The 575,405-nt window shown below is 43.0% G+C and overlaps 18 protein-coding genes and 1 non-coding gene across 49 annotated transcripts; 9 read left to right on the top strand and 10 right to left on the bottom strand.

Annotated features, from left to right (window-relative positions):
* Window positions 1–4,986: 4,986 nt before the first annotated feature.
* Window positions 4,987–14,353, bottom strand: VSX1 (visual system homeobox 1). The gene is made up of 5 exons (XM_035111353.2): window positions 13,900–14,353; window positions 10,461–10,539; window positions 8,568–8,691; window positions 6,753–6,933; window positions 4,987–5,411 (listed from the first exon to the last, which is right to left on the bottom strand). The coding sequence occupies exons 1-5, from the start codon at window positions 14,342–14,344 to the stop codon at window positions 5,140–5,142; spliced, it is 1,101 nt and encodes a 366-aa protein (XP_034967244.1). The 5' UTR covers window positions 14,345–14,353; the 3' UTR covers window positions 4,987–5,139.
* Window positions 14,354–53,167: 38,814 nt separating this feature from the next.
* On the top strand, window positions 53,168–72,866 carry ENTPD6 (ectonucleoside triphosphate diphosphohydrolase 6). Of its 5 annotated transcripts, none has more exons than XR_004692335.2 (14): window positions 53,168–53,284; window positions 56,425–56,713; window positions 57,367–57,443; window positions 58,193–58,336; window positions 59,098–59,173; window positions 60,061–60,096; window positions 61,421–61,509; window positions 62,596–62,675; window positions 64,193–64,257; window positions 64,651–64,752; window positions 65,139–65,279; window positions 66,781–66,847; window positions 67,620–67,676; window positions 67,973–68,039. XR_004692335.2 is itself a non-coding variant. In XM_035111056.2 (14 exons), the coding sequence occupies exons 2-14, from the start codon at window positions 56,470–56,472 to the stop codon at window positions 69,497–69,499; spliced, it is 1,314 nt and encodes a 437-aa protein (XP_034966947.2). In that variant the 5' UTR covers window positions 53,168–53,284; window positions 56,425–56,469; the 3' UTR covers window positions 69,500–70,150. The 5 variants fall into 5 exon arrangements, 4 of the variants coding, with proteins under 4 accessions (XP_034966947.2, XP_060129068.1, XP_060129067.1 ...); XM_035111056.2 differs by lacking the exon at window positions 66,781–66,847 and adding an exon at window positions 69,410–70,150 and having other exon boundaries at window positions 67,973–68,085; XM_060273085.1 differs by lacking the exons at window positions 66,781–66,847; window positions 67,973–68,039 and adding an exon at window positions 69,410–70,150.
* Window positions 72,867–76,096: 3,230 nt separating this feature from the next.
* On the top strand, window positions 76,097–116,542 carry PYGB (glycogen phosphorylase B). Its single transcript, XM_035111055.2, has 20 exons — window positions 76,097–76,602; window positions 95,908–96,009; window positions 98,752–98,830; window positions 99,375–99,478; window positions 99,872–100,003; window positions 102,263–102,374; window positions 103,612–103,694; window positions 104,283–104,426; window positions 104,635–104,727; window positions 106,665–106,811; window positions 107,596–107,759; window positions 108,226–108,340; window positions 108,808–108,909; window positions 109,216–109,363; window positions 110,880–110,938; window positions 111,227–111,368; window positions 111,577–111,784; window positions 112,968–113,102; window positions 113,448–113,514; window positions 114,585–116,542. Exons 1-20 carry the CDS (start codon window positions 76,153–76,155, stop codon window positions 114,735–114,737), a joined length of 2,739 nt encoding a protein of 912 aa, XP_034966946.1. The 5' UTR covers window positions 76,097–76,152; the 3' UTR covers window positions 114,738–116,542.
* Window positions 116,543–124,565: 8,023 nt separating this feature from the next.
* ABHD12 (abhydrolase domain containing 12, lysophospholipase) lies at window positions 124,566–151,919 on the bottom strand. Its single transcript, XM_035111054.2, has 13 exons — window positions 151,592–151,919; window positions 139,322–139,446; window positions 138,270–138,375; window positions 136,511–136,630; window positions 135,951–135,981; window positions 135,524–135,569; window positions 133,315–133,444; window positions 132,561–132,598; window positions 131,613–131,692; window positions 129,779–129,861; window positions 128,968–129,046; window positions 126,855–126,982; window positions 124,566–125,648 (listed from the first exon to the last, which is right to left on the bottom strand). The coding sequence occupies exons 1-13, from the start codon at window positions 151,783–151,785 to the stop codon at window positions 125,609–125,611; spliced, it is 1,200 nt and encodes a 399-aa protein (XP_034966945.1). The 5' UTR covers window positions 151,786–151,919; the 3' UTR covers window positions 124,566–125,608.
* Window positions 151,920–153,826: 1,907 nt separating this feature from the next.
* On the top strand, window positions 153,827–162,131 carry GINS1 (GINS complex subunit 1). Of its 2 annotated transcripts, none has more exons than XM_035110538.2 (7): window positions 153,827–153,985; window positions 155,354–155,418; window positions 157,398–157,493; window positions 158,253–158,343; window positions 159,039–159,155; window positions 159,595–159,669; window positions 160,771–162,131. In XM_035110538.2, the coding sequence occupies exons 1-7, from the start codon at window positions 153,911–153,913 to the stop codon at window positions 160,837–160,839; spliced, it is 588 nt and encodes a 195-aa protein (XP_034966429.1). In that variant the 5' UTR covers window positions 153,827–153,910; the 3' UTR covers window positions 160,840–162,131. The 2 variants fall into 2 exon arrangements, with proteins under 2 accessions (XP_034966429.1, XP_060129066.1); XM_060273083.1 differs by lacking the exon at window positions 153,827–153,985 and adding an exon at window positions 154,089–155,081 and having other exon boundaries at window positions 160,771–162,129.
* A 388-nt stretch (window positions 162,132–162,519) lies between these two features.
* On the bottom strand, window positions 162,520–212,486 carry NINL (ninein like). Of its 6 annotated transcripts, XM_035111050.2 has the most exons (25): window positions 212,154–212,486; window positions 197,463–197,613; window positions 194,604–194,803; window positions 191,970–192,066; window positions 190,327–190,502; window positions 188,890–188,956; window positions 188,122–188,312; window positions 186,820–186,975; window positions 185,068–185,226; window positions 184,036–184,172; window positions 182,465–182,605; window positions 182,039–182,213; window positions 181,452–181,562; window positions 180,946–181,035; window positions 178,735–178,888; window positions 176,550–176,615; window positions 175,011–175,120; window positions 174,054–174,400; window positions 172,312–172,416; window positions 171,645–171,714; window positions 170,523–170,807; window positions 169,356–169,469; window positions 167,620–167,832; window positions 164,922–165,035; window positions 162,520–163,288 (listed from the first exon to the last, which is right to left on the bottom strand). In XM_035111050.2, exons 3-25 carry the CDS (start codon window positions 194,781–194,783, stop codon window positions 163,103–163,105), a joined length of 3,444 nt encoding a protein of 1,147 aa, XP_034966941.1. In that variant the 5' UTR covers window positions 194,784–194,803; window positions 197,463–197,613; window positions 212,154–212,486; the 3' UTR covers window positions 162,520–163,102. The 6 variants fall into 6 exon arrangements, with proteins under 6 accessions (XP_034966941.1, XP_034966939.1, XP_034966942.1 ...); XM_035111048.2 differs by lacking the exon at window positions 197,463–197,613; XM_035111051.2 differs by lacking the exon at window positions 197,463–197,613 and having other exon boundaries at window positions 175,011–175,087.
* Window positions 212,487–215,458: 2,972 nt separating this feature from the next.
* Window positions 215,459–215,651, top strand: LOC118083270 (U2 spliceosomal RNA). Its single transcript, XR_004692352.2, has one exon. It is a non-coding gene; the product is annotated as a U2 spliceosomal RNA (small nuclear RNA).
* Window positions 215,652–218,739: 3,088 nt separating this feature from the next.
* On the top strand, window positions 218,740–230,411 carry EIF4A3 (eukaryotic translation initiation factor 4A3). The gene is made up of 12 exons (XM_035111047.2): window positions 218,740–219,078; window positions 220,390–220,462; window positions 223,159–223,225; window positions 223,496–223,558; window positions 224,285–224,417; window positions 224,864–224,944; window positions 225,873–226,014; window positions 226,643–226,781; window positions 226,931–227,046; window positions 227,628–227,735; window positions 228,399–228,526; window positions 229,295–230,411. The coding sequence occupies exons 1-12, from the start codon at window positions 218,913–218,915 to the stop codon at window positions 229,309–229,311; spliced, it is 1,233 nt and encodes a 410-aa protein (XP_034966938.1). The 5' UTR covers window positions 218,740–218,912; the 3' UTR covers window positions 229,312–230,411.
* A 670-nt stretch (window positions 230,412–231,081) lies between these two features.
* On the bottom strand, window positions 231,082–259,091 carry ATL2 (atlastin GTPase 2). 2 transcript variants are annotated; one of them, XM_035111046.2, is made up of 13 exons: window positions 258,937–259,091; window positions 246,129–246,388; window positions 244,940–245,074; window positions 243,930–244,034; window positions 242,833–242,883; window positions 241,102–241,158; window positions 240,425–240,517; window positions 240,067–240,205; window positions 238,913–239,040; window positions 237,967–238,023; window positions 236,993–237,064; window positions 235,267–235,698; window positions 231,082–232,397 (listed from the first exon to the last, which is right to left on the bottom strand). In XM_035111046.2, the coding sequence occupies exons 1-13, from the start codon at window positions 259,004–259,006 to the stop codon at window positions 232,278–232,280; spliced, it is 1,719 nt and encodes a 572-aa protein (XP_034966937.1). In that variant the 5' UTR covers window positions 259,007–259,091; the 3' UTR covers window positions 231,082–232,277. The 2 variants fall into 2 exon arrangements, with proteins under 2 accessions (XP_034966937.1, XP_060129061.1); XM_060273078.1 differs by lacking the exon at window positions 258,937–259,091 and adding an exon at window positions 246,804–258,914.
* A 43,627-nt stretch (window positions 259,092–302,718) lies between these two features.
* LOC118083035 (heterogeneous nuclear ribonucleoprotein L-like) lies at window positions 302,719–321,346 on the bottom strand. Its single transcript, XM_060273076.1, has 13 exons — window positions 321,000–321,346; window positions 314,793–314,911; window positions 314,116–314,353; window positions 312,350–312,434; window positions 311,568–311,665; window positions 311,409–311,481; window positions 307,592–307,663; window positions 306,176–306,393; window positions 305,796–305,917; window positions 305,266–305,467; window positions 304,356–304,413; window positions 304,164–304,262; window positions 302,719–303,448 (listed from the first exon to the last, which is right to left on the bottom strand). The coding sequence occupies exons 1-13, from the start codon at window positions 321,177–321,179 to the stop codon at window positions 303,393–303,395; spliced, it is 1,620 nt and encodes a 539-aa protein (XP_060129059.1). The 5' UTR covers window positions 321,180–321,346; the 3' UTR covers window positions 302,719–303,392.
* A 5,315-nt stretch (window positions 321,347–326,661) lies between these two features.
* Window positions 326,662–342,747, bottom strand: LOC118083036 (heterogeneous nuclear ribonucleoprotein L-like). Of its 3 annotated transcripts, none has more exons than XM_060273074.1 (13): window positions 342,437–342,747; window positions 341,460–341,578; window positions 340,354–340,591; window positions 339,707–339,791; window positions 338,451–338,548; window positions 338,293–338,365; window positions 333,489–333,560; window positions 331,953–332,170; window positions 331,703–331,824; window positions 330,941–331,142; window positions 329,898–329,955; window positions 329,715–329,813; window positions 326,662–327,242 (listed from the first exon to the last, which is right to left on the bottom strand). In XM_060273074.1, the coding sequence occupies exons 1-13, from the start codon at window positions 342,575–342,577 to the stop codon at window positions 327,187–327,189; spliced, it is 1,581 nt and encodes a 526-aa protein (XP_060129057.1). In that variant the 5' UTR covers window positions 342,578–342,747; the 3' UTR covers window positions 326,662–327,186. The 3 variants fall into 3 exon arrangements, with proteins under 3 accessions (XP_060129057.1, XP_060129058.1, XP_034966936.1); XM_060273075.1 differs by lacking the exon at window positions 342,437–342,747 and adding an exon at window positions 342,340–342,420; XM_035111045.2 differs by lacking the exons at window positions 338,451–338,548; window positions 339,707–339,791.
* Window positions 342,748–354,637: 11,890 nt separating this feature from the next.
* Window positions 354,638–375,670, top strand: GALM (galactose mutarotase). The gene is made up of 7 exons (XM_035111038.2): window positions 354,638–354,964; window positions 359,710–359,864; window positions 364,604–364,810; window positions 366,526–366,607; window positions 367,264–367,405; window positions 368,614–368,788; window positions 369,554–375,670. Exons 1-7 carry the CDS (start codon window positions 354,775–354,777, stop codon window positions 369,629–369,631), a joined length of 1,029 nt encoding a protein of 342 aa, XP_034966929.1. The 5' UTR covers window positions 354,638–354,774; the 3' UTR covers window positions 369,632–375,670.
* SRSF7 (serine and arginine rich splicing factor 7) lies at window positions 371,540–377,524 on the bottom strand. 3 transcript variants are annotated; one of them, XM_035111039.2, is made up of 9 exons: window positions 377,412–377,524; window positions 376,143–376,323; window positions 375,874–376,050; window positions 374,942–375,016; window positions 374,762–374,863; window positions 374,357–374,410; window positions 373,818–373,853; window positions 373,088–373,129; window positions 371,540–372,799 (listed from the first exon to the last, which is right to left on the bottom strand). In XM_035111039.2, the coding sequence occupies exons 1-9, from the start codon at window positions 377,482–377,484 to the stop codon at window positions 372,745–372,747; spliced, it is 795 nt and encodes a 264-aa protein (XP_034966930.1). In that variant the 5' UTR covers window positions 377,485–377,524; the 3' UTR covers window positions 371,540–372,744. The 3 variants fall into 3 exon arrangements, with proteins under 3 accessions (XP_034966930.1, XP_034966931.2, XP_034966932.2); XM_035111040.2 differs by lacking the exon at window positions 373,088–373,129 and having other exon boundaries at window positions 377,412–377,454; XM_035111041.2 differs by lacking the exons at window positions 373,088–373,129; window positions 373,818–373,853 and having other exon boundaries at window positions 377,412–377,454.
* A 2,443-nt stretch (window positions 377,525–379,967) lies between these two features.
* Window positions 379,968–383,429, top strand: GEMIN6 (gem nuclear organelle associated protein 6). Of its 2 annotated transcripts, none has more exons than XM_035111035.2 (3): window positions 379,968–380,466; window positions 381,286–381,425; window positions 382,782–383,429. In XM_035111035.2, exons 1-3 carry the CDS (start codon window positions 380,410–380,412, stop codon window positions 383,155–383,157), a joined length of 573 nt encoding a protein of 190 aa, XP_034966926.1. In that variant the 5' UTR covers window positions 379,968–380,409; the 3' UTR covers window positions 383,158–383,429. The 2 variants fall into 2 exon arrangements, with proteins under 2 accessions (XP_034966926.1, XP_034966927.1); XM_035111036.2 differs by having other exon boundaries at window positions 379,970–380,466; window positions 381,281–381,425.
* Window positions 383,430–383,446: 17 nt separating this feature from the next.
* Window positions 383,447–416,190, bottom strand: DHX57 (DExH-box helicase 57). Of its 2 annotated transcripts, none has more exons than XM_035111026.2 (24): window positions 416,142–416,190; window positions 414,676–414,918; window positions 412,942–413,094; window positions 411,228–411,401; window positions 408,483–409,297; window positions 405,873–406,045; window positions 405,002–405,123; window positions 401,960–402,155; window positions 400,536–400,660; window positions 398,801–398,934; window positions 397,243–397,297; window positions 396,039–396,244; window positions 394,452–394,568; window positions 393,994–394,090; window positions 393,128–393,301; window positions 391,689–391,889; window positions 390,440–390,716; window positions 389,789–389,884; window positions 389,590–389,673; window positions 387,812–387,949; window positions 387,284–387,358; window positions 386,875–387,009; window positions 385,791–385,991; window positions 383,447–384,750 (listed from the first exon to the last, which is right to left on the bottom strand). In XM_035111026.2, the coding sequence occupies exons 2-24, from the start codon at window positions 414,906–414,908 to the stop codon at window positions 384,607–384,609; spliced, it is 4,125 nt and encodes a 1,374-aa protein (XP_034966917.1). In that variant the 5' UTR covers window positions 414,909–414,918; window positions 416,142–416,190; the 3' UTR covers window positions 383,447–384,606. The 2 variants fall into 2 exon arrangements, with proteins under 2 accessions (XP_034966917.1, XP_034966918.1); XM_035111027.2 differs by lacking the exon at window positions 416,142–416,190 and adding an exon at window positions 415,866–416,126.
* A 50-nt stretch (window positions 416,191–416,240) lies between these two features.
* On the top strand, window positions 416,241–420,458 carry MORN2 (MORN repeat containing 2). Of its 2 annotated transcripts, XM_035111032.2 has the most exons (5): window positions 416,250–416,347; window positions 416,786–416,836; window positions 418,067–418,173; window positions 418,804–418,940; window positions 420,221–420,458. In XM_035111032.2, exons 1-5 carry the CDS (start codon window positions 416,299–416,301, stop codon window positions 420,321–420,323), a joined length of 447 nt encoding a protein of 148 aa, XP_034966923.1. In that variant the 5' UTR covers window positions 416,250–416,298; the 3' UTR covers window positions 420,324–420,458. The 2 variants fall into 2 exon arrangements, with proteins under 2 accessions (XP_034966922.2, XP_034966923.1); XM_035111031.2 differs by having other exon boundaries at window positions 416,241–416,836.
* ARHGEF33 (Rho guanine nucleotide exchange factor 33) lies at window positions 418,829–457,002 on the top strand. 4 transcript variants are annotated; one of them, XM_060273070.1, is made up of 16 exons: window positions 418,829–418,940; window positions 428,136–428,308; window positions 433,294–433,343; window positions 435,253–435,417; window positions 437,161–437,282; window positions 437,933–438,075; window positions 438,994–439,038; window positions 440,157–440,381; window positions 441,042–441,171; window positions 441,972–442,104; window positions 442,545–442,628; window positions 442,993–443,076; window positions 449,495–449,643; window positions 451,167–451,331; window positions 453,003–453,777; window positions 455,051–457,002. In XM_060273070.1, the coding sequence occupies exons 2-16, from the start codon at window positions 428,272–428,274 to the stop codon at window positions 455,186–455,188; spliced, it is 2,445 nt and encodes an 814-aa protein (XP_060129053.1). In that variant the 5' UTR covers window positions 418,829–418,940; window positions 428,136–428,271; the 3' UTR covers window positions 455,189–457,002. The 4 variants fall into 4 exon arrangements, with proteins under 4 accessions (XP_060129053.1, XP_060129054.1, XP_034966920.1 ...); XM_060273071.1 differs by lacking the exon at window positions 418,829–418,940 and adding an exon at window positions 423,411–423,824 and having other exon boundaries at window positions 437,936–438,075; XM_035111029.2 differs by lacking the exon at window positions 418,829–418,940 and adding an exon at window positions 423,411–423,824.
* A 2,881-nt stretch (window positions 457,003–459,883) lies between these two features.
* On the bottom strand, window positions 459,884–502,765 carry SOS1 (SOS Ras/Rac guanine nucleotide exchange factor 1). The gene is made up of 22 exons (XM_035111024.2): window positions 502,052–502,765; window positions 491,856–491,981; window positions 491,300–491,431; window positions 489,999–490,163; window positions 488,769–488,978; window positions 487,151–487,294; window positions 485,854–485,964; window positions 485,219–485,317; window positions 483,813–483,940; window positions 482,490–483,145; window positions 476,956–477,037; window positions 475,963–476,085; window positions 475,023–475,126; window positions 473,272–473,494; window positions 472,399–472,518; window positions 471,017–471,179; window positions 468,519–468,636; window positions 467,507–467,679; window positions 467,101–467,217; window positions 466,354–466,618; window positions 465,651–465,769; window positions 459,884–464,448 (listed from the first exon to the last, which is right to left on the bottom strand). The coding sequence occupies exons 1-22, from the start codon at window positions 502,136–502,138 to the stop codon at window positions 463,954–463,956; spliced, it is 3,960 nt and encodes a 1,319-aa protein (XP_034966915.1). The 5' UTR covers window positions 502,139–502,765; the 3' UTR covers window positions 459,884–463,953.
* Window positions 502,766–506,274: 3,509 nt separating this feature from the next.
* On the bottom strand, window positions 506,275–575,001 carry MAP4K3 (mitogen-activated protein kinase kinase kinase kinase 3). 10 transcript variants are annotated; one of them, XM_035111013.2, is made up of 36 exons: window positions 574,627–575,001; window positions 565,396–565,453; window positions 563,139–563,229; window positions 558,395–558,459; window positions 555,366–555,421; window positions 553,952–553,999; window positions 552,714–552,756; window positions 551,857–551,929; window positions 551,103–551,234; window positions 549,617–549,679; window positions 549,450–549,531; window positions 548,897–549,007; window positions 546,664–546,739; window positions 546,170–546,228; window positions 541,171–541,233; window positions 532,563–532,621; window positions 531,159–531,197; window positions 530,855–530,911; window positions 528,778–528,876; window positions 527,341–527,383; window positions 525,788–525,950; window positions 524,737–524,849; window positions 523,587–523,628; window positions 521,420–521,504; window positions 519,336–519,415; window positions 518,616–518,676; window positions 518,405–518,522; window positions 515,455–515,559; window positions 515,291–515,349; window positions 514,339–514,442; window positions 513,193–513,364; window positions 512,585–512,653; window positions 512,404–512,496; window positions 510,581–510,651; window positions 509,485–509,540; window positions 506,275–508,329 (listed from the first exon to the last, which is right to left on the bottom strand). In XM_035111013.2, exons 1-36 carry the CDS (start codon window positions 574,732–574,734, stop codon window positions 508,242–508,244), a joined length of 2,904 nt encoding a protein of 967 aa, XP_034966904.1. In that variant the 5' UTR covers window positions 574,735–575,001; the 3' UTR covers window positions 506,275–508,241. The 10 variants fall into 10 exon arrangements, with proteins under 10 accessions (XP_034966904.1, XP_034966910.1, XP_034966908.1 ...); XM_035111019.2 differs by lacking the exon at window positions 515,455–515,559; XM_035111017.2 differs by lacking the exon at window positions 528,778–528,876.
* Between the last annotated feature and the right edge of the window lie 404 nt (window positions 575,002–575,405).

The following is a 575,405-nucleotide window of genomic DNA, read 5'->3' as shown; positions in this document are numbered from 1 at the left end:
TTTGGGGCCAATTCTGTCTTACACAGAAGATGAAAATCTACTACGAGTTTATTAAATGGTATGAAGTATAGTCATTTTTAAAATGCTATTTTACTTTCTAGATTACAACCCACAGCCACTGCCCCCAAAGCCACCTGTAATTTACATCTTTAAAAATTATGTATTTACTAACAAATGTTTTTTAGGAAGACTACAAAGCTACATCCAAAAATTTATCTAGTTAAGAAAATCAATGTATGAAATTTAGCCCTGTCTCTTTATACCACCACCACCACCACCACCACCCTCATGGATAACTTCTTGGTCAATGATTGAAGCTTGTGAAAAGCATGTTTCTAATCTGTAGTACCAGTGGTCCACTGTGTCTCTGGGAAGTCCTCAGCTCATAGGTTACCTAGTAACTGAGGCTCCTGTAACTACTTCTCCTTACTGTCCTCAGACATAGTGAAAACTGCTTTCGGCCGTGCCATGGCATCTTGGTCTCCCTTGTTGTCAAGCACTGAAATCCAGGACTCTCAGGTGCCCAAAAGCAGGAAAGCAAAACCTTGATCTGACACTGAGATGTGTTTATGTACGTATCAATGCCTTTATATGAAGCTAGAACCAGTGCTGCTGGGTGGGGGAATTGTTCTTACCAGCAGGATATTGCTGTCAGGTAAACATCAGAGGGCAAGGCAGTGCTAAGCCAAATGTGCCCAGTGTGTCATCACATTTTGCCTGGTACCTCTAGATGACGGTGGGACCCCACACTGCCTGTTCAATGCAACATATTCAGCTCTTCATGTTGTCTAAGAAGCTGTTTCTAAAGAACAGATTCAGACAGTTTCTGGGGCAATGCATGTCACCTAAAGATCCATCATGTGCATGAATTTTATTTATTTAAATTGCTGTGAAAACAAAATTATTTGTCCCTTTCTCAATATCTGCTTGGTTTCTTTAGAGGAAAAAGTAGGGGAAATTATCTAATAATCGCGGCAGAATCAGAATTCAAAATGGCCTTAACAGATTGGAGAACTGGGCGCAAGCTAACAAAATGAATTTCAATAGGGACAAATGTAAGGTTCTGCACCTAGGCAGGAGGAACCAGATGCACCAATATAGGATGGGGCACACCTGGCTTACTAGCAGTACATGTGAAAAGGATCTAGAGGTCTTGGTGGACTACAAGCTTAACCTGAGTCAACAGTGTGATGCAGGAACAAAAACAGCTAATGTTGTTCTGGGCTGCATCAACAGAAGTATAGTGTCCAGATAAGGCAAGTCATAGAACCACTCTGTTCTGCCTTGGTCAAACCACCCCTGGAATACTGTGCCCAATTCTGGGCATCACAGTTTAAGAAGGATGTTGACATGCTGGAACATGTGCAGAGAAGGTCAACCAAGATGATCAAAGGTCTGGAGACCAAGTCTTATGAGGAACAGTTGAAGGAGCAGGGTATGTTTAGCCTGGAAAATCGACAGAGAGGAGATACAGCCATCTTCAGATATCTCAGGGGCTGTCACATGGAAGAGGGAACAAGTTTTCTCCTGCTCTGGAGGGTAGGACTCGAACCAAGTTACAGGAAAATAGATTCCAAATAAAAATCAGGGAAAACTTTGTTAGTAAGAGTTGTTTGACAGTGGAACAGACTCCCTGGGCTCTAACTTGTGGGGTGCCTCAGGGTTCTGTCCTCTCCCCCATGTTTTTCAACATCTACATGCAGCCGCTGGCAGAGATCATCAGGGGGTTCGGGCTGGGTGTTCATCAGTATGCAGATGATACCCAGCTCTACCTCTCTTTCAAATCAGAACCAGTGAAGGCGGTGAAGGTCCTGTTTGAGTGCCTGGAGGCGGTTGGAGGATGGATGGTGGCTAACAGATTGAGGTTGAATCCTGACAAGACAGAAGTACTGTTTGTGGGGGACAGGAGGCGGGCAGTAGGTGTCCCTGGTCCTGAATGGGGTAACTCTGCCCCTGAAGGAGCAGGTGTGCAACCTGGGCGTCATTTTGGACTCACATCTGTCCATGGAGGCGCAAATTAATTCTGTGTCCAGGGCAGCTGTTTATCAGCTCCATCTGGTACACAGGCTGAGACCCTACTTGCCCGCAGACGGTCTCGCCAGAATGGTGCAAGCTCTAGTTATCTCTCGCTTGGACTACTGCAATGCGCTCTATGTGGGGCTACCTTTGAAGGTGACTCAGAAACTACAACTAATCCAGAATACAGCAGCTAGACTGGTGACTGGGAGCGGCTGCTGAGACCATATAACACCGGTCTTGAAAGACCTACATTGGCTCCCAGTTCGTTTCTCAGCACAATTCAAAGTGTTGGTGTTGACCTTTAAAGCCCTAAATGGCCTCGATCCAGTATACCTGAAGGAGCGTCTCTACCCCCATCAAAATAAAAAAATTCCTTCAGTAGCACCTTAAAGACCAACTAAGTTTTTATTTTGGTATGAGCTTTCATGTGCATGCCTTCTGGCAGTTCCCTCGCTGTGAGAAGCCAAGTTACAGGGAACCAGGCAGAGGGTCTTCTCTGTAGTGGCACCCACCCTATGGAACACCCTCTCACCAGATGTCAAAGAGAAAAACAGCTACCAGACTTTAGAAGACATCTGAAGGCAGCCCTGTTTAGAAGAGTTTGGATTTGATATCCCGCTTTATCACTACCCCAAAGAGTCTCAAAGCGGCTAACATTCTCCTTTCCCTTCCTTCCCCACAACAGACACCCTGTGAGGTGAGTGGGGCTGAGAGACTTCAAAGAAGTGTGACTAGCCCAAGGTCACCCAGCAGCTGCATGTGGAGGAGCGGAGACACAAACCCGGTTCCCCAGCTTACGAGTCTACCGCTCTTAACCACTACACCACACTGGCTCTCTCTTAGGGAAGCTTTTAATGTTTAATATACTATTGTATTTTAATATTCTGTTGGAAGCCGCCCAGAGTGGCTGGGGAAACCCAGCCAGATGGGCAGGGTATAAATAATAAATTTATTATTATTTTAAGCAGAGGTTGGATGGCAATCTGTCATGGATGCTTTAGCTGAGATTCCTGCATTGCGAGGGGTTGGACTAGATCACCCTTGGGTCCCTTCAAGCTCTTATAATTCTATGACAGATAGCTTATAGGAAATAATGAAGCATTGTATTGTCTGATAGCAGTCTTAGTGCCTTGTGAAGATTTATTCTGCACATTGCACACACAGAGTGACTGCAGATTTTGAAACAGACTACCCCACAACAGCTCACTCATTTGCTCTATGTTAATACATAGGCTGATGTCAAATCAGCAATGTAGTCTTTGCAGCAGGGGGGCCATTTGCTGCAAAATCTAGGCCACCTTAGTCTCACTCTTTCATCAACAAAGGTTTTTGTAACCAAAATAGGACTTGCTTAGAAGCTGTATTCTCAAAATCAAGCAGCTAATATATATATATATATATATATGTTCAAAAGCCACAAACAAACACAGAACTTTATTTGTGAATGCATAATAATAAATAAGTGGCAAAGAAAACAAGTAGGGGAACATTCAGAAAATGGAGGTATCTAAAGTGCTTTCAGACAAATATAAAAAGACAAAGGAAAAAATATCAAACATTAACACTTTTACAGACATAATTGCAAAATATTTTTCCTATCGCATTTTACAAAATAGGAATTTTTATTTCTGGGTTCTATGGCTTGATATTTTAATACATGTGTGAGTTCTATGCATAGCATGTCAAATAACATTCAAAAATGTAGAGTTATTGCATATGTTTTCCCAAATATAAATTTGTACAAATGCACAGTGTAATTCCATTTATTATGCTCAAATCCTGGTAAAGGGACAGATTTCTTATCAAGTAAAATGTGCTGCAGCTCAAGGTGAAATCAGTGAGTCAAGAACAAGGAGATAGTCCACGGTGTTCCCGGGTACCATCTGCTTCCCTGCATCAGTTGGACCTACTGCATATTGTAAACACAGGTACCCTGATGTAGCGTCTTCTAAACAAAGAGGTTTGATACACACACAGAGCTTTGTGCAGGCAAGATATAATCTGTTTTCTTCAGGGTCAGAAAATGGTCTTTTGTGTGCAAAGAGAATTTGTTCAGCACAGTGTTCTGTTATAGACTGAGATTCTCATTTTCTAGAGCTGTACACAGCATTCTCTGACACAGAAGAAAAGAGTGCATGTGTTCCACAGAACTCTGTATCTGGGCAAGAAGGATTCAATCCAGCATGTGGTGGTGGTGTGAATCCTGGTGAAATTAAAGGGGATGTTGTCAGAACAGATTCTAGTGGCCTTCAGAGTTTGGTATAAGTATACCTTGTTTACTATAGAATGAAAGGTCAGCGTCTACCCCCTGTAGGACTCAAGATGTGCACAAACATTTTTTGCTAACAGTTTCACTTGTAAGGAAAAGAAGCCATGATTCTCCATACACATACACATTCCAACATCATGTCTTCCATACATGTTAAGCCCTTAAATCACTAGGCAATGCTTGTCAAGGCTGGTTTGTTGTGCCCCCTCCCCTCCCTAGTCTTTGTAATGTCACCAGAAATATAGAAATTAACCATTCCTGTCCTATAGTAGCATGTAATCTAAGGAACAAATTTTCCCTAAGGTTTATCACTTCTGAAAACAACACCCAAAGCATTTTTATCATTACCATACCTTGGATTAGCTTAGATGAAGTGCCTTCCGTTTCTTTTTCTACTATAGCAGGTGTGGCTAACCAGTTGCTTTTGGTCTGCAACTCCCATTGGCCTCAGCCAGCTTGGCCAATCATCAGGAATGATGGGAGTTGTAGTCCAACATCCGAAGGGCTACAGGTTAATCTCTCCCATGTTATAGAATGAGGATGCCCTGATCGTTTTTCTGGAGCTGCTAATAAAAGGTGACTTAGTGAGACATTTTTAAGGAAAAAAATCAGTAACCCCAATTTATCTTGTTTACGTATAAACAACTTTAATGTTGAAAAAATAAATTTTATATTTTGGATGGGCACCATCTAAAAAAGGTCCCACTTTTATGTAAAATGTATTAGTTAGTTGAAAAATACTAATAAATATTAATTAAACATTAATAAATATATTTCCCCATAGTATTGAAGAGGTTTCTTCAGTCATTTATTTATTTTCTATTGTATCACATCTCTCCTATTTCTGATTCTTAGTGCTCACTGTCCTTCATTTTGGGCTGGGGGCCTCCACTGAGACACTGTCTCAAAGTGTCATGCTTTTTCTCATGCTTTGCTGTGCTGGAGAGATCCATTGCAATGTCATCAGAATTGTCCATTGAGGTAAATTTGTCAGTGGAGCTTCTTTCCTGCTCTACCTGCTTAATTCTTAATTCCTCTTCAGAGCGTTGAGATTTCCAGTCACTGTTCCCCTTTTCCTCGCTTTCGGGCTTAGTTGTAACATCCATTGATTTTTTATGCATTCCTTTAAAGAAAAGCAAAGACCAGAGAGAGTACTGAGAGAGAATACTGATAAAACCTATCAGTGCCTGAGAAAGCTAGTACTCTAGCTTGACTGAAGCTCATTGGGGTAAACTCATAGTAGCCCACCGAAATCAATAGACCTGCAAGATAACCTTATCCCATATATGCCCACTCAATTGCTTCAATCTGCAGAACTAGTACTGATATAGGTGCCACACAATACTCATTCTGCATTTGTAAGAAATTTACCTTTTAGTGCAGCAGCACCCATATTTTGGAACTCCTTGTCTACTGACATCAGGAGTACATCACTACTTTTTTGGGTGTCAGATTAAAAACATTTTTGCTTAGGCAAGCCTATCCAGACATGTTAAATACTGACATGTGTTTTAATACAGTTTTTAATTTATCATTGGTTTTAATTATTTTTTGAATGTTTTAAATCGTTAACTTTTAAAAAAATTGATGTTTTTTATCGTTTTATTCTTGTTGTACACCACCTTGAGGTTTCATTACAATATGAATCTTGTGAAATAAAAATAAATAATAGTCATCAACGGCTGCATCCATTGCAGTACCACAACAGCCATAGCTTGCTCATGTAAAACACATGAGCAGATCTGCCCTCCCCATCCACATGGTTCCATCATTAGCCATGCATACTAAGATATCATACAACTGGATTCATGGAAGACAGGTCAGTAGCTCTGCTTCTGATATTCATGCATGGCGGGATCTCCATAGGGGATTTCACAAGCAAGGCAGCTGTTTTCTCCATGCAATGTCCCTGTCGTACAAGGAGGAAGTTTGAAGGACTAGGAAGAAAGCTGTTCTATCAGCTCTGATAAAATTCTTAACCAAAAGGTTAATCTGTGCTTAACACAAGAACAAAATGTCGCTTTATGTAATTAAATCTAAATTTCACTCTAGTATTTTATAAAAGTGATGACAAGTCAGCTAACAATCACTTATTTCTCAGTTAATGAAGTGAGAAGGGCTTTCAAAATCACAAGCATTACTGGGGTAGAGAGCAGGTGTATAGGGTGTAAATAGAGAATAGATTTGTATATTATAAGAGGTTGTATGTGTGCAAGCATGAGCAAGCATATGAGTGTGCACCCACCCACCCCAACACAGTGGGATCCTTGTCAGTGAGGGTTGGAAGGTAGATTTCGCCATCATTCCAGCACACAAATCACCCAGCAACACTATTGGGATGAAGGCTGTGAAGCCTAAGTCTGCTCTCTACCCTAGTAGTGTCTTTCGTTTGGAAACCTCTTCCCACTTAATTAACTGAGTTTCAGCCCAACTAGCGAATGCAGAGCGCTATATGTTTGCTTACCAAGCAGCCAGGGGGCACAGGAGCCCACAAGCCCACTTTTGGCAGAGTTGATGATTGATTCAGGTAGTGGGATGGAGTGTCTCACCATAGCACCATAGAGACCATATTCTGCCATCACGCTGCTGCGGCCCCAGCACTTCTCACGCTTTCGCCACTTGGCTCTTCGGTTTTGAAACCAAACCTTTTGGATGTACATCAAGAAGTATATATTTAGCAAAAGTATCCATGTTTGTGTGGAGGACTGAGTGGGAGGGGTGGAGGAAAGAACATAAAATAAATCATGTCAGATCAAGAAAGCATATGTTCTAAGTAATTTTTTAGTTCTCTGTTGCCATAAATAAGATAGAAGACACACACAACCAAATTAAAAGTTTCTCAATCTTATTCCTGCACTAAATAAGCAGCAGAAATTATTTTTCCTTTCATTGTGTTCAGTGCTATTTTTCTAGAAACAGAGTGTCGGAACCCACCATGAACACCTCCTTTGTTCTCTTATAATGGCAATGGTGCCCACCTGAGAGGTGCCAGAACTGAGTTCCAGCTGAAAAAAACTCTTTGTTCCAGGTGAAGATGATACTACATAAATTAACTGATAAGGTTAACCTTCACTCCTTTTGCTATTACAGTGGAACCTCGGTTTATGAACACCTCGGTTTATGAATTTTCGGTTTATGAACACCGCGGACCCATCTGGAACGGATTAATTCACTTTCCATTACTTTCAATGGGAAAGTTCGCTTCAGTTTATGAACGCTTCAGTTTATGAACAGACTTCCGGAACCAATTACACCCATGCTTTGGGTTAAGTAGGCTTCAGGTTGAGTACTCCACGGACCCGTCTGGAACAGATTAATCCACTTTCCATTACTTTCAATGGGAAAGTTCGCTTCAGTTTATGAATGCTTCAGTTTAAGTACTCCACGGACCGTCTGGAACAGATTAATCCACTTTCCATTACTTTCAATGGGAAAGTTCGCTTCAGTTTATGAACACTTCAATTTATGAACAGACTTCCGGAACCAATTGTGTTCATAAACTGAGGTACCACTGTATTATTCTTTCTAAATACTACTGCCTTACTTGTGAAATACTACCTGGTCTGGGATCATGTCACTTCTACATTCTACCAGCACCCTGTTGGTGCAAATTTACAATGGCAGAAGAGTCATAATATTGGAAAGTGCAGGCTAGATATTGCAACTAACATCAATTATTTTTACTTATTTCAATGGGCCATTCCTGTACATCTATATACATTTTTATAGAGCTGAATTAGAATCAGATGGCTGGAAGGTTATACAGCCTAGTCTCCTGCACTGTTGCACAATTTGCTAGGAAAAAATAATTCTTAATCCAAAGGTGTCAAATTCAGATGAGCTGGAGTGCCAAATTCCTCATCAGGCAGATATTCAACATTTTTTTAACTGAAAATAAAAGATGCCATTGGTCTTCAACTTCCTCCAGCCTCAGCCAACATTGTCAATGGTCAGGCATGATAGGAATTGTAGTCCAGGAACATATCCATTCCTACCTGCCTGGAGGGTCTAGTAAGCTCCTATGACTTGTGTTTGATCAGTGCTTTAAATGAATGTGTTGATACTCAATTTAGGCAGCCTTTAATGAGAATTGTAAATAATTACATTAATTATTATTTATAGCCCACCCATCTGGCTGGGTTTTCCCAGCCATTCTGGGAGGCTCCCAACAGAATATTAAACAGAATAAAACTTCAAACATTAAAAACTTCCCTAAATGAACTTCCCATTTCCACATGATAATCTCCTTATGGTGGTTTAACAATAACAAACAACATACCTGTATCCTATCCTCAGGGAGCTCTGTTTTCATGGCTAACATTTCTCTGGCATATACATCCGGGTAGTGGGCTTCATTGAAAGCCTTTTCCAATTCCTCCAGCTGATGGGCAGTAAACACAGTCCTACAGGGACAATAAACTCTGTCATTCAAAAATGGCTATGTCACATCCTTCAGAAACAACTTTTTGCGCTAGTAGCAGATGTGTAGGTTGGAATTGTATAGTCCAGAGAGAAATACCAAGTGAACTTGTTAAACTCCTGTATTCCTGGAACTGCAAGTGTGCGTGTTTGCATGTGTGAGAGTGTGTGTGTGATGGAGTACATGGCTGATGGACTTGCATTCATCCTCCAGGCCTCAGACAATATTTGGTGGTCCCCGGTATTATTGGACTCCACCTTCCATAAGCCTCAGTTAACGTCTAATGGTCAGGGATGATGGGAATTACATAGTCCAGGAACATCTGAAATTAACGTATGAGCTGTATTTTTTGGCATTGCTTTCTATGGGAAAAGTGCCCACAATGTTTTCACTAATATAAAAGCAGCACAGTTTGTGACTTTTAATCTTTGATGCTTTAGGCAGGGTTGGGAAACTAGTAGCCACCAGCTGTTGCTGGACTCCAGCTCCCATCATCCTTGACCATTGGGTTTACAAAATAAGAACTGGCATAGAAGGGTGTCCATTTGTGTTTCCATCTGCCTAGGAATTTGTTTTTTTCTGTAAAATCCAGAAATATTACCAGGTCTTCAAGTTTAAAACGTGAGAGAAATCCTTTCATTGCCAACATGTGATTTAAATTAACTCAGAATCTCCTAGCTCAATTAGATTTCATGCTGCCTAGAAGTTTACTGTTGTGCTTTCAAGACTTACAGTGCAACCTTAGATATGCATAGGATTACAACCCTACTTACCTGGGAGTAAGTCCCCTTGAATTACCCGTATATTCCGGTGTATAAGATGACTGGGCGTATAAGACAACCCCCAACTTTTCCAATTAAAATATAGAGTTTGGGATATACTCGCCGTATAAGAAATACGACCCGGCATATAAGACGTCCCCTGACATTTGAGAAGATTTTCCTGGGTTAAAAAGTAGTCTTATACGAAGGAATATAAAGTAAATAGGCCTTGCTTCTGAGCAGACATGGTTAGGATGGCCCAGTTAATCTGGGAACACAGGAAGCCACCTTTATACAAAGTCAGACTACTTGTCCATCCAGCTCAGTACTGCCTACACTGGCTGGCATTAGCTCTTCAAGGTCTCAGGCTTTTCCCATCACTTGTTGATCCTTTTTTTCAACTGGAGGTGCTGGGGATTGAAACTGGGACCTTCTGTGTGGAAAACATGGGTTTTGCTACTGAGCCACGTCTCTGTTGTGCCTTCAGGACTCACTTTGAGCTAGGTTTTCCCCAATATATTGTTTTCACTGCTGAGGCTTAGCACTGAGCATATGAAACCATGTGCAAAGTGTCTTTCCTTTGCCACTGAGTAACCACAACTAACCATTAGGACTTCCAGGTTAAATGGTGAGACTTCTGTCTTGTCCCAAGCCCCAGAATTCTCTAGTAAAAATTCACATGTCTGATCAAGTGGCAATTTCTTTCTCCAACATCTACAAACCAGATAATTCATTTAAAAAAGTTATATAGTACTGTCCAATACAATACAGAAATGCTAACAATGAAATCCTATTATATATGTCTACTCAGAGGTAAGCCCTATTGAGTTCAATGATCCTCACTCCCAGGTGGGTGGATATAAGATTGCAGCATAAGTGAGATTTTAAAGAGAGAATGTAGCGTACTTACAAAGTTTAACTCTGGGATCTAATGCTACAAGCTGTGACTGGGAAGACTCCAATTATATCCAGTATTAGCTATCTGTCATACCTGTGCCGCCGTTTCTTTCTCTTGATCTGAGAATCGGATGCCTTGAGGTTGTTCTTGTCCCCCGACAAACTCTCTTCATCTAATATTTTGGTTGGGGAGGAAAACAAATACAGTATAGATCAAAAGTTTCCCCCGTATAACCATTGTTCTATTCAACTTATTTCTATGCACTGTTTGAAACAGGTTTTATTTTTCAAAGCAGTTTCCAAATTGTAAAAGAGCAATAAAAATTACTGTGAAGAAAATCAACATTAGTGTAAAAAATCCAACCAGACAGCTTTCAGAAGTAGAATTTGTTAATAACAACTCTGCTTTTGAGGCCCATCTAAAAATGGGAGGAGAGGGAGCTCTGCAGACTTCCCCATTTCACAGCTGCAGTGCCAACTAATATTCTACTTAGTTAGTACAGTATCTTCAGTGTCAAGAAATAGCCACTGACGAGCATATATTGGCTATCTACCACATATGCCACCTTTTGACCAGCCTGTGTCCAATAGTCCCTGTTGTGGCAAGCACCAAGGAGGGGGGCAGGTAGCTGCCAACCAGGACTACAAACAGGGCTAGCAAGTGGCCAGAGCTGATTGAAACTGCTCTCCTCAGTCATTAGGAATATAGGTCAACTCCAACCATCTCCACTGCCTGGAAAAATAAATGGGAGGGAAGCTGCCACAAACACCAGCTTTTCAGCACCAGCAGAGCAACTAGAGCAGGTGTGCAGAAGGCTAAGGCAGGAATAGAATCGGAGGCAGTCCAATTCTCCTACCAAAGGACCAACAGAACGGGGGGCTCCAAAGTAACCTAGCTGGTCCTAGATGGAGCCTTCTCTGAATCACAATAAAAGTTAGCAAACAGCCTTTATTTTTCCATTTCAATATTTTATTAATGTATAAGATACAGTGGTACCTTGGTTTATGAACACAATTGGTTCCAGAAGTCTGTTCATAAACTGAAGCAAACTTTCCTATTGAAAGTAATGGAAAGTGGATTAATCCGTTCCAGACGGGTCCGCGGAGTACCCAACCTGAAGCGTACTTAACCTGAAACATGGGTGTAATTGGTTCCGGAAGTCTGTTCATAAACTGAAGCGTTCATAAACTGAAGCGAACTTTCCCATTGAAAGTAATGGAAAGTGAATTAATCCCGTTCTAGATGGGTCCGCAGCATTTGTAAACCGAAAATTCGTAAACTGAGGTGTTCATAAACCGAGGTTCCACTGTATACAGAATCAAATATATGAGATTGCTTGTTTAAGAAATTACTTTAAAACACCTCCGTTCTCCCATAGGTCATAGGACAGTTTTTTTATCCCCATGTATACTGTTTTACATAACCCTTAAAAAACAATAGAATTCCAGCTGAGTAAAATTCTGTAAGAACCAATACCTTCAATCAGCCCCTGAAATTTCCAGCTCAATAGTATTTTAGTGCCCTTTTCCTCCTTCAGTTTTATGCTGACCTCTCAGCTGGCAGCCGTGCTACCTCTGAGATTACTAACTCAAGCAGGCATTCCTTTAATCTCTTCCCTGGAAAGACATAGGCTGCCATCACATGCTTACACAGCAGTGAGTGAATCCCATAGCAAACCTGAGGAAGCCCAGTGCCATGGTGTTTGCCACCTGGTTAGATCCCTGCCATGGTGGAGGGTTTCAATCAAGTGAGAAAGGCCTACCTTTGATTGCCATTGGCCATGTTGATGTTCAACACTGCAGCTAAATGAACTATATAACCACTGAAGAGAAACTCAAGCATGGTTTGGTGTGTGATGTGTGAAGAGGATCTGAGTGAGAACATGCATGAGCGAAAATGTGCATATAATTTCCAAGTCCTGGTGTTCACCCACAGAGCTAATTGCCAAAATCACACACTGGAAAACACCGTGCCACAATATTTGACCCATGCTCCTCACCCAAGAATAGTGCTGTAAGCAGCAATGCTGTTAGATTCTTCCCATGGATTCACCTGTCCCAACAAGCTGTTTGCCTAATATTTCCACACCTATATACATCTGCACATTCAAAAGTTATCCCTTATAAACAGAATGTCACATCAGAAATGGTCCTTGGTGAATCTGTGGGAACATTTGCACATGTGAAAATATTTGTACATGTGTGTTCCCACATGAAGCTTGTCATCCAAATGGCCCATCCATATAATGATTGTTTCAGATCTTTTTGGAGTTCTCTCATCAGCACTTTTATTTGCAGAAATTATTTAATGTCTGCCAACAGTTAATGGTTCTGAAATAGCCGCCTGGTGCTCCAAATCATCTCCTTCCAAATCTTTTCCCCAGCAGATCAGGTCACCAGCATTTCATTTAAAGCATTAGCTCTGCCTTTGGCTAGAACAGGTGCTAGAGTATTGGTGACAGATATGATAAACTCCATGATCAGATTCCTGCTCAGTCTAAAGCTCTCTGGCTGCGTATGGGCTTGCTTTGGGAAGGGCCGTAGCTCAGTGGTAAAACATGTACTTTGTGCATAGAAGGTTTCAGGTTCAATCATCAGCATCTCCAGGAAGGGCTAGCAGCGACTCCTGTCTTAAATTCTGGAGAGCTGCTGTCAGTCAATGTTGACAAAAATGGACTAGATTGACTAATGGTCTGACTCTTTCTATGTTTCTATGTTACTGTTTCTCAAGCAACAGCGTGAAGCTGTAATGTGGCTTATTGGAAGACAGCATGCAAACACCTTTTTCATGGACACAGACAGGTCCTATTTAACAGCTACATGATCTCCAGGATCCAACAGGTGGCACTTTTGCCTGTACAGAGATGTAGTGAGAGTTGAGTTGTGGTGGTTCATATTATACTGCTTTTAAAAGGCACAGGGTATCCGTTAACAAATATATTCAACTTTATATTGTCATCAGCTTTAGATCTGGGAACCAAATTTGCATGTTGCGCTGGAGAATAAAAATTGATGATAGCCCATTAGTGCAAGACCCATGCAGTACGGAGGCTGTTTTGTTCGTTTGTCTTATCTATGGCGTGCAGCGCACGCACCTACCAACTGAGGATATTTCGCGCATCTGAAAAGTAGACTCCAGCCCGCTTACCCTACCAAAAGATCTCAGACTCTCGGTCCGTAAGGTGGCACACAACAACTCTGAAAGAGTGCTCTTGGAACTTCGGAGGTGTCCAAAAGGAACTGATCGGCGCCTGCCAGCCAGCCAGCCTCTCAGCAGCTCTGTGCCGTCGGAGCGCCCGGCAGAAAGCAGCGCTGTTCCGAAGTAGTCACGCTGCGCAGAGGTCGGCCTCCTGCCCTGTTTGGTGCGCTGGGGAGCGTCTCCCTCCGGCCGCTGGCTGCTCGATCTAACCCGGCAGCAGCTCTCCTGCTCCCGATCTGCGCTCCTCCACCCATCCCGGCCTCTCGCCCCGCGGCAGTAGTTCTCGGTATCCCTCCCTCCGGAGAGGACCTGCCCCAAGCGGGGTCTCGCTTACCGGAGATGTTCTCCTTGTGCTTTTCGGCTCCGGGGCCGTATTGGTGCGGGTGGTGGCTCGGGTGGTGGTGCGAGTGGTGATGGTGCTCCGGGCGCGCTTGCAGGAAGGGCAGGTGCGCCGGCAGGAGGCAATGCGCGCCGGCCGGCTGCTGCGTGGCGAAGCCGCACAGGAAGCCCAAGCCCATGGGCAAGGGACCTCCGGCGCCGCCTCCTGCCAGTCCCGCTGCCCCGCCGCCGCCTTCGCAGCCCGAGCCGGTCACTGAGGTGGTGGCGGGCGGCTGCAGCTCCGCCTCCAAACCCAGCAGGTCGGTGATGGCGAAGCCCTTGGAGCGCAGGCTGCCGCCCGACGGGCTCCCCAAGCGCGCCTTCTCGGGGCCGCCGCCTCCGTTGGGCGTCAGCGCTTTCCCCTTGGCTTTGCCCTCCGCGGTCTCCTCGCGGCCCGTCATGCTGCTGCCTCTGCTCACTTCTCCTCGGCAGGCGGGCGCCTACACACAAGCGCGGAGAGACTCTCTGAGGCTTTTTATCCTGCGCGCCCCAAGCCGCCCGGCGCCAATCAGCTCCAGGGAAAGTGTGCGCGAAACCGGGGGGGGGGGTGTCACTCCATGAGAATTAATTGCCACCAATTTCCCCGCGCGCGATCCGATCACTCTTTTCCCTGCTCTCCCTCGTTTCCCTCTCCGCTTTCTGACTTAAGTATTATTTGCTCTGGGTAACAGATTTCACCACGAGGTGCGGAAGCCTCATCGGCTTCGGCGTTTGTCCCCTATCTCCCTGCCCTCAACGCCCCCCGTCGCTGGCACACAAGAAGAGCCTGCAGGATCTGGCCAGTGGCCCATCTAATCCAGGATCCTGTTCTCATACAATGGCCACCCAGATCCCTGCGGGAACCTGCAAGCAGGACCTCAGCGCAACGGCACCCTCCTTTCCTGCAGTTTCCAGCAACTTGCATTCAGAAACATACTGCCACGAATCTGTCTAATCCTCTTTTGAAGCCATCCAAGTTGGTGGCCATCACTGCCTGTTGTGGAAGAGAGTTCCGTAGTTTAACCATGCGCTGCGTTAAAAATTATTTTATCTGTCCTAAATCCTCCACCATTCAGCTTCATTGGGTGTCTACGAATTCCAGTGTTATACGAACTTCATGTCACCTCTTACTCTCCTTTTTTCTACACCTAGAAGTCCCGAAAGCTGCAACCTTTCCTCATAGAAGGGTAGCTCCACCCCCTGGATCATTTTGGTTGCCCTTTTGTGGATTCTCGAGGCATAGCCCATAGGAAGCTATATCAAGTCAGACAGGTGGTCCATTTAGCTCTGTGTTGCCTACACTGATTGGCAGCAGCTCTCCTGGGTTTCCGATGGGGTTCTCTCCCAACCCCACCTACAGATGCCAGGGATTGGACATGGGACCTTCTACATGCAAAGCAGATGTTTTGCCACAGAGCTACTGGAAATTCTCACCCCTTAACCACCTCTTCATTCTGTCATAGTGATATGGCGACAGATAGTAATAAAGAATGCTAAAGACAACCACCAGCAAGATAGCAGGGTGTCTGTTCAGAGATACTAACGCAGCATAACTGTAAGTGGGGGTCTACACTGTAGCATATTTAGCATAACCATTAATTAGACAGTGAAGGCATCACAATAATCATCTGCAACCATTCGGACCTGGAAAATCAAGAACCATCAGATTTCTTGGCAATGAACCCTTGGATACTTTTAATTGCCTGTTCTGTCTTAATTCTCCATGTAGTGAGGGAATACTGATCCCACCAGATGTCAAAGAGAAAAATAACTACCAGACTTTTAGGAGACATCTGAAGTCAGCCCTGTTTAGGGAAGCTTTTAATGTTTAATAGATTATTGTATTTTAATGTTCTGTTGGAAGCCGCCCAGAGTGGCTGGGGAAACCCAGCCAGATGGGCGGGGTATAAATTTATTATTATTATTATTATTATTATTATTATTATTATTAAAAATGCAGCATGCTTTACAAAACATCCCATTAGAAGTAATATAGCAGCCGGACTGTATCTGCAAAGCTGTCCATCATTCTAGCCCCATATTCTGTACTCTGACTGGCAGCAGCTCTCAGGCTTTCTCATTATCCACAACTTGAGCCTTTTAGCTAGAAATGCCAGAGATTGAGCCTGAGGCCTTCTGCATGAGAAGCATGTGCTCTGCCACTAAACTATGGCATCTTCCAATAGAGGCACCATATTCTTCTCCCCTAGACAAGGGAAACCCCTTTTCCAATTAAGGCAAGGATGAGCCCATTGGAGTCTGAAGGAAGAATGTTAGGCAGGAGTTTATGGTAGACTCACAGAGCAGGGGACTAACAGGCAGGAAAGTTACAACTCTAAGGACACTTAAGGACTGGGGACAAAATTAGGAAGCACAAGCAATCAGAAACAAATCCTTCAGTACCCTGGACAGGTCCCATGAGCAAGGTTATTTGTTGCATGAATGCCAAAATCCATATTAAGACAATATCTTTAATAGGACAACTAAACTATCACAAAGCAATGTGTAAGCTTTTGTGTTCTTCATCAGACAAGGTGTTAAACAAACAAGGTGTAAACAATGGGATGGAGGTAAACAAAGCAACAGAGATGGAGAAAACCATGGAGTCTGCCTCTCTTCATATCAATCCCCCTGCCCCCCAAAATGCAGCCCTCCAAGCCTCTCAGTCTGGGGACTCTCCCTAATTACACTCTTTTTCTCCAGGCTGTACTTGCTTCACAGTACTTGCTTTACTGGCTTGCTTCACACCGTCCATGAGCATGAAACGTGTCCTTGAACTCTGGTTGTGCCTCTTGCTAGCCTACTGTGAACAACATGTGTAGAAACTAGCCTACTGAACATAGGTAAAATATACATTTGTTGCTCCAACTATTTGTGCCTCCAATCCCCACCCACCATTGGCATATGGCCCCTGGAAGGTTGCCTAGAAGGAAATGTGGCCCTCAACTTTTTTTAAAAAAGCTCTTCACTGGCAAATGTGCTCACAGACACATTGTCTTTTTCACTTAGGATCTTAGAGAATATATTGCTGTCTGTTCGCTGGTGTTTTGGGTCAGGTTTGGTGTTCCATTAGTTAGCTGCACAAAAAGAAATGGGAAATGGAATTTTGTTTTCCGGGAGGGGGGCAGGAATCAGTGTCAGGTGTACAGTGACTCTCAGCTGCTGCACTCTGCAAGCTGCTTTTGCAATTATACCAAAGGGAAGAGGGAGTTGCTTCTCAGTCCATCTACAAGTGATAGCATGGGCAGCATTGGGGGCAGGTGGAAGCTGTGGGGTGGTACAGAAGAGGCAAGTGTATTTCTGGGCAGGGGGCAAGGCTTGGCCCACATTTTAGATTTCTGAAAGAGAAATAATGGGCCGTATGACATGAATTCTCCCACACCAAATCTCCAGTAAATCCCACTGATCTTTTTAAAGTTAACTTTCAAATAAACATGTCTAAGATTGTAGCCTTATATTAATTTCCAGTTTATGATTTAAACTTCCCCAAAACATCCAGCACTTCTTGGGGGCAAGCCTCCCCTTACCCTTCTTTCAATGCTCCCTATTCTGCAAATGATAGTCCTAGGATTGCAGCAATTTACTCTGTAAGAATTAATCTGGAATAATTGCTACCCTTTAGCCCCTCACTCAAAATTATTGATACGGAATAGAAACTTCCACTTTACCTGTGAGCAGGAAAGAACAGAAAAACTGACCCTTTCTCTCTCCCTCTCTCCCCTTGTTTTTCATTTATTTTGGCAATTACTGGGAGGGGTGAGGAAACCTGAGAGCAACTTGCTCTAAATCTGTGTTGTATAAGGGGAGATTCTAGGGTATCTCTCAGGAACACACTCCAAGTTTGAAATTCCACCATAAAACCTGTATATTGGTTAGCATGTACAATTGATTTAAAACTGGCTTTCTCCTCTCCCAGTTTCTATCCTGCATTAGCAGTGATCACAAGAGAAATATATCCTAACTAAAATGCATTCTTAAGGAAAGGAAGAAAAACCTGCAAATTCCACACTGTTTCTGGGTGGTTTGTTATTTGGCTGACCAACAAAGCCAGCTTGCCAGCTCCTCAGTGTGTCTTTTGGACACTGGCATCAGCCTTGGCCAAATTCAAGCTGTGATTCCAGGTCAACTTTATTTTTAGCATCCGTCAAATCCATCAGTAAAGCTAAAATCTGCTAGATTTCAGGCTCTCTATTTTAAATTGAGAGAGTTGCTGTGTTTTACCGCAAGCCACGTGTTACCAAACAAAAACAGAAAAGGGGGAGAGGGGAGACTGCAGTTATTTGTACCTCTGATTCCATTTCTTGCACCTGGATTGCATTTCCCCGCTTCATCTGTTTATGCAAACGATTTACAAACAGCTTACATCAAGTGCTCTAAAGCAGATCACTTTTTGATTTGGTCCTTTTCTGCTAAACATGCAGATTAAACAGGGGTCTTCTGATAAAGATAATTACAAGAGGACTGCGTATTAACTTTACATTATTAAAGAAAGACCCAAATCTCCCCTTGCAAGCTGTTCCTGGGATTAGCAAAACAATAACTTTCATTTAGGGTAATTGTGATGTGAATGGCTTGGGTTTTATGGTTTTGCTTTTGACGATTACTTTTTGATCATTATTATTCTTGGTTTATAAAAAAAGCTGGAATCTCGTTTTGAATTAGTCAGGTGTGAAGGAAAAGAAAAGAAAAGAAAGAAAAGAAGGAGTTAGTAGTTTCAGACTGACACATTAATGACAATGCTATTAGGGCTGCTGGTAATTTTGCTAGCAGCTCTGCTTACCGCAAACCAGGAAAGGGGAAATAGCTGTACATTTTTAAGAAGCAACATTGGCTGCTCTGTATCCACTTATCAAAGAGTAAGCGCCATTGAACTTATTGGGAGATATATATAGGATTGCACTGTTTGGAACAGCAATATATTGATGACTACAGAATATAAACGTGATTCATGCCTGAGATTTGTAGCCTATATCATTCCATGGTCTCAAGACAGGTAACACTGTTAAAAGCACACACACACACTGATGTGTAAAGACATTTTATTACAGCTGTCATCTAACTACAGAATTTTGTTTGATTCATCTGCCTTTGATTTAAGTTACTGATTATATTTAAATACTGTATATCTGCAGATTACCAGCATCTCATTTTTTTCCTATCTTAAATAGATAAATTAAACTATGAAGCTACCTGACCATTTCAAACAATAAATAACTACCCTTATTTGTTCAAAGGAAAGTACATCTTTATTACCATATTTAACCTTTTCAATCCCTAGTATCACAAATCAAAGTCCCTAGTATATTACACACAAAACAAATCCCAAACTTAACCTGTGTGCTGCACAACATGGTCTGTGGATCAAAATTGGTCCCATTGAACCAATTAAATCTTTAGGTGACTGATCTACTAGTTGGAAAGCAGGGAACAAAAACTAAAGTTAAGAATTACATTAAAAGTTGAATGCATTTTGGAACAGTAATTGTATCCAGAACATCCTAATGAAAATATTAGCATGTTAAAAGTTGTTCTTAATTTAAGTAAATAAAGTGGGGGGTCTCTTTTTTAAAGATGTAGAAGGTTGAAAGGATATGCTCATGAATTTAAGTTCATATTAACAGTACTGAGTTTAGTGTACCTATAAGAAATTAATTTGTATATTATAATTGAAAGTTGAAATCCTATGCACACTGATTAGGGGGAAAGCCCCATTGGCTACAGTGGGTAACAATGGAGAACCTTGAGACAGATAGTGCCTTACTAAATACAAAACATTTTTGGAAACATGAATTGTATTCCTTACAATGGCTGGAAAACCAGTTATTTAATATTTGGGTGGCAATTCTAGCACCAGAAATGTCTCTGCTTATTATCACCGTAACATTACCCACACTTCAAAAATAAAAGCAGGATATATAACAATGACTCTTGGCAAACTTGTAAATTGTTCCTCTTGCTGGATTTTTTATAAATAAGGCACTCCATTAACGATTGTGGCAATCAAAACTTGTTTGGGGGATAAACCCCTTCATGGGCTTTTAGGTTGTCAATTAAGAGCATTTCTTCCCTGCCGATCAGTTTAAAAAGATGTCACTAGACAGTTAACCCCAGTTGAGAGAATTATTGTTGACTCTTCAGAGCGTATAAAGGAGCTGGTTTCAGTGCTGTACAACATTTTGTTAAAGACCACTTTTAATTTAAACCAGAATCATAAGCATCCTAGAGAACTCTCATTGAAAATAGAGCATGGCTGATATTAAATGTCACAATCTTTCTCTTTTATACACCAGAGCACCATCCCATTATACTGGAGTGCCAGGAAAATGAGACTTTTTTTAAACATGGTGGAATTGTCCCAAAACTAATTATTATTTATTTATTTATTCATTCATTCATTCATTCATTCATTCATTCCCCACCCATCTGGCTGGGTTTCACAGGGGTTTGGGGAGAAAGTATTGGAGGAAATCTCATTGAGAACATAAATGCCCACTCAACTGCTTAGATCTGTGGCACTGTTACAGGTATCACATAACACCCATTCCATATTTGTAAGAAATTGATCTTATGGTGTGGCAGTACCTACAGTTTGGAACTCGCTACTGGCATCAGGCTGGCACCTTCACTGTGTTATTTTAGGCACCTAAAACAAAACAAAAAATTGTTTAGACAAGCCTATCCAGATATGTAGAAAGTTGATTAGTGTTTTTAGTTTTTCGTCACTGCCTTTAATCTTTTATAAAACGTTTTAAATAGCTGTTTTAAACTGTTTTTAACCAATAATTTTTTTCACTCCTTTTGTAAACCACATTGAGGGTGTGTGTGTTTTTTCAATCAAGTGGTGTATAAATTTTATGAAATAAAATAAATAAATAAATGAGTAAATAACTGAGTAAACAGTCCACTCTTCCCCTTATCTGGCACTTTCAAATTTATTTGTGAACACTGATCAGGATTTGAAGAACAGAGAATCTGTTTCACATCTCCTTACAGCAGAACAGGCTACAATTGCAAAGTTTTGGAAGATTTTCAATCTTGATAATTATAATTTGGATTGTTGGTACAGTATACCAAGACGTGGCAATTTGCCTTCCTTGAAATTATTTTGCATAAGTCAAAAGTATCCAGAGGCCAAAGTGTCCAATACTGCTTTATTGTCATTAGGTTTGATTTTATTTTCTGTATGAATTGGGGCCGGCCCACACACGAGACAAGGTGAGGTGAGTGCCTCTGGTGGCAGGATTCACTTGGGCAGCAGATCCCAATGTCAACCTTCCTTCCCCCAACTTGTCCCTGATGTAGATCTTCCTTCACCACTACTTCCCCAGTGGGGAGGACCCCCTCCCCCCTCAGGTGCCAAAATGTATTGGGACAGCCCTGATGTGAATGTACCAGCTGAAGGACACCAAGTTCCTCTGGTTTAGGCAAATGTCTGGATTTAGTAAAATTCTAGGTTGTCATCTGTACTTTATTTTTGGAATTACTGCCTGTTACTACCGGTATGTAGTCACAAGCTGCAAAATCTGATGACATGTCTTGGTACTGACTTTGCAAGTTTTACATTTATTTTATTTATGATCTCCAAGTTACGACAAGTGCATAATTTATTTGTACTCTTTTATTTATTTGTTATTAAAACCTGTTTAAAACTGTAAACACAGTAAAACTACTGAGGTGGGGTGGGGAGGAAGACTTTCACTGGTAGTGCCAGGGAGCAAATCTGATGTAGTAATTAGAGAAGCAGTAATCCGACCACCACCCACAACAAATTTCCTGTCCGACTAGATATTAATGGATAAACCCCTAATTTCCCCCTCCCCTCCCCCCTTTTTTTTGACGTGGCACTAAAATCAGCTTAATTTCAGCAGTTTTACGTTAAAGGCTGAGCTCCTGGCGGGGATGAGGAAGCCTTAAATATGCATATGGCCAAGTCATTTGGAAAGTTTAGGGATAAAGCATATATAATTGCTCCTAATCAGTTTATGAAACATAAAAGCTCAAAAGCGAGAGAAAGCCGATAGACAAGAGGAGAGGAAATAAGAGTTTTAAATCTCCTGCACTTTAGAGAGAGAGATGTGATTACTTACACACGATGCAGCAGTGAGAGATTCAGAAGCAGACAAATACTACCAGCTAGACATAAAGACGGGCTTTCTGCAGTCTACCTGGGGATTTTGCAGGAATATGTGCCTGTTGCATGCTCTAGCTTGCGTATTTTCTACACATCTTCTACTCTGAACCCTTTGTCAGTGTACTTTTTTGCACCTGGGCTTAGCTTTGCACGAACATGGCTTTTGCACTTCTGCACTGTGTTCTCCCATTATTTGCACACTTTCTTTCTTGCAAGAGGGAGGGGGTGGGGGCAAAGAAAAACACAAGTAGAGCAAGCTCTGGACTGAGCCTTTTGACAGTAAATCAGTTAAAGGATCTCTTGATATATGCTCATCAGATAGGATTATCTGGAATTAAACTAATCAGTAAATGTTTCTCTGCTCATTATTTTGCAAGGGAAGATTTTTGGCCTATTCCCCGACGCCAAAAGATTATTAATCCCTTAAAGAGCAGGACATCAAACATCGCTCCTCGCTCTAATTTTCTAGCATCCCCTCCCTCCAGGGCACATGGAGACTCTACAGTCACGTGTAAGGCAATCCTGGGGATTGCATTTGCGTTGGGAGTGCAGAAAGTAGATCGAGATGTACTCATAGATCTCTGGGTGACTTGCAGAAGATCAGTGAGGATTTTTGACTCCCAACTGTTTAACCATAGCAACAGCAAAATATAAGACTCGTCAAAACATTGCCAGAGGGCATTCCAAAAAGAGCAATATCACCTTTCTAGTGTGCTCAGCAATTAGGAAGTAAATGATTATGGATTTGCTCATCTCCATGCAGGTCTCCCCTTCTGGGTCAAGTGCCATGCACCAAAGCTAGACATACCTGGTGACACAAGGTAATGGTTGCTTCCATTGGAGTCTGCTGCCTAAAGCAGCTGCATCATAAAGTTTTCTGGGAAAGCGTGTCATTTTAACACAAACCTACCTTATAGTGTTGCTGTAATACTCCAGACCAATTTAGCATCTACAAACACATAAGACAGAAAGATGAATGTATCCTTGACAAATCAGTTCTGTGCACTGACCCCACTGTATGGACCACAAGGAAGAACAAACTATTAAACAAACCTCCTTAACATTCCTAGTTGTCTGGCACAGGTTTATGTCCCTATTAATAGTTGCACCTGATATCTCCTTAGTCCTCTGGTGACTGATCAAATCAATGCCTGCCTCTAGCTTTTAATTGATAGGATGTTGTTTAGTCATCTAGTCGTATCCGACTCTTCATGACCCCATGGACCATAGCACGCCAGGCACTCCTGTCTTGCACTGCCTCCCGCACTTTTATATGACTGTTGTCTTTGTCCATGGAGTTTTCTTGGCAGGGATACTTCTCCAGGTGGAGATATTCTTGCCAGTTCCTTCTCCAGGTGGATAACGTTTAGTCAAAACTCTCCACTATGACCTGTCCATCTTGGGTGGCCCTGCATGGCATAGCTCATAGCTTCTCTGAGTTATTCAAGCCCCTTCGCCACGACAAGGCATTGATCCATGAAGGGGAATTGATAGGATACTAGGTAATTTTTGCATGTTTATCAAGTAACCACACCCACCTTTGTGGACAGCAGAATCTAGGCAACACTCCCAATTCTCAGACCTGGGAACCATTCACCTACAGTACCTTTGTCTTAGCAGGATTCAGCTCCTGTCTACTGATCCGCACCTAGCCTATCTTCTGCTTCTGCACAGCCTCTTCTGCCTCAGATTTAATGGAGAAATAGAACAGAATGTTAGTATACCGAAGACACTGTGCCTCAGACTTCCTGATGACTGTTCCCAATGGCTTCATATAGATGTTTAATAACATTGGGGGATAAACAATGTCTTGCGGTAACACACAACTGAGTTGCCAGGGTGTAAACACCCCAGTTCTATTCTCTAAGATCATCTATGCCAGCAGTGAAACCATTGTAAAAACTGCCTTCAGCTCCCAGCCCACAAAAATAGTCCAGCAGTACACCACAGTCAATGGTGTCAAAATCCACTGACAGCTCCAATGGGAGCAGCAGGGTCACACTCCCCCATTTCTATCCCTCAAGTAGCATGACAAGAGCCGATTCTGTACCAAAGCCACACCTGAACCCAGATTGGAATGGGTCCAGATGATTGGTTTCCTCCAAAAGTACCTGGAGCTGAACTGCTACCACTCTCTCAAGTACCTTTCCTCAAAAGGGGTTATTGTGTAGGTGTCCCATGTGAATTTCAGATACAGGAATGATGTATCAGTATCATCTGGAAGAAAGGGAGAGGCTAAAAGTGCACCTTCATATCTTTCCTTTATACAGTAATTAATATATATATATCTGAAGGATCTATTCACACCCATTCAATTGGTGGCACGCTCCAATTCTGGTTCTCCAATATATTCCTGTTAGCCGCATCTGCAGGGTGCCTAGTCAACATCCTTGCTAATTCCTGGTAATAGATTTCTTTCTTAAGGCGTTTCTCTTTGATTAAAAACAGAAGAGCAGTCATGATTTAAATGGACTTTAAGATAAGAGCAAAGCATGTGTTGACACACTCGACTTTTGCATCTGGAGTGTCACAGATTAATCAAACTGCTGGAAAGTGGGAGAGCAAGACAGCTGTCAGAGCAGTCCTGGCTAGATCTTTTAATTAATTCGTGGAGAAATACACAGTGGGTGCGGGGAGAGAAGTAAATGAACATCCAGTTCTTAATGTGACAAGATACAAAATATATCCATTTAAAAACACAGTTATTTGGGTAACTTGAAATGGTACCTGCCTCATACACTTAACAGTTGCAATCCTATACATGTCTACTCAGAAATAAGCCCCACAGAGTTCAATGAGACTTATTCCCAGACAATACTGGATGGCAGCCTAATACACACTTACCTGGGAGCATGGTCTATTAGACTTAGCAGGACTTACCTCTGAGCTGACATATATAGGATTGCACCCCATGTGCCTCAATTCATGGCAACAACAAATTCATTTTAAGGGCATTTCTCCACTCAATGCTGTGCAAATTTACATTAGTTAAAGATGCATATTATGCCCTTTTGTGTCCAGATTCCTCACTGGCCTTCTAGAATCATGGACAGAATTGCATTTTCTGCTCCATTAATGGCATAGGCTCCAACTCTCCCTACCTACCAAGGAGGGTCCCTATTTTCTGCACCCAATAGATTACTTTCTGTGTTTTGTTTTGCTCCTACTTTGTCCTTTGGCTTTTAACAACCCAGAAGGCTTCAACTCCATTCTGCCTACAAGTATTTAGAGCAAGAGTGAAGAACAACAAAAGGAATTTTTTTTTGGTTCACAATGGTAACAGACCAATAAAATTAAAATTAAAGATAAGTGAATGTGCCTAGTTTCCATGTAATACCGGACGTGGGTGGTGCTGTGGTTTAAACCACTGACCCTCTTTGGCTTGCCAATCGGAAGGTCGGCAGTTCGAATCCATGCGCCAGAGTGAGCTCCCATTGCTCGGTCCCAGCTCCTGCCAACCTAGAAGTTTGAAAGGACTTTGCACTTTGAAGTAGATAAATAGGTACCGCTCCGGCGGGAAGGTAAATGGCGTTTCTGTGTGCCCTGGCTTCCATCACAATGTCCCGTTGCTGCAGAAGCAGCATTCCACATGATCTGGAAATCTCTCTGTGGACAAAAACCGGCTCCCTTGAGCTGAAGCGAAATGAGTGCCAAACCCCATAGTCACCTTTGACTGTGTTTAACCGTCCAGGGGTCCTTTACCTTTTACCTTACCATGTAGCACCCTTTTCAGCTACTTCACAGAAGACAGGCCCAGTGGGGCATCTAGGTAGCTTTGGAAACAGTTGGGTGGTAAAGTTTTTTAGAGGTTTCTGTATATTTAAAGGTTTTTTTGTTTTTATAAGGGCCTGCCATTATTTTTCTGGCACTTATTTGAAGATTACATTGGAGGCTGAGGTGGAGAAGGCACAGCTAAATCCAAGAAGACCACATTGAAGAGTCAGATTGTTTAGCTAGAGCTGAGAATTTGGTGGTGCTCATATGTTACTATGTGATAATGATTTAATTTTAGTGATGTATAAAAATCCTTTTATTTAGACAAAACACTGTTAATGGTTTATATGTATATATCACTTGTCTCTGCCACTACCTTTGCCGTGAGTCCCTTCGGAGACACTTAGTAATGACCGTTGGCATATAAAAGAACATTAAGCACTACATAAATCATATATCCAACTCCTTAAATCATTTGATAATCCAAATGATTTAAGCGTTTTGCCAGCCATTGTAAATTCTGCTTGCTTAAAATAAACAGCTGGTGAACCAAATTATTGAACCACCTGAAACCCTTCAAAATAAAGAGACTCTTACCTTCCTGAATTCAGTCTCTATTTACCAAGGGACCCTCCACAAAATACTCTGAAGTCGATGGAGGGATCTCCATTAGTCTTTCAGTCAAAGTCCAGCACCACTTGTAAATTAAATATAGCACAAGTACAAAATTAGCTGCAGAAACAGCACTTGCTTATACCTAATTAGAGTTAATTGAAAGGACAACAGGAGCTGCAACTTGGTGGGCTGGTGGGAAGACCTGGCCACATGGCAGAACTGAGTAGTGGAACTCCAGCTGTGATAAGCTGCAAACTAGCTAAAAGGATGTCCACTTCAGTTATCTCTGCAAAAGAGCTATTATTTTAGTGCACTATACTTGTCCAATTGCCTCAACTTATTATTTTGATCACTCTTTCCAAATGTGCTAATTTAAACAGAAACCATCAAGCTCATTAGTGAGCCTCTCATTAAAAGGGAAAAAGAAAATATAAGCACCAAAGAAGGAACTCCGAGCCACATACAATAGCTGCCATATTCATTAAATCAACATCCTCCAAAGGGAGCAAAACTGCTTCAGAAAGAGCACAGAAACTCTGCACAAGTAGGGTGTTCTGTGTCAGTCCCCAGGTGACTCTGAGGCAACATATCTCTTGCACGAAAGCTTTCCAAGGTCCTGAAAATCAGGACCTTGTCTTGCTATTTGGCACTAGCCAACCTACCCTCCAAGTTTTTAGTCTTCATCCCTTCCTTGTTTGCCCATTTTAGACTGTGAACAAAGCTGTTGCTATTGTGACATTCCTGTTTCTTACAGTAAATTTAGGAACATAAGCTAATAGTCAGTTTAGCTGTTAAGTGCAGGAAATTCCTCCATTCTGAAGGAAATCAGCCCTGAGTGCTCACTGGAAGGACAGATCGTGAAGCTGAGGCTCCAATACTTTGGCCACCTCACGAGAAGAGAAGACTCCCTGGAAAAGACCCTGATGTTGGGAAAGATTGAGGGCACAAGGAGAAGGGGACGGCAGAGGATGAGATGGTTGGACAGTGTTCTCGAAGCTACGAACATGAGTTTGACCAAACTGCGGGAGGCAGTGCAAGACAGGAGTGCCTGGCGTGCTATGGTCCATGGGGTCACGAAGAGTCGGACACGACTAAACGACTAAACAACAACAACAATTAGATACAGAGAGAGATGATTATTAAAGAAGGAATTAAAAGAACACGTTCAAGACTTTGACAAAGCAGAGAATCCTTAAAGCTCTCTTTCCAGGGATAGTGCAAGAATTTGTACAGTTCTCTTGGGCAAGCACATAAATTATACTTTAAAATGTTTAAACTCGCAAAAGAAAGGAAAACACATGTATTTTTCCTATTGCTATGTCCCCCTTTTGGTTAACATCTGTCACAAATACATTTCAGAATAATATCATAACAGTGGCTTATAATTAATCAATTAAAAAATGGAACAGATAATTGTACAGTATGCAGTGATGAGATGCTAATGGTTGCTAATCCAGTGTAAGCTCTGGCCAACATTTTTAATGAAATTAATCAAAAGAGTGAAATATCAGCCTATAAAGCAACCTCCACCAATCTGGTGCCCTCCAGATGTTTTGGACTTCAACTCCCATCAACCCCAGCCACTAACGGTGGCAAAACACAGCCTATGAGGCCACCCATGAGATATATGCTAAAAGAAGATCTCAGATGGCTAAAATTGGGAAAGATTGTAGTAAGACATCTGTGGCATAGCAGAAGACAACACTTTTGTGTTACCTTATATCCTTATGTGACTACAGCTCTTTTGATGACTGAACTTTAAACCAGCCTCAGAATTGCTGCAGAAAATTTCCCTCTTCCGGACTTCAGTGGGAGAGGAGGAAATAGCTTCTCATTCTCCTTCTCATTCATGACTACCTACCCACATCACCACAAGAGAGCATAGGGAATGGTGTAACTCAACACCCAGTCACAGAACACCACCACCAGTATATAACAATTTACCCAGGGAAACAATAATACAGGTGATCAGGAATGTGGCATCAAACTATATATCTCTGGCCTCTGTCTAATTCTCTTTTACAGCCATCCAAGTTGGTGGCCATCAGAAACAGTGTTAAGGAATCTCAGACGGCTGGTTCTGGGGGACTTCAACAACATCCATGCCAAGGCAACTGGCTCTGGGGTGGCTCAGGAATTCATAACCATGGGGCTGTCCCAACATGTCATCAGTCCAACGCATCTGGACTATGTTTTCTCAACTGGGCAGGAAGAGGGTGATCTGGAGGCTCTTCTTTGTGTGCCTCCTCCATGAGAGGTCCAGAGGGTGGCTCCCCACTTGTGGAATGCTCTCTCCAGGGAAGCACACCTGACAACTTCATTGCATATATTTAGACGTCAGGCAAAAGTATTCCTCTTCTCTGTCCTTTGGCTAACTAAACAAGTTATGGCCTTTTAAACAGGGGGCGGTAACTGTTTTTGTTCATTACTATGGTGTGCATTTTTTTTCTGTTGTAAGCTGCCCTCTGATCCCTTGATGAAGAGCAGTATAGAAATGCAATAAATAATTTAATAAATAATAAAGGGCCCTTCTTAGCAGCCTGGCCCAGGGCCTCCTTATGATGCTGCTGATATTGATGATGCCGGCACCAAAGGACAAAGTTTAGTAAGTTGTGTATTGAGATACCCAGCAATTTAAGTGGTCTGGAGTACGGGTTGAAAACCATTTGCCATAGTCAATTGAGTTTACCCTGAGTAATGGGCAGGAGGATTAAGAGGCACAGATCTCCGCTTTCTAAGAGCTGCCTGGCACAGAATTCAGCACAGTTAAAAATCTGGGTTAAAGCATGTCTGATCCTTTACTATTTCCAGGCCAGTTCACCCATCTCTAATTGGCACACACTGGGTTACAAAGCATCCACAGAAGTATTTCTATATTAATTACTATCTAAGTTTGATAGCTTGAATAGCTTACCATATGGTATTAATTTTCAGAGGGAAGCCCCCTGTTGCAAAGTATGGCTTGGATGGGGGGGGGGAGTTAACCCATCTAAAAATTAAAATAGACATTTGACCATAAGATAAAGAAGCACCCTGTCGCATCTTCTTCCAAATGCAGGTTGTCATCTTCTTCCAAATGCAGACTGACACCCAAACTTGAGTTAACAGTTGTGCGTCATTACTTTCAAGGACTAAACTCCTTCTGGTACTAACAGCTATATAGGTGCCATCTTTAATTATTTTCAGTGGGAAAAATATCCTTCCTAATTATGGGAGACAAGAAGTTTAGGAGGTTTACTTGATTTCATCCCGTGCTTTCTTATTTTCAGTGGGAAAAATATCGTTCCTAATTATGGGAGACAAGAAGTTAAGGAGGTTTACTTGATTTCACCTGTGCTTTCTTTCAACTTCATTGATAATTTTCATAGAAAAGTTTAAATCTCTTTGCCTCAGCAGATCACTCTCTAAAATGAATATAACACAAGATTTACAACCCCCCCACTCACCAACCATGTATGTCAGCCCACCAAGGGCTCAATAGATGTTTCATTGCCTGCTTGGGACTGCAAAAATGATTGAGGGGTTTGAGCACATGTTGTTGTTTAGTCGTTTAGTCGTGTCCGACTCTTCGTGACCCCATGGACCATAGCACGGCAGGCACTCCTGTCTTCTACTGCCTCCCGCAGTTTGGTCAAACTCATGTTCGTAGCTTCGAGAACACTGTCCAACCATCTCGTCCTCTGTCGTCCCCTTCTCCTAGTGCCCTCAATCTTTCCCAACATCAAGGTCTTTTCCAAGGATTCTTCTCTTCTCATGAGGTGGCCAAAGTATTGGAGCCTCAGCTTCACGATCTGTCCTTCCAGTGAGCACTCAGGGCTGATTTCCTTAAGAATGGATAGGTTTGATCTTCTTGCGGTCCATGGGACTCTCAAGAGTCTCCTCCAGCACCATAATTCAAAAGCATCAATTCTTTGGCGATCAGCCTTCTTTATGGTCCAGCTCTCACTTCCATACATCACTACTGGGAAAACCATAGCTTTAACTATATGGACCTTTGTCGGCAAGGTGATGTCTCTGCTTTTTAAGATGCTGTCTAGGTTTGTCATTGCTTTTCTCCCAAGAAGCAGGCGTCTTTTAATTTCGTGACTGCTGTCACCATCTGCAGTGATCAAGGAGCCCAAGAAAGTAAAATCTCTCACTGCCTCCATTTCTTCCCCTTCTATTTGCCAGGAGGTGATGGGACCAGTGGCCATGATCTTGGTTTTTTTGATGTTGAGCTTCAGACCATATTTTGCGCTCTCCTCTTTCACCCTCATTAAAAGGTTCTTTAATTCCTCCTCACTTTCTGCCATCAAGGTTGTGTCATCTGCATATCTGAGGTTGTTGATATTTCTTCCGGCAATCTTAATTCCGGCTTGGGATTCATCTAGTCCAGCCTTTCGCATGATGAATTATGCATATAAGTTAAATAAGCAGGGAGACAATATACAACCTTGTCGTACTCCTTTCCCAATTTTGAACCAATCAGTTGTTCCATATCCAGTTCTAACTGTAGCTTCTTGTCCCACATAGAGATTTCTCAGGAGACAGATGAGGTGATCAGGCACTCCCATTTCTTTAAGAACTTGCCATAGTTTGCTGTGGTCGGCACAGTCAAAGGCTTTTGCATAGTCAATGAAGCAGAAGTAGACATTTTTCTGGAACTCTCTAGCTTTCTCCATAATCCAGCGCATGTTTGCTATTTGGTCTCTGGTTCCTCTGCCCCTTCAAAATCCAGCTTGCACTTCTGGGAGTTCTCGGTCCACATACTGCCTAAGCCTGCCTTGTAGAATTTTAAGCATAACCTTGCTAGCGTGTGAAATGAGTGCAATTGTGCGGTAGTTGGAGCATTCTTTGGCACTGCCCTTCTTTGGAATTGGGATGTAGACTGATCTTCTCCAATCCTCTGGCCATTGCTGAGTTTTCCAAACTTGCTGGCATATTGGGTGTAGCACCTTAACAGCATCATCTTTTAAAATTTTAAATAGTTCAGCTGGAATATCATCACTTCCACTGGCCTGGTTATTAGCAATGCTTTCTAAGGCCCATTTGACTTCACTCTCCAAGATGTCTGGCTCAAGGTCAGCAACCACACTACCTGAGGTGTACGAGACCTCCATATCTTTCTGGTATAATTCCTCTGTGTATTCTTGCCACCTCTTCTTGATGTCTTCTGCTTCTGTTAGGTCCTTACCACTTTTGTCCTTTATTATGGTAATCTTTGTACGAAATGTTCCTTTCATATCTCCAATTTTCTGGAACAGATCTCTGGTTTTCCCCATTCTATTGTTTTCCTCTATTTCTTTGCATTGCTCATTTAAGAAGACCCTCTTGTCTCTCCTTGCTATTTTTTTGGAAATCTGCATTCAGTTTCCTGTATCTTTCCCTATCTCCCTTGCATTTTGCTTGCCTCCTCTCCTCCGCTATTTGTAAGGCCTCATTGGACAGCCATTTTGCTTTCTTGGTTTGAGCACATGTTAGGGCCCAATCCAAGGCAGAGAAGTTGCCACATTCAGAGTTGGATTTAGTAATGGGTTCAAATTCCCATTCAATCATTAATCTTTCTGGCTGGTGTTCAAGCCAGCTGTTAAATCTCAGCCTAAGCAATCTCACAGGGTTGTTGTGATGGTAAAATGGGAGGGAGCACTCTAAGCCATTCTGAACTCCTTGGGAGAAGGGTGGGATAAAAAAGTAGCCAAATAAACTTGTGAAATGAACAGCAGCTGTACAGGATTGTACCCTACTCAAGAAAGAATGAGTCCACAGGAAATTTTACAAGATCTGGAGGGTACAGACCCAGGCCATGGGTCATCCAGCATCAAAAAACCAAGTAAGGAGAACAGGTTTCAAGTAGCCAAAGATGGCTCAGATTGTGCAGAGCCTTGGACAGCTCCCAAGAAATAATATAAATGTAAATTCAGTTGCAGACTACTGAAAGCTAGCAACATTTTCAAAAGCCAAAACCCTTTAACAGAATCTCACACTAACATTTGTGGGTGACCACCCTCCATGTTCATCCTATATCCGTTTACAGTGGAGAATGGAGCCTTAAATTGGTTGGTGAGGTGTGGGATCCTGGATCACCATTTGAGAAGTCAAAACGATGCCAGAGAAGCAGAAGCAGACCTTAGCTACATTCACACTGCAGTTTATTCTGTTTCCCCAACATTTCTGTAACTGTTAATTTCTGCATTAAACGTGAGCTTTCACACAACGTAAAAGCCACTTCCATAAATCTAGCAGAATATAGTGGAACTTTAGTGCTCATTTCCATGTTAATTCCTTCCAGGAAGAAAACCATTTGCAACCTCCGTTAACACAGAATATCGTGGGTGTACAGAGATGGAAATTGAGATGGTATACCTGCATACAGTTCATTCCTGCTGTTTTCATGGGTAACTCACAGGGCAACAGAAGCAGGTGTGTGCAGAAAGCATAGGGGAGTAGCAATATTGTCCAATAATATTTGTTGTTGTGCCACACCGCGCACACTGGTATGAATGAAACTTAGCATGGCATGCTCATATATCAGTCAAAAAGCCACAGTTCTATAACCTAGCAGGCACTGCAGTCTGAAAGAAACATGAGAAAGCAGGGCAGAAGCACTAGTAATATAATCAGGGAAACTAGTGCACCATTTTCCATATCTGAGGCTACATTCACATGGCAGTTTACTGTATTCTGTTATTGCAATTTTTCTCTGACTGTTAGCTTCCACATTATATTCGAGCTTTCACACAACGTAGAAGCCATTTCAGGAACAATAGTGAAAGTTTGGTGCTAACTTCCATATTATTTGCTTTCGGGGGTGGGGGGAATCCATTTGCAAATAATATGGAATGGAGTGGTAAACTTGCACTGTATTCCGCTATAGTTCCAGAAGTGGCTTTTACTCTTATGTGGGGCTGCCCCTGAAGTTGACTCAGAAGCTGCAGCTAATGCAAAATGCAGCAGCTGAATTGCTCGCTGGAGTCACCATTATGTTATGCTGCTAGTGAAAGAATTGCAGATAGCGACTGGGCTAAGTTCAAAGTGCTGGTGCTAGCATGCAATTCTCTATAACCGCTTGGGAAGGCGCTGTGGTCCCATTGAGCCTCTTGGGCACAATATCAGCAGTTCAAATCCCTGTGGTTTGGTCCATACAATGTAGTAACTGGGCCTTTAATGTAACAGCACCTACCCTCTATCTAGAACTCCCTCCCACTGCATTTTTGATAGGGGCCATCTCAAAGCCTACCTGTTGAAGACCTGGCTTTCCCAACAGGTTTTTTAAAGTGGAGATTTTTATCCAAGTTTGCACCTGTATTGGATTTGAAAATGTTTTTATATACATTTCCATTGTTAAACTGCTTTCGGAAATGAAACAAACAAATAATACATACCTGTAGCACTGTTAGTGCAAGGAACACGGTCATGAGAATACAGTATTTCGATGACACATGCATCAGTGTGCTTTTTTATGGAGAATTCATAGGATGAAGTCACAAGAGTCGCAATATGGTACAGTAGCTGTACCTACAGTATGCTACTAAATAACTGGCATGTTCTTATAAATTTATGTACCAGCCTAAACTATCTGGGGAGCAAAGTTAATTCAGAAACCTCTCAAAATCTAATGCTGTAGTTCTTAACTGGGCTTGTATCCATCTCATCTTACTTCTGTGCTTGAATCCATAAAATATCGAAATCTCTCAATCTTCTATTCTTAAGGCATCATTTATTTTGAACCTTTTCGATTATATGTTTTATGGTCTTGTTTTCTGCCATTTGCCTAAGTTTTCTGATTAGGACTGTATTTAGGTGTTGTCATTTTTAAAGAGTATTTTGATCATTATACACACATATTCTGTACCCTGCCTTGAGTACACATCATCATAGAAAGGTGGTATATGAATAGTGAAACAAACAAGCAAACACACGTAACAATTTAAATTACAGAAAGAGACATTTGGGGGAGGAATTAAGAAACAAGGATTTGGGGGAAAACTGAAACATGTATTGAAAACAATAATAAAAATATGTAGGCATTTATTTTGGTTCTTGTTCATACCACTTGAGATCAGCATGATTATTCGGGGATTCGTCTGTTATTGCTTTTTTTTTGTTATTTAACAGCTGCACATTAATAACAACTCCATTTATTGAAGGATTTGAGTTGGGATTGCTATAATAAAATATACAGATTTATACTGTTCGCTTAAGAGAACTCTTTGCAAAAGTAGAATTTCCCCTCAAGTGATTATGAGGTCCAGAACATATTGTTTTTTGCTCCAAGCTGCAGCAAAGCCCCATCACTGCTGAGCATGGTGACAGATGTCTTGTGTTAATGTTGAATGATTAAATATCTCTGTAGCCACTCCCTATCTATGTAGCACCACAGCACATCATCTGTGCAATCTGTCTTCAATCTGTTCTTTTTGCTGAAAGCTTCGAGTGTCACCGATTGTCAAGGAACTGACACTGCAGCACAATCTGCATGCTGTTTCTTAGGGCCAAACCTCCGCTCACAAAATCCTTGCAAGGAAGGAAAGAAGGGCTTCCCATTTATGGTACATTTCAGGCAGCTGCCGAGACCTCTGGTCAGTGATGATCATTGCAGACTTTTTAAGAAGCTGGAAGAAGCGCGAGGAAGTCTGTGTACCTTATATTCTTGCTGCCTGCCATCCTTGTTCTAAAATTGGTACCAACTTTACCGCTCCAGTACGCTAATGGTATTGCACACATCCTGCAGAATATGATCACAAAGGTCTCTGCTGACGTGTGTCATGACTCAGAAGTGACCCAAGCACAAATCAGTAGAACCAAGGTTCCTAAGGATTTAGTATCTTCACTTTTTTGTACAAGTCAGACATTATCTGGAGCACTTTAAGGAGGATATTTTAAAAAAAGGTTAAAGGACCCCTGGATGGTTAAGTCCAGTAAAAGGTGACTATGGAGTGTGACGCTCATCTCGCTTCAGGCCGAGGGAGCCAACGTTTGTCCACAAACAGATTTCCAGGTCATGTGGCCAACGTGACTAAACCACCGTGACAGAAACCAGAGCACACAGAAATGCCGTTCACCTTCCTGCCACAGCAGTACCTATTTATCTACTTGCACTGGCATGCTTTCGAACTGCTAGGTTGGCAGGAGCTGGGACAGAGCAATGGGAGCTCACCCCATTGTGTGGATTTGAACTGCTGACCTTCCGATCGGCAAGCCCAAGAGGCTCAGTGGTTTGGACCACAGCGCCACCCGTGTCCCTTCAAGGAGGATATAGACAAATTGCAATGAGCTCAGAGGAGAGCAATAGAGATGGCCTGCACTATGCAAACAAAGGCTGAAGATGCTGGGAATGGTTAGCTTGGATGAGAAGAATGTGGAGGGACGCAATAGTACTTTTTAAATACACAAAGGACTATCATATAAAATAGGGCAAAGACAGAGGACGTGACTAGATCTAAAGGGCTTAAGTAACAGGATGGTAGATGTCAGTTGAATATTAGGAGAAACTCCTTGATGGTCAGGGGAATAATGGAAACAGTTACCTAGAAGGATGGTGGTTCTTGAAGCAAAAGCTGGCTAGCCATCTTTTGGGTATGCTCTGCATTAAGCACGGGATTGATCTAGAGCAGGCATCCCCAAACTTCGGCCCTCCAGATGTTTTGGACTACAATTCCCATCTTCCCCGACCACTGGTCCTGTTAGCTAGGGATCATGGGAGTTGTAGGCCAAAACATCTGGAGGGCCGCAGTTTGGGGATGCCTGATCTAGAGGTAACTCCAGGCTGTTAGTATGTTGCAGGAGGGATTCAAGCTCACACCAGAACTTTAGGTTTGTGCACTTATAGTGGATTAAACTGTTCTGTGGCCTTAATGGAACAAACCTACTTTTTAAAAGACAGAATCCTTGCGTCTTGAAAAGTGACAGAGAAATGCACTGAAAAGCATAATCACGAATGGGTGATTAGTGGGAAGATGTGTAAACACCCCATAAGCAGTAGGAGAACACCTCAATCTCCCAGGACATTCTATACAAGATCTCAAAGCAGCTGTTTTATTACAGAAAAATTTCAGAAACAGACTGGAAAGAGAAGTTGCTGAATTGGAACTCATTACCAAGCTTAAAACCATGGAGCCACCTGGGATGAACAAAGACATAGGATTCTTATCTCATTATGCATGATCAAGCTTTCTTTAGCGCCTCAGCCCTTGCTTTTCCCCTGCAGAACCAATTGCAGTCATCAGCAGTCGTTAACAGCCATCTACAGGTTTACCACTCCCATCAGCCCATCACCCATTCCCACCCACCCCCACCATCCTCTGTATATACATAAGGGGCTGACTCTTCTGTTTCAAGTGTATCTGAAGAAGTGTGCATGCACACGAAAGCTCATACCAAAATAAAAACTTAGTTGGTCTTTAAGGTGCTTCTGAAGGAATTTTTTTATTTCACCCCATAAGCAAATCAAGATGAAAGCCTGCTGTCATATAACCACCCCACAAGCAAATCAGAATGGCTGCTCAACAAAGATCAGACATAGTCTAACCACCACATAAAGAGATCAGGATAGCTGCTGAATAAACCAGTCACCCTAAGTAGCCTGCAAGACCCCTTCCATCTATGTGAACGTGGGGCAGCTGCATCAGCGGGCAGTTTTTGAATGCCATTAAAGGTAGCAGAAAATAAGACTGAGAATGGTCCTGGGCAAGCCCAGTTGAAATGACCCAAATGTAGGCAAGAACGTTATTCTGTTCTTGTGCAATCCCTTCCCATTCATTTCAGTGCAGCTTGATGGTGTATATCACATGTTGATTGCAGGGGTGGGGAGTAGTACTATTTGCATGTTCCACAGGATTCTTCTTATGTTCTTGAGGCCAATAGCCCATCTGGTCCACCATTCTCTCCTCACAGTGATCCATCAGTTGCCTGTTGGAAACCTATAAGCAGGATCCAAACATAAGAGCACTCTCCTCTCCTGTGGTTTCTAGCAACTGGTATTTAGCTGCATTACTAACTCAAACTATATACATTTTATGAAATAAAATATAAAATGCAGTGGCAGAACACTTTTCAGAAGACTTGGTCCCTCCCCGGGATTCAGCTCCTTACTCTAGCTCACTACCTGCCTCCTCGGGTTCTGACATTTTTGGGGGGTGACGGCTGATTTTGCCTCCTGTAAGCCGCTAGCACCTTCCCGGGAATCATCAAGCCCCATCTCTCTGAGATCCTCCCACCCTTTCCCCATGATCAGACCATTCCCTCTATGGCATCTCCATGGGACTTACGACATCGGACGATTTCGTCCCTTACATTGTGCTTCCCACTCTTCTGTCCCCATTTGACACAAACAGCTTGGTGTTTATGCATTCCAGAGGAAAGGCAGCTTCAAATAATCAGATTGATTCTATTCCCTAGCCCCAGATAATGGCTTCTTCGTCCAGCTTTCTAATCAAGTAAACCAATCAGTTAGCGAAGAGATTTGCAAAATGGAATGGTGTCTCCTGATCAACTGAAATGCTAGTTTTTCACTCCATGGGCGCCGCCGTGATTTTCACACACTGTGTGACAGCAGTAATGCCTACAGCTGAAAGAGCCAGTGATAATGGCTCCTAGTTTCAGAACATTGATACATAAAGAATCTTAGGACCTCCAACGACTATTGATAATCAAATTTACAAAGGCTCATGAGAATGTTTCAGTTTCCAACCCCTTATGCCAAAGCTGATACCACAAGCCACCATGGCTGGACACCTGACGATGTCCATCCCCAGCAGAAGTCCATCCGCAACAGCCTCATGGCGCTGCTGCTCCGCTTCCTCGCTGGTACAGCCTGTTTGCTTGCCCTCTCCAAACGTTCAAGCAGGGAAAAGACCAACTGCCAGTGTCAGAGGCAGAATGCCTTGGAATAACAGTTACTGGAAATTGCAACTGGGGAGAATGTTGCTGAGCTCAGGTTCTGTTTGCGGGCTTCCCAAGGGCATCTAGCTGGTCACTATGGAAACAGAGAGCTGGACTGGATTGACCTTCGGCCTGATCCAGCAGGGCTCTTCCTATGTGCTTAAGGAGCAGCAAATGCCCTTTGCCTTGCACTCTCCCTCTGAGCAATTGTGCAGATGGCGGTCGCACCGCTGCCACAGTAGCGGCAGCCGTCGGTGGAGGTGGCGAGGGGGCGCCACGCTGCCCCCTGCAGAGTGGAGCCTGGTGCGCCCTGCCCCCCTATTGCGACGCCCCTGCCTTCTGCCGAACCAGAGCAGCACATGGAAACGCTGTTTACCTTCCCGCTGTAGCGGTACCTATTTATCTACTTGCACTTTGACGTGCTTTCGAACTGCTAGGTGGGCAGGAGCTGGGACCAAGCAACAGGAGCTCACCCTGTCATGGGGATTCAAACCGCCGACCTTCTGATCGGCAAGCCCTAGGCTCTGTGGTTTAACCCACAGTGCCACCTGCGTCCCTGTTCAAGATACAAGCAAGTTAATTCCTGACCACAGGTTTACAACCTAAAAGACACAACATGAAAGGAAAAAGGAATGGGCAGGGAAGGAGAAGACAAGCAAATTCTGGCATCCGTTCATCAACTTTCCAAACTGTAACACTGCAAATAGGGGGAGGGTTTCTTGATCCTTTTTGCCCTGAATGAAACTGGTGCATACGTATTCACTGATGGTGGTTCTTGCTTGTCTTACAAATAACTGAGTGAGGTTCCACATGTATAAAAAACCTTCGGAATCCTGAAACATATCAGCTCCATGAACCACTTCCAGGCACCTTGAGCTATCTGTTAGCCTCAGTTTTCTGGAGGTAGGAACAAGGAGGCTGCTCCAAGGTGTTTTCCAGCCTTGCTGTTTCTGATATACGGTAGGTTGTTGTTCCTGCTCAACATAAGCATGAACAGCTTAAAGAATCAAAGAAGAAAACAGTCAGAAATTCCTTCCTTGCTCCTCCTTCCAAAATTAAACTAAACTAAACAAAACAAAACAAAATGCTTCCAGAGGGTGAGTAGGCATTTAGCAGCATCTCTCTCCTTGCCTGAAGTATTGGACAAGGAGAGGACTAGACAAGGCTCTCAAGTCACAGGTGCCAGTCGTTGTGGGTAAGGATCAAATATGGGAGATTTTGTATGTGAAGAATGCATTCCACCTTATAGGACGGCAGCTCAGCTCTTGAAAAGTTCTCTTGGAGCAAGCTTTAGTGAAACACATAGGCGTGTGTAGTCAGAGAGCAATTTTTTATTTTTTGCAGATGCAAGCTCATCTCCCTTGTACAGAACATCTGTATAATCTGGAAGTATATTGTCTTCCCAAAACTATTATCTGTTTGGCATCTGGTTGCAATGACCTACTCCAATGACAAGTCACACGCGTTGTTCTTACACACACACACACAAGCCATATGCAAAGGACAGATGAGGCTGTTTTTATCAAAAGGGGCCAACATGGGGAGGGGAAGCTGGTGAAGATGGGATCAGTTCACATGCTTTTACACATGCCACTTTAACTCCCACAACGAAAAAGAAAGAAACCTGTTACGAGGGCACTTAACCATGTCAGAAGACAGGACAGATTGTAATAAGGGCTCATCTACCCCCCCTCCCCGAACATTAAGACTTCCTTGCTTTACAGCATCTAGCATTACATGTGGTGTTTAGCATTACTAGGCTAGCCCAGAGCACAATCGCTTCTGTCATGCTCCTGGAGAATTTTTCATAGCTATTTTTACAGAAAAGTCTCAATACTTATGGGTCTATTTCATTTTTATTTCACCTTTCCTTCAGGAAGCTCCTCTTGTTTTATTTTCACTGTCGGCTGAGTGGCCATTTGAGCCTTGGGGTGGAATCCTACTTGGCACTAATTATTTCATCAGAGCAAGAATTTCTGGAGCAAAAGACGTCCCACCCTCACACTTCCTGGACGTCTTAGTATAACGCCACCCTAAATCTCTTCAGTTCTATTCCAACTTTATTGGCACTACAGTAAAGTGAAATAATATTTTTATATAGTACATTATGAGTGTTCAAAGTGATCTGTGTGCATCTTAGTAATCTTTACAATAGGTGGGCCAATATTACTCCCCCTCTATTGCCATATTCATTCTAAGAGACAAACAAGGCTGCTTGTGGCTCATGTTTTCTTCCCACATTTCCCAGCAAAGTTTAGTGAAAGTAGGTGCATGACATGACGCTGTCACACTCAGCATTATTATTATTTATTTATGTATACACAGCTTGATGCCAAAATAGGCCTCTAAGCAGTTTACAAAATATTTAAAAAGTCATACAAAGAGTAAAATGTAAATTTCTATAATTGAATTATGCAATGAAGCAATCCCATTAAAACAATGCAGCAATTTCAAAAAAGGAGAGATTGAGAAATCAAGGGATTGCCTGGGCAAAGAGGTGTGTCTTCAAAAGCTGGAGGAACGTCAACACAGATGTGATGGCTTGTATTTCAGCAGGGAGTGCAAGTGCATTCCATAACACCTGTGCTGCCAACGAAAAAGTCTGCCTCTTGTGTTACCGCAAGCCTATAATCACTGGGTCCTGGCCAGATTTATTTCCCTTCCTGCCTCAAGTGGCAGCCAGACTAGCAGAGCTGGGACAAGGAAACACTCAGCATGATGACATGATATTGTGATCCTGTTCCAATTTAAAACACTTCCAGGAGCCATGAGGAGATGATGCGTGGTGGCAACAGGCAATGCATTTATGGTAATATATAATCTGGCCTTTAGAGAATGTCTGAAATTAGCCGGGGGCCAAGATGAGAAGTGAGCCAGCGACCTTCCGGCTTGCAGCACTTTTCCCTGCATGTTTTCCAATAAGGCTCCCCTAACTGCACACATTCATTCAGATACCAGCACCAAGCACCCTTGGGCAGCTGCCAGGGCCCCAGCATCCTGGTAGGGCCTTCTGGTCCTGGTGCCTGTCCTAGGCCCTGACCGTTGGCTTACAGACATTAGGTGTGAGGATTTCCCACAATACTCCCCAACATAGCATTGCTTTGGAGCAATCTTGGGTATTTAAACAGCTACCTGCCACTGTCAGGGGAGCCTGCAGATGGAGACCCACCAGTCTAAGAGGGGACCCACCAGAGGAGGCTTAGCCAAAGGCCCATCAAATCAGGAGCTGAGCCTACATTCAGAAAAGCAAAAGCGTCTATTATCATTGGATGCTTGACCATTCTCTCATGGTCAAGCATTCAATGATAATGTGCTGCATTAAAAGTACTGGGAATTGAGACACTCCAAAAATTGAACCAAGTTGAAAACAGGCGTTTAAAATATTCAAAAATTGAACCAAGTTGAAAACAGGCATTTAAAATATTCAAAAATTGAACCAAGTTGAAAACAGGCGTTTAAAATATTCAAAAATTGAACCAAGTTGAAAACAGGCGTTTAAAATATTCAAAAGTAAAACTTCGCAGTTAAGTTAAAAACAGATTAAAACATGTATCATCTTCTACACGTCTGGATAGCCTTTCTGGACAAAAATATGCCATTAAGTATACAGAGGAGGTGCTTGTCTGATGTCAACAGCAGGGAGTTCCAAAGGGTGGATTAAAATATGGGTTTCTTAGAAGAGCAGAATGAATATTGTGTGGCCCCTGTAACCACGCCAGTTCCACATTTTTAACTGTGTGTTTGCAAAAGAAGCCAGGCATAACTTGCAAGTTCTTCCATCCCTCATTAGCAAATATGAAGAACTGAGAAGTTTCAAGAGCAGCTGTAAGAGGGTGGCCAGAAATAAATTTTAGCTTATTGACAGCAACCCATGTCCCACCCCAAAAAGCCTACCTGAAGTTAAATCCATTTTCAGACAATTTGTGGGACTTTTAAAATTACACACATACATACCGTAGGTTGGGGTTTTTTTTTAGTGTTTGTCAGCCAGCCAGCTTTTTCACTTAATAAATTGGCTTGAATACAGAGCCTATATATCTTTCCATACATCCCCATGAGTAAAAGGCCTAGAGACTTATCTTTCTCTTAAAAAATGAAAGCTGAATATTCAGGGAAAGGGTCTACAACAGCCTGAAGGGTTCCAGCATCTCGCTGCCCCTCCTCCTCGGCTACAATGCTGTTTGGAGTTTATCCATCTAATAGGTGACGTTAAAACAGGGCAGTCCATTTTTTTCTTCACTTTCCCTACACCTAAATTTACAAGTTAATAACAGGTTTCCATTAATTATTGATTTTCCTGATAATTCTTGTTAGAGTGGAATTAACACTATTGTTCCTGAACAAACACTCTGCCCAAATACTGTGTTTAGTGGGCTTGTAATCAGCTTTACCCACTTTTCTTCTAATCTGATTGAAACAGATTTCCTACCCAAATCTTTTTTATTATTTTGTTGATATTAAAAGGTCACATATTCGCGATCCTGCCTTCAACTTTAATTTAAGTCGCAGAGGCTGAGTTATCATGATGGGCAGATGAAGAGAAAATTCCAAATAGCTCACTTTAAATTAAAATTGGGGGGGGGGGAGGAGAGAAGGAAGCAAAGGAAGAGTTTAAAGATAAAAATAAAATATAAAATGGAAGAATGCCCTATCTGATGGAATCCAAAGGTGGGTATTTAGTATTATTACTAGATATGTTTTAGCCAGTTTTCCAAGCGGTATGTTATGTAGCTGTTCATCATAATGCTTTTTGACCCTCTGCATTTACTCCATCATAATTATCCTTTAATACTCTTATAAATGAACTTTTAGCTTATCTTTCATTAATTCTCAGAACAAGCAAAGCACTATAACGTAACCAACAAACCCATCTAAATAAAGTGCTTAACCCTTTGGAGAAGAGAGGGAGGTATGTTTTGAAAAGGGCAGCAGCACACTTTTAAAAGTTAGAGGGCGTTAGGGTGCTTGCAGCTTGCAGCAAAAGATCATACTGTCTAATCTACAAGTGCTCTTCCAAACAGAAAGCAATCTAAGGGTGAAGACAAAAATTTCATTTTGGGGGGATTGCTCTGGAAATGCCCACACTGTAAATCAATCCAAGCAAACTTTAACTTGTGGGTGGTGGGGTTAGGGAAGGATTCTGGATGTCTGAAACCAGAAAACTGTTGTACATAACACTGGCTGGCTGTCCTGCTCTCAAAAAAGCCCAAAAAGTAGTTTTGCACCTTTAAAAATAAATAAATCAAATTTTCAGTGAAAAGGGGGATGAGTGAAGGGGGAAATGTTCAGGTAGTACTTTTATAAATTAAAAAAAATGAAGGCAGACCACTTGTGGCACAGAAAGAAGGGCCAAAACTGATGGCTGAGCCACTGTTTGAGGCAGCCCAGAGGAAGCTGAGCATGAGCTGTATCTCAGGCACCTACACTATGTCTTCCCCTAAGGGTGATGCCCAACTCTGCCATCCTGGTAACATGAGTGAAGGCACACACAGGAGGAGAATATACTTAAAAGAGAAGAAGTGGGTATTCCTAAGGAGTGAGAATTTAAAGAGATGTGAATTAACTGGAGATATGTCCATCATGATATGACACATGGCAGCAGGTACTATGAATGAATGAATGAATGAATGAATGAATGAAATTTGTATGCCGCCCATCATTTGGAGAATAAAAAAACACAAAATGAGAACAGAGGGACAGATGCGTAGACCAGGTGGGGAGCTGTCCAGCAGGAACCAAGTCTGCAGGACTCAGAAAGGGAGTGTCTTCATGAGTCCTTTATTCATTTATTTTACGTACTTGTATACTGCAATTTATTTTTTTTAAGAAATCAAAGCGGTTTGCAACAATTATATATATTTAACTTTCATAAGTCAGTAATTTGTTTTAAAAATAGAAGCAGTTTCTAAGGCTGCACCCAGGGTTGTCTCCAACTACGGTAAATTCTGCTTTGAGTAGGACTAGTATTGAACACTGCTCAGTATTTTCTTGAATAGCAAATCCATTCAGCCCCTTTTCATAAAGCAAAGAGATGGCGGTGGTGCTGTTGGCATACATACCTAAAATATATGTCGATTTAATTACTTAGGTAAACTGCTGTTCTGTAGAACTAAAGGTGGGCCAGACGGACACAAGCTCCTAAGTAATAATCACATGGAGTCTGAAATGTAGTGGGAAATACTTCTCCTGTCCTCCTTAAATAATGCCTCTGCATCCCAGGCTCTAGCTTAATTGACAGGAGTCAGAATACCAACCCACTCCCAAATATTGCAGTCAAAGAAGTTGCTGGGGACCACTGTTTTCTGGTTTGATAATCAATATGACTATCACCCGTTATTCTGGCCAGTTTTTTATTTTGGGGGGGGGGGGTGTTTACTCTTTCCATGCACTTTTCCCTTTCTCAAGAAAAACAGCATCATTCTGCTAGAAACCAATCCAGTTTTCATGGAAACTTTTTTTGTGACATTCTCTGAAAAGGTATTGCATTCATAATAAGGAAAATACCTAATTCTCTTGGAGAAGAGTTTATGCCCATAAGGGCACTGACATTAACCTGGGAGAGTTAGATTATATCTGGTAATGCCCTACAGAGCTTTAAAGAAGATTAGGCCAAGAGTATTGCTAGGCCAGGTGTACTCCTCCTGATTTTCTGTAGTAAATAGAAATAATATTAGTAATAAAAAATGTAGATAATCATAAAAAGATTAGCAGCTCTGTCCTGAGTTTCAAACTGACTTGACAAATTGGTAGCTTTTCAGATATTAAAACGTTCATAAGATGACAAATTAAATAGTCTCTCTCTCCCTCTCACATGTCCCTAACCTACCTTATTTGCTCTTTAATATGATTGGCTTTCATAAAATCCTGTTATACGATTTCCCATGATTCTGATAGCAAGGTGACGGTTTGCAAAGAATCACATGGCTTGATCTTCAGCATAAAACTATCATATGAAACAGAGTTGCTCTGATTTACACCAGGAGAAACTTTTACACCAGCCAAATGCCTGATCCCCAACAGTGCTTGACTTGGAAGACCCAGATAAATAAAAAATGTTATTATTTAGCTTTGACCTTATTAACTTTTTACTGTAAAGAAATCACATTGAAAACATTTTTTTCCTAATCAATTTCAAATAACCCAATCCTCTCTTTTGTCTTAGAGGCATAACAGTTTCAATCCCATTTACCTCCAGCAGCCTAGCATAGTGCAAACGGCAAAACATCTATTTCCTGACATCAATAATCCCCTCATCCTATAGCCATAATAAATATACCACTTTTTCTATTGCCAAAGTGTTAATGGCACAGAATAAAGACACAAAGCTGGTTTGGAACTGACAAGTTTGGGAAGGGAAAGGGTGCAATATGGCATAAGGCTACTACATGAACAGACAGCAATAAGTTAATTGCTTCTTTGGTCAGCTGATGTTGTTTTCTACATTTCACTAACAAGGCAGTAGCAAGTGCTCTCAAAAATTGTGCCACAACCCAATCTGAAGAAATTAAATCCTACCAACAACCATCCATTCTACAAATTAGGGGCATTCACAGCTGCAGCCAAGAACATATGAGCATGTGTTTGCAAACCTGTCTTTTTTTGTACTCACGTGTTCCATTTCTGGGTGTACACTTATTCATTTAGAGCAGGCATCCCCAAACTGCGGCCCTCCAGATGTTTTGGCCTACAACTCCCATGATCCCTACCTAAGAGGACCAGTGGTTAGGGATGATGGGAATTGTAGTCCAAAACATCTGGAGGGCTGAAGTTTGGGGATGCCTGATTTAGAGAGAGGTTTCCTGTGTTGCTCAACAGGAAATAATAATGATAACTACTCGCAGACTCGTTGTTTTCTACAACACAAATAGATTTGCATCAATGCATATCTGTAATATATGTGTGTGTATCATATACGTATATGCATATATATATATTAGGGAAATGTAACATCTTCCCTTGTCAAGGAAGGGGATCAGAAGCTCCCACTTCCAATTTTAAACAAACCACAGCTCCCATGGTATCTGTTCTAAAGGGAATGTGTGTTTTTCACCACTAGTTAGTGAACAAACTAGGAACTGAAACCACAGTTTGATTTGGTTTATCCTCCCTAACTAGGGCTTAAAGAAACCACAGTTTCCCAAGCTTAGATGTCACAGTGAACTGATATTTGTTTAAACTCAGAAGCTTCTAATCTGCTCCTCTGATAGAGGGTGAAGAGAGTGTTTGCTGCAGTTCATTCACAAAGGCAGAAACCATTACATACAGGCAAAACAGACCATTGTCCTTCAATATATTCAAGCTGGAAACAATTTTTTTCAGCATTAAATGTTGTATGATGAAGCATCATTCCACCTGGCTTGAACACTCCACTATTATATTGCTTGTTTGCAAATTCTTTGCAGCACTTCAAAAACGTGCAAAACTTACTTGACTAAAAACAATAGCCAGTCAAAGGAAAATATTGTAATACAAGAGGAATTGTGGGTTAATCATACCATCTTCAAATCACTTCAAAAATTATTCTCTGACTCCAACCTAAGATACAAGCAGAAAGTGTTATGTATATACGTAGTCCCCCCCCCAGTTCCCCCCCTTAAAGCCAGTGCTTTTTTTCTTTAAAAAATGTTTATGGGTACTCTCATTTTGACTCAAGAAAATCACCATTTTATAGTTCAAATCAGGGAAAATAAATACAGTAAATGAACAAAAGTACAGAGATTCACAAAATGTTTAGGGGTACGCGTCCCCTGCGTCCCCCCCAGGAAAAAAAGCTCTGCTTAAAGCTGTTTCTTCTTCCACTTGTCAAGGCAGAAACAATTACTCTTTTTGTTTGGTGCTCCTCATCAGATTACCCTACTTATTCATGGGACTTCCTTTTATGAAGGGAGGGGGGAAAACAACAACAATCGTAATTGAAAATGAAAGCACGCTTTGGGGAGAGGAAGGTAACTGATTCAGGCCTGGATTTACAAACAGGCAATTTGCAAATTAATTGCCCCCTAACAATATGTTCAGCAGACAGGTTGTCCACACAGAGGCTGCATCCTTTTTGTTGTCTGGCGGCTGCCTGGTAATGGGCAGTTGAAATGCCCTTTTAAAAGGAGACAATGGGCCTGCTCATGTGTGTAACAATTTAGTGGAGAAGCTGTAACGCCCACCCCGGGTGGCAAAGGCTTGTTCTGTTTGTGTCCAGCTGCTGCAGCCTGGTCCCAGGAATACAGAAGCCATGTGTATGCAAAAAAGCACGCTTGCCTTATTGCCCCTTCTGGCCTGGAAATGCCGATCCGCAGATGGGCCTTAAGGGAATCTGCTCATTTAACAAACCTTACATTCTCTCTAACCAAATGAAAATGTTATTGGGCCTTCGATCAACCAAGTAGCTCCAATTAAATTCCCCAGAGAGCCACAAACGGGATGCTAATTGGCTTGGCTCATAGATTTTCCACACACCTCCCCATGAAACAGATTGGGGCATTTTTCAGGCGACTGATTGTTAATTGAAGTAATGAATAGAGAGCTGGAGGGGCATATCACTTTGGTTTGGTAAATTTCAAACCCAAGCTATTCATGGGAGCATTCTAGCAATGGGAATGCTTTTCATGGGAGATGGGTCAGCAATAGGTTAGCTGGAGCCAGTCTCCAGCCTAGCTTGGTCTTTTTCAGACAATCCAGCTCCACCTAGTGTGGCTTCATCCTTGGAGAATATGAGGCGGAGAGTTTACATTTGATCAAGCTTTTCTTGACAACTGTTGCTCTTTGGGAGGATCAAAGGAGCTCTTCCCAAACCAAGAGCTATCCACTGTAACGCTCCTGCTTCTGAGATAATTACTGTCCAATATCTATACAGCAATTAAATTGAACTATCACTGGTTTATTGCAGTAAAAAAAAAAGTTTTTTGTGGATACCAATGTCCTGGTCAGTAAACACATATGCCTCGCCTTGGTGGATAAGGGTTTTGGCATTTTAAAATTCATTAATATCTAATTAATAATTATTATTATTTAACATAAGTTGAAAATATAAAGTCTTGTTAGCCCTTGCATTTGTTAGCTAAGAGCCTAGTAACAAGTAGGATGATTTCTTGGTGAATGAAAGGCCAGAATGCTGTATTCCTATTATTTCTTTTATCTTTGAAAGTAAAATATACTATCTTTTAAAGAAGAACTGAAAGAGAGGGAGCCTAAATTATTAGGATTGGCACCTCCAGTATAATGACTATAGCCTTGTTCAGAGGAAAACGTCTGGCCTTGGAAGAGCCCACACAAATCACATCAAGATCTTCCCGCTGTCAAAGCTGGAAAAGACGAGGTTCCAGTTCATCACAACAACAAGCGACCAAATCCTCAGACCCAATTCACTCTAAATTAAAGCCAATGTTTCTCCCCTCATCAACAGGTCTGCTTGGTGGATAAATCAAATTGCAGCAGCTGTGCCTGACTCTTCAGTTCTGTCATCTTAATGATTAATTGAGGGCCAGAGCTTAATTGGAGAAGCGTGTTAAAAGTTAAAGAGCCAAAGGCTAGCTAAGAAGCTGAAGGTTTTTCTGGACAAACACCATAACACTCTATTCTGCTGCTTAGGGGCTTTGATCCAGCTTGCTTTTTAAGGGAGGGGAGGCCTGCTCAGCCTTAATCCTGATGTCAGTCTATTTATGTGTTGCCAGCCTGCTTTACACATTTTGCACTCTGATCACATGCTTATTCAAATGTAAGCCCTTCTGAGTTCAAAAGAACTCATTCCTAAAGTGTTCATAGGACTGCAGCAGAGGGCCACCAATCTCTACATGCTTCACTGAACCGATTTCTGTGTAAATGTGCATGGGATTTGGTTGCCTGTTACAAAAAGCCACACTGACTTCAATTTACTCCTTTAAATGTTTACTCAGTAGTATCACTGATTCCCCGTGGATGTATTGCTGTTACCTAATCTACATGTTTCTGTCTCCGTTTGAAACTCATAGGACTTGAAAGTGCTGAATCATGCCCACTGTTCATCTTGTAATAATCAAAAGGCAAAAAAATACAACAGCCGCTTCCACACATTTCATGTGAAATAGCCACACTGTGTTCACTTGCTTTTTACAGGCCACTTGCATGATGTTATGAAGAAACATACACGCTCCTCATGTTTCCCCTGTTTAGCGAGCTCAGAAAACCTGACTTTTAATTCAGTGGAATAGGTGCCCAGTTCCCCAGGTATCACACTCCTATTCTGAGGGACTATGGCCTCCATAGATTGCTCTAGACATTTCTCTCTCTATAGTCTCTATCCTCTTTAGGAATCAATTCTATCACAAGCCTTTTTCATCCAAATAGCATTCTCTTTATATCAGTCCCCCTATCCCTAAAGCAGCAGCAGCAAGACAGGTCATCAGAAGCACCAGGACAGGTCATCTTTTTCATGGGTATGTAAACTGAGTGTCATCATAAAGATCCAGTTAGAAGTAAGGTAAAGGTAAAGGTAAAGGGACCCCTGACCATTAGGTCCAGTCGTGACCGACTCTGGGGTTGCGCACTCATCTCGCATTATTGGCCGAGGGAGCCGGCGTATAGCTTTCCAGGTCATGTGGCCAGCATGACAAAGCCGCTTCTGGCAAACCAGAGCAGCACATGGAAACGCCGTTTACCTTCCCGCTGTAGCGGTTCCTATTTATCTACTTGCATTTTGACGTGCTTTCGAACTGCTAGGTTGGCAGGAGCTGGGACCGAGCAACGGGAGCTCACCCCATCACAGGGATTCGAACCACCGATCTTCTGATCAGCAAGCCCTAGGGTCAGTGGTTTAACCACAGCGCCACCTGCTCTGCTCTTCAAAATATGGCAACCCTGCAGTGTAAATGGGGCTGAAGGGGCAGCGAGTATTGAGCTCTTTCTCTAAACACAATTGTCCCGATTATCCCCACCCCACCCCCAATTTGTCCCTGATGCTATTTAACATCTCTACATGAAGCGGATGGGAATGGTTGTTATGAGTTTTGGAGCAGAGTGTTATCAATATGATGACATGCTGCTTGGTTTCTTCATAATATATGAATGTGGCTGTGCAAATTCTGGAACAATGCCTGAATGCAGCGCTGGACTGGATGAGGGTCAATAAACTGAGGCTAGATCCTGTGAAGATGAAGGCTCTGTTGGGAGGTGGTTCCTGTGTCTGGAATATAGGCCAGTTGCCTGTTCCGGTTGGGGTTGCACTCCTCTGAAGGAATACACCACCTTGATATTTAATGTGTGGACAATATATAAATGTATATTTTTGTAGATGAATTTTAAAATAGGGTGTCCAGATGCAAAAGAAAACAGGACTCCTGCATTTTTAATAGTTGTGTAGAAGAGATAATCTCAGCAGGTGTAACTTTCATTTGAAGTCTAATTAGGAATGTCAAAAACTTAACCTGACACCTGTGTTCCACTGAGCTAAAGACCTTCCCAACCTGTACTATGAAAGGCAGTCTGAAAGCGTTAGCAGCTTGGTTCACACAGGCAAATGTGAAGATAATTCTGTTCCAAATAAAAGGACTCACCCTATGTACTTAATAACAAGCAGGAGTCGAAATGCAAGTTTGCGTAGCAAAATGTTGCCCCCTGTTGGTTAAAAACTGTTTTATTTGTTAAAGAACCTCAAAGAATAGAAAAAATTAGCACTTTGACTTCACGTTTCATGATTTCAAGTTAAGAATGACCCATGCACACTGACTTGGTAGGAAGTTCCACTGAAGCTCAGATGGTCCAATTCACAAACCAACAAAATTGGTATGTATCTGTGTATCTGAAGAAGTGTGCATGCACATGAAAGCTCATACCAAAATAAAAACTTAGTTGGTCTTTAAGGTGCTACTGAAGGAATTGTTTTATTTTGCAACAAAATTGGTGTTTAGCTAGGAATTCCAAAACCAACATAGTTCTGTATCTTGAATGTCTCTACCCATATGCACCCCTACATAATTCCACTATACAGGAAGGGGGCTTGTTTTCCTGTGACTGAACAATACTTTTCTGCATTTAGAATGTGTAAGGATGAGACATGTAGCCAAAGAAGCATAAATGAGACCTTGGGGTTGTAGTGGATAGCTCAATGAAGATGTCAGCCCAATGTATGGCAGGGCAAAATCCATCTTAGGCATCGTAAGGTAACAGATTGAAAATAAAACTGCCGTTATCATGAAGCTGTTATACAAATCTATGGTGTAGCCACACTTGGAATACCAGAATAAGTTCAACCAAAAGGACCAAGAGAGTGGAGTAACTCCCCTGTGAGGAAAGGTTACAACATCTTGAACTTTTTACTTTAGAAAAAAGGCAAGTAAGTGGGGAACTGACAGAAATGTTTAAAGTTACCATTGTGTTGAGAAAGTGGATAAGAGAAAATTCCCTGCATCTCTCATATTAGATTACAGGACCATTCCATGATTCAGGAGACAAAATAAACTATTTATTTACACAATGCATAGTTAAAACTCTTGAATTAAGTCCCACAACATGTAGTGAAGGCAACCAACTTGGATAGCTTTGAAAAAGGATTACACACATTTGCTCTGCTTGCCTTTGGGCCACATCAGTGAGGTCTTGGCATCTGGGCAGCCCAGGACTTCCATACACACTGCCCAGGCCTGTACCCCGGGGAGGTCACTTTGGTGCTGCTAATGCCTAACTTCACCCCCCCCCAGGCACACTCCATTGTCTCTTGACACAGAGGCCAATGAAATTATCAATGAAATTACTAGGCATGATAGCTCCAAATTAGAGATGGTGTCCTCTGTACACCAGCAGCTGGGGATCACAATTGGGAAGAGGTTGCTGGACTAGATCTCTTTTGGTGCTTATTTCCAATTATAGCCACTAGATGTCATATTGCTACAGGCAATATCAGATAGAGCCAGGAATGAGGCCAACCTGACATAGATGCTTTCACAGATGCCTACCTCTAGGATTCTTTTGACAATAGTCTATTAGAACTAGGAAAATGAAGATGCTGAGGACACAGTCATTTGCCAACTTACGTGGAAGCTTCTCCATGATTGACACACCACATCTGTAGCAACTGCCCATGTGGTAGAAGAGAAACTTGTCACCTTCAGATTCCTGATTTAGGTGCGTTGCAAAATCCCCTTCCCCACTTGAGACTTTCAGCTCACACAAACAACTGTTTCTATATCAAATATGCAGAACATTAAAACACTTTCAATCAGAGCCTAACCAAGCTTATTTGAGAAAGCTAAAATCAAGTGTAATTCCAGTACGTTTCAAGGATTAATTGCACCTCCAATTCTTATTTTAAGCAGGAAGCATACTTGCTGGCTATTTAGTTTTATCCTGCCCTTCCTCCCAATGAAGCCCACGGCAGGAAACGTTATCTGTAATATGAAAAACACTTTTTAATAAGCACTCTTTAAACGTTTGGAAAACCGGTGATTTCTTTCAACCTTGCCAGGAACTTCAGGTTTATGTTTATGTTTCTTTCAATAGACAGCCATAGCCAATCCAAACAGCTTTATGTGAGCAATAAATATTTAACTGCATGGTAAAGGAAGCAGGCGCCAGAGCTTTCGGTGGGGGGAAAGACTAGCTGATTCCGAAATATCTCATCGAGCCGATTTACAGCGATGTGTTTTTCGCTCCCCACTTAATAATCAATATCCTCGTGTCATCCTCCAGCGCCTGGGGAGCGGAGGAATTCTGTGAGACCCCAAAGCTCGCCTCCTACGGGGTGACTTCAAGATCGTACTACATGCACCCGCCTGTTGGCAGGCGGATGCCTGCCTTGCCCGTCCCTGAACGCAGCCCCAATCACCTAGCGATAGCACCGGGAGGCGCGAGACGACAGGACTGCGCCTTCTCGCGCCCCAAGGCCGACTGAGGAGACAGAGGACACGGGGCGGGTTTAAGTGCGCGCATGCGTGGCTCCCTCCGGCGGCCGGCCTGCCCCGCCCACTAAGCTCTCCTCAAGTCAACCGTCGAATGGGAGGGCGGTATGGGAAATGGAGGCCTAAGCGAGGGCGGCCGGGGAACCGAATTGGCTTCTGGATGGCAGAGCCGCCAGCTTGAGGTGAGTCGGGCACATCTCCCACCCTTCCTCCGAGGCGAGCCCGGGGAAGGGGCTTCCAGGAAGCAGGCGGCTTGTTCCAGGAAGCAGCCGGCTGGCAGCGGTCCCTCCCATAATGCGTCTTGCGAGAGGCTGAGAGGAAGCCGCCGTCGGATTCCGGCACCTACTTTGCAATAGGCTAGTCCTCATGGAGCCCCGTCGCTTTCTCGGAGGGCGCTAAATTCGGGGGGGGGGAGTAAGGGTTCAGGAGGAGAGAGGACTCCTCCCGAGCCCCCTTTTTTAAAAAGTAACTGGCTGTGAAGGAGGGCGGGGTCGGTCGGTTGGTCGGTGGGATGAGGAGGATCATGTTGTGACAGGTGTAGCTTGTCGCTAGGAAGCTGCTCCACTGTTAGAACTCCCTGCTGCCATAAGATGTGGCGCTGACCCCTTGCTTTAGGTGGCTTTCAGTGGGTAGGTAAACTCTTGCAGGGATAAGCAGCAAAAGGGAAGGTCTTGTTAATTCAGAGAGAAGGCGAGTAAGAGGCAGCGCGATAGGAGATCATGAAGAAAGTTGGTTTCTCTGCCTCTCCTAACACCAGGACTCGCTTGAAGAGACAAAAGAAAGTACTTCACGCCGTGTGTTGCTAAATTACAGCATTCGCTCCCGCAAGATGTAGTGTTTGCCACCAACTTGGATGGCTTTAAAAGAGAATTAGACAAATTCATGGAGGAGGAGGCAGTGGCTATCAATGGCTACTAGCTACAGTGACTGTGTTCTGCCTTAATGGTTAGAGGTAGTACCGTAATGCTTCTGAATATCAGTGGCTTGTAGATTTCCCACAGGCACCTAGTTGGCTGCTGTAACAGGATACTGGACTAGATAACCCTTGACCATATGCTAATTTAGCATATTGACCTCAAAAAACATGTTTTTTCCATGGTTATTCATTTGCAGGTGAAAGACTGTTTTACTTGGTACTTAATAGTTTTACTTGGTACTTAATAGTTGGACAGTGTTCTCGAAGCTACGAACATGAGTTTGACCAATCTGCGGGAGGCAGTGGAAGACAGGAGTGCCTGGCGTGCTATTAGGGCGTGTCATTTAAGTATTTGCATGCCCATGATGATTATCTTAATTCCTCTGTAAGGCAAGAGCACAGATTCCATTTCAGACGAGGATTTAATTCTTGGGGCCCTACAATCTTCACCTTAAAAGACTGTTAAACATTACTTTTAATCATATTTTCCAGTTTCTTTCCCAGACCTTGTTAAATTGACTTTGCCATAGCCTTGAGTAAATAATTTACACACCTAACAGTTTTACAACTAGTTCTCAAAGAGAATTGAATTGTTCTGTTTGGGTGGGGAGGAGGGTTGCCCTCCCTTTATTACTGAATTGGGCTCCTCAAATGGTGCAGGCTAAAAATCTAAATCTAATAGCCATGTTTTGCTCTTTCATGAAAAGGCCTGTGTTCTTGGAGATGAACTGTATCAGAATACACAACGTCCTTAGGCAAAGCACACAGGTTCCTTTCTAGGTGGAGAACAAGTATAAGGATAAACAAGACAGTCCTTATGTAAACAGAGGAAGGAACTTGTAAACCTGAAGGAAATGACCCTCATAATATACCCACCATATTCTAAGTGAAACCTTATCCAAGTTAAGAGGCAGATTGTGAAACCTTTATTCTGAATGTGGTTGGTTAATTGTTGATGCAGGAGAAGTGTTTAAAGTTGTAGTGACCCCTCAAAAGGGCATAAATTCAAAGGATGGTGTAAGAGAGAGGGCTGGCAGAGAGCAGCCCACTCTGCTTACTTCTACCAGCTGGGAGAGCGGCAGCAAGAGCAGCAAGGCAGGGAGGAGGTTCCAGGGCTCTAGCAGAATACTGGAGCCTCAGCTGCAGTTGGGAAGCAGAGAAGAAGGGGTGGAGCCAGCTGCATCAAAGGGTGGAAGGGAGGGGGAAGAATCAACGGCAGCTGAGGAGAAAGGTTGGACACTACGGGGACCCGTAGTGCCAGGAGGGGCATTTTGGGGACCAGTCCTAAAGACTGAGGCAGAGCCCGCCAGACGCCATTGCGGGCTTCTCATCCATGCAGAGAAGACATGATTTGAGACATCTCACCACTGTATATAGCATGCACAATAAAACTCTGAAAATCCAGAGGATGTGTGGAGTGCTTACTTGGGAGTAGCCAACACCCATCTGTGACAGATGGATTTCAAGATTGTACTACGTAATACCATTGTTCTGTCGGCAAAAGTGTTTCTGCTTGCTGGATGGAGCAAATAAGGTTTCAGGCATTTCCATTTTCAGTTAGCTCATAGGTTCCTAGCCCTAGAGTTCTTACAGTTAAATATAGGTGACAATTCTGTGTATTATCTTAATTGTCCTTTTCCCTTCTAATAAATTAATTATTGGTCTAATAATGTCTGTCTAATTGCAATAGATAAATAGGAACCGCTACAGCGGGAAGGTAAACGGCATTTCCATGTGCTGCTCTGGTTTTCCAGAAGCGGCTTTGTCATGCTGGCCACATGACCTGGAAGCTATACGCCGGCTCCCTCGGCTAATAATGCGAGATGAGCGCGCAACCCCAGAGTCGGTCACGACTGGACCTAATGGTCAGGGGTCCCTTTACCTTTAATTGCAAAATATGACCTTGTTTTTTCATCAGCATTTTGTGTAATTCTATAGCATAAACAAGTTTTTGAAAACCAGTCTTTGTAGTTTTTAAAAAATTAAATGGTCTATCTTTAGGGATATCTTCATAATTTTAAATATGAAGGCACTTTTTAATCAGTGAGTATCGTTATGTCACACCTGTAACTTTTTGTATGGCAAATGATTCTTCAAGACTAAAGACACAAGGAAAATATCAAAATTTTGTGCTGTATCGAGACTGTCTATAGGATGGGTGATTCCCACATGTTTTCAGGTTAAGCAGTCTTTCAGGATACTTTGCATTTAACAAATAGGTTCTGGTAACTTTTTCTTAGTGAGCAGGAACTTCCAGCAATTTCAGTTTGATAGCTATTGTTGAGTAAATATTGAAAAAGAGCAGTGAATGGAAGTAGCCACATCATACGTCAGCTTTCTCAGTCTTTGTGTGTTAAGTTTACATTGGTGCTACTTTAGTGTATAATTATTTGTTTTTAAATGCAGAGGTGTCATGCATAACTCCAGTTTTAAGTGAATCAAGAAAGATTAATGGACGCTATGAAGATACCAAAACTGTTCTACGCTTTTGCAGTTTTTACATGTGCTGCTATTTATGCGGTATATGTAAAATGGCATTTGGACTTTAAAACAAAAGCTGCCGTCAATGATTTGGAAAACTTACTCAAAAGTGAAACGTCAAGAACAGATCAGGAAGTTCTTTATGGAATCATGTTTGATGCTGGAAGCACTGGGACTCGAATACACATATTCAAATTCACACAAAAACCAAAAGGTAGGCTAACATATTTCAATTAAACTGCAAAATTTGTATTGGGACAGTACCTTTATCAGAGCAACTGAAATGTCGCAGGACAGCATGCAAGTTTTTGAGTTCTCAACCGTTCTTCATCAGGCTAGATAAAGTGGAGGCAAGGAGAGAAATGGTTGCTGATAAAGCCAGGAGTCTGCATTTTGTAAGAGTCTTAAGATAAATGTGTGAGCAGGCACAAGAGGCTCTGTAAGTGCTATGCAGGTTTTAGGTGTGAAGACATAGGTCCTCAGACCAGTTCTGTTGTGTTATGTGTATTATGGCAACATAGTTTGCAAGGCTTCATTACTTTATTGAGGATGAAAGGGATGTGTTGCTAGTGAAACATAGCCAATAGCTAGTTCTTTATCTTAGTTTTTATTCTATACACCTAACCTGGAGCCACTGATATCTGTGGAGATGGAGGAGCTTAGTTGAGATCTAATTCAAAGGCTGAATTTGAACATTGCCTTCAGACGATGCAGCCTAATTACAGTGTTCATATGAGCCGTTAATGTTAACCATATTGTGTAGCAGGGTTTCATGTTAATCCTTGGACAGTGGTGTTATTTTGGCCTTCAGTGTATATATATATATTTATTGTAGATTAACTCAATTCTATTGAACTTCTTTAACAGAAATTCCTAAATTAATCCATACCACATTCAGAGCACTAAAGCCAGGACTTTCTGCATATGCTGACAGTGTTGATAAGGTAATTTGAATTTTACTCGTCAAGAGGATATGTCTGTGATTCTCACTTTCTGTAATGTGAAAATTCAGCAATTTATGCTACAATCCTATCAGTACTTTCCTGGGAGTAAGCACCACTGAACACACAGAAACTTACTGTGTAAACAAATAGGCAGTGGCACTATCCAGTTGACACTTTCCCAGTCACTACTTACAGAAATACTGTGCGTACATTCTGTTAAATAGCACTACACATGGTACTTCAACAAGATGCCCAAGTATTGTGGATTTGCAGCTTTGAAAGGCTTGTCCTACCACTTTGTAGGACATTATGAAGTTCCACTGTGAAGGTGGTTGTGATATTGTGCTAAAGGACCAAGTTATAAATTAGAGGTTCTTTTAGCTTCAAAATGTCACTGCTGAGTGGTAGAAACGGAGCCTAGCCTTGGCACTCACGACTAATGTCAAACAGCTGGAACCAAAGTACTTAAAACAGAGTCTGGCGTGCCCTGGAGAGGCCTCTATAGCTTCCCTGCACCTTTAGCCCTCAGGCCAGAGGCTCTGCACCCTTGCTTTATTTTGGCTAAAGACTGATGCAGGATCTCAGAATGGTGGTGGCAAAAAAGATCTTCATGTATCTGGAACTGGGAAATGGGAAGTGATGAGCAAAACATGAATACTAATATGTGTGTGTCTTCATTTTTTACGTGCTAAAATAGAAGCACATTTATTTATTTATTTATTTATCTATCTATCTATCAATCTCTCCAGAGTGTTCAAGGAATAAATGAGCTACTGACAGTTGCTAAAGAAGATGTTCCTCTGGAATTGTGGAAGTCCACTCCTTTGGTCCTTAAAGCAACAGCTGGCTTAAGACTGCTGCCAAAAGAAAAGGCACAGAAATTGTTGGATAAGGTACTTTGCTTCTGCTGTCTTTGGTAACTAAGATAGCTGCACATATTATATACACTATGCTATTGGTGTCGTTGAAATAATCCAACATCCGTACTTCCGTCCGCTAGCTAGTAAACTTTGAGGCATAAAAGTGAACAGCACAATCTCAAAGGGCGGCTGCATCATAAATGAGTTGTTATCTGACAGGGTGCAGTTAACAGTCTGGAGACTGAAATATAAAATACATAGGTGAACTGTGCTTCCTCATTATGCACTTTGGAAAGGGTACATCTATAAATGCCAAACATGCAGGATGGATTACAACAGCAGACTTGCAAAGTTGGCAACAACCTTCTTTAAATCTTGGAGGGGGAGTCTGTGACATGATAGCTTAATGAAGAAAATCCAGAGTGTCAAGATAAAATCCAGGATAAAATTCAGGACATAGCTCACCAAAAACAAAAGTGAACAGAAGCTAGTCCAGGTTCTTCTGGTGAAGAATTCATGAAAGAAATGAAGGGAGTCATCATTAAAAAAAAAATCTTCAGTAACGCCGCCTCTGACTACTCTGCAAATCCTGTGTTACTTTGTCTATACATGCAAGCTTCCAAACCCTATTGTAGCAGTTTTGTGTGGTTAATCATCACTTCTTCATAAGAATGTGATCTTCATCTGGGCTGCTATCAGGAAATGGGTTATAAATGCTGTATGTGCTTTTTTGTGGGTGTGGAAGGATGCTTTTTAAAAACTAAATAAAAAATAAAGTTTTATTTTAAATTTAGGTCAAGGACATCTTTCAAGAATCTCCGTTCCTTGTAAGGAGTGACTGTGTCTCTGTCATGGATGGAACAGATGAAGGTAGGGATCTTGCTTTTGTCTGCAATTAAGCAAATTTTCCTTTCAGTGGTTTCATAAAATTACTTTTAATTCGGCAATAAAATACAAATCTCTGTGAAACCAAGGGAAGTTGTTGCTGCTAAATAGCTACATAGCACTGTATCTCTATGTGATGAGTACAGAGCAAAACAAACAAAGAAGCAAATCAATACCTCAGTGAACTTGCAACCGAAGACCAGCAAAGGCAAGGCAATTTCCATTCCTCCTCCAGCTTTGTTGTCCATTTTCCCCCCATTCAGTCAGACAGCACTCCCTGCCACTGAGTTCTTACAGGTCTGTTTTGAGAGGTTCCCCCTAGGTTTTTTTCTTAAGATTTGTACTTTTATAAACCTCAGGATCCACCCGAATCTGCCGATTCCTCCCATGTGTGGGCAAGTGCTGCAATTTTGGCTGCATACGGTTATAGGATGCATTCTCCCCTGAAGATAAGCTATTTGTCGCAGCATGCATCACTTCCATTTGCTTACACTAATGAATCTTCTCTGCCATTCTCTTGCTCATTCTGAATAATAATCTTGGTCATTTGTTTGCCCTTTTTACCTATTGCTGTTTTTTATCTGTATATATTGTTGCTATGGCCATTGGCTAATGCGAATAAAGTTTATCTATCTCTTGCTCATTTGTTCAGTTTGGAGAGACCCTAAATCATAGCTGCCAAGTTATCCCTTTTTTTAAGGGATTTTCCCTTATGCTGAATAGGCTTCCTCGCGAGAAAAGGGAAAACTTGGCAGCTATGCCCTAAATGAGCAAACATGTCCTGTTTATGCATTCATGTATTGTTTATATTGATTACTAAAGGTGGAAAACCACTTGGTATCTATTCACATAATTTCAATTTTTTAAACCAGGTATTTCAGCATGGATCACTGTCAACTTCTTAACAGGTATCTATAGAAGTAAATTGTGATCTGTTAATGATGAGCTTTATGTTTTATAATCATTTATGTATTAAATATATATTCTGCCCTTCCTTACAAAGGAGCCCAGGGCAGCAATTTTGTGGCAATATATGCCATGCTGTGATCCTTAGTAAGTGTATAAATTGGCATTTGTTCTGTAAAACTACAAGATTCTCAGCGTAATTTCATGCATTTTTACTTGGAAGAACTGCTGTATTCAGTGGGGCTTACTCTCAGAAAAGTTCAAATATGATTGCAACTTCCTGAAGACGGTCTGCTTTCAAACCGTATCTGCATTTATAAAGTAACTAGCTGGCCCTGCCACATGTTGCGGTGGCTTAGTCTGTTAAATGGGTCCTCAGAGTCCCCCTTTTGACTCCTCCCCCCACCCCACCCCAGGCTCATCCCTGTGATCGGCCCCACCCTGTCCCAACCCATGACCTTTCCCGCTCCCTCCTCCCCCATCCCCCACCCAGGGGAGCCCCAACCTCTATTCGGCCTAGTCAGTTCTCCTGGCTGGGTAATGCTGTGGCCTATTCAGTCGGCTGGGCAACGCTCAGCCTTGTTGCTGCAAAAGGCCTGTTTTCAGTTGGTTGCCGTTGAATTTTGTGATGTCACTGATTGTCTGCAGCCAATGGAGACGCTGCTTCTCCGTTCTATTTCCCAGCATGCACTTTCGTCTGAGTGGGGAGGTTTTGAACACGGGGTTTGGGGGGTTTACGTGGCCCAGATGTGACATCTGTCTTTAAAAATGGTATGGGCTTGCTCTCATATTTGCATGCGGCATTGTGTCAAAATTTGAACGCAATCGGTCAAGCGGTTTTGGTGAAACGTGGATACTAACGGACATGGCCAGTTTACATATATATATATATGTGTGTGTGTGTGTGTGTGTGTGTGTGTGTGTGTGTGTGTGTGTTGGCAATAGAGGTAAATAAAACAGCTGTATGTTATGACCTTGTAATACAAAAAAATATACTTCTTGCATTTGCACCATGAGTACAAATATTTAGCAGTGTTTCAGAGCAGGGTGGCACACAACACATTGCTCACTCAGCAGCTAGTTATTTTGAGTTGTTGAAAAAAGTAATATTTGCAAATGTATTTTTAAAAGATGCCCATTTAAAATGCTTAGATAGTAACCCTTATTTACTTCTGAGTAGGTATGGTTAGGATTGCTCTTTTAAAAGAAATTATTTAATAGGATCTCACATTTTGTTCATAGAGCATAATTCCATGCAGATGCTGTGCCTGAGGTATAATGATTAAACACACTATTAACTTGGTTTTTTCAAATAATACATTTCAGATAGCTTGAATGCTCCAAGAAAGAGATGTGTAGGAATGCTGGATTTAGGAGGAGGCTCAACTCAGATCACATTTCTCCCAAGCAATAAGGTAACAAGCACACAGGTCCCCTTAGTCATGTCAGTTGTAATGAACGACCAATTGATCTGTTGCTTTTTTCCCTTTGCTCTGCTTTCAGTTTGATTTTTGAGTGTCAAACATATCGCTTGGAGTGTATCTTCAGAACTTTGTGCTTGAGAAGAAGCAGGTTGCCCTTTCATTCCGGCATTTCCCCCCTCAAGGCAACACTTTTCCCTTGACTTGAAGGCTGTAGAGCTGAACACACGAGCTGTTACCCTAGTATGATTCACTGTCTTTGTGATATGGACTGCTCGGTGCTATTTATCGGTGCTATTTATAGGCTTTTCACAGAGTTCACGCAATGCCCTCATCAAAATGCCACCCCTTATCCCTGCCACCCACCACTTCATCTGGATATACTGTTTCTGTGTTGTTGTTTTTTTGGGGGGGACGGGGACATGGAACATCATTTTGTTGAGGATGGTGTCATGTGGCTGCTGTGTAAAACATATGTGCGTGAGCACCACCAGCTCCACAAGAAACAGTCATACTTTATCATAAGTGATATTCCTAAACTAACCTACCTCATAGGGTGGTTGTAAAGGTAAAATGGAGGAAGGGATGGAACATTCCCTGAGTCCCTGTCATGGGAAAACAGCAATAAATGAATGAATGAATGAATGAATGAATGAATGAATGAATGAATGAATGAATAACAATAATATCTGAACTGCTTGAAGGAAAGGTGAGAGAGAAATGTAACAAACTTTTGGATATTTGAGACCAGCTACCAGTTCTAAACATGTATGAGCCACACTTTGTCATTTATTTGAAATGGAAAGTGCTATTAAAAGGGGTTGTTATTTAATCAGGTTTCCTAACACACACAATAACCTGCACATTCTTTTTTCACATTCAACCTGATAGGATGCTCAAAGCCAAGTTCTCCCGCTTATTTTTTTTATGGTGCATACGAATGCCTGGCTACATAAAGACCATAAAGTTCTAAAGCATTCAGAACACTTTTGTTCAACACTCCTGAAATCATTGGGTTTATTATTCCGGTTTGCTTTAAATGGAGCATTCATGGAGTATTCAATTTCTTTCTCTTTATAGACGGCTCTGGAGAGCTCCCCTGCTGGTCACATCACTTCATTTCAGATGTTTAACACCACATACCAACTGTATTCACACAGGTTAGTTGTGAGTAGGAATGGGCAAGTCTATCCATTTTAGTTTCTCATTTTTCCAATCTAAAATTCCGTTCAACACATTTCCCCATTTTTAAAGTGTGAAAATTCACCTGCATTTCAGTTGTGAATTTCTATCTTCTTTGGCAATCACTTGTAGCCGAGTAAGATTGTCTACTATGAACACAGTCTTAACAATGAGTCCGTAAGTGACTGTGGAGGCCAATTCTGGATCCATACATCCTTCCACAGTGGAGACATAGGTTTCCAGGTGGGAGTTGATCAAGGCAAGGGTTTGCCAAATGTGTCTTCCTCTTAGCACATTTCTCCCTTTCGTCCTGAGTTCGAGTATCTTCAAAGTCCATGACACCTTTGGTAAAGGCTGTTCTCCAGTTGGAGCGCTCACAGGCCAGTGTTTCCAAATTGTCGGTGTTTATACCGGTACTACTTTTTTATTTATTTGCCTAATACACACATTTATACAAAGTGATAGTCCCTAATATTTCTAGTTTTGTATAATACTTTCACTAATACATGCATTTTTATGCACACTTTACCCTGGTATATCCTAAGACAGTGATGGGCAACCTTTTGAGCTTGGTGTGTCAAAATTCGCCAAAAAACTGAGCCTAAATCGGGTGGTGTGTCACTTTAAGAAGAAAAAAACCCCATAATTTCACGATATTTATAGTTTAAATAACAAAAATGTATAATTGTAATATATAACTGTTTTTAATAAACCAAAAACTAATTATTTAAGCAAACCAAACCACAAACCCCTTATTTATCACAAAGTGCCCAGAGTTGTTGAGCTTTTTTGGGGGAGCTGCTAACCAAAGTTTTGGAGGTTTTTGGGGGGTGCAAAAGTTGCTTTGCTTTTGGGGGGGTGCCCCAAAGCTGCTGCATTTTTTGGGGAAAGAGAACAGAAATAAATGATGAATGATACCTTCGCTGGAACTAACACGCAGCACCGACATAGTCTGCCAAAGTGCCAAAAAACCCAGCACAGAACGGGTTAAAAAATGAATGCTGTTACACCCAATCATAGTCTGCCAAAGCGCCAGAAAGGGTTAAAAAACCGATCTCTGGCTACCAGCAACAGCAGAGACAAGCTGTAGTGGAGACAAGCTGTAGGAGGAGCGGGAGAACAAATGGGGGTGGGAAACAACAACAACATCAGCGTGAATGGGCCGATGGGGCATGTGCCAGCAGTGAGGGCTCTGCGTGTCACGTCTGACACGCGTGTCATAGGTTCGCCATCACTGTCCTAAGAGATCAGGTTTTTTTCATATAAAACATAGTTTCTGTTTCTGGAGCAAAAATCAGTTGTTCATATTTTCTGACAGTTTAAAAACTTAATAGCTGCCAACTTAATTGCCAACTTAATAGCTGCCAATGGCATATTATGTTTCTGTGTGTGTATTGTTTATTTAGAGACAACCCTTAACGGATACCATGTAACAATAAAAATGAACTCTGCCTCAGTGCCAAGAGTGTTTGATCATGTTTTACCTCCTCCCCAGTTACTTGGGACTTGGGTTAATGTCGGCAAGGCTGGCGATTTTAGGAGGAGTTGAAGGTCAAGCCTGTAAGTATTGCACATTAAGCTTGAGTGATGAGGATTTTGGGTTTTTAGACGCTTCTGTTTAACCTGAGCTTTGTGCTATGTAGATAACTTAACCAAATAGCAACCCATCTTTGTAGATAAGGGATGTTGCCAGTTTTTCTTTATACTGTGTCTGCTTGTTAGCTAGAAAATTGATGCTAAAATTATATCTATTTAGATAATTTAGTCTGAAAAAGATAAGATTCCTGCTGCCTCTCAAGTAAAGGATGATGGTTGTGCAGTTGTAGGAACAGGATTTAAATGTTCTGAGATTTGTGTGGCTGAATACAGGGACGGGGAAATGCTTTGTGGGTGGGGAAGATCAAGATCTCCATATGAACTCTTTCCCCTTGTGCATTTCTTTCCCTTTTACAGTAAAGGAAGGTGAAGATCTTACAAGTTCCTGCTTATCGCCTGGTTTCCAGGGTGAATGGGAGCATGCCAAGATAATGTACAAAATTAAAGGGCAGAAGGCAGGTATAGTAACTGGTCATCTCTACATTTGGTAATGCACATTTCCTTTCAGTATCTCCATTAACTTGAATTGGGAATCTCCAGAGTGGCATGGGAAAGGAGAGAATTTTGAAAGTGGAAGGGGAGAATTTACTGAATTCTGTGCCACTGCCAGTGATTACACTTTAGAGATATTGGCTCCTTATTTAATCAGAATGCTCTATACAGTACTGGGATTTTGTACTTCTGTTAAGTAATATTAGATATGTACTGTTGCCTGCTTGGTGTTCTTATAACTTCACTTGTTTACAATTGAACAATGTTCTAAAACTGTTTACTCGGCAAATCTCACATACTTTAATGTCGTCACTCAAGTTGAATTATTAAGGCTGTTTCCCCCCTGCTTTTAGGAAAACCTCTCTTCGAATCATGTTCCAATGAAATAGCAAAACTGATCAGCACAAAGGTTCATAGGACAGATGAAGTAAAGAATTTGGATTTTTATGCTTTTTCCTACTATTACGATTTGGCAGTGGATGCTGGCTTAATAGGTAAAATTGCTTTTGATTTCTCTAGTAATATAAAGGTGATTGACAGTAGGGTTATTGTTTGAGATTTAGGGACATGCAAAACTGCCTTATACAGAGACCATTTGGTCCATCTAGCTCAGTACTCTCTACACTGGCTGGCAGTGGCCCTCCAGGATTTCAGACAGGAGTCTTTTCCAGCCTTACCTGGAGATGCCAGTGAGAATCAAACCTGGAACTTTCTGCTTGCAAGGCAGACACTGAGCCACTGAGCTATGGCCCTTCCCAAAGTGAGACAAACTCCCATATGAAATTGCTGAGCTAAAATTCATGTGTAGATATGACACAGTGGTCTGAAGAGAGATTGGGAGTGACTAGCTCACTACAGAAAGTAGTTAGGTGTTAATGTACCCTCTATCAATTTAAATGCAGTTGGAACTGAGTAACTCCCAGATTTAACTGGATCTTTTACTCTTCCCACTGGGTTTTTGCTTTCATTCAAGACTGCATAGTAATGGTGCACACATTTAGACTTCATATTGCTGACTCCACTTTGTAATAATACTCCTCTCCTATACTCTCCTATACTGCGCTATTATACTGTATGAGAGCCAGTCTGGTATAGTGGTTAGTGTGTTTGACAAGGACCCCGGAGACCAGGGTTCAAATCCTCACTTGGCCATGAAGCTCATGGGTGACCTTGGGCCAGCTATTGCCTCTCAGCCTAACCTTCCTCACAGGGTTGTTGTGGAGATTAAACGAGGAGGATTAACTGTGTTACACAACCTTGAGCTCCTGTCCGTCAACCATAGCTGCCAAGTTCTCCCTTTTTTTAAGGGAAATTCCCTTATGCTGAATAGGCTTCCTCGTGAGAAAAGGGAAAATTTGGCAGCTATGCCGTCAACTGAGGATAACACACTTTTGCATCTCTGAGATAGGTTTTGGCCCATAATGAAAGTTTAAGCCCCAACCAATTTGTTAGTGTGGGCTGCAACAGAGTTGAGACCAGTCCTGAAATTTGTCACCATTAACCCTACTAGCCAATTTTCTAAAAGCAAGTATAGTTGAAGAGGATTGAATTCAATAGACTTCTGATTCTTTCTGTTCCTACAAGTCAACTGACTTCCTCCTGCTTCCAAGAAGCATTAAACTTCCTGAATTTCCCATGGACTTCCTTCAATCTCTCTCTGGAGTCCCATTGTCAGAGACAAAAAGCATTTTTTTTATGCCACTCTTCATCCAAAGATCCCAGGTCTGTTCACAACAGAAAAATACAAAATGAGAATGCAAAAATGGTCCCAGGAAGGCTTGGTTTATGCTTCATATTTGTGCTCTTCACAGTCCTTATTGTATCGCATTACAATGAAAGAGCATAATGTGATTCTCTAGCACAACTGGGAAGGCTGTAAACATAGCCTCTTTGTTGCCAGCATACTGTTACAACTGAACACAAAACTGTTAAGAGGTGTATTTTGCGGCATCACTTCCAGTGGCCAAAGTCTGCTGTTTTTCCCATCATTCTTAGGAGCATTAGCAGTGATGCATCCAGACAGCTCTGCTCTGTCTCAGTACTTCCCATCCCCACAGTCAAGGTATGTAGGGTGCTTTGACTCATGTTGTTCCACACCCCAAAACTGGTTCACATGCCTAGCAGAGATTGAGACAGGATTGGTGTGTCCAGTATGGTTGACGTAGCTGGCTTCTTGCAGTGGGATGTAAAGAGAAGTACCTGTCTTCTTCAGGACTGCATCTTTCCTGGATGTGCACTCTAGCAACTTAATTAGGAGAACAGAAAACTTCTTAACTTGTGCATGCATGCATTTTTCACTTATTTTTTTAAGTGAGGCCAGTTGTGCCGTGGTGGGAGAAGAAAATGCTATCCCTGCACCAGACACAACCTGCAGACCATAACTTATTCAGTCTCAATACAAGACAAACTATGTAGATTCTGCCTCTAGCAAGGGCCTGGATCTCACTGATGATAAACTTTAGTCTTGTCTGTTCCACAATGGACTACAACTGAGGACTCATTAAGGAATGTTCATCCATGTAGCAGGCTAGATCTTGGGAAGGAAGACCTCACTATATACCAGTGTACATCTTTGCCATCCCCCCCACCCCGGGCCAGCATGCTAGTTTTCTATGTGCATTTTTCTGAATGGAGGAGCATTTTATTATGTTCAGTCTGAAAGCCAGACAGGTTTGCCTCCCTCACTGAGCCCTAAGCTAAAAAGTTCAGTTTGAAATACACAAAGCAGTTACTGCTTGAATTATCCATTTAGAATACCTGTAGGCTGGGTGTTATCCCAGCACAACTTTTCCTTCTGTTCCTTTAAAACTGAAGAGCCCCTTTTCTCTCTTTAGATAATGAAAAAGGAGGGACCCTAGCAGTTGGTGAATTTGAAGCTGTTGCAAAGAATGGTAAGCCACTTCGTCTTTCTATTTGCTTGTCTATGTGTGAACAAGGAAAGCATCATTAAGAGGTTGACAGTTAAAACGGTAGCCCATCGGAGGACCAGCACTGAAAATGTCATTGCTGCTATTAGAAGATTCCAGGGTGGGTTGCAACATTAAAACACAACATTGAAAACAGTACAAAATAACTTACCATCAGAAAAATAAGGTGGGTCCTAAAACTATACATCTCAAGTGGCAAAAGTATTGTGGAAATATAATCTGGTATTTGCTGCTCATTTTATCTATTTCCATCCCCAAAGTGTGTAAAACCATGGAAGATCAAGAAGGAGAGCATCCTTTTCTCTGCATGGATCTCACATATGTCAGTTTGCTTTTGGAAGAACTAGGCTTTCCAAAGAGCCATGTTCTTAAGGTAATCATCCTTAACCACTGTATTTAGGGCTAAATGTGAGAAGAGGCTATCTAAGAAAACATACATTAATTCTGCAGGTTTTGAAAAGGGAGGCACATACGGCAGTATTCAACTAACATAACATGTCTTGTGAGTGCAAGAATTTCTGCTTGCATAATAGAATCTCCCCTCCTCTTTTCCTCCTGCTCATGCCTAATGAACCTCCCCAAATCTGTTGCAGAGGGTTGGGAAACCCCTAGAACAGATTAAGATGACAGGAGAATTCCATTGTGCAAACAGAAATCCTTGTGTTAATGGAACATTCACGTAGTGCTACTTTGAATACAGCCCTACTTGCAAATTTCCTCATTTAGAGTTGCCTGTGCAGTATCTTAAAATCTCGGTTTTGTTTCTTAAAAATATTTTTCATCTTGTGACCACAAGGGCTTCAATTAGTAGACCGCAAAGAGCTGGGGGTGGGAGTGGTGGAAGAGAGAGACTGAGGACTCTGCAGGAAGGAGGGAGTTTTGCCCAGAATATTACAGCTCCAGCACCAATTGCACACCAAGTTCTTAAACTACAAATCACACTGCTATTTGCAAACTAATTTGTAACACATGCAGAACTTATTTTGAACACTCCATTGACTTTCCCCCTTTCCCATTATGTAAGCTAGGTGTCTATTGGATCACATGACCTTGTTTATTTAGAGCAGCGTTTCTCAACCGCTGTTCCGCGGCACACTAGTGTGCCGCGAGACGCTGGCTGGTGTGCCGCGACGTGCCGCGGCGAGAAGGGCGATTTGCATTGTCATGTGCCTGGCGGCCGCCAATACACGACACTAACCCGCCGGAAAGCAATATTTCTCCTCCTCTTTCCCAAAGCTCAGTGCAAACGAGCCTGGCGGCCGCCAATACACAACACTAGCCCACCAGAAAGCAATATTTGGCAAGTGTTTCTTACAGTCATAATTATAATATAGGGCGGCACAGAGTTAAATTTTTTAACTTTTTTAATGGTGGTGTGCCTCGTGATTTTTTTCACGGAACAAGTGTGCCGTGGCCCAAAAAAGGTTGAGAAACACTGATTTAGAGAGCTAGTACACACATGCATATTCATCATTTAACTGAAATATCAAGTGTTAGCTTGTACTTCTGAATGGGCCATCATGGCTCCTACAAACTCGGAGAACTTACATATCACCAGAGGCAAAACACATTTTAATAGAATTGGTTTGCATATACAGCTGCAAATCATGAATTACAGAGGGGCCAAGTGATGAATGTGTAACGCAGGCAAGAGAAACATAATCATTTCCAATATCTTTGTCCACTTTTCATTTTAGCTTGCTCGAAAAATCAACAACACTGAAACCAGCTGGGCTCTGGGAGCTATACTTCACTATATGGATTCACTTCACAAACTGCAATATTAGGGCTTTGGGAGCCTTGGTGATGCAGCGAGTCTGGGAGGATGTGATGTGGCAGCATTGTGGAAGCTAAGCAGGTGTGGACCTGGTCATTTCCTTGGACCAGAGACTACTGGAAGCTGCACTACTGGAAGACTACTACCACAGTAAAAGCTATACATGTGTTTGTATATATTTCATAAATACATTTCAAAAGGCCTTGACCTCTTTCAGCAAGGAACTCAGGTGCTCATTTTGGGTAGCTTAACATACCAATACTCTGTGAAATTATGTACCTTTCTAAAAGTGTCGCTTAAAGTCGGGAACGGTGGTTCTGAAAAGGACTAGGCCATAGCAACTGAGATCCAGGTCTTGGGCAACATACCTGAGCTGAAATGGAATGAATGCAAAAATCACCCTGTGATTCATGATGAGAATATATTCATGATCTTGGGACTGCCAGGGGTACCTACTTTCTCCTCCTCTGTCCACATTTGCCTAGTTTTCTGTATTTTGGGGACACTTCATTCCCTCCATTGCAGAATTTCTACCGTGTTTGCCATCAGGGATTTGGTCAGCCTTGCTGTCACAGCTTTTCAATGATAGGCAGCTTGAGGAAGGTTTCCTCCCCTTCCAGCTGTCCAGCATCACCTGATCCTTCAATCAAGTGCTGACTCTACCTCCAGGAGGAGCTAACTCTTTCTTGCATGCTTCACTCCTCCGCTGACCAGGAGGAAACTTCACAGCAAGCCAAACCTACAGTCTCTATGAGAAAAGCACATCATCCTCAGGCAGGCTTTTTGCCTTTCCAGCAAGCATTCTGAACCTAGTCTCAGAAACAAATGTGACTTTTATATTGCAGTGTATGCGTGCACATTTGGGGGAATTGCTTTTCTTAACTGTACAGTATAGAAACTAACAAATGGTGTCTTAAAAAAATATTTTGCTTTGTCCAACTTTACCAGTAGGCATTGAGATTTATCTTCTGAAACTCAGCATTTCTGTTCTTCATAGTCTGTACCATACTGGGTTATTTGGGCGGTGTTCTGGGGGTTTTAAGGCCTTTCCCACAATCTGAAGCCAGTTGGTGTCTCACTTGCTAGCAGCACACTGAATTCTTAGTGCTGAAACTGAGTTGATTTTTAAATGAAAGGTTAAGAGCAAAAGGAAGGCGGTTACAATGGCAAGTTGGTGTCTCTCTGCTGGAAGGTGAGTTTTGTCATGATGGAAACCCCAGTTGTGACCCAACCGTCGGTTGTCCTACCAATGATAGCAAGGAGCCCCCAAACCCGTCTTTCTTAAAAATCTCATTTACTTGAAAATATTGAAACCAGCCTGTGACCATTCTTGCTATTTCTTCCTTTTTTCCAATCTTATAGAACCTTCTTTGAATTCAAGAAGATCTCTCTATATTCCCCAGTTCTTTTCCATAGTTTTTTTTTACAGCAGCTGCCTCCATTGGGGATATCCAGCATGGAGTCTTACTTCTAGGAGATCCTTATACCTGGCTTACTCAGACACTATACAGACTCTTTCTGATCACATTAGAGAATCCCTTGTGCACTTCAGCTTTATCATAATACAGATAACATTGGCACCCATACACTAGATCAAATCCTTTTAAGTCCAAGATACCCGCATCTTTCAAATCCATCCACTCCTTCATCCAGCCCAGACAGGCTGCCTCATAATACATTTTTAGGTCCAGCAGGGCAAACCCCCCTCTGTGCCAATTAAAATTTTGTATTTAACCCCAGGTTTTTTCTCTTGCCAGACAAAATGTTATATCTTTTTTCCATTGTTTAAAGCAGTTGATCTTTCTGATCACAAGCAGGGATTGAAATCGGAATATCATTTTTGATAACACATTCATTTTTATTGCAAAGATTCTTCCTAACTATGCGAGGTTAATCCAGTTCCATTTCTCCATGTCTTTCTTAACTTCAATACAAGTTTTATTATACTTGTCTTGGATGACAAGCTATACCCCCAGATATTTGACTTTCTTTTGAACATGGATAACAGAAAACGGGGCTACAGCTTAAGGGTGAAACTGCACATTATGAACCATGTTTGATTTGAATAATAATAAGACGACGCATGAGGAGAGGGGGACTTATTTTTATTCGGATTGTGGTGTACAGGAAAAAGGAGTTTAGCCTTTTCCTTCCCCACCACAATTCCAGTTAAAAACTGCCTTTCCTCCCTGCCACAATCTGCAGGGGAACTTTCCCCTCTGGGCTAAAAGGGGTGGGTGGAGGTGCAGTTTTAGTCTGCAGAGGAAGAAAAAGTTAAACTTCTGCTCCCCTGCATACTGCAGTCCTTTAAAAAATTGCACAAAAATTGTACAGTTACTTAAAAAAAACCTGACTTGGTTCCTAATGATGTATCTAGTGTACATCTGATATCCTGTTCATGTATACTTAATGCAGCACTTCATTTTAAGGCTGTGAAGGGTCTGGTCTAGGAGCCACTGTAGCTAACGGAATGTTAATATTTTAAGCACCAACTCTTAGGTTGGAAAACAAATCGAATGCAAAAAACTCTTCCAGTTGTTTGATTGTCCTTGGCTTGTCTGTTGAAGTAGCATGTGTGCAAATGAATTTTGGATATTCAAATTTTTTTACTGTCAATTAAAAAAATGCAAGTGAACATCTGTACTGTTCTAATTCATGGAGGTGAATAATGAGTTACACAGCATGTTATACTGCCATTTTCGATTATCTTCTAGCTGGTGACAGTACTGGTGAGGGACCTCTGTTGGCTCAACAGAGACCATCTTACCACCTTCTCAGAACAGTCTCATGCAATGGTCCTGGAACCTGGGTTTACTTATTTTTTTCCTTTTTCCTTACCGTTCTTCCCCTACCCCTTTGTATTGTGTCTATTGAATTGCACACCTTTATTTTAAAGTGCGAACCACCTTGAGTACATTTGCAATAAGGTATCTTGCCTTTCCACAGGGGAACATTTGTGCAGTTATCCCAAGTACAGGCCTATGATATAGGCAAAGCTGAGAGAGAATAAGGAGAGACTTGTCGATGGTTACCCATTCCTCACCAAGACTAACACTTAGTAATCTGCCCTCTACTGGCTCTTGGGTTTGACTTCCACAGAACAGAACTTATACTTCATGGGCTGTGTGCACACCATACATTTAAAGTGTGTAACTTCCCCCAAAGAATTCTGTCAACCATGGTTTGTTGTGGGTGCTGGGAATTGTAGCCCTGTGAATGATAAACTACAATTCCCAGGATTCTTGGGGGGAGCCATGCACTTGTAAGTGCATGGTGCACATGCAGCCAGTTTGCATGCATGCATAGTATGCAAATACAGTACAGCTTTGTGTATGTACAAAATATCAGTATATACTATAGGTAAAAGCATTCCAGTAATTGCTCAACCAATTGGGGATTGTGCTGCTTCAACGCCTGATATACACATGCAGAGGAATGAGTTTGCACTCTAAATCACTGTGCAAAGAGAACACCAGGCAACCAGAAAGATTCTGTTCCACGTCTTTTTGGTTGTAGTGGTTTTATTTGCAGAACACATTTTATTCAAAAACTAGCTGGCCCTGCCACGCATTGCTGTGGGTTATTTGTGTGATTTCCCCTACCCTGTGCTGATCCATGATGTATTCTTGTGATTCCCCCACTCCTCCCCTTACCCCACCCCGGCTTATCCCTGTGATTCCCCCCTCATCCCCCTCCCTCATCCCTGTGAATCCCCCAACTCTGTCCTGATCCATGACCTATTATGCCCCCTCTTCCCCCACCCCCAGCTTATCCCTGTGATTCCCCCCTCTCCTCCCCCTAACCCCCCTTACCCCTGTGATTTCCCTCCTCTCCTCCGTCCAACCCCCCCCCCGGGCTATCCCTGGGACCCATTCATTTTGCACACAATCATTCCCCCAATGCACATGTTCTGTAAAATTTTGCCTTGTCCCAACCCTGACTCCCCTACCCACATGTGTTATGTGAAATAACATTTATTCCACCCAAAGGCAAGTCCCATATTCAGTTGATTCTATGCTGCAGCCTATTCTGGCCCCCCATCCCCCACCCAGGCAGGCCCCTAAATCCACTCAGCCTAGTCTGCAAAGCCAAGGCGAGATACTGTGGAGAGGGCAGGTTTCATCCCTGTGTCTCCCCCCCCACCCTGTTCTGACCCATTACCTATTCCTGCCCCCTATTCGCCCCCTCCCCTCCCGGCAGGCCCCTACCTCCACTTGGCAATGTTGGGCCTTGTTGCTGCAAAAGGCCTGTTTTCAGTTGGTTGGACCTTGTTGCTGCAAAAGGCCTGTTTTCAGTTGGTTGCTGTGGAATTTTGTGATGTCATCTGGTGGTGCGGCTTTTGAGGCAGCAGTGGGTGATCTGCCTTTCTATTGGATGCTGCTGGAGTCTTCAGAGCTTCTGCTGGTGATGTCTAATTTGTGCGCCACTTTTTTGTGTTTAATAATTATTTTAGGTATGAAAGGTTTGCTTTTGGGGGGGGTTATGCCATATCCCTCACTGATGGGCATGGAACGTTGTGGCCAAATTTGTTACCTTACAGTTCAGCGGTTACAGAGAAAGGCTGTGACCTCTGCACACGCAATGCCTACACTTATATATATATATAGATTGTCTTCTCCCACCTGCAAGCTAAAATGGGGCAGTTCTATTGTCATGCTCTACTTCCAAGGTAGAAGAAGCCTTGGCTTCTGCAGAATTCTGCCTCTATCAAAAGAGGCAGAACCCACAGTCAGAGATCACTTTCTGGAAGCTCCAGCACCAGTCACAAATCAAGCACATGAGCACTTTTCTCCACATCAGCAAGTTCTCATTATACCACTGAAGAAGCATGCAGCAATGCAACCGCCAGTCCTAGCTAAACTTAAACTGGTAAATAATTCCCACAGTCCACTAGGACTCATTTCAAGTAAACATGGTTAGGATTAGCTTGCAAAGTGAACAGATAAAAACCAGTCATAAAGCTGCCTGGATATAGTTTTTAAGAACCTTAAGAGGACAGGGGAAGTCCCCCAGGGCAATAAATGCTCTGCTTATTATTTAAAAAGGGAAAATGGGACAACCCAATCGGCATAGGATGACTGGAAGAAAGGACAAGGGTTAAGCTAAATCAAATAGCCAAGAATGAGTGAAGATAGGGATTGCCTTGAAAAGTAGCTTATTGGACTGGTTACAGAAGGTCATCTAGTCCAACCCCCTGCAGTGCAAGGATAACAGCTAATTAGACCAGCCTTTGCCAACCTGGTGCCCTCCAGATATTTTTGCCTATAACTCCCATTAGCTGCAGACAGCACAGCACAGGGCACCAGGTTGGATTAGATTTGAAGGTGCCACAGAACTCTCTTGTTTTTCTGCCTATCCATATGGTTGTTAAAAGGGCTGTGCCAAGTCGGATCAGTCTTAGCTTACCTCTCTACACACACTTCTCAGACAATGGCCAAGTCAGTCACAGAAGCTACAAGAGACAGAGTGGTGGAATTTTCCATTCTCTACCATCGACTCCCAGCTTCTGGCCATTTCAAAGGTACAATGATTGTATCTTACATATGTCTTTTTCCATTAATGAAAATGGCCGGGATGGCACTTTGCCACTTGGCACATTCAAGGCCCTTGGCATCCAGCTTCCTTTGCTGATCCAGAGGCTCAGTGCCATGAGTCTCACTGTCTGGTATGAGGTGGCTTGCGTTTAGTCTTTGCCTCCTTGCTTTTGATAATTGGCAGGGATGGGGAGACCTTATTGTCTGCATTTCATAAATACCAGTTGCTGTTATACCACAGGAGGGGAGAGGGCTCTTGTGTTCCTGCTCTGCTCCCTGGTTTCCCTTTGGGCATCTGGATGGCCACTGTGATAACAGGATGCTGGATTAGATGGGCCAATGGCCTGATCCTGCAGGCTATTACATTCTTTTCTTTTTTTTGCTAATGCAGTTTTTATTCATTTTCATCTTTGATCATGGTTGCACTGAGCTACATCCTTGTTTCCATTAGAGCATATGACATGCATCAATTACAAAAAAAAAAACACTCAGTTAAATATTTCTGAATATATTAACACAGTTGTATCGAAGTGTATATACCAAAATTATCAGTTATTACAGATGTGAAATGATGCAAAGTAACATATGGCTTAGGTTGGGGACTGCGAGCAAGTCATTTTGTATCAATAGCATTTAGAATTAATAGGAATATATAGGAAAGGGAGTGAAAAAAACATAAAAATTGCACTTCGTGCATGCCAGACTGTGCTACAAACTACGGGTACTGTTCTACCGTGTGCCTCACTATTTGTGTAATCAATAAAGTCACACTAGACTGCATAAAAATTGCCCTACTTTCGGCGTCTTTTGGGGTCAGCTTTTCCCCAGGAACGCTGTTTGCCAAATTGCATTACACCATTGGTCCATCGTTAATCACCGTAACGATCTCCATCATGTCCCGGCAATAGTGGTTCTTCTTGCAGCGGTGTTAACAGATGCGCTATGAGTTCTTAGACTATCCTCATTCTCCCGCGTCTCCCGCTCAAAGGAAGCTGGATGCCTCCGTCTTGTTTTTGAAAACCGCTCAGCCTCCCTTCGCACCGCGCAGGCGCTGCCGCAGCGAGTCCCGGTCACAGTGGGCGGAGGATAGGCGCTTGCTAGCTGCTTCCCTTGCATCCCACCCACTCTGATGCTCTCAGCAAGGGAGTCTCCCCACGCAGCAGCCGCGGCAAGAGGAAAGCCGAGGAGTGAGGGGAAAAAGAAGGAAAACACTTCTGCCTCCAGGCCCGCCTTTCCCCGGGAAACTGAAGCCGGCGCTGCGCCATCGGCCAACAAGCAAAGCTTCCCCAAGCGAGAGAGACTCCCTTTGCAGCAGCGGGCGCCTAGGCAAGCCAGGATGGCCGTTCCCTTGACCGACAGCGAGAAAAGAAAGCAGATTAGCGTGCGGGGCATCGCCGGCCTGGGCGACGTGGCCGAGATCAGGAAGAGCTTCAACCGGCACCTGCATTTCACCCTGGTCAAGGACAGGAACGTGGCCACCCCGCGGGACTACTACTTCGCCTTGGCGCACACGGTCCGCGATCACTTGGTGGGGCGCTGGATCCGGACGCAGCAGTATTACTACGAGAAGGATCCCAAGGTAAGGAGCCGCGGGGTTGCCCCCTCCCCTTCCAGCGCCGCCGCAGCTTCCACTGCAGACAGGCATGCATTGGATTCCTCACCCTCTGCAAAAACCAGGCGCAGCCTCTCTTTCGCTTCCACCCGCGCGCTACCGCGCAAATCTTTCCCCGTTTCGCAGAGCCGAAGGCAGGCCTTGCTGGCTCTGGAAATGCCCCCCTCTGCTGGCCAACGGTTGCCTGCGCGCGTGTTTTGTGTTTTTGCCCACGCTGCGCTCTCCTTGCAGGGAAGATGGTGCGCCAAGAAGCCATTGGAGCGTGGCGCGGAGAAGGAATCCCATTTCCCATAGGCTGCAAAGCGGGAGAGTCTGGCAAATAAGTGCAAGGCCCGTCGCAAAGTACGCGTCCGCATTGCAATCAATGGGAAATCTCTCTCTTCCACCCCGTGTGTGTGTGTGTGTGTGTGTGTGTGTGGTTAGCAGCCGTGGGTTTGCAGCAGTGGATCTGCAACCATAGTGATGTCGACTTTAGCCAGTGTGATGGATGTCTCTGTGTTAGCCCTTTGGAAAAGGAGGGGTATTTCTGGGCAGAAAAACGCACCGAAATTAAGGGCGCAGCGAAAGAAGATGCTGCCTATTCATTAAGGGAGGGGCCCTCCGAGATTCGTTTTGTTTGCTGGCCCGGAGGCTTCAAAGCTTTTCTTCCTCCTGGTCTTCAATCCTACATTGAGCAGCATTACATGGGGAGATCTTCTGCTGAGTCAGACCTTTGGTCCGTCTGGCTCAGCATCTCCTCTGAGTGGCAGCGGCTTTCTAGGATTCAGCTAGATAGAGGCTTTTCCTGCCCTACATAGAGATGCTGGGGGTTGAGCTGTAGGCAAAGGAGATGCTCTGTTGCTTTTGTTACCTAGGCTTACTCTGATAAAAGCAGAAAATTCAGATCCCGTTCTGATAAGAGATGATGGTGAGCTTGTTTGGGGGCTGTACTACTTCATAATGTAGACAGATATTATTGAACGCTTTCCCCCCAGCCTGGTAGCAAGGACAACAGCAACACTATGCATGGGAAACTAGTGGCTGAACTGCAATTTATACAGGTCTTCTCAGAAGTAAACTCCGCTGAGTGCAATGGGATTTATTTCTAGGCAAGTGTGTATAGGACTGCAGCCTAAGCTCCTTGCTGCTGTGCTGCCTTTCTGTGTGGAGGTGGGGACCCAATAATAATAATAATAATAATAGCCAGCCACTCTGGGTGGCTTCCAACCGAATATTAAAAACAGTACAGCATCAAACATTAAAAACTTCCCTAAACAGGGCTCTTGTTTGGGCGAGTACTGTATTGCTTTCTGGAGTGGTACCAACCAGACACAGGTTCATCGTGTCCTTGAGAAATAGGCCTACATGATCAAGAGTTAGCATCATAGGAAGCTGCCTTGTATCATGTCAGAACATTGCTCCATCTAGCTCAGTAATATTGTTGAAACGGACTGGAAGAAGCCTCTGGGGTTTCAGCCCTAGCTGGATATGTCAGCCCTTGAACCCGGGGTTCATTGAACCTGCATGCAAAGCAGATTGACTGCCACTGAGCTGCGGCCCCTCCCCAGAACACTATCATTTTCATGTGTAATGCTTGTTGCATCGACATTACCTTCCTTTTTGCAAGTTTTTCTATGTCCTGGGTAGCAGCCAACAGCAATCTGAAAGCTCTTGGTTGTGTAGGTGATATCACCCAGCTCACAAGATCTGCTAAACTGCCGCCGTCTGGGCTCACAAGTAATGCTAAACAATAGTTTAGCTATCAAACCATAGCCAATAACTGATGATTAAGGCTCTCGGCTGGGTTTGCATGTCACACTACTACCTAGTTGGCATCTGTCTTAGGATATGCCAGCCCATGGTTTATTAACTATGGTTTATTTAAGCTAAAGCAGAGCCATAGTTACTGGTGGGGGGGGTCTAGCTGGGGGTTTTTTGCCCCAGGTGAAGCCTCCAGAGGGGTGCTATTGAGGCTCCCAGCCTTTGTGTGCCAAACTGGGTCTTTGACCCTGGTGAAATGAAGCCTGGTTTCACCCCTGGCTGAAAGCTAAACCATAGTTTAACTAAGGCTTAATTCAACCAGGGGTGGGGGAAGCTTGTACCTGCAGACCATCCAGCAACTGGTACTGTATTCAAAAGCATTGTCACCTCTGACTGGAGACAGAGCGTAGCGTTTTCAGAACTTCTGTGTTTTTTGCTCTACTGTGCCAACATACGTTCTGTTGTTCCTGGCTTTGTGAATATATGCACGTATGTGTTTTTGAGCTGTGAGTGGTTTCATTCTGCTCATTTTTATAGCTCTTGTTGATTCTTCTCTAACAGCTTTTGTCTTTTATTGCTAACCACCCAAAGGCTTTTGTTTTAACTGGGTGGCATCCAAATGATGTTAAGAAACAAAGAAGGAGTTCCCTCATAGTCCAGTATCTTTGGATCGTTCAAAATTGTCAGGGCAAAGCTGTGGCAGGTAGGAAACATCCAAGCAGGTTATAACCGAGGGACCCGTTATTTTGTGTTGGTCCACAGAGTCTAGAAATCAAAGGCATGCCACTTTTAGCAGGAAACAGAACTTTATTGTCCGCCACAGGTTGACGTGCCTTTGTGAATTTTGTCACATCTACATCATTCATTTTAAGGCCTTCTTGTGCCACTTTATCAGGCATGGCTTCCCGCAAATATTCTTGGGAACTCATTTGTTAAAAGTGTTGGGAATTGTAGCTCTGGGGAAGATCTCCTACCGACTGTCAGTATCCTTAACCAATGATCCTTTCAGAGGTGCCATGGCTCTTGAAAGAGATAGGAGATATGGGAATATGCCATTACATGTAACTGTATGGATGTGACCAGAATCTCTTCTCTCTCTCCCCCCCCCCCCGAAACGATCTCTGATGAAAATGTCTACATTGGTCCTGAGCATACCAGGGCAGCCATTTTGTTTCTTGAGGTGACCCTGCGTTCCAGTGTTCTGAGAGAGAATAATTTTGCTCATGTCACCCTTTCCACACAGCTAGTTTTTATTGCCCTTTTCTCTGCCTTCTCCGGCTCTGCATTAATGGGAACATACTTCGTTGTTTGACAAGCCGCCACCGCAGTCTCTGCCATCCTTCAGCAACAGGCAATTCCAGAACGACAGGAATAAAATTAGGTTCCAGTCACGGACATCTCTAGCAAAATGAGCCTCGTGGCACATATACCCACCCCTAAGTCAAGGTGCATAACACCCAAAGCCAACCAAGGTTATTTTGGAACCTGAGGCAGAAAATCCCACAAATATATGCCTCCTCTGTCACATGGCAGAAAGGTAAGTACTTACCTTTCAGGTTTTGAACCAGACGGTATTCATTCTAGAAGCACTACAAGACCACTTTTGAACAGCCATGGCTTCCCCACAAATAATCCTGGGAACTGTAGTTTGTGAAGGGTGCCTAGAGTTGCTAGGAGACCCCTGTTCCCCTCACAGAGCTACAATTCTCAGAGTGGTTTCTGGCCAAGGATTTCAGACAGAGGAAGCCATTTCATCTATGGCTTCATTCTCCAAAGATGTCTCTTAAGTGGTTATTAAAATATCGCCAAAAATACCAGGGGGGGGGATTTTCATTTTTACAGCAGCACAGAGAGATTAGATAAGAGCCTCTTAAACATTGGTATAAATCCAAAGTAACTAATGCATGAGGACTATATTAACTACTGGCAGACCGAAACACAGCAGAGGCAACCTGCCCCACCCCACCCCCCAGATATCCAAGCATTTATTTATAGGTAGCCTCAACACTCTCATCTCTGCTGCTATTTCGGTGACTTAAGCTCACTATGTGATAAAGAAAAAAATTACTTCCAGTAGCACCTTAGAGACCAACTAAGTTTGTCATTGGTATGAGTTTTCATGTGCAGGCACACTTCTTCAGATACACGAAAGCTCATACCAATGACAAACTTAGTTGGTCTCTAAGGTGCTCCTGGAAGGAATTTTTAAATTTTGTTTCGACTACATCAGACCAACACGGCTACCTACCTGTAGCTAGAACTATGTGGTAAAGAGCGAGGTCCTCCCCTTGCTCACCTTAAATGAAGGCTAATTTGACATCTGTGGGGTTTTGTGGCCTCTCGCCTTCCTGTCTTCCTGCCATGTACCTTGCTCAGAGCTCTGAGTTTCAGAGTGGCATCTGCTGTCTACAGACCATAGCAGAACAGAGTAGTCATGGAAACTGTTGCAGCTTTCCTAGCACGCTCCATTTAAGCATGGTCCATGTACAGCCTGATCCTAGGGATGTTTGCACAAGAAAATATCTGGGGTTACCAGCTGATCAGAAGGAAAAAAGACAGAACAGAACATCCTGACCTGCATTTGACCCTTCAATGGAAATCAACAAGGGAAGCTTTTTGAGCTGTAGATCAGGTGTGAGAAACGTCAGATCTAGGGACCCTCCAAGTTTCTCTCTCTGGCCTTTGGGTCTCTCGCCACACCACAAACCCTTTCTCAGAGCTGCACCCTCTCACTCCAGGCCTCAGTCCAGCCCTCCATCACACCCTCTTTTTTGCCTGGCTGGGATTTATCATTGAACTCTGATAATGCCTCTTGCGTGCCAGGATAGAGGATAATGGATTGGGTGAGAGAGGGGGGGGGGATAGAACAGGGGCCACCAACCTGGCACATGTGAGTCTTTCATGGGCACCCTCAGCCAGGGCCCCCAGGCTGAATGCTTTCATAGCTGCCAAGTTATCCCCCTTTTTAAGGGAAATTCCCTTATGCTGAATAGGCCTCACGAGAAAGGGGAAAACTTGGCAGCTATGAATGCTTTCTTTCTCTTTTTTAAAAGTAAGTCTCTAGCGCTCCGGGGGGGGGGGGGGAGTTACGAAGCAAAAGGTGCCAGTACCCTTCTAAGTGATTTATATGAAATGACCGCAGGAAAGTGAGTATAGGATTGCAGCTGCTGCCTAGGCTTTGCTTTAGGGGTAAAATAGAGTTATTGTGTCTTTAACGGCTGTGTGGCGGGCAGAAATTCAACAGGCTAGGCCTTTTCTAGTATGGAAATGCCATGGTGGGAGGAAAAGCTGCACCTGTTCACATTCTTTGCAGGCGTTTTACACACATTGACACTGGTTTATTTTTGCACCCTCCACTTGTGAAAGAGCATACAACTTTGCATGTCTGGAAGCATATGCAGATTTTGCAAGTGGGGCAGAGAGCTCAATCCACATGCAGTGTGCTGGGCCCAGAAAACCCTGTTGGCATCCCTGAGTATTTGTGTGCATGAGAGAGACAGAGAGAGATCTGAGGGAGAGGGAGAGGGGTGGGGTGTATCACCTTGTATATTTTTCCTAGTCCTCAGGAATGCTCTCTGTTGTTAGATAGCACCAGCATCTGTGTGTGAAAGAGAGATTTCCACATTTGGGACTAGCAGGACATGGCAGCCATTTCGCATTATGTCATTTCCCCATGGCAGCCATTTTGTGGGAGGTGCCCACAGCACTCTCTCAAAATATGCCCACTGGTCCAAAAAGGTAGGTTAGTAACTCTTTGTGTAGAAAACAACCAGCTGTACAAAGAGGGGGGGGGAATATTTGTTGTCCTGCCCATTTTCCCCCCTCTGGTTCTGCCCACCACTGAAATGTGGCCCCCGGGAGATTACCCAGAAGGGAATCTGGCCCTCCAGGTGAAAAAAGGTTCCCCAACTGCTGTATTTGATCATCTGCAAATGGGTGCAGACCGAACTGCTTTCCACAGGCTGGTTCAAAGGTTGACAAAACTCCTGAATAACAGTGTAGTCCTAACCATCCCTCTAGGAGAGAGGAGAATTCAATGGGGCTTACTCCCAGGTAAGTGGGGCTAGGGTAAGGTTACCAGATTTTTTTCAATGATAGGATTTATCGGTCTCCGTGGCTCAGTAGCAGAGCATCTCTTTGCATGCAGAACGTCTCATTTGCCTCCATCTCCGGGAAGGGCTGGGAGAGAGTCCCTGCCACTCAGCATAGACAAAACTGAGTTAGATGGACTCTGTATAAGGGAGCTTTCTGTGCTGTGCTTGAAATCTGCCTGACATATATGGATCACAAAGTCTACAGTGAAAAAATTGCCTTAGATCTGCTACCCTGCAGAGAGTTCTTTTGAGTTGACCTGTCACTAGAGCAATTCAGGCCATCGTTGTTGTTTTTCACACAACAGAGAATAAAACAACAAACGGATGGATGAATCCTTTCATCTGAGGTATACGAAGGATCTAGGACAGGCTGGTCCCTGGGCGTCCTGGATCAATTTCCTATTTGTGCCATTGGGTACCATCTGGCAGACATAAACAGCACTGCAAAAACTGAAGTCGTCATGGTAGCTCTACCCTTGCAGAAAGAGGCCAGATTAGTCAGTTGAAATAATCTGGAATTCACAGCTAGGAGGTTTTCGAACCACGTTCTAGAAAAACACTGGATTTCACCAGCAGAGCCGTAGCTCTATGGTAGAGCATTTACATTTGCATGCAGAAGTTCCCACTTTCAATCCCCAAGTAGGGATTAAGGATAAATTCCTGCCTGAAATTCTGGCATTGCTGCTGCCAGTCGGTGTAAGTGTAACATAAGCAATACTGAGCTTGACTGACCCAAGCTTTGCTTCAGTGTAAGGCAGCTTCCTATGTTCCTAGCTTTTCAGGGGTTCCTTGAAAAGGAATGGCAAATGAGTTTCGCACTCACTGCCTGTTAATCTTCCTCTACCATGTGCACCCAGGAGGGAATGTCTGGCTGTACTCCAAAGTGCAAACTTGGTTCATACACAAAACGGTTTGCTACCTGAGGCAAAGGACAAGACGACGACTCCTCTCCATTCCACGTACCAAACCTGGACAGGACTGGTGGCTGAATGACTGGGACCTGGAAGATCAAGGTTCGAGTCCCCACTCAGTCATGAAGCTCGCTGGGTGTCCTTGTGTTGATCACTGTTTCTCAGCCTAGCCCTACCTCTCAGGGTTGTTGTGAGGATAAAATGGAGAGTGGTAGACCCATGCATGAGCTCCATAGGGGAAATGTGGAATATAAATATAATAATACAGTGGTACCTCTACTTACGAATGTTTCTACTTACGAATGTTTCTACTTACGAACAGAGCTCCGTCCGCCATCTTGGATGCGGTTTAGATAGGATTTTTTTCTACTTACGAATTTTTAGATACTTAAGAATTTTTTCTCCCAATGCATTCCTATGGGATTCGACTTACAATTTTTTTCGACTTACGAATGTGCGTTCGGAACGCATTAAATTCGTAAGTAGAGGTACCACTGTAATAACATGGGGGGGTAGCTTGCAGCACCTTATCTGAGGCAGCAGGGCAGCTAAGGGCCCCCATGACAGGCTATGCAACAACAGAGCAGATTTATTGGGATGTTCAAGAGAAATAGTTGGGGTCAGCTGCTGCTCGAGGTGGGCAGAGACAGTGTCAGCAGACAGCGTTCTTGGGCAACTCCTGAGGAATCTGCCGGTGCCATGCAGCCCCTTTTCTGGTGCTCCTCAGATGACTGCCTGGCAGCTACCATTGTAGTTACCCACAATGCCCTGCTGTAAAACCATACTGCCAAACCTTTCCTCAGGTAGGCCCCAACTGTCCCTTGCACCCCGAAAAATAAATAGGAGGAGGAGAGGGGTTGCCTGCCCTCATGAGGGAATCGCCACTAGCGGGCCTTGTGCTGAGGCGCCAATTGGAGAATGTCCACCAGCCCTGGCCGTGATAATCCCCAGCAGGACAAATTAGTCCCCATCTGCATTACACATTTAAAGCAGCATCATGCCACTTGAAAGAGTCATGGTTTCCTCCAAAGAATCCTGGGAAGGGTGCTTTGTTAAGGGTGCTAAGAGTTGCTAGGAACTGCAGTTCCCAGAGTTCATTGGGAAGAAAGATTGACTGTCAAACTACTCTGGGAATTGTAGTTCTCTGGGGCCTAAGCTTCCTTTGTTAACTGAGTGTTTACCTTAGAATGCACCTTCAAATCCTGTATCATTGTTCCCTCTTTACTCACCCACCCCCACCCCCGGCCTATAAATATTTACAGTCGTACCTCGGGTTACGACCACCTCGGTTTGTGAACAGTTCGGGTTACGAACTGCGCAAACCCGGAAGTGTTTTCGCCCCGCGCGCGATCGCGCGATTTGCGCATGCGCAAAGCGCGAAAATCTCAAAAATCGCGCTTTGCGCATGCGCAAAATGGCGCCGCCCATCGCGCTCGGTTTGCGAACTATTCGGGTTGCGAACTGCGATCCGGAACGGATCGCGTTCGTAACCCGAGGTATTACTGTACACCAGTTTAGGTCCCATTATGCAGCTGTCTTTTTATAAAAACATAAGGCGAGCTCTGTTGGAACAGGTACAAATTCTGTCTAATCCTGCATCCTGCTCCTCACGGTGACCAAACAGATGCATTTCCTGTAGCAGGAAACACACTTGTTTAAAAAGTTAAAAATCCTTGTGTTCTGCAGTTGTTTTTAGATTGCTAATATAGATGGTGTTTACTATTGCCTGGTACTTTTTGAAACTATCATACTGAGGCTTAATATCACTTGGTATCAACGGGCTACTCTCGGGCCACTCTCGGGTTGTTGTGAGGCAGAGAGCCACTGCAGTTTTGAGGAAGTTTTTCCTTTGTGTGGTTGGTTAAATGTCTCATTGCTGTGTACAAGGTCTGAAGAAAGACAAAAAACCTCTTTGTTTACTTCTCAAATTACACGCTGTGTTTGTTCAGTTTTGCTCAGTGAAGTGTTGCCAAGATCTTTTTGTCTTCTGGACTCCGTCTGTGTCATGTAAATGACTTTGCTAATGCGGAAGATTGCAGGACTAGCCCAAGGTCATCTAATGAGCTTCATGGCTGAGTGGAGATTTGAACCAAGGTCTCTGCAGCCCTGGTCCGATACTCACAACACTATACACAAGTCACCTCTTGACATTATAATCATCTTGGGGCTGAATAATTTGAATTTATTTAAATAATAAAGTGATGAAACATGCATGCACAACCTCCCCTTTAGCCAGGAACATATAGTTTTTAAATGTGTCATTGGGAGTCCATTCTTTGGGGGAAGCCATCCATCATGGATGCTTTAGTTGAGATTCCTGCATTGCAGGGGGTTGGACTAGATGACCCTCAGGGTATCTTCCAACTCTCCAATTCTATGATTCTATGAATCTGGAATCTGTGGCCTTCCAGGTGCTGTTGGACACTATTCCATCAGCCATAGATAGCAGAATCATTGTTTGGGGATGATGGGTGTTGTAGTGCAATAACCTCTGGAGGGCCACAGATTACTCATTCCTGACTCAAGTTGTTCATTTAACTATCAAATGGAAAAGAGTTATGTTGCGGGCGCGGGTGTTAAGAAATGTGGAAGGCTGTGATGCCTATTTTCAGGAGCAATTCCTCCTGCAATTTTCCAAGTAGATGAGTCTGCTGAAAGTAAACCCCTTTCTCTCCTTTATGCAAATCTTAGAGAGGCACTTAACATTATCTGCATGGATTCAGCAGAACAGTGCTATTAATATTTTTGGAGCTGGCAACTGGTTATTTCAAGGGAACAAATATGCTTCACCATTCCTCACACGGGAGTATTGCCAGGGAAAGAAGTTAAGAAAGGGTGTCCAACTGCATTCTTTTTCCAAAAAGTTCTGTAGAAGTGTAAGAGTGCAAGGAAACATACAGCAAATTTGTGAAGAAGAAAGCCCCATAGATTTCAGATGAATAAAAACCAATCCATTAAAATAAAAATTATCTGGAAAGTTTCTAAGAGAGATCCTGTCTAGCTCTCTGTGGTAGGGTGAAGGTCTGGACCATGGAAGGACTACTTAAAATTAGGGACGGGCAACCTGTGGCCCTCCATATGTTGTTGGACTCCAATTCCCATGAGCTCCAGACAGCATGGCCAGTGGTCAGGGATGATGGGAGCTGTAGTCCAGCAGCAACAACCTCTGGCAGGCCACAGTTTCTCCACCCTTGGCTTAAGTGGTCTATCCTGCCAAACCAGTCTGGCTTTGTTAGATAAAGTAGCAACCAAATACCCTTCTTTTTGTTAAATCTCCTGCAGCTGAACTTTTCTGGAAGGAAAGAGACACTCGGGAACTTTGCTCTCTTCCTCCCTGTGGGTGATGATGCCATGAGCTTCCTTTTATGAGGAAGCAAGTTTAGTTTTAGGAAACAGCCTAATAGAAGGGTTGAAAGCTGTACAATAAACGGCCTCGGTTTAGAAGGCACCTTTAGAATGCATCTTAAGGCAGCCCTGTTTAGGGAAGCTTTTAATGTTTGATTGATTTCTGTATTTTAATATTCTGTTGGAAGCCGCCCAGAGTGGCTGGGGGAACCCGGCCAGATGGGCGGGGTATAAATAATAAATTATTATTATTATTATTTATTACAATGCGCTAGGACAGGGGTAGGCAAACTAAGGCTGGATGCGGCCCAATCGCCTTCTAAATCCAGCCCGCGGATGGTCCGGGAATCAGCGTGTTTTTACATGAGTAGAATGTGTCCTTTTATTTAAAATATCTATTTATGTGTGGGGCCTGCCTGGTACTGTAGAATGTGTGCTTTTATTTAAAATGCATCTCTGGGTTATTTGTGGGGCATAGGAATTTGTTCATTTCCCCCCCTTCAAAATATAGTCGTCGTCCCCCCCCCAACAAGGTCTGAGGGACAGTGGACTGGCCCCCTGCTGAAAAAGTTTGCTGACCTCTGAAGGACCTGGGTGGCTCCCCCAGCCAGTAGAAACCTAATGGGGAAGCTGGATCTATTGGAGTGTTAATACTGTGAGGATTCAATTATGCTTAGTCTGTGTCATGTTTACTGGCCTGAATCTCCTCCCAGCTCAGAGCTAGCCTCAGAAAGGGAGGAGACATTGTCTTGGAGAGTGGTGGCCCCGTGCTCCAGGACTGTCAAGGCCAGAGGGTGTGGCTTTGCCCAATTTCTCAGACCCAGAGGGCATGCCCTAGTGCAGCCCTCCCTGCACCCATGCTATAGGAACCCAAAGCTGCACAACCAGGCAGGTGTCCCTTTAACAGAGAGCTTCTCAGAGGGAATGGGATTAACAGTAGAGCAGATCAGCCAACACCCTTCAGAAGCCCTCAACATGCCGCTAAGACAACAGCTCTCCTTAGGTGAGTTCCAACTAGAACTTGCCACAGTGAGCTGTCCTGGGTCCTGATGGATTGTGCTCTACCTTGCCTGTTGTGATCGGCTGGAACCTCCCTTCACTCTTCTCTATAGGTCTTGGCTTTGCTCTCTTGGATGTGACTCTGCTCTTCCAGATGTTACCCTGTCCTTAGAGTGATTCGCTGCGTTGCCCAGCCTTCCCTGGGGCCCTTGAGCCAAACTAGGGCACAGCAGCCTGTATATATCAGCAGAGGACTCTTTCCCCCACCATTTTTTGGCCCAGTCACCAACCCACCAACTTTCCTGGTCTGTATGTTGCACTTACGGCAAGATGGAACAACAGGAAGAAGGCCTATTGGAAAGAAGGAGACTCATGGCAACCAGTGCTAGGAAACAGTCGCTAGGGGAGAGGGAAGGTGGTTGGAAAAGGACAGGAAGGGGGGGGTGGCACAATCCAAGGAGATTATTTTTGGGAGAAATGAAAGGGCAGGGATGAGGAACCCATGGTTTCATAAGTCACACAGTCTGCTGGAAATTCTTGGTTTGCTGCCTAGCAACCACAGGGCATATGCCTTGATCTCTTAAAAGATCCTGATCCTCAGGATCAGCCATCTCAGACACTACAGTCAGCAGGAGAGGCCCTCTGAATACATGACCCATGGCGGCCTTCTTGGTGGTGGTTGCCTACTTGTGGAATGCCCTCCTTGGTGAGGTGTGTGGAAGATCCATTCCCCATGTCTGCTGTCATGGGATTGTTGCTGTCTCCCCTGTTACTAACACCCACGAGGAATTTAAAACCATACCTGTTCACCCAGGCATTTGATGGCTCAAAGATACAGCTCCTGTAGCTGAGGATAATCACACAGCCTGTGATAATCTGCTGGTGTTCAGTGGCCTTGAGATGGTTAACAGAATAAAGTGGGGTAACAATATTCTGGCTGTTTTGCTTTGTTTTTAAATGGAACTGACTGCCACTTAGCTCAACTACAGAGCTGGATTCAAGATCACTGAAGCAAGATTACCGTAGTAGAACAAGCCTTTTGTTTCCCAAACCTGTCTGTTCAAGTGAATGATGACTCATCTTCACCCTTCTATTCACTCAGCTCTTTCACCTTTGACAATGAGGTTTGCCTCTCTTGGCTTCCATCAGCTTGCAATCAAATACTCTTCCAGCTTCCTGGACCTTTATTTTAAGTACAAGGTGGCGTCACTATTGTTGCAGTGCCTTTCTCAAAAATATCAAAAACGCTTTGGGGGAAAGTAAATGTACACATTCAGGCACACACTAGCGTGAGCAAAGTCTTGTTCTGTTGCAACATGCTTGTTGTGTTAGTTCATAGAATTGTAGAGTTGAGAGGGACCCCAGATGTCATCTAGTCCAACCCCTTGGACTGCAACTGTCAGCTGCCAGTTTGTGCCAGTCGTGAGGGACAGGATCATGGTGGGACAGGGGGGCAGAAGCATGAAGTGCAGGCCCCACTTTAACTTTAAAAGACATCAAAAAACCCACACTACTGTGTTGCGCATTAGGAATTCAAGAGGTTTTTGGCCACCCTGCCAGATCCACATTCCTCTGTCTATGCTTCAGCAACAGTGAAGATTTTGGGGGACATGGGGCCCAATTCCAACCTCGGAGCAAGAGAATGAGTTGCCCCCTTGCAGTGTTGTTCATATGTTCTGTCTGTACCCTTCACTCCACTTGGGGGCTTTCTGGAGGCAGAGGAACAGGATGTTCCTACCAGCTGATGCTTTGGGCTTCTCTTACGTTCTGATAGGGCAGAACCCACAATCCATTTCCTTCGGAAATGGTCCTATTAAAATCATAAACATTGCGGAAGAACTAATGGAGTGTGGGTTCTGTGGTCATTTTTTTAAAAGCAACTTATGCTGCAGTTTCTTAAAGAGACCTACGTTGTGCAAAACTTAATGCATCCACTTTAGCGCTGGGCAGTGTACTCCACTTCCTGACCTGAGACAAACCATACCTCTCGGTAATAATCCTAAATCCTCTTTTGTGTCTGGAGTCTCCCATTACTTCAGACTTGGTCTCCTGCTGCTCAGTGTACATAGGGGCCAACAAACATGGCCATCACAATAGAATTTTAGAGGATCATCCATTTCAACTTTCCCTGCAATGCAATGAATCTTTTTGCCCAATGTGGGACTTGAACCCATGACCCTGAGATTAAAAGTCTCAGGGCTCTACCAACATCACGATTGACTGATTGATTTTTTTTTTTAAGATTTTATTTGAGAATTTGTTAAAACATTGCACAACATCTTCGAGCCAATCCAAGAACATTCAGCTGTATTGTACACATATCAAAATTATGAGGTATCGAAAGGGGAAAAAAAGGGTAAGAGAGAAAGAGAAGGGAGTGAAATATGAGTGAGCAGAAGGGCATAGGGCCATAGAGGGAGGGGGAGATAAACAAACAAACAAAGGATGGAAAAAAGAAAAAGAAACCAAGAAGGCAGGAAAGGAAAAAGGTAAGGGTAGAAGAGGGAAAGGTAGAGGGCAAAGGAAGTAAAAGCAAAAGGAAGGGGAAAAAACGAAAAAGAAAAAAGAAAAGATTTATATAAAGGTCCACTTGAAAGAAATCATCTCAAGGGCATAATACTTCCACCGCTTTCAGCACAGTATTTCTTGTTACATTTTCGTTCTCCTGTCGAACATATTTTAATAAACATCTTACCTTTATACCTATCTAACAGTTGTAATTTTATATACAATATTTATCCTTACAAGGTTATTCCAAACATAGCCATGTTTTTGTCCCCTTGTCTGTTTTTTTTAAATAATCATTTAGACATTCCCATTGTTTTTTTATCCTGTTTTTTGGTTTTTGTCGTATTATATCTGTGAGTTTCGCCAACTCCAAATACTCACATAATTTGTTTACCCATTCTCCTTTTGTTGGTACAAGGGTACCTTTCCAATACTTAGCAATCAACACTCTGGCGGCTGATTGACTGATTGATTTTACGGTGGCGGTGCCCAGGCTGCAAGGGAGAAATGTGCCATTTGCTACTATATCTGCTGCCCGGTAGTTTATCAGCAACGGTATCCAAATAAGCCTTACAGTAGGACAGGCATCCCCAAACTTTGGCCCTCCAGATGTTTTGGACTACAATTCCCATCTTCCCCAACCACTGGTCCTGTTAGCTAGGGCTCATGGGAGTTGTAGGCCAAAACATCTGGAGGGCTGCAGTTTGGGGATGCCTGCAGTGGGATTTTCATCAGAGTATATTTGTGTGATTTGCCCAGTTTCCTCCATGAACAAGCCGCCTTATACGGAGACAGGCACTGACCCCCAGTGGCGCTCCAAGACAGCCTTTCCGATGTGGTGCCCTCCAGTTGCTTTGAACTATAACTCCCACCAGCCCCTGCCAGCACTGCTGGGGCGGTTGTTACTTACTTCGTACAAATTACAAGGGTGATCAGCATGCCTCACAGCAAAGACCTGTGCAAACATCAGTCTTGCAAGCTGGGCATGTAAAAGAAACTCTTAAGAACTAAGAAGAGCCCTGCTGGATCAAACCAATATTCTGTCCAGCATCTTCTTTCTAGCTGTGCTTGATCCAATGCCCATGAGATGCTCACAAGCAGGGTATGATGCTCCCATTTAGTGGTCATGACTAATAGCTGCTGAGTTCTGTCAAGAGAACAAGCTGGTCATCACAAACACTCTCTTCCAACAACACAAGAGACGACTCTACACATGGATATCACCAAATGGGCAGCATCGAAATCAGATTGATTATATTCTCTGCAGCCAAAGATGGAGAAGCTCTATACAATCAGCAAAAACAAGACCTGGAGCTGACTGTAACTCAGATCATCAGCTTCTTATAGCAAAATTCCAGCTTAAACTGAAGAAAGTAGGAAAAACCACTGGGCCAGTAAGATACAATCTGAATCAAATCCCTTATGAATACACAGTGGAAGTGAGGAACAGGTTTAAGGATTTAGATTTGGTGGACAGAGTGCCTGAAGAACTATGGATGGAGGCTCGTAACATTATACAGGAGGCAGCAACGAAAACCATCCCAAGGAAAAGGAAATGCAAGAAAGCAAAATGGCTGTCCAACGAGGCCTTACAAATAGCGGAGGAGAGGAGGCAAGCAAAATGCAAGGGAGATAGGGAAAGATACAGGAAACTGAATGCAGATTTCCAAAAAACAGCAAGGAGAGACAAGAGGGTCTTCTTAAATGAGCAATGCAAAGAAATAGAGGAAAACAATAGAATGGGGAAAACCAGAGATCTGTTCAAGAAAATTGGAGATATGAAAGGAACATTTCGTACAAAGATTACCATAATAAAGGACAAAAGTGGTAAGGACCTAACAGAAGCAGAAGACATCAAGAAGAGGTGGCAAGAATACACAGAGGAATTATACCAGAAAGATATGGAGGTCTCGTACACCCCAGGTAGTGTGGTTGCTGACCTTGAGCCAGACATCTTGGAGAGTGAAGTCAAATGGGCCTTAGAAAGCACTGCTAATAACAAGGCCAGTGGAAGTGATGATATTCCAGCTGAACTATTTAAAATTTTAAAAGATGATGCTGTTAAGGTGCTACACCCAATATGCCAGCAAGTTTGGAAAACTCAGCAATGGCCAGAGGATTGGAGAAGATCAGTCTACATCCCAATTCCAAAGAAGGGCAGTGCCAAAGAATGCTGCAACTACCGCACAATTGCGCTCATTTCACACGCTAGCAAGGTTATGCTTAAAATTCTACAAGGCAGGCTTAGGCAGTATGTGGACCGAGAACTCCCAGAAGTGCAAGCTGGATTTCGAAAGGGCAGAGGAACCAGAGACCAAATAGCAAACATGCGCTGGATTATGGAGAAAGCTAGAGAGTTCCAGAAAAACGTCTACTTCTGCTTCATTGACTATGCAAAAGCCTTTGACTGTGTCGACCACAGCAAACTATGGCAAGTTCTTAAAGAAATGGGAGTGCCTGATCACCTCATCTGTCTCCTGAGAAATCTCTATGTGGGACAAGAAGCTACAGTTAGAACTGGATATGGAACAACTGAGTGGTTCAAAATTGGGAAAGGAGTACGACAAGGTTGTATATTGTCTCCCTGCTTATTTAACTTATATGCAGAATTCATCATGCGAAAGGCTGGACTAGATGAATCCCAAGCCGGAATTAAGATTGCCAGAAGAAATATCAACAACCTCAGATATGCAGATGACACAACCTTGATGGCAGAAAGCGAGGAGGAATTAAAGAACCTTTTAATGAGGGTGAAAGAGGAGAGCGCAAAATATGGTCTGAAGCTCAACATCAAAAAAACCAAGATCATGGCCACTGGTCCCATCACCTCCTGGCAAATAGAAGGGGAAGAAATGGAGGCAGTGAGAGATTTTACCTTCTTGGGCTCCTTGATCACTGCAGATGGTGACAGCAGTCACGAAATTAAAAGACGCCTGCTTCTTGGGAGAAAAGCAATGACAAACCTAGACAGCATCTTAAAAAGCAGAGACATCACCTTGCTGACAAAGGTCTGTATAGTTAAAGCTATGGTTTTCCCAGTAGTGATGTATGGAAGTGAGAGCTGGACCATAAAGAAGGCTGATCGCCGAAGAATTGATGCTTTTGAATTATGGTGCTGGAGGAGACTCTTGAGAGTCCCATGGACTGCAAGAAGATCAAACCTATCCATTCTGAAGGAAATCAGCCCTGAGTGCTCCCTGGAAAGACAGATCGTGAAGCTGAGGCTCCAATACTTTGGCCACCTCATGAGAAGAGAAGAATCCTTGGAAAAGACCCTGATGTTGGGAAAGATTGAGGGCACTAGGAGAAGGGGACGTCAGAGGACAAGATGGTTGGACAGTGTACTTGAAGCTACGAACATGAGTTTGACCAAACTGCGGGAGGCAGTGCAAGACAGGAGTGCCTGGCGTGCTATGGTCCATGGGGTCACGAAGAGTCGGACACGACTAAACGACTAAACAACAACAAGGCCTTTGCTCTTCATGGCATGGTAAAATTATTGCCTAACAGTAGGGGCCCTGAACCGCAGTTCTATGCATGTTTACTCAGAGGTCCGGCTGTGTTCGGTGAATCTTACTTAACAGGTAAGTGTGTGTATAGGATTGCAGTCTTCGCTCTTGGAAATGGGAGCATGCATGGAGCAAGGGACCAGACCCAAGGGCAGGATAGACAATGTGAGCCAACACTGCCATTGCTTTCGGTGCAAGGCAATTGCTAGTGTAACTTGCACCAAACGCTGACATGCCATAGAAAGTACCGTAATCAAAAAGAGTGACAGTGAGCGAGCAACAGAAAGGGATTTTCAGTCTCCTTCCTACGGGTAGTTCCTTCTGTGTGTGTCTCCCCCTCCCTCCCCCATTCGTCTTGGTTGAAAGCAAGACTGAGAAGTAATAAATATTTCAGAATTGCTTAAGTGTTGTTCTACTTCCATTGATTTACCTCCCCCAAAGAGGGATTTGTGCTTAGTCACTTATATCCTCATTCTCCAAGGACTCTCCTAAAATAAGATCCATTAAAATGAGTGGGCAAGGCTGTCAGAACTCTTAAGTACTAGAAACACCACTTCTCGAAGTTTTTTCCACAACTGAATCCTTCGAGCCAAATCTCCCTCCCGTGAAACGGTACCTTCTGGTGGTAGCAACATAAGAATAGCTTCCTTTTACTGAATCAGCCCCATTGGGCTATCTAGCTCATTGCTGTCCACACTGACTGGCAGGGTCTCTCTAGGATCCCAGCCATACCTGGAAGTGCTGGGGATCAAAGCAGATGCATGCAAAGCAGATGTTCTACCACTATAACCCCCTTTCCCTTTGTAAAGAGGAGGCTGCCAAAAATATTGCCAAGGGAAAGAATTGTCGCAGGTTGCAACGTGATAAGTACTGTTTTTATGTTTTCCTGCTCTTGTCCACCACCCCCCCCCCATGTGTGTGTGTGTTAAACTTGTGTACTCAGACTTTGGTGTTAAGATGAGCCTGACAGGGAAAACCTGGAATTCAGGAAACTTCTTTGCCAGTGATTCCCACCTGGGAAGATCCATGTTAGAGCTCACCTCCTATATACTGACCCCTGTCAGTTATACTTTGGCATCTGGGGCACATTGCCAGTCAGTGTGGAAAAAACAACCAGCCAACCCTGATCCAGGGCAGTGTGTTTACAAAAAAAAATAAAGTTGTGCAGGTTTTGTTCCTACATTTTTAACCTGTCTTTTCTCAAATAAGGTTAAGGCAGTGTGCATAATTCACACTAATACACACACTGTTTGATTTCACACAACAATTTTATGAAGTAGATTGTGCAAAGAGAGTGACGGCCTCAAGGTCACCCACAGAGTCTCAAGGCCGTTGTATGGATTTAAACTTGTCTCTCGTCATTCCTAGTCCAACACTCTTCGACTACTAAGCCACCCTGCAGAGTTCCCTTTGTGTTTTGTCATTTGCTCTGTTCCTTCTAAACACAGGGAGTGCTGATCAAGGCAGCCGTGCTGGGCATTCAAAGCTAGGAGCATAGGAAGATGTTTTATACCAAGTCACACTCTTGGTCCATCTAGCTGAGGAGTGTTGACATCCTGATGACAGGACATCTCCTAGATTTCAGGCAGGGGACATTCCCAGGCCTACCTGGGACCTTCTGCATGCAAATCACTTCCTCTGGAAGTGAGCTCTGGCCTTTCCCCCAGAAAACTCTGTCTCCTGACAACTGGAAACGTTATTTTATCCTCTCGAATTTTGCTTTACATTCTTCCTGTTGTCGAGCCTAACTTTGCATTTGTAAGGCCTAGAAACTTGCTTTTAAAAAAAGGAAAGATAAGATGGCCCAGGATGCTGAAATCTGCGCCCCAATTCCATGTGTTTTTGTGGAAATGCCTGCCAGAATTCATTGGGTCAAGTAGCATTTTCACTATCGCCATTAATGTGTGGTGTGGTTAAAGTGTTGGACTAGGATTGGGAAGACCCATTTTAAGAGCGATGAAGCTCCCTGGGTGACCTTAGGCTGTTCACTCTAAGCTACATCACCTAACCAACCTCACGGGGTTGTTGAGATGACAAATTGAGGAGGAGAACTATGTTTGCTTGTATGAGCTTGGTAAAAGTGGGATGTAAACTTGCTGCGTTGGCAGGGGGTGACTCTCTTTGCTGCATATAAAATCCAGCTTTTCTTTCCCTCTGCTTTCCTAGCGCATTTACTACCTGTCTTTGGAATTCTACATGGGACGGACCCTTCAGAACACAATGGTGAACTTGGGTCTACAGAATGGCTGCGATGAAGCCATTTACCAGGTACCGTGTTTCCCCTTTTTTAAGACGTAGTCATTATATAAGCCATAGCAGGATTTCTAAGCAATTGCGCGATACAAGCCATACCCCGAAAATAAGACATACTGATAGACCCTTCACCCACTAGCAATAACCCCCCTCCTGCCAGCCAACTCCCCCCTTAAAAATCTCTCCCCATTTTGCTGTCGCTCCACAGACACGTATTTCCTTTAAAAGCTTGTAAAAATGCACCGAACAGCCGTAGCTGCTGGCTGCCGAAGCCTTGTGATTTCCCTTCCCCGTTTCTGAGAGCATTTTTTTAAATAAAAAGATCCAAAAATAATTTTTTTAGCCAAGCTGTGTAAGCTCTACTTGGTGAAGGGGAGAAAAGTGGGGTGGGGAGGAGATGAAGGCACGAGGAAGAAAAGAGGGGCGATTGAAGAATGCAAAGGCTGTTTTCCCTTTTAGGGAGAGACCTCCGTGCGCGCGTCTGTCTCTCTCCCCCCCCCTGCGTGTCTCTCTCTCTCTCTCTCTCTCTCTCTCTCTCTCTCTCTCACACACACACACACACACACACACACACACACACACACACAGCCCACCTCTCGCTTCCCCCCACCTTTCCCTAAATTCCCTTCCATTCAATGCACGTTGATTTCCTCTTAACGGGAATCTCCCGTGTCTGATTGTTGTCTCATTGCTTTTACCGGGCATAAAGCAGCCTTTTAAAAATCCTGCTGCAGTTTTCTTTCTACCTTATGCTGCTTGGTTGTCTGTGGAGCTGCCCCTTTAAGGATTTGTAAGTAGTCTGGATCGCAGTCCTTGCCTTGGGGACTTTTATTTATTTATTAAGGACTTTTTCCTTCGCTGTTTGCGAGCTGCTAAAAGGAGCTGCTAAACGCTGCTTTACACAAAAGTTAAACTGCCGGTCCTAACAACACGTGCTTCCTCACCTCGCTGGCTCAATTGCTTCTCAATTGCTACCATTTACCAAGTCAGCAATCTTAATTGCTGCTTAGCTGGCTTCTTTGTTCTCAGCAGGTAGCTTCTTTGCTATCAGTGATAGCACTGCAAAGTGCTATGTTGTTGGAACTTCAGACAGTCTTGCAGTCTTGGGCAGCTGGCTGGTAGAGATCCTTACTTGCTTTAGGTATAGGCTACTGCTAGGACTGTATCACACAGATAGATTCCATTATACTGGTTTAGATTTAAGAAGCTCCAGTGTAGCAGATTGCTATTAAGTGAGTCCCCACATCAGAGGAGAGAGAGAGCAGCCCTTTGCGAACATCCCAGGGCTGGGGAGAGAGGGCTGCACCAGGGACGCACACCTCCCTTCCCTCAGACTCATAATAAAAATACGAGTAAGACATCCCACCAAAAATAAGCCACCCTGTGGTTTTTTGAGAAAAAAAAGTAATAAGACGGTGTCTTAAAAAGGGGGAAACACGGTATGTTCATTCCTCCTTTGGGGCTGATGCTTTTTGTGGATTCATCATCAGTCCTGTCCTTTTTCTGATGCAAAAATTGTGGCACTCTGCCTGGGGGAATCTCACGTTGCAGAAGGGTAAATTTAGTCTGAAATCTTTCAGATTCTGAGAAAAACTAGGCAATGGAACAAGTTGCTAATAGGAGCCATGGAATCGTCACTGGCAATCACATCCGTTAGATCAGTGTTTCTCAAACGTGGGTCTCCATCTTTTTTTAGGACTACAATTCCCATCATCCTTTACCACTGGTCTTGCTAGCTAGGGATGATGATAGTTGTAGTCCAACTGTCTTGTAAACTAGCCTAAGATTGTGGTTTCAGAGTCTGTTTTTATAGTCGTTTGCAAACCATGGTTTGCCAGATGGTATTGATTCAGACATCACAATGAACTGTGTTTCTGCTGTGCGAACCATGGTTGGCTTTACATCCAAACCATCTCTCTGTGGAGACTCACCATTTCTCTCCTCCTGCCCCTCCCTCTCTTTGTTTTTAATAAGCCTTTTCTTCCAAAATGCGCTTAATCTATTCTTTTTTGGCACCTGGGCCCAAACTACAATAATAGAGAGCCCATTAATTTTTACGGCCTACTTAGGTTTCGCTCTTAGCCCCATGGCATTGCTCTGAATGTTTATTGCTAAAAGGAGCATGACTCAAGGATTCCATTCCTTTTGGCAGAGCTACCAGTGTGTTTTTTTGTCCCCTGGGCAGTTACCTTATTATCAGAGTCTGGAATATGATGAAAGCTTTGGAGGGAATGTGGAGGAGCGGGAGAGAGAGAGAGAGACTTGCTTTGCTTGGACAGTTACCAAGTCAGTTGGCTTTGAAGCTCAGATTTATCTCCGATCGGAACTCCTGACATTTCTGTTTTCAGTTAAAACCAACTGGCAGTGGGTTCCGATTCTGATCAGAGAAGCTAGGGAAGCTGGGTTAGCGCGCGCGCACACACACACACACACACACACATTCATTTCCCAAATCTAAATTGCTCCTGAAGTCACAGTTCTCCTTGTTGGGGAATGGGGTGGGTGAGATGCACGTATAAAAACAAGCATCAAGTCCAGATGCGCATGTTGGCAAGAGTGATGGAGATAAACCATTGATTCTCCAGCCATGGGTGGCTACCACTGGCAAAGGTGTAGAGGTAACAACGGAACTGAATGGAGACCCCACCCACCCCCAGCTGTTGAGCTGGATACTTTATTCCCACCAACCTTACTCAGGAGTAAGTCCTATTGAATTCAACGGGGTGTTTTCATTGCTGTTTCTGCTTTTCACAATAGCTTGGGTTGGACATGGAAGAACTGGAGGAGATTGAGGAAGATGCTGGCCTGGGCAATGGAGGACTGGGGCGTCTGGCAGGTGAGCCCTTTCCGGGCAGGCCTGGGAATGCCTCGCTGGCCTACAGTGTGGTGTAGTGGTTAGAGTGTTGGACTGAGTTCAAATCCCCGCTTAGCCAAGAAGCTCACTGGGTGGCCTTAGGCCAGTCGCAGTCTCTCAACCTAACCTACCTCACAGGGTTGTTGTGGCGATAAAATAGGGTGGAAGGGGACCAAGCACGCCACCTTCCAGACTCACTGGAAGAAAGGTGGGATATAAATGTGCTTAAATAAAGAGAAAAATCATACCTGCACCAACTGCTGCCACTGCTTTGGCCTCTTACTGTGCTAGGTCTTGGTTTGTTTCTGTTTTTATTTTTTATTATGTACAATATTCTGTGTTTTCTATATTGCATTTTTATGTTGCGAACCACCCTCATATCTACGGGTATAGGGTAGTGTACAAATTTTTAATAATAATAATAATGTCTTAAACATTAGTCCCAGTGGGTGGCGTTGGTAGAGTGGCTTTCCTGGACATTTGCTTCCGTCTACTAATGAAATATTTTGGCCCCTTCCTCTTTTAGCTTGCTTTCTGGACTCTATGGCGACGCTGGGGCTCGCAGCCTACGGTTACGGAATCCGCTACGAATTTGGCATTTTCAACCAGAAAATTGTCAATGGCTGGCAGGTGCGTTGGTGAGAGAATTCTCGTTCCTTTTGGGCCACTGCCCTTGTCTCCGTCATTCCTAGAGATCACCACGCTTGGGAGGGCGGAAGATGCTTTATCGCTTTGGGTGAGGCCTACCCAAGCGTTTCGGAGTGGAAGAGGCTGTACCCATACAGAGATCAAAGGCAGTCGACTGGGTAGATCACAGATAAATATAGACAGCGGCTTTATACCTTTGGTTCTTTTAACTGAGATCCTTTGTCACTGAAGATACCGGGACTCGAACCTGGGACGTTTCGCATGCGAAGCCTGTGCTCTACCACTGAGCCATGATTCTACCGGGTGTAAAGTGCATTGTTGGTCAAATGACCTGTAGTGAAAGCAAGTTTCACATCCCATTTCTCCTCCCTTTAGGTGGAAGAAGCTGACGATTGGCTGCGTTATGGCAACCCTTGGGAAAAAGCCCGCCCAGAGTACATGCTTCCTGTACACTTCTATGGCCGGGTGGACCACACTCCGGATGGTGTGAAATGGGTCGATACTCAGGTACAGCAGTAGAAACCTACCTGTGGGGATGCCACGAATATTATTATAATAATTTATTACTTGTGCTCTGCCCATCTGACTGGGTTGTCCCAGCCACTCTAGGCAGCTTGTAACATCAGACATTAAAAGTGTCACGATACAGGGCTGCAGAAGGTCATATAATTGTTTGACATCTGATGGGAGAGTGTTCCACCTGGGGGAGCCACTACCGAGAAAGCCCTGTTTCCCTGTAAATTCACTTCTTGCAATGAGGGAACCACCAGAAGGCCCTTGGAAGTGGACCTCAGTGTCTGGACGATAGGGGAGATGGAGGGAGATGGGTGTTCGTCCGTGATGAAGTGGAAGTGTCAGGTTTAGAGACGTTGACTGTAGTAGCAAATATTTATACAGCTTTCCTCACTGCAGTGTGTTGCAGGCATAAGAATAAGGCTTTCCTCCCTATGAGAGGAAGCTTGATGGGGTGATGAAATAAGTAAATAAATTTGTAAATAAAAGTCATGCAGATTAGAAACAAAAGGGTTCAAATTGCAAGTTCTCGGGTACGATGTGCTCTTCTACAGGAAGCAGGGAAACAAATAGGATACATGAATAGTATACGCCTGCCTCGCTCAACCAGGGGCTGATGGGAATTGTAGTCCCAAGGCTTCTGGAGGGCACCAGGCCGGAGAAGGCAGCCCTGAAGCACATTTGCACTCGTCTGCAATTGAAGTCTCACATTTTTGTTTTGAAAGAGCCATAATTAGGCCTGGTGCCTGACTCACTGAACAACGGCATGTGGTGGAGGAGAAAAGAAATACATTGCGTGGGGAGAAAGAAACAGTGTGCTTGATCCACCAAGAATTTCTTCTGTCGGCAATAAACGGGAATTGGTTCAAGAACAACAGAACCTTCCAAGCCCAGAAATTTAGATAGCTTTCTTTCTTTGTCCCTCCCTCAGTATTCCCCCCCCCACACACACACACACTTCTGATGCCCATACTCAGGTTGGTTTATTACAGTTTAAAAATCACAGCGTCATAAAAATGCACACAAACTAAATTTATCTTTAATGTTCTGAACCTAAGAAACCGATTGCGAGTTGCAATATAGACAGTTTTGGGAATGGAAATAAATAAATATGATACAACACCAAACTAAAATGCATTAAAAAGAGAGGCAAAGCACCCCACTCCTTCTCCCTGTCCTGACCCCCAACTCTGAGCTGCAGGCTAGGTATCCTGTGGCACCTTAAAGACATGAGCTTTTTAAAGCTTTGATCCGATGTATGAATTTCTGTTGCTGCCTTTACAGGCCATATTTGGGCCTGCCCTGCCAGCTTGCCCTTTCCATGTTTTGATCATTTCCACATACGCAGAGTCTATGGTGTTCCACATTTGTTGCTTGGAAGCACGTAATTGGTTTAAACAGTGGCATTCCTCTGGGAAGTTGTCTAGGCCAGCTATTATTCTTTGTTAGAGAGAGGCTCAATAATAATGAAAGTTTTGGATTTGATATCCCGCTTTATCACTACCCGAAGGAGTCTCAAAGCGATTAACAATCTCCTTTCCCTTCCTCCCCCACAACAAACACTCTTGTGAGGTGAGTGAGGCTGAGAGACTTCAGTGAATTGTGACTAGCCCAAGGTCACGCAGCAGCTGCATGTGGAGCAGGCCAACTTCTGGCTGTTTTGGAGGATATATAACCTCTGTGAATTTTCTGTAGCTATTGCAGTAGTACATAGGCAGTTGACCCACCTGCCAATCACTGATGTCATTGTGATGTCTGATGATTGACAGTTGTGTTGCCCCACCCACCTTCCAATGCCTAGTGCACAGCACTTTCCCAACAGCCCACAGGGCGCCGAGTGCGAGGGGCTTTGCTGCTCCTCCAACCCCAAGTGGATTGCCTTGAAACCTCTTCTGAAACAGAGGGGCACTCTCATTGGAAATGGCTTGGTGCCATTGCAGGAAGGGGCTTTTGCCCCACACACCAGGTGACTGACAAGGGTGAAAACACTTTGCTCCAGCAAAGGAACAATTGGCAGCTCATTTCAAGCTCCCAGCTGTTGCTTGGTAACCATGCCAGTACCTGCCCCATCCCGGGTGTCACATATCACATCAGGTGGGTGCAGTTTAGGGACAACATCCTCCTGAGCCAAATGGGCTCTGCTTTTGCCCACAGACTACCCCCAGCAAAGGTTGTGCCAAACATGCTTTTTGCAAAAGACTTGATGTCTGCTGCTTTATCTCACCTTCACCAGAACCCTTTTCCTTAAATTAGGTAGTACTTGCCATGCCTTATGATACGCCTGTTCCAGGATACAGGAACAATACGGTGAACACCATGAGGCTGTGGTCAGCCAAGGCACCCAACGATTTCAATCTTGAAGAGTGTAAGTCCCATCTCGTTCTCTTTTTCTTTTTGGAAAGCACACAGGTCACATGTTGCGATGAGGAGTCCCCCCCCCTTTTCATCGCATTGTGGGGTTTCGGAAGCTGGGTGACCTTGCTTCTCTCTCTTGCTTACCTACAGCCAGGCATTCTCAGGAAAACAAGGAGTGCAAGACAAACAAACAAAGTGATCAGCCTGGATAGCTCAGTGGGTTAAAGCAAGGTGCTGATAATGCCAAGGTTGCAAGTTCGATCCTCCTAAGGGACAGCTGCATATTCCTACATTGCAGGGGGTTGGACTAGTTCCTCAGGGTCCCTTCCAATTCTACAATTCTATGATCCTTTAAATGCCTCAATTATTATTTAATTTATAGCACAACCCTATAACATGTCTACCAATCAGGAACTCCCACTGAGTTTAAATGGATCTTATGCCTAGATAAGTGGGTCCTGTGCAGCCTTAGTGGGCGTTCTTTGGGCCAAACGGCACTTTACATAAAACATGTCATCCCATTTAACTCGGGCGGTTTGGTTATTTTCTGGAAACACAGGAAGCTGCCTTGGACCATGGCAGTTCGTTGGTCTATCTAGCTCAGTACTGTCTACACTAGCAGGCAGCAGGATTTTATAAAGGAACCTTTCCCAGCCCTACCTGGAGACACTAGGGGTTGAGTCTGGCATCTTCTGCATGCAAAGTAGATGCTAAACCACTGAGCTATGGCCCTTTCTCCGTTAAATTAGGGTTGGCATATATCCGGATTTCCCCAGACATATCCGGAATACAGTGTCCAGGTGGAAATCGGGGGAAATGTCCGGGGAAATCCGGACGTATGGCTGCAGTGGTTTTTGTTTTTTTGTTTTTTGCTGTTTCCCCATAAAAATAGCCAAAAAATGGCATTTTGTTTAAGCGATTTTGCCCAAAAAGCTTAACAGCTTTGCCAAAATAAACTCAACAGCTTTCCTGTCCAGATTTTTACTGTTTAAAATATGTCAATCCTAGTTAAATAGCAACTGTGGTGGTGGGAAGCACCTGGATTGGGTTCACAGACAGCAGGATCTAGCTAACCATTCCTTCCTGTACCATAGCAAAGACAAAAAACCCCACCCCCACCCCAGTTGCTATTTGCTGGGCAAATAGGGCTGCTGCTGATGCCACGGGACTTTTATCAAGAGAATATGCCATTTTGCATTTTATGTGGTGGGCTGCTCCGCTGAGATGTGTTCCTTCTCTCCCCCTAGTTAACGTCGGTGATTATATCGAGGCTGTGCTGGATAGAAACCTGGCAGAAAACATCTCCAGAGTGTTGTACCCAAATGATAACGTAAGTGGCTCTTCCGTGTTGCATTAAATTCTCTCCTGGTTAACAAAATTGGTTAGAATTGTTAGGATTTGTTTTTATGTCAACCTGCGTTGAACATGGTTTGCCTTAGTATGGCATGTGAAACAAAGCACAAAACAACAATGGCAACTGCCATTGGTCAAGGAGGTAATGAGCAGGTGGGCTTTGTTGTTGTTTAGTAGTTTAGTCGTGTCCGACTCTTCGTGACCCCATGGACCATAGCACGCCAGGCACTCCTGTCTTCCACTGCCTCCCGCAGTTTGGTCAAACTCAACTTTTTATGTTATGTTTTCTTTGTGTAAGGGGATAGGAGTTTAATTCTGATAATTAAATTGTTAATGGGGATAGGTTTGTTTGTATGTATGAGTTGTTGTGGACTATGTTGTAAATAAAGTAAAGAAAATTGGGGGAAGAAAGGAAACAATGGCAACCGCCACATCACCAACTATTCTTACCATTTTTGCGCTGGATCTCATGCCTTCTTTGCATGGGATGGTGCTGAGGTCCCTATAGCAGGTTTATCAGCAGAGGCTACAGGCGTGACGATTCTTCTCTCTCTGCCTTCCAAAGTTCTTTGAAGGGAAAGAGCTGCGTTTGAAGCAGGAGTACTTTGTGGTCGCCGCCACTCTCCAGGATATCATACGGCGATTCAAGTCCTCCAAATTCGGGTGCCGCGACCCCGTGAGAAACAGCTTCGAGACCTTCCCTGACAAGGTGAACATTTAAAAACGAGGCCCGAGACCTAATTGCAGCTTTCTTTTCAAAGGACCACCTCGGGTTTTTGCCTTTGGGGTGGGTGGAGGAGCCCTCGACATTTCACAAAAATGTTTGAGAAGCCAGGGAGTCCCCAAGCAAACTCTGGTTGACTCTGCCCCACACACCCCGGTGGAAACAGCTTCATCTTTAGATGTCCATTTTACAGGTTGCCATCCAGCTGAATGACACCCACCCTGCCCTCTCTATTCCTGAGCTCATGAGGATCTTTGTTGATGTGGAAAAAATGGACTGGGATAAGGTAAGAGGAAAATGGGACACAGCTGTACTGCATGTGACAGCAAGGTTCTCTCCATGCAGACTGTCCCAAGAGAACTGTGGTGGTATTATCAACCATGTGGTGGTTGATAATACAGTGGTACCTCGGTTTATGAACACAATTGGTTCCGGAAGTCTGTTCATAAACTGAAGCGTTCATAAACTGAAGCGAACTTCCCCATTGAAAGTAATGGAAAATGAATTAATCCGTTCCAGATGGGTCCGCAGTGTTCATAAACCGAAAATTCATAAAACGAGGTTCCACTGTACCGTCATTTATCTGTTTTAGGCCCCTAAGTAGTAGCAGTTGCCAGGACATTGCCCCGATATATCACAATGTTTTGCTGGTGATATATCGCGATGTTGAGAACCAGATATCACCCAACCCTCACACATGTCGTGATCTGCGATATATTGCCAGGTCAAATGTTATGAAACAGTTATCACGATGTGAACTCCCCAAACCGGTTTTGGATGATATATCGATATATCGCCCAGCCCTTGTTGTTGTTGTTTAGTCGTTTAGTCGTGTCCGACTCTTCATGACCCCATGGACCATAGCACACCAGGCACTCCTGTCTTCCACTGCCTTCCGCAGTTTGGTCAAACTCATGTTCGTAGCTTCGAGAACACTGTCCAACCATCTCGTCCCCTACTGCTGACCAATGACATCCTCCTTCCGCAGCAACAGAAAAAGGCACCAATTTTTAAAAGCATACTCTCTTTGGATTCAGAAGAAAAAATAAGCTGTGTATGCACTGCTGTTTACTCTGGCTCCCATAGTAATAATAAATATAAATATAAATATAAATTTTTATTTATACCCCACCCTCCCCAGTCAAAACCAGGCTCAGGGCGGCTCACACCAATAAAATTACAATAAAACATAAAAAGAAATTAATTAAAATACAGATTAAAATACAGTATTAAAATTTAAAATGCAGCCTCATTTTAAGTAGTCCATAAATCCAAGCCATGAGGGAGGAAAACACAGGGGTCAGACTAAGTCCAACCCAAAGGCCAGGCGGAACAGCTCTGTCTTACAGGCCCTGCGGAAAGATGACAAATCCCGCAGGGCCCTGGTCTCCTGGGAAAGAGTGTTCCACCAAGTTGGGGCCAATACTGAAAAGGCCCTGGCCCTAGTAGAGGCCGATCTAGCCACCTTATGGCTCGGGATCTCCAGAATATTGTTGTTTGTGGGCCTTAAGGTATTCCGCGGGGCATACCATATGCACTCCCACTACTGGTGTTTGAAGCCGAGTACATATCTGTGTTCCCTGTCGTTTATTGAGAAATGCAGTGGTACCTCGGGTTACAGACGCTTCAGGTTACAGACTCTGCTAACCCAGATTTAGTACCTCGGGTTAAGAACTTTGCTTCAGGATGAGAACAGAATTCGCGCGGCGACAGCGGGAGGCCCCATTAGCTAAAGTGGTACCTCAGGTTAAGAACAGTTTCAGGTTAAGAACAGACCTTCAGAACGAATTAAGTTCTTAACCCGCGGTACCACTGTACTGTTGTTTGATTACTTTTCCTTCCATCCAATTCAAAGACGGGAGCTGCGGTTAAGCTGAGGTGTGTCTATTTGAGACAGCCATTGCACGTGCTCAGATGGCAGCTTCGTTGAATTCAGCATGGGTGACCCCGCCCACCTGCCCAATTGGCCTGTGGGGCTACTTAGGATCTTGCTAAACAGCCAATCCCCCTGTCCCCTCTCCCCCTAGTGCCACAAGTCAGTCACTATCCAGGTACATTTAGTGCTTCCATAATGCGATTACAACTGACAAGCTGCAGATCGGGTTTAGCCAAACCTGCTTAATGAGCCTAGGAGAGTCCAGCAGCTTGGTTGCTAGCAGGATCAGATTCAGTCTGCAGTGCCCTCGTGTTATCTCATCCATTGTTTTTAATTTTTTGCACCAGGCCTGGGAAATCACGAAGCGAACTTGTGCGTACACCAACCACACCGTGCTGCCTGAAGCCCTAGAACGCTGGCCTGTCTCTATGTTCGAGAAACTCCTGCCAAGACACTTGGAAATCATTTATGCTATCAATCAGAAACATCTTGACGTAAGGAGACGGGATAAATGAGGTGGTGGGAAAAGGGGTTTGGGTTAACTGAGAGGCCTGGAAGCTCAGTCTGCACCTAAGCGACAAGTCGCCCATTGCCAAAGTCAGAAGCTTTGTAGAACTTTATGGAATCCTATTGGCACTTGGCGTCACCTGAGCCCTACTGAATTAGTAGCTGCAATACTGGCCACCTTCAGCGGTGGCGCTGTGGCACAGAAGGGAGGTGATGGCTAATTCTTCTACAGTGCTGCCAGCTGGCCAGGAGGTGGTATTGCACCAGCAGTTCAGCGGGGATCAGGTGACAGAAAGGCAAACTGCTATGGTAATGCAGAGCAAGGAAGTTGGAGATTAAAGGGCTCTGTTGCCCTGGCACAACAGAATCGGGCATTTTGCTGTTTGGAAAGTAACGTGGAAATGCCTCCAAAAGTGTAGAGTGAGCAAATAGCTAAACAGATGTAGTATAAACACCCCACAATTAAAGCAGGATAAGTGCTCATTGTTGTAGAACCAACCTGTGGACAAATAAGAACAGATGCTCAATAAAGATTGGACATAGTCTAACCTCCATGTAAGTGTTGTGTAAGCAAATCAAAATTAGTACTCAATAAGTAGGTCATCTGGAGGGGCCCAAAGACCTCCAACATACAAGCTGTGGCAGTTTCTAGGGGAGAGGACTTCAATTGTCCAGGGAATTCCTTCACATTTTTTCTGGTGTAAAGGGTTCCATTGTGGGATCTGATTTAGATCTTGTTGTTAATATCCCCCTCTCCTTGTGTCCTTGCAGCATGTGGCGGCCCACTTCCCAGGAGACATTGACCGCCTCCGAAGGATGTCTGTGATAGAGGAAGGAGACTGCAAGAGGGTCAATATGGCCAACCTGTGTATCATTGGCTCCCATGCAGTCAACGGAGTGGCCAGGATTCACTCGGAGATTGTGAAGAGCTCTATGTGAGTCCTGCTTCCTTCACTTTTTTGCAACAGGCTGTCAGCTCAGGGGAAGACAGGGCAGGCTGTCAGAGTCTCCCCAGGAATCTATGAGCAAAGATAGTTTATTTCCTGCACGTGCATCTCTGCAAATCCTTTGCCAAACTGTTTGATTTTCCATTTTTCTTTTCTTTTTTATGCACCTCTTTCTCTCCATTTGGCCCAGACCCCAGAAATAGCTTATTGTTCTTATTCTTATTTCTTACTGAATTTATATACCGCCCTATACCCCCAGGTCTCAGGGTGGTTCATAGAATAAAATAAAAATATAAAACTAGAAAATACATATTGCATTGCACTGCTGAATGTTTCTGCTCACTGTTATCAACTGGCCCTAAATGGCAAATGACACCACTCCTCCTCCTCCTCCTCCTCCTCCTCCTCCTCCTCCTCCTCCTCGTCCTTCTGTTTCTGTCTTGTGCTTTTTTAGATTCAAAGATTTCTATGAAATGGACCCAGAGAAGTTTCAGAACAAGACGAACGGCATCACTCCAAGGCGGTGGCTCCTGCTTTGTAACCCGGGACTTTCTGATGTCATTGTGGAGGTGAACTACTGGAGACTTCAGCCAATAGGAATTCCATCTAGCAATTACCCCTGTTGTTGGGTCCTCCTCCTCCTCAATGGATCTTTCTTCATTCCATTTTTTTTAAAATAGATCAGGGCCATTGAACCTCAGACCTAGGGCCTGAATGTGGCCTCCCAGGCTTTGGTTTCTGATGCTTTGGACTCTCTGCAGACCACACCCCACATTTTTGCTTCTGGCCCCACCCACCTTGACATGTGGCCTCTGCAAGGTTACCCAGAAGGAAACGTGGCCCTTTCATCAAAAAGCATCGCCCACCCTTGGAGTTTCTTGAGTCGGGGGGCACAAGAATAAAAGTCGCCATGTCCCTAACTTCATGGTCTTTTGTCCCTGGCAGTTCATGGTTTTTGTAGCGCAGGGAATGCAGAAGCAAACATCAGATAAGCAGGTCTGTCAATTGATGGTTTTCTTTATTCTTTTCATTACAGAGAATTGGGGAAGATTTTCTAACGGATCTAAGCCAGCTCAAGAAGCTGCTAAGCTTTGTCAATGATGAGGCCTTCATCAGGGATGTCGCCAAAGTTAAACAGGTGAGGATGCCAACATGTTAGTGAGACATGCTGGGCTGCGGTCGGGGCAAACCGTATATGTTAATTGCTGGTTCTAACCATGTTCCAATGTATTTTAATTACTGTTTTTTTTAACTAATTTGTTCTTGCGACTTTGTGTTTTCTAATTTTGCTTTAAAATATTGTAAGCTGCCTTACGGCATGTGTGGAAGGTGGGATATAGATAAGTTATATAATCTAGAATCCCAGCCTAGACCAAACTGTGCAGCTAGAGTCAGGCTTAAATGTCCCGGCCAGTAACTTCAGCCCCAAATTTCCTTTTGCCAGGAGAACAAGCAGAAGTTCTCAGCCTACTTGGAAAAACAGTACAAGGTGAAAATCAACCCTGCTTCTATTTTTGATGTGCACGTCAAAAGAATTCATGAATACAAGAGGCAGCTCCTCAATTGCCTACATATCATCACACTCTACAACCGTGAGTAACTTAACCCAGCAAAGCAGCAACTTCGGGGCTACGGAATGCTTTTGGACAAAAATAATCATAACAATGCAGCACCAAATGTACACAGGAGATTGGAAAACTAGAGATAGTCTTCTCTCTGTGTCTGATGTGCTAAGTTTTCTTACATGCAAGGATGCTGTTGCAAGCATTCAGAAATGCAGTCACCCCACCTGCAAAATTGAAGATTTATAGTCCTGAGGATGCTTAACACATGAAAAAAAGTTGAGTGGGGGGGCACATGATCATAGAATCGTAAAGTTGAGACTTAAGGGTAATCTAGTCCAACCAACAACAACAATAACAATAATTTATTATTTATACCCTACCCATCTGCCTGAGTTTCCCCAGCCACTCTGGGTGGCTCCCAACAAAATATTAAAAACAGAATAAAACTTCAAACATTAAAAACTTCCCTAAACAGGGTTTCCTTCAGATGTCTTCTAAAAGTCAGATTGTTGTTTATTTCCTTGACATCTGGTGGGAGGACATTCCACAGGGCGGGTGTCAATGCTGAGAAGGCCCTCTGCCTGGTTCCCTGTAACGTCATTTCTTGCAGCGAGGGCCCTTGGAGCTGGACCTCAGTGTCCGGACTGAACGATGGGGGTGGAGACGCTACTGGGCTGAGGCCATTTAGGGATTTAAAGGTCAGCACCAACACTTTGAATTGTGCTTGGAAACGTACTGGGAGCCAATGTGTGGTCTCAGTGGCCACTTCCAGTCACTAGTCTAGTTGCCACATTCTGGAAAATGCCTTTGAATACTACTTGCTAGGAGTTGTGAGCAGGGAGATGGCTGCTGCACTCATTCTCCAGCAGGCCTCTTATGTTCTTAATTTTGCCCTGTGTGTAGATTAGGTTTATGAGCTGTGCCATTTAATAAACAGAAGGGCTGTCAAACATGTCATCAGCTGGCAGGCCAAGAGCGAGAATGTGGATATCTTGCAGGAAGTCATCTGTGTGGTTTGCAGATCATGTGCCGGAATGTGATAGGAGCCAGACCACGGCTGATGAGAGGCATTTATTTTGCGATGTTCTTATTGAGGCAGTGTACATCTTGCATTTAAAAGTACATCTCAAAATAATATTCTGCATAGCAACAGCCTTCGGTGGCTGAGTTCCATCATTGCTTTTTTTCTTTTTTCTGCTTTGCTTTTTATGAATGTATTTGCTAATCTGAGTGAGAGAAAAGAAAGATGAAAGAGAAAGGAGGGGAAAGGCCACAAATCTCTTAATTAATATAATAGTTTTAACAAAAAAAATTAAGATGAAATAATTACATAAGTTGAAATAGATTGGGCGGAGGGGAATCGCAACCTGTAATTGATAAAGAGAGACCATCTATGAGGTTATTGTTTTGTTGTTTTGGTTTACTTGTGTTTTATCTTGTATTTTATTCTGTGAACTGCCCTGAGATCCTTTGATGAAGGGCGGTATATAGATTTAATAAATAAATAAATGACAGAAATTAATCATCATGTTGCTTTTTCCAGGCATCAGAAAAGACCCAAAAAAGTCCTGCGTGCCAAGAACAGTTATGATTGGAGGAAAGGTAAGGGACTTGATGCTCAAGCAAGCTTCCTCCTCAGTGTTTCCTAAACTGCAGACAAGCACATGCACACATTCCCTCCCTAGGGAGCATGTTTCCTCTTGCTCCTGCAAGCTTTATTTTTCGAGGGTGTATACACGAGAACCACCCAGTTTTCCTGACATCCAGACTGAGGCTCTGTTATCAATGAATCTGGACATCACCCCTCCTGAAGCTCTTTGACTAACATACCCTGGCTCTTTCCCACCCAGTCCCTTTTGATCCACGTGTACCTTCCTTTTCTGCCTCCAGGCTGCCCCCGGCTACCACATGGCAAAAATGATTATCAGGTTGATCACGGCCATTGGAGACGTCATCAATAATGACCCTTACATAGGCGACAGGCTGAAAGTCATCTTCTTGGAGAACTACAGAGTGTCCCTTGCTGAGAAAGGTAAGAGGACGGTGTTCATAGGCGTTGGCACAAGACTTCTGGAGACTTTTGGCTTGGGCTTTGGAAATAATGGTGCTTGAACCAGGCAAGGCAGGTGTTGTAGTGCTGAGCTACAATCTAGGCAAAGGGTGTATGTGTGTTGGTTTGTTTTAAGTAGGGGAGAAGCATTTTTTTTTTACCGGAATATCTTTTTTTCACTCCACCCCAGTGATCCCTGCTTCAGATCTGTCTGAACAGATCTCCACCGCTGGGACTGAGGCTTCAGGGACAGGGAACATGAAATTCATGCTGAACGGAGCCCTCACCATCGGGACCATGGATGGCGCCAATGTAGAAATGGCTGAGGAGGCTGGAGAGGAGAATCTCTTCATTTTTGGCATGCGAGTGGAAGAGGTGGAGGCGATGGATAAGAAAGGGTTTGTATGAACAGCCGTGTTAGCCTTGCGTCCTAGAAACAGGCTGTGTAGCAGGGATGGCTTTCCCTTGACGTCCCTTGGTCTCAGCCTTGCTTCAGCTGCATGAAAACTGCTCAAATTAAATGGAGCAAAGGAGACCTGTTTTGTAAGGTTGATGGGGGGAAACCTCAGCCCTCCACACTTCTCTGTCTCACGCTCAGGACTCTCCACTGGCCACACCTCCTCCCTAGCCACACCCTCTTACTGCAAGCCACACCCCCTTGGTGGTCATCCTTTACGCACTCCCAGTGTGTGGTTTTACCTGGCTGGAATTCTGGTTGTTGTGCTCCTTGATTGACAAAAAAGAGGAGCCTGCGAGTGTGTAGGAACCAGCCTGCTAGGCAAATACAACATTTACATATGCCTCCAGCCCTGTCTGCTTGTGGCAAGTGGTTCCTACCAGGTTATACAGCCCTTGTTGGGGAAGGGCTGGGGGGGGAATCTTGGTTACCCCTTTTCCAAATCATTGCCACAAGATGTTTGCTCTGGTGATAGAGAGAAAGAGCACACACTATTCCAAAAAGAAATAGATCTTTAAAGGTGGAGTGTGGGAGAAGTTCTTCAAATACTGCAGCAACTTATAAAAACACATAAGTGTAATGAGCACAGTACATAAGTCTATCGATCTGCTTGTGGGTTGCTTTGGACTAATTAACTCTACATAACTTGTACTAGATCTAATAATGGCAGACCGCTTGCTAATAATTAGCCGAGCCTATGCGCTTTAATTTGACTTGGTGTCACCGTGGACAATCGCTTTGAAATCAAGTCCAGTTCGTCAGGCATTTGGATTTGGGCCAGCCCTGTCATTAGGCCGAGTGAGGCAGCCACCTCAGTCAGTAAATGCTTAGTGATGGCAGGATGTTGGAGGAGAGCTGCGTGTGCCATGTGGCTTGCCTTATGCCCCTCAAACTACCCTTATGCTGCCCTCAGGTGTGGTGGAAGAGCCCGTTCCATCAACAATGTTGACGCAATGTCCAGCTGCCAGAATGTCATTTGCCTCAGATGGTAAAATGTCTTGGGCCGGCCCTCTTTGGATTACTTTAGTACAGGGCTGTTGACTCCTTTGAGTGGAGCATATAAAGCAACGTGTTCTGCAAGTGATGACGAGAAGGTCGAAGATGTCATTTGTTTCCTTGCTTAGGTACAACGCTAAGGAATACTATGAGAGGATACCTGAGCTCAAACAAGCTATTGACCAAATTGGCAGCGGCTTCTTCTCACCAGATGATCCCGGGTGCTTCCGAGATGTCGTCGACATGTTGATGTATCATGACAGGTGAGAGGCAGCATTCGAGCGCCTTCCCTGCATGCTCTAAACCAGGGTTACGCAGTGGTATGCGTTTCATGGATGATATAACCACCCCTGGCTTCACTTTTCTGACAGTCCATTGTGTGGCTTTTCTACGGTATGCCTTTGCAGCCACCCAGATGGCTCTGTATATTACGCTACCATCATTGAGAGGGAAATGGGCAGCTATTTATAATGGCTGACAGTCATTTTATGTCAAAGGCGTATACACTGTTGTATATGCCCTGGTCTTTGCAGTGGTGAGTATAAGAAAAAGGTGGAGAAAAGAGGCCTCTGATGTCGCAGTTACTCTCACACACTTCTTTGTTTCAGGTTTAAGGTGTTTGCCGATTATGAAGCCTACATCAAAGCTCAAGGGCAAGTGGACAAGCTGTACATGGTAAGACCAATGTTCAACAAGTTTTGAAGATTTAAAAAATGGGCTTATTTGATATCCTAAGGTGAACCAAGTGGTGGGAAAGGCCCCCCTCCGCTCAATGGATTTGTAGACTGAAAAGTGCATTTCAGCAGTTTGGGTAGCCAAAATGTGAATTTCAGCCAGCAAAATGCTGTCTTCCTTATTCATTCATTTTGTATCCTACCTTTCTTTACAAAGATACCTGAGGCAGCTAACCATATAAAATGAAAAAAATATATTAGAAAACCATCTAAATGCAGGCAGAAGAGCAGATGATATACAAGTCAAGTAAGCAAGATATATCTTCAAACAATGGTGAAACATCAATGGGAAAAGTGTCAGATTGTGGGCAGGGAGTTCCACAGCCAGGGTGCTAACACTGAGAAGGCCCTGATGGAATAAAGTAGGTTGGAGAGAGGGTGGACAACAGGCCGCAGGAGGAAATAAGTCTTGGCTGCCATATATTCTGCTGCTGTAAGAGAGTTATGGACATATGACTATTGTAGGGGTTGTAGATTCCCTATTAAAGGTTAGCTATTATATACAGGCAAGGGGACACGGGTGGCGCTGTGGTCTAAACCATTGAGCCTTGGACTTGTTGATCAAAAGGTCGGCGGTTCGAATCCCCGCGACGGGGTGAGCTCCCGTTGCTCGGTCCCAGCTCCTTCCAACCTAGCAGTTTGAAAGCACACCAAGAAGTGCAAGTAGATTAATAGGTACCACTCCAAAAGGAAGGTAAATGGCATTTCTGTGCACTGCTCTTAGTCATGCTGGCCACATGACCCGGAAAAACTGTCTGTGGACAAACGCTGGCTCCCTTGCCGTAAAGCGAGATGAGCGCCACAACCCCAGAGTCGTCCACAACTGGACTTAACTGTCAGGGGTCCTTTACCTTTTTATTATATACAGGGAGTGACCATTTTATGCACAAGATGACCCAGAAGGTCATCCCCGCGTAAATGGGGGGGGGCTGCCTGTAATAATAACCTGCATTGTGTCTTTTGGGGTTCCTCTGCTGAAGCTACCAAACTTCCCACTCGTTTCCTTTCTAGAATCCCAGAGAGTGGACTAAAAAGGTAATCAAGAACATAGCGTGCTCTGGCAAGTTTTCCAGTGACAGGACAATTACCGAGTACGCCAGAGAAATCTGGGGGGTGGAGCCCTCTGCCGTGAAGATTCCTCCACCCAACATCCCGAGGGAGTAAGTCCGCTGCAAGAGGTGCATGCAAACGCCCTGCTACTCTGGCACTTCCTGCTTCCCAATGAATATTCCACAGATGAATTCAAAACGTGCATTTTACCACCCGCTGGGCGTCTCATATATTTATAAAAGGCATGGTGGTTACTTGAAAAGGGAGGCAAACTGGTGCTCTGCGGGATTACAGCCAATAAGCGTTGACCTTCTTGGCAGTGATAAGATTCTGAGCCTAAAGCAGGGAGCTTGAGTGAGGAAGGTGAAATGAGGCCATTCTCTCTTTTAAAACCCCTATTTAACCAATGCAACCCGCATGCATGTTCTGTATTGTTGAGGTGGTACCCGGCTTCCCAGGCCCTTTTGCTCCCATGCCAGGCCGCCCTGTTTAGTTAGGAGATGCTTATGTCTGTTTGAATAAGAAAAAATGCAAAGACAAAGAGCTGGGTGCTGTCAAATGACTTGCTTTGAACAAACATGCTGCCCGCTGTAGGCAGGTTAGGCTGGAACTCTTCAATGACCCCCCAAATAGATGCACTTTTCAAATATCATGTTCTGAAGAAATCCCCATCCTTCCTGCTATTAGACGCCGAAACGGTTGTTATTCACCTGCTCCAGTTTTAAACTGTCAGTTTGCATGTGCTCAACTCAAGTGTTTTTTTAATTGAGAAGATCTTTCTCTATATATAACTATATGGAAACGTCAGGCAACAGGACACCCAAAGAACACCTGGGGGTTTAACAAGGTTGCTGAAGAATATTTAAGCAGTGCTGAAAGGCCTATTGCTGTCATCTAGAGTGCAGACCAGCCCAACACGTGAAGATGATGCTACTAGAGAGAACCTGTAGTCTGCTAGATACTTGCCAGTCTTCAGCAAAAAAAATCCCCACCCAAAAAAGCCAAGATGCTTTTTTTGAGTCTTCAGGTACACCCACCATCTGTGGTTTGTACATAGCTGCCAAGTTATCCCTTTTTTTAAGGGATTTTCCCTTATGCTGAATAGGCTTCCTCGCGAGAAAAGGGAAAACTTGGCAGCTATGGGTTTGTAGGCTCCTTTTGGCTTAGTGGGTCATAAGTTGCGCAGCTTTGATGCAGAAGTTACATTTCCTGCAGGAGGGGTGGGGAACCTGTGGCCCTCCAGATGTTGGACTGTCAACTCCCATCATCCCCGACCATTGGCCAGGCTGACTGGGGGCTGATGGGAGATGGAGTCCAGCAACACGTAGAGGCCACCATATATAGTCCATCCCCGTATTACACTCCAGTGTAGAGGACCACACCTGGCAATACATGCAGCTAGCTTGTTAGAGTCACAGCTCCACTTCCAGTGGCCTTCATGCATCAGTTACTGTTTCTGGATGTCAGATTCCTACCTTATTAAAAGAAAACGGCATCTATCGTTTGATTCCTTTGAGATTTAATTTCATACCGTACCATTAGTTCATACCGTACTATGAGCCAGCTCTTGCAGCCTGGGCTGCTAAATAAGTGGCTGCTCATTTCTAAGGGCTGGGGAAATGGGGTGGAAAAGTGGCTTGATCCCAGCTGGAAATGGACTGCCAAACTCAACATGCACTTTAATGCAGAATACCAGGACCAGAAATGAATGTATGTTGTTATATAAAATTCCAGAACCAGAGGGTTCCTTAAAAGTGCTAGTTCCTTTTTTTCCAGAAATCATCACCAGTCAATAATTGTATCTAGTTACAGGTAGGTAGCCGTGTTGGTCTGGATCGAAGTAAAATAAAAAAATTCCTTCAGTAGCACCTTAAAGACCAACTAAGTTTTTATTTTGGTATGAGCTTTCGTGTGCATGCAGGTATCTGAAGAAGTGTGCATGCACACGAAAGCTCATACCAAAATAAAAACTTAGTTGGTCTTTAAGGTGCTACTGAAGGAATTTTTTTATTTTAATTGTATCTAGTTAGTATTAATTTGACGAAATGCTGAAACACATGCCATATGAAACGATCACCCACATATATTTTCTACTTCTTATATGGGTCTTAGTGGCCCCACCAAAAAAAACATGATCGATGTTATTAAAGTTCACCATCTCTTTTGACGTGGTGGTGCTTAGCCAATGCAACTAGATTGCCCCTGGGTATTGAATACCCCATGAAAATAAATTGATCCAGGTGACACTAAATACGTTTTCAAGGCAAATTAAGTCATGTTACAAAAATTAATTGCTGAAAAAAATCCATAAAACTTAACAACTTTGTGAAACGAATACCTGAAAAGTAATGCCTTTCATTGTCGTTTTCATTTCATGACAATCCACTGTATTTTCTTTTAAAAGTTTGTGTAGTTTTGCCGCAGCTTGTGCAAAGGATCAATATTTCTGTATTTCTGCTGTAAAATACAACACTTTCTGTTGTGTGGACCACCCATTTGATTGAGTAAGCACCTGTGATAGACATTTAAAACTTGCATGTTTATGCAACATCCAAGTGAATTGTCGGATAAATCCTTCACTACTGCATCTTTGCAGTTAGATCCTCCCAAAACACAGTTGTTGTTTTAGAAAATGCATAAATGTATCTTTCTGAATCTTGCGGTAGGCATCAATTAATAACCTAAAAGGAAAAGGGAATATGATGTTTTGACCATTGAATAATTCCCCCTTTCAGCACTGCTTGGCAGGTGCTGGTAGTTCAGCCCAGGAAGCTTGCGTTTGCTTGCCAAGATGGTGTCATTTAGATGTTGTGGACTACAACTCCCATCATCCCTAGCCTTGCTGGCTGGGGATGATGGGAGTTGAGGGAAGGGTGCTTTTTGTTTTGTTTCTACTTCTATCCTTTGAACCTTTGACCTACCTATGACCTTGGTAACTATGGGCTATAGGTGTGGTACCAGAAATAGTCTCTATATTTAACAAAGATGTTAATGTTTATTGAGTACACAAACCTATGTGGTTACTTTAACATGCTATTGCCTGTTTTAATTGGCATACACTGTCTGACTTGTAGCTGTCACTTAAATACCAACTGCTTATTTTACGCTGCTATTAGTAAACCAAGAAAACGTTGAGGAAGCAGTTAGATATCCTGTTAAAACCCTTTTGCCAGATTGTCCATATTTTACTCCACCCCAGTTGAGCCTCAACAATGCTCTTAACTGAGGACTTTTGTTGAAGCCTCAGTCTCAACCCCTACTGACCTCCCAGAGATCTGTTTCTGTAATATTGTCCTAGAATCTTCCTTTGGTTCTCTTACCAGACACTCCAAACTTCCTCTCACTTCGTCTCCCTCACTTGCCCAAGCCAAGTGATTCAGCTACCTAAGCAAAACTTTGGCCACCAAGCCACTCTGCCTTCCTTTCGGGTCTTCTTTCTTCTTCCTTGATCATCTGCTGCTGTTGTCTTCTTCTGGCTGTCCACCACAGACACCAAGCCCCAACCAACACGGACTGGCCCAAACTGACTAGCCCCCAGCCTTATATGCCCCACCCTGCCTAGCCCCCAACCAATCACATGGTCTAACTAAATGTTCTAAACCTGCAACCACAAATCAGACTAGACATTCTGTTCTTCTTTTGCATACTCAGAGTTCCATCTCCAACTGCTCCTCAGCTGTCAGTTAAAGTCCTCCAGTGATAGTTAAACCAGCTCGACTTACGAATTTAATCCGTTCCGAAGACACCTTTGTAAGTCGAAAAATTCGTTAGTCGAAAAACGCCATTGGAAACACGATTTCCCATAGGAATGCATTGAAAACGGAAAAATTCATAAGTCGAAGCAACCCTATCTAAAAATTCGTAAGTCGAAAAACCCCTATCTAAAACTGCCACATTTTTTTTGTTTCGTTTTTTGATGTCGAGACATTCGTAAGTGCGCAGCCATTACCCCCATTCGTAAGTCGAAAAATTAGGTTGTCGAGTCGTTCGTAAGTCGAGGTACCACTGTACATTAACAAAACAAATAGCCATTAAAACAGAAGTTCAAATAAGCAGGATATATTCAAGGGGTCCTGTGAAGGCACCATGTGGGCTAGTCCTGTTAAAGAAACACTTCTTTAATCTGAGATGGTCAATTGCAAAGTGCAAGAGTTATTGAAATTATCCCCATTCTATTAAAGCAGAAAAGTTAATAGTTAAGGTGCTGTCATGCTTGAGTGGACTACAGACTTTAAATGCAGTGTATATTACATAGAATGTACCCAAGGGTATGAATATAAAGTCAAAGAACCAACTAGGTGACGCTATGGACTAAAATCAGCATTTTAGTGGGCATGTGTAAGGCAGAGAACAGTAAATTAGCAAAAGATTGAAGAGAGGGAAGAAAAGGTGGGGTGGAGAATGGCAAAGGTGAGAATCCTGATTAACCATGCTCTTTCTATAGCCGCCTGACAGAACCATCACACATCACAGGCCCCTTTTATAGTTTTCTGCCACCTCTACCCCCCTCCAGATGTTGTTGAACTGCAACTTCCATCAGCCCCAGACACCATGGCAAATAAACAGGAACTATAGTATATGATATCTGGAGGACACCATAATGGTTGCCACATATCCGGAATAGTGCAACACATCCTCATCTTATCCCTCCAGGTGTACAATAGACTAATTAATGTGTGAGGTGATGAAGACCTTGCCTAAGGCCACCAGATACAGCTGCCTCTAACTCAAACCCAGCTCTTTCATCTCCAAATGCAGTATTTGGACAAAAAATAGGTTTTAAATAACTGAAGGTTACCTGCTTTGGCTAGAGCCTGCAAAAAGGCCATCCATTGAAAGAGTCCCTACCTTCCTTGCCTTGCAAACTTGTTCTGTAGGTTCCCATAAAAAGTGTGAATGTTTGACCCTTCTTAATCATTCTAAGAAATAAAGATGGTTCAACTAAAACAGCAGGAAGCCAGCAAGTTTATAAGCAAACAATAGGAAATGCTTGACTGTAAAGGGGACATTTCAAAGAGGAGTGGAATAGTTTGTGGCAACCCAGTGTACTCCATCACTGAAGGTTCATACATATAAACATGCTTTTAAGGGCATTTGAGGTAAGGGCTAGCCTCTACCATCTCCATTTATGCTGAGTAGGCTTGTGGACGCAGGTGGCGCTGTGGGTTAAACCATAGAGCCTAGGGCTTGCCAATCAGAAGGTCAGCGGTTCAAATCCCCGCGACGGGGTGCGCTCCTGTTGCTTGGTCCCTGCTCCTGCCAACCTAGCGGTTCCAAAGCACGAAGTGCAAGTAGATAAATAGGTACTGCTCCGGCGGGAAGGTAAACAACATTTCTGTGCGCTGCTCTGGTTCGCCAGAAGCAGCTTAGTCATGCTGGTCACATGACCCGGAAGCTGTACGCCAGCTCCCTCGGCCAGTAAAGTGAGATGAGCGCCGCAACCCTGCGACTGGACCTACGGTAATGGTCACGGGTCCCTTTACCTAGGCTTGTAGAATTCAACTCTCTATTCCAATGTCATCGTTAGGAAGCAACCATTCTGTTTGCCTTCCTTTGCATATGCAAATCTGTCCCTCCATTAAAGTGAGTGGGAGAGCCCCTAGCAGTACATGAACACACTAGGTGTGAGGTTGGTGGGCTAGAGTTGACACATCATGTGCTTTTCGTTCATTTTATCAAAAGCAGAACAAACAATTGAAGGATTTCCTGGAAGGACCGTTTTGGAATTTGAACATTAATGCTGTTAATCTCACCCTTGATGGAACGGTTTATAGTTTGATTACAGGTCAGTAGTTGTGTGCCTTGTTCTGCTGCGTCCATCTAAAACTCCAAATACAGGGTTGTGTCTAACGTTGGCGTAGACAGTTGAAATTAATGGAGATTACCAACTCCAGTCTATTATTTTCAATGTGTTTAATTTAGCTGGATACAACCCAAGGGAATAACATTGTGCTCTCTTGTTTCTCGTTATGTCTATTTAAATATACTTTTAAGCAATCAGGAACATCTAACTCTAATGATAAAGCACTGTCATGCTTTGAGTCTCAAGCATAAAATGTCACATGCAGACATTCCCACTTTGCAATGCAATTTTGTTTATATGGCCTAAAAATCCAACCTAGTAATTAACTTTTACTGCAAATATGACATTTCTTCAGACAAGAGTGGGCTGGAGTAGCAGAACTGGATCATTACTGAATATCTCTGACTTAACCAAAATGGTCCATTGCTTGCAAAATAAATGTTGTTTGTCACTCTCATAGCACTTTCAAAACTTTGAGATTTTGAGTTTGTGTATGTGTGTTTGATATACTACTGTCAACCTCTTGTGCTCTCAAAATTATTAAAAGTCACACAGCCATCCATTGTAGTCGCTCTTTATTTCATTACGTGGACACAGTGCTGACTGTGAATGGACTTTGGGTGGATTCAGCAGTGCTTTATTATTTTTTAAGGAGTGTCAGCATAATCTCTAGTTCTGCTGCTTAGATTTCCATAAAACGGGCACCTGTACATCAAAATATTTTTAGTAGGGTGGCTTATCCTAATGAGAAGAATGGGGAAAAGGCTTTGGGGGGGGGGGGAGGCCATCCAGTGAAGTCTATTGGAAGATTAGGACGTATATAAGGTTGCCATTATGTCCTCTTTTTCCAGGACAGGTCCCCTTTTTCATGGGTATGTAAAATGAGAGACGTCAGTGACCCATTGTTAAAAGTAGAAGTCGGCAAATGTGTCCTCTTTTTTGTTCTTCAAAATATGGCAACTCTACATAGAAGAAAGTCCTTCACACACTGCATAGTTAAATTGTGGACTTAGCCACCAACTTGGCTGCCTTGAAAAGAAACTCAGACAATTTAGTGGGGGTCTTTCAATGGCAACCACTCATGATTGCTATACACTACATCTCATATCAGGCTTCTGAATTCCAGCTGATGGGGAACAGCAGCAGGAAAGGATTGTTTCATTCAGGTCCTGCTTGAAGGAAATGAGCAATGGAGATGGCTTGACCCTGTTGCATAATCTCCCCCCACCTCACAAACTCCTCTGTATGTTTAAGTATAATCTGCCAAGTAACATTTAACATATCTGACCAAGTAGGCTCGGGTCCAGAAAATCTTGGGCCACAATAAATGTTAGCCCTTAAGAGTGTCATCAGACTCCTTGCTGAATATTTATCAGAAACAGAGTCCAAGATATGGGTGTCACCACTAACTTTTCCTGGAGTGTCCACTTTGGTACCGGTAGGAATTCAGCTGAGTATTAAATCCTCAATTACATACCGTAGCTCTTCCACCAGGGGACGGATCATTACTGAACACAGAAGTATTCCATTTTGCTTGCAGCTCTTTGTAAACAGAGATATCAGTCAATGGGAGGTCACAAGACTTGCAGCAGAACAAAGAAATACTGAAGAACTCAGGAGCTTCAAACAACTTTTACCTAAATTACACCTTTCTTTCATCCAGAAGCCTCTTCACCCACTTCAAGAAAACTAGGTTTCTGGTAAATGTTAGCTGTGTCAGTATATCCAAACGACTAAGTATTTCCCTTGTCTCAAGAAACTGTTGTGAAAGGGAGAGAGCTAGGGACTTCTCTAAACTGCAGTTCCCAAGATTCCTTGGAGGCAGCCATGAAAAATATAGGAACATAGGAAGCTGCCTTATATTGAATCAGACTTTTGATCTGTTTAGCTCAGATTTCAAGCAGAGGACAATTCCAGCCCCACCTTGCCCAAAGCTATGCTGAGGTGTAAGATGCTCATTGGGCAGTATGTTTAAAGCTGCAACGTTAAGTGGACAAATATGGGTGCCAATAAAGATGATGATTGTAGGACACTTCACAGTGTAAAGTGCTACAGAAATTATAATGAACAACTAAACACATGGACCGCAATCCACAATTTCAAAGGACAAGAGAGGAACTCACTCAGCAAATGGAGAATAGAAGAACTTGCAACCCTACATTCATGTTGAAAATTGGTTGCCAAACATCACAGTATATGTACCAACTCTAGGAAACAGAAATCCAAAGTCCATTGTAAGTATGGAACACATGAGTTGTCAGACTTGGGGCAGTGATGAATCACATGCTACTGGCTACTTAGTACATTTCTGCTACTCGGGGGAGCTTTGAAAGAAATCAGTTGTATCTCCGTTCTGCCATTAGCCCCAGACAAATCACAATGGGCAGGATGCAATATTTCCTTGAGTAGTCGGAAGGTATTTCTGCTTGCCTCCCTAATTCTATGTGTCTTTTTTATAGCATTTTCCTGGGCAGATCCAGAAGCCCATAATTTTTATTTTTCAAAAAAAGGCCAATACAACAAAAATTCTTAAGTAATTTGTTTTATTAAAACTACACACTTTTTAGATAAACATTTCCATTTCAATGTGTATCACTGGCCTAATAATTGGAACATATGTCTCGGAATAAACAGCACTGATACATGCGCTGGAATCTAATTTTTGTTGCATGGGAGGAGATGACATTTCCACATTGGTTTGTACTTTTACCAACACTAAGGTGGGCGATAGCAGCAGCAGCAGCGTTGCATGGAACATTCTGTTTGCTTTGACAAGAAAGGCAAAGTTAAGTGTTTCTGTCCTTGTTAGTGTAGTAAACCAAAGCACATGGAATGTAGGAGGGAAGAGATGGGATTGTATATGTGGCACAATTTGCTCCTAGGTTATGGTAAATCAAAATCTTGGTAGATCTCACTACAGCAGAAAGTCTCACTGCAAAGAACAAGCTACTGTCTGCTTTGGAAGTATGATAATCTCTAAAATACAACTCTTTGATGCATGCAAAACCAGAGTATTCCATATACAGACAATATTAGCAAACACTGCTCTCTAATACACTTCAGGCTGAATAATTCACTTCTGAACACTAATATCTAAGACTACAATGCCAAATGCTTGTATGTTTGTGGAATGATATAGTTCAGGGCCAATGACACAAAACCTGGAGCTACTGTAAATCAGTCGGGCCCAACAGCTAAACTGCCCATGGCCCTCTGATTCCTACTCACAATGTCTCAAACTGTCTGCCATGCCATGCCTGCATGAATGGTGGACTGAGAATCCTGAAGAAGAGCATGCTGAACTCACGTCTGGTTTAAACAGAAGCCCTGACACGAGTGAGATGGGGAAGGAATGGCAGTTTTCAGTTAAGAGCCATGGTGAACTGCAAGTCATCAGGACTCTTTAAGGTCTAGTATTGCACTATGTAGCATTTCCTTCAAACACCTCCAAAAGGTTACTAAAGTGGTCTTTACTGTGTAATAAGCAAAAACAGATTTTTGCTCATTACAACTGTCTTCTTCTCAATATGGATGGATTGATGCATTTAAAAAAATATATGTAAATTCAACAACATAATGGCTAAATGTGTCAAATTTTTACGCATCAAAAATGGACTCCAGCAGCCATAATGAGACCGAATCATCATGAGGTATATAAGGCCAAGGCCAATAAGGGAAAGCAATATGAATTTTAGATTCAGCATTTGTTACTATTAATTTATTATCGTGCTGCCTGCTAAAATTTCGATTCAGGCCAGGATTGTTTTGCTACAGCTAAAAAAATGAAAAATAAGTATTTGTTCCTAGCATGTGCCAACTGAAGGAAACATTCAAGGCTGGTCAGGAAGTTTTCATATACCTCTAGCTTTTAATTAATATATATATACCAAACTAAATATTTAATGCAAAAAAATATTTTGTATTCACTTTCAATGCCTTTGCTTGGTCTGAAAAAATTAGGGCTTTCAAATATAATTGCTAATATTTTGCTGTTAAGGAAAGTCAGAGCAAATGTTTTATTGCCAATGAAAACCAACATAATTTACCAGATGAGAACTTCAGGTTAAAGTATTTTGATGTAATTTCTCTTACAGAAAACTTTTGACCAGCTTTAATGTACCTGAGTATTATTTTTTAAAAAAAGAAAATGGAAGGGCTGTAGCGGTATGAAGGACCATGATTATGAAAAATGATACCAATTTTTCTCACCCCCAAAGTGCTTATATGTCTCTAGAGGAGACTGGAAGACATCTTCATCACAGCAGGAAAAAAAATATCCACCCATTCTAGACAAAGTATATAGACACCTTCTATTTACTGAAGGAGTCTTTCGAACAACTTTTGAGGGTGCAATTTGTATTCAATACATCTCACTTCACCCATTGGACCTGTACATCTAAATAAAATGGTTTGGAGACAAGAAAGAACCTCAAAGTCAGAGGAAGAAAGAATCTTAAAGAGGATGTGTCTGTATATGAGGTATAATAAAGATGTTTATATATTATCTATATTTGAGAGACAACTAAGAAACTTCAAAGCAAGGCAACAGAGAAAGAGAAGCTTAGTCACTATTAAATAGTTGCCTTATTTTAAAGGAGAAACATCCTTCATTGCATTCTGAAATGTTTTCTTGAAAGCATCCTGATCTCTTGAAAGTTCTCAAATGAATTTCAGAACCAAAGAACCATATTCAGCAACTCCGCAGTTGCCAAGGGTAGGGAAACTCCTCACTGAACTAAAATCTATTAAAAGAGCAACCTGCAACTCAGGTAAACTAGATACAGCACTGAAATATTATTGTAGCTGTTGCATTTCTAAAGACAATTGCAGTTCATTTGCGTTTCCGAGTGCAAGAGGTTTTTGTGTTCTAAAAAGCTTTTGCGGCCGGACACTTGTAGGAATGTTCCTCATTTCTGAAAGTTTTTTGCCAAGTCCTTCTTGTGCTTGAACTTAGTTGTTTTGATTTGTTTGGTTCTCTTGTTCTTTAGAAGGGGCCTGGGGGGAGAGGGAGAGAGACAAGCCAGCGACTTTTCTTCGTATCTCTACTGCCCCAGAGGCTGGGTTTCCAAGTGTATGCATTAAGACTGAAGCAGGAATCTGTGACATATTCAGTGTCCGGGTTTTAAAGAATGGCAGACCTTTTCTTGCAGATGACAACTTAAGTCAACCATGCAGTTAGTCCTCAGTGACGATGCTCATGTCCCAATTTTCCCAGGAATTCCCTAAGAGGGAAAAATACACACACATTTATCAGCATTTAGTTGCTTTGGGACTTCAGCTTCATCCATTCTCTTCCCACCTGCCCTTCTGGGGCCAGTAGATTTCAGAACTCCAAAGTCAACTTAAGTTTTCCCACTTAGAGGCTCTTAAATGCCCTACACTGCAGAACAATCACTCTCTTTCAAAGATGGGATCATGATACTTAAAAACAAACAAGCAAAACAGATGAAGGGACACAAACATACACATAGTCTTACCAAGCTGTGGAACTTGAAATTATGTTTGTAGCTGTTTTTGTTTTTATTTAGACTAGTTTTCTATATCTTAAGATTTTTATTTAAAGTTTTTTGTAAAACAATTAACACAAAAAAGCCCTTGAGGTTCTGGGGTGCAGCCTTTTTTTGCTTATTCACATGTCAACCCCACTTATACATTTAAAACAAGGATGTGCAGCATTTGCCAGTGGTGGTGAGAGAAAATGTATGAATATAATGTCAAAGGGATGCACAGGGAGTGAAACTTTCCCTGCCTTAGGAACGCAGCACGCTGCGTTTCAGACTCTGCTCTTTCCTAGCCCTACTAGGAGATACTAAGGATTGTTTTTATGATATGTTTGTAAATCACTTTGATGTACATGCAGCAGGCTATTCATCGATTAACTGCAACAATGAACCTTTTTCATACAAAGCATGTGCTCTCCTACCAAGCTTCCTTCCTTTCCCCTCTCCTAGACCTGCTCAGATACTGGATGTGAACCAGGGTGAGAAAGAAGCACCCTAAGTGAAGTGACAGGTCAAAAGGAAGCAAGACAAGAGGGCAGGAGGGGGGGAAAAGGAGGATTGGCTATTCTCACCCACACACCCATTTTTATGCAAAACCCAAACCCGCCATCCTCCCTTACTTTAAATGCATTGTAAAAAGAGGAGACATGCAAACATGCATGACTGCACCAATCATATCTAGTTTGGCCCTCAAGTCTCACTCTCACACAAGTCGCTTGGCAAATGTTGCCAATTTAATCAGCAGTTACTAGCAATGATGTGCTTTTGTGCTTGGGTCCTACAATAAACCTCTGGGGTAAAGTGGAAACCAAGGGAAATTATTCCAGAATAAGCACATGCGCGCACACACACTTTTTGTTGCACAGCTCAATTGCATCTGTCTGTGCAAACGGCAGAACACACATGATGAGCGACCCTTTTAATTACCGCAATATTCGAGGTAGTTCTGGGCTCTTGTAGATGTATTTATGCCTGTAGCCTAGCTCTGTGTGAAATGGAACGAACTGTACTTTGTAATCACGGAAGCTCCGAGATGGGGCAGCAATGTTGTATAGCTGTAAAAGACATTTCAAAATGCAAGTTAATGAAATGCATAGCCCCCCAATACAGAGTGGTGACGTTTATTTCTGTAACTATATTTGATGTAACTAATTAAGCACCAGTTATTGCACAGCAATTTCTGTGCACGAGAAACAATCATACTTACTTCATGTCAGCTGGTTATACCACTCTTTGACCATTCTGTTCTACCTGAAACTGGGTAGTTACAAGAACATTGAAGGGACAAAGTCTCAAAGTACTTTTCAAATGTGACTTTATGGATTGAAGGAGAGATCAGAACTCAAAGGTTTGTGATATGTGGATCTGTGATATGTGAAGCTGCACATCTCTTGCTCAGAATTTTTTAAAAAAGAACTTTGAGTTTTAAGCAGTGATGGAAACTTTTCCAATGTTGTATAACAATGAACATGCACAAAGTTCAGTTGTTCACGACGTGTACACAAATATACCCAACATGGGCCTCTTGGACAGGTGTTGTTTTCCAAGGGAGGAAACCCATATTATCATAAAACTGAACACTGCTGGAACAAGGAACTTTTATTGATGTGTTCAGCAAGGAGGGGGCCTGTCTAATCCCACCTCGGAAGGAGTTCTACAGGCTTGGTCCCATTACATTAAATAAATACATGGCTTCTAGTAGTTGCAAGTCATGCATTTGAGCCATGGGGGGGCTACCAACAGGGACTCTCACAAAGCCTCTGTGATTGGGACAGGGTATATGGGATCTGGCAGTCCTTAAGTTGTCCTGGACCAAAGCTGCTAAGGACTTTTGTAAAATTAATAGAAGAACCTTGGAACCTTGTCTGGGCAGCTTTTAAGTACCAGAGTTAGTCCTGCTAATAGGAATATCAATAGTCCCCATCAATAGTCCAGATGCAGCAATTTGCACCCGCAAAACATTGTTCCAAACTCGTCCCATTTATGTTTTGCATCACACTGTTCCTGAAGGGATACTGTCCTTGTCTGTCAGATAAAGAGGCAATTTCCATGAAGTCTGAGCCCTCAGAGAGCTGACTTAAAGAGCTTCTCACCCTAGACGTGGGATAGCTGCCACCCCCTCAAGACTGAAGCACAAACTGGGCAGCAGAAATTACTCAAGATTAATTAGTGCAGAGTACAAAAGTTACAGTCATGCATATGCAGCATTATTTTTGGCACGTCCCTTTCACCACCGCCTCTTAGGAGCCAACTATTCCCAGCAACTTTAGGAGCCATCTGTGCAGAGCACTGTACAGAGAAACAAAATTTGCTTCAGGGCAGCTAAATGATGGACAGTTCTGGATTGTGGCAAAGGAAAGCAGAGGAAAGGAAATAAAAAGGAAGTTCATATAAAGCCAGATTCTGCCCACAGTTCTGTTCTGGTTAGCCCAGGCCCCGGGCCCAGGCCTGAATTACACATTCCATGCAAATGTGTGTATAACAGAACCTCAAAGGCTACTACTACTTGAAGGGAAAAGCAGTTTTGCCAGTAGCTTACCGAAAGGGAGCTGCACTGTAAAAGCAGCAGGCAAGGAAAACGTTAGGCACTCTGAAAATAGCTTCTACCCAAAGCTGCTTTTATCTAAACCAGTCACAGGGAAATGCATGTTACATGTTAGTTTGGTCCATGGAACCTGGAATTTAACATGGCCCTCTCTACTGTACACCAAAGCTCTTCCCCAGTTTTTTTGTGGGTTTTTTTGTAATAGTTTTTATTGTTTTATAGAAACAAAACAGAGACTCTGTTACAAATCATATGGACAGTAGAAAGTATATTTTTTTGTCATATAAACATGTATTGATAGAAACACACGTTTTATTATCAGGCCAACAAACTACACCAAAGTTGTGAGATACAGGAGATTTGAGTCCTTCTGTTTTGGAGTTAATAAAATAGATAAACTGAAACCAAGCCAAGCCATCTCAAACATGTCATTTGTAGTTTCTCCTCTAGCCACTCTGCACTTGGGGGGGGGGGACTTAAGCTAAGGAAACACACCTTTTTTCCAAGATGAAATGGTACTACAGGATCATCTTCAGCATGAAGAATTAGCAGAGAGCAAGAAATATGCTTCACACTGTAAAAAAACAACACAACATTAATATGCAATTTTAAAAGTCCACCAACTCAGAATATCTACAGCTTAAGTCTACAGTGTAACTCAGAACAAGAAGTTTTATTTAAAATAAAACAGAATATTTCTGGTTAAAAATGAAGTAGGCCTTATAGATCCCCAACTTTTAAGTGAACAAGTTCAATAAACAAACATTTCTGTTATGAAGGCAGCAAAAAAGGAGGCATGTAGAAGCTATCCAGTGAGCTCGAGTTTGTCACATGCTTACTAGGGGCAGACGTTATGGGTGTACTTGGTGCAATTAGCTCCTGGCACTACAGTGTTTCTCATATTATAAGACACGTCTTATATTTATTTTTTCCTCAAAAAAAACACACTATGGCTTATTTTCAAGGGATGTCTTATTTTTTTCCTCCTCCTCCTGCCGCGGCCGGCATTGCTGCTGCGCCTATCACTATGTCTTATTTTCGGGGTATGGCTTATATTCCTTGAATGCTTAAAAATCCTGCTATGGCTTATTTTATGGGTATGTCTTAAAATATGAGAAACAGGGTAAGTTGCACAATTTGATCCCTTGAAGCCAAGGTAGCTGACCTAGAGAAGCTGGTAGAAGTGCAGAGATTTGTGGACTAAGCCTTCAGGGATGAGACAGCAGCTTCTGATTCTCAGGATTTAGAAACCTATCAGGAAAAGCCTCAGTCAGAAAGACAAAGAACATTCAAGAGATTTACTTACTTCTCATCATTTGCAAACTTAATTCCACTCGATGTGATGGGATCAAGGAAGAACCAATCAAATCCTGGGAAATATCTATAAATCTGAATAAATAAAATTCACAAGAGTGTGAGTGATATGAGTATTGAAGTTTCTTTTTTGCTATTTCTGAACAATTAAAAAAAATACCAAACCCTAAATTGACTATAGTCACACATGAATCTAAAGAACTGGCAGAACAATGCAGACTGTGGAAGCATTTTTTTAAATGAAATGTTCAGCTGGTGATGGTTTTAAAATCTTCAATTGTTACTTTTTTAAAAGGTGCAATCTGTTCTATTACTTAAGATTTCTGCGAATGGTTTAGATTGAAAAGTTGGTCATACCGTAATACCAACAGCTTGCACACAGTAGCTCAGTTCTTATCGGGGAGGAGAAGGTGGGGCCAAATTTATTAAGAAGAAAATACATATTCACACCCTGCTCTTTGAGCGTGCACAGCTCATTCGTATAATAGAAAAAAGGAAATATCAGTTCTCCATTGGATGCTAATTCAGGAGTTGCTTCAACAAACCAGTGCGAAGTAAATAGGAAAGCGGGCTTCAATTAAACAAAAAATTAAAAAGAGAAGGACTGAAGCCACCTCATTCCCTGGTGATCATTTCCTATTGAGGAGTATTTTGACGAGGACAGAAGAGCTGCATCAAGCTAAACAGCCATTTAAAAAAAATGGGCCAGAGTAATTGGGGAGGATGGAGGATGTCTTCTTCCCCAATCCTAGCTTTTCAAATTAGTTCTAATATTTGACACACTATGCTAGAAGGACTCTCCTTTTCACTCCTCCCTCATTAGTGGAAAACACTCACATATTAGAAAGGAAGACTTCAACAAGCAGCTTACACTTTCCCCAACCAACCAACAAGTTGAGCACCAACAATTACTCCTCCCAGGGATATTAGTGCAAATGGCACCAGGTGTTCCCAGGATGCATGGCTCTTCATTGACTCAGCAAGGCCCTCTTTAGAAGATGTACTGTATATACCTGGAGGGTGTAGCTTACACCTGTTTACATTTCAGAGTAACCTAAAAACAATGATGGTTTACATAAGACCCAGTTGCAGGCATACAAGATGCATTTAGAGCTCTTCGATAGATTATCCCAGCTTTGCGAGTTAGTATGAAAAATTGAGAAGTGCAACACCCCATCTTCCGAGTGCTGATGCTTATTACCTTTTATTTCTACACTCATCTCTTAATAACTTGGGAGTCAAAGGAGGTCAAGCTTCAATTATACTGTACTATTAGGAATGTATTAGGAATGCATTTGCAGAGTGTGCTTCTGACAGAATTTTGTTGTACCTCTGGACTGGCAAAGCTCTTGCAGAAGAAAAAACATTTCCAGAATGTGGAAAAGACAATACAGTACAGTGGTGCCTCGCCTTACAAATTTAATCTGTTCCGAAGGCACCTTTGTAGGTCAAAAAAGTCAAAAAGCGCCACTAGAAACGCGATTTCCCATAGGAATGCATTGGAAACGGAAAAATTCGTAAGTTGAAGCAACCCCATCGAAAAATTCGTAAGTCGAAAAACCTTATCTAAAGCCGCCATGGTTTCCGTTCGGATGTTGAAAAAATCGTAAGCGTGCGGCCATTTGCCCCATTCGTAAATCGAAAAATTCGGTTGTCTAATCGTTCGTAAGTCGAGGCACCACTGTACTTGATTTTCAAAGGCTAGCTAGCTCATGAGCCAACAGACTTCAGGTACCACTAGAATTCTCAAGTGAACATGTGCATATGCATTTTTACCAGATCTGACATGTAAATATGGGAAATCCAGCATATAAATCTGTACTTGCCACTGAAAAAGGATGGCTTTTTGCTTCTTCACGTATGTTCGTAAAAGGTGACTCTAATATCAGGGCATCAGGGGGAGTTTCTGAAAAACAAATAACAGAACTACAGTGCTGTCCATTTAAGACACTAATGAGGGTCACTGGTGATTAGTGTTGCTAGGCTAGGGTGTGGGAGACTAGGGTTCAAATTCTGATGCTGACTATGGGCTAGTCACTAGTCTCACAGGGTGGTTGTTAGGATAAAATGGAGAGGGGAGAACTCTTTACACCAACTTGAGCTCTTTAGCGGAAAGGTGGAATACAAATATAATAAATAAATCTCTGTGCTATGCCCACTGAAAGATATGGAAGCTGCAAAGCAAATGCTTGGTATAATGCAAATAAATGAAAGGATGTTTGCATTATACAGCAGAATATGAATCCAGAGCCTGAACGAAACATGAGCTGCAATTCAAAAACATGTTCACTTGATCAGAAACGAAACAATATTCTCAATTTCCTCACCCCTCCTCCTGAAAGGGCATGAACTGATTACATTTTTAAAAGGTCAGCAGGCAGGTGACACTCAACTGAAATCAAAGGCTATGAGACTAACAGAAAGTTGTGAAGCAGAGCATTTCTACAAATATGCACCCTAAGCTTTGATCTCTGCAGCACAGAATGCCACGGACTAAAATTAAACATGTATATAGCTTAAGCTCTCAGTCCTACTTTTGCTGAAAGGTGACAGGCAGATGCGCCAAGATCATGTAAATCCTACAGCCTTTAAAAATGATAATAAAAGTTCACCTGCAGCTATTTTAAAACTCCCATAAAGATTTTTAAAGCTCAAAAAATCATTACTGCTAAACACAATCACTGTAACCCTGTTAATCTATTTTGAAAGACAGCAGGAAGGTGGGATGATATGAAATGCTTTTCGATAACATCACCAAAATATAACTCTCTTACCTCGCTCACAAAGACGCCTTACAAGATTGGTTGCAACTCTACAAAAACAAAAATAAAATATTCAATTAAAGATACCAATTACAGAAAATGGTCTTCCTTACAACCCAATCACACCCATGAGTCCTACTTTGTCCAGTGGGGTTTACCCCCATCTGTGCATAAGATTGTAATCTCAGTACCAAGTGCTGCTCAGCCTTTTGGAATGCCTACAGGAAAAAAACACAAAACTCTGTGCAACACTATACACCACAACTATGAGGTGCATCTTTAGTTCTGTGATATCACAAAGATTCCTTCACTGTAAAACACTATGGGTATCCAGTTTGCAGAGTTCACTGGCTGGCAGTCATAATAATGCAGATTTGAAATGGGGATAAATTGGCGCTGTAGACGTGTCCCAATAAAAGGAACAAATGAAGAGAGATTTTAGGTTGACACACATCCATTATAATTTCACTAGAGATGAATATGCTGCTCCAATAGGTTCTTTATATCCTAGGTTCCTTCTATCTTATTTTTAATTCATATTCTCCTGAATTCCATTATCTACGCAATATAGTCTATACTATGATTCGCTATTTGTTCAAAGAGTAAACACAAAAATCAAACTACAGCAATTAATTTTAATTCCCTGCTAATCCAACAGAAAGTACTTCAGACTACAATTACTGTATTCGGCATCGAATTGTTGTCTCAAATCCAATGTGTTGGAATAACGCAGCCTCTTATATTAAATGACTGCTTTGTGCCTTACCCAGTGCCCAAGGAGTGTCCCCATATATACACTGGATTGTCTCCACTTCTTGCTTTTATCCAGTCAAAAACATGAAGAGCATCATAGGTCATCCCACTCTCTGAGGGAGTGCCTATTGAGTCTCCCCAGCCTGCAAAGATAAAAGGTATTTTATTCCAGGAATCATGTTTCAAGCCAAACAAAATAAAGTGTTCTGGTTTCATGTCTGAATTAAGGCCAAATAAACTGAGTGGCCCAAGGCACTGCAACTTAAAGAACTATCAGTTCTTAATTGTCTTTTAACATCCTGGACCTAGCTGAGATACCCACTAAAGAAAAATTGAACTGGCAGAATACCAAAACTAAAGTCCTAGAATCTTTTTATTCAGTCTGGTTCTATTACAGCCTGAAATATTCCAAGGCAAACCCTCCAAGAGTTCAACTGTGGGTGTTGAATAATACTGTAAAATGAATGGTACCAATTCAGACTGTACGTGGGAAATGCCATTTGTGAATAGATGAACTCTCTTCAAACAGAACACTAGAACATCAGAAAGGAAGACTCTGGCCCAGTCCTTTGTCTGTTGTCCTGCTTTGCAGTGAATTTTAACAACGCAAATGTTCAAAAATATGAGCCCCCCCAAAAAAAATATTCTGAAGAAGTACAGTCCATTCTACTTTTTACTCTATCAGACTTGTCATTGCTTTCCTGAGGTTTCCACCTAACACTGCTTGAATGCGCACGGAACTAGTTTGAAAAAAGTAGTATTTTTAAACTTTGCCCTTCTTATCCAAGTCTATCGGCTAGGGAAGGGAGAGGAAACAGAAGAACGCCTGCCTGCTGAGAAAGAGTTCAGTCACACCCAGCACTGAATGGCTGCAGGGCAGAGCAGTGAGCTCTGTGCAGCTTCTCTTCTGTCTGCAACAGCTGTCACATTACGTTCGTTAACAAAACCTTGTTCCGTGTTCCCTCAATAAAAGCCATTAGAACTATTAGGACACAGGGCCTTTCAGAGTCACGGGATCATCTCTGTGGAACACCGTTCTCAGCAAGAGTCTAATCCAGGCACCCCCAAACTGCGGCCCTCCAGATGTTTTGGCCTACAACTCCCATGATCCCTAGCTAGCAGGACCAGTGGTCGGGGAAGAAGGGAATTGTAGTCCAAAACATCTGGAGGGCCGAAGTTTGGGGATGCCTGGTCTAATCTAATCCAGCAGGTCTTTATGAAATTATGATTATTGGTTGTTTTAGGAAGTAATGAGGTTTTATCTTTAAAGAGACTGAGTGCCACAGGCTCTGTACAAGTCGTGTTTTAGGACTTTTTTGCATTTTTAAAGTTCTAGTTGTGGTTTTATTGTGAAAATATATAGAAAGCCTATCTTAAGAGGTGAACCTCACTCTAAGATTAAGCCAAAATATGGCTCGGGGCAAAGATACAGGCTTCCCAATCTTGGCTGCTTTCCTCCTCAGTCATTCTGCTGCTGTGCTGAACTAAGTCATGGTTTGGCGTTCCATGTCATCTGAACCTGGGCTTTTGGTTCTGCTGTCTTCCAACAAATGACAAGCTATAATCAAAGTCTGTGCCATGGTTTACAGCACACTGTCTGGAGAGAGCTAAAATATGAGCTGTGGTTCTGACAACATGCTACACCAAACCATGGCTCAGCACAACACAGCAGAAGAAGCAGCAGGAGAAGTTGTGTGTGGCAGTTCCAAAGTGCAGGCACTGTCACACTAAGATATCAATCTCTTACAAATGCAAAAAGGGCTGTTCTGCAGCATCTGTAACAGTGCCAGCTCTACAGATCAAAACGATCAAGTCGTCATATATGAGGCAGGCCAATCTCGCATGTAAACTGGTCCCAAGTTGTTAAGGGCTTTATATGCTAATAGTAGTACCTTGAACAGGGCCCAGTTGCAAATCAGCAACCAGTGTAGATCTCTGAGCACAGGTGTTATTTGGTTACAAGCAAGCATGCTTCAACATTCTGCACTAGCTGCAGCTGCTTGATCTAGTGCAAGGGAAGCCCCACATACAGAGCAGACTGCAGGAATCATTTGGTGAGTGAAGTAAGCAAGGATACAGCCCTAGAAAAGTAATAACATGCCATCTGGATTTTCAAAGAGTTTATGAAGTATCCTATTGACTGATGAATAAAAGTCTAAGAGTTACGATTTGTTAGCATGAGTAACAGATGCCAGTTCAGGACAAAAGAGTAAGAATCTCACCTCGATAATCAAACGTGACCACATGATAACCAAGAGAACTCAAAACCTATAACAGAAGGCAAACAGTCACAATTAAGATTAGGGAGTATTTTAAAAGGACAATAAATTGATACATACTTTCCTGTTAACATAATTCTTCTCCCCAATACTTTTTACAAGGGTAGAGAACACTCAAACAAAACCATTCCAGAACAGGTCTTACCACTTGAGATTCTGTAAAGCACATAAGCAGCCTGAGGTAGTGTCTAAAGATGCATAGCTAGGAGTGTATTACTATTATAGCGCTAGCACTTTATGGCTGTTCCTCACAAAAGCTATAGAAGATAAAGAGAAATACCTCTGGAAGCAAGCTTAGATAGCTAAGCTATTAACAGAATTGCATATAGTAGCATTTAGGTCATTTGACTAATATTACTGCTTTTCTCACCTTGTAAAGTTCCACACGGTGATCCCCTCCTCTATTAAAAGAATTTGGAAAATTACACATTAGTTTTAAAGCCCCAAGACATATGGTTCTGGTACATATTTCCCTGATCTTTCAATACAACTAGGAGGACTTTTTTATTTTAAAGACTAACTAGTTGAGCATGCGTGTGCATGCACACGAAAGCTCATACCAAAATAAAAAATTAGTTGGTCTTTAAGGTGCTACTGAAGCAATGTTTTTATTTTGCTTCGACTCAGACCAACACGGCTACCTACCTGTAACTAGCTGAGCATGGTTCAGTCAAATTAGCACATTGAAGCTGAATGGAATAGTTAAACACATGCAAAAACTGCAATCCTATACCCAGTTAACTGAGAATAAGCCCACTGAATTAAATAGAACATCTCAGTAGAAATGTTTAAGATTGTGCTGTAAGGAACTGCAAGTTAAAGGTGAGCTTGCCTTGCCCTGCCCAGTGACATGACTGGTCCTCACCCAATCTAAACCAAAAGAAAAACAGGTTATCCTGCTTCTCACTCCTTCATTTATCTCTCTCTTACCTAGTACCTGCATTTCCATGTAAGTAAAGAATCACAGGGTGGCTGGAACCCAAAGCATCCTCATACCACAGTTGGTCCTTGCCTTGAGCATCTTTCCATACAGCTGTGGGAACCGTGTGCCTAGAAGGAAATGGGAAATCAGGGGAAAACTGTGACCCTCCCAGGGCGCAAGTCTGGGCAGTATGTACTGAGGTCCTGGGCTGCCCAGAGTTAAAACACAGTTTACGTGGTTTTACGTGACATGTTGACCAAGCAAAAGCATCAACATAGAGGTCAAGTTGAACTAGACATTATACAAGGTGGGGGAGTGAACTAGACATTGGGCTGCAGCAACCCTAGTTTCTTTGTAATGTGTTTTTCTGCCCTCGGTTTCTATGAGAGGTCAGGAAGAACGTACCTGTTCCTCTAGGACAAGCCTTCCATGGTCAAGTGACCATATATGAACATACATGGTCAGCTCACTGGTCTATCTAGCCCAGTATTTGTTTGGTCTGCCTAGCAGCAGCTCTCAGACTGAAGTCCTTCCCAACTGTACCCACCTGAGATCCAATTTAAACTGGAGATGCTGGGGATTGAATCTAAGATTATGCATGTGGGAGGCATGTGCTCTACTACTGAATTTTGACTTCCTATATAAGGAACAACCATCCTGCCAGTTTCAACTATAGAAATATTATTGATCATTTATTAGACTTATCAGTCCCTTGAATATTTACAAACAGGTGACTATCTTTTCAGACAAACACCTACAATTCATATACACATACACAGTAACAACCTTCCCCTCAAGAACTACTGGAAGCTTTGGCAGCACACTAACAGCAAAACAAAGTAGTTTTGGGCTGCTCCAAATCGCAAAAGTTGTTGTGTTTGCAGTTAATAGCTTTTCACTATAATGTGGGGCACATTAGTATCTGAAGTACTGTATATAGTTGTATCACTCAGCGAGCAGTTATGGCAGTTCTCACAGAAGGAAAATGAAGAAACCAGACACAGGCAGAAAAACTCAGGCAGAGAATTTAAAATTGGTTGCTGCAAGAGATCTTACAACATGGTGATTTACCGTACCATAAATCAAATGTACTCACTCATATTAATCATGCACCTCAGAAAAAAAACAATGACATGAAAAGTCACTTGAGGCTTAAGTTTTTCTCCATGAGCTAGAACAAGACTTCTTCATTTCAGTTAAAAGATAAATCACCACTGAGTTTTGATTAACAATATTTCAGTTGACAAACGTTTTTTGCCATCTAGTTTTGTAAATTTTCATTTGTTTTGATTATTATAGCTCAACACAAAATCAAAGAACTAAGTTGCTCTAGGACCCAACACAGGCACTATTACAAAAAAATTAACAAAGGCAAGCTGCTCCAAGGCAATCACCTTTTCACCTTCTTTATTTGTGCCCTGGAGCAATCCCACATCATGTTGATTCACTTTCTTAGGTCTTCTCTAAAACATGACCTTCAACATTACAGAACTAAACTTTCAGCTTTGTATCACCAGTCTTCATTGCATTTTGGTCTAATTGCTCAATTTAGTTTAGCTGCAGCCCAGAGAACAGTGTACCTTTCAGAAGAAAACACTGCATTCCCAGCAGCAAACTATACACTCCCACACAAGGGAAAAGCAACAATTGCAGGAGTTTGCATGGTGTTACTGAAAGCTGTCTCAACAAAGGGATCAAAAGCACAGCCTCTTTACATATGCTAAAAAGGACTCCAGTGGATAATGGGAGTGGCAAAGCTTTCCTTACCAGACTCCAATTGTCACATCTTCTTCTGGTTGTAGGTAGTAGTTGCAGGTGTGGTTCAAACCTTGGTCCTGAGGCTTTTTCAAGTCTATGAAGTAGGGTACTCTCACTGAGAAAGAAAATAAATATCAGTTTTACATTCCGTTTACCTACTGCTTGAGACCAAACACCCTTCACCAAAAAAATAATTTTAATACAGAACCTCATAATGGTTATTGCACTAAAATTAAAATGCATTGGCGATGGCATTTTCAAATTTCATGAAAGAAGTGTACTTATTAATTGTAATGGTTTATTGTCAAAACAGATACCAAATTGGCTGCCCTATCTCCAAGAATCAGAACAGATAATTTAAAAATATTATTTCAAAAATCCTGGACCTAAATTTGAAGGGCAGAATGGAGGACAGTTTGAAAGACAGTGCCACTACCTGTAACTAGTGCCACTAAGTGACAGTTTTCCCATTCTGTATATGAAACATTTGAGAAAATTGACAGTGAACTTTCTACTATCAGGCAGGCACAGATTTTAGAATATGATCATACCAAGCACAACATGGAAGATGTCACTAAAGAGAGCAGGCAGGGAACAATTGCTTTTTCACTAACTGGTACTAGAACATTCCCTGCAGATGCTAACAAACAAACAAAATTTCCAGGCAGCATCAAGCTTTTTCTCTATCAGCACTTCATGAGCAAGTAATGAAATACAGGCAGATGCTAACAAACATAGATCTTGGTATTCTTTTCATTCTTTCTTTCTATCTATCTATCAATCATTATATAAAATCCAACACTGGATTTTACTGCTAGGAACAGCAATGGAGATTAAGTTGCATGTGACTATGCAAAAGGATTGCAGATCCTAATTTTATATTCTCATATGCATATGATAGGAGAGTTATCATGCACACAAGTTGGAAAAGCTAGAGTGTAAAGGAGAGCCTAGGTGGTGTCTTTTGTATAAAAAAACTAGGAACTTGTGTATTAAAATGTCCGCATGGTTTTAAGACACACAGAAAGAGGGTGGGGGAGAGAGAAAAGCAGGATTCTTACCAAAATTTAGGAAGACAAGCTTTGCCTGAATAGCGGGACAAAGTTTTACTAGAAATGGAATGGCTATGTACACTCCCAACAACCAGATTACTACCTTCCGCAATCGAAACCACATTCCATGTCTCCTGTAAAAGAGGAGGGGAAAATATAATTTCACACTACATTCAAGACACTTGTGAAGCAAGATCCACTCTGCCAGGAATATAGTGGGTACTATCATAGAACTGTCAGGTGGCGCTGTGGGTTAAACCACAGAGTCTAGGGCTTGCTGATCTAGCAGTTCGAAAGCACATCAAAGTGCAAGTAGATAAATAGGGACTGCTCCGGCGGGAAGGTAAACGGCGTTTCCATGCACTGCTCTGGTTCGCCAGAAGCAGCTTTGTCATGCTGGCCTCATGACCCAGAAGCTGTCTGCGGACAAACGCCGCCTCCCTCGGCCTATAGAGCGAGATGAGCGCCGCAACCCCAGAGTCGGACACAACTTTACCTGATGGTCAGGGGCCCCTTTACCTTTATCATAGAACTGTAGAGTTGCCGCTGAAAGTTCAGGCTACTTCCATGCTCAAATACATAGCTATAGTCATCTGTTTTTAAACATGTATTGTTAACATTAATAGCTTCCCGTTTTTCTAAGCACAGCATAGACAGTTCCAGAGTTGAGGATACTTCTATTATTTATACATTGCCATCACTTTACATGGCCCCTTGAAAAGAGTTGCACACAGAGTGTTCTTGACCAGGGAGCTTAAAAATTACGCTGACAGGAAGATGCAGAAGGCAAGAGTAATAAGAGATGAAGGGAGGCGTCTCTTTAAAATGTAGGGGGGAAGCGAGAGAGATTTCCTGATCTGTCAGTGTCATGAGCTGCTTGCCAAGTGTCTAGAAATGGAGCTTACTCTTATGCATGCCAAGCTAGTTGCATAGTTCTTTAGCTTCAGGTAAAGAAAGCCAAGGACAAGAGGCTTAGTCCACATTTTCCCATAGAGGAGTTGACTGCCAAAACACAGATGGATCTAAGAAGTCATGGAAGCTTCAGAGTCATCCCAAGACCTTAACCAGCAAGTGTTTGGGGGGGGAGCTTCTTTCTATATGGTGGCTGCAGTCAAACTTAGCTCATTGCGACTTCTGTGAGCTTGCAAACAGACGCATTTGTGAAGGTGTTTAAGGGGCACGCCCAGAGTACTGTGTCTCGGTGTGCCTAGGACTAAGAGACATGGAGGGCAAGGGAGCTGCTGCAGTGACCTGCAACACCTGTGCCATGTTTGTTTTTGTGCCGGAGAACATGTAACAATAACACAAGTATTTTAGTATTTTGTAAAATATCAGAAAGGGGAATGTTCAGGCAGGTAGAAAATACACAGAAAAGCATCATCAGAACTGAAGTGTAGGTTTGTTGCTAAAAAGCCATCTTAAACCCATTTCATATCCCCATGATATCCTCTAATACAGGTATGCTTGTCCCCCTTATATGACAGGTAGGGAATCTTTTTTCAGCAGAGAGCTGCATTCTCTTACAGGCAACTATCAGATGACATGCCAATGCTAGGTGCGGCCAGAGCAACCAATGTAAATTTTTCTTTGTACAGTAAGATCATTTCTGCACACACCCTTTTCTATTGTCCATCCAGGCAATCACAAGCATTGTCCTAGTTCGAGGACCTATTCCAGCCATTCAAGGAGGGTGGCAAAGCAGGGCTGGTGAGGGCAAAGCCCCAAGAATCAGACAGAGAGGCTTGGAGGGTTACAGTTGTCCCCCAGAGCTGAGGTTGCCCTTGAGTGCCTTACATGCACCACACATTCTGATTCTACTTCTTGCCTATGGAAAGCATGAGGAGGAGCTCAATAACCATAAAGCCTATAATAAATGACAGGACTGACCAGTTTTGCTCACCTGCAAGGATGGGCAAACCTGACAAATCCTCTTGTTAAATGGTGAACTGATCCCTAGCAGATGCCACACAGCTCATTAACCCTAGAGATTCTTGTGGAACCAAGTATTTAAGGAACTAGCATTTTACTACGGCAAGTCCAACTCCTACCTGCATGACTTGGGTGGTTTAGTACATTCCACTCATTGTGGTTTGTATATGAAGCTGCCTATATGATCCCTGGTGTCATACAACCAGATGAAAACCTAGATTCTTGATACTTGGGTCCTATGGCAAGTTTATCCTATATGAGACCATTCCCAATTTGGCACTGTGTTTTGGGAACAGAACAATAAATTACAGTAGGAGTCTTTAGAATATAAACATGCAATCATGAATGACTGGGAAGGTAATGGGTTTTTGGGGTGTGGTTTTGTTTTGTTTTTGCTTTACATGGGACAATTCCTCTATAGAATAGCACAGAGGTTCCCAACTTTTGGGGGGGGGGTCCAGGTGCCCATTTGGATATCTAAGCAGCACAAAAGGCCCATTTCTCAGACAAAACCATGCCAACCCATCCATCAACTGACCTCACTTGTCATGTCACTGGTGGGTGGGGTTAAATCTTGACTGGCTGCATGTGCCTGTTTCCAGGAAGGAGCAGGGGCACACAGCCAAAGCAGAAGGATTTAACCCCCCCCCCATCAGCTGGATTGCTAGCAGAATGAATTGGTGGGTGTGGGAGAACTATGTATATCACCTTCAACTCCTTGAAGGAAAAGGAAGATACAATTCAAATATTATATACTTTGCTGAACAGTTTCAAAAGCATTCAAACTGTATTTATAAACAATCATTCATAAAACTTACAATAATACTAAATCCTGCTATGGCTTATTTTATGACTACGTCTTAAAATATGAGAAACAGGGTATCTTAAACATGCCAACCTAGCAGTTCGAAAGCACGTCAAAATGCAAGTAGATAAATAGGAACCACTACAGCGGGAACGTAAACGGTGTTTCCATGTGCTGCTCTGGTTTCCCAGAAGCGGCTTTGTCATGCTGGCCACATGACCTGGAAGCTATACGCCGGCTCCCTCGGCCAATAATGCGAGATGAGCGCGCAACCCCAGAGTCGGGTCATGACTGGACCTAATGGTCAGGGGTCCCTTTACCCTTAAACATGGAATATTTAGCACCTCCAAGAAAGGTTATAGCAAAACAGACACACTTTCAGGGGCACAATCCTCTGAGAGGCAGGATCTGACAGCCTCTGATTTTCAAGGAGACCACCACTGGGTAATTGTTATCTTACTAGCAGGTAGAGGCAGCTAGACTCATTATGAAAGAGTATGGAAGAGCACAACGTAACCCTCTCCACCAGTTCATGTATTCCTAAAGATTTGGATTACTTTCCTCACCAGACCTCTGCTTCCTCAAAAACAACCTTTCAGGCTTCTCTTCCTCTTCCCCTTCCAAAATTCCATTATATAACCCACACCTCCCCCAGCTGCATTCCATTTACAGTACAATACTTTAATTGGAGGATGGACTACTCATGAGTAAGCAGATGCTCTGGCAGCGTCTTCCTCCCTTCACCCACAGAAACCTTTTTCTGGGCTGCCTCATCTAATTATTGCAAGTAGTAACCATTAATGCAACATTTATACCAAATTATCAGGGCAGTATCTGTTTAAAAATGGATCCAGGACAGATGTTCAGTATCATTGTTCATCAATAACCAGAACCACTACTATGATGCTGCTGGGTTTTTAATATTATTAATTATTAATTATTATTATTATTGGCATAAACAGGGAGTGTGACTGAAGTCTCTTTCATAGAACTTCTTTTTAAACAGAAGAGGGCATCAGATCTTAATCAATTTTCCCCTGGGGAAAAGTACTGCAATAAAGCAAACAGTTCCTTTTCTGATTGTGCAACGGTTGGAAAAAGTTTTTACACTTGGTATATTTTAGATTTGCCCAAGCTAAATTATTAAGAGCAGTCACGAGACAAATTCAAAAGTTAGCTTTTTTAAAAAACTGCATTTTAAGTAACAATGGGAATAATTCACAAAGGAGGAGAATGGGGGAAAACAGGAAGAGAAACCAGTCACAGTCATATGACTACCAGTGCAGCTTTGCTGCTCAAGTAGTTTGCAGATAAGGGCTCATGCTTCTATTAAGTATTTGCAGACATTTCTGCTTTGTGCTGAAGTACAAAACCAGCTAGAAATAGGTTTTCGTTCACGAGCTGCTTCTGTGATAGAGGCTCAAGATAAATATAACTTTCAGTTTAATGCAAAAATGTGGAACTAGGGGCAAAAGGGCTTCTCCTCAGAAATTCAATCTTTGAAATATTTTTCAACCTATTGTAAAAGTCAATGTGTCCACTAAGAATGCAATCTATAATGCACATGCTATACTTCCTTTATTGTTGCAGCCTGCCAGTTGTAAAAAATACTGACTTAGCAGGATTTGGGGTTCTTCTGCAATTACATCTTATGACTCCGTTACCTTTAGTGTCTATAAGCTATATTTATTGGTCACTTTTTTACTAAGGTAACTCAAAGTAACTTACTGGTAGAATAAATACATAACACACACATACATAAAAAAAATTCCTTCAGTAGCACCTTAAAGACCAACTAAGTTTTTATTTTGGTATGAGCTTTCGTGTGCATGCACACTTCACACGAAAGCTCATACCAAAATAAAAACTTAGTTGGTCTTTAAGGTGCTACTGAAGGAATTTTTTTATTTTACTTTGACCCAGACCAACACGGCTACCTACCTGTAACCACACACATACATGCAATCTATAATGCACATGCTATACTTCCCTTATTGTTGCAGCCTGCCGGTTGTAAAAAATACTGACTTAGCAGTATTTGAGCAATTAATTCGTATAATTAAGATTCTCTTGCATACAAACACAGGTGAATTACTTATCCTAAGAGACTAATGAATGTCAAATCTATTAGGCATTGTTAATAACAAAGTAAATACTGTATACAGATTCTGAATAAACCAGGAGTTCGTGCACACTATTAGTGTACAACACAGCATTTTATCTTTAAACTATGCTTGAAGTCATAGCTCAGCAGTGCAGAGCAAACTCTTTGTACAGTATCTCACTTGCTTTTCCAGTTACATGTTTCCATCTTGCGAGAACTGCTGCTACAGAGAATAAATACATAGCTAAAGCTGCAATCCTAACCTCACTTACCAGGAGTAAACTCTGCTGAAATCAGTAAGACTTATGGTACTTCTGAACAGACAGAGTTGTGATTGTACTGTAAGGGGACAAATGGTCTGATTCAGTATAAACAACTTTATACATATATATTCAGATCAGGCAGCTAGTTTATAACATACAGTAATTTTAAATAGTGTGTTAAGCACATGCTCTGCAGCATCACAACTACACACACATACACTATTCCTACTGGTATTCAATTATTATTTGTTTCTTTTTGGAGGGCACAAGATCCTGCTGTGACAACTCAAATGGTGGCAGAAAGATTTCTCACTACTGAGCTGAGAACTGCCTAACCTCAAAGCCACCCATCACCATCATCCTGATCTCTCACAATCTTCCACTGGCTGCATGAAGGAATAAGGAGGTGGGACGAGAACCAGAGTTCCATAGGCAATATAAAAGGACCTGGCTGTGTATTCATATTAATCTCTATTTGTCATTGGACTCTGGCCCGAGATGAACCAGACTGTCTGTTGTACACCTACCTACCTACCTACCTCTGACCCCAGTTTCCAGGTTACTGAGTCCTGTCAGGCTATTAACTAAGACTTTGACTCATCAAACAGCTATCATTACCTTCTAGTATTTAACACCCACTCCCTATTATGATTTGAATCTTATTTCATAAATCAACCTTTTGCCTTGTGACTCAGACCTAAACCTTGGTCTTGTGCCAGACAGATAAGCCATCCCTTATAGATCAGCAGTCAGGCATGCCAATCTGCCAAAACCACAGAGAACCTAAGACCTATAGGACATCTTAATCTAGCCTTGCAAACCAGCCTGTAATACACACTAGTCCACAAACACCTATATTAGTCAGTATGACCTAAAAGAGAAAGGGTGCCAGCCATTGTAACAGTTCTCTGCCAAGAGTAAACTTTGGCCCCAGAGGAACCTAAGAATTGGCTCCAAGCAAGTTTCCTGGGGAGGACCGGGACTCATTTTGGATTTAAAGGTGAGTATGTATTACCAAAATGCATGGGATGCCAAAGTGGGCTTCGATGAAGACCAGCTGGCTCCTCCCATTACCACTTTCCTGCCCAAACAGGATATGCACCCTTAAAATCCTATTTCTGACCCCAAAGATCCTTTTGTTGCTAAAAGATCATAAGTGAAGGAAGAATTGGGCTTCCCTGTGCTTTTGTGCATCTGTTACTGATGATCTAGCTCAGTATCATCTGCCTGACTGGAAGTGGCTCTCTGGGGTCCCAGACAAGTGTTTCCATCAGCCTTGATACTAGGGATTGAACCTGGAAACTCCTGCATGCAAAGCATGCTGCCCTGCAAGACACCTATTGTCTCTGTTCCAAATAACAATTGCTTTAGCTATTTAAAGCCCTTTGCACAAACAATGAATAATTACTCCCAATGGTGGCAGCAACTATGACACTTTGGGGATGGAGAAACAGACTGTAGGGAATAGTTTAAGATTTATTTTTCCTTTTGGCTCATCTTCAGCAGCCAAAGGACTTTGTTGTCTAGTCTTTGTGTGTCCACAAGTCAAAACAGTGTAAAATGAAGACTTAGCATCTAGATTTTCTTAATTGCATGTAAACCCTGTAGAAATAATAAAACAACGTAACGTTGTAAAATGGAGACACTTTGGGGCATATCTTAATTGCACGTGAACAAAAATATTAGTGTTATTGCTACAGATGACAACTTACAGAGCAACATAAGCAAAAAGTAGGGTCTCCCAAGGAACAACAACCTAAATCTTAACAGTAAAGGTAAAGGTACCCCTGACCATTAGGTCCAGTCACGGACAACTCTGGGGTTGCGGCGCTCATCTCGCTCTATAGGCCGAGGGAGCCGGCATTTGTCCCCAGACAGCTTCCCGGTCATGTGGCCAGCATGACTAAAAGGAACACTCAGAATACAAAATGATATAACAAAGCCTGCCAAATGCATAGAAACAAAGAAGTATTGAAAAACAGATATATACACACCCTCAGCGTCATATGAAAAAAACACTCCATCTGTATCATAGAAACAAGTTTTTGAGCCCCTAAAGTAATATAATAAATAGTTTACTGTAACCTCATCTCAAGCATATCAAATTTGCTTCCTTTATTTCACTCTAAACTATAAAGCTGATCAAGCTGTATTGCCAGCTCCATGAACACATTAACAGTATATTTTTGGAGGACAAGGTAAACAAAAGGCATGGCCAAAAACAAGCTATATACATAAATGATGCACCTACATGATACAAAGGACCTTGTAGAATGTAATATACTGATTTCATAGAAAGGAAGTATCCAGTCTTCACGACTGGGAAAATAAAAACGTGATAGCAAAACATACTAAAGGATATGAAGGCAACTGGAAAGATTAAAAGTCCATAGTTTTTGAAACTAATGATTTAAGAGCCTGCTGATTTTTCAAAAGGCTGGCTCAAATTTCTCATATGAGGAAAATATCTAAATACAATATTGTGAGAAGCAACATCTCTGCCAATTGTAGTTTGTCATCAACAAGTTGGTAAGATTTTTGTAAATTGCAGGTTAGCTACAAGTAATGCATGCAAAGCTGTGCCCGACATAGTATATTATTCCAGATATGATCTTCAGCACCAAACATATTTTCCTCCTCTCCTACATTACAGCAAGGGGAGGACGACAGAGAAATAGTCATCACAGAAGCACAGGAAAGCCCAAGTTTCTTAGAAAAATATGCAGTTAACAAGTAGCCTACGAAGAGGAGGTGGAAAGGCTTGAGGGCAAACAACAACAGCATTCTGAAGGACTTTTATATCTTGTAAAAATCAAGTTTCAAATACTGTGCCAGATCATTACTGTGGTTGATTTCAAAGCCATTCATTCAGTAATCCTACCACTACGCATGCATTTGTTTATACATTTGTTTTTCCAGCAGCAGGTTCAGCTATGATATGAGTACCGGACTTCTTAAGAAAGTTTTCCACTATAGATTGCATTAAAAAGATCACTTACGGGGTTTTTTAATGACCTCTGTACTTCACTGTAATACAATGAAAAAGTGCACACAAGTAAGCTATAGAAGGCTAAGTACAGAACAATTCAAGCTACCAGTACTTAATGGCTGTGTCTACACAAAAAAGGATTTGGGTTCAGAGAACAAGCTTCAATGAGTCTTGGGACAGTACTCTCTTCTCCTTCTCCAGTATGGTTTCAAGATCAGAAGCTTCTGCTTCCTTTTTAGATTAACCAGCAGTTCAGTGTGTTGCCCAAACCCTAAACGGTGGCTAATTTTAACTATGGCTGGTTGAAATAAGCAAGCTTCATAAATTAGTTTGGCGCTACCTTTTTGAACCAGTTTCTTTGGGTTCAAATAACAGAGGTTGTAGGAAGTCATCCTCATGGATACACCAGAGGAAGAGGGGAGAGCAAACAAGTCTAAGGCTCTTTGTGGCTTTTTCTCGTAACACTAAACTATGGTTTAGCGTTACATCCGAACCACCCCATTATTTATACTGATGCCAAACTCTGATCAGTGTCAGACTGAGATAATGAGACTCAAAAATAAGATAGTTTAACAGGGTTGATTGGCAAATAAGGTATAGAAAGCTCAATGGTACAAAGGGAATGTAAAATAACAAAAAATAATTTACATCTCCAGTAGAAAAGTATCCCAAGACTTTACTGACTTTACCGAAGCATGTGAAACACATGCTTCACAAACCTTTTAAAGCCCAGATTCCATTTCCAGTTAAAGTTCCACAGAAAGCATCTCCGAAAGAGAATTCTGACACTGCTTTTAAGAGTAGACATTAGTGGACTAATGGATTGACTCTGATAAAGCAATTTATATATATCTAGATTTTAAAAATAGTTGAACCTCCACTCATTTTAAAGCATACTATCTTATTGCACATGGGTAGCGCTGTGGTCTAAACCACAGAGCCTAGGGTTTGCCGATCAGAAGATCAGCGATTCCAATCCCCGCAATGGGATGAGCTCCCTTTGTTCAGTCCCAGCTCCTGCCCACCTAGCAGTTTGAAAGCACTTCAAAGTGCAAGTAGATAAATAGGTACCGCTCCGGCGGGAAGGTAAACAGCGTTTCCGTGTGCTGCTCTGGTTCGCCAGAGCATGCTGGCCACATGACCCAGAAGCTGTCTGAGGACAAACGCCAGCTCCCTTGGCCTATAGAGCGAGATGAGCGCCGCAACCCCAGAGTCGTCCGCAACTGGACCTAATGTCAGGGGTACCTTTACCTTTATCTTATTGCACAGGGAAAGCTCCAAGATGTCTTCCATGGACTAAATGAGGCAAAACTATATTCACATTTCAGGATTACACATAAGCCTATACACCAATTTATAAAAGCAGGAAAGGTTCACCAAGCAATTCCAAAATAAAATTGAAATAAATTGGTCTCAAAATTAAAAATCCAGAAAGGAAAAACTTGGAAATCTGTTTGAGGGAATATTTAAATCTTTTTTATTATTATTTAGCAAAGGCAGTATTATAAATATTTTAAATAAATAAAATATTTATGGTGTTTCTGCTTTAAGTATTCATTGTTAACAATGCCTGAACTCAAAGAGGAATTGAAACAGAAAATTTACAACAGCATAATGAATTCCATTCATACCAGAAGCAAAGAAACCTTAGAACCAACTTGGTAAACGTAAAAGAAACCTGAGAGAATTGTCCTGAAACAGCTCTGAAATTGTCAGTTATTAAAGACCAATTTAAAATAAAAACTACAAATCAACACAGCCACAAGAAAAGCTAAAAATACAAAATTAAAACTTAACCTATCCATTCAACACACACTCTAATGACCTACAAATGCAAACATGAGACTCTTTAGTAGGTAGAAAAATGCTAAATGTGTTGGCACCAGGAATTATTTCACTGCAAAGACACTCCACGATCAGGGTACCACTAGATTAGGCCCTTCTGTGCATCACCACATATTGTGCACCTGCCACTGGTGGATCCCAGAAAAATGACTCCTCTACACATTATGACTCTTTTGTACATATATGAAGCTTATAATCCTATGTGACTGAGAAGTAAGTTCCATTGAACTCAGTGCTGCTTACTTCCAAGTAAACATGTAGTGGATTGCACTGTATGTTCTTCAAGTGCTTATTGAGTGATAATTTCATTTGTTGAGAAGTGATCTTTGCGTGAAAAATTCTTAGATTTCTCCACACACATTTATTTGATAGAGATCAATTGTAGGTGAAGTGATGGGTCTGACATGCAGGCTCCTTCCTTGCTAAACTCTGAAGTTTGCTACATGGCCTGACCAATCCTTAGACTAACCTTGTTCACAGTTTGCTGTGAGAATTAAAAACAAAGATAATCACCACCAAGTTCTAGAGCACTTATAAATTGCAGACAACAGCAAATGGTGGGGAAAAAGGTGGTCAAAAACTGATGACGGTGTAGAGAGGACTAGTCAGCTAGCTGCAGAGGAAAAGATGAAATGAGAAAACGTTTGCTAATATGATGCTGAACAGTGGCTTTGGCTTTGTACACATTAGCAACATAAAACATAGCTAGATCATTCTTTTTCTCAATCCAGATCAAAGCTGGTTTGGGGGAAAATAACTCAAAACATAGTTTTACCTAAGAAACAACAGGGTAGATGTGGATTGTGGCTAATGTTGTGTGTATACCGCTTCCCAAACAGCAGTGGGAGTGTGTGGGATGCAGAATAAACTGGATTGTGGACAACAGCTTTACTATTATTTAACTACAATTACTTCCATGCATGGGGTTTGTGAGGCAACATCTTCAAACTAATGTACCGGTACTCTCTAGTAGCGCCAGATATTCCTCTGAGGCCCGCAACTACAATAGGGCATGCTCAGAGGACAGCTTACATTTTATATTTATTTGAGATTTAATTAATCTTTTCTACTTTAACTCTACCATCAGAGATTATTGATTTCTGGATACTTGAGATCCGAAGGCTTGGAAGGTCAGTGATCACAGCCGTGAATTTACCATGCCCAATTACTTGCAGCAAGTCCCAACAACCACAATAAGACTTTCTACCAAATAAACATGCATGGGATTAAGATGAAGGTCTCACAGTGTTCTGACCTCCAGCACCTCCACCCCTTTAATGAAGGTGACAGAGAAGCACAGATTATATATATTGTCTTTTAAACTGGTAATGTGTACAAAGCCAAAGCCCCTTTCTAGCAGTATAATAGGCAAGCATTTTCTCATTTAGTCTCTTCCTCTGCTGCTAGCTGACTGGTACTCCACTCATTCATCAGTCTCTGACCACTCTCACCCCCATAATTTACTATTCTCTCTAACACTTTGCAATTTAGAATATGGAATGGGAAAATAATAACTATTCTGTGCGTTTTAAAATATGCGTTGTTGACAAGCTGAGTCAGGATGCAAGGAGGAGGGGGAGGGAGAAAGGAAAACCTCCCCCTGTTCTCTCATTAGTCAAGGGCACATAGTTTTCAATATTTTTCGGGCGGGGGCGGGGGAGATACAGTAGTTCATTCATGAAAGATTTGTAACCCATAACCCATTTTGCAGCAAAGCAAAATGATTATAACTAAAGACAAACACCATTCGATGTCGACTAAAACATCTCAAAGTTATGTTTTTCAAAGTCATATCCAACCCCACCACCACACGAAAACATCCATCCTCCGCCCCGCCCCCAGCAAACCTGAAGCGCCGTCCGGCTCTAACACACCCTCCTCTTCTTGGCCTGCAGCCGCACTCGGTGAACCCATTGCAGCAATATGGGAGGGAACACCCAGCAGAGAAGGCCTCCGACCCTTTCACTAGCAAATCAGACAGCCCCTTCGGGCAAGGGCTCATTCTGTCAAGGGCTGCCTTCGCCACCCCCCACTCCCCTAACCTAGAACAAAAAGCCGGACGGAGTAGAACACAGCCAAGGGCATTCCAGTATGAATCGCTCGGGGCTATGGCGGCTGGCGACGGGGCTCAGAAGAGTTGCCATAGTAATGCCAGGCCCCCGTGTGAGGGTTTTTCTTGGGGGGGGGGAGAGGAGAGGCGGCGGTTGAAAGGGCCAGAAGGTTCGGCGACGTCGAGCGGGCCGCCCGTTGCCATGGAAACGGGGAAGGCCGAGGTCAGGCTGGCGGTTGAACAGAAGATGGAGGGGTTGCCATAGCGACGGTGCCGGGGGGGGGGTCGCCTCACCTGCCGAGCGTTCGCTTCATGCCAGAGTCGCCGGCGGGCCGGGAGCTACCAGGCAGGCGCAGGCTCGGTCTCAAACTGAAGCTCTTATCCGGCTGCTGGGAGGAGCAGGAGGAGGAAGACGCGGCAGCTGGTGCCGGAGCGGAGGAGGCGAAGCGCTCATGCTCCAAGGTGACGGACTCGTTCCGCTTTCTCATGCCGGCGGTGCGAAACGCGCGGGCGGTGCCAGCTCAAGCCGCTCGAGGGAAGACGCCTCCGTCCCGAAACCGACGCTGGCTTTCCCTACATTATGCCAACCACAGCCCAGCAACCGAAAGACTAGCGGCGCCTCTCCGGCGCCACCAATCAGAGTCGGCCTCAGCCCACCTGACCTCCTTACGCAGTTACGTCACAGGGAAGGGCAAACATGACCTTCTCTTGCCCCCGCTTTTATTTAAAAAACATGGTATTGTTTTGCCCACAAAAAATATGGCTCCTGCGTCGTAGCATGCCCTCATACATATCTGAGTACGTACAGTGTTGCAAACTCGTTTTCCTCTTCCCCGCCCCGCTCTGCCAACACGCATAACCGCATGTGGCCATTTTGAGTGAGGGCAACCGCGAAGTCATAAGCTTGCGAGCTGTACTGTTTGTCTTACCACCTGAACTCTGGGCTTCCCTTCCGACATTGCGGCATTATTATATTATTATATTATATTATATTATATTATATTATATTATATTATATTATATTATATTATATTAATTATATATATTAGCTGTTCTGATTTTTAGGCCGGTAGTCAGTAATCTACATGTTAGAGGCTACACTCTGAAAACATGCGGCGGGCAGATGCTCTTTATAAAAACTTGAATGCAAGGTCATATTTTCCAAACCTCTAGTAATAGCTAAGCTGCCTCCAAAATTCCAGCAGCATGACTCCTATGTTCCTGTTATTAAATGCTCTTTAACCTGACATCCGACTTCAAGGGCTTTTGCTTTTTGCACAGCGCTCAGCAGGACTGGCTCACCTATGAGGCAAGGTGAAGTGCTTACCACCGTGGCTGCTGCAGCAGCAGTACCGTAGCTGTGGGTGACATGCTCATTGGAGTCTGGATCTGTCAGCACCTCAGCAGCCCCACCCCAGTGTTGCCTCTACATCAGTCTCTCAGCAAATAAGAGGCACTGCTGGTCTCCTCCTACTCCTAAGGAGGAAATGCCCTTCTACACCCAGGGAGGCTGGCTGCCCTCTGATCCCTGCACCCACCCAGCATGATTTAGAGCAGGCCCCTTCCCTGCTGCAATGGTTTTTGATTCCCACTTCAACAGTTGGGTAAAGTTGATTTCATTCTCCCCTGTTCCCAATGTAGGTAGATCTTCACTCCCTGCTTGTTGCTGAAGAAAACCCAGGACCTTGAGATTAAGAGTATCATGCTCTGCTGACTGAGCTATCCCAGTGTGTTTGGCTGCATCTATATCTGTATATCCACTATGGACACACACAAGCCATGTGCAACCCATCAAGCTGGCCTGAGTCACCTAAGTGCTGGGTCACACTGGTTCTCAGAGACATTGCACCAGATCCGTGTGGAATCCATGAATGACACTAGCCATCTACAACATGAAAAGCTCAGTCTGGGAAGATGATGATGTGTTGGAGGCTGATCGCGACTCCGCGAGGCCCGGTGGTTGTGCTGAGCTCTGCTTTTGGCCATTACCCAGTGGAGACAAAACTCTCTGGAGTGACATATTCGTAAACTGGTCAAAGCTGATCTGTTCCCACCCCCGACTTTAAAAAAGAACAAAAAGGTGGGTTAAATCATCATCATTCATCATTCATCATCATCATCATCTCACAGAAGACTGTCTTACAATGTGAGGGATTTTTTTACAAAACAAAACAAAACAAAACCTGCTGAATCATGAAATGAATCACTGCAAAGCTGCCGCAGGAAGAAAGTGGAAAACAATATTTCCCCAATGGAAATGTTTCACACATTCGGTTGCCTGAACGAGATCCCCAACGATCTTTCGCCGCGCCAGTTGAATCCCTAACGGTGCAAACCTATGGACAACTGCAGAGATTTCAAACTCTCCTGCTAGGTTCCGATACGGAACTCCGTGTCTTGCAATTCCAAACAACCGCCGGCCGCAAGCTATAGGAAACAGCTGTGAGGGAGAGCTAAGATTGTCCCTTCCCTTTCCCCGTACCGTAAGAGGCGGTGCTTCTCTCCCTCGCCTTCCTACTGGCCGAGGAGTTCAGTGGCGCGGGTTTCGCTGCCGCGCGCGCCGAGCGAAGGCCGTTGCGCGTCTGAGGTGAATCAAGCAGCCCGGCCGCGGCCATGTTCTGCGAGAAAGCGACCGAGCTCATCCGGGAGCTCCACCGCGCCAGCGACGGGCAGCTTCCTTCCTTCAACGTGAGCCTTTGACGGCGCGGCCTCCCATCCCTTCCCCCGCCTCCGAAGGGCCGCCCTCTTGCCCAGCCGCCCTGAGGGGACTTCTGTGAGAGAAGCGGACGGGGGTCCTTCGGAATTCCCTGCCTCTTGATACCAAGCCTTCCCTGAATTCCTACTTAATAATTTTATTAATTTTACCCCGCCCATCTGACTGGGTTTCCCTGATACTCAGGAATGGCGCTGTGGCTTTTACCCTGCTTTAGCATTCTTCTTGTATGTTTTAATGTATTGTATTTTCCCCCCGATTTTTTTTAACGACTAAGCGGTATATAAATTTTATGAAACAAACAAACAAATGATTGGTTGGCTAGGATTGCTCCGCAAGGCTATTCCTTCATGAGGTTGGCTGTTAAAAGCAAAGAGGATGGGGAATTGGATTGGCGTTAATGCCATAAAGCCCACCTTGATAGAGGGTTTGGTGGTGAGTGGGAAGAGTTAGCCGTCTCCCCTCATGTTATGAGTGAGTGGATCTAGGAGTACCTGATTGTCTAATAAAATAACGTTCTACAATATAAAAGCTGTTAAAAAAGAAGCATACAGGCTTCCCATTAATTATTTGGTTGGCTAGTCACCCTGAGACTGAAATCATATGCATGTTCTCTTGGGAATAAGCTTGCTGAGTTTGCTGGGATTTACTTAGTGAGCATTTCCCCACAAACTTTACAAATATATGGAGAGGAAAGTTGGACTGAAAATCTAAATGACTACTGCGCCTGAAAATTAGCACTGAGGTACATCTCAGTTGACTTGGATGAACATCTGACCAATAAATGTTTCACTGATGCACCTGGAGAGAGAAAGAGTGGTCTAAGCTATGTTGATGCTACACATCTTTAGCTTCTGTAGAAAATGGCCTGCAACCTACACATGACCATAACAGCTGAGTATTTTCTATGAGGCTTCTAATCATGCTGAACCACTCATAGAAATACGGTGGCCTAGTCATTGTCTTATCTAGCAGCTCAAAAGGAAAAGAAGCAAAGGGAAAACTTCAGAATATTGATGGAAACAAATTCTGGATAGTGGACAGAGAGGAATAGAACTAGAATAGAAATAGGTATGCATATTTGAGTGTAGAGTTGGCAAATGTTTCCTATTTTACAATGTTTTAAATAAATGTTCCAACTGGTGATATGCTGGCTAAAGCTACCATATGTGTGCATATCTGCTGTAGGTTGTGTTGCATATAAATAGTTCTGTGGTGGTGGTTGATGGCTACCTCAATTTTTATAGGAAAAAAGGTGTGCATTTTTATTTATTGGGTTTTTTTTAATTAGTCAAAGTAATAATTTCAAATTATTGATGAAATTGGTACTTTTCATGTTGTAGGAGGATGGAATCAGACAAGTACTTGAGGAGATGAAAGCATTATATGAACATAACCAAACTGATGTGTAAGTAAGGTTCTTACAGGAAAAACAGACCAAAAAACATCTGCTAAAAGAATTAAAAAATAAGTTGCAGAAGTGAGAAATAAAATACTTTTTAATGTTATGAAAACAACTTGATAACTGCCATGAGTTTTCCACGTAGCTTTGTGGCTGTCAACAAACTTGGACTTGGTTTAGTAGGCAGCCTTATGTGACTGTTCTCTACTCCCACATCCTCTAGTCACATGCAGAAAATGCCGTGGAAGGAATTGGTCTCTCACTTTGGTGGCAGCATAATCTATTGTATGTTGTGATGGACTATGCCGAAATGGTGAAGATGACCGTGAAGATCAGACACCAAGATGATAAAATTTTTTAGTCAAGAGTAGAAAAAATTATAAGAGTATCTTAAAAGACCACTGTAGATATCTAAAAATGCTAGCAGTATTGTTATAATACTTATATATAATGTAATATGACTTAAGTTTAAAAGGGATACAAAATGAATTTGAAAAATGTAATTAGATACAATAGAATGAACAGAAAAAAAACTGGAAACCAGGGGAGGGTGAGGAAAAGTCTGGGGATTTAAGTACCGGTAATCTCGGATGTAAAAAATTGAAAATGTATAAGAATATTGTTAAACAAAAATAAAATACTTTATATAAAAAAGATAATACTTACAGCCTGCTGATCCACCTTCCTCACTTACTTTGTAATGGGCTTTAGAGAGAGGCAGGAATTGGAACATCACATTTTGGCTGCTTCTGCCTTCCCTAAACCACAGGTTGAGGTGAGATAACACTCCTTCAAATCCTTTCTTTGCCACCCATTGGAGGAAGCAACATGGCTTCTTGAAAGCCTGTTGTGAAGTAATAAAAACGCCCCTTTCCCCAAGACCATTGTGTGTGCCCAAGGACTTGGTTTGAGTCTTGTTTCACTTTATACTGGGGCTTAGAGCTGGAAGACACCAACCCTGTCATTCCCTGCACCACAAATATGTCCCTTTCCAAGTACAGTGGTGCCCTGCTAGACGAATTTTTCGCTAGACAAGTGGGTTTTGTGATCGGAGGTTGCCTTGCAAGACGAATTTGTTTTGTGAAAAATTTGTCTAGCGAATCACGGTTTCCCATAGGAATGCATTGAAATTCAATTAATGTGTTCCTATGGGCAAATAATAATAAAAAAATAAAAATTTCAATGCATTCCTATGGGATTCGCAAGACGAATTTTTCGCAAAACGAATTGACCCACAGAACGAATTAAATTCGTCTTGTGAGGCAGCACTGTACTTTGCAGCTCACAGAGAAACCGGGTGAAGGGATTTCTATGCAGGATAAAGATTATTATATACTTTATTAAATTTGTATACCGTCCTTCATCAAAAGATCACAGGGCAGTTCACAACACAAAAATACAAAACGAGAACATAAAATACACAATAAAACATAAACAAACCAATAAGCCCCTTCCCACAAACACATTTAAAAGGCCTTAGAATGTTAATCAGCCAAAGGCTTGGTTATAGAGAAGGGTTTTCACCTGGCACCTAAATATATGTAGTGAAGGTACCAAGTGAGCTTCCCTGGGCAGAGCATTCCACAAATAGGGAAACGCTGCAGAAAAGACCCATTATCGTGTTGCCACCCTCTGGACTTCTCATGGAGGAAGCACACAAAGAAGAGACTCAGTTGGTTATTGCAGGGTCCAGGTTGGTTCATATGGGGAGAGGCAGTCCTTGAGTATTTTTACAATGCATACACTTAATGACATTCTCATTCATCATTATTTGTATGTTTTAATTATTGATGTTCATTCGATTTATTGTGAGTTGCTCTTTGTAGAAAAGCAGCCATACACACAGTAAAAGAACTAATAATGCAGCCATTGGATGATGGGCTAGGTATAAACACTAATTAAAATGGTCCCCCTAACCACAATGTGTACTTTTATGTTTCTTACTTTCAAAGTGTATGTAATATGGCTTGTCCTTCTATTATCAGAAATGAAGCTAAATCAGGACACAGTGAGCTGATTCCAACAATCAAGTTTCGCCATTGCTCTCTGCTGAGAAATCGCCGATGTATTGTTGCATACCTGTAAGTTTCTTGCAGTCACCTGTGACTAGGGAAATGAGATAAAAAGCATTTCAGAAATTGTTTCCAATTCCAAAAATTGATTCCTTCACTTCAGGGACTGGTAGATTTCAGAGGGATTTGCCAGGGTCACTGGACTTGCACAGGAGTTGTGAATGTTTGGGCTTATCCATGTACCCTATCAAATCATCCCCTGTAAAGAGACATTGTCGTTTAGTCGTGTCCAACTCTTCGTGACCCCATGGACCATAGCACACCAGGCACACCTGTCTTCCAGTTTACATTAAATAAAGCATATGGCTTTGATTTGCTTAGCTGCATCTTTATAGCTTATCACTGAAGTGGCTAAATGCACATGTGGGTGAGTGTACACAGACACTCTTAAGGACCTGATGCACAATACAGCTGTACTGCACTGACACTCCTTGGCCTCAGGGAACCTAGATATATCTGGGATCTAAAGATTACATTGCCCTGCTGCTGTGCATTAAGTAGTGATTGATACTCCTGTGATTTGTAGGAGCAGTTTGAATAGCCTCAGGTCAGGAGCTGGCAAGCCTGGCACCATAATCCTAAATCAGGGACTGTTGCAGTTCTCCATACATTGAGCTGAGCTGTGTAACACCAGAACAAAAATCTTCATTTTTTCATAATTAGTTAAGGAGTTAGTTATCAGATTAAAATAAAATTCTGATTAAGAACACTCCATTATTCTTTAAGGGATTAAATTATGTCTATTTCTGACCATGTTTGTTTTCTCAGGTATGACCGCTTACTTCGCATCCGGGCACTTAGGTGGGAATATGGTAGCGTGCTGCCAAACGCTGTCCGATTTCACATGTCAACTGATGAAGTAAGCCAGTTTGTTTTATGTATAGGTTGAAAGGACAATGCATGCAATCGAAATAAAGGAAAGGATAGAGAGTATAGTGTATATTATTCATAAATGTTGTGTAACTTAGCCATGTAGCACAGTGGCAGAACGCATGCTTTGCATGTAGAAAGTGTCAGGTTCAGCCCCCAACTTTGCCAAATAAACTAATCTGATAGCAGGGCTTGGAAAGATCTGCCTGAGAGCTTGGAGAGCCCACTCCAAGTTAGATATTAACTGTGGACTGCTTACTTGCTAATTCATAACTTTTCTGTTGCACATTGACGAAAAAGGAGTACAGTCATACCTTGGTTTTCGAACAGCTTAGTTCTCAAATGTTTTGGCTCCCAAACACTGCAAACCCGGAAGTGAGTGTTCTGGTTTGCAAACTATTTTTGGAAGCCAAACATCTGACGGGGCTTCTGCAGCTTCCAGTTGGCTGCAGTCAATCAGAAGCGACACTTTGGTTTCCGAATGTTTTGGAAGTCAAACAGATTCAAACTATATGCCCTGTAGAGGAGGCTAGATTGAAGTAAGCAGTTCCAGAACTCGCACATTACTCTTCCCCCCCCCCCCATTTCCCCATGTCTTTTGTTTTAAATATTTAGCTAATTTATTGCTTGACAGTTTGAACATAGTATTTCAGGATTAATTAAGCCAACTTTTTATAATTTCAGGTGTTGTGGTTCAACCAGTATAAAAAGTCTTTGGCTACCTATATGAGATCTTTAGGAGGAGGAGATGGGCTGGACCTCACACAGGACATTCAACCTCCCAAAAGTTTGTATATTGAAGTAAGTGAAATTTAGAACTATGGAAGGCTTATTGTATTTGGATATCATTGGCAGTGTAGTTATATGTAGTACTAAGAAGTCATTTCCTTGTTTAAAACTGGAAGTAGTTTATTGCATGCAGAGGAGTCGTAGAATTGCGGAGTTGGAAGAGACCCTGAGGATCATCCAGTCCAACCCCCTGCAATGCAGGAATATGCAGCAGTCCCATATAGCATTTGAACCTGCAACCTTGGTATCATCAGCACCTTTTCACATAATTGTTGCAGTTCATTATCACAGACTATTGTTTAACAGGGTAATGGAAAGCTAAATGAAACTTACTAATGTGTTCATATGTAGGAAGTATGAATCCTTTTGTCTACATATAGCTACAGTTTTCCTTAAAACAGACTTCTCTGACAGTACTTTAAATTCGATGGTTATTCATTTCTTTTTACAGGTTCGGTGTTTGAAAGATTATGGAGAATTTGAGATTGATGATGGCACAACAATTCTGTTGAAGAAGAACAGCCAGGTATTTATGATGAGACAGCAAACAGTGCAAGAGCTCCATTTTGGTACCCTGATGTTTAAGGAGATAGATGGAAGTGGTTCTCCTCTGCTTCTGGCACAGTTTAGATACAAGAGGTTGCCCTATACTGGGTCAGGTACAGTTAGCCTAGTATTTTAACTGGAGATCCCAGAGATTGAACCAGAGCCAACTCCAGGTTTACATGGGCCCTTGAGATTCTTTCATTGTCCTGCCCCTCTGTCCTATAAAAGTCCACTGGCTGACGGGTGAGGCAAATCTCACACACAGCAAGAAAGTTGGGAGGAGGATGCAACAGTGCTGAAGAAGAAACCAGTGGCATGGCAGGGACGGAAGAAGCAAGGAGATGGTGCTGGGCCATCAGCACCTGCCTATTTGTGCTGCTGGGCCTGTCTGAGACCTTCTGTATGCAAAGTGTGTGCTATGGTTCCTCCACACTCTCATTATGCTTACCATTGTCAGCTTTCATGTCATTCTACCCATTTTCATGAAGGAAAACCCTGGAGCCATTTTAGTACTTTCTATCTCGGGTAGGCAACCTAAGGCCCATGGGAGTCGTTTAGCCGGCCCACGAGCCGCCCCCAAACCAAGCTGCCCACTCGGCGAGTCCCCGTGCACTGCGCTAAACCGACATAACGCAGGGACTCGCTTCTGTGGTGCTGGAAATTGCGTCTGCACATGCCGGAAATCCCAAGCGTGCACACAATCCGGCCCACAGAGCAATCTCCGCTGAAGTGAACCGGCCCAGGTGAGGTAAACCTTGCCGTCCCCTGTTCTATCCGAAAAGATTCAAAAGCATTTCATTATGTTGGTTTATTTAAGACATTTATCTACTGCTTAATCATTCATATTTCTAAGCAGTGTTAATAACAGCAATGCACAGAACATGGGATTTACAGTAGCTGTGGCTAAAATAGCAGGGGTTATCCTATTATTGGACTTTGTTTGAAAACACATAGTACAGGTAGAATAGAGAGTTACTACCTTAACTCCACCTTAAATTAGACCAGCTTTAGGTCTATAAAGGGGATGGTGAGAGATTGCAAATGTTTGCCTCAGCTTTGAAAATTGTTTGCTTCCCCTCAGCATTTTTTACCCCGCTGGAAATGCGAGCAGTTAATCAGACAAGGAATTTTGGAACACGTCCTTTCTTAAGTTGCTGTTTGCAAGACTGATTTAAGTACCTATAAACATTTTAGCAGATTTTAAATTGGGTAAGTATAAAAACATGCCAGTGTGTCTTCTGTTTTTGAAAAAGAAAAGGCAAAGAGACTTACTGTTGTGGGAACTGCATGGATACTTAGTGAAGAGGACAAAGAAGAAGATATGATCAACAATTTTAAAATATCACTATCCCAAAACAAGTGGAATTTCTTTTAAGTTCATAGCTTCAAGTAGCCTTCACTTGCCTTGACTTCTGGACACATTTTTAAGTACCGTCTTTTTATTCACTGCCCTTTTTGTATGACCCAGACATCGTCTTACTGTAAATGTCATGCTTAGAAGAAAGCCACAGCATTTGTACTATTAAGTGTGTGCATTGTTAAAAGACCTCTGAAATGATGTAACGATAAAGTTACTTAAGGAGTGATACAGGTTCAATTGCAGGTTAATTGCTAACACGTGTGTTTTTTCTCTAAGCTTTTATGCTATAGTTCTCATTGAGCAGGGCCTTCCAACTCATAGAACATAGGTGGGCTAAGTTTTATTTGGCCTGAGGCCTTGGCCAGCATTCAAGTGGCTGCAGGCCAGCAGTGGGCATGACCATTCCATATGCACACAGATGCCCACAATTTGTGCAAATTGGCTGCATGGGGAGACTTGTCATACCCTCTCCACTCATCACAACATCTATCTGATGACTGGGAAGGAGATGATTTGCACCCCACTCTAGCCACCACCCACCTCAATTCTGTGTCTATTATAAATAAATAAATGGCTCCATTGTCAAACTGTTTCTTGTAAGATGTTCAATAGAAATGTTTGCCACTTAGCTCTAGTCCTGTCCGCTGGAGCAGCAGAGAACAAATCTTCTGTATATCAGCCTTCATCCTTTTTCTTCTCTAGTTAAACATACCCAACTGTTGTCACCTTCTCACCAAGCTGCTTGGCAATAGTCATGTAGCCCAGTCCAGCCTTGTGCAGGTCTACAATCTTGTCCCTGACATCCTTGGACAGCTCTTTGGTCTTGGTCATGGTGGCTACTTTGGAATCTGCTGGATTGATTGCTGTCTTTTGTACAGGTACTGTAAGGAGCTGGGATTGCAGGTAAGACCTCTCCCTTACAGCAGGTGCTTCTAATCTCAGCTCATTACATGCAGTGAAGATACCAGGTAGCCTGACATCTGGCTGGTTGATAGGGGATCAAATACTTCACTCATTATAATGCACATCAATCTCTGACTTTTGTCTTCTGGGTTTCTGGGGTTTTTTCTGTTGTCATGCTGTCTCTCACAGCTACAATAAATTTACCATTAAAATTATGGACTGGTCATTTCTTCATCAGAGGGCAAACGGGCAAATTTAGCAGGGGATCAAATACTTTTCCCCCCTTAGTGTACAAATCTGTGATACATGGTCTCTGTCCATAAGCCAAAAAAAAAAAATTGCTCTCTTACTCTAAACTAAATGAGATTTAATCTGCCAAATAGGAAGGTATTTAAAAAAGTACTGTAGTCTATTTTCTGCATTTTAGGACAGGTTAGCCATGTCATTCCTCTCATTTTCTTGGGTTCCAGCTTTACCTATGTTTGCTGCTATCTCCCGACATACTACCCCAGCCATTTGCATAGAGAAAATCCAGTGACTGCACAAGCAGTATAAATATCATTTAATTAAAAAAGTCATGTCAGATTTTACCAAAAAGGAACATACATCATTTTTTTTTGTTTACATCTGATATACACTGATTTAAAGGAGTACATATACTTGTAGAAAACTGTACATATATATACACAATACAAGCCAGTGTACAGACCAGAGTGAGGGTGAGGCACGGGGAGGTAAGAAATTGCAATTACAATAAATATTCAGTCCTGAGACAGAACGAGAACCAAAGAGGCTTCTGTGAAAATGATCAGAAGGCACTAAAAGCTTTAGCTTCCCCACTGCAAAAAAAAGAAGAAGATGGCGGGGTAGTTTATTGCTACTGACTAGTAGAGCTGCATCTCCCTCTTCAAACTTATCCCTGAGAGTATGTTTCTCATGCTGGTTATGCTGCTTTCTGTGATGCTTTCCCCACATGAAAGAGATGAGGGATCCTTTGAATATAATGTACTTTTGGAGTCTCGTGAGAAGTAAATAATACTCATTTGGCCAAGATCAGGAATGTATACAGTGAAGTGGACCACTGCATGGAGTATTGCTTCTACCACAGATTGTCATTTTTGCTTTAATGCCAACAACTGAAAAGCAGATTTTATTGAGATGCCAGAGTTATTTCTCTAACTAATTTGTTCAAGGATGAGATTTTCTCTTCCAGTATTAAATTTCTGTTGTCTGTGCTCTTCTGCCTCTGTTCTGTAACCTGCAGAGTTTTCATCAGCTGTGCATTTTCCACATATAGGTCTTTCAGTAATAGATTAGACTTGGCATTTTTTTCAAACTGGAAAATAAAATGAATAGCACACCATTAATCAGTGTTTGGTGATGATACAGCACTCAAAACATGTTGCTTGCTCTTGCTAGAAAAGCAGTCATTTCACTCATGGTTGTTAACTAGGAAATAAGCAAGTGTTATGGTCCACTGGTTTTAAGTTTTAGCAACAGGTTTAAAGCAGGCTAACCTATGATGCTCTATGATATTTGACTACAACTTCCATCAGTCCCAGCCAGCGTGGCCTTGAATTATGGGAGTTGTAGTTCAAAAGCATGGAGAGGAGGGCCACAGGTTAGCTGCCCCTGCTTTGAACAATTGTTTTTATATCAAGACCTTAGGAGGTAACCACCATTCTCCCTCATTCCCAGAATGTAGCCCATCGTAAACAGAAAATATGAACCAGTGCAAACATAGGGACAATCACTTCTTTAATTAAAATGATGGTTCTAAAAACATTCTTGTTTAGACAAGAATACCCAGATGCTTAGAAAGTTGAGGTAATTTTAATGTTTTGTTGTTTTAACTTTTGTACACTTAGGTATGGTGATTTTTTCTTGATTTGACTGTTTTCTGTAAACCACTTTGAGAGTGTTTTTTTTCTATCAAATTAAGCCTAATATAAATTTTATGAAATAAATTAATAACAACAACATTGATCCATAATAGTAATCTATTTGGAAGTAGCAATATGACTAGTTTAGAATAATCCCTTTTCATCCACCTTCCCTCTGTTAAAAAAATATCAATTTATGTCAGCACATTTCCCATTCCCTCCGTGTTTTGACCGTGGAATAATTAGTCCATGTACAAACTGTCCAGAATAAACTGGAAAAGTTTAGAACAACCACAGATCCAGTGCCAGCTTGAAGATGTGCTCTAAGAATGGCTATAGATAGCCTGTTCTAATATTGTCTTTCCATATATTGTAGCCAGAAGTACAGTGACTGATGGGGCCACAGCTTATACCAAGAGTGGAGAATCCTGGATTTTGCCACATGGGGCTTTTACGCATTGCCTGCAAGCCAAGCAGCTTGCAGTTCACACTGTGCAGGACACTTACAAATGAGTGGAGAGGATCAGAAGCAGTAGCAACCCTGAAACAGCATCACTCAAATACAATATATATGAAAAGTGTTCAGTGCCAAATACATTGACCTAATTCAGGACACATCTTGGTGGTACCCTAGCTATTTTTGGCCAGCTTATGTCTTTTTCCAGGGATGCGGGTGGCGCTGTGGGTTAAACCATAGCCTAGGGCTTGCCGATCAGAAGGTCGGCAGTTCAAATCCCTGCAACGGGGTGAGCTCCCGTTACTCAATCCCAGCTCCTGCCAACCTAGCAGTTTGAAAGCATGTCAAAGTTCAAGTAGATAAATAGGTAAACGGTGTTTCTGTGTGCTGCTCTGGTTCGCCAGAAGCGGCTTTGTCATGCTGGCCACATGACCTGGAAAGCTGTACGCCGGCTCCCTTGGCCAATAATGCGAGATGAGCGCCGCAACCCCAGAGTCGGTCATGACTGGACCTAATGGTCAGGGGTCCCTTTATGTCCTTTTCCAGGCAAATTATATATTTTTACATTACAAGAATTAATGCTGTAAACATCATGGACCCATAGACCACCTAATCCACATTCCACTGACCTGCTCCTTGAGTTCAGCCACCTTTTCCTGAAGCATTGTTTGTACGTTCTTCAAATTCCTCTCTAGTTCTCCCACCTTTTCCTCCATTAATCTATGTGAGTTCTCATGCTCTTCCTGCAAAATAAAGGGACAAAGTCATAGCTGTGATATTACAACAGTTATAGGAAATAACTACCTTTAGAAAGTCAATTCACTTCAAACAAGTCCCAATGCTGCTTCTGAAATAACGATTTATTATCTCAGAATCTCTTTTCTTGTAACTTAAAATTCACTGGTTCAGGTCCTACCCTCCAGAGCAGGAGAAAACAAGCTCGCTCTATCTACCATGTGATATTTCCTTTAGATATTTGAAGATGGCTACCGTTATCTCCTCTCAGTCTCCTATCCAGGCTAAACATACAAAACTCCCTCAACTATTCCTCATAAGGCTTGGTTCCAGGTTATTATCATCTTGATTGCTCTCCTCTGCACACTCTAGATCAGTGTTTCTCAACCTTTTTTGGGCCAAGGCACACTTGTTCCATGAAAAAAATCACGAGGCACAGCACCATTAAAAAAGTTAAAAAAATTAACTCTGTGCCGCCCTATATTGACTATATAATTATGACTGTAAGAAACACTTGCCAATTGCTGTGTTGGTTGCAATCTCCTGTAATAAGGCTTCACAAGCCGCTGATTTCTCTGCCAGCACAATCCTTTGCTCAGCAAGTTTCAGGTTGAGCTCATCCAGCCAGCTTCTTTAAGTTTGTCTAAAACCACCCTCCCGTGGTGGTGGCTGTTGAGAGCTGCGCTCGCCCCGCGTCGTGACCCGGCCGGCTTCCTTCGTGACAATGCAAATTGCCCTTCTCGTCGCCGCATGTCGTGGCACACCAGCCAGCGTCTCGCGGCACACTAGTGTGCCGCGGAACAGCGGTTGAGAAACGCTGCTCTAGATCATGGGTTGGCAAACTAAGGCCCGTGGGCTGGATCAGCCCCAATTGCCTTCTGGATCCAGCCCACAGACGGTCCGGGAATCGCCACGTGGATCTCCAGTGCATGGGTTCTTTCCCTCTCCTTCACGCGGCCCCACCTCCTTACTTCTCCCCGCCCTGCCTAGAGGAGAAAGGGGGATGGGCTTTTGCGACAAACCCCCTCGCCAACATTGCCAATAGATTATGAGACAAAAGGGTACAGGGGTAAAGCAATCCCCACTCAATTCCTTACGCCTTAAAATAAACCCATCAATTCTGGGCTTCTCAGTAAAGAGAGTCTAATTCCAGCTTTCGTGGCCTGATCTCACAAACACTCAGGGCTATTTGAATGAACAACCTCTTGCCTACAGAACAGGGACTCCCTCAACTCAGATCCCCACTGTATCAGTCTGCTATATCCCCCTGGCAAACTTGTGACACTCTAGGTTTTCACCATACTGCCCTTCCTGGACTCTAGGACACAAACTATCCTCTTTTCCTTGGGTACGTTTTGCCCTTTTCTGAGTCTCCACCTTTGTGAGTTTTAATACGCTGCTGGAATAACCAAGACGATACTCTTTGGCACACAAAAAAGATGGATTTTATTTTCTTGAGAACATAGGTTTTTCTTTTCTTAACGATGCATAAGTTTACAAGCTTAGTTACAGTTATACCTTAACTCTGTCAGACTTTAACTTCAAGTTATCCTAAGCCTAACCTAAACCACCACTATCCTGGCCCCACACCCTTCTTCTTCCCTCTTCGTCACCACACTCCCACTCTTCCAACTGCCAAAACGGTTATTCCCTCCTTTTTAAACCGGGCACCATCCAGCCTCCTAAAGATGCGCTGTCAATTAAGCTGGAGGTGGATTAACTCTTTCTAATCCAGGGTGTAATAAATCTTCCATCCTGGGGCTAATCCGTTACAGCTTTGTTGGTGCCAGCAGCAGCATTACTTGAGCGGCCGCTATTTTAAGCAGCCCTTTTGCACGCCACTCATCGTCCCGCCCCTGGATTTTCACCGTTATTTTTATCTTATCTCTGCTGGATGATTTTTGTAACTATTGTACAATGCTTAGAGACTATGGCATTAAACAGTGTATAAATCATCCTATATAATAAAGTCCCTGTGTCTCTGCATCCAGTATTCCCTGTGTCCCTGGGTTTGCGCTAATGCGCATGTGCCCCACGGACACAGGGACTGGACGAAGAGGCGGGACGTACACACACACACGTGCGCTCTCTACCCCCTCAACCCTCTGCCTCCCATTCCCCTGCGGCGGCGGACCAAGATGGCGGCATCGGGCTCCGGGGCCGCGGCAGCCCCGGAGCCTGATGCCGCCATCTTGGTCTGCCGCCTCCTCCTCCTGACAACCCTACCTGGCCCGTGGGCGGAGCGGCGGGGCTGCGGCCTTCCCTCCCTCTCTGCACTCGGCCACGGGACACGACGGGAGAGAGCTTTGTTTAATTGCGTTCCTGGCGCGCCCCGCGGCCGAGCGCAGAAAGGGAGGGAAGGCCGCGGCCCCGTCGCACCTCTAGCGCCCGTTTTCTTAACGGGCTGAATGAGACTAGTAGTTGAAATAATTACGTAACAAAAATAAAGACTAGGAAAGAGTCACTGTTTGAAAGTGCCTGTTTCAGGTAGGAAGAGGCTGTGTAAAAACCACACATGCACACATACTGCGTTTCCACCTAGGGAGCCTTTATTTTTGTATGAGACACAACTCGAGCACCATTCTTCCCTACCTGATATGTGACCGCCTGCCATCTCATCTGCTTCGCCTGGGAGTTCACCTCTCCTTGCAGCTGCCGAACCACATTCTGTTCGTCTGCCAATCTCTTTTCTAGCTCTGCAAGGCAGGCCTTAGGTACGGAATTGCCTGCCTGGCCCTTTAACTCTTCTAGTTCCTGTGAATGCTGGAACTTGGCCATGTTCAAGCTCGTGTTGGCTTCTAGTAGCTGCAATGCAAGAGAAAATTAAAAACATCATTAAAAGTTGAAATGCTGTAGACCAGGAACAGAGAACCTTTCTTAGACTGAGCGCTGGGGGAAACTATCAGGCTGCATTCTAATAGTGGGTAGGGACAAACCCCACCACAAAGCTATTTCCCATAGAAGCAGGCATATATTTAAATCTAAAGCTTTGTCCTCCATTTTATTCATACTCTGGCTTTTCTTTTTACAAAAAAGTATAAACACCTCTCCAAGACCTTTCATCTGTCCTGGCTGTGCAAAAGGCAGAAAGAACTTAATCCCAGATGAATGCAAATAAGGCAAATGCACCGCTAAACTGAAATAAAGCCTCAAACATAAAAATGCAACTGCTTCCTGCAAAAATTCATGCACGTAGTTGCAATATGCAAGGGTTACTTTTTGCGTATTTGGAAGGAACATAAGCCTGAGACATCAAATTGGGGGGGGGCATCCAGCTGCTGGAAGGGCCTCCACTGTGCATCCCATCACCACTGGTAAGGATTCATGCCCTTGAAATAACCCCAAAAATCCCCACACACACACTCCACATTCTGCCATCAGCCAATGGGGGGCAAGAGAACACTTTAGCTCAGCTGCAGAATGAGCCAGACATTTAACTGAATAGAGCGGCTCAGGAGTTTCCCCTTTGCACTTGAGCAGATTGCGACAAGGGTAGCTGCCAGTGGCCACCCAGAATGTCCTTGTGTTGGCAGAACATAAAACTTTCCCTGATCCACAAGGTTAGATCCTGTACCAATGGTATCTTTCTATTGAGTTTTTAGCTTCGTTCTATTGTTTCAGTGGTTCTTTGTTTTGCACCATGTATACCACTGAGAATTTTAAAAAATATTAAGTGGTTTACCAATATATTTTTTTTTAAATGCCTCTGCTTTGATCTCCTTGCAGCAGACCTTGCAGAGCAAGGAGCTTAAAATTGTGCATTTTGCACAACAAAGCCCTTTCCCCTTCCTACTTAACAGCTGACGGTTGGGCCCCAGTAGCATAGAGAGAACTGAAATACTCCACAGTCCATAAAGGTAATTTCTCGTCAGATCAATTCAAAACAAAGTAATGGTACTAATCCACTACTAATTCTCTTAGAAGCCAGTATTTATTTATTTATTGCAATGCATATCCAAACATAGGCAAAAAAAAAAAGGGCGAACTCCAGTAGAAACTGCCCTGGTCCTTGTTGGTTTTGCAGAGTAAGAAGTGCACAACTAGTGCCAAAGAATTCATCTAGCTCCGTTTTTCAGCAACACTGCTATCCCGCTACAACAATGCTACCCTCCCCTCAAATCTATGACATTGGGACTAGATCTTCTCTTAGGTTTAATGTTTGGACACATTTCTTTGACCGGGTGTAAAGGCTCTTGAGTCCTGCTCCTCTCTCCAACCAGGGGCATGCACTTCACTGCTGTTTCAGCCATGCCGAGGCCTTCATTTGTAACAGGCAGTGATGCTCCCAGTGAGCCAAAGGCAGGCCATATTCAGCTGCACCAGCGTACCCGATCCTGGCATTCTTCCACCTCTTCTCTCAGCTGTGCTTTTGTTAGCCGTAGCATCTGACACTCCTGTGTCGAACGTTCCAGTTCAGCCTCCAGCTCCTGAGACTGGCTGGCCTGTTCAAGGAGAGAATGGCAGGGAAGGATGAGGCCAGCAACAATGTGGGATATTTTAGTACACAGCACACTCAAAACACAAACCCTCTTGGTGCATATCTGCTTGCTTTCTTTCTTTTTCTTTCTTTCTTTCTTTCTTTCTTTCTTTCTTTCTTTCTTTCTTTCTTTGTGTGTTTCAGGGAATATAGGTGCTTTGGAAGACTGTTTGAGCATCCCTAGTTTTTCCTTCTGTGAAAGGGGTATTTTTATATTCCCAGGTGTGCCCTTGGGCCCGAAAAGGTTAGGGATGCTTGATTTCATATTTATCCCTGCAAACCCAAACCTTATGTGTGACCATTGTAGTCTTCCTTTGATATGCCTAGAATGACGCTCTTTATAAAATCCATTGCATTAATAAATTCACCTGGCAAACAAGTCAACCCAATTACACTCCAATAGTCACAAACTTGCTCTATGGGGCTGTTAGTGGGCAGCCCATTTCTCCCTTTATTACTCCCAGAAAATAATTACCTAGCCATGGCCTAGCAGTGCACAGTTGAGAGATCATAAGTGTGCTCAGATTGTTTATAATTTAAACAAAGTGTGCTGCAAAAAGTAGTATGGAATAATTTTCATTGTTAAGGCTCCTTCAGCACTTCCACTTTTCATTTTATATAACAGAATGTGCATACTGCTTGATTGTAAATGAAGCTTCTAAGCAGTTTATACAAGGAATACAAAATACAAACTTTAGTTTTAGTTCTAGTAGAGGAATGAAGTAAATGCAAGACGCTGCAGAATTTTCACCCACCTTCTCCCAGAAGGCAACATATTTTAAACTATCTCCTTTGCCTAAACATAGCAACTCAATGACCACCACAGAAACCCAAGCTTTGCATCGATGTAGTAAAAAGCAGCACATCCCTATATCCATGGTCCACGTGTTAGGCCTTAGAAATTTCCACCAGAATATTGCATGGCTGGCTCAAGATTATAGGTGGGTTTGTGCAGTGGGACATGGCATGACAGCCTGGAACTGATGTGCCCCTTCCTCCAAATTCCAATCAGCCTTACCTTTTCCCTCCAGGCCTTCAGCTGCTGCTCCAGCAGGGCCTTTTCTCCCTGCCATGCCAACTGCTCCTGAAGATGCTCCTTTGTCAATTCAGCAGCGGCCTCCTGAAATTGCCTGGCAACCGCAGCTTCGTGGTCCCTCTGGCTCTCCAGCTCGACAAGCCTCCGATTCAGTAAACTGATGGTATTCCGGCTGACATTGTTATCACTGCTCAGTTCAGAGAGTTCATGGCTCAGCTGATCTATCCTGGCGTTTAACTGGAAGATTTCCACCTCGTAGTGCTTATTCTAAAGAGGCATTTCAGACATTCAGAGCTGCAGCATTCATCCCACCCAGGGGAAAACATCTTAACATCTAATCTTGAGTACTGTATCAGGGGCTGTCTCATACTGCTTGCCCGCAAAGAACGGGTGCAGGGGTCTTCTCCCCGTTTTTTGGAGCAGTATCACACTAGTGTACATTTCTTAATGAGGGTGGCGGAAGTTAAGAAATGCCTTTTCTTGGGATGAAAGGGCTGGTTTGTTTAATTGTTGAATTACTGGAGGCAGAGCAAAAGGGGGCACTGCCAGAGCAGCCCATGACTGACTCCAATGTTACACGTACATTGTTAAAGGCACATATACTAGAAAGATTCAAAAGGTTGCAAAAGAACTCAAGCCCTACTGAATTAGCATTTAACTCTTTGCAAGGTGGGACAGTATAGGGTTTTGGCACTTGGAAACCCAACTTTCAGCCAAAGTCGGTAAGATAAAACTCAGGCAAAACTGGTGTCCATCAGCCTAACCTTGCACGGATGAAGATAGAATGACTGTAAAGCATTTAAACATTGGAAAGAGGATACAGAAATTCAATCTCTTGCATCTCCAGATGGGGTTGAAACCTCTGTCCTCTGCCTGAAACCCTGAAGAGCCAGCTGCCGGTCAGTGTAGACAATACTGAGCTACATAAGACTAATGGTCTGACTTGGTATAAGGTTGTGTTTTTTATCACTGGTAGCAGCTTTCCAGGGTTTTAGGAAGAGATTCCCCCACCCTTCACCTGCTAGTAGGTCATGTAAAGGCATATCTAATAGTGCTTCTCTCTCTCTCTCTCTGTATCTCTGTATATATATAAAAATAATTTACCAGTTGATTTAATTCTTCTATTCCATGCACCACCTTCTCTTTTTCCACCATCAATTCGTCAATATGTTTTCTGAAGGAGGGAAAACAATTTAAATTGTACAACCATTTAAACATATTTTGCATAGAGTCTGAAGCGGGAGCAGGAAGCACGCTGTCATGAGTCACAGCTAATGTTTTGCTATTGTTTACAAGTGGCTTGCAAAGAAAAAGGGGAAACACAGCTTCAGAAAATGAGTTATGTTGGTCCTCAACTCTCAAGCATCTTGAATTTTTTTTAAAAAAGAATATTAACAGTAGATCTGCTAAAAACAAAGCTGTTTTTCATGGCAGCTGGATCTAGCCCTCTTATTTTTAGTCCTCCCACCATGTCTATTTACAGATTTAAGGTGGCAGACCTAAGGACCAGACTGGCAATTCTTGTATGTGTATTCATACAACGCTATAACTAAGCATCCCATCAGGTATACTGGAGCACACACTTCATTGCACTGATGCAGCTACATTTTGAGGGCTTGCTGTGTGCGGGCAGACCCTCTCGCCAATATTTGCTTAAAATTACACAATCCTTTTATTCAACGAGTTGCCTCTTGGGAAGACGTATGGTTTCACATTTACAGTTCCTCTACAAGCTTCCCAAAGAACTGCACCCCCACCACCCCTTTTTAACCTGTGCTTTCTGTTTGCTTCAGCAACTTCCTTCACTTCTTGCTGAAATCTTCCAAGTTTATTTTTTAGGATGAGGTTATCTTCTGAAACTCTGTGGAGCTCAATTCTGCATCATGGGAGAGAGAAAAAGTATTGAAGGACCAGAGTTAGTTAGTTAGGGACGTTAATCAAATCAGGCAACCGGATTAGCCCTACTCAGCTAAGCGCCATCAAAATAAATATGTCTGAGAACAGGCAGTGGAATTGGACAATTCCCCTAAAAGAGAAGCTTTTAAATAAAATATTATTATATGCAATGCTGCTTCCAAATGTGCTGTTTTTCTTACATCACAGAAAGCAAAGAGAACACTTGATGGATGGGTGTTATTCATATTATTCCATTAAACTACTTGCTCAGTAAGGGTCAAACTACATCAGGTGTTAAAGGTAAATGGTAAAGGAACCCTGGAGGGTTAAGTCCAATCAAAGACGACTATGGGGTTGCGGCATTCATCTTGCTTTCAGGCCGAGGGAGCCAGCGTTTGTCCACAGGCAGCTTTCCAGTTCATGTGGCCAGTATGACTAAATCACTTCTGGCACAACGGAACACCGTGACGGAAAACAGAGCACATGGAAACACAGTTTACCTTCCCACTGCTCTACTTATCTACTCACACTGGTATGCTTTCAAACTGCTAGGTTGGCAGGAGCTGGGACAGAGCAATGGGAGCTCATCCCATTGCGGGGATTCGAACTGCCGACCTTCTGATCAGCAAGCCCAAGAAGCTCAGTAGTTTAGACCACAGCGCCACCCGTGTTAAATGTGTGCCAGCACTACACATTCACTTACTTTATTCTCTGAATGGCAGCTGTGGGGTGGTTGGGGTTAACCCTTTCTCTGTGTGCTACGGACTTGCCAAACATCCCTCCTGAAACTACTGGCTCCCGGGTTTTACTACTTGCTTATCCTGTTTCACAGGCAGTCCATGACTTCTTTCTTCTATGAGACAAAACTAGAGCTCTATGCTATGGCATGGGACACACAAACTTGATCTCGTCACTATGAGAATAGTAGATGTGACCCAGAGATCTAAAGTGCCCCATATAAGAGCACATGCTCTGTTCTCTTTGATTTCAGGCATGTTTCGTGTGGTTGCATCTATTAAGCATCCCTCGCAGAAGAAAATGCATCCACGCACACCAACACACGAGAACCGAAAGGCTGCATACACATCACATATTTAAAGCACACACACTTCAAATCCTGCAAACCGTTGTTTATTAAGGGTGTCGCAAATCATAGCGCTGCAGGGGGTGCTTTAAATATATGGGGTGCACACAGAGTCTGAATTAATGCACACTATGGAACAGAATTTATGTGGGAAGATGGATCATATCTACTATAAAACATGTGAACAAGCCCAAAAGTAATAAGCAAGCATGCAATGATTAGTCAAATCATTTTTAAAAGGCGAGTGCATTTTTATAGAAGAACCATACATTTCATTTCATAGAACAGTAGCTGTGAAGCAGCATATTAGCAATAATTCTTTAGCAGGCGCATGGAAAGCTGCTTCATGGCAAAAAATGTCACAATTCCTCAAAAGTGAGAAGGGAATTGGACCGGGTACCATACAACTGCATTGGTGAGAAAGGCTTTTGCCTAAATTACCAAGGATTCAACCATAACACAACGTAGCAGAATATGAGACTACTATTTATACCGCCAAGTGCTCATGTTTCAAAACAGTAATATCACCAGACCTCATGAAGTGTGTCTCAGCCTCATGCTTCATCTTCATGTCTTCTTCCAGTCTGTCTCTTTCCTGGGCCAGTCTCTGTCCCAAAATGGAAATCTCTTTGGCATAGTACTGCTCCATTTCTGATCTCTCCTTCTCAAAGCTCTTCTTGAGTTCTTGGGTGGGAACTAGTTTCTGAAGCTGGTCTTTCAAGCCATCTATCACTTCCTGGCATTTGGCATTCAGCTCTTCCAAATCGCTCTTCTGTTCCTCCAATTCGCTGATCTCAATCTTAAAACCTTGTTCAACGTCCTTCCTTTCCTTCTCAAAGTTCCTTTTCATCAGCTCAATTTCTCTTTCGTAGTAATTGACCTAGCACAGTAAAACCCAACCAAACTTTTGTTATGCATTCTTTAGGTAGCATGGTTAATACATGCACAAACAGGTCGAGAGTCCTTACTTCACGTTTAACAACTTGGTCCTTGAAGTGAGGCATTGCAAGAGCTAGAAGCCTATGCATTTCAAGAGAGCAGGATTTTTATACAGAATGAGAGCATTCTTACTCCATTCATACAGACTTACTCCATTCTTACAGAACTAACTTGTCATCTGCAGCTGAACCAAGTCCACCCTTTTCTACAAACAGCCATAATATGCTATCCCGTAATATGCTATTACATTGTCAATGAGATACTTAATTTACAAGAGCAATGGAGAAAAGCACCACAAAAAACCCAAAACATTTCATTATCATAAATGAGTTTACGTCTATTTAAAAAAATACTTTAAATGCTGATTTATTTTAAATTTAACAACAAAAGCTACATCATTTGGTCAACATACTCAAATGTATCCTGCTGAGCAAGTAACCTGAAGACTGCATTCAGAAATATATTGAGAGTCTACTGATTCTTAAGATGATTTTTAACTTGAACATAAATTGGCATTTAAACACCTGCTTGTGTCTTCCTCCTCGACTCACCTTGGTTTCCAGTTGTATTTTCAGGTCTTGATGCTGTTCCTTCAGTTCTTCAACCAGAAGCTCCATTTCTATGCTTACTGAGTAGGGACCGGATTCAATGAAAACGAGTCCTATAAATAAAATTATTCTTGGAAAAAAACAGGCCCAAGAATGCAGAATCATGGAGGATAAAACTACTACTACATGATGGTCATGCCTCTATGAATGGATGAAACATGTTTCTCAGTTGCTGGAAACCGCAGGAAGAGAAGATGCTACTGAATTCAGGTCCTGTTTGCAAACTGCCGATAGGCATCTGGTTGGTCACAGTGAGAAGTGGATACTGAGCTAGATGGGCCAATGAATGGCCTGATCCAGCAGGCTCTTCCTGTGTTCTTAGAACACTAAGGAAACAAACTGCCAAGATAAACCATGTATCTGGGGTGTGGTCTAGTTGCTTTTCCTCCACCAACAGGGGCATGGGAAGGGGAACAAGAGTGCAATGGTTCAAAGCATACAACTGTCTGCTCTACAAGTATGTGCCACGGTGACTGAATAACTTAAAATGTGGGCCCGTTATCAGAACTGATTACTGACACACTGGAAAGGTTTCAGAGTCTAGGTGGCTCAGGGCCACAATACCTCACGGACCGCCTCTTTCCATATGAACCTACCCAGGCCCTGAGATCATCTTCTGAGGCCCTCCTTCGTGTGCCCTCTCCTTGAGAGGTTCGGAGGGTGGCAACACGAGAACAGGCCTTCTCTGCAGTGGCTCCCCATCTGGGGAATGCTCTCCCCAGAGAAGTTCGCCTGGCGCCTTCATTATACACCTTCAGGCGCCAGGCAAAAACACTCCTTTTTAACTAGGCATTTGGTTGACCCGAGGGACATCCTATGCCCTTTTAAAATGTGGCTCTTTTTGAGGGGGTGTTATTGGGTTATTGTTTTCATTTTGATTTTATATATTGTGATCTTTTCTGTGAACCACCCTGAGACCTCCAGGTATAGGGCGGTATATAAATTTAATTAAAAAAAATAAAAAATGGTAACAGTTTAGTCGAGCCACAGGTCACATAGGTCATGCAAACCTATTAAAAACAAAAACAAAGGAAAACACAAACACATGCTTAAAATACACTTGCTGGGAATGTGGGCTTGATCATAACACCCCAGGAAACACATCTTACAAGTCTTGAAGGGAGAAAATATTAAAAACAACAGAGGAAACTGTTTAACTACCTGGAGGGGAAACATGATATATTATTCTTTTAATACCCACTGGATAAAAGAGCTGTGGGTTGAAATTACAGACCACGACACCTGCAGCTGAAACATTTGGGGAAATATCTGTAGCCCATGAAGCAGCTGCCTGGGAATCTTTGTATTTGGAGGTTATCCAGAAGAAACTGGACAGGTTGTCAAGAGACGCTTTTGATACTGGATATTGTACCACTCATGGCACGGGGGGTGGATTAGTTTTCTCTTGAAGAGCTCTAGAGCTGGCATGTATCTTAACTTACTCCTTCATAGAAAATGCACACACCTGGGAACATTTCTTACCGTTTTGGCCTGCCACCGGAAAGTGATGGTGTCCAAGGAGGAGTTCCTCATCTTTTTGCATGGTGTCTTAAAAGAAAGAAAAAAGGTACACATTATGCCAAAAGGAGTTCTTCAAAGATTTGGTATAGCAGAAGGGAAAAGGCAGAGAGCACATTGTATACCACAATTTGTTTTAAGATATTTTCATTGGTCTATTTAAAATTGTTGTGACCCCCTCTGGGACCTTAGGGTCAAGGGTGGGTAATAAATCGAATCATCATCATCAACAACAACAATAGCAGCAGCAGCAACAACAACAACAACTTGCCCTTCTGGTGCAAGAGAGAAGAATGGATGCAAGGACCATTGTGCCAGAATGATGCATATATAACATCAAAGCACTGTATCAAGATACTCAGTTGAGCCCCACCACCACCACCACCAAAACTTTGAATCATACAACCACACTAGGGCACACCGCTGATATGGGGAAAAAAGGGTACATAGCATGAAAAGGGCTGAAAATTTTAAAAGGCAACTTCCCCCATGCTAATAGGACCTGGATACAACACTCTGGACATAAATACCAAGTGCCAAGGCTCAACAGTCGATTTTTTTAAAGGGCAAGGAAAAGGCTAAAGCAACATAACGAGGCACATTGACAGACCCCACCCCACTGAGAGACGCACATCTATACAGGGAAGGAAGCAAAGCAGGTTTTTGGCAAATCAAACAAAAAAAAGCCTAAAGGGTGAAATATAAACAAAGCAGGGATAACGTATGTTTAATCTGTCACTTAGCCTTATGGCAAGCCTGAAAGAAACCAAGAGGGAAGTTTCTGAACTCCTGGCAGCATGTGTTTTTATCACATTATTGCAGTGACTTTAAAATATATACAGTGGAGAGGCAACTGATAAATAAATGCTCGACTCTAACCTTCATTTATAAATTTAATCCAGCATGGAAAAAGCAGCCTAACCCGAGATCCACCTGGTCTACCATTCCGACTCTGATTGATCCATCAGAATTGCTATTTATTTATACAAGTGTTTTATATACTGCCCTCTTGCAAATAGGGCTGGGCGATATATCAATATATCGTCCGAAACGGGCTTGAAGTCCATATTGTGGTATTGGTTTCAGTTTCTGACCTGGCAATATATTGCGAATCCTGATATGTGTTGTGCGCACGCACTATGTGGGGGAAACTGCAAAGCCAGCCAATGCTCCATCCTTATTTCAGACGTGATATATCATGATGTTTAGCTGGTCATATTGCTTGGTCCTACTTTGCAAAGCATTTCACAGCAATGTAAAATCCTTGAAAAGCAATTCAAATCAATCATCAAAATGAATGGCTACCCAGGAAGAATTTTTTAACTCTATGTGCCTGTTGGCATAAAATAAAAGTGTCTTCAAGAGATGCCTCAAAGTGAAAAGTTGAAGATGCCTGCCAAATCTGCACAACACTAAATGCCTGACTTCTGGCTGAGGTCAGTTGGGCCTCTGCAACGTGGGAGGAAACTAACAGGGGTGCTCCAGATCAGTGATCAGGCTGGACTCTAAGGGCTCAAGCGGTCCTTAAGCTATACTGGACCCAATTTATTCAGGGTTTTATGTATCAGCACAAGAGACTTATACCTGGCCTGGCAGGATATGAGCAGCCAGCGTAGGCATTTCAGCAGAGGTGTCACATGCTAAAGCCTCCAGGCCAGGTCCAAGGGTGGCCCAACACAAAGCGCACTGCAGTAATCCAGCCTTGAGGTTACTGGCGCATGCTCTACAGCGGCCATGTTACCCACTTCCAGTTACAACTGCAGCAGGTATACCAGACATAGATGGTGAAAGGCACTCCTAGCCGCAACAACCTAGTGCCACCTTTAACCATCCTGAAAGAGCAAGGGTCCAGAGGGTAGGTGGTCAGACGCACTGCTGCAAGGATCTTTTCAACATCATCAGGCTGCATCAACAGGAAATGGTCCCATTAGAGTGGGCCAGATGTTGCATTAGATTTCTCAGCTGCATTTGCTGCAATAGGGGCAACCCGCCATTCCTCTATTCTGCCTCTCAGCATTGGGGGTGAAGTGGGGGGGACGGGGACAGAAGGGTCTTGTTCCTAAACCCCTTGTGACTAACAGACACCAATGCATTTAACCTATGTGATTTAACCCAATTTGACGTTCTAAATGCAACTTGCAATACACACCCAGAATTCTGGCTTTTACATTTTCAGGCAGCAGCCTTTCTCCAAGTCTGCTGGCCTTCATTTTACACCAGGCTAGACTATGCTTGCTTTCATGCAGCTGGGAACGCAGTTTCTCCACCTCCATTTGCAGCTCATCATTCTTGTCGCGCAGCTCCTGAAAGGGAAGAACCCAGAAGTTCAAAATGTGGAACAGCCTCCCTCGGATCTGCCTCGTTGGGTGCACAACAAACGTTCCTCGACAGAATAACTAGGTGTGCTTGCAAATAATTCTCACAGAAATGCTGTAAGACAGTCTTTAAAAAACACACACAAGACACTGGAACATAAGAAGAGCATGCTGGATCAGGCCCATGATCCATCTAGCCCAGTGGCTCTCTATAACTTCTTTCTCTGGGCCATACTTTCAGGAAAAGAATTTGGTCACTCCATGCCACGTTTTATTATTGACAAGAAATACAAAAAGAAGCAACTCCTAGCAGTGCTTGATTTATAGCACAGAACAATTTGCTGCGCAGTACCATACAGTTAAAGTCAAACCAATCAAACAAAACTGAAAGGGTGGAGGGAAGCAGAAATAGGCTCAAGCAGAGCCCCCTGGGCATGAACTTCATGCAGATAATTCAAAGTACAGACTCCTAATGTCGGAGTATTTATTCTCTTTGCAACACTTTCTTAAAGGTAGCTGCTTCAGATGCTGCAAGAGCACTGAACCCTTTCCAGCAAATTCTTAACTTTTTGTAGTACAGCTGTTCTCCCTCACTGGATCACCACCTTGTTGCAGAGAGTGGGCTTGAACATTCCCGGGATCCTTGTGAGCTGTTGAACTGCAGAACTTGCTCAAAAACAAAAGCCTACCACTCAGTTCTGAAAGACACCTGAGTTTTCTAGAGTCACCGTGAAGTCTGTGGGAGAGGGAGAATTGGGAGCTACGGACAGAACTGAATTTAAAAAGATCTGTACTTCTCATTTCCTTACCTGACAAGGTACATGAACAATATAACTTTACAAGTGCAGAAGTGACTAGAGGGGGACAGGACTGAGGCCTACTCAACCCAAAGGAGGTAAAAAGCAAGCAGTGATATAGAAGTCCATGGAAATGTGAACTCAAGCCTTTCCGAAAACAAAAAAAACCTTGTAACACGCAAGATCTCAGGATGCAACAAGACATCATGCAGGTTTGCTAAAGAACAGTATACCACTACAAACAAGTGGATCGTGCACACACCTGAGGAGGGGAAAGTGCTCACCTTCACTCTCTATCAAGATGTAGCAGCAGCAAATGTCAAGAGTTTGGGGAGAAACAGGGAGAACTGAATTGGTAGCAGGACACATGAAATAACTCTAGTGCAACAGCAGTAGCTCTACCCGCACTGTCAGAAGCGACAGATATTACATTGTGATCTCCTTCTGGCAAGAAGCAGAGCTGGAGCAAAAACAGCAATAGTCACATGCTCAAAGTTATCTCTACAACCATTTGGTAAGGTGTCCCCAATTTTTATTCTAATAAAATATAGCTCTTTGGTTAGGATCTCACTGTTCTGGTCTATGAGTGCAGCTGGTAAGCTATCTAGGGGCTCTGTAATTAAAGAGAATACATTTAAAGCGGTATCATGCCACTTTAAACAGTCATGGCTTTCCCCAAAGGATCCTGGGAGCTGTAGTTTGTTAAGGGCAACAAGAGTTGTTAGGAAACCCCTATCCCCTCCCCAACTACAATTCCCAGAGTTCCCTAGAAAGAGGAACTGACTGCTAAACCACTCTGAGAATTGTAACTGTGAGGGGGAAAGGGGTTTCCAACAATTCTCAGCACCAGTAACAAGCTACAGTTCCCACGATTCTTTGGGCATAGCCAAACCATTGCTTTTTTTAAAAAATGTAACAGCAAACCATGGTTTACAGCTAACCAGGAAGTAACTAGCTAAATCTGCACTAGGGAAGGAGGAGTGCTTGAGGCTTGGTCGCGCAACATCAAACTATGGTTTGGCACTACGTCTGAACTTACCCTCTGTGTTGAACCTTGGTGTTTTAACTGCTATTCTAAAATGTGCCATTGAGGAAATGGTATAGGTGCTTATCAAAAGATTGCTGATCTGTTAAAGAAAAGAGGCATGAAGCCTTAATTTTTATGAGACTTGAACGAAGGCTGTTCTCTCGGCACTCGGATGGGTCCTCCCTGCATGATGCCATTTATAACAAGTACAGGCCACCTACCCGGCACTGCAGCTCATATTCCTGAATGATTTTGGCAAAGCGTTCTTCTTGATCAAAGAGCTCTGTGCTGTGTGGATCCAGCAGCCCCAGCTAAAGCAAGCAAAGAGGTTTATTTTAAAAGTATTAGTGGTGAAATATATATATATATATATATATATATATATATATATATATATATATTTTCATTCAGTCATTCCTAGAAATTTATACACCCCTTGATTGGAAAAACAAACAAACCCTCAAGCAGTTTACAATTAGCTGGTGGGAGCCAATTTTTCGGCAAGGCTAGATTTATAGTTTGACTTTAAATACATTTAATTTGGAAGCTCCGTCAACTTCAAAAAAACAAGATTTTTAATACATGCATTTATCTTTGTGATTAGAAACCAAATAAAGCCACAACAGAAAGTCAACTGAAAGAGGTCAAAATCCTACAACAGACATAAATATAAATGTTATTGGTTTTCAATATGAAGAGGAAAGCATTTTCATCAATCTGAAGCTACCTTGTCTTTCAACATGAAGTCAAGATCCTTCTGAAGATTTAGTACTTGCTTTTCAGATTCAGACAACTTTTGAACCACTTCAACAAGTTCACTTTGTAAGCGACTATTTTCCTTAAAAAACAAAACAAAAATATGAAAAAATGAAATCGGAAGTTCACATATATGCTCATTAAACATGACAATGGGGTACCTTTTGCAATTCCTGAGCAAGATACCAACATGTAGGATACAAAAAGATTAGCACTCAGAAGCAATCCTGAAAAACCAGCTCCACCCAACAAGGGCTGAGAGGGAAGTGGAGATAAGAAAGTAAGCCCTGATAGGTGGATGGATCTCTTTGAAAAGTGGGTTAAATTCATTTAAAAACAAAATTTAACACTCTAGTCCTCATGGCTGCAGATTAAAGTGTAGCAGTAATGCCTGGTGAAGTCTCCGTAAGTCAAGAGACGAAAGCATATTTTTACTTAATATGTACTACTGTATTAGCAGAATTCAGCCTCCCTTCAGGCAGCATTTTTACTTTATTCTTATTTCCAAGCTCAAATTATGCAGTCTTGCTGAAGATAACAGATGCTCCGAATCCTTACCTTGATCACTAAGCTCAGCTTCTGCCTCAGGCTAGATTCTTCCTCTTGAAGAGATCTGATGTCTGCTTCTAACTTGGTTTTCTGGTGGTTCCCTTGTTGCAAGAGCTGCTCCTTCTCCATCTCTGCTTCAGACTTCATAACACTGAGTTTCCCTCTGTAGTCTTGCTCAAGGTCTCTGCCAGATACAAGGACTGTTACTGGTATGTGCAAGTATTTTCCATGTAAAAATAAAAACAGAATGGCCCACAAGAGAAATGACTAGTGAGACTAAGGAGTTGGCCTCTACACAGTCACAATTTTGCGAACATTGGCTGCATAGCTTATGCTGTGCTGTTTCACTGGATGGCAAGTTGGGCCTGCTCTTCACACTCCTCCTTGTCTATAAACCCCGTCAGATAATGACACCCAAAAAGCTGGCTCACGTACTTCATTTTACTCTCATTGTGGTGCTCCAATGCACTATTGTGATCATCCACCTCCTCAAAAAGCTGCAGCTTCCGCTTTTCCACCTTCTCCAATTCAACTCGCGCTTTGTCTCTCTCAATGGATATTTGCTCTACCTGAGCTCTGCAAAGACAGGGAAGGTTCTGTCAAGTATGCATCCGAAATGATGCAGAAGCATCTTTCTGCTCAGTTTCTACCCTACCGTTTCCCATGGTATCAGTGCAAAAAGAACAGCAGGTTATTATTATTTATTTAATTCAATTTAAAACTGCATGTATTTGTTACCTTCCTATATACAGTGGAACCTCGGTTTATGAACACCTTGGTTTACGAATTTTCGGTTTACGAATGTCGCGGACCCATCTGGAACGGATTAATTCACTTTCCATTACCTTCAATGGGAAAGTTTGCTTCAGTTTATGAACGCTTCAGTTTACGAACAGACTTCCGGAACCAATTACACCCATGCTTCGGGTTAAGTACGCTTCAGGTTGAGTACTCCGCGGACCCGTCTGGAATGGATTAATCCACTTTCCATTACTTTCAATGGGAAAGTTCGCTTGAGTTTATGAACGCTTCAGTTTAAGTACTCCGTGGACCGTCTGGAACAGATTAATCCACTTTCCATTACTTTCAATGGGAAAGTTCACTTGAGTTTATGAACAGACTTCCGGAACCAATTCTGTTCATAAACCGAGGTACCACTGTACAGTGGTACCTCGGGTTAAGAACTTAATTCATTCTGGAGGTCCATTCTTAACCTGAAAGTGTTCTTAACCTGAGGTACCACTTTAGCTAATGGGGCCTCCCGCTGCTGCTGCCACCGCACGATTTCTGTTCTCATCCTGAAGCAAAGTTCTTAACCCGAGGTACTATTTCTGACAGGGCCGTCTTAAGCGCCCCTGGCGCCGTGGAGCGACAGATCCCTCCGGCGCTCCCCCGCCCCGTTTCCCAGCACGGTGGGTGGGTGGGCGCAGCGTGCAGCGCGGCTGCCAGAGGCACTGCTGCGCAGCGCTGCGGTGGGCGGGCAGGCACAGCGCGGTTGTCGAACCAGCGGACTGGGCGGGTCGGCACCGTGGTGCCCTGCGCCACCGGGGGTCTACCTAGAGCCGGCCCTGTTTCTGAATTAGTGGAGTCTATAACTGAAGCCTCTGTAACCTGAAGGGTCTGTAACCCAAGGTACCACTGTACATAAAACAGTAAGGCTGTTGCCACACTGTAGTTTGGGTGGCTACCAAAAGATGGCCACGCCAACTCCTGTGTAATAACAGAACGGCAGGCGAGTGAGTGAGAAAGCAGCGCTGGGTGGCAGACAGCGCAGACAAGCTGTTTAACAGAGGGAAGTAATGTGCTTCAGAGAACAGTTTGGACAAACTGCTCTCTGAAGTCCTCCCCGCTCTTTTAAAAGGGTTGGGAGTTGGGGTGAGCTAGGAGGGGAGGGGTAGGTTTGGGCAAACTGTGAGGTGATAGGTGAAGGGGTGGGTGAGGTGTAAAGGGAGAAGGGGTTGGCCAGGAATGGGCCCCCTGGCTAAAGCAGCCGAAGAACAAGTTACTCTAGATGGCGAAGTTCGTGTCGGTAAGAAGCAAATGTTGCCTGTTGAAGTCCGCTCTTGGGAACTGTTATCTCCTCATCAAGGGCTGCAGACAGTTCCAAGAGGTTAACTCTCTCCTCCATGTTGAAATCCAGACTCTGTTAAAACACAAGCACACACAGAGAGAGCTTCTCAAAATCAAGGGAAATGTAAGTCAAGAGGTTCTAAAACTACTGCTATCAATACTTATTCAACACCAGTGTGCTAGGTTCTATATACAGAACTGGCAATACCCACAGCCAGAGCAATTGAAAGAAGTGGGCTTTAAAAAGGCCGATAGCAGGAGGTACAGAAAGCATGAGGCTATGGTGTTCCAGAAAAGGCTTGGCAGAAGTGGGATTTAGAGGGGGGCTGCCTTAATACAGAGGGCAAAGCTGTTTCAGCAGGGATAGCCAAAATGGTGTCCTCCAGACGTCTTGCACTGCAATTTCCATCATCCCTGTCTGTTAACCGTGCTAGCTAGGGGCTGATGGGATTTGTAGTTGAAAACATTTTGAAGGTACCATGTTGGCTATCCTTTCATTTAAGCTAGTGTCTTCAGCTGTTTTTGGACTACAACTTCCATCACCCCTGACCACTGGTCTTGCTAGCTAGGGATAGTGGGAGTTCAAAAACAGCTGGAGACCCAAGTTTGGGAAACACTGATTTAAGCCATCAGAAGAACTTGGGCAGAAGGAGGAGAAAAAGGGTCAAGAACAGATGGGTTAATGCAGAGCAAAGCAAAGAAAACAAGAAGGGGAATAATTTCAGTTCCCAGAGTTCTTTGTAGGCTGCCACTGTTGTACTACTATCTGCGTAGCTTAAAATGTGTCACATGGATGCTAATTAATATGAAGGTGCTGCAATTCATCATTGGGATCTTTAGTGGGAAAGAGGGGTGCAGGGGGTGGGGGCAAGAGAGAAGTGAAAACAAGGCTTTTTCTTGGGGTGAAAGGAAAACCAAAGCCTTCGTAATCCGCAGGTAGGCAGTTAATAAGGAGCAGCTATAGAAACCTTAAGGATCTCCTTGCAATTTTCAACCCCTTCCTGGGCCCAGATGGAAACAACTTGCTCAGGCCTTGCGAAGCCACTGCCGTCATCGATGCTGGAGAAAAGATTCAAGGCCACGGAAGTAGATAAGAAGGATGGAGTTGTGCTTCTGTCTTTGAAAATCTGGGGGCAGATTGGAGAGGGAAGCGATGGAGCGAGGAAAAGAAGGAAAAGTCGGTTTAGACAAACAGTGTAGCAATCAAGAGAGACCTGAAAGGCAACATGTTTTTACCAATGAAGGACATCCTTGTGCACCTATAAATAAGGGAAGCTGATTGTTCGCAGCTACCAGGGTTTGCATTTTAATATCAGTTGGGATCGTATGTAAAAACAAGTGCCTTCGAAGAGCTTGTCCAAAAGTGAGCAGGAGGCGGCACTGTAAAAGCTTGCCTAAATTTAAACCAGTTCTCTCATCCTCCACCTAAACAGAATTAGCTTGTTTCAAGCTGGGAAGACCAGAAGGATTATCTAGTAGCCAGATGCATGCAGCCCATCTGAACTCTGTAAACAGCACTCAATTTATTCATTTTTTTGACCCACCATTGGAAAGCTGCTTATTCTCCAGTGTGAATTTTTACTCTGGGTACATCCGCGTGGGTACTTAGGATTTCCTACACCAACTGCTTTAACTAGGGTGTGTTCATAGCTCCTACTGGATGGGATTACTCTATATCTGAGCTTTATCTCGGGTAAGCGACTCTCTCATTAAACAGGCACTAGGCCATATTGCACTAGATTATGTTTAGAGCAGCCATGTATCAGTTGCAGTTCGAAGAGGAAGAGGAAGCTCAAAAGTATCAGTACATGCAAGAAGGATTCCCCTATGGCCTTTGAGACTCCAACACACACTGGATTGCATCCAGAACTAAGGCACATTTTTATGATGCTGCGTTCCTGTATATTTTCGCTGCCACCCTCTTTTCCCAATTTGAGTTTCCATTTCTGTGCCTCCCCTAGCAACTGTCTGGACTTCTACAGCAACTACAACACACACACACACACACACACACACACACACACACACACACACACACTTTTTTGGAACAGAGTTGTCAAGTAGGCTAGAAAAGGCAACTCAGAGATCCCACACACCACTCCAATACTTCATACTGAATTAATAAGATGAAGTCTGCTAAATTCTTCCTTTGCTTTGCTTTGCTTTCCAGGGATCACAAAAAGTAGAGTAAATGAAAACAGTCTTTGGCATCTGAATCTTTCAGGTCACCTTTTACATTTGAAGGTCAGTTCAAGACATTCTAACCTAGGGAAACTTTTAATGTAAACCACGGTTGCCCATTATGTGCACGAGGAAGAGGAAAGGGGAAACTTCCGTTTCTGGTTTGCAACTAACCATGGTTACTCACAACATTAGAACTTTGGAAACTGTTGTTTATTTAAGCCACTGCTAGTGATAACAATTCAGGAGGCAGCAACAGTTTCAGAACGTGGCTTACTTTAGAAAGCCACATTTCCCCAAATGTGGAGTTCACTGAGAACTTTAAAACAGAAAGCAGGTGGTCTTAGTCTTCTCCCCTAGCATTCGAAAAAGCATGCTGCAGCTTAGTCACATTGCATGAAAACATGGCTTCCCATGTGTCATAACACAGCTCTGCGTGAAAATGCAGCTGCTGGAGGTCCTCTGAACGGTTTCAGATTTTGAGTCTTAAAACTATGTTCTTGAAGGAAGTCTCTCAGAAATTATGCTTTGACAGTTACCTGGTGGGATGGTGATCTCTGACATCTTGGTTTGAGAGGTGTGGAAGAAATAGGGCAAAGAATGGGGCTGTGGTTGAACAAGCCAAGCTGGAATTCCTTTAGGCTTACTCTGCCATCTCCATCACTATCCAACTGGTTAAACAAATCTTCAAGGTCCTGAATAAAACATTTTTAAAAAGCAATCTATCACAAAGTGTCAGACATTATATTTAGGGGAAAAAATTACCTGAGGAATTGGACCATTTTATGCTGTCTCAAAAAAATACAAAAAGTGGTATTTTATAACTATTTTAACTAACAAATGCTCTTTCCCCTAAAACAGTCATTTTACTGCCTAGTCATTAAGAGGAAGGTGAACCTATCAAAATACATCGATTTGTTCCAAGAGAACCAATAGGCAGCCTACCACAGCAGCTCACCGGGTTCTGACCAGAATTTAATAAAGTCTACTCAACCTTAAAGACTTGGAGAAAGAACATTGTTAGTGCTTTCAAGCTCTTTTGCAGTTAGAAGACATTAGGAAAGCTTTTAATGTTTAATAGATTGTTGTATTTTAATATTCTGTTGGAAGCCGCCCAGAGTGGTTGGGGAAACCCAGCCAGATGGGTTGGATATATTATTATTATTATTATTATTATTATTATTATTATTATTATTATTATAGTGGGCAACTGCTGCAGCACTATCACCCTGGCACCTCTTCTGCTGCTTTAAGGGCTGCAACAAAAAGCTGCAGCACCACCTTGGTGGTCTTTCTAGCCAGGAAAAAGGAGTATGGCACTACTACATCTACAAAAAAAGTAACATGGTACAATAGTTAATAGTGTCAGACTAGGACAACACTCACTTGGTCAAGACGCTCAATGGGAATAAATAATAAAACACAATAAAACATTAAAAGCTTTCCTAAACAGGGCTGCCTTCAGATGTCATCTAAAAGTCAGATAGTTGTTTATTTCCTTGACTGACACCTGAAGGGAGAGTGTTCCACAAGGAGGGAGCCACTATCAAGAAGGCCCTCTGCATGGTCGGGGGGGGGGAGGTAGGCCAGTCACTCTCAGCTTAACCTACTTCACTGGGATGTTGAGTGGATTGAATCAGGGTTGGGGGAGAACAATGTACCCCACCCAGAAGAAAAGCAGGCCATAAATGCAATAAATAAGGATTGGCAGGAACAAGCTCTCAGATTTATTTGCAAGGCTGATCTACCATACAGGGCTGTTGTAAATATTGCCTAAACGACATTGAAGAATTGCCTTCAATACTTGGCCAAGCAATTTCCAACAGCTGAGTTTACCCCACCTCTTTTTCCATCTCTTTGAGTCCAATGTTCTTACAAACGGTAGCCAGCTCTTGTTTGTTAAGGTGCCCGTTCTTTCCAATGCCAAGATCTTCCCAGATGTCCCGAACCTGATTCTCAGTCATGCCAAAACACGAAGGGGAGACCTTTCTGGGGCTATCATAGAGGTCATCGTGCCAGGTACACCTTCGCCCTGTAAATATAAAGAAATTCCATTAAGCAAAAAGAACGGCATTCTACCTTTAAATTATTCCATCAGTCATAGCAAAGACTGTTCCTTCCACAAGCCTTCAACCATTTAACAGAGAACTGAGCTGTGAGAAGGACTTTGCATGCAGAAGGTCCTGGGTTCCATTCCAGCATCTCCAAGTAGAACTGGAAATAATCTCCTTCCTCAAACCCCCGAGAGCCGACTGCCAGTCAGTGTAGACAATACTGAGCTACGATGGACCAAAGTCTGACTTGGGATAAAGCAGCTTCTTATGCCTACTCTGACAGGTCTCCAAGGTCTCAGAAAAAGGTTATTTTCCATCACTTGCTTCCTGTTACATTTAACTGGAAATATCAGGGACCTTCTACCTGTAAAAATGGATTTTGTTACTGAACTATCACCCTGTCCTTAAAGTCACCTATTGAAATCAGATGACCAGAAAGTTAAAGAAGGGAAGTTTCCATCTTTGGTATTGCTTTTTCTCCTTTCCTTTTTTCAAAAGGAGAGAACCCGTTCTAATTTTTTTAAAACATGCATTTTGAGTTTAGGTTTCTCCTACCTTGACCCTCAAACATCTCATGCTGTTGTTCTTTTGTGCTTTCAGCCTCTTCGTCTGATTTAAGGCTCTGAAAACAAGAGAAGGATTCACTGTTTCATGCAAGCTATAGAGCAAAGCTTTAAAAAAAAATAACAAAAAAGGATTGCCATGAGTCCTGCGGAGGTGTCCTGGAGGGGATGGTGAGATCCTGAGGAGGAATGGGAGGAGCTCAGGGAGCTGACCTGAACAACCCTGTGGAGGATCCTAGTGGAATAAAGGATGTGGAATCGGGATCTCAAGAAGTATTTGCACCCGGGGAGGAGATCAGTCATCTGAAGAATGGACAGCTGGGTTCAGGAGAGGGTCAAAGTGGATTGGCAGAGGGGTGTTCTGCTCCTGCAATACTGCATACACCTAGTAAGATACCTCCTGCTATGCAGCCACACGAGTCACTTCTCTTGCCAAAAAGGGGTTCCCTCCAGAGAGACAAGCAACTAAGAGCATGTTGGATGCTGACCTGGCCCCAAACCCACTTGTCTCTGAGGACACTATACAGATGCCCTGGTTCTCTCCAGCCTCATCCTAAGTAACTTCAGCTTCCTGGATGCTGGCTTTGGATACAGAAACTGTGGGAATGTTCGGGGTGGCAGGAGAGGATATATTGTTTATTAATATCCTTCCTAACTTGCGTTATCAAGTTCCTTTACTTAGCAGAGTGCATTCCCCTTCACACAGCAGAAAACTGGTTGCAAACGTGTGTGACTTTCTTAAGACAATACGCAATTCAATCTGGCTTGTCCAGATTGAAATGTGTTCTAATACTTTCCTGGTAAGACCCCTGGAATCCCTCCTAAAAGAATAAAGACACCACAGTCTTATTCATAAGCAATAAAAATAAAGTTTACTCACGATCAGGCAGAGCACAGTGTGATCCCTGAAGGCAGGCTTAAGGCTTGAAATTACAAGCATATACAAGCAGGTTTACCCCATATGTGGGTTGACCTAGTGACTGCAGTTAGCAGTCCAGGAAGTTCGCAGGACGAAAGGAAGATGGAAAAGAGGGAGAAAAGAGGGAGAGCGGAAGCATGCCTTGGCCTTTTACCAGGTCAGGAAAGGTCACGCCCACCCACTAGTCACATGCAAGGAAGGATGCTCCAGGCCAGGAAATTTTGACTGGCTGGACCAAACATTCCCTTGCATGTCCACTCTAGCAAAACAAGGAATGTTGTATTTGACTGCTCCCAGTGGATTACATCTCACAGAAACATGCAAACACCTCCTCTGCAATGACATGTTCACTGCCTTGATATCTGAGCCTAATATTTGTTACTGGATGCTGGGCAGGCTTTGGAAACTTCTGAACTTCTGGGTAAGCATGAACTATGAAAGAAGCCTCATGTTTACAAGGCTGCTTCTTTTAAAGTAACGTACAGTAAAACTCAAGAGACTCAACCTCACCTCCACACTCTCCAAAGATGCTGAGCGTCTCAGCTGACTTTTCCCATTTGCCTTTGCTTGCTGCTCCTGTAATAACTTGGGAGTTTCCAGATTTGCGCCCTGCAGTTCTGGTCTCGTCCGGCGGCCGTACCACTTGGCCCCATGGATGTATTTAGGCTCGACTTCATCTGGAACAGCTAAGAGTTGGAAACACAATTGTAGATCAGGATCGCCAGTCCGATTGCAGCTCTGCTCTACAGCATACTTAACCACTAAATCAACTAACCCCTGTGTTGCGAACTCCAGACTAAAGACAACAGCGGCAACATGTGGACCGATGAAAAATGAGGGCTTTTTGACCACTAAGCTTAAGTATGCTGTTGTTGTTTAGTCGTTTAGTCGTGTCCGACTCTTCGTGACCCCATGGACCATAGCACGCTAGGCACTCCTGTCTTCCACTGCCTCCCGCAGTTTTGTCAAACTCATGTTCGTAGCTTCGAGAACACTGTCCAACCATCTCGTCCTCTGTCGTCCCCTTCTCCTAGTGCCCTCCATCTTTCCCAACATCAAGGTCTTTTCCAAAGATTCTTCTCTTCTCATGAGGTGGCCAAAGTATTGGAGCCTCAGCTTCATGATCTGTCCTTCCAGTGAGCACTCAGGGCTGATTTCCTTAAGAATGGATAGGTTTGATCTTCTTGCAGTCCATGGGACTCTCAAGAGTCTCCTCCAGCACCATAATTCAAAAGCATCAATTCTTCGGCGATCAGCCTTCTTTATGGTCCAGCTCTCACTTCCATACATCACTACCGGGAAAACCATAGCTTTAACTATACGGACCTTTGTCGGCAAGGTGATGTCTCTGCTTTTTAAGATGCTGTCTAGGTTTGTCATTGCTTTTCTCCCAAGAAGCAGGTGTCTTTTAATTTTGTGACTGCTGTCACCATCTGGAGTGATCAAGGAGCCCAAGAAAGTAAAATCTCTCACTGCCTCCATTTCTTCCCCTTCTATTTGCCAGGAGGTGATGGGTCCAGTGGCCATGATCTTGGTTTTTTTGATGTTGAGCTTCAGAAAAAACCAAATCCCTTCATGGATCACTGCCTTGTCGTGGCGAAGGGGCTTAAATAACTTAGAGAAGTTATGTTTTGACCAAACGTGATCCACCTGGAGAAGGAATTGGCAAGCCACTCCAGTATCCCTGCCAAGAAAACTCTATGGACAAAGACAACAGGCATATAAAAAGTATGCTGTAGACTAGTTTTATGACCACTGCTCCTTAGAAGTTGGCTGTATACATTTCTGAGTGGAACACTGAGGAAGACCACGTCGAAACAGTGTCATTATCCGGATCAGTGTCTATGATTTGCTATTATTTGCATCGACAGATATCGCTAAGCATTCAAATTATATCACTGGATGAATTTTATTTTGATACTATATGGACTGTACTCTTGAATATCGCTTCGCTGCAACTTATAAAGATATACATAAAGATATAATGTACATTTATGCCCTCATTTTTCATCGGTCCACGTGTTGCCGCTGTTGCCTTTAGTCTACTACAGCATACTTAAGCTTAGTGGTCAATAGCCCACTGTAAGCAAAGGAACTTGAAAGCAGTAAATACAAAACAAGTAATCTTTTAGCACCCCCTCTTCTTCACCCACCTGGCTCCAGGTAACTGCTCTCATCATCGGAAAGACCAAGACTGATGCTTGAGGACAATATGGTCACAAAGCCTTCCTTAAACTCTTCAAAGTTAACCTAGGAGTGGACGGACAGGACATTGTTAAGTCAGGTGTATACCAGGAATGAAGCTCAGTTCTTGTTTCTGCTTTATGCTGAGTCAGACCATTGGCCCACATAGCTCGATATTGGCTACACTGACAGGCGGTGGTTCCCCAGGTGCCATGCAGGCATAGCTGCCAAGTTTTCCCTTTTCTCGCGAGGAAGCCTATTCAGCATAAGGGAAAATCCCTTTAAAAAAGGAATAACTTGGCAGCTATGCATGCAGGGGACACTCCCAGCCCTACCTCGAGATGTCAGGGATTAGAACTGGCATCTTCTGCCTGCTGAGCAGATGCCCTACCACCAAGCCATGGCTCTTCACTTTTGCCAATCCAGCTTAAGAAGATCTGATGGTAACAGGGCAGCACTGATTTCCCAGGAGAATCTTGTTCTCGTTCAGTTACTCCAGAACCTACCCCTACTGGAGAATGTTGCTAATGTTTGATGAGGTCTCAAAGACCAAATTTTATTCACTTGACAGGAACTAAAGTGATATTCATCAGGTTTGGGGAATGAGCAATGCACACATGCATTTTGCATCACTGCCCTGGCACTTTGGTTTTAAAGTGAGGCACCAGCATGAATGCAACACATCAGATGCTAGCTGTCTAAAGGGAGATTGCTGATTGCTAAGCTCTTACAGACTCCACCACTAGAAAGGGTACCGTTCCAGGGCACTGTAGTTTGGGCACCAATGTGGCAAGCCAAAGTGTTTATTTGGTCTGGCTTTTGATTCACCAAGGTGTTTTAAGATGCCACCTCAACAATAAGTACACAAGTGCTATTTCAAAGGGTAATTGTCCTTTGAAAATGAGTACAGTAGATAGTTTATGGGATCATATTAGAATGTTGACGAGCTTCAGCAGTTATGGTAGGGGTACAAATGTGTGTTTTGTGTGTGTGTGTGTATTTCAAAAAAAGATAGCAAGGCAAAGTACAACATATAAGGATAAAATCTGCAAAATATATATAAAACCACCCTTAAATGTTTACTATACTAAGCTATCATCCCATAAACAAACAAATGGTCTATAGGTCTGGGGTTCAACTTTTCACACCAGAAATATACATGCATTCTATTAACAAGCATTCAAAATACTAGAATTTCCATGTTCTTTCTATTAAACGTTTTTACTACAGTATTGCAATCAGTCACTCTTTTCTTCCTTATTCTTTATAGTAAGAAAGAGAAGTTACTATATTTTTGCACTTGAGAGACCGAGAATATTTGATTGGCAGAAACCTTTGCAGGATCATTTGTAAGAATGGGAACAATACCCTCAGTCAGTTCAAAAGTCCAGCTTTTGTTAACAGGGAACTTTCTTCCAGCTTCTTGCAAGTTCCATTAATCCAGGTCCCAATTTAGAAAAGACAGGCAACAATTTATAACTCTCTGCTGAAAACCCAGCAAGGATGCCTATGAATTCTCTTACATAGGAAATCAGTTTGAACTTTAGAAAGCTATTCACATAAAACAAAAGAACAAACAGAGCTTTGCTTCTACACCAAAAGATTTGGGCTACGTAACTGGCTTGGAGGATTGAGAATAAATACAGCAGTGAGCAGTAAAACCATTTCTCCTCTTCTCCAATAATGCAAGGGGAGGAGACTGGAAGGTGCTACTTAGCAGCACACCATAATTTGCCTTTGTGTCCAAACGCGATAAACTATGGATTTTCCATAAACTAGGATTCTAAGCCATTCTGGATTGGGAATGAGCAGCAGTGAGCCAGGACATTTGGAGGTCCTGGTTTGTATGCAACTTATATTTTGACCAAACCAAGGTTTAGTATAAAGGTAAAGGACCATTAGGTCCAATCGCGGACGACTCTGGGGTTGCGGCGCTCATCTCGCTTTACTGGCCGAGGGAGCCGGCGTACAGCTTCCGGGTCATGTGGCCAGCATGACTAAGCCGCTTCTGGCAAACCAGAGCAGCACACGGAAACGCCGTTTACCTTCCCGCCGGAGCGGTACCTATTTATCTACTTGCACTTTGATGTGCTTTTGAACTGCTAGGTTGGCAGGAGCAGGGACCAAGCAAGCAACAGGAGCTCACCCCGTCACAGAGATTCGAACCGCTGACCTTCTGATCGGCAAGCGGGAGAAAAGAACAAGCCATGCCCAAAGTGGGACAGTTTTAAAAAATGACACGAGAGGGAAGTTTAGGCCACACTCCATAATGCCCATCGGAAAACCAGTGGGACAGGGTTATTTTTAGGTCTCCCTGAAAAGCACAGGGATGGCATCCTATCCCACTTCAACACAGACATGTCGAGTGGTGCAATTTTTTTTTTTTTGAAATATGCCCCTAGGCTTGCCTTTAGGAGGCACCAATGGGATTTAAAAGTGTTCAGGGCCAGACAGGAAGGATGAAGAGTGGCCAGCTGAGAATTCCATGCACGGATGGGAACAACTGGTGGGGAAGGGCCGGGAGACAAGATTGCCATTTTAAACTGTTATGAGAGAAGCGCTCCTTCACAATAGCCAGGCGCAGAGGCCTTGGGCCTACTTACCCTGGCAAAGAGATCATTTCCCAAGAGGGCGTCCAGGAGCAGGGGTAGCTGCCTCTCCAGGTGCAACTTGCGGCATAGCTCGGTCAGCTCTTCCTTGTCCAAATACCCGGTGCCTGTGGCATCGCAGCTGTTGAACACGTCCTTCAGCTGGGACACATATTTGTTCTCTTCCTCACCCATCCCATAGTATAAGACTCAGCCTAAAACGAGTCAGTTGGAAAGGGGAGGAAGGAAAGAGAAGTGGAAATATGAGAGTCAACATTCCTAGTAAGCACTGATATCAAGCATTCAACCACCATTCTTTTCTCCTTTTGCATTTTGCAGAACTGGGACTTTTCTTCTCTCTCTCTCTCTCTCTTGCTCTTTTCTCCCCCCCTTTTAAGCACGTAAATTTAAAATGTGGTATTTGAGCAGGTTAAGGGTAGCCAACATGGTGTTCTCAAATGTGCTTGGGCTACAGTTCTCATTATCCCTGATCACTGGCTGCGCTGCCTGGTGCTGATGACAAGGATCAATGCCGGTTAATAGCCTAGCACAGTGGTAAAAAGCACCAATGAAGAAATTCCTGGTTCAAAGCTGAGCAAAATGTGAGCTCACTCAAATTGCCCAACCTAGCACCCTTGGATGGCAGCTAACAGATTGAGGTTGAATCCTGACAAGACAGAAGTACTGTTTTTGGGGGACAGAAGGCGGGCAGGTGTGGAGCACTCCCTGGTCCTGAATGGGGTAACTGTGCCCCTGAAGGACCAGGTGCACAGCCTGGGAGTCATTTTGGATTCACAGCTGTCCATGGAGGCGCAGGTCAATTCTGTGTCCAGGGCAGCTGTTTATCAGCTCCATCTGGTACGCAGGCTGAGACCCTACCTGCCTGCGGACTGCCTCGCCAGAGTGGTGCATGCTCTAGTTATCTCCCGCTTGGACTACTCCAATGCGCTCTATGTGGGGCTACCTTTGAAGGTGACCCAGAAACTACAACTAATCCAGAATGCAGCAGCTAGACTGGTGACTGGGAGCGGCCGCCGAAACCACATAAAAAGATCTAGATTGGCTCCCAGTATGTTTCCGAGCACAATTCAGTGTGTTGGTGCTGACCTTTAAAGCCCTAAACGGCCTCAGTCCAGTATACCTGAAGGAGTGTCTCCACCCCCATTGTTCTGCCTGGACACTGAGGTCCAGAGAAAAACATCTACCAGACTTTTAGAAGACATCTGAAGGCAGTCCTGTTTAGGGAAGCTTTTAATGTTTAACAGACCATTGTATTTTAATTTTTTTTTGAAGCCGCCCAGAGTGGCTGGGGAAACCTAGCCAGATGGGCGGGGTATAAATAATAAATTATTATTATTAATTATTATTATTATTATGTTGTCGGATCTTTTTGCTCCAATAGTCAAGGAATTTTGATCCTTGGCTTCAGGGAGCCTCTACCCCAAGGATGGGGAACACACATGGCCATCCATATATTGCTCCCAACAGCACTGGCCAGGATAACCAATGATCAGGGGGTGATTAGTCCTACGACATCTGGAAGGCACTAGTTTTGGTGAGACTGGTCCACACTGATTGTCAGCAGCCCTTAGGGATTCAGCCAGGAGTCTTGTCAAGCCCTACTGAAGATCTGGGGACTGACCCTGGAGAGCTTCTGCATGCAAAGGATGTGCTCTACCACTGAGGTACAGTCCACCCCCAAACTCTACCGCTATCAGTTTTCCAACACCATAACACCAAGTTCTGCCTAAAGCAGATTAGCCACCACAAAGTTCCTTTCTCCGCCCAATTCCAGCACTAACTCCAGAAAGCAGAAACACATACTCAACTTCTTTACAAAGTACAGTAGTTACTCCCCAACTGTGTTGTGGGATTGTGTTTATAAATAAAAAAATAAAAAAATTGAGTATCCCATGATGCAGGTTTCCCTTCTATTCTTATTCCATTCACTTCTGCCTTCCTGTATATTTGATGGTTTCTTTCTTCAGTGCATGATGGTCGGATGCATAAAACTCCAACCATAAAGAATCCGTAGTTTTTAACTGGAGGAAAGTTTGCAGTGGATTTGAAGTGACAATTCTAACTTCTCACAACGCACTTCTCTACCCAGTGAGCACCACACTGCTGGGGTATGTTGAGGCAACAGCTTCCCATGAAGTACCTCTTGCCCGTCTGGTGGGAAGCGGAAAGGGAGGCTTTGGGCAGGTTGGGGTAGCAGAGGAGAGGTTGCAGGCTAGATCCGTCCCACAGTTCCCCACCCTTGCTGGGCGAATCTCAGGAGGAAGAACCCAATCTCCTTGAAGAATGTAAGCAGAATCTCCTGGATCAGGCCAGTGGCCCATCTAAGTCCAGCATCCTGTTCTCACAGTGGCCACTCATATGCCTGTGGTAAACCCACAAGCAGGATTTGAGCAGAAGAGCAGTATCTCCTCCTGATGTATTGCCACCTCCAAACATGGAAGCAGAACACAGCCCTCTAGTAACCTTCAGTGGGCTTCTTCCTACATGAACTCCTTCCAAATTTCCTTTCACTGGAGGGAGGCGGGGAGAAAATATTGTGTTTCTAAACCTCTTTTAAAAAGCCTAACAGTCAGCTCAGGTTAAATTTATTGCACAGACCTAAAAACCAAAGGGAAAATGTGTGTCGTAACTCGCAGCCCATGTACCAGAAAGCACCCCCGGGGGGAGACTTAACCGTAACATTTTAAGGGTCAGTCAGAAATATATTGTAGAAGTAATACATCAAACAGCTGGAGAGAGATAGCTGGAGAGAGTGATTTCTACATCAAGAGAAACAGCAGAATGGCCTGAAATTAATACAATGGGCGAAGATTCAATCATTTATGTAAACAAACCCAGCTTCCTACCACATACCTCTTTTTTAGTCTCCAGAGGAGCTGGCTCTGAGCAACACCCACGCCAGGGCACTTTGCTGATCTGTGAAATTTGTGTTGTTTTAGGTGTTCAGTTCCTTGAGCATTCACGGCATGGCACAAATCATTACGCAAGAGTGGAATGTTGACAGCTTGTAGATAGAAAGAGAGCAAGGGGGTATAAAAGTCTGGGGTTTGCCTCAATGCTGTATCCTTTTTAAATGAACTAATTGACCATGGTTGTGGTTGTATGCCATGCATCCATTTCTACCCAACAAGGTAGCTTTGGAGGAGAGGGAGAGCTAGTGAGAAAATGGAAACTAGACAGCCTCCTTCCTCCATCACCAAACTCCTTGAAGGCAGATTTTCATTTGGCACAGCCAAGAATTTCCGTTCTGGAAGCATTCTTGGCTACACCAACAGCTGGAACTAAGAGGAATTAAGCCTGCCTTTAAGCCAAGCCAAACTGCATTTCTGGCACGAAGATGCTTATCAGACAATCCTTACCGTCTCACGGCCAAACCAGCCAGACAAAAGAACGTGGACCTCTTCTCCATCCAGTTTTGCCCCCAGTATCCTGCTGCTGATTCCACCCCACCCACACCCCAAAGAATTGGGCAAAAACCAAACCTGCTTTAAGATTCATGTAGGAAGAACTGACTGAGCTCTAAGCAGTGAGCAAGTTTTTTCCATCCATTTGAATAGCAGGCTCTTGACATATTTTCAGGGGGAATTCCGCAATGGAGATCATGGCTGTTCCCTCAGTTACACTCTCCTAAATTTTAATCTGCATTTACTTTTCTGAGATTAAAACAAAATAATGATAATGATATAACTTCTATAGCAGCCAGAGAAGCAGAAGCTTCCCCAAAAGAATCTCAGTTTGCAAAGGCATGCCCAGCTCTAGGTCCCGTTTGAAGGCAACTATGGGATGGATGGACCACTGACCTCACCAAGTACAGTTGGTTTTGCATTCTTAATTCTACTGTTGCATAGAATTGATGACACCACTCTGGTGCAGCTCATTTCCTGGGTGGGGGATGAGTCCGCCTATCGGGATGAGGTGGAGCGGCTCTGTTTGGTGTGGAGATAATAATCTGGTCCTTAATACTGCCAAGACCAAGGAACTGGTGGTGGACTACAGGAAGAAAAAGGCGGACATTCAGCCCCTGTATATTGGCGGGGACCGGATGGAGAGGGTGGCTGTATTTAAGTTCTTGGGTGTTATCATCGAGCAGCGTATGACCTGGAGCACTAATACCACTGCTCTGGTAAAGAAGGCCCAGCAGAGAATTTATTTCCTCAGACTTCTAAAAAAGAACAAGCTGAGTGAGAGACTGCTGGTGTCCTTCTACCGAGGCTCCATATTAGAGAGCATTCTTACATACTGTATCTGTGCTTGGTTTTCCAGCTGCACAGTCATGGATAGGAAAGTGCTCCAGAAGGTCATAACCACAGCCCGAAAGATTATCGGTCATCCTCTCCCATCTCTGGAAGAACTATACAACTCCCATTGCCTTAAAAAAGCACATAATATTTTACAGGATTCATCTCATCCTGGATATAGTCTTTTTGCACCGTTGCCTTCGGGCAAGAGATACAGAACAATTAAATCAAGAACGAATAGATTAAAAAACAATTTCTATCCAAGAGCTATAACCATCTTAAATGCTGTAACTAAATAATACGATCTTGGGGAGTTGTGATGGGTGGGTGGGTGTAAGTGGGTGTGTGGCTGTAATTGTGGTTTGGTTTTGATTTTATGGGATGGCATTCAATTTCGGTGTACTATGTACAATGACAATAAAGTATATCTATCTATCATAATGCTGACATTGATTTCATCGAGAGTTCCAGTAGTGGCTCAGGCAGTAGTATCTGGACCAGGAGATGTCTCCTAAAGTTCATTCTCCACATTAGTGACCAAGAGGAATGTCTTGGGTGTGCCATGCCAGTTATACTGAGTTTTAACGTAGGACCTGTATTTAGCACAACACAACTATTTATAATGGAAACTTCTGCGGCACCAACTGCTTCAGTGTCCTGCATCAGTCAAGCACGCAGCCACCTGCTCTTGTGAGATCCCACTGTTGCTGGCTTAATTGAGCTGGAGGCAAAGAACAAATAATGGGGGGGGGGTTCTGCTTTTTTTTTAAAAAAAAAACCCTATCAACAGGATAAGCAGAAAAACAACATCTGCATACGGGTTTCATTTATATGCAAGCGCTAATGTTAATTTCACAAATTGAATATGCAGGTGGAAAAAAATGAATTAAGTAGCGGCGGGGTTAGCAAATGTAATTCTGGTGTGTGGTAATGAGCTTAGAAAATGACCTCAGCAACTCCCAAGGGCTCATGGTTTAAATTTCGTTTTAAAATCAGGCAGCTAGGAACTTCTACGCATCTGCCTGGAAAATAATATGGAGAATCTTCCTGCCCTCTCTCTCAGTTGCAAGCAAAACTATTATCGTAACAAACTCCAGTAACTGTAAGTATGGCACACTTCATCCAAGACAACATCTCCATGTTCGTTCTGAAGGCTGGGAAGATGCATTATCAAGGCTTTTAAGTTTTAAACAAAAAAATCTCTCCAAGTTTTGGACGCACTTTTAACGTATCTTCTGGAGCAGTACCCATGGACAACCTGCCTACAAAGACATCCTCAATATCTGGCCGCAAAGCAGGTGCAGGGGAATGCTCACGCTTCAGAAAAAGCAATGCAGCCATGGCCACACACACCAAGATACCTTTTTGCTGCTTGCGCTACCTGCCTCAAACCCTCGGTGTGTTAGGGACTTCCCCTGCATGTGAAGACAGGCTCCAGTGGATTGAGTGGACGAGATAGCAGGTCCAATGGTAAAGAAGGTGGTTTCTGCACGTGCTGTAGAGGGAAGTGAGGGGCAGATGGGGCTCGTCAACCTTGGAAGCTAGTCCATCTAGTAGAATGGAAACTATGATCCTAAACCTCCATTGCCTTGCAGGTTATCTTTGGGAGAAGAAAAGGCTAAGGAGTAAACCCTACTCCAGAGTAGAATCCCTAAGATGGTTGGATGGCGCCTTGTACGCCTCTTTCCAGCAACTCCTGCAGCTAAACCGGTGCCAAACATTGCTCTGCTTTCCTTTGGAACACATCAGTGAGGCTGAGAGTGGGGTCTTGTCGTCTGGGCATCCCGGGACCGCCTTACACACTGCCCAAGCTTGCGTCCTGGGGAAGTCACTTGGGTGCTGCTAACACAGCAGTTTGACTTCCCCTCCTGAGGTGCACTCCATTGTCTCTCAAGACAGATGGATGCCAACAACAGGCTACCTGTACTTCCACATGATTATTAAGCTAAAGGCAGGGGAAAGCTTCTTTGCAGATGCATCAGATTGGTCTTAGTTGAATGGGATCTTGTTTATGCCAGTAAGACTGACACACACACACCATAACAATTGAGGGCAGGCACTGAGACCACACACAACCTTCTGCAAAACAAAGCAAAGCACAAGAGCCACTTCCATTATATTACCTGAACACCACGGTGTCCCAATAGAAGTGGACATTGCAAGAAGCAGTGGAGTTTCTCATGGATGGTGCAATATGCATGTCAAACAAAAGGTTGAAAGTGCTCCACATTGCTCTTTAAATAGAAAGTATAATGTATGTCACAGGTGCAAGCTATGAATGTAAAACATAGGGACCTTGGGACCAATGCCATTCTAGTAGCCAGGGCTTTAAGAAAGCACCTGGTACAGATTTAACTGGGGTTAGAGGAAGGCAGACAGACTGGCTTTCACAACAGAAATCCCTTTAAGTAGATACTAAGGTTATCTTCTTGAGTTTTATCCTCAGTTGTCCAGATCAACTTTTCCTGTTACTGTATTTGCCACCCATCTTTCCGGTCTTATACAAGCTCGTTATCCCACAATCCATTAGGCTTCTACCAATCCCACCCTAGCTATCCTCTTATCTCCCACTCTTGTCTCCTACTGTATTAAACATATGCTCTGCATCTTGCTATCGCAACGTGCTATTTATCATTTATACTCTCACTCCTATCGTTCATTTTTGTTTAAACTTTGCCTTTTCACCATAGGGTCTTCAAGGAAGCTTACATTATCAGTGACTAGCAAACTTGTAGCAACATTGCTCAGGAATTTTAAGAACGCGCCCCCTCCCGCCCAAAATGAGTGCAGTTTTGAAATCAGTTGTTAAAATCTGTGCAGTTCAGAAAGGTTCAACCGCCATCTTGAATCAAAATGGGATCCAACTGTACCCCAAACATAGAAGAAAACCTGCTCCTTGATTCTCAGGAACCATCATGCAAAAGTTGGTTAAATCATAAGAGATGTGGAAATGCATAGCAAATAAACAAAATACTTTCCAAAATATATAGTAAATTTTTTTAAAAAAATTCCGAACAGAATGAAAAATTAAAACCTACAACTAAAAAATGCAAGAAATGAACAAATTTAGCAGCAGTGTTTTAACACCTCTTCTTTTGCTTAGTACAAATGCTAAAACTAACCTTAAACATTTATCAATTACCACTACGAGTCCCTCAGTCCAATACAGAGACATGATTTACACAAAACATTTCATCCTTTTTCAGACTCGTTTTGACTGTCCCTGTTCTTGGCTTCTGCTATACCAGCCTGCCACAACCTGGAGCCCTCCAGATGTTTTGGACTATAACCCCCATCAGGCTCAGCCATAGTCCAAAACATCTGGATGGCACCAGGTCGGGGAAAGCTTTGCTGTACTAATGATTAACACACTTCCTACCATCATTTCCTACCTTAGGGGCGAAAAAGTCCTCCCTACACTGTTCTTTTCTGTGTTTAAAATTTGCTACAGAGTGCTTACAGACAAAATGTGAGTCACAGCACATTTCCATTCCCCCTTAAACATAGCATATTATTCAGATTCCTGCTGCATCTGGAACACAAATTAAAAACATACTGATCAACAAATCAAAGGTTCCATCTGTTCTGTTTTCCTGTTCACCCTCCATCCCAACGCTTTAGGTAGGCTGTCTGCCTTTTCATATATTTTAAAGATGACTATGTCCATCTTTCCCCTTCATGGATCAATGCCTTGTCGTGGCGAAGGGGCTTGAATAACTCGGAGAAGCTATGAGCTATGCCATGCAGGGCCACCCAAGATGGACAGGTCATAGTGGAGAGTTTTGACTAAACGTGATCCACCTGGAGAAGGAACTGGCAAGCCACTCCAGTATCCCTGCCAAGAAAACTCCATGGACAAAGACAACAGGCATATAAAAGTTATGACGCTGGAAGATGAGCCCCTCAGGTCGGAAGGCGTCCAACATGCTACTGAGGAAGAGCGGAGGACAAGTACAAGTAGATTCAGAGCTGATGAAGCGGCTGGGCCAAAGCCGAAAGGACGCTCAGTTGCGGATATGCCTGGAAGCGAAAGGAAAGTCCGATGCTGTAAAGAAAAATATTGCATAGGAACCTGGAATGTAAGAACCATGGATGGAGGTAAGCTGGATGTGGTCAAAAATGAGATGACAAGAATAAATATCGACATCCTGGGCATCAGTGAACTAAAATGGAAGGGAATGGGCGAATTCAGTTCGGGTGACTATCATATCTACTACTGTGGGCAAGAATCCTGTAGAAGAAACGGAGTGGCCCTCATAGTCAACAAAAGAGTGGCAAAAGCTGTAATGGGATGCAATCTCAAAAATGACAGAATGATCTCGATACGAATCCAAGGCAGACCTTTTAACATCACAGTAATCCAAGTTTATGCACCAACTACCGGAGCTGAAGAAAGTGAAATTGACCAATTCTATGAAGACCTACAACACCTTCTAAAAATGACACCAAAGAAGGATGTTCTTCTCATTACAGGGGATTGGAATGCTAAAGTAGGGAATCAAGAGATAAAAGGAATAACTGGCAAGTTTGGCCTTGGAGTTCAAAATGAAGCAGGGCAAAGGCTAATAGAGTTCTGTCAAGAGAACAAGCTGGTCATCACAAACACTCTCTTCCAACAACACAAGAGACGACTCTACACATGGATATCACCAAATGGGCAGCATCGAAATCAGATTGATTATATTCTCTGCAGCCAAAGATGGAGAAGCTCTATACAGTCAGCAAAAACAAGACCTGGAGCTGACTGTAACTCAGATCATCAGCTTCTTATAGCAAAATTCCAGCTTAAACTGAAGAAAGTAGGAAAAACCACTGGGCCAGTAAGATACAATCTGAATCAAATCCCTTATGAATACACAGTGGAAGTGAGGAACAGGTTTAAGGATTTAGATTTGGTGGACAGAGTGCCTGAAGAACTATGGATGGAGGCTCGTAACATTATACAGGAGGCAGCAACGAAAACCATCCCAAGGAAAAGGAAATGCAAGAAAGCAAAATGGCTGTCCAACGAGGCCTTACAAATAGCGGAGGAGAGGAGGCAAGCAAAATGCAAGGGAGATAGGGAAAGATACAGGAAACTGAATGCAGATTTCCAAAAAGCAGCAAGGAGAGACAAGAGGGTCTTCTTAAATGAGCAATGCAAAGAAATAGAGGAAAACAATAGAATGGGGAAAACCAGAGATCTGTTCAAGAAAATTGGAGATATGAAAGGAACATTTCGTACAAAGATTACCATAATCAAGGACAAAAGTGGTAAGGACCTAACAGAAGCAGAAGACATCAAGAAGAGGTGGCAAGAATACACAGAGGAATTATACCAGAAAGATATGGAGGTCTCGTACACCCCAGGTAGTGTGGTTGCTGACCTTGAGCCAGACATCTTGGAGAGTGAAGTCAAATGGGCCTTAGAAAGCACTGCTAATAACAAGGCCAGTGGAAGTGATGATATTCCAGCTGAACTATTTAAAATTTTAAAAGATGATGCTGTTAAGGTGCTACACCCAATATGCCAGCAAGTTTGGAAAACTCAGCAATGGCCAGAGGATTGGAGAAGATCAGTCTACATCCCAATTCCAAAGAAGGGCAGTGCCAAAGAATGCTCCAACTACCGCACAATTGCGCTCATTTCACACGCTAGCAAGGTTATGCTCAAAATTCTACAAGGCAGGCTTAGGCAGTATGTGGACCGAGAACTCCCAGAAGTGCAAGCTGGATTTCGAAAGGGCAGAGGAACCAGAGACCAAATAGCAAACATGCGCTGGATTATGGAGAAAGCTAGAGAGTTCCAGAAAAACGTCTACTTCTGCTTCATTGACTATGCAAAAGCCTTTGACTGTGTCGACCACAGCAAACTATGGCAAGTTCTTAAAGAAACGGGAGTGCCTGATCACCTCATCTGTCTCCTGAGAAATCTCTATGTGGGACAAGAAGCTACAGTTAGAACTGGATATGGAACAACGGATTGGTTCAAAATTGGGAAAGGAGTACGACAAGGTTGTATATTGTCTCCCTGCTTATTTAACTTATATGCAGAATTCATCATGCGAAAGGCTGGACTAGATGAATCCCAAGCCGGAATTAAGATTGCCGGAAGAAATATCAACAACCTCAGATATGCAGATGACACAACCTTGATGGCAGAAAGCGAGGAGGAATTAAAGAACCTTTTAATGAGGGTGAAAGAGGAGAGCGCAAAATATGGTCTGAAGCTCAAAATCAAAAAAACCAAGATCATGGCCACCGGTCCCATCACCTCCTGGCAAATAGAAGGGGAAGAAATGGAGGCAGTGAGAGATTTTACTTTCTTGGGCTCCTTGATCACTGCAGATGGTGACAGCAGTCACGAAATTAAAAGACGCCTGCTTCTTGGGAGAAAAGCAATGACAAACCTAGACAGCATCTTAAAAAGCAGAGACATCACCTTGCCGACAAAGGTCCGTATAGTTAAAGCTATGGTTTTCCCAGTAGTGATGTATGGAAGTGAGAGCTGGACCATAAAGAAGGCTGATCGCAGAAGAATTGATGCTTTTGAATTATGGTGCTGGAGGAAACTCTTGAGAGTCCCATGGACTGCTAGAAGATCAAACCTATCCATTCTTAAGGAAATCAGCCCTGAGTGCTCCCTGGAAGGACAGATCGTGAAGCTGAGGCTCCAGTACTTTGGCCACCTCATGAGAAGAGAAAACTCCCTGGAAAAGACCCTGATGTTGGGAAAGATTGAGGGCACTAGGAGAAGGGGACGACAGAGGACAAGATGGTTGGACAGTGTTCTCGAAGCTACGAACATGAGTTTGACCAAACTGCGGGAGGCAGTGGAAGACAGGAGTGCCTGGCGTGCTATGGTCCATGGGGTCACGAAGAGTCGGACACGACTAAACGACTAAACAACAACAACAACAATGTCCATCTTTATTACACAGACATTTGACCACCAACTTTTTAATTGCAGTGTTGTATTTGAAATATTATTTGAAGTAGCAGGGCTAATCAGTGCTTTGAATGGGCAGCCCTTGATGCAACCAAGTAGAACCAGTTCCCATCCCCCCCCCCAAAAAAGCTTAATCCCAGAAAACAGATGGCATGTTTGAATAAAATGCATTGAGTGCACAGCCACAATAGGATCACCACCCCATATGCTCCAAAGACCCCTATTTACCGGGGACAGAATCTATGTGCTGCTACCTGTCCCTGGTAAATCCCTGTCCCTATTTTTTTCTTTTGAGCAATATTATTGATTTGCTTTCAGCACGAGATACTAGATTTCTCACTTTTCATGGCTCAGCTCCATCTTCAGAGGCTCTGCAGAAGGATGGAGAACTTGGGACCCCTCTATAATTTGTTTGGATTACAACCATCATTCTCTCTTGCCATTGGCAACGCTGACTGGGACTGATAGGAGCAAGAATCCAACCACATTTGAAGAGCCAAAGTTTCCCCAGCTGTGCTCTTGAAGACAGCTCTCCAAAGACGACGGAGGAGGCACCGTGTCTGTACATAAGAACACAGGAAGAGCTTGCTGGATCAGGCCAATGGCCCATCTAGTCCAGCATCCTGTTTTCACAGTGGCCAACCTTTGGGAAACACACAAGCAAGACTTGAGGACAACAGGTCCTCTGGAGGAACGGCTTTCAAATATATGTATTTAATGTGCAAGGCAAAAAATAAGATTACACAGAAGTGAACATTATGTGAGACAGCCTTCTACTGAACTGGGTTTTCTTAAAGTAAAAGCCACCATGGGATGGAGACAATGTTATAAATACTCCAAGGACACCCATAGAAATTAATGGACATGGCTAACTTAGGTCCATTAGTTTCAACAGTCAACTGAACAAAACATTGCTTCCTTGGTTTCCAATAACCAAACTACTCCATGCAACATCATGACGGCACACAGAAAAGCAGATTGCTCATGCACAGGACTTTGTATAGCTGAAATCCTCAGCTAATTCACTTCAGAACCTTATGAACACATTATTTTTATGAGCCTAAGCCTGGGACAATTGATTGAAGATCACATCATATTTCTCTCACTAGCAAAACCGAAACACAGCCACAAAGCTTGATCAAAACAGGCTCCAAGTTAGCTGTCATTAAGTCTTTTCTGCTGGCAGACATTTGTATTATAGTTTTGACTTGTGTCCCTGCCAAATGTTCCTGCTTATAAAAACTTTGTCTCATCGGATCCAACTCAGAAGAGCCCAGAAATTTAAATATCACTGCATTTGAACTCAACTGCGAATAATACTGTCATCCCATTGTTGAGATTAAGCACAGAAGGAAGGTCTAAGTTTTTCAACTCCCTCACATCAAATACACATTTGGGTTTAAAAAATATATGTGAAGAATGTTCTTGTGGCGGTGAGATTCTCACTCACTTCAGCGAAAACAAGGAAATCACTTTCACAAACTTGTAAAAGCTCCTTCTCATTGGCTAGAGCTGTAGCCCAAAATGTGGGAAGACACGGAACACCCACCAATTATAAAATCTCAATATCCTGACTTTTAGGGTAGCTTACAATTACATTTAAAACATATACAGTATATACCGTAATCAAAATCACAACCAAAAACAACTAAAAACAGCAACAGACTAAAATTTCAACTAAAAGCAATTCCAAGCCTGGCATTGGGAAAAAATATATTTTAAGAGAACAGCAAGGCGACCACTTGAGATTTCCACAACAGACGGCAACAGCTGGAAAGGTTATTTCCCTAGTGAACATCTGCCTCACTTTAGAAGGCAGGAGCGTCAAGAGAAGGGCCTCAGAACATTGTCTTAGCACACAGGCAGGTTATTGGAAAACTAAAATAATTATTTGCAAGAGGTACAAAAAAGGGGACCCATTTTTAACATACAAGGACCCCACTGGCTCAAGCTCCATTATCTCACACCCATTAGCATCAAGCCACTTCACAAGGAATATGGATGTTGTTGCTACCTAGGACCATGCCACTTCTATCAGAAGACCCCTTACCCTGGATCAATGAGGAGGTAGTTGGTGAAGGGGCTCCCCCACAAGAGTGCAACAGCTATTCAAGTTTTTCTTCCTAATGAGTCTTATCTTTAGATTATAACCCTTGTGCCTACAGTATTTCTAATTTTCTGTACAATGAGCCTAGCAAATTTAGAGGCTTCAATTCTGTTTCCCTTAAAGGAATTTTTTTGCAAGCAGGAATGTAGCGAGGTGAATTTACAACCACTTAAGTAAATCTTATTGGCAGATTAAAATTGACACCAAATTAGTTGTGTATTAAGAAATAATCTTCTCCCTCAAAAGTCTAAGCTCCAAAATTAAAGTACTTGTGAAAGAGAGAAATTTGGCAGACCACACACAGCTATTCATTTTTAATCATTTAAATGTAAGCAGAATTTCTGTGTTCTTCCTACAACTTCCAGGAATAAAACTCATTTCTACAATACTGTTGAGTCTTTCTTTCAGATGGGGCTGAACCAGTGGCAAATGTCCAATTGCCTGGGTAAGTCGATTTTTGACACAAATATCTAGGAATCTGAAATATTTTCCTAGACTGTTTCTATGTTTGTTATCATTTACCTTTACATTTTTATGTTCCTGCATTGTCTCAGTTACACAGACAAAGTAAAATTTTGGTAAAAGTCTTTAGCCTTTCCTGAGCACGCTGCCATTAAAAGTTCAACGTTTGATTTCTAAACAGAAAAATAACAGTAATTTTTAAAAATCACAACAAATGTTTTTAAAGGTACTGTTTTCCTACAGTTTAATGTTGAATACACCTACGGGCAGAAAACTGAACCCTGACGCAAGTCCTTAATCTTCCTGTCACCTTGAAATTGATATATCTGAAATGGTGAATCCTGCATTCTTAAAAGGTAACTAAAATTGTCATTTAAATTCGGCTGTTTCATTATTCTGTGGTTAGTCTTTCGGTTGTACCTGCCCATTGGACTTGTATGTTAGACTTTTAAAAGAAATTGGTCTATAAATACACATATATAACTTGAAAGCAATCCAGATCTCTTTAATTTCCAGCCATCTACTCATCTTCTGAAAAGCATACAATTTATTTATGTGTTGCATTTATATGCAATAATCAGGAGTCTTTCCCTGCCCCAAGAGGAGATCCCTGGGATTGAACGCGAGACCTTCTGCTCTAACCCCTGAGCTACATCCTTCTCCAGAAGCTACACCAGGCTGCAGACTGAGCAACCCATTACAAAATAAGCCGAGGTTATAAGAATGCTCCGAATCAGACAATGCAAAGTTGTTGTTTCTTCCAAAGTCATTCTCTGGGGGTGGGGTGGGAGAGCTGTAAAATCTCATTACTGTACGGTTATATTGTTACAGACAGTCCCACAATGCTTTCCCACTGACTGCATTCAAGGTTCAGTTGATGAATGACATCAGTCATAATAAGGAGTAGATAATCAAAGGGTAGAAGAAGCCTCCCCCCACAAGGGCATAAATTGATACAGGGAGACATGAGCTCCCTTCTCAAACCTCTACACAAAACAGAAAGGAATTATTATCTCCACTGGGCTTGCCTGCTCCCACTCATCACAAACCTGGCAGCTTTCTAACATCCCTTGAGAGAGAGTTCTGGGGCATTTACAGTATTACAACATTTTATACTCTGCCTTTCCACTCTTGAGTTCTCACAAGGTAGAGCAAAATAAACACTAAAATGTTTAAATTAATTAAAAGCGTAAAAAGTACGTCAACACAGAAGATGAAAGCAACACAGAATACGTGCTCACACAGAGATGCACTGCAATCCTAACCCCATTAACTTAGAAGTAAGCCCCACTGAATTCAAGAGGACTTCTGAGTTGACATGGTTAAGATTGTGCTGCAAACACCAACATGCATTCATATACAAAAGCTGTCTTAACTTGGCACTGGAAAATATAATACACCAGTAAAACTATGAGGCACAGGGTGCCCTCATAGGGCAGGAAATTCCATAATCTGGGCAATCTCTCCTTTTCCTATCAGCTGTGCCTCAGCTGGTGGCAGGACACATAACAGGCCCAGGTGAGCACATGGGACAGGTAGGATCATGTCTATCTGCTAAATGAGCAACGATAACACAGATATCTGACAATATATGGGCTGCAATGCGGAAAAGCCTATACCGTAACAAATCTGTAACACATCACCACAAGACTTTTGATTGTCTTCATCCTAAGGTGCTGTAAGTGTACTCCTTAAAATTGCAAAGTGTGAACTGGGACGACAACAGCTCATCTTATTCCCCTCCCCCCCCATTCAATATTTACTTAATTATATGCTTCTTTGAGAACCTTGAAACCTGCCAACAGGCCGGTTTTCTTTTCAAAACAAAAACCCCCACCATTAATAGACTTGGCTTCATGCCTGGGACAAAGCTGAGTTCCGTGGGTCAATTGATGTTTGTCTTTCTTACACTTGGAAAGATACAAACCATTTGACTAGTGGAAACTCGCTGCAACGAAACTTTGAAAATCCTTGCTCATCCTAGCTGAGGTCCAGCCTTATTCTGATTTGAAGCTGGAGCCTGGAGGCAAGCTTTAACGCTTGCATTCCCCAAAGCTTTGCTTTTACAGTAAAAAAATGCATGGCGGTGATTTGTTCTGTCAGAAGCACCCGTCTCCCAGAATAATATGACAAAACTCCCATGCTCCCAAGAGCTTGCTTTGAGTCTAAAATGTCACTCAGGGTTCCTTGGAAGAACAGCAAGACACATGGGTTAACCCAGGAAGCTGTGTTATACTGAGTCATAGCCTTGGGCCATCCAGCTCAGTATTGTCTCGGTTTCAGGCAGGGAATATCTCCGATGCTTGGAATTGAACCTGGGGCCTTCTGCAATTGAAGCAGGTGCTCTGGCACTGAGTGATGGCCCTTTCCCTGATACTTTGGGTCGGGCAGTCTAGAAAAGTAGGTAATTTGCAGTCCTCTAGTCTCTCCTAAAACAGTATTTTCCTCTTTGGGCATGGGAAAACAATAAGGAACAAGGCAGAGCAAGTCTCATAGGCCCTAAGGGAGCCTTCATCAACCAGGTGCCCTGCAGATGTGTTGGGCTACACCTGTCCCACCCTATCACATCCTGAGGGCAGAGGATGCTCAAAGAGTTAGCTGTTGTTAGTTTACACTTTGACCAAACTGCGGGAGGCAATGGAAGACAGGAGTTCCTGGCATGCTCTGGTCCATGGGGTCACGAAGTGTTGGGCACAACTAAATGACTAAACAACAAACAAAAGTTTACACTTGTCTAGGACTAACAGATCAATCCTAACCATGTCACTTTAAGTTCTTTTTTTTTAAAGCAACTGACTAATGAAATTAACAACACTGCTACTCATAAGTAAGTCATATTGAATTCAATGGAGCTTACACCCAGGTAAGCAGGGTTAGGGCAGCTACCTAAACCAGTTTAAATTTCAAGTGCAGTGTAAATGGATCACAGCTGATGACTGGGGTGGGGGGAGCTGAAAGGGGGTCAGCTGGGAAATTTTGCCTTAAATTTGATGCAAGAGATGGATGGCCGAATTCCTCCTATACTCCAAACTCCCTCCACACAAGAGGAAATAATAAAGGAGGAGTTTATACTGTACTATAAAAACCAGACAAAACAACAGCTGGTGTTCCTTGCAACCTATTTCTCTTTAAAAACGGAGAAGGTGCGAAGATGAGATTTCAAAATAAAGTTTTGGTTGCTAAAATTTTAGGACCAGGCTCTTCATATAATAGCACAAGCTGTACATTTGGCAAGGAAGGAAGCACCAGGTACATGAAAAGGAGAGGGATTTCAAAGCAGGACACAGCCAGTTTGGAGAGCTGGAGGGAAGAAATGTGGAAAGAGTATCGACAAAAGGTCACCACACAGAGAAAAGCTGGCGGGGAAAACCTCTTAGAAGTACAACCTCCCTGGCTGGTGGGGAAACTCGGATTTTCAAAAAAAGACAAACGGCAAAGCTGGCCTCAAGGAGCAGCAGTCACGCGAAGAAAGATTCGTACAGAAGTTGAAACGCAGATATAAGAACCGGATGGTTCATCCTTGCCGTCGTCCCTCCACAAAATGTAAACACACGCGAGACATGCTTTAGTAGAGATTCCTGCATTGCAATGGGGTTGGACTAGACGACCCTCGGGGTCCCCTTCCAATTCTATGGTTCTGTGAGGTAATCTGCCGCCCAAGTTGCAGAGCCACGATCGCCTCCCCTCCCAAAACTCCCTAGCTTCCCTTGTCCCAGAAGAGAATTTGAGGGGCGGGTGGGGGGCTCCACAGAAGCCAGAGTTAAGCCAAAGAGCAAAGGTGGGGCGGTGGGCGTCTCAGCGGTACCCACCTCTCTCTCCTCCGGCCGCTTCTCTCCCTTCTACCACCCGCGCCGCGACCGCAGCATCTCCCCTGCAGAAAACGACCTTCCGCCGCTCGCGGCCCCTTTGTGTCCACTCGGCCAATACCAGCGTGCTCTGCTTCCCTTTCTCCGGAGGCTGCCGCCGATGCTCCTCCCTTGAGGACGTCCACGCTGAAGCGAGCAGCCTCCGGCTCGCAGGCGATTTTCCCCTTGCAGCCTCCCCAGCCCGCTCCGCCCACCCCGGATTCCTTTCAGGAGCAGGCGCGGCGCGCAATGGCTCTCCTGCGCGCTCCTCTTCCCTGGCAGGGGACCGACCCCTCGGCGAGGGCTGCGCCTCTAGGGGACGAGCGGAGCGCACCGCTCTCGCCCTATCCTCCTCCTCCTCCTCCTCCTGCCGGGCTCGCTTCCAGCGTGTCTTCATGGGCTTTCTGGCCTCCTCTGCTGGCTTGGAGGAGTCGGCTGGAGCCAGCAGGTGCCCTAGCTGCAGGGCTGCGGAAGCCAAGCAGAGAACAGGGGAAGCGGCTCTGGTGGACCACCGATGGCGATGGCCAGCAAGTGCCGGGGCGAACTTGGGCATTATGGCGTCCTGGGCAAGGGCAAAATTTGGCACCCCACCAGATATTTGTGATTTTCACAATAATTCATTTGGGTACAGCTTAGGGCCCCACTCTCTTGGGGGCCCCCCAAAAAAATTAAAGGAAAAAAACAACTGGGTGTACATTTCCAAAATATAAGATAAAAACCAAATAAAATAAAATAAAACCTACATACAGCAACAGTGCTTTGTGTTGTGTAGGCTCCTCTTTGTTATGTGCAAATGGCTTTAGATACTTATTAGGTCCATAAATTACCATATAGCATATATTCAACACAAAAAGCAGCGACAATTAGTTGTTGACAAAGGACAAAGAGCCCCATTACCTTCAGTAGCTTAGGGCCTCATCAAACCTAAATCCGGCCCTGGTACAGTTGCTTTTCTTTTGGATCTACTCAGTAGCTACACCCATAAATATAGGCAGTGCTTTTTTTCTAAAAAGAATGTTTAGGGGTGCTCTCATTTTCCTACTCATATTGAAATACTGCCCCTCAATAAGGCCAAACTTAGATTCACAAAATGTTTAGGGGTATGCGTACCCCCCAGAAAAAAAGCCCTGAATATAGGTATTGTTATTTTGAACCCCCTCGGCTTGGCGCCCTGTGCGGGGAACAGCCTGCAGTGCTCTAAATCGGACGCTGAGTGGCAAGTGTAATTGACTTTCTGAGCTGCAGCAAATGCTAAGCATTTTTGCTATGGAGCAATACTTTTGAAGTTCAGTAGGACTTAACTTGTCCATGCACACCTTATGTAGATGGCATTTCCGTGCGCTCTGGCTTCTGTCCCGGTGTCCCGTTGCGCCAGAAGCGGTTTAGTCATGCTGGCCACATGAGCTGGAAATCTGTCTGTGGACAAACGCTGTCTCCCTTGGCCTGAAGCGAGATGAGCGCCGCAACCCCATAGTAGTCTTTGACGGGACTTAACCATCCAGGGGTCCTTTACCGTTACCTTTACGTGCTGTATATACAGAGCCATAGCTAGGTGATCTTGTGTCCCTGGCAGAACCGTCCAGATTGCGCCCCCTAACCACAGGCAAATTAGCTTTTCTTTCCGCCTCTCCTCCAACCCCCGCCCCCACCTCCACCCATTCAATTCACCCTCTACTTAAAACTATTTCTTATGATGCAATCAATATTTATATTTATGGACATATTTTAAAGCCTATTTTGTGGGAACACCCCCACAGGCCTGTCCCACTGGCGAGGGCCCACCTCACCCCCCCTAGCTATAGCCCTGTGTATATATTCAGCCACGTTCTCACCATACATTCAAAGCACTATGATACCACATTAAACAGTCATGGCTTCCCCCAAGGAATTCTGGGAGTCGGAGTTTGTTAAGGGTGTGGAGAGTTAGGAGGCCCGCCATATTTCCCTCCCAGAGCTGCAATTCTCTGAGTTCCCTGTGAAGAGGGGTTGATCGATAAACTGCTCTGATAATTGTCAGTCTATGAGGAATATACGGGGTCTGCTAATAACTCTCAGCAGCCTGAACAAACTACAACTTCTCTATGGGGAAAACCATGACTGCTTAAAAGTGGTATAGCAGTGCTTTAAATATATGGTGTGAATGTGATCTCAGAGTAGAGCTGTTGAAATCTGGAGCCATTAATTTCATTTGGTCTATAGAGTGTAATGCTTAGTTGCGTAGAACCTCAAGCTTCTCTCAAACTTCTTTCATCTAAATGGTTAAGAAGTGCTTCCTTCGTTCCACATTATAAAGGCTGAATCACTGCTATCTGTCCCCATCTCCCCTGCTCCCCATTTCTGAGAGTCGGAAATATAGCATGACCAAGTGTGACTAATGTGTCTGACAGAAAACAGACTCAGATGCAGAGTCAATGTTTTTTTTAAAAAAATAAAAATATTTGGCTGAGGGCAGATGAAGGTTGGTGGGGCATTTGCCCTAATGGACCAGCCTCTGCCAAGTTTCAAAGGGTATGCAAAACCAACCAGATATTTCCCTCCCCTGCAGTTATTATGTGCAGAAAACTCATTTACAGCATAGCAATGTTATATGCATAACATTTTTTTCCTTCAAACACCCCTTTACTAAGGGGCACAAATTTTAATGTAAGCATGAATGTTCTGCTCACAGAGCTGTTTTTGCATTATTTTATCTGGAGAACAGAAAGCTATCCAACTGAAACAACTGGGACCTCCACTGGCATGCAATGAGCTAACAGTTACACAGAGCATGAAAATTAAATGGATGGGTACCGTTTATGCAAGGTAAAGGGACCTCTGACCGTTAGGTCCAGTCGCGGACGACTCTGGGGTTGCGGCGCTCATCTTGCTTTACTGGCCGAGGGAGCCAGTGTACAGCATGACTAAGCCGCTTCTGGCGAACCAGAGCAGCGCGTGGAGCGGTACCTATTTATCTACTTGCACTTTGACGTGCTTTCGAACTGCTAGGTTGGCAGGAATATGGGTTCATGCAAACACTGCACCAAATACTATCACAACAGGCCAGCCAGCCAGTTGAGAAATTGGCACGGTTGAGAAAATCCAGAATTGTTGAGATTAAAGTGTCTGTCAAGAAGCTGCTTGGTTGGACAATAGAAATAATAAATGTTGTTGGAGTATATTTTGTGAACCTGGAAACATTGCAGCAGTGAGCACTTTACAGCCTCTATTTGCTCTTGGGTACTAAAGAATCCATTAGGAAAGTAGTTCCTATGTTTTCCCGAACAACTGGCTTTGCTTCTCAGTCAATTGACTAAGATCAAATGTCGGTATCTATTATTATCATTGCAGTATCTGGTATGTCTGGTACTTGTGGACCATTCGTATTAAATATATTTTTGGAACTGGGAGATAGAATAGGAACTTGTTCCATTCGCTCCCTGAATCAACTGGGTATTGCAGTATTCCAGGAATAGTGCACAACAATATTTCTGGTTCCAAATTGGACAAAACTATTTATTCAGGAAAAGAGGCGGCATTGGGAGCAGACCATCAGGCACCTGAGGAAACTTTATTCTGCTTGCCTGGCAAGGAGGAATGGCAGTAGGGATGAAGAACTTAGGATTCAACTGCCACTTTGGGGGCTTCTGGTGCCTGAGGCAGCTGCTTCAGTCCACCTAATGGTTGAGTCAGCTCTGGCTGTATGCCGCTCACAGCAGCCTGGCCACACACATAAGCTCAGACATTTGCTGGTCTTCTACTGCTGTGCACACTCCAAGTCCATGGTCACCCATAGGAGAGGCATCAAGCAACTTGTGTGCCTGTTCAAGACAACAGCTACAAATCCCTGGTGAATCCTAGACTTCCACTGCAGGAAGAAACTGTCTAATGGTAAGAGCTTTTTAACAGTGGAACAGACTGCGTCAGGAGTTCATGGGATTCACTGGACATATTTAAGCAGAGAATAGTAGCCTTTTGTCAGGGATGCTGTAGTTGCAAGATTCCTGCATTGCCATGCTCTCTAGTGTCAGAAAGTCATCCTTGATCTCACATTCATTGCAGCTGAAACAATAAACTGTAATTTTATCAATTTGTTATATATTGAATGAAATGAACAAGTACTGTTCTCCTGGCTTTAAAACCAATTAAAGGTATAATATGTACACAGCCTTACTGCACAAAGCACATTTACACACACACCAAGAATCCTGGGAATTGTAGCTTAGTGGTTTCAAGGATTATTTGCAAAGGTGCATGTTGGGCTTAATTGTATGGTGTGAATGCAGATAATGCTTTCAGTGAGATGGGTGGCAGGTCTATAATATAAGCTTTGGGTAACTTTGACAAACCCTTCAATCTGCACTGCTTTCCCATTTAAAACTCCTGCCTCAAGCATGGCAAATAGACATGCGCTTGACATCCCCCACCCTGCTCAAGGCAAAAGAGGAAACTTTTGTATTTTAAAAATACTTAAGAGACAACATTTTGTTTCACTGTTAATTATGATGCTGCTTTACATATGTACCTTTATTACATTTTTTTATTTTAACTAGTAATGTTGTATGTGATGTTTTAAGCCACGTGGTAAACCATTTAACGGTTCTACCCCAGAAATGTAAAGCAGAACACAAAAATGTGAAAGACAGACATGCATTTAGAAATTATCTAAAAACTAGTGGTTTTCAGCCCGTTCAATAACGGGCGCTAGAATCCTGGGGTTCGGAGAAGCGCTTGCGCAGCGCTTCTCCGAACCCTGGGACCTGTCCTTGCTGTCGGCGGCAGGGGGACAGGAACGGAGGAGGAGAAAGCGCTGCTTTTTCCTTCTCCGTTCCTCTCCCGCAGCCGCCGACAGGAAGCAGATATCCCAGGGTTCGGAGAAGCGCTTGCGCAGCGCTTCTCCGAACCCTGGGACCCGTCCTTGCTGTCGGCGGCAGGGGGGCAGGAACGGAGGAGGAGAAAGCGCTGCTTTCTCCTTCTCCGTTCCTCTCCCGCAGCCGCCGACAGGAAGCAGACATCCCAGGGTTCGGAGAAGCGCTTGCGCAGCGCTTCTCCGAACCCTGGGACCTGTCATTGCTGTCGGCGGCAGGGGGACAGGAACGGAGGAGGAGAAAGCGCTGCTTTCTCCTTCTCCGTTCCTCTCCCGCAGCCGCCGACAGGAAGCAGACATCCCAGGGTTCGGAGAAGCGCTTGCGCAGCGCTTCTCCGAACCCTGGGACCCGTCCTTGCTGTCGGCGGCAGGGGGACAGGAACGGAGGAGGAGAAAGCGGCGCTTTCTCCTCCTTCCTTCCTCTCCCCCAGCCGCCGACAGGAAGGACGCGCGCACTCTCCCCCCCCCCCGCCTCCTCCAACCGCCGCTCCTCACGGCCAGGGAGGGTTGTGAGGAGGCCTTCGCCGGCCTCCACCCCGGCGGGAGCGGCGGTTGGAGGAGGCAGAGTGGGGGGAGAGTGCGCGCGCGCAGTCTCTGCTGTCCAATCCCTGTATCCCTGGGGCACATGCGCAGTGACCCAGGGACACACGGGACATCTGGACGCAGGGACAACATGGACATTATTATATAGGATGACACAGTCTAAAACACTCAAAACACACATAATAAAAAAAAATTTCTTCCAGTAGCACCTTAGAGACCAACTAAGTTTGTCATTGGTATGAGCTTTCGTGTGCATGCAGATTTCTTATTATGCACACATAATTGTTGTTGTTTAGTCGTTTAGTCGTGTCCGACTCTTCGTGACCCCATGGACCATAGCACGCCAGGCACTCCTGTCTTGCACTGCCTCCCGCAGTTTGGTCAAACTCATGTTCGTAGCTTCGAGAACACTGTCCAACCATCTCATCCTCTGTCGTCCCCTTCTCCTAATGCCCTCAATCTTTCCCAACATCGGGGTCTTTTCCAAGGATTCTTCTCTTCTCATGAGGTGGCCCTTGTCGTGGCGAAGGGGCTTGAATAACTCAAAGAAGCTATGAGCTATGCCATGCAGGGCCACCCAAGATGGACAGGTCATAGTGGAGAGTTTTGACTAAATGTGATCCACCTGGAGAAGGAAATGGCAAGCCACTCCAGTATCCCTGCCAAGAAAACTCCATGGACAAAGACAACAGGCACACATAATTAGACCTAGGCTAAAATCCACAATAAGTTTCCTTCTTGATTTCTATGGAGATTTCTCCTTGGGTCCCCAGATGTTATTTGACTACAACTCCCATCATCCCTAGCTAGCAGGACGAGCGGTCAGGGATGCGGGAGTTTAGTCCAACAACGGTCAGTAGCTGGGACAGCTCAAGTCGTTAAATCACGAGCCTCTTAACCTCTGAACAAAAATAAAATAAATCCTGAATCCCCTAGAGCTGGACGATGAACCGCATGGTCCCTTCCAACTCTACAATTCTAACATCTGGGGGCCCAAGGTTAAGAAAGGCTGTTTCACTCTAAGAAATATCCGTGGCACCTCTACATTCCTATCTCTACGGGAGTGACGCAACGTCGTCCGGGCGCAGGATTTTGAACGAGCGTCGAGCGTGCTCACGTCCATTTGAGCGCGTCGGGGACGTGGGGGGGGGACTGGGGCGCATGCGCAAATCTCCGGTGGTCTCGCGCGGGGTGCGTGTCGCGTAAGGCCTTCGCTCTTCCGGCGCGTCGTGCGGCGGGCATTTCCTCGGTCGAGGCCCGTTCGGTACAAGAAGGTCTCCTGTGGCGGCGGCAGTCGGGTTTCGAAAGGGCTAGAAGAAGAAGAAGCCGGGAGCGGGATGTCGGGGCCTACGGGAGGTTCGGCGGGCTCGGCCCGAAAGCGGCTGTTGAAGGAGGAGGACATGACCAAAGTGGAGTTCGAGACCAGCGAGGAGGTGGACGTCACCCCAACCTTCGACACCATGGGCCTTCGCGAGGACCTCCTGCGCGGCATCTACGCCTACGGTGCGCGCGCGGCCCTCTCCGCGGAAGTAGTGCGGCCGAGCGGGGCGGGAGGGAAGGGAAGCAGCTCCCCCCCACCCCCGGGACGGTTTCCGCCGTTATTCTTATTCGGTGCCTTTTATGTATCCTCCTCTGCCCAGGCAGGCGCCGGTGTGAAATTTAAATAACGGCGTTAAGATTCGAAAACAATTCAAAGGAATACAAGATAATTTTTTTTAATGTGGTACCATTGTAATTCATCCCCACGTGTGTTTTCATTGGTTTTTTTTTTTACTTCCATGAAATTTATATGCTGCTTGATTGTAAAAACAAAGCGAATTCCTCGAAACAGGGGAGTCTCCTGCTTAATATCAATTGGCAGGGAGTTCCAAGGTGTAAGTGCTGCCACACTAAATGATCAAGTTCATACAAATGCGGAATGGGTATTATGTAGCACCTATAGCAGTGCCTACATACACTGTTAGTACAGTATGTGTTGTATTGTTACTGCATTCAAAAACATCAGCTACTGTACATCAGTTTTTTTTAATGGGCGCAGTGGTTTTTGTATATTTGCGGGGGGCCTCCCTTGTGTTGGTGTATCAAAGTCTACAAGACACAATACAAAAGGAAAATGGGAAGAGGGTTGTAATGAGAATTGCTGTTGGAAAGTGAGCCCAAGATAGGATTTGTTCTGAAATAAATTAACTTCAAGCATATAAAGCAGTGGTGCTGCTGGACTTGAGCTCTGATCTGCCCCAACTACAACGGGGTGATGGGACGTCTAGTCTAACAACACCTGGAAGGTACCATGTTAGCTACCCTGGATTTGAAGTTTCTTCTTCTTTTCTCCCATAAATGCAAAAGGTTGTATCAGATTTAAACCATACTCAAGAGTAAACCACTTGAAATCAGTGGACTGAAGTTAGTCATTATTTAAGCCTGCTGACTTCAGTGGGTGTACTCTGAATATGATAGTTTGATACAACCCTTTGTTATTTATGGAGACATCAAACTTCCCCTTGGTCATTTGTAGCTGTGTCCCTCATTGAATTTTTACTTTGTGAATTTAGAGACGTACGAAGTTTTCACATTGTCATTGGCCACTTTCATTCCCAAATAATAAATGTTGGCACCTGACTGTCACTTTTTCCGTCCTCTTCCCAGTCTCCTCCCTAGCTCCTATTTCTCTTTAAAATTGAGTGCCAACAGCTATAGATTTCAGTGCTTTGGTTTCTAAATGTTGGTTTTATTACAGTATTGCTCTGGCAAATGTTTTTAGGGTACATCATGTAATTGGAAGGGAAATCTAACCTTTACAAATGAATTTTGTAGGTTTTGAGAAGCCTTCAGCTATCCAGCAGAGAGCTATCAAACAGATCATTAAAGGAAGAGATGTGATCGCACAGTAAGTGAAATTGCGCGCGCGCACACACACACACACACACACAGGACTTTGGGATATTGTCAGACTAAGAATGCAAATAGTTCATTGAATAATAAAGAGTTGGAAGGTGCTCCAAGGGTGATCTAGTCCAACCCCCTGCAATGCAAGAATTGCAGGTGACAGAAGGTAATTCAACCTCCGCTTAGAAACTTGCAATAAAAAAATGGGTTCCTATTTATTTATTTTAAAAGTAATAGCAATCCAATTAAAACTCCCCACTCTAAAGGGGGTCAAAGTCTGCCTCACAGTATTGCTGTGTGTGTTGGTCCTCCACCTCATCCACACAAGCCCTGCCCCAGCAGCCCCCCCCCAAACTCACCAGCTTCATGCTTTACTCAGCTCTTGCCATGTTCTTAAATTGTAAGGAACGATGCTTTTGAATGCACAGGACTAGAGTAAGTTCAAGAGGGCAATTTATGGCACGTTTACTCAAAACTAAATCCTATTGGGTTCAGTGGGACCCGCTCACTAGTAAGCATGGGTAGAACTGCTGTCTCCATGAACCATTTAGAAAGAGACACCTTTACTTGGTGTCTTTTACTCTCTGATGCAATCTCATCCAGCCATAATTCTTACCTGTAGGTATGGTTTTTCATAGATTAAGGTTACCAGACATCCCCATTTCCCAGGGACAGTCCCCGGATTTACAAATCAGTCCCCATACAAAATCCATTGAAGTTGAAAAGTGTCCCCAGATTCATTGAAAAAACTCTGGTAACCTTATCATAGATGGCATTCATAGGTAGCTGTAGGTGACCTCCCACATTAATCTCATTGTGACCATACAGTGAGGGGAAAAGGTATTTGATCCCCTGCTAAATTTGGCCATTTGCCCTCTGACGAAGAAATGACCAGTCCATAATTTTAATGGTAGGTTTATTGTAGCTGTGAGAGACAGAATAACAACAGGGAAACACCCAGAAGACAAAAGTCAGAGATTGATGTGCATTATAATGAGTGAAGTATTTGACCCCTTTGCAAAATAAGACTTAGTACTTGGTGGCAAAACCTTTGTTGGCAATTACAGAGCTCAGACGTTTCTTGTAGGTGGCCACCAGGCTTGCACACATCTCAGGGGGTATTTTGTCCCACTCCTCTTTGCAGATCCTCTCCAAGTCAGTAAGATTTCAAGGCTGATATGTAGCTACTCGAACCTTCAGCTCCCTCCACAGATTTTCAATGGGATTAAGGTCTGGACTCTGGAGACTGGCTAGGCCACTCCAGGACCTTAATGTGCTGCTTCTCGAGCCACTCCTTTGTTGCCTTGGCCATGTGTTTTGGGTCATTGTCATGCTGGAACACCCATCCTAGACCCATTTTCATCTGGAACACCCATCCTAGACCCATTGGCCGAGGGAAGGAGGTGCTCACCCAAGATTTAACGATACATGGTCCCGTCCATCGTCCCTTCGATGCGGTGAAGGTATCCTGTCCCCTTAGCAGAAAAACACCTCCAAAGCATAATATGTCCCCCTCCATGTTTGACAGTGGGGGTGGTGTTCTTGGGGTCGTAGGCAGCATTCCTCCTCCTCCAAACGCGGTGAGGTGAGTTGATGCCAAAGAGCTTGATTTTGGTCTCATCTGACCACAACACTTTCACCCAGTTCTCCTCTGGGTCATTCAGATTTGCATAGGCAAACTGCAGATGGGCCTGTACATGTGCTGTCTTGAGCAAGGGGACCTTGTGGGCTCTGCAAGATCTCAGTCCTTCACGGCGTAGTGTGTTACCAACTGTTTTCATGGTGACTATGGTCCCAGCTGCCCTGAGATCATTGACAAGTTCCCCCCGTGTAGTTCTGGGCTGCTTCATCACCGTTCTCATGATCATTGCAACTCCACGAGATGAGATCTTGCATGGAGCCCCAGACCAAGGGAGGTTGACAGTTATTTTGTGTTTGTTCCATTTGCGAATTATTTTCTCACCAAGCTGCTTGGCAGTAGTCTTGTAGCCTAGTCCAGCCTTGTGCAGGTCTACAATCTTGTCCCTGACATCCCTGGACAGCTCTTGGGTCTTGGTCATGGTGGCTACTTTGGAATCTGCTGGATTGATGGCTTCTGTCGACAGGTGTCTTTTGTACAGGTACTGTAACGAGCTGGGATTACAGGCAAGACCTCTCCCTTACAGCAGGTGCTTCTAATCTCAGCTCATTACATACAGTGAAGATACCAGGTAGCCTGACATCTGGCTGGTTGATAGGGGATCAAATACTTATTTCACTTATTATAACGCACATGAATCTCTGACTTGTCTTCTGGGTTTTAGCAGGGGATCAAATACTCCCCCCCCCCCACTGTATACCTATAACTGTCTAAAATTGGAATCTAGATGTTCAGGAGAATTCTCACTTATTTTGCATGTAAGTTGTAAGTTCTAGTATTAGCTTTATCCATTGTAAACCACTTTTATCTTGGGTTATATAAATTGTAATGCAGATACGTAATTCCAGTAGACAAAGTTTGTTCCATTTAGAATTTATTAGCACAGTATATTAGTCTTAAATTTTATTTGGAGGCTGGTCTCAGGTAGATTTGCGTATCTGGTTTCATTAATGGATAAACTGTCAAAACTATTTTGATAGTACTCAACAAAGTTAATTGTACATGGTGATATTGTTTATGTTTTCAGACACAGCTATTAAAAATACTCTTCTTTCTAGATCACAGTCTGGAACAGGCAAAACAGCAACGTTTTCCATCTCCGTTCTACAGTGTCTGGACATCCAGGTACCTTTGGATCACAAATACCCAACACTTATTTTTGAAGATGCAAATAGTGTTCTGACTAGTTATAGTATATAATCTCATTGTCTTAACATTGAGCAAGGACAACTTTTCAGATTAATTACATTTTTTGAACATTGGATTTCATCCCAAATATAGATGCTTTGTCTCATTAAGGGAGATCATAAGTTGATATGTGAACACTTCAAATTTGAAATAACTTTTTAGAAGGAATGTGAAGGCAGCAACACTTAACTGTTTTGTTTCAATCAGGTTCGTGAAACACAAGCATTGATATTGGCACCTACCAGAGAATTGGCAGTACAGATTCAGAAGGTAAGCAAGATTGTAACTTATGAAAATGGAATGCTGCAGCATCTTTAGGTGCTGTGACAAGCTCTGTTCTCCTTCCACTACAAGCAGCTCAGTAATCTCGGGTGGGTGCAGCATTATATTGAAGCCTCGGTGCCGTGTGGATGCTTCTAGAGCGGCTGCAAATGTTTCTGCAACTGCCTAAACAGAATGGTGCTGCATACAAGTGCCCTTAGAGTTAACTCTTAGCACAATCACAGTGGTCTTTCCTGATTTAAATTCTGAAAGCCCATAATTTGCCTACAGTAGCATCTTGTAATTAGCAGCAAGTCTCAGGCATGGTTTGAAAACACAGGATTGCAGCAAGCTTCCAAATGCTAAGCAAGTTTGAATTGGGTCAGTGCTTGGATGGAAGACTGCCAGGGAGCCCTTTGCATGCCGCCTGGAGTTGTATGATAGAAGAAAAGTAGAATAGCGGCATGATATATATATAGAATGCATTGCGCCATTTAGCACTTTTGAATCTATCGAACAGCTGTAGAAATGGCTGCAGCAACAAGACAAAAGACGTCAAACACTCCTGACTTAGAAAATGAAATAGTATTTACATACAGGAGAATGCGCTTCTTCAGTTTCTGACACATGCATTCACAGGAGATGTCATGGCTCTTGCCAGGGTCCCTGGTTCAGTTACTGTTTAGGTTGTGTAGTACCCTTGAATATAAGCTGTTTGTGTATTTGCTCCTGCAGGGGCTTCTTGCTCTTGGTGACTACATGAATGTCCAGTGTCATGCTTGTATTGGTGGGACCAACGTTGGTGAAGACATCAGGAAGCTGGATTACGGACAGCATGTTGTTGCTGGCACACCGGGGCGTGTATTTGGTGAGAAGATTAATTTTATTAAAGAAAACCAAAGAATTTGCCTTCATGATTTGAGTAGATGCTTGTAAGCTTTATGCTCAAGATACTTTTCAGACTTTAGTTCTGTGCTCCATGTGTGGAACTACAGCTGTGGTTCTTTTACACCCGTCCTCATTCCTCCCTTCCTCTGCACTTTGTCTTAGTTTTAAACAATCTATGAAAGATGCCTATAAACAGAAATACAATGTGGGAACTATAGAAAATTAGGTTAAGTAGTGCTGTTGGTTTATAACTTTTGTATAATCAGATTTTTTTGTGTGTGCTTGGGAAGTATACCACTGCTGTCATAATTCCAATTGAGATCAGACTCCCTTTGCTCCTCTGAGCCATCAGTTTGCAGAATAAGAAGTGACTCTCAGCATCTCTGCTAGATCCCTGTTTCTTGACACAAACCTTAAATCTTTCAGATATGATCCGTCGCAGAAGTCTAAGAACTCGTGCCATCAAAATGTTGGTTTTGGATGAAGCTGATGAGATGCTCAATAAAGGTAAAGAAATATTTTAACCCTGATGTCCTAAACGTTTGCTGCGGATGCAAGTCATGGGGTTCCCCCCCCCCCTATAAAAATCCAAAATCCAAAACACTTCTGCAAATATTTACAAGTTAATATAGAAGACACATGCCAAATCTCTATTGGAGGTGCATTCCACATTGCTGAGCCAATGGCACCAAAGGCTTGGCTTTGGTTTTGGGGACACGGGTGGCGCTGTGGTCTAAACCACTGAGCCTCTTGGATTTGCCAATCGGAAGGTTGGTGGTTCGAATTTCCATGACGGAGTGAGCTCCCATTGCTCTGTCCCAGCTCCTGCCAACCTAGCAGTTCAAAAGCACGCCAGTGCAAGTAAATAAATAGGTGGCAGGAAGGTAAAACTCCATTTCCATGCACTCTGGCTTCCGTCACAGTGTCCCGTTGCACCAGTTAGAAGCGGTTTAGTCATGCTGGCCACCTGACCCAGAAAGCTTTCTGTGGACAAATGCTGGCTCCCTTGGCCTTAAAGTGAGATGAGTGCCACAACCCCATAGTCACCTTTGACTGGACTTAGTCGTCGAGGGTTCCTTTACCTTTCCCTATGTCAAATGACCCTCACCAATTTAGCAGACAACCAGCAATACTCCTACCCAAGCAGTTCCTGGGGTACTCTGGACTTAAGTTGTCTGGGGCTTTGTCAATGAATACGAGACCTTGAACCTGGTTTGGTAGTAAATGGGCAGCCAGTCCATTCTGCACCAGCTGGAGCTTCCAGACCAAGCCCAATAGAGTGCATTGTAATCCAGCCTAGAGGTTACCAACACATGGACTATAGTGATCAGGCATGGATGAAGCAAATTTGGAGTGGCTTTGGTTGTGATAAATGTGCACTAAGGTACAAGAAGGTTCTCAAATGTAACCTCTCTTGTTTGTTTGGTTCATCTAGGTTTTAAAGAGCAAATTTATGATGTGTACAGATACCTTCCTCCAGCAACACAGGTGGTTCTGATCAGTGCCACCTTGCCACATGAGATATTGGAGATGACCAACAAATTCATGACTGACCCCATCCGCATTCTGGTCAAGCGGTGAGTGAGTTCACGAGTTTAGCTCACGTTGGTACTTCCTTCTATATTAGTAGTTCTGAATCTGATGACATTGAGTGTTAAATATCTGAAGTATTTTCTCTGAATGCATTTGATTGTTTCCTTCCTGATCATTGTCCTGCTTCTATTTTAAGAGAAGGTATGAAAACTGGGGTTTTGGCCCCATTGGGTTTTATTGAGGCAGATACAAAAATGTTTTCTAAACATTGTACTTATCATTTGCCTCCATATTCACAAAATGCACTGTAAGGCATGTCATTGTTATCCCCATATTACAAATGGGAAGGTGCAAGCAGAGGCTGAGAACTTATTGACGATCCTAAGGCCACTTAATAGGTTTGTGGCTCAGGTGGGGACTTTCTAGCTCTTATCCACCACATTGTGTCACTTCTCTTTGCCTTGTTAATCGCAGAATCAACTATTGAGTTTTAAAATTGGACAGATTTGCACTATCTTACCATCTGGCAATTTAACTATAGGCATTCCTGTAGACTTGAATGGACCGTTCTAGAGAATAACACTGCAGTGATAAATGTTCAGTTTTATAAATGTAATGTCTTAACAATTTAAAGTCAGTTCAAAATTTCTCCCCCCTCCTGCCTCTGTCCAGTGATGAGTTGACGCTAGAAGGGATCAAACAGTTCTTTGTGGCGGTGGAGAGGGAAGAATGGAAGTTTGATACATTGTGTGACCTGTATGACACACTCACCATCACACAGGCTGTCATCTTCTGTAACACCAAGAGAAAGGTACGTCAGCAAGGAACAATGCCTGATTTAGTCAAGTCATGAATAAAATCATGTTGGCGCTGACAGTTGGGCAGAACTAAAACTAACTCTTATTTTTGGAGGATTACTCCTGCCAAATGTAAAAATTAACTGACTGCTCCCTGGCTCAGGTTGACTGGCTGACTGAGAAGATGAGAGAAGCAAACTTCACTGTTTCATCCATGCATGGTGACATGCCCCAGAAGGAAAGGGAGTCCATCATGAAAGAATTCAGATCTGGGGCAAGGTATGGCAGCAATTTTTGAATATAGCAGGGATGGGGGAACATTTCTGGAAAGAGAGCCATGTTATCCTACTGGAAAGGTGTTAGGTTCCCCCCCCCCCAACAGTGGGCAGAGCATGACCCAGAATTATGCAGAATAAGATCTCAAGCTACTTCCCATGGGAACAGAAGCATATATTTATAATTATTAACTTCATGTTTCGTCTTTCCCCAGAGACCAAGATTGTGTGTGTGTGTGTGTGTGTGTGTGTGTGTGTGTGTGTGTGTGTGTGTTAAGTTGGCCAGTACACTTTGTCTGCCCTCGCTTTGCAAAAGAAAAATGCAGACAGAATGAATCACAGCTGAACAAGTTCTTGTGAAGTAGCTACATAAAACTTTGAAATGAAATTTCATCCTGAAAATTGCATGCATGCCATTGTAAAATCACGGACAACTCTTTGCATATTTGCAGAAAACACAAGTCTGTGGAGACATTTTCCTTTCTACTTGGATCTTTTGCAGTAATTTTTGCAGACAAAGGAACAAGTGTTATTTATGAGGGTCTCTGCAGTTCAGTAACTGCTTTTTTCTTTTTCTTTCTACAGCCGAGTTCTTATTTCTACAGATGTTTGGGCCAGAGGTTTGGATGTTCCTCAGGTGTCCCTGATTATTAACTATGACTTGCCCAACAACAGAGAATTGTATATACACAGGTAAGTGTGCACGTATTTTGAACTCTTATTTTGCAATGGGAAGCTTTGAAAAAGGTTTGGGGGGAGCAGCTTTCCCTCTCCAGCTGTCTAAAATTGGGGGGGGGCAAGTGAAAAGGGAGGTACTTGGATGTTTTCGGGGGATACGTAAGATTTCTTCCAGAAAAAATGATGGAAGATTTCAGAATATAGTGTTTAAAAAGAAAATGCTCTTGCTTTTTTAAGTCCTTCACAAAACTTATATTTAACATGAAAGATGTGTCTTTTAAAAAACTTGTAAGATTAATTATTGTCTAGAACAGGCATCCCTAAACTTTGGCCCTCCAGATGTTTTGGACTACAATTCCCATCATTCCTGACCATTGGTCCTGTTAGCTTGGGATCATGGGAGTTGTAGACCAAAACATCTGGAGGGCCGCAGTTTGGGGGTGCCTGGTCTAGAATATATGGCACGTCTATCATTAGTAGGTTTTTTTTTGTTGGTTTTAAGTTGTTTTTGGTTGCCCTGAACAAAATAAAGTGACTAACAAATGTAATAAATAAATATCAATAATAATAATTAGTAGTTGGTTATGCCACCTTTGATAAACAGCATATTTTTTTTTTTTGCGTGATAGATGGCTTATTTAATTTCACTGATTCTGAGTCCCGCTCTTGCCCCACCAGGATTGGTAGATCAGGCCGCTACGGCCGGAAAGGTGTCGCCATCAACTTTGTAAAGAATGACGACATCCGTATTCTGCGAGACATTGAGCAGTACTATTCCACTCAGATTGATGAAATGCCCATGAATGGTGAGTATCTGATTCTTTGCCTAACCTGGTCCTACTCGGGCAGATAGCCATAATCTTCTTTTGATTTACTGGTTACATTGCATGTATGAAATAAATAGGTGTTCACTAATCAAACAGAAGCTTTGTGATTTCAAGATTGCTGAAGGGAAGGAAGATCCTTCCATCACACACGGCATGCCAGCTCAGTGATGAACAGGTTCCATAATTGTATTTCTGCTGTACAGTACAGACAGTTTAAATTGGACCTGTTGTCCCAGCTGGAATCCTGTTGATAGATGAGAGATGGTGCTATGGAATTATGCACAAATATTAATGCTAAGCAAGCCTGTGCAAATGTTACTCCTGCCATACGTTATAGCAAGGAAATAAAAACAGAACCCTGAAAGTTCAGATAAGCTGCTCTTAAACTTCCATCAGTTCCGTCCACATGTATTCCAAATCAAACAAAGTTAGTTGCATTTTCTTAGCCATATACTTCATAATGGAATATGTGGTTGATATTAGGAATCCAGGGCTCTGTGCTCCTCCATGTTGGACACTATCCACTGTGCCAGACTGTCTCCCCAGCTTTCTGTCTATTGCAATCACGTCCTTTCAGCTGGTCCCTAACCATAATTTCATCTTTGTTCATGCACATAAAGTTGTAAGCCATATGCCAAATGGATGTTTAGCTTGACCTCAAGCAGGCTGCACAAGTATTGTGATAAATACTGTTTGCGCTTTGCTCATTACCATGTCTTCAATATGTTATCTCTTTCTTTAATCTAGTTGCTGACCTTATTTGAAGGAACAGGATGGACTGAAGACTTTTAGCTGTGATTTGTTACAGCACTGGCTGCTGTTCACTGCTTCTTATCTTAAGACCATATTGTTGTAACTCTAAAATAGCTGTATGTATATCTGATTCAGTAAGGCCTGTACTTCTGAATATGGTTCTGAAAGATCAGAGTTGGTGAAAAGCATATTGGAAGCAGCTACAAGTTTGTGATTTTTTTTAAAAAAACATTGTCATTGTGGGAATATCCTAAATGCAGAAAACTGTCCTTTTAATTTTCTTGATGGAAGCTGTAAAAGTAGCATCTCTGTAAATAAGGTGTTCATTGACATCCTACCATCTTTTTTCTGATTAAAACAATGAAGTTTTCATATAAATTCCTTAAGTGGCTTTGAATGAATGGCAACTGGTGCTTTAGAACAAGTATTGGTAGTTCTGGTGTCATGCCTCTCAAACAGGGCCAAATGATTTTTAATTAGCAAGTGAAGAGGTCAATTTAAATGGTTTCTGATAATGCCATTTTATATATTTTTTGATTAAAGGCACAGTGCAGTGCAAGTCTGAATGCACTGTAGACATTTTCATGCTTTTTTCATGTTATAAAATCTTATTTATGTATTTATAGCAGGGAAGTGGTAACTTACAATTTGTGTGTATTGCAAGTACTGATAAAAGGTTTTACGCCATTTTTTACATCAGATGCAGAGGTATGTTAAGATTCACTGCTTTGCTAGAACAGTACAGATGGCCGTACAGTATTGCCACATAGTTATGTACACGCTGAGTTACATTAGTCACTTTAAGCTATCAACTGTTTGGTTAGCAGCATTTGCATGTGGACTTTCATTCTGTTGTGCTTTCTAAATGGGTGAATGCGGTTTCTAACCTTTAGTGACCAACCTGAGCATCATTGTTAAAGTGGTCTTCATTTGAAGTGTGGACCACAATAATGGCTGAGCTCCTCTCCAAGGTGAATTAAATGAAAGTTAGCAGCCCTATTTCCCTCAGTGTTCCTGTACAGAATGCTTACTGTATTTAAACATCCGGGGGGTTGAATCCAGTTAGACAGCTTTTGATCTAGCACAGGGGTCCCCAGACTTACCGCGCAGTGGGCCGGTGCCCGCCACGCCGACCGCGCGGCGGGCCGGAGGGCAGGGGAGTGCGCGCGCAGCGGGCCGGAGGGCGGGGGAGTGCGCGCCCGTGCGCACACGCACACGGGCGGGGGGAAAATCGCCGAAAATCGCTTGTGCGCATGCGTATGGGCCTCCCCCGACCCGGAAGTGCATCGGAAATGACCTCTTCTGGGTCGGGAGAGGCCCATACGCATGCGCAAAATGGATTTTCGGCGATTTTTTGCCGATTTTTCTGATCGTCGCCGCGCCGTAAGAGCGGGCGGCGGGGGTCGTCGCGGGCCGGATTGGGAGGCCGATTGGGCCGCATCCGGCCCGGGGGCCATAGTTTGGGGGCCCTGATCTAGCACATACCTGTTGATAGCTGACTTTTGCCGATTCTTTCTCCCCATTGCAATACCTCTTTAAAATCTGTTCCAGAGAGTTGGGGACACCTTTCAGAACAAGGTGGAAAGCAGTATGAGGCAGCTGAAGGCTGAGTTGTGAAAAATACCCTCCTCCCCTCCTCTTCTTTAGTGGCAGCACCTGCTGGGTCAAAAGCTGTTGGGCTCTTTGCTGTGTAATGAACTTTGACTGGCACTTAAGTTGCACAGAGAACTGAACACAATTTTGTAAAAGTTACATCAACATTTCTAAATAAAAATCATGAGTTTAATTTCATATATACACAATTGATTTTAATGTACCGGAAAATAAATTACAGGAAATAACTTTAAACTGCAACTGAGGACAAAGTTTCACAACAAACATTCCCACTGATTTCCCATGGGGGTGAGATTGCAGTGCTCAAGGCAGTAAATATCACAAAAATATCAAAAAACTCCAAATTGTGTTGATGCATTCACACATTTACATGAGCCACAAACATTCCTTTACAAGGACTGTACTTTGCCTATCACAGAACCAGGTTTTGCCATAAACTACAAAACTTTGATACAAAATTGTATTTATATATTTATATTTTTTACATGCCCTGTGGTTTCTTAAAAAATAACTAGACACACTGTACAGACAATCCTAACTCATTGCTTTGTAGCTGTAGGCAACGGTTTGTTTTTGGATGGATTTTCTCCCCCGCAAGTTGTATTAATGGCATTATATATACATGAAGGCTAAAACTGCAGAGAAAATCTGCTCTCGTTTCTCAATACGCATATCCTGTAGGACAAGGTCTCCAAAGTTTAAAAGGCAAGACAATGTACACTTGAAGATAGCTTCCTTGGTTACAATTGTTACCTCTAAATGTAATTTCTGTGGAGATAATACACATGCATTTGGGTAATACTGGTAGAAAAGGCAGAAAAGCAAGGAGTAGCTAAATGTAGTGGCTCAAACATGACTCCGCAGCTGACTGCGACCGCTGATATGTCAGCTGGATTCATCATGTTAACGGTTTACAAGTGTTCACAAAGTTAAAATATTTGATGGGATATTTTGTGGCTACATACATTCTGTTAAAAGATTTCCTTGTATAGGCTCGATAAATTACTTCCCTGAAAAACCCTTTTACAGTGGATATGTTTCTGCAAGACAGAGCCCACATCACCTCCCTGTGGGTACACTATTGTCGTAGCCAATATTGTCGTAGCCAAGACCTCACTTTCCTGTTATTTGTTGCCCTGGGCTGTGTCTCAGAAGCAAAAAACGGAGAAAGCCTTAAAAGCCATCAAAACTTCCTACCCTGCACCCGCACACACACACACACCCCACAATGTGACGGCAGCAAATTGAGAAGCCAGTCAGAATAATCTACTTCTCTAGAGTCAATGTAAACTTTGGTTTATTGAGTTCTCATTGTACAGCAAGCAATTCTAGGATGGGCAGGCAGATGAAAGGAGATGAATGGTCAATCTGTCTTTAATCTGGTATGCTGAGACATCTGTTCAGTCAGGCCTGCTTTGAGAGAGTTTGTAACCGATTGTCTCATAGTATCCTCAATCAAATTATCACCAAGAGGTTTTATCACCTGCAGCATGAGAAATGTACAAAAATAAATAAAAGTAACTCAAAACCCCAAACCCGCTGAAACATAAAAAAAGAAATTAGAAAACAAATTAAAATCATTTATGAAATGCATCCCAAAGTATAATACAAAAAGGAAAAAAAAGATGAGTTTGGCTACCAGCATATGGTTAATAATTTCCAGAGCATTAAGTGGTTTCCTCCTATGTAGTATTTGACTGAATCCAAATCACTTTACAATTCCTAGAACATCAGGTGCAATTTCATACCCTATAATGCAGCGTCAACCTGGTATGTTTATATCATTTATGTAAAGTGGGCCAGATGGTCCTGCTTACTGTCTATATGAGTTAAGTGTGAACGCTTCAGAAAGAAAAAGAAAAGGGTAAAAATACTGGCTAATTTTTCTTCTTGTTATTGTTGGATGAGAGCCGCTGCCGTTGTGCTGAGGTAAGAGCACGGCGAATCACTCGACGTCTAACAACTTCAAAGAATTTGGAACACACCTAAAACATGGAAGCGAGTTGTTAGAAAAGCAGTTGACAGAGAGCAGGGGGAAGGGGAAAGCAGTCTGGGTGTTAAAGATAGTCCCCACTGATATTCTCACCTTCTTGGGACTCCTCTGAAGCAAAGGAAGAAAGAGACAAGAGACAGGAAGGTGTAAGATCAGTAGTGAAGGATAGGAGTTAGACACTGAACAAGACAGCTTTTGCTTTCAAAATGTACAGGCTGATTTTGTAGGCTGGGGTCTGCCTTTTAAATACTAATTGCTGGGCCTTAAGTTTAGAACAGATTATTCATATTCACAAAAGGTTTGTTGGCAGTTCTATGCCACAATCTACCAAGGTCTTGCACTTCAAGAACAGTAAAAAAAGCTTTCTCCAAAAGTTAATGAAAAGCACCTGGCTATTAGCGGTACAGGATCTACTGTGTATGCTGAAGATACAGGTTCAGTTCCCAGCATTTCCAGGTAGGGCTGAGAAACCTAGAGAGCTTCTGCCAGTCAGTGTTGACAATACTGAGCAAGATGAACCAATGACCCAACTCTGTATAAGGGAGATTCCCAAGTTCCTGGACATGGAGCAAGTTTTAATCAGTAAAAGGTCATTTCCATGAGAAGAATCAATAAGCAAGTGAGAATTTAAAAACATTCTGAGTAAATCTATAGAACCTGCTATGTACTATATCCATGGGTGGCTTTGCAGTAGTGGAAGCTGGGGCACCCAATTTTCTAGAGCCCCCAATCTTGCCGCAGCCCATCAAGCCATACTGCAAGCTGTTTTGGAGGGTCCCCCAAAGTGCAGGGTGCCCAATTCTGCTAGGACCAAGCCACTATTGGATACAACCCTTTTCCCCCCCCCAAGCCCCATCAGTAAAGGTAAGGTCTTCAGATGAACCAGCAGAGGTGTTCATTTAGCACATGGGGTACAGAGGTTTCTACTATATTGTCTACAAACAGCAGAACTGTAGATGGACCATGACAGGACTGCTTGAATCATGTATCTTTGGTAACTGGTTGGCCACTAGGGATACTGGACTAGATCAGGGCTCTTGTGCTCTTTCTACATCTTAGTGATATTCAGTACCCAAATCTTATAAAGGTTGTTTGTGGGAGGCAACATCCTAGTTCTATAAAAGCTCGGAGCAACCTTCCTGCTCTTACACCTCTAAAAAAGTGGATCTACAGCTGCTCCTGGCTGCAAAATTCCAGTTAGCCAGCAGGTGGCAATATAAGGGCATCCTTTTAGTCATGCAACAGGACTCAATAATACAGTAATAGAAAAAATGACGCTTAGGCAAAGTCTAATCTTGGTTAAATAATGAGGGGATTCAACATGTGTACATGAAAAGCCACAAAGTACAAAATCATTCAGACCCAATGGTGTGTGTTTTTGGTTCATTCTTTACATATTTACAATTCAAGATTCCTCCCATCTCTAGTTTCAGATTAAGGCTGCACTCCAAAACACACTTTACTAGGAGTAAGCCCTACTGAACACAGTGGGACTAACCTCAGATATAACATGCAAAGGATAGTGCTAAGGGAACAATTAATTAGTTGTTGAGAAGCTCTCAAATGTCTTGGAAGCTGTTGCAGCAGAGCACAATGTGGCTTCTTTTGCTCAGGTTTAATAAATAAGAATTCATATGAAAAAATTTTTGAACAAAGAACTCGGAAACCCTTTGATGAAGTGCATACATACCTTGAGGTGGCCAGCTATTGATGGCTCATAGTCCTTCCCTTACACAATAGGAATTTTAATGAAAAACCTCCTACAATGTGCCTAATTAAAGTTTTATGCTTGTCACATTCCAATTCCAAATCTCCTGCTGACGTGTTTATGCACTTAGTCTGTATAAGTCTTTAAGAACTGATCATTTTATGAATGAGCAATTTTAGTGTGCAGTAAACAAGCTAAAGTATGCTACAGCAGATAGTCCTATAATATACTCAAGCTCAACTTCCATGAATTTTCCATTCACTGTCATGACAACCAAATATGGAATCGGAATTGCTAGGCTCTTCAAATACCCATCCTTTTTAGAAAGACAGTTCTTACTTACCTTTTAAGAGTGTAAACCAAACCTGTGACTTTTATGGACACATACACACACGGGGAGATGAACTCACTTGACTACCTCTGCCTTCTAGGGATTTTCAAAATCTGGTTGTAGGATTGGGCACAGAGATACTAAAAAATATTATGGGTGTATTTCAAAGGCTATTTCCACCAGGTTCATTCTCTAGTGATTTATTTCTGGAGTTTGTTCTTCATTCTTGCAGGAGGGGCATTTACACCAACTACTGCTCAAGAACAGCAAAGTTGGGGAGTTTCTTCCGGAATGAAAACTTTTAGATCAAAGGTACCCACCTGATCCCATAGTAGCTCAGCCATCTGATCAATGAGTGTTCCAACTTCTCTGAATTCCCCAGAGTATTTAACGTATGCCCAAGTACAAAGGGAGACGAGTGCGACCCCCATTACAAGGTTACATAGGGTAGCTATGGAGTTCATTCCAATGAAGCCAGTCAGTCCTGAGATTATGTACATAGCAAACATAACAGCAAAGAGAGTAGCAGGGGTACGGGCAGCATAGAAGAGGTTCTTGCCATCGTTGTGCTTCACAAAGTTTGCATAGACTTCGTCGAGCTCTTCATCAAGCTGGTCCTGGTAACGGCGACAGAAATCCTCACCTCCCATCTTTTTCACAGAACGGAATTGTTTTATGGCAAGCTCTTTTACATCTTGGTGCTTTCGCTCTAAGTCTGCAGGAGCAATATAAGGCTTATCTCCTCCACAAACCTGTTGGAATAAGCAGAATTGACCTATTAGCTCACATTAAGTTAGAACTCCCCTAGTGTTACAGGGGTACGAGGGCTACAGATGTCAGTTACCACTAAAAAAAAAAAAGATGCTGTGTTTATTATATTGGACAAGGACTGGGGAGATCTAGTTTCAAATCCTCGCTCAGCTACAAAGCTCACTGGATTACCTTGAACCAGTCACTATCCCTCAAGACCAGCCTATCTCACAAGGTTGTGAGGACAGTGAGAGGCAGAGAACCATGCATACCTTTGCAGAAAAGGCAGGATAACTTTAAGTAAATAAAAAAACAGGAGGTGAAGGAGGAAGCTTCCCTTCACTGCTCCTTTTAAAAAATGTAGTAGCTCTCCAGCCATCATCTTCGGAAAGACGGCTGCTTGTGCCCAAATCAGACTGACGCATGTGGAGCAAGTGCAACCGAAGGGCATTAATGTGTTAATTTTACATCGCCTTTATATATATAGCACCACATAACAGCTCCAGAGCCATTCACGATCCTTCCAGTGTACTAGCTAAGCAATTCATCCAAGCGCTGATGCAGGCATAACATCCATGCTTAAGAGACCATGCTGCGGAATCAGTCTTCCTTACCAGCCGTCCCCATTTCTTTTACAGTGGTACCTCTACTTACAAATAACTCTACTTACGAATTTTTCTACTTACAAATGGAGCTCCGTCTGCCATCTTGGATGCGGTTTAGATTTTTTCTACTTACGAATTTTTAGATAGGGTTGCTTCGACTTACGAATTTTTTCTCCCAATGCTATGGGATTCGACTTACAATTTTTTTCGACTTACAAATGTGTGTTCGGAACGCATTAAATTCGTAAGTAGAGGTACCACTGTACCTCCCTCAAACCTCAACATCACAATTTGTAAGTTTCTCTGTAGTAACATTAATCTTGGTATATTCAGGTACATTTGAGGGGCATTATTCCCCACCCCCTTTAATATTTCCCCCACTTCCTTTTCTGTGTTAAATTTGCAAATAAAAAGTAAAAAGTCTGAGATGTAGCTCAGACTTTGTTTTATTTATATACTGGAACCAGGTGCAGAGAAGAAGCTCACGGTGTCTGTATTCAGAAATAAGGAACAGGGTGCACCTTTCTCAAACATCCTTGACAATCCACTGCAAATCACTCAGAGATTTATTGGTAGATCTGGATCTACCTACTCTTGGTTTATGAGATCTAAGCTCAAATATCCACCCAGTGCAGAGCAGTTCTTAGATTAAACTAAAAGCATGCAACGTATGGTCCATTCACATCAATACCTGCTCCATTCCTTTGTTGTAAGTATCTTTTGCTCCAGCTACCGCAGCAAGGTTGTTGGCTTCTGCTGTTGCCTTAAGTTAAAAAAAAAAGCATAGCAAGTGACACTAAACAGCTTGGAGGAGTTTCATTTGTGTCATAGTTTCCATATTTGTGATCTGAATACCAAATGAATGTATTCTTACCATATTTTCATACCCTAAACTCCTGAATCATTACTTGCAACATCCACCCTTTGATGTCAGCTCTTGAGCAGAATTGCTTGGCAATCTTAAAACAGTTTTCTGGGCTAGTATGCTGCAGTTACCAGAAAGAGAATGCCAAAAAACACTGCTTTAAGAGAAACTCACTCTGAAGAAAGGCATGTCAAGGTGGTAGATGGGAAAGACCCATTTAATCTCAGTTTATCTGATAGCACAAGTTGGCTGTGTGCAGAATCAGTGTACACCTTGGTTTGTTACGCTGACATTTAACCTTTGTATGCATAAAGCTTCCATTTCAGCATCTGGGTGGGAAGCCTCTGACCCATGGGCCAAACTTGGTTTGCTAGGCCTCTCTCAAACATAACATTGGGTGTGGGTGCTTCAAATGAACAACAGGGAGTTTAAAATGGGCTCCCAGCTACCGGGATTTCTTTGCTGGAGCAGGGCATGCCCCCACCTGAGGGAGAAACTTACTGATCTGGCATTTCAACCCCCAAATCTTGAAATGTCTCCATTAACATAAGAACACAAAAAGAAACTGCAGGATCAGGGCCAATGGCTTATCTAGTCCAGCATCGTGTTCTCCCAGTCACCCACCAGAGGCCTATGGGAAGCCTGCAAGCAGGACTTGAGCACAACAGCACTCTCCCCTTCTGCAGTTTCCAGCAGCTTTTATTCAAAAGCATACAGCCTCTGACCATCAGCTGTGCTGATTTGTATCAAACACTCTTGACGTTAGATACCTTTAGAGACAGAAGTGTACAAAACTTTACCTGAAGCATTGACTTAGGGTGAGGCAGTTCCTCTCCTTGATAGATTTTAATATAAGCCTAAAAACAAAGCAAGGTTTTACTGTCTAGTTTCAATTGACTGGAAAAGCAGGTTTTAAACACAGCGCCCAAAATTCAAGTTCAATTAAACAATATATAACTTACTGGATTAAGGTGGTCTATCATGTCCACCAATATTAAATGTTATACTTTTTAGCAATGTTGAAGATTGGATTCACTGAACAACCACCATGCTGTAGGGAAGCATAACCATAATTAAAGGTGGTTTTCCTAGGATCATTTTGTTGGGTGTGCTTTTTGGAAGCGCTATGCAGCAATAGATGGGTGCAGCAACACAGTTCAAGGACAAGTAGACTCCATGCTGCCCCACATATGCCAACTTTGGGTTATGACAAATCAGATGAGATTGCCTACTCTTTGGTACAAAACACTGCAACCACCAGCCAGAGCAGGAGACTATTATTTCAAGAACAGGAGTTTGCAGATTAAGTGTACTTGCATCACTCCAGGGGCAACTGGAAACCACTTTGCATCATAAAGAGCAAAACAGCCTAATGAGATATGGGGCAACCTGGGGTGAGTGTAGTTGCCCATACAGCAAAGAGTTGGTTTATGTACACCAATATGCTGGAAGAGCCAAGAAAGGAAACAACACTGAAAGTCTCAACTGAAAATTGGGGCCATATAGCTGCAGAAAGCTTCTTTTCTCTAGCAAGAGCATTGTTAACAGAACAGAAAGAAAACTAAGCTGGACGACCAAAAAGAATGCCTCGCCTTTGATTATGCTGGCCATAATGTGCAGAAGTTGCACACAACTGCATTTCAATGGGTCTCTGTCACTTAACAGGGCTCTGGCCTACAAGCTGAAGGGCTTACGATAGGTTCGCTGTTTTAAAGAACTGATCAATGAGCACAAGTATTTGCCTACCTTGAAATATTGCACAAGATCTCTACATGTCACCTTCGAGCCACTGATCTCCTTCTCTACCAGGTTTTCAGGAGCAAGCAGCAATGGAACCAGATTCCGTAGCTCACTCTTAAAGTCGTCATCAATGTCTAGTGGAATCAGTCACAGAAAAGGAGTTGCAATTTTGCCGCAATTAACAAGACGCTCCTTCTCTCCAGAGTCAGTGGTGGCTTAACATGATGTGAAACATCCCAACTCAATAATTGGATATCCAAAAAGAAAGAAAAACCTTAAAACCTTAGCCAATGCTGAAGGTTGTTTCATTAAAAGATTGCCAGTCCTTTATAACAAGGCTATCCAAAAACCAGAGCAGCAACAGCAGCACTGTCATCAATTTGTGTTCTTGAATCAGAAACACAAGATAAGCAAGATCTTTATTGTCCCAGTTTATTTCTAAAATGCTGTGAATCTTAGTTCTCTAACAAGTACTCACATACAAAAAAAAAAATCAGTCGCCTAATACATGCCCTGGCTGATGGCTACTTTGCTGGGCGCTCTATTCCAAGCACAGAAGAAGTGAGAAAAAACTTATCAGTGAAATATAAACATTGCTTCAGGTGTGTGTAAGAGTTTCTATTTATGCCCATCGGAAAGAATATAAATAAAAATACAGCATTAAAAATACGCAATGATAGGCAGCTGCTGTTTTTCAGGTATGTCCACATTCTGCTGAAGCTCCCCCCCCCCCAAGCTAGCATGCCTATACAGTTCTAGTATAGTAAGTTTCTCAAAACAAAAGCCCACTTCAGATGCAATGGGAAACCATGTTGGCAACAGTCTGGCTTTGTTTCCCCTACTCCACTTTCATTACTGTGTAAGTTTCAATCAAACATCCCATTCACTGTTGTCAGCAGTGTATAAAATACGTTTCAAACATATACACTAGTGACACCCCCCCCCACCAATCAACTGAATATTTGACTACAGCATTCAAACACAATTTATACTAACATCTCCTTCTCCAATAAGCATATTACTCTATATATCAGAGCTCATCCGTACTAAATTTTAGAATTATGTACACTTCATCTACCACCTTCAGTGCATTTGCACTTGAATACAGATTCAAATCAGTAATCTATTAAAGCCAGGAATACAAATGAAAAACCTCATACCGTTTAGCCTCCCATCAAAGCTTGGGTTTGTTGCGACTTTAAGACCAGGATGTGGCAATAGGAAACAGCCAAGATTACTGAAACATGAGTGAATATGCTTCCTTACATTCTGGAGCTCTTCGTGCTGGTGCACCTTAACCTATAAGCAATACACATTTTTCACAACACAATCTTATCAGAGATTTTATACATCCTTCTGGCACCACAGCTTAGTATTATTTTATTAGAGAGAATATTAAAGCTGACCTAATCCAAAACAATTGCTGTTAGGTTCTGTGTAGTGCAGCTCTCATGAACCAAGTTCTCGTTTGTTTAGGAACATGGTCGTACTAACGATTTACCGCAGGTCATAGCTTACCTGTAACCTTTTTTCTAAAAATTGTTTTCCTCCAGCTAAGCCATATGGATGTTCATAAGGATAGCTCCAGTCTCTAATTAAGAACATTAGTGTCTATATGAGAAAGACAAAAGTAACAGTTAACCATTGCCCTGGCCACCAGAAGAGCATGCATAACTAGAAATACTCAGAAGCTGAACAAGTAGGATTTTAATCCCCAAAACGTAAGTAGCCTGAAAATACCACCATGGAAGCCACAGTTTAATCTCGGCCGTTCCATAAAAATTATACACCAACTGCTTTGCCATGTGCACCGTCATTGCTTAATGTACACAAGGTTTGGTCACAAAAATACGGCTTTTGGCTACCACCAACAAGCCTGTTAAGGCCAATAGCTTTATAGCAGAGTAAGCAAACACTATACGAACTTTGACAGAAACATTTACCCATTATGGCTTAGGCAACTTATACACAATACACATGATGCGAGCCTAGGGAAAATATGGCTGCCCTGATCTACACATACTATCAATGTGTAAGGTTAGGAACTATGTAGCCGCCTTAAACGTTTTGCTGAAGTTGGTATATGCTATGATTAATGCTTACTGGATTCTACTGTAATGTGTGAAACTGCCCTAAGATGTTAAATATACATACAAAAAATAATTAACTATGACCAATATAATCATGCTATTTACCTGAAATGGCTTTTGATAAATTTCTTCCATAGCTAGCCTTCCGTACTCTGTAAACAACTATAAAACGAAGCCATTAAGCACGCATTGAGAGTACAGAAACAAACAGTATTGCAACACATGCTCAGACAGACATTAAAGTAGCCCAATACTGGATTTCAAGTCATTACAGTATTCATCATTGTTAGGCGCTTGCACTGACCAAGCTTATAATACAAAGGAAAGCCATATACAGTCGAACCTTGGTTCTCGAAGAGAATCCATTGCGGAAGTCCATTTCATTTTCGAAAACCAAGGCACGGCTTGCGATTGGCTGCAAGATCTTCCTGCACTCAATCAGAAGCTGTGGAAGCCAGATGGACATTCGGATTCCAAAAAAGTTCACAAACCAAGGTATGACTGTATTCCAATCCATTAAGAAGGCCTGCAGTACTAAACAACTTTTTGCCTACTTCCACTGTCTTGTGACTCAACAGCAGTCCTCTGTTTAATAGGAGCCAACCTATTTTTGCCAATTGTGGCAATAAAATGACTACTATAAATACATAATACTATACAATATTGCTGCTTTGTAAAAAGAAAATGAAAAACTGCTGCATTAGCCATTTGGGGTCACAATGTTCAGTAAATCTGGGAGCACCTCCCTTTAAAGCTGATAACTGAAAAATAAATCGACTAGCTTATACCATAGGCAGCTCTAAAAATTGTGCTCCAATCTGAATATTTACCAATTCTTTAATTTTATATTCTAGCGGTATGTACCAGCAGTGCCCACCTCCCCATTATCTATGTCAAGGTAACTTTTGACCCATGCTGTCCGACTTCAAAACTATCTCAAAACCAGAAAGATCATCTTTTAGTGGCAAGACCCCAATGCTTCCATTACTCTTTCACCAATCAGCTCTACCAACCAAAAAATTTCATTCTTCAAACCTAGCATCCTTCTGTTGAAACATCATAGTATTTTCCAACAGGAGCCCAAATTTAGCAAAGTCAATTTGGACAAAAATTCCTTAACTGCTTAGAACTGCATAGAATCCAAGTATTATTTTATTTTATTCTTTTATGATCAGTATACTTTAAAAAAAAATGAAGACAAATATCTCAGAAGTAAAGGGCGGGGAGCCCATCGCAATGTATTAGCCATGACCTTAATCATTCTGTGCCGAGTCCTATGCGCACATCAGGTCTTAACATCCCATCACTCTTCCTACTTCTAGTAGCAGCTACATTCCAAACGCAGGTGGCGCTGTGGGTTAAACCACAGAGCCTAGAGCTTGCCGATCAGAAGGTCGGCGGTTCGAATCCCTGCGACGGGGTGAGTTCCCGTTGCTCGGTCCCAGCTCCTGCCAACCTAGCAGTTTGAAAGCACCTCAAAGCGCAAGTAGATACAGCGGGAAGGTAAATGGCGTTTCCGTGTGCTGCTCTGGTTCGCCAGAAGCGGCTTTGTCATGCTGGCCACATGACCTGGAAGCTGTACGCCGGCTCCCTCAGCCAATAATGCGAGATGAGCGCCGCAACCCCAGAGTCGGTCACAACTGGACCTAATGGTCAGGGGTCCCTTTACCTTTACATTCCAAACAGCACTCCTTGAGATCAGCTACTAAAGGAAGTTTGCCAGATTCTGCTTACATGAATCCCCCCCCAAAGAATTCTGACCTGTCCTAATTCTAATCCAAGTTCTACAGTCATGTTCCTTAGTGGGAGATCGTCATTGTTTATGGACGTATTTACCTGCAAATGCTGAAGATCATCTTCTTGAATGTTCTGTGATAAATTGTACACCTAGAAAACATGTTATTAGTTTTTTTTACATTTCTGCAACAGATGTTATACATTTTCCTATTAAAAAATACACCAGCACTGCGTGAGTTCCTACCCAAACTAACAATCAGGGATGGGGTCACACTGTCCTAAATCCTAGTCAGAATGCTTCACATCAGAAGTAAAAAGGGTTTTTAAAGCAAAGCAAACACTAGCATGATCACGTCAACTTTCTCAAGTTGCCTCGTGTCAAAAGTTAATAAATGCTAACCTGCGACAGCCACAGAAATAAGGAATCAAAACCAATGGGGTTTGGGTGGTTAAATTGCTAACCACTTCCTGCTCCTTTGTCCAGCGAATATATGATTCTGTTTAAAACATAAAATGTAAAACAGAACCAATGCCAAATCAAATTAATTCTCTAAAATTGTTTGGCAAAACTAAAAATATTTTCAACAGGCATTGAAATACCAAAATTGTAGATGCCTGCCTACATAGGAACAGTTTTCCAAAAAACTGGTGACACTGTTCTAAAAACCTGACCAGATCCAAGACTGTTTAGCTTTAAGCAAAGCTGCTGTGTCATATGGCTTCAGACTGTGCATTTTGAAGCTGTAGCCTGAGGATATTTAGAGGCTACCACCACTTTGAAAAACATATATCCTTAGCAGTGTTCGAAACTCCCATTGTTCTAGGTGCATTTTGTGACAGGGAATTTCATTAGTGCAAGCAGTTTCTGAGCTCTGGGTGTAGTACTGCACCTAAGATTTCAGATGAAAACTGCAGAGTGGAAGGAAAAGAGGACCTTTTTCTACCTCCCCATTTCCAGCTACTGTACTCTGAAGACTGGAGAAGAGACTATCTTAAGAGTATTAGGGGGGTGGACAGGGAAAGGACCATGTGAAAAATGAACATAATATTTTAGCTGTGGTTCATTCATTTTCAGCTTTGTATTCTTTTTATTAAAAAAGCATGCCTAGACATTCCGTTGTGGTGCCCATAACCTAGGTATAAGGTGCCATTTAGCTCCTAGCTTTCATATCTCAATTTTAAACACTGGTCCTTACCTGGACCGAACTTGTCATGGTGCTCAAAGCAAATACAGTTGCACAGTCTTTGATAGTTGATTGGCTATCAAAGGCACCTTGGGTATCCATTAGCAATACTGCAACCTAGAGAATTGTTGCCATTAAAAAGAAGCAGCAAAATTAGTAAACAAGCAGTTCTTACATCTCTATGCTAAAAACTTAAGTTATCCCAGCTGTCTTCTATTAAGCCATCTGAATTACCTCAATTTGGCTGTCATAAGATATATTCCACCAGCCAGAGACTGCTTTATTGGCAGCCTAAGGACTGGCCAAGTAACCCAGCCACCTTTCACTCTTGTTACAGGTAGGTAGCCGTGTTGGTCTGAGTCGAAGCAAAATAAAAAAAATCCTTCAGTAGCACCTTAAAGACCAACTCAGTTTTTATTTTGGTATGAGCTATCGTGTGCATGCACACTTCTTCAGATACACTGAAACAGAAGCAACCAGACCCTTATACTTAGTTGGTCTTTAAGGTGCTACTGAAGGAATTTTTTTACCTTTCACTCTGTTACACTTTGCTTTTTATGTACGTTTATGCACTAGATTAAACCAGGATCCTAACTAGACTCTACATATGGCCCTACTTTCGGGGGTGGGGGTGCTATGATAATGCAACATTTGCACACACTGTTCAAGTACATAAATAGGTAAGCTTTAAGATTACCTATCAGCTTCATGCAACCGACATTCAGTAACAAGTTGTCTGTGTATCTTGTTTCAACTTTACAAAATGGCAGAATTTTTTTCCGAAAGTGGCAGGAAATAAGATATGCAGAAAACTTGGTAAAAATATATAATAAATTAAGCTAATATTTATTTCATAACGTTTATATGCTACTTGATTGCAAAAGAAACAAAAAACCAACCCCTCAAAGTGATTTACAAAAATTATTCAACTCTTAAGGAGAGAGAGCTAAGGTTTACCACAGTCACACAGTAATCCAACATACTTCAGACAGTAAACATCTGTCAGCTATTTAAAGTAATACCTTTGTCCCATCAGGCTTGGGAATTACGAACACTTCACTCCAAATCTGAATTCCAGTTGTTTCTCTCTCACACCCTCCTCTCCATGTAAACCCAGTCAAAGGCTCTTGGCTTCCACCTATCCAAGAAGATGATTCCTGTAACAGGAGTCACATACTTATTCAGTGAGTTAAGAGGTTCTAGGTAATCTTACAACAGAACACTTACAATGACTAGTCAGGGGGAAATCTTATTTCAATCAAAAAATGAATGTTTCAGTTTTGCAGAGCTTTCAATACCAGTCAGAAGTTAAAGTGACTGCTCTCAAAGAACACAATTCTTGTTTTCCCCCCATGTTACTTCAAGGACAGTATGCACATTTACAGAACCTATCAATTAATAAAGGCTTGCATATTTAAAAAAACCTTTTAAACAAGATGCAGGGAATTCCAAAGTGGTTCTCTGCACAAGTGCGGCCACACTGAAGAAGTCTAACCTACCTGCAGGAGGCAGCATGTATTCCTAAGCAACTCTCCCATCTTGTCTTTGCTGAGCTCACAGCAATCTAAGAGGTCATTGTTAATGCTAGTGTTCTTTCCAGAACTGCTGCCTGACTCTCTCAGCTGCAGAGATGCCTAGACTAGAACATCAAGAGATGCAAGTAGTGTCCCTCTATCACTGAGCTCTTCCCTACTCATAAAGGCACTGCTTGGTCACCCAAGTTTAAACCCAATGCTCCCTTAGCATAGCAAAGTGTTTCAGCTCACAGAAGGTAAGGCAACTGATTTTTGCCTGTTTTCCTCCCTCCTCCATATTTTAGTGTTTTTAGTGGCCCTGGGATCTACAGATAGAAATTAGCTAATAATCCTGCAGGTGTGGTTGTGTTTTCCACTACTGCAAAGTAATCACTGGACATAGGCCATATTCTGTATGGTATTCTCTGAAAAACCACTTACACCAAACTAATTTAGACCAAAATAATTATGCCTTTTACTTCCAAAGTCAGTTATTAGATCACTCTGTAGAAGCCACAAGAGTTTAAGAACAAACTGGGGTTTTGAAATTTTTATTTAGGGATGCATTACAATGAACCCTAAGAAACAAATACCTTAACATTTCCAGTTAAACAGTAGGACATAAATGTTTTGAATAAAACAGACTTGCATTCAAACTAGCTTGAATTTTCAAGCTGGTGTGCTTTAAGCTACTTACCTTGTTGTACATATACCTAAGCATAAAGTCCAAGAGAAAAGATTTGCCTTTACGGAATGCACCAGCTACAGAAACAACTACTATATTGAGATCTCTTATGTGTTCCTGAAGCAAAATTCTCTCCAATGCTGACTCATCCAGTTCAAAGTTATGATCGTCTTCATGAGCAAGAACAATTTGTATTGGGCATGGCTTCTCTGTAACCACCTCTTCCTCAGTATCCAAAAAGGCGTTCTCTTCTGCATCCACAAAGTTTTCTCCTAGGAAATAATTTTTTTAACATTAGATACATTCTGTTTCCAAATTCTGTTAGAACAATTCTGTTCATTTATACATTAAGTGAAATGGAATGTAGGCTTCTTATCATTAGGAAGGACAACTTTGATAAGTAATCTCAGAACAGCTGCCCCTTCAACAAAATTATCTTTTCCCTCCCGCTTACCACAGCAAGTCTAGAAAATATATTTTCATCCTGGGAAGCAACTTTACAAGTTCTGTTTACCATGTAAGCTCACATGCATTTTAATTCTGTGTAAAGCCCCAAAACTAAGCAAACCACAATATAGAACAGCTGATAGTCTTGTTGTCAATATTAAAGAAAACTATATAGTAGTTTTCTGTCTAGCTGAATTACGCTAAACACACATTTGGGAATCCACTTCTTAAATTTCTTACCATATATTTGCATGGTAAGGACAGATCGTGAAGCTGAGGCTCCAATACTTTGGCCACCTCATGAGAAGAAAAGACTCCCTGGAAAAGACCCTGATGTTGGGAAAGATTGAGGGCGCTAGGAGAAGGGGACGAAAGAGGATGAGATGGTTGGACAGTTTTCTCGAAGCTACGAACATGAGTTTGACCAAACTGCGGAAGGCAGTGGAAGACAGGAGTGCCTGGCGTGCTCTGGTCCATGGGGTCACGACTAAACGACTAAACAACAACAACAGTTCTGTTGTGCTCCATCTTGGGTCAGACTGAGACCCAATTTACCAGTTGAAGAACCAATGAACTAAATAGAATGCAACAGAACCTTCTGTTCCAAAGGCAGAACCACAAACCTGCTCTCATTGATGGCCAACTTTCTCTTTCCCACCATGGAACATTCAGAAAGCACTCTGCTTCCTTCCAGCCCTGCGTCAACTTACAGTAGGACAAAACTAATCGTAGTGTCCTGGTTTTATCCCACTGTGCCTGTATGAATGTATTAAAGTTCTCTCTGTGCAGTTTTAGAATAAGAATTATTTTATTATGGACGGTGCAAATTCCTAATTTTTTTCTGGGTTCTTGTTGTCTTCTAAACATAGTGGCTATTAGTGTCAGTGTTAGAAATTCAGATATATAAGCTAGGTGCCAAATGGCTCCTTAAACCAGCATTGCAGTCACCAAAATGGGGTGCCTAGTTGCCATTTTTGGGCAAGACGGCTCTAAAGTCTTATTTTTCAAATGATTAGTGAAAAATGGTTGTCCACATGCTCTGGTTCTGCAATACTGTAGCAGAAGTTAGCAGTTTTAACCTGACTGACTTCCCTAATTCCTGAATTGTGCTGAATTAAGACATTGCATGTAAGATACATGTTGACACTTGCATAACCTACAAAGTCCAACACTTCAGATTTAAACAGAGAAATGCATGCATAAACTTTTCTGTGAAGGAGAAATACAGAACAGCATTTGTTAAGAAAATGACTAAAATAAATCTATAGAACCACAATGAACTATTTTTGGATATGGCACCATTCCATTCATTTGGGCACATACAAAATGTTTACTCAAACCTTCACCCCACAAAGGAAGCAATTCAGATTACATATTAAAATTAGAAGAGTATTTGGGCAAGATACGTCATGCCAGCAGACACAATATGATTTCCATGTCGTCTATGCCTCACCACCCACAGAGGGCTACCCAATGTTCTAGAGAAAATTTTGGGTGGGCATTAGGGGAAGAGGGGAAGGGTAAATCCTGTTTGCCAAAGCAAAACACCACATTTGCTTAGCACCATTTGTATACAAGACAGCTCTCAGAAGAGGAAGTCAATACTTATCCAAATGTTGCATTAGCAGATGTTAGTGGTGAATGATATCCAATCTTAATCATACTCCAAGAAAACCCACTGAAATCAATGGGCTCAAGTCCATTTATTTCAATGTGTCTACACCCAGTGTGGCTTAGTTGGACATCACTCTGTGCTTAAGGACCTCAAGGGGGTTTGCTGAACTTTTGTTGTTTAGTCGTTTAGTTGTGTCCGACTCTTCGTGACCCCATGGACCTAGCATGCCAGGCACTCCTGTCTTCCACTGCCTCCCACTGAACAAAACATGAAAAATTCACTTTTCAAACTTCACAACAGCTGATTTTGCATTGCCTGAGATGAGCCAGGGGTTTAGTCATGCAGCTTGCATACTGTTTCCTCCACTTGAAGAAATTGGGGTTTGGGGGGGGGTTACCGGTACTTAAAACACAGCATATACAAATCATGGCTTCTTTTTTGCTTTTTGCTTTTCTTTTTGCTGTCAGCTGAAATGGATTGAGGGTCTAGTAATCTCTTGCACAATAGATTTTCAATATGAAACCTAATTCTGGTATTGCTATGCAAATTTTTCAAGAAAAATGTAACTGTTTAAATGGAAACATTTTTAGAAAAACAATTAGAACACTACCTTGGAAGATATGTTTTATTGGCTTTCGTCCTGACATAATGACAAGGAATGCACTGCATTCCACAGCCTGTAGTTCTGTGCCAATGGCTATTACTGATAATGGATCTCAACTACAACTGAATACAGCAGTTGTCTGGCACCAACAGTTTGATATTACCATGGGCATTTTTGGGTGACCTGCTTCTGATAATTATTCATTCATGCTGCAGAAAAGTATTTAGAATTTCCCTCAAAATCCCCTTCCTCCCACCTTTAAGGTTTAATTATAACCAGTGCTGTATTATTGATCTCTATATGACAAAAAAAACCTTCAAATAAAGTTCCAAATTTAGAAACACAGCCCCTCAAGTAACCAAAAAATGTATCTGAAATAGGAAACTATGTCTTATCTACCCAGGTTTTTACTTTAACTAGGTACATACGAGTAGTCACCAAATGGCAGCTTTTATCACAGTAGTGCAAGCATTATTCATACTATCTTTAGGACTCTGCTTCCCTGCAGATTTCTTACAAACTGAAATCTAAGTAGTTGTTCCATAAGTCTGATTAGAAACTGCTTTGATTAGGAACCCCCTATGTATCAGGTGACAGGTCTCAGAACAGAACAGCCAGTAAGTTCAATAGACAATGTTCCTAGCAATGGAGATGAAACACCAATAAAAATTCAAAGTAGTGAGTAGAAAGGACCAGAGTTTCTATAGCTTAGGGAGGGCTACTCTTATAATCAGTGTTTTTAAACATGTCATAGGTATCCCAATAGAATTCTTTAAATGGTCACACTGATATGCTGTTATAAAAAGCCTTATCTATATGCACTGAGCATCTTCCCCACCAATTTTCTCAGCGGCACAAATAAGTGATCTCCCTCTTATTGGATCTGTATTAACTTTCAGGTTGCCAAATTTAAGCATCCCTGCTGCATGGATTATGGACCACTTCTGACACACTTTCTAACACACCCTAACTATCTCATCTTTATCCTACTACTTTTTGGTCAGAGTCCAACAAGAAAGCAACACGAGATCCCTTTCCCCTACCTGGATCCAGTTGCATGCTAGAAAATATCTACATTACAGAATAGTTGGAATATGGCACTGCTAGTACCTTTAAAATAAATAATTTCTTAGCCCAAGGATACTGAAAACTCAATATTATTCTTCCAAGACAGCATCCCACAGGCTAAACCAGTCATCTCCTCCTGCCATTCTCTAAACGCTAGTCCACAACTTAAACACTAATAAGTCACTCCCCAACACTGTACTAGACCAACAGAAGAAAGTCCTACTTCTAGTTGTTACTGGACCTGTCAGTGTATTAGACAGAGCTGAACAAATCATGAAACATTTTAAGCAACCTGAGACCTTCAGCAGGACGTAGCACAATTTAACAGCAAATCAGAATGATATTGTAACACAGTCTCAGCTACTCAAGTGGGATGAAGTGCTGTTTACGTAAGAAGATACCCTGACCTAAAAGCCTGTATATTCTGGCCAATTTAAATATGCCATTGCTACACACTTCCTCAGAGCATGGTGTACTGTAGACAGTCCCAGAAGCAGCCAGGAGTCTTTATGACTAACAGTCAGAGTTAGCTTGGTTGGACAAAACTGTCACAGAAATGGCTCTGAAACAGTTGAAGACACAAATATTTCACCATTTCATGACTTTTGCTAGGAGGCATTATGCCCTTCTTTGTCCACTTTTTATTGTATTTAACAGTAAAAAAGAACATTTATTTGACAGGGTATGGTAGAGCCATTTCAACTGCTCATATATCTGCAGTGGCAGTGGAAACAGTCAGAGTTTGTTCTTTAGCCAGTGGTTGTATAATTGTTCATTAATGTTGGTTATTGTATTTTAAAATTTATTTTTGGTATTATACTTTTATCCATATTGAACGTTGCCTAAAGTGGTGTCTCAGGTTAACAACAGTTTCAGGTTAAGAATGGACCTCTGGAACGAATTAAGTTCTTAACCAGAGGTACCATTGTAATTTGAAGAATATTTGCTTGAGCCATATGAGGAAAGTAGATAAAGAACAATCAGTTTTAAAACAAAACTTTTTCTGGTCTAGTAACCGACTTTAAAAAATAATCTCAAAAAGAAAAATGTTAGTCCCTACCTGATGGAACTAAGCCACATGTTATTTTGGTGAGATCTGCAGCCTCCAAGAACAGGCATAGTTGCAACATGAGCTTAAGCTAGGCAAAAGCTATCTGGCACAAGCAACCATGGTTAAGCATAAAACCAGGGGCACATCCAAACTCTAAACCTGCATTTTCAAGGCAGGTGCTACCCTCTTAAACTATGCCCAAGACAGCTCTACTGACCAATACCATCTCTATCTTGTCTGGGTTAAGTTTAAATTTGTTTGCTTGCATAAAGTCCTTCACTGCAGCTCATAACCTGTGAAATCAACACACCAATTTTAAAGCTGCTTGTCATCTACTGAATCCAGCTGTGTGGTCTTGTACTCTTCTATTCTGCATAACAAAGGGTGCTGGATTATGCTCCTTGGCAGTATAACGGCTGAGTTGCAAATATATTTTAAGTGTTATACATGTACATGTCTATACATTTCCCACCTCAAGAATACCCAAGTTACAGAATGGGAAATGTTGCCCTGACCAGGGGCCAGATAAATTGCTTTGGGACTACATCATGCCTACAGGCTCTCAGTTGGTCATCCCTAGATTAGATATTACAGCTAAGATCAAAAGTTCATATGTTACTATAGCAAGAATGCCCTAGCTAATGTTTCCTCAGAAAATGTCCGGCTTATATAACAAGGATCAATTGACAGTTACTGACCAGCTTTTCATAGCAGCTGAAAAACAAGAGCATGGACTTGATCTACTACTACAAGTCACAGCATATGGAACTCAGTATGTTGCATGACCAACAGAAGTCTCTTTACACCTTTAAGGAAGAACACATTGTACAATCATGCTTATTTATTATCACGTTAAATGCAAAGCCTGCAATTTGGGTCAAAGAAACAAACAAACAGAACCTGGTCAGGTCTGATTACTGCACCCCTTGAACATACAAGTTGGTTGGTTGGTGTTGGGTAGTAGTATTTACGGTAAACAGTTGTGACTATTTAAACATCTGGGCATTTTTTAGTAGCTTTTTAAAATAAGCCTGGAAAGACTTTTTATAAGCCTGGAAAGAATTTAATGTATTCCATCCAATTTGTAGTCTCTGGTATGGAATATTCAAAGTTTAGGCTCAAGATTTCTCAAATATCCCAATGATTGGACAACTGGAAGTATTATGTTGCTGTGTAATTACATTACCCAAACACAGCATGATGTGTATAAATCTTTATGGAAATGGTGCTGTATCCTAAAGCTTCAACACAAATGCCAGTTCTTGCTATTTTTCCTCTTTCTGGAAAGCTTACTGGAAGCAGTGGTGAGCAAAAGTGGATAGAACGCATGACATTTCTAGTTTGCTGACCTAGTGAACTGACCCTAACTTGTTTTTCAACATGTTGTCTTCCGCTGTGTTTATTATCAAACGCTAGAAACATGCCTAAATGGCAGGAATGCACACCAAATTCAAAATGGTACCCAAACCAGCTTCTAATAGGTTTCTGACAATAGCACAATAAATATCCTTCATATGTGACAAAACAGCATTAGTCAGCCTTTTAAAACACTTCAGCAGCTCAGTAAGCCAAAGCCCGAAAAGATCACCTGAGTTCAAAAGATTGCCAAGCTGACACTATCAGACTACACTGGGTAGGAAATTGTAGGACAGCAGTGACACTTCAGCAAATGCCTTAGATCTCGATGCTGCCATGTGATGTATTATGCCGAAGAGAGCAGGTGACATATGCAAGAAAGGCTTAAAGGCAGGTACCAGTACTTTGAAATAGGCCTGGAAGCATATTGGCAACCTGTACAGCTCCTTCATGTCAGGAGCCCTGTCACTGCGTTTTGGACAATTAACTTCTAGGCAAAGCAGGCACACATAACTTGCAACCCAGTTTAACCCAATGGCTACATCTATCATTCCCAGAAGAAAGATACAGCAGACACACCAAGCTAAGCAGAAATAAGGCACTACCTGCTGTATACCAAGCAGTAGATCTGGGTCCAGACTTATCTTTAAGTTGCTGCACATAAAAAAGCCCTGCTGGAGCATTTATTTATTGATTTTTATTTATAAATAAAACTATTGGACAATTCTGAAATAATCTGCAACTAATTGACATATTGATGTATATATGTATGGTGATTGATAGCCGGGGCATTTTAAACAGAATTGCTTATATATGCATTGTTCATAAAGGAAATTCATAGTATCTGAAGAAGTGTGCATGCACACGAAAGCTCATACCAATGACAAACTTAGTTCGTCTCTAAGGTGCTACCGGAAGGAATTTTTATAGTGTTTTGTTACATGTTGCTTGCATATAATTAAATTAAAAATTAATGGAAAACATTTTTTTAAGGAATGGGTGGAAAACAAGACCCCTGCTGGATCAGGCCAGAGGCCCATCTAGTCCAGCATCCTGTTCTCACAGTGGCCATTCAAAAGCCTACAGGAAGCCCACAACCAGGGCCCAGGCAAAACAGCACTCTCTTCCCTCACAATTTCTAGCAACTGGTATTCAGAGGCATACTGTCTCCAACAGTGGTAGTAGAACTTGGCCATAACAGCTAGCAGCCATTGATACACCATGATTTTGTCTATACAGGCAACTCCCATTCTGCATGCATTAGAAGAATGCGTGACCATGCACGCTTGCATCGCAGCAACCCAGAAGTGACTGGAAAAGGAGATATTGTGGGCTTACACGCGCTCCGGCAAAGTGCATGGGGGTCAGGAACGCAGTCCCTGTGCAAAACAGTTGTTGCCTGTACTGGTGACAGGGTATGAAGAGAGCCTATTCCTTGAATCTCTGGTAAATGACCTACACCAGTAACTGAACAGGGAAGTACATCCTAGCTGGTTCTGCTGGACCTCTCAATGGCTGTTAATGTTGCCTGTGACATTATTCTGGGTAGGCTGGCCAGGATAGGGTAGGGGCATGACTCTGTGATTGTCCTAGTTGGGAAGGAACGGTAAGGTGAGTGGTGCTGGGACTGAAACTACTGATTGTTCAAAACCAGGATTGTTTATTCACATGCAATGCTAAACCAAGTCCTTATTCTGGCCACATTAGAGGAGAGGTGTATTTATGTGTGCGCGTGTGTATGCCTGATACTCCATGGGGGTTTGCTGTGTCCATGTAGCACAGAGGTAGGAAGCCTTCTTCAGCCCAAGTGTCATGCTTTCATTGGGGAAACCTTCCAAAGGCTACATACAAGCAGTGGGCAGGAGCAGGACAAGTGAGTACAGCAATTGATGTGCCTTTTTTCTTTGCACTAGGATAAGGAACTCTAGATCAGGAAAAGCCAACATAGTGCATTCCAGATGTTTTAAACTACAACTCCCATTAGCCCTGCTAGCTGGAGCTGTTCTAGATGCTGCTGGACTACAACACCCACAATCCGTGACCACTGGCCATGCCACAAGGTGGAATCCAACAACATCCACAGAATCACAGATTCCCTATCCCTGCTTGTACGTGAGTTATATTCCCTTCACACAAACGTCAGGTTTCTACACATCTCTCCATCCAGGCAGGCAGCATTATAATTCAAAAGCACAAAGTCAAGTCACACAAAAGCACCTGAAGGCATAATGAAAGGCCAGATAGAGAGGCCTGGAGGGCTGTATTTGGCTCCTGAGCCTAAGGTTCCCAACACCTGATATAACACTAAACCAGTGATATCTAATGTGATGCCCTCCAGACTCTAGAAGCTTTGGACCACATCATCCCTGATCATCAGCCATGTTGGCTGGGGCTGATGCAAGACATCTGATGGACACCAGATTGGAGAAGCCTGACTTTAGAGTTATATGCGAACCAGACAAGCAACTGGATTATCTATCAATTACTATTCCCATTGCTAGAAGATGTATCTGTAAACAAGTTAATGAGTAGAATTCAAGTCATGCTACAAAAATGTTCCACCTGCACAAGCTTATCAGTTTGCCAGGTAGAATGAGCCTCCTCCCCCTCAGTCCTGGGGGGCTCTTCCAACCAACCTAGAGCCAATTTGGGGGGACAGTGGGCTGAGAAAGTCCTGTTGTGCAAGCAGAAGTCCTTGTGCAGGGCTTTCGCTGATAGGGTTTATTATGTGACTCCTGTCCTATATGGGGAGGACAGAGAGAAGAGAATCTACAAGTCTACCAGTACAGTACATGGTAGCAAAGAGTTACAGCTAAAAGTTTAGCAGTGAAGACTTAACTGACATTTGTACCCCTCATGCAAGTGTTTTGTAACACACAGTTGACACCTGCTGGTACATCCTCATCAGAAGTTGTTAGTTTGCTAATACTTGGGATTAGGTCATTAGAGAGAAGTAAACGCATTCACATCTTGTGTAAGATCCCAACCCGTATAGCTCAATTACAAGCACTGTGAATGCAAGATTTCTGATACCCTTCATTCCAGATCACCCTTTAACAAGCCACCCAAAGCACTCTGAATAACTTCATGCAACAGCTTTTGATAATATAGAAATTAATTCCAGAAAAAAACAATAAATTGCAGGTTCTTCAGACTGGAACTTTAGAAAGCAAATTTGATGCCTTTTTCTGCTGTAACCAAGGAAGAAGTTTGTTTCATTTATAATTTAAAACTAGGTGATATGCTCACAGATGAAGGTTAGAACTTTAAGTGTATGGGTGTTACAAGAAGTCACAACTGTAGTGCAGATATACCATTTAGGAACTAGTTTAAAATTAAATTTAATAGAAACTAATGGACAAAAAATTAGTTTAAAATTCTATCTCAAAACATTTTTGCTATTGTGACAGGGAGGCTTTTAATGTTTAATAGATTACTGTGTTCTATTTTTCTGTTGGAAGTCGCCCAGAGTGGCTGGGGAGACCCAGCCAGATGGGCAGGGTATAAATAAAATTTATTATTATTATTATTATTATATGAACCCATAAAGTACCCCATCCAGCAACTTTAAGCAAAATTGCTAGAGGTATACAACACTAGACGTTTTGCCTGGTGACAACACTAGTATGTTGGGATAAGGTGTCAGAATGCCAGGTACCCAAGATGAACAAATATGTAGTACAGTATGTGCCTATACATGTTTTACCAGGGATCCAAAAAGTTTTCACTAAATTTTGCAATAAACCTCCATTCAGTGTCTTCTGGCACATGCAGAAGAAGCAGGAGGAAATAAAGGGTTAGCTTTACACTTGAAACTTTAAAGCTACATACACTTCTCGCCACTTCCACATGCCTCTAAAGTACTGCTGAACTAGTCAAGTGACAATGCCCCCCTCATTTTGGATGTGCCAGAAAACTTTGCCATGGGAAGAGGTTTCACTTCATGCCCTTCCACAATGTGATTGCCAGGCAGATTCCTGGCCTCAAGTGTGGAATTTAATTTATTCAGAAGCATTTGATCAAGAATGCTTTGATGGTGTTTCCTGCTTGGCAGGGGGTTGGACTGGATGGCCCTTGTGGTCTCTTCCAACTCTATGATTCTATGATTTCTACTGAGTTCCAGAGATGCTTACTCATGTAAGCTCTCCAAAAGTCTACAGTCACACATTACTTACCCTTCCATGCCCTTGAATTTGCTTTTTTACCTGTGTGGCACTTGTTACAGAATGGACATACGTACCAGTAGCTCTGAATATGTTCATACACTAAAACTTCCAAAGGCTTTATTTTGGGTAAACTGCACACACTTTTAGGAAAGTTTGTAAGGAAAAAAACTTTTCCAGAAAAGGGGTTGATTACGTAATTCAGTTTCATGCTTAGCTTTAAGTGTTAAAATAAACCAGCTACTACAGATGCCACCAATTATTTAACAGATTTGTTTCCATTAGCTTTCTAATAGAACAGAATTTCCCCTGAAGAGAGACTATTTAAATATTTCTAAGTTACACACATAATGGTGTCAAAGCACTATCATTTGCCAGGTTTATTTATGGAAAGAAGTGGAACAAGCATTATACAAGCAAATCCCCCTAGTGGTTTGGCAACAAACCTGCATAAAAGTTTATCACATGATGTACACAAAAGCAAGACTTCTTGGGCACTTGCCAATTTGGACCACATTAGAGGGGAAAATAAGGTCTCCGGTTATCAGTTTGATTTCATATTTCTTCCCCTGACCCACACAACTTCTCAGATGCACCAAAGACATGCAAATGCTAGTTTGGGCATGTTGCAAGAATACATGTGTATACATACAACAGCATAACTGAGATTCTTTTCCATAGTAGAAAAAGCAGGAGTGAAAGAGAAATTACTTTTGTTAAGAAGTAGGTCACAGTATACAAGCTGTGAACATTGCAATCAGACATTTCTCCATGCAACACTGCATCCAAAACTACCAATCATGGCTCCCAAGCACCAGCCAGAAACAGATTTCCCCATTCACAATCATGAAGTTAATACCTTACACACATTAAGCTCTGCTACAGTACCTTTCCTCCTAACACTGGCAACTGAAAATCTCCAGTATGGCATATTTTGAATATATTGTTGAATATATATACACTTGATATACATTAGCCCTACAGTCTAACACTATTGTGATCTACTACACTTGCCAGCAGTACAACACACATTTCCCCGTATCACTGAAGTAGACACTGAAAAAAGTCTAACATCATACATCAAAAGTCTTAGTTATGTGGTCCACATAACCAAACTATTCACCTATTCAACCTTGAAGTCATGAAGGAGGGGCACAGATAATAGCTGAGCACATGTTCTGAATGTAGAACCTGCAAAACTCAAACCTGACATTTCCAGGTAGAGCTGAGAGAGACTCATGTTTTGGGAATCTTATGCTCTGGAGCATAGCTGCCAGTAAGTGTAGACCAGGAGTGGGCAGAATATAAACTGAAGTGAATAACAGGTGATCAGCAAGAATTCCAGCTCCCGGTTGATTATATTCTCTCCTCTAAATCAGGCAGCCAAGCTGAATAAAGCTTGGGGGGAAAACCAAGAGCAAATATTTGTGCATCTGAACTGTGAACTCAGTTCTAGTTCTGAAAACAAATCCCTGGACTGAGGATGAATCAAGTATGCTCATTAACTCTGGGAGCAGGCTGACCCCACCACCTCCACTATTTTGTCCTTGGCTCCATATGGTGGATCTCATGAGTTCAGTAAAGAAGCAGTAGCAGCAGCAGCAGCAGCTCCCCCTCCTCCTCAATAAAACTGAAGTCTGGTGAAGACAACACCAAGCTAAAAGGTTCAGGGGTCTGAGTTGGTATAAGACACCTTCTTATGAGCAAATCCTCCACTTCGCTCCAGAAGCACTTGGGAAGGAGGCCACAAACTCACATGCCCCGCAGACCAGCCAGCCTCTACCACGTGGGGCGCTGGCTCTTTCCACCCGGCTCTGTGCACCCGCCAGAGCTTGCAACACAACATGCCTCCGAGGCACTGCTCTGTGTGTGTCTGTGCAAGACACATACATATTCTCTCTTCTCTAAGGGGGTGGGGGAGAAGAGTGGGGCCAGTCGTAGCTATTCCTAATCCACGCCAGCATGGCGGCGAGAGATCCTACAGATCTTTCTCCTCAACGCACCAGCCACGCTGTGTCACCCGCCTCCTCCCTGGCCCGTCTAATGTACCTACGGATTCCCCTTTCTCAGCACCTGCAGGCGCAGCCCCGCCAGCAGATGCCAACGCCCTCCTGGGGGCAAGGCGGCTGCCCAACCACCCACCGACCGCCCCCGAGGAGGAGGCGGCCTTACGGCACCCACCCTGCTTCCCCCAGACCAGCACAGACCGTGCCGCGGCCTGTCCGGAGCGGGGAGAGGCCGAGGGACCTCTCCCTTCGCACTGCCGTCGGCGCTCTGTTCTCCCCCCCCCCCCTCTCTCTCACACACGCCCCTCGGCTCGTCCTCCCGCCACGCTGCGCCCCTGTGAGGGAAGCCAGCCCCGCCCGCAGCCGTTACGGGAGGGAGAGAGAGACCGGGGGACGGGGAGGCAGCGGGGGAGCCCTAGGCCCCGGGCCCCCGCCCAGAGCGGTGAGGCTCCGCGCTCTTCCCTCTCTTGTCGTCGCGCCTTCCAGACCCCAGGCAGGCGCCCGGTTTACCTGCCAATTCCGGCTGTAGCCGGGGCAGCTCTATTCGCTGCCCGAACCGAGCCGCGTCCCCTTCCGCCATCTTGTCCAGGTTTAAAATTAACTCCCCGTGACGTCAAACGCCGCCGCGAGCCCTTTATCGGCGCGCGTGCCGAGCTCGCCAAGGTGGTCCTAGCGCCGGCATGATCTTCCTGCGCGCGGCGCGCTCTCCCTCCTGCTCCCTCTCTTCTCCCCACTCCTCCTCCCCCCGTCAACCGACAAGGCGCCTGCGCGGTTGCACTGGCCGTTTCCCGCTCGCCTCGGCTCTTCGGCTGGCTGTCGCAGCCGTAGGCAAAACGACGCCTCCCGGGTCCTAAAGCCGTTGTTCATTATATCCCGCGCGGAAAATTCAGTAGGCTACAGATTATTTGTTTCTTCCTTTCATCTTTGGGCCCCTACGAGCTCAGCCACTAGTCTTGTTTGCCGTGACTGCGGCCCAATCGCGGAAAGATGTGAGAGTTGAAAGGGGTGGGGGGCCTCTGAGCATGCACAGAGTGCATTTGTTCCCTCCCCCCCATCAATAACCAAAGTCTGACCTGGTTTTTAAGCAGGTGTTAGGAAAGAGGTAGAGGGGATTCCAGCTCATGACAGGCGAGATCTCCAACTTTATTTTAAAAAATACATTATAAGGTACGTACAGTGATGATCAAAGTAATTTGCAGCACAATCCTATATGCATGCCTACTCAGAATTAAGGCCCATTGAGTTCAGTGGGGCTTATTCCCAGGTAACTACAGGAGTGCAAGTGCAGCCTGCAATCTTATCCAGTACCTACCGTACTTATCAACAGTTTAACTGTCATTCACTGAGGATGCCATTTTGATGGCAGAAAACAGAATCCTCACTACCACTTGAGTGAAGTGAGTAATTTTTTTGTTTCCTTTTCCCACAAAGCCCCTGATGGTGGAAGCTTCTGTTTTGTTTTTAATTGTACCTCTACCTAGACATCCACCTTGAATTCAATGGGGCTTATTCTCGGACAAATGGGGATAGGATTGCAGCCTTGAACAGCAAAGAAAAGACATCAATTCCTACTGTTTACTTAAGTACATTTAAGTTTAACAGGACCTGGATTTCTTTTCGCATCAGGCAAGTCCTCTGTTGTGTGGCAAGCCGCAACCTGGGTATAGGACAAGGTGGGGTGGGAGAGAGTTCAGTCTGTGCTCAACACAGAGCTCTGAAGTTGCTGACATGAGGATATTGGCTCTTTGAGGAGAAATAAAGTTGCAAAATAATAACACAAAAACCCTGTTAATGCCATTTTGCATTTAGTATAGTAGGTTGCCATCTTGCTTGGGAATTGTCCAAATTTCCTCTGCCTGAGCAGATGCCAGCTTCATAGTTTTGGCACCACCCCAGATCTTTTGAACCCATTCATTAGTTTCTGAGGGTTTGTGGCTCTTCTTCCAATATCGTGCATTTAATAGGAGGGATCTAATGTAAAATGAAGGAGAGTAGCACTCACGTTTTCTCAGGCACAGCAATCATTCTATGAATGGAAGGGGCTTCCATTCAAGGAGCCAAATGGATCGGATCTCCCTTCCCCCCAATATTTTTCGCAGCTATCAGCAGATTTGCTGTCAATTCCTGCCATTTGTTTGAAGCAATCGCCTTCAAATAATCAAAGCATTATCAGTGGGTCCCTTGATAATTTTTTTCCTGTAATCCTGATTATAAAAGCAAAGAACTTGTTCCAGATAAATAGCTATACAGGGTTCACAACATATGTCATGTATATTTTTGAAGAGAAAATATTAAACTCGAATCCATATTTTTTTACTTTGGTCTTGTGGATGTGTTGGGAGGAAATTGTGTTACAGGGAAAGTATTACCACAAGGAATGTGATAAGAGCTTCACTGTCACTTTCACACATGAAAATTGTTACTTAAGCTTTGAAATGGGAGAATTGTCTTCCAGCGCTGTGCCCTTTGAATAAAGAATGCCCTTTGTGAGAGTGTGTTTGTGCTAATTCAGAAAGAAAGCCACTGATAAATTAGGAACAAATATTAAAAATTAAAAGATACACTACTGGTTATAGAGTGCTTTTTTCAATCTTGCATGAACCCATACCGTACTTCTGTTGTGGCATAAGATGATTATTTCCCTGCCCCCCAGATAGTATGCACTATGCCTGGGTTCAGCGTTCCTTCTTCCAAGAAGTGGCAAGCACTGCATTATGCTATCTGAAATTACTGTCTTTAAAAATATCACTACACACTCCAGACAACATCAAGCACTGTTAATGTCGTACTGATTCCAACTGCAGACCTATAGCATGTGCTTAAATTTATCCTACTTAAATTAGTGAGGCATTTAGAAGTGTTTAACTTGGTCTAGATTGTGGCAGATATATTTAGAAAGGGGACACTTTGCAGACAACCTAGTCGGAGGAGTGGAAAGAGGCTGGGTGACTTTCTAAAACTGATGACATTGGTGGAAACCAAGCACAGAAAGAAGATTCTAAAAGTGCTTCCCAACTGGCGGCTGTTTGTGGGATATTTTCCAGCTGCTAATAATGCCCAACTCAGAGCATGAATTAAGATAGATTGAGAAAGCCAATTCCATGAGTAACCTGTTCATTTATATATGAGAAGATCCATTCAGTTCTTTCATAATGTTAAGATTGCTTTGGGAGGAAGAATGCAGTTTTTTAAAATAAAAATTCTCTCACGCCGTGACTTAAAAGCTATGTTGCTAGGGATCTGGTACCATGAAGGTCACCATAGTTCTTAGTCCATTCTGACTATATTTGCTTCTTGAGACTGTTCAGATATTGGTTCATTACTATTTTGCTTCTTATTCTTTGATTACTTTTTACAACTACCTCATTTTCAACCAACAGAAATGTAATTACAGTATCTATTTATTAATATGCTGCTATTCATGACCTGGAAGCTATACGCCGGCTCCCTCGGCCAATAATGCGAGATGAGCGCGCAACCCCAGAGTCGGTCACGACTGGACCTAATGGTCAGGGGTCCCTTTACCTTTTTATTCATAAAAAAAAATACTGGACTTGTCTACAACAGCTATAAAATCATACAATGGTACCTCGGGTTACAGACGCTTCAGGTTACAGACTCCGCTAACCCAAAAATAGTACCTCGGGTTAAGTAATTTGCTTCAGGATGAGATTAGAAATTGTGCTGTGGCAGCGCGGCAGCAGCGGGAGGCCCCATTAGCTAAAGTGGTGCCTCAGGTTAAGAACATTTTCAGGTTAAGAACGGACCTCCGGAACGAATTAAGTTCTTAACCAGAGGTACCACTGCACAATAAAAACAATGTTAAAATCAGAGATCAGCTCTCTGCTGTGGAACGATGTATTCTTAATTGCCCACATGAACCTAATGGAATATAGAACTTTTCATCAGGCGTTTAAAAAGTTGAAACAGAAGGTGCCTGTTGAAATTCTGTTGGCAGAGCATTCCACAAAGCTGGCCAGATGACACCAAAGGCTACCGGTTTCTTGTTGCTGTCAAAGGAGCCTCGTCGACTCAAAATAACAACTAACAACACCCCTGTAGATGGTCTCAGTGATGGATCTGGTATATAAGGGTTCAGGCCGTCCCTAAGGAACCCTAGGGCCTAAGTTGTTCAGGGCCTAAGTTTCAACAAGGACGTCACATGGTGCCAGCCAGCTGCCCTCATCAGCATTCTGCACCAGCTGGAGCTGCCTCACCAGGCCCAAAGACAGCCCCACGTAGAGCTCATTGCAGTAATCCAGCCTCAAGGTGACCAAAGCAGGAACTACACCGGTCAAGCTATCCCAGTCTAGGAATGGCTGTCGTCGGCTAACCCAACAGCTGGTAAAAGGCATTCCTAGCCACAGAGGACACTTGGGCACCTAATGACAAGGATTTATTTAGAAGTACCTCCAAGATACACACTTGCTCCTTCAGAGGGAGTGCATCTGCAGCAGATAACTTTCCTATCTCCAGGACATGGGGACCACCCACCCAAAGAGCCTCTGTCTCCCCAGGATTCAAGCCCTCATCCAGTCCACCATTGTATTCAGACACTGATGCGGATATTTCAGTGTCTCTCCTGATTCAGGGGTTATGGAGAAGTAGAGCTGTGTGTGCTCAGAGTACCCCTTGCTCCACAGCTCCTAATGACTGCTTGATGAAACCTCAAAGTCAGGGATTGAAGTGGAAATTGAGGAAGATACTGGAGCCCCGCATCTAAAGCACAACAAGTTATCCCTCACTTAGAAAATGAACAGAGTGAAACTCCTTGTCTCTTCCCATTCATTTTATGTATTATTAGGTTTACATCCCACCTTTTCTCCAAGGAGCTCAAGGTGGTGTATATGCTTCCTCACTTCCCCATTTCGCTCTCTCAATAACCCTTTGAAGTTTCTAAGCAGAGATTGGATGGCTATCTGTTGTGTATGGTTTAGTTGAGATTCCTGCATTGTAGGGGGTTGGGCTAAGACAGGGGTTCCCAACAAAATTTTCTCGAGGACCCCTCATCGAGCCGCTATTGTGACAAGGACCCCCATTAATTCCTACTCCTAAAATTAAAAAGTGAGAGCCAAATTAAGAGTCTTTTTATATTTTATATTTATACATTTTTTACAGTTCTTCCTCTTCATCTGTAGGCCTTTGTCGTTTTAACGAACCACTTTTTAACCAACGGTCCATTTTTAACTATGCGAACTGTAGCTTCCGCGAAAAACAACGCTTTGTTTACAAACACTACTGTTTTGCAAAGAGGCAGCGCGCGGCAGGGAGGAGGGAGGGGAATGGAGAAGACAGGGTACCTGCGCAGTAGCACACAAATGAAGCCGACGCACGCAAAGCATCTTGGGGAGGTGAGCGTTAGTAGAATGCGCGCGCTGCCTCTGTGCAAAACAGTAGTGTTTGTAAAGCACCACCTAACGGCATACTGCAGAACTACTGCCTCTATCTAATTCTAGTTTTGCGCTAGACTCTGCTCATGCAGGAAGCGGCCAAAACAAAAAATCTGTTATCATACGAAATATATTTAATATTTTTTTATTCTAATAGCATCTTGCGGACCCCTCTGGCATAGCTCGCGGACCCCTGGGGGTCCCCGGACCACCTGTTGGGAACCACTGGGCTAAGAAGATGGTCCTTGGGCCCCCTTCCAACTCTACAATTCTATGATTCTATGATTAAGCTGAAAGACAGTGAGTGGCTCGCGGTCACCCAGCAAACTTCATGAATGGGGATTTGAACCCTGCTCTCCCACATCCTAGTCCAGCACTCTAACCACTATGCCAAGCTGGCTCCCCATGTTGTCTGGGTCTAGCCTGCATGCTATTTTCAACATGCAAGAATTTCTTAAAACTGCTTATGGTGCCTTGCCTCCACTGCTCCTATAACAGCAGCTCTCTCCTCATGATTTTTCCACACGTTGTAGAAAGTTTCCACATGAGCGCTATCGGTTTCTAGCTGCAGCTGCTCTCCGGATCAAGTGGAGGAATCTTACAGAGATCACTGTAATACTTTTATTACAGTGCTTTCCCCTAAGTCAAGGGTGTGGAATCTGTCGCCTTCCGTTGCTGTTGTTGAACTACAGCTCCCATCATCCCTGAACATTGGCCATTCTGGCTGGGGCTGATGGGAGTTTGAGGACTTCCATGTGGAGGGAGACTGCCTTAGCCAATAGTGGGAAGATTATGTTCCTATCTAAGAAAAAATGGCATTGGCATAGGGAAGACCCAAGTAAAGTAAAGTATTACACTTGGGCAAAAAAAAATGGAAGGCACAAATACAGGATGGGAGACACCTGGCTTGAGAGCAGTACATGTGAAAAGGATCTAGGAGTCTTGGTAGACCACAAACTTGACATGAGTCAACAGTGTGATGCAGCAGCTTAAAAAGCCAATGCAATTCTGGGCTGAATCAATAGGAGTATAGCATCTAGACCAGGCATCCACAAACTTCGGCCCTCCAGATGTTTTGGACTACAATTCCCATCATCCCTGACCACTGGTCCTGTTAGCTAAGGATCATGGCAGTTGTAGGCCAAAATATCTGGACGGCCGCAGTTTGGGGAGGCCTGATCTAGATCAAGGGAAGTAATAGTACCACTGTATTCTGCTCTGGTCAGACCTCCCCTGGAGTAGTGTGTCCAGTTCTGGGCACCACAGTTCAAGAAGGATACTGACAAGCTGGAACGTGTCCAGAGGAGGGCAACCAAAATGGTCAAAGGCCTGGAAACAATGCCTTATGAGGAACGGCTTAGGGAGCTGGGTATGTTTAGCCTGGAGAAGAGAAGGTTAAGGGGTGATATGATAGCCATGTTCAAATATATAAAAGGATGTCTTATAGAGGAGGGCGAAAGATTGTTTTCTGCTGCTCCAGAGAAGCGGACACGGAGCAATGGATTCAAGCTACAAGAAAGAAGATTCCACCTAAACATTAGGAAGAACTTCCTGACAGTAAGAGCTGTTCGACAGTGGAACTTGCTGCCAGGCCCAGCTCTAGGGGTAGTCTCGGTGGCACAGGGTGCCAGAGCGGGGGCGCCGGAGCGATCTCCGCACCACGGCACCAGGGTGCCCGACCGGCTTGAGACGGCCCTGCTTGCTGCCAAGGAGTGTGGTGGAGTCTCCTTCTTTGGAGGTCTTTAAGCGGAGGCTTTTGACAGCCATCTGTCAGGAATGCTTTGATGGTGTTTCCTGCTTGGCAGGGGGTTGGACTGGATGGCCCTTGTGGTCTCTTCCAACTCTATGATTCTATGATTCACAGCACACATGTAAAGCACATCCAACACTCATTTAAAGCACATGGCTGGGAACTATAGTTTGTTAAGGGTGGCGTGAATTTTAGCTCAGGGGGGGCCCAAACTACAGTTCCCAGGATTCTTTGCGGGAGTCACATGCTCTGAATATGTGCTCTGAATATGTAGCTCTGCCAATAGGTTCCATGGAAAGGAAGAGGAACCTCAAATGAGCATTCGGAGGGGCTGTCATTGACAAGTTGGTATCCTTTAATATTACCCCATCTCCATTTGCCACCACATGCAGCCTGTCTCACTCTGCCTAATGAGGCCCAGTTTACCAAAAGGTTTAACATGCTGTTTACTACCATGGTGTCAGTACATTTGCAAAATGCATTCATTTTCATCCAGCAAATCTTTATCACATGTTCATTGACTGATGCTTTCAACCCTAATAATGATGCGTAGATTTAAAAAGAGGAAAAGAGGGTGCCACCAGATGGATGTTTATTGTGGGATTGGTAGTCATGTATGCAAACCTTTTGCAGTATCCACACAATATTGTTGGCATCAAAATTCCAGCCCATATTCCCCCCCCCCAATTTAACTCAGATTTACCCCTTCCACAAAAAATCAAGAGGTTTCTGTTTTGTTTTTAAACTAGTTGCCAGCAACCCATTTGTGATATCTGAATGACCTGTTTGCAATATTAAGCTCCCTTTTGGAAACACCCAGAAAGCAGAGCCAAGAACCAGATATGTTTTGCAAAGTAACATGTCATACTCCAAAGAACACAGTAGCTGGGCTTTCAATTTATATAACACTTCAGAGGCTTATGGGTTGAAATACAGGAAGTACTGTAAAAACACAGCGGCCGTAGACAACAATACAATTCTTTATTTTTGTGATAATAATTAACGGGGGAAAGGACAATACGTTCATTGAAAGTTTGCAGGCTGCCACTGCTGTTGAGTGTTACACAACCGCTCTAGAGATTTAAAGCCGGAGCTTTAAAAACAGAATAAGATGTGAGAGGAAGTTTCTGGCGCTCTCTCTCTCTCTCTGAACCAGCACCTGAAATTGGGATGACCAAAGCTTTTCAGGAAATTACATTGGGCAGTAAATTTGAAATTGGACCCAAGTTCACACAGTAGAATCCACCATTGCTGTAACATCTGTACCCAAATCCAGAACGTGGAGCTTCTCTCCCACCCAGGACCCCTAAGGTGAACTGCTTGAGATGGGTGAAGAACAGCTGGCAGAAAATGCAGTGTTGATCAAGCGAGGGCAACAAGCCAAACTCTCCTGGTATTTATGCCAAGCCTGGCCCAACCCAGAGGCTTTATCCTGTTAATGTCTTCTGCTGACATTCATTTCCAGGTGCCTCAAGAGGTAAGGCAGGTGTCAACTGGTGAGCAGGCTATTTTTGGCTGTCTCTGGCATCTATCAGTCTCAGGGCACAATGGAGGAGTGTGCTTTTGGGGGTGAAGTCAACATGTTGCACGGTTGCAGTGCCTGCTTTGGCTGTAGAGGCCCGCTGCTGCAAGAGAGGCATGTTTTGTTGCAACCGGGGCAGATGAAGGCGTCCGGTTTTGCTGCAGCAGATGCACCATGGCCTTTCTCCTCTCTGCACTCCTCCCAGCAGTCATTCCCCCTCTGGTCACTGCTACAGATGCATGACTTGATTGTCTCCAGGCAATTCAGTCATCTGCAAGGGATTCCCACAGAGCAGCCTTCATGCCCCACTAACGCAGTGCTCTTCCCAGGGAGGCTTGCCTGGCGCCAGCAATTTATATCTTAAGGCGCCAAACGAAAACCTTTCTTGCAGGTATTGTTTTGCTTGGTGCTGTAACGCCTCTCCTGCTACTTTAGCATCAGTTAGCACCCCCCCCCCCATTCTGTATTTGATCTCTAAACACATTTAGTGTTCTCTTCAGGGTAGATGTCATTGCCTTAGTGCTCTGGGCCATAGAAATTAGAACACTGACCTCACATCTGAGAGGAGGAGTTATCTAACAGAACAGTAGCCTTGATGCTCTGGAATAGCCTTGGTTCACACACAGCCGCTTCACTTCTGAAAGCAAACAAAGGACTAGCCCAGGGACACAGCTTCTGATTTGCATTCAAAATGCCCCAGATTCAACGCCCAGCTTAGAGTCAAGGGAAACCCCTGTCTGTAACTTTGGAGGGGTGGTGCTGCCAATCTGTGTACCAGGCATGTCCAAAGTCCACTTGGGGGGCCTAATCCGGCTCAACAACTTCAACATAGCTGCCAAGTCTCCCATTTTTCGCGGGAAACCCCCGGATTTTAATCTGTTTCCCGCTGTTATCCCGAATAGAAAAAAAATCCCGGAAATCCCCCAAATTTCCTACCTGCCAGGGAGGCTCCATTTCGGGTGCCGCTCTGCCCACGTCTGGGCACCAGAAATCGGGCAGAGCAGCACCAGAAGTCGCTTCTACGCATGTCCAGACATGCGTAGAAGCGACTTCTGGTGCGCGCTGCTGCTGATCCTGCATTTTTCAGCGGGAGACTTGGCAGCTATGAACTTCAACCCTTAAAAGGTTAACAACTTTGGCTGGCCCTTTGGTTGGCCCTCATGGCCCTTCACTTCATCAAATCTGGCCCTCTTTGGAAAAAGTTTGGACACCACTGATTACTGACCTACATGGACCAATGTCCAGTAAAGAGGTTTAAAGACTCAAGGCAAACCTTTAAAATTGTAGTATAAACTCTGACAACTGGGAAAAACTTGTCTGCAAGTTCTCCAATTGAAGAAGAGAACAGCCTTTACTTAAAGGTGTCATGGGCTTTGAAGAAGCACAAACTCAGGACGAAAGGGAGAAAAGTGCCAAAAGGAAAGCATGCTTGGCAAACCCTCACCGTGATCAACTCCCGCTCAGCCGGAAACCTATGTCCCCACTGTGGAAGGACGTGTGCATCCAGAATTGGCCTCCACAGTCATTTACGGACTCACTGTTAAGACCATGTTCATGGAAGACAATCTTACTCGACTACTAGTGATTGCCGAAGAAGAAGAAGAAGAAGAAGAAGAAGAAGAAGAAGAAGAAGAAGAAGAAGAAGAAGAAGACACATTGACCAATGGCCTGATCGGTATGAGGCAGCTTCCTGTGTTTCAAAGTCGTAGAATTGTTGAGTTGGAAGGTACCCTGAAAGTCATCTAGTACAACCCCCTGCAATGCAGGAGTCTTAGCTAAAGCATCCATGACAGATAACCATCCCAGAGGTGTAGCGTGGAGGGTGCCGGGGCCCCAAGCACAATTTTTAGAGGGGGTGCAAACAGGTGCCCCCACAGCAGGCTCCTTCATCAGAGCCTGGCTCCATACCAGAAGGGGCTGCGCCTTGGCTGCAGCGCTTGTGCCTGGTACAGGCCTGATGCAGTGGCAGAGAGCAGGAGAGTCGGTGGCAATGGTGCTGCCCACCCTCCTTGGCTGCAAGGTGCCTCATGCCCAGCTGCAGTAACTCCACCGCAGTAACTCAACCTCCCCCTCAGTCTCCTCTTTTCCAGGCTAAACATACCCAGCTCCTCGTATGGCTGTTTCCAGACCCTTGATCATCTTGGTTGCCCTCATCTGCACACATTCCAGCTTGTGTGCATTCCTTCTTAAATTATGGTGTCCAAAATTGGACACAGTATTCCAGCTGAGGTCTGGAATATTCTGACTAAGGCAGAATAGTGTGGTACTATGACTTCCCTTGACCTGGACACTATACTTCTGTTGATGGAAAAGCCTTTTATTTTTTCATAAAAGTTCTCCTCTGTTGTTGTTTAGTCATTTATTCATGTCCGACTCTTCGTGACCCCATGGACCAGAGCATGCTAGGCCAGGGGTTCCCAAACTAAGGCCCGGGGGCCGGATGCGGCCCAATTGCCTTCTTAATCCGGCCCGCGGATGGTCCGGGAATCACCATGTTTTTACATGAGCAGAATGTGTCCTTTTATTTAAAATGCCTCTGGGTTATTTGTTGGACCTGCCTGGTGTTTTTACATGAGTAGAATGTGTCCTTTTATTTAAAATGCATCTCTGGGTTATTTGTGGGGCATAGGAATTCGTTCATTTTTTTCAAAATATAGTCTGGCCCCCCCACAAGGTCTGAGGGACAGTGGACCGGCCCCCTGCTGAAAAAGTTTGCTGACCCCTGTGCTAGGCACTCCTGTCTTCCACTGCCTCCCACAGTTTGGTCAGACTCATGTTCGTAGCTTCTAGAACACTGTCCAACCATCATGTCCTCTGTCATCCCCTTCTCCATGTGCCCTCAATCTTTCCCAACATCAGGGTATTTTCCAGAGGTTATCCTTTAGAAACTTGTTATTATTGTGTTCCACGCCCTGCTTTGTTGGTTGATATTGCTGCTGTTCTATTACTTTATTGTTCATTGTTTTAGTTTAGTTTATTGTTGGTTTTGTAGATGCTGTTAAGAAAAATAACCCAGCCATTTACAGGTTTATCAGTAACTATACAAAGATTCTTCCAATAAAGCAAATCTGGCCTACAATCCTTGCACTGTAAATGCATAAGAATCCAGCTTTTTTCATTTTTTGCAATAAATCTTAAAAGCTGATCATTATAATCCCCTACAACTGCTAAAGCTCATGTTGGCACCCTTTGCCAAACTGTACCTAATCACTTGAACTGCTGGTTCTGGGATGACCTACATGTGCCTAAAAACTGATCATTTGCAAACCTTAGTGTTTAGGACAGTATAGTCTTCTGATTTCAGTACAATTTACATCTGAGTAAACAAGCACAGCATTTGCTGCCCATCCTATTATAGCCAACAGGACCAAATGAAGTACAGTAAATAAATGAACCTGTCTGCTGCTGAGAGCACTGGTAAGCTCTTAAACAGGTATATAACCCTGTTCAATAAAGCCGTTTCCCCTGTAGTTCTGTGCTCAGGTCCTGAGAACAGGGGCCCTGTCTGATAAATAAGGACAGTGTGTGTAAATCTGTGTAAAATCTGGAGATTCTGACTCCATCAGAGGTTGCTCAAAAAACTATAACGACCTCTATGTCAGAAGATTCTGCCAGCAAAGAGAAGGGTTACTGAAACATAATTATACAACAGGCTGTAGAGGGTCAGGGTGCCCCAGTTACCCTGTAGTACAAAATGACTCTTCATGCGCTGTCAGATTCTTAATCAGTGGGGTGGGGGAGCAGAGAATCACAGATAGGTGAAGCATACAGAAAGAGACACAGTGTGGATTCTGTGTGGCAGAAGAATGGACTTTTTTTGGTCTTCCTTGGTATGGTTCAGCGCAGAGCATTTAAATAAATGAATTGATTAAAACTTCCTCTAAAGAAGAATCAAACTGCTGCAACTCAATTTCAATTTTTATTTTTATTACAGCAAAAGCCAGCAATACAGAAAATCATAATTCCAAACAAAGGAAAATCAGCAATAACATCACCAGAAATAAAAAAGGAATTTGCAATGTGTCATTCAATAGAAGGGATTTACGTTTCTTGATAGCTAAAGTGCAGAATTTAGCCACGTCATATGACACTGGGCTTGAGGAATCTTCCAGAAGGAATTTTCGTAAGAGTTCAGGGGGGAATTCCAAATAATATTGCAAGGGTGTAAATTGTGATAAAAGGGGTAAAATAAGTCGAGCTCGTTCTTCACTATAAAATTCACAAAATAAAAGAATGTGAGTCACAGAGTGACTGCTGCAACTTAACCACACAATAACATTGTTACCAAAATGTCTTCCTTGTACCCCAGCAGCACCTCCTGCCTATAGCATTTGACTGGCAAATTGTTAGCAGTTTATTCATGCTTGTAGGCTCAGAGGTCTTCTGAGCCAAACACAAGGAGATCATCGGACAAGTCTAGACTAGCCTGTTCTACACTCCGGAGCTTTAAACCAACTGCAGTTAAGTGCAGAATAATATCCAGAAAGTGAGGAATTCAGATAAACAGAAGCACAACTTAGGACAGGTGTAGGAAGCCTGTGGCCTTCCGGACGTAGCGCCTGTCACCTCCAGCCAGAATGACCAAAAAACAAGGGATGCTGGGAGTTGTAATCCAACAACATCTGGAGAGTCACAGATCCCCAATCTCTGATTTAGAATGCGGAGACTCATATAATGTGCTTAATATTGGGCAGTGTTGGTTCTTCACCACCTCGCTTCACAACTTGCCTTGTGCACATACATTTATGCTCCATCCCTTGTACTTCAGATGGAATGCTAACTTCTTAAAAAACACATTCACCCTTTACAAAAACAACCACTTTAAATGCCGTTGGAAAAACTACTACAGTATGTGTGCACGTCAGTGATGTCACAGGTACTAGACAGTAGGTGCTCGCCACAGTCTGCTTTACTTTAACACAATGGAGGCTGGAAACACCCCACCCCCCCGCGGAGATACACTTGGCTCCAGAATGTGAATGTTCTTTCACATCAGTAAATGTACCTTCAAACCAGCCACACATCAACTATCTTTACTTGTACATGGGTACAAGTGTCTCTCTTCCCCATATAATTGTTGTCTACAGAGTCATAAACTGAGGTCTATGTTGCTAGAACAATTTCTCCAATAACTCCCAGGGAATGGAGAGTTAATAATTTGCTGCAATTACAACATTCTAAACACTAAGTTACCCAACCATAACCAGGGAATGGTTAACAATAATGCAATAGCACCTTTGCCCTTTGGCCACACAGAATGCTGAACTAGTGCCATAGAAGATATTAGTCCAGAGTCTCTAAAAATGGGTGACGGGGGAAGCGAGGACAAAATTGCTGAAGTGTCAAATGTAGCAAAGGTGGAAGCCATTGGCCTGAAACTTTAAGGCAAATTTGGCCAGCCTGGTGTGAACCTTATGGACAGGGAATGTCTGGAGCTGATAGGAACCGTAGTACAAAATAGCTAGGGGGAATCAAGGGGGCAAAGTCTACTTTTATTTTATTTTATTAAAAAAAAAGATTTCCTGAGACAAGAGCCAAAATCACCAGTCTCGCATCTATTCTGCCTAGTACCAGCATTTTTCATTTCCTTGTCTAAAGACAATGCTAACAGGGAAAGCTGTCAAGGAACAAGTCTACTGCAGTTTTCAGTCATCAGCCTGCAAGGAGAGCAATTATAGAGATACAGAAAAGACTGGTGCAGCAGGAGCGAGTTTCTGTGCAAAATTTTTCCTAAGGCAACGACTCAGCAAAGGCACACACAAAATTCCCCTGACATATGCGAGGAAGCCAGAAGCATCCCTGACCTGCAAATAGAACAAATGCATAAAACAATCGTGCATTGTCAAAGCAAACAGCCATTACAATATTAAACAAAGCAAATTAAAATAACAGGGCGCAACAAAACACATCAAACAGAAGCAGAAAATAAGAATTAGAAAACCTCACAGTGGGTCAGACTAACCACAACTTTAGGCATGTGTTTGAATCACACACTTGCAATTGAATACCAGTTGCCGAAAACTGCAGGTGGAAAGAGTTCTGTTGCATCTAGTGGGATACTGTGGGAACAGGATGCTAGACTAGATGGGCCACTGGCCTGATCCAGCAAGGGTCTTCTTATGTCCTTAATTGGCCAGGTCTCTTACTGTTAGCAAAGCTCCAATCCAGATCGGGCTTTGCCCTTCCCAACCATTTTCCAAGAAGGCTGCTGACCCACAAAGCTTCTGCTTGCTCTAATTTAAAAATCAAATCAGAGCAAATAGATTCAGGGTGGCTGACATTCAGCTGGAAACCACTCCCCGCCCCATGTCACAGCTCCATCCAGATAGAAATCCTTTGTGTCTACCTTGTTTAGGAAAAGAGAAGTGGTTTAAAATCGTGCTTAAAGTCTCATCTACTTTGAGATATACAGGTGAAACTTGGAAAATTAGAATATCGTCGAAAAGTGCATTTATTTCAGTAATGCAACTTAAAAGGTGAAACCAATATATGAGATAGATGCACGACATGCAAAGCAAGATATGTCAAGCCTTTATTTGTTGTAATTGTAATTATTTGCCGTTAGGCGTAAATGGAATGTAATTAATGAAATGTAATACAGTAGCGATGTTTATTTTTGTATTATTGTAGCTATTTGTTTTATTACTGTGGCATTTCCAAAAGAAAGCATTTGTAAAAATTAAAAGAAAAATAAAAAATAATAAGTTGCATTACTGAAATAAATGCACTTTTCGATGATATTCTAATTTTCCGAGTTTCACCTGTACATGAAGCAAAGTAGCAAATAATATAAATTAAATGTTATGGCTGTAAGGTATGTTGCTATCATACATAATATAGCCCACCCCAAATTTGAGGACATTCCCACACCAAATGTTTGTCCTTATACTGCTGGTACAGTCCACCCTTTTTCTGGATCTTGCTGCTGGGAAGCTAACAGCTCTTTAAAGAAATGCCAAATACTGTACAACAACCAAAAGGTTTGTTGTTCCACTTGGAAGAGGAGGCTCGATCCTTTGCTTGGAGATGGATTTACTTTCAGGTAGGCCCTCCATTCTTCCACTTAAGACCAGAGACTACTTTGCAGTCCACCCATGAGTGGATCTTTTCACTTGGCTTGGCATCATTCACTCAGCAGCTAGAGCCAGCCTTTGAGCAAGCGCCACGACCTAAGCTGAATTAAAAGGAGGAATAGATCATTCTGTCGCATCACCACCATCAGTATCGGAGCTCAAAGAAAGAGCTAACAGGATGAAAGGGATACAATCTCCCATAGCAGTAAATCCAGAAAGCAGAAAATTAGTGCTGTGTTTCACAAGCAGTCAATTTCCCATATCTCTATGTGGATGGATGGATTCTATGCACGTTTGCTTGGATGTCATTCTCACTTCATTCAGCAGGCTTACTCCCAAGAAAGGATGCTCAGGGTCACAGTCTCAGAGCAAAACCTTTATTTGGGGTTATTATCCCTCCAGCTCATTGCAATTTACATCTGAGTAAACAAGCACAGCATTGGCTTCCCACCCTATTAAAGCCAACAGGGCGAAACCAAGTAAATAAAAAGAGAGCTCTTTTTAGGAGCATTATAACATTTCTACCCGCGTCTTCTCCATCTACCGTATTATCTAACAGGTGGTTAGCTCCTATTATCTAACAAGAGGTTGAACGTTACTGCCCGACATAGTAAGGATTTAACTGAAGGTAATGGAAATCTGTTCCTATTTGCATCTTTGGTTACAATGTGCCGCTGCAGAAAGCTGGCATTTCATAGAACTAGACTATCAAGTTGCACAAAGGTGGGGCACGAGACTGGTTTCTACTTAAATTCATGTTCAGGCTTGTTGTACAGGAACACCAGATTTATTTACCGCAGGCACTCCTGTTTCAATTCCCAAGCTGGGGGGCAAAGGGACATTAATTAGAAGACTGCACTTATAAATAATAATAATAATAATAATAATAATAATAATAATAATAATAATAATAAATTTTTTATTTATACCCCAGCCACTCTGGGTGGCTTCCAACAGAAACATTAAAATACCTGTACACTAATTTCTCCATTGCTTCATTTGACCATTCATAGAATAGAATCATAGAATCATAGAGTTGGAAGAGACCACAAGGGCCACCCAGTCCAACCCCCTGCCAAGCAGTAAACACCATCAAAGCATTCTTGACATATGCCTGTCAAGCCTCTGCTTAAAGACCTCCAAAGAAGCAGACTCCACCACACTTCTTGGCAGCAAATTCCACTGTCGAACAGCTCTTACTGTCAGGAAGTTCTTCCTAATGTTTAGGTGGAATCTTCTTTCTTGTAGCTTGAATCCATTGCTCCGTGTCCGCTTCTCTGGAGCAGCAGAAAACAACCGTTCACCCTCCTCTATATGGCATCCTTTAATATATTTGAACATGGCTATCATATCACCCCTTAACCTTCTCTTCTCCAGGCTAAACATACCCAGCTCCCTAAGCCGTTCCTCATAAGGCATTGTTTCCAGGCCTTTGACCATTTGGGTTGCCCTCCTCTAGACACGTTCCAGCTTGTCGGTATCCTTCTTGAACTGTGGTGCCCAGAACTGGACACAGTACTCCAGGTGAGGTCTGACCAGAGCAGAATACAGTGGTACTATTACTTCCCTTGATCTAGATGCTATACTCCTATTGATGCAGCCCAGAATTGCATTGGCTTTTTTAGCTGCTGCATCTGAAAAGACCTTGCATGGGAGAATACCATTTAAATACACTATAAGGAGTGTTTTCATAAATCTATATGAGTTGGTATGACCCAAACTATAGTCTTGACTCTTGCATGCTGAACATTGGATGGGAAGACTGGAAGCCCAGTTACGCAATCTCCACAGCTGCATATTGCTCATGTATTATTTCCATGGGTGTGGCTGATCCAGTTTAGCAAGAAGCCAGCAAAGCAAAGGATGGGGATTGAGGAGTCATTCTATTTCTTTTTAATTTTAATGAGAAACTACAGTGGTACCTTGGTAAAGTAAAACAATATTCCTAGTTTGCAACATGACCTGCTGTAATCCACAACAGCCTGCACATTGATGCAATAGCTATGTGGCATCCATTAATAGTGGCTGTTGCTAAATCAACTATTTCAGCCCACTCTGCAGCCTGGTGCCAACCTTATGTGACCTACATTATTGGTACAACACCAAAGTTATTACTGCCATCCTTGCACTGAACCCTACATGCATAATTACTAGCAGAGCAGGCTAGGTTTACAAGAGCCTGGAGATCCAGCAACTTAATAACAGACTGAACCAAAGAGCATCTGCTCCGGTTTACAAATCGTTTAGATTAGGAAAGACAAACACAGATCAACAGTTATAGAAGGCCAAGAGAGCCCCGACTGTCTCTCCAGATTACCTCATCATGTTGACTGGACGAACTACCTTCCAGCCATCTTCAGGGGGGTGGAGCAGCAAGGCCAGCAGTAAATCAGGCCAGCAGAAACCTGATTTATTGGCAACGTCAGGGCCTAATAATGCATACGACGTATGGTACAGTTTACTCATAGGAAACTGCTTTAATTTTTGTTTTCGTTAATAACTTTCCCCAGCCCTGCATCTGGAACTACTGCGAACTGGTCGGTTCATCAATTAACTAGGTGATAGTGCTTTTCATATCAAAGTTGAGGGTTTTTTCTGCTTTGCAACGCACCAGTTACTCTGCTAATGTTTTGCATGGCATTTTACATAGGCTAATGTCATTATGATAAAAGCCTTGTGATTTGATTTGATTTTGAATAGGAATTATGGATGCATCAACACCACAAACTTAAATCACTTGCAAATCATTTTTAGCTTACAAAGAATCTTGGGTGCTGTAGGTTTTTTGAGTTTAGATGTATGTTTATAGGCTCCTAACAGTTTTACAGGACTGCAGTGCCCAAGGTTTGCAGTAGGGTTGAATCTTCAGTGGGAGATCTGTTTAATTATCTGCTGGATGACCTCCGGGTGACTGTCTACCCTTTGTGCTGTTGGGAATGAATTCAGCAAATGTCTGAGATGCGTGTATTCTTTCCACATTAGCTCAAATGTGTGCTGGGTGAATCCTTTAGACTCAATAAAGGACACCCCATTCCATCGCTGCCTATCTTTAGCAGCACTTGTCATCACGGACTAGCATGGCATTTGTTAACTGCTCTGTAACTCGCAGAGCTAATCAGGAACATAATGGGGCAATATATTAGGCACCTCTGTGAAGCCAAGAAATGTGGTCAAATTGTTAGCAACTAATAATCTAACAGCACAGTGGTCAAGGGTGAGAGTTGATATTAAATTAAATTAAATAAGTTGATATTGTACTTCTGAACAACACTTCTATCATGCAAAGAGCTCAGCAGTTTGCCCCTTACATTACTTCACATCTAGCCTTCAAAGGAGGTCACTATTATTTCCGTTTTACACGGGCTAAGTTTGTTGAGCTTAAAGCCCATCAAAATCAATAGAACAAGTTAACTATGACCTTCCCTAAGTCCCATTGATATAAATGGGATTTAAGGGGAGCAAATGCAGCTTTGTCCTATGATACCCCACCCCTGTGTCCTACAGCCCACAGGTTCCCCATCCCTGACCAGGAGATGGGCTTTGGAGCAAAACAGGTGGCACAACTATGCAGGCCTACAAAAGGGGGCAGGAGCAAAGAAAGATTTAAACACTTCTAAAGTGATCGAAAGTCGTAGAGTCTGAAAAGTGAAGGTCATAGGCAGGCGTTTATCAGGAGAAAGATAATAACTGCATGCTGACATTTTGCAGAACAGTATGAACTCTCTCATACAGAAATGGAAGGTCAATGAATAATTTTCCTTTGTGTTGTTTCCATAAATTTGCAAAGTATATTTATTTCCTTGCACAGTACAGATAAGGAAAGTGAGGGAAGCTGGGGGCGGGGCACGCTTTTTGGAGAGCCTCGTCTGCTACTGCCGTTGGAGTTCCTTCCAGCTTCCCAGCTAGCTCATCTCAGCTATCCGTGGCTCATTGGTAAATAAACGCATTTATGCAACAGGTTGCAAAACTCTTCCTGCCATTCTCACGGCTGAGCAGCAAAGGCATGATACGACATTAAATCCTTTGTATATAGAAATCCTTTAGTCAGTGCACCGAAAGCAGAGTGAAAATAAACCCAAAGTGCCATCTCAGAGGTGCAGAATAACCCCATATTAGTTGTTCACATACTGATGTCCTGATTCAACACTGAAGCCACAAGCTTTGCAGATCCTATCCAGTTGCAAGTTTACTTGAGTTCACAGAAGTGGTTGCCAGCTTGAATTTCTGCTGGTGCAGAAAGGAGATCAAAGTACCTGTGTGTATGGGAGAGAGAGGAAGCCGTCTTATGCTATTTGCCCATCTAGCTCATTAGTGTCCTCTGACTGGCAACAGCTTCCCAGGGTCTCAGCTAGAGGTCTTGCCCATCACCTGCTAGGGACAGAAACATGTACTCTGCCACTGAGATAAAGGCCGTGTACACACGTAACCTTTGAAACACACAGAAGCTGCTTTTCCCCAGTATGCTTTCATATAGTACAGGCATCCCCAAACTGCGGCCCTCCAGATGTTTTGGCCTACAACTCCCATGATCCCTAGCTAACAGGACCAGTGGTCAGGGATGATGGGAATCGTAGTCCAAAACATCTGGAGGGCCGAAGTTTGGGGATGCCTGATATAGTACATAGCGGCTTGCAGTTACACACACCTTTGCAAGATAACATAATCTAAAACAGCACCCATTATCCCTGCTGTCCGCACACACAGGTGAGCATGTTCTCAGACTATTGTGTTCTCTGTTGCCCTCCCCTAAATTAGTGTTTCCACAGGCTGTGTGTGTGTGTGATGTTTCACAGTCTTCTGGAAAAGGGCCTGGAAACTGGTGTGCTGATATATGGAGGATATATGTCAGTATACAGAGGCAGCTAAGTTACTGTACTTCTTCCTAGTTTGCCTATTTCATTCATAGCCAAATAGTTAAACATAGTGAGAGGTCCTGCAAGATCAGTAGATCTGCCCCAATAGGAGAGAATTTAAGAAAGTGTCTCGTTCGTGTGTGTGTGTGTGTGTGTGTGTGCGTGCATGTATGCAGCACTTGAGAAGCATATTCTCATCACAAAACGGATTACAGTATAACGATTCCAGCAGAATGCATTTCACACTGACAAATAGTGTGGGGCAGGGGCAACATGGGGATGGTGCCGTGTGTACAGACTGGGGTTTGGTAGAAAATGCAGATGTGTGGTTTTTTGGGGGGGAGGGGGGTTAACCAATAACCCAGAATGCAATGAAATGGTTGTAGAACTGGGAACCCTTATCTCCTCCATTGAAAAATCCTCTTAACATGTGCTCTTCTTTCTCACTGTTCCTATATCATCCAAAAAGGGTTTGAAATCCATATAGTGATATCAGTTTCATAATCTCTGACCTGGCAACATATCACAAATCATGATGTATGTGCTATGCAAAGATCACAATGTGGGGGTAACCATGAAGCCAACCAATGCTTCTACGTAGCTCCATAATTATTTCAGACATCCCGATGTATTGGTATATCACGACGTTTAGCTGGTGCTATATCACAGTGTTTAAAACTGGATATCGCCCAGCCCTAGTGCCAAGTCGCAACAGTTCATCTGAAAGGGGTCGTACCTCATTCACACGTCACCCATTTCTGTACCCCTTCAAATGACACCTAAATGAGTCTGGGAAAATATACAGAACAAACTGCTATTGGTTTGAGAATAGTTAAACAAATATAATGTAGCTTCCCTTGCATAATTATTGGGACTTAAAGTTAGGGCTGCCATACATCTGGAATCTCCCGGGATTTCAAAGGCGGAAGTGACATCAGCTCAACAACTTTCGGGCTGTCCTGGTTTTTACTTTTTGAAATATGGCAAATGTTCAAGCATATCTGCTGAAAGTTCTGCAAAAATTCCTAGTGCCCCCTCATCAAACTACATTTCCCATGGTTCCTTAGGATTGGGAATTGCAGCGCAATCCTATGCATATCTACTCAGACGTCATTGTGGATAATACTGGTAATTCGCAGTTGGCTCCATTATAAATGCTATAAACTGATGGCATTTTCTGGAGTTGTAATGATTGCAGAGATAATTATGGTGTACTGCTTGTGCACAACATACATTTCTCCATACAAGGATAAGATCAGATGTAGACATTTCATTAATATTATTTTTATTTTTACAACATGAACCATGGGCGCTTCTACACTGTTGCTAATTTTCAGGTAGGATTCAATCACTTTCCAGCTAATTCAGGTTGTGCAGTTAAAGTTGACTTGGCTCTCTTGCACATCAAACCTGCTCAACCCCTCCCCCCCCCCAAATTTGGACCTTTTACAGTAATTAAAGTGACAAGAAAGCACACTGGAAACTGAGAGGGGTAACGATTGCTTGGTGTAATAATAATAATAATAATAATAATAATAATAATAATAATAATAATAATAATACCTGCCACTCTGGGCGGTTTCCAGCAGAATATAAAAACATAATAAAATGCCAAATGTTTAAAACTTCCCAATATAGGGCTGCCTTCAGATGTCTTCTAAAAGTCGGATAGTTGTTTATTTCCTTGATATCTGATGGGAGGGCGTTCCACAGGGTGGGCACTACTACCGATAAGGCCCTCTGCTTGGTTCCCTGTAGCTTTGCTTCTCGCAGTGAGGGAACCACCAGAAGGCCCTCGGCGCTGGACCTCAGTGTCTGGGCTGGACGATGGGGATGGAGACGATCCTTCAGGTATACTGGACCGAGGCCATTTAGGGCTTTAAAGGTCAGCATCAACACTTTGAATTGTGCTCGGAAACGTACTGGGAGCCAATGTAGGTCTTTCAGGACCGGTGTTATGTGGTCTCGGCGGCTATTCCCAGTCACTAGTCTAGCTGCTGCATTCTGGATTAATTGCAGTTTCTGAGTCATCTTCAAAGGTAGCCCCACGTAGAGTGCATTGCAGTGGTCTAAGCGGGAGATAACTAGAGCACCACTGTGGCAAGACAGTCTGTGGGCAGGTAGGGTCTGAGCCTGCATACCAGATGGAGCTGGTGGACAGCTGCCCTGGACACAGAATTGACCTGTGCCTCCATGGACAGCTGTGAGTCCAAAATGACTCCCAGGCTGCACACCTGCTCCTTCAGGGGCACAGTTGCCCCATTCAGGACCAGGGAGTCGTCGTCCCCACCAACACACCCCCTGTCCCTCCAAAAAGAGTCCTTCTGTCTTGTCAGCATCCATCCTCCAATCGCCTCCAGGCACTCACACAGGACCTTCACCGCCTTCACTGGTTCTGATTTAAAAGAGAGGTAGAGCTGGGTATTATCATTGTTATGTATTGAAATCACTGTATATAGTTTTCCCTCAGGTCCGCGGCAGTTGTTTTAGGAGGGAACTTTAGGAGGGAATTTTGAATGATGTTTTGTTACATTGTTTGAGCCAGCCTTTATAAAAGCCAGCTGGCTCAGCACTTCAGTTCTGTTCTGACTCAAATAAAGAGCTGTTTGGAGAATCGCTGTGTTGTCTGCTGCTTACCCACAACTTAACACTGGCAACGAAGGTGGAATTGCCATCCAGCAGGCACCAAATCCGAAAAACAAGACAGAGTTGCAGGTGTTCCTGGGGCTGCTGAACTATGAAATATGTTCTTGCCCCACAAGGCAACTCTAGCCGAGCCCCCCCATTGACTACTCAGCACAAAGACGCCATGGTCCTGGGGTCATCGCGAAACAACGACCTTCAATGCGGTCAAGGTTCTTCTCTCATCGGACAATGTGCTAGTGCAATACAGTGAAGCCAGGCCGCTGGTCCTTGCCTGCGACGCCTCACCTTTTGGAATCGGCGCCGTACTGAGTCACAGTTTTCTGGACGGAAGTGAAGCACCACTTGCCTACTTTTCCCGGACACTGGCACCAGCCGAGCAGAATTACAGTCAGCTGGACAAGGAGGCGCTGGCACTTGTGGCAGGATTGAAGAGGTTCCATGAATATCTCTACGGCAGAACCTTCGACCTCGTCACTGACCACTCCTGGGCTTCCTTGCTGGGGATAGGCCAACTCCACTGGTCCTGTCACCATGTATGCTGAGATGGACTGTATTCCTAGCAGCGTACCATTACCAGCTCGTGCATCGCCTCGGAAAGGCACTGGGCCACGCTGACGCCCTCAGTCGCTGCCCCCTTCCAGCATTTGTGGGGGATCCGGATCCAGCTTCTTCTCTCCTTCTTATTGAGGACCTCCCAGAAGCGCCAGTATCAGCCGCCGATGTGGCCTCCTCATCTGCCCAGGACCGCACCCTCAGACGTGTGCTCAACTGGGTGTGGAGGGGGTGGCCGGAAGGGCCCTTTGCAGTGGAGTTCCAGCCTTTTGCGTCCAGGCAGCACGAACTCTCGGTTCATCACAGCTGTTTACTGTGGAGAGACCGAGTCATGGTTCCCCAAAGGCTCTGACAATGCGTCCTCAATTGTCCGAATGAAGGTGTTGGCTCGGTGCTACGTATGGTGGCCTAACATTGATGAGGCCACCACCACTTGGGTTGCCACCTGTCAACCGTGCCAGGAATCGAGACCGGCACCACCAGCAGCGAAAGGACACACCTGGGAAACGCCCAAGACACCCTGGTCAAGGGTGCACATCGATCTGGCCGGCCCTTTCCACGGACAGACCTTTATGGTGGTGGTCGATGCCTATTCCAAATGGCTGGAGATGGCCCACCACAACGGAGGCCGTCATCTGGGTGCTGCGGGGCCTGTTCACGACCCATGGGTGTCCTGATGTCCTCATTTCCGACAACGGACCGCAATTTACTTCAGGTACGTTTGAGCGGTACCTCCTGGGGCTGGGTGTCTACCATGCGCTGATGGCACTGTTTCATCCCACCAGCAATGGTCCGGTGGAGAGAATGGTGTGATCGGTGAAAGAGGCACTGGTGTGCCTGAACAAAGGGGACTGGCATGAGTACCTGCTCGTGCAGCACATCACCCCTCATGCAGCCACAGGGCGGAGTCCAGCTGAACTGCTGATGGGCCACCGCCTCAAGTCTCCGCTCGAACAGCTACACCTGGACTTTGCTGTGGCCGCACCCCCGGGCTGTGCGATCGTACCACGGTCTTTTATTCTGGGGGACTGGGTTTTTGCCCGGAACTTTGTGGGGGACATTCCTTGGGTACCGGCCACAGTAGTGGGGGTCATTGGGCCTCGCTCGTACCAGGTGGCACTCAAGGACGGACGCTTGTGGTGCCGACACATAGATCAGCTGAGGCGCCGGGTTGGGAACTTGGCCAAAACCACAGTGCCCCCAACTGCGGCCTCAGCTCCGGAGCAGACACCAACAGAAGGCGAGGCTCCATCAACACCCCCCTCACAATCTACAGACTGGAAACTTAGCCAAGCCGCATCAGAGGTTCAGCCGGACTCTCCAGAGGTTCGGACCTTTGCTGAACCTGACCGGCCGTAGAGTCCACTTGGGGAGGGTCCCACAACAGTAGCGGAGCCAGGCAACTTGGGCTCACCACCACCTTCGGCCACACCGTGGTTTCAGCAGGCAGCGGGCAACCCCCTGGACTCGAATACTGGCCCTTGGCGATCCAACCAGGTCACCAAGCGGCCAGCCTATCTAAAGGACTATGTTCCCTAAAACATTAAGACTGGTAACTGTAACCACTATACCAAGGGGAACCACTATGAATATTATTGGAACCACCATGCTCTTAACTAATGCCTTCTCTCGGTGGGGAGGGGTGTTATGTATTGAAGTCACTGTATATAGTTTTCCCTCAGGTCTGCGGCAGTTGTTTTAGGAGGGAATTTTGAATGATGTTTTGTTACATTGTTTGAGCCAGCCTCTATAAAAGCAGGCTGGCCCAGCACTTCACTTCAGTTCTGTTCTGACTCAAATAAAGAGCTGTTTGGAGAATCACTGTGTCGTCTGCTGCTTACCCACAACTTAACAATCATGATGGGAGGGCGTTCCACAGGGATGGTGCTACTGCAGAGAAGGCCCCCTTGCCTGGTTCCCTGTAACTTCACTTCTCACAGTGAGGAAACCGCCAGAAGGCCCTCAGGGGTGGACCTCACTGTCATCTCACCTCCCCACAAATGTTGTACAAAGAAAGACGAATGCTCAATAAACAGGCAAATCTGGAAGCAACTCTCTCGATTCCAAAAGCAATAGCCCTAGACTCTGGCACATTTAGAAACACCAGCAAACTGGGAGATTAACTAGACCAGATTATATAACAGGACAGGGGAGAAGCTCGATTTAGGATCTCAACCTCAGTTATACGATACCCGGCCTTCCTTCACAACAACTTCCTGGGTAATCTTTTAGACCTTGAGAGTGTTACCCTCAGTCACCTGACACTGTCACTTAGAGAACACTTGTAATCAATGGGAATAGGACAGATATAGTACAGACAATGTAGACTTCAAAGGAGATACAGCTGCTTTATGAAATAAGCCCCAAGTGCCAAATGATGCGCAAGAGGAGCCACAAAATGATTAATGGATACAAATGGGAGAGGCTCTAGAAAATTAATTGTAGAATTAAGGCCAGACTGTGTTTTGTGATTAATGACTTCGGGTTTGTGAAGCATGTTGCACCGAGAAAACACTGTAGAAATTGACGCAGCTGCCAGATTGCAGTTATTACCGGGGTTGAGAGTCATATTGGCTGGCAATTCAAAGTGGCACTTCCTGCTAGTTTTGCGGCAACCACCACAAAAAGGACAACCCGAAATGGGCCTGATTGGGAGCCATGCCTGAGACTTCCATTCTTGCCCCTCTGTATTCATTTAAGGACAAATGGAAATTGAACCAAATGGGCTACATTTGTGGGGCTTTCACGGGTTCCCTGCTTTCTGATGGAATTCAGCTAGCACCCTCAGTTTGTGCAATTGCAGTTGATTTTGTTTGTTGCTCTTATGCAACAAACCTTCTTTGTCCTCCCAAAGCTGGACTTTTGCAATAAGGAAAGTGACAGGAAAATTCACTGGAAAATGTGGGTAAGAAAGACCCTGGAAAGCCACTGCCAGTCATTGTAGAGAACAATGAGCAAGATGAACCAATGGTCAGCCTGGATATCAGCCTGGATAGCTCAGTTGGTTAGAGCATGGTGCTGATAATGCTAAGGTTGCAGGTTCAATCCCCATATGGGGGATTGCATTGGGGTTGGGCTAGATGATCCTTGGGGTCCCTTCCAACTCTACAGTTCCATGTTTCTATGATTTGATTCTATGACTCTGTATAAGGCAGCTTCCTTTTTTTTAAAAAAATGTCTAACCTCCCTGTATACCAATCAGAATTAATGCTCAATAAATTGCTGACACTGTCTAACCTCCCTGCACATAGCTGCCAAGTTATCCCTTTTTTTAAGGGATTTTCCCTTATGCTCAATAGGCTTCCTCGCGAGAAAAGGGAAAAGTTGGCAGCTATGTCCCTGCAAACTTTGGGCAAATGAATCAGGACAAATGCTTGATAAACAGGTCATCTGGAAGCAGCGTTGGTTCAATTTCCCATTCATCCCAAAATGAATGCACGCTCCATGGGCTCACAAGCCTAGAAGCCAGCACAGACTGGTGTTTTCTCACACAGCCTGTTATAAGAGACGGCAGTGAGAATCACCACTCAGAAAGACAAAAATCGGAGGGTGCTATTTAATCATCATACACAGCAATTGCTACAATCCCCCTTTGAAAATATCACCCCCACCTCCAAGCCTTTCTCTCTCACACACAAACCACTTCCTCGCTTCCTCTAACAAGTCTGCATTCTGCAGGTGCTACCTGTAGAAGTGTTACCACAGTGTTGATGAGCTGTTGAAGGAAGGTGGGGACTCTGCTATCAATTCCCCAACAACAGTTCCGATCTTTTTGGGCAAGGAGGAGGAAGGTGGCCCCTGGATTGACTCAGGTTTATCAACTTGGTCAGTGGTTTGTTCAGCTATAACTTTGAAGGTATGCATTTGGGAAAAGATTATTATCATTATCAATTAATCACTGTCCTTGACTGTTACTGTATGGCATTTTTATATATAAAAGAATCTGGGCTGTGAATTACACACTATCCCTTTTAAGCACATTAGAAGTATATTCTTTCCCTCAAGGAATTCCGGGAACTGTAGTTTACCCCTCCTAGACTGACAATTCGCAGCAACCCTTAAACTACGGTGCCCAGAAGTATTTGATGAGGAGAACGTACCTTGAATGTGCTTTGAAGGCATGGTTTGTACACAACAAGGAATTAAGAAACACGCAAAATTAAATGCTGCCGATGGGGTAATTACAGAGTGCATACTTTGCTTGCAGAAAATCCATGGTCTCTCCAGTGGCATACTAGGCAAGACCTCTGACTGAGATCTGGAAGAGTTGCCATCAGTCAAGGATAGATGGAACAACAGTATGTCTCAGTATAAGGTGGCATAAAATGTTCATACATCAATATAACTTTAAAATGCTTCTAGAACCATGAATGTGCATGGTTGAAGTGATTGTTGTCTTTAAGATCTGTGCCAGTTTATCCTGCATTTGACCTTCTCTGACAGATTCAGACAAATATACCTTTGTAACCTCAAAATCCCCTCTCTACGACTGGTGAAAGAAGAACAAAATGCACAGAGAAAGTTGAGCTATGTTTCATTTGCCCAAAGCATGCACATCACAGAAACCAGCCATTTTTGATATACAACTTGTATACCAGAATGGCGTGAAATTGTTTGATTTTATTCTGTTGTGCTTTGTTTGTTTTTTGCCCTGTGTGAGGAAAGTAAGGCAGGCGGGCTTTTTAAAAATACATGTAACAATAAATAGGCCACTGTTCCCAATGTAGTGCACACAAATGAATTAACTGTCACAACTCTGGCTGATTAAAATCAGCTCTCATATATCCAGATCCTTGTAAGCATTGACTTTTCCATTGATTTGTGTCTGCGCTAAGAATAAAGCTCTGGTACCAATCTGTAGAAATGGTCCCAATGAGAGCAAGATGCTGGCTGGACTAGATAGGATTTTGGCCTGAATTTGATTTAAAAGTATAGCATGTACTCAGACTGTATGTTTCAGTGGTCTCTGCTTTACTTGACAGTGACTGGCAGTATGTAGAAAAGAATAAGCTTGCAAGGTAAAAAGCTGGTACATTTGATCCATGGGACAATCTGTACAGCGGTTGCGGAGCCAAGGATTGAAATCTCATTAAGTCTGACTTCTAAACAGGTGGACATGAACAGTTGGATGTCTTATCACTAAGAAGGAAGGCAACTGCTCAGCCTTGGGCACAAGCTTATTGAGTCCTAAGCTTCAATTTAGCAGGACCCTGAGATGATACAGCAAAAGGGCACACTTGAAGTATGCTTGTCATGAGATGTGGAGCTGACCGCTGAGAAAAATTTATGTGACTCAAGTTTCACTCCATTTGTTTTCGTGGAATCCGCTGGTGCTTTTTGTGCTTTTCAGTGACAGCAAACGACATCAAGCTTTTGCACCCTGAAAGGCAACTGTGACTTAGGTGCGTAGCACAGGGCGTGAAGGCCATAATAGCGTGGAACACTGTACATTATAAAGCCAGATTTCTCAAATTAGCCAGATGGAAAGTCTAAGCATAGAGACAAACAGGGATGGCTGTTACATGCAGCTGAACTTATACATGGCTACCATATACAAAGGATACCCACAATGTCTGCTCAGTGCTGTCTATACTAAATTATAGGTTCACAGTCCAAAGGCCTGACTGAGTGAGTGAGCTGCCCCAATGTCCCCAGTGGTCCTTTGCAGACGAAGCTGAGTTTCTAGACCACTATTAGGTTAGCTGCTGTGATGTCACAGAGGAGCCTAGACCTAGGAAGCGAAATACTCGGATAAACTGAAAGGGAACGTCTTGGCATTGGAATTTCAAGTCCATCGGCTAATTTTAGTGGCAATAAATCCCTTTACCTTTGCCTGTATGATGTAGGCTTCTAGAGGACACCTCAGTGGTGCAAATCAACTGAAGGGAGTATACAGTGCCCAGAATGCAACCTCATAATGCACCATGCCAGACAAATTCCAGTAATGTATATAGGAGTGACTGAGGTTCCTCAAATGCTCTCAGAGAGGCCAGGGCAGGCTATGAAGCTTTCAAAGTGGGTATCGCGTCTCCATTTCACAGCTTCTCATTCCCTCTCCCCCCCCCCACAATCCCAGAAGTGCATACATAGGATGCCCCAGGATAGCCCCCCTTGTGAACCTGGCTAGGTTGCTTGAATCCTGGGGGTGGGGAGATAGGAGGACCAGTAATGAAATCCACACATTCTTCCCCAATTCCTCCTTACTTTTCATCAAATCACCCCCCACCCCCTGAACAGGGACAGAAGCTTAAAAAGGGGGCAAGGGTGTCCTCTCCACCCCCTGCTCTTCAATTTGAGAACTGCATACAAACCCCGTCATGAAAGGAATCAGAAGGAATATTGTTCGCTGCGAACTGTTTCTGAAATCTTTTCTTGACAGAACATACATGAGTTGAGTGGGAAGAAGACTCATGGCGGTGTGAGACACCCACCACAGGTACTGTGATGGCCTGGGATTCAGACTCAGATGGTGAACCTGAGGTGTCCCAGCCTGCACAGGGTTCCCCGCCTCCAGAACCAGCTGAGCCAGGTCTAGGGCCTGAACCTGAAGGGTCCTCACCTGCGCAGGATCCTCAGGTGCATACACCAGCTGAGTCTGCTCTGGGCCCCGATGTGATGGAGGACCCATTGCCTGCAGCTGCTCCACTCCCAGCCCCATCAGGGGAAGCTGAGTCTGCCCCTGGGTCCAGTAACCCACCAACCTCTCCTGAGCTGCAGAGGCTCAGGGCAGAGAGGCGAAGGGAACTACGTTCTTGCAGGAGGAGTGCTCGCCTCCAGGCCAGAAGGAGAGGCGAGTCACTGGAGGATCAGAGCCGGCTCATGCCTTGGGGCAGATAAAAGCCAGCCAAACCCAGCCCCAAGTTGCGTGAGCAACGTAGTTGCTACCGTGAGCCCGCCTGTGACCTTGTGCCTGTTCCTGACCGGGACCTTGCCCTGCTTCCTGTCTGGCTTCCTGCCGGACTGACCCCTTGCTGGACTCCTAACCTAGGACTGAACTTTGACCGTTTTACAGACAAACCCTTGGCGTGTCCTTGACATCCAACTACCTGGCTAGACCCACGGACTGTTTCCTGACTCTGCTTTTGCCCAGCCCCTGGACTTGGTTGCCTCGCTTGGACCTACCGCTGCTGACCTGGACTGTTGACCATGCCTCTGCTCAGCCCCGGGTGAGTTTCTGGTCATCCCACCCAGTGTTCACTGGGGTGGGCCCCCCGGGGCCAGCACAGGTACCTTTTTTGGGATGTCATGGATTATCGGCAAATAAGTTATTGTTATTTTAATTTTAGCCCCAGGGTCAGAGGAGAGAGTAAAGTCACTTACCCACATTCTTCTCTCTCTACCTTCTCTGCTCCTCCATCCCTGTGTTGTTTCTGCACTACGGTATGTCACCCCCCCCCCAGCATTTATATCACTTTAACAGTTAGGGCTTCTGTCCAAAGAATCATGGGAACTGTAGTTTACCCCCTCACAGAGCTATAATTCCCAGCACGCTTAACAGACTACATTCCCCAGGATTCTTTGAGGAAAGCCATGTGCTTTAAATGTAATGCTTTGGGTGTGACCTTAGAGACTATAAACTCCGTGGCAGCTGGGCCCTATCTATTTAACTCTCTATTTAACTCCCATGTTGCTATGCCAACTGAGGCCCAGCATGAGCACCAAGCACCCAAGGGGCAACTGTCGAAGCTCAAATGGACCGCAGGGACCACTGGCATTGACACTTGTTTGAGTTCCCTACATCAGGCAGCTGGGATTGCCATTTTAATTTCTGCATTGCTTTGTGGACATTGTGGAAATGAAAATGGTGGCTCCTGAATCAAAGTGTCACCGCCACCACTGCCTATAGGAGGCCCACTCATATGTGAGGCGGCCCATCAGTAGTAACAGTAGTTGTTGTCGTCATAGTAAATATGTAGTTCATCAGATCCAAATATTGAGTTACCTTGGTGTGGTTTAATTTATTTAGTTTACCTAGGGTAGCCATATTTCAAAAAGTGAAAATCCTGACACAAGAGTTGTTGAGAGCTTGGGGGGGAATTATTTTGGCTTTTTCTTCTTCTTTTTTGGGAATTCACCAAAATCTACACTTCTGACATGGGTTGCCATACATCCGGATTTTCCCAGACACTGTTTCTGACAGCCGGATCCAAGCTATGTCCAGGAAATTCCAGACGTGTGGCAGCCCTAGTTTACCGCCCTTTATCTGTAGATCTCAGGGAAGTTCACAACATTGCTAGAAGCCGCCACAAACAGTCCAAATGAGACCTCTCCTCTCTTCCGATGCACCCCTTATCAAAACAGAGACATTTACTGACAAGTGCCCAAGTCATGGAACAGCTTTGGGGCCCAAATGCAATGGAAACCCCAACAAAAGACTCAACTGGGACAAATTTAGCAAAATCTCTACAAAATCTCTAAGAAAGGAAAAGAGCAGCTGAAATCCCTCCCTCACCCACCCAAAGGGAGGGAGAATTTCAGGCTGCAGAGATAGTACCTGTTAACTAAAGCATCATGCTCAATACATTGACACTCATAAATGCCATGCGCTTCTCCTCCAAGTACAATTAGGTGTGGGGAATTTTAAACTTCCCACTCTTCCCTAGCTGCCCCAAAACAATCGGAGCCTAGTTTAAACATCCAGTTTTGATGCTGGAGGAATAATCTTTGGAAAGAGTACAAATAGTCAGTCAGTCAGACAGACAGACATCAGTTCCTACCCCACCCCAAGAGCACTGAGCAGTGCAGCTGCCCCTTCTAGGCTGTATCCCCCCAACCAAAACATAAACTAAAATAATGTAGCAGTGCTCTTCGTAATAAGTAACAGTGAAATGTTCTGATTGGTGATCTAGTGTAAGCTTGGGGGAATGTATCCCAGTGGGAGACCTTGTCAAGTCTGTATGTCTCCGATACCCTTCATTAGTGACCTCGAAGGGCAGCCAGCCTCATGCCAATGGAATTCACAGTGACACTGAGACTCTGTGACAGAGAGCAGGTGGAAATCCAGAGGGGAAAGAGGCCAGTTGGGTTCATAAGGCGGTGTTTTTTCAGGGTAGACCACCCCTTGAAAGAATGGAGCCATATTTACCACAAGCCTTTGGGCCAAGATGTCAGGAAAGCAGGGTGGTGCTGCAGAAGTGGCCTTGTTGGGGAAAATAATAATTTCATAAGCCTGCATTTTGATCATTCCGTTTTCTTTTGAGTCTATGGCCTAGCTGAACTGAAAGGGCCTGTACCTGCCTTTTTACAGCACAGAACTAGCTGCTTTTAGGTACTGTACATAGTGAATGTCTATTCCAGAACGAGGAAAAGAATAAACCATTAAGACTCTGTGAGGTTGCCGTTGTATGCATGAAAAGAGAACCAGCTAGGCATGGCAATTGTGATTCATCTTGAATTGTTTTGTAGACAGATGAAATAGGACATTAGAAGGCATTTAATGAGCATTTGAGGGTTAACTGCATTAGATTTTGCCAAGTGTTCAATCAATCTATCTATCAATCTCCTTTATTGGCATAGTAAGAGTACGTTGTATACATGCATTGGAACACAGGTAACAAAACATAGTAGGAGGTAAGACTGTCCAGATGTCGGGAGATACAAAGGTGACTCTTGGGACCTATGGGGGACGTAATTTCATGGCGTCACTCAAAAATATTGCCGCATTCTCCACAATGTCATCCTTGCCATTATTCAACAGGTAGGTCACGCTGGAAGAATCAGTGCAATAGATCCTCTCCTCCTTCAATGAGGGTGGCCCAAATACTTAAAATATATATTTGCATTAAATGGGCAATGAAATAAAACATGATGGATTCGACATGTTTTGTGCCATGTTAAATCAAAGGTGGGACCCAGGTGGCGCTGTGGTTAAACCACTGAGCCTAGGGCTTGCTGATCAGAAGGTTGGCGGTTCAAATCCCTGTGACGGGGTGAGCTCCCGTTGCTTGGTCCCAGCTCCTGCCAACCTAGCAGTTCGAAAGCACGTCAAAATGCAAGTAGATGAATAGGAACCGCTACAGCGGGAAGGTAAACGGCGTTTCCATGTGCTGCTCTGGTTTGCCAGAAGCGGCTTTGTCATGCTGGCCACATGACCTGGAAGCTATACGCCGGCTCCCTCGGCCAATAATGCGAGATGAGCGCGCAACCCCAGAGTCGGTCATGACTGGACCTAATGGTCAGGGGTCCCTTTACCTTTAAATCAAGGGTGGGAAATCTGTGGCCCTCCAGATGTTGCTAGATGACAACATTCATCCTTCTTGACCAATGACTGTGCTTACTGGGGCTGATGGGAATTGGGAGTCCAACAGCATCTGGAGGGCACCATATTAAATCAAACTTTACATTTTTACATTTCATCCAAGCAAAGTTATCATAACAAGGGGAGGTCTTCGGCCTAGCTTTGGTGAAGAAACCCTTTTGCTTGGATCTGTGTGTCCCCCGTCCCCCCACTCCCTAGAGCAAGAGTTCGGAGGGTCAGGCCACTTCTGTGTGCAGGAAGGCATTGCTGAGATTTTCAAAGCGGAAGCCAATGATCAGTGATCATTTTCTCTTGTTTTCATGCAGCTGTCTCTCAGGAATGCAATCTTTTACAGTGGAATTTGGCAACCCTGAGATCCAGAAGAGAGGAAACCAGCAAGTATTTCTGCTAGATGGGCTGGAATGCACAGGGGGCGGGGGGAGAAACTAGGTCTGTTTAAACAGAAATGTAGATCTGTATCACTTAAACGTGGAACTGGATTCTTAAATAATTACTGCAAGATTAAACGGTCAATGCAAAAGCAAACCGAAGACCAGCCCAGACGTGATGGGGTCTGTGACGATACTCCCCTCTCTATTACTAACAGTGTGCAGAAGGAATTCAGTTAGTAATAGAGAGGGGAGTATCGTCACATTTTTGGTGGTAGCGGTGGGATCGTCACAGGGTCATCATTCAAATCATTCCTATAAAGTGTGGTATCTTAGAATAAAAACACAAAGAGGAGGTGCTGAACCCTCTCCCTTTGGATCATAGCAATTGGTTGCTCCAGCAAATTTACTTTATTCCTGGCACTAGGTAGTACCGGTACTAGAAGTGACCTGAAAGCATAATAAAACAGCCTACCCAGGGCTTGTAAAGACATTAGACTTCTGGGGCCTGGGCAGAGCTTGTTTGAGGCCCGGGGTAGGAATCTTGTTAGAATAAAGTTAAAAACACAAACAAAAAAGCAGCTGGTCTCTGGCAGGGGCCCCTGACCAGCTTAGCCCCATCGAGCCCTGAGGCAAGTGTGACTCACTGCCTCCCCTGCTCATGGACCAATTTGCAAATACCTGTGTACATTCCCACAGTGGACTTCCGGTTCCCAGAACTCCGGGAGGTAAGGAAGTGGTGTGGACAACAACACAGTACAAATACATTCCATCAAGGACCGCCCAATAGTGCAAATGGGAAACCACTGAGATGACAGTTCAATCAGAAGTACTCATGCATGGGCAAAAGCAAGCTCAGGAAAAATGACCCATGTGTGTGACCCATGTGCATATTAACTCTCTGATGTGTACACAGTCTAAACGTGGATGACATAGCTGTCAACTTTACCCTTTTTTAAAGGGAAATTCCCTTATTCTGAATAGGATTCCTCACGAGAAAAGGGAAAAGTTGACAGCTATGGGATGATGTTGTCGTGTTTCTCCATCAGTTGTGCACTGAGAACAAAAATGTCAAGTAAGAAATGTGCTTTCCACATTGTGCTTCACAATTCAAGTCAAAAAGTGGCACGTGGTTCCACAGTTTGAGTGACCATTTCTTATTTCAGAGCTCAGAGGCTGAGACAAGGCCTACTGCAGAGACTAATGAGTTCAGCTGTTTGTCAGGGACCAAAAATGTCAATACATCCATTTTAAGAAAGCCCAAAGTTTCCTAAAATCCTACAGCTGAGGTTCATTTTGCAAGGGAAAACAAAAATGCAGGCACATAGTTATGGTGGTGCATGTGTCTGGGCCTATTATTTTGTTGCTGATATTATTTAAATTTTTAAGTACCTAAACACTACTTTTTATATTAAATTAAATGGAAGGCAATCCCTTCCCATAGGTGTACATTCTATGTGAATGCAGATTCATCGCTGGGCGCCAGCAATCTACAACCTGCACTGCAAACTTAGTAATTCCAGTCTACACACTTGAATCTCAAAGATTTCTCTCCCTCTCTATAAAGTCCAAAGGTCACAGGTAAGAGAAGAAGAAAAGTTCTGATCAAAGTCTTATACTAAAGCCTGTTACCAGCTGGCCAGTAAGCCAGGACTGATTATGTCATGATCAACAACACAAGGACCAAGGACTGGGAACATAGGGCAGCCTTAAGACTTGAGGGTGTGATACGAAGAGCAGAGTCGGGCGCTGGACTTTCCTTCATTGAAAGTTGTCAAAGAGAGATTGTATCTCAATCTGTCCCAGAGTTCCCTGGAATGAGGGCTGACTGTTAAACCACTCTGAAAATTGTATCTCTGTGAGGGGAACTACAGACCTTCCAACAACTCTCAGCCCCCTTAACCCTTTGGGGAGAAGCCATGACTGCTGGAAGTGGTATTGTAGTGCTTTATAGGAAGAATGTACTTAGCAGGGTTCCAGGTGTGCAGCGCAGCAGGTTGGGGGAAAGGCATGGAAAAGGAGATGAGCCAAGGGGCTAAATGAGAGCAGAAGAATCCTGGCATGCAGCCTCCCACTGCATCAAGGAATATAAAGGGAGGCTCATCAATCTCTGGACTGCCACCAGAAAACAACTCAGTCCAGACTTGGTACTTCAAGGACAGCGATTCTCAAAAAGCTTTTCACAGTGATGGGGGCGGGGGGGGGGCAGGATTTGCTAAAAACATAGAAGCTGGGCCCAGTAAAAAAAGAAGTTGGCAACCCTAGTTGTGAATGACACAGGGACATTCAGCAGGCCTCACACTTGCAAGCTCCAAAATTACCGTACCTATAAAAGTAGGCAGGGCTTGTTCTTGTAGCTCTGCAGCCAGCAGAAACTGGAAAGACTAAAGCACCACCTTCCCCTCAAAGTCTCTTTCCCCCAGTGGCAAAAACAACAACAAAAAACAGACACCAGGGAATGGATGTATTGCATCACATGGCCATTCAAATAGCAGCACTGCTATTAAGTAAAGTTGCTTCCAGCAACCTAACTAAGCAACGGGAATTGCATTACACAATCATTTCATAACAGGGCATGCTTACGAGTTCTCCATGTGCACCACTGTTTTCCATTAGAAAATCTAAACTGGTATTCGTCCCCCTCGTGCAAACTGTCTGAGTTTTGAAAAATTACCTTTGCTTGGGCAATGGTACTTTCCGCAGTTATTGTAGGTGCAGCAAGCAAGCAGAATGCAGGAAAGAAAATAAACATTGGGCTTAGACAGGAGGAAACAGAAAAGTAATTAAACATTTGCATTACTAGGCCTCTGCAAATGCTGATACAGGGACGTGCCCCAAGCACTGCACATAAAACAGGCAAATATCCAAATGATTCTCTGCCTAAGTAGGCAAATAAACTGAGAGAGAAGATGGAAAACTCTCCAAATTGTTTGCAGTCAGACAGAAGCAGCAATTTTTTAGATCCTGGGGTTTGCATTTATATGCTATATACTCTCCCTTTCCTTTCCAGTAGATCATAGAATCATAGAGCTGGAAGAGACCACAAGGGCCATCCAGTCCAACCACCTGCCAAGCAGGAAACACCATCAAAGCATTCTTGACATATGCCTGTCAAGCCTTTGCTTAAAGACCTCCAAAGAAGGAGACTCCACCACACTCCTTGGCAGCAAATTCCACTGTCGAACAGCTCTTACGGTCAGGAAGTTCTTCCTAATGTTTAGGTGGAATCTTCTTTCTTGTAGTTTGAATCCATTGCTCCGTGTCCGCTTCTCTGGAGCAGCAGAAAACAACCTTTCACCCTCCTCTATATGGCATCCTTTAATATATTTGAACATGGCTATCATATCACCCCTTAACCTTCTCTTCTCCAGGCTAAACATACCCAGCTCCCTAAGCCGTTCCTCATAAGGCATTGTTTCCAGGCCTTTGACCATTTTGGTTGCCCTCCTCTGGACACGTTCCAGCTTGTCAGTATCCTTCTTGAACTGTGGTGCCCAGAACTGGACACAGTACTCCAGGTGAGGTCTGACCAGAGCAGAATACAGTGGTACTATTACTTTCCTTGATCTAGACGCTATACTCCTATTGATGCAGCCCATAATTGCATTGGCTTTTTTAGCTGCTGCATCACACTGTTGACTCATGTCAAGTTTGTGGTCTACCAGGACTCCTAGATCCTTTTCACATGTACTGCTCTCAAGCCAGGTGTCACCCATCCTGTATTTGTGCCTTTCATTATTTTTGCCCAAGTGTAGTACTTTACAGTTCTCCTTGTTAAAATTCATCTTGTTTGCTTTGGCCCAGTTGTCTAATCTATTAAGGTAAATTAAGGTCATGTGGTAAACCAAAGCACTGGAGATTCTTCCTTACATTTATTCTGCTTTTGCCTTGCTCAGCTGTATCCTTGAACTGTGCTAATGCCTATTGAACGCAACTGGGCTTTTGACACAAAGGTCAAGGCTGCATATAGTCTCCCAAGAACAAACCATTGTTTTTACATTTCTATTCACGTATTCTCCCCGACTTCCACTGTAAAGGTAAAGGGATCCCTGAACATTAGATCCAGTTGTGGATGACTCTGAGGTTGCCGCGCTCAACTCACTTTACTGGCCGAGGGAGCCAGCGTACAGCTTCCGGGTCATGGCCAGCATGACTAAGCCGCTTCTGGCGAACCAGAGCAGCGCACGGATACACCGTTTACCTTCCTGCTGGAGCGGTACCTATTTATCTACTTGCACTTGGAAGTGCTTTTGAACTGCTAGGTTGGCAGGAGCTGGGACCGAGCATGCAAGATTGTAGCTTAATTTGCTTCTGAAACCCTAAACGCGGGAGTATGACTTACCTCCTGCCTATCAAATGGTAAGAGGAACCTATGAATGTCTTGTTACTCATTTACTTAGCAGCCTGTCAGGACTCAAGCCTTACTGTGGGAGCACTCTGAACCTGTGGGACCTTAGTGGTATCAGGCAGGGATTCCGCCTGCACACCAGAGATGGGGATCATGTAGCCCTCCAGATGTTGATGACTTCCCCATCAACCCAACATCTGGAGAGCCACTGATACCTGTGGTACGCCCCCCCCAAACCATTTTTGGGTCAAAAGAGTGAATTGCAGGATATACCTGCAAATAATTATCTTGAACAGTATTCAAACAGAGTAGGAAAAAACTAAAAGTAAATGCTCTTTTTCCTAAACAAGCTAGTGATAAGGCCAGTTCCTTATTAAAGCTTTTGCTTGAATCTTGTATAAAAAGGTAAAGGGACCCCTGACCATTAGGTCCAGTCGTGACCAACTCTGGGGTTGCGCGCTCATCTCGCATTATTGGCCGAGGGAGCCGGCGTATAGCTTCCAGGTCATGTGGCCAGCATGACAAAGCCGCTTCTGGCAAACCAGAGCAGCACATGGAAACGCCGTTTACCTTCCCGCTGTAGCGGTTCCTATTTATCTACTTGCATTTTGATGTGCTTTCGAACTGCTAGGTTGGCAGGAGCTGGGACCAAGCAACGGGAGCTCACCCCGTCACAGGGTTTCGAACCGCTGACCTTCTGATCAGCAAGCCCTAGGCTCAGTGGTTTAACCACAGCGCCACCTGGGTCTAGCAGAAAAGAAAAGACAGCTGGCTTGCAGCTGATTTCTGCTGCAAAGAGAGTTCCTTTTCTTCATGCTTTGGCAGGAGCAGGCTCTGACTCAAGTCGTCCACTATGAGGGGTGATGTCATTGCTCATAAGGAACACCTGCCCCACGTGTGCTGTGCTCAAGACACAGGCCTAGTATTTATAAGGGCAGATGCTCTGATCTGTCTTTCACACATGTAATCTAGGCAGAGGACCCTGCTGCGCATGGAACATGATAAAATTCTGCAAAGGAGGATGGGTAAAGGAGCAGAATGATTCAGTGTTCTGAATCCAGCACAAGTCCCTCTGGAGAAGCAGCCTTTACTCCCAGGTGGTCAATTCACTCCTGACCTTAAGGCATTATCTTCTTTTTTTAACTGCATATGGCTATACACATTTTGATTTGTGCTGCTACTATGCATTCTCTCTTATCCACAAATTCCAGTTTGTCTAGCGACTTGTAATTTTTACACCACCGAGCCAGCTGTGGCTGTAATATATTGGATGTTGCAGCCCCTTGCCGTCACTTTGGAAGCAGATCAGTTTCCCCAAGGAAGCAGCAACGAGGCAAAAATGCAGCTTCTGCCAGAGATTAAAGCAGCTTAATTCACACAGAGAAACAAAACTAGGTTTTTAGGTTATCATCCTCAATGACAAAGAGGGAGTCACTAGGACTCCTTGGATCATTGTTAGCAGAGGGGCACTCTCACAACGGAAGCAAAAATGCTTTTTTCCTCTGCAAAAATGACTGGGGAGAGTGCAAGATTTGTTAATACAATTCTGACGCAATGCATGGACTAGGTCAGTGATGGCGAACCTATGACACGCGTGTCAGAGATGACACACAGAGCCCTCATTGCTGGCACGCGCCCCATCGGCCCATTCGCGCTGTTGTTGTTGTTTTTTTCGCCCATTTGTTCTCCTGCTCCTCCTACAGCTTGTTTCCGCTAGAGCTTGTCTCCGCTGTTAAAACCCGGATCGTTTTTTTTTGTTGTTGTTTCTGGTAGCCAGAGATTGGTTTTTTAACCCATTCTGTGCTGTTTTTTTCTGGAGCTTTGGCAGACTATGATTGGATGTAACAGCGTTCATTTTTTAACCCGTTCTGTGCTGGTTTTTGGGCGCTTTGGCAGACTATGTCAGTGTTGCGTGTTAGTTCCAGCGAAGGTATTATTCGTCATTTATTCCTGTTCTCTTTCCCCCCCAAAAAGCGCAGCAGCTTTGGGGCATCCCTCCCCCCAAAAGCAAAGCAACTTTTGCACACACACACCCAAAATGTCCAAAACTTTGGTCAGCAGCTCCCCCCAAAAAGCTCAACAACTCTGGGCACTCTGGGCACTTTGTGATAAATAAGGGTTTTTTGGTTTGGTTTGGTTAAATAATTAGTTTTTGGTTTATGAAATACAGTTATATATTACAATTATACATTTTTGTTATTTAAACTATAAATATCATGAAATTATGGTTTTTTTCTTGAAGTGACACACCACCCGAGTTATGCTCGGTTTTTTGGCGAATTTTGGCACACCAAGCTCAAAATGTTGCCCATCACTGGACTAGGTTTTGAATGTAAGATAGTGTACAAAGGACAGTCTCACATCTGCTGCTCCACACACTATTGCCCCTGACACCCCCTTCCCCACAATGCAGCCCTCAAACTGAAAATGGTCCCTCCCTGCTTTAAGGGGGTGTAGTATGCTTGCATGTGCTGTTTATGCAAAGCCACATTGTGCCCATCTGCAAGAGCCCTGCGTGGGCCAGCCTGCCAAGTGTCAGGGCTCAGAAACTGTTGGTTTGGTCACATCATTGCAACAGTGTCCCTTCTGGCATAGCAAGGCAACTGTTCACCTGAAGATGAGTGAATAAAGAAAGGAAATCAGGAGTAGAGCAGGGGTGGGAAAGAGGCATGATCAGAGGTTCAAGGACATATTCCAGCCAGGCAAAAACCCTTGGGGTGTAGACTGGAAAGTGTGTCAAGGGGCCAGGTGGAAAGGTTTGGAGGGCCACATTCATTATCTGGACCCGAGATTCCCCAGCTGCAGGGTAGAAGCCAAGCCTGCTGCAGATGGAACACAGCCATTTAAAAAAGGGGCGGCTTCTTTCTACAATGCCCCATCTTGGGTTCCTTTCATTGGGCATACTAGACATGCTTAGACATTTGGCTGAACACGAAAGCTGAAAGCAGGGGTGCGCAAGAGAGCCCTGTCCTCAATGTCTCTGCATGCATTGCACCACCCGCCCTACTGCAGTGCTGTAATGAATGTTGAGAACTGGCTTTTATAGGTAGTCCTGGGAAACATGAAACAAGAACCGTATTCCATCTTTGGTGGACATGTTCAACAACCCAGGGGTTTGGGCAGGCAGAGTTTGAGTTCGTTTCAAATGTTACAGCCCAGATTGTAATACTGTTGGCCTTCTATCTGTTCCAGCGGGGCAGAAAGGGGAAATTATTCATAAGGAACTTGGGCAGAGATAGCAGGCAACTAGAAGGCTGAGGACTTTAAAATTAAGGACTGGATCACCAGGGTTTGGCAACTAGCCCTGGGTTTGGGGGGGGGGAGAGAGACTTATGTGGCATTGCAGTGCTAAGTGAATAGTGACTAAGGGCCAATTTGTAGCTAAGTGGCTGCCTGCCATCATATACACGGGCAAAAGGGAGCTCCAAAATTGTTTCTACCACACAATGACTTTTGGGACTGGTTTATGCCTGCAAGCTAGATAAAGGCAGACTGACTTCTGGAATGATTGACCTCAATTCTGGAAGGAAGAGGAGAATCGACCCAGTACTCCAAAGTTCATTTTAATTGCTGGTGGTTATGTGCATAACAGAGTCAACATATTTTAAAATAAGAACCATGGCCACAGCTGCACTCTACAAGAAGGCTGTGCCAGTTTCCTCTGCAGATTGCTGCTGCTGCAGTGGATATATTTTAGTACCGGTGAGGTATGTTCTCAGAGACCGATGCAAGTTAACCCTCAAGGAATTGTCTCCTGAGCGAACTGCAGTTTCTGAGTATTCTTCGGGGTAGCTCCTCGTTTGCATTGCAGTAGTCTAACCTGAATGTTACCAGGGCAACTGCAGCTACATCCACAAAAAAACAGCCAGTTCACCAGCCTCGGCCGGTAAAGGTGCTCTTATGCCACTGTAGTCAGCTGAGCCTCTGGTGACAAAGCTGGATCCGAGAGCACCACCAAACTGGGAACCTGATCCTTTAGAAGAGGGATTCTCAATACAGCGCCCTTCAAATGTGGGGGACTCCCGCTCCCATCATGACCATGTTGGCAGGGGCTTATGTTTGCAGCATCTGGAAGGTGCCACGCTGGCTACTCTTGCTTTTGAGGGAATGCAATCGCCACTTCTCATTACAGAAATAATGAATCTATAAATTCTTGTTTAATAGCTACTGCTTGCAGAAGCCAAGCATGAAATAGTTTTATTCTTGTGAATAAGGTTTTCTTACTTTTTGCAGTCCTTTACTCCTAAATGAAAGCTAGTTTTAAGAAACGAGGTGCAGAATCCTGCTTTTTGTTACCAGGCCTGCCACTACAATTCAACATAAACCTTGGAAAAGGAGGCTATTGTTCTGCCCCAAGCAAAGGAAACCTTGTCAAGGCTTGTATCACGCGTAAGTGCACAAGCTCTGAAACAATTAGACACATTCCTAATTATATCAGTTACCCACTCCTAGACAATAAAAAGAATGGGTTACAGATAGGGTTGATGTTTAAATCTCTCTCCTGTAGGAGAGGTGAGTGTTTGGCAGCTAATCCCTGGCTGCAGGCCTCCCTCTGGTGGCTGCTTTGCAGGCAACACCCTGAAGGCACATGGTTTTTTCCACCATAATTATTAGGGAGCACTAGAGCAGGGATGGGCAGAAGGTACGGTAGATTGGGATGTATTGGTAAGAGCTCTGGTGGCTTACTTCAAATCAATCAGAGCTCTTACTAGTACAGCCCCAATGTACCGGTACCTGGCACAGGTTTCTGGCTCCCATGGGTCTAAAAATACCAACTAATAAGATTCCCCCCTCCTGCCCCCCCAATATGATTTTATAACATATCAATCACAAATTCATGGGATGACCAATTTGCACATAAAAATGCTGTATGTTGCCTACTCTGGCCTAAACGGATCTGATTTGATACTTTAATGAAGTCTTCTAACATATCAGTCTTCAACTTGTGGGAACCACTACTCCAAGGAGGAGAGGGAACTGAGGCTCTCCTTGACCATGATGGCTGGGGCTGATGGGAGTTGAAATTTAACAATATTTAACAATATGCAGAGGGCCACAGATTCCAACCCCTGATCTACAGTATTCCCAAAAGTTGGAAAAATTGCAGAAAAAAGCAACAAAAATCATCACCATCATTCACTGAATTTCATCTGAGGATCACAAGGTGGTTTACAATATAAAAACATGAAAACACCTAACATACGAACAAAACCTAGTAGAAAAACTATGATTATTTTTTTTAAAGAATCCCCGTCCCTTCCCCAATTTGTGTGTATTGTGAAGGGTGGGGAGGAATTGAAGCATTAAGGTCCCAATGCTGCACACGACTACTGGGAGTAAGCCACGTAGGAGATATGAGTAGGTGTGAGATTCTCTCTACACATCAGCAGGGTCCCAGTAAGCCATAGCCTGCCTTTCTGTTTTGTGTCTCTCCCCACTCTATCTTGGTTCATACAAGGACGCAAAACCATCCTGTGACAATAAGCAGTTTCCTTTAGTGCCAAAGACTTTCATCACAAAGCAAATGAGAAATTGTATTCATTCAGGTTGGTGTTTATTTTTTGTAAGGACATTCCAAGTTAGAATTAGCAATAAGGACATCATGCTAATGGGAGTGAAAAATTTATTCTGAGAAGACACTATTTAAAGTAAGTTTCAATTCATTCTGCAAAAAAAAAAAAGTTCTTCCTGTGAAGTTTCTCTTAAAAATCAGTGACAGTTATATTACTAAATATCAAAGTGAAAAGGATTTACAAATTTAGTTCTGCTTTTAAAATTGTTGCAACGCATACAGTTTTAACCAGAAGTAACCAGCAATTTTACATCTAATATTCCAATATAATAATCCAACTTGCCATTTAAACCAAAGTGGAAAATAGTGATTGTAAATGAAAATGTACATTTTACTGCTGTGTGGAAACTGTGTTTAAGGTCTGCTGTATAGAGTTTTTTGCACATGCTGCCTATAAGGCAGTTCAAACACCTGTAGATAACCGTTACACAAGTGAAAAAGCTCTATGTAATATACTGTCATTTACTCTTCAGAAGCCAACAGGAAAATGGTTGTGTAAAAACACGTTCATTATAAAACAAAATGAACTTAAGTTAGATTGAGACAAGAAAACCTAGAGCCTGCAGACAACATACGATTTCTTCAAGTGTGTAAATAAAGATGGAAGGAGCTCCTTAACATGCTGTCCTCTGTTCTACAAATGGGAGGAAGTAGAGAAGCAAAGCTTCAAGGTATAAGGATTAGAGCCATCTGCAAGATAAAAGGGAAACTGTTAAGCACAAATGCCATTTTGGATAGCCTGCTAGTCTCAGAAAAGAGATTTCTTTAACCAAGTGCTTAACTTTAACCAAGTGACTTGCATAATGCATCAAAACTCAACCGAAACTTTCCCCTAGAAAGAAAACACTGTCTTTCTACGGAACCAGTTCCATGAAAACATGGCTTCATAGGGTGTTGTTCCCATGGCTTCCATCACAGTTGCACCTCTGCTGCAGAAGTATCACACAATCAGACCATTTAAATAGCATTATCATCTTGATGGGAAACACAGTTTTCTCCTAATACACCTATTGCTGTTGTGGTCACTGCATGGTATGTGGGTATACAAATTAACCAAGTTGCTACTGGATATTACTTGTGACATCACTCACAATGAACAAAGAATTACTACTAGATACGGGGCTTGAAATCAAGGCCTCTGCTCTTACTTTCACTTTAGTGTTACCAGTTACCATTTTACATGTTTTCTTCATTGTCCTTCACTGACAGAGGCCAGTGTTGCCCACAGCACCCCAGACCATCATTCAAGGCACCCCAGGGTGCCATGGCACACTGGTTGAACACCACTGGTGTACTGGATTATTTTATTGCACACAGTCTTGGTATTATATTAGTGAGATGGCATATAAATTCTTTAAAATAAACCAATAAAACACTTTAAGAATGTTTCAATACAGTGACTTACTAGGGACTCTTATCTGGTAGTGATTAAGTACTGTAAGGGCTTCCACTGCATCTGTCTTGCATTCCCACTCCAACAGACCAGAAAGTGTTTTTGCTGAAGCTGTCAAAACAAGAGTTTAAAATGTTTGCTTCACATCACCATCAGTAAGTTTGACTTTATTTAAGTGCTCAAAGAAACCTAATATTCACTTACGCTTTGGATCAAATACTTTGTATTTGATAAAAGACAGAACTTCATGATCATCACACAGCTGGAACAAAAAAGTGAAAATATGTTCATTAAACATCAACAATCTAATTCTAGAGGATGTCACTTCAGAGCTGCAGAAACTGCCGATTTCTGGGATAAGGAGGACACTTGGCACAAAATTGTTGAATAACTTACTTTTAAAGCATCTAAGCATCTAAGACAGCAGTAGGGAACCTCCAGCCTGCAGAGCTCATTAGGTCCAGCATGGGCCCCACTCTCTAGTGCACCCATGTTCTGTTTAGAAGTGGTCTGCATGAAAATAGCTTGCTAAAACAAGAGGTTTTTTTCTTCCATTTTAGCAAGCAGTTTCAGTATAAATGGTGCCATGCTACTGAAGCAAAGCACACTTACACCGCCAATCAGCTGAATGCAGTGGGAGAGCACCTTCAAAAGGAACTGCACCATGAGCGGAAAATGGTTTGCCTTTAAACCGCTTGCTAAAATGGTTTTCCCCTCCTTTTTAGCAGATGGCCTCAATTCAAACCAGTCCATGATAAGGCAACAAGTCTCTTTGAAGGTGCATTCCTACCAGATTCAGCCAATTGGTGCTGGGAATTCAACTTAAAATGAGCTTGCTATAACTGTCCATCAGCTGATCAGTGGTTACATCAATCCCCTTTTTACTTTGATATGCATCACCTGTCATATTATTGACTGGTATGTGCTTCTGCCCACCTATCAAAACTGGCCTGTAGCGAGTGTAGCTGCAAGATCCAGCCCCCACTGGCCAGATCCAGTTCCCCATCCCTGATCTAAGATATAAAAAATGGAGTCTACTTTAAGGGGGTTGATAAATACTGACATCTGAAACCTAAATTACACTTTAACAGCTATGATTCCTGCAGCTTCCTACCTTTACAAAGCTCTCTTCTGTCACACACAGCGGAACATTATAATAATGCAACACACAGGATGGTGGCTGAATGATATTCTTGGAAGCTTGACCCGCACTGGTAAAGCGATTGTTCTTGCTCATTGCAAAGTCTTTATAACTGCTTGTCCCATCTTCCAGCTCGAATATCTGACTAGGAACAACTGAATGCTGTTTGGATACACTACAAATAAAAAATACGTATTTAAGAACATCTTTGGGGAGTGTAAAAAGGGGGTGGTGGTTATGGAATTCACAAAGCAAATTTCTTAACATACAAAAAATGAATTCAAAGGTATAATCTACATTTCACTTGTTTCACCTTAGTGACTGACATTTGTCAAGTTATTGAAGGATATCAAATATAGTATTTACATTAATGAAGTGTTATAACAAATCTTTGCATATAAGAACAGTATTCTTAAAAAAACCCATTTATTCAGCAGCATTTTAGTATAATACACATTAAAGATGTGCTTTGGCTTTAGTAGCAAGATGAAATGCACACATACCAAACATTAAGTCTCTTCCCAAATAATTTGACGTTATTGAGATGTGTGACTGCTCTTTCAACAGCATATTCATCACCCATTTCCACTAAAGCTGTGCCTGGAATAGTCTTCATAAACTTCACCTGCAGGGTTGTTGGGGGTTTTTTTTGGAAGAAAAAGACAATACAGTTTAAAGGATGGTAACTTAGGGCATTTTCCAATTTGGTTGGAATATGCGTGGCTCTAGTTTCTCTTCACAGTAATTACTCATTATGTTTTTAAGTTTAAGAATGGCTGGGGAAACCCAGCCAGGTGGGCGGGGTATAAATAATAAAATTATATATTATATATTATTATATATTATTATTATTATTATTATGTACCTAGACTTTTTCTTTTACCTTTTCAATATTTCCGTACAAGCAGAACAAGTTGAAAACTCTTGAGCAGTTCATCTTCTGCTGGTGCAATCCACTAACCATGACAACTGAACCAGAGGGGTTCCCCCCATGCATGTAAGATGAGGAAGCCTGAGGAAGTGGGTAAGCAACAAGTTCTGGAGTATCCCGAGATGCCATTCGGTATCGGCTCGGTAATGGTAACAGCGGACCATGCGATCCTAAAGAGAAAGTACTGTCTAGTTAATTTGGTTGGGAAAAGTTTTATTTGATCTGATACAAAGATTAAAGCTGCCAAGTTTCAGAAGCTGTCAGTTTTCCAATGATCTTACAATTAAGGTTTTGCTATAATGGGCTATGCAGATTTAGCATCAACTACTTAAACATTGTTTATCTAGACAAGAATGTTAACTCAAGCAACCAAAATATACCACATTTTTCCATGTATAAGATGATTTTTGCTATAAAAAACTTATAGGCAAAAATTTGGGGTTGTTTTATACACAGATAATAAATGCAGAGGGGGGCGGGCAGTTGATCAGTTGACTAACACAGGATAAACAGCTTAAGCCACAAGCCAGACTTAAGAATAAAGGAGACTATTGATTTCAATGAGCTTCAGCACACCTAAGTGTTAGATGGTGGTCTAAGTGTGCTACTGCAAGTTTCAACCTCAGTTTTAGAAGTGATTTATGTGTGCAATATGAGAAGTATTAAGAAATGTTTCATTTTCTACTGTGACAAAGTTAACTGCAATTTACAAAAAAATCTTGTTTGCTCACAGAATGACAACATGATTTATAGTCAGCTGTGTAAAAAAATACTGGCATTTAAAAGTAAAAATGAGATCATGAAAAATAGTCAAAAATGGATGCACCATAAGAATGCAAACTGAACACATCTTTATACCTAAGTGCACTAGGGCATGAGAAAAGCTCCCTATCCAAGGGCTACATTCCCTTGTGGACAACCTACTGAGGGCCACATGCCGGTCGTGGGCAGGGCCACAGATGCAACAGTGGGTGGAGCAACAAATGTAAATTTTAACTCTGTACAGTAGGCTTGTTTCTACACAGCCTCCCACACCTCTGTCAGCCCTCCAGCCAAGCAAGAGGCATCATCCGAGTTCAAGGACACATTCTAGCCAGATATAAACATGCAGGGTGCAAAGCAAGGCCAGTGAGGGGAGTGGCCTGGCAAGAGTTCTGGGGACAAATTAAACAGACCTGAAGAGCCAAATCTGACCCCTGGGCATGGGGTTCCCCACCCTGCACTAAGGCAAAGCAAGCTGGTTCAGGTGGCACAATGAGGGCTGCTAGAAAAATGTGGGAACTGGTGCCTGAATAGTGAAGCAAGACATTTACAACTGTATTGGCCTATTTTCCAACTTAACCCGTAACAGGAAGTCATATAACTTACCATAGCCATCATGCCTAAAGGATGAGGGGTGTTCTCCCAAAATAGCTTGCCTCTGACGGCCTTTCCCTCTATCTAAAGGGGGGGAAAGCATTATTAAACAAAAGCAACTCCCGCTTAAAGATATTGGAACTTCACCAGTAAGGACAGAGGGGAGTATTTTCTGGTTAAGAACCCTGCTGGATCAGAGCAAGGTCCATCTGGTGCAGTTCCATATTTCCCCAATAGTGGCCAGCCAGATACATCCACTTTACTTTTAAGATTTTCTTTGGATACTGTAAACTAACTGTTTTAAGTTGATTTGCTCCAGCACAAAAACACAGTTGTAAGATACCAAAACTATTGTTCACTTGAGAATATTGTGTTTGAAAAGATTTGACATTTTAAACCTAAGAAGCCTGGACAATTCTCTTAACATCACACAATACCGTAGAGTACAAATTACCTATAACTCTCAAAAAAACAAGTTGTAAATGCAGTACAATCAAAGGACAGTACCTGAATCACACTATTAGCTTCAACAGCAACACATTTTCAAAGTGGGCTTCTCTCAAGAAGTTTCAGCATAAGCCAACAAAAACCTGTATTACATGGTTTCATGATCAGTAAACAGAGAGTACCATATTTGTGTACATACATAATCATATCAATAACTTATGATCTGGGGAAGTGCTGAGAAGAGAATACATTACTATGCTATTAATACAGTCTATGTTATAATTGCAATACTGAAAAATTGCACTATTATAAGCACTTTTAACAAGGAAACATTCTTTCAACAAGCCGCATTTTATACAAGAATGTAAAGTTAACCAAGGGGTCAACAGTACTGGATAAAAGCAGTACACCAACCTAAAGTAATTATTAGCAATAATCAAGTAAAAGTGCATTACAAGAACAAGCAACAGTTAGCTTTAACCTTCACTGCTTGTTTTCATTAGGCAATCTGAAGTTCCAATACCTCAACTGATTGTTAAGCAAGGGGAAATGAGAAACATCCAGCTGAAGTAGCATACAGTTCTATCTCAGTTTGGATAATGCACAATATTTCAAGTTTTGTTTCCAATGTTTGAGACTGTTAAAACAACCTAGGTTAAATCAAGGAATTAGACAAGTCGTATAATAACTTGATTTTGATAGTGGGAGAGTAAAGAGAGATTGTGGAACCCAGAACACAAGCCCATTACTAGGAAGCAATTTCCACAGATTTCAGCATGTGCTACCCGACATGGAAGTGCTATTCATCTTATAATAGCCATATCACTCAGCCCTGAAGTTACAGAAGAAGACAGGATTTTTGTACAACGGAAGCAGCAAACATCAGCCACCAGAATTACATGTTTGAGTAAGATGCAATGGCAGTCTTGAGCTTGGGAAATGAATCTTTTCCACCTGACATACCTTACAGACGTATGAGGCTAACAAGCTACTCTGAGTAGCCTGAAAAAAGGCAAGGATGCAAAATGTAAAATAAATTAATACAGCCATCAGCTAAAATCTCCTGCTTTAAATTTTAAACACTAAACTGGGGCACATTTTCCAGTCTGAAGAAAGCAGAACAGAAGCCTGTTTTGTAAAGAACATTCTTCCTGAAGCCAGAATCTTGCAGACTGGTTGGGCGTGAGGAGAAGAACAGACAACAACCTAAGAGGAATGGTTTGAAGAATGCATGTAAAGCAGCCCATCACAAGGACACTTTTGTGTAGGCCACTCTTGTAAGAATGCCAAGAAACTCAGTGAGTATTACATCGCTAGCTGACAAAGTTACACATTCCTTATCAATCAATATGCTGCTCACAACACTAAAAGGAAATGTCTCAAGCATGCTGCTTTATTACAGCTATTGCTGATAACAGATTCTATACATTGTTTCTCTCTCAAAACTGTGCAATCCTGTTTGGAGAAAGGAATATCAGTATCTCTGTTCCCCTTCATCACTTCTTTCTTGTCTAGGACAAGGATGGGGTATCCATGGCCCTCTAGATGTTGTTCAACTACAACTCCTATGTTCCCTGACTACTGGCAATGCAGGTGGTGGTTGATGAGTCCAACACAATCTGGAGGACTACAGGTTCCCTAGAAAATGAGCTATGATCAGTATATTCAGCTCTCTTTCTGCATGAAACTCACGTGTAGAAACTCTACTTGAGTACAAAATAAAACAGTATGCAAACTGGATACAAAGAGCCACACAACTTATTCCATATGTCCAAGGGAGTCTTACATTACTCCCCCCGCAAAATAGGAGCCCCTCCAGTACATGGCAACCCCCTTTGAAACCGAGAGCACTTTCCAAAGCAGTTTGCAGTAGGACATGGAATTTGCTGGTGAAATAAAATAAAAATCCCAATGAACATTGTCACACACTTGTAAGCATCTGCTTTGTTTTCTTCAATATTTCTCATTTCTCATCGTTTAATATTCTGTGGTAAGGCATTGTTCATAAATACTGCCTGAAATGCATGTCTGACAGTTGCTTGAATAGCATCTATGTATTTCAGAAAATTATCCGCTGAATTGCCCAAGGTAACTCAGTGACTTTCCAGTTTGATAGTTTGGGGGAGGGGGGAATGTGAGTTTTAATGAAACGTACCGCAGGTGGTGGACAATCTGCTAACCAATATTGCAGCCCCCTTATTAACCTTTTACAAACACTTAATTCTGCATATCCAATCCCTAACTTTTAAATAATACATTTTTATAAGCCAAAGCACTACCAGTAAAAACAACCTTTCAGCAATAATTAAAAGGAAAGTTGAAACCTTCACTATGTTTAAAATTTAGAAGATACTCTACCTTGGTAAGGTAAGTTCCCACCTCCATGTTATAAATGCCTAGATTTTCAAAAGGTACATTACAGCAAATTATACACAAATCATTCAGTTACAAAGAACATTTACAGAAGTCAAACTACATAGCATTTTTTTTTACATTTTCATGCAGTTGTTATTCCAACTAGCCTTTGCAGAAAAAAATGCTTAGACAAATTAGACCTTGTGTCAAATACTGGTGCTTGAGGGGCCTTGACAGCATACAGCAAAGTTTCAATTAATCTTTAAAGTAAGTGCAGTCCTTTAGAAAGCATTTACAGTGGAAAACCTAACTTAGATTTTCTCTTACATATGAGAAAGAAAGTTACCACAATGTACAGGAGAGAAACAAGAGTTTGGATCTTCCATTTTATGGTGTTTAATTCTACAATGGTAATTTTATAGGGACATAAGATTGGAAACACATGCAAACTGGTTTAGAATGGGTACAGTCTACCATGGTATTTTCGTGCCATGCAAACCAGAAGTGCTGTAAGCGGTCCTCCTTGATATGCTTGTGGTAATGGTGCATGCAGTATGCAGTCAAGGTGAGTTGCAAGTCTGAGGTTTTTCAGAGGGCCTTTTGATGATGCCGATGTGGTGCATGATGAAGTGTAGAGTCAGCCTGATGGAGTCCTCTATCCTTCTTAATGCTTTGTCCAACAAATGAGGAAAATCCTTTCCGTGGAGAAGCAGTGTGCAAGTTTGTAGTTTGTAAGGAAAGTCTGCATCAGTGTCCTCTCCTCCAAAGAGTGAGAGCTGCTTGGAGAAATGCAAGTCCTTGTACGGCAAACATGCTTGCATGTGTGGGCTCCTTGTTAAATAGCTCAATAGGAACCAGCAGGGGGCAATAATGTTGAATTATTCTTTTCCAGGATTACAGGTCAGGATGCCTATTACAAGAGCTTCATCAGAAATACTTGGCTTGAAGTGACTAACACATTAGACAAGCTAACTGCATATATGTATATATTTAAATGCACATTTAGTACAATTACCGAAACACTTACCTCGTCTGCCCAAATATGGTTTAGTGTAGTCCCAACTATCACTGTCATTTCGAATGACATTAAGTCGAGTTGGCTGTTAAAATAGAAATAAACAGCAAGTCTTAATCATTGGTTTTCTCCCAAAAAACAATTAGCCGCTTAAGAAAGTATGATCATTACCCTTGCATATTCAATTTTTAGTGTACAACATCCTGCATATATATCTGCGCCGTTGAGAGCTGCTTTTGCCTTCTGAGCACAAAGAACTGATTCAAACTTGAATTATGTTAAGGATTGTTATTTAAATCGGTCCCCCCCCCACCAAGAAAACAAGCAGCCACAAGTTAAGCTAATTTAGTGCATCTGAAGAAGTGTGCATGCACATGAAAGCTCATACCAATGACAAACTTGGTTTAATGTACAGGCAACTCTCCATTTACATGTGTTTGGCGCGTGCCATTTTCAGCACCAGAAGCAGGCAGGGCAGAACGGGCTGATGTGCGTCACACTGAATGCAATTTTTGTTGTTTTAAAGTTCTGTGAGTAAAGCTTTTGAACCATATTTTTTAACTTGATAATTTTTATTTCAATAAAAGAACCAGGTTTTGCTCATCCAGTGGCTTCCACGTGTACAATATTAATAAGCTCAGTAGGATAGCCATTCAAAATCCTGTCCACAGCTGGAAAGAACAGCTGAGCACAGCTGTAATGGGGTGTAACATCTGGCCTGCAGGATCTGCCCTGTTGCTAGATATGAACAGTGGCTGTGAAAAAGGAGGTAGACACTCAATCAGTCAGAAGGTGGGTGATGTGTAGAGATGAGTTTACTAGTTCTCTAGCACAATTGTTTCCCTGACAGTATTAACATGAGAGGAACACTTCCCCTTATTGAGGCCACTGTGAAATCCCTAGAACATAATCTTCAGAAGCATATACACACAGGTCACCACAAAAAGGATATTCAACCATGGCTTGTATTCCGTTCCTCTTGAATATGACAATACGCTGTACTTTTCCCACAGGGTTGCACACTGTATACAAAACGTCCTACAGAAGAATGAGGGAAATATTCAGATATTTGAAGCTTTACTTGACAAATACTATTCAAAATGTTATTAGCTCACAAGAACAAAATCCCCTCCTTTAAGCAGGTAAAGTTTGGACCCAATTTATTTTAGAGAAAGTTACTTGTTTACTAAACATAGATCAAGAAATTTATCCCAGATACAGATACATAACTACACAGAGAATGCAGGGATATGATAACTGTAAGAGAAAAGTAGAGAAAACTTCTAGCTATAGTTTATCATCAAAACAGTAAGCCTAAATTCAGTTTTATCTCTGTGTGCTTCGAACAACTACTAAGATTGTCAAAGTTTTTGTGCTCTTAAATAATTTTAACTTATATGCCATTTATAAAGTGAGAATAACCAGAAGGTAAACAGTGGGAAAGGCTCACTCAAATGTAGCCACTAAAGCCCAAGATCTTAAAAATACCAGTGAACAAAAGGATTTTACCTAAGTGCTAGGGTAATGCTTTTCATTACACAAAGATAGTATGACTCTACATATCACAAATCATGGTTCATACACAACTGCCCTATGCCTACATGTTTAAAAGAAGGGTGATCTGGGACAAGCTACAAACATACCTGTACTAGTTTATAGAATATTGCATTGAGTTTTTGTCTTTGAAGAATTTGACCAAATTAAAGACATTTTTAAAATACTATACTAGAATTTAAAACTGTATCATGATTTCTGTTAAGACAAGTACAACAAGTACAAATCAAGAACCAATGACAAGTAAAATCGGAATAATTTAAAGAAATATAAGCGATTGGCAGTTCCAAGCAAAAACATACATAGCGAGATGTTGCTGAATAGGAAACAATTTCACTGTCTTCTTTTTTTCTGCCAATTATGGGCTGGTTGAGTACAAAAACATCACCACAGACTTCAGATTAGAACCAAACAATTATATTCTAGCCAAAGTAACTCATCTGCTGCACAGGTCTCTGTTGAATGAAATAATATCCTCCCCAACTATTTGTTTGCATGGAACAAATAAAGAATAACATGTACAGATCTGTGTGGATGCTTTCATTTGCATTATACGATTAGAGCATATGACCTCATTGACACCCAACCCAAAGCCAAACCATGACTTAGCATGAGACTCTTAATCTCAGGGTCATGGGTTTGAGCCCCATGTTGGGCAAAAGTATCCTACATTCCAGGGGTTGGACTAGATAACCCTTGTAGTCTCCTTCAACGCTACAATTCTATGAATAAGCTAACATACAAACCCCTGTATAGAAGACTGTAGCCGCTTTGCTTCCCTTCTGGTTGTTGTTCTGCTGCTGCTGAGTTGTTCAAACATGGGTTCATGGTTTAGCCCTCCCAGACAAGCTGCAACCTATAGAACAGTGCTTGGTTACAGCTTGTGGTTTGTCTAGGGAACACTAAACTACAACCCCAGGTTTGGATGACAGGATGAGCAAAACCATGGCATGGAGAGGAAGCAAAACAGCCACAGCCACAATCTCCTCTCTGGGAGTCTGCATATTTGCTCATTCATGCTAAGCCGTGGTTCAGATTAACATTCAGTGCAAACAAGGGGTCTGAGAGTTTATCAGAGCAAGATACGAGACAGAAAGTAAACTCTTCAAAAGGAAAATATCATGCATTGAAGTCACTTAAAGTTATGCTTAAGAATAAGACATACCACTGTAATTGGATAAAGAGGGTTCTGAATTGATAAGAGCAGAACTTTGTTCCCACCAGAGGGGTCGTCTGTGTTTCCAGGACGGGTAATTCTTTTGCTTGTAGAGTAATTGAAAAATGCTTGTTGCCCAGCTATATATACCGGTTCATCTGCTGCAAATGTCACACATTTTTTGGCACTTTCAATATCTTCGAATTCTACCAAAGCCTGGCGTTTAAATGGCATCATCATCACATAGCTGCAGGAAAAACAATAACCATTAATGCGCCATCATTTAAGGCCATCATTAAATCATTACATTACAACTGATCTTAAAAAAACTTTACAATAACAATTATTATTGCAAACTCAAAGAAAATCTACATTTCTTAAAATCCATGGAAGTTTGTTTGAAATCTACAGCACATGTGTCCATGTAACCATAGGCCAAGTTGGTAGCCAAGGTATATAAATATCTAATGTAGAAGCACAGAACTAGTGTTCTCTTTCCCAGCTTCCATATGGAAATGAGCACAATGATCTGCCTCAGAATTAACTTTTGAAGGATTTGGTAATTCCAAGGCATGAGGCTTATGCTTCAATTTAGGAGTACCAGTACAGGACTTGAAGAAGACTTTTTAAAATGCATTATGAAGTTCATTTTGAGACACCGAAGATATAATATATAGTAAACATACCATATGGTTCCAAATTTTTCAAGCGCCTCCACAAGATCTGCCTCCACAACTGATTCACAGAGCCCTCGGACATGGACCACAGGAGAAACAGAAACTTTGTGATGACTTCCACCAGCATCCTAGCAAAAGAGAGCAATGGACTATTTTTCCAATTTCAATATAAAAAAAACAGTATTATAGATGATTAACTGACAAAGTACATTCAAAGTGTTGCTGTTGACCTTTGAAGCCCTAAATGGCCTTGGCCCAGTATACTTGAAGGAGTGTCTCCACCCCCATCGTTCTGCCTGGACACTGAGGTCCAGCGCCAAGGGCCTTCTGGCGGTTCCCTCACTGTGAGAAGCAAAGTTACAGGGAACCAGGCAGAGGGCCTTCTTGGTAGTGGCACCCACCCTATGGAATGCCCTCCCATCAGATGTCAAAGAGATAAATAACTACCTGACATTTAGAAGATATCTAAAGGCAACCCTGTTCAGGGAAGTTTTTAATGTGTGACATTTTAATGCATTTTAAATTTTTGTTGGAAGCCACCCAGTGTGGCTGGGGAAACCCAGCCAGATGGGCGGAGTACAAATAATAATAATAATAATAATAATAATAATAATAATATTTTATACTCACCAAAATGTAACCCTAGTCTAAACTAGAAACTGCAATTAGCATTAACTTTGCTTAATTTAACAAGCCAGCTTCAGAAACCATGACATGCTAACTACCATATTTTTCGCTCCATAGGACACACCTGACCACAGGACGCACCTACTTTTTAGACGAGGAAAACAAGAAAAAAAATTTTTTTGCTTTCTTGAATTGTCCTAGGCATAGCAGCCAACTCCTAGAGGCCTAGCTGCCTTTGCCCCCCATTAAATATTTGAGGAAGCTTCTTTTGCAAAGGGGGAAAGCTCCATTTTTTAAAGGATTAGCTCAAAGTTGTGCAACTTTTTTTGCAAATGGGAAAAGCCCCATTTTGGGGGAGGGGGCCAGCTCAGAGTTGTGTATCTTTTTTGCAAGGGGGGAAAGCTCCATTTTTTAGGATCAGCTCAAAGTTGCCGAGTTTCCTTGCAAAGGGGGAAAAAACCCTGTTTTATGGGGTTCAACTCACAGTTCTGCAGCTTCTCTAGGAAAGGGACCTATTTCTACAGTTTCCAGACAGATAATCTAATCAGCCAGTCACATGTCTCCCTCTGCAGACAACAATTGAGGCCTAGGCAAGGGGCCAGGAGGGGCTGGGAAGGGAGCTAGCTCTCTTATCTCCCTCCCCGATCTCTTGCAATCAGCTGCTGAGCTGGTTCCTTTCAACTTGCTCATTCCCTGTTAGCCTTTAGCTCTTTCTTAAAAAAACAAAAATAAACCCGATCTGCCTTTAGCCCCTAGGCAATTCAGCACCAGGGACCACACATTCGCACAGAATCCCCTCTTAATTTTTAGGAGGAAAAAAGTGTGTCTTATGGAATGAAAAATACGGTATGTTACACCAGAAAACAGACTGCAGCTAAAGGAAAGCAAGTTTCCAAACTCCTCCCATACCAAGGCTCACCCTTGCTTATAGCACAAAAGCACACGTTTAGCATAATGTGTCATAGGTAGTTTACAAGTCCCTATACTTTTATGCCCCATCAAATTCAACAGGACTTTTGAATAGGTATTTGTAGGACTGGGTTGTAGGAGTTTGAGCTTTTCCAGATGAGGAAAAAGTCCTGAATTTTGTTCTTAGCGCTTGAGTAGTACTGGTCAAGATCTAGTTCCCATAGCCCATCCCAGCATTCAAAACTCCCATTGTTCTAGGCACATTTTGCAGCAAGGAATTTCATTAGCACAAGCAGTTTTCTGACCTCCAGGCACAATACTGCGCCTAATATTCAGATTAAAACTGCAGAGTAGAAAGAAAGGATGACTTTTTTCTGCCTCCCCACATCCAGTCATTCTCTGAAGACTGGAGAAGAGACCCTCTTAAGAATATTAGGGGAACGGGTAGGGGAAACATGGCTGTGTTTTTTGCAGTCTTCAGATGAGGACTAGACCATGTGAAAAATGAATATAAGATTTTAGCTGCAGTTCATTCATTTTTCAGCTTTGTATTCTAGTTATTAAAAAAGCACACCTAGACATTCTGTTGTTGCGCCCATAACCTAGGTTTAAGGTGCCATTTAGCTCCTAGTGTTCATATCTCAGTTTCTAACACTGGTCCATCCCCATAACATGCATGGTAAGTAGAACAGTATCAATACTGGAAGAGACAGCTTGCTTTTAAAGTGTCAGAGAAGACAAACACTCCTGCCAAGGGAGAGGACATATCCTCCAAAGCAGTACAAAAAAACCCAAATTAGAGTGACAGCAGTAACAGCAAATAATTTTAATTCTGTACTTCAAGAAGGTATCCCCAAACACCCATCCAATATAAATCATTTTAAATTAGCCATAAATTAGCCATATTATCTGAAACACACTACATATTCTTGCATGCTGCCCCATTCTCTGAGCAGTGTAAGATTCCAGGGGTTCCAGGTGCTTATCCAGGCTTCATGTTTCTTTTGGAATCAGGGACAGCGGAGACTGAGGTGATTTTATGATATATGGTTTATTAACACATATATACAACCTGAGCATGTGATGGAGGGGTTCACAGCATTAACACCCCAAGAGGGTCTTGCTTCTTCCATAGCCACCACCTTGGATTCCAGGAGAAATCCGGCATTGCTCTCTTTCTCTCTGCTTTTCCAGCCTGCAGCTTTGCTTCCAGCTTCTAGCTCAAGTAACTCAACTCTCCATTCTGACCCTTTTTATTTTTAACTAACAGGCAGTTGAGGGAGGGAGGCCTACCCATTTGTCCTCTGACACAGAGCCACTCCCTTTGTTACCTTAAGGACCATACTTAGAAGGACCAGCAAATGAATGTACTTAGAAGGACCAGCAAATGAATGTACTGGATACAGGAATTAGAAGAGGGGCTCAAGCATACAGCCTACTTCTCCCACTCCAAACTCATAACAATATAAAATTAAAATGCTAGTATTCTCTTTTCTTGTTCATGAATTTCCTTATAAGCATGGACACTAACCCAGGCAGATGTCATATAGACCACAAGAGGCATACTTTCCAAAGAAATAATACTGCATCATAATGGCCAGGGCTCTATAGCAAACTAAGTAGAATGATCATAATCAAACCTTAGCTTCCTGAACCTGATAGCACAAATCTCAGTAGCTGAACATAACTAATCAATAGTGAAATATGCAATGCCATCTGAATTTCTAAAATGAAATACTCATAACAGCAATTTTATTTATATGTAACAGATGCCAACCAAACCTTTGGTAAAAATATGGACAGTAGGGGGAAGGAAGTGGAGCCTTGACCTTTTTATGAAGGGAGCTCTTGGATCTTGTAATATGTACCAAAATTCTATTAACATCTTTCTTAAATCCCAATTATAGTGCAAAATTGAATTGTCTCAATCTGAGATAAACTTGGCAAATGTTTTTTGCATGATCTTAGCCAGACAGACGCGGGTGGTGCTGTGGGTTAAACCACAGAGCCTAGGGCTTGCCGATCAGAAGGTCGGAGGTTCGAATCCCCACGACGGGGTGAGCGCCGATTGCTCGGTCCCAGCTCCTGCCAACCTAGCAGTTCGAAAGCATGTCAAAGTGCAAGTAGATAAATAGGTACCGCTACAGCTGGAAGGTTTTTCCTACTTTCTTCAGTTTAAGCTGGAATTTTGCTATAAGAAGCTGATGATCTGAGCCATAGTCAGCTCCAGGTCTTGTTTTTGCTGACTGGCTCCTTGATCACTGCAGATGGTGACAGCAGTCACAAAATTAAAAGACGCCTGCTTCTTGGGAGAAAAGCAATGACAAACCTAGACAGCATCTTAAAAAGCAGAGACATCACCTTGCCGACAAAGGTCCGTATAGTTAAAGCTATGGTTTTCCCAGTAGTGATGTATGGAAGTGAGAGCTGGACCATAAAGAAGGCTGATCGCCGAAGAATTGATGCTTTTGAATTATGGTGCTGGAGGAGACTCTTGAGAGTTCCATGGACTGCAAGAAGATCAAACCTATCCATTCTGAAGGAAATCAGCCCTGAGTGCTCACTGGAAGGACAGATCCTGAAGCTGAGGCTCCAATACTTTGGCCACCTCATGAGAAGACTCCCTGGAACAGACCCTGATGTTGGGAAAGATTGAGGGCACAAGGAGAAGGGGATGACAGAGGATGAGATGGTTGGACAGTATTCTCAAAGCTACGAACATGAGTTTGACCAAACTGCGGGAGGCAGTGCAAGACAGGAGTGTCTGGCGTGCTATGGTCCAAGGGGTCACAAAGAGCCGCATACGACTAAACAACTAAACAACAACAGCGGGAAGGTAAACGGCGTTTCCGTGTGCTGCTCTGGTTCGCCAGAAGCGGCTTTGTCACATGACCTGGAAACTGTATGCCGGCTCCCTCAGCCAATAACGCAAGATGAGCACCGCAACCCCAGAGTCTGTCACGACTGGACCCAATGGTCAGGGGTCCCTTTACCTTTACAGCCAGACATAATATGAAGAAAATGGGAATGGCAATATGTAGTGAAACAGCTTCAGAGATCAACTGACTTCGTAGCATGAAGCAGAATAAACTTATAAAGAATTTTTTTCTCCATCTAACATACTGCAAAGGGAGGTTGTAAGGATAAATGAAAAAGTACCTTGTATACTAGCAGCTATAATAGCACTACATGTTTCTCAATACATGCGTCTTCTGCTTTAGGCTTTGAAGACTGAAAATTCCACACTTAGTTTTACTAATAACAGTACAATAACAGATTTTTATAGTAACAGTACAAATATTCAAAACAGAGAAATTTATTTGTGCTGCCTTGGTTGTACATGTGGAAATGGGAGTTTAAATTTGGCTGTGAAGAATTCAGACCATAACAGACATCAAATACGTGCCCAACAAATTAGATTTCAATGTTATTTATTAATTAATAAAAATGTGCTAATCCAAATGATCCAAATGCAACTATCCTGCCCCTAACAGAGGTTTATCCTACAATACTGGATGTTTCCCCTTAAAGATACAGGTCCAGTCTGTTCTTAAGAATGTCCAAGCTTCTGCAATCTCCGTAGGTTTATTTGTTCCAACTGATCAACCGTTTAATAAAGGACAAAAGCCCTCTAGCTCTTTTCTCTGTACTGTAGTGTAGTTCCTTTGGTTGACAATTATGACGCACACAGAGAACAAATACATTCCCTGCCAAACGCTGCAGGGCTCCCTATGAAAAAAAGCCATGGACGCCAGAGCCCTCCAATGAAACATACTATTCTTTATTGCAAGGAAAGGACACAGATGGTCATCCTTCCCCATACCCTGTACACACAGCTTATCTCATTAAGGGATGGAAACATGTAAATATGTACACATTGGAGGAAAGGAGGTTGTAATACTCAGTTTCCATACACAATTCTCTCTCCCTGAATTTCTTTTTTTTGGGGGGGGGGGGATATAAACCAAAGTTATAAATACAACGTAATTCAGGGATGTAAGAACAAACTGCCTTCAGAAAAGTGAACAATGGAAAAACACACCTCCCTCTCCCCGTTGTTTTATTAGAGAAAGCCAAGAGAATATTTTTTTGCCTCCCGCACAATAAATCCCTTGATGGACAAAAGCGGAGCTACGCATCCTCAGTCGGCTTGTGGCAAAACCCACGATGCATCCAACGAAGGGATTAAATCGCCTTCTTCCACAAGCTGACATTTAAAAAACACAAAACTGTCGTGTTACCCCTTGCCCTGCTCCTTCAGTCGCACCTTAAAATGTCATTTACCATAACAGACTAATCCTTCTGGAACATGCCCAGTTCTCTTCCCACATGCACGCTTATTATTATTATTATTATTTATTCATTTTTTTACACCCCCGTTCATCCCAGGATCTCAAGGAGGTTCAGAATATGAAAACACGAAAATGCGTAAGGTTAATAACGAACAAAACTTAGTAGAAAAACTTGGGATTCTCCTTTTTACAATTTTTTTTTCTTAATCCCTCTTCAATTTGCGGGCATAAGCATTAGGCTCCAGGTGCTACACACGCCGATTTGGGAGTAAGGCGCGCAGGAGATTTACTCGCGAGTAGGCGCACCTCGGCTCGGGCTGACGCGGGTCTTCTCCACCCGCCGTTCGCTCCTAGCGCGTCGGAACTATAAGAGGACGGCCCTGCTTACCCCTCCGGAGAAGCCCCCGGCGCGAGGGACGGCCTTCTCCCTGCGGCTCTCGCCCTCCTCAGCCCCGTACTCGATCTCACCCTCCTCGGCGGCGGCGCTGGGCTTCAGCCGCTTGGCCTGGCTCTCGTAGGCGCCGTCCTCCTCCTCCTCGTACTGCTCCCCAGAAGACGGCGAGGACATGGCGGCGGCGGTCCCGGCAAAGAGGGGGTTGAGGAGGAGACTGGACACTGGGGGCTCCGCAAGTGGCGCGCAAAGACAGGCGAAGAGGCCGACGGAACAGGCCCGCGCCGGTGATGCTCGCGAGCGATTCTCCTCAGAGAAGACCGCCGCTATAACGCACGCAAAGGGGCGGGGAACGGAGGGCGGGAAGGAGAGCGCAGGTCCTGTCCTGCGATTGGAGAGGCCTGTAAAGTGGAAATCCCTGATTGGCTGACGGAGAAGCCTCTCAGAAGCTCGGGGACATGCGACTGGACAAATGAGACGCCCGTCACGGCTAGATTAAAAACCCTTTTCTTTCCCCCGGTATGCCTCGCTCTATCCCTCTCTCGTCCCACCTACAGTTCCAGAGTCTGCCGCTGGATTCCCTTTATTCCTCGACGGGAGAGAGAAGCGCGAGGGAGAGGCAGCCTCGCGCGCATGCGTGCCCTCGCCGTTACTATGGCCGACGGTCGCAACGTGCGCGCGTTGCGGTGAAGGCAGGCTTTGTGCATGAGCGTCTGGTGGCAAAGGACGGTTCCCGCCAAAGCGGTCTGGAAGAGGACAACGGGGGGAGCGAATCCCTCTGGCTGATAATTGATTTGTTTTTGAAAGAGGGCAGCATTTAACAGCCATCCTCACGTTTTTTGGGTGCTGCTGCTGCTGGGAATAGTTCCCCTACCAGAATGCGTTTAAGAAGTTGCCTGAACTTAGCGTGTTTGCGTGTGTATGTGTATACTGTATATATAATCTGAGTGATCACAAGGAAGTGAGCAAGCTTCCAGGTTCATCGTATTTCTTCGTGAGGCTAAAAGTTGTGTAAACACACTACACACAAGCAACAACAACAACAATAATGGAGTGGGGGTGAGGAGGTCTGGTTGGTTGCTGGGCAAGGTGAGGGGAAAGAAGTCCCACTGCAGTTCGTTATACAGTTAGGGTTGCCAGACTCAATAGAGGACAGGACTCCTGTGCCTTTAATTGCCCTGCTCTCTTTTGAGTCTGGAAACCTTAAAGATAAACTAGCAGACCCATTGCTTGGTTTCTCTTTAAGGTTTCCAGACACAAAAGAGAGCAGGGCAATTAAAGGCACAGAAGTCCTGTCCACTATTGAGTCTGGCAACCCTATATACAGTACAGCAATTTCAAATTGGGATTGGGGGGGGGGGAAGTGACCTAATACAGATGCCTATGCATGTTTACTTATAAGTACCGTAGTGTTCACTGGGTTTACAACAACCCGATAAATAGGAATAAGTTTGCAGCCATTATTAATTTGGAAACTGTTATGTACTGAGCTGAATCCTAGAACAATAGGATTCAGAATCAGCGGGAGCTACCCAATCCAACTCCAGGTGGAAGTGAATCCGCAACCTGATTGGCCTGCTGGAGCAGCCAATCAGGCGGCTGGCAGAAGTGAATCTGTTACCTGATTGGCCTGTAGGAGCAGCCAATCAGGCTGCAGGCAGAAGTCAATCCACAATATAATTGGCCCACAGGTGTAGCCCTGAAGTAGCCAATCACGCAAGGCCCATTGTGTAAATAATGTATATAAGCAGATGGTTTTGGGAAAAGAGCATTCGTCTTCTCTTCTTCTCCTTGATGAATATGAGCTGAATAAAGAGCATGAAATTCACTCTCGACTCCGAGTATATTTCAGAAACATTAGGTGCTAAAACACAGAAACTCTAGTTGCACCTGAGGCTGCAGGCATAGAGAAATGTGGATGATCTCCCTTTGAAAATACAAACACTAGTACTGTCTTGGTTGTTTAAAGGAAAGCAGGCCTTCTTAGACTTTTGGTGCAACCTGAGACCTCTGCACCAAGCACAACCTAACCTAATTGAGGCTGAAGCTGAAGGCTTATGCACATTTTGTGGGAGTAAGAATCATTGATGTGGGACCCAGGTGACGCTGTGAGTTAAACCACTGAGCCTAGGACTTGCTGATCAGAAGGTCGGTGGTTCGAATCCCTGTGACGGGGTGAGCTCCCGTTGCTTGGTCCCAGCTCCTGCCAACCTAGCAGTTTGAAAGCACGTCAAAATGCAAGTAGATAAATAGGAACCGCTACAGCGTGAAGGTAAACGGCGTTTCCATGTGCTGCTCTGGTTTGCCAGAAGCAGCTTTGTCATGCTGGCCACATGACCTGGAAGCTATACGCCGGCTCCCTCGGCCAATAATGCGAGATGAGCGCGCAACCCCAGAGTCGGTCACGACTGGACCTAATGGTCAGGGGTCCCTTTACCTTTAAGAATCATTGATAACTGGTTTCCTGTCACGTCATGAGTCAAATGGTGGTTGCTTCTCACTGCCCTTTGTGGGCAGTGAGGAGGTTAGGGCAGTGAGGAGGTTCAGGCAGGGGAAAGCCAGGATTTATGAGGCAAAAATCCTGGCAATGTTCCCCAGTGGAGTCTGGGGAGCTCACTGCATCCTGCTTTGCTGAGTAAGTCCATGTATTCCAACTTGAAAGGCAGAATGGGTGTGACCTGGGAGCATGTCCCTGCCATGGGCGAGCCTCTGTCTCCAGCATGATTTGTGGTTGGTTCCTCTATAATTCGGACAATTGGCATTAATCAAGAGGTGCTCCTGGACATTTTCACCTGAATTACTGATTTCAGTGTGATATGCTAGTTCAGTCTTGCAAATTGTGAAAAATTGCCTTCCTTGATGGTGCACATATTGTCAAGGAGTATGTTTTATTGGCGCAGAAGCCACCAGAACATTCTTGCAGTTTGTAAGTGTCTCTGGGTTCTGGAAGCACAGTGGCTGTTTTGAGGCTGTGTTCTATCTGAACTTCAAGGCCAGCTGCTCCAGGACAGGCTATAATTACGGTCTACATTTTTATACTTTGTTTTCCATTATACTGTGTAGTGTAATTTTTACTGTTTGTAACTGACTTTTTCTCTCAGGAGCTCCCCTGGACCTTGATGCATCTCAGCATGAACTGTATGATTTTTGAACCCCAGTAAACCAAACTGAAGAAAAACCTGCTGTTTTTCTGTGTGGTCTTTGCACAGTAAAAGCTCTACAAGCATTCACTAAGCTTCCGCTTCTCAGCTAAATTTAACAATATGGGGGTGTCTCTGGTTTCTTAGCACCGTACCTTATCTCATATATCATTTGGTCAGACATGAAATGGCTGGGTTGCACTCATGTGGGGAGATACCATGGCTCACTGAAACATCACAATACTGTTTTTTTTCTTCCTGTTTTCAGGGGACAAAAAAGCCTCCACAGCATCAGTGACAGCAGGTGTATAACACACAATTTTACTTAACATATTTTCTGCTGCAAGAGGAAACTGGATTAAAGGCTGGCATTTTGTTGATGACTGTCTTGTGGATGGTGTGAAAAAATTGTATTGCATGAGCAACACCAATTCCACAATCAACCTCCGTCCGGAAACACTCTGTATTAGGATTGTGAAATTTCAGTATGCTGAAAGAATGCTTCTGCTTACCAAAGAAAGCCCTTTGCAGAAGGCTCCTGGTCTGGTGCAGGTCGAGCTGCAAGAGCCCTGTCCAAAACATTGCTAATCTGTATGGAACAAAAATGGAACAATGATCTATTTCCTGTGTTCCTATATGCATTGGGATTTGATCTGGAGCATTTTTCAGAAGATGTTTTAAAGCAACCCTCAATAAGTAATGTCCCTTCCTAATTTTAAGCAGGGTTGTTTCTCTTGGTTTCTAGCAAGTTTTATACCGCTTATCGGAGTTGTGCTATGCAAGTGCTTTTGGTTTTGCATGTTTTCCACCTCATTGCCCTCCAATTAGAAAGGAAACACACATGCCCATGTGTAACCACATAATTGCCCTGAACTCCTTTTAAAATGCAGAACTAATGGTATGGTTGTTTGGATTGCAGCCTATGCTTTATTTTCGTTAATGAAAATTAATTCTCATATACAAGTTCAGATAAAGATTTGTCACTGCCTATCTAGAGTGGAGATGCACATCCACATGCAAGGGCACTCAGCTGTCAAGACTGTGTATGCAGTTTGGTTGAAAAGTAGTACTTGCAGCAATCAGCTGTTTAGTCAAGAGAGACACAGTCCCCTGCAACCAGCCTAACCAACAGCTGATCAACAGAACAGCTTTTTAGTAGTGAAATGCAAGCTAAGGTAGACAGACTGAGCAAAAAAGGAAAATATAAAAGAGCGCTCACAATGAAGTCATATGTACAGGTACCTCAAAAAAAGTTAGCATTGAAAGTACATTTTTTTAAATGGAAGCAAACACCGCCTATTGCAATTTTAAAGCATGAGCACATGCATTAAAATTGTTGTCACAAAGTTACCTTTACCTTACCCTAGCTACCGGTATATCCTATCACTGCAAGTTTAAACTGCTTTAAAATTCATTTAAGTTTTAAAATTATTTTGTTCTGCAGGCGCTCTGCACTTTCTCCTGCGGTGAGTCATACCTTCTTCCATTCAGAGCAGGCTTTCTCAACCTCAGCCCTCCATATGTTTTGAGACTACAATTCCCATCATCCCTGACCACTGGTCCTGCTAGCTAGGGATCATGGGAGTTGTAGGCCAAAAACATCTGGAGGGCCAAGGTTGAGGAAGCCTGATTTAGAGTGTATGTTTGAGTGAGAAAGAGAAGCCATGTTTGCACACAGTGATAAACTAAACCATGGCTTACTAGGACCATGCAAATATGCATGCCTAGGTTTGGAAAGCAGTCTAAGCCAAACTCTGACTTCACTCCCACCACACTAGGTTAGAAGAACTGTGGAGGAGCAGAGTATCAGCATTATCATTAGTATTATTCACTGAATTTTGTCTGAATATCACAGAGCAGTTTACAATATAAAAATACATAATAATGAACAAAACTTAGTAGAAAAACTGTAATTATTTTGTGTGGTTTTTTTAAAAATCCCCTTTCCTGTTACAATTTGTGTGTTTTGCGAAGGGTGGGGAGGGACTGACATTACGTTCCTGATGCTGCACACGCCAACTTGGAAGTAAGCCGCGTAGGAGTTTTGAGTAGGTGTGAGCGTCTCTCTGTACTTCTGTAGGGTCCCTGAAACTGCCTCATTGGGGTAAGACCTACGAGGACTGATCACTGCCTCTTGCCCCCCTCTCCGCTTCTGCCTCTGATTCTAGACTACTCTCTGCCACAGCCTCTTCCTGCTCACTGAACCCTGTTACCTCTTCAGCTTCTGACACCTCCTCCTCTCAGTCTGCTCCTCCTCTCCCTCTGACCACTCAGAGTTGTCCCACCACCCCCTGGCTCTGAGCTGTCTTCCCTTGGGGGTTCCCCAGCTGATGCCTCCCACCACTCCTCTACATTCAGCCAGTCCATGACACCCAGTAAGCCATAGTCTGCCTTGCTGTTTTGGGTCTCTTCCCTCCCTAGCCTGGTTAACACAAGGCCTTAAAACCACCCTTTGACAATAAGCAGTTTAATTTAGTACCAAAGACTAGAATCACAAAACAAATGAAAAACTGTGTTCATTCAGGTTTCAGCATTTATTTTTTGTAAGGATGTTGCAGGTTAGGATTAGCAATAAGGACATCATGCTAATGGGAGTAAAAAATATTCTGAAAAGACACTATTTAAAGTAAGTTGCAACCCTTCTGCAAAAAATAAACAAACACCATATTCTTTTCTCCTGTGAAGTTTCTCTTCTCCTGTGAAGTGACTGTTTCATTACAAAATACCAATGTGAAATGGGTTTACAAATTTAGTTCTGCTTTTAAAATTGCTGCAACACATACAGTTTTAACCAGGAGGAACCAATAATTTTACATCTAATATTCCAATATAATAATCCAACTTGCCATTTAAACCAAAGTGGAAAATAGTGATTGTAAATGAAAATTTTACTGCTGTATGGAAACTGTGTTTAAGGTCTGTAGATAAAACAAAGTGAACTTAAGTTAGATCGGGACAAGAAAACCTAGAGCCTGCAGGCAACATGATTTCATCAAGTTTGTAAATAAAGATGGAAGGAGCTCCTTAACATATTGTCCTCTGCTCTACAAATGAGAGGAAGTAGAGAAGCAAAGCTTCAATGTATAAGGATCAGAGCCATCTGTAAGATAAAAGAGAAAATGTTAAGAATAAATGCCAATTTGGATGGTGTGCCTTATGATAGCTTGCTGGTCTGAGAAAAGAGATTTCTTTTAACAAGTGACTACTGTGAAAAATTGCTACTAAAATACTAGACTCTATTTCTAACACACTAGTGCTTCATATAATAATGCATCAAAACTCAATCCAACCTTCCCCTATACAGAAAACACATTCTATGGAACCAGTTCTATGAAAACATGGCAGTTTCTTCTGCTTTATAAGATGTGGTTCCCATGCCTTCTATCACAGTTGCACTTCGGATAAATTATCACATTATCACACCTATACTATACCAGGTTTTCCACTCCTTACTATCACTTTAGTACAAAGAAAGTAACCAGTTACCATTTTACAGATCAACTTGTTTTCAGTGCCCTTATTCACATGTAACACCAAACCAAACCAAACTATGACTTAGCACAAACAATCAAATGTTCAGGCCCTTTTTCTCCACCCTCAGCATCTTGCTACACTTGGCATGTCATCTAAACACACACACTTAGGTTAGCTCTCGCACGCAAACCACAAGCTGTAAACCACAGGACAAACTATTTTCAGCTCAGTTTCTCTGGAGAGAGCTAAACCACGAATCTAGGTTCAGACAACAAGCTAAGACAGGCCACGGCTTAGGTCAGTGCAGCAGTAAAGCCACCAGAGATGAGCAGTGCAGCCACAATCCAAAAGCCCATAAGTTTGCTTGTTTGTGGGAATGCAGCTGGGCTCTGCATTAAGTGCAAACTGAATCAGTGTAATGAGGATTTATAAGAGTGTTGTGTAAATGAAAACACACTGTTAAAACCGTTCAACCATATGAAAAAGTCTTTTGACTTCAAAAGAAAAAAAAATGTTTTGCATTTTTAAAGACCATAGGTCTTTAACAACTCCAGGCACGCCTGGAAGAAGCAAACCATTTGGATCCCTTCCAGTCACGGTTCAGGCCTCATCATGGGACTGAAACTGCCTCAGCGGCTTTTGACACCATCGACCATAACATCCTTCTGGACCGTCTAGAGGGGTTGGGAGCTGGGGGCACTGTTATACAGTGGTTCCGCTCCTTCCTCCTGGGCCGTGTTCAGAAAGTGGTGGTGGGGGATGAGTGTTCAGACCCCTGGGCTCTCACTTGTGGGGTGCCTCAGGGTTCTGTCCGCTCCCCCATGCTTTTTAACATCTACATCAGCCGCTGGGAGAGATCATCAGGGGGTTTGGGCTGGGTGTTCATCAGTATGCAGACAATACCCAGCTCTACCTCTCTTTCAAATCAGAACCAGTGAAGGCGGTGAAGGTCCTGTGTGAGTGCCTGGGGGCGGTTGGAGGATGGATGCAGGCTAACAGACTGAGGTTGAATCCTGACAAGACAGAAGTACTGTTCGTGGGGGACAGGAGGCGGGCAGGTGTGGAGGATTCCCTGGTTCTGAATGGGGTAACTGTGCCCCTGAAGGACCAGGTGCGCAGCCTGGGAGTCATTTTGGACTCACAGCTGTCCATGGAGGTGCAGGTCAATTCTGTGTCCAGGGCAGCTGTCGATCAGCTCCATCTGGTACGCAGGCTGAGACCCTACCTGCCTGCAGACTGTCTAGCAAGAGTGGTGCATGCTCTAGTTATCTTGCGCTTGGACTACTGCAATGCGCTCTATGTGGGGCTACCCTTGAAGGTGACTCGGAAACTACAACTAATCCAGAATGCGGCAGCTAGACTGGTGACTGGAAGTGCCGCCGAGACCACATAACACCGGTCTTGAAAGATCTACATTGGCTCCCAGTACGTTTCCGAGCACAATTCAAAGTGTTGGTGCTGACCTTTAAAGCCCTAAATGGCCTCGGTCCAGTATACCTGAAGAAGCGTCTCCACCTCCATCATTCTGCCCGGACACTGAGGTCCAGCACTGAGGGCCTTCTGGCGGTTCCCTCGTTGCGAGAAGCCAAGTTGCAGGGAACTAGGCAGCGGGCCTTCTCGGTGGTGGCGCCTGCCCTGTGGAATGCCCTCCCAACAGATGTCAAAGAGGAAAACAACTACCAGACTTTTAGAAGACATCTGAAGGCAGCCCTGTTCAGGGAGGCTTTTAATGTTTAATAGATTATTGTGTTTTATTTTTCTGTTGGAAGCCGCCCAGAGTGGCTGGGGAAACCCAGCCAGATGGGTGGGGTATTAATATATTATTATTATTATTATTATTATTATTATTATTATTATTATTGGAAAATATTGATCAAGCCCAGCAAGTGTTATATCCTAGCACAACCTGGCTACTGTATTTGTGCTGTTTCTTGGTGGTTTTTATTGTGCACAGAATTGTTTTATTGTGCAGCATCTTGGTATTATATTAATGAGATGGCATATAAAATGTTTTAAATACATCCATAAAAACCCTTTATCCAAATGATATAGAGAGATAAAATATAAAGCTAAAGAATACTTTAATACATTGACTTACTAGGGTCTTTTATTTGGTAGTGATTAAGTACTGAAAGTGCTTCCATTGCATGTGTCTTGCATTCCCATGCCAGCAGACCAGAAATCGTTTTGGCTGAAGCTGTCAAAACAAGAGTTTAAAATGTTTACTTCACACCACCATCATTAAGTCTGAAGACTTAAATAGAATCAAATATTTACTTACGCTTTGGATCAAATACTTTGTGTTTGATAAAACGTAGAACTTTATAATCATCACACAGCTGGAACAATAAAGTGAAAATATGTTCATTAAACAGCAACAATCTAATTCTAGAGGATGTCATTCTGAGTTACAGAAACTGGTAATTTATATGATAAGGAGGACACTTGGCACAAAATGAGTCGAGATATCAGGAACCCCATTAATTTTAAGAAAATGATTATAGGGTAAAATACTCTCACCAGAGAAGTGTTCCTCCATTGCCCAGAAATCCAACAGTCTCATGCTAAACTCTTGACAGAAACATCTTGCTGTCCAATTTTGAAAATTACAAGATATTCTACTTAAGATAATGAAACATTTTAGTCTAATCCATAGCATGGTTGATTTACTTACTGGTACTTTTAAAACTACAGCAACCATGACAGCAGTAGGGACTCTCCAGCCTGTAGCATTAATTAGTTCCAGCATGGGCCCCAATTTTGCCCACAAGGTCATTCCTTACAAACTAAACCCACCTGTCCCACACCGGATGTCACACTATGAGACAAGGGAACAATCATGAGCTTAAAGTCAGCTCTCAACTGTTCCTTTGCAAGTGGCATTCCCTGTCAGCACCAATAAACTGTTTGGCACCGACAGGAAGACCCAAGAGAACCTCCTGCACTAGGGAGCTCTGCACTGAGAAATCTTTGGTGCACCAAGTGGTCTGTTTTGAAGTTGTCTGCATTGAAACAACTTGCTAAAATGAGATTGTTTTCTTCATCTTAGTAAGCAGTTTCAGTACAGATGCCTCCAATTCAAACCAGCATGTACAAATGTACAGTATGTAGCAAGTCTCTTTGAAGGTGCATGGGAATTCCCCTTGAAACAAGGTTGCTGTAACTGTCCCATCAGCTGATCAGTGGTTACATTGATCTCCTTTGAAAGTTGATAGGTATCATTTGATGTCATTATGTCGTATTATTGAGTGTAAGATCTGCAAGATGCAATTTCCCACCCCTACTCTAGGACATAAAAAAGCTATGATTCCTGCAGCTACCTACCTTTACAAAGGTCTCTTCAGTTACACACGGCGGAACATTATGGTAATGCAACACACAAGATGGTGGCTGAATGATATTCTTGGAAACTTGACCAGCACTGGTAAAGCGATTGTTTTTGCTCATTGTAAAATCTTTAGAGCTGCTTGTCCCATCTTTCAGCTCGAATAACTGACTAGGAATAATTGAATTCTGCTTGGACACACTATAAATAAAGAGTACATATTTAGTAAAACTTTTTGCAGTAAAAAAGAGGTGATTTTTTTACAGAATTCTCAAAGCAAAGTTATTAACATAATAACAAAATATGAAGTCAGAGGGATAATCTACATTTTACTTGTCAAGTAGTGAAGTCAGTCATGCATTTATCAAGTTATGGAAGGAGATCAACGAAATATAGAAATATTCACATTACTTTTGTAACAGACAGTATTCTTTAAATAAAACTTTATTCAGCAGCACTTTTAGTATCTTACACTGCTGAACCACTTACACAATAATCAGATTGAACAGGCAAAGAGGGAGCAATAACCTTGCCAGCATGCAAGGACTTTCTTATTTTGGGAGACTTTTGGGAACTGATTGCTTTTAATGAAAGGGCTGGTGCTGTTTCCACTGTAATTATGTGTATGTTTTACTTAGATCTTCTATAGACAGTATTCTTTTAAAAAACTTTATTCAGCAGTATTTTAATATCTTACACTGCTGGACACAAACATTATAGGTGTGCTTTAGTATTAGTACTAAGATGAAATGCACACATACCAAACATTAATTTTCTTCCCAAATAATGTGATATTGTTGAGATGTGTGACTGCTCTTTCAACAGCATATTCATCACCCATTTCCACTAAAGCTGTGCCTGGAATGCTCCTCATAAACTTCACCTGCAGGTTTAAAGAATGGTAAGTTAGGAAATTTTCGGTTTGGTTGGAATATGCATGACACTGTGTTCTCTTCACAGTAATCATGAATTATTCTTTAAATTTCATTGCCCAAACCTTTTTGTTTTTACCTTCTCAATATTTCCATACAAGCAGAACAAATTGAAGATTCTTGAGCAGTTCATCTTTTGCTGGTGCAATCCAGTAACCATGACAACAGAACCTGAGGTGTTCCCCCCATACATGTAAGATGAGGAGGCCTGGGGAAGTGGGTAAGCAACAAGTTCTTGAGTATCCCAAGATGCCATTTGGTATCGGCTCGGTAGTGGTAACAGAGGACCACGCGATCCTAAAGAGAAAGTATTCTCTAGTGAATTTGGTTGGAAAAGTTTGATTGACCTGATATGAAGATTAAAGCTGCCAAGTTTTAAAAGTTGCCAGTTTTCCAATAATTACTAATACATCTTAGCAATTAAGGTTTTGCTAGAATGAGCTATGCAGCTTCAGTATCAACTCCCAAAACATGGTCTATCTAGACAAGAATGTTAACTCGCATCAACCAAAATATAATTCATACAATTTCCCTTTTCCCATGTGCCTCCAAGAAACAAGCTAACTTGAAATGATGTATTGTAGAGGCTGTAGCCAAGTGAGTGCGACTCAGAGCACACCATATGAAATTAATGAGTTTAAGAAAGTCATGTCCATTAATTTCAATGGGTCTAATCTGAGTACGACTAACAGTGGATTAACACCTAAAGCCACAAGCCAGACTTAAGAATAAAGGATTGTATTGATTTCAATGACCTTCAGTATATCTAACTGTTAGCTTGTGGTCTAAGTGTGTGGTTGCAAGTTTGAATCTGTTTTTAGAGGCGTTTTTTGTGTGCAATGTGAGAAGTATTAAGCAACATTTCATCTTTTACTGTGACAAAGTTAACTGCAACTTGGAAAAAAATATTGTTTGCTCACAGAATGAAAACTTGATTTATCAGGCATGTAAGGTCTCTGGTTATTACCAAAACGTATTTAAAAATAAAAAATTAAATCATGAAAAACTGGTCATAAATGGATGTGCCATTTGGCACCAGGGCATGAGAAAACCTCCCTACCCAAGGGCCAAATTCCCTTGTGGACAACCTTCTTAGGGCCACATGCCAGTCGTGGGCAGGGTCAGACGCAGCTGTGGGTGGAGCAACAAATGTAAAATTTACCTTTGCACAATAGGCTTGTTTCTACACATCCTCCCACACCTCTGTCAGCCCTCCAGCCAAGCAAGAGGCATCATCGGAGTTCAAGGACACATTCTAGCCAGACATAAACAGTTAGGGCACAAGCAGGGCCAGTGAGGGGAGTGGCCTGGCAAGAGTTTTGGGGTCAAATAGACAGGCCTGGAGAATGAAAGCGACCACCAGGCATGAGGTTCCCCACCCTGTAATAGGGCAAATGAGGGGGGACAATGAGGGGAGGCAGGCAAATGTGGTGCCTGAATAATGTAGCAAGACTTTTTAAAAAGTGTTGACCCTAGAGTGATGGGGAAAGGATTTATACTACAGATTGCAGAATACATTAAAATGGCACCACAAAAAAGGAGGAACATCTAGACATATACAACTATATTCACATTGTTTTCAATATAACTCGTAACTGGAAGCCATATAGCCTACCATAGCCATCATGCCTAAATGAGGAGTAGTGTTCTCCCAGAATAGCTTGCCTTTGACTGCCTTCCACTCTATCTAAAGGAAAAAGAAAAGCATCATTAAACAATAGCAGCCCCCCTTTAAGATATTGGAGCCTTATCAGTAAGCAATGGCGGGGGAGGGGGGTAATATTTTCTGGTTAAGAAGAACACTGCTGGATCAGAGAAAGTGGCCAGCCAGATACTTCAATGTTACTCTAAGATTTTAGTTTGGATACTTTAAAAAACCTATTATAAGTTGATTTGCTCCAGCACAAAAACACAGTTGTAAGAAGCCAATATTAATGTTGGCTTGATAATATCGTGTTTGAGAAGATTTGACACTTTAAGCCTGAGAAGCCTGGACACAGTACCATAGACCAGAGGTTTTCAACCTTTTTGAGTCCACGGCTCTGTTGACCAACTACATTCTTTCTGCAGCACCCCCACTTCAGGGCTCAGAAGCCCAGTTATGTCACCCCTTGCCTGCAGAGGTGGCAGCCCCTCACCCCTCCCTTGTCGAAGGTTCCCTCAGCCTCCTCTCTTCTCTCCTTCGGAGTACTCTGGGCAGCTGCAGCTGCCGCCCCAGTATCTGCCCCAAAGAGAGGTGCCTCCTCACACAGCCCCACAGGGACCTGGGAAGCACCCCTTGGCCAGCCCTAGAGGCACCAAAATCCTGGAGAGCTTGTAGCCAAAGCTGCTGCAACAAACAGCCATGCAAATCTTTGGGAAGCGGAGATGTGAGATGGCATCAGGAGGGAAGGAAAGAGGGACAGAAGCTAGTGTTGCCCACAGCACCCCTGACCATCATTCAAGGCACCCCAGGGTGCCACGGAACCCTGGTTGAAAACCACTGCCATAGACTGTAAATTACCTATAACTCTCATAAAAACAAGTTGTAAATGCAGTACAATCAAAGGACAGGACAGTACCTGAATCACACTATTAGCTTCAACACCAACACATTTTCAAAGTGGGTTTCTTTCAAGAAGTTTCAGCATAATATAACAAAAAATTGTATTACACGGTTTCATAATCAGTAAACAGAAAAGCACCATACTTGTGTACATACATAATTACATCAACAACTGGAGAAGTGCCAAGAAGACTATACATTACTATTAATACAGTTTATGTTATACTTTCAATACTGAAAAATAAAAACTATTAAAAGCACTTTTAACAATGAAAATTTCTTTCAACAAGCCACATTTTATGCTAGAATGTAAAGTAAACCAAAGGGTCAACAGTACTGGATAAAAGCAGCACACCAACCTAAAGTAATTATTTGCAATATTCAATTAAACATGTATTACAAGAACAAACAGCAATTAGCTTTAACCTCCACTGCTTGCTTTCAGTAGACAATCAGAAATTCCAATACTGCAACTGATTGTTATGCAATGGGAAATGAGAAACATCCAACTGAAGTAGCATACAGTTCTATCTCAGTTTGGATAATGCACAATATTTCAAGTTTTGTTTCCAATGTTTGAGACTGTTAAAACAACCAAGGTTAAATTAAGGAATTAGATCAGGGTCCCCAAACTAAGGCCCGGGGGCCGGATGTGGCCCAATCGCCTTCTAAATCTGGCCCGTGGATGGCCCGGGAATCAGCATGTTTTTACATGAGTAGAATGTGTTCTTTTATTTAAAATGCATCTCTGGGTTATTTGTGGGGCATAAGAATGCGTTCATTCCCCCCCCAAAAAATATAGTCCGGCCCCCTACAAGGTCTGAGGGACAGTGGACCAGCCCCCTGCTGAAAAGGTGTGCTGACCCCAGTATAATAATTTGATTTTGATAGTGGGAGAGTAAAGAGAGATTGTGGAACCCAGAACACAAGCCCATTACTAGGAAGCAATTTCCACAGATTTCAGCATGTGCTATCCAAAATGGAAGTGAAGTTACAGAGGGCATGATTTTTGTACAACGGAAGTGACAAACATCAGTTACCAGAATTATGTGTTTGAGTAGGAAGAAATGGCAGTCTTGAGCTTGGGAAATGAAAAATCAGGATTAAAACTGCCCAGTTCTGAAGATCAGTGGGTACCCTTGAAAACCAAGCTTTATATTCTGACAACAGTTATGAAGCTAACAAACTACTTAGGAAAAGGTTGGAATGCAAAATGTAATTTTATATAAATATAGCCATCAGCTAAAATCTCCTGCTTTAAATCAACTGCACTTGGTTAAACACTAAACTTGGGCACATTTTCCTGTCTGAATAAACCAGAACAGAAGCCTGTTTTATGAAGGTAATTCTCCCTGAATCTTGCATGTAAAGCAGCCCATCACAATGACACTTTTGTGTAGGCCACTCCTGTAAGAATGCCAAGAAAATCAGTTAAGTATTACTTCTCTAGTCTAGCTGATGAAGCTGCCCACTCCTTGTCAATCAGTATGCTGTCCACAACATTAAAAATACTCAAGCATTTTCTGTGCTGCTTTATTAAGACTTTTGCAGGTTACAGATTTTGGAGAAAGAAGTACAGTAACTGTGTTTTCTTTCATCACTTCTTGTCTAGAGCAGTGTTTCCCAACCTTGTGCCTCCAGCTGTTTCTGGACTACAATTCCCATCATTCCTGACCACTGGTCTTGCTAGCTAGGGATGATGGGAATTGTAGTCTCAAAACATCTGGAGACACAAGGTTGGGAAACACTGGTCTAGAGCAAGGATGAGATATATGGCACTCCAAAGGTTATTGGACTAAGACTCCCATCATCCCTGGCTAATGGCAATGCTAGGTGTAGCTGATGGGAACTGGAGTCCAACACCATCTCCAGGGCTACAGATTTCCCATTTCTGCTCAAGGAAGAACACTGCTACAAAATGAACTCTAAATGGTAAATTCAGCTCTCTTCTTGCATGAAACACATGGGAAAGAACAAGGGAGCAACTCTATTTCAGTACAAGATAGAACAGTATACATACATCTTGTTCCACAGGTCCAAGGGAGTTTACATTACACATACACAGGCTACAAAAAAGGAGCCACTCTAGTACATGGCAACCCTGTTTGAAACTGAGAGCACTTTCCAAATCAATTTTTATTAAAGTTTTCACAATTCAAGAGAAGAATATCTAGAACAAACAGAATTGAAAAGACTGGAAAGAGAAAGATAACAGGAAAGAGAGAGAAAGGATAAAAGAGGGGAGAAGAACGAAGAAAGCAACACTTCTGCTTCTTTCAAAAGTAGTTTATGATATGATATTGAATTTGCTGATGAAATGGAAATAAAAAATTCCACACACTTGGAAGCACCTACTGTATTTTGTTTGTTTTCTTTCAAGAAAATATTTCTCATTTCCCAATCTTTCATGTACTGAGTCAAGACACAGTTTAAAATTACAGTCTGAACTACGTTTGCCAGTTGCTTGAATATGCATCTATATCTTTCTGAAAATTATCCACTGAATTGCCCACGGTAACTCAGTGACTTCCCAATTTGGTAGTTTGAAGGAGGGGGAACATGAGCTTTAATGTAAAGTACTGCAGGTAGAAAATCTGCTACTGCAGCCCCCTTATTAACCTTTTACAAACACTTAATTCTGCATGTCCAAGCTCTAACCTTTAAATAATACATTTTTACAAGCCAAGCTCTACCAGTAAAAACAACCTTTTGGCAATAATTAAAAGGAAAGTTGAAACCTTCACTATGTTTAAAATTTAGAAGATACTCTACCTTGGTTAGGTAAGTTCCCACCTCCATGTTATAAATGCCTAGATTTTCAAAAGGTACATTACAGCAGATTATACACAAATCATTCAGTTACACAGAACATTTACAGAAATCAAACTACATAGCAATTCCTTTTACATTTCCATGCAGTTGTTTTACTGATGAAAACTAGCTTCCAACTAGCATCTGCAATTAAAAATGCTTAGACATTTTAGTCCTTGCATCAAATATTGGTGCTTGAGGGGACTTGTTTGACAGGGTACAGGTGAATTTCAATTAATCTTTAAAGTAAGTGCAATCCTTTAGAAAGCATTTACACTGGTAAAAAACCATAGCTGCCAAGTTTTCCCTTTTCTCGCGAGGAAGCCTATTCAGCATAAGGGAAAATCCCTTAAAAAAAGGGATAACTTGGCAGCTATGGAAAAAACCAGGAGAGAAACGAGTTTGGCTCTTCCATTTTATGGTGTTTCATTCTACAACGGTAATTTTAAAGGGACATAAGATTGGAAACACATGCAAACTGGTTTAGAATGGGTACAGTCTACCATGGCATTTTCGTGCCATGCAAACCAGAAGTGCTGTAAGCGGTCCTCCTTGATATGCTTGTGGTGATGGTGCATGCAGTATGCAGTCAAGGTGAGTTGCAAGTCTGAGGTTTTTCAGAGGGCCTTTTGATGATGCCGATGTGGTGCATGATGAAGTGTAGAGTCAGCCTGATGGAGTCCTCTATCCTTCTTAATGCTTTGTCCAACAAATGAGGAAAATCCTTTCCGTGGAGAAGCAGTGTGCAAGTTTGTAGTTTGTAATTTGTAAGGAAAGTCTGCATCAGTGTCCTCTCCTCCAAAGAGTGAGAGCTGCTTGGAGAAATGCAAGTCCTTGTACGGCAAACATGCTTGCATGTGTGGGCTCCTTGTTAAATAGCTCAATAGGAACCAGCAAGGGGCAACAATGTTGAGTTATTCTTTTCCAGGATTACAGGTTAGGGTGCCTATTACAAGAGCTTCATCAGAAATACTTGGCTTGAAGTGACTAACACATTAGACAAGCTAACTGCATATATGTATATATTTAAATACACATTTAGTACAATTACCAAAACACTTACCTCCTCTGCCCAAATATGGTTTAGTGTAGTCCCAACTACAATTGTCATTTCGAGTGACATTAAGTCGAGTTGACTGTTAAGATATAAACAAACAGCATGTCTTAATCATTGCTTTCCTCCCCAAACAGTTTAGTCACTGGATAAAGTATGATCATTACCTTTGCATATTCAATTTTTAGCGTACAACATCCTGCATATATATCTGCTCCATTGAGTGCTGCTTTTGCCTTCTGAGCACACATAACTGATTTGAACTTGATTTATGTTAAGGATTGTTGTTTAAAACAATGCCTTCACCCCCCAAAAAACAGCCACAAGTCATGCTAATTTAGACCACAACACAGTAGATCTCCTAGAAATTACTCAAGGGCTCTTTATTTAACATGCGGTTACACATCCAGAAACACCATTTTTATGCATGAATGAATGACTAATACTGTAGTCAGCATGGCCAGTGATGAGGCACGACTGGAGCAATACTCAAACACTATCTAGAGAACCACAAACTCCCCATCCCCAATTTAGGTAATAATCTACACACTGCTCTCCGCATGGGATAGAAGTCTACTCATGCGGTAGAAAAGAATGGGATGGCTCCCAGTGATAAATGGCAACACAGGATAGCCATCAAAATCCTTTCCACAGCTGGAAAGAACAGCTGAACACAGGTGTAACTGGGATGCTCCCTCTGTCCCGCAGGAGCTGCCATGTTGCTATATAAGCAGTGGCTGTTGAAAAGGAAGTAGGCCAGAGGCTGGATGATGTGCAGAGAGGAGTTCTGTGATTCCCTAGCACAGAGTTGCTTGTTTGCACTCTCCTCCTCTCTCTCTCTCCCACCCTACTGCCCCATCAAGAGCTAGTAAGAACTCCCTTGCTTTATCCCTCTCCCTTCTCTTTCCTGCCAGGAATCCTATCTGCAACCAGCAACTCACCACACCTAGTGGCGTCCTTGTTTTTGGATCTGTTTGGTTGCTTTAAAAGGAAAAAAAGACTGGCTCTGATCTGTTTAATAAATATATTAAATCTACTAATTATGTATTTAATTATATATACAGGCAACTTTCAATTTGTGCATGTTCAAGGTATGTGTGACTGACTGCACATGCAATGTTTAACACTGGAAGAGGGAAGAACGGTGGCAGGGTGAGGGTAAGGCAAGCTTATGAGCACGATGACCCTGAACATAACCCTCACGCAAATGGGGGGCTGCCTGTGTTTAATTAAATATATTAATTATGCATATTAAATAATATTTATTGCACACTAATATATGATATGGAAATTTAAATCACTGTGTGGTCCCCAGGTTCGGTGTCGAAGTACTCTTGTGGCCCACTTGGTCTGAGAGGTTAGACTGCCCTGCCCTAGAACATAATCTACACACATGGACACAAAGTGATACAAAAAGGATATTCAACCAGGGCTTGTATTGCGTTCTTCTTGAATATGACAATACGTTTTACTTTCCCCACAGGGTTGCACACTGTATACAAAACATCCTACAGAAGAATGAGGGAAATAGTCAGATTTGAATATTTACCTGACAAATACTATTCAAAATTTTATTAGCACACACAAATATCCTCCATTTAAAGAGGTAAAGTTTGGATTTAGTATCTGAGACAGTCTCTTGTGTACTAAGCACAGATCAAGAAATTTATCCCAGTGACAGATATTATATCCTTGCCTTCTCTATGTAGTTATGTAATGATGAGAGAAAAGGGGACAAATATTCTAAAGTTTATCCTCGAAACAAGGCAATTTAAAGCAGCAAGCCTAAATTCTGTTTTATCTCTATGTGTTTCAGATATCTAATAAGATGGCCAAAATTCTAGTGCTCTTAAATAAATTTTACTTGTCTTATACCATTTAAAAACTGGGAATACACAAAATGAAAACAATAATTTCAAAAACCTCAACGTATGCAAGAAAAATGAAAGAAGAACACTCACTCAAATGCACTTGCTAAAACCCAAGGTCTTAAAACATAAGCATTTTACCTTATGTAGCTAATATGATGCACTAAGGTCAGGTAAAGTTATGCTTAAGAGTAAGACGTACCACTGTAATTGGATATAGAGGGTTCTGAATTGATAAGAGAAGAACTTTGTTCCCACCAGAGACACTGTTTGTGTTTTCCGGACGAGTAATTCTTTTGCTTGTAGAGTAATTGAAAAATGCTTGTTGCCCAGCTATATATAACGGTTCACTTAATGCAAATGTCACACATTTTTTTGCACTTTCAATATCCTCAAATTCTACCAAAGCCTGGCGTTTAAATGATATCATCATCACATAACTGCAGGAAAAACAATAAAACAATTAATGAGCTCTAATTATTTAAGGCCATCAATTGTAAACCATAAGTGAAATTTGATCTTAAAAGACTTTACAATAAAAAAATCTTATTGTAAACTCAAAAAAATCTACTTCCTTTCTTAAAGTCAATGGAACATTTGTTGAAATCTACAGCAAATGTGTCTATGTAACCAAGGGCTTAGTTTGGAGCAAAGGTTTACATTTTTTCAGGCACAAGAGTGACATCAGTCATACCTCATCTTTCAACTGTAAAGCAAAATGCAAAGTTCTGAGGATAAAATTATGAATATCTAATGTAGAAAAACAGAACCAGGGTGCTCTCTTACCCAGCTTCCATATGTAGACAAGCAGAATGATCTGCCTCAAAATTAACTTTTGAAGGATTTGGTACTTCCAATGCTTCAATCAGGGGCAGATATACTATGAAACTAATGAAGCTTATGTTTCAGTGTCCCTATTTTCGAAGGAGCCTCAAAAATCATCTTAGTCCACATCATTTTTTAAAAATGGGTCTAGTAGACCTAATTTGAGCTGCACAACTTAAATTAAATTAATTTTTGCTGAATATTATTTCAACAATCCCAAAGTTTGAGAGTCAGTAGCATCGATGATGTAGTGGTGTGATGTTCGTAGAACAACACATTTGAATAAAATAACCGTGCTTACCCAGACTCCATTGCTGGTTGCAAAGGGGCCCCCATAACCGTCAAGCTTCAGGACTCCCAAAATGTAGGTCTACCACTGGCTTCAATTTAGGAGTACCGTGTACAAGCCTTGAAGAGATCTTTTTAAAATACATTACAAAGGTTGTTGTGAGACACCGAAGGTTTAATATATAGTAAACATACCATATGGTTCCAAATTTTTCAAGCGCCTCCACAACATCTGCCTCCACAACTGATTCACAGAGCCCTCGGACATGGACCACAGGAGAAACAGGAACTTTGTGAAAACTTCCACCAGCATTCTAGGAAATGAAAGTGATACTTTATTTTTCAGATCTAAATCTATCAAAAACAGTATTATAGATGATTAACTGACGAAGTATAATTTGAAGCCCCTTTTGAAAGGGGAATGAAAGATGAAGTTATACATACAACACAATTCAAAGTTGTTAGAACAAACTGCCTTCAGAAAAGTGAAGAATGGAAGAACACACCTCCCTCTTCCCATTGTTTTATTAGAGGAAACCAAGATAAATTTTGCCTCCTGCACAATAAATCCTTTGATGTATAAAAGCGGACCTACGTATCCTCAGTCCGCTGGTGGCAAAGCCAGGTGCATCTCTCCGGCTCATTTAAATCTTCATCCACAAGTGCAGGGGACTGGACTAGACAATTCTCATGGTCCCTTCCAACTCTGCAATTCCATGATTTTATTTACATAATGTAAATAAAAAACCTGTCACACCTTAAGATGCTGCTTACTGTTATCCTTCTGAAACATGCTCAGTCCTCTTCCCAGATGCACACTTATTAATTATTATTATTACTATTATTACTGTATTATTGTTAGTATTCATTAAATTTCTATACTGCCTGTCATCCGAGGATCTCAGGACTGTTTACAATACAAAAACAGGTAGATGTGTGACATCACTAACGAACAAAACTTTGTAGAAATACTAGGATTCAACTTGTGTATTGAGAATGATGGGGGGGGGGGAGAAACGGAAGCATTAAGCCCCCGATGCTACTACTACACACGCCAACCTGGCAGTTGGCGCACCTGGCAACGGGATGCTGCTGCGCGTCTTCTCTACCCGCCGTTCACTCCTGGCGAATACTACGAAGGGCGAGGATTATAAGAGGCAGGCCCTCCTTACCCCTCCAGAGCAGTCCCCGGTGCGAGGGACGGGTTCCTCGCGGCTCTCGCCCTCCTCGGCGCTGGGCTTCAGCCGCTTGGCCTGGCTCTCGTAGGCGCCGTCCTCCTCCTCCTGCTCCTGCCCAAAAGACGGCGCAGACATAGCGGCGGCGGCGGCCCGGCGAAGTGCGGATGAGAAGGATACTGGACACTGTGGGCTCCGCAACCGGCGCGCGAACCGGGAGTCAGGCGAAGAAACCGACGGGGGATGCTCTCTGCCTGGACCAATTCACCTCACAGAAGACGGCGAAGAATCGGGAAGTACATCGCAGGTCCTTGTCCTGCGATTGGAGCGACCTTTGTGTGGGAAGCTCTGTGATTGGCTAACGGAAAAGCTTCTCAGAAGTTCAGGGACACGCGGCTGGGCAAATGGGACGCCCCTCACCTCCGCTTCCCCCGCCCTCCTTCTATTTCTCTCTCGTCCCCGCCTCCTTTTCCAGAGCCTGCAGCTGGAGCCGTTTACTGTTTATTATTCGACGGAAGAGGAAAGACGCGCGTGCACGACCTCGCCGTTACCAAGGGCAACGGTCGCCAGCGCGCGCGCTGCGGGAAGGGGAGGTTTTGTGTATCTGTGCAGGGTGGCATCAGCAGGTTGAGTTACGAGAGTCCTGTCCAAAACATTGCTAATCTGTATGGGGTGAATATGGAACAGTGGTCTACTTTCTGGGTTCCTATATGCAATTCATTAGAATTTGATTTGGAGTTCTTTTCAGAATATATTCTTAGTAACTCTCAATAAGTCATATCCCTTTGTAATATTAAGTGGGTTGTTTCTAATGGTATCTAGACCAATTTTATATCATTTTCTTTTTCTGAGATGTGTTATGCAAGTGGTTTTGGTTTTGCATATGGTTTCCACTTCATTACCCTCCAGTTAGTAAAGGAAACCCATGTGCTCATGTGCAACCACACAATTGCTCAAGCAATACTTGCCCAATAGCCAGGTCACAAAGGGGGGGGGAGCTAAAGGAACCTTGTTAATTACTTGAGACCACCAGATCTCAAATAGGTATTAGTAAGTATTAGTAATAGACAATAGTAAGTGTTATGTACTTGCCTATTGTTATCATCGTTCCATTGTCTCTGTTCTTAGCTTACTTGTCCACAAAACTCCCTGTTCAATCTCACTGGTATCCATCTTCAATATGAGCAATTTCTCATTACTGTGCTCAGGTTCAAGTTGATTGCTACATAGATAGAAGCTACATGGCACTGCTGACAGCAACTGCTTTCAAAAATACTGGTTTTTCTGTTTTGATTTCACAATAATCCCTTTTGGACGTTTCATCTCTGATCATCTCTGTCCCAGTGGAGAAGTTTGTTATTAATAATACATCAAAAGGATGACCAGCTTACACATGAATTTGCACTATGCCAGGCGCTCTCTCACATCTGGATCCAAACTTAAAATGTATTTTTTTTATTAAAAAAACACAATTACAGTGGTACCTTGGTTTGCGACCGTTTAGGATTACAACCGTTTTGGATTACAACCACGTCAAACCCAGAAGTGTGTGTCCCTTTTTTTGGATTACAACCCATTTTTTTTATTACAACCCTTTTTTCTTTTTCTTTTTTGGAGGCCCCATTGGCGAAAGCGTGCCTTGGGTTACAACCTGTTTTGGTTTACAGCCGGACCTCCGGAAAGGATTATGGTTGTAAACCAAGGTACCACTGTACCCTAGTAACTGGCAAGAGTGTGTGGGAACTTTGGCCCTCCAGCTGTTGCTGAACTTCCAACTCCCAGCAGCCCCAGCAAGCATGTCCAATGCCCAGGGATGATGGGAGTTGTAGATCAGCGAATATCTGATCTTTGAGTAGAAGGGCTTTACCAATCAATCAATCAATCAGATGGCATACAATATGGAAACTTGTCTTTCTTTCTCCTTCCACAGCTAATAGGAGCTTCAGGAAGAGGTAGGTCTGCCATATGTCCAGAATTTCCCAAACATAGCTGGGAATTAGCAGTCGGAAACAGTGTCTGGGCGGAAATCACTGAAATGTCCAGGTATATCCGGATGTATGGCAGCCAATGTCAGAAGTGTAGATTTCTGTAAATTTCCTTTAAAAATAGCTCAAAAACGTCTTTTTTGAGATTTTGCAAGAAAAGCTCAACAACTTAAGTGTCTGGACTTTTACTTTTTGAAATATAGCAACCCGAGGAGGAGAGAAAATTAAGTCAAAATGGGAGTGGGGAGACAAGGTTAAAAATCCTTTCCCCAGTGCCAGATTTCCAAATTGAAAGAGAAGGGAACTTTTGGAAGATCTAACCACAGATCTGGTTTGACTTTTTTCTAGCAAATTTCAAACCACCTCTCTGTATTAACACTTAGCAACTCTGAATCATCAGGGCCTACCTACACATTACTTTAAATACATTGCTTGATGTGAGTGACAACAGGTTTTTTAAAAAAAAAATATCAAGTAGCAGTGAGGGTGATCTGGAACTGGACTACAGCACAAGAACAGGGGAGTTTTATCCCTTTCTTCTCCCACCACTATTGGGGGTGGGGGATCAACATACCTGGCAGTGATTGCAGGATTCCAGAAAGCATGGGATAAAAACCTTTGCATCCTCCACGTTTTCCTGAAAGTAGTAGGTCTGCATACACACCATCCATTTAAAGCACATATCTCCTCCCACCAAGAATCCTGGGGGCTGTAGCTTAGATCCCACAGAGCTCAAATTCCTACCACCCTTGACAGACTACAGCTACCAACATTTTTGGGGGGAAATTGTGTTTTAAATGTATAAGGTGCATGTAGCCTAGCTCCTGTAAAGCACATAGCTCCCCACCCCCACCCCGAATCCTGGTATCTGTAGTTTAGATTCCACAGAGCTAAATTTCGTAGCACTCTTTACAGGGTGCATACATCCTAGCTGCTGATTTCATATTGTTGTGCCCCCCCCAAATGCTACCTAATAAAAAAAAATCCCCTGAAAATATTAAACAAATCCGAAGAGGCCCATGTTCCACATGCGTACAATATTCAATTTCATTGTAGTATTTTGCTTGTACAGAATTATATTTTAATGTAGAGAAACTTATTTTTATAAAAAATATACCATCCCTACCTGCAGTTTGCAGGATGCGGGTGGCGCTGTGGTCTAAACCACAGAGCCTGGGGCGTGCCAATCGGAAGGTTGGCGGTTTACATCCCCGCGACAGGGTGAGCTCCCATTGCTCGGTCCCGGCTCCTGCCCACCTAGCAGTTCGAAAGCATGTCAAAGTGCAAGTAGATAAATAGGCACCGCTCCGGTGGGAAGGTAAATGGCATTTCCGTGTGCTCCTCTGGTTCACCAGAAGCGGCTTAGTCATGCTGGCCACATGACCCAGAAGCTGTCTGCGAACAAACACCAGCTCCCTCGGCCTACAGAGCGAGATGAGCACCGCAACCCCAGAGTTATTCGCGACTGGACCTAACGGTCAGGGGTTCCTCTACCTTTTACCTGCAGTTTGCAGTGGTAGAGCAGATTTTGCTGACTGTGCAGGTCATCTCTAAACTATAGTTGTGCACAGGCTTCTTACGTTTCAGTCTCTCTGAGTTCTGAAACCTTGAACATCTCCATATAAGGAGAAGGGAAGAAAACAGCATGAATAAGTTTATCATCATCTTCGATCTGAAGCCATGCAGTTAAAGCCTTTCTAAAAGGAATCAACAGAATAGATTAGAACATTAAGGTTTGGGGCAGTAGCGTAGCAAGGCAGGGGCAAGGGGGCAGGCCATACCAGGCATGGGGGGGGGGGCTGTAGGGTGGCACGGTGGCTGCTGGGTGTCGGGGGTGGGGCTGCTGGCAAGGGAGGTTTCTTGGTAGGGCAGTGGATCCCCTAACAGGAAGCTCAACAACTTTGGGTGATCCCCTGAGAAAAAGCTCAACAACTTTGGGTGATCCCCTAACAAAATGTTCTGCCCCAGGCATTGGCGGAGGTTGCTACACCACTGGTTTGGGGTTTTAGAAAATCAGCATGAACCCTTTGCCTCCCCCACTTCCTTGCCATATCATACTGTATATCAAAAACGTATGCCACACAACGTAGATGCTAACCAACAAAATTGCTTTTACTTTCAACTGTAGGTGACAAAACAGAGTACAAGCCAAGGAACAAATAGGTCTTTTGTTGTTGGCTGGATCTTAAATCTCTGCTGTATTGCGGGACATCTTCGGGAAAATAAATGGCAGTCCTTAAGACGGTTGGATGGTGCTTTGTATGCCTCCTTCCAGTAACTCCTGCAGCCAAGCTGGTGTCAAACAGCTTGTGCTTTCCTTCGGACCATATCAGTAACATGGGCATAGCCAGGATTTTTGTTGGGGTGGGGGGAAAGGCTTTTGTTGGGGGGCAGAACCTCAGGTTTGTATTGATTTGTATTTCTTTAGGGGGGGCAACTGCCCCCCTTGCCCCTCCTTGGCTATGCCCATGATCAGTAAGGCCAAGAGTGGTGGTGGTGAATAAACCAGAATATTGGTCTATAGACATAGATGTTTCATACCTTACTTTTGCTTTTGTGGGAAAGTCAGATGGGTGCATTGACGTTCTGGCTTCAACCTTTTCATTTTACAATACGGAAATATGGAGCCTGTGGAAAAGTCATGAGGGCTCTGTTTTGGCCCTACGAATTCAGTGTCCAGGGCCAACTCTTAAGCTTTTGTGGGTTTCTAGAAAAGAAACCTGCAGTGTGGAGCCCAGGACTCTCCATCCTCCTAGCAAGAGCTTTCACCCTCCCATGATCACTCATTTAGTGGTCTTCAGTTCTATAACTGATCTCCCAGTGCTCTTCATTGCACCCAGGTAACATATTTCCCAGTAGTGATGTATGGAAGTGAGAGCTGGACCATAAAGAAGGCTGATCGCCAAAGAATTGATGCTTTTGAATTATGGTGCTGGAGGAGACTCTTGAGAGTCCCATGGACTGCAAGAAGATCAAACCTATCCATTTTGAAGGAAATCAGCCCTGAGTGCTCACTGGAAGGACAGATCGTGAAGCTGAGGCTCCAATACTTTGGCCACCTCATGAGAAGAGCAGACTTCCTGGAAAAGACCCTGATGTTGGGAAAGATTGAGGGCACAAGGAGAAGGGGACGATAGAGGATGAGATGGTTGGACAGTGTTCTCGAAGCTATGAACATGAGTCTGACCAAACTGCGGGAGGCAGTGGAAGACAGGAGTGCCTGGCGTGCTCTGGTCCATGGGGTCACGAAGAGTCGGACACGACTAAACGACTGAACAACAACAAAACATATTTTCTTGATTGCAATAGCATTCTACTAGTGTAGATTCTTCCTTGAAGCAGTTATGGGCAACTGCTCAACTTTGCCAAGTAATGGCACTGTCCAAGGTACTGTCCTGCAATGTTGTCCCCCAGCCTACAGAAATCTACCACTCCATAACATATATCGTGCTCTCCCTCTCTTTTCTGGGACGTTTGGCCACTTCATCCCCCAGTAGCCTTCTTAAAAGAGCAGGAACAATATTGCTTAGACTTCCAGCTCCACTGTGTTCTGCTCAGCCACCTTAGACCCTGATTTGCTGTCTCTGTAGTGCTCTCGACTACTGGTGAGTCCACCTATTGTTCAGAAGAAAGCCATATCACAACCATACCATCACAGGCTGGCAGTAGCTTTTTTTATGGACTCTAACCTTGAAAACGAAAGCTCCCTTCAGAGGCTCTGTTAACTTCCTGCGGTTGCTTTCTTCACAGGATTGCTAAATGGGTTGTCAGATATCTGGCAGGTTGCAATATAAGGCTGCTGCTGCTGCTATTATAATGCCATGTTGGATTCCAGCTAAGGTAAGACTGACTAGACCAAAGCACTACTGCATATGCACTGTCTGGCCTAGGGCATGTTCTTCTGCTAAGACTATGAGTGCTGCAATGAGTGCTGCAATGTGGCAGGAGAAAAGCACAAGCCATTATTCAAAATAAGATACAGTGATCTCCGAGCAGTGTGAGAATCCAAGGGCTCCAGGCACATATGCAAGGTTCGTCTTTCCTTCAGAAATTAGGCACAGCAGAGACTGCGGTGTCTTTATGATATGTGGCTTTATTTACACACATATACAACCTGAACCTAGGTGGAGGGATTGTAGAGCATTCACATCCTATGAGGGTCTGGCTTCCCCCTCAAGGGCAGCATTGGAGTCAAAGGACAGCAAAAAGCCATTCTCCATGTCTCTTATTTCCAGTCTGTCATCTCCAGCTCACATGGATTCTTACCCATTCTTCTTCTCGCTGGTAACTAAGGACCTCCTCCAGTCATTCAGAGTTGAAACCCTAAACCTGGCCTTTGTCTGCTACCATTGACCTCTGCTCCTCACTCAGAGTAGGGAGAAGGTGTCACCTCTCTGTTGGTGGGCAATATTTGCATTGCCTAGTACTCTGCTTTCTTTGTTTCCTGCTCATGGCCCATCTTCTCCCAGGCGACTTCCTGAGCAACGAAAACTAGTGTGGTCTGTCTTTTTGACACTGCCAGATGAAGTTTCTGGCAGCTTCCTTTAATACTCCAAGCATTGATTTATTCCTAACATTTACTAAATCTAAGGATTTAGGGGGATCAGCCCCCTTCCACAAACTCATAACACATTTGGTGGGGGATCTAGCCCATCCACAAACTCATAAAGGTAAAGGGACCCCTGACCATCAGGTCCAGTCGTGACCGACTCTGGGGTTGCGCGCTCATCTCGCATTATTGGCCGAGGGAGCCGGCGTATAGCTTCCAGGTCATGTGGCCAGCATGACAAAGCCGCTTCTGGCAAACCAGAGCAGCACATGGAAACGCCGTTTACCTTCCCGCTGTAGCGGTTCCTATTTATCTACTTGCATTTTGACGTGCTTTCGAACTGCTAGGTTGGCAGGAGCTGGGACCAAGCAACGGGAGCTCACCCCGTCACAGGGATTCGAACCGCTGACCTTCTGATCAGCAAGCCCTAGGCTCAGTGGTTTAACCACAGCGCCACCTGGGTCCCACTACATAATTCCAGCCAACCACATACCTCAGCTTCCTGCACGGCTTCCTATACTTCTCCCTGAGGGGAATTTATGGGTACTAGATTGCAGAAGTGTCTGCTGTGGTGGGGTACTGTGGTAACCACCATAAGTAAAGGAAACTGCAATGCAGATGAGAAACAAAAAGAGAGAATATGATCAATTTGGAATCATTTGCTGTGACAGAAAGTTCAGTTAGACCAAAGTTTGGTGATGTTTAGAAGCAGAATCCCACCAGAATTGTGTAACTCACAGAGTGCTGGGCTGGGAGACGGGTACAGCTAGCCAGAGACAGCCTTTTGTGAGGGGGAAAAGAAAAGCAGTTGAGAATTTGGTTCCTGGCATTCAGCTGAATAGTGCAGTATTAGCCTCTGAGCTGTGTCCAGTTCTGGATTTACGTATAAGCTAAACAAGCTATAGTTTAGGGCCCTACTCTCTTGCCCCCCCCCCAAATCACTATTAATATACTTCTTCTTAATTGTATTTCAATTCAACAATTACTTTGATAAAATACATATTTTGTTATGTGCAAATGGTTTTAGATACCTATTAGGTCCATAAATTACCATATAGCATATATTCAACACACACAAAAACAGTGGCAATTTTTTTGTTGACAAAGGACAACTGGACATTACCTTCAGTAGCTTAGGGCCTCATCAGACCTAAATCCGGCCCTGGCTGTGTGTGTAATTCGCCCTGAGGAAAATATCTACAACCAGAGAAGGAAGTCTCTGAGCTGGGAGAAGTCTGAAAGATAGTGATTAGGGTCTTTTATGAGTATATAGACAAGTGGAAACTTGGGAGGCTGAAGCTGAGAAAAGAGAAGTAGAGTTGTGTGGAAACACCCTACTTGGGTCTCAGTTCAGTAAAAAGGGGATATATATATCTCCTCGTGAGAGGAGGCCAATCCCAAACCACAGGAGATGGGTGTGGAGATTCCATTGGTCTGCTATACAGTCGTACCTTGGTTCCCAAACAGCTTGGCTCCCGAACAAATTGGCTCCTGAACGATCAAAACCCGGGAAGTGAGTGTTCCGGTTTGCTTCCTGCAGCCAATCAGAAGCTGCACTTTGGTTTTTGAACGTTTTGGAAGTCAAACGGGCTTCCGGAATGGATTCCATTTGACTTCCAAGGCATGACTGTACTAATAGGAATTAATATATATTTAAGTTGACTGTTTCTCGAAAGAATTCCATCTCCTGACACATCCTGTGTTTTACCAACTTTGTTGTAAAATAAAAATATTTCCCCCATTTACAAGGTTTGCTGGTCAAAATCCAACAGAAATATGTGAAAGTTACAGGAAAAAATGTATGAATTGAACTTTTAATTACATGGTGGATACATTTGAGGTCTTGAGTAGGAGAAAAGACAGACAACCACATTAAGAGGATGACCCAGATAGCATTTAGGAAATTTGCTTCATAATCATTTTGCTTGTTTAAAAGTTGGGCCTCTTTGTGATAAACAAATTCTTTAAACGTGAAAAATATTGAAACAGAAAAAATGGAAGTGAAATCCCTACCTGACCACCAGTTGGCCAGAACTTCCTTAACAATGGTAGCTAAACATTGAGGCAGGCACATTCCCAGGCTACAAAAGTCTTGCAAAATAATATGCTAATATTTCTACTTAGGTAAAGGAACCCCTGACCGTTAGCGGACGACTCTGGGGTTGCAGCGCTCATCTCGCTTTAGTGGCCGAGGGAGCCAGCGTACAGCTTCTGGGTCATGTGGTCAGCATGACTAAGCCGCTTCTGGCAAACCAGAGCAGTACACAGAAAGGCCGTTTACCTTCCCACCGGAGTGGTACCTATTTATCTACTTGCACTTTGACATGCTTTTGAACTGCTGCTAGGTTGGCAGGAGCAGGGACCGAGCAACGGGAGCTCACCCCGTCGCAGGGATTCAAACCGCCAACCTTCTGGTCGGCAAGCCCTAGGCTCTGTGGTTTAGACCACAGTGCCACCCACGTCCCCATATTTCTACTTACCATGCCTTAAAAAAGCAAAAACAAAACTAGATTCCTTTGTAGGAAACCTGTTGCAGAACCTGTGTTGAAAAGTCACATCATAGTGCAATTTACATCTCCAACATGGATGTGTGAATCAACTACATATAAGGTTGATTCTTTGATGGGCAAGGTGTTCAGAATGTGTGCTGATTGGCCTGAATTGTTTGGCTGGTTAAGAATTGTTAACAACCCAGTCAACAAAACACTACCAAACTCTTCCTCTATTGTAAAAAAAACAACATATTCATTTTCTGTCACAAAAATCATGCCAGTTTGGTCTCAGGCTACGATGCGCATTAGCCACTTAAATTGCAGTGAGGTTGTTCTTCCTCTTCAAGTTACTTTCATATGTTGCTGTTTTTGGTGCAGGGATATATGTATGGAAATATAGGCTGCTATAACTTTTAAATATGCCCTTACAAGTTCCTTCCAAAGTTTCCTTTTCTCCAGCACAGAAAAAGACCACACATTTGGTAAGTTACTTACAAACTCTCCAAAGTGGTTCACTTACAAACTCTTCAAAGGTCAGATTAATGTGCTTTCTCATACAGCATTCAGAAAAAGTTGCATAGGCAGTAAAACTTAGTTTAGTTCCAAAGTGGTCTTCCAGGACTCACAGCCATGATGGTGTGTACAGTAACACAGTAGGGTGAGCTGGAGGCAGAGTCTATTACAAGCTGGATTGAAGTTGAACTGGGGCTGGAGCAAGGGGAAAGCTGGTATTAAGGCTGGCAAGCAGGTACAGAAAGGTGTCAGATTAGAAAGCAGGCAGGTAGGCAGGCAGGGAGAGACAGTGGAGGAACAGAGAGGATGATTGGAAGAAAAAACAGAGCAAGGCTAGGGAGCTACATAAGCAAAGCCAGGCAGTTGTACAGGCCCAAGGAACACCCCATGTTCATCAAAAGGGGAGTACACCCCCTGAATTAACTGAGCACCCCTCCTTCAAAATCAGCTTGTCAGATGCACTTAGGGGCTCATCTGTTTGACCTGCCACTTTCTCCTAGGAAAACCCCCTGTTTAGCATTCAATTGGAAGAAATGGCAATTGGATTTTCTGTGGATTTCTGTGTGTTCCGATTTAGCACTAAAGAGTGGGTTTTACAGGGGAAAGAGGTGAGCTAAGGCAAAACTACTCAGACCAGTGTCTAGAAAACATGGGAATAGCTAGGGGCAGATTTTGGTAACAGGGCACTATGTCTAATTTTGCACCCCCTCGGCTAGGCGCCCTGCGAGGGGACACCGCCTGCATTGTCATAAATCCAGTGCTGGACATGCAGAAAGCTGCTCAGACCTGGGACAAGCAGAAGTGTGGACAAGCCCTCAGTGTTGCCATTTTCTAGAAGGGGCAAGGAATTTCATTTTGACCTGATCTTGAAACTGTTTCCTGGAACAAATGCAGCAATAATTAATTTCTGGGTACTGCCAAATGCAGCTACAGTTCAGTGCACTTTTTCATCCCTGATTAGAAAAGAATGTTTTATGAAAGGTTTCCTTTTCCTGCCTGATCATGTGAATGAATGAATAACTTTAATATAAACCAAATACAGTACTGGAGCTGCCGTGCGAAGTGCCTCAAAATGAACGGAGTGTATGCCAAATGTTCATTAATACAAATGGAAATTTCTAATGAGAAGGATGTAAAAGTAACTAACTTTAATTTAAACTTTTTATTTATTTAGCAAACTTTTTTGAAAACACAAATTAAAAACAAAAGCAAAACTGAAACAAAGGGTGGTTTTTTTTATGTAAAAGGCTTAGGGCAGCTGAATAACTGTACATGTTGATAATTCCACACTTTCTTTATCCTTTAGATTTTCTTCACAGAGATTTTCTTACAGGATTTTTATTTGCAGAGAGGAGAGAGAAAATTGCTCAAAAGGTCCATAATCTGAATCTGGCGTAGAGGGCAAGCATTATCCTCTTAGAAAGAATAATCATTAAAAACTGTCCATATTGTCTCAAATGAATCCTTTCTGTTTTGTCCCCTGGTTGCCCTGATTAAACTTATTAAATCTAATTAAGTGGTCATGACAAAGCAAGTGCTCGCTTTTGTTTTCTTTTTTACTGTGGTGCCAAGGGCTTAAAACGCAGCCTCCCCCTTCTCCACACCTTTCAAGTCTCATGTTACATTGCGGTCCACACACAATTACCTGATTACCTGATTTGCTTTCTTATACCTGCAATCACCCCTCTGATTCCTATTCAATGAAAGCATCGTCTGCACTTGTGCTGCCATCTGCTGATGTAAAAAAAAAATGTATACATGTTGGCTTAACCCTTTTAATCTGCTGGGAGCTGGTTTTGCAGGAAAGCACCTCCAAGCCACAGCATTTCTCAAGAAACTGCAGGATGCAGGTGGATTGTGTCCAACGCCATGGGGGAAGCATTGCTCTTGCATATGTAGACCACTGACCACACCGTAGTGTATCAGCCTCTTAAGAAGTGTGCATGCACACGAAAGCTCATACCAAAATAAAAACTTAGTTGGTCTTTAAGGTGCTACTGAAGGAATTTTTTTATTTTACTTCGACCCAGACCAACACGGCTACCTACCTGTAACCAGCCTCTTAAGAACAAGTTCCAGCATGCAATTATCTGAGAAATGTCGCAATAATTACCGCCTGCAATCATTTCCTCTTGCTGTAGTGTAGCTCAGTGCTTGTTTACATCCTGTGAGTTACAGATTCGTAAATTAATTGTCGCCAAGGAAAGGCTGCAATCCTTTGCACAGGAGGAGCTAGTCCCATTTGAACGCAGTCCGAGTCAACATGATAGGATCGGCTTCAAGTTAGAAATGCTGCAAAGGCGCGTTGACTTAGTGATGGGTGCACATGTACTCGGAAGCAAACCCCGTGGAGCTCAGAAGAGCTTACTTCTGAGTAACTGTATAGAAGGGTTCGGCCTGCACTACTAGCCTAAGGCATGCTTACTCGGAAATAAGTCGCACAGGATTCAAGGTGGGTTTGCTCAGGGTCGTGGGTTTGAGACCCACGTTGGGCAAAAAGATCCCTGCTTTTCAGCGGGTTGGACTAGATGACCCTGCGGTGCATCCCCCCCCAGCAACATAACGAGGCAGGTTCTCTCTCTCTCTCTCTCTCTCTCTCTCTCTCTCTCTCTCTCTCTCTCTCTTCTCTTCCGCGTCAGCTGATGGGCACGTGTCACGTGATTCTGATCGTTGGTAGAGTCTCTTGGGGCAAAGTTCTCCCCCCCCCATAGTGTCCCTCTGATTCTTTCTTATCTGTCTGTGTTGGTGCATCTTCCTTTGCAAACAAGTTTCGTGGGAGGGGGCGAGTGGGGAGCAATGACAGAAGTGAAGAGAGAGAAATTTGGGGAATGGCACCTTGGCGGAGGGACTGTGGAAAAATTCCTGCTCAAATCCAGCACGGTAAAAGTGGAAATTATATCCTTGGGCTGCATAATCGCCGCGTTGGAGACTAAAGACAAAGATGGAAAATTCTCAGATATTGTTCTAGGCTTTGATCATTTGGAAGGTGGGTTTGAATTAACTTTTTTGAAAGTTTATTCCACAGAAGAAACCGCGAGGCACAATATGTTTCCAGAGCAACCTCTGATTTGTTTTATTGAAACCCACCCAGGTTTGGTGGTGCTGTAATATAAGTAGCCCTGTACATCCAAGCTGAAAAATGTTCAAGCTTCATCACGACTTTTTAGTACCCCCCCCCCCATGATCTTGAGAACTGTACAGTAGTTTGTTAAAAGCGCTGGGCATTTTAACTCGGGGGGGGGGACTACAATTTCTGGGGTTGTTTGCAGAAAGCCACATACTTTAAATGTAGGATGCGTTACCTGCAAAAAAAAAAAAAAAGCAGAAGCGGTGAAACAAAGAAATGTTAACTCAGAAGTTCAACAGTTCAGTGGAGCTTACTTCCAAGCAAGTACCGGTATGTTCATTTGATTGCAGTATTATGAGTGGTGTACACAAAATTATTTTCCTGATGCTCCCTTTTTTTGACCTGCAGCTTTGTGAGGGTGGGAGGAGGAAGCAGCATTCCAGTTTCTCCCCGACCCCCCCGGAAAAAGAAACTCCTGGGTGTTTGCACATTTACAGCTAAACAGAAATGCAGTATCTTCCATCCCAAGCAAAGTGCCTAGATTATGGGCATATTTCATGTTGTTAAAAATTTTGAGTGTATCACATTGCAGCCCACAGGATTAAATGCTGCTTCAACCCTAAAGGAATAAATAAGTCCACACATCTAGAAAAGTAGAAGGGACTCAGAAGGGATTCAGTCTTGTGTTCTTCCTGACATGCTAACTTTCTTTGTGGTGGGAGCTTTTTGGATAAGTCACCCACTACAACTGAAGTGGTACAGCGCAGTCAGAAGTTTACTACCTGTCCCTTGAAATAATTCCTGCTGTTGGCGCCCAACTACTGCACATTCGCTTGGCAAAATACACTCAAAGAGGTGCCTGTGTGTGTAGAATTCTATGCAACCCTTTGCATATGTTCTGCTGAACAAACAGGCATTGAGAGAGGGGCCAGTAGGGTGTACAGTATGCGGGGCAGAGCCAGTGGACATGATCCCACTCCTCTGTATTTGCAGGGAAGGAATGGAGAAGACTCTGTTGCATGAACCAACAATTAGGTTGACAGATACACTGGAAGTCAGGCATTTAATGTTGCCGGTCCCATGCTGTGGAACATGCGCCCATCAGAGATTCAGCAGCCAACCTCCATTTTGACATTGAGGGTGCTGAGAACTGTTAGGAGACCCCTGTTTTCCTCCCAGAGCTACAGTTTCCAGAGTGGTTTAACTATCAATCAGTATTCACATGAAGCTCTGGGAATCATAGCTCTGGTAGAGGAATAGGAGGTCGTCTAACCACTCTCAGCATCCTTAACAAACTACAGCTCCCACAGTTTGGGGGAACCATTAATGTTTGAAGTGCTGCCACATTGCTTTAAATGTGTTGTTGTACATGTGGCCTTATCCTAACCTTCCTTTCCAGAATTGCCGTGTGAGGATAAAACAACTCGCAGGCGTCTCTGGGGGAAGGGCCAAAGTTTACAATTCGTCTGCCTTCGACTTCCGATTGTCCCTTTGAGCATGTACATAAAATCAGAGGTTGAAATTTATTCAGGGACCAGTATAACTGACTGAATAATGAGCAGGTTCCTAGGCATGAGATAATAGAACTGATTTGCAAGTAGGCTTCCATCCAGAGAAGTAGAAACATAGCTGTAGAGAAGACTATAAATATCTATCAGTCGTCCTTGGTTCTCAAAACTGCCACCATTCCATGTTCTTCAGAGATCAGATAATCTAAGCGTCAAGTGCCTCCACTGTTACATAAACCTTGAGTAGCTGCTGCTGAATGCTTTAGATCAGACTACATTCTTTCTGCAGCACCTGTTATGTCACCCCTTGCCTGCAGACCTGCAGCCTCTCACCCTTTTTCAAACACCCTCCCTTGTGGAGTGTTCCCTCAGCCTCCTCTTCTCTCCCCTCTCCTTGGGAGTCCTCAAGGCAGCTGCTGCTGTCCCTGATCACTGAGCTGCCCCCCACCCCAAAGAGAGATGCCTCCCAGAGGCACCATTCACCTGCGGAGCTTGTAGCCAGGGCTGCTGCAATAAACAGCTGTGCAAGCCTTTGGGTAACAGAGATGTGAGAGGGCATCAAATAAGGGAAGGAAGGAAAGAGGGACACAATTCAACAGATCCCAGGGTGCCACGGCACACTGGTTGAAAACCCACTGCTTTAGACATTAGGTCCATGGGAAGCTGGGTGCTGAAGTAAACCCTGATTACATTTCCCCCAGCAATCCATTCTTTTATAGCTCCTTCTAGATCCTGTGGGCTTAGAGACTGTGTATTGGCTTCTGCAGTCGTCCCCCCTCCCCCGCCAACTGAAATGAAACAGTGCTCCTTTGTTCCTCTTAACCTAACCCTACCAATGGGTGGATGACTTTGTTTCAAGGTTAATTACTCTTTATGCTCAGTTTTGTTTCTGTTCAGTTGTTCCACGCTCTGTAGAGCTGAGCTTTCAGTCTATTTCTTATCTCCATACACTGCTGCAAAGATCACTACTGATTCCTCTCCCCCCCCCCATGAAATAGTGTATTGCTGTCATCTGTTGCCAAGCAAACCAGGGTAGAAACCGCTCTCAAGAGGGGACGCCCTGATCTGATCTTCTGCAGGAGACATATTAGCGACAGAACCCCAAATTCAGGCTGTTAGAAGGTACATAGTTTGTCCTATGCACCCTGAATGCGACCAAACTCTCCCCACTTCTTCCCAGCAACTGGGTTCCAGAGGCATGCCACCTGCAGCAGTGTGGGACTTAGCCGGCATGACCACACAGCCTCACAGACTTCCAGTTCTTACTCATTTTGATTAAGATGGGAGGAGCTGTGTCAGATATGGCTGTGTTTCTTTCATTGGAGTGAATGGATATGATATGCCTTCACATGGAAGAGTTTGGGAGCCTATCTGAGGCCCTCCTTTCCTAAGGGATTACTGGATGGAGGAAGCTTTGGTCAGGTACAGTTAGCTGCCCCTCCTTTAAAAATAGAATAGAACTAGCTGACCCGGCCACGCGTTGCTGTGGTTCTTTCCTGTGATCCCCACCCCACCCTGTCACGATCCATGACGTATCCTGCCCCTCCTCCCTCCACCCCGGCTCATCCCTGTGTTTCCGTAGGATACCCTTCCCTCTGTTGTCCCTGGGGAGTGTTAGCCCCTTCCCCCTGTATCTCCATACCTTGCCCCCCACCCTCGAAAAGGAACTGTTAGGTTCTGGGTTCTATTTCCCAGCATGCACTTTTGTCTGAACCCTCTGTTGTTCCTGGGGAGTGTTGGCCCCTACCCCTGGTATCTTCCTACATTGGCCCCCATCCTTGGAGAAGGAGCTGTCAGTTTCTGGGTTCCATTTCCCAGTATTTACTTTTGTCTGAGCCCTCTGTTATCCCCTCCCCCCTGTATCTCCATACATTGGCCCCTGCGCACGCATCGTGAACATTTCTATATGTTTAGATTAAGGATCGGGGGTGATGATGTGCCCTGGGACCCAGATAGCTACTTAAAGAATCCCAACCCGGGGAGGGGGGGGGTCAAATAGCGAATCCCCGTAGCCCCGTAGCAACAGACAGGCCCAGACAGAAGGAAGAGGGTCATATGGGGCACTTGGCGCGGGCCTCCGAATCTAAAGGGGGCCTCGGTCATCATATTCACAATCAGTAAAATGAAAAAAGTAACAAAAGGGTTAAAAACAGGGACACATTATCTTATCTACCTGGGCCGGGCCTCTGTCTGGCCCTGCAAGGGCCTGGCAACAGAAGGCGCGTTAAGAAGTATCCGAGTTGTTCAGTTCCATTAAAAAAACCCAGGAAGTGGCAAGGGGAAGGTAGGGAATTGTAAATGGGGTGGAGGGTGTGCACTGCAAATATCTGAGGTCTTAAACTGGGGAGAGAAAGTGAATGGTTGTTTTTTAAAAAATAAAAAAGACACAGAGGCTTACAATCAGTTGTTTCTCCTAAAATAAGACATACCCATAAAATAAGTCATATTCATTTTTGTCTTGTGGATTTTTTGGGGGTAGTGGTGCTAAATTGTAAAGTAAAAACCCCTTGCAGTGTAGGGGCCTACATAAATCAAAGGCTGTGCTGCGGCCTGTGGCAACCCCCCCCCCCCAGGCAGGCCCCAACCTCCACTTGGCAATGTTGGTTCTTTGGTGGGGGGGTTTTCTGGGGGGGGTAGTGGTGCGTAAAGTAAAACCCCTTGCCGTGTCCCCAAGTGTGTTGCTGTGGGTTATCCCCCTCCCCGGGCCTAGTGGAGGCCTGTCAGCCTGTCAGGGGGCTAAAACAAAGGCCTAGATAAAATGGCTGCCTTGGTGTGTTTAAGTTGCTTGGTTGATGATGATGTCATTCGGTTTGTGGGTGTGGCTTAGATTTCTCAGGAAGGGAGGGGGTGGAGGAGGGTACTACGCCACTTGAGGGCACTGTTTGAGTTGGTGGAAAAGCATTTCTGTACCTGCGCAGGTGTGCGATTTGAGGGATTTTTGCCCCCAACAACGCTCTAGGAGTGGCCTGGATCGTTGTGTCCAAATTTCAGGACGATCGGTCAAGCGGTTACGGAGAAAAGTGGAACCCCGGATTTCACGGTTTTTACATTTTTATATATATAGATGAAAGCTCTAGCTAGCTTCCAGTGTTGAGCACTGAAATGTAATTGACCTTATAAATCTAAGGCCGCTCCACACTTTCTTTTATTGGCCAGGGTACACCAACAAGCACCCCTACTTTGGAGCTGTTGTTGGACGGGTTGCTAACAGAATTGCCAGAGGGAAATTTACAGTGGAAGGAGTCGAGTATCAATTAGCCATCAACAACGGACCCAACAGTCTGCATGGAGGAAAGAAAGGTTTTGATAAGGTAAATGTGCTTGCGCTCAAGTGAATAACAATGTCAGTACAGTGTAACCTTGGTTCCCGAATGCCTTCCATGTCGTATGTTTTGGCTCCCGAACACAGAAAAACCTGGAAGGAAATACTTCTGTTTTCGAATGTTTTTTGGAACCCAAATGTGCGAGACGGCTTCCGCTGAGTGCAAGAAGCTCTTGCACCAGTCGGAAGCCGCGGTTTTTGAACATTTCAGAAGCCAAATGGGCGTCCAGAATGGATTTCATTTGAGAACCAAGGTTCCACTGTATTTACTATCAGGGCTTTCTTCTTCTTATTATTTGGAGATCACTCATAGCCGAGTAAGATTGTCTTCCATAAACATGGTTTTAACAATGAGTCCGTAAGTGACTGTGGAGGCCAATTCTGGATCCACACATCCTTCCACAGTGGGGACATTGGTTTCCGGGCAGGAGTTGATCATGGTGTTTCTCCCTTGCGTCCTGAGTTCGAGTGTCTTCAAAGCCCATGACTGTTCTCCAACTGGAGCGCTCGCAGGCCAGTGTTTCCCAGTTGTCAGTGTTTATACTACATTTTTTAAGATTTGCCTTGAGACAGTCTTTAAACCTCTTTTGTTGACCACCAGCATTACACTTTCCATTTGTAAGTTCGGAATAGAGTAATTACTTTGGAAGACGATCATCAGGCATCCGAACAACATGGCCAGACCAATGAAGTTGATGTTGAAGAATCATTGCTTCAACACTGGTGATCTTTGCTTCTTCCAGTACACTGCTATTAGTTCGCCTGTCTTCCCAAGTGATGTGTAAATTTTTTCGGAAACACCGTTGATGGAATCTTTGAGGAGTTGGAGATGGCGTTTATAAGTGGTCCATGTTTCACAAGCATATAGTAAGGTTGGTAGTACAATAGCTTTGTAAAGAAGCATTTTGGTTTCCCTGCAAATGTCCCGATCCTCAAACACTCTGCACTTCAATTGGGAGAAAGCCACACTCTCAGAGCTCAGGTGATGCTGAAGGAGCGTCTCCACCTCCATCGTTCTGCCCGGACACTGAGGTCCAGCGCTGAGGGCCTTCTGGCAGTTCCCTCACTGCAAGAAGCAAAGCTACAGGGAACCAGGCAGAGGCCCTTCTCGGCGCCCGCCCTGTGGAATGCCCTCCCATCAGAGGTCAAAGAGATAAACAATTACCTGACATTTAGAAAATATCTGAAAGCAGCCCTGTTTAGGGAAGTTTTTAATTTGTGACATTTTATTGTGTTTTAATCTTTGCTGGAAGCTGCCCAGAGTGGCTGGGGAGACCCAGCCGGATGGGTGGGGTACAAATATTATTATTATTATTATTATTATTATTATTATTATTATTATTATTAATTATATCAGGTGACATGGTGACATATTCAAGCGAGGTAAGAACATTAAGTTGCTGGATAAAAACAAAGGGCCAGCTAGACCGGCATTCTCTTCTCTCAGTGGCCAACCAGAGACTTCTGGGAAGTTCACTTCAGCGTGCAGACACTTCTGTGAACTCCCAATTCTTTCTTTTCTTCCTCTGAAGCCAAGCTTGGATCTTTCTCAGAGTCTTCCTGAAAGGGAAGGAGAAAGGATCCTTCTTTACTGATGTTAAAAGACTCCTGTGATTGTAACCGGAATGGAAGAGGGAAAGAGTCGCTCCCAGAGAAAGGCAAAAACTGGGCAAGTTATAGCACACTTTAGTGCTGCGATGGGGAACCTGCGACCCTCCAGATGTTGTTGAACTCCAACTCCCATCAACCCCAGGCCAGCATGACCAATGGTCAGGCAGAGAATCAGAGCTGGAAGGGACCACTAGCATGGTGGGAGCAGTTAGTAGTCTAACAATATCTCCAGGGCCACAGATTCCTCATCCATCTTCTAGTGTAAATAGCAGGATTAGTATACAGAATAGTAATTATATCTGAACAGAAAAATACATAGAGAAGTAATGAAATCAACATGTGAGTTTTTCTGTTTGACCGATTTGAGGCTGGATGTCTTGTCAGCTATAACTATTTCCTGTGTAATTTGCGTCTATTCTGATGAGGAGACCCAGCATTGGCCTGAGTTCTGCAGGAAGCAAAGCTATAGATATAGCTATGCTTCTAAACTCAGTGGTGGTTTTAGCTTTTTATAGAACTACGGCTGGCTGACATAAGGATCCACCCAATTTGTTTGCATGCATACTGATGGCGGCGATCATATCTCTTTGCTGTTTCCAGGCACAGGTTTTGCTTCCTTCTTCACACTTGGTTTGGCTGCTTGGTTATCTTTGCTTGCTTTATTTATTCCAGTTCCAGTCAAAGCTTTCTATTCTTTAAAAACAGATATGAGTGTCATTAATTTGGGGTGTATGGGGCGTTAGGGGAGGGGTAATACCTCTGGTGGTCTCAAGTCCTTGGTGAGTTAAGGACTTTCCTTGCATGCAAGGAGAGTGCTCTGGCAGACTGAGCGGATGAGACCAAGAGTGGGTCCAGTGGTCAAGAAGCTGTAGAGGGGGCTGATGGGGCTCATCCCCTTGGGAAGGTAGCCCATCTGTGAGAAGGAAAACTCTGATCTCTGGGAGAACAGGCTAAGGAGCAAAGCCTACACAAATCCAGAGTGTAGTCCCTAAGACAGTTGGATGGCACCTTGTACGCCTCTTTCGGGCAACTCCTGCAGCCAAGCCGGTGCCATACCTATTGCTCTGCTTTCCTTGGGGCCACATCAGTGCAGCTGATGTGCCAGTGTGGTGTAGTGGTTAAGAGCGGTAGACTCATAATTTGGGGAACTGGGTTCGCGTCTCCGCTCCTCCACATGCAGCTGCTGGGTGACCTTGGCCTAGTCACACTTCTTTGAAGTCTCTCAGCCCCACCTACCTCACAGAGTGTTTGTTGTGGGGGAGGAAGGGAAAGGAGATTGTTAGCCGCTTTGAGACTCCTTCGGGTAGTTATAAAGCGGGATATCAAATCCAAACTCTTCTTCTTCTTCAGCTGAGGGGGGTACTGTTGTGTGGTGCTAATGGAACGGTTTGGTCCCCCCCCCCCCCAGAGGCACACTCCATTGTCTCTCAAGATAGTCGGATGCCAGCAACAAAAATAATTAATTTGGGCTGGCATATGTCTGACATAACTGGGATTTAAAAGGTGGAATTGACATCTGGGGGGGGATTTCCAAAAGGTGGCGCTTTGTCTTGGATCTTCAATCAAAAACTCACGCTTTTGTAAAAAGAAAAGTTCAACAATTTTCTGGTTTTCTTAAAAGGAGCTCAACCATTATGGTGGTTTCCTTAAAAAAAAAATCTCAACTTTCAGGTTGTCCTGGTTTTTTGAAATATGACAATCCTAAATGAAAACAGATTGCCTAGTGAAAACTTAGGAAGCTGCCTTACACTGAGACAGATAACTGGTCCTCCTAACTCAGGCATCCCCAAACTTTGGCCCTCCAGATGTTTTGGACTACAATTCCCATCTTCCCCGACCACTGGTCCTGTTAGCTAGGGATCATGGGAGTTGTAGGTCAAAACATTTGGAGGGCCGCAGTTTGGGGATGCCTGTCCTAACTCAATACTGTTGACACTGACTGGGAGTGGCTCTCCAGGGTTTCAGACAAGACTCCTTTCTCAGCCCTAACAAGAGTTGCCAAGGATTGAACCTGCAGACTTCTATGTGCAGGGCAGATGTTCTACCACTGAGCTGCCATCCTTCCTTTTAAGAACAAACTTGAGAATAGATCTTTGGCTGATTCAGTACAGGAACACATTTTCCCAATCATTTTTGCCCACCTGTGTTCCCATCTCTGATGGACACCAACCGGCCAGAATTACCACCTTACAGAATTAAATGGGTTTGAGCTGTGAAGATCTGTGCTGTAGTCTTACCTTATTTTTGTGGCCTGCTCAGTGTTGGCATCGTGTTGGAACAGCTAGATTTTTTATGATAGACTGCCCATTCATGCCGCCAGTTAACCAACACATGAAACACATGCTTTTGTTTGGAATAATCCTTTCCCAGGTGCTGAGGCTTAAGAAATTTTACAGCAGCCTTCTACAACCTGGTGTGTGCCAGCTGTTTTGGGCTATAATCCTCATCTAATGCTGGCCATCTTATGTAGTCCAAAACATGTGGAAGGCATAAGTTTGAGGAAGGCTGTTTTATGTGTGAATCACCGTCTCTCACCAAGCTTACTATATAGCGTGCATTACATGTGTGTATATCTTCCTATATACATAAAAATGTAAGGCTATCATCATGCTGCAGTCCCAATGGTAGCATGACAATGGAACAGCAGGCAAGCAAGCAGACAGCATGGGTGACCGGTGGCCCAGGTGAGCTGTTTTAACAGCAGGAGGGTGGGAAGCACTTTGAAGAATGGTTTACCAAACTGCTCTGTGAAGCATCTTTCTGGTGATTTAATAGAGGACTGTCTCTAGTCCTCATCGTTGCAGATTAAAGTTCATTTAAATCAGTGTTTCCCAAGCTTGGGTCTCCAGCTGGTTTTGGACTTCAACTCCCACCATCCCTAGCTAGCAAGACCTGTGGTCAGGGATGATGGGAATTGTAGTCCGAAAACAGCTGGAGGCCCAAGCTTGGGAAACACAGATTTAAATACAGTATTTTGAATCCTGGAAGTGATCCATGGTTGTCACGTGTAATCTTTTGGCACACGTGCTCATCTAGGTACATCAGTCTAGTAGCTGGACTCTAGCCAATGTGATTTTTTTTTTTAAAAAAACAAACAATAATGAAATTGTATTGCAGGCTATCTGGGAACCTGAAGTGCTGCCAGATGGCGTACGGTTTTTCAGAGCAAGTCCAGATGGCGAAGAGGGATATCCTGGTGAGCTGAAAGTCTGGGTGACGTATACTCTCAAGGATGGGGAGCTAACCATCAGTTACAGAGCTCAAAGCAGTAAGACCACACCAGTCAATCTGACAAACCATGCGTACTTCAATCTTGCAGGCCAGGTAAGGCACCTCTATTTGGCTCTTCCATTCTGTAACATCCTGTAGAACAGGATTGTGTTCCTTCAGATGATGTTGGACTACAACTCCCCGCTAATTGGTCATGCTGCCTGGGGGCTGATAGGAATTGCAGCCCAATGACATCTGGAGCCCCACAGGGTCTCCACTCCATAGGGTTATTAGTTCTCATCTTGCCTGATTATAATCCCTTCTTGCCAAGTTGGCTGTACTGTACTTCTCTAAGTAATGGAACAGGGTGCGAGGCTTCAGTCCCCTGAACTTGAACAATGGATAGGAACATTTGGGAGAAGGCACCCCATAACTTTATTATTTACTTTATTTAAGACTGTTTCTGTACTTCTTAGTTTAGGGCATGCCATTTTAGGGGGCAAAAGTTAATTTTTGCAAATTTATTCAGTGAGGAGTTTTTAAAATAGTTTTTTTTGTATGTGAGGAATTAAAATCTGCTATTATTTTTGTGCTTGTACAACATGTAGCTGAGTAAATCTACATTTGGTGAAGAAGCACATAAACTGCTTTCAGAAAATCAGAGAATTTTAATTTTAGGTTATGAATTGTCAGGTATGGTTAAGTAATAAATAATAATAATAATAATAATAATAATAATAATAATAATAATAATAATTGCAAGTACATGGCAGTCATTTTTAATGATCACTATGCAATTTAACACACATTTTACTTTGTAAGTGAAATGAAATTATATTAATTTAACCAAAATATCTTTGAATCCCCATGTCATGTTACTTTTTAGCACCCCTCATTTTTGGAATATCTCAGCAGTGTGTGGCAACTATGATACTTTACTTTTTACACTGCTCAGCCTTTAGTGATCATTCATTCTGATTTGTTTGTGTGTTGTTTACACATCTTCCCATTTGTCACGTGTTGATTCCACTTTGCAATGCATTTCCCTGTCATTGTCAAAACCACAAATTTTGTTTTAAAAAAGGGAATTTGTTGCACTAGGCTAGGGGAACAGAAGACTTTAATCTACTTTAAATGCACAAACCTAAACTTCCACTACATACTTGAATCCTACAAAATATGGAGAGTTTGGAGGCACTCAGAATGTGCCCGTGTTCAGGATTCCAGGCAGTCATACCTTTTCCCAGGATACTCCATTGCTTCCTCCCCACCCCATTTATATGCTTCTTCTGAGTCTGGGTTGTTACTATTGGAGACCAAATGCCAGATCAATTGATCTTGGTCTTCATTGGCATTTGACCTTGATTCAGTAAAGTGATTAACGTGATTTGGAGGGACGCAGGTGGCGCTGTGGGTTAAACCACAGAGCCCAGGGCTTGCTGATCAGAAGGTTGGCGGTTCGAATCCCTGCGATGGGGTGAGCTCCCGTTGCTCGGTTCCAGTTCCTGCCAACCTAGCAGTTCGAAAGCACGTCAAAGTGCAAGTAGATAAATAGGTACCACTCCAAGTGGGAAGGTAAACAGCGTTTCCATGTGCCGCTCTGGTTCGCCAGAAGCGGCTTAGTCATGCTGGCCACATGACCTGGAAGCTGTACGCCGGCTCCCTCGGCCAATAATGTGAGATGAGCGCCGCAACCCCAGAGTCGGTCACGACTGGACCTAATGGTCAGGGGTCCCTTTACCTTTACAGCTCTGCGTTTACAACAAAGGTGGTGCAAAATTCCTTCTATTTTCTGATATTAGGGTTCCCCCCCCCTCTTCATATTTCAGGGATCACCCACTATCTACGACCATGAATTTACCATACAGGCAGATTCTTACCTGCCAGTGGATGAAACCCAGATCCCCACAGGTTGGTTGCTTTTTAAGATGAATGCTCTTGAATCTACAGATGTTATCTAGGGAGCTGCCATGGCCAACTGTGCAGAACTGGCCTCAGTGCAGGGTGCTAGCCCTGAGTTCAAATCTGTGGTCAATCAGTTTGGTTTTCTAAAACTGGAACAATGCCATAAAAACACAGGGTGGGTGGTCACGGTGAAAACAGGATGCTGAATTATATGCGCTGCTAGACTAACCCAGCAGTGCACTGCTTATGTTCTTAGATGGAGGTTAAATCTTAAGACGTCGAAAGGAGAACATGACATAACACTCACAGCTGTCCAGTCTCCCCCCCCCCCCATATGAACTGCCTAAGGCAACTGCCTGACTCTGCCTAATGGTAGGACATAGTGGTCCAGGATTGACATTTGGAGAGCTACAGGTTCCCCATTCTTGGTTTAAGTGGGAATGGTGGCAATGTTAGGTATGTCCTTTCAGACCACCTGTGGTTTGGGAATCCCACACTAAATTGTTCTGTGTGTGGTTTGTTGCTGTGGTGGACTTTTTGGTGGAGCTTGCTGTTTCCAGATGTCCGTCTTTGTTCTATCCACCACATTTTTAAGAATTGCTGTGGAAGGTTGCTAAATGTGTAGAGTTCCTTTGCCTCTTTCTTTGTTGTTTCTCCATTAGGAGAAATTGCTTCAGTGCAGGACACAGGTTTTGATCTGAGAAAGCCAGTGGAATTTGGAAAACACCTACAGAAGTTTAAGCTCGGAGGGTTTGACCACAATTTCTGCCTGCCGCAGACGAAAGAAACACGCTTCTGTGCGAGGTACACGTTTGGTTTGTCACCTTTGTTTGACAGCATATTGACCAAAACATTTTGTTTCATGCTCTTCCTTCTCCCAGTTTATTTAAGAGTATTTGTACACTGCTGTTAATAAAATATATCATAGGGCTTTACAGATTTAAAATAAAGCAATAAAAACATCGAAACCGTTTAATTAAAACCATACCCCACAAAAGAAAAGGCAACAAAATCACCGTAAAACATGGGAAGCAGTCCTCAGTTTCAGTTTTCAAAGGTCAACTGGGATAATTTTACCAGTTAGCAGAAAGCAAGCAGATACCCGATGTGACCCTCCACAGCATTGAGGCTACTACAGAAAATGCTCAGGTCCAGTTTAAGGTTGATTTTAGTATACAGTATAGATTGCTTGTGCAATTGATTTCCATACTTGCAAATTGCTTAGAAGCCTATTTTGGCAATAAACAGTAAATAAATTAATAAATGACAAGGATTGGAAGTATAGATACCCATGGATGTGATTAGACAAATCACTTACATAATTAAAATGATAATGTCCTCCAAGTTCCATTCTGATAGGAAGACCAAAAGTGTGCAATGTGGAGGAAAGTGCATGATTTATATAATTTACACTTCCATAACTTCCCACCCGAGATTTGGGGAAAGTGTTAACAATAAGCTACAGTATTTTGCTTTTAACCATGCTCAGGTTTTCACAGATGTCTTGCGAATTTCACTTGTGGAAGGCTGGTATTGCAGGATGCTCTTAATCTACCTTGTGTACTGTGATAACACGTAAGTAACTTGAGCCAGCACAGGCAGTGAGCTTTGGCAACATGATGCTCACCCTGCCTGGACCCACTGAACTGGCTAAATGTGTCTTTTGATATGGCACGGATGTGATCCAAAGCCACAGTCTGTTCTCTCTGGCTACAACTTAATCAGGGAGATAAGTATTTTGTTGCCTCTTGGAATTCTCATGTGATGCATTATCATGTATTTATGGAAAGAAAGGCAGCTAAAAGGCAAATGCATCTTAGGATGTGACCAAGTGACTTCTTTTAAAATTTGCACAGCCCCTTCCTTGCACTCAAGTGCCGTTTCCCATGCATCTATTATTAAGAGCTGCTGGCTACCACTACACATAACTGAATGCAGAGTACCAAGGGCCTTTTCTTTTCTCTGAGTAGAGACTCCTGGAAATGTAATTAACAGATACTTTCTTTTTACAGAGCCCATCACCCCCCTAGTGGCAGAGTGATAGAAGTTTATACAACTCAGCCTGGAGTTCAATTTTACACTGGGAATTCTTTAGATGGCACTCTAAAGGGAAAAGGAGGCTGTGTGTATCCCAAGCATTCTGGCTTCTGCCTGGAAACACAGAACTGGCCAAATGCAGTGAACCAGGTACATTCTTAAGTTATATATGACCACGGGGCCACACAGAATAGAAGCTACACAAAACTGTCTTGGGGCTCAGCTTCAGTGGGTTATTGCAGATTTCATTTTGAGGATACTCAAAAGAACATAGAAACCAGTAATGGGTGGATGTGCATAAGCATTGAAATCACATGGTACAGCTATTCCGTGATTATCTCATTTCTGACTGCAGGTAGATCACATTTTGGTATGCAGCGCAAGGCTGCTTTTCTGTGCACAGGAAGTTTTTTTTAGATCAATAAAAAAATCAGTTAGGCGATTCCCCCGCCACTCTAAAACGGCACAGCTCCTTTGCAGTTTCTCTGCATTCTCAGACTTAACAGTGCATTCCTAGGCATAACTGCTCACAGTAAAACCCACTGAGCTTAATATAACTTTACACTCAGTTAAGTATGTACAGGATTGCAGCTCAAAACACCAAAAGTTGATTAACCAAATGTGAACCAATTCAAGAATACTATGTATATGTGTAGAAAGCTTGTGGTTATATGTTCTTACAGCTGTTTGTGTAGCATGCCAAAGGTAGATCAGGTTCTGCTAGTATATATGAATGATTTGCAGTAGATTTGGCAAGGATTTGACTCCCAATTTTGTAATGGTTTGTTCCAAATGAGATAAAACAAAACCCTGAAAGTTAAAGGGACCCCTGACCAAAACAAAACCCTAGATGCAAGTAATTTTTCTTCTAAAAGTGCACAAATGTTGAGTTTTACTTTTTTTTAATTCTTACAGCCTAATTTCCCAGATAGCCTGCTGCACCCAGGAGAGGAATACAAGACCACAACTTGCTTCAAGTTCTCTGTAGCTTAAGCAAAGACCTGCAGCAAGATTTTTTTTTTGTAGCAATCTGTAACAAGGTAGTTTTCAAAGATTCCAGACTGTTTGTTTTAGGATCAAATGTGTCATGTATCCATGTACTCAAGAAGTCTACTTGACACCATCCTGCAGATTTAAGATTTTCTACAGGCAACCTTCTCTCTCTCCCACCGCCCCCTTGAGCGCTTACTGGTTCAAAGGCAGGTGGAAATGTAATATTTGCATTGGGTCTAAAATAGACTCTAAATGCAAGAGCTGTGAAGAGCTGTTTAAAAGCTTATATTGGTTTGGAATTCAGTAATGTAGCAAGGATTAATGAGAATGCATATGAAGTGCTTTGAATCATTAACAAATAGACAAGTGGCACTGGTAAAAAAAATGTTAACTGCTGCTGGTTCAGTACAGCCAACATGTCCTTTCTGGATTCTCTATTCCACCACAGGACAAACTATAATTCCCATCTTCCCCGACCCCTGGTCCTGTTAGCTAGGGATCATGGGAGTTGTAGGCCAAAACATCTGGAGGGCCACAGTTTGGGGATGCCTGGCACATATTGTCCTCAGTGAGCTGTACTGAAGATCCTGCTCCCATTTTCTTCTGCATACCTAGAAGTATCTCTAAACATGCCTCTATTGCTGATTTCTCAGTAGCCATTTGTGATGCTAAATAGGCTTAATTCAGTACCTAAGTTTGCTGTTAGTATGTTGGTGGGGTGCTTCCCATTAAGTTTCCAGGTAACTGATGGGTTTCCCATCAGCCAGCAAGGCTGTTACCCCTTTTCTACATGCATGTTACTATTTTGGCTACCTAAAAATTGGAGACTTACTATATACAGGTGGGGTCCTGCTATAAAATACTGTGCTGTAGATCCCTGGCACACACCTGAAGTGTGTGTGTGCGTGGGGGGGGGACTCCCCGCTCTAATACAAGTCTGCTTTCATTTGCAAACTTTTTAAACATTTCAAAGTAAAACTAGTGTACCTTAAGCTTATGCATCTAGTGGAGTGCTTGATTTGGCATGGGAAGAGGCAACTTCAGTAGACTGACCTTTGGCCCAACCCCTAATGAACATCACTGGCAAGCTTGAGATAAATCATAGCCTGTCATAAGCCACTCTCACCCACAGCCCTTTCTATACTCATACAAGGACAAATGTGGGTTTTTTGTTTTGCTTTTTAAGGTAAGAACACTAAACAGGAAGGGTTACAATAGAAAAGACCACTTTCTATCTATGTCTCCCCCACTTCAAAAGTAAAAACATCTGTGACCTCGTCCACAAACTGTGAGAAGGTATTTTGTTCTGGCATTGAGAATACAGATTTGTCTGTCAACTGTTGCTTGCCTTTTGGCTGAAAATAAAAATATCACAAGCATTTTTGCTTGCCAGGTAGAACAATCTTCCCGCTGCTCCCTGTGTGTTCTCCTGACCCTCAAGGGGGGGGGGGCAGGTTAGTTGAATCCTGCCCATTGGGTTGTATTCAACTCAGTCCTATTCACAGTAAACTCTAATTATCCTAAGTTAGTCAGGTCCATGAGTTTACTCAGAGTAGGACCACTGTTAAAATTTACAAGAAAATTGGTTGTATTTAAGGATGGTGTTTGGTACTGCACTAGGCAACCAACATTTTTAACTGATCTTATAATCTTTGCCCACCTTGATTTTTAGACAATTATTATTCCAAAATTCTAAACTTAGTGAAAACAGTATGTAACTGAAACTATCTTCTGTGCAGGAAATATTCAGACAACCAATTCAAGGTTAGTAGAGGATACATCAATGAAACAATCTACGTAAATTAGCAAGATTATACAATTTTTTTGTAAAATATTTTACAGTAATTCAAAATTGAGATGAACTGACTCACAAGGATTGCCAATTGTGAAAGTGAGCATGCAACTTCCTTGATTAGAAAATGTTAAGCATTTTTATTTATCAGAAACAGCATATTCATTTAGTATCATAAATATAGCCATGTCAAGACAGTTTAAAACAAAAACTGAAGTTACTTTGTCACTCAAGTCCCATCTAGGTGTTCTGTCATAGAAGTTAAGCAGATGTTACTCTCTGTTCAACCTTAGGTTTAGTATGTTAGATTTAGCCACAGATTTTAGATTAGAAGCTAACTTCTACAATACTGGAATTGCAGTTAAGCAGCAGGCATTTCCAGATGAGACATATCTTTGATAAAGGTGTATGTTTGATTTCAGCATTTCTGTTTGCCATTGTGATACAGCTCAATTATAGCTAAATTTTGCCCTGCTAAGGGAGCTGCTAAGATGCAATTTAAGCTGTCAGTGAAGATACAGTCTTCAAGCTAGCATCCTGTTTTCATTAAGGGAGAAAGAGTAAGTGAACCAGGGAGATAGAAACTACTTTCACAAGATCAGATTCTGCTTTGAATTCACTGTTACCTTGTATCCAAAATACCTTGGGAAAAGCCCGTTGCTTACACTACTTTCTTGGTATCCCAGATGGAACTCCAACAAAATGGCAATTTGAATAAAACTTATGGGTGCCTCATTTAAGATAATTGTTCCTGTGGTGATATGTCATAAGAGTATTCTGCTAAGCAAGCCAACTTGATTTTACAAGTTAACAGGTCAAACTCCAACACTTGTGTAAATACCATTACAGAATCAGATGGACAAGCAGCTTCCTTAAAAATACCCTTGCAAGTCATAACACCCCAGAAAGCCTGAAGCACCAAATTAAATGTCACACTTAAGCTTGATGCCCGCCTGGGTATTTTTAGCCAATACCCTTGCACAGTATTTGTGTACAACTCTAAATTATCTGTAATCTGCTTTTAACATGCACTTGAAATATTAACAGAAGCAAATAGCATTACAGCAAAGTTAGAAACACACATTTTATTTCATGTGCCCATAAAAAGACCCACTTTTCAGATCACAGGATGTTATTACATACAGAAATTGTGCACTAGTCTAATGTAGCAGCTTTTACAGATTTTACTAGAAGATCAAGATCCTTGCTGCGTTAGCCCTAGAAAAGGTTTTCAATCAACTAAATCCTTACATTTGTCAATAACAAAGAAATCCCTTAAAATAACGTAAACAAAATTCTTCCTATCATGTTCTTTGCAATTCTAATCCAGTCTTTCAGGACTCACACTCCTTCGAGGGCTTCCTGATGGCGAACGACTAAAAATAAAGGGAAAAACGAAGTCACTAGGTTACTCAATGTTAAAATTAGTAAAAAATGGAAATTAATAATTAGTGTTCTTAAAAGGGGATCCATGCTACCTGCACATTAGTAATTTTAACCCTAGCACCTATTTGGATGCTGCTTTAGAAGAGGATGTTAGTTGGAATTGAAGGCTACAAGCTCTTAATGTTAAATACTGAAGCAAACTTAAAAGTTTGCATGCACCCCCATTCCCACAGGAAGTATTACCAAGCTCTCTTGCAGTGTTCAAGAAGCATACTTACCCCGAGTTAATGGAGAATGGATATAAATGGCTCATATCAAAACTGAAAAAGCAAGACTGAATATTAAATCAAGTAAAAATGCTTTTAAACACATATACTCATGAGGAACTAAATTCTGACACAGTCTACTATTAAGTAACAGCTAGCTGCTGTTCAATGTCTAGAGATTGTCCTGCCAATTTCCTGAAGGTTTCAGTCACAACTATAAACCTTCTCGGTTTAACCTTTGAGCCATTTACATTTATTGTCCATTAACATAGCCAGGTAATATGCTCCATCATTATTAATATGCTGTATTATTATTATTATTAGTAGTAGTAGTAGTATTAAACACTCTTTTTGAGAATGGTTCTGGACTTTGGTTAAATCTTAAATTTGCTTAAGAGAAAATATTTATTACACTTAAGTGGCCTGCCACAGTTCCTCAGACCCCCGGGTGAATAGTAATCACTCACTTTCCCAACAGATGCCAGTTTTTGTGCTTTTACCCTATTTCATGGATGATCTCCCATTATTTCACTTTTAAAAATACCCTAAAAACTATTATGAGCTGTAAACAAATCACAGCTCTACATTTCAAACATTGTAGGAATTTTAACATTTAGTAACATTATTTTAATGTTTTAAATGTAGAACTGTGAATCCAGGATATGCAACACTGTTATAAACTTTATTTCGATTGTTATCTGCGTAAAATGCAATATATGTCTCCTTCAGAGGCTTAGCTTACCTTCTCTTTAAAGATGGTGATCTTGATTTGGAACGGCTGTTAAAACAGCATCAATTACATCACATTAGCAAACACTAGACTGATCCAGTATCTACAGCCAGGGAGGGAAACCAGTGGACCTACAGATGTTACTGGAATACAACTCCCATCATCCCTGACCACTGCCTATGCTGACTGAGACTGATGGGAGTTGGAGTCCAACAATAGCTGGAAGGCCACAGGTTAACTACCCCTGATGTATAGCCATGATTTATCGGTTTTAAAATAAAAGCATGAAAGAAGCTGGTAACACCTTGCAATTGGTTATTTTGATGCTGAATACTTGAGAGCCACAAAGATTGCTTCTAAACTACTTAAATGCATAGAGTAGGCTAAATGAACCTGCATTCAAAGCATAAGCCTGTGTGTATAGTAGACATTGATGTTTTCGATTAAAGCATTGCAAGAGGCATTTGAAAGTGATTACCATTTAGAAAAATGCCCATTTCACATAATCCAGCTAATTACTAATTACTATTTTACAAAGCATCGAAGTTTACCTGCTTCTGGGTCGTGAAACGGACCTGGACCTGGATCTTGACCTTGACCGAGACCTAGGTTTTAAAGAGAAGGCACTCAATTCCAAGCTCTTAACACATCTATGCAGGTGAATGAAAGCTGTCATGAAACAAGGTTGTCGGCATGCAGTCACAGCAATATACAAAGTTCATTAATTCTATTCATTCTGGAGGAAACTTAGAACATATGATGCCCAGATGTTCTTTTCTTCAGAGATATATGTATGATTCTATCATTGTTGCATTTATTTATAGGTTTTTTTTAAAAAAATATTGCCTACATTTCCTTTTTCTTTTGTAAGCTGCTTTGAATATCGGGCAAAAGTATTAAGATACTAAGGATAATTAAATTGACTCCATGAACATTAAGCTTATTCGCAAAATTACCTTGATCTTTTTAAAGATCCTGAACGGGATCTGCGTGGCGAGACAGATCTGGATCTCCGAGGGGAGAGTGATCTGGATCTCCGAGCAGAGACAGACCTGGATCTAAAAGAGAGGTGGCTGTTACAAATATGTCATTCTGATTTTTAAACTAAAGCACCTTGTTTCAATTTTGATACTCACCTCCGGCCACGACTTCGGCTACGTGAGCGAGAATATCTCCTTCCTCTGGACCTTGAATGAGATCGAGACCGTGACCTAGTTTTAGGTTAGATAAGAGAAGTATTAGACCACAAGTTTAACAGTTAACATGTGAGCCTTTGCCAAAGCCAAAATATCAGATAATTAAAAATTAGTGTCTTGTACGTTGAAAAAAATCAGGGCCTATGTCTTGAGTATTTTTACTACCTAAAAAAGATGTTAAACTGAATAACATTTTAGAATTACAATCATAATATAAAACACTGTAATGTGTATTTAAAATAAACCTTGCAAGTTTGCAGGTCGACCCTCTTTGGCCCAAGGTCTAGCAGATCTAGACGATCTAGAAGTATCTATAGCCGGCCGCTGCATCTAGGTGTTCTCTTCAATCTAACGACGATCAAACTGACAGCCAAATGAGCCAGGTGAGGCTTGATTGACGCAAGAAGATTTTTCTAGGTGGGAATGTGGTCAATCTGGTGTTCCTCTTTTTAAACCGGAGGGGGCCCCAATTGAAAGCCAAATTTACTGTTACGGCGATCACCGTCTCAATTTTTCTGCCCTTTAAAGAATAAGGTGAAGCTAGGTGTAGATGGCTCGAGGGGATCTGGCCTCTTATGCTGATCACCTCAAGGTCTAGGAGGATCTTAATTGTCGGATTTGCAAGGCGCCTCAGCATGAAATCTTAAGGCTCGTGACATTCTGAATCAAGGCGACTGACTCAAACGAAGAAACCTGAAAGGTTTTGACCAGGTTGATTATTAACATATTAACATATTAACACAAAATATAAACAACTGTAATATACCCACATAATTATAACATTTACTTTTAAAATGGTGTATCATTACCTTCTTTGCCAATAAAAACTATGATTAACTGCTGAAAACTAATCTGCTTATATCTACGCATACCTGCTTCTTCTCCGACGACTGTAGCGATGACAGTCATAAGCATAATGACCTTTCTCGCCACACTCATAACATCTATCATTAGGATCAAATGGCCGGCGTGCTGGGGGTCTATCATAGCGAGACCTGCGTGGCATACCGGTTGATAACTCCACTCTAACCCTAGAGCCACAGATCACTCTGCAACAGAAACACATATTTAATAATCCAACTATGGACTCAGAATTCAGTTTTAGTTCCTTTGTAGATAACCAGTTAGCACTTGCACATACTTTCCATCTAGCCCACGAACTGCATCTTCAGCATCTCTTGGGTCTTCAAACTCAACAAATGCAAATCCTGGAGGATTTCGCGCAATCCACACTGTGCGTAATGGTCCGTAGTAGCTGAAAGCTCTCTCAAGTTCACCTTTACCAGCACCAGTTCCTAGATTACCAACATATACTTTGGTTTCTACACACACAAAAGAAAAAAGAATTTTTTTAGAAAGTTAAAAGAAAATAGTCTTAAGCCAATTTCACTGCTATCTATGTATTCATGTTCACTTCACTTGCCAAACTGCACTCCCACTGAACCGCAAAAGCAGGGTTGCAACCATCATAAACGCAGGTATCTATGCTGGCAGCTTATAGAGGGGGAGGGGAAGGGCCCACGCCAAAGCGACAGCAAGGAGAAAAATACTATTATACCGACACCCTGTATCAAACGCACAAGATTTCTCCAAGTTTTCCCGTCCATCTAATTGGGTGTTATACTCGAGATACTCAAAGCAATTAATTTAAAAAAACCCGCATAGAAGCGCATTTCACATACTTCGGGGCACGAAAGTTTAAGCAGGCGCGTGTTCAAGGAGAAAGGGGAACACGGCAGAAGTTGCGGAGCTCAATAGGGCCGCCACTCCCTTTATTAGAGGCTCCTGGAAAGCGCGCCAACGATCAGGCAACCGGCAGAGGAAGCGCCAGCAGCGGCAACTGCCCTTCGCGCCCTCCGGCGCCGCTTCTCCGCCCTCGCGCCGCCCACTCTCCGCCGACGGCTCCGCCAAACGTACCGCCGCGGTGCCGCCCTCGCGGCTTCTTCCCCCAGCCAGCCCGCCCATTTCCTCCTCGCTGCCAAAGGCGAGTGGAGCAGCCCTGGGCGCCGCCATCTTTGGCGCCGCCTCCATTTTGCCCGCGCAGCGTCAGTAGCGCCGAAGGGAGGAAAAACAAACCCCGCCAGGTCCGGCCACAAGCCCCGTCCGCCGTTACTCCGAGGGGAGTCGTCCCCTCACACCAGCCAGCGACGCAGTTCCAACGTCCGAAACGACACAGCGCCTAACCTGGGGGCCGCTTTCTCCTCAGCGCAGCCGGCGACCATGCCTGTGCAAAATGGCGGCGTCGGCGGCACTTTGCCGCTTAACGGGCTTCTTCGCCGCCGCAGCCGCAGCCGACACGGAATACGGCCTGAGCACCGCGGATTTAGCTAAGCGGGGCCTCGAGAAGAGGCAAAGAGAGGCGTCGCTGCGGTCTCTTCTCCACCCGCTTCTCCCAGCTCGCGCCACTCACCTCCACCGTAACGGCCATACCGCGACATCTTCGCCCGAACAGGGGGGGAAAGCCCAACCGACTCCACGCGCATGCGGGCTCGCGGGGCCTTATATAGGACGTGCCGTTGGAGCGCATGCGCGTAACAATCGCCAGGTCGCCGCGGGCCGGCGAGGCGGGAAGAGAGTCAGCTTTTGGTTTCCGTAGCAACGCCAGGCTGGAAGGAGGGAGGGAGGGAGCGGAGGCTGAGCCAGTCTCCATTTTGAGAATGCGGTTACAGTATTGCCTGCGGGTGTAATTTGCCCGTTTGAAAACACGTGCCGTTTACTCGGGTTTATTATTATTATTATTATTATTATTATTATTATTATTATTATTATTATTATAATATAATTATTATTATATTTATATTTATACCCCGCCCTTCTGGCTAAGTTTCGAGCGCCCCACCGGACGCCGCTCAGCAACATTTCACTCAGATTTCCAAGGGTGGCTTCCCGGGGTGGAAGTGGATTTTAATATATTTGCGCGTTCGGGAAGTTTGGTCCGCACTGAATTTTTTTTAGGGGGTTGCTCAAGGACGAGTGAAGGGTTCAGGGGCGCCCTCAAATTCTGCTACCACCTCCTGGTAAATCAATATTTCTATGTTGTCCATTGGGAAATCGATGGCTGTTAACTTTTTAAAAGGTGGTTTATTTTTTACACTGCGCCCAAGGACCTCAAGCCAACAGCGAATAAGAACGTGAGAGCCTTCTGAATAAAATGAACAATAACAGAACATCTGGCAAAATAAAAAAAAATCCTTCAGTGGCACCTTAAAGACCAACTAAGTTTTTATTTTGTTATGAGCTTTCGTGTGCATGCACACTGTTAGGGCAAAATTCTGAGTGCGAGAATCGAAAGCATCATGCATACATAACTTGTGACAGGGTAAAATGTCAGAAAAGGGGAAGGTGCAAGGGGCATTAGCATACAGGTAAACAGGAGGTAAACAGGATTAACATAAGGTAACAATGTGCGATGTCCCAGGACATTGATAAGCAAGTACCAGTAAGTATCTGGGAGGGGATCCTTGAGTACCTGGGGGGGGGGAACAATGGGTCCAGGTGTGTGTATTGCCTCTGGCTTCGGAGGGTGGGGAATGGCCGGAGATGGTACCTGAATGGATTATGGATATGCAGAGGAGCACCACCCTGGCTACGTGACCTCTCGCTTAAAGGATTATGGCTGTTCCCTGCATCCCTGAGAGCCCTTGGCCAGAGTCGCAAATACACAGTATTCATTCATAAAGAAATATGGTTACATAGAGTCTCAGGCAACAGAGAAAGGGTAGGAAAGGGAGCCTTTATTACACAGGGCTTGATCTTGAGGGGTTCATGTTGGTGCGATACTAGAGTGGTGTTGTAGGATCAGACAGGGTCCCCTTGAGGGCATTTGTGCCAATCTTGATTCCCCCCCCCCATAAAATTCCCTAACACACACAAAAGCCCATACCAAAAAAAAACTTAGTTGGTCTTTAAGGTGCTACTGAAGGAAATTTTTTATTTTGCTTCGACTCAGACCAACACAGCTACCTACCTGTAACTAGAACATCTGTCAGTTTTCTTCACTCCAGGCATCACACCAGATTAAAGAGCCTGTCGGAAAATAATGGCATTCGTTTAGTGTTACTTAAGTGCGACCGTGCATTCGTGGGGCTTGAGGGGATTTCCTCAGCTTCCTCTAAACTGAACTTCATTTTCTGAGGAGGAAAGAGATTCCTCGTAACACTAGTATGCAAAAGGCAGAACATTAATGGTGCACTCCGCTGTCGGTTTTCTCAGGTGTCATTCTCACTACGTTCAATAGAGCTGACTCGAGAGTCAGTGTAATGCTCTATTTCTATGCATGTTTATGTCAGAAGCTAACCCAAGTTCAATTAAACCAGGGCCTCCCAAACTCTGGTCTCTAGCTATTTTTAGACTACAGTTCCCATAATCCCTGACCGCTGGTCCTGTTAACTAGGGATGATGGGATTTGTAGCCTAGGGCTTGCCGATCAGAAGTCATGCTGGCCACGTGACCATAGCTGCCAAGTTATCCCTTTTTTACAGGGATTTTCCCTTATGCTGAATAGGCTTCCTCGCGAGAAAAGGGAAAACTTGGCAGCTATGCACGTGACCCGGAAGTTGTACGCTGGCTCCCTTGGCCAGTAAAGCGAGATGAGCGGCGCAACCCAAGAGTCATTCGCGACTGGACCTAATGGTCAGTGGTCCCTTTACTTTTACCTTTAAGACTATATAGGATTGAAACCTGGCCCACTGTTTTGGGCTACTTCATGCAATGCAAACTGGCTAGATTGGTTGTAAGTCGCTCTGAGTTGCCTTGGGTAAAATAAAGCGACTAACAAATGTAATAAAAATATTATTATTATTATTATATAATAGTAGGAAAATGCTACTATTCTACAGTAACATAAACAAACACCCTCCTTGCTTTAAAATATTGTGACCCTCATCCTGGGACTATTACAAAAGCTTTTTTAAATCGTGCCTTTAAAAAAGTCCCTTGAAGCTGCAATTCTAGGCTTACTCGCTGGATTAAGGGCGACAATCCGAACAAATTTATTTTGCATTCGCACTCTGGAAAACTAATAACACGTACCCACTAAATTTAACAGGAGTTGCGTCTGATTAGTCATCTACAGTATTAGGATTTGCACTCTGAATCGGCTTTTAATTTTCTTTTTAACCTTAGGCAACGAGAGGGGGAGAAGTAAGCTAAATAGGGTAAATATCACTTGCTACCCGATTGCTTAAACTCCCGAGCTCTGCCAGCTCATTTTGCGGGGCTGCTTGCTGAGCGCGGTTATTCTTAGGGTGTGAGATGGGAGTGAACATGCCATGAATGAAGGGGCTGCCCGTAAGCAGCTGTTTCCGGATATTGCTTTTTCGCAGAGGAAGAACTTGAAACTACAACCCGATGCATTCTGGGCCCAAGCAATGACGACGGGAGCGAAACATTGCATGCTTTTCACCTGAATGCCTCTCCTTCTTTACCGGCTGGATTACAAGGAAACCCACATTTCATCTTTAGCGGTGAGTGCGATGTAAAAATGTTGTTGATCCGGCTCCGTGCCTCTTTTATGGGCATTAAGGCAGAGAAGAAGCAAGAACTGTGTGGATGAACGCGGGAGCTCTAGATTCCAAATAAACTTCTGCGCTGCAAGTGCAAGTCTTTCCAAAACATGCTCTCGCTTCGGGTTGAATAACACTTTATTATTGCACAGTAAGATTATTCTTTGGAGAAACATGCCCTGATCTCGAGTATAAAAAGAGTGGGTGGAAGATATGTTTAGCTGTGATACTTAGTGCCCTTACTGCATTTCTTGACATCTTCACATCTGAAGGCAGTCCTGTTTAGGGAAGCTTTTAATGCTTAATAGATTATTGTATTTTAATACAGTATCCTCCTGGAAGCTGCCTAGAGTGGCTGGGAAAACCCAGCCAGATGGGCGGGGTATAAATATATTATTATTATTATTATTATTATTTCTCTAACGTCAATATAAAGCTTAATTATGTTAGATTGTAAACCTTATTTTTTAAATTTTGCTTCTTACTTTTGGCTGTTTAACATTCTATGGCCTTATAAATGTTTTTTTGTGGGAAGGAGGTTATTGGTTTTCGGTTAATATGTATTTTGTGTTCTCATTTTTTATGTTGTGAACAGCCCTATGATCTTTGAAGGAAGAACAGTATACAAAATTAGTAAATGAAAAATAAAATAAACATATCTAGGATTGTGCTGTTGTTCCTAACTTCTAAATATGAGCGGGATATCTAGACATTGTTTTAACAGACAGCTTTATCAACTTTTGTAGATCAGTATGTTTTTTGTTTTCTCATTAAGTTCAGCAAATAGGAAATATGACTGAGTGGCAGAGGAAGACACCTTTGGAATGGCTGTCTTATGTGAATAAAGAAATTGAAGTTCTGGCTGCTGAGAAACAGAAGTATAAAGGATGGGTTTTAACAGTCGATCCAGTGTCTGCCAAGTAAGCAGGAGTTTGGTATGAATGGAACTGTGATACCCAGAGAGAGAGATGTATCAAAATTTATTTTATTTTCAAAACCATGAATCAGAACAAGAATTGGGAGGGGAAGGGGGAAGCACAACCATTAGTAGAAAAAAAAATCTTTAAAATATATGTAAAATTTACTTTCTACTTAGCATGCGGTTAGCCTGTTGTTGCTGCTGCCTGATGTTGTCTGCCTTCACACTTCAGAATTTCTGTTCACACCAACAACTAGAAACTTTGCCCAGCAATTAATTCTTTACACTGATATTCTCATAAATAGGACAGCTGAACAAGTAGAAGGGGAAAAGTGGGAAATGTTTGAGGTAGCATCATATAAGTTTTCTGCACTGGTAAAATTGAGGCAGTATGATCATTAGTGTTAAGGTTTAGCAGTGGTATTCCACAGTTGCCTAAGAATGTGGGATCTTTGATTTTTTGTTTTCGTTCCTATGTTTGCACTTTTTTGTACAGTATGTTTGTTAACAAATCTCTTTTTTTTAAAGATGTGGGTAGCAACTCACTCTACTGTATATGCCTTGAAACATTTTTCTTCCATAATAGTCCTAGTTAATATTAGCCATTTTAAAATGGTGCATGGTCTAAAAAATGTTAGGGATGGGCAAGGTTAAAAGAATTGGGGTTGGTTTATAAGACCAAATGCACCTACAATAGATTGGTTTTATTTACAGTACTTGCCACTTCAGTTTAATGAGATTCTTCATTAGCTTGAGGTTTTGTATATACCACAGAGGGGAAAAAGTTTAGCAACTAGGAATTACTGTGATACACCAACTGAAACCTCTGTTCTTCCAAAAAGAAATGGTTTTAGTATTTCTGCATCCCAATTGCTATAAGGGCTGAGTTGGACCTTTCAATTTTCAGTGGCTGAATACATGGATGCTATTGAACTATGGTAAATGTCACTGGTTTGGGAGGGTGTTACTTTGAGGGAACGCATTTCTTTATATAGATTTGTATTTTAGTGCTTGAAAAATGTGCAACAGTGGGGAAAAGTCCTATGAACAATGACACCTGGCATGCATTGCTTATTGTACAATAGGCACTGGCTAGCTGAAATATTTTTAAGGATTTTGTATGTAGGTGAACTGACCCTAGTAACAACATTTTCAGACAATAAGACTGCTGGTAACGATAGCTAATGTTGGCATAACAACTTGCACTTTTTGTTGGTGTGATGTAATGGGATCAGCCTGGGATGGTATTGCAACTCCAACATTTTGAGTATAAACTTGATAGCGTTTAGCATGTAAGATTTCTGTAGGCCTTTTTTGCTGAGTTGCAAAACTTTATGTGAACTCCTTTTCTTGACAGCATTCTCCTGGCAAATCCACTTGAGAATGGAAAAGTGTCTATTTCAGGCATCTTGGGGCATGCAGTGCAAGACGTGAAGATATTGTCCGAAGCATCTGATGCTATGAAAGAGAAACTTGCCCACCTATTCATGCCTGGAGAAAGCCAAACCTACAGTCAAGAGGAGCTAGAGGACAAGAAAAGCAGCTTGAAGAACTGGTTGGAGAAAAACCATATTCCTGTAAGGGAGCAAGGAGAGTCACAAACAACACTCTGTGTTGCAGGGGTGTTGACTATTGACCCACCGTATGGACCAGAGGATTGCAATAGTTCCAATGAAATAATTTTGTCTCGAGTTCAAGGGTTGATACAAAGTTATCTTGGCCTTCAGCAATGACAGAGTTGAAGAATTGTGATGAAGTTACCTACTTGCAAACCCTATGCTAACCTTCCCCAACCTGATGCCTTCTACATGGACTACAAAACTCACATTGGCTGGATTGAAGAGAGTGCAACAGAAGGTGTTTAAAGAGTGTTTAGAAGGTGTTCCTCACTACGCAATTTCACTTATGCATGTGCGGGACTGGAACGTAACCCCCGCGCAAGTGGAAAGTTACCTGTATACAATTTCTTGCAAAAAAGAAACATCAAAATACATTATGAATCTAATGAACAAGTTCCTGTTTATTTATAGAGCTTGTTGATCACCATTACTCCAACCAATGACCACCTAAGGTGACATACATAAAGTTACTATACAGTTTTATTTTTATTTTTAACCACCAGCGGGCTCGTTTCTATCGCCATAGCACTTGTGCATTCTCCACTCCTGCCCCAATGTTGGTTTACTGTTTTTAAAAATCCTTAAATGCACCTTTTTGGGAGCTTAATTTCTGCAGGATTGTGCTCCTTGTTAATAAGAAGTTGCTAGGCTGATGCGAGTCCACAAGACATAATGAACTGTACTGAAATAAGCCTCTTTTGTACTTGCATTCCTCAACCATTTCTTCTGGCCTGTGAAAGATCTGGTTTCAGGAGCCATCGGTGTTCAGAACTAGGATGTAACAGCATTATCTTCATGTCTTGCTTTTGCAAAACTTGGCACACTTCACACTTACTGCGTTCATAAGTGCTGTCTTGTCAAGGAAGCTAAGTTTACTTCAGGCAGTGTAAAAGAGTAATTAACTTTCTTCTCTAGAATAACCCTTTGAGAAGGAGCAAGACAACTTCCACACCCTTTGGCAAGCTGTAATTTGAGCCCTGTGTGCTTACACACACACACACACACACACCAGCTCATAGAGCCTAGTTCGTTTTTATACTAAAGACCATTTATCTTTCATTAAAATTTCTGGCAACCGACAATGATTAATTGATCAGATTAGGAAAGGTTTTAGGGAAAGCTTACAGGGAAATCCATTTTAGAATTTAGGAAAATACAAGCAGTTGCTGTAGTAAACATCAAGTCCTGCCTTAAGGAGAAGAGCAAAGTCAATAGATCGTCATTTTGTAGCAAAAAGAGTTAATCCTTAATTGGACAAAAACAGTGACAAGAAAAACACATTAGAATTGAATGTTTTTTGATTTCTTTGAGTTTTCATTGGCATAAATAACAATACTGTAGTCTCTCACTCTATACTTCACATATTGCCCCCGGAAACACTTGCGTTTCCCTTAAAATATGCCAACTTTTCATGATTTGGGTGAAAAAACCCACCATCCTTGTTTCTCCAAATATAGTGGTTTCTTTGATTGCCACTTTGCCATTAGGCTTCCTGGCATCCGTGATGTTTGCATCTCTATTGCCATTGTTCTGCTGATAAGTCTTTATACCAAATGTTCAGTGTTATTGTGTGGTCACAAGTTTAACGATCATGCTAATGATACGAGACCCTCGAGGGCAGGTACAAAGATCTATGCTGGGGTTTTTTACTTTATCCTGGAGTAGCTGGTCAAGCTCACAGCGAAGTTCTTTCACTAGTTCGGCTACCTGAAAAACACAAATATTCTTATGAGTTAAACTGCTTAGGGGTAGTCCAGGCCAGATCACAAGCCCCCATCATCTCTGACCATTAGGCCATGCTGGCTGGGAGTCCAGCAAAACCTGAGGTTCCTCACACTACATTAGAAGTTACTTCTGAAGGCCCTGGTCCTCCCTCTGATATTGCATGAAAGACCGGCTGCACTTTTTATGCTTAACATTTGTGCTTGCATAAAAGAGGCCCAACTGGGGCATTGCTTGAAAACTATGATGACAATAATGTCCTTAAGAATCTCAACAAATAGAAGATGAAAGGCACTGCATTTTTTCAAGCTGCACAGGTCATACCTACACCACTTGGAATTTTTCTCATTTGACTGGATTTTGTGTTCATTAATGCTCTGCACAGTACAGTTGGACCTTTTAAACTTTTTATGCCTTTTCTTCTTGTATATCCACCGATGATATAGCATCGTGCATCCAACAGTGTCATAATGCCGAAAGAAATTTGTTAGTCTAAGGTGCCACAATACTCTGTTGCTTTTGTCCAGACAAAGACCCGAGAGGCAAATTTAGCTTTTAGCGGTGCTGATACAATTTGTTCTGCCGTCTACAGCCTGGGGTTTGTTGTGCTCATGAAAGTGCCTATGCAAATTGTACTTCCGGGTATTTTAACCATAAACCGCAGAGTTGATACCCAAGAGATGAGGACATCTGTCTAAATTTCTGAAAGATCTTTGGTTCTTAAATAGCTGGTCATGCAGACATAAAGAACAACCTGACCTTTCAACTTAGGAAAGTAAACACACTTGTTGGACCAGATGCTGCCCATGCTATTCTATAATTCTATTGGAATTAGTGTTTTATATCCATTTTAGCCCAGTGGACTTAATGTCTCAAGAGGAAATTTGGTTAAGGGTCATAAGCCATTTCCTGCATGCCAGTACAAAGTAGAATGAGCTGTTCCCCTCTCTCCCCTTGGTACAATGAAAATAATTTCCCCATCATAAGCAATTAGGTGCAATGTGATGAGTTGCTCATTTTCTTACCTGGTGTGAGGCTGCAACAAAACGAATCCACCCATCGTCCAAGGAAACAACAAACTCTCCCTTCTGAAGATGCACATTAACACGGCCGCCTCCAAACAAGATCAGTGGGTACACAGACACCATGCTGCAGTCTCGAATAAACACCCGGCTGGTTTTTATCATCTCGTGATACACTAAGTAAGGGCTATCAAAGTGCCTTGTCTGAAACAAGGAACCCAAAAAAACTGGTGAAACTTCAACAACAACAACAACAACCGGTTCCATACCTATCACTATACAATATATGACACAGGCCATTGGTTTTGCTGGGAAAAGGTTGTCCAATGCCAGCATACCATTTGCCAGGCAGCAGGGGCAGAAGTCTGAAATATTTACACAAATTTCACATGGGTGTGTAAGCTGAAGGAGAAAGGAAAATAACCTACTACAGTATTGGCTGAAAATCAATTGGGACAAGTTGGTCATATATTAAGTCCCACTGATTCCAATGTGAACTAAGTTAAACTAAGATTAGCTTGCTTCTTATCTTATGCATCTGTGCATAGATACAAGTCCAACAGATTACAATGTGGCTTAAAAAGGTAAAGGAAAGGACCCCTGACAGTTAAGTCCAGTCGTGAACGATTCTGGGGTTGCGGCGAAAGCCGCTTCTGGCGAAACCAGAGCAGCACACGGAAACACCATTTACCTTCCTGCCAGAGTGGTACCTATTTATCTACTGTACTTGCATTTTAATGTGCTCTCAAACTGCTAGGTTGGCAGGAGCTAGGACCGAACTACAGGAGCGAACCACCGACCTTCCGATCGGCAAGCCCTAGGCTCAGTGGTTTAGACCACAGCGCCACCCGCATTATAGATGTGTAAATGCAAGGAATTGCACTATGGACTGCTGATTCGTACATGAGTAGAATGTGAGCTTTTATTTAAAATGCATCTCTGGGTTATTTGTGGGGCATAGGAATTCGTTCACACACACCCCAAATATAGTCCAGCCCACTACATGGTCTGAGGGACGGTGGACCGGCCCACGGCTGAAAAAGGTTGCTGACCTGAGCTACAGAATGACTGGGGCTGGGAAAATCACCTGGTAGTTTACAGAGGATGGATGAATGTGAACAGAGCCCTCCTTCTTAGTAACAAACTTCAGCTCTGCAGCTTTTGGCTTCATTTTAACAGCTCCTGTACTGGTCTTCTGATACTTCCCTTCTGGCATTTTCACCTAAAACAGTAAAAAAAACAGGGAACAGTGATAGAAATACTCATAAGCAACTTCCATTCAGTAGGGTTGTACAGAAGGAGATGTTTCTTGAAAGCACTGGAAATACTGACAGGTCTCTAAACCCAACAGAAGCATGAGAAAGAAAAAGACATAGATTCCCTTTTAAGGAATTGCTATTATCAAGTAGCTCAGCTTTCAAGCATGCAGCATAAAACTAATGGCACGTGTGCAATATGGACAGAAACAGAGAAATGAAAAAGCACTGGCCTCTTACCTGAACCACATTGGGATACAGAGCAGCACATAACATGGCTGATATTAACTTGACGTTGTCCGCATTAGCATTTGCCTGTGATGAAAACAAAAGGGTACCTACAAGTTAGGGAATAAGGACATGACCTTGAGAATTCCAGCTTTCATGTAAAGGTAAGCTTCCAGACCCTACAGTTACAGAGATTTTTTTTAGAAAATATGAATGCATCTATTTTTAAGTGGTAGAAGCTCTGGGCCCTATATGTCCCTCCCTAAAAAAGGGGGGGCACCCCTGGACTTTTTAAAATCAGCTGGAAAGCAAAGGGTTTTCACTTGAGCAGGAAGCTCCAAATCACTGAACAAAAACACTGTCCAAGGTTCCAGCTATTATTTTGGTTCCATTAAATCATGACGAGAAGGGGAGAGTAGAAATAGTCAGAATGGATGGGAGGGAAAAATGAATGTCATTATTTGGACAGATGAGGAAAGTGACAGAGAATGAGAGGAAGAACACCACAAGAAAGATAATGGATTAATGAGATAATGTCACCTCTTCTCCAGTTGCTTCCAGAACGCCGTCTCCTCCCTGAGACCACCTCCTCTCAATATCCTTGGCTCTGAGTCCCTCTTTCACAAATCCAATGTCAGACAACAGTTCCGTGAACTGCCTTTTTAAACTGGCCATTTGCTATGAGGGAGGAGAGAGAAAGAACACCTTTGAATAAGATCAACAAAAGAGGTTTAAAGACCAATTAAAAAAAATGTAGTATAAACACTGACAACTGGAAAACACTGGCCTGCAAGCGTTCCAGTTGGAAAACAGCCTTTACCAAAGTGTCATTGGGTTTTGAAGACACTCAAACACAGGATGCAAGGGAGAAACGTGCTAAGAGGAAGGCATGCTTGGCAAACTCTCACCGTAATCAACTCCCGGCCGGAAACCTATGTCCCCACTGTGGAAGGACGTGTGGATCCAGAATTGGCCTCACTTATGGACTCATTGTTAAAACCATGTTTATGGAAGACAATCTTACTCGGCTACGAGTGATCGCCAAAGAAAGAAGAAGAATTAGCCTGAATATAAGCCTCACTTTTCCCCCAAATTCTGACCGTGAAAAGTTAAAGTGTGGGTTATATTCGTGACCATACAGTATTCAGCCAGTGCCAGGAGTGCGGCAAAGCGGCACCCGTAGTCCTCTGTCCTCTCCCCCAAGGCTGGAAAGAAAGTGAGTGAGGAAGGGGAAAGGCCGCCAGCAACGCAGCATGCCCCCCCCCCCAGTATGCAGCCAGGAGCTGCGAGGAATGGAGCGGCTTATATTTGGGTATTTTTTCTTTTTCCCCCTCCAATTTTGCAGGTGCAACTTATATTCGGGCCAATACTGTAGTTAAGCACATAGGAAAATGCTTTTTAGGAAGTCTATTTGTCTAAGGCCCAGTACTGGATTGTGACTCTCTGGAATCTGCGGTAGAGATCTTTTCCCCATCAGGTTCTATCTATATATTTTTGTAGACTGGAGAGATGCCAGTGGCTGCATTTTGGATCCCACTCAGCTGTGGTCCCTGTCATAAATAAAAATATGCATCTTCTTTGGTGTGTTGTTGTGGAGAGAGGCCTGTGTGCGTTTATGTGTGTGTGAGGAGTCCAGTGAGGAATTTATTTACAGCTGATCCACACACTTTACCTTTCAGCTAGGGTGATTTAATTCAGTGGTTGACAACCATAGTGTCAACATTTATAATTCAGTCCCAGCAGCTAAGGAATTAAATATTATATGGTATAGTAGTTGATCCATTTCACTAAATCCTGTCATCCATCAGAGATTATCCTCAACTTTTCTGGAAAAGCTGAAGTTATCTAAAAAGGCAGCATATTTTTTTTAAAAAACCAACCCAATCTTATGATGCACCCAGTTCCCCCCTCTTCCATTGCCTGCCTACCAAGGATAAACACAGATATATCACACTGTTAAGCCTGAGGTAGTAGTCAACCAAATTTTACTCAGAGGAAACCTACTGAAATTAATCAACATGACTACGTGAGGTCCATTAATTTCAATGGGTCTGAGTAAAATTTAGTTGAATAGCACTGCTGGGTACCACATCTTGAAGATAATCTGCAAGTAACATAGTGAAATGCAGTGAGATAAAACATTAAATGGGCCTAGAAAATGTCTTGCATGTACTGAGTTTTCTGATAAATGCAAAGCTGAAACCTATAAACGTTTTCATTATAAGATTGCACAACAGGAAGGCAGAACATAACAATCTGACACGAGGTTCAATATACACTTTTAAAACTCAAAACTGTGAACAAGAATGCTAACTTACCAGAAAAACGCTTTCTGATAAGAAATTTTGTCTACAAAACGTGTAACTTGCTTGAAAGCCGTCCTTTGAAGCTGTACGCCATCCCTAAATAGTGAAAATGTAAGCTGTTATAGCCTGCCATCTCATCTCTCACAGTTAGGAGGCTCTATGGCTACAATAACTCTGAAAATCAAGTACAGGGCATGCTTTTATTTCTCACCTTATATGCTTGGAGAAGAGCAAGATAATCACTGTTTCCTATTGCAAATTCCAGCTTTTTCTTGAATGCCTCCTCTCTTTTGTCCCATGGAGAAACCTTTTAAAACATAAATGCAACCTGTTCTCACACTGGCCAAGCAGATGCCTTTGGGAAACCCACAAGCGGGATTTCAGGACAAGAGCATACTCCCAACCTTTGGTTTCCAGCACCTGGTATTCAGAAGACTTGCTGCCTCCTTGGAGGCAGAGCACAGCCATCATAGCTAGAAGCTATTGATAGTCCTCAATGTATTTGTCCAATTCTATTTTAAAGCCATCTAGGTTGGTGGCCATCACAACTTCCTATGGGAGCGAGTTCCATAGCTGAACTATGGAAAGCACACCATTACACAACTGGCAGATGTAAAATTAAAATACAGCCTACAGAGTTCAGATTTACACAGTGTATTCTGGGTATATGAAAATTTTGTACATTGCATTCTACAAGATGTACAGAACTATCCCATTTATCCCCCCCCTCCCAACTGCTATGGGAAGTGAAACCTCTCCCAAACCACTTTCAATCATATAATAGGTTTAAAAGGTTCCATTTTAAGAGTTTAGGAAAGATTTCTTTGCACACGTGGACATATCTTGAAACAACAGCACTTACAAAGGGAGACTTGTGGGCTCTGCTTGCTGCAATTGTCAGTGCTGGATCCAGACAGCGGAAAATGGTGCCAAACAGCATTAGCTTCCCAATACTGACATCAACAGGCAAGGAAGCCAAATGATACCCCAAGGGCGTGAGCTTCTCATCTGAAGTTAAGGCTCCAACATCCTGCAGTCGTTGCTTTGAGGAACGTAGAGATTCGGCTGTTGGTGGCTCAATCAGCCGCATGAGAACTGAATGAAGGCTTTGTGTGGAGAACATGTCCAAAATCTTAATTCTGGAAGAAAGAGGAAAATACAATCATTTGGTCAGAGTTGGATACGTTAGCTTCAGCTACATAAATATATAATATACAAATATGTTAGCAGGCCTCCACTGAGAACTTTCTATCAATGTCTTGCTTTCTGGATGGGCAATGGCAGACTCAGAAAAACATAAGAAGTCAGAATCAAACAGGGTAAGGAAAAAGGGAAAGGTAAAGAACCACAGCGTCACCCGCATCCCGTATCAAACAGGATGTACAGTGGTACCTCGACTTACGAAGGCGATCCATTCCGCGGCGCTCTTCGTAAGTTGAAACCTTCGGTTGTCGAAGTGTCCATTTTGCGCATGCGCGAAGTGCAATTTTGTGCTTCTGCGCATGCGCCGACTGTGCGTGCTGCTTCTGCGCAGGCGCAGAACGTGCGCGCGGCGTAAAGACTTCCGGGTTTGCCGATTTCGTAAGTCAAAACCTTCGGAAGTTGAGGCATTCGGATGTTGAGGTACCACTGTAGTAGGGTTCACCAACCATTTTGGGTCCGTGGGCAAGCTTGCAAACTGCAGACACTGGCCACACCAGTTCCTTCTCTCTGTCAGTGAAGTAACTGGAACAAGTCCATTCGATTTACAAACCCTAGCCATTATGTTGTACCTACCTGCGTTAAATCTCGAGTTGCACACAGTATACAATAAAAAAAGAGGAGGCAGTTTTGTACAGTAATTCCTAAGCTCCACCTGTTTCTCTCTTAAAAGCAGTCCAACAAAGTACCGAGCCTGGGCATTCATAAAAGCTAACACACACATTTTCAAGAAGTAGAGTAAGGACTACGGAAAATTATTTGCCCTAAGGAAGAATAAGGATGAAGAGGAATTGGAGGAAGAGGAATTTGAGAATGGGAGCGGGGGCAAATCAGTATGTGTAAGATGTGCCAATCAGCAAGATCTGTAAAGGTTGTTTCAGGGATGCTCTGGCTGCCAGTGAAAGCCTTACCTGAGACAGAGCTGTTCCAAAGGCACTCTTTGTATTTCAGGTAACTGCTGCTTCAAAAGGTGATGATTGTAATGATGGCTACTGAAGAGATGAAAACAGACCCCAGAGGCTACCCGGCCTGCTCGTCCTTTCCTTTGCAAGGCATTGGCTTTGGACACAAATGTATCCTCCAGGCTTTCCATGCCTTTGCTTGGATCAAACCTGCAAGGAGGAAGATATGGAACAGTGTTTGCAATATTCTGATAGGCCTTTGGGAATCTTGTTGTTGTTGTTGTTTAGTCATTTAGTCGTGTCAGACTCTTCGTGACCCCATGGAATCTAGGGAGGTACAAAAATTAGGAAACTGGATGCTTGCAGGTTATGCTACTGCAAGGCATTGTACTTGGGGCTGCATTTGAAGACTGTATGGAAACTAGCGAGTGCAGAATGTAGCAACTAAATGATTAACAGGGACAAGAAGATGTGTGTGAACATATAAACACCAGTTCTTGCCTGACTCTGATAGCTGCCAATTTGTTTCTGGGCTCAATTCAAAGTGCTAGTTTTGATCTTTAAGCCTTTTACAGCTTAGGATCCGAATGCCAAAAGGACAGTTATCTGTATATGTTCCTGCCTGGACTGTGAAATCATCATCTGAGGCTCTTCTCTGCATGCCACTTCCTATGGAGGTTCTCTGGCGATGAGAGGACAGCCTTCTCTATAGTAGCTCCCCATCTATGAAATGCTTTCTCCAAGGACACCTGCCTGGCATCAACTTTATCATAATTTCACTGCCAGGCAAATACTTTTGTATTTTCCTTGGCACTTGGGCAACACCAATTATTGGATGTTCATATTCTGATTATGTTTTTAACATGCCTATGTGATTCTGTTATTGTATTTTTACCCCTATTGCAAATATTAGTCATGCAGAAGTATCCAGCATCCAAATGCTTGTACCTCCTAGATTCCCAGAGACCCATCTCAATACTGTTTTAAAATCTTGATTATCCTTAGTTACTGCCTGAAAGCTTACAGAGTCAATTTGACAAATGCTGGGGGGTGGGGGAAGGATACCACCACTATAGAACACTGTGAACTAACATTGCTACATGTTTCCCATTTTTCACCTGTAAAAATTAAAGCAGAAAAATATGGGTTGAGAAAAATGAGTGAGTGAAAAGGATAGGTCTTAAAGGGAGAAGTAATAACTGTGACAGACAGTAACAGAAATAGTTCTGGTCATTGGGGAACTGGAAGAGGAAAAAAAGGAAGGGTGAGAAACAGCAGATTTGGGGCTTCTGTTTTGTAATGTATTCCAGCTCAAGAGACATGGAACAAGGAAATCCATCAGGTAGAAATCTCACTGTGCACAGACGTATAGGCCCCATTTTAGCAAAGCTTGTTGTTGTTTTTTTTAAAAAAATTGTACATGGTGCATTTGCTTATTATCTAGGTACCTTTTTTCTTTCATCTTCCCTGAATCAATCACGTAGACCACATCATCGATGGTAATGGAGGTTTCTGCAATGTTTGTAGATATGATGATCTTGGTGACCCCTACAGGAGGCTTAAGGAACACAGATTGCTGCTCCTCACTTGAAAGTGAGGAATGAAGTGGATAAACAACACAGCTATGAGAAAAAGATCAGAGGACAGGTTTAGAGGGCTTTTAGTGAGGTTTTGTTTTCCATTTATATATCACTTATTTTAAATAGTAGTCAGAGCTGGAGAACCAAGGGTCACATCAATTGTGTCTGTATACAAGAAGAATGGACTGATCATGGTACAACAGGACTTCCCTTCCTCTCTGCCCCACTACAGCTCCCCCACCCCAGATTTGCCGCAAAATCAGAAGGAGAGAAACCAAAGCACACAAACAGAGGAGAAAGTCTCTGAGCAGAAGACGCATCCATGTGTAGCTCCAAAGCATGGTTTGGCACTGCTTCTGAACTGACCCAATACATTTTCTTGACTGGCAGTAACCTGATACACAATAGGGTATCAAGCCAAAGAACTAAGGGATAAACTGGTTTACATCTAATAAGCTCAAGGAGTCTAAAACCAATGTAGAACCCAATGTTTCTGCAGCACCCAGCTAAAGAGTATTATTTTTCAAGTTCTACTTGGAAGTACAGAATATTATCTTCCATGCACTAGTTAAGAATTATACTGGGGAGGGGGAAGAGATAAAAGATGCTGCAAGAAAGAAAAATGTTCACATACTCTTAAATAAGCAACTTAAAGTGATGTAAAAGTTGATTAAAATGTCAGTTTTAATTAATTTATTTTCATTTTAAAATATTTAGGGATATTCTTAATTTACCGATTGCTGCGCCGGTTATTGAAGAGTGGATTAGATTGCAACTGCTTATACAGTGTTTTAATTTCTTCCATGCCTGGCAAAAAAATCAGTACTGCACCTAGATATGAGTATATAAAAATGGTAGAATTAATAGAAATGTCTTCTAGAACTCAATATATATTCTTCATTTTTGCTCCTGAAGGCAACCACAATTTATTGATTTTTCTCCTTATACAGCATTACATGTTATGGTAAGATTCAATTCAGCATCAGCGTAAGTAAGAATTTTTTCCTCCTGAGGACCCTAATTCTGGGAAAAGTCCTATTATGCTTCAAAACCCTATGTCAAAAAGCTAGTTTTCTTTCAGAAAGAGGGAGAGCAGAGTAGAACTTCAACAAAAGATAACAGGAAACGGTCTTCTTGGTGCAACTGAGCTGCATAGGCTTGTAAAATAGGTCATTGTTTCTCATCATGTTACCTGGTGGATACGAATGTCCGCCACTGACGATCCACTCCAGTAAGGCCTCAATTAATTCAAGATTAACTTTGTCTAAATCCATTTTCTCCATTGTTTTTAATACTGATTTGCTAACCCCTGAAAGAGAAAATGAGCATCATAACAAAAAGGAAAAGCCCTGTTAAGATCATGAATTTTGTAAGCAACTCAAACTACAGTCACTTCCAAATGAATCAAACCTTTGATGGAAAGTGGAGGTCCAGCTGTGGCAGCTTCATGGTAAGAACATAAGAAAAGCCTGTTAGATCAGGCCATTGGACCCTCTAGTCCGGCATCCTGTTCTCACAGTGCAAACTAGATGCCTATAGGAAGCCTGCAAGCGTAGCAACACTCTCCCCTCCTGCAGTTTCCATCAGCTGGTGATATCGCCTTCCTCATTTATTTCATTTGGTCTAATACCTTCTTTCTATTCACTCAAATAGTGTATTTTCTCAAGGTCAAAGTCTGATGTTGCCTTATACATATTTGGATATTGGATATTTTTGGGGGGTGAGACACACACACACACACACACACACACACACACACACACACAGAGAGAGAGAGAGAGAGAGAGAGAGAGAGATGGCCATTCCCTCCAAAGAAAAACATTTTGGCCATGATTCAGTACCTCCAGCTGCACACAGGAAAAATCACATACACTAGAGGAATTTCCCATTCTGGAGGCTCGCCTGGCCCCTTTGCTACATTTCTTTAGGCACCAGGCAAAACCAACCCTTTTCTCTGAGGCGTTTGGCTAATTTAACAATCTATGGCTTTTTAAACTGAGTGTATGTGTGGTCATTGCTTCTATTCATCATTATATTACAGTGGAACCTCGTGTTACGTACCGCCCTCCTTACGAATGCTTCGTAAGCATGTGCAATGAGAAATTCTTCGTAACATGTGCAATGATAAATTCTCACAAGAGCATCGAGCATCTATCTGTCTGTCTGACAAGAGAACAGAAAACCTCTCAACATACAGGTCTCAAGACCTTTGCACTAGAGCAGGGGTCCCCAAACTACGGCCCGGGGGCCGGATGCGGCCCAATTGGCCTGCCAATCCGGCCCGCGACGACCCCCGCCGCCCGCTCTTACGGCACGCAGCGCGGCAGCGCTCTTCCGGGTCGGGAAAAAAGCGCCGAAAATCCTTTGTGCACATGCGTATGGGCCTCTCCCGACCCGGAAGAGGTCATTTCTGGTGCACTTCCGGGTCGGGGGAGGCCCATACGCATGCGCACAACGGATTTTCGGCGCTTTTTCCACCCTGGAAGCGCGCCGCCGCGCCAGTAAGCGCCGGGCGCGCACTCCCCCGCCCGCCGGCCCGCACAGGCGCACGCTCCCCTGTCCTCCAGCCCGCCGCGCGATCGGCGCGGTGGGAACCGGCCCAAACGCCAGTAAGTCTGGGGACCCCTGCACTAGAGCTATATGCCTGAGGTTGTGAAATGTAACTCACAAACTTTCTAGGTTTGAAAATGCCTTTCTATTCATATGTACAATATGTTTACCAATACTGTAATAAACTCTTAAAAATTATTGGGAGCAATGGACATTAAATAAATATTACCTTTGTAGCGGATCAGTAACTGCTGGAATGTTAGTTGCTGGTCTGGAAGTGAATCTTTGGCAGCCACAGCCACTGTACTTTGCACCAGGCCAGAACGCCTTAGGTCGTCCTCTACTTCCTCTGCAGCAGTCCTCAGGTGTCTTGCTTTCTTGTCCACACTTTGCTTTGTTCGACGTATATATGGACTGCCATGCTCCAAGACATACCTGAATGTAAACAGAGAAATAGGGTATGGGGGAAATCCATCTGCAAACCTTGCTTTCTAGAAGGCTGACTGCTCTAAGCAGTTGCTTAGACCTTGTGGGCTGACACACTTAATACCCACAGAGCATTTGGGGAGGGGCTCTAGCTCAGTGGTAGCACACATGCTTAACATGAAAAAAGATCCCACGTTCAATCCCTGGCATCTGCAGGTAGGGCTGGGAAAGATTCCTGGCTGAAACTCTGCAGAGCCATTGCCAGCCTATATAGATATATCACTGAGCTCGATGTATAAGGCAGCTTCACTTTAGGTGAGGCTGTATATATTCTACGCATCTTGCAATTCTACTGCCCAAGGAACAAATCTTGGTACGAAGGAAGCCTTTGGGCCAACAGTCAGGAAAACTGCACCGCTGGAAACCTTGTCAGGAGAGATCATCGCAGACCACAGCAAGCAGATGAAGCAATGGGCAGAGAACTATAAAGAACTGTACAACATGGTCTCTGACAAAGCAACCAACAGTATCCAGACTCTGCCTGTCTTGGAAGAGCTCGATGACCCTCCCTTGACGAGCTGAAGAGCGCCATCAACTCTCAAGGCATGTGGTAAAGCTCCACGACAGGACAGAATTCCAACAGAAGCAATGCCAAACCATGCTTTGGTGCTACACATGGATGAGTCTTCTGCTCAGAGACATTCTCCTCTGTTTGTGTGCTTGGTTTCTCTCCTGATTTTGCAGCAAATCGGTTCAAATTGAGGCTTGCATACCTAGATTCCACAAGTCGTCATTTTCTCAGCTCATACACAATAGCCCGCTATGGTTTGTTGCTGATGACTATTAGAGTAGACTACACTATAAAAGCATTATTCTATAAGCCACTTATGCCCTAAATAAGGTAGAACCCAAAGAAATTTTTTTAAATGTCTGAATACACAGCAGTCGTACAAATTTATGTATAAGGCATGCTAAGTGTCCATAGACATTGGAGGTTCCTAGCTTACCGAGTCACTGCAATAGCGTCTTCTATAAAAAACTGATCAACAGGGAACGTCCTACCTAAAAGAGATGAGAAACACAGTAATATAGGAAGAGGCAAATTACTTCATCAAAACTGGAGTAAGAGGAATGGAACCGCCTCCATTTCTACCCATACACTATTCCTACTTGTATTAGCTAAAAAAGTTGGTTGTGTTTTAACAATATTTCAACCTACACCACAAGGAAGAGTGAGACAGCTGCCTCAGGTGGCAGGATTGGGCAACATTAAGGACAGCAGTATGAGGAAAGGGCAAGATCTGAGCCATGGGGAACAGCCCAGCAATTTAAAGGTGAATTGTACTTCACATGTATTATTATTATTATTTATATGCCACCCATCTGACTGGGTTGCCCCAGCTACTCAGGGTGGCTCTCAACAAAAAAATAGTAAAATCACAATACAACATCAAACACTAAAACTTTCCCATATGTCTTTTAAAAATCACATAGCTGTATGCATGTGTGAGAGGGAGAGGGAAATTGATTTTCCAGCTTGGGCACCAAAGCTTTTGATTTAGGCCTGGAATGGGTGGAGGTATGTTTCAACATGAAGAAACAACCTCAGTTGTTTTAGTAAGTCAGTAAGGGTTACAGTTATTTATTTATAAGATGTCTATCCTGCCCTTCATTTCAGGGCAGATCACATTCAAATAAAAACAATACAAAATTGTATAATAAAAACCATCTCAAATTTGTTGCTCTACACAATGCACATGAAGTGCTTTGAGCCACTAAAACGGCTGTACAAGAAGTTCAGTATTACCCTATTCTGATCTGATCTGACCTGTCCCGAGGGGTATTTTCACCTCAGCAGTACTCTACTGAATCTAAAAACAGAGCACATTTATAGTATTTAGGTTGCATGTTATATATGAGACAGAATGTAAGACAGAACATGATGCAAAATATTGTTATTTATAACATAATTCTTATATGTTTGGCTGCCTTATTTAGTTTTTATATTAACATCTTTGGAGCGATTTAGCTGAGACGACTCGTTAAATGAATCAGATTCCCACCCAGCCACCCAAGAAGGTAGAGTTACTGTCAGTTGACTAATCAAGATAGCTAAATGTAAGGATACAAAAATGTATGTGTCCAGTAGGCACCAGCAGCTAATGTATAATAAAACAAACAACAAGCAAGTATTTATAATGCCTTTGTGTTCTGCTTGGGAACTTCCCAGCAGCTGGCTACCATGGGAAACAATCACTAAATGGAGTTTGACCTGGTGCAACAGGGCTCTAATTACATTCTGAAAATTTACTTTCCTGAACTCAGACATTTTTTAGTAAGTAACTATGTTGCTGAGATAATATTATCAACCGTTTAAGAATGGTTAGAACGGAGAAAATGCTAACCAATAAAAAGCAACTTGTGAAGCAGAGTAGGGGGACCTGTGGCCTTCCAGATGTTACCAGCTGATTCCAGTGCCAGCTGGGGCTGATGGAAGTTGAGTCCAATAACATCTGGAGAGGCTAAAGAGATGGATAATGAAAATAATGAGACACTGGTTTTCACCTGGTATGCTAACAACAGGACAGGAGTTAAAGTACTGAGAAAAGAGCTCTGCATTCAGGGTAGCACTCATCATTATAATGCGCAGGTCTGGCCTCCGAGACATTATATCTTTCAAAATCAGCAGCAAGAAGTCACTGGAGAAAATAAAGAAAAGACATTTGAAGCTCTTCACTGTTCATCTGCAATTCCCTGTAGCTCCACTACTGTCCTGGGAGCAACCCAAGACTATTATTTTAAGTTTTCTCTTATAACAAACAAAAATGAGCACATGTATCCTCATTAAAAACAACAACAATCACAGGGAGGGACAAAAATACAATGCTCAGTTCTGTCTCTCTGGCAAACGAGCTTCATCTGCATAATGTGGAAGTGGAGGGAGAGAAACAACATCCTAGCTCTATGCAACCAAACAGATGTATTTTGGAGTGTGTTAATTTTACAACACATGCTGGTATGTTCTCAAAGCACATATCTGCAGCATAAAATCACAGCCACCAAAACATTTAATCAGCTTAGAATTTATGGATGAAGGACTAGGCGCACAGCATTTACTGCATTTTCTGCTTCAGATATTTTAATGGGATATCCAAATCTAGGGGTGAAGCTTTAGCAGGCTACTTGTTTCTCTTTCATAACTACTGCATTATTGTATAATAATGATACATTATTGTTCATGGGTCACTGAAGCTAGTGTAGAGGAGGTAAAAGTTCAAATATGCCCTCAAGTCAGCTGCCAATTTGGAAGTGATACTACTGACCTACAGTGGTACTTGGGTTCCTGAACGGCTTAGTTGTCAAACAAATCGGCTCCCAAACACCGCAAACTCTGAAGTAAGTGTTCTGGTTTGCAAATGTTTTTCGGAAGCTGAATTTCTGACACGGCTTCCGCTTGAGTGCAGGAAGCTCCTGCAGCCAACTGGAATCCGCACCTTGGTTTTTGAGCGGTTTCGGGAGTCAAATGGACTCCTGAAACAGATTAAGTTCGAGAACCAAGGTACCACTATATAAGGATTTTTAAAGTAATGTCACCATATATTCAAAAACAAGCAAGATTATGGTCATCAGTGTGGATTTGTAATTAACCGCAGCCTTCTTCCAAGCAGATGCTCTCTGGGTTATTATGGGTTACAACTTCCACCATCATTTATCTATTACCGTTCCAACAAACATACTGTTTCTCAGGCAATATATGGTATTTACCAAAACCGTTCACACTGGCCGTTCTGGCTAGAGCCGATGACAGTTGCAGACCAACATCTGGAGGGCACCAGGTTGGGGAAGGATGGATTAGTGTGTCAGACTAGGACTGGGGAGACCTGAGTTCAAATCCCCACTCTGCCGCAAAGCTCACTGACTAAACATTTGACAAACTGCTACCCCTCAGCCTAATTCACTTTACAGAGTTATGGCATGGATGAAGAGGGGTAAATCATGTATTTACTTTGTAGAATATATATTACATATATATCCCACCTGCTCTCCAAGTAGCTCAAGGTGGCAAACATGGCTTTCCTTCCTCTTCACTTTATCCTCACCACTACCCTTGTGCGGTAGGCTAGGCTGAGTGGCCCAAAGTCACTCTCTAAGTTCCATGGCAAGCTAAGATTTGAACTTGGGTCTCCCAGGTCCTATTCAGACACTCTTAACCACTCGCATTCCACACTTGAGTAAGAAGAGCAGGAGAGGAAATATGAAATACATGAATAGTAGAAGTGAAACCAACAGGCTGTGTTACCTTTCTTCTGTTCTCTCATGAACCTCATCAACGATAATATGGGTGACTCCTTTTAAACTCATGTCCCCTTCAAGCCTCCTCAGAAGCACTCCAGTAGTACAGTACAACAACCGGGTAGCTGAAGACTTGAAAGAAGATAGAAATTGACAGTAAGATCGCCAACTAAATCAGTTTCTTCCCCATATTTAATCCTATCACTGTCACTGCTTAGATTACACTCTAGTGCCTTATTCAGATTTCCATGGATATTGTCCAGAAAAGTGTGTTGTTCCTTCCTATGAATAGCAGAAGTAAAAATACTGTATGGGAAATTAGCAGATTAAAATTCCTTGCTGTAGTTTGGTCACTGCCTGGAAAAGCATGTTCAGCAAACATCAAGGGCCAGTGCATAGATAATGTTGCAATCCCTTCAAATATAGTAGAGGGAACTAGGAATGAGCAGACACATCTTCCTCCTCTCTTGTGCAGAAAAGCAGTGCACAACCAGGGCAGTCTCGAGCAGGTCGGGTGCCCTGGCGCTGAGGCGCGGAGATCGCTCCAGAGCCCCCGCCCTCGCAGTGCACAGCATGGCTTCCATGCGGCTTTGCCGCACAGTGCCCGGCCTACCGGCCCGGCACTCTGGCACCCCGCGCCACTGGGACTATACCTAGAGCCGGCCCTGTGCACAACAAGCAGTAAAACAATCTAATGACACTAAAACGACAAGCAGATGTAGCAGCTCAAAACAAAACAAAGATTAATCACCAACTGAGTGCCACCAACAACTTGGCAAACGGAAGAGCTTTTGACTGGGGCTTAAAGATCAGCTCTGTGCCAGGGTGAGAAATCCAGAGTCTGGGTGCCACAGCAAAGGTGGCCTTGTCACTGATTAGCCATCCACTTACCTCTCAGCAGGAAAGTTGGGTGGGGGGGGCAGAGACCCATAGCAAATATCACAATGAAATAGCAAGCTTCTTCTTTTTACAAAGAAGTTATTTAAAAGCGGAGACTATTTCTGGCAGCAGTCACTCTCTCAGAAACTAGCTTTGAATTCAGCTTGTGCCACTTTGTGTTACCAGGATTCCAAGTATTCTATACCTACAACATACTGCACACTCATGGATTTTGGTACCCGGAACAGAAGTCAGCTTTCTGAGATGTTCAGCCTTTGTTTGTTCTCTTTTTAAAAACATGTTTCTTTTAAAAACATTAACAGAAGCTGCGCAACACTCCAGTGCTCTTGCATAGCCCCTTGATACTATCCCTCAACTCTCCCCACCAGCACAGCTAGAAAAAAAAAGTCTACCCTTTGGACTAATAAAACAATAACAACAACAGTGGGAATTCACTGCTAGGGGGGAAATGGGAAAAAAAATAGATGTGAGTGTCTATTGGCTTGCACCCGTGCCGTCACTGGAATAAAAACAAAGTAAAAACAAACAAACCATAACGCTTTCTAGCCGAATTTGGTATCCGACTGTGACCCCAACTCTCTCCGTTCGCTCCTTGGCTACACGTTCAGCCACAGAAATGGCCGAGATCCTGCGAGGCTGGGTGCAGATGATGTTGGCTAAATTACTGGGAGGACCTTCTAGGGAGGCATCCAAGATAAACTGAGGAATCTGAGTGGTCTTTCCACATCTGCATGAAGGAGAGGAATGAAATAAAAAAGAAAATTCTCCTCTCCCTCAAGCAACATGTTATGGGGTGTTGCAGGAGACAGCCTGACTATCTCATATAATAACAAATCAATAGAATACAATGGCAATAAAATGAAAAAAACTATAATAAAAGGTGGGCTATATTTCACCCTGAAGGAAAAACCTTCCTGTCTCCTATTTATATATTCATTCATTTAAATAAATGTAAAATTGAATCTGCCCACTGACTAACACCAATGAAGAACTCTTGTTAACATAACAGAAATCAAAAGGAGCAATCTTTGTACAATATTGTCTAATAAAGATTGCAGTTGTACAAACCGGCTCAAGCCAGGAGCTATTATTTTCTGCACTATTTATTCCAAACCTGAAATGTAGACAAGCCGTATAGAAATACTCTTCTGACTCCAAATTGGAGCAAAATCTTATTTCATTCCAAGAGTCAAGTTTTGTTGAATATGGTCTCTTCCAGTAGGCAAACCACAATGCCTCCTGCAAGATCTTTCAGATTTTCTTTGCATGAGTTTGCTGAAGGCATGGCAGAGACCATGAAACATTGGACTTGTCAGACCTTGGGTTTGATGGAGACTCTCTGACCTCCAGGCCTAATTTGGCCTGCCCAGTCCCTCCAAATGGCCACCAATGACATTTCTGCCCAACTCCATTCTCCCACCAATCATGTGATATCACTTGTAAATACTGTATTTTTCTGTGTATAATACAGAAAAATACTATATTTTTCTGTGTTTCCCCCCAACTTTTTTACGTTTAAAATTGGGGGTCATCTTATACGTGGAATGTTGCAATTAAATATATAAATTTCTCCTGCCACCTCCCATAGCTTTCCTAGGGTTAGATCAGGGGTACCCAACCTAAGGCCCCGGGGGCCAGATGCGGCCCGCGCGAGCCAATTGTGTGGCCCCCGCTGTCAGCCGCTCTTATCAGCGCGCCGTGGTGCGGTTGCCCATCTATGGGTTGGCGTGGTGCCATAAACAGCTTGTGCACACGTGCGGCTGGAGGAACGTGCTCCCATACGCATGCGCACGAGCTATTTCTAGTGCTGTGCCGACCCGGAGGTGCACCAAAAATGACGTCTGCGCATGTGCAGAAGCCATTTCCGGCGCGGCACTGGAAAAAACAAGTGCACGCGCGTATGGGAGCGCATTCCCCTGCCCTCCAGCCCGCCGCGTGATTGGCACCAGAGGAACCGGCCCGAAGCCGGATAAGTTTGGGGATCCCTGTGTTAGATTGACCTTTTACATAGCTTGCATACATTTTACGTATTTTATGTACAATGAACATAAAATAAAGTATGTAAAAAGATGCCATTCTCTTTGCCTTGCCCATTTTAGCCCGTCCCTTTTGCTGCTGGTAATGTTTACCATTACAGCCCCCTGCAAAGTTGGACAACTTTGAATCCAACCCCAGGCAGGAAGTGACTCCCCTGCCACTGCTCTAAAGGTATCAGGTCCAAAATCAATGAACCACATTGTTCACTTGACTTTTACATTCATGTGTGTTTACAATTATAATTTCGACAGAACATACAAGAAATGACTGATTAGCACACATCCAAAAGATGTGCAAGCATGTTGAACCTGGAAGTGACCAAAAACATAAAAAGTCACTTAAAGGGTGGAACGGGGGCGGGGCGTGCTTATACGTGCCCCGCTGAGACACACGGAGGCCAGGAATGGAACCCCTGCGTAAAATGGTCATTAACTATAATAGAAATTGGATGACTTAATCTTTCTCCACGTGAACTGTGTATATCAGCTTTAGGTTGCAGTCCTATACATGCCTACCTGAGAGGAAATCCCACTTTCTCAGTGGGGGGTACTCTGGAGTATACATGTATAGATTTTTGCTGTTATGGCGTTTGGCTGATTAACATTCTATGGCTTTTTAAATGTGTTTGTGGGAGGGAGAGTTATTGGTTTTTTATTTTGCATTCTCATTTTGTGTTTTTCTGCTGTGAACCGCCCTGGGCTCTTCAAGTTAAAGGTGGCATACAAACTTAAATAATGATAATTGATAAATATTTTATTGGGGATGTAGTAGGGGAAGGAATGGAACCATCCAGACCTCTCATACTTCACTTTGTTCTTTAGGCTGAGCCCTGTTTCCAAACAGTATTCTGTAGTAAAATAAAAAAATTCCTTCAGTAGCACCTTAAAGACCAACTAAGTTTATATTTTGGTATGAGCTTTCGTGTGCATGCACACTTCTTCAGATGCACAGTGTGCATGCACACGAAAGCTCATACCAAAATATAAACTTAGTTGGTCTTTAAGGTGCTACTGAAGGAATTTTTTTTTATTTTGCTTCGACTCAGACCAACACGGCTACCTACCTGTAACTAGTATTCTGTAGTGTTCATGTTGTCTTGAATGCATCCTTAAGAACTGGGCAAATGCTGCACCTTCTATATACAGAGCATGCCAGTTCTGCCAGTTCAGAACCCTGAAGATTCCTGTTCTACAGGCAATAAAATGCGAGACAGCTTGAATTCAACACTTATAAGAAAGAAGGCACACTGCCTGGGTTTTTTTCTCCTTCAACTATTTTCTCTCTCTCTGCCTAATCTCAACTCATCTGCTCTAGCCGTTGGGAGGGAGAGGAGAGTTTAGCCTAGATGAGACAGAAAGCCAGATATAAACAGGAGGATAAACTTTGCTGTAACTATTGACTTCAACTATTGACTTCAAACCCTCTCATTTTTCTTGCCTGAAGGTCCCTTTTGAGTTTTGTAGGCAGAGACAAACTGCTTTTCACATAGTAAGTATTAACATGGTGTTCAAGTGTGCAGACAGTTTTATATCTTACCCAGTCATACCGCTCACAACCAGGACCTGATATTTGTTCAGCAAGTTAAGAATGGTTTCTCTCTCTTCCCATGCAGGAAGTTTCTGTCGTTCTTGCAATAGGGACTGGTAGTGTCTAGAAGACTGACAAATGTAAGTGGATGGTCAGTAGATGCCTGTTAGTGCTCAATTTATGATCCACAATTACATGAACTTCTTTCTTTGTTTACTATACTGTAGTCCACACACACCCAGAGAAGGCACACGTTTCTAGACTGTCTTCCATTAATTCTGTAGATACAAGTCTTTCCAGGAAAACAGATGTAACTGCTCGGGTTACATACGCTTCAGGTTACAGACTCCACTAACTCAGAAATAGTACCTTGGGTTAAGAACTTTGCTTCAGGATGAGAACAGAAATTGTGCTCCAGCGGCGCAGCGGCAGTGGGAGGCCCCATTAGCTAAAGTGGTGTCTCAGGTTAAGAACTGTTTCAGGTTAAGAACGGACCTCCGGAACAAATTAAGTTCTTAACCCGAGGTACCACTGTACAGATCTTTTTTCAAGATACAAGAAATTCTAGCATAGGAAGCAACTCTGAGATAAAATGGTGTTAAATACAAAAGAAAATATAGATATTAAGGGTTCTGGTGTTTCCTGGGGTTCTGGCAGGGGGTTGGACTGGATGGCCCTTGTGGTCTCTTCCAACTCTATGATTCTATGATCTATGCTGCATATCCAGAACTTCAATATTCTCTCCTGGATTTTGCTATCAATTTCTCCCCACAGCTATTATATGTACACACGGAAATAGTTTTTTTTTTAAAAAAAGAGTAGCTGAAAATATGTTATAAATGTAACTCTGCCACTTATCTTCCGAGGGTTACATATGTACCTTCTTTATCCTGAACTGACGGCAAATTTTATAATTTTCTTTGCAAGTTGGCTCTGCTGATGTGCGGTACTTCTTTTTCCTGAGATTCACATAACTCTCTTTCTCTATGTGAACTGTCTGCAGCTCTTCGTCCTCCTCGTCCTCCTCCTCTTCAGTCACCAACTCCTTAGTTGCTTAAAAACAGAAAACATCTTAACAAACACCATTCTGAAACATTAACTGACCAGTCTTCAGGGGTGGGTTTTTTTTTAATAACATAACATTTCACTAGATCAAGGAGAAGATATCTGTGGCCTTCCAGTTGCTGCTGTACTGCAACTCCCATAATCCCAGACTATTGGCCACGCTGGCAACGGATGATGGGAGCTGAAGTCTGGAGGACCAGAGCTCCCAACCAGTGTGCTGTCCTCATCACAGGGACTGGCATGCATTGGCAACAGAGTTCTCCATCACCTGCGGCACTTTTCTTTGGGAAATCTCCCATGGTGAATTCTGCCCATGATGCATTGCCCTTGCAAGGGGTCACCACATACATGGATTGGGGACAAGGAAACTGACAATATGTTATAAAGGACTCACATGAGGACTTGAACTAAACAATATAGTCACTGGGCAGGCCACTCGCCACAGGAGTGCCAATTCTAGAGGCTAGAATGAGGTCTTTACTGGCTTAGTAATGAGTTGACCTCTGGAACCTGGAAAGTTGCCTTGGACCACCAAGCCCAGAAGTGTCTACAATAACTGGCAGTAACTTTCCAGAGTTTCAGACAACAGTCTTTTCCAGCCTTATTGGGAGATGCGAGAAATTAAATCTTTGTCCACACAAAATATGTTATTTGCCACTAAGCTACAAGCCTTCACAGAGCAAAATTCCTGACAAGAATAACATTTCACTGTAAGATACCACTATTCTGTTTTCTCACACTCTCCCCCTACAACTGTGTACTGCAGCTGTCCAAGTCACTCCCTTCTGAATTCACCTGCATTTTCAAAACATCCTAGTATTGTTTCCTTTTGTTGTAAAAGTTTCCCACAGCAGCATTTCCCACACCCTTTCATTTTGTATCAGGCCAACTGTTTTAAAATTTGCTTCACTTGTGCCACAGTGTTGTGAGCAAATATAGTATAACAGGAAACAGCCAATAATGGACACAAGGCAGGCAAATTTAGGCAAGTGTTGTACAGTAGTTAACAAAGGTACGGTACTGCACAGAATCCTTCTTGTACTCACGGACTTCAAGTGGAGCATAGAATCTTTTAACTGGTTTTAGCTGCTATTTTTTTAACTCGCTGCTTATGTGCTGCTTCATCTATAGTTTTTATGGGCATTTTTCTTTGCCCATCTATTATGCTTCAGTATGGATTTATGTTCTGAGCTAAAAATAAACACTCTCTCACTGACACACAAATCTCTTACTGGCAAGAATTTTCCATTAAGTTGGAGAGGACAACTCATCTGAAGCGGTCTCCTTCATTAATGTAAATAGAAATATATATATAGAGAGAGAGATTCGTTTTTAATTAGGCTTTTCATCTTACAATATAATTTATTCATTTCCAAGGCTCCTCACCCCCACTCCAGGCCTTGCAGCTTTCTTCATTCGCCAACTGACCCATATATTTGCTATAAAGGAAAACAATCCTATTTTCACAGCTCTCAATTGTTGTCCCCACCTGTACAGTATTATCTTCCTGACTAAATATCTGCCTATTATTTCTTTATTCATATATACACTCTGTGTGTGTGTGTGTGCGTGCATGCATGTGCAAAAATCTCCCCCAAATATCAAAGGTATCTTTTATAAAATTGTACCAAGTTAGATTTTAAAAAGTTAGAAATATTTATAGCAGGCTTCAAGTGTGACCCACAACAAAATGTGGCAGTGTTGTATTGCTCCTGTTCAGGATTCCAGCCCAACTTCTTCCAGGGTACAGTACTCTATTCTCCTGGCTTCTCCATTCAGCCCTGCCCACCCCACCCCCCCACCCCCAAGACAGCTCTCTCTTCCCCCAGATTATGCTTAGTCATCATTGGCTGAGCTATTTGAAGTTTTATTGCTCCCTCACTTTTCCCTCCCCAAAGATTTAGGGTTCCTCAAGTTTGTGAGTGGTGCTACATAAGGACAGACACCTAGAGCATGTGCTTACTATTAGTATATATGATAGGATTTCATTTATCCAGAGATTATTCTCTTAAAGTATTTTAACCTAGTATTGTATCCCAACTGGAGAATAATGAAATTCTGTGACTGGTATTTTGTGGTTTCATTTTACATGACATTGAAATCTTTATTGCAATGATTCCACTAACTCAAAGACATAGTTTTAAAGTTTAAAAGGGCTGGTACTGTGATATTTTTATTTTTGTTATTATTTGTAGTTTTAATAGAATTAAAAATCTATTAATTCTATTTGTGGTTAATTACTTTTTAATTATTATCTTTTTTTGTAACAGTTTTTATTCATTTTCACACACCTACTTGTGTGAAATACATGCTGTGCTCTAGAAATATTGATTGGGAGCAGAACCTACACCCTCAAAACTGCGTACACAGCCTGTTTCTTAATATCTGCACTAGTTTCAATAAGGACTTATGAAGTAGTATATACCTTCTGAAATCCGGGAAGGAACATGAGAGCTGCTAGGCATCTCTTGCTTATGAACATCTGTACTTGACAAGGGTGTTCCCAGAGGCAAAGGAGGAGCACTGTATCTGTGAGAAGTCTTACTAAGCAATTTTGTTACTTCAGCTTCATCCTCTAGGCTTGTTATAAAAGCATAAACAACAGGTTCGTTAGACTCCGACGATATTATGGCCTTTTCATAAAGGAATTCAGCAATGTGCAACCGGCAAGCCAATGGCAGCTTCTCATTAGTAGTATAGAATGCCACAAGGGGCGGCTGATAAGGGTATTTGTTATCCTCAGGAAATCTTATTTCAAGTTCATAAACAGGAGCATTAACTCTGAGATGAGCATCTTCCTTGACGCTCGGAAGGCCTTTTTGCTTGTTTCGAGTTTCATGCCTGAACTTGCATCTTGATCCAAACCTGCAATCTCCTTGGAGGTAGTGTTTACAGATTTCCAGGGAAGCTGGCTTTAGGCCATTACTGGTGTTGCTATTCCCTTCTTTTGGCTTGTTGAGCATCTCTGTCAAGTATGCCAAGTCTAATGCAACAGTCCAGACCCTGTTATTAATTCTTTCCACAAATTTGTCTCCACATATTGAACGGAGGACAAATGCTTCCTCTTGCCTTTGTTCCAAACAATCTTCCATACTTGTCTGAGCAGCAGTTTCTGTGATCTGCATCCTCTCTCCAAATTTTTCTGAAAAGCACTGCAGGAGTAAGAGCTCCAGGGATGCCCCAATGTTACTATTACAAGATTTCAGCACAGCTTGGCAACGCTCGCTATCAAAGCCATACCTAGAAGGAAAAGAAAAGAAATGCATTGTAGGTGCACATACCGGAACATGTACCCAAGAGCAAACATTCCCACTATGTTGAAAGGATGCTTGCTGTTATCCTGTAGCAAGAAGCAGGTGTCTACACTGTGTAGTTTCTGCAACTGGAACAAAATGTACAACTTGTGCTTGTTGTAGAAATTTGCTCTAATTGTATGCCTTACACTGGGATGCAGAAGCTCAGCCCCGGGGTCCAAATGTAGCCATCCAGCCTCCAGTGCTCTTCCCAGGCCTCCCACTGGCCATGCTTAGCACCCACCTTGAGTGCTTTGGCTTGGCTAGAATGTGTTCTTGAATTATAATGCTTATTGCCTGTCTGGATGGGGACATGTAGACGGGGTGTAGAAACCTCTGGTTTTTGCATGGCTCTATACACTTTTGCTTCTGGCCTCAGTAAACACTGGCCCCTGGGCCCCAGAAGAGTGCCCATGTGGGATTCTGGCCCCTAGGGCAGCGTTTCTCAACCGCTGTTCCGCGGCACAGTACTGTGCCGCCCGACGCTGGCTGGTGTGCCGCGACGCGGGGCTTTCCTCCCTGCAGGGAAAGGATGCAGCAGCCGCTTACTCGCATGTAAGCAGCTACGACTTTCTTTCAGTCCAGGGAGAGGGGATGCACGGGGCTTTTCTCCCTCGCGGAGCTTTCCAGCTTTTCTCCCTCCTCCGTGCAGGGAAATAAAGCGGCACCCGTTTACGCGCGTGTAAGCAACTGCCGCTTTATTTCCCTGCAGCTTCTTTCTTTCTCTCCCCACCCCCACTCGCCTAGGTGCCTGGAACAATAGAGTGCGAGTGGAGCCGGCTCTGGGCTGCGCTCCCTCCCCTTCTCCCTCTCTCCACCTCTCCTCCCCTCCCTCCGAATGAAATCTACCTTAGCATGCCTGCAAGTAAGTGCATTTAAACATCTGTGCATTTAAGCACTGTTGTCTCTCTTTTGGCTTCATTTACTGGTATTTAAAAAGCGGGGAGAGGAAGAGATACAGAATAAATTACAGTCATAATTATATAGTCAATATAGGGCGGCACAGAGTTAAATTTTTTAACTTTTTTAATGGTGGTGTGCCTCGTGATTTTTTTCATGGAACAAGTGTGCCGTGGCCCAAAAAAGGTTGAGAAACACTGCCCTAGGGGGAAAAGAATCCCCACTCCACCTTACATAATGTTGTTGGCAAGCCACCAAGGAAACCGGGCCAACTGGCAGGCCCCAGGCCCGCCGGCCGAACATGCCGGGCGAACTTCGTCATTGGTGCAGCATAAATCATGCGACTCAGATATCAGATGCCTGAGTGCGCTATTGCAGCAGAACGCAACAGAAAGTGGCACTGAGAGGCTTGTGTAAGCATCTCTACAAGCAGTTTATTAAAGCAAGTCAGAACAGAAGCAAAACATGTCTGATCACCTTTGTGTTCAAGCAAAACAGAAAGTACACACAAATGGAAGTTCCAACATGCAATGCTGGTGTGTTACGCAGACACAACAGTTCCACATCTGCTTTTAAGGTGGAACAGAATATCCCAACATCTGTTACATAACTGCTCTTTTTTGGCTCTGCAGTGGTACCTCGATTTACGAATGCCTCGACTTCCGAAGTCCGCTAACCCAGAAGTATTTCCGCTGCACGTGCGGTCTGTGCATGCACAAAATCGTGCTTTACGCATGCGCAAAATGGACGCTTTGACTTACAAAGGATTTGACTTCCGAAGAGCGCCGTGGAACGGATCGCCTTCGTAAGTCGAGGTACCACTGTATTTGGGAGTGTACTGGTGGGTGGAGGGTGCCACTTTGATTGTGTGTTAAATGTCATATTCCACACTCATTCACATAATTGCAGCTATGCAGGTTTTTAGCACCCCACCTCCTGACTAATATTTTCCATTTTATTTGTGAAACAATAATTACCTGGATAGTTTTTGCACAGCAAATGAAGAGACTTCAGTCTCTAGAACATGGCTCACAGGTGGTTGATAAGAAGCATTTGTGCTTTTTCCAGAAATTGATTGCCCATCTGACCAGGCATGCTCGTCCTCCAAGTAATCCAATTCATCACAGTCGTCTTCACCTGATACAAGCATCCTGAAAAAAAGAAAGCAGTACTGTATGCTTCTTTTAGAAACAATAGTCTTAGTGATAAGGCAAACTTCTGGAACTCTCTGCATCGTCCAATATTATGGGTCAGAGAAAACCTGGGCAAAAAAGGTAAGTCTGAATCTAACCCAATATTTATACTACTCTGCTTTTTCAATTTAGCAAACTCACAAGGCACATCACAAAATATAAATAAAACAGTAAGTACCTCAATGATAAATCATTACAAAACCTTATAAAAATAAAACTTAGCAGCATAAAACCCAGCAGCAGCTTTCACTGTTCATTAAGAGCAATGCTAAAAAGTTGTGTTTACTCTGTTACTCAAAACTAAGCAAAGTAGCCATCTGGCTCACATCTCTAGGGAGTTCCATAAGCAGTGGGGTCATCACAGACATGGCCCCATCAGCCACCACCTCAAACAGCAGTCTCCATAGACTCAACAAGGCAGGTTCAAGTGAATCAAGCAGTAATTTAGAAATTCAAGTCTCATATTATTATAACATCCATACTTTACAAGTTTGCTGCAGGAAATCCACTCCACTTCCAAGTGGGAAGGAGTTGCGGTGGACCACGTGGCCACCCACTTTCCTCAGGGGGCGGGGGCGTTGTTCCCGCCGCCTGGGGGATCCTGGCCACGTCATCCATCGGCCAGCCAATCAGCTGGTCGGGGGCGTAGCCAGGACCAGTTTGAGACGAGAGGCTGCGTTCTCAATCGCCCACCCTCCCTCCCTATTTGCAGGTTTAGTCTTTAATGGCCTTGCTATGGATCACGGTTGGTCGTCATTGAGGGGCCTGGTAGGAAATTTTCCACTTGGCAAATTGGCTCAGGCCATTTGGTTTTCGCCTACCTTGTAGCAATCGTCACAACTTTGTAAGGTTTTGCGGTTAGGCATTGGGTGACCTGATGGGGGAGGGGAGGCCTGGCCATCGCCTGCCCCTCCATGCGTAGGTGTATTCCGTTAAAGGAATCTGGGGGTGTGGATCTTGTCCGAAGCCCGGGGCGGGGCTAGGGCCATGCCACGACCCTTCCGGGAACCCTGGGGTGAGCTCGAGTTTGTTTGCATCAACGGGGCTCCCCCTACTGGTTTACCCTACCAAACTTCCTGCGCAGCGGGCAGGAGTCAGATATAGCCTGGTCTACTCAATGCCTAAGCCAATACCGCTCACATTCTGTAACCAATAAAGTTGTGGCCTAAATTTGCCCAATAACATTAACCTTATATCCTGCGTCCTAGTGTTTTTATTCCTCCTTGAGGGGGTGGTTGCGGGGTCTCGACACGCAAACACTATGTACCCATCACAACTGTGTTTGCCATGTAAACTGTAGAGCGACCCTGAGACTTTGTTTCTTTCTCCAGAAAGGCTGCCCAACCACATCTGTCACAATCCATTCTGAACTTTGAATAATATGATCTAATGCCTATAAAATCTGAGACCAGCTAAAGGGTGTTTAGTTTACGTTCAGTCCTTCAACATGTCATAGTATCTGTTTAATGAAAAAATTATTTATGTTTAGAAAACTGACTCTGAACCAGCAGCCAACTCTTGTCCTTGCAGCTCACGAAGAAGTTCTTTCACCCTCATCTGATTATCGGATGTCATGTACAGAGTCTGAAGAGGCATCTTTGTTTTGGGTGCTTGTCTGGTCTGCCCATGTCCTCTGCTAGCAGAGCTTGACCTATGAAAAACAACAACAAAAGAAGCACAATACATTCTAATTTAATCAAGTAATGGAAAATATATGCACAATGTAAGCTATGCTGAACGTAACACCAGTTGTATGGGTCATTTTGTCTCCTAACTAGCTAAGGGTATCAAGAAAGTTCCTAAGCAGGTCATGTTGGAAAAACCCATCTTCTGTTGATGGGAAATTCAAAGAAGGCAAGCAAAGTCACCAGAATGTCTGACACAGCTACGTGCAGGATCTGTGACAAGTCCCATAATGACCACAGTATGTTTAAAGACAAGCTGGATTAATGCAGTTGGGCACAGAAATTGTGGTGCAAAAGCTACAGTGGGTTTCTGTGGGATTATTTAGTCATCTTTAAAAAGACCCCCCCCCCAATACATCAGCTTCTTTGTTTAATTAATAAATTTCAGCTGTACCTGTTATTTTAAATACAGTGGTACCTCTGGTTAAGAACTTAATTCGTTCCAGAGGTCTGTTCTTAACCTGAAACTGTTCTTAACCTGAAGCACCACTTTAGCTAATGGGGCCTCTTGCTGCTGTTGCACCACCGGAGCACGATTTCTGTTCTCATCCTGAAGCAAAGTTCTTAACCTGAGGTACTATTTCTGGGTTAGTGGAGTTTGTAACCTGAAGCGTTTGTAACCCGAGGTACCACTGTATCCCACTTCACTGACCCAACCTGAATGGGTGCAACCTCTTTCTGTGTCATGCAAAACAAGCAATAAAAGTACTAGCACAACAAACACACACACCTGTCTCTGCTAAATAGCTCCCTTTACCCTGAGATACTTGGTGCTACAGTAGCTAGGGGAAGCACCCTTCGGTTTCCAATATCTGGCAATCAACATACTGTTTCGCAAAAAATGAGCTGAATTTCCAGCTACTCTCACTAGTAGCCAATGTCAAAGACCCTCCCTTTGTAAAAGGTGGCATGCAAGAGACAGTAGATGAGGCTCAAATTTGTGGTTAGTCAGTTTCAAAGACCTAATAAAAATTCAAAAATATCTAATAAAAATACAAGAGTGTTGGAATTAATCACTTGTCAGGGGTAGTCAACCTTTTTATACCTACCACCCTCTAATGCATCTTTATTGATGGTAAAATTTCCTTACCACCCACCAGTGCTCAATGGAAGGAGGATTCAGCTTGTGCCGTAGAACCCGCTACCACCCACCTAGAATCCAGAAATGCCCACTAGTGGGCGGTAGGGACCAGGTTCCCAACCCCTGACTTAAGTCAAGGCGCTTTACTTTACCATAGGAACACAGGAAGTTCCCTTGTACTGCATAGCCTAGTCTTAATTGCTCTGATTAGCAGTAGTTCTCTGGGGTCTTAGGCAGAAAGTGGTCTTCCTATCACTTGCTATCTGATCCTATTTAACTGGAGATAGCAGACATTGAGTCTGTGACCCTCTACATGCAAAGCAAAGTATGTGCTCTGATAAAGAGCTACAGCCCCTCCCTGATCTTGCTTCTTAAAACCTTATTAAAACAATCTTCAGAAAGAAGTTTTTTTAAAAAAAGACCTAAACTCCAAAATGTAAGATTCCATCAAATTCACTTAGCTGACCTGGCTACATCTTTTGGTCCACTGAAAACACAGAAATCACCATCATCATCATCAACACAGAAATCACCATCATCTTCCCAAATTTTATCTGAGCCTTTTTTGCTGCCACTAGCATGGTGTTTGTAGGAAGGTCTACCACAGCTACTGCTGCCGCCACCTCCGCCTCTTCCTCTTCTTGCTCCCCTTCCTCCCCCTCTGTTTGGTTTTCCTCTTCTCTTCCCCGAGGAGCTCATTTTCTCCTTTCTGTAGGAAAAGAAAAATGAAAGTACATTATCAACAGTGAAAAATATCAACCAGGATCACCATGCAGACTAGCAGGAAAGATGGCAATTATTACTTCTGTTTATGTAGCTCTGGCATACAGCATCAATCATCAAACATCCCTGCCCCACAACCCACAGGTAGCAAGTTCCATTATTTTCAATGGGACTCACTCCCTAATAATTTCACACAGCATTTCAACCTTCATAAGTTATAATCAAGACAGCACACAAATCTAGTACACTTTAAAGATCAATTGAATGTGCCATGGACTCTACCACTCACCTGTTATTAATTTAGAGTTTTTAAAATTGTTCTACATCATTAAAGATACCAAGGCAGCACACAAAGAATAAAGCAATCAAATCAAAACACAGTACAGTTGAGAATGTGAAAACCTTACTCAACAGACAATAATTGGCTTTAAATCAGCCAGGCAAAAATACAGACTTTGACTTGGCACCAAAATAACTGTAACTTCGGCACCAGACACACCGCTAAAGATAAATTGTTCCACAGACAGGACACCCCCACAAGAGAGGACTCTGTCCTTTGTTTCCACATAGTACATTTTCCAGACGCAAACAAAACTTCTACGGGAAAGGCTATATAACTCACTGGCATAACCTCTATTTTGTGTACAAAAGGTATTGGGTCTAGTCCAGGCATAGGCAAACTCGGGTCTCCAGATGTTTTGGGACTACAGTTCCCATCATCCCTGACCACTGGTCCTGTTTGCTAGGGATGATGGGAGTTGTAGTCCCAAAACATCTGGAGACCCGAGTTTGCCTATGACTGGTCTAGTGACAGTCCATACTGGCACCTCCAGGGAGGGCTGGCATGTGCACTTTCCGGGGTGCCGAGCAATTTGGACCCTAAATAAAGGTGTAAAGGTAAGCACTCCTAACACCCCACCTCGCCCCACTCACCAAGCCCTCCCTCCCACCGATATTGCCTCTTTCCAAAGGCGCCTCAAGCTCAGCGGCTCCTCCCGGTTCCTTTCACGCAGCGCCTGGAGACACCCCGCAATTGAACGAGCCCCAACTAAGCCAACAACAATAGGCTTGTAGACCTTTAAGGGAGACCGAGGGTCATCTAGTCCAAACCCCCTAAATAAATTATGTGCAGTAATAATAGTGATAGCAATAGCAATAATAATAATAATCCAGCTTCCCCCTCTCGCCGGTTATTCCCTTTCCAGTCACCTGCCAGAGACGCTGCTTTCGCCTCAGCCCAACCCCTCCCCAGTCAACGGCCACCCGGAAGTGAAAAAGGCGAGGTTCCTCCCGCTTCCGGCGGCGGAGAGAGCGAGGGCGAGAACCCGGTCACCATGGCAACCGCGGGCGCGTCTCTTTTCGAGCCATGGCGAAATCATGGGGGTTGCTGCGCAGGTCGATCGTAGGCGAAAAAGGTATTTTTCGTCTCTCCAGCGTCCCTCTGAGGAAGCAGCCACAAAATAATGTGCCGGTTTCAGCCTCCTGCACCAGACGCAGTCACAATGCCTTGGGGATGCGTTTCTTCCCCATCTCCTCCCGCCGCAGCTCCATTATTTGTTTTACCTGCTCACAACCGCGCTTCCTAACCGCGTCTGCTCAGAAACAAGCAGCTCTTGTTCGTAGGGTGGAGAGTCGTCAGGTTGGAAGGGACCCCGAGGATCATCCAGTCCAGGGTTTCCCAAACTTGAATCCTCCCCACCCCCAGCTGCTTTTGGACTACAATTCCCACCATCCCTGTCCACTGGTCCTGCTAGGTAGGGGTGATAGGCGTTGTAATGCAGAAAAAGAAGAGCCGTTGAATGAACGCTGCTTTTTACAAAGAATCAGTAAAAAGAGTGTTTTTCTCTCTGCAGATGCTGAAGTTTACAAAGTATCGTTTGTATTTCCCAATGGAGATAAGTATGGTAAAAAAAACCACAAACTGTCAGATATTATAATTATTGTTGTTGTTGTTTAGTCGTTTAGTCGTGTCCGACTCTTCGTGACCCCATGGACCATAGCACGCCAGGCACTCCTGTCCTGCACCGCCTCCCGCAGCCTGGTCAAACCCATGTTAGTAGCTTCGAGAACACTGTCCAACCACCTTGTCCTCTGACGTCCCCTTCTCCTAGTGCCCTCAATCTTTCCCAACATCAGGGTCTTTTCCAAGGATTCTTCTCTTCTCATGAGGTGGCCAAAGTATTGGAGCCTCAGCTTCACGATCTGTCCTTCCAGGGAGCACTCAGGGCTGATTTCCTTAAGAATGGATAGGTTTGATCTTCTTGCAGTCCATGGGACTCTCAAGAGTCTCCTCCAGCACCATAATTCAAATGCCTTGGATCAATGCCTTGTCGTGGCGAAGGGGCTTGAATAACTCAGAGAAGCTATGAGCTATGCCATGCAGGGCCACCCAAGATGGACAGGTCATAGTGGAGAGTTTTGACTAAACGTGATCCACCTGGAGAAGGAACTGGCAAGCCACTCCAGTATCCCTGCCAAGAAAACTCCATGGACAAAGGCATTATAATTATACTGTTTTTTAAAAAATAAATAATTGTAACTGTTTTTTTATTTGATATTTTTCAAAATGTAATGAATAATAATGGAACATTAATAATAATAATAATAGAAGGAAATGAAGGGTTTAGTTATGATATGATTATGGTGAGTTATGATAAGTGAGCAGGGGACTTTGTCTCCCCCATTGTTGTGCTCTGAGGTTTTCAGTGCTCTGTGTAGGAGAAAGCTTCCTCCATATACCCTCGTTCCAAACCTCTTCCAAAATTCCAGCAATATGTCTCCTCATAACTAAGATATGATTGAGAGGTAGATAGATCTTATTGAAATCAGCTGAATTCCCCCCCTCCCCCTCCTAGTAAGCATTCGTAGGATCAGGTTGCATGCATGAAGTTTGATGGCTGGATGTGCTGCTTTTTTATTTTTAACTTTACACAGAGCTTTCTAGCCCATCCTGATTCCAGCACTGGGATGCGGGGTAGCTGGAAACACTTTTACAGCTAAAGCTGTGGGCTCTGGAAGGTCACTTCCAGTGGCATATTCTGAACGATTCTGGAAAAGGTTGAACTTTTCCTAGTTATTAAAAGCTAGTCTAATATTTGTTGGCTTTTCCCCACCTACTTTTTATTTTGCTCAAGAGGGTGACTGTATAAGAACACTTGAAGGAGTTCTTGAGAGATGTGGACATGGAGTTCATACTACTCCAGATGGAATTATTTACCAAGGAAACTGGAAGAATGATAAGGTATCTGCAAATATCAAAACAATAAATTTTAAGGAGCCAAATTTTTGAGGAGCCAAAGATGAACAAGGGGGAAGACTTCCCAGTCTAAGAACAGGCCAATTGCCCACCTAGTCCAGCAAAACAGGACTCGAGTCTGTTAGCATTCTCCCAGGGTGCTGCTGGCTTTCACCACCATGAGACAAAAGTGTATTTTCAAAATTCTTTGGGAGATGCCATGATTTGAAAAACGGTGACCTGACAAGAGGGCAAAAAATCTAAACCTTTTAAAATAAGACATTTAATGATTAGGGAAATGGTATTTAAATTTTGTCAGTATTGTAAATGTTGCGCTTGTAAGGTTTGTAAAGCCAGTGTTTAAAGTTAGATAGCCATGTTGGTCTGACGTAGTCTAAACAAAACAAAAAAAAATTCCTTCCAGTAGCACCTTAGAGACCAACAAAGTTTGTCATAGGTATGAGCTTTTGTGTGCATGCACGGGTATCTGAAGAAGTGTGCATGCACACGAAAGTGTTTAAAGTTAAGCATTTCTGTTAGCAAAGGTCACACATCTAAATTGAGGGGAAATAAAAGATGCAGTCACCTTTCTAGGGATAGATATTAATTTGTCAATTCCACTTCCTGTTAAATCAGATGAATGGTTTTGGAAAGCTGGAACATCCTTCAGGTGCAGTTTATGAAGGCGAGTTCTTTAACAACATGTTTCATGGAACAGGAACCTACATATTTACCAATGGAGCCAAGTACACTGGACAGTTCTGTGCAAACAGGTAAGCAGAAAGGGACATAACCACAAGCAGGGCTGGCTGTAGGTAGACCCCCATTGGTGCAGGACACTATGGCGCCGGCCCGCCAGGAGGGCGCCGCGAACTGCGCCCGCCATCTGGCTGGCCGGTCCGCCGTGCAGCTGTGCCTGTGGCAGCCGCGCGGCGTGCTGCGCCCACCCGCCCACAAAATGGGGCGGGAGGGCGCTGGAGAGATCGCGTTGTGCCTGCCCGCCCGCCGCACAGCAGCGCCTGTGACAGCCACACTGCGCCCACCCGCCCACCGTGCTGGAAAACGGGGCGGGAGGGCACCGGAGAGATCCGGCGCACCACGGCACCAGGGGCGCTTAAGTCGGCCCTGACCACAAGTTTGTTGCCTTGATGTGGAATATATTCATCTTTAATCAGTATACAGGCTTTGCACTTAAAGTGAACCTTAGTTGACTTCTTCCTACCCATGTAGGTTAGGGTGATCACTCTCCAAATACATATTTTGACTGGATCCAAACTGTGGTTAGAAAGACACATGATGCAGCAAAGTTGCTGAAACTAACAAAATGTGCTTAGCCCACTGTGGTTCTATGAGAGAATTGTTGGAATATTCTAGAAGAAACTTGTAAATGGCCTTGAACAAGTTTATAAGCAACAGAAAATTTCCCCAGCAACAGGTGTCCTTAATCAGGGCATGTGATCAACTATGTATCAGTGTAAATGAGTATGTGAACTATCAGTGTCAGTATGTGAACTATCAGTGTCAGTGTAAATGAGTATGTGAATGAGTCAGCGTTAGGTCTCTGGCCGGTTGGCTAAAAGGAGAAAAAGATTGTTTATTTATTTGTTTTTTTCTTCATTAATGACCAATGTAAAGTTTTGTAAACAGAACCAAATGGTGTTTATTCCTATAATGGGAATTTCACTAAGAGATAGCTAGAATGCTGCTGCTGTAAAGAAGTAAAAGATGCAGGAAAACTTTTCTGTAAAAAGAACTCCGCTGCAGAAAGAAATGAAAACCCAATAGTAGATGCTCACGCACCAACAGGAATAAGTAATATAAATGTAAAAATTGAAATTAAAAGTACAAATTAGTAGTACAATTTCTGTTACACAAAACTAGTAACTCCAAAGCTTCTAAAAGGCATCTCTCTTATGAGGTACTTTTTGTTTCACTGCCTAATTCAACACTACCACAGCTAAGAAACAGACATCTCAAAGTGCTGTTGTACATCATTAGCCATACTTCAGTGACTGCAGCCTTCATTTTACATGCTGTTTTTGTTCTGTTCCAGGGTGGAAGGGAAGGGAGAATTTAGAGACACACAGGGCCTGGAATGGGATGGCACCTTTCATTACACAGCAGCACCAGGGCTGAAGCTAAAGCTGGACATGTAGGATAATTTGTACTGGAAGAAAGGCATTAAACAGTTGTTATCCATACTGTTTCACAATAAATAATTTCTTAGTTCATTGATAAGAAACTATTGTTTTTAAATAGAGGTGAGCAAATAAAGCAAGCATTAGACTTAATTTTTGTTTCGTTTGAGTTTCGTTATGTTGTTTAGCTTGATTTCCCCCTTCATTTTACTGTAACTGCAAATGTTACAATCATCCTAAGATTTATCAATAAAATGTGAAGAATTTTTAACACCCTTTACCAATACTGAAATTACGAAGAGACAATGTTCCCAATGTCAGGTGTGTTCACTTCTCCATAAAATATATCCCAAACCTTCATTACACATTTAGTCTCTACTAAGGGTTCATTAGTATGCCATTTACAAGCAAGGTCTTCCCAGGGAGCCATTAACAAATATATAAAGTTCTTGGTATCACCACTTGAGTTGGGAGTTTCTCAAAACAATTCAATAAAATTACTAATGGAACTGAGGAGACAACCTTTTCAAACGTCCTTGATTATAGTCTGAACAAGCTTTTAAAAAAATATTCTTTATTTCTTTACCATTTCACCATAAGTAGAATTGATTCCTCCCTAGCTGCAGATTTTCCAGCATTCATCACCTGCTGGCTGCTTTCAACTCTTGCTCTCTGTTAGTGCAGATCCATTGAAAAGGCTTGAAAAACCAAATGCTTCTCCACTGGCCCTTATGGATTTCTTCCCCAATGTCAATTTACCTGCATTGAAAAGCTATAATTACATATATCTTACATACACTGGAAATCAAACCTTTGGCTTTTTGATTCCTAAGCCATGAAGTGAATTAGGAGAGGTCAAGTCCCTGTCAACCTGCTGCAATATGTTTTTATTTCAGACAAGATGTTGGACTGTAAGTATTGAATAAAACCAAGGAATGACAACCTCTGCTTTTCTAGATACGCCTCTAACTTTAAAAATTACTTTTTGGCAGGATGTCTTGGAAGTGCCTCTTTCACCAATTTCAAAATTTATATACTACTCTATACCCGGAGGTCTCAGGGTGGTTCACATAAAAAGATCACAGTATATAAAATAAACATAAGAGCAATAACCCAATCATACCCCCCGCCCCCAAAAAGAGCCACATTTTAAAAGGGTATGGGATCAGGTCAACCAAAGGCCTGGTATATCAGTGTACTGGAAGAAGCAAAGATTACCAGTGTTGAAGCAATGATTCTTCAACATCAACTTCGTTGGACTGGTCATGTTGTGCAGATGCCTGATGATCGTCTTCCAAAGCAACTACTCTATTCCGAACTTTAAAATGGAAAGCATAATGCTGGTGGTCAACAAAATAAGTTTAAAGACTGTCTCAGGGCAAATCTAAAAAAATGTAGTATAAACACTGACAACTGGGAAACACTGGCCTACAAGAGCTCCAGTTGGAGAACAGCCTTTACCAAAGGTGTTATGGGCTTTGAAGACACTCGAACTCAGGACGCAAGTGAGAAACATGCTAGACAAATCCACACCGTGATCAACTTCACCCGGAAACCAATGTCCCCACTGTGGAAGGACGTGTGGATCCAGAATTGGTCTCCGCAGTTACTTACGGACTCATTGTTAAAACCGTGTTTATGGAAGACATACTCGGCTACGACTGATTGCCGAAGAAGAAGAAGAAGAAGAAGACGCCAGAAAAAATTATATGGGGAGAGCATTCCATAAACGGAGCCACTGCATAGAAGACCCATTATTGTGTTGCCACCCTCCGGACCCCTCAAGGAAGAGGCACATGAAGGAGGGCCTCAGAAGATGATCTTGGGGTCCGGGTAGGTTCATATGGAAAGAGGCGGTCCCTGAGGTATTGCGGTCCTGAGCCATTTAAGGCTTTATGGGTCAAAACCAGCACTTTGAATTGGGCCTGGAAACTAATTGGTAGCCAGTGCAGTCGGACCAGGATCGGTGTAATAGGCTCAGACCGTCTTACTCTGGTGAGCAACCTGGCTGCTGAATTCTGCACCAGCTGAAGTTTCCAAACTGTCTTCAGAGGCAGCCCTACGTATAATGCATTGCAGTAATCTAACCTTGAGGTAAGAAGAAGAAGGAAGAGGAAGAGGAAGAGGAAGAGGAAGAAGAAGAAGAAGAAGAAGAAGAAGAAGAAGAAGAAGAAGAAGAAGAAGAAGAAGATTTTGCATGAAACTTCTCAAGAACAGTTGAGTTGGCAGTTGCGGTGCTAGAATGAGCCATTATTCAAGTGACTTCAGTGGGCATTTCAATTTTTAGTTAAGTATTTTTATTTATTTGATTGGGGGGCCAGCTGCCCCCGCTGGCTACAGCCCATACCCCCAACCAATTGGGTTTGACATGCCAGTGCCTAGCCTTAATTACCTGATGCAACTAATCCCTATGTTGACCGAAAAGTAGGTTGGTAATAGTTGGGGTCACATCCATAAAATGTTGGTGCCGTGTGGGTTCTTCATTCTGCATCTGGTTCTCCTTCTTTCCTATCTATCTATATATATAAATGTAAAAAGGGCATGTGGGTGGGTATTCTCCAAAACCGTTTGATCGATTGCGTTCAAATTTGGACACCAAGTCACATGAACACATGAAGGATCTTACACAGTTTGCTTAGACAGATGTCACACCTGAGGCAGGTAAAGCAGGTAAAACCCACTGTTCCAGAACACAAAACTCAGACAGCTGGGGATGCTGGGAGCACAGGAGAGGTTGCAAAACTGTGCCCTCTAGCGACAGCTACACTGTTACTGCACCTAGGAAAGCTTCCCTCTCCACAACAGCTTTGCAAACTGGGCCGAGTGGAGGTGGGGGCTCGCCTGGGTGGGGGTTGGGGGGTTGGGGGCGGGATAGGTCATGGGTCAGGACAGGGTGGGGTCAAACACAGGGATAAGCTGGGGGTGGGCGGGAGGGGGCAGGATAGGTCATGGGTTGGGACAGCCTGTGGCCAGTCACAGGGATAAGCTGGGGGGAGGAGGGGGAGGCATAGCTCATGGGTTGGGACAGGGTGGGGACAAGTACAGGGATGAACCGGGGGTGGGGGAGGAGGAGGGGGTGGGATAGCTCATGGGTTGGGACAGGGTGGGGGCAGTCACAGGGATGAGCCACAGCAACGCGTGGCCGGGCCAGCTAGTAATATATAAAAGACAAAGAGCATTGCTTCTAGATACAGTGAAGCTCAAAGTTTTTTTCCATAGCTATCAGAAAATACAACTGCAATCTAAACATCACATTTGATTTAAGAGTTCATATTCATATTAAAATCATAGCTGTGTTAACCAACGGGGACACAAGGATGTGACCTGAGGACTGCATAATTAGAGAGCTTTGGGTTAGCTATGATTGGATTTGAAATTAGTGATTAGCATGTGATAGACCTACTTCTGAAAACGCCAGGCTCCCCTAGCTGCCTTCTGGAGCTTGTTTTTTTAGAAAAACGGTCATTGTTCCCGATTGCGAAGGTACTGAAACTGCAAGAGCTTTAGCACAGCTGGGGGGTAAGTTTAAAATGTATTGTGCTTCCGTTTCATAGAGTTTTTAAAAGCATGTTTTAATGTTAACATAAAGTTATGGCTGAGCATGTTATTGGTAATTAATTGGCACTAAACTTACATGCCTCACAATATTCTCTAAGAGCAAGAGATGAATTTTAATGCATTTAGGCAGACATTAGGCAGCAATCGCACATATGCTTACCTGGAAGTAAATCCCATTGAATTCAGTGGTGCTTACTTTTGAGAAGACATGCATATGATTGCACTGTATCTGCATTTTGTCTATACTTTGGGATTTTTATTGCCAGCTTTATTTATTGGTTTGTTACAAAGTATAATAAATCTAAGTACTGGAGAGAATAAATACTCCTTGTGAAAGGAATAGAAGAATAAAAAGGCTCTCCAATATATGGTTTTTGAAAAACTTTATTATTCAGTCAGAATCAACTGGAATTTCAGTATTCAGAATCCAATGATGCAAAAAAAGCTGACCATCTCCCCTCATAAAACCAATAGCAAGCCTCTCACAGGTTTCACAAAAAAGGTAAATTTGTTTGTTGGATATAACCTTATATACAGTCTTTTAAGCACATGTGAAATATTCCGTTTATTATTTGAACATTTAGCAATGTGTACAGATATATATATATATATATATATATATATATATATATATATAGAGAGAGAGAGAGAGAGAGAGAGAGAGAGAGAGAGAGAGAGAGAGAGAGAGAGAGAGAGATTGCAGTTCTATACTAACTAACCTGAGAGCAAGTCAGATTTATCTGAACAGGGGTCTCCTTTTGAATAGACGTGTATAGTGCTATTAATTCCATAGTCGGCATACTAAAGGTGCAAACCAGAAACCAGGCACAGGTAAGCATTATTAAAGCCTGACTGGTTTAAATGGGAAAGAGAGAGCAGATGCTTAATACTGGGGATGGGGGGGGAATAGATCTTTTTGAAATGTGTAATATTTGTGCATTGTTTCTAAATGGTCTCTCATCCAAATTTTGATCAGGTTCACACACTCGCTCAGGCATGAGAAGATTCCTTAGAGTGGGTCACACCACTGGCTCATCTAGCACAATAATGTCTGCACCAGGGAGGGGGGAAACTGTGGTCCTTAAGAAGTGCAGGGTTTGTTCCCATCTGCCGTAGCCAGAACAGTCAAAAGTGAGGGATGATGATGATGTTCACTGTTGCCAACAACATCTGAAGGCCCACAAATTGCACTGTCTGGCAGTGGCTCTCAAGGGTTACAGTTAGGAGTCTCTCCCCCCCCCCCCACTTTCCTGGAGTTGATAGAAATTGAGCCTGGGCCTCTTTGCATGAAATCAATCTGCTATGTCACTGAGCTACCACTTACAGGTAGGTAGCCGTGGTCTGACGTAGTCAAAATAAAAAAAATCTTCTAGTAGCACCTTAGAGACCAACTAAGTTTGTCCTAGGTATGAGCTTTTGTGTGCATGCACACTTCTTCAGCTACCTGAAGAAGTGTGCATGCACACGAAAGCTCATACCTAAGACAAACTTAGTTGGTCTCTAAGGTGCTACTGGAAGGATTTTTTTTATTTTGTTTTGAGCTACCACTATTCCCTATGTTGCAGCATATGCAGTGGGTCCGAAAATAATCAAGACTTACAATTATTTGTTTTGGCTGGATTATGCCCTAAGAGAATACAAAAACATACATAATACGTGCATGCATGCATACATTTTACTTGTATGCCGCCTTTCCATAATTAAAGCCATGCTCAGAGTGGCTTACAGCATGGGGGGAAACCACATAACTCCAAACGTAACAAAAGAAGTCATAAGCAATAAATAGCACATCAAAAAGGATGCAACCAAATCAAACCATTTCCACACAAATCATAATAAGAGCTAAAAGAAAGATACCCAAAATTAATATCAATGTTTTGTGTATTGAGTCAAAGGATTTTATATCTGTATTGCTATTGTATGTAGTGGCATTAGGGTAAAGTAACTGCCTTTTGGTTCCATAAGGTACAGCTACTATTGGTTCATTTAAGCTGCTGTATTTGGATCCTCTGTCTTATTGGTTTCCTCCAAAAGGCAGCACTGTGATTGCCTGATATAGTTCCCTCCAAAATGTATCCCTTTCTAGCTAGTCCCCCGTCCCTATAAATGTAGCTTTCCTCTCCTCAGAGCTTAGTCTTGTTTGCTAGAGAACTGTCTCCAGCATATTATGTCAAGAGAGCTGAATCAACGAACCCCACATCACAACAACCAAAGACAGCAACAACCCCCCCAAAAACAACCCCCCCAAAATAATTCCTCAACCCAAGAGTCTAATACAGGCTTCCTCAACCTCGGCCCTCCAGATGTTTTTGGCCTACAACTCCCATGATCCCTAGCTAGCAGGACCAGTGGTCAGGGATGAGGGGAATTGTAGTCTCAAAAAACATCTGAAGGGCCAAGGATGAGGAAGCCTGGTCTAATAGACTCATGATTGTAGTGATATAAGTAAGGGCCATAGAAATCAACACAATTTACTTCAAAGTAAAGGCAGCTTCAGTTTGTTAATTACCTTCATTCTTGCTAATGGCTTGGGCTGGTAGGAGTTGGCGTTCAACATTTGGAGAGAGCACCATGGGTTCGCCACATGCAATAAAAAGCTTATGTTTTATTTGTAGTGTCTGCCTTTTGTTGTTTTTTTAAAGCCATTTTTGATTCTGTATTTTAATGTATTTCCGGTTGTCTTTTATGGCATGGTGATTTTAAATGGCAATGAGTGACCCTTTCTCTATGCTAAATGCGGTACGTTATCCTAATTTCCTTTAGGTTTTTCTCAAATGATTTGCCTTCTATGAACTCATGATTTTTTTTGCTGTTTAATTTTTTTTGCTATATTTTCCACTATATGTTGTTTTCGAAAGTGGCTCCTATCAGAGAGAGGGGAGGGATAGAGAGGCCCTTCCATCAGGCTTACAAACAAAAAAGGCCAGGCATGGGAAGGAACAGGAGGGTGGAAGGAAAAATTAGATCCTTGTAAGTCTCTGAATACTTCAAACTGCTTAACTCTGTGTTTGAAGCAGTATAAGCCGAAGTCTGATGTGCCCTGTCATCCTGCTGTGAATATTTCCTATCTCCAAATCCTTTATGGCTTATCATCTGCCTTGAATTATTGGTGCTCCAAACGAATTACAGTAATTCAGAATCAGTACCTCCAGTGCGTTATGCAGACTTATTTCCCAATTTGGTTTCCAATGCTTTCCCCAAATGCAACAGAAAACACCACTGGCTTTTGATAGCAGTCGACAGCATCACTTTGCTTTGTTGTTCTGTTTACTGGAGGGACACAAATGAGTAGCCATTGGTGCCTAAAAAGAAAAAAGAGTATTGATGCCAAGCTGATTCCTTTGCTCCTATAACATTTTACAGGCTCCTAACACTTGTTAGGCACTTCAAGGGACCCAGGTGGCGCTGTGGTTAAACCACTGAGCCTAGGGCTTGCTGATCAGAAGGTCGGCGGTTCGAATCCCTGTGACGGGGTGAGCTCCTGTTGCTTGCTCGGTCCCAGCTCCTGCCAACCTAGCAGTTTGAAAGCACGTCAAAATGCAATTAGATAAATAGGAACCGCTACAGCGGGAAGGTAAACGGCGTTTCCATGTGCTGCTCTGGTTTGCCAGAAGCGGCTTTGTCATGCTGGCCACATGACCTGGAAGCTATACGCCGGCTCCCTCGGCCAATAATGCGAGATGAGCACGCAACCCCAGAGTCGGTCACGACTGGACCTAATGGTCAGGGGTCCCTTTACCTTTACCTTTAACACTTGTTAATGTGCCAATAAATCAATAAATCCCCACGCCCCGATGCCCTCTAGATGTTGTTAGATCTGATTCCAGCTCTCATCAGTCCTTGCCATCATGGCCCAAGATCCAGGATGGTTGGGGATAGCATATTTGGAGAGCACCACATTGTAACTTATGGGTGGCAGCCAACAAACCTGATCTATGGTTAGGATGGGAGCCTGACAGGCTCAGAATACAAGAAGGGACTTTGCTTTCTCTTCTGCCATTGTATAGGCCTCTCCTTTACTGACAGTCACGTTAGTAGGGATAGCTGGGGAGTGTTGATCTGCCTTCTCCCAGTTCAGGAAGTCTCTTTTCTGAAGAAGCCCTTCAGAATACAGTAGGACAACTGTTCTATAGATGTGACCATTAAACCAATATATTCCATGAAGTGCAAGTTATTGAAGTCACTTAAAAGCCATTTCCCCCCAGGGCGTAGCAATTCTGGCCCAAAGTGGAACAATAATGCCATTGTACTTCTTTCTTCCATTGAAAATAGGAACTGGATCATCTGACTCACTGGAGAGCTCACATGCTAAATTATTCAAGACCATGGGATAGTTTGGTTTGGGGGTTTTTGGAAACGCCAAAAGCTCTTTCAAGATGCTTTGACTGGACTTGAAAAAAAATACCCAATGTGTTTAAGAAGCATGGATTCAAACAGAAAAGAAGGTAAAGTATCTACTGAAACAAGAGATTAAAATATTGTCATAAGGTGCAATCTCATTGACACTCTACTCAGCTGCATTCATGGCAGTGTTCTTGGTCCCATGAAGGCATCCACAAACAGAAGAGGAGACCCCCCCCCCTTTATGTCCTGCAGACCTCCCTGATCTATGCAAATCAGCTGCAGACTGATTTAACAAGAGGTTTGAGGTAGCTTGCAGAGATGCAGATGAAAGGGAGCTGGCAAAACCGCTTCTCCTCTTCCAATAGCAGATGCCTCTACTGAATCAAAAGCTTCCATGAGGACAAAGGCATCAGTTGGATTCCATTTATAATGTCCTCACTCACAAACAAATATATATATACATGCTAGAATACAAAAAATAATCCCATTTAGCCTATAGAAACACAACACCCTGATGTGCAGATACCTCATACATGGGAGCCCCACTTAGACAGTGAACCGGTTTCAACAGCGCAGTTCATAAAGGGCCCCTCTAGGTGTTGATTTATTGTGCATTAATGATAGTTTGTTCTCATGATGGGGTGCTTATATGCAATTCTGCTTTAAATTTTTGCCTGAAAAAGTTTTGGGCAGACATACTGCTTTGTTTCCAATCACTGTGTTTCATAGCTTCCGGCCAAATTCCTACAAGCCCCTCTTCCAAATGCTTTGTTTTGGTGGGTCTATTCTGCAACAATGCCTTTGATGCAATGATGGCGCATTAGCAGTGGATTTAAACTAGACCATCCACACTTCATTCGGCTTAACAACAACAACAACAACAACAACAACAATTTATTATTTATACCCCGCCCATCTGGCTGGGTTTCCCCAGCGACTCTGGGCGGCTTCCAACAGAATATTAAAATACAATAGTATATTAAACATTAAAAGCTTCCCTAAACAGGGCTGCCTTCAGATGTCTTCTAAAAGTCTGGTAGTTGTTGTTCTCTTTGACATCTGGTGAGAGGGCGTTCCACAGGGCGGGTGCCACTACCGAGAATACCCTCTGCCTGGTTCCCTGTAACTTGGCTTCTTGCAACGAGGGAACCGCCAGAAGGCCCTCGGCACTGGACCTCAGTGTCCAGGCAGAACGATGGGGGTGGAGACGCTCCTTCAGGTATACTGGACCAAGGCCGTTCAGGGCTTTAAAGGTCAGCACCAACACTTTGAATTGTGCTCGGAAACACTTTATTAGGTGTTCTGTGTTGCTTTCCCAATGTTACTGGATTCCTGCTGTCTGGAGGGTTGTTCTTTCCCTAAAGTGTAATAAAGGTGGGAGAAACAGCAAAACGAAACCCCAGAACTTTTGTGGTATGAGAACTTATGGGATTTCAGCAGGAAGCTCTGGGACATACATCTATTGCAGACAAAGCAGTAGAATTGCCTCAAAACTTTTGCTGATGCCAATAATATTGACAGTATGGTCAAATATAGCTGTCTTGAGCCCGGACATCTGGAGGGGCTGTAACTTTTCATTGCACAAATGGGTGATAATACCATCATGACTCTGAGCACTTATGACCTAATTTTGAAGAAAACAACTGCGCTGGACACCGAAAGTCTTCCCTCAATCCCCAGTAAGTTAAATTTGTGGTGATTCCCAAAACAGAAGAGGCAGGAAAATCATTTGCATTGTCATGCTTCTGTTGGTTAGATATGTACATTTTATATGACAATATTCACATGTGCTACAAACAGGCATGTGTGGCTCTTTGTAGTGCTATGCATGGAAATGTAAAAATAGACCTAACGAACAGTCGTTGCTGTTGGTCTTACCTCACTGGACTTTTCAAACGGAATGCTAAGCACATGGTATAGCTCTGAGCATGGCAAGGTCTAATTTCTCTTTGAGAAAAAGGAGCATCATCTCTAGAATTAAATGGCACTGCTTCACAGGAAATGGTTGGGAGGCACAGACAGGAGATGCTTATTTTTTTTTAGCAGTTATATAAGATTATAAGTGTGCATCCCGCAAGCCCCATTCCCTAGTACTAGCTGAAGTGGAAATTAATTTCAGGATGCTTTGAATTAACTGATGCCCTCCAAGGAATAAAAAGCACTCATTTCTTGTCACAGGAAGAGTTAGACAAAACTGGTACCCAGCCCTGTTATCCGTGTTGTATGTTCCCTTGGCGTGGGCAGGTGTTTAAAAATGACCAGCAGTGAAGGATTTAATTTTCCAGGTGTTTAATTCATGCTGCCTTTCTTGTGCTATTATGGTAGAGCAGTGACTCGTGTGTCTTAGTCAGGGTCAAACTAAATGTGATACGGCATGTTTGTTTGTTTTCTTTATTTATTAAATAGCAGCTGTGGAAGAGGAGTAGAAAGATAAACTGTTGTTTTCTGTCTCCTACTTCTGTCTCTCGCTCAAAAATTACTTCATCTCTGATTGAAAGACTGCATCGCCATGTAAGCAAAGAGTTACAGAGGTGCCCTGCTTTCCTAAGGAAACCCAGGCCCTCTGAGGCTTAAGATAATGAAAGGCAGGCTGTATCACCTCAGGGTCTCAGTGTCCTAAGTAAAAGGCAATCAGATTCCATGCACAGTTAAGGCAAATTCAATAATAAACCCTACCCAACACCACCAATATACCTACACACCTTTCCCGAAGGCGGATAATTACACACAGCCAGATCTATATTTCATTTTACGTGTATTTTATTGACATGGGTTCTCTGCGATGATTTTGGAAACTGTAAGTTAGTGAGGATAGTTGGGCTTCTCTTTGAACTTCCCCCTCCCAAAAGAACTACAATTTCCAGGATTCAGTAAAGTGGGGTTTGTTAAGGTTCTCAAATAGAAATAGAAATACTTTATTGTCACTATACCACTTGTTTACAGTGAGATTAAACGAGCCCCCCATCCCTCCCACAATCTCTCAGTCCTTATTACACTCTGGCTGCTGTCGCACGACCAGCAACCCCAAACGCCAGCTGCAATGTTGCTGTCTTCCATTCAGCAGCCTCACTGAGAAGCACTGAGTTGTGTTCACAGGTGAGCAAAAATAAAATAATAAATTGGATTCAAGAAAGCCAACCGAAAGGAGCAATATTTTATTTAAAAAGGGATGGGGATCCCTTTGAATAGAAGACCAGCTGTGCTGGATCATGCCAATGGTCTAAATGTGGAAATTTTTGGATAGCAAACTCCATTATAACACTGCAGCCCTATGCATGTTGACTCAAAAGCGCGAGTGCATTTGGGATTGCAGCCTAAAATTGTGACTGAGGAACTTATCAGCTGTGTTGGCAGAAGGGAATCCAGGATGGTGTCACTGCATATCTGAGCCACCATTTTGGAGGTGCCATCGTTAACAATGGCTCTACTGAAGAGTCACATGCCCACCCGTACTCGCTGGTCTGATGTGGTGGGATTCACATTGGACAGAAGTCCAGAACCATAGAATCGGAAGAGACCACAAAGGCCATCCAGTCCAACCCCCTGCCAAGCAGGAAACACCATCAAAGCATTCATGACAGATGGCTGTCAAGCCTCCGCTTAAAGACCTCCAAAGAAGGAGACTCCACCACACTCCTTGGCAGCAAATCCCACTGTCGAACAGCTCTTACTGTCAGGAAGTTCTTCCTAATGTTTAGGTGGAATCTTCTTTCTTGTAGTTTGAATCCATTGCTCCGTGTCCGCTTCTCTGGAGCAGCAGAAAACAACCTTTCTCCCTCCACTATATGGCATCCTTTTATATATTTGAACATGGCTATCATATCACCCCTTAACCTTCTCTTCTCCAGGCTAAACATACCCAGCTCCCTAAGCCGTTCCTCATAAGGCATCGTTTCCAGGCCCTTGACCATTTTGGTTGCCCTCCTCTGGACACGTTCCAGCTTGTCAATCAACCACTTCTGGCTGAAACAGATCCTGGATTATCCCAAAAAGAAATCTCTTACTTCTAATATTACTGTATTACATTATAGTTGAAGGCAGGAAATGATCCCCCGCCCCCTTTTTTCTTACATTTATATGATGCCTTTCTTCTAAAATTGCACAGGGTTTTGTTTTTTGTAAAACCAAAAAGGACAGCCGCCAAGTCGCCAAGGCTTCAGGTTGCTCTACCTGAAGTTTTGGGGGGCTGCGCACTCTGCAGACACCCCCCCCCCGGACCCTTCAAGGACCAGGAGAAGAATCTCCCGCTGCCGCCGGCGCTCGCAATCAATCCGGAAGTGGCATTCAACAATGTCTTGGGCCAACACTGCCATTATTCTATTTACTGAATAGATGTGCAGCACATTGTTATGTAGATGGTCACCAACATGGATGGCTTTAAAAGAGGATTGGACAAATTTATGGAGGATACAGCTCATAATGGCTACTAGCTATGCTAGCACTGATTCGGAATACAGTACCTGTTTCTGGAAGCTGCAGAGGAAGAGAGGGCTCCTGTGCTTAGGTCCTGCTTGCCGGTTTCCCACAGGCATCAGGTTGGCCGCTGTGAGAACAGGATGCCGGACTAGATGGGCCATTGGCCTGATCCAGCAGGCTCCTCCTATGTTCTTAGCATAAGAATCAGTTATTCCATAGCTTTTCACAGTTTAAACCAGGCATCCCCTAATCAGGCACCCCCAAAACTGCGGCCCTCCAGATGTTTTGGCCTACAACTCCCATGATCCCTAGCTAACAGGACCAGTGGTCAGGGATGATGGGGATTGTAGTCCAAAACATCTGGAGGGCTGGAGTTTGGGGATGCCTGGTTTAAACCCATAACTAATCATATATATCACATGTATAGCTTTCCATAGGTATAACGTGAACCTGAACCATTGCTATAATTCGGTGCTGAAATTCCTCTGCTTGTAATTGTGGTAGCTTGTGCAAAATTATTATAATGTAGCAGCTTCGAAGCAGGACTCTGTGTTCCAGAAAAGAGACAGGTTTCCACCTAAAGTGGACTGCAAATCACTATGCCCCCATTATATATATATAGCAAGCCTAATAAGTCCCGTTAATTGACTGTGGCTCTTTATTCCCACAGGAGAAACTGAAACTGTGCCAGTGATTAACCCTGCAACACAGCTTGCCCAGGTAAAAATGAGCAACTTGCTCTGAATAATCCCAAACATTTAAGGAATTAGCGAGGCTTTTGATAACTCTCAGTAAAAAAATCATAACAAATCAGACTAGCCAAACAGAGACTTGGTTTAAAACCTTAATGCTATTAATAGCTCCCCAAAATATCTGACATTGAAAAGGCACTTCAACAGTGCAAGATACTCTGATACTTAACCCTTCTTCAATTTGGGGTTAAGTAATCTGGAATAAATATTACATTCTGGTTTTGTTTTCATGAAGTCTTAGGCCACATTTGCATTTTACATTTAAAGCAGTATCATATCACTTTAAACAGTCATGCCTTCCCTGCAAGGAATCCTGGCAACTGTAGTTTGTTACGGGTGCAGAGAGTTAGACATTGATAAGTGGGAGTCATTAATCCTTCCCCTTTGGGGAAAGGTGAATGCTCTCAAAATGAATATTATTCCCCGATTTATCTATATTCTGAGAGGACTTCCAGATTTTATATCCGGATCATACTTCTAAAAGATAAATTCGCTGTTTAGGAAATGCCTCTGGGGCTGAAAAATACTGAGAATATTCCCCCTCCCCGACCTGTTCCATATTTTGCCCACCAAAAGTGGCAACCCTAGCTTCCAAAGACCCTTGTGGTAAAAGAAAAAAAAAGGTCATTAGACATCATTGTGATGCCATTTTATTGGCAGGCAGGCAGCTCCACCCAGCTGGCAAACTTGGCCCACGTTGGGTGGGTTAGATAAGAATCTGACCCCACCCTCTGGGCTAAAGAAGTTCTCTACCCCCAGGTGTCTGCCGTGTTTGGCTTGGTAGGTCACAAGAGGTGCAGGTCTGGTCAAGATCTAAGGAGATCTCTACAGTATTAGCATGTGCATATTACAGGGGGGAGGAATGGTTCTCTTTCTGGTCCTCATAGTCTTGGAAACATGGGAGCCAGGTTCTTTAAGGCATTCGTCTGGAAGGAACGTGGTATGAATGTTCAAGGACCAGGGCTTCCTCAATGGGGGACATTGTCAATGCTTTGTTTATCTATCGGTCTAGGAACAGTTATAGTCGGTTTGTATGTTTAAAAAGCAAACAGGATTCCGCCCAATAAAAGAACAAAATAAAAGCAATAAGGGGAAACGTAATAATATTTCTTGTCAGTAAGAGCTTATTTCATAATATTGCTGTTTATTTAAACACATAGGCAGCCTACAAAAATTAAAGACTGAAGCAGGTTCTGCATGCAGAATTGCATCTAAAGGTAGAGACAAGGCACGTTATGGAAGAAAGGAAAGGAAGAAGGGAAAGAGGCTAATTTGGGAAGAGGCAAGATGAACAAGTGTGTCTGGAATATAATGCCCCCGTTCTCTTTCCACTGACTTCTCAGTGCCTGCTGAGAGAGACAACTTCCTCATCCAACAAACCTTTTGAGTAGAGGTCTTTTCCAGACTGCATCTGTGTTGGAGCTGTTTTTAAGATGCTTTCACAGTTTTAAAACATGTAATGATTTCTTTTGTGTGTTTGTCCCCTGGGTCTCCTGTGGAAGAAGGGGCAGGTACAAATATAATAAAGAATAAATAAAAACCAGTGAGTAAAATCAGGGTGGAAGGGCATTCAAGTGTCAGGAGAAAGAGACACAGGTAGGGAGCAGAGAGGTTAAATCTGAGATTAAAGTGGAAGATTGGCATCTCTAATAAAAAACAAAGGGTCCAGGAGGGACTATAAGCTCAGTGGTAACAAGGCATCTGCTTTGCTTGCAAAAGGTTTCCGGCTCAGTCCCTGAAACCCTGGAGAGCTGCTACCAGTCAGTATAGACAGTATGGAGCTAGATGGGCAAATTTTCTAGAAAGCAGCTTTTTTTTGTTCTTATGTAATCCATTTCTGCAGCGTTAGCGATGATCATGAATTCTGGTTCATTTAGTTGCAGGCTCTGGCTTCTGAACTGAAAACTGGTTTCACCGAAGCGATGCAGGAACTATCAAGAATCCAGCATGGGGAGTATGCTCTCGAGGAGAAGGTCCAAAGCTGTCGCTGTGCCATGGAGGAGAAAGTGGCGGAGATGAAGAATTCTCTTAATTGTTTTAAGGTAGGGCCGTGTCCATTGACAACCAGCCCCTTTTTCTAGGCAGGGAATTAGGCCTGCTTGAGAGCTGGAAGCAGAGAGAGAGAAAGAGAGAAGAGAGAGTTGCCTTGTGACACCTGGCACATGGAGATGTAGAATGCAGAAATACTGGCTGCAGTAAATTAATTACTGCCAGGCATATTCCCCAATGTATTCTGAACCTATTAAGTTCTTGCTGGCATCCATCCGTCTCGAGAGACAATGGAGTGTTCCTTCCAGGGGGTGAAGACAAACCGCAGCGTCAGCATCACCAAAATGACCTTCAATGCAAGTCTGGGGGTGCAAGTCTGCGTGGTGTTTATGGAGGCCCTGGACTGCCCAGACGATGACCCCTCCACCTCCACCTCCGGCCTCACTGATGTGGCCCAAAGGAAAGCAGAGCAATATGCTTGGCACTAGCTTGGCTGAGGAAGTTGCCAGGAGGAGGCGTACAAGACACCATCCAACTATTTTAGGGACGCCACTCTGGATTTGGGTAGGGTTTATTCCATGGGTAGGCAAACCCAGGAGGCCCGGGGGCTGGATCCAGCCCAATCGCCTTCTAAATCCGGCCCACGGACTGTCTGGGAATCAGCATGTTTTTACATGAGTAGAATGTGTCCTTTTATTTAAAATGCATTTCTGGGTTATTTGTGGGGAATAGGAATTTGTTCATTTCCCCCCTCCAAAATATAGTCCGGCCCCCCACAAGGTCTGAGGCACAGTGGACCGGACCCCTGCTGACCCCTGGTTACTCCTTAGCCTTTTCTTCTCCCGAAGATATCCCACAAGGCAGTGGAGGTTTAGGGTCAGAGTTTTCCTTCTCCTTGATGGGCTACCTTCCCTGGTTGATGAGCCCCATCTGCCTCTATTTGGGGGTAATCAGCAATACGGTAAGCACATGAGAGCAGCAATCTAGTCTGATTTTGTTCCCTTGTGTCCAGATTAGTATTACCAAGGTGCTATGTGGGTTAAACCATAGAGCCTAGGGCTTGTCGATCAGGTCAGCGGTTTGAATCCCCGCGACGAGGTGAGCTCCCATTGCTTGGTTCCCGCTCCTGCCCAGCTAGCAGTTCGAAAGCACATCAAAGTGCAAGTGGATAAATAGGTACCGCTCCGGTGGGGAGGTAAACGGCATTTCTGTGCGCTGCTCTGGTTCGCCAGAAGCAGCTTTGTCATGCTGGCCACATGACCTGGAAGCTGTACTCCAGCTCCCTCGGCCAATAACGCGAGATGAGTGCCGCAACCCCAGAGTAGGTCACAACTGGATAATGGTCAGGGGTCCCTTTACCTTTATACCTCACTGTCATAAACCTTGACTCCTAAATCCTTGTCCTGTGTGAGAATGGGCAAAGCAGAAGTCTCATTTAGGGCAATAGAAGCAGCAAGCTGCAAGCTAGCTGCCCTCTCTAATTTTAAACTTGCCCTCAGTCTTTAAGAGGTGAAAGGACTCCAGATATATGCAAACAACTCTTTTTGTACTTAAGTACCACAGGTACACTGTTCTGTTTGGCCATTCATTAGCCTCAATGAGAATAAAAGCACTTTTTCAAATACCACCACCACTGTACCTTCTGGTAAATTAATCAATCAATCCACGGTTGTTTGCATTTCTTAAGGTTAGGATATTGCACCCCGATTCTGCACTTGCACTTGTATGTTCAAGATGCTTCAGGAAAAGATCTACCTTTCTTAACACATGTTGCTATCATTTGTCTTTTTAATCAGGATGAGCTCAGTGATGCCAAGTCCATGATTGAGGAAATCGGTGCCAAGCAGGAGGAGATGCAGCAGAAGATTGAACAGCTGCAGCAGGAGAAGCGGAAAGAATCTCGCAAGCTCAAAGCAAAGTAAGTGATTGTAGACTAAACCTTCTTCAAATCCCTGTGTAACTTCATAGCACTGGTCCCCCCCCCCCCCGGTGCTGCAGTGGTAGATTTTCTGGAGTGCATCAGCTCCTCCTGGCAGCCCCCCCAAGTCATACCCCTCAGAAAGTCCAGTTTATTCAGGTCAACTGACAGTGATAGAATAGATGTTTATATAATATATTCAAGTTGTAAAATGCATTGGGCTTTAGCAAAAGATCTTCAACCAGCAGAAACACAACATTTAGCTTTTAATTATAAATGCAAAAGGTCTTGCAAGCAAAGAGGTATTATAACTAAAACTGCTAGCATGAAGTAGAAGCCCCAGCCAAGGAAAGAAAAGGAAAGAAGTACCCAGCCTCTGCTTGATTATTTCCCTTATTTCCTTACCTCCCTTATGCTAATGTGTCAGAAACAAGCTGTGCTCTTCCCTTGATATGTCCCCCCCCCTTCATGACTTACTCATAGAATTCCAGCTTCAATGTACTACGTAAGATTGTGACAGTGTGTTTGAAACAAGAGATATATTATTTGTTGTTACATTTAACTTTTGTAAATTCTTATGCCTTAAAACAAATGTGTGTCTCCCAAGTGTATGCTCTGGTAGTCTTGCTTTTATTTTATTTTTGCCTCAGAAGAATACAGAAGGAGGAGCATGGATCACAAACAGTCCCTACACCTCTACAAGGAAGTCCCTTTCGATCACTAAACCTTCCGGAGCCAGTTTTGATTAATGAAGATTTTGTAAAGCTGTTGCATAACGCAACATATGAGAAAGGTAGTTATTTTGTTTGGCCGACTCTACCCCATCCTATCCTGTACGCTCAAGGCAGCTTACAATATTTTAACACCTCCTCCTCCCTCTCCTCACCTGAAATCTTTCACTTCCATGAGATCCTACCTTGCCATTCGGCAGGTAAAGGTGTCTTCCTCAGATAGTGCGGTGCCCAGAATAGTTTCTCCCATTTACAAATGTTTCTGTGGGGCCAAAGGTTTAGCAGCTCCCTTTCATTAAAAAGAGAGACAGAGGCAGAAATGTGTGTTAGGGATAATTCAGGAGTCCATTGAAAAACTAAAAATGGGGTCATAAAGGGACACCCACCTCATGGGTTACTGAGCTGCAAATGTCTGCAGCTGCATCATGCCCACTGATTGGACAGAAAATACCCGGTTGTACACAGAAAAGGGACAATATATTGTTGTTCATAAGGGAAAGACAATCATTCAGCAGTGGTAGGAATGACCCTTCTGGAAGCAGCACAGAATCCTCTGTAAAATTTGAGCGAACACCTTATGTAAAAATAATAATAATAACCTGAGCAAAAAGGGTTTATTCGGAAGCAACCATAGGTCATAGGATCATAGAAAAATAGAGCTGGACGGGACCACAAGGATCATCTAGTCCAACCCCCTGCAATGCACGAATCTCTTTGCCCAATGTGGCGTTTGAACCCACGACCCTAAGATTAAGAGTCTCGTGCCCTTCTGACTGAGCTATCAGTCAGATGGCAGTAATGGCATAGACTACATTAAAAACAATATCAACCACACTTTTTTTATTCCAGTGCCTTAAATTTTTAAAAAACCAAAAACCCTCAAAGCACTTTCCTCAATGTTTGACTTTAGATCTTTACGTGAAGCTTGCTTTACTCACCTTCCTTTACAAACAACTAAAATTTCTCCTGTTCTTGCTTAGTCTCTGACTGCAGGCCCATGGCACTAGGAGAAGGCAGCATGAAAGGTCGGTGCACTTGGAGGGGGGTGGTTTTGTTGGTTCATCAGTTTCTGCTCCCAAATATTCCCTGTTTGGCAGGTATTCCTAACCAGCAAGTGGTACTTGAGGAGGGAGCACAGCATTCTCCAGAATGGGGGCACAGGGCAGTGGTGAAGTTGGGGGGGGGGAGTGCTGGGTTGGCAGCGCCAGCATGCTGCATGTTGCATACACGACACCTGCACCAGGGCAGCAACACTATCCATCCGGAGCTCCCCTGCCCTCTCCCTGTCCTGGTGAATGCAATGCAGCTGCCAGAAGGCCACCCTGCCACTCCACTGTTGCTACCGATTATTAAGAGACATGTAATGGCAAGGTCATTTCAAAGGGTCCTTTATTGACTTGTGGAACTCACTGCCACAAGATGTGGCAATGGAGCTCTAGAACCGCTCACCATATGTCCTCCTGCTCTCGTTCCTTAGCTACGTCCAGATTGCTCCCTTATCTTTTAAGCCAGGAATGTCCAACAGGTAGATCGTGATCTACCGGTAGATCACTGGACGTCTGCGGTAGATCACAGGTAGATCATTGGCTCCCCCCAAAGAAACTGAACAACTGTGGCTCCCCTAAAAAAAGCTCAACATTTTACCTCCTCCCTGAAAAAACTCAACAACTTGGACCCGAACCCCCCCCCCCAAAGGGGGTAGATCACTGCCAGTTTTTAACTCTGTGAGTAGATCACAGTCTCTTGGGAGTTGGCCACCCCTGTTTTAAGCTATTCTGGCACACATAGGAACACAAGAAGAACTTTGCTGGATTAGACCAAAGGCCTCTCTAGCCCAGCATCCTGTCTCTTATGTCAGACAACCAGGTGTCCGTTGGAAAGCCCGTAAGCAGGGCAAGAGTGCAACAGCACCCTCCCCACTTTTTATTCCTCCCCAGCTGGTATACCCAGTGTCATTCTGCCTCCAACAATGGAGGGGAGAGCATGACTAGTCACCATTTTACTCTGATTGAGCACACTTGTTTCAGAGCCTTTATGCAGCAGTCCAGCCTCTTTCGCAATGGGTTTTCGACCAGCCTGATGGGCCAAGTGGCCATTAAGGATGCACCTGTTGGTCCTGCTGACACTCTGTTCTGATTCCTAGGCTTAACCAGTACAAATCTGGAGGCGGAAGAGAGCCTCAGAGCTGCCTCATCTGCCGATGCTCAGCCAAAGGGCCAGTCATCATCCACAGTGTGGAAGCAGCCCAAGGACGGTAAAGACTGGGCTGGCGAACATATTTCAAAGGACCAAAGTGACAGGCAGAAGGAACTAGGTCCCAGTAGCTATAGCTCAATGGAGAATGCACTGCGGGAACCGTCTATTGCAGGTGAGAATAAAGGTAGAAGCTAGAAAGCAAAAAGGCTTTAGAGGAGGGATGGGGAAGCTGTGGCCCCTGTTCATTGCTAGACTACAACTCCCAACAGCCATTTCCATTGGGCATGCTGGGTGGGGCCGATAGGAGCCCAACAATTTCTGTTGGGGCACCAGTGAGCTACCCTGGTCTAGATTCTATTGAGGAATTTGAATAAATCATTGCTGTAATCTGTAGAGCAGGATTTGAAATTGCTAATCCTAGCAGTAGCTTCTGAACTCAGGGTTCATTTGAAATCTAGCTTAATGGCTTCTGACTTCTTACGGTGCTACCAAACTGCTGCTACTTCAGTGTAAGAAGCGGTGAAAATGTCACATTCCTTTGGAATTATTTCCCCCTTTCTGAGCATCACCACAAAGGCAAATTCCAGCCAGGCAAAAGCAGCCAAGGAGGGTGCAGAGCAGGGCTGGTTGAGGAGGGACCTGGCACGGGCATAGTCAGCCTGGATGCCTACATTGGGCCCCCGAGTCACTGATAAAAGAATTGGGTCTTTGTTTTTCTGCTTGCTCAAACTTTTCTTCTTGTAATGACACCTTGTCTAGATACGAGTGCATGATCACAATAATTAGGAACACGTTTGAAACACCAAATCGTTTTCGCTTTGTTTCTCCAAAGCTAAAAGGCAGAATATCGCTTTGGACTTACTTGAGTCAGAAAGGAAGTATGTTGTGAACCTGACCCAGGTCCTCAAAATTAAAGCCACATTGTATGGACAGGACATGAAAAGGAACTCCAAGGATAGAAGGTATTTACTAATTGTACTTACTGTTAGGCAACGATCCCTGCAGCCCTTCCTCTTTCCATCCTTCCCTCTCCATTCAACATTTTTCTTGCCTTCATAAGCCAGGCACTGATTTGCTGCTTTACCTGGTCATGCTCTCTTTTTGATAATGGAGCACCCTTTGTCCTCTTCAGACAGAGATCATCTCCAGCTGCTTCAGCAGGCATTGTCTACAGTGGCTTCAGGTGGCTGAAAACCCTCCCATCCTGCCCTTGGAGCTGCTCAACAGCCACTACCAGACTTGTCCTGCTCACGTCCATTGTGATCACTGTTAGACCCACAGTTGAGGGTGAAACAGCCACCATGAGTTATGACGCGTACTGTATACCTGAGGGGAAGTAATTCTGCTGCAGAAGCATGGAGAAAATCAGAACCTTAAAAGGACTGAAATGGACAAATTTGTCCATCCCTAGTCAGATCTCATCTGGAATAGTTGTTTTTTCCTGCTGAAGGTTATCACTCCAAGAGGGATATAGCTCAGGAAAGTGATGTGGGGGTAGGAAAAGGATTAAATACCAGTGCCACTGCTCCAATTTAAAGTAGCTGGAAGGGGGTCTACAACATTGTGAGAAAACAAACGTTTTCTCCAACATCAAGTCTACTTCATAGTTAACTCAAAATCAGTACCTTGAATTGTCTCTCAAATACCTTCTCACTGCTTCGGCCTTGTGTATATTTAGCAGGCTGGGTCGTGTTTTAAAGTGCATTTCTTCTGTTTGTTAATGGCTCTTCAAAATGCTGTTCCCGCTGTTTCCTGGCTGCAGTTTTGTCCCAAACTCTCTTCGGTACTTGGTCCAGCAGCATGTGGACTTACTTCATGCCCTGCAGGAGAGAGTGTTGAGCTGGCCGCGGCAAGGGATCCTGGGAGACATCTTTCTCAAGCTAACCAACGATGAGGTACATGTGTGAGGAATGCATTGTACAGTAATTGGGCCATTTTGCACCAGCGGAATGAATTGTACATGTATGTCGTCCCTCCCTCAAGAACTAAGCACATTATCATATCATATCATATCATATCATATCTACTCCCCCCCCCCCGAACAAGCTTCTAACTTTAGAGCCTAATGTTGATGTGTCCAACAGGTGGAGCTTATTGAGTCAGAGAAATGTGCATTCTATATCATCTCTTGCAGTTGTTTTTAGATGCTTTTTTGGGGTGGGTGGGGTGGAGACAGGATAATATTGAAGCATTTCTGCCTTTTGTGGAAAAGATCCACGATTTTGCCTCAGGGCTGAATTGCTGCCTTGGTCCATGTTTTTCAAACGGAGTCAGGTAGAATGTGTCTGTCACACACATAAGGATTCTCAAGAGATGTTTCTTATTTGCTTTTTAGAACGGTTTTTTGGATTATTACGTTGCTTGCTTGAGAGACTTGCCTGAGTGCATTTCACTGATCCATGTGGTGATTGTGAAGGAGGTGAGTTCGGGTGCGTTTTGAACTACTGACACATCTGTGCGCTTTGAGCAGATTATTAGTCATGTTGGTGTTGATCCAGATTCCAGACCCATACAGAGATTCTGTAAAGAGGGTTTTCCCTCTTCAGTTCTTTGACAAGACACAGTTGGATACCAAGCTGTGAGATAAACTGTCCTAAGCGTACTTACCCATTGTGTTTCACTCTGGACTATATATATGCTGCTGAATCTGTTTTAATGTTTGTTTATTGCATTTTAAATGGATTTTACTGTAAACTGCCTTGAGATGTTCTTATAAATGGTGGTATATAAACATTTCAGTACAAATGACCTTTTCTTCTTTACGTATCTTCTCTTGTCGACAGATTGAGGAAGAAATCAAGTCTGATATTTACATATTCTTCTTTCATATTGTCCAGCGTGTTCCTGAGTACCTCCTTCATTTACAGGTAAGATATAATGAGGATCAGTGTTAGGAATGTAAGACAACATCAGTTTCTGTTCTGCTCCATAACCATTGCATTGCAGCGTTGTTTCTGTTCTGCTGCAGCTTGGTTTCTGACAAAAAAAACCCCTATGTTATTAATTTAGTTTCCACTTTGGCAAAATTTTACATAATTATGTACTTAATTCTTCTATCGTTATATAATGCAAAGGAAGTGCAATGCATTTTTAAAAAGAAAATAATAAATTATGTATTGTTTGGAGACTGAACACAACAACAATAGTGCATGCCAATTGTATTTGCTCAGCAACAAATTTCAGTTCTCCAACGTGCCTAACACTATAAACGCTGATGACAGGGGTGGCTAATACCCCTGAGGACAGGATCACACTTCAAAATGACTGAAATATACTCGGAGTCGAGAGTGAATTTCATGCTCTTTATTCAGCTCATAGTCATCAAGGAGGAGAAGAGAAGACGAATGGCTCTTTTCCCAAAACCATCTGCTTATATACATTATTTACACAATGGGCCTTGCGTGATTGGCTACTTCAGGGCTACACCTGTGGGCCAATTATATTGTGGATTGACTTCTGCCTGCAGCCTGATTGGCTGCTCCTACAGGCCAATCAGGTAGCAGATTCACTTCTGCCAGCCGCCTGATTGGCTGCTCCAGCAGGCCAATCAGGTTGCGGATTCACTTCCACCTGGAGTTGGATTGGGTAGCTCCCGCTGATTCTGAATCCTATTGTTCTAGGATTCAGCTCAGTACATAACACCCCTCCCCTCTAAGTTCCAGTCCTGCCCGGGAAGTTGCATTCGTAGTCCCCAAGGTCTGCTGGCCGCCTCCGTGTGCGTTGTGGCCTGGGGTGTTCCTTGGTCAGGGGTTCTGGTTCTGGCTCGTGTTCCGAGGCTGCTGGCTGTGCCGGGGCTGTCTGGTCTGGCGCCACTGAACCACTAGGTTGTGACTCTGGTTCCGGTGTCCTTCCAGCCTCGGGGCGCCCCTCTGTGCCTACTGCTTCTGCTTCCCCTGCCCACCCCTCTCGCTCTACAGGCCTCACTGCCCTGCTGTCCCCTTGGGACCCCTCTGTCCCGCTCTCCTCCCGGGTTCCTCCTGGGAATCGTCGCCGTAGCTGGTCGCAGTGGCGGCGCCAACATTGGCCCCCTTCCGTTAGTACCTCGTACGACACGGGACCGGTCACCTTGGTGACTGTGGCGGGTACCCATGCTGGGCCTGCCCCAAAATTCTTTGCATACACTGGGTCCTGGGCCACAAATGTCCGGGGGTTCCTGCCTTTCCCCTCCACTACCTCATCCTGAGCTCTGTCGGGGTGAAGTCGGTCCAGTCTAGTTGCAAGGCGCCGGCCCATGAGTAGTTCAGCTGGGCTCCGGCCCGTCGTTGTGCTTGGGGTGCTGTGCTGTGCTAGAAGAAATGCGGCAAGGCGGTATTCCCAGTCCCCTTGTGTTATGCGGCGGAGGCTGTCCTTGGTGGTCCGCACCATGCGCTCCGCTTGGCCATTGGTGGCAGGGTGGAATGGTGCTGAGCAGATGTGGCGGATGGCGTTCTGCGCTGTGAAGGTCTGGAACTCCTCTGACGTGAATGCGGTTCCATTGTCCGAGACGAGGGTGTCAGGGAGCCCGTGGGTTGCAAACAGCTTACGTAGTACCCGGATGGCTGCCGCCGTAGAAGTGGACGGTACCAGTGCGACCTCCAGCCATTTGGTGTAGGAATCCACCACTATGAAGAATGTTTTTCCCTGGAAGGGGCCAGCGAAGTCCACGTGCAAGCGTGACCATGGATGTCGGGCGGACTCCCAGGGCTGGACTGGGGCCCTTGGGGGATCCGGGCGGGACTCTTGGCAGGTCTGGCAGTGTTGGACCCAGGCCTCTATCTCTCTGTCAATCCCCGGCCACCACACATAACTCCTGGCAAGGGCCTTCATCCTCACTACCCCTGGGTGTGTCTCGTGTAGGGCTGTGAGGACCCTTTTGCGGAGGGGCTGGGGAACAACGACCCTGCTTCCCCATAACAGGCACCCCTTGTGGGCCGACAGTTCATGTTTGCGGTTTGTGTAGCCAGCGAATTCTGGCCCGGGGCTGCTGCTGGGCCATCCTCGCCACACCCAGTCCAGGACCCGGGAGATGACCCTATCTTTTGTGGAATGGTGCGCAACTTCTTGTGCCTGAATGGGTCGGTCGGGAAGCAGCTCCAGGGTCATAACCTCTTGCGCGGGCGCTGGGTCGGGGCCTGTTTCTGGTAGTGGTAGCCTGCTGAGTGCGTCTGCGTGGCCCATCGCCTTCCCAGGGCGGTGGATTAGTGCATACTGGTAGCCGGCAAGGAAAATTGACCACCTGAGGACACGTGGAGACAACACTTGGGGGGTCTGCTTCTCGGGGGCAAACAGGCCAAGCAACGGCTTGTGGTCAGTCACTATGGTAAAGGGCCGCCCGTACAAGAAATCATGGAATTTTTTTACGCCCTTCACGATTGCCAGACCCTCCTTGTCAATCTGTGAGTAGTTTCGTTCGGCTGCAGCAAGCGTCTGGGAGAAGTATGCCACCGGCACCTCTCTTCCATCCGGGAGTTGGTGTCCCAGGACAGCGCCGATGCCATAGGGAGAGGCGTCGCATGCCAGCACCACTGGCAGCCTCTCGTCGAAGTGTGCCAAGACCGAGTTCGAGACGAGCAAGTCCTTGACTGCCTGGAATGCGGCCCTTTGTCGCTGGCCCCACACCCAAGGGGCCCTTTTATCTAGGAGTCTGTGTAGGGGCTCCGCTACCGCTGCCTTATGGGGAAGGAAGGCATGGTAAAAGTTCAATAGTCCCAAGAATGACTGAAGTTCGGGCTTGCTCTTGGGCGCTGGGGCCTCACAAATGGCCCGTACCTTGTCACCGGTTGGATGGACCCCTTCTGCGTCCACCTTAAATCCCAGAAAGTCCACCTGCGGCACTCCCAGTAAACACTTTTCCCGCTTCACCTTGAGGCCCGCCGTCTGGAAACGGTGCAGGACGGAGCGGAGGCGGTCCTCAAATTCCTCTGGTGTGGGCCCGGCGATCAGTACATCATCGAAGAAGGGGGTGACGCCAGGAATCCCTTTAAGGAGAGAGTCCATTAGATTCTGGAATATGCCTGGTGCCACGCTAACGCCAAATTGCAGCCGCTTTACTCTGAATGCCCCTCTGTGCGTCACAATCGTCTGAGCCTCTGCTGTGGCTTCGTCCACAGGCAACTGTTGATACGCTTGGGCCAAGTCCAGTTTGCCAAAGATTTTTGACCCAGCCAGGGTGGCGAGGACATGGCTGACCACTGGCACTGGGTATGCATGGGCCGTGAGAGCCTTGTTTATGGTGCATTTGTAGTCTGCACAGATGCGGACCGAACCGTTAGGCTTGACGGGTGTGACAATTGGAGTTTCCCAGGGGGCGTTGGGCACCGGCTCCAGCACTCCTTGCTCCACGAGCCGGTCCAATTCCTCGTCTATGCGGGGTTTCAGGGCGAACGGGACCCGGCGGGCCTTGTGCCTGATGGGTCGTACAGCGGGGTCTAGCTGTAGGGCAATGGGGGGTCCTGTATATCGTCCCAATGCCCCATCGAAAACCCCTGGAAACTCTTTGCATATGGCGTCCACGTCCACTTGTAAGCTAGTGCGGTTCACCCCGGTAACGGCTAGCCCCAGAGGTCCAAACCATGCCAGTCCCAGTAAGCTAACGTAGGGGCCCTTAACTACCAGCAAGTCCAATTGTTGCTTTCGCCCTCGATATTGCACCCTGAAGGTCCCCACCCCCATTGTAGGGACCTTACGTTTCTGGAAGTCCCGGAGGGTGAATGGGGCCGGCCTTAGTTTGGGACCCCCATTAGGGCACAGTTCCCTTAATGTTCGGGCCGAGATTATGGATAGAGTTGAACCCGTGTCCAGCTCCATGCGGCATGGGGCTCCCTCTATCTGTACCTCTATATAAATTTTCTCTGTGCTGGGATGGGGCAACTGGAATACCTGGTAGTCCGTGATCTCCGTCGAGTTGCCTTGGTGCATGGTGCCGTGTGACCTGGGGCTCCTGGGTCGGTCATCTGATGCTTGTCGACGGGTGAGTCGAGCCCGACACACCCGGGCGATGTGTCCCAATTTTCTGCACTGCCTGCACTCTGCGTTGCGGAAACGACAGGTCCTCCTCTCGTGGTTCTCCCCGCAGCTTGCACAGTTCCCTCCTTCTCGTCGAGGCTGCTGTGGTGTGTGTGCTGCTTGAGTGCACCGCTGTACTCGGTGTACTTCCTCCCTGTCAGATTCGGATTCGTCGGTGAGGTCTTTGTGGTAGACCCTCGGTTGGGATGGCGGGGCCGGTCGTGCCTCTTGCGTTGACCTCTCGGCGGCTTCGGTTGCCAGGGCTTCCTCCAGAGCAATCTGGAACGTGAGGTCTTTTTTGGCGTAGAGGCGTCGTTGCAACATCTCGTCCCTCAGGCCACCGACGAGGCGGTCACGAAGCATGTTCTCCAACTCTGAGAAGTTGCATAACCGGGCGGCTTGGCGGAGGGAGGTCACAAACCCAGTTATGGTTTCCCCTGGGGCTTGCCGCTTTGCGTAGAAGACATTTCGGCAAGCTACCACCGAGGGCTGTGGTGAGAAGTGCTCCTTCAGCCGTTCCATTATTGTTTTGTAAGAGACGGTAGCGACATCTCTAGGTGCAAGGAGAGCCCGGGCGATTTCAAACGTCTCCTCTCCACAGACGCTGAAGAATGTCGCCCTCTTCATGGCATCGTTGGTGACTTCTTTCGCTTGCAGGAGGAAGTTGAAACGGGCGGCGTACCCTTCCCAGTCTCCTGATGCTGGTTTGAATGGCGAGAAGCTGCTGTCGGTTGCCATTCTGGGTTCCTTGGGTCCTGGAGCTGAAGCCTGGATGCACGGTGCGATGCAGCGGTGCAGCAGGTGGCGGTGCTGCGGTGCAGTGCGTGGTGGCGGTCAGCTCAGCAGGATCCCATCCTCGTCGCCAGTGAAATATACTCGGAGTCGAGAGTGAATTTCATGCTCTTTATTCAGCTCATAGTCATCAAGGAGGAGAAGAGAAGACGAATGGCTCTTTTCCCAAAACCATCTGCTTATATACATTATTTACACAATGGGCCTTGCGTGATTGGCTACTTCAGGGCTACACCTGTGGGCCAATTATATTGTGGATTGACTTCTGCCTGCAGCCTGATTGGCTGCTCCTACAGGCCAATCAGGTAGCAGATTCACTTCTGCCAGCCGCCTGATTGGCTGCTCCAGCAGGCCAATCAGGTTGCGGATTCACTTCCACCTGGAGTTGGATTGGGTAGCTCCCGCTGATTCTGAATCCTATTGTTCTAGGATTCAGCTCAGTACATAACAATGACCTTAACAGATTAGACAACTGGGCCAAAGCAAACAAGATGACTTTTAACAGGGAGAAATGTAAAGTTGGGCAAAAAAGAAAAAGAAAGCCACAAAGGATGGGTGACATCTGGCTTGAAAGCAGTACACGTGAAAAGGATCTAGGAGTCTTGGTAGACCACAAACTTGACATGAGTCAACAGTGTGATGCAGCAGCTAAAAAAGCCAATGCAATTCTGGGCTGCATCAATAGGAGTATAGCATCTAGATCAAGGGAAGTAATAGTACCACTGTATTCTGCTCTGGTCAGACCTCACCTGGAATACTGTGTCCAGTTCTGGGCACCACAGTTCAAGGAGGATACTGACAAGCTGGAACGTGTCCAGAGGAGGGCAAAGGCCTGGAAACAATGCCTTATGAGGAACGGCTTAGGGAGCTGGGTATGTTTAGCCTGGAGAAGAGAAGGTTAAGGGGTGATATGATAGCCATGTTCAAATATATAAAAGGATGCCATATAGAAGAGGGTGAAAGGTTGTTTTCTGCTGCTCCAGAGAAGCGGACATGGAGCAATGGATTCAAGCTACAAGAAAGAAGATTCCACCTAAACGTTAGGAAGAACTTCCTGACAGTAAGAACTGTTCGACAGTGGAACTTGCTGCCAAGGAGTGTTAAGCGGAGGCTTGACAGCCATCTGCCAGGAATGCTTTGATGCTTGGCAGGGGGTTGGACTGGATGGCCCTTGTGGTCTCTTCCAACTCTACGATTCTATGACTCTATGACAGTGAAAATATTGAGGTTATCAGGGCATGGATGTTGGTGGCCACATTATCTCTGTTCACAAATGGCCACAGCTGGTGTATCAGCTGAAGCTGGTAGAAGGCACTCCCTAGTGAGAAGGATGAGTCAATGATTACCTCCCCCCCCCCCAAGTTATGAACCTTCCAAGGGACTGCAGCACCCTTTGTACAGTCATGCATAGCCTCTGGTGTGGTGTATTCAGGATGTTTCACTAAATTTTTTACTAAATGGGCAGAGAGGAGGACGTGATTCAGTGTGGCTCTCCTCCTTCTGCACCAGAATATCCTGAAGTACACGGAGCAAGAGCACCCTGATTACTACCTCCTTCTGGTTAGTGTCCAGCGCCTACGAGTGTTCATCTCGCAACACAGCCTTCTCTTCCAGTGCAACGAAGACCTGCTGATACAGAAGCGGAAGAAGCTGAGAAAGTGAGTGAAAAGGGGCAACTTCCTTATATTTTGATTAGGTGCAGGCAAAGAAGAGCAAAGTTCTGCTCTAAGAAAAGTTGGAGTGTGTGTCCTCCCTCCCTCCCCCCTCCTTCCCTGATCATTTATCCTTCAGCTATGGATCACTTCTGGTGTGGAGTCTGGGTGTGTGTGTGTGTGAGAGAGAGAGAGAGATTGAGAGAGAGAGAGAGAGAGATCAGAAATGGCCTGGATGGGTGGGACCACGAGAAGAGAATGGTTGGGCCTTGTTTCTGCTCATTCTCCCTTGCAACTGCCCCTCCTTGCATGAGCACGATGTGCAAATCACAGGCTTGGGAACAGAGAGCTTCACCAAGCCCTGACACTTTCTGTCCCTGTTTATTCCTTGAGGAAAGCCTGTGAGTTTCAGAACATATTTTCAACACCAGAATTGAGGCTGGTCGTTGAAGAAATTGCTTCTTGCACCTTTCTCAGTGCCCTAAAAGCTGTTTTAAGCACAAATCTTGCTTTTCATTAACTTCTATGGGGCAGGTGGAGGTTTGTTTGTTGTTTTGGCCACCCTCAAGAAAGCAGTATATTTCTTCGGCTTGAAACATATACTCAAAATAGGAGGTATAATACACTACTGAAGTGTTGTATGGAATCTGACTCACATTTAAGACCCTTTGAAATGGCCTGAGGGGAACAGCTAATTAACTACCTCTCAGCTGTTCAATCCTTTAAAGCCACATATACACTAAGGTTCTGTGAAAGTTTTTAAGTCTTTATGTATTATAAGTAAAAATGTGCTACAGGTGGGTTCCAGGTTTAATTAATGCAAACAATTTATTTCCTCAAGTGAATTGTTATCACTAATGCTTCAGATTTTTGGCTTTTAAAAAATGTACCGTACTTTCCTGTGTATTAGACGAGGTTTTTTTACTCCAAAATTAAGTAAAAAAATTTGGGGTGTGTGTGTTGTCTTATACATGGGTAGTGCAGAGGGGGGATGGGCGACTGGTTGCATCTAGCAATTGGGTGGGTGAATGGTGTCTACTGCAAGGGCTGCTTTGGATTGGCTGCTGCTTTGTCAGGTAGGCGGGTTATTTGTGGATGCGTAAAGGGCTGCTTTGGATTGGCTATTGCTTTGTCAAATGGGTGGGGTTATCAGCAGATGCAGCAAGGGCTGCTCTGAATGAATTGACTGCCACTTCGGCAATTGTGCTTACATCCCCCATTTTCTTAAATTTGAGCCCCCCAAAATAGGAGGCATCTTATACATGGGGGCGTCTTATAGACAGAAAAGTACGGTAACTGCATAGCCATGAGGCCTAGAAACATGTTTCTCATCGGTCAATGAAAAATGAAGTTCTCACAAGCTGAATGTGTGCCCCAAACCAAATTTGTGGTATTACATCACAAAGCTGTAGAAACAATACAGCACAAGTATGACTGAAATGATCCACTGCTGCAATGAACGTGGGGTTTGTAAAAGCTGGTCCTCATGGTTTGACTGAGGGTGGTATATTACATCTCGATTCCGCTAGATCTTCCTTCGGAAAGTTATACAAAGGTCTAGCTTCTCTATGCGCCAGCGCCGGCCAAGATGCGTCTCCAACGCTTAGCGCTACTTCCATCCGCGACAGCGGAATCCACTCTGAAGAGGCCATGCAGCTGTTCCCGTCAGCCCAGACTTCTGGAACAACGGCCATGTGAGTGCAATGCTCTTATAATTATTACATTGATACCCCACCTTTCTTTCAATGAGCTGCTGCTGGTGGGGGCATGGTCCCCCCCCCATTTTATCCTCAAAGCAATCCTGTGGCTTATGTTAGGCTGAGATTCTGCAACTGGCCCAAGACGGAATTTGAACCCAGGTTTCCCACAGTCCTAGCCCAACATTGTAGGTCTCACACCACACTGGCTCACAGAACATTGCAGCAGCAGCATCTGAGTGATGCTTCCTATTGCAGGATGGGAAAGTTCCATGGCAGAAATACTGGTGCTTCCTAAACCCAGCCAGTTCGCTGTGTGTAGGGGGGGCAGTTTTTTTGTTCCAGGCCTTTTGCTTCTTTCCTTCCATTCCCTTTCCCATTGCAGTCAGTACACCAGGGCTGGAATAATTGAGGGCGCATTTTGCAAGGGAGGAGGAACCAGAGGGCTTTGGATCCAAAAGATTCTGCACTGCCCTTGACAACTGCTGGCCAGACCACCATTGCCTGTGGCTGTGGGTCTTTCAGTGAGTGAAACAGGGCAGCTCTGACAGCGTGAGTTCCCTTCCCAGCTGCGGAAGGGCCCTTATCCAGTTCCCAACTGCCCTCAGTTGGCCGTCGGTCACTTTTAGGACTCCTCTCTTCTTTATTGTTTTACTTCACATAATTTCAGCAGAATCGTACGCATTTAACAATTATTGCATCCACTTCCCTTCGCAGCTGTAATAGCTCAGGCTGAGATAGGCAGCTATCAAAAACTATTCATAAAAAGGAATAGCCAGAAATGTGGGGGGGGGGGTTTGGGGAGGGGAGTTGTTCCCCTGATGTGAGGTGCCGAAGGCTGGCAGAGTGCAAGGGAGTGCACTCTGGCAGCGCTGAGAAGCGCTTTGGATAGAGTCAGATTAAGAATAGACTTGAGCCGGCACCCCCAAACTCAGCCCTCCAGATGTTTTGGGACTACAATTCCCATCATCCCTGACCACTGGTCCCGTTAGCTAGGGATGATGGGAGTTGTAGTCCCAAGACATCTGGAGGGCCGAGTTTGGGGATGCCTGGACTTGAGAGTAGACTCACTGAAATCAAAGGGTCTGCTCTGAGGATGACTAACATTGGCACTCACCCATAACACTGAAGATCAGAATGTTGGGATTCTTGCATGTTGTTGTTACAGGTAGGTAGCCGTGTTGGTCTGAGTCGAAACAAAATAAAAAAATTCCTTCAGTAGCACCTTAAAGACCAACTAAGTTTTAATTTTGGTATGAGCTTTCGTGGGCATGCATGTATCTGATGAAGTGTGCATGCACACAAAAGCTCCAACCAAAATTAAAACTTAGTTGGTCTTTAAGGTGCTACTGAAGGAATTTTTTTATTTTGCATGTTGTTGTTTAGTCGTGTCCGACTCTTCGTGACCCCATGGACCAGAGCACCCCAGGCCCTCCTGTCTTCCACTGCCTCCAGCAGATCTTGCATAGTTACCTGTAAACCACTTGACGACTAGGGTGCTCCCATGTACCATAGTTCTATGTTGCTTGCAAACTGCTGTGATGTGTCTTTCACCATGCAGCAAAGTATATAAAGTAGGGCAAGCTCTCGACCCCAAAACTGGGGCTACCTGGCGCCGTTTCCACTCCCAGCTTTCCTCTAAAGCTGATGTTTGGTCTCCCTTCCAAGGCACTCGAGGTCCCACATGAAAGCGAGCCCCCAGCAAGGAAGGGAGGGCCTGCAAGGAGCTTCCCCTTGCGAGTGGGAGACGGACGGGCGGCGGCCCGAGCACGGCCTGGCGCCCTCTCAGCTCAGCGAGCACGACCTGAAAGCTCTGGCCGCCTCCCTACACGCAACCTTCCCGGACCTGGAGTACGGCGGCGGCAGCAGCGCCCCTTCCTCGGCGGGCCCCGACGGCAACTGCCAGCGGCCCCGGAGGAGGGCCTCGGCGGCGGACCTCCTGCAGGACAGCTCCGGCTTCGCGCCGGACTACGAGGGCTTCGAGTACCGGGGCGACCCCTACGAGGAGGTGGAGCCGCTGCGGAACCTGCCCGCCTTCGAGGCGTGCTCGCCGGCGTCGTCCGAGTCCAGCATCGACATCTGCTTCCTGAGGCCCGTCCACTTCACCGCCGAGCCCGGCAGGACGGAGCGCACGCTGCAGCCGCTGCCCAAGAGCGCAGCGCCGCCGGCCAGCGGCACCTACAAGCGCGAGGTTTTCCGCAGCAAAGGCAAGCAGCTGAGCCGCTCGCTCAAGGAGTTCCCCCGCAGCAGCAGCGGCGGCGGCTCGGAAGGCATCGCCAGCACCAGGCTGTACAGCACCCGCAGCAGCAGCGGCAGCCGCCTGCCAGCGCCGACGGAGAGGGGCTTCCCGGCTCACGGCGCCGCCTCCGCCGCCTCCAGGAGCTCCCAGCGGCACCACTTCCCGCCGCCGAGAGGAGCGGGCGACCAGCCCAGCTTTCTGGAAGTAAGGAGCGCAAAAGGCAAGGGCAAAAAAGGCGCTTCCTAGCCAGGGTCTGAGCAACGGGGGGAGGGAGGGCCCTGGGTGCCCCCTCCAGCACCCACAAAATTAAAAAAAATAAAAAACAAATTTCGGTGCCAGGGCCATGCACGCTGTATGGCACCCATGGCCCCGGGCACCCATCGTCGTAGGGCAAGAGTGCGGGGGTCAGGTCCCCTATTATTAATTAATTAATGCACCACCTTTTTCCCTGACAGGGACTCAAGACAGCTTAACATACCCTCCAACATTTCTCCAATGAAAATATGGTTATCCTATTTAATAATAATAATAATAATAATAATAATAATAATAATAATAATAATAGTTTTATTGTTTATACCCTGCCCAACGGACTGGGATGCCCCAGCTACTCTGGGCAGCTTCCAATATACAGTATATCAAAACATAAACATTTAAAAACTTTGCTATGCAGAGCTGCTTTCGGGTGTCTTCCAAAGCATAGCTCTGCTTAGAAAACTCCGATGCAGGTGAGTCTACCAAAGTACCGGTATTACAGATATTTGATGCAGGTGGATTTCTCAGTGTGTGCTTTATTTAAATGGTTACGTTTGAAGTCAGGATTGAAAAGCTGGGGGAAAAATACAAATCTCAGCAGCCCACCTTCTAACTGTGAGCAGAATGTGAACGTAGAGCAAGCTGCCCCACAGCAAACACTACACCATAGTGTAGCCTACTTACCGGTACTTTGAATCCACAGTCCAAGTGGAGCCATTGTGGTGCAAAACTGTCTCTGGTTACATAGCCCTGCCTTTGGGGCCATGCTTGAGTTGTGACACACTGAATGCAGGCACTGACTTTTAGGTACTATATACGTAAATAGCTCTCAGCAATGCATCCAGTTTTCATGAAACAGTTAATGCTTGTATCCGTGTAGTTGTTGATGCTAATGGAAGTAATTCACATGATGGGGAAAAGAAAGTGAGCAGTTGTAAGAAATATTGTGCATGCAAACTCTTTTTTTTTCTTGCACCACTGTTGTCTCTGTTGCCCTTAGTGGTCAAATAGGTTTTGGAGATTTTTGAAGCACTCCCTGCAAAACAGACATGAAAATAAGGTGTGCAATAAGTGTGCAAAGGCAAGGATGCCTCTGTCATTCTACTTTTAGGCACGGGGGCTTGTAAACAAGGGTTTGTTATATCTGTATTTGTTTAATGCCATTTACAGTTTTTGCGGGAGGAGGAGACAACTTTGTGAAATTCTTGGTTTTTCATTTCAGGAGATGCATTTAGAAGACAACAACAGATTCTCTCATAGGGATGACAATGAGCAAACCTCTTTCAGCACCCACACTCCAAGGCAAGAACAGAAAGGAAGATTGCGCAGTTCCTTCCGCAAGCTGTTCAAAAAGAAATGAAACACACACCTGATTTTAAAATTAGATCATTTTAAAATTAAGACACCAGCCTTTTGGCATTTGAAAAGAAGAAACAACCAAATCCTGAATTTTTCAGGAACTATTATTTTATCCTGACTCTGGGGGGGGGGGAGGTTCAAAATCTTACCGTATTTTTCCGTCTACAAGACACCCCCATGTATAAGACGTCCCCTACTTTAAAAAATTGTCTCAGCACTATCCGTGTATAAGACGCCCCCTAATCTTTGACATAATTTATTAGTATTATACACGGAAAAATATGGTATTTTGCCACTCACAGAACTGTTAACTTATTGCTGTCATCAAGCAATAAGGGCCTCACTGTTATGGAAGATTGTAGTATGATGTCATTGATGTACATGCCACAATATTTCTGAATCTCCATCAGGACATTCTAGGTACAAAGTCCAGAGGTGTGCTATTTCACTTTTGCTACATGTTTATTATAATTAGGCAGGATATAAGGGCTGTACAGTGGTACCTTGGTTCTCAAACTTAATCCGTTCTGGAAGTCCGTTCCAAAACCAAGGCACGCTTTCCCATAGAAAGTAATGCAAAATGGATTAATCCGTCCCAGACTTTTAAAAACAAACTCTGAAACAGCAATTTAAAATGAATTTTACTATCTAACAAGACCATTGATCCAGAAAATGAAAGCAATAATCATATTAAATATGATTATCATAAAATAAATAAAACAGTATTGTAGATGATAAAAATAAAAAAAAATAAAAATGTCTGAACTGCACTGATGATAGTCATTGTTTGTATTGCTTTTATCCATTTCTGCAGTCGCACAATCAGTCAGTAACTGAATTGGGTTCCACACAGTCACAAAAACAAATTAACCAAACAAACCTCAAAAACAGAAACGCAAAAGAAATAGCAAAAACAAAAGCGCCAAACTTAATCCCTTCTGGAAGTCCATTTGGCTTCCGAAATGTTCAAAAACCAAGGCGCAGCTTCTGATTGGTGCAGGTGCCCCGGAAACAATAGCTGACAATTGCATTGGACGTTCAGTTTCCAAAAAAACGTTCGAAAACCGGAACACTTACTTCCAGGTTTTTGGCGTTTGAGAACCAAGGTGTTTGAGAACCAAGGTGCCACAGTATACTGATGTGTTTTGGGATGTCAGGTGACCATCCCTAGTAGACATCATGGAGGTGAGCATGAACCATCTAGTCCAGAAGTGGGACACAGGGACCTATAAACAACTCCTAGATCATCATTTTACAACCCACCCACCCCAATCATTTTAATTAGTTAGCAAAAATGTGGAAACACCTTTGCATGGTCCTAGATGGATCTGGCTGCCATCTCTAGGACGGCTCAGATTTAAGAGTAGCCAGGAAGTAGGCGTGTGTATAGTTCATGCAATAACTGATTTACAACTTAATCTGTTTTAATGATGCAACGTTTTTTTTAAAATACAGTTGGATTGATGTTGAAAGAACAGATCTTCCACTGTTCTTTCTCCAAAAATATAAAGTGGTGCTACAGTGGAATCTGAATTCCTAAGCAGATGTCACAGAAGAGTCAATTTTATTTTAAAAGCAGTGGGGAATATTCAGAAGAGGGAGAGGAACTCCAGGAGATGTTGACTGGTTTCTTAATAGTCTAGGCATGTATTTATTTTGTTTCAAATAAACTTTGCTGTATTATTCAGACCAAGGGTATTGCTTGAGAATACAAATACTGTACCTTGAACAAGCGCTGCTGAGCATCCCAACGTGAGCCTAAAAGCTGCTTCTCATGCTACAATTTATTTATTCTTGGTTATACTCCTCATTTACAGCCAGGTCTAAGAGTAGTTGGGAAGAAGAAAAGCTTCCGTCAATTTCCTATGTTACAGGTATACAATTATCTACTGGAAACATTCCAAAGGCTTAATATCCCATGTAGATGTTTAGGAAGATAAGTGTGCACAACTGACCAAGAAAAGCAGTAACAAGGACCAGATTAATAAGAAGAGTTTGGATTTGATATCCCGCTTTATCACTACCCGAAGGAGTCTCAAAGCGGCTAACATTCTCCTTTCCCTTCCTCCTCCACAACAAACACTCTGTGAGGTGAGTGGGGCTGAGAGACTTCAAAGAAGTGTGACTAGCCCAAGGTCACCCAGCAGCTGCATGTGGAGAAGCAGAGACGCGAACCCGGTTCCCCAGATTACAAGTCTATCGCTCTTAACCACTACACCACACTGGCTCTCCCACTACTGGTAATCGTGTTTTCTCATTGAATTGTAGAGTTGGAAGGGACTCAAGGGTCATCTAGTCCAACCCCTTGCAATGCAGAAACCCTTCTAAGGCATTCATGACAGAGGGCCATCCAATCACTGCTTAAAAATGTCCAATGAAGAGGATTCACCACTTTCTGAGGGGCCTGCCCACTGCTGAACAGCTCTTACCATCCTCCTGATGTTTAGCCAGAATTTTCTTTCTTGCAACTTGAACCCATTGGTTCAGGTCCCACCCTTTGGAGCAGGAGAAAAGTTTGCTCCATCACCCATGTGACAATCCTATAGATATTTGAAAATGGCTATTCCTAAGGTGTATTTTCTTACACATCCAACACCAAACAGGCTATTTCAGGAGACTGGATGTACAAAGGATATCCTTCCACTACTATTAAAACCAACTGCAAGTAAATTTTTCTGCTGTGTTGCCTGACCGTTAGGTCCAGTTGCAGATGACTCTGGGGTTGCGGTGCTCCTCTCGCTTTATTGGCCGAGGGAGCCAGTGTACAGCTTCCGGGTCATGTGGCCAGCATGACTAAGCTGCTTCTGGCAAACCAGAGCAGCGCACGGAAACACAGTTTACCTTCCCGCTGGAGCGGTACCTATTTATCTACAGTCGTACCTCGGGTTGCGTACGCTTCAGGTTGCGTACTTTTCGGGTTACATACTGAGCAAACCCGGAAGTGTTTACTACCCGGTTCGCCTTGCTCGCATGCGCAGAAGCGTTCTGCGCAGTTCGTGCGTGCGCAGAAGCGCATTTTCGTGATTTTTCGGGTTACATACTTTTCGGGTTATGTACCACACCCCAGAACGAATCAGGTACATAACCCGAGGTACCACTGTACTTGCATTTTGACGTGCTTTCAAACTGCTAGGTTGGCATGAGCAGGGACCGAGCAACGGGATTCGAACCGCTGACCTTCTGATCGGCAAGCCCTAGGCTCTGTGGTTTAGACCACAGTGCCACCCGCATCCCTGCTGTGTTGCCTACAAGAGACTATATCATAACTGGGGTGGTGGTGGGAGGAATCTCCATATGTAGACACTGTTAAGTATTCAAGTATTTCAAATAAATACCAGAGTTGCCATACATCCGGAATTTCCCGGACATTGCCGGGATTTGGCAGTTCGAAACAGTGTCCAGGCAGAAATTGCTTAAATGTCTGGGGAAATCCATTCTTCCTGCAGACCTATCTAAGCTCAGCTGTTTAAGTATGAAAAGTTACTGTAACAGCAACGTAGCAAAATACTCAGTTTAGCAACAAGTTGAAGGTCAGATGGAGCGAGACTACTGAAGAATGCAACCGCATTGTCAAGACTTGCATAGGATAGTATAACTTTAGCTAATCCTACACACTTAATTATTCTGCAGTAGCAAATTTATTTGCTTCCTGTGTTAGGAGTGACTGCACCTTTGCGTGGTACCCAGATACTCTTAACTGTGGTTGATCTTCATCAACACTACACGGAACAAAATTAAAATAATGCAGCAGGCTCAGAGACCTACTTTTTTACATATACAAGGATAAACACTTATAGGATATGTAAGGCATTTTTATTTATTTTTTATGAACAGATCTCTTGAATGCCAAAAAGTAACAGCCACTATTAATTTTCACTTTAAATGCAATCTGAATACCATTGCAGACATAGCATACAAAGCTGACCTACAGACATGATTAGGTACACACATAGGCCCATATGATTTGCCAGTTTAGGATATCACCACTTCAACCTTAACGCAGCTGGATTGGACTGCCGTAGCTTCTCAACCATTTTAGCAAATTATCCATGCCATTAAACAAAAGGCAATACGTTTTAAATATACAAATTATTATAATTCCATCAAAAACGCAAACCTGTACATAGAGAAACAGAAAGTTTGGTTTCTAAATTGGCCAAATAAGAAATGCGACCAACAAGAGAATCATCAGAAAAAAAGAACCCTTTTTTTAAAGGCACATTTGGCAGCTACTGAAAGTTGCATACACATCTGGCACAAGTCCCGCCCCCCCCCCTTGCCTGGGTACATTACTGTTTTACAAAGGTCTCGATGTGCAATTCTGCAGCAACTGACTGCTTAATGCACTGTTTTGCTGTTAAAGGCAAAAGGGGAATTTGCTCACAGTTGACAGGAAAAAAAAGCACTTTAAGGTTTTTTGTTTTAAAGTAACAAAATGAATGGCAAATAAGGCATGAAAATTCATCCCAAAAAACCCAAGTGCTTTTGGCTTAATACCTTTTATCAGCAATAGGCCTGCATTTACTTTTCATTAGCAGAGAAAAATTATTTAGCTCTTCAGTAAGTATGGAAGTGATCACTGATCAGTTTAAGAGCACAATTTACAGCAGCTGTATGTGAGTTACCTCTTGCACTCAATCCTCTGGATTGAGCATCACAAGAGAAAACATCCAAAGAGGTTGCCTTGTTTATTTCCCCCCCCCCCATTGTTATTTAAAAACCGGTTTTATATTACAGCAAGCTCCTCCCTTTCAACCATCAAAAATGTAGGGAACAGCAAGGATTTAATTTGTGCAGTTTTTTGGTACACTGAACAGCAAGCAGGCAAGACACAATGACAAGAAAACATTCAGACAAGCTGACACGTTCCAACAAAAACCACTCAGGAACTTTTCCAGCTCCAATCAAAACCACCCCAAACAGCTCCACCTACACTGAACACTGCTAACCTTCAATAGATGTTGCTAGTCTCGAAGTGCCACCTGCCATTGTCATAGCAGTGAGGCCAATTTTTATTTGGAGTCATGGCGGAACAAAAGAATGCTTTCTTGAATTTCTTAGGAGACTACTTCCCTATTATTATTATTTTTAAAAACAGACACCCCAAAATTCTCCATGCCTCCCTGCACAGGTGCTCATTTTGCATCTCATCCTACACAGTAGCTTTTCAGGAAATGAAGGGAGTGCATGCAGTAGTATGAGAGGTGATGGTTAAAAATCCCAGGTATGTGCATGCAGATTTGGATCTCAGTCAATTTTAAATGTAACACAGAAGACTAATTTGCAAACCTACTCAATTCTAAGGTAGAGTTTAAAATGGGGAAACAAACCCATGGGTAAAATTTGAGCAACAATGGCCTGACTTACAGGGGCGTGTGTGTATGACAGCAAGCAGCAGCGACATGGCAAAATGAAAAAAATCCCACTGCAGCATGGCAAGGTCAAAACATGGGCATCAACTGCCTGCTTACAGGCTCTCAAGATTTCCTTCCCACTTTACTTATTATACTGCAGTTGGCACATTACTTCCAGAGAGTGAAAAGGCAGTTTACTATTAACCTCTAATAGCAAATTTGTTAGAGAAACAAGTTTTTATTTCCAAGTCTGGGTGAGCTGTATGTCAACCACTTGGTTCTATATAACCAGTACTTGGATACCTCTCCATTCTTCCTGATGTTCAGTTATGTAACTTTTTATGGGGTTTATACTCCTACCGGTATACAAACAGATATTGATCCTATGAAAAATAGTGTTTTAGATTGCCTGGTGAAGAGTTCTATGTAAGTCAGAAGTCTGCATACACAAATATTTGACCCAAAAAAGTTTGTTTCCTTTCCTACTTTGTGACTTTCCAAACTCTTGATTGAGGTACTAAAATTATACAAAGTAGTTTATGGGGAATATTCTAGCAACTCATTGGGATGGATTTTGAAATACGCAGTGAAGTTTACTTCTGTAAAAGCTCGCCACTTCTTGTAGAACATCAAATGGTGGGATAGCTCAGTTGGTAAAAGCATGACTCTTAAATCTCAGGGTTTGTGGGTTTGAGCCCCACACTGGGCACTGCAAGGGGTTGGCCCAATTGACCCTCATGGTCCCTTTCAACTCTAAAATTCTATGGTTCTATGAACTACATAATGGATGTTTTGGGTGAGCACAAAGTAATTCTGATCAAAACAAACATTTTCAGTGCTTAAAAACACAGCACATTTAACACAATGAAAGTTGATTATATTAAACAAGATGCCTGAAGAACTACACACACTTTTCACATGCACAACATCCGCTTCAGGGGATTCGGGGAAATTTTGCACACTCATATTTAAAATTTGCACTTTTTATAAGTTCTGCTGACCTAAATATTTTAGTTCAGCTACCATAAGAGGCCATGAAGCTGACAGACAGCTTCAATGGAACAAATGGCTTAGTTTCTCAGTTGCTTAAGTCAATTCTTTTGTCATCTTGGATTAAGTATTTTATTTATTTAAACTCTTTGTATACTGCTTAATTATCAAAGTATCTGGGTTGTATCAAGCATAATAATCTTAGCAACTATGGGGCTGCTGGAAATATTAAGTGAACATCATTTTTCCACTCAAAACAAGAATAAGACAGATGTATACAAAATGTTGCTGCTTGCAAATGCTAAATGGATTTATCATTTGCCCCCACATTTTTCTGGAGTGGATTGATTAGGGAACTTTCACTCTGTAGGCAGAGCCTGGAGAAACAACATTAGAGTGTTTTTCCTAGTTGGCTCAACTGGCTGTAATATCATCTGCAGTATTTTAAAGTTCTTATGGACAGGAGCATTACCACTACCTTTAGTGTTACAAGGGGAAAAAATGTATTTAAGTAGGGAGCAGTTTCTCAACTTTCCCTAAGCAAGTTCAGTCATTTTAAAGTATCTCTAACCCTCAGCTGGGCTCAACTTAACACTTGCCATAGGCTAGCATTATACAAATTTTTATCTCAGAATGCCCTTTTGTTTCTGCATATCGTACATGTTAAGAAGGATCCATTTAATGCAGGTTAAATGAACGTTTTCCTGAAATGCAAAGACCACACTACGTAATGCTGTAGAAGTTGTCTTAGAACAGTAGGCTTTCATGGTGATACAGTCCTCTACCATCACTGTTCCAGTGACATGGCTTTCTAGATTACCGAAATATATTTTGGTTTTGCCAAGGAGAAAACATCCTATAAGAGTCTTAGCAACTAAGGATACAATACTGCACCATTCACAAGTCCTAGTGTAGTAGAAATGATTAAAATATCTTCAATAAGTGGCATGCATTACTATCACAGTACTAGAATCAGAAGCGCAATTCACAGGTCTATGGATAATCCAAGGCAAAATATTCATGTAGATTAGTTTCTTTCAAACATTTCTGACACTGTCAAGATCAGTTTCAAGGTTTAAGAAGTTAAACAGACTTTGGAATTCTGAACTGTATTATATGCTTGAGATCCATGTTAAGCACACAGATGTTCACTTCCAAGTCACCCCTAACACACGTTTATTTCACATGCCAAACCTTGGATTTCTTCTAAAAAAATTCTTTACAGACTAAAACAATGAGCAAGAAAGAGAGGTGTGTACCACAGCATGTGTCTCCTCCTCAGTGCTTTAAACTGAAATGTACATTTAGAAATGCAATAATTTAATATATGTCAGCCAGACAAAATATCTGTATCTTTATTTCAATTAAATTAAAAACAATTTGCAAGTATATTTATGCAACATTCACTATATACACATGATTTATTTATGCAACTACAAGGCAATTCTATGGGTGCTGATTATTCATCTACCTACTGCTAGTTAAAACATGGTGATAACTAGGGAATATGGCCAGCGGATCATCTTTTGCATTTTCATGGCATAGTCTCAAAGATGTTGCACTACCAGCCATTAAGTGGGTTATCAGTAAACCTTAAATGAAGACCTAACCTAGTCTAGATTTAACAGTCTTCTAAATGGAGAAACAGATTGAACTCTGACAATAGCATTGTTTTGCAGTTTGCATCATTGGTGTCATTCATATAAGACTTAAATCTCTTTTGTTTAAAGGCGGTTAAAAGTTAGGCATTCTGTTTACCGGCAAAAAATTCTTTTTGAACTGGCACCATAATATTCATAAAGGAGGAGGAAAGTACCTCTTTGGTGAAGCCTAGGTACCCATGTATTACTAGTAACAGTTTGTAAACAGGACTGCAGTACGGTGCTATGTCTTAGCTCTATGTTGGTTCAGTTCAGTACCACAGATCTTCCTCACAGTCCAGTTCATGATTTGAAAGCAGGGAATAAAACAAAAGAAAAAGTAAGAAGACTATCAAGTTCCCTGTTTGAGATTCTTTTTTTAAAAAAAGTGCATAATATTTTTACTCCAAGAACTTACATCATGGTGGACAGATGAATACAGGACTATGCATTTTATCCCTCACAGGACGTTACACAAAGCACAATGTCTGCTTATTGGCCCAAAGAGATCTGCAAATCTGATTTCTGGTACATTCAGGTGTCCACTGACTTTAGAACAGGGCCCTGCATACTATACTAACAAACAGCAACAGTTTATTCACGATAAGGGGCCTGTTATTAAGATTCTTTCTTCTTTTTGTACACCAAATATCAAACGTAGAGTCTTTAGTGTTAGGAGCAACACAGCTCAACTCCTTGGTGCCCACAAGGTACAGTGCATCTATTGCCAGCAACAGACATGGCACCAGGGAAAGCATTCTCTTTTGAGCACAAGTGAGAATTCAGGTGGAGTGGGCATTCTCCAGCAAAGGGGGTCCATCCCGATGCATCAGTGGATGCGTGGGCTCCCTTTTGTAAGTTTTTGGAGGAAGCTTTGGGATATGTTGAGAAGTGCTTTGCCGAGGAGGAACAGGTGGCCCAGCAACAGAATGGAGGTCCGTATCTTGGGGTATCAAAGGAGGTGATGGCAAATGCCTCCGGACAACATGAGGAGAAGGGGTCTGAGGGGGAGGCGGAGTAAATGGAGATGGACTGTTGGGAAAGAAAGTGTTGCCAAGTTCACTTTTTCTGCCTAAGGGTGGTGGTTGGAGATGGAGAGGTGAACTAGAGAAAACATCAGGAGTTCGTACAGGTTCTCGAGGTGGCAATACAGGTGGGCTTTCTGGGGGGTCAGAGATGGAGGTCCTGTCTGGCACAGAGTATCTCGGTGAATAGATTTTTGATGTCGGCTGCCGAGGTGGGATTGCTGGTGGGCTGTCCAGATGTGCAGAAGAAATCTGAAATAGAAAGATTTGTTAGTACATAATTCAAAGACCTCAGTGTTGCACTGGGGAACAGATATGCCAAGGCGGTACCTCGCAAAAGAGTGTGAAGACATTTTGGACTATTGTAATTCCACCTGCAGAGGTGAGTGGGAGAGTTACCCAATACAGGTTGTTCTCTTTCACAGTGGAAAGAACCCACACAGCAAGTCTAATATGGATCATCTTCAAAGAATTAGAGAAAGCCCAAGGCAGGAATAGCCAATCCTTGGGTTGTGGACATAATCTACTACCCAAAAGCTGGATGCCCATATAAAGGAGAAGATGTGTGTGAGGGAGGAGGGGGAAATAGGAGAGGGTTGTCAGACTCTTCTCTATTGCCCACATTCTCTTCCAGAAGCAAGAGATGGGAAGAGGAAACGGAATCAGGCTGGATATGTAGGAGATCCAGCACAGGAGATGGGAGCCCTTTAATGGATAAAGACAGAGAGTTGCACTAATGGTGTTCCCAGGTGCAAAACTTATAAGCACAGGAACAAATAGGGTCACCAGTGGCGATCAGAAATTTATTTCCAGATGAACAGCAGTGAAAGTCTTTATTTTTACTAAAGCCGTTATTGTTCCTTCTCCCTTCCTCTTTTTTTTTAAAGGGTTATGAGGTTTGATGGGATCCAAACTAGTTCTCCCATTGTTTTTGCAGGGGCATACCTTATTGGGTCTTCTTTTTTAAACTTTCTTAAAGCTGCTAGTTGTGAGTACGGCAGCAGGATCCCTACCTTTTTCAAACAACAACTTAAAACTGAAACTGCAGGAACCAGAGCTCCAGGAGCTCCGGGAGGTGGGAGTGGGTATGGAAACACCAAAGCAGCTTTAAATAGCCCATTCATGCTGTGCCTTTACATTAAAATTAAAATAAGCCAAACTCATTTATCATTATAGATTATAGGTGGAGCATAAAAAAACCAGAATGTTTTTCCCCAAGTGAATGTTAACTTTTGCTGTCACCTTGTATAAGAATTAAATGAAACCAGGTTGTGAATTTGCAGCTCCATTCATTTATTTTAAAAGGGGGAATGAACCGTTTCCTCTGTGGGGAGACACACACTAGTGGTCTTTTGTCTTTAAAGGTTGTGGGGGTGGCCATGACAGCAGACTCTCTCTCTCTCCACTGTATTTTCATCTCACTGTTTCTGCAGAGAGAAATGCGGTGAAATTACCTTTGAAGGAGAAGATTCAGCAGGAGCAGATTCTGGACGTCTCCGAGGAGGAATAGGAGGGGGAATAGTAATTTCATCTGAGCTTTTTGGAAAACTTATGGAAGACACAGAAGCTGACCCTGAAAGAGTATGAAAAATTCTACTATCCATCACATTTGAATTTTTCTACTTTTCTAGTACTTTAACAGTAAATTCTAAACACACAAAGTACAATACAGCATATAAAATGTATGCCTCTTATCTAGAAGCCTTTTCCTGCTAAGTTCTTGAGGAATCAGGATTTATTTTCACAAACAAAACAATGCAGCTTAAGCCAAAGAGCTGCCAATGGTTGTGGTATTCTTAGTATTGTATCTCATATTTTAATATGCCCTCGGACCATGGATTGATAAAGGCCAGGAAAGAAACAAAAGGAATTAAGAAAATAAAATAATTGTCCCTGTTACTAGCATCCTGCCAAGCACTAATCATGAACAAACAGAAAACAAGGCATTCACTTAAAACAGTACATCTCAGTCTTCCCTTTTCAATCATGGTTTGAATTCAATCAAATTTAAGAAAAGAGTTTTCAAAATACAAGCATCAACTCATATTTCCTGAGGTTTGGCACATAACAGCAGTATCAGAAAACAGGCCCACATGCGACACAGGCCAAACTACTTAAGAAGGAGAAGAATAGCTCAATCCTAGCTAGAGCACCTACTTGAATGAAAAGGGGTGGAGGGATCAGAGTCAAAGACGCTGCAGACATCTGTGGTGCTGGAAGTGGACGATGGTGGAGGTGGGGTGAGCGGTGTTCTTGGAGAGTTTGGTGCAGAAGCAGCACTTTCTGTTTCACTCTCAGGGACACGACTGTAACTGATTTTTCTTGGCTCCTGTTGCAGAGGTGTAGGGTGTCTCATGGTGCCTGGTCTTGGGTTTGATGGACGAACACCCGGAGATTTGAGAGGATAGGTGTACTTTTTGGGCTGTGTAGAAAAAAACAAAACACTGCTTATATGAAGAACACTGAGTTAATGTAATAGTTTTTACTGTAAAATACAGTGGTACCTCGGTTTATGAACACAATTGGTTCCGGAAGTCTGTTCATAAACTGAAGTGTTCATAAACTGAAGCGAACTTTCCCATTGAAAGTAATGGAAAGTGGATTAATCCGTTCCAGACGGTTCCGCGGAGTACTCAACCTGAAGCGTACTTAACCCGAGGTATGAGTGTAATTGGTTCCGGAAGTCTGTTCATAAACTGAAGCGTTCATAAACTGAAGCGAGCTTTCCCATTGAAAGTAATGGGAAGTTAATTAATCCGTTCCAGATGGGTCTGCGGCGTTCGTAAACTGAAAATTCATAAACCGAGGTTCCACTGTACTTACTTTTTTTCTTTTAAAAAGTTTGTGCAGCTCCAACTGTATTTAATAGCATAAATTAACTGAGAATAAAATCTAAATACTCACAAATCTTGGGGGTGGCTTGACGTTACGTGGCTCTATTTCTAGAGACTTGTTGAACAGATAATCTGCAAACTCTTTTTCCATGCTATTTCCCATTGGATTCAGATTTTCAAAAAATTTCTGAAACCCAAGATATTCAGAAAAATTAGCACAGAATTGACAGATCTGTTGAACAGAAAACCAGATTAAAATCAACTCTTATTTGATGAGGACGTGCTCTAGAAATTGATAATTGAGAAATAGGAGGACTGTAGAGCTGGAAGCCAGTCTAAGGGCTGAAAATAAACTCAGGCGTAATAAAATCAGCACAATACTCTGGTCAGCAAAGGAGCTTCAACCTACAGTATAAACATTTCCTCATGGCCGTTAAAAGGAAGCTGAACCTGGAAGAGCAAAAAATCCTACTTACTCTGATATCAGCTTCTCCTCTTAGGCAGTATGGCTGGTTCTGGTACTGTTGGATCTCCCCTGTTATCTCAGCCACTTTCCTCCGCTTACTGAAATTGATAAGTTCTTTCCCATGTCGTTTGAGAAATTCAGGATTGCCTTCTTCCGTTTTCAAGATGTTTGTTAAATAAATTCCTACAATTAATGTCCAAAAAAATTGCAGCTATAAAAAGGTTATGGTCTTGCAATGGAAAACTAGAATTAAGGTTAGAGCTACAAAGACTTTGGGAAGGTTGAATTATGCACTTCAAAAATTTCTGAAGATCCAACAAAGGGATTCTTGATCTCCTCTCCTCCAAGCTTTAGCACGTGCGTGAAGCACGCAGAATGCTTCTGCGCATGCGGCGGAACGTGGAAGTAAACACTTCCGGGTCTGCCGAGTACGCAACCCGCAGCATATGCAACCAGCAGTGTACGCAACCAGAGGTATGACTGTACTGGAGAAGGGAAAAGGAAAGGAGAAGGCACACAGGCACAATGTTTGTTCTGTTAAAACACCATGGTTTATTAGACAGAGATCATTATATCTGAACCAGCCTAATGTCAAAGCACAGTCAGAAAGTATATTTATCAAGTAGAGTATAGCACACAGTTAAAAAAACAACCACAGAGTAAATTGGAGCACTTTATCTGATCTCCATCCTTTGATATTTTCCTGGTTAAGCTTGAACCACAAAGAACACTTCACAAATGCTTAGTGTTTCTAAATGAGTTAAAAACTAATTTGTATTAGTACCTAACACATGAAGATAGCTGAAAAATCAGGTCAAGGGTTCCAACTAAAATGTAGTGAAATTGTGGATTTGATATTTAACAGGGGGGAAAGCTTTTGAAGTTGAAATACTGATTCTTTGAAATGCCTGGCTATTCCAAACAATATAGCAAGCTCCACTAATATATTTAAGAAATGGCTTCTTAATAGTTCTGTGGCTTATCAACATTTTATATATTCTTCAAGAATAAATCTTACTTACCAAAGAAAGGCACACATGGAGGATTAATAGACCTGAGTTTTGCCAAGTATTTCTTATGATGGTCTTCACTCAGTTCATGAGCTTCTTCAAAAATCTTTTTCTGGCGGCTTGGGATTTGCTGAAGATGCATAAAGAAAGCTGAGACATGGACAACTACAAACCACGTTATCAGTGATCTCAAATTAAGGGCCAGTCAAATATGTAGATTCACTTGCAGGGTTCACTCACCCCTTACATACTGAAGTGCTTTCCATATCCAAAAATGGATTATATTATGTGTGGCACTGGGAAGTGCCCCTTGATTTTTTGCTCTAGTTTTCAATTGCTCAGCTTCAGCCCCACTTTCTTGTGGAGAGAAGAGACACTACTTCTTAACACAATGCTTTTCCACCATGGAGATAATCTCAGTGTAGGGAATATACCGTGTGTCCCACATTTTAAGACACCGTCTTATATTAATTTTACTCAAGAAAATAAGCCTATGGCTTATTTTCGGGGGGTGTCTTTTTATTATTATTACTGTAAGTACCTCCTTACGGCTAGTAAGAACTGTACACTGCTTTAAGAAAGCAGCGCTACAAATGAAGGCAGGAAACCCAAAGCCAAACAATGGCAACAACACTAGGTCTTGGGTGCTTTACCCGGCACCAGCAGAGAGGAAAGAGACGCAGCGATTTCCCCTCTTGCCTGGGTTACCCTTATTATTATCTGTGCAGAGCTAAACCTAAAGACCCAAAGGGCGGAGTGCCAGGAGGGGGGGAGAGACCTGCTCTTCCTTGGTCTCTGTTCCGCCCTGGGCTCTTCAGCAAAGTGATTCACACGTACACCCGCCACCATCATGACACATACGTTAGCTCACCCCCACCCATTCTTCCTTTTACCGGAGAGAGAGCAGGGAGGGGCTGTGAGCGGAATTCAGGGAGACCTGGAATTCCCCGCCAGCACCCAACAGCACCGATAAAACAGCGCTCCGCTCCGCCACAGCGTCGCGTTCACACGCCCCAGACGACTCGCCTCCCGCGAGCGCTCCGCTTCCCCCGCTGCCCGAGTTCTGGCAGAGATGGCAGGACTTAGCGAAGAGGAAAGGCTTTTCTCCCGCCCTGCTTTCTCCCTCCTTGGCTCCCCTCCTTCCCTTTCAACGAGCTGAGCCAGGCGGCGAGCGGAGCAGCGCCTTGCCTCAGACTGCATCCACCGCCTCCTCCTGGCGCCGTTAACGCTGCCACCACCACGGTTGCCCCTGCCATTTTTCTGCCGGAAAGGGGTCTGCGGGAACCAGGGCGAACCAACACACAAGTGTCGAGCTCTTTTGCCCGGTTCTGCCCTTTACTTCTCGCTGCCTCCCGCCGCCGCTCTGCCTTGGGCCATGCGGCCCGAGAACGTTTCGGCGGCGCGGCTCCTGCCGCCGCCTGTCATCCGCCGCCGCTCTGCTTCGGGCCATGCTGCCCCAGAACGTTTCGGCGGCGCGGCTCCTGCCGCCGCCTGTCATCCGCCGCTGCTCTGCTTCGGGCCATGCGGCCCCAGAACATTTCGGCGGCGCGGCTCCTGCCGCCGCCTGTCACCCGCCACCGCTCTGCCTTGGGCCATGCGGCCCGAGAACGTTTCGGCGGCGCGGCTCCTGCCGCCGCCTGTCATCCGCCGCTGCTCTGCTTCGGGCCATGCTGCCCCAGAACGTTTCGGCGGCACGGCTCCTGCCGCCGCCTGTCATCCGCCGCCGCTCTGCTTCGGGCCATGCGGCCCCAGAACATTCCGGCGGCGCGGCTCCTGCCGCCGCCTGTCACCCGCCGCCGCTCTGCCTCGGGCCATGCGGCCCCAGAACGTTTCGGCGGCGCGGCTCCTGCCGCTGCCTGTCATCCGCCGCCGCTCTGCTTCGGGCCATGTGGCCCCACAACATTCCGGCAGCGCGGAAGGGGCCAGCAGGGCTCCCGACATCGAGGGGTTTTCCCATCTGGGCGCTTGGCCCAAGTGGAAAAAAGTCCTGGGAAGAGCGGGGAGGCTCCCAGCGCGGCTCGCCTGGTGACGCACTCAATTCATGCACCCCCTCCCAACTGGTTTCAAGCCTCTCGAGGCTCTAAAGGAAAGCAAGAAGGTACGTCTTATTTTTGGGGTATGTCTTATATTTCCCGAATGCATAAAAACCCTGCCATGGCTTACTTTATGACTACGTATTAAAAAAGGGGAAACACGGTATGCAGTCTGCAAATGGGGACAAGATGCACAAAGGAACTTTTGGCAAAGAAAAAACAAGATGTCACAGAGGCTTCCTACCCTTGTACATGGGACAAAACAAACATTTGCACTGCATTTTGTAAGTGTTTAATGTAACCCTGAGATTATCTCCATGTAAAGAAAAATTTGCCCAACAGCCTTCCCAGCGCTGATGCTGAAGACTGAAGAAAAAGAAGAAAGTGGTTTTGGTTTAAATGTCTTTGTTTTTTCAATGATATTTTATTCAGCAACAGTTAAAACAATTACAGTTTCTAGATCTACATGTGACTTACCTCAAAGGTATGATCCAGTCTGTAAATAGGTGCAGAGTTCATAGCACTGACAACTTCAAGAACACCATTAAAATTGTTTAGTTCTTGGAAAACTTGCAATATCTCAATTATCCGGCATACTACAATTACTCTTTCCTCTAGGTTTTCTGTTTCTATGATGCATCTAAATGTACAAAAAGATGTACTTATCAGTACAAGAATGTTAAAAAGCACCAATTTAATATAATTTTATTTTGACAAGTGTGACTTAATACAGGGGTTTCCAAACAGCTGATATAATTACTGCAGCCAACTTCTTTTCTGAATCCAAATGGGAGAACATTAGACGTTAAACTTGCACACCAGTAGGAAAGTAAAAGTCTGCTTTCAGAAGAGTCCACCTCTTGTTTCTGTATGATCAGGGCACACACCATAGGAATGAAACAGTCTGGAGAAGTAAAACTCATACAGAGCTGCAAAGGGCCATCCGCTCCTATGGAGGGAATTCTACTGCATGATAAACAGGAATGACTGAATGATCTTATCATGCCTGATGGAGAGATGCAGCCAGATTATTGACCCTGAGAGGGAGCTGAGGCAGCAAGACTAGAGAATGAATCATGAGACATGCAATAGACAGGTTCCTGCATCCGCAGCTCCACTAAACTCAGACGAGCCTTTAATTATTTAATTTCTCAAAGCACAATTTGAGGACTACTAACTCAGTCTAAAACCAGTGCATAATTGAAAGAATATACTGTCTTTCAATTCTTAGACTTCAAACAACTGAGTTTAGGAATTATTGTTCTTGCTACAATTATTTCCTTCTATGAAGCTCCAATATTTTGCCAAGTTGCAGCTCAGGAATGATGTTGCATGCCAAGACCCCGTGATCCACAGTTCCCTAGTGGATAATAAACACACAGACAAGTGGATTTGGTTTAGGGGTTTGAATAGGCCACAACTTTATTGGTTACAAATGTGCACGGTTTGGCTTAGGCATTGGGTGAAGCCAGACTGTATCTCAACTCCCGCCCATCTGCAGACAGTCAAACTAAGGGTAAACCACCAATATGTGGAGCCCTATGACTTACATCAAACAGGGACACCCTGTGGGATCCCTGTTGGGCTCGTGGCATGGTCCAAGCCCACATCCAGGTGTCGGACAGAATCCACACCCCCAGATTCCTTGTTAACAAGATACCCTTAATAAGGAGGGGCAGGCAGAGGCTATAATCACCCCTCCATCCAAACAAAGGTTTACCCAATGCCTTTGGCTGGTGTTTTTTTTTTTTGGTCATTCCAACAAGACTCCTACCTCAGGTCTCAGACTATCTCTGTATGGACCTGGATGTTAATATCAATATTTAGAAGATCTTAGTCAAAGCACTCAAACAACTTACTTTTCAAACCACAAAGTAAGATTTGTGGTATGTCGTATCATCTTGAGCAGGTTAGGAGAATTGATTTCCTTATCTTCTTTTGTCCATACACTTCCAACCAGCTCTGATGGTTGCACAGCTCTACAAATTGACAATGAATATAATTTACAGAGAAAAGGCTATCATTTTATGGTCAATTAAGCTACTACTTGGGACGCGGGTGGCGCTGTGGGTTAAACCAGAGAGCCTAGGGCTTGCCAATCAGAAGGTTGGCAGTTCAAATCCCCGCAACGGGGTGAGCTCCCATTGTTTGGTCCCAGCTCCTGCCAACCTAGCAGTTCAAAAGCACACAGTGCAAGTAGATAAATAGGTACTGCTCCAGTGGGAAGGTAAACGGTGTTTCCGTGTGCTGCTCTGGTTCACCAGAAGTGGCTTAGTCATGCTGGCCACATGATCTGGAAGCTGTCTGTGGACAAACGCCAGCTCCCTCAACCAGTAAAGCAAGAGGAGCGCTGCAACCCCAGAGTCGTCCGCAACTGGACGTAACGGTCAGGGGTCCCTTTACCTTTAAGTTACTACATACATCTAGATTATTACAAATAACCAATAATTCTGAAATCAGGTTCTGGAAGCTTATAGCTTACAAACTTTGCTTTCATAACACATTTTTAACAGTGAGCTCCAAATAGCCAACATATGAAAATAAATTAACACTTTACTACCTATATCAAATTCACATTAATATATACTGGAGTCACAATTTGGAACATTGCTCCCCAAATGCAATATGAATAGCTTTGCTAGTAAGAACTGAATGCAGAAATGACCAGCACCAAACACTACATTGCTTGCATATTATGATGTAGAAGAGAATAATATTGCTTTCAGAGCTACCTGTAAAGTTCAGATTCAAGTAATGTGAGCTGTCGAGCAATTTCTATTGGATGCAACGTGAGCAGGTCAAATGTTTCAATGTGTCCTGGCTTGCTAATATGCCACTCAATTGGAGGTGGTGAGCTTTCAAAAGTAATATTGTGACTTGGCCCAATTGCTTGTGCTTGCTTTTTCCTATGGATTATCTTTGTAATTGACTCAACCCATTTCTTCATAGCTTTACCTGAGAAGTAAAAGAAAAAGACATTCTAGCATTTGAATAATAACAATGTTACCTAGTAGCTAGAAACGTTCCAATAATGAAAATACTCATTTACCTACCGGTAATGGGAGAACAGTGGAAGACAATGTGAGAAATTCAGAAAACGAAACCAGAGTCATCTGATCTAGCACCAACAGCCAGATGCAACCAGGAAACTCACAAATAAGGCACGGAGGAGACAGTCATCCCCTTTGTTCCCAGCATTTAGTGATGAGGCCTATAATGTACTGTTTCTGAACATGAGGCCCCAGACACAGATCTACATTTTAAAATGCCTAATCCTTTTGCTTAAACCTAGCTAAACTAGCGATCATCATGTCTTGTGGTAATGTATTTCCTAAGTGTTGTATGTCGCTACAAGAGAGTACCAGTTTGTCCCCAATCCCCACCACCACCACCACACACTATCACCTTGGCTCTAGCCAGAAGAGACTGAGAGAAGACAAGATAGCTACAGTGGCACCTCGACTTACGAAGACGATCCGTTCCACGGCCGTCTTCGTAAGTCGAGGTTTTCGGTTGTTGAAGCGCGCTGTTGGTGCATGCGCGAAGCGTGATTTCACGCTTCTGCACATGCGCCGACCGTGCGCGGCGAAAAGACTTCCGGGGTTGTCGACTTCGGAAGTTGAAACCTTCAGAAGTCAAAGCGTTCAGATGTCGAGGTATGACTGTATCTTCAAATATCTGAAGGTCTGTTACAAGGAAGATGGAGCAAGCTTGTTTTCTCTTGCTCTGGAGGGTAGGACACAAACTAATGGCTTCCAGTTACAAGAAAGGAGATTCTTAGTAAACATCAGAAAACTTTCTGACAGTAAAAGCTATTGGACAATGGAACGGACTCCCTCAGAAGGTGGCAGACTCTCCTTCATTGGAGGTTTCTAAGCAGATGTTGGATAGGATGGCCATTTGTCATGGATACTTTAGTTGAGATTCCTACATTGCAGGGGATTGGACTAGATAACCCCCAGGGTCCCTTTCAACTACAATTCTATTGACAGGGAAAGCGAGTGTCCTGGCCCTCTGTACAGTGGCCTGGAAACTTTTGGAATTACTAAAGCCAAATATCCTTCATATCCTATTTCAATCACAACAGTATTTGTCAGTAGCTTAGAGAGATCCCTGAGCTCTTAACTTCCGATCAGTACCAAAAGACACCCACCTACAGCCAAGCATCTAACTGCCTAGAATGGCCTTTTCTGCACCTGGAAATCTTACTTCCAGTTGCTACCATAATCTTCAACAAAAACTGGAGGGAAATTATTTTTTTAGTCCTAAAATCAGTGTGACTTTGAGATCAGTCTTGCTGCCACATGCTCAGCCTGAATGACTCTTGGATCTCCTGGCTCAGGGTGCCTATCTGTGTATCTCATTAGTGACCTCTGCCTTATGAAGCCCAACTGGCAAACTGAAACATTACAATTCAATAAAATAGGTACAAAAGAAAAAGAAGCAGATCATGCAAGATCTTTGCAATAATCAAATCAAATACCTCTGACAGTGCCAATGAATTCTTCCAACCGTTGCAGTAGATCTACATCTCTCTCAAAATCATAGAAGTGATGCTCCACCCAGTGCCGGCATACATTTAGAACTCTATAACATTAACAGAAATTATACAATATTTGAGGACAAGGTTTATACGATATATTTTTGACAAAGTCTATTAGAGCCGTAGGGCTGGTTTCATTTTACAGCATATATACTGTCCTGACTCCCTGAAGAAGTGCTGTACAGCTGTCAGGATCCATGCCAAAACTCCTGTCTGACTTGCTGGGCCTCAAAATGGAGGACTAGAACACTGAGTTCCCCCAATCTCCAGTCCAAGCTCTGGTAGCTGGGTGAATGTGTGCAGTGGTAGCAAACCTAGCCAGAGCAAAAGGTCAGTTTATGTCTATGGTCATCCTCAAAAATGTTAAAAGGTATGTCTCTCAATGATGAATTCTATCTCCCTCTAGATTGCAATGGCTCGTGCATCATCTAGTGGAATTAAAATGGTGAATAAACAATACAGAATATGAGACACAATATTAGTTAGGTGATATAATGTTCTGGAAAAGGTTAAAAGTATCACTGAATTAAGATCTGTAATGAAGAAAATATATAAGTAACAATACTATTAAGTGAAACACAAGGTAGATGAAGTGCCATTTCTGAAATATTTTCAGATAAGGCATATCATAACTACATTAATAAAGGTAGCACAGTTCATTAAGAAATTACACAAACTTTGAGGCATACATTTCAAATAAAGATCAGTCATGTGGAACTCTGGATCAGAAGTGGGTTTTTCAAAGTGCAGTGGTGGGAAGGTTGAAAAGCTCTGGTGTATGCATAGAGCATTGTACAGTCCTTTGGATCCCACCCACTGATTTTAAAAATTGGGATCTAAATCTAAATAAGATGCAGTTTACACACTTAAGATTACTTACCGGAGCTGTACAGGTTGTATATATTCCTTCCTAAATCTTTTTAGCTCTGCGCTAAGAGGTTGATCTCCATTCTCCATAGCTATGCGGTCTGCTTCCGTTGGTTCAGGTTCTGGAATTTCAAATCTAATGTGGGATAGTAATGTAAAAAGTAGGTTACTAAACATGTATTTAACATTTGCAATGAATGATAAGGGATAGGATTAAAATTCTGCAGTGAGTCACTCAACAAGTCCCACTGTTGCTCAGGCATAAGCCGGAGGGGACAGCGGGGCTTGCACAGCTGATGTGCAGGGAAGCTTCTTCTTTGCACATCAGCTGAGGCGGTCAACAAGACCCGCTGCCCTTCCGGCTCACATGAGATAGGGGACTGCAGGGTTTGCTCAGCTGATGTGATGTTAGCTGGGGAGGCTCTGGGGAGAGTCTCCCCATGAGCTAGGAGCACTCTCCAGGGTGATCCCCATTTCTGGATTCTACTTCTGGGTTCCTGGTACCCCATGTACACATAGTTACATGCAAATAGAGCACATGTGAATGGGAAGTTGCCTGTACTTCAAATTAAATATGTGTTTAATTTCACACACATTAAAGCAGTCAAGTGCTGTAACTTCATTTATTTAGGTATGCACGTAAAGCACAGAATGTGGAATTGAAGATTCACACCAAATTGGGAAGAAATTATTTCCCATGAAATATGCATTTGGGTTTTTCTTAAATGCAAATCTGTAAAGGAATATGGATTAGCTTCTGGTTTCCCACGAACAGAGTTCCACTGATAGGATAGCTCTATTAGAGGAAGGGAGAGGCGGCAAATTTTAGTCTCCCTTAACTTCCATTCTGGAGGTAGTGGACAATAGCCAGGGTGTGCTTAGGGGGAAGAGGGAATAGGCATAAGCACACACACCCCTTTCCACAGGATAAAAGTTTTATTTTAAAACTCATCTCAGAAGAAGGGAACCAAAATTACAACACAGTATTTCAGAAAAGTCCTCTTACCGTTCTATCAGGAGACTCAGTAATTCCTGAGGCTTGCAAAAAGATCTATATGTTGTAAGAAATGTTCGAACAAAGTTGGGATCTAGGATAGACAAAATAAATATTTCACTATATTGTTTTAAATATAAGTGTTAACTTCAGAAGCCTCAAACCCTGGAGTCTGATGCAGATGTAAGAGATGTCACCTAATCGTGGCTGAGGGAATGGGGAAAGGGCATTCATTCTAGATGGATTTCTGCTCTCTTTGTAGGCAAAAAGGTAAAGCAACATCTTGCTTCTGGGACTCTGGAGCCAACTGTATTTTACTGAAGGGAGTACTAGCCAGTGAGGAAGCAGGGTGGTGTTGTGCATCTGGCCTAATAACACTGCATGTCATTGCCAGTTACTGAGAGAGGGACAAGACATTAAGGAACTTGATGGGGGCATTGAACTGGCTTTGCCACTGTGCCTGCACCACACCAAGCTCCCTGCTGCCTTGCCCCTCCCCCTCTTGGTAGTCAGCAGCGTGTGTGGCATTGGGAAACTAGGTGAGTAGCACACACACACACCCCAGCCTGGGCCACCCTGCTAGCTGCTACTGCTTGAGGGGTGAAATGTGTCCCTAGATTGTGAAGGTAGCTCCAAGCTAGGAAACTACACATGTGAAAGAATCAAATAACAATGCAAACCACACTCAAACATGAAAACACATCATCTGATGGGTGGTCAGAATGTACTACCAGAAGAACAGAAGTTTATCAGAAAAGAGTTTCCCCCTTCTTTCCTGTACACAGGAGGGTGTTTAACTTAAGCATGTCAAGCAGCAGTAAATCCCAGGATAAGCACATCTGCTGTACAGGACCTAAAAGGCTCTGAGCAAAACCATTTGCTTAAAGTTGCTCTGGCTGAAGATTTAGCTAGGGACAAACACAAATCTTTGTTTTGCCAAAGGCCAAATGTAATCATATAGCAGTATAACTAAAAGTATGATTTAAACCAGGGGTCCCCAGACTTTCTGCGCGGCGGGCCGGTGCCCGCCGCGCCGACCGCGCGGTGGGCCGGAGGGCAGGGGAGTGCGCGCGCAGCGGGCCGGAGGGCGGGGGAGTGCGCGCCCGTGCGCATGCGCACACACACGGGAAAAAAATCGCCAAAAAACGCTTGTGCGCATGCGTATGGGCCTCCCCCGACCCGGAAGTGCACCAGAAATGACCTCTTCCGGGTCGGGAGAGGCCCATACGCATGCGCACAAAGGATTTTCGGCGATTTTTTGCCGATTTTTTAGATCGTCGCTGCGCCGCGCGCCGTGAGAGCGGGCGGCGGCAGCGGGCGGCGGGAGTCGTCGCGGGCCGGATTGGAAGGCCGATTGGGCCGCATCCGGCCCGGGGGCCGTAGTTTGGGGACCCCTGATTTAAACCCATAGCATAACCCACTGAAATATCCAGTACCTTTTACAACAACAAAAATACAGTACTAATAACTACAAAAAAGGCTCCTGCTTCTCTACAATTTTACCAAGAGACAACTCTCCTGAACCAGAAATAATCTCTTCCTCCCTGCCAAGCTTACACTGCTTTTAGTTTTGTTGTATCTAAATTAGAAGACAAGGATCAAAATTGAATATTTTAAAGTGTCCACTGCTACCACGTCTATAGTGGTTCGAGATTCTTGAAGGGTTGAATTTAACCACCATGGTTCCTTCAGACTGCAGCAAGAGAAAGTCAAGGCCTACCGCACAGCACATGAAACGACTTGAATGCAGTTACCCTAATTGGTGTGTCCTCACATCTTCCTTGATGCACTTGGTGAGAAAGAATGAGGTGCAGGGTGGAAGGTGACCTCTGGCTCTTTGGGTGAGCTTTGTAAAAGCCTTCCCTGACCAAGAATGGAAAACAGTTTGGGATTTGGGGAGAGGCCCTGCCTACCCAATCCCAGAGATGGGATCTTCCGCGTACTGAATTTCCTCCTACCTACAAGGAGAGAATAAGCCTCATACAGTCGTACCTCGGTTTACGAACCGCTCGGGTTGCGAACAGTTCGGGTTACGAACTCCGCAAACCCGGAAGTGTTTTCGGTGCGCGTGCATCCTGCGCATGTGCAGAAGCGGCATGCGCGCTTTGCGCATGCGCAGAAGCGGCGCTCGGTTTGCGACCTTTTCGGGTTACGAACTGCGACCCGGAACGGATCGCGTTCGTAACCCGAGGTACTACTGTAGTTATAAAACTCATACCTTTCTATCACTTTGTTTGATGTTACTATACAGCAAGTTCAATTTTCCTACTAAATTCTTTTCCTGCAATGACTTCATAGAGCCAAGTAGTTGGTTAAAAATACATACACACAGTTAAGTCAGGATGTCTGTCTATGTGATAAATCTCTCCTCAAACAGGCATTTTAAAAAGCTAAAAGAACAACAACAGCTAAAAAAATCATAAATAACCATTCTTGAATGCGTTAAGAAAGGAAATGGACACTATGCTGACGCACAAGCATTCAACGTATCAAAGCTCTATAAATAGAACAGCAGAACCCTCCAAGAGAAAAAAGTTGCAAGCTCTTTCAAAACCGGAAGGGCCAAATCAGGAAATGGAAATGAACTTTTACCACACACAGAACTGTGAACAGAGGCAAAAATACCCAAAGGCTTTGGGAAGATGTAAAAATTCTGTCAAATAACCCATACTGCATTTAATTGCCATTTGCTCAATCTGGCCACGTTTACACCACAAGGAGCTAATGGTCCCAATTCCAACTTCCCATTCATTTACACAAACTAGCTACCAACAAAAAACATCCCAGTATATGGGGAAGAATGGAGAGGGCCAGAGCTTCTCTACCAGGTGAGCCAAGGCAAACCCACCCACCTTCCCCCATTACGATTTTGCAGAACCCAACCTTGTGCAAAAGGACTTCAGCTGACACAACAGGACTTCTTCTCCAACCTGCAGTTCCCTGTGTGTCTCCAAAATCTGCAATTGGGGGGGGGGTCCTCCAACCCTCCAGAGCAGGTTTTGAGGATACACAGAGGCTGAAATGGAGAAGAGAGAAAGTCTTGTTGCAGGAGCTGAAATCCATTCTGCTTGCCCATGGACAGCATTGGATGCAACTGATTATTTTTTATTCAATCTATTAGTTGCTTTCTACAAGGAATCTCAAAGCGATTAACAAAAATAGAATGCCAATAATACAAAATGCATGTTTATTTTAAAACCAGAACACCACTAAAAGTGGTTAAAACATAAATAGCTCCTCCCATCAACAAAAGCTCAATCAAAGACTTACCCAGTTAAAGTATAAACAGAGCAAGGAGAGCATTCTACAAATGGGAGGACACCACTGAAAAGCTTTACTATGGTCTGTTGAAATGATAATGACTTTATTCTATTTATCGTGCTGATTTGGTAATAATGAATTTCAGCGTTTAATTTCGAGGTCCCCTAACCTATGTATAAGGATATTATTTTTCTCAAAAGTAGTGGCTTTATCTGTTAGAATAGTCAACAGAAAAAGCCAGAGAAAAGAAACAGTTGATATGGAAGCACATACACTACTAATTGATGATTTTAAGAAAACATTAGTGATGGAATTTAGATCTTTTAATGACCAATTTAAGCAATTTGAAGAGAATGTATTTGTTCAGTTAGAAGAGGTGAAAAGTGGTATTTATTCCAGATTTAGAACTCTGCAACTCAAAAAACAAGCAAGGGAAACTATCCAAATATATCAGAATGTTCATGCACAGCAGTTTCTGTTTACTGTTCTCATGAAAAAGAAGTGGAAAAGGTATGTGCATTTTTCTAGGAACTCAATGGAGCTGTGTGCATGCTGCATTTCTGTAGCAGTGGATGCAGAATTCAGCAACCTGCTTTTTCATTTTTTAAAAGCTAATATCTGGCCCTTTTAGTACTTGGGTGGCGTGGGTTAAACCACTGAGCCTAGGGTTTGCCGATCAGAAGGTCGGTGGTTCGAATCCCCATGACAGGGTGAGCTCCCGTTGCTCGGTCCCAGCTCCTGCCCACCTAGCAGTTCGAAAGCACGCCAAAGTGCAAGTAGATAAATAGGTACAGCAGGAAGGTAAACGGTGTTTCTGTGCACTGCTCTGGTTTGCCAGAAGCGGCTTTGTCATGCTGGCCACATGACCTGGAAACTGTACACCGGCTCCCTCGGCCAATAACGCGAGATGAGCGCTGCAACCCCAGAGTCGGTCACGACTGGACCTAATGGTCAGGGGTCCCTTAAAAAAAACAAAAACCTTTCAAAAGCTTCAGAAGCCAGAGTAGTGAATGAATACGTTTTTCAGTAGGTGCACAAGGAATAGCTTAAGCGTGTTTACCAGTCCTATAACTAGCAAAATCACAAAAATATGCATATCTATGCTAAAATACAGATTTTGCACAATTTATACATGACCTAAAACCATTCTTTTAATTAATGCAGAATTTGGATTGGGGTTCTGAATTCCTTTTAGCATGAAATACACACAGCCCTGTATACAACTGTGGCATATTACGGATACTGCATAGTAAGTGCTATTCTTGTAACTATATTCTGCACCCATTAGCCAGAAAAAGGAGAGGAGAGAATTCTACATAGAAGTCCTCCTGAATACAATTTCCATGGATTTAACCTTCCTCTCTGAAATGAAATATTAAAAGCTAGCATGGGAAAAAGCATCCTAAGTCGGATGAGCATACCCCCACCACTATTAAATGCACCATGCTTTAACACAACATTTAAGTGTTTCTCAATGAAACTATTTTGTAAAGTGGAATGGCCTTTAGGATATGTGGACAAGTTTAAATAATTAAGATTTTCACCATTAATATACTGTAAGCAAAGCACATAAAATAGGTGAACCAATTGCATATGAGGGTACCTTAAATAAGTCTAGACATGCGCATTCCAAAATATTTGATTTAATACTTAACTGCTAAATTACAACTTGTGCAAATTATAGGTAATGTTTTCAATTTATTTGAGACCACCTGATTCAGGTGATTTAAGATAAGCATATTCCTGTATTTTAAAAAAATATAAATTGATATGGTCTTATATATTCATTAGCACTACTGTATTACAAAACAATATTACAAAACCACATTGTTACACATAAATACTCTCTCTTCTGTTAGGCAGCTGCTGAAGTTTATAGATGTAATAAATTAGTCCATACTATCTGTTTTTGCTTCTGTATGTATACTAGTACAACTGACATGACATTTCAATTGAACCTGTTTCCCAAAGAACAACTCTATTTCTCTGTAGGTTTGTTAATGTTAACAGGGTATTAATGCTAATCAACTGGATGTATGCTAAAGTCTTTTTGTTCTTTATCTCAGAGATAAATGATCCAGCATCCAAGCTACTGGGCAGGTGTAACTAGAGGCATAGTCACTCAACTCAAGGATACCACTAAAAGTTTTTTACAAGCTGCCACTTTTATCAGAAACCTATACCACCTTGATTCTCTGGCTATATGGAAGATAGAAGATACTAATAAACTAAAATTCATTCAAACATAAATTCAGACATTTTAAAGACCTGGAAAAATTCCTTACCAGCATACATATGGTATGTAAGTCTCTCAATGAGTTTGACAACAGTTCCTGCCTTGATAATAGGAATTCCAGATTTGGGCTGCATGTTTTCTTCAAAAACAATATTCTCTTCAGAATCAGGTTCTGCAAACCTATAAAGCTCAGGACTTGGAAATCTCATCTGTTCTTCCTTCTCTTCTTGTTGCAATGTTACATCTAACATTCGCTCCAAGGTGCTTCTATACTGTAAAGAGATCAAGGCTGCCATCCAGTTGTTTTTCTCTTCTGCCGATTTTGCAGCAAATATAACACTGTTCTCATCTTTCAAAATTATTTCAAAGGCATGTTTGTACTCATTAGTGTCATCTTTATCATTGATCTGTACCTTCCGCATGAGAAACTTTTCTTTCAGACGATATTCTGCATTGCTAGCACCAGGCAATCTTGGCTGGCCATGATTTGATTTACAACAAATCATTAGACCATCAAAGAGAAATATATGTCTTTCATGCTTGGCACCCACACGTGTGAGAGTTCCCTCCATTATAAATTCATTGCAGCACTGTCCTATATCTTTACCCTCCCAACCATCAATGTTCTTCTGGATCTCATTCATTTTCTTGATCGCTAGCTGCTTCCCCTTCATTTGTTGACTATAGAACCGGCATGCAGATTCACTTTGAAAGAGAAACAAAATGACATTAATTCAAACAGTAGCTGCACATACTAGCAGAAAAATAACTAATGCAGGCTAACTTTGAAAACAATTAGCCTGAAGAAGTATTCAAAGAATGTTCCATGAGTCAGCTTCAAACGTCCAAGACTTGAAAGTGCTATGGTCACTGTTAATATTTAAATTATATGCCTAATACAGAATTCCAGTTGACCAATCAATTTTGATTAAACAGCAAAGTGGAAACTAATATTTTCTGATAAAGACTGCAAGCATCTGAAATAAAATCTGACACGACACTGTTGTTTACTTTAAATACAGCACACACCACAATAACTGCATCAAGAGTTAACAAAAAATTGTTAGGCATTTCAAATGGTTCGGCATGGTATTTTTATTTCTTAACAGCTAATGAAAACCTTTTTTTTCTTGCTGCTTACCAGAAGATTCTCAAGATGCATTCACTAGAAGTGTACAAGGACACACACATATCAGAGACTCTGAAAACAATAGCTATCTGGACTTTGATGTCACTTCCTTTGAAAAAGTAGGCTTGCCACAAACTGCTTTGTTCATTGTTTACTGAAAGAGGAAACTGGAAAGCCTGGCTTTATAGAACAACAAACCAGGCTAAAAGCAAGGGGTGTGGTGCGGGGTGGAAATGCATTTACCTAAGTCTTCTCTTTGCAAGACTTTTTGAGCATATCCTTTCCATACTACTCTGAAGATTAAGTAGGGCTGTAATTGCTTGCTTCAAACACTCTTTGTCCTCTTGATCTTCGCTTTTCTCTTCTAATTGCTATGAAAGTAAAAATAATAGTTAATACTTCTACAGAAGTTTACAAATCAGATTTCATCCTTCAGCAGCAAAAAAAGTTGTCAGAGTGCCTTAAGAGATCAAATAATATGTTAGTAATCTATGAGAAGGGCTCATGAAACCTGCTCAAGTGTTCACATTCCATGGAAGGAATCATAGTACTGAGACACTGAGATAGAGGCTGTCAACTGCTATCAGTTTAAGTTAAGAGTCTTAACTTGGAGAAAGGAGACTAAGAAAGATAAATGGTTGCAAGTAAAGAAGCCAAACTGAAGAGTCCAACATCTAGCTTTAATTAAAATCTAGATGCTAAGTTTTCAATAACAGACTGTTTCCAGTCTATAACTTAAGTGTGTAATTCTACAACCCAGTGTCTAAGTTGTGAAATCCCCTTCCCACAGAGGTGTGTCAGGCATCTTCATTATGTTTTTTTATTTGTAGGCTTAAGACCAGGGGTCCCCAAACTTACCCGGCTTTGGGCGGGGGAGCCTGCACCCATACGCATGCACAAGCGCTATTTCCGGCACACTTCCGGGTCAGAGGAGTGCCAGAAATAACTTGTGCGCATGCGCACGGGCCTCCTCCAACCCAGAAGTGCGCCGAAAATTATGCTTGCACATGCGCGCAAGCTATTTCCAGAGCTCCTCTGACCCGAAGTGGCAGCCGCGCCACGCCACTAAGAGCGGGCGGCGGGGGTCACTGTGGGACGGATAAAAGAGGCCTTCGGGCTGTATCTGGCCCACGGGCCGTAGCCTGGGGACTCTGCTTAAGACGCACATTCATACCCCTTTAACACCAAAGATATACAACTCACCCTATTCTCTTGACTGTAATTTAACTTTTTAAAATCCCAGATACATTTGCCTTGTGGCCTTTACTATCATGTAGGTGTCAGATCAAAATGTTTTAATCCCTTTAAGGCATTTTAAGGCCTCCTATTTTAAACACTGGTTTTGTAGAAAAATTCACTTTGAAGTTTAACTGTTTTATTTGATTTTCATTTTCTTTTTAGTATCTTGTTATGCTTTTAATTATATCAACCACCTTGGCACAAGATTTTATGAAGTGTGGCACATGAACACCGTAAATTCATATTTACCTACATCAGCACTCTACTCACTAGTTGTGCACTGTTCTTAAGAAAAACCCCAGTGCCAAAAGCAAGATCACATGACAATATGAGTGGGTTGCAAATGCTATTTAAAATTAAACATAAAATCTTTAAAATATTAGACGCAATCATGTCTACCACTCTCTTACCTTTAAAAGTTCAAAATAGTGAAGGCAATGGTAAACAGGAACGAGAAGCAGTCTGGGTAAAACATACTGAACAGCTTCTTTAAAACCATCTCCTATTGACTAGAAATGAAAAGATATTTCAGTTTCACCATCAAGTCTAATTATTACATCATTTGCATTGTAAACTTTACTACTTAACTCTTAGAATTTTGAAGTGTCAGGCATAGCTCTAGTGGCTTTAGCCCAAACGTAGCAGAGTTTTCCTGCACAGCGCAGAAGCTAGTTGAGGTGGAAATGACTAGTCGGCTAGACGCAGAGTAACTATTTACAGGATTTATTAAAAGAAAATAAAAGCAGCAGAGTTTCTGCATACAAAGCAAAGCAAAATAAATCCTTACTCTTCCTCTCTCCAACCATATACACAGCACTTCTACTCCTAACACCTAACAAAAACCAACTGTGCTAGCATTCCTTGATAACAGAGTTCAGTGCTGGTCGTTAACCAATCAGAAGAGAGTAGTTTCTAGGTCAGGCAGACCTTGGCTTTCTGCCAAGAGTAAATTGACACTGCCTTGAGTTAATTGTGTGAAGCCAGAATCTGTAAGTTTCCCATGAGAACCAATTAACCAATTAACAGAAACTGAACATTAACATACCTGTAAATAGAATGCTGCACCAGGCTTTGACAGTAGGCTAAGAAAATGGTCATGAAAACCAGTCCGCAAAATATCTTGAGTGTACGATTCATAAGGATCAAATGCTAGCTCCTAAATAAAGGATTTTAGAATATTTCAGTTTACTCAAACACTGTTTCAATGCTATCATGCAATAGACAGATAGGTAGGTAGGTAGGTAGGAATATGTTTACCGCCTTATGTTAATTTGGGAACCCAATCAATATTAGTGCATACCATACAAGAAACTGGCCAATGCACCAACATTCATTGGATTCCAATTTGTTTTGGTCATTAGCAAGTCAGTGGAATAGGGAGTAAAGCTTACATGGTAGAACAAAACAAAACAAAACAAAACACAAAACAAAACAACACAAGACAAGACACAGGCTCCTGATTGTAAGTGAAATTAATTACTCAGTTTATTAACATGCAGTGCTTAAATGTATAATTAAATTATTATATATATATATATAGAATAATAAATAGGTTATAAATGATATAGAAGTTATATAGAAAGAAATTAAAACGAGGTAAGACAAAATGTTTGAAAATATAGCAACCTACGTATGACAGAGTTTAAAGCAGGCTTGCTCAACCTAGGCCCTCCATATGTTTTTGGCCTACAACTCCCATGATCCCTAGCTAGCAGGACCAGTGGTCAGGGATTATGGGAATTGCAGTGTCAAAACATCTGGAGGGCCAAGGTTGAGGAAGCCTGGTTTAAAGCAACTGGATATAATTCACGTATGAACTAATAAGTAGCATTGTCTAATCAATAAATATTTGGAGATGAGAGGAGATATTTTTTTCTTAAAGATTATATACCGAGACACACTAGAAGTAGAAGTTACAGGTAGGTAGCTGTGTTGGTCTGCCGTAGTCAAAACAAAATTAAAAAATTCCTTCCCATAGCACCTTAGAGACCAACTAAGATTGTCATTGGTATGAGCTTTCGTGTGCATGCTTATCTGAAGAAGTGTGCATGCACACGAAAGCTCATACCAATGACAAACTTAGTTGGTCTCTAAGGTGCTACTGGAAGGATTTTTTTTATTTTGTTAGAAGTAGAAGAACATGCACAGCTAGCTGTGTACATGGTAACTAGTTTCTAACAAGTAATCTATCCCTCTAAGTCATTCAGTTGAAATTTTTAGCCAACATAAACTGCTTAGAGTATGGCATTATAAAAAATATTATTGCAGTTTATAGGATACATCTAGAATTTATTAGTAATATGTAGCATATAAGCAACAAATCTATAAATACTATTACCTACCTCAGCTAAATCTTCAAAACAGCTTCCAACTAAGGGATGGGGACTACCTTCATCTGTCATTTCTACTGTGTCTTCAATATGGCCCAACAACTTCACACTAAGTTCATGAATATCTGATATTCGACTGAATATATTTTCTACATCCTGCAAAAATGAATGGATTGATAAATAGTAATTGGAGATGGGAATTAGTCGACCAAAGCAAGAATAAATACTGCAGAACCTCCTGAATAATACAGATTTCATGGAGACTATTTAAGACATAAGAAAAAATATATGAGTATTGGCTTTCCTAACAAGCATTCACTGTTTGACTAAAGAAAAATCTCTCCTGCCCTCTCCCCAAGTTATGCACAGATGTGTCTTTCACTTGGAACCAGAGCTCTTTAGAACCCAACCCTTAATTGGATTGATAATGCCATATTAGAAAATCCAGGATACCTGTAAAGGTTTGAGGGGGGGGGGGTAATATCCCATTTCAGGTCTCCAAAGAGGCAGAAGCAAGCTGGTTCACATATAACCATGAATTAAGATGTAAAACAGTCTTCAGGAATTTGTCCTGCTAGTCACTTGATTGTCTGATAAAGCTTTTAAGTGAAATACATGTATGTATGTATGTATGTATGTATGTGTGTGATGGCACCTGTAACCTGATTGACTGACTATGCAGTGGTACCTTGGGTTACAAATGCTGTAAAGGTAAAGGGACCCCTGACCATCAGGTCCAGTCGTGACCGACTCTGGGGTTGCGCGCTCATCTCGCATTATCGGCCGAGGGAGCCGGCGTATAGCTTCCAGGTCATGTGGCCAGCATGACAAAGCTGCTTCTGGCAAACCAGAGCAGCACATGGAAACGCCGTTTACCTTCCCGCTGTAGCGGTTCCTATTTATCTACTTGCATTTTGACGTGCTTTCGAACTGCTATGTTGGCAGGAGCTGGGACCAAGCAATGGAAGTTCACCCCGTCACAGGGATTCGAACCGCCGACCTTCTGATCAGCAAGCCCTAGGCTCAGTGGTTTAACCACAGCGCCACCTGGGTCCCTACTAGCACCTCAAATAGCATTTATACAGGCTCATAAAAAATAGCATTTATACAAATGTTTTCAGGATTTAAATTTGAAGGTGAGGAAGGATGCACTCACTAGCCTTACATCCTGTCATACAGGCAAAGTGAATGTCTGCATCGAGGAGCTTGCTTTATTTGTGTATGCTCTCTGCGTTATTCACAACCTTGATTCTGCAGGATTCCAAATCATACAAGGACCCTTACACATGGATGGCAAGCTACAGAAGTTCAGCACTAACTTGTGGGTGTGTGCAGAGACAGGCTGTTGAGAATATGATGGAGTGGCTTTGCTAATTCATTTATTAAATGTATATGCTATCCTTCCATCTAAAGTCCAGGGCAGCAATGAGCACATTCCTGCTTCCATACATCCAACCAACCCCTCACACAGTAGAGGACACATGAATTTAAGCTTGTAAACAGGGCTACAGTATCTTTTTATTTTCAAATGCTTATGCTCATTAAGGTTTTGTGCTAAGGTTGTACACCACTCTAACAGAATAGGCTTTTCCAAAAGAATCCTATCAAAATAAAATTAAATAGTACTTACATGACCTGAAAACAGCTTAGGGTTGGTAATAAAAGGTTCTCTAAAAACTTTTATTACAAGATTTAGTTCTCTTATATATTGTCGAACCTCTGCCATGAATGACTTTACAAGATCGTAGTAGTTTTGTTCTCCAGAAGTAGAGGGTTCTTCATCAGATAAAGTCAGCGTACTAATATCCTCTACATCCTGATGGAACATATCCATCAACACCTATTTAAATAAAGGGGGGGGAAGTAATAACTTTTGAGAAAAGATGTAATCGAAGTTAAAGCGAGCCCTGGGGAACAAAACTGTTACTAACCGAGCTGAAATCAAATATAGAAGAAGGTAAGCTGTGCTGTGTATGATCCCAGTCTCTAGGAGACTGGCACTCATACATCTAAGTTTAGGTTGCTTCACCTAAAGTCATTAAAAGTACCTAATGTCATGACCATAAAGGGAAGAGAAAAATCTAAATTCTATATTCCCCAGACTTCAGTCTTCTAAGATACACTTGCTACTGAGCTTAATTCAAGGTTTTTGCTATCGGTGTACAAAACCCTGAACAACTTGGGCCAAGGAACATTGAGATAATAAACGCATAAAGCCAGGAACTCCGGGAACCACCCCACCACAGAAGGTGGAGGGCTGCTTACCAGGATTTGCAGAAAATGTGCAAAGGCTCTGGCAGTGTCCCAAAGCCCTCCTGCTGCTTTCCTGAAGTTGGGTAAGCCCACAATTACAGCTGTGTGCAGGTGTGTGTGTGTGTGTGAGAGAGAATAAATGGGGAATGAGTTTCCTCCATTCTCTATATATTATGCCTCACTTATGCAATTGCTTAAGTAAAATAAAAGTAAAATGTGAGTTACCTGTACAGTGGTACCTTGGAAGTTGAATGGAATCTGTTCTGGAAGTCTGTTTGACTTCCAAAATGGTTTGGAAACCAAGGCGCGGCTTCTGATTGGCATCAGGAAGTTCCTGCAGGCAATCAGAAGCCACAGTAGTCGCTACTGATACTCGGGTTCCAAAGAAAGTTTGCAAACTGGAAAAATCACTTCCAAATTTGCGGCATTCAGGAACCAAAACGTTCGTCTTGCAAGTCGTTCGAGATCCAAGGTACGGCTGTATATCATTTCCCCCCTTCCACCCATGCAAGATCAAAGCCCCTTCTGTTTATGGACCCATGTTGTTTGTGGAAGGAATCTTCTGGATCTAAAACATTTAGTAATTACAAATATAAATTCTACCTACCTTATCAGCACACATTGCCACCTTGATGTCTTGTTTTGTAATTTCATCATGTCTAATATTCCGTACATAGTTCCCAACCAACTTTAAGATATCTGCAGAAATGTATTCTAATACTGCCACTATGTAAACAGATACTTGGTGGTCAACTTTATAACCCAGAACTTCCTGAAAGAGAGATAACTTATTCTAGTATGTTGGGTTACACAAATGCACCTAATAAATTCATGCTTTTAAACATCTACACCAATTTGCTCCTGTGTCATATAAGCAAGGTCATTTTTATACAGTTAACAACAATGTAGTTCCAACAATAATGTTTTTGCTGAAATGTTGAGTAACTGGTGACAGGAGCATCTTAATTGTTAACACCACACAAAGTAACTTAAATATATTTCTTGTTAGTCAAATTACACAACAATTATTATAGACTTGTATCCAGCCCTGTGTGCTGCAGTTGTAAAACGTGAAAATTTTTAATGCTGGGGATCATTAGGAAAGATAATGAACATAAAACATATCATAATACTGTTATAAAAATCTATGTTTGTATAACTTGGAATACTGTGTTGCCTCACCTCAAAAAGGCTGCCTCACATCAAAAATGATATTGTAGAGCTGGAAAAGGTTCAGAAAAGGCAACAAAAATGATCAAGGAGGTGGAGCAAATTTGCTGTGAGGAAAGATTACAACATTTGGGGCTTTTAGTTAAAAGATGAGTAAGAGGGGACAGAAACAATTTTTGATATCTTTTGCTTCTCAAAATGCTAGAAGTTGGGGATACCCAATCAAGTTGAATGTTTGAAGATTCAGGACAGACAAAAGTAAGTTTATATAAACTATGGAATTCACTCCAACAAGTAGTAGTGATCCCCATCAATCTGGACGGCTTTAAAATATGAGACCAATATTAACGCTTATGCCTCTGAATATCAGTTGCTGGGATCTGCAAGTAGTGAGAATGCGGTTGTGCTCAGGTTCTGCTTGCAGGCTTCCTACAGACACCTGGTTGGTCACTATAAGAACAAAGTGCTGGACTGGATGCCCACGGCTTGATCAAGCAGGTATGGCTTCCAAGTCAAGGGAAGTGTAAGATTGTGGCAGTCAAATTCTGACTAATTACACCAGCTAAGATTTATTGAATTCTAGTTTGATCTGTTACTAGCTAGGATCAGAGATCTAGGTACAGTGGTTTATAAAAATCTGTTCTCTTTATAGGAAGTACTGTAATTCAGCTTTGAAGAACAAATGGGTAAATTCTGTTAATTTTGCAACATCTTCTACACTAAATTTAGAATACTTACTTTTAACAATGGGTGAATTTTTTCTACTGGGAGAAATAATGGATTTCTTCGCTTCCTCTTTTCAATTGCAGACTGTGCATCAGCTATTGCCCACTTATCAATAGGATGGGGAAAGCTTTTTTGTACACGATCCTTTTAAAAAATAGGAATTGCAGCTAAATATATAATCAGCACATAACATTTTAATTTTTTTTACAATATCTTAAGTCACTGAAAGCTATCTAGTTTGGTTAAGAAAACATTATTAATTTGTGTAAGAACAGAGACATTATTAACAAATCTATATATTTGCTAATAATTTTCCAAACTTAACACCCCCAATAAAAGGTCAAAATCAGAATCCCCATTATTAATTTATATACTGCTTTCCCATAATATATTTGTACCCAAAACAGCTCACCAGGTATCAGAATAAGGTAATAATAAAAAACAGAAGAATCAAATAATTAATACAATATTGTGTTAATAATCCAATGATGAATGACTGAATTAATAATATATCATCAGCAAATAACAGTAGTGCATAAATAGAAATAGCTACAAACTCTTCTTGTACCTCTACATCCAGGAAGCTTCTTGGTTGAGCTTGGCATAACATGTTCAGCAACTGCAGTATTAACTCCTCAACATACTGCAAAGCATCTTCAGTAGATGATAGCTTAGGGTGGACTTGCATCTGAACCTACATTCAACATAAAATAAACAAATGTGCATATCATACTAAAGTTCTCAAGAGCATCTTACAAGACTCTGAACACAAAAAACAAGTATATACTTTGCTTTTAAAATATGAAACTGGGTGAGATCCAACTGTGCCAGTGGCAGCAACAAAAATTCTCCTGTCTCTCCCTTTATTGTATTTTATACAATTTGAATTCTATGCAAATCATATAGCATCTGGAACAGCACACTACAATTGCTACAAATCATTAAGTAGTTCACGTTGTCACTTAGCAATTTTCAAGTGGTTCATGAGTGTGGGTGGGGGGTGCGAAATTGGGACTCCACTGTGCTGCTGCATAGAGCCCGATGGCTCCTCTCCTGGTGCAAACCAGATAAACAAACCAGGAAACTATATTTGAATGAAGGATCATAGTCTGGAGAAGCCATGATCAGCAAGGTTGGCTAGTTACTGTACTTGTCTGGAAAAAATAAACCACAAACTCTGATTCAAACATAACAGGAAGCCCAAGCTTCTTGGTTGTTTACTCTACTTGCATCAGGGAGGAGTATTGTACACCAGCATGCTGCTTATTTACACAATAAATCAATATACTCCAGAAGTTTGACTTATCATTACATGCTAACAAGGCCATTGTCTAAAAGATACTTCGCTTCAATTATCAAGTTTCATTTTGAGTCTCATGGATGTCAAAACTGAAGGTCTGTGCAAACTGAAACAAGCCTAAGCTTTTTCTACATACTGAAGGAATTTTTTTATTTTGCTTTTTCTACATGTTAGCTAATATTTTACTTCGTGTGCATTCACTTTATGCGGAAGAGAGAGACAAGCGAGGAGTCACAGACTGGCCTGATTTAGACCAACCGGTAATGACAAACCAACTTACTGAATGAGCAGGTGCAAACTGAGCTTGTGCATTCCCACCCACCTCTAGACATGCAAAGGTGAAGAGATGAGATGCTTCTGTTTGCTGTTTGTAACCATCCACTCCTGTTTTCTCTTAATTGAGGGGAAAGCCCTAAACAGATTTGGCTCTGTATACCTGAAGGAGCGTCTCTATCCCCATCACGAAAGTCCAGCTCCGAAGGCCTTCTGATGATTCCCTCACTGTAAGAAGTTAAGTTACAGAGGGAACCAGGCAGAAGGCCTTCTCGGTAGTGGCACCCTCCCTCTGGAATGATATTCTTGTGAGGAAGCTGGTAAAATGTGGGTTGAATGAGGTTCAGTGGTACCTCGGGTTACAGACGCTTCAGGTTACAGACTCCGCTAACCCAGAAATAGTACCTCAGGTTAAGAACTTTGCTTCAGGATGAGAACAGAAATCGTGTGGCAACAGCGGGAGGCTCCATTAGTTAAAGTGGTACCTCAGGTTAAGAACAGTTTCAGGTTAAGAACGGACCTCCAGAACGAATTAAGTTCTTAACCCAAGGTACCACTGTAACTGTTCAGTGGATTTGTAGCTGGTTGACTGACTCAACCCAAAGAGTAATGGTTCCTTGTCATCCTGGAAAAAAGTGACAAGTGGTAGTGCTGCACAGTTCTGCCCTAGGCCTGTTGTTGTCCAATATCTTTATAAATGACTCAGATGAAGGAACTGAGGGGATGCTCATCAAATTTGCAGATGACACCTAGGCCCGGGTGATGTATTGATACATTGCCCAGGAATGGATTGGGAGCCAGAGCGCAATGGCGCCTTCACCTGGCAGTGTATCGCGGGTGGAACTTGCCTGCACCTGAATCCCTTGGTGAGCTGGGTGCTGCTGGTGGAGGAACTCCCTCTGCCGCCAGCGCCTGGTGGGAGGAACAAGCGACATCAGCTGGGGCTGATGTGGCTCATTCCTCCATATGCCAGGCTGAACATGGTCACTAGATGGCGCTCTTGAGTCACAAAAAAGACTGATTAGGTTTAATTTTGAATGCTGGCTAATTCCGTAAGTTAAGTTAGTGTTGAGTGAAGCAACACTGCATATTGTGTTAGGATCCAACAGTGTCATGGCCTGTAAGAGGGGCTACTTGCTATAAATAACACTGACAATAAGTGGTCCGCAAAACCAACTGACTGGACAGTTGGTATAAAACACTGCTTTGACTTTTGCTCTTAGGAGGAAGTGAAAAATCACTAGGTACTACAAACAATGGGCTGGATCCAAACTAAATTAACTAAAACCAGTAGGGCACATTAGTCATGACTTAACTAAGTGCAACTAACTTAGAATTATAGAGTTGGAAGAGACCACAAGGGCCATCCAGTCCAACCCCCTGCCAATTGGGATCCAAGTGAATGACTGGCTACCAATCCCAGCCAAAATGTCTAGACCCCTAAACGCCATCAACATGTTGCTCTTTTCCCAATTACTAATGGCAGAGTTTAAACCCATTATTACAAGGAAGACAGTGCATAAGGTGAAGAGGTATCTTTCTTCTCCACTGCAAAACAGAGGTTGCCTCTCTGAATGGCTAGAAACCTGAGGAAAAGAGCCTCTAATTCCAAACACTAAAGGAGACCTTTTTCCTAAGGGTGAAACCCACACAAGAGGAGGGGGAATCTCTGTACTGATTGCCAAGTGGAAGATAAAAGCACATTGTGTACTTTGTGATTTCAATACAAACTCCCCCCAAATGTCTGGAATTAAGGAAAAATAAGATACTGTACATTGTCACAACTACATACGAAAAGACACCGTTTGTTCCTGATGGTTTTAGGCTTGAAGAAACTACTTGGTCTTTAATGCAATCTCACTGCACTGAAGTAGACTCTTTTGCACTCATAATTGGTTATCCTTTATTACCCAATGTGTAATGTTCCCCAAACAAGAGAACTAGGAGGACAATGTCCATGATGCACTTTGTCACAGGTGCCATTATGACCACTAGAAATGGTGAAATTAGCTTTAGCTTAAGAAGCAAATATTTCCTAAATTGAAGCACAATATTTCCTTTCCAGGTACAGTCATACCTCGGTTTAAGTACACTTCGGTTTGAGTATTTTCAGTTTAAGTACTCCACGGACCTGTCTGGAACGGATTAATCCGCTTTCCATTACTTTCAATGGGAAAGTTTGTTTCAGGTTAAGCACGGACTTCCGGAACCAATTACACTCATACCTTGGGTTAAGTACGCTTCAGGTTGAGTACTTCATGGACCCGTCTGGAACAGATTAATCCACTTTCCATTACTTTCAATGGGAAAGTTCGCTTCAGGTTAAGTATGCTTCAGTTTAAGTACTCCACGGACCGTCTGGAACGGATTAATCCACTTTCCATTACTTTCAATGGGAAAGTTTGCTTCAGGTTAAGTACGCTTCAGGTTAAGTACAGACTTCTGGAACCAATTGTGTTTGTAAACCGAGGTACCACTGTAATAGAAATTCTATTATCTAAAAGCAGCGCTACACATTACAACTACTACAGAAAACACTGGTCTTACAAAAGTGCTGCCTACAGCAAATGTATAAAGTGTGGAAGTAATAATACATGTGCATACATATCTGATGACACCTGGCCCAATAAACCTTCCCAGGAGCACATATATTTATGTATTGTTGTAAATGTTAAGGTTATATATATATATATATATATATATATATATATATATATATATAAAATTGTTCATAAACATGTACATGAATGTACAGGCATATGTCTGAAACAGCACAGGAAGACAGGCCTGACTGACACCATTTTGACTCTCTCTGACCAGAATCACACACACATTTCCACATGACTATCAACTTGGGAGCCATAATCCTGCAAGCTGTAGGCTCTGCCAACTGGACATTTCCCCATAAATGGTGCCAGACTACTAGCCATCTCATTCACAATGGAAGACTCCTCCGAACAAAAGATAGTGATCAACTTTTAAGAAACTGTTAATTTCTCTTTGTGTTTAGGAATTCACACCTGGCAGGGGTGAGAGGACTAGGAGAGGTGTCAAAGGTGCTCAGATTTCTACCTTGAACCCTCCCTTTTTTGTGAGGTATTGATTATGTAGCTGTGATGTAGGAATGATGTATTTCGGGGGTGTTTCTTGGTGATGGGAAAACTGATAAAAGTGGAGGTTCTCTTTTGTTCTGGGTTCCTTCCTTGATCTCTTGTGTGAGGGGAAGGACCCTGTTGCAACAGCAAAAATAAAGGCTTTGCTTCTCAAAATTCTCTGGTTGGCCTCTGTTATATTCTCCGACCAATGGAGAACCCAATAAGGGCTCTTGTGTACCCCATAAGGGAATAAGAGCAGATTTTTGCTTATTGCAGTATTACATCCAATAATTTACTCATTGTTACAGAAAACATTCATTTGTAATACTGCTGTAATTCTCACATGGAGCTGAAATTGACCTGATGCTGTTTTAGAAACATAAATAGTACAAAGAAAAAGGCATGCATGAATGCACCCCATGGCAAAGAAGTATTAATTTCAGCAGAACAAAAGTTAATACAAAAATGGTATCCAACTGTTGGTAAGGAATTTGTATGTTTTGTGTGAATATATAAGTTTCAAGGAACTGTCTCTTAAAACTTCACTGCAAGCCAAAATCTCCTCTCACCCCCATTAAGATCTTATTTTAGTATATGTTTATAGATTTAGCCTTATACCTGGCAAGGCAAGCAACATTTAGTGCCTGCCAAATAAGAAATCAAAGTAGTGCACTACTAAGAGATCTACACTAAGATTATTCCAATAGGAATCCACTTACAGTTAAAATAGGCTCACACCAGTTTTAGGTTTCACTTCTTGCTCCCTTCCTGAGTTTTTTCCTTTATTTGGGCCCTTTGCCCAAACATGAAGACCTGATTTTTCTGATATATATATATATATATGCCTGCCACTTAGAATATCTATAACTCAGTGCCACTGAATTAGGCTGTAATCCTAAACATACTTACTGCCTAATAAGTATGTTTAGGATTAGGATGTTTGATCTCTGTGAGATTTTATGTTTGAGTAAATATGAGTGGGATCATACTGTTGTTGCTATTTCTAGTCAGAATGGCACCATTCTGTTAATAAAAGGAGACAACTGTTTGGATATGTTTGTGATGGCAATATGGTAGACAGTTAAAAGCAATCATGCCAGAAGAGCAGGTAGTAGCCTAAATACATATATGAAACAGATACAGATGTGAATACAGATATCAGCATAGGCTGCTTTCTGAAAGTATTGGCCTCTCCAACAAGTTTATTTTGGATTTCTAAATGTAGAGGGGGCCATTTTTAATTCTCAATTTCAAGCCAGAACCAAGGTTACTCTATAAAACAATTTCAACAGCAAAGTTAAATGCAACACTACATGTTAGTTATCAAGACCACTGCATTACAGATAAAATTAGAATTACTCATTTGCTAAGCATACAGTCAAACTAATAAAATGCAACAGGTGACATTTATACATGAAGTCTAAGCTGTGCTTGTGCAAGTCTTATAGCACCCCTCAACTTGGTGCCTTCCAGATGTTTTGGATACAGCTCCCATTGGCTCCTTGGAGATGATGGGGGTTGCAGTCCAAAACATTTAGAGTGTGCCAAGTTGGAGTAGGGTATTTTATCATCTTAAGCCACCTGAAACATGGCACTGTTTTCTTTTTTAAAATTTTGCAGATAGAACTATGCTGTCAAGCACTCCATATTTCAGCTTTTGACGGTATATATTTAACAGCTGTCATTCTATCTCTAAAATAGGGAAATTAAACCTTACTTATATTGGGTGGTATCCAACTATGTCATACTCAGAGTAGACCCATCAAAGTCAATGGATTTCAGAACTTAAATCCAATTATTTCAATGAATATACGTATTCTAAGTATGACTAACATTGGATATACTGTCCATTCTTTTTACAGGATAAAACACATTACTATGTACACAAATAATAGGACTAACAAAAAATGTTGGCCTGAACTTTAAGTCACATTTGTTCTAAATGCCACCACATATAAGAATATTGTAAAACTATTTCCTCCAGACAACTAATCAGTCCCACTGCATAACAAAGCTAGATGTCCACTGAAATCTGAAGTATGTATGTCCCAAGTAAAATGAAGTTAGCGAACATTTTAGACTAGAATACAACTTAACACGTAAAATGAAAAGTGAAAAACTTTATTTTATACTCCCTGGCTTACTGACCCAGGGTCAAGCACTAAAAAGGCATTGATATAACCCAATATAAATCACACTGAAATCACTGGTTCTTAAGTGATTAACCCAGATCCGTACTTCAATGAATAAAGTGTTATCTCTAAACTGATGTTAACACTAACTTTAGTTTAAAGGTAACAGAGTTTAAATAAAACCAAGGTTAAAAGAGAGTTTGCAAGTATTAGTTAAAGTTAATTATGGGTAGAATTAACCATGGTGCTGTTCTGAAAAGACAAGAAGGAGGGATTAATGTTCAATAAGGGAAGTTAGAAGAGCACAGGATTAGAAAATTTGAAAAGTTACATCTGGCTTTATACTTTAATATAGGTGGATTCAAAAAAATAAATGGGAGGTAGAAATCTTATATACTGTAACGTAAAGTGTGTTCAGTGGTGTATCTTGCATAGTGGGAAAGGAAACAACTTAATAGTTACAAATTATCAAGATGAAAACTAAAGGTAACAGGAACATAAAATATTAATCTTTATTCCTGGAGCTAAAATGGACATACCAGCTCTGCAAAATAGGTTATGTATTCAGAAATCACAATGATCATCATAGATTAGCCTTATGAGAATGAGCTGCACCAAGCCTCAGGCTTGCAGAATGGCCAGAATCCCTTCTACCCCTCCCCCCAACAGCAAGGTATCTAAAGTACAAAAGCAGTATACAGGTGCTACAATCTTCTCCCTATAGCTCTTAATCTTCACTGTTACAGAAAATAACAGATCCTCCCAGAAACTAAGATATATAAGTTAGGCGCCAAATGGCTCCTTAAACCAGGCCAGGGTCACAGTTGCAAAAACAGAATGTCTAGTTGTCTTTTAGGGGCCAGACAGCTCAAAAGTTGTATTTTTCAATGGAACGTTTTGGTTCCTTAAATTCATTCTGATAGCACAGATAAAATATAACAGATAGAATTCTACTGGATGTGTTGCTGGTGTGTGAAAACAGTCAAGATCCAAGGATCCCCACGCATGTACCTCCAGATGAATTTTGAACGCTGCTACCACCTCTCATCTGGGAGCTTTCGTTTACTGACCCGTAATCTCACTTGCTTTTCCCTCAGGGTCCTTCCATCATCTATCTGTCACTTTCATGTGGGTGGGGTCCTTAGCCCTCAATGGTGTCTCAAAGGGAAGACACCAAAGGGGTAATTCTCTGAGGTGACTCCTACTAGCATTGGCCCATCACTAGAAAGTCCTCTGCCTGGAGTATACCTGGCTCTCTCCCCCCATTCTGAATCACATCTTCAGGATACACAGAGTCCAGCTTGCCTGCTTCAATGCAGCATCCACTGCAGCTAATTAATACTATCTCATGCACCAAATTACCAGCAAATATGTAAAGGCATGTAAAGAATTGTACTGCAAGAATCTCTAGTCACTTTACTTAGGGCTGCCATATGTCCAGGACATTACTGGGATTTCAAAGGCGGAAGTGACGTCTGGGGGGAATTTCCGGAAGGTGGCGTTTTGTCCTAGATCTTTGGCATGTAAACTGAGAAATTACTTTTTTTGGCGTTTGGTAAAAAAAAATCTCAACAACATTGGGGTTTGTCTAAGTAAGCTCAACAACTTACTTTTTGAAATACAGCAACCCTACTTTACACTCTGAACCAAGTTTCCTAAGGCCACTTTTCCCCACCAAGTTCCTGTGGTCTCTAGTGTGGTTGTTCTTTTAAGACAACAAATTCACGAGTGTCTATTTTCCACGATAGCTGTTAGACACATCCTCATTTTTAAACTCTGGCTAATATTTGTTTGACAACAGCTTCAGAATAACTTCAATATGCCCCTGCTTTAAAAATAAATGAGGCTAATCAATCTTTTGAGAAAATCAGGAAAGCAACTTTTCAAGTTACACAAACACACTTATGCATAATGAGACTAGCTTATTCTTATTCCGGCTTCAAAATACTGGTGCATGATGTGTATAAAGCACAGCCCATGTATTTTAGGGCTGGTAGACCAATCATTAGAATACTGCCCTAGGATAAAGAAAGCAACCTTCTCAAAGTTGTGAGTAATAATTGTTCAGTGCACCTAGATATTATGTATAGGTTAAAATATTACCAACCTCACAAGATAAAATGAACCATGTTCAGGTAAAAAAGTAAACCTAGCTTGTGTTTTAAAAAGTGGTTATCTGCACGAGCACCCAGGGAACAAATTAAACAACAAATTGCAACACAAATCTAGCAAAAACAAATACCACCTTTATCCTATTAAATTCTATGCACTAGCCATCACTCAATAATGTTTAAAAACTAATCAAGCTCAATACAGATTCTGATGGAGCAGGACTTTTATCACTTAACTCTCTAACTGTCAAGAAACACACATTGGTATTGGGGGATAATTGACCCCTTGTAAAAAACTTACCAGGCCGCTCAACACAAACGCTTACTAGATACCTACTAGCGGATTTTAGCCCAGAGTGCACTAAGAATGTAGCTAAATTCTGCTACTACGTGTCAAGACTAAGACACGCCGTGACATCAATCAACAACAATGATAAAGCCGCCTATTAATTCTCAGCGGACAATAGTTAAAGGGAACTATCCCTCATTAAATTTTAACCCAATTTTAACTCAAAATAGGATTATGAAACAGTATTATTCAAAGATGATACTCAAGAACTATCTATTTTATGTATTATTGGTTTTCCTTTTCTTTTTTTGCTGGTCTATGACCGTAATAAAGATATTATTATTATTATGCACTAGCCATCACTCAATAATGTTTAAAAACTAATCAAGCTCAATACAGATTCTGATGGAGCAGGACTTTTATCACTTAACTCTAACTGTCAAGAAACACACATTGGTAGCAACTATACTGGAATATAATACAACAGCAAATGACATAATTTTCTTCAGTGAGGCAGGTATATCTGAAGGATTCATAACATTCCAGTCTAAGTTAAAGACCAACTCAAAAACCTGTCATTCCACATTAATATATTTGTCTAATATTCAGTATCATCTGAACTATTTAAAAATTTGCCCATCTTCCATTTGGGAGCAAAGTGATAGTCACACCTACAGCTCTCCTAAAGAATATCACTGTTATATAGCAGGTCCCCCTATTTAACATACCATATTCTGCATTCCTCTTGTATTTAACTTTAAGTTAACATTTTGTTGCTTAAAGTCATATGCACATGTATCTGGTACTTAAAGGTCAGATCATTTAGTAGCTTTCCTATAGGACCATGCTGGGAAGTGGAAAACCCAAGTGTTATACCGGCAGCCGTTTATTGATTGTATTTATATTTATATCTCACCTTCCTTCCAACACAAAGTGGCATATATGGCTATCCGGCTCTCCTCCCTCTCCAATTTATCTTCACAACAACCCTGTGAGGTAGGTTAGGCTGAGAGACAGCGACAGGACCAAGGTCACCCTGTGAGCTTCATATATTACCTTGCATTTTATTCCGCAAACTGCCCTGAGATCTTATGATGAAGGGCGGTATATAAATCTAATGAAGGATAATGATATGAAGAATGGCCAAGTGGGAATCTGAACCTGGTCCTAGTTCAGCACACTATCCACACCCCCACGCTGGCTCTGTATCTATGTATACAGACACCCATGAGCACAGCAGACAGGTTCGCAGGATGTCAACACAGGCACATGAAAACGTTGACTATCCAAAAACCGATTACAGTATGTGAAAGCCGGAGTACTGGGGCACTGCCAGTTATCACACATGCCTGTTGGCATTCCCTTGCGCTATGTCCAAATTCGGGACACACACACATACACATACACACGTATTTGTCCTCATCTGGGGCTGTCACCAATGACACGTGGATGTCAACATGCAGCAAACCTTGGGCATCTGCTATGGTACACGAATTTACCTCCTATAAAACGCGCAGCCTTTCCTCCCCTTCTGGATTCCCCCCCCCCAGCGCCCCTTCCTCACCTTCTTCAGGGCTGGCACGAGCAGCCCCCGCCACTTGGGCGCGTTCTCCTCGCTGAAGAACTCGTACTGCAGCGGCGGCGCCTGCATCCTGCCCGCGCTGTCCCGCGCCCTGTGAGGGGAAGCGGCGGCAGTCAGTGCTGGGGCCGAGCCGCTCGGCGTTGCTCCGGGGTCCGGAGCGGCGGCCGCGGGCGACACCCGGAACCGGAGGAGGGCAGAGACAGCAGCGGGAGCCGCCGGGGGCGGCGGCGATGGCGGCGGCGGAGGGACCCAGCGCCGGGGGGCGGCGGCGACATCCCTTGCCCGCTCGCTCGCCGCCCGGCCCGGCCTTCCCTCACTCAGGGCCGGGGCTGGCCTGGGACAAGGCACCGCCGGGCATCCTTTCCCTTGCCCTGACAGGACGCGGCGAGCGGGGCAGAGGGCGGCCGAAAGGGCGACGACGGGAAGCCCTGCCCGGCAACGGCAGGAAAGTGACGGTTGCTGAGGGGAGGGAGGGAGGGGCAGGGTCCCGAGCGCGGGTTTGAATTCTCGGGCGGCGCGAGCAGGGTGGGGGTGGGGTGGGGGATGTTCTTCCCTTGCCCTGACGGTTACAACCGCCGGCGCGTGCGCAGTCGGCGCAAAGACCGACGGGGCGTGCGCAGATCGGGTCGCCTCCAAGCTCTCCTCCCCTTTTCTCTGCTTCCCGCAACCTTTTTCTCTGGAAGTCGATCCGGCTCGGTTCTGCCTTTCCCCCCGCCCCTTCCTCTTCAGGGCGGAAGTGAGAGTCGGAACACCTCGCGCGACGCAGCGCAACAAGTCTTTCTCAATCCGCTTGGGGAGGAGGTGTTTTCAATTGTGGGGGAAAGAGAGAGAGAAAGAGACGAATCGTTTCCACAGCGCCCCCTACGGAGAGGAGGACAGATGAGCTGCGCTCGCCTGCGAGAAGCCCACGGTTCCTTAGATAGGAAGCTTTATAAACAAAACAGAATCGAGCAGTTCTATCCTGTTTCCACTTGCTGTTTTTATTTAACCCACTCCACATATTTAAACCAAGGGTTTGTACATTGACCACTAATAACGAATCATATGTTGTAGATATTATTGCAAATTTATTATGCTATTTTTGCGATGTACAAATGACATTAGAAGGCTAGGTCGTTTTATTTATACAATTTATTATTCCTATGATCCTTGTTTATAAAATCCAGTAAAAATTTTCTTTAAAAAACCCACAGAGCCGAGCCAGAACTGGACTCGCTACTGAGAGAGCGAACTTTGCAGAATCTGTGGGAGATGGAGAAAGCTGGTGTGTGTGTGTGTGTTTCTTCTCCTCCCCCCAATGTCGCTGAGAGGATGTTATATTGTTGTTTGGGGTATTGTTATTTCAGTATATTAGTTGCTTAACACATGTGGCCTTCTAGCAACTTGGAAAATTTTAAAAATGTAACATTGGGTGAGGAAATGCATTACGATATTATTATTTATGAAATTTATATTCCACCCCTCATCTGAGGATGATAGGGCGGTTTTGTGTGTGTGTGTGTGTGTGTGTAAAAGAGCAATAAATCATAACAGAATTACAAACAAAACAGTAACACCCACACACCCAGTTTAAAAGGCCATGGATTTAATAAGCCAAAGGCTTGCCCATTGCCTAAAGATAAGCAATTGGCTCCGACACAATGCTCCCTTGGAGAGCGTTCCACAAATGAGGACCCCTGAACTCTAGAGTATACCAGTACCAACAATGAACAATCCATATAGCAACATAAAAAGAAGCCAATGAAACAAGCAAAAACTTCAGCAACAAAAGCATGCCTTCTATAGACAGCATAATCATCATAATGCATAATGTAATGCAGTTTCAGCATTTGATCGTCTATCAAATGCTGAAACTGCATTACATCTCAGTAGAAGGTGGTTTGGGGTGTTGTCACAAACTCCTAATACTTACAATGTATTAATATAAAATGTTACTTTCTAAATATCAATAGTATTTTAATACAGTCCTGTACCTTTAGTGCCACACTGCTGCACAGTGTTTGGTGAGGGCAAAGAAAGGGGACAGGCAGGTGACACATTTTTCATTTGTGTGAACTTGTCGTGTCGAGAACCTTTACCCACCAAGGAGAAACCTTTTGCCTTTCACCCAATTTGCTTTGTCTCCTCTTTGATCAGTTGAGGAAGGCATCTAGCAAAATGGCACAAATTACATTTAGGCTTTAGCTTGGAGATTTCACAGCGTTTTGCAGATGTATTTCACATCTCCTATCACAATCTCTGTGGCCTTGTCAAGAGCAGCCTCATGGTGGTGCCCTTGTCTGACTGTATGTTCTTGTCATAAGTACAGAGAGGGACAGGAAGCCTGTGGGGAAATGCTGCGTGTCTGTCCGATTACGTTTTGTGCTCCGAAAACTATTTCCTCCACCTCTGTTGATGTCAGGGTGCAGCTGTCAAAGTCTGAGGCCTTGTGCTGCCACTGTGCTGCAGGAATGTTTAGCAGTAGCTGCTTGGATAGGTTATGCAGCACTTATACCTGGTTATAGCTTATCCATCTACGCCGAGAAGTATTTGGCAACTTTTACATTGAACGCAAACATTACTCTCACTCTGGGCGGCAGCACACACAGCCAGTAGCAGTCAGTGAGGCTGTGATGTCCTCTTGCCTTCTAAATGCCCTGGGGCAAGGCAGTGGGGGAGGGGCACTGTGTCACAGCCAATCTAACCATCCTGACAATATTGTGCATGCAGGACCCTTGCCCTCGTGGTGACCCTGAGGGACCCCCCATTTGGTGTCACCCCAGTGCACTGCAGTGGCCCTATCTAGTTTGTAGGCTGGGGTGCAAGCCAGTCTCATCTTTCCACTCTCCTCCTCTGGGATCTGCTCAGACTCAGGAAGTGTTTACTGTGTGTGTGTGTGTGTGTGTGTGTGTGTGTGTTTCTCCTAAGGAGAAGCAATTTCAAGGAGAAAGGCATTGGAAAAGGGATTGGCTTTCCCTTTCCGATTTACAGAAATATGACAGTGTGTGTGTGGCGCTGTCATTTCTGGTTTGGGGCCTTTGAAGTCTTGGGTGCGAGTTCTGTTTATTCCAGTGGACCCTGCACAGAATATCCAATCCTTAGCTTTGAGTTTAGCATATGCTGCCTGCAATACAATGGTACCTCGGGTTAAGAACTTAATTCATTCTGGAGGTCCGTTCTTAACCTGAAACTGTTCTTAACCTGAGGTACCACTTTAGCTAATGGGGCCTCCTGCTGCTGCCACCGCGTGATTTTTGTTCTCATCCTGAAGCAAAGTTCTTAACCCGAGGTACTATTTCTGGGTTAACGGAGTCTGTAACCTGAAGTGTCTGTGAGCTGAAGCGTCTATAACCCGAGGTACCACTGTACCAGCAATTGGTTGCATAGCGGTTGTTTATGCTTCATTTTGATTGTGAAGCAACTTTAATTAGCACCGTGAAATAGGTGCACTTCTGGATATAAGTCACAATTACTTGTGCATCTTACGCAAACTGCTTTATGTTCAGTTTGGAAAGAGAAATCAAAGCTTTCTGAAAATCTGACTGGAACCACCTCCGAGTTAATGGTGGACATTTGCTCAAATTAATTATTATTGCAAGATTGGTTATCATGAACTGGTATTAATACTATACCCACATAGGCTGGAGGAAATGTGTTTGTGTGTGCAGTTTTCACCAATTCCTCCTCCCCTGGAAGCCCTTTGAAAAGCTGCTTCAGAAGGTTGCGGGATCCTCCCCTGTGGGAATCTCCACCGAATTCTGGCCTCTTCTACAAAAAGGAGAACTTCTGTTCACAAAAGGGACATTCTGGATTCAACCCACAGGGGATAACGGAGGTTCTCGGAAATAATAATAATAATATTTTTTGTGTTTTTATATTTTAAACCACCCTGTGATCTTCAGATGAAGGGTGGTATTGAAATCAAATAAATAAATAAAATTAAAAACCAGTTTTGTTCGAATCAAAGGAAGGTATTCAAAGAAGGGAGTAAATTCAAGATTTACTAAGAAGCTATTGGTTAAGTATAACTTAAATCTTTCCCAAATGTGTTTATTAATGTGTTCTTAACATTTATTTTATATATAGTATAATGTAAAAGTCAAAGTAAAGTCATCTTAATTTTTATTCTTTCTACATTTTTTATTGGAATCAAAACTGATTTCAGTTAAGAAAACTTTTCCCCAATCAGAAAATTAGTGCAGATGATAATCCACTTGTACAACAAACATGTTAAAAAAAGTTTATTTTACATTATATACATTATGAAATATTCAAAAGCATTAAGAACATCAATACAGACCATAAATCACTTTTAATGTAGTTTTGTTCTTAGTCTATATCACAGTACTGTATAAAGAACTTATACCAAAAAAGAAAAGAAAAGAAGCGCCAGTATGTGCATTTTTCTCAAACTTGGCATTCACATACTGCACTGGGGGGAAAAAATCTAAAATAGGTTTCCTCAAAACTAAAATTCCTGTGATGTGTAATAAAAACCATTTAAATCATTTGCGTGAGGTAGTAACTAAATCATTTGGCCGGGTGTTAAGACATTTTAAAAAAGTGAAAATAAGGCCATTAAAAAAAATAAAAGCAAAAAAAAAGCCCCAAACAGGCCAAATTAAGACAATTATTCCATTCAACAACTCTCTTTTCTATTTAGAACAGCTATTCTGTATGTGCAACCTCTTATGGCAGCAGATTTCAAGCTTCCTGCATTGAGAGAAATCAGCTTGTCTGCTGATGAAGCTCTGCATGTTTGCAAAGGATTCTTGGGCACTGTGTTGCACACTCAGTGAACACACGGCTGCTAGCTAGGCACACTGACTGGGCCTTAGTGCTGCCCATCTTACACACTGCAACTGCTCATGGCAAGGGGGAAATCACTAGGGGTAAGCATGCTGTCCTTCAGGAATGCTTTCCGCTATTACCGATCATCTCAGGTAGAAGCCCCCTGCGAAGCATCCAAGGAATTATGGGGTTCCCTGGAACAGAGCTTGAAATCTACAAGATCCCACCATGTAAGGAAATTAGGAACCGGTATGGGATCCTATGGTACAAAGTTATCCTATAAGAACCGCAGAACAGCTTTGCAGCTCCAAATGGGTACATTGGCAATTCAGTGTGGATGTTAACTTGTTCTGTCCTTCCAAGTCAGTTATCAACATCTTAATAAGGAAAATGCACACTTTCATCTTAATGCAAGTGCTAAGGAATATTTTGCAAGTACGGAACAGGATACTTTTGCAGGTGGCTATTTGGATCCACCCCAAAGTATTTCAACCACTTCCATGATGTAGAATGCTGTGATTTGTTTTTTGTTTTTTTGCATGATATGAGCAGCACTGGTTAACAAAGACTTATTATAATAATGCTAATTTTACCATTGCAGACATTTAGAGTTACGGCAAGGTACCACTATTCAGGATTTATTCCCATTCCAAAATATGTACTCCCCCGCCCCCAAGCACAGAAAATAATTAAAGAATTTTCCTTAAATATAAAAATACAGGTGTTCAACTGGCTGGTTTCACAAAGAAAACTACCCCAAACTCCTAAAATTATAACGCCCAAATCATATTCACAGTGTCACAGCTTACGTTTGTGACTAAATACATCACATATTAATACTTTGTGCAACCAAAAACACCAGTGTACTTGCATATAATTAAAAACAAGATCGTAATAGGATTGCAGCCTTGGTTACAATGTCTAAAAAGGTAAGGTTTATTTGTATTAGTAAATTACATAATAAAATACAATAGTGTTATTAAATGTGCTGTGTTTATCGCTAGCATCCAATTCTTGAAGAGTCCTTAAAATAGTACCCCAAATGCAATTTTATGTCCTCAGCAACCTTTTTACATTTATACAGATAAGACATTTGACCACTATCTACATTAACTCAAGAGAGGCTTTCAGCAATACGTTTCACCGGGGGGGGGGGGGAATTCTGCATATGTACAAAGATTACATAATGGTGAATCAAGCACTTTTGTGGTATTAACGTGCTAACCGGGTCCGTATCATTCAGGCAAGAGTTCTTGCTCTCACTCACTCTCTCATACATCACAATAAATTACAAAGTAACCGAAGTGGGGGTACTGCAGCTTTTGTGCAATTTCAGCCATCCAAAAGTGTTGAAGCAGTAGTGTTTCTCTGTTCATGATTCAATCTCCATGCATATTGCTTCTCAGTAACTATTTTCATGGCCTGCTAAGATGTATAGATTGCTGTTGGCTGTCGGGTTGTCTGTTGGCCTGCTTTCCAGTACCACAACTCTGAAGGGTGGGGAGGGTGGGTGGAGTAGAATAAGCAAAAAGAAAAAAAGAGTAATACGTTAATCCACTACTTACAAATTGAATCCGGGGGTTGACAGCTATGATTGGGGCTAGGCTTCTGGCCGGAGGGAGGTGAGCAGAGCACATTGTCAAGATACCCTCTGATGGAGGGCTTCTCCTCAGCACCTGCTCCACCACCTCCAATCCACAACAAGGAATGAGAGAGCACATGCAGCCACTGCTGATTACTCAATGGGCCACACAAGGGTGTAAATGGCAATGGCAGCAAAGCTCTGCGGTCACAGCCGCTCCCTACCCTCTTCCCCTGGATGGTGGTAGGAATTGGTTACCTCTGGTCCAATCTTCATAGCCCAGAGGGAAGGGGCAAGAAAGTGAGTAGCTGGTGGCTCTTACTACTTTTCTGGGGCAGTGCCCATAGCTGTCAAGTTTTCCTTTTTCCCGTTAGGAATCCTATTTGGCATAAGGGAATTTCCCTTAAAAAAAGGGAGAACTTGACAGCTATGGCAGTGCCCCCTCAACAGTTGTCCTAATAGGCTAACCCCTGGGGCTGGCCCTGAGCTGCATGGTCAATGTATTTATTTATGAATATATACAAAGGTAAATGTAAAGGACCCCTGGATGGTTAAATCCAGTCAAAGGCGACTATGGAGTTGCAGTGCTCATCAAGCTTTCAGGCCAAGGCATTTGTCCACAGACAGCTTTACAGGTCATGTGGCCAGCATGACTAAACCACTTGGAACACCGTGACGGAAACCAGAGCCCACGGAAATGCCGTTTACCTTCTTCACGCTGTAATGGTACCTATTTATCTACCTGCACTGGTGTGCTTTCAAACTGCTAGGTTGGCAGGAGCCGGGACAGAGCAATGGGAGCTCACTCCGTCACAGGCTTTTGAACCGCTGACCTTCCGATCGGCAAGCCCAAGAGGCTCAGTGGTTTAGACCACAGCGCCACCCACATCCTATGAATACACACACACACTGCTGTATCATAAAATATATATCGCAGCAGTTAACAATATGAAAACATAAAACCAAAGAATAAAATCACAGAAAGTTAAACAAGAAATTTAAAACAAAACCAGGCCCTACTCCCTCCCCACTTGAACAGTTTCCACTTGTTTCAATATCATACCTGTCAGAGCCAAGGAGTCTGAATATTCTTGTATTGTCGGAAATTTCCTGTGTAATCTGTTTGAAAAGCCAAACAAATACTTAGTGGAGTTTTAAGTGTCTGATATAATCAATGCTTAAGACAAAACTGAGAGGATAGCATGTTAACATCTTTGCTCCCTGCCCTGCCCCCAGCACCTCCTGCATCTGCCACCAGGGCTGGGCCTGCGAGAGACATAGAAGCAGCCACCAACCAGGGAGGACGTCCTGGCCTGTGTGGGACCAACAGCTGATACAACAGTCAGGAGATTTGGCAGCCAGGGCCGCCCCTAAGGCAAGGCTGGGTGGTGCAATGTGCCAGGGCGGCGCGGTGCCCGCCAGACAGCCGCACTGGGAAACGGGGCAGGGGGGCGCTGGAGGGATCTTCGCACCACGTCTCCAGGGCTCCAGATATGCTTAAGACGGCCCTGTTGGCAGCAGAATGGCATTTTCTGGCACATTCAAGAACAAGGGGAGAAGACTGATATACACCTTTGCCCTGCTGCAGCTATGATGGTTTCACTGTCTTATTTTATTGAGTTTTGAATATATTTGCAATCCTTCCTTTTGACAGCTTTACATAAAGTTACCGTACTCTAACTAGAAACTAGTGTTTGAAGACACTGACAAATTTAAAAATCAGAGTCGGCTAAGGAGTGCCCCTCTTTAGTAGAACTACTAAAGGAAAAGTGCTATGTAGAAATCTACATGCTCTAAGTGTTTTACACAGCTTGAAACAATTCTTACAATATGCCCTCTATTATACCTCTCTATTATCATCCCTATACATTTCAGATGGCAGAGGGCATAAAAGGGAGAGTGGCTTGCCTTAGGCAAGGAGTTTACAGATAAACTGAACAAGGTACCAGGAATTTCCAGCTACTCTTCTGATTCCTGTGCCATACATTAGCCATTTCTTTCAGGGCAACCCAAGTACTTACAGACAAACCATTGTATTTTATGAAATGATGTGAAAAAATGAAATATTAATTATGGAAACAAACAGCAATCTTGCCTTTGTTTTTCAAGGCGATTTAAAGGAAGAGAACTTTTTTTTAATTCCACCCTGCAATATTTACCTCGTTTGATCGAAAACTCCTGCCTTGCATTCCATGTTTCCAGAAAGCCAGAACACTATCTTGTAGGCAAACTGGATGAAAAAGACCATTTGAATTAGCTTTTTTACAGACTGCAGCCAAGTGCACATGCTTATTTACACCTGAACTGCATCAAATCTATGCATATCTGAATAGGTGCAGTCCAAAAAGAGTTCAACATGCCTAAGCCCAACTAAAAATGAAGGCCTGGTTCAGACAACTCCCCAAGTTCATATGTATCAGGACAATGTTGTTTTTAGCTAAAAGCAAAAAGGTTTCACACTCCTTTTGCATGTGGGCCTGAATCTCTCCATGGCTCAGGAACTGAGGTCCAACTCCGAGGGCCTTCTGGCGGTTCCCTCACTCCGAAAAGTGAGGTTACAGGGCACCAGGGAGAGGGCCTTAGTAGTGGTGCCAGCCCTGTGGAATGCCCACCCATCAGATGTCAATGAAATAAACAACCATCTGACTTTTAGAAGACATCTGAAGGCAGCCCTGTTTAGGGAAGTTTCTAATGTTTGATGTTTTATTCTGGTTTTAATCTGTAGGGAGCCGGGAAGCCCAGCCGGATGGGTGGGGTATAAAATTATTATTATTATTATTATTATTATTATTATTATTATTATTATTATAGTTTTGGTCACCCAAGCCAACAACAAGGAACCTCGGCGCATGGAGTTAATTAGGATTGGCACAGGTTCCATCTATTAGTCAGCATCAACATCCCTAGGACATCACCATGGGGAAGTCAGGACTGCTGAGCCCTGTCTAAAGGCCCGCCTACCTGTCAAAGCAGTACACTAGGAATGATGGAACCAAGGATCTGGCCCACCAGCTGGATCCAGCTTCCACCTCTCATCTAAATCATGGCTTAGAAAGGTTAGATCATGATCTGAACTGGGCCACTGTGTTTAAGAACGTGCCTGCATGTACATTTCACTGATCTCAATAGGACTTGGGTGTCCTCTCACAAGGTGACAAAATAGATTCCTCTTAAAATGAACTGGGGTTGGGGGGGAGAGACCCACAACAACCAGGGGAGTGGGGGAATTAAGGGACCACAACACAGTAAAAACCTCACATTTAACACCCCAATAGCTACGGTATTTAATGTTAACACAGAAATTAAGGCATTCAACAAATGTGTGTGTGTGTGTGTATTCCTAACTCCAAGAGTTAGTAAGTGAAATTGCCTAAGGATGGTATCAGAACCCATAGCAATTAACAATGGGAATCAATGCAAATTCCAGATATAATTTCCTGTACATGATACTACTGTAAAACATTTACCCATATATTCCGGTGTGTAAGACGACTGAGCGTATAAGACAACCCCCAACTTTTCCAGTTAAAATATAGAGTTTGGGATATACTCGCCGTATAAGAAATACAACCCGGCGTATAAGATGACCCCCGACGTTTGAGAAGATTTTCCTGCATTAAAATGTAGTCTTATACGCAGGAATATACAGTACTTGTTTCTAGAGATATTTAAATGTTGGAATTCTGAAAAACATTGGGATTTTATCCAACAGCTACTTTTGCAAATAGTGCTGTAGTCACATATTTACCTTTGCCCTTGATCTTCCATTGTTTTAAAATAATAGTTTTAACAACTTTTTAAAATGGTAATTTATTATTTGTCCCAACCGTTCAGAAATACATAAAATGAATAGTCTGTGGCACTCTGCCTCCTCCAAACCTAATGATGATGAGGAGGAGGGGGAGGGGGAAGTTTTCATCACATTGTGAAATACTCAAGGAACTACTTAGCTGATAAAGTTTTAAGACTAAACTTTACATACCTATTGTTTCGATCTGGAAATCGAATGTGAGTTCCGAGGACAGTTTCCGACTAGATTTTAATCTGCCTTGCAAATTTACAATTTTTATACAGCCTGAAAAACAGACACCATAATTCAGCAGCTTTCCTTACATCATGAATGTTACTAGAATATGTACGTCTAGGTCAAAGACATAACTTACAATCCAAACAGACTAAAATGGTGTCTCTCTCCAATTGTGTTACATGCGCAACGTTTGTCTGTGTAGTATCTGCCAAAATACCAAAACAAGATTAGTTGACATTCAAGGCAAACACGCTCCAGTTCAATTGTTCTATTTGTATAAAAAAAGCCACCGTACAGGGCATTTTTATTTTATTTTTGGAATCCATGATCCTGGTTGGTTTGGTACTATGTGAATAAGCCTTTAAGGCTGCCCACAAGTCTTATCTAGACAACAAAAGGTGGTGCTGGGGCAGGGACTCGTTTGGGGGAATGAATGAAATTTATTTATTTATACCCTGCCTGACGAAACTCAAGATGGCTTACACATAAAAGAAGAAAAAACAATAATTAAAAAGCAACCATTGATGGAATTAGAACTATATAAAATCTCTTTAAAACAAAATAGTTAAGTAATTTCTCCCCCAGTAACTCAAGTCAGAATCACCCCTCTATAGCAGTGATGGCTAACCTTTTGCATCATGGCCTCACAGAAAATCTCTGTAGCAATTGGTAATGGTTCTACTAACGGCAATGGTTCTGTTAGACAGCTAACTATTTGAAAAGGTGATCGAAAGATACACAAACCTGTTTCTGTAAACCATGAAGAGGTAGAATTTGGGTTGACTGTTTCAAACTTCACCACCTGGTTGAAGTCTTTCCCTTTACTCACACCGACACAAACTAGAGGGAATTCCTGCTCAGGTACTACCAGCATCTCAAACAATCTCAGTGGACAAGGTACAGGAAAGTCTATGTGCTACATTAAGAAGCAAACTGGTTAGCCACAAAATAGATATGGAGGTATTTGTATAATACCCTTAAAGTACTTGGTGGTCTTCAACTACACACAAGCGTAACAAACAAGTGGATGCCCTCCCTTCCCCCCACCCCTACCCCCCAATATGCTCCCAAGGACCGGGGAAAACCCCATAACAGATTGGGTGGGGGGATATGAAGGGAGATGGGAGGGATGTTCTGTTGCACAGGGGGAAATTACTGTGCTGGTGGAATGTCACGCTTAGCACTACTATTATTTCAACATCGTAACAGGATAAAATAATGTGCTTATCAATTATATAGTGACTTCCAAGCCTCTTTTAAGAAAGGTGAAACAGGTATTACTAAAACAAGGTTTATGTAGATTTTGTCATTCTTACTAAAAGTGTTTATTGTAGTTATCTGAATCACTGCGCCAATATTCTTTGACTAAGGTCAAAGCCTTTTTTGATCTTAGTCAAAGGATACTGAGAAGCCTTTAAACATTACAATAGCTACAAGCCACTTGATCTTATACCAGGAAATGCATTAAGTTCCCCCTCCCAACGTAATGTGCAAGAGTCCCTCCACCTCTTTAAATCAGTGTGCCAGATCTTCAAATTATCTCAAGGGTGGTTAGTTGCAGGGTCTTTTCTGCTGCAGCCCTGGGGTCTGGCATGAGTTACCCAAAAAGATGCTTCAAAGAATCTCCTGGTTGCTTTTTAGAAAGACAGCTGCTTTAATGTCATCATTGTGTTTTGTTTCTAAGGTGGTGTTTATGGTCTTAATTGGCTCCCCTGGTTTTTGTGTTGTTTTTGAGAGAGTTGGAACATAAGTGGACAAATCAACAACAACAACAACAACAACAAGGAATCCTTTTCACTCTTCAGGCTGGAAGCTAATAGAATACAACAAAATATTTTCTGCTGTGAGAGTAATATTTTACAGCAGGATAACTTTTCAAATGCAACCTACCTTGATCAACATGAATTTCTGCATTGGCTCAACCCACTCTAATAGAATGATACTAGATTGCAGGGCCCCACAAAGATATTTGTGTCCTGAGTAAGGATTCCTCACTAAGAAAGAAAAACGATTTTTTAAAAAAACCTTAACAGTAAAGCAAAGTGTAGATGAGTCCTATGTAACCCTAGAGATGTGATCTGCAAAAGACCAATGCTGCTCTGATGGATTTCTTTCTTGGTACACCAGCTGGGGAGAATCTCAAGCCTTAGTAAGCCTGACAGTGAGAAACAGATAGCCATGGAACTAATCACAAATATTTCCCCATTTCTGGCACATATAATCCTACTACTGAAAAAGCTCCTGGCTAAGATGAGGCATCTGGTAGGGCTTGACTGCCTGAGACTCATTTTCTCTCTTCATGTGAGGGATTTCAAGCTTCAAACTATGAGAACCACTGGCTCAAGTCCAGAGTAAGCTCTTGAAAGTTGAAAGTGCTCACATGGGATGGTCCTGCTAGCAAATACAGAAGATAGTTTTTCACTAAATGCAAGAATTATACAATAGTCACAACCTGTCACATGAACAACCTCTGTTGAACTGTAGTAAAGAGCTGTTTTTTCCACCCTTCCCTTTGTGACCTGTGGTTGCCACCTGCACACATTAACACTTGAGGAATACAGAGGAAACTGCAGAGAGGACCCCCCACCCCCCTTGACTGCTGCCTTCCCCTTTCTTTTCTACCTTCCTAGGTTTCTCTCCCTAAGCCGATTCCCCACTGTTGTGTGACATTTCACAGAATGATGAAACACCCAGATACTACAGAGGCATTTCGATAGGTCCAAAAGGTATCCAATGTTAAATTACAAGCAAAGCATTTTATTGCCAAAGTAATCCAAGTACAAATTACATTAAATGTCTAATTTGTACGCATGCGTTGATATTTGATAGTATCTCTACTTACCCACGCAACACTTCTGACACATCTTTGTGTCTGGAATTTTGGTTGACACTGCAAACTTCCTGGAATATATATTTTAAAATACAAGTTAACCTCCTAATTGTCCTTCTCATCATGATGATCCAGCTGAATTTCCATGAACAGGCCCAGAAGTTTCATGAACATACCTTGTCACAACCCAGTGCCTGCTAGACACCCTCGCAAATCTATGCTTCAGGTAAGCACCAACAGTGGCGGAGGAAGGGGGGTGCGGTCCGCCATGGGTGTCATCACTGAGGGGGGTGGGTGATAAAATGAGGTTTTTTAAATTAAAAACTGGGCTCACAAAACTTTTTAGGAATGACCTGGTGGCTTAGGCGCCTGCAGGTTCCGCGCTGCCTGAAACGACAGTGTGGGACTTGCGTCTGCCTACTGCAGGGGTAGGCAATCGAAGGCCCCGTGGGTCGGATGCAGCCTAATCGCCTTCTCAATCCGGCCCGCAGACGGTCCGGGAATCAGCAAGTTTTTACATGAGTAGAATGTGTCCTTTTATTTAAAACTAGTGGTTTTCAGCCCGTTCAATAACGGGCGCTAGAATCCTGGGGTTCGGAGAAGCGCTTGCGCAGCGCTTCTCCGAACCCTGGGACCTGTCCTTGCTGTCGGCGGCAGGGGGACAGGAACGGAGGAGGAGAAAGCGCTGCTTTTTCCTTCTCCGTTCCTCTCCCGCAGCCGCCGACAGGAAGCAGATATCCCAGGGTTCGGAGAAGCGCTTGCGCAGCGCTTCTCCGAACCCTGGGACCCGTCCTTGCTGTCGGCGGCAGGGGGACAGGAACGGAGGAGGAGAAAGCGCTGCTTTTTCCTTCTCCGTTCCTCTCCCGCAGCCGCCGACAGGAAGCAGATATCCCAGGGTTCGGAGAAGCGCTTGCGCAGCGCTTCTCCGAACCCTGGGACCCGTCCTTGCTGTCGGCGGCAGGGGGACAGGAACGGAGGAGGAGAAAGCGCTGCTTTCTCCTTCTCCGTTCCTCTCCCGCAGCCGCCGACAGGAAGCAGACATCCCAGGGTTCGGAGAAGCGCTTGCGCAGCGCTTCTCCGAACCCTGGGACCCGTCCTTGCTGTCGGCGGCAGGGGGACAGGAACGGAGGAGGAGAAAGCGGCGCTTTCTCCTCCTTCCTTCCTCTCCCCCAGCCGCCGACAGGAAGGACGCGCGCACTCTCCCCCCCCGCCTCCTCCAACCGCCGCTCCTCACGGCCAGGGAGGGTTGTGAGGAGGCCTTCGCCGGCCTCCACCCCGGCGGGAGCGGCGGTTGGAGGAGGCAGAGTGGGGGGAGAGTGCGCGCGCGCAGTCTCTGCTGTCCAATCCCTGTATCCCTGGGGCACATGCGCAGTGACCCAGGGACACACGGGACATCTGGACGCAGGGACAACATGGACATTATTATATAGGATGCATCTCTGGGTTATTTGTGGGGCCTGCCTGGTGTTTTTACATGAGTGGAATGTGTGCTTTTATTTAAAACTAGCTGGCCCAGCAATGCATTGCTGTGGGTTTTTGTGTTAAATGGACCTTTTTCTGTTAAATGGACCTTCAGAGTCTCCCTTTAGAGTCCCCTCACCTGCCCTGTCCCAACCCTGACTCCCCTACTGTAAGTTTCAAAAATAAGACTCCCCCCATGCGTGTTCCTGAAAATGTCCCCACCCCCCACTGCTTTGGCTGACTCAGGGTCCCCCCCCCCATGGCTATGTGTTTTTCCTCCCTCCCTTTGTTGTGCCTTGTTCCTGTGACACACACACACACCCCCCCGTTGTGAAAGCCCCATATTCTGTTTGTTTTTGCCTGTGGCCTACTGGGCAATGCTGCGGCCTACTCAGTTTTCCGTGTTCCAACCCACCTCCCACTGCTTTGGCTGACTCAGGGTCCTCCCCCCCCCGTGGCTATGTGTTCCCCCCTCCCTTTTTTGTGCCTCATCCCTGTGCCTCCCCCCATTTTGAAAGGCTCTATTCTGTTTGTTTTTGCCTGTGGCCTACTGAATGGTGCGGCCTACTCAGTTTTCCCTGCTTGGCAATGCTGCGGCCTATTGAAAAAGCTGCAAAAGGACTGTTTTCAGTTGGTTGCTGTGGAATTTTGTGATGTCATCTGGTGGCACAGCTTTGGTGGCGCAGCTTAGGAGGCAGCAGCGTGCGATCTGCCTTTCTACTGGATGCTGCTGGAGTCTTCAGAGCTTCTGGTGGTGACGTCTAACTTGGGCACCACTTTTTGTGTTTAATCATTATTTTAGGTGTGAAAGCTGTGGTTTTTTTGGGGGGAAATTATGCCAGATCCCTCCCTAATGGGCATGGAACGTTGTGGCCGAATTTGTTACATTACGGTTTAGCAGTTACGGAGAAAAGCTGTGACCTCCGCGCGCAATGCCTACATTTTTATATATATAGATGCATCTCTGGGCTATTTGTGGGGCATACAAATTTGTTCATTCCACCCCCACCCCCCAATATAGTCCAGCCCACCACATGGTCTGAGGGACGACAGACCGGCCCACAGCTGAAAAAGGTTGCTGATCCCTGGCCTACTGCCTCTCCCTCAGTCGCCCTACAGCTGAGGGGGAGGCGGCGGAGAGGCTCCAAGCATCGGACAGGCTCGCCCCGCCCCCACAGGGGGATCGCCCCGCCCCTGGCTGCAGGACACGCCCCCGCATTAGGCACCCGAATGGCTAGCTACACCGCTGAGCACCAATCGTACTATATGTAAGGGGGCAGAGCAGCGGCAGCTCCCTCCTGGTGCTGCAGGAGCTATGCTCATTGGGGCAGGGCAGAGCAAGGGAGTAGGCAAATTCTCGGGGACCTCCAGGTTGTTGCTGGTGGCCCTGCAGATGCCTGTGCAATTGCAGGACACTACAGCCAACCCAAAGCTCCCCTGACCTTGCTGCCACCTCACCCTATGCTATCGCTGTGAGTGCAGTGCTATTGCTGTTTCTGCTCCAAATCCATCAGTGTGGGAGCGTGTGGGGCAGACCACTGCTGCTGAGTGTGGGTTTAATCTGCCCTCCAAGATGCTCCAGCACGACCCCCGCAACCCAACCTGAACATTACACATTTGGAACCCCACTCAAAAAAGAAACAAATGTGGCACAAACTTATTTACCTGGGGAGTATTCTGTCAGGAAGCTTGTGCGCCGGGATAGCCACAGGTAACTTTTGCATTTGCCTTGCATAATCAAATAAGCCCGGCAAATTATGGGAATAAAGCTGAGAAGCTTTACCTGCAAATAAAACAGCCAATGTAGTACAAAAAGCTGAACAGAGCAACAGAGCCCAGGCATTTACGCCCCAAATTATTCAAAAAAAGGTCTTACCAGATATTGATAGCAAACAATTGTTCATAACGTACAGCCATGTGCACCGTCGGGGAAATAGCTGATGTAGGGAACAAAATGTAAAGTAATAATAAAAGAATAAAGTAATTTTTGAAAGAGACATCACGATGGGTAAGAAATTGCTATAAAATTGCTATATATATATGTATGGTGAGAGCAGTATATTTTCTTGCGCTTCTGTGAGGCAGAGTGGACATTATTTCCAGGGCTGCTGCTGAAGTGGCAAAACCAAAAGGACTTGCTGCTTTTTTAAAAATTGCTTCAGGAAGGAACGAGAGAGAGCAAAACTCCTTGTTTCCAAGAATAATGATGGTATTATCTGTACTCTCTCTTATAGGAGAGGCTGAGCTTGGTATACAGCAGGGATGAGAGTTGAGGAGTTCTCTGGTGAGAGCTGTCATTCTTAGGGAAAGAAAGCTCTCAGAGGACTTATTCAAGCTGAGCTCTGTAAATACCTTAATCTTGTGGCTCTACATTTACACATACTTGCATTTTTGCATTTAGATTATCTTTAGATGAAGGGCAGCATAAAAATTAAATAAATAAATAAGCAAGCAAGCAAGTAGAAATTCTTGTGCTAATGGAACTATCTCCCCAGTGCTACACTGAATTCCACTCATTATGTTGGGCTACGCTGGGAAATACTAAATTTTAAAATATCACACCACTACATAGGAAAAGCAAAATCTGAAAACAAACCTGTTCCATTGATGTTTCATGGAGCTCATTAAGGTTTAAGGTGTAAATCCCTTCCTCAGCACCAAATATCAAGTACTGATCTACAAAGATACAAATATATTTACTATAAATGCCCCACTTTATCAGGTGAAAGCCCCTTAAAGCAGCTAACAGATTTTAAAAGCAAAAAATGCATAACAATACATAATACAGAGCAGAAGCATCAGCCGTTAATAATAATAAAAATAATAATTATTGGATTTATATACTGTACCACCCTATACAGTGGTGCCTCGCTTAACGAATGCCCTGCTTAACGAAATTTCCGCTTAACGAAAGGATTTTTCGAGCGGAGCTTGCCTCGCTAGACGAATGCGTTTTACAAAAAATTCGCCTAGCGAATCGCGGTTTCCCATAGGAATGCATTGAAATTCAATTAATGCGTTCCTATGAGCAAAAAAAAAATATTCAATGCATTCCTATGGGATTTGCTAGACGAATTTTTCGCTATAAGAAAAGACCCGTGGAACGAATTAATTTCGTCTAGCGAGGCACCACTGTACCTGGAGGTCTCAGGGTGGTTCAAATTAAAAACAAAACAGTAGATAGCAGACAGCACATGAGAGAAGAGTGTGACATTTTCCATTTTCACTTCAAAGCAAGCCACAGTTCTTTGTTATGTATTCATTTGGGGAACTGTGTCTTGTTCTTGATCTGAAATTACAGGTAAATTCTGGTTTGTTTTAAGTAACTTGGGTGAAAATGAATTACAATTCCCCAAGTTCATATGTAACACTGAACTTTGGTTTGTTCTAAAAGAAGAAACATTCACTATTGTCCCCTGTGAAGTAGTGTGAGACTGCAACAATGAAAGAACTTCTTATCAATAGTGTAAGGTTTATCCTGTTCTGGAACTGGTGCTATTTAACTTCCACTGGGTCTACTTATAAAGAAGAATGAGACGGTTATGTGGTAGAACTGACTGCACTACTGTACTTTCAGACCAGCAGATGGAAGCATCACATTTCTGAATGCTTTCCTGTGCAAAATATAAAGCTAGCTGCAAGCTGAAAACTGGACAGGAGACGGAGCTACGATCTTGTTACCCACCTTGCTATGAGGTTTTACAAGTTGTTATTTCTCATTTGTGGTATAGTTCACTCTCATACTTTTAATATTCTGCCATTTTGTTCTATTGGGTGTGTAGACCAGGCCAGGAGTGGGAAAATGTCAGGATCATAAATCTGCATGGGTTTCCGGTTGTGTTAGAATCCCATGGTGTAAAACCGTGGCTTAGCAGGTTATGCTAGTTCTAACAAAAAAAAACCAGTCTCCAACTGGTCAGCAGAGCTATACAGAATTCTGACCAAAGGCAACCATTTGAGACTCATGTCTTACAGATACGAACTGGTAGCATATCTTACGAATAAGGAACTCGGAGGCTAAGGCAAAAGTGATTAGTACAAGACTATTCATGGCAGCAAATGTCTTTACTTGCTGTGAAACCATTAAGAGTCAGAAACCCCTGTATATCCCCTCCAACAGATCCTGGTCTCCTGCCCCTGGGACCAAGTCTTACTCATTAAATTATCTGGAGTCAGGACTGAATAGTGATGCAGCAGGTTCATGGAAAATTAAACAGATATTAAAATACATCTTCAAACTCAAGGTAGTGGAACCCCAAACAGTACAAAGAAGCTCAAAAGGATTTCTCTTAAATGGAAAGTGAAATCTTAAGCCTAAGTGCAAAGTGTACAAGAGAATCTGGGCAAATCAGGCAATTATATGTGAATTGTAGTTGTCCTAGGGTGCCATACTGGCTTAATAAATCTGCCCCAATGGAGCTGTGTTGACTTGCCCAGTATTGTCTCCTGGAACAACTAGAAAAGCAATTTGGGCTTCTGACAGGGTAAAAGCTTTGAAATGTATCTTGCAAATGGATTCCAAAGAGATAACCTGGAAAGCACCTATCGTGTTATGAGGGCAAAGAATACTGCATGGGAGAGAGAAAGTTTGTGAATTCCCAGGGAAGGACAGAACTCTCAAATCCTTACAAAATTGTTCTGAAGTGTTTCTTTCTCATCCTGGCGGAAATTGAATATTACCTCTTGTATCAGGATTTATCCATGAAGTTGCACAATGAATTTTTAAGGGGCATCCATTGAAAACCTTTGAAAAGCAAGCACCCATCTGTGAAAAATAAAAGGACACAATATTTACAACAGAGAATTCATCTCACATGTGTCTTCACTGAATACTGCTTAACTTCAATCACAAAATTAGCACAATCAGTGCACTCATATTACTGAATAAATGCCACCAAAATCTATGGTACAATATTTCAATTCTGCGAGGTGCAGTTTTTCTGCTGTTGCTTCTTGGTGCCATTTTCTTCCTCTTCCTTCACTGACTGTCCTTTACATTATTTGCCCCCCGTGCCATTCAATCTGATTAGCTACAGCAACCAATATTATGTGCTTAATGGGCACATTTCATCATAACGTGTGAGATTTAGCAGTAAAACATTGGCACAGAATTATGTTTGTTGCCACAGCTGATCAGATAAAATGGGAAAACGAGGAAGAGCAAGGGTAAAGATGGAGAAGGCAGATGGTGGCAAGAACAACACTGAAACAATGCAAATATATTTGCAATGATGTTGAAAATGGGAGGCACTTTTTGATACATGAGTGCAGGACAATGTTTTGGCTCAGTAGTAACCTTAAATGCACTATTCTAAATGCTGAAGTAGAGGATGCTATACCACCTGAGAACAAACTCCTTTTTTCTTCAGCAAAGTTGTCAAGAGAAAGGATTGAAGTACATAACTAATTAAATACAGAATACTCAGGAATACTACTTGTGTTAAAAAATGAATGGGGTACTCAGTCTCAGCGTCCCCTCTGATTTCTAATCTGTCACACTGTTTAATTGACTTATTCTGTGGACAATTCCGAGGAGCAAGTTAAAATCAAATATTACAAGCAGGCAAATTCAAAATCCTGTTTTTAAAGAAAGCATCTTAGATATATATTTTATTTGTAGATAACATGAGTTCTGGAAAAACCATTAAGCACAAGTTTTCAGTTCCCACTGCTCCTCTGGAATAGAAAAAGGAACAGCCGAAAGGAAAAAACAAAACCCACTTAAGGTATTATTTTTAATGGGGACCTGGCCTCAAGGAATCCAGGAGAATCCTCGGTTCAAATAAGTGTGGGATCTCCTGACCCAGCCATTCACTTTACTTTGCAGTGAAGAGCATGTTGTGCATAGCTATGGAAGGAAGAAAAGCTTGAAGAGCTCTCAATTTTTCTTCTAGTACATTATTGAGGGGAAGCTAGCATTTGACCTAAATTTTATTTTATTGTAAGTGTAAGAACTAGAATTTGCTTGTGTTAATACCTCCACAAACTTAGAAGGCATAAAGAAGGAAACTGAAAGTTGTAAGAATGAGCACACTTTGTCAGGGACGAAATCCACTCCTGTAGTCTCAAAACATTCAGTCTAGTATTATAAGCTATGCAGAAGAAAGTAGGGCAAGTTGTCCCTAAAGGAATGAAAACCGAAACTGCATTTGACAGCGTGTTGAGTTCTCTAGCCTACTCTCCGACATTTCTAGTAATCAAAATATGCTAAATTAGGTGGACTCTTCAAACTGGAGGCCCAATTTTCTTCTAAGAAGGAATTTTAGCATAAAAGGATATACTATGGCTCAAACAGACTTAGTAAGGGGTATTTAATTTTGAAGTCATCTAATGGGATTCCATCATTCTTCCCTTGCAGTCAGTCCAATTCTGTGATAAAAAACACTGCATTTCAAGATTCAGTAACTGTATTTACCATAGTTAAGAATATAACTATAGCTGAAATATAAATTCAAGTCATTTTTGTAAAAAAATATTGCCTCATACAATGTACCCCATCTACAGACAAGTAAATTACTGATACCTGATCTACAAGACAATGAATAAATAAAAGAAGTTCTAAATTATATTTGAACAGAAGAGCATGAATTGGACTTGGCAGGAGGCCTAGTAAGTGTATTATTATTATTATTATTATTATTATTATTATTATTATTATTATTAGGTGCATCTTCCACATATAGGGAAGCCGTCACTCCAAAACTAGTTCAGCTACATTCTAGCAGTTCAACATATATAACACTGAGTATGAGGGTTAAATCTTTAAGATAAATGGTAGTCAACAATGCCCTGAGACAGAATTTAAGACACTTTGAATAAATCGCCCTATACCAAACTTAATACTTACATGCACTTTTGGTGTAGGAGGAAGACCGTTACTAATTGGTTTCTGGAAAACAAAAATGCACGTTTGAATTGTGACTTTTAAAGATGAGCTATATTTGTGGCACAAGCACTGAAGGAGCAGGGCTCGTACGCATGCATTCATGAGTCCACAGTTTTGCTTGCCATGGTGAATGTGATGAGAGGAATCCCAGCCCTGCTCTCCAGGCTGGATCTGTGGAGGGACTGCCGATTGTCTCCACAGCATTAACCATGGGGAAGATCACCCCTGCTTCCTGCTGTAACCTGGAGAGCAAGATTGGAGCTTATGCAATCCAGGGCCAAAAGCGATGCACTGCTGCTCCTCTCCGCTCCAAGTCCGGATATGGAAAGGTGGTTGGAGATTATTGGTGCAGTTCTACAGGACTTTTGAAGCTCAGTGCAACCTCAGGAATGATCTCCCTGTTCCAGATCCAAATTTGGAGACGTGCTTCACAGTAACAGTATGCACTCCCACTTCCTCGCTTTCAATTTTTTCCGCAGCTCTCCAGCTTCCAGTGTTCCCCTCCTTTCCTCCTCAGGCACTGAAGCATTTCCATGCAGCTGCCTTGGGCTCACTGCCACCTCAGCTCTCTCACTCCCTATCTCTCCCCCGACCTTCATTTTCTGGGACTGGCTTCCTTATTTTGCCTTGCAAACTTCATGTTTTTGGAAAAGATTTAGCTATGTCTGTTATTCCTTTCTGAATATCTTAAGATACGTTTTTTGGGGGGGCACAGGCAGTGAAATGCTAATACTGGGCTCCTGTGTATGTGGTAAAACACGCTAGTGGGCCACCTCCTTCAGACTGATAGCAGCCAGGGTCACAGAAGGAACAGGTAATTCCCTTCTGTCATTTGAGTTCATGAAGGGCTTAGTCCCTGAAGATGAAAAAGCAGTTTTCAGACACACATAGATTCATGGCTTGGGCCTAAGTGGCAATACACTGCTTACTTTTACACATAGACACCTCCATGCAAAAGCTTCTAGCATACCCAGGTGCTCCAATGCACGTATTACAAAATATTGCAAATGAAGATGCCAAATATACAGCACACGTAAACCAGGAAGCGACATGCTCATTTTGAGGCTTCCCCATGTGCTTTACAGAAACAGGCAAATGTAGTATTACCTACCAGAACTTCCTTCTTTTCTTTTCTAGAGAGATTTGTGTGTCTATTCTCATTTGACTCTTGATGGGGAGATCCTTCTCTGTCGCCATTTGTCTGGACAGAATTCAATCCATTACCTTCACAAGAAAAATTCAGGGACCATTACCGAGCATAAACCACCATTACAATTAGCAAGATTCCCAAAGGGTATTTGCTTAATCCAGGGTGGCCAAACCCTTACCTCCCCCATCCCTTGGGCCAACCTTCATAGGTAGGTGGGGCTGCTCATCTGTCAACCACAGCACCTATAAGCTGATCGGTACTGAAAGCAGACCCACTGGCTATACTGGGAAGTTCTCAACTTTACTGGTGTCACATAAGACAACCAATTCAACTTTCCTAAGACAGCCGATTCAACTAAGACTGGTGTCACATATGATGGCAAGTGGACACAGTTTGGGGGAAATGACCAGGCCTAAATTGGCCCATGGGTCTTAATGTGCTTAATGAAGTCATCTATGCCTCAGCTTTAGGTACTAAATGCATGAGGAGCAATTGGGACTCCATTTTACTAATGCCCAAGCTGGAACATGTTCAGAAGTACTACAAGGCCTATCTGTTCATGCTGAATTTTGGGGCTGAGGGACAAGTTTGGAAAGCATGAGGAGATACCAGTGAAGGGAATAAAGTTTATTCTGTTCTGGAGGAAGTGCTGTTTTTTGTCCTAAGCCTTGTGAGAGTCTTCAGTGGCAGAATTCTGTAATCCTCAATGATTGTAGTTTGGACACACTTCAGTACAATGTATCACAGACAGAACATAGTTTTGATAAACATGATTTTATAATTTATTTTATCATTTATTTCCATGTTCAGCGGCTTAAAGAAGGTTGTGGAGGGATGACAACACACCAACAAAATCTAAACAGGGTGTTGTTTTTAAGTGTGCATTTTCTGCTGCTTGACCAGAGCAAAACATGCTTATTTAAGAATAATTCTGGGATATGTATTGAAGAAGGCAAAATTAAACTGCTGTTATTAAAGAATTTGTGAATTATCTGTAATTCATCAACATTACCTAAAGCATTAGATTTCTGTGGAGGTAACCGAGGTGGTGGTGGTCTGGGTGGTACTTGAGTGTTTGATTTTGCAGGACTCTCTGAAACAGGACACCTTTTGATGGTTCCTTGATTATCATCCTCAGAAGAATGCATCTCCTGTGGTACGTAGATGGATTTAGGCTGAAATTTAAAAAATTATTAGTACTTTTTTAAAAAAAAATTCATATCACATCACCTTCATATTAAAACTTTCAAAACACGTCATTAAAACGTGTTTAGGGAATACAGTAGAAATGAAGCAGCAACAGGAGCCATGTATAAGGAATTCTTCAGCTGAAATTTCATGGCTGGAAATGAAAGGCTTTCTAAAAGTCTACAGAAAACAACCCTATTTTATTTGTTTGTTTGAAAAATTTATAACCTGCTATTTCATAAAATATAATGTGGCTCACAACATATAAAATACAATAAAATCTAACTAAAAAAATCTGTAAAGCATAATTGAAAACATCAGTAAAACAGCCTTCAGTCTGTTTTTGGACAAGGTGCAAATCAGATTATGGTTTTCATAAAATCACATATATCACCTGCATATTAGCCAAATAGAATTAACTTAAAAGAGGGACGTAATAATGTATTATGTTCCCTCCACTGACAGAAGCTATCTGTCAACAGACGGAGAAGAAAGTAATTTTTGGTGATTTTCTCCCTGCTTCTGTAGATCTGCTATGAAGAGCTGGGGAAACCTCTGGAGCAGATTTCAGCGGCTGCAGAGTGGAGTAGCAGCTGAAAACTGCTCCCCTCCTCATGTTCCTGACAGATGCCTTCCATGAATAGAGAGGGGGCAGAACTGGATGGAACCCGTGTCTGCCATTCAGCAGGCCAAAAACAGCATGTATACTGGGGGAAACAGTTTGGCAAAGCAGACTGCTAAAAGAGAAGGCAACTGTGTTCAGATGTTTCTACTGATAACGTTACTGTTTTCCTCTTTTTGTAAACTCCATTGAGGTTTGTGTGTTTTAACAGCCAAGCAGCATATAAATTTTATGAAATAAATACATAAATAAATACCTCCACTCTGGCCTCCCCCTTGCCCTGTGCCTCCCCTGCGATAGGCTCTGGGGATGTTGGGAGAACCCCCAGAACAGCATTATGTGGTCAGGAGGAATCATTCCAACTGGCAAGCTAATATACTAGCACAGATCAAATATCTGTATTAGCCAAATTCCACCCATTGACTTCCATTTCCATTTTAAAAACTGACCACGGTTTGTAGTCATCTGTTTGTAGTCATCGGTTTGTAGTCAGATGTTAACAAACCATCATTTATTACAGGAATCTTTCTCTCCTGCTTTCAAGTGAAGCTATCTTAGTTGCCCAAACCAGTTTCTTAGTTTGGAAAGAACGGGAAAATGATTTAAGAAACCAGAAATTGTTGCCAAGGCCAGGCACATGCAGGGAGAATGTGCAGGCATACATTTTCTTGAACCGAAGTTTATGAGGTCAGAGCTGTTACATATGAACTAGGCCAGTAAGCATATTTCCTGCAAGTAGTGACAGCCCCTCTTACCTTTGGCGGTAAAGGTGGTGGCACTTTAGCCTTCATAGTTGAGCTACAAGAGGGAAAACAAGGATGAACTACAAAGATTCAGTGATCATTTTAAAAGTTAGATATTCATTACATATATAAAGAGAGGGGGGTACCACTGAAATGATCTAAACTGGGGTGGGCAATATAAAAACTTGTATTTTTAAGGTGGCCCATGGGTTCTTGACAGATTCCTCAGAACTCCAGTTTAATTTTAAAAAAAATAAGTGTGTGTGGATGTAATTTTCACCATCATGATTGCAGGCAAATGTGAAAAGAATGGCAAAAGCAATCAGGGTTCAGAAACAAGGTGAGTCAATTACAGCAAGTCGAATTCATTGTTTTTCATGTGATTATTAAATCCATGCATCAAGGGGCAGCGTCCAACGTTGCAGCTCTGCTGGAGCAATGGATGTCTGTTTGTGCAATGGAACTTCCTTTTCCTCTTGCTGCACACTCTCAAAAATCAGCTTTAGAGGGTAGGGGGGACCCTCTGGAGCAAATTTTGGCAACACATGGCGAGGTGGGAGGGAGGAGAGGAAACTGAAGTCTTGTTGTGCCAGTGGAACTAACCTTGCAGAACAATGGATTGAATTTACCAAGGCCACATTTTGCACATTAGAAGGCAATATGCTTCCTCTACTGCAGTTCGGAATCTACTTTATTAATGAAGATGATGCATGAATTGCATTACATGCAACTAAAATATGCAAAACATTTTCTGTACCATGTCAGATTATGGTATGTTTCAAATGTAGCCCTCAGTAGTGAACCAGTTGCCCACACCAGATTTAAATTCATAACATTGGAATTTTCAGTAAACATTTTTCTACCAACCATTAAAACATTTAAATTAGGAATACAGCACTTATTGAGAAAACCCATTTGATCACAATTAAATACCAATCATTGAGGGGAGGGGTGATGGTATGTGGAGTTGATTTCAAAGAGGTAGATTATGGCAGAACGAAAAATTAAGATCCAAGGCAGATTAGGCTATATAGATTGTGTTTAGCCAGAGAAATTCTAAAGGTGGCAATCCCACATTCAATACCATTTAAAATTCCGACTAAAAACAGTGAGACTTAAATGTGTATAACAGAATGCTGAACAAGAGACAGGCTTTTAAAAATGATGTGCTATGAAGAACTTTGCACATATTCTCTAAGAGGCTACTAGATGCAAATATTTCTACCCCTGATAAAAAAAATATTTTGTATTTCAGTTTGGCCACAGCCAAGGTTAACTTATTAAAATAGGTAAGAAGACATTCTGTCTTATTCTTGCCCGAACTCCCTATATATCACCACTTATCCCCAAACGGGCTTATGTCTCAAAGAAAAGCCTGCTCAAAAGTCCAGCTTTAGAAAAATGAGATATCAGCAGAAATGGAAATTCTTGATGAAGTATTTTATTTACCCAGAGTTTGGGTTTATGGTATTGATTGGACTCCCTACATATTGCTGGGGAATCACATTTGTTCTCCTTGATTGTCTTTTTCCAAACTCCAGTATTGTCCTGTTAAATAACAGCACATTTATGATATTTTGCATTTATAAAATTGCTACTATACACAGGTTTTGAAAATACACCCTTGATTTTCTTGTATTAAAAACTACAATGCTCAAAGCAACCAGATGACAAATTAGCACAGCCATTCTACTGCCACTTAATGGAAGCAAGCCCCACTGAACTCAATGGCATTTACCATGGAATAGGTTACGTATAAGGTTATACTGTAAAAGTCGTTACTCTTGAATAGGATAAATAGGATTATATTGTAAAAATCAGTATCACATATTGCCTCAACTAATGGCAGAATTCTTCCAGTGGACGGGTCTTTCAGATGAGCTGTTTCAATCCTAAAAATCTTATTGTCAGGAGTATGGGCAGGAGTCAGGCTCTGGGGCCTGTAGTGCTTTGCAGGACTGGGGCCTGCCTCAGCTTGTGCTGGAGAAGCAAGGCGTGGCCACACAGGTGGAGACCTCAGCTTGTGCTGGAGAGGCAAGGAGTAGTCTCTCAGGTGAGGCCACTTGTTATCTCACTGCACCTGGTGGCAGGAGCTGGGAGGGATAAAAGCTCAGCATTTCCCTTCAGCTCTTTGCCACAGCAACGCTTTCCCTGCCTGGTTGCATCTGGCCTCTTGATCCTTGCTCCGTGGACCCTTGCCTTGCCGACGTCTTGATCCTTGCTCCGTGGACCCTTGCCTTGCCGACGTCTTGATCCTTGCTCCGTGGACCCTTGCTTTGCCTTCGCCTTGATCCTCGGCCCTTGGACCTTCGCCTTGCTTCTTGTTCCTTGGACCTTCGCCTTGCTTCTTGTTCCTTGAGCCTTCGCCTTGCTTCTTCCCCCGTGGACCTTCGTCTCTGCCTTGCTCCTTGACCCTGCAACTGCCTGCTGCTGGACCCTCAGCCCTGCTCCTGTTCCTGCTTCTTCACCACCATCTTGCCTCTGGTCCTGACGCCCGCCGACCGGACCGTGACACTTATCAGCTACTACCGGTATATAATCTGCAAGGTCTTTGAAACTCATCATGCAAGTCTAAGCAGGATAGGGCTCCCAAACATGCCCCTTCAGATACAGTACTACCACATGGAAATAGCATCCTGATACATTCTGATGTAGGCTATAAGCACAAATGAAAGTATCAGGATGCTATTTCTGTGTGGTAGCACTGTATGGTGCTGGTAACACCAGCTCCTGTTGTAGAATGTTTTCATCTAAGGCAGCAGGAGAGGAGCGTCTGGTGTTGGTAGCTGTGAAATTGCAATGGGATTATGTAAATTTCAGTAGTAAGTTTTAAATAGAGGGCTGGCGGAGTTCAGATGGGGCAATGTAAAATTAACAGCAATGGTTGCATTGCAGTTAAGTTTAATATTGCATATTGTTATTCTTAGTGAAGTTTACAGGTTGAGTTACAGCTTCAAATTCTTCCTCCCCCCCCCCATAATCATTATTTACATATACTGTTCTTTTTTCTCCCTTCCCTATTCACTGGCCTTCTAGTGGTATATTTAAAATAAATGTTCCAAACAAAATTTTAGCTTCATGAGTCCTATCTAGTCATCACTCTCTCTCACTGGGGCAATTTAAGCAAATCAATTCCACGAGTTAACTATGGTTTGTTTAAACAAGCCTGCTTCATAGCCCATGACATGAAGTTGGTTTGTTTCAAGCAACCCATAGATATGATCAAACACATTTGGTCAGTGCAGGCAACACAACAAACTGCAGCTAATCTAAACTTGAAGCAAAAGCTTCCAAACTTCTCCTTACAGCCATGCCAAAAGGAGGATGGAGAAGAAGAATTCACGAACCCAAGGCTCACGGTGGCTACTTCCTGTCACACTAAACAATGGCTTAGGGTTACGTCTGAAGATGACCAAACTGTGGAGCAAGAAATGTTGGTGGGGTGATCATAAACCACACACAGGCTGAACAAGCTTTTCTTGATTGTCTACGAACCAGATCTACTTTGAAGATTAGCAGAACTTACTGTTTAGCGTCATCACTGTCCCCTTCTTCCTCATCTTCCAGATGTGCGACATGTCCCCTGAGGAATTAAACAGGATATCACTTCTAAATGTCAATTGTCAACTTGTCTTCAGCCATCAAAAGATTTGTTATCTGCAATCCTAAAAAGCTTCTCTTTTAGCAAATCACAGTTGCAAGACAGACAAGCAAGGGGTCCTCTGTAAGCCAAACAAGCACCATTAGACTGCGAGAGATACAAGAAACATACAGTCTGCGCACAAGGAAAGGGACTTCGCAATCAAGAGAGAAAGAAAGTCAAGAATTACCGCTGATGCAGTTCTTCTTCGACTGATTTTAGAAGGCTCCTTTAAAAATAGAAGTAAAATTCAACGACTGGACACATTTAGCAAAAAGCACACAAAATCAGACACACTTTTTATATGATCTGACAAATGTACGTTGTGCAATAAATTACATCAATTGTTTGAATTTTCAGTCTGAAGTAAATAATTATTCAGCCTAAAGTGTATTAAAGTGTGTTCAGCTGTACATCAGCCTGCTAATTAATGAACCTGGGTGGACACAGCTCATCTTAATTATAGTTACTGCTGTAAAAAAAAAGTGTGGTGGTGGGGAGGGGAGAAGAACATACACTAAAATAATGCAATGCCACAAGAAAAGACTGGCAAAGCCTAGAGTAAGAAAGAAGTATCTATCTCCTCCTTTTATCATATTTACACTAATTCTAAACTATTGACTTGACTTGTTGAGTTGCACCATTAAAATCTATTTTTTACAAATAATTTAACATGGATCATTGAACTCTCTTTGAAGTGTTCCCTCACTTACAGGTATTTTATGAAGTCCATGGCACTAAAACTAGTCCTTAAGATCCTCTTTAGCAGACCTGCTGCAAGTACCTCCAACTAAGTGCACAAAGCATGGCTTCTAGGACCTACACACTGGTGACATCCTAGCTGTGGAACAGATTCCACAGAGAGACTCATTTGGCTGCCATCTTTATGGCCTTTTGCATGCCAGATGAAGACCTTTTTATTTCCCAGGGCCCTCAGATAATCTGTGATATTAAAACCTAGGGCTGTGTGACATCTGCAGGCTTAAGAGTTCTCACACTGCTTTTTCTTTTGTTCCTCTATTTTATTTTTTGGAGGCCACTCAGAGAATATAGTATGTTATTGGGTGGCCTATATACATGCAATGAAATTAAAATAAAATGTATTTATTACATATACACACATATAGGCACATTTGTGGATACAGATGCAGACGAGAAAGCTGCCTTGCTATACACCTGCCAACACCAAAAAATTCATCATCCATATATGAGGCTACATTGGGTTGAATCCAGACTACAGGACTAGAGAACTGTGTCTACAGGGTGCTCCACTGGAGGGGAAGGGGAGGTCCAATTCCTGATTTAGACTCCAGAATATGGGAGGTGGCTCTGGAACCTCAGGAGAAATTGAAAAACCACCTGCCCACTTCTTCCAAAGGGAGCCTCTGCAAGATCTTAGTCTTGATCCAACTTGAGTATCTCAAACTAGGGATTCAATAGTCAGTTTTTACTGTAAATGTACAACTGGTTTCACTGCATAAACATCAAATTCCTGATCAAACTGATAACTACATTAAAAACCACTGCCAGATCATTTGGGGGTGGGGGTGGGGGTCGGGGGAGAAAAAGAATGGGCATTACTAAAAATACTCACTTATTTCCACCCAAGAAGTAACTGCCTTGGGGACCTTGACCATATTCTAGTTGCAAATCCTATTGAGAGAAAAGAAAACATCAAGCTCTGTCTCATCTTATTGCATTCCCGCATTAAAAAATAATTATCTAACTAGCTCCGGCTGTTCTTACACAAACTTGAGTCCCACAAATAGCTTCACAGCATATACTGTGATACAAATAATGCATGTTGTACAGCAGATTCCCTCAAATTTCTCTAACAGAATACTATACTTCTAATATGACACTTCTGTGCATTTAAAGAGAGGAAAAGATACAAGATTTGTAAATATTCTGCTTGAGATGCTCTGTTGCACAGTTGCATACAGACAATATCCATAGGTTTCCTGGGCAAGCAGAAAAGCACCTTCCCTTGTGTAAGGTGTAGGCAGCACCCCTGATTTCTGCTAATTTCTCCTTCCTGCTGCAGCCCCCAATGCCATATCCCATACAGTGTTGGCGTAACTGGACATGAGAAGGTGCTAATTTCCTTCATAAGCGTAAATCACCCCATGGATGAGCTAACTGCAAGTGCAAGGTCAGCCAAACCAGCAGCTATGGTAACAGCCCTGTTCCCTGGCTAGATCTGTGATTAAGGTATGTCAGCTCAGTTAGTCTGTGAGTCGTCAGTCTGCTGGTGTTATTTGCCCGGTGGCTGGAATTTATTTGGAGCAACAGAGCTACTTTGCAAATGTATGCATCTGCATATATCTGTCTCTGCAAAAGCCTACAAGCTGTACATATCTAAGTCCAGAACTGTTCTACTGAGCCTTATCTTCTGCAACAGTAAACTATTTGGACCTTAGGCAGCTTCTGTGTGGTGACTGGTACTGGAAGCGACTTCCGCTGCACGGCTGTTCCTGGTAGTACAGAAACCCCCAGAAACAGATTTTCAAGGGGGTGCAGGGAGGCATGAAAGCCCAGTTCTACGAGACAAACTCTGCTCAATGAAATTAGGACCCAATCAAACAGCTCTTTCGATTTATGAGAGTCATCAGGGTCCACAGTTCATTTCCTCCTACTTTGAATTGCTACTCCCAAAATGCACAAAATCTGTGCAGGGAAAGATGAACATACATGCCATGAGCAATGGCGGCTTGATCATATAACTTTAAAGTCTCTGAAAGGCTCTTATTGTAAACAACCCAATATATTTTAATGTAAAGAGATCACCTTGTACGACTTATCCAACAACCATAATTCAAAAGTGCAAGGGCTCTGAAATCTCCATGGATGCAAATGAATATGAACTAGGGATCCTAGCTTTGCAGTACAGAAATATATCTTCAGAATCCTGGAAGCCACAACTTTCATGTGAGGAAAAAGCTTAGGAGTCCTAATGATTTTAATAAGTGGTTTTAGTAGGCCAAGGTCAATGTGCGACCACTTATTTCACAGCAGGGACAATGTCATCATCTGCTGGAGCTCTACCTGCCAAACCTCTGCATGTCAAATAAACTTTTCTCAGAAAGAAACCCACCATATAAACTACACAAAGAAAGAGGCAGGCTACAGTAGCATGCCACTTCTATTTTTGGAAAATTCCAACACTCCTTTGAAAATGGTCATAAAACAGCAAGGAAGTTTTTTTGAGTCAGCTAGAATTCTTTCTGGATGATTCAAACCAGGAGGCATGGGGTGAGAGAAAAACTGGCTTGTTATTGAAGCTATGATATCTGCTTTAGTCCAACATTCCTTTTTTGTAGTATACAGTAAGCCCAAAACTTTAAGCACATTTAACTTAAACACATTCAGCCTAAGCAGCTTTGGCCCTATGTACCTGAAGGAGCATCGCCACCCCCATCATTCAGCCCAGACACTGAGATCCAGCCCCAAGGGCCTTCTGCTGGTTCCCTCAGTGCAAGAAGAGAAGTTGCAAGGAACCAGGCATTGGGCCTTCTTAGTAGTTGCACCCGCCCTGTGGAACGCTATCCCATCAGATGTCAAGAAAATAAAAAAACTCTCTGAGTAACCTCAGCCATTGTTAGATTGATGTGATCCTGCTCCTTTCGATTACCATAATTCCATTACCTACCACCTACTTCTTATATAGCAGGTACGTCCAACAGGTAGATTGTGATCTACCAGTAGATCACCGGATGTCTGTGGTAGATCACTGCTAGATTACTGGCACCCCTAAAAAAAGCTCACCCAAAATTTTCCTCTTCCCTAAAAAAGCTGAACTATGACCTGAAGCCCTAAACAAAAATGGGCCTCCCTCCCTCCTAAAAGAAGCTCAACAAGTTTGACCTAAACCCCCCAAAACAGGGCTTCCCTTCCTTAAAAAAACTCAACAGCTTTGACCTGAACCCCCCCAAAAGGGGGTAGATCACTCCCAGTTTTTAACTCTGTGAGTAGATCAGAGTCTCTTGGGAGGTGGCCACCCCTGTTATATAGTATAGTCTCAAATCCACCCACCCACCCATATATTACCAACTATAGAAAACCTTGTGCCTTCCAGACGTCTTGGACTACCACTACTAGCCAGCATAGCCATGCATCATGCCAAAGCAACATGCGCCACCATTTTTAGTGGCCAGTAAAGCATTTTTATCAAGGAACATTTATAAATATGATCTGCTCTCTTTTTATAAGCAAAGAGAAAATTAAGATCATGTTTGGAAAACAAAGCTTGCTGATAAATGACTGTTTACTTGGAGGCAAGGGGCGAGATGGATCAAGGACAAGAATGTTAATGAGGATGCTGGGTTAAACTATGGAGGAAGTGAGGGTGACTCCAAAAGGACTTCGTCTAGAGTGATGCAGAACTTGGCAACTTCAGAAATGTTTTTGGATCTGAGGCATGTGGGTAAGAAGGGAAAATTGAATCAAGAATTATTTGAGGGCAGAAATTGCTCACATTCACTCTGAACTTGAAGCTGCAGTTAAGGCGAATCCTGGTGAGATCCCCAGAGTACTGCGTAGGTGCATGTTGTGGGATTAGTATGAGTGAGCATGGTCTGAGGATGTGGACAGGGCACTTTGTAGGAGTGTGGCGGACAAAGGTCCAAGCATACTTCACTGTGAGAGCTTCAGAAGCAGCAATAGATTGCCTCCCTCTGAAGGAGACAACTCTGGACCCAGAGATATTAAGTAACTGTTGCACGGTTGCAAATATCCCTTTTTTGAGTAAGGTGTTCAAGAAGGGGACAACTGCAGGTGAATCTGGATATAGCTGAGTTCTGGATCTATTTTAATCTGGTTTTTCAACAAATCTGTCTTTGCTACCAACTGATTATGGAAAGGGGGAGCACTATCCTACTTATTTTTCTCAACATCTTGGCAGCTTTTAATACAATAGATCACAGTATCTTCCTGAACTGGTTCTGTGGGTTGGTGGTACAACTGTGCTATAGTGGTTCAATTCCTACCTTCAGGGTCATGTTGAGAGATGTCTGTTTGGCCTCTTGGCAATAGTGCTAAGGGATTCCCCTCTGTCTCCCATGTTATTTATTTTAATATCTGTAATAAAACTTTTGGGAGGAATCATCCAGGGGTTTGCAGCAAATTGTCATCAGTATGACGACACCCAGTTCTATCTTTCCACTCCATCAGAATTGGAAAAGGTGGTAGATAGGATGGATAGATGCTTAGAGGCAGTGACAGACCAGATGTGGGCCAAAAAATTACAACAGAATCCTGAAAACTCAGAAGTACTGTGGCTAGTCAAGTCTCTGATCTAGGAACTGGCCTAGGATAAGGGCGGCAGTTGCCCTGTGGAACAGGTATGTAGCTTGGTGGTCCTTTCTTATCCATAATTATTGTCCTTAGAAGCCCAGGTGGTATTAGTGGCTAGGAGAGCCTACTGCCAGGTACAGCTGGTTTACAAGCTACATGGACCAAGCCAGCCTGCTATCAGTAATTCATACCCTAGTGACCTCCTGTTTGATTACTGCAACGGGCTTTAGAGTTGCCCTTGAAAATTGTCTGGAAGCTGCAACTTGTGCAGAATGTGGCTGTCAGGTTATGAACTAGAGCAATGAGATGGGCTCACAAAGCACCTGTCTTAAAATCTCTACATTGGCTGCCTGTGCTCTACTGGGCTCGTTTCAGTGTGTTAAGTGACGGCTTGCAGAAACGAAACCTCTCATACCAGCCCATTTGATCCTTAATATCAGCTGGGGAGGGGGTTCTGCTCATCATGCCCAGCAAGATTCATGAAGGGCCTTCTCTGTGGTAGGGCCCCAACTCCCCAAGAGCTACATCTATCTCCTATGTTGTTTAAATATTTAGCTTATATATGCTTTTATTGACGCATTTTGTTGCTGTGGTTCTTGTGTATCTCCTTGAGCTCTTTGAAGGCAGGATGATCCATAAATACTCTGAATAAATAAATAAATAAATTTCAATTACCTCCAGGGTGACCCCCACCCCCAAGCAAAATAATCTGTGCAGTCTCAACAGTTTCTATACAACCACTTAAATAGCATTAAGCTAAGCATCTATAAATTTTTACGCGACTGGAACTTTAGCAGGAGTAAATGCTTGAGTTTGTGTCACAGGGGGTTCCCAACGAAGAAACCATGCTTTAGATGTTTTCTTGATATGGCATATGGTAGCCACAAATCAGAGAAACACTAGTGAAATACTTGAGGGCCCTTATATAGGATTTGGTAGTTTTTTGTGGGAAAGAGGGAAGCTGTAGCAGTTGCACAAACATAGAAACTAGAGCTCTTATGGCTGGGCAGAGGCAAGATGCCACTCTCAATTTGCAAAGCACAAATCCACGACAATATGTATTCTACTGCAGTGACAGAAAAATTAATAAGAGAAAATAAGCAAACCGCTACAAAAAACTAAAAAGATCCTTCATCTGCCACCGTACGTTAGAAATCTCACAGGAACATTTTTATGAAAAGTGACATCTGTCAGTGTGGTTTACGTTTGTATTATTTAATGGTCTAAACCTTTGTTTATAGCCAGGTTACTACTCTACTGTCTGTTAGCATCAATAGGCTAAAATACGATCATGTCTCTTTCTAATCTACTATTACTAGATGCTTTTAAAAATAACCTACACTTCATCCTGGATACAGTTACAGCAAAACAATGGGAAAGAAATTCATTTGTGTACTGTCCTAGCGTATTTCTGTGGGAAAGTAAAGCTTGCAAAATGAAGGTGATAGAGGCAAGAATAAAACACCACCATCTTAGTTTGCACAGAGTGTTCCTAACACAAGGTTTTGAACGCTCAAGCCATATCTCTGGAGACGAAAGACACATGGGCATACACATGGAAATTCAGCAGTTTTCATGTAGATGCTGTGGCAAGAAGGTCCATCAAATAGAAGCAGCTATCCAACATAAACAGAATAACTAAGTTCCACTCTAAACAAAACCGTGGGATATTTAATCATATCCAAGTGAACAGTGAATGAAACCGCACTGGATTCTGAAAATTCCACTGATACTCTTTCATTAGTAGTGCTGTTCAGTACAGTATTTGCAACAAAACCTTGGACAATCCAAGGTAATCAGAAGTGGCTAAACATTGCAAATTTGGGCAAATAGCTATACCAGACAATTTTGTCCTTAAAGTGATTGTTCGTATTCAAATTTTAATATCTCTGCACTGGTTGAGCCACTCAACAGAATGGAGCGCTCATGAGGGTGAATGTTTGTGCAGTGGATGTCTAAGGTTTGAATAACCAATATTTGTGGTCTTTTATTTTTTAGATATAGAAAGCTAGACAATACAAAAGAATTTTGCTTTAGAAATGTATATATTGTGCATGTTACTTTTACAATTGGCAAAAGTTATAAACACAGAAAATGAAATACTAGTTTTCAGGAAGAGTGTCAACTAGGTAATTATTGCTAAGGAATTCAAAATCATAATACTATTATTATACCTAGTATATGCACATGTGATGCATTAGGGAGTTCAGTGTGCTTCCCATATATATTCCCATATATTAATATAATATATTAATATAATCCTTACAACAACCCTGTAAAGGTATGTCAGTATGAATCGCCCTCATATTTCAGATCTGGGGTCTGAAGGCAAGAGCAAGCAGCTTGTTAGCAGTTTGGATTTCACTTAAGTGATATTGCTTTTGCTTCAGAACCAGGAATGTTGCTTGGATAGAAAAGAGTAAAATAAGATGCATTTTTTAGCACCAAGCATGGTATTTTAGAAATGATCTCTGAAGTGATGCTATATATTTTGGATTAAATGGTTTCAATTTTCAGGTGATGCAAGAAGTGTCAATTGTACTGAAAGATCATTCCTTAAAGAATGATCTTTTTTCTGTCAATGGCCACATTCCTCCAAGAACAATTTGTAAGAAGCTGCAAGGCAGTAGTGGGCAACCCCTTTTCTCTCTCCCACTTTCTCTGCCCCCCCCGGGGGGGGGGAGGTTCAGATTGCTCTTCCCAGGGGTCTTGGTTAATCACTCCCTGTCTTAAGTTATCTCAGGAAAGCCACAGACATTGGATGACATGGCACAAATCGCACTCCATTCTGCAAAGACTACGTTCAAGCAGACATGCAGCAAATAAAATAATAATGATCAATAAATAAATTAAATTTGTATACTGCCCTTCATCTGTAGATCTCAGGGCAGGTCACAGCATAAAAATACATGATCGAAACACAATCGCTTTCAATACATGTTTTGGTTACAGCTTGCAATTACCTAGGAGATAGTGACCCTGAGTCCTGGCCTGAATGACAACCTAAGCCAGGCATCCCCAAACTTCGGCCCTCCAGATGTTTTGGACTACAATTCCCATCATCCCTGACCACTGGTCCTGTTAGCTAGGGATCATGGGAGTTGTAGGCAAAAACATCTGGAGGGCCGCAGTTTGGGGATGCCTGACCTAAGCCAAACCTTGGCTTACCTCCCTGTAACGCTGCAGCAAAAAGGACCAAAGGAGGCGCAAAGCAGCTGTGGGCAGTCTTGCTAAGACAGGGTTTGACTTCGCATGCCTTGCAAACCAGGCCACTGTTTTGCCCTTAGGATACAACTGGGAATGAGGGTTAGGCTCATATACTACCACTTGCACTTTCATCCCAATGGAAAGAAGGCGATGAGTAATTTGTGCCCAAACATGAGACCTCTCCAACTGTGAGAAATAGAACCCAGTTTCTAGAAGGTTCATTCTCACAAGAGGCAGGGAAAATCTATGTTCAAACAAACATGGCATTTCCCAAGTTCATTTGTTACCTTCTGCTCACATTCATGGAAGCAGAGGAAGGAGCACACATGCCCCAAATCTGCTCAGAATCTCAGAGTAGGTAGAATCCTGGGAGTAAAACAGTGCTTGGCTAAGGCCACTGTCACCATCCTTCCCAATGTAGAAATCACTACAAGCTTCCTAAAATCTGCACACAGGCACAGGATATGCCAACTATCTATCTAAAAGACAAGCTTGTTCTCACACTTCCGACATCTCTTTTAACTGTACACGCAATTCTGAAATATCTTTGGCGGAAAATCAAGAATGAACTTCCTAATGAGAAAGATAGCGTTTGTGAAAACAGATGACGCACAGCACATGTTATGTTTAGTGCAGATGACCGTAAAGTATGTACCAACATGCTATGTGGTTTACTGCTATTAAGAGGAAATTGTTTCCCCTTGAAGAGAGATCACAATTAGCACAAGTTTTGCCAAAAATTTACAGGCAGGGACAGGACAAAAATAAATATATTTATAAAAGAAATTATGTTAAAGTTCAATGTTGCAGGAGTGTCTCAGGAGATGCTATAGAACAATAGCCTAGAGTTATTCTCACAGAGCCAGCTGGAAGCCACCGTTAAACTAGGGAAAGAATTACTGGAGCTACAAATACAAATTCTTGAAGGCAGGTTTGTGTACCAAGGGGGAAGAAGCAGACAACCTCCATCTAAATGGAAGCTGGTGTCCATTGTAAACAAATGAAGTTTCGCTATGTTACCTTGTTAATGTCAAAAGTTTATTTCTTTATGAAATAAACCCAGAAAAGCAACATTTTAAGTATTAGGCAAAGGATATTAATGACTAAGATTTGTTTCTACTGCTAAAGATCAAAGGAGAAGAGATTTCTGAACAAAATAATTCTTGGCTAAAATGTTTTGAAAACTAAGTTGCTTTATGCAAAACAATTATCTGCAAATATTATTAAATCTCAGTGCTTACTGTTGTACTCATGTTTTAAGCATTAAATAAACAAATGCATGTTGGAAGAGGTGGCAAATAAGATATAGAAACAATACCTGCACTCCATTTTCTTCAAGCTGCTTTCAATCCTTCCCTTCCCAATGAAATTTGTTACCTTTTGTTATTTATGTGCTCAAGTTTCTCTCATTATGAAAAAAACTAACCTAGTCAGCAGCTTAGCAATTGTCTTAGTAATTTGTTTTAATATAGTATTAGTGAAATTACAAAAATCATTGTGAGAAATGTTAGTATATAAGAATGCAACATTGACATGGGTAATTAAAATCAGTAGCTTTATTATTACGCAAGTTTTTGATTAGTAGACCTTTTGACTATTCTACAGATGGCAAAAGCAGCGTGACAAGTGAACAAAACATTTAACTTTGAAAAACAAAAAAGACGAACACACACTGACAAAGAAAAAGCAATAGATGAAAATACCAGATTAGATCTTGCAGTGTAGTATATTTCTTCTGAACTGTCCGAAAAATCGTTACTGACGGGCTGTTCATCAGACAAAGACCAGAAACTCAGGTTAATTACTTTTAGACTGAAAGACATCTAAGTACAAAGGGACATTGTTGCACCATAGCTGACTCTGCCATTACCATTTATTAAAGTGTCTAAAACTTTATACAATATAGCAGGTGGATTAGTATAGCCTTTAGATGTTCAATGGTGACTTAAGAAATGCAAGGACTGGTAATAGGTGTACATTTGTTTATACTTCTTATCCTACACACCAATATTTTTTATAAAAAAACATACATATTTTGTTGTTCTTCCCTGAAAGTTGCAAGCCACAGATTTCCCATCATTCCTGTACTATTATTTCTTACAAAGATTAACAAAGTCTTCTATTCTTAGGCAGTTCCATGTGCCAGGTGGTTTATGGTTCAAAATATGGAACCAGACCAACTTCATAGCTGTAAGCATATTTACTTCAATGCAAGCTGGTTCCAAGTGTGTTTCACACTGGGGCATATCAATGTGCATTACATGGGGTTGGACTAGATGACCCTCGGGAGTCCCTTCAAACTCTACAACTCTATGATTGAGTTCTTCCATGTTGCTGACAACTGTGTGTTATAAAAATGCTTAAACTCAAACTGCGACTTTATAGGACACTGAGGCCCAGATTCAAAGGACTGCAAAACTAGTTTTGTGAGCCTAACTAGGGGGTTGAGTCACTCTTCCTTAAACGGCGGACCCTCATGCCTCATGCTATTTTTGAGTCTGCAGTAGAAAGGAAAATAGGTTCCACTAGTACATACCCCTTCTTTGAGCCCAGGTAGCTCTTTAAATCCCAGCAGTCTCACTTGCATCCAACCAAACAACATTATAGACCTTAGAGCTTCTTTTCTTTTCTTTTGAAAAAAAAAGTGTGCATAGGAGTTTTAATCAGTAATCTGTCTCCATCTTCCACTGGTACAACAAGATGAGATATGAAGAAGTATATCTCCAACAGAACAAAGTGTTTAAAAGATAGTTCTCCAAAACTGGATTTAAAAACCAATTAACTGACGGGAAAGCAAGCTGCTCTGAAAAAAGGTATAAAGCAAGACTAACGTTGGTAAAGAACAATGCAGAAGAGAACATGCAGATGAAATGGCTGGTTCCCATGCTTAACTTTCTGCTTACAAAGTCAACCAGTATCAGCACTTAAACCTGTGAGGGAGTGGGGCAAAAACAGGAGTTGAAGTGCAACTAGACAAGCACTTCAATTGTATTTTATCTGAGTTTTGTCCCTCATGGTCTCAAGACAAATAATCTGTTTCCCAAACACAAACTTTTCTTCCATGCCAATGTTCTGGGTTCAGATTTTATAACTGCATACAATTACTGATAGATAAATTGTCATGCACAAGTAATTTTTCCACCTATTTTTGGTCTCCCTAATCTGTCCATAGCTCAGGAATAGAGCACATGTTTTGTTTGCAGAAGGTCCTAGGATAAATCCCAGGGACTTCCAGGTAGGGTTGAGAAATAAAGCTTCAACATTAACTGCAGGTCAGTATAGACCAGGCACCCCCAAACTTCGGCCCTCCAGATGTTTTGCACTACAATTCCCATCACCCTGGCCACTGGTCCTGTTAGCTAGGGATCATGGGAGTTGTAAGCCAAAACATCTGGAGGGCCGAAGTTTGGGGGTGCCTGGTATAGACCATAAGGAACTAGATGGGGGAACGGTCTGGCTCATTTGAAATACAGCAGTTTTGTATGCTCCTATCTTTAATAAGAGAGCCTGCAATATGGAAGTCAGAATGTGGAATACATGGACCACATATAGTTATTGTTGAGTAGAACTATCAAAGAGGCTAAGAAAACATGCAGGAGGCTTTGCAAACAACATACAAGATAGGAACAAGCACTTGGGAAAGAGGGAATGGGATGCAAAAACAAAACAAGTCCACACATTTAGAGTCAAGAATGTGCATTAGAAATGCAAGAATGTGGATTAGAAGCCAATGTGAAAAGAAAAACACTAAATTGAGTAAATTGTTTTCTAGAAGTACAAATCTTAAAAAATTACAACTATATAACCTGCCTAGTAATGGTCTATTGGCTATAATCATGAATCAAGAAATAAACAGAGCAAATTTCCAGCCTTTGCTCAGAAAGATACATAATTAGAGAAATGCAAATCTACCATGAAAAACCTGGTAGACATCCAAATAAAGGTGTTTTTGGAAAAAATGGGAGAACAGTGGCCTAAGAGATGTTGAAACTGAGAAAGCTGAAGGACTAGATGAATTTCCTGAAGGAAATTTTAGCAATCAAGATACTTCCCAATATGTATCAGGATGGCTGGTTTAAAGAGTATACCAAAGTTATATTTTCTCCAAGGAAAAATGAAATTACATGGATATGAAGTAAAGTAAGAAATGTCTTTATCATTTTACTGCATAAAAGTCTTCATGTGTTTCTATCCTGAGAGATAATTAAACACAAGGCGGGTGTCTAAGGACCATCAACACTCCTCATTATGAGTTCATGATTTAAGAGAATGCAGCAGCTAATCCAACACTGCCTTGTGGCTCATATCCCGAGTGAGAGATCTGTAGAGTTGTCAGCTTAAAACATGACACCTGCTGGTACCTTTAAAAGTTAGGAGGCAGTGGAAGAGGATGCAGCTGCCACGCATCAAGTACCATTCTTCTAAAAGACCACACTACTTCCTTGCCTGCTGTACAAAACAAAGCTTCAACTTCAACCTACACCAGGCAGGGAAGGAAGGAAGGGAAGAACAGGACAAGAGAGCGGAATAGTCAATTCCTCTCTGCTACCCCAATGTTTAGGGACGCGGGTGGCGCTGTGGGTTAAACCACAGGGCCTAGGGCTTGCCGATCAGAAGGTCGGCGGTTTGAATCCCCATGACAGGGTGAGCTCCCGTTGCTCGGTCCCAGATCCTGCCAACCTAGCAGTTCGAAAGCACGTCAAAGTGCAAGTAGATAAATAGGTACTGCTACAGTGGGAAGGTAAACGGCATTTCCATGTGCTGCTCTGGTTCGCCAGAAGCGGCTTTGTCATGCTGGCCACATGACCTGGAAGCTGTATGCCGGCTCCCTCGGCCAATAACGCGAGATGAGCGCCGCAACCCCAGAGTCGGTCACGGACTGGACCTAATGGTCAGGGGACCCTTTACCTTTACCCCAATGTTTAGAAAGCAACAGGCAGAATTGTTGTTGGGTGCTACCCACTGAAGACCTTAGGAAGCAAAATTTGCAAAGGGCAGCAGGAAGTAGATTTCTGCCTCCACTGCTTCCTGTGCTAAGGCAGGGGCTTGTTTGTGGGGAGTTCAGAGATAAGACGATTTGCCACATTTACTACCTATTGTTGGACTCTGCTATAACACAAAAATGGCAATTAAATCAACAATGTGCAGGCAAATATCTGGGCACAATTGGATGGAATGAAGTGGGACAACCACAAGACACAAGGGTAGACAGCATAGACTTCAGATATCCAAGAGCAAGTTTGCGTGGGACCCACCTGAATGCAATTCCCTGCTTTCTCAGTACTTTAATCTTTGCCTTGAAGTATATACTAGCCTCCTGGCCACTGGAATGTATCCACACCTCAGGGTTTCTGTCATATGGCAATCTGGTGTGCAGCCTTCTATTTGCTGACTACAATTAAGGTCCTGTCTAATGCCATCTCAATGCATAAGGCTCTTCTGTGTTTCCCCCATTGAGTTCTCTGCACTCACAACTGCTTTCAACCACCTGCCCTCTGCTAATATCCATCCTTCCATACTAATGAGATATCTGACCTTAGATGTACACACAGTGACCAAGCATATAATAGTCATGTTTTTTTAAGTAAGCAAACTGCAGAATGAGGGTGGCTAACATATTTTGGTTTGAGGAAGGTATGTCAGTAGTGTGTGTGGCCACCTCACAGACTTTCACTCTCAGTGGCATCAGGTGCTTGTGGCTGATTCAGAGGTGCAGAGCAAGCTGCCACCATTGTGACTGCAGCAGTTTTTGGCAACAGCAATGAGCAGCTGACTGTCACTGAGCGTTGGCCAGTGCTCTGGAAACATGAAGGAAACCAGCTCCACTATTATTAAAAAAGGAGAGAGAAACCAGCCCCAATGTTTGGTCAGCATTCAGGAAACAGATGAATGCCCCTTCTTGTTCCTGGAGCACCTTGACCAGCTCTCAGTGTCACCATGCAAGTCACCCCAATAAAATGGGTAAAATTTGCCATGGGTTAGTGGGCCATTAAAACTGGCTTGGCGGGCTGGGTCTGGCCCATGGACTCATCAGCACTGCTGTAAGGCGAGGCAATACTGCAGCGGGTGCAAGAGCAAAGTGATGCACGGCATGCGGGGTGGTGGGGACCCACAAGGAAGACATAAGGAAGAACACAAGTTACATGCAACAAGCCTAAATTGAGTCATTCGCCTGATGTATCAGAAGCTGAGGCTGCATAACAGCCTGCCCCACATAAAACTTGTGACCTATTAGACTCTGAGGCAAAGACACATGAGTTGTACTTGTTTAAGTTTTGGCCTGCTGTGTTTCGTAGTTACAGGGTCACAGTGACTCACAAGTCCGCCTTTGCTGCAGCAAGCAAAGTGGACGAGATTTCTACCTAATTGCCAAATTCAGTGCTCCCATCTTATGAGGAAGCTGCTCAACAGCTTTAGAGAAATATAAACGGGGTACTCAAAATAGCCTTAAAACAGGAAGGAAGACAGCTATATCTACTTGTGGGATATTTGCTTAAGAATCAGAAGACAGATCTGACTACGTTTTGAAGGATCCCAAATATTCAGAAAAAATATATATTATGCAAATCATAATTTTGAGGTCTTGCACAGATATATAAACCATACATATCCACAGAAGTCTACAAGTCTTATGCTCTGAATCACATTTTTTTTATATGGCATGATTTCGTGCAGCAAAACACATACAACTGTGTTACTCACAAACTCATGATGAGGCTCTGTCTCCTTTCTTAAAGGTGGATCAAATTTTACTTGGCCAACTATCGAAGAGAATAAATGAAATATTCAGAAGTGAGGTCAAAGCATGTACAGTAGATATATAAAATGATGGTAAAAGCCTTTGGAAAACTAGTCAGAAAGTAAGCATCGCATACAGTATTGTATCTTTTTAACATGTTTGTGTGTTTTGCAGCTCTTGGCACTTGGTTTCCAATTGGTTTTTCAAATGCTTCATATCCTTGGGAATACAATGAAGCATTGAGGAAACAGAGCCGCATGGATGAAGCTAGCTCAGCTTTGGGCAGTAAAGTTAAGCCAACCAAGAGCGATGGAAGTAAAGAAACTATATACTTCTAGCAAGACTGAAATTTTAAATCTATGATCATCTAACATAGACTGGGTGGTAATGAGCTAATACAAATCACCATCACATGACAAATTCACAATTAAGTTTGAAAACCTGCGTACGTACTTACAGTTTATTTCAGAGCGTGTTTTTTCTTCTCTCACATTTCTGCTTGTCGAATGAATTCTATGAGGCACAAGAAGAGGCTAGGGGAAATATATACATAGTTTAACAAATGAAAAGACAGGTGTTCCATATGCCTCTTGTGAATACTCTTTAAAAACACCTTTACACAAAATTCTGTATAATGAAAATCATTGCATATACACAGATATTTATCATGACTGAAATCTCTAGTATGAAATGAGCTGGAGGTACAACAGAATGCCCTCCTGTAGAAGCAGCAGTGTAAAAGCGTCCTGTGAGTTTAAGAAATTTTAAAGCATAACTTAAAATTCAACGGAGGAGACCCTTGTGAGTTTCAGATTAAGATTCCACATTCCAAAAATAGCATTAGCTCCCAGTGGAAAACTACATTCAGATAGAAACCAAGTTTCTATCACTTTATATAAAAGTCCATCATCCATGGGGACATAAGTTCTTGGCAGACTGATGTCTACTCCATTGTCTCTATTTATGAGTCTAGACCTGTCACAGCTACTAATGGTATACTATTAATGTTAAAGAAAGCCTTGGGCGAGTCTTTTTTCAATTGAGAGCCGTTATCTTTCATTTTTGGAAGAATCCTCCTTTGTCATCAAAGTCACCTTTACTAGGAAAGTATTGCTACTGCAAACGTATTGTTTGGTGGAAACTCTCACGGCGAGGTAGGTTTTAAGTGAACTGCATGAATAGACGCAGGCAGACAAAGTGATAGTGACATTCTATTTAGTTTTGTAAGTGCATGTTCATCAGCAACCAGGATGGTTTGGCAAATGGGTCTCAGGAGGGACCACCGAGGCCAATGGTGGTCGCTAATATCCCTCTCTCCTTTTTACCTGTGCATCAGGGCAGCAAGCATGCTATGAATCGTAGCAACAGTGAAGATTACAGCCACCAGCTGAAAAAGGGACCCTTACCTTCAATCTGGTAAAGTGATTGGGGGGAGGGGCACCAGGGTAGCATAAGCCTGCTCTGGAGACACCTTGCCCAGGTGCTAGCTCTGCTTTACCGCTAGTTTCTCTACTTAGCTTCCCCAATATGGGTGCATTGTAAACTTGTTGGGGTGCCAGTGGATAATTACAAGTAGAAACCATTCCAGAAGTTATGCTTTCAGCAAAACTGAAGTTATAAAACCTGAAATAAAGATTTTGCTATATAGGAGTTTAGACGAGACACTGAACTACAGTCCCCTCTAGCAACCTAATGTATTTATCTCAGTGTTATAGGGATTAAATACAAGTAAGCTTCAGGATGCATCCTGAAGGGTAAAGCAGCCTAAGCTAGCTAAGAATGTATCCCAGCTTCACATTGTAATTAGCCACTAAAGATTTTCCTATAATGCTGCTAAGTGGCATCCTTATCAGTCAATCAAAAACAGACCAGCAGGGCTTAGTTCAATACAAGGCCTGGAAACTGTCTTATTGTTTCAGATAACTAGTTTGTGGAAACTAGTTTGTGCCCTAAGCTCCACAAGCAATGACGTAGTAACAAGTAATAATTTAAGTGTGAGCATCTTCAGAAATGCTTAGGCTGCAAAGAGCTCCATCTCAGTTAATTCATAGCAAATTAGGGGACTGCAAGGTTGTTTTTCTACAGTACAACAAAAGTATTTTGGCTACTTTGAGTCTAAAGAGTGGACAAGGTTCAAAGAATCTCTGACTCTTTCAATATTTTTTTAGACAACTAAAATGTGCATTGTCAATATATACTAATGCAAACCTTAACATGGGAGATAACCCACCCCATGCAAGGATGGGAGATACAACAGTAACGAACTGCTTGGAGCTACAAAAAAGCCTGTAGCACACTATTCTGAGCAGTGCTAGTGTCTGTTGCATGGTCTCTGGGCTCTATGGTGTCTCAGAGACTAGCTAAGTCTGAAGCCCCGAGGATGCGGGCAAGAGAAATTGTGCCCAATGTCTGGCATTTATTGCCGAGTTCAACTAGTAAGCAGAATCATTGCGGCAAAACACGAGACTGGTCTCTTTGGGTAAGTCACTCTCTCTCAATCGAAGATTCCTTTCTCACCAGTTTCATTCATTCATGAGACAAGTTCTAGAAATACAGATATTCGCAAACATCCTCCTTATCCTCAGCCGTACAACATTACCTGACATGGGGAAGGTGTCTCATATATAGCTCAGATGTTTTATTTTAAAACTGCAAACGCAACGACTTCTATAACAAAGAAGTATTCTCACCTCAGGGTCATCATCATCAAAATCATGATAGGTGGAATGATCGGGATTATTCATTTTATCCAACAGTTCAATAGCAAGCGTCCGGGTCAAGGGCTGGGTAACAAAAGGGTGCTAAAGACACAAAATGAAGCAGGAGAGAAAGCAAATGGAATTTGCATTAGAATTTGAAAATTTTAACATAGATAGAAGCTGGGCGAGCTTCCTAAAACCAACAGTAAAAACAATGTATAAGTCTCCCCAAGGTTATCAAGGCAAAGTTCAGTCAAGTGCTCACTTTTCCTGCCCACTCCCCCATGGGAACAGACTAAAGATAGTAGTAGCAGCAGCTCATATGATTCTATGTATAGGGGAGGAAATCAGATAAACAAAAATAGGTGTTCCATAGGGCCTCAGCACACCAATCGTTGAACCAACTGGATACTGTATAACATAATACGCCACCCCACCAGGAATGATTTGCCTCGGCACCTGCTTATGGAAGGTTTATTCACATAAGGACAATACAACAGACAGCATTTTAACACAGTAGAAAACAATAAAATGTAAGTTATACCTGTAATAGTTTTTCAGCTGTGGGTCTTTTCTTAGGATTCTTTGTAAGTGCCATTTTCACAAAATGGTGGAAGCTATTTGACCTTTAAAATGTAATTGCAAGCTTTAGAAAGTTATTTGGGGACTACAGTAATCAATACACTGTAGCGATATAACAAAGGTATTTACCATTTCATTTTGTCCTTTAGCTTGGGAGACTGAAAGTTGCTTTTTGTCATTAGGAAGAGTGCTCTGAAAAGCAAGAACAGTTGTTACTTGCTATTTAAGAACTAAAAAACAGATATTATTTTATATCCAGGAGCAAAAACTCTGAGATGCCTTCAGTAAGGGAAAGTTTTTTGTTTTGCTTTTTGTTTAAAAAGGAAACAAAAACAAAAAACAAAAAAACACCCCACTCTATCCATGGGCCCATAACATCAAGGTAGAATGCACAAGGCAAGAATGGCAACTATCTGATTTACACCATAAATTAAATGCAACAGCAATTGGTCTTGGTTTTTTTAAAAAATGTTGAGAGTCTTTGATGACAGGGGTAGCTATACTTATTTGAGGCCTTACAGTTTGGTTCTGTAAAGACCCTGTGCACCTGGAACACGGTGTATACAGTGGCTTCTGTAGTAGGGCTCTTGCAAACATGATTCTCATTTCTCTCATCAGCTGCCTTGGCATGTGATCTTCTGAGAGCAGTGCAATATCCAAAGCTCTTCAGCTGTTACAAGCAGCACTCTTGATGGCTCTTCTTCAGGCATCTAGCACAGTGGTCCTCAACCCCCGGGCCACGGACCGGTACCGGGCCGTGGATCAATTGGTACCGGGCCGCCCAAGGAACATTAAATACAATTAAATTAAAATTATTAAATCAAAACAATCTAAAGAAAATATAAACAATCAACGTCCCCCCCCTCAGGGGGCCGTGAAACAATCAACGCCCCCCCCCTCAGTGGGCCGCAGTAAAATGATCAAACGTTGACTGGTCCGCGGCGATAAAAAGGTTAGGGAGCACTGCTCTAGCACACAGGCTACATCTATATGTGATAGCTCAGGAAGAGCTGTCAAAAAGATGCTACTGGTAATTTGCAGGACATCTACTACTGAACGGCTGAAGTGGGGTTGAAGCACATTCAGATGACAGCATGTGTGTGTGCAGGGGAAAGGAATGTAAACCAATAACCCTTGAGAGACCTGAAGTCACCACTGCTGCCCATGTCTGAAGGTTCCTTTTTCCATCCCTCTATTGTCTCTAGCTAAGCAGGCTTCTATGATCACTGAATATCTATTTTGGAAGGAGAGTTTAGAAATGTCACACACATAAACCTTGTATCATAAAGCCTTAAAGTAAGAGAACTATCCCCTGCCCACATTTTCATATTTGAAATTGTTCCAGAGCGCTTTCCTAGAGGCATAAGGAAGAAATAAAAGGAAAGAATCACACCTTTCCTTCTTTTTCCTTCCTCTATCAAACAGTTGCCAAAGCTGACTGTGCAGGCCATCTGTCAATGGACAGAAAAATGCAAACATGCAGGTAGGTTCCGCACTCTGTGGTTAGTACGTTCTTTTTAAGAAAAACTGCAAATCACATTTATCCCGTGGTAGTTATGTTCCTATGGGTTCTAAATGCCACCTGAGCATTCCAGCTATACAAACATTTACCAACCTCATTGGATGCAAGTCAAACATAGGGGGCTGAAGTTCTGCTAGTTCTATAGCAGTTATTCCAACAGCCCATAGGTCACAGAGCTGATTATAGCCACCCTTCCTTTCAACTGCAGCAACTTCAGGGGCCATCCTAAAAATGAGAGAACGTGAGATTGGAATATGCAGCAAGTTCTAATTCTTAAATTTTGGAAACACAATGCAACCCAAGCAATTTTCAATAAATTTCATCTCCCTGTTGTTCATTACACTTTTAATTAAGCCAAACACAGCAAATGCCCTCCTACCTTCACGAGTCCCAATGCCAGGTCAAGGATGTTGTTTTTCCACTTTGCCTGCCAACATTTCAACCAGCTATTCTAATTGTATCATTAACATTTTACAACATTTATCTCCATGCTACAAGATCTATAAATACACACCCACACGCTTTTGAGGGCTCTTTTTCTTTTGGGTAATTGGCAACCGTAACTTTGCCCAAGGACTGTGTGCAGAGATTGAGAAAGACATGCCTCACTGCAAGTCCTTCAAAAACAAAGCCACAATCCATGCTGAATCCCCTACTGCCCAAATGCTGAAAAAGGAAAAGGAGTGGGAAGAAAGGGGTTGAGCGACAACTCACAAATCCTGATTCTGTCATCTCAAAACAAATGTTATGCAACGCATAAAGGTCTCCCCATGCACTTCAAGATAAAATGCAGCTCATGTTATATTTTTATCCATGCAACAAGTATTACTAAAGAAAGGACAATTACCAATATGGTGTTCCAATGAAAGATTTCCTTTTAGCAATTGTAGCTGTTATTTGTGCTGCTACTCCAAAATCAGCTGTAAAAGATTTGCAGGCAACGTGATGTAATAATTAACATACTTATTGTAACAAACAGAACAGTCAGAGTTTTATGCAGTCCAGAAATTTACAAACTGGTTGGAACAACTTTCGAAAGCCTTTGTAATCTTTGTTTCATATTTCCCTCTAACTATGCAATTATCCTCAAAGTGCAATTCCTTCCCAATTCTAAGACAATTAGTCTTTTCATTTTGAATGGGCTACCTTACAGCCTGCTCCTGCAGCCTTCTATTTCTTCCTTCTATTGTCTTCATCTCAACTGTACAATAATTACTGGTCACCATCCAAAAGAGCCTCTAAGACTAAGTCAGGCATAGGCAACCTTGGCTCTCCAGATGTTTTGGAACTAAAACTCCCATGATCCCTGACCACTGGCCCTGTCAGCTAGGGATCATGGGAGTTGTAGTTCCAAAACATCTGGAGAGCCAAGGTTGCCTATGCCTGCTCCAAGTGTATGCAGGTCAAAAATTCACATACAAACAAAGCCTTCTAGTTTCCAGCCCAGAAGTTCTGACAGCTGAAGAGGAAAGCCTTCTTTGAAAAAGAAAAAGATGAACAGCAGCTTCTGTCTTCAATCATTCTGGTAAAAACTTCAAAGCAAAAACTTGCCAGGCACACATACAACTCCTTTGGATTGTGACTGTATGCTTTCTGCTTTCCCAAGCGAAGCTACAAATAATGATATGATACTGAGTTGCTCAACCATTTGGATGATTTCACTACAACATATAGCAAAGTGTATATAGAAGTGAACGTACCTACCTAATTTCACATAGCCGTTATCAGTTAAAAGAATATTTGCTCCCTGGAGGGGGGAAATGGCAACAGACAGCTTTTAGACTTCATGTTCTTTTAACTGTTTTGACACAATGAACATACTACTTAATATTCAGAATATAAATGCTAGGAATGGAACAAACTACCAGTATAGTGCCATACTTGCATATATTAAAAAACAAGGATGGCAACTATACAACCATATCTGCACGCGTAAAGAGAGGGGTGGCAAGCAATACCCACCCTCAGGGTGATGATTACAGAGCTGCCCACCCACATAGCAAGACAAATTGGAACAAATGTCTTAAACAGGATATCCTAATTAGAATATATGTCATAATGAAATATGGCACAGCAACATTGCTTTATTCTATTAAGTTAAACTGGAACTAAGTATACTTCTGCAGAGATACACTTTGGCTCTTCTTTGCCAGTAAAACAGCATTTTGGGTACAACAAACCACAGATATCCTTTACAAGAATTTTGTTCAAACAGAAATAACATATGGTGCTTCCCTAAAATCATCAGCTTGAATCCTCATTAGACCAAGCCGACTTCAGTTCGTACACCCCCTTCACAGGTCACCCCTGACAGACCCTGTCAGAATGGCAGATTGACTTCACCCAAGGTGATTTCAGTCACTAATGTAAATCAGTGATTCCTTCTCCCCCAGCATCAGTTCACAGAGACCTTCAACTCCTAGTGTTCCAAACCCAGGGAGATGAAGGATGGTACTTTCTTCAAACTGTCAAACATTGGTATAGATCCAGAAAAGCATGAGCACAACGGAGCTTTCTTGATCTCTTTCCTTTCTGTAGCATGCCCCCACTCCCCAGAGTTATTCCTGAGGTAGGAGGGCCTTCTGGAATATCATAGGACTGCAACACACACCCCTTAAACAGGCAAGTATCTTCTGCTTGTGCAAGGGGAACTCTAGATTCCACTTTATGTCTTCATCAACTTACACTGTAATTTTGCATCATCTACATGCTACACAGATATAATCCCACAGGAACAGAAAACCCATTATAACATAACTGAAACAAAACTTCTGCCAAAGCACTTCACTAGACCTTTTAAAAGGACATTTCTGCCTCCTTCACACAATACATTTATGTGATCCCAATTTTTAAAGCTGATGGGACATAAAATCATATATCATGGATAACATTTTAACAGAGAACTGTACACACCATATGAAACAATTTAAAGAATCACCTACCTTTATGTCTCTGTGCATTTTTCCTCTACTGTGAAGGTAATATAATCCCTATAGTTAAAAAAAGAGCCATTGGAAAAAGTTGCATGTGTAAATTCATGTTTTATTCTATACAGGAAAAAACCCAGCTAGATTAAAAAAAGCTAAATGGTGTCTCTGCTATGTGTTTTGATTGTTTTTTCATTCACATCACTGCAGGACCAACCTACACTTGAAAGGCTGACAGAAGGAATAAGGAAGTGGAAACAAGACATGTACCTTTCAAGGCAAAAAAGGGGCCGTGAACATCTTCAGAAAAGCATCTGGGGAAACCCAGCCAGATGGGTGGGGTATAAATAATAAATTATTATTAATATTGTTATTATCTCAGATGACTCAAAGGTAAAGGTAAAGGGACCCCTGACCATTAGGTCCAGTCGCGACTAACTCTGGGGTTGTGGCGCTCATCTCGCGTTATTGGCCGAGGGAGCCAGCGTATAGCTTCCGAGCAACAGGAGCTCACCCCGTCACGGGGATTCAAACCGCCAACCTTCTGATCTGGTTTAACCCACAGTGCCACCCGCATCCCTTGACTCAAAGTTAGGCATCAGCAAAAACCATGACGGAAGCCCATAGTTATACGGAAGCCTGCAATGGTAGGTAGTGCACTTTTGTTCCTTCCTTCTGAGCAAATCTGTTTGGAATTTGGGATGCGGGTGGCGCTGTGGTGTAAACCACTGAGCCTTGGGCTTGCTGATCGGAAGGTCGGCGGTTCGAATCCCTGCGACAGGGTGAGCTCCTGTTGTTTGGTCCCAGCTCCTGCCAACCTAGCGGTTCGAAAGCACGCAAAAAAAAAAGTGCAAGTAGATAAATAGGTACCACCCCAGCGGGAAGGTAAACGGTGTTCCCGTGTACTGCTCTGGTTTCACCAGAAGTGGCTTAGTCATGCTGGCTACATGACCTGGAAACACTGTCTGCGGACAAACATCAGCTCCCTCGGCCTATAGAGCGAGATGAGCACTGTAACCCCAAAGTCGTTTGTGGCTGGACTTAACTGTCAGGGGTCCTTTACCTTTTTTTTTGTACTGGCGGTTCAACAACAAATCGGAAGTACGCAAGAATCTTTCGTGAGCTACAGAGCAGTACATCTGACGCCTAAGATTCTAAGCCATAAGATAGGTATGTCTCTTCGCAGCACCCTAAGCCAACACACACATATGTAATACACAGGCAAACGCATGAGCTGCAGTACTGACTCCTTTGTGGGGGAGGCAGCTAAGAACTGGTCAAGAAAAATATGTAGCAAATCATCAGCAGAGCATTACCTAGAACATGCAATTCTGCACCCATCGGTATTCAGCAAAAGCATCTGGTGTCTGATCTTTCTCCTCCAGATTATTTCTATGCCAAAGGCTAACAATATAAGAATAATATTCACCTGTAATGTTTCTCTGCTAACATAAGCAATTTGCTGCTCTGAAAGAGGTCCAGTTACTAGAAGAAAAGAGCGCCCCCCCCAACAAAAAATTAGAACGTTCACCGCAATTTCACTGTTACTCTTCAACACCTCACTGCAATTTCATTCCCTTATCATGAGCATGCACACAAACAGTTAATATTCCTAGCCCTGAAACAGAAGAAATACCACCACTTCACATTTTGCCAGAAAGCCAAGGCAGGCTCACATATAAGGATTCTGGCTGGAATTGGTAGTGATGCTCCAAAGGACCAAGGCACAATTCTGTTTGGAGGTCTTACCCCTTTTGCCCAGATTAGAAAAAACATAATAACAATGTTTTTTCACGTACTGGGTGCCAAAGCGTGAAACTCCCTACCTCCATATATTGGCCTTTGTTTCTCCCTACTCACCCTTACAATGCAGCTGCAAACAACCCCCTTTTTGTTCTATACTTGGCTTTCAAGAGTTGCCTTTGTTTTCCTTTTCATTTCTTTCTTTTGCTACGTTTCTCCCTTTTAAAGAACATGCTTGGTGTTTTAGGATATTTTATTACTTCTGTAAATCCTTGTCTATTCTTTCTCAGACCCCCCCAAGAGTGATCTGGTGGGGTGGGGTTGGGGAGTGTATCTAAACAGCCCAAACTCTCAGGTTCTACTTTAGAAACTATGATCAGAGCACCATGAGCTCAGTTTCTTTTTTTGGGGGGGGGGGTTGTGGAAGATTATAATCAGATGATCTAAACTGAATTCTAGATGTAGGTAACATGGATCAAGTTGTAAGAACTATTCTATCTAAGAATCTCATGGAAATACATAGAAGATTGCGCTTTATATCTTTTGGATTTTATGACTTGCCTATCTAATGGTTGACACTGGCCTGGGAGTGAGAAACAGCTTGGAAATTAATTAAGAGGCAGAATATTTCACTCTTTTAGAAAGCAGGTTTGCAGCCAAAATCAGTAGTAACAGGAAAGCATTAGCTCCTGACATCTGTTCAGCCACACACGTAAAATAAGCTCATTTCCTAACACACAGGTGGCACCATCACAAGGACACCATCAATCACTGTGTAACAGAGAAACATAGGAATGACGAGGCATAACGAAATAACACAATATGCCTGTAGGAGAGAAGAACTCTCTTCTTTGTCAAGCATAAAAGAGTGACAGCTTGAGTAACAGCTATCATTCAACGGGAGGGAAAACCCTCCACTTTCCCTCCCTGTGAATTTGTTCAACTATTGCAAGTGGAGAAAACGCAGTCTGGAGAAATAAGGGGAGGAGATTAGCAAGAATACGAAGGAAACTGCTTTGCAGCCCAGCAGAACCCCAGCAAATAACAATACGCTGCAGTGTGTCCAGGTTTCTGCTGAAATATGACCAAGCATCATCACTGGGTTAAATCCCTTCCATGCTGTGCAAATAAGACTTTTGAGTGGGGCCGCACTCTGTGACACTGGGCATAGTTTGGGGCAGCAAACTCTGCCTTCAGCATACTGAAAACTGCACCACACTAGATGGGCCAAACAAGAGCTTGTTACCTTGGTACATGTTATATTAGTAAGTCCACACACGTGGCATATTATACTCAATAAGAAGATTTGGCTGGCATTTTCCAAACCCTGCTGTACACTTGACTAGCAGAGAAAATCAAAACATTCAACTGCAAATCTAACAAGATTAAATGTCTCTGATAAACTTTGCTGAGCAATAAATAAAAATGCTGGGATCCTAAGCATACTTCATGTTGCTGTTTTTACCACTAATTGACTTGTTTCCCTGTTAGAGCTGTTTTCAAATTTTGTTGCAATTTATCTATTTACAAGAGGAACCTGCAGCAAAGTGTTGCATCATATCCTCCTTTCTGTTTGGGGTTACAGACAGCTATTCCATTCAAGCAGGGCATTCCACTCTCTCTTTTCCAACAGACACTTGGAATTAGGTGGTTACTAAGCATGATCAGTCCTCACTGAGATGTTTCCTGAAGTATAGTGGTACTTCGGTTTATGAACTTAATGTGTTCCGGAAGTCCGTTCTTAAACCGAAATCGTTCTTAAACCGAGGCACACTTTCCCTAATGAGGCTCCCGCCGCCGGTGCCCTTCTACCGCTTGGATTCCGTTCTTAGACCAATGTAAAGTTTGCAAACTGGGACACTACTTCTGTTTTTGCGGAGTTCGTAAACTGAATCGTTCGTAAACAGGACTGTTCTTAAACTGATGTACCAATGTATAACAATTCTTCCCTATTGTTTCTCAGAGGCCCCATTATGGCTCCACTTCTATTGGCACTTGCCAACTAAGTTATGTGATTAGAGGGAGCCATCTGTAAGCTGCCTTGGGTTTGATATTATTACAGAAAGGCAGGATACGAAATGTAAAAACAAACATATTAAATTCCACTGAGAGCAATAGGACTTAATTGTGCCTAGGATCAGGTTGCAAATATTTCACTATCACATATCCGGAAACCAACAAGGATTGTTACAAGATGTGCAGAATTCCATGTCAATTTACTTGTTTCACCGTTTTTATTTAAGGAATGGTGGTGTGCAAAGAGATTTTACTGTTATTAAAACATGGGTGTCTGTTGAATATATGAAGGTAAAATGAAAGTTTAGAAGTGGCTTATCCATCCTCTATTCTCCTTTTACCATGAGTGTCTTACAAAACTACCTTCTTACAGTACATTGTAACCAACTGCAAGCTTTCACAACTGCCAGTGCTGAAAGCAAAGCAAGGTAATGTTCAGAAAAAGAATTAAGGCAGAAGGGCTGTTATATTGAGCAGTTATTACAGTCAGTGAATATTCATATTATAGTCAAGAGGCTTGGCATGCTATTTTGTGGTGCCTGTAGACTATATAGTTCATACATTGTGTAGTTTCTATTGGCTTTAAAATAAACTTTTCTAGGTCCAATATGGAATTAATAAAGGAGTCAACAGAGCCCTCTTAATTTCCCACCTTCTATCTGCAGTTTCTAAGAAGAATTACACCTCTCTTTAACTTACCATGGTAAATGTCCTGCAATGAACCGCCTCCACAGAACTCCATGCAAATCCACAGTTTATCACGTCTAAAAATCAAATTTTATTAGTTTTGCATATTTATAAACAATAAATGCAGTCTTAATGGTTAACAATGGTAACTTTGCCCTACTTTTTCGATAAGCACTAAAGCCTTCACCTTTTGCCCTGCACACCTCTCCCTTCTCTATCTTCTGCAGAAAACTCCAAAACTGACAAAGAGTGCTCTCCTATTTGAACTGGGCACCACAACCATATTCAGAAGTGTTATCTATCACTGATACATAGCTATGGGATTTTCTTCTTGGAAGAGGTGCTGAAGGAAATGATGCAATACCATTGGGGGGGGCATTTCAATGGCCAGTCTTTGGAGGATTTCATTCTATTAGGATTTTTCTCAGTTTTCTACTGTCAATGCTTACACTTCTGGTTTTAAAATGACGTAACCAATTTACAGCCTTCAGAGTAAGCAGGGGGGGGGGGGAAATCTAAAATAAATACAAAACCACATGAGGCAGCACATAACATGCAACATGGTTCAAAATGCTGTCCAAATGCAGAAGTTGAGACACAGTAACAATTAAATTTGCCGCACAATGTAAAAAAAAAATGCAGGACACATCTAAATAATGATGCTGTATCTCAGCTTCCTGGCTAATTTACTATATTTGCCACAAATGTAACGGCACATATTCTTGCATTCTGATAAAACTGCAAACTAGCCACACAAGATTTGCCTTGCTATTTTAGGAAACTGCAATTCCTTCCAGATCATAAAGAGTCTTAACAAGGGAAGTCTCTGGGCCTTTTCTACCTCACTGTTAAGCAGGAAAGTTCGTATTAGTAGGTTTTAAGTGAGGAACAGGTTTAAGGATTTAGATTTGGTGGACAGAGTGCCTGAAGAACTATGGATGGAGGCTCGTAACATTATACAGGAGGCAGCAACGAAAACCATCCCAAGGAAAAGGAAATGCAAGAAAGCAAAATGGCTATCCAACGAGGCCTTACAAATAGCGGAGGAGAGGAGGCAAGCAAAATGCAAGGGAGATAGGGAAAGATACAGGAAACTGAATGCAGATTTCCAAAAAACAGCAAGGAGAGACAAGAGGGTCTTCTTAAATGAGCAATGCAAAGAAATAGAGGAAAACAATAGAATGGGGAAAACCAGAGATCTGTTCAAGAAAATTGGAGATATGAAAGGAACATTTTGTACAAAGATTACCATAATCAAGGACAAAAGTGGTAAGGACCTAACAGAAGCAGAAGACATCAAGAAGAGGTGGCAAGAATACACAGAGGAATTATACCAGAAAGATATGGAGGTCTCATACACCCCAGGTGGTGTGGTTGCTGACCTTGAGCCAGACATCTTGGAGAGTGAAGTCAAATGGGCCTTAGAAAGCATTGCTAATAACAAGGCCAGTGGAAGTGATGATATTCCAGCTGAACTATTTAAAATTTTAAAAGATGATGCTGTTAAGGTGCTACACCCAATATGCCAGCAAGTTTGGAAAACTCAGCAATGGCCAGAGGATTGGAGAAGATCAGTCTACATCCCAATTCCAAAGAAGGGCAGTGCCAAAGAATGCTCCAACTACCGCACAATTGCGCTCATTTCACACGCTAGCAAGGTTATGCTTAAAATTCTACAAGGCAGGCTTAGGCAGTATGTGGACCGAGAACTCCCAGAAGTGCAAGCTGGATTTCGAAAGGGCAGAGGAACCAGAGACCAAATAGCAAACATGCGCTGGATTATGGAGAAAGCTAGAGAGTTCCAGAAAAACGTCTACTTCTGCTTCATTGACTATGCAAAACCTTTGACTGTGTCGACCACAGCAAACTATGGCAAGTTCTTAAAGAAATGGGAGTGCCTGATCACCTCATCTGTCTCCTGAGAAATCTCTATGTGGGACAAGAAGCTACAGTTAGAACTGGATATGGAACAACTGATTGGTTCAAAATTGGGAAAGGAGTACGACAAGGTTGTATATTGTCTCCCTGCTTATTTAACTTATATGCAGAATTCATCATGCGAAAGGCTGGACTAGATGAATCCCAAGCCGGAATTAAGATTGCCGGAAGAAATATCAACAACCTCAGATATGCAGATGACACAACCTTGATGGCAGAAAGCGAGGAGGAATTAAAGAACCTTTTAATGAGGGTGAAAGAGGAGAGCGCAAAATATGGTCTGAAGCTCAACATCAAAAAAACCAAGATCATGGCCACTGGTCCCATCACCTCCTGGCAAATAGAAGGGGAAGAAATGGAGGCAGTGAGAGATTTTACTTTCTTGGGCTCCTTGATCACTGCAGATGGTGACAGCAGTCACGAAATTAAAAGACGCCTGCTTCTTGGGAGAAAAGCAATGACAAACCTAGACAGCATCTTAAAAAGCAGAGACATCACTTTGCCGACAAAGGTCCGTATAGTTAAAGCTATGGTTTTCCCAGTAGTGATGTATGGAAGTGAGAGCTGGACCATAAAGAAGGCTGATCGCCGAAGAATTGATGCTTTTGAATTATGGTGCTGGAGGAGACTCTTGAGAGTCCCATGGACTGCAAGAAGATCAAACCTATCCATTCTTAAGGAAATCAGCCCTGAGTGCTCCCTGGAAGGACAGATCGTGAAGCTGAGGCTCCAATACTTTGGCCACCTCATGAGAAGAGATGAATCCTTGGAAAAGACCCTGATGTTGGGAAAGATTGAGGGCACTAGGAGAAGGGGACGACAGAGGACAAGATGGTTGAACAGTGTTCTCGAAGCTACGAACATGAGTTTGACCAAACTGCGGGAGGCAGTGCAAGACAGGAGTGCCTGGCGTGCTATGGTCCATGGGGTCACGAAGAGTCGGACACGACTAAACGACTAAACAACAACAACAAGTGAAACTTGGAATTTGATGCCTAACATTACACAAAGAGAAAAGAGATAAAGAGATAGCTCACTTGGTAGAACATGAGACACTTAATCTCAGGGTTGTGGGTTTGAACCCCACCTTGAGCAAAATATTTCTGCATTGCAGGGGGTTGGACTAGATGATCCTCGTGGTCCCTTCCCAACTGCACAATTATATGAGTCTATGAATTGCATGGTTTTCATGAATAAGAAATTTAGGATGTCGGAATTCAATGGAATTTATGCCACTTGAAGTAACTCAATGAGCCTTCACTAAAAAGCCTGTCTGATTAAATTCAATGAGTCTTAAGAAAACGAGTATGAAACAGCTTTAAATAAACTGCTGAAGACAAAAATATCTTCAGCTAAGGTTCAACAGCACACGTCAAAAATGTGGTTAAATTCAATCACAAATGGTCCCGAAAACATTCAAAGCAGAATATTAAGGCTTGATGTGCTGTGACTAGTTCCAATGAGAGTTTAGAAGGAACTACTCGGGGAACATCTTTATAAACAACTTGGATGAAGGAATTGAGGGGATGCTTAGCCAATTTGCAGATGACACCAAACTGACATTTGGAAATTTGGCAAGAGGGGTTCCCCCACCCCCCACCTCATCACAATAATGATAACTGAATATCAAGAAGAACTTCACTTGATACATTTCTGCTTGCCTGGCCAAAAAGCCATGCCTAAGGAAAAGCTGACAACCTGATTAACAAGAGAAACAGCTGGAGAGGAATGTCTTGGTCTTTAACGCAATACAGAGAAAGTGCTCGCTAATACAGGAAAAGTACTCTGCAGAAGTATAATAAGGATTTGTTCAACTGAGGGATGATAGCATTAATTGATTAGCCAGCCGTGACTGATTAATTCTTTGATTACAGATTAAAAGGATCAACTGTACTCTCGAAGCAAAAGACTCCATCTGGCTCCTCCACTCTGACTAGGTTCCATCTTCATCCTCCTTTGTGCTGGAGGAGAAGTACCCATACAGCCTGGGGAAATGGTGTAGAGCAGGGATGTCCAACAGGTCAATCGGGATCGACTGGTTTATCCCTGGGAGGTTCAAGTCGATCGCTGTCGATTGTGGGCCCCTTTTCCTTTGCTCTTGCCTAAGACAGGCATCCCCAAACTGCGGCCATCCAGATGTTTTGGACTACAATTCCCATCTTCCTCAACCACTGGTCCTGTTAGCTAGGGATCATGGTAGTTGTAGGCCAAAACATCTGGAGAGCCGCAGTTTGGGGATGCCAGGCCTAAGAGCACCTGGCCCCACCCCCTCTCCCCTCCTTTTCTCTTGAACGGAAGACTGCTTCCAGAGCAATATTTTGTTGAGTGGCTAATCCCCCTCCCCCTAAAATTTTGGCAGCCTCCCCCCCAAACAGAACTTTATTCCCTGAACCCCACTAAAACGGAGCATTTTCCCCCTCTGTAAAAAAAGCTCCACAATTTTTTTAACTCTGGGAGTAGATCGCAGTCTCCTGGAAGTTGGCCACCCCTGATGCAGAGCAACGAAGCAAGAACTTGTGATGGGGAGAAGAGAGCCTACATAATCGTTTTCCAGAAAAAAGGATGATCGTGCCCTGTGTATACTCTAGGGCAGGAACCACCAAGGAGTTTGAAGTGATTTGCTATGGATATGAGAAACCAGACGAAACAAACTCCCTAGGGAGTACAGCATGCCACAGATAATTAAAACTTGGTACTGGTAAATCCCCTCCCTATGCCCCCCACCCCCACCACCCAAATTCAGGGTCATAATAGGTCTTTTATTTTTGCAAGCAGTGAAGAATTCTTAGAAGAATAAAATACCGCATAAAAAATATACCTGAGATAGCTGCCAAAATAAGCAACAATGTTTGCATGCTTACAGTCTTTCATCATAATGATTTCCTGCTGCACAACAGCAAAATCTTCGCCTACAAAAGAGAGCACATTTTTTTTTAGTAACTCAGTAAGGGATGATAACAATAAATACTGGCTTACCTTAAAAGGCTGTGGTAAGGTTTACCTAGACAATGCATGTCTATACACTATATAAAATACACTATATAAAGAGCATTATTCTTTCCCCCCTCCCTGTTATCAATAACCCACTTATTCAGATTTTCTGAAAAAAACACTGAAACAATCCAAGCAATTGTTTTCAAGAGTTCTTGTGTTGAAGTAGTTATGTCAGACTACGACACGGGAAACCAGGGTTCAAATCCCGTCAACCATGAAGCTCACAGGATGACCTTTGGTCAGTCACTTTCTCATGGCCTAACCTAATTTGCAGTGTTGCTGCAAGGATACAAATGGGAGCAGAATTGTGGTGCCGCCTTGTGCTCCTTGGAGGAAAAGATATAAATATAATATCAATAAATATTAGCTAGTTAAACTGTATCAGTGGGCATTTTAACACAGTGCCATCCAAAGGGTTTGTTGAAATCCCCTGCCCTATGCTGAATTCTCCTCTTACTGCCCTTAATATTTAAGGCAGATTTGCATGACATGCTGACAGCACAGCACAGGAAGGTCTCTCTGCCCCAGGGCAGTAGATGCTGCTGCTGGAGAAACACCAGAGATAATCTGGTGTTTACGTGGAGAGAGAGAGAATTGCACGTGGGTGTTTTTGTTTCGGCAGTAGATCTGTGTTGAATATCAGGACTAGTTCCTTCTCCAGGCCTGCTGCTATACATGCAACAGTTTCCTGCATGCATATTATTTATACGCAGAAAAAATGGCATGCACACCACCAAGCATGACTAGGGCAAGTGTCTTATTAGCAAGTCAGGCTAATTTGCATGTGCACAGCTACAGGGCACAGCTCATTTTGCTTCCAAGCGTCAGCTTTTCAAAGGGTATGGAGTTTTTGGCAAGGATAAATGGGGAATAGATATGTGTGGGCATATTGGGAATGACAAAAGAACAGAGCCCAGTGAATAGCAGCTGTTCTGATCACTGAAGTGTCGCATTTGTGATCGTTAGAAGCCTTGTGGAAATCCACTCACAGTTCTCATGTTTTAACTACTGTAGGCACCATTCACACGTTTCTCAAACTTTTCTCCAAGCCATTAAGCACTAGGAATATCTGGGTTTTAAAATCAAAAAGTGATATTCTACAGGAATATACACTGCTTTGATTCCAGGAGGCGAAGATACACACAGGAAGACCCACTGCTAGTTATGTTCACAAAGTCTGCAACCTCCTTGTATGTTTGACTTGGCACAGACTTCTCTAGAGAGGGAAGTTTATCCCTTTACTCTTTCCTTTGCACCCGGCTGTGTTGGTTTCTAGGTGTTCTGTAACTTACAAAGGTCCTTGAAATACAGCCAAAGTGTTACCTACAGCCACTTCCCTGCTTAGATCATCTTCTTTAAATAAGAACACAGAATTTCAGGGTGGTGTGACTGTACAGTAAGCCTTATCAGCATACAAGGCAGAAATATGCTAGTGAATGTTGCTCTTTTTGCCATTTTCGTCAGTCTTGCTAGCAGAAAGCTGTTATATTGCTTTGGTTTTTCTAGTATTTCTCCCCCCTAAACTTGGAATAAATAATTCTATACTATCAGAGGTTAAGACAGGAAAGGTCAGGAACTGATAAACAGTAACATATTTTATTCACTTGTATTTGTGGGGGGCGGGAATTCATTCATTTTTTTTCTGCCAGACTTTCAACTCCTTACTTATTGAGACCAAAGAGTGTGCACAGCAGGGCCTTAGGAACTGTGGCACCAACCTAACACATTTTGGTGTGGTTGCAGACTCCCCAACCATCCAGAACAGGTTTGGGGGGCACACAGGAGAAGTGAGTTAAGGCAAATCCTGACTGTGGAAGTGGAAGTCCCTTATACAAGTGGGTTGCCCCACTTGGATATTACCTTAACCAAAGACTGTTAAAAAGCGCTCTGATAAGATTACAGTTATTCTTTAGGGAAATTAGTTGCTAACAATAGTTATCCAGGCGCCATGGTTCATTCAGACACCTTTTTTAAAGACAACAACACACACACACACACACCAAAAGAAGAAGAAGATGGGGAACACACAAAAAGGATAAATGGAAATAGAACTACAAGGTAGAAAAAAATGAAAAGCTTACCTGGTTCTAATTTTATTACTTTAATCGCTGCCAGTTCACTTGTGTTAACATTCCGAGCCTATTAAAAAATACAACCAAAGGATATTAGAACTAAGAAAACAAGCAGTGCTACTAAAGCACTTAAAATGCTGGAATCTGGACACTCAACATTTAACTGAGCCACCTTCAAAGTTCTGGTGGATGGAAGGGCAAATTTAAAATCATAGTTAAACAGTCACGAGGGAATCTTCACTCCAATATACGTGTGTGTGTGTGTGTGTGTGTGTGTGTGTGTGTGTGTGTCATTTTGTTGTTATTAAAAGCATGCAATAAGCTATCTAGACCTTTGAGGGGGGGGGGAAGACACTCTAAAAATATCAGTGTGCCTTAATTATTCATACCACAGTAGTAGTCCAATTTGCATTATAAAACAATCGAATGCTACTCAGGTTTGTGATAAAGTCACCCGGTTATATCCAGTGGAGGCTCTGCACTAGCAATAAAGCACTATGGCTCATACCAGGAAGGGCATCCCATCCAGCTCCTCATACCAATTGAAAAGCTAGTTGCTCTCGAGGGTTTGGGACACTCCAGAACAGAACTGGATATTATACAGAAGGCTGCAGTAGGTGAGTCGGGCAGGAGGGGATGGAAACTCTATTATTCTATGAAAAGTCTGCAGTTCTAAACATACAGGCAACCTGTTTATGCGGGGTTTACGTTGAGGCACAGTGTGCGCCAGTGAAATCGTGTATATTTGAAACACCATTGGAAAAGCCTGCAAACACCCTATCTCCTGTCCCGCCCCCGCCCCCCATGGTCCTGTTCCAACCTCTTTGTGACATTTTAGGTCATTTCACGGTTCAGCCACTTGCATGGGCGTAAATGGGCGGTTGCCTGTACTGATTGAGAATAAATCACTTAAGTCACTGGGCCTTACTTCTGAGTAAACATGCTTAGGAATTTGCTCTGGGTTAGGAGACTCAGTCTAGAGCAGATTTCTGCGGCATCAGGGGAGAACAGATTGGGGGTGTCTCATCACACAAGTGGGTGGACTTCATTAGATGTTGCCAATCATTATTTTCCCACATACCTTTATCAGTCCTGTTGCACTTTCAATACGGTGTATTACTGAAGGGGGAATGAGAAGGGACCCAGATGGAAGTTAGGGTCCTACTTCTACCAAAACACCGTAGCCTTGTAAATTCTGCCCTGACTACTGTTTATAAGTTCTTCTTATGACTTGCCATATATTATATTAGCAGTAATTCCAGGAAACTATTTGATGGGTTGTCATGTTTCTAGAGTGACTTTTTGTTTTAGTGAACTGATGCAGTAAGTCTCTTCTTCCTTTAAGAGAGCTGCATGGAGATGGGATGCTGCAGAGTTTCACTGTAAACTGAACTAGTGAACAAAGAAAAAGAGTAAAGGCAGAGGATGAGTCAAACTCATTGCTTCACTTGCTTTAACAATCACTGCTGCTACCTTAGAAGGCCATCAACTGTCAGCAGCAGATTTAGAGGCCAAAGCCAACCCTCATGGATCATATTTGCTCTAGCACTGAAAGTCCTTCAACTGCCAGAAGCGAAAGGAAGGTCTAAATCCAGCTTTACAAGTTTCCACCGAGAATAATTTTCCACTGAAGCCTTAGAATTCTGCATTGTAATTGTTTTGTGTAATGGCAATCTTGTTAGATGCCTTAAGCATGGCAATGGACAGTGAAGTTTTAATAAAATATCAAGCAGCAATCCAGAGCTGCACCATGAACCAAGGTACTGCATATAATCTTTGCATAGTGGTTCATTCTGTAGATAGTGAGTGTTTGCCATATTTTCTAGCCATTTACCATAGCTGGACCCAACAGACTAAGCCAATAAGTAGTCATCACTTTATATTAAGTGCCAACAAGTGAAAAGCTGAATAACCAATAATCTCTACACTATGGTCTCTTGAAAATCGGTTAGGTCCATTAATCAATATGATCACATAATCCCACAATGCTCAAATAGGCTAATGAAGAAAATCCAAGGCTGGATCTAGAGACATCAAAGAAGCATTTCAGTTTAAAGCGTTGTAAATTTAAACAGGGAAAACAGATAGAGAAAAACAGGACTCCACGTCGCCATCTCTTGACACAATGTTATATTGCACATACAATGCCTATAAACCACTTCTTTAATAGTCCCAAGGCTCAGCAGTACAAAACCAACATCCCTAAGGCAGTGTATAAATTTTATGAAATAAATAAACAGAAACTAACAAACAATATGGTCTACCAAAGCACTAATTCCTGTTCTCTTATATGAGGAGCAAAATAATTGAAGTGAGATCCTGAATTTTGGATACTACTGTTAAAAAAAGTAGTAGGATCCCTCAGAATCCATTCCTAGAATACTTCTGTCCATGAGATAAAGAATGGCAACTTCCAGTTAAGAAAGTAAAGAAGAAATATGGAAATCCAGGGATTTTCTCCATTACTAAGATACTTGCACTCCTTTCGCTGTGCGGATTCATATGAAAAACCATTATGGAAAGGATCCAACATACACAGAGATGATGAGCCAACGTAAGTGTTACAAATCTCAAAAATCACGTCTGCCAAATTGTGCTGATATTTCTTATGTTCCAGCACCAAATGCATCTATAGTCTGATATGACTGCCATAAATCAGTTTGCAGTAGGGGTAAACACCTGTATTTGATCTTGTAATCTGAACTAACACTATCTGTTTTAATACACTATTTGCAGCCTTTTAGAAGGATAGTAAAAAATGAGGAGTCTGGGCTCCCATTGCAATTGAACCCACAATGTGTCCATCAATGGCAAGTCCATTTCAAAAGCCTTTTCTCAGAGAGAGAACCCCTTCCAAAGACATAAGATCTATGTCAGGTGTAATAATATTTTATTTTTTCAATTCTTTCCCTGCAGTGTATTTGAATGTCAGGTATTTGAATGTTTTGATGTTCTGAACAGTTTTTATATAAAAGCTGAATTTTATATTGTTTTCATATTCTCTGATTAAGTTATGCATAAATGTGTTTATCATTAATTTACACCAAATTCCAAGATGAAACTCCTTAAAATAAGGGCCATTTCATAAATTAATTTTATCCCAATCAAGGCATCAAATGCAACTTGCAATGTAAAAAGTGTGTGTGTGTGTTTGTGTGTGTGTGTGTGTCTGTATCTATATCTACAGATTCCAAGCCAATAAAAATCTTTTTTAAAAATAATTGGATTGAAGTTGAAATAAACTGCCACAGGGGCCGGATTAAACCAACCAGCAGGCCAGATTAGGCCCCCCAAAACAGACTTTGGACATGCCTGGTTTAGGACTTTATAGCAAGAATGAGGAATTTGTGATCCTCCAGAGATTCTTGGACTCCAACTGCCAATAGGCGCAGCCAGCATGGCTAGTGATTATGGGAGCTGTAGTCCATCAGCACCTGAAAGGTCACAGGCTCCCCACTCCTGCTTTATATAAAAGAATCAGTATCATAAATTGTGCCCAGCAACAAACTGGAAGCCATTGGACAACCTGCATAATAGAAGCAGGGAACCCTTTTCAGCCACATTCCCTCCTGGGCAACCTTCTGAGGGCTGCCTGCCAGTGGTGGGCAGGATCAGAGGCAGAAGTAGGCAAATCAACTAATGTAAATTTTGCCATAGTACAGTCTGATAGTTTGTACACACACTCATCTGCATCCTTCATCCAAATAAGCAAGAGACATTATCAGAGTTCAATGATACATTCCAGCCAGGCAAAAACGCCTCAGTTATGAAACATGGCTGGTGAGAGGGTTGGCCTGGGGATAGCTCCAAGGGCCAGACAGAATGAGCTGAGGGATCATATTTGGTCCGCAGGCCTGATATTCCCCACTCATAGTCTATACCAACTAGAAGTTGCTCTCCAGAGTTTCAAGTGTGAGTCTCTCCCAGTCTTACCAGAAGATGCTGGGGAAAGAACCTGGAACCTTTTGCATGCAAGGTAGATACCGTACTCTACTACTGATCTACAGCCCTTCCCCAACCTAATCTTCCAGGAGCAGTTCTGGGTTCAGAAGCACTCCCAAACTGCAAGCTTAATCCTTCAGAGAGAGTGCAACTCAATGCCAAGCAGGCTGTATTCCCCAACCAGGTTTAGCTTGTGTACTGACTAACAGTACTTCCAGCTTATCTAGATTGAATCTGTTCTTGTTAACCCAAATCCAATCCATTGCTGGGTCCAGTTTCAACTCTTTGGCATCAGTTGAAAAAAGAGAGAGAGAGAGAGAGCTGAGTATCATGAGAAGACCCATCCCAGACTCCATATGACCTCCCCTAAGTGACCTCACATACAGTAAATATCAAAAAAACAAAGAGAACAAAATACAGCCCCGAGGAACCCCATAGACAAATGCTGAATGAGCTGAGCAGGAGTTTCCCAGCATCACCTTCTGAGAGAGATCAAACACTTAGGTTTGAACTACTGTAAAACTGTGATGCTAAATCCCATACCAGCCCAAAGCTCTGGGAAGATACCATGATTGAATCAATCAATCAGCAGAATCACCAGGGACACACTCCTCCTGTCTAGCTCCTGGTGTTTGCTACCCAAAAAGACAGTTTCTGAACTCAGGTTGGAAAGGATCCAAACAACAAACTTCAACCAAGAAAGCCTATAATTGAGTTTCTATCACTTTGGCTAGGCCCTTCCTGAAGAAAGCAATTCTGGAGAATGAATAATTATTGAGGATGATGAGATCCAGTTATGTTTTTATTTAGCCTGTGGTCAGGACAACTTCCTTAAAAGAAACTGGGGTACACAGACTCCACAGCAGCATACAACCTCCACCACCTAACTGGGCAGGCAGGCCTTGTTGGCAGCTTTAACTAACTAGGGTGGACAAGAATGTAACAAACAAGTGGTTGGTCTCATTCTGCAAAGCAACTTGTTCGCCTCTAGACTCAACACAACACAATTCACCCATCAAAATTGTATAACTGACTGTCTCAGTTATCACCCAAGAACAAGCTCTTAGCATAAAGTCGAAGCTGAGTGGATGTGATCAGCAAAATATTTTGCAAATTCATCATACGTATCATACTGATGCATTTGCCAGGGACCTGCAGCTGCATTTTGGGTGTATACAACAAACCTGAGTTTGCATCTGCATCATGTGGGAAATGGCCCAAATAAGCAAAGATTTTCACAGATTCGAAACAAAAATATTTGGCAAAAATCAGATGCATGTTATCACTACCTATCAAGATGTTTTTGTTTCTTTAAAAAAAAATGACAGAAACTGTGCTTGTGTGTGTATGCATACATGTGTATGTGGGCACAACTCTTTCCTTCAAACTTAAGACCCCATCTCAGCACAGGATACATCCTGGCAACATTTGAAAAATGCATTCTCTGCCTTCCTGTGCTGCCAGCAGCTTTAAAGAAATCTGTGACTCCCACACAGGAGTGTATTGGAAGTATTTCCTGCTGGTTGCCAGAATTACATTTCTGTTTGCCACTGACAACCTGAGATGTGAAACCCTGCCAATAGCAAATGTTCTAGTAACTACAGAATGCTTTGATTAAGGAAAGTTTATAAAGTGGCTCTTTAACTACTCCAAATTGCACAACCTTGTTTGACATCCTCATGGCATGTACTGGTATACGGAAATCAAAGTTAAAAGGCACCTGAATATTATTAACCTAAACTTGCACTTCCTGGTTTTCTTGCACTAACATATTATGCCAATGTTCTTTGTAAGACATACATATGTTATTATATTGTAACTGAGCAGTTTGTGGCTTTTCAGCATTTAAGTACTTTCTGTATCAGCATGTGTGTGTGTGTGTGTGTGTATTTGTGCAATATTATTTCAATTTTAACAGAATATGCAAATACTTGATTATTCACAAGTGCTTAACTTAATAGTTACAGAAATCAAAGTGTCAACTAAACAAGATCTTGGTGTCAACTAAACAAGGAGGACTCTGGAATTCAGGATAGCAAATCCTAATTATTTTCATATACATAATGTAATTTATGTACAGGGGGATGAAAGGTGTAGCTTCCAGCTTACGTTTCTTCCATTTGTATGACTGGCAGAGTTAGAAATAGTTCTGCTACTCTGAAGTTCTTATCACATACTGTAAGTTTCCTCAAAGTTTAATTTAAATTGACCAGCTCCCTCCACCTGTTATTTACTTTTTACTGTCCCCTAAGTGCTTTACACTATGTTCTTAGTTCAGCCTCAAACCCGCACCACTGCATTAACTGCAACCCTGAAAGGTAGCAGTAGCATCCTTATAGATAACAAACCTCCCAGGGCACACAAAGAAGGTCTAACTGCAATGTGAGTTAAACCTACGTCCTATCAAATCTTAGTCCAGCAATCTATCTGCTGACTCCCGTTGCCTGTGGCAACCAGAGGCTCATGTGACCGCTAATCTGACCTACTACCTTCAGACTGATTGGTCTTTTCTTAGAACGGTCTCTTATAAAAAAGACATTAAAATATTCAAGTTATTATTTTAAATATTAAGTGCAATAAGACATTGCCTTCGCCAAGAAAGCGCCCGCTGCCACTTTGGCTTCCTGCTGCTTAGAAGCGAGTGCGCCTGTGTGGAGACAGAGCGCGCTCGCTCGCATGGGGAGCGGCGGGTGGCGGCCGCAGGTAGGTAAACGGTAGGCAGAGGGGTTGGGGGGGTGAGAGCGCGCGTGTGAGTCCAGTCTCTGCGTCCAATCCCTGTGTCCGTGGGGCACATGCGCAGTAGCATGGACACAGGGACTGGACGCAGAGACACAGGGACTTTATTATATAGGATTGGATGATAAGTTAATAAAAATTAACACAACTAAAGGAGAGAAATCAAAATATTGAGATCACACATGGGTGAGGGGGAGTTGGGGGCGGGAAAGGGAGAATGTATAAAGTGGGAATGTATAAATTTATTGATATAATTTTTTTAATTGTGTTGATATTAGACTTAAGAGAGAATTAAGGTTGGCAAATGTATTAGAAATTTTGATTTAGATTTGATAGAGGGACTTTGTTTTTCTCTTTTTTCTGAAATGTGATGGTTGTATGAATAAAGGTTATTAATAAAAGAAAAGAAAAGTACATCCCACAGTGCTCTGTGGAGCTTACTTCCAGGCAAATGTGCACAGAATTGCATCCTAAAAACTGATTTACATGGAAGAATTCAACATTCCATCAGCACAAGTATTTCTGCCTGCTGCAATGAATGGTCTTTCCCCACCTCCTTTATTTGCTGTTCTTGGAGGGATGGTCCTCATGACATACTTGAGCCAATGGGAGAAGGTTTGAGAGGCACCTAGGGAGATGACTAGTTAGTTAAATTCAACCCTTAATTTCTAGATGCAGTCTCCACAACCAGATTTTTGGTAGAGATCTGCCTCCATTCATCTGTCCCACCTCTAGACCATGTAGCCTGGTACACTCACTCCTCAGGGAATTCAAAATTCAAAATAACATTCATGGGCTTTTTCAAAGCTCTCCTGAGTGATCTAAACCCACTTCTCCTCATGGCACACTCCAAGCAGGGTTTTAAAAGTCAAGGGTGTCCACATGCGTCTTTAGATTGGAACCATAGTGGTGGTTTGTTTCGTTTTACTAAGAATTCGTAATGATCCTGGCTCTCTTTTATCACACACCTTCCATTATTTTTCATTACTTGGAGAAGCAAGAAAACTGAAAGACAGGCAACACTGGATTGTAAAACAAGTTGTTCTCAGTAAATCATGCATTCTAGCAGAGTATCACTACAACTTGGATTAAAAGGCATGTTAGAACATTGCTATGAACAAGCCCTAGGGACTCTGTCAAAGTGAGGTGTTGATGAAAGGCAGGGCAAGCGGTTTGTTTTACATGGAGTTAAGCATGATTCTGTGATATCCCTTCTTTCTCAGAACATGGCTGTGTCTGAAGCTGTGCCTTGTTCATCAGGAATGCCGAAGAGCGCCTTCTGGTTGGGACCAGGCCTCTCCAAAACATGAGCCTGGTAGGAATCTCAGACTAAAGCTCCCACTATCAAGAGTCCATCACCTCCTAAATGCAAGCGTCAACACAGCCTAGACCTCATTCCTGGGAGAGAGAGAGAGAGAGCTCTCAGGAAACTCTGCTTCTGATAACAAACTGACAGCTCCTAGCAAGAAAGAAAACACTTTTTAAGCCCAAAAGGAAATGGGACTCCTGTCTCTTAGCCTCGGGGGCAGCTGGAAGACTTGGGGGACAAGCCCCTAAAGTCATGATTGTAGGCCTGAAGTAAAAAAAAAGAAAACATGCCAAGTCATGGAAAGAACAGGGAGAAAGATCAATAGATCAAAAGATCACAGGTCTTAGGAGGGATTTCTTGGCCAGAGGCCCTGAGGATTGAGCTAGCTGGGGTGGGTCATTCAGAGCCAGGTTTGTACTGACAAACCTGGCTGGTAAGACTGAGACTGGCCTCCAGGAAAGGGAAACCTGGCTGTCAGGTTGTGGGTGAAAACTGGCCTCTACTGACAAGAGTTGAGCATCTGAGGAATAGGTAGTGGTCTGGGAGGGCATGGCATACGGACCAAAGGTCAAGGCCTGTGTTGACATAGGGTGACCCACCACTTCCTACCACCCCACATAACAAGCCAACTTCTTATCGCCCCACAGCCACCTTGATCCTCCCATGTGAGGGGAGGAGGAAGGGGGGGTCTGTATTATTTATTCAGGATGCCAAGCGACAGTATAGGAAACACTCTTAAGGTATGATCTTTCAGAAATCCAATAAATAAATAAAAATAGACGATGCACTGGGGCTGCACCAGGAGAGGTATGCTGGTGTCACAATGACAAGTCAGAGATAGAGAAGGAAATCTGTGGTTGCAGGTGACACCCCCCCAAACCTCCAAGGAACCCCTCAAACGAGCCAGGAAGGAGCAAGTCCGGGAAAGTGGCGCCCCGAATTCCACCCACAAGATCCAGGAATAATGAGATGCACATCAAAGGAGAATAATAACGGGGGTGAGGTTGACACTAGGATATGTGTGGATTTGGGAGAGGGGCTGCTGAGACACAGGTATGGGGCCGGGCAGGCCAAGCAACCATCAAAGAGAGGAAGGGGGTCCTGCTAAAAGACACACACACACACACACACACACACACACACACACACACACACCCAAAAAAGTGGAAAGGGGCGGGGGAAGGGTTAGCTTTTGCAAGGGGGAGCGGAGAAAGGGGTTCTGCGGGATGCTCCGGAGAAAGCGAGGCGGGTACCTTGTAGACGTCGCCGTAGGTGCCGCTGCCGATGCGCTGGATGAGCTCGAAGTCCTCCTGGGGGTTCCTGCGGGACAGGTCGCACACCCGCCCCCCGCCGGCGCTCATGGTGCGCCGCCGCCGGGAGCAGGGAGCGGCCCCCTCGCCCCGCTCCGACGCAGCAGCGGCAGCCACCGGGGGGGAGGGCGAGGTGCGCGGCGACGGAGAGGAAGGGGCAGGCGGGAGGAGGGTCAGCAGGTGGGCGACGTCGGGGGGCGGGGGGGGAAAGGGGGGAGGAGGAGGAGGAGGAAGAGGGAGAGAAGAAGACCCGGAGCGATCACCGCTGCCAACGACGACGCCTCCCCCCTGCCTGCTCAGCCAACATGGCGCCCGGAGTCGCCGTCTGCGCACGCGCGCAGGTCCCCTCAGCAGCCCCGGCGGTGAGGGTTGCGAGAGGGAGGAGCCCAGGAGGAGGAGGAGCCGGACTGGCTCGCGGCCCTCCCAGCACGCTCCGAGGGGCGGAGCTTAGCTAAAGGCAGCTGTTAACGGCTGCGCGCCACAGTGCGAGCTTGAGCTTGCGGGGAGAGACAGTTAGGCTTTCATTCCAACTAGGACGCAGTTGTGCAGGCAGTGGGAGTTTCAGCAGGTATTTATTGATTTTCAGGTTTTGCTCTGTTTTAGCTTGATTCTGGCTTCAATGTGATATTATTACAGTACTGTATTCTTATTACAGTATTCTTATTAATTTAAATCTGTATGCCGCCCTTCATGCGATGCTCTCAGAGTGGCCCACAGCATAA

The sequence above is a fragment of the Zootoca vivipara genome, chromosome 3 (genome assembly GCF_963506605.1).
Source record: "Zootoca vivipara chromosome 3, rZooViv1.1, whole genome shotgun sequence".
NCBI lineage: Eukaryota > Metazoa > Chordata > Lepidosauria > Squamata > Lacertidae > Zootoca > Zootoca vivipara.
Note: the sequence above shows the minus strand (reverse complement) of the source record. Positions and strands in the feature narration are given on the sequence as shown.

What these genes read in the sequence shown, in the direction of transcription:
- MAP4K3 (XM_035111013.2), bottom strand. Translation starts at nt 574,734, where the DNA reads ATGAGCGCCGGCGGGGGGCGGGTGTGCGACCTGTCCCGCAGGAACCCC. An exon ending in CAGAGCCTCATCATGAGTTT is followed by an intron (nt 541,234 to 546,169) that starts GTGAGTAACACA and finishes TCTGATGAACAG; the next exon opens with CCCGTCAGTAACGATTTTTC. An exon ending in GTGTCAGAAGTGTTGCGTGG is followed by an intron (nt 514,443 to 515,290) that starts GTAAGTAGAGAT and finishes TTTCTTTCTTAG; the next exon opens with TGAGGAATCCTTACTCAGGA.
- GEMIN6 (XM_035111035.2), top strand. Translation starts at nt 380,410, where the DNA reads ATGCCTCTCCTTCTTTACCGGCTGGATTACAAGGAAACCCACATTTCA. An exon ending in CCCACATTTCATCTTTAGCG is followed by an intron (nt 380,467 to 381,285) that starts GTGAGTGCGATG and finishes CATTAAGTTCAG; the next exon opens with CAAATAGGAAATATGACTGA. An exon ending in GTCGATCCAGTGTCTGCCAA is followed by an intron (nt 381,426 to 382,781) that starts GTAAGCAGGAGT and finishes TTTTCTTGACAG; the next exon opens with CATTCTCCTGGCAAATCCAC.
- MORN2 (XM_035111031.2), top strand. Translation starts at nt 416,299, where the DNA reads ATGGCGAAATCATGGGGGTTGCTGCGCAGGTCGATCGTAGGCGAAAAA. An exon ending in GAAACTGGAAGAATGATAAG is followed by an intron (nt 418,174 to 418,803) that starts GTATCTGCAAAT and finishes CTGTTAAATCAG; the next exon opens with ATGAATGGTTTTGGAAAGCT. An exon ending in GGACAGTTCTGTGCAAACAG is followed by an intron (nt 418,941 to 420,220) that starts GTAAGCAGAAAG and finishes GTTCTGTTCCAG; the next exon opens with GGTGGAAGGGAAGGGAGAAT.
- EIF4A3 (XM_035111047.2), top strand. Translation starts at nt 218,913, where the DNA reads ATGTCGGGGCCTACGGGAGGTTCGGCGGGCTCGGCCCGAAAGCGGCTG. An exon ending in TGATGAGATGCTCAATAAAG is followed by an intron (nt 224,945 to 225,872) that starts GTAAAGAAATAT and finishes TGGTTCATCTAG; the next exon opens with GTTTTAAAGAGCAAATTTAT. An exon ending in GAATTCAGATCTGGGGCAAG is followed by an intron (nt 227,047 to 227,627) that starts GTATGGCAGCAA and finishes TTCTTTCTACAG; the next exon opens with CCGAGTTCTTATTTCTACAG.
- ABHD12 (XM_035111054.2), bottom strand. Translation starts at nt 151,785, where the DNA reads ATGAGAAAGCGGAACGAGTCCGTCACCTTGGAGCATGAGCGCTTCGCC. An exon ending in AAGGCGTCTTTGTGAGCGAG is followed by an intron (nt 131,693 to 132,560) that starts GTAAGAGAGTTA and finishes TTTGTTTTTCAG; the next exon opens with AAACTCCCCCTGATGCCCTG. An exon ending in GAACTACCTCGAATATTGCG is followed by an intron (nt 125,649 to 126,854) that starts GTAATTAAAAGG and finishes TTTCCCTCTTAG; the next exon opens with GGAATTCCTGGGAAAATTGG.
- DHX57 (XM_035111026.2), bottom strand. Translation starts at nt 414,908, where the DNA reads ATGAGCTCCTCGGGGAAGAGAAGAGGAAAACCAAACAGAGGGGGAGGA. An exon ending in GACGCTATTGCAGTGACTCG is followed by an intron (nt 396,245 to 397,242) that starts GTAAGCTAGGAA and finishes GTTTACATTCAG; the next exon opens with GTATGTCTTGGAGCATGGCA. An exon ending in GTTACTGATCCGCTACAAAG is followed by an intron (nt 394,569 to 396,038) that starts GTAATATTTATT and finishes TTTCTCTTTCAG; the next exon opens with GGGTTAGCAAATCAGTATTA.
- LOC118083036 (XM_060273074.1), bottom strand. Translation starts at nt 342,577, where the DNA reads ATGTCTGCGCCGTCTTTTGGGCAGGAGCAGGAGGAGGAGGACGGCGCC. An exon ending in GAAAAATTTGGAACCATATG is followed by an intron (nt 340,592 to 341,459) that starts GTATGTTTACTA and finishes TTTTTCCTGCAG; the next exon opens with TTATGTGATGATGATATCAT. An exon ending in GGGAAGAAAATTAATGTTTG is followed by an intron (nt 331,143 to 331,702) that starts GTATGTGTGCAT and finishes CTTTATTTATAG; the next exon opens with TGTGTCCAAGCAGAATTCAA.
- PYGB (XM_035111055.2), top strand. Translation starts at nt 76,153, where the DNA reads ATGCTCTCAGCAAGGGAGTCTCCCCACGCAGCAGCCGCGGCAAGAGGA. An exon ending in GCGATGAAGCCATTTACCAG is followed by an intron (nt 96,010 to 98,751) that starts GTACCGTGTTTC and finishes TTTTCACAATAG; the next exon opens with CTTGGGTTGGACATGGAAGA. An exon ending in TCGAGACCTTCCCTGACAAG is followed by an intron (nt 104,427 to 104,634) that starts GTGAACATTTAA and finishes TCCATTTTACAG; the next exon opens with GTTGCCATCCAGCTGAATGA.
- ENTPD6 (XM_035111056.2), top strand. Translation starts at nt 56,470, where the DNA reads ATGGACGCTATGAAGATACCAAAACTGTTCTACGCTTTTGCAGTTTTT. An exon ending in AGGAGTTGAAGGTCAAGCCT is followed by an intron (nt 64,258 to 64,650) that starts GTAAGTATTGCA and finishes TCCCTTTTACAG; the next exon opens with TAAAGGAAGGTGAAGATCTT. An exon ending in AGTGGATGCTGGCTTAATAG is followed by an intron (nt 65,280 to 67,619) that starts GTAAAATTGCTT and finishes TTCTCTCTTTAG; the next exon opens with ATAATGAAAAAGGAGGGACC.
- ATL2 (XM_035111046.2), bottom strand. Translation starts at nt 259,006, where the DNA reads ATGGCGGAAGGGGACGCGGCTCGGTTCGGGCAGCGAATAGAGCTGCCC. An exon ending in CCATGACAAGTTCGGTCCAG is followed by an intron (nt 242,884 to 243,929) that starts GTAAGGACCAGT and finishes CATGTTTTCTAG; the next exon opens with GTGTACAATTTATCACAGAA. An exon ending in ACAACAAAGGAATGGAGCAG is followed by an intron (nt 235,699 to 236,992) that starts GTATTGATGTGA and finishes TTATTCCAACAG; the next exon opens with GTTTGTGGAGGAGATAAGCC.
- LOC118083035 (XM_060273076.1), bottom strand. Translation starts at nt 321,179, where the DNA reads ATGTCCTCGCCGTCTTCTGGGGAGCAGTACGAGGAGGAGGAGGACGGC. An exon ending in TGTACGGAAATATTGAAAAG is followed by an intron (nt 305,918 to 306,175) that starts GTAAAAGAAAAA and finishes ACAACCCTGCAG; the next exon opens with GTGAAGTTTATGAAGACTAT. An exon ending in CAAAGTATTTGATCCAAAGC is followed by an intron (nt 304,263 to 304,355) that starts GTAAGTGAATAT and finishes TTGTTTTGACAG; the next exon opens with CTTCAGCAAAAACACTTTCT.
- SRSF7 (XM_035111039.2), bottom strand. Translation starts at nt 377,484, where the DNA reads ATGCGCGTGGAGTCGGTTGGGCTTTCCCCCCCTGTTCGGGCGAAGATG. An exon ending in GTTCGTGGGCTAGATGGAAA is followed by an intron (nt 376,051 to 376,142) that starts GTATGTGCAAGT and finishes TTTCTGTTGCAG; the next exon opens with AGTGATCTGTGGCTCTAGGG. An exon ending in GGATCTTTAAAAAGATCAAG is followed by an intron (nt 374,411 to 374,761) that starts GTAATTTTGCGA and finishes TTTAAAACCTAG; the next exon opens with GTCTCGGTCAAGGTCAAGAT.
- VSX1 (XM_035111353.2), bottom strand. Translation starts at nt 14,344, where the DNA reads ATGACGGGCCGCGAGGAGACCGCGGAGGGCAAAGCCAAGGGGAAAGCG. An exon ending in AGAAAGAAACGGCGGCACAG is followed by an intron (nt 8,692 to 10,460) that starts GTATGACAGATA and finishes TTGTCCCTGTAG; the next exon opens with GACTGTGTTTACTGCCCATC. An exon ending in CTGTGCCCCCTGGCTGCTTG is followed by an intron (nt 5,412 to 6,752) that starts GTAAGCAAACAT and finishes TTTTCTTTAAAG; the next exon opens with GAATGCATAAAAAATCAATG.
- NINL (XM_035111050.2), bottom strand. Translation starts at nt 194,783, where the DNA reads ATGGGTGAGGAAGAGAACAAATATGTGTCCCAGCTGAAGGACGTGTTC. An exon ending in ATTGCAAGGAGATCCTTAAG is followed by an intron (nt 184,173 to 185,067) that starts GTTTCTATAGCT and finishes GTGTTTTAACAG; the next exon opens with AGTCTGGATTTCAACATGGA. An exon ending in CACGAACTTCGCCATCTAGA is followed by an intron (nt 182,606 to 184,035) that starts GTAACTTGTTCT and finishes CTGTCTTTGCAG; the next exon opens with AGCTCAGGTAGAGCAAATAT.
- ARHGEF33 (XM_060273070.1), top strand. Translation starts at nt 428,272, where the DNA reads ATGTGTTTAAGAAGCATGGATTCAAACAGAAAAGAAG. An exon ending in TAACGCAACATATGAGAAAG is followed by an intron (nt 438,076 to 438,993) that starts GTAGTTATTTTG and finishes GTTCTTGCTTAG; the next exon opens with TCTCTGACTGCAGGCCCATG. An exon ending in TCAAGCTAACCAACGATGAG is followed by an intron (nt 442,105 to 442,544) that starts GTACATGTGTGA and finishes TTTGCTTTTTAG; the next exon opens with AACGGTTTTTTGGATTATTA.
- GALM (XM_035111038.2), top strand. Translation starts at nt 354,775, where the DNA reads ATGACAGAAGTGAAGAGAGAGAAATTTGGGGAATGGCACCTTGGCGGA. An exon ending in ACTTCAATCTTGCAGGCCAG is followed by an intron (nt 364,811 to 366,525) that starts GTAAGGCACCTC and finishes TTCATATTTCAG; the next exon opens with GGATCACCCACTATCTACGA. An exon ending in TGAAACCCAGATCCCCACAG is followed by an intron (nt 366,608 to 367,263) that starts GTTGGTTGCTTT and finishes TTTCTCCATTAG; the next exon opens with GAGAAATTGCTTCAGTGCAG.
- GINS1 (XM_035110538.2), top strand. Translation starts at nt 153,911, where the DNA reads ATGTTCTGCGAGAAAGCGACCGAGCTCATCCGGGAGCTCCACCGCGCC. An exon ending in CGATGTATTGTTGCATACCT is followed by an intron (nt 157,494 to 158,252) that starts GTAAGTTTCTTG and finishes TTGTTTTCTCAG; the next exon opens with GTATGACCGCTTACTTCGCA. An exon ending in TTCACATGTCAACTGATGAA is followed by an intron (nt 158,344 to 159,038) that starts GTAAGCCAGTTT and finishes TTATAATTTCAG; the next exon opens with GTGTTGTGGTTCAACCAGTA.
- SOS1 (XM_035111024.2), bottom strand. Translation starts at nt 502,138, where the DNA reads ATGCAGGCGCCGCCGCTGCAGTACGAGTTCTTCAGCGAGGAGAACGCG. An exon ending in GAAGCTTCCTGGATGTAGAG is followed by an intron (nt 491,432 to 491,855) that starts GTACAAGAAGAG and finishes ATTTTTTAAAAG; the next exon opens with GATCGTGTACAAAAAAGCTT. An exon ending in ATTCATTGGCACTGTCAGAG is followed by an intron (nt 473,495 to 475,022) that starts GTATTTGATTTG and finishes TTTACTTCTCAG; the next exon opens with GTAAAGCTATGAAGAAATGG.